At 44.0% G+C, this 558,541-nt stretch overlaps 2 protein-coding genes and 1 non-coding gene across 10 annotated transcripts; 2 read left to right on the top strand and 1 right to left on the bottom strand.

Annotated features, from left to right (window-relative positions):
• Positions 1-129,126: 129,126 nt before the first annotated feature.
• tmem130 (transmembrane protein 130) lies at positions 129,127-155,651 on the bottom strand. 4 transcript variants are annotated; one of them, XM_072269111.1, is made up of 8 exons: positions 155,244-155,651; positions 154,582-154,887; positions 149,871-150,042; positions 148,960-149,102; positions 146,250-146,334; positions 141,719-141,924; positions 136,146-136,258; positions 129,127-131,429 (listed from the first exon to the last, which is right to left on the bottom strand). In XM_072269111.1, the coding sequence occupies exons 1-8, from the start codon at positions 155,404-155,406 to the stop codon at positions 131,166-131,168; spliced, it is 1,452 nt and encodes a 483-aa protein (XP_072125212.1). In that variant the 5' UTR covers positions 155,407-155,651; the 3' UTR covers positions 129,127-131,165. The 4 variants fall into 4 exon arrangements, with proteins under 4 accessions (XP_072125212.1, XP_072125214.1, XP_072125215.1 ...); XM_072269113.1 differs by having other exon boundaries at positions 154,649-154,887; positions 155,244-155,386; XM_072269112.1 differs by having other exon boundaries at positions 129,128-131,429; positions 155,542-155,647.
• Positions 155,652-165,842: 10,191 nt separating this feature from the next.
• trrap (transformation/transcription domain-associated protein) lies at positions 165,843-481,806 on the top strand. 5 transcript variants are annotated; one of them, XM_072269108.1, is made up of 72 exons: positions 165,843-165,862; positions 166,570-166,791; positions 172,300-172,349; positions 174,441-174,551; positions 177,569-177,673; positions 179,498-179,581; positions 180,620-180,676; positions 180,760-180,885; positions 181,768-181,845; positions 185,781-185,869; positions 189,191-189,287; positions 189,381-189,519; positions 191,870-191,948; positions 193,767-194,001; positions 200,403-200,715; positions 201,756-201,853; positions 205,235-205,429; positions 206,410-206,601; positions 216,741-216,906; positions 218,941-219,197; positions 225,662-225,862; positions 230,970-231,121; positions 237,164-237,363; positions 240,640-240,857; positions 243,189-243,386; positions 247,383-247,643; positions 248,605-248,766; positions 251,741-251,837; positions 253,747-253,868; positions 257,866-258,036; positions 265,621-265,689; positions 268,605-268,724; positions 269,432-269,551; positions 278,186-278,347; positions 280,474-280,655; positions 281,954-282,152; positions 282,907-283,035; positions 291,558-291,824; positions 295,553-295,759; positions 297,199-297,357; positions 298,771-298,896; positions 303,090-303,200; positions 306,041-306,187; positions 312,894-313,107; positions 314,355-314,480; positions 320,518-320,664; positions 335,633-335,832; positions 344,437-344,558; positions 351,190-351,403; positions 358,049-358,228; positions 362,713-362,859; positions 369,236-369,355; positions 373,454-373,741; positions 381,552-381,689; positions 384,871-384,983; positions 385,472-385,607; positions 398,329-398,520; positions 400,842-401,037; positions 409,421-409,456; positions 411,440-411,705; positions 413,558-413,658; positions 419,376-419,577; positions 421,826-421,990; positions 428,599-428,689; positions 435,279-435,478; positions 437,067-437,328; positions 465,721-465,946; positions 467,937-468,154; positions 470,834-471,018; positions 476,705-476,908; positions 477,726-477,920; positions 480,389-481,806. In XM_072269108.1, the coding sequence occupies exons 2-72, from the start codon at positions 166,695-166,697 to the stop codon at positions 480,671-480,673; spliced, it is 11,517 nt and encodes a 3,838-aa protein (XP_072125209.1). In that variant the 5' UTR covers positions 165,843-165,862; positions 166,570-166,694; the 3' UTR covers positions 480,674-481,806. The 5 variants fall into 5 exon arrangements, with proteins under 5 accessions (XP_072125209.1, XP_072125207.1, XP_072125210.1 ...); XM_072269106.1 differs by lacking the exon at positions 165,843-165,862 and adding an exon at positions 165,898-165,986; XM_072269107.1 differs by lacking the exon at positions 165,843-165,862 and adding an exon at positions 166,001-166,019.
• LOC140203523 (small nucleolar RNA ZL1) lies at positions 172,032-172,219 on the top strand. Its single transcript, XR_011887393.1, has one exon. It is a non-coding gene; the product is annotated as a small nucleolar RNA ZL1 (small nucleolar RNA).
• Positions 481,807-558,541: the final 76,735 nt, after the last annotated feature.

The raw sequence follows: 558,541 nt of genomic DNA, 5'->3' as shown, positions 1-558,541 counted from the left end.
AGAGCATAGTTCTTGATAGCTGGTCACTTGACCAGGAAAGACATCTAGTCCTGCATTCCCTGTTACAAACTTGATCCCGTTCCTCTTCACCCAGCCATGATGAGGCCAATGTTATCACAACTGCCAGACTTCTACTGTGCCATACTGTTCTGTAGACTGAGCTAAAGATGGGATGCCTCAATTCTCATGCCAATCAGTATAAGACCATAAGACACACAGTAGGAGCAGAATTAGGCCATTTGGCCCATCGATTCTAATCTGTCATTCCATCAGGGTTGATTTATTTTTCCCTTCAACCACATTCTCCTGCCTTCTCCCCGTGACCTTTGACATCCTTACTAAATAAGAACCTACCAACTTCTGTTTGAAATATACCCAATGACTTGGCCTCCACGGCCATCTGTGACAATGAATTCCACAGATTCAACACCCACTGGCTAAATAAAGTTCTCCTCTTCTCTGTTCCAAAGGGACACCCTTCTAATTCTGATTCTGTGCCCTCTGGTCCTAGTCTCTCCCACTATAGGAAACATCCTCTCCACGCCCACTTTATCCGGGTCCTTCAATATTTGGTGAGTTTCAGTAAGTTTGCCCCTCATTATTCTGAACTCCAGCAGATACAGGCTCTGAGCCAACAAACACTCTTCAAGTGTTAACTCTTAAGGAAAATGAGGTTAAATGAAAAGCAGCTGGTAGAACCACGTCGCACAAAAGTGGTAGTTTGGCCCATCAGGTTTGTGCTAGCGCTTGAGGACAGCTGCCTATTAACCCTGTGTTTGCCACTATCCTCCAACATTTTTTTTCCCCTGAAAGGATTAGCCACTTCATTAGACCCTTCTGATAGTGCTATCGTGTTCAGAAGGCAAACCCCTACAACCCCTTCCCCCTGTGGTGATTAACCCTCATGCTACTGGAAATGGTTTCTCTCTGCTAATCCAATATTTATTAATTATTTTACTTATTTAGAGATTCAGTGCAGAATGGGTCCTTCCAGCCCTTTGAGCTGCGCTGACTGGCAACCCCAATTAACCCTTGCCTAATCACGGATATTTGCAAAGACCAATTAACCGACTAACCAGTGCATCTTTGGACTGTGGGAGGAGACCCATGTGGTCACGGGAAGGATGTACAGACTCCCTACAGAAGACACTGGGATTGAACTCCAAACTCTGATGCCCTGGGCTGTAACACTGTCGTGCTAACAACTGTGCTGCCGTGATTTACTGAGATGGGCTCGAGACACACCTGCTCAAAGGTGCTAAAATTACACACCAGCTTTATCAGAGTCTGCCCTCTTGAGATTGTCTTAACGTCTAAGGCAATTTGAAGACAATGTTGTGCTGACCTTTAACTTGCTCTAAGAGCAATGAGATTGATCTTGGAATAGATTAAAATGATGGTACAACATTGTGAGCCGAGGGGTGTGTGCAGTGCTGTAATAGTCTTTTAAAATGTACACACGCCTCTCCAGGTAGTTGTTGGGGTTGTTTGTTGATTTTAATTTATTTAGAGATACAGGGCCTTCCAGTCCAATGAGCCGAGCTGCCAAGCATCCCACCTATTTAACCCTAGCCTAAACATAGGACAATTTACAATGACCAATTAACCTACTAACCAGAAAGGCTTTCGACTGTGGGAGAAACCCAGAGAGCCTGGAGGAAGCCCACATGGTTGAGGGGAGAACATACAAACTTCTTACAGGAGGCACCAGAATTGAACTCCGATGTACTGAACTGTAATAACACTACACTAACCACTACACCACTGTGTTAAACCAATGTTAAATGGGTTACTGTCATTCTAACACATTGGAGAGTGGAATTGAAGTGTAACAATGCACGAAGTGAAACACCCGCATCAGAGTCCAGTCCAAGCCGCACCCCCTATTCTTAAATGCAATTAGAAGATTTTAATTTTGTGCATCAGGGAAAGATAATCCAATGTTGGAGGAACTCGTGAGGTGAGGCAGCATCTGTTGAGATGTTTTGGGTTCCAACATTTCATCTGGACTGAGAGTTGAAATTCAATCACTTGCGGTCCCTTTCTTCCAGCTAAAATCTCTTTCCAATCTTCTCTACGCCATCTGCCAATCACCTCTCACCCCTTCCACTCACCTTTTCATACTATTTCCCTCCAACTTGCGGTCTAGGTAAAGGGCCTCAACCCTAAATATCACTGTATCTCCCTCCACAGATGCTGCCTGACACAGTTTCTTTTTCTTTATTTTAATTTCAGAGATACACCATGGTAACAGGCCCTTCCAGTCTAATGAGCCCGCGCCACCCAGTTGCCTATTAACCTAATAACCTTCACGTCTTTGAAATGTGGGAGGAAACTGGAGCACCCGCAGGTCTCTGTTGGTCCAGGGTCTGGCATCTGCAGTTTCTTGTTTGTCTCTGAATGGGAAAACACAAGCAATTCTGCAGATGCTGGAAATCCAGAGTAACACACAAAATCCTGGATGAGCTCAGCAGATCAGGCAGCACCTATGGACATTGATAAACATGTCCATCAATTTCTTCACCTTTCAGTAATTTCTCCATCCCTCTCCTTCAGTTCCCCACTCTGTCTCCTCCCCCCCCCTTACCTCTTCTCTTCTCACCTGCCTATCACTTCTCCCTGGTTCACTCTCCTCTCCTATCAGATTCTTTCTTCTTTAACCCTTCACGTGATGAAGGGTCTCAGCCCAGAGTGTCAACTGTTTGCTCTTTTCCATCGCTGCTGCCTAGCCTGAGTTCCTCCAGCATTTTGTGTGTGTTGTCCATCTTACTGTACTTGGGAGACCATCTAATAATCTTATAACAGTGGGGTAGAATCTATCGTTGAGCTTGGTGGACATACTTTCAAGTTTATGAGGGTGAGTGGTGACTTGACCAAGGTGTACAAGATAAGAGGCTTAACAGTGGACAGCCAGCATCTTTTTCCCAGAGTGGTAATGGCTAATACATTGGTTTATTACGTGCTGTGTCAAGAACCATAATTGTTCTTGGCAAATTTTTCTACGGAAGTGTTTTGCCATAGCTGCCTTCTGGGCAGTGTCTTTACAAGATGGATGACCCCAGCCATTATCAACGCTCAGCAGAGATTGCCTACCTGGTGACAGTGGTTGCACTAGCAGGGCTTGGGATATGCACCAGCTACCCACATGATCATCCACCACCTGCTCCCATGGCTTCACAAGATTGGGAGGGATGGGCTAAGTAGGTGCTACACATTGCCCAAGGGTGACCTGCAGGCTGGTGGAGGGAAGGAGCACCTCGCATCTCCTTTGGTAGAGATGCATCTCCACCTCACCACCCTAACATGAGAGGGCATAATTTTAAGGTGCTCGGAGGAAACTATAGTGGGGGTATCAGAGGCAGGTTTTTTCCAATGGTAGGTGCACTGCCAGGAGTGGTGGTAGAGGCAGATACACTAGGGACATTTAACAGACTTCCTAGGTAGGCACATGGATGATGAAAAATTGGATTGCTATGTGGGAGGGAAGGATTAGATTGATTTGAGAACATAATGGGCTGAAGAACTTGTACTGTGTCGTTATGTTCTATGTTTTACGAGCGGAGAACAGAGAACGTCCATTGCGAGTGGGGTCTTCGATTATGTTGGCTGAGGCATGAGAAGGGTAGACAGTCCATGGAGCGGGGTGGGGGGGCTGGTTTCAAAGATGCGCTGAGCTGTGTCCACAGCTCTGTAGTTCCTTGCAGTCTAGAACAGGGCAGTTCAAGACAATGAGCCTCAGTTCACAACAACAGACTGCGTGAAAGAATCTTTGCAAGTTTGCTTGGGTGGGTGAAGGCCCAGTGTTTGCATGTCTAGGTCCAGATCCGGGTCTGCTGGAGGCCAAAGAATACTGACTATTGGGATTAGACGACTGCATGTGCATGAGCGGGTGGGAGGGAGGAACGGGGCTAGTTTTGCTGTTGTTGTTTTGTTGCTTGTTTTGTTCTGTGTTCTGCCAAGCATTATGGGCATGTAATGTTGGCGCCAGAGTGTGTGGTGACATTTGTGGGCTGCCTCCAACATACCCTTGGGTGTGTTGATGTTAATGCAAATGACCATATTTCACTGTTTCCATCTACATGTGACATCAAAACATCTTAAGGCTCCTCATCTGCTTCTTTTCCCAGTTATACTTAACCCTAAGTCTCCTCTGCCAGGAATGAAAGGTATGAGGAGCATTTGATGGCTCTTGGCTTGTACTTGCTGGAGTTCAGAAGAATAAGGGGGATTTTATTGAAACTTGTAGAAAATTGACAGACCTAGATAGAGTGGATGTGGAGGGGATGTTTCCTATAGTGGGTGAGACTAGAACCAGAAGGCACACCTCAGATACAAGGAAGTCCCTTTAGAACAGAGATGAGGAGGGATTTCTTTAGTCAGAGGGTGATGAATCCATGGAATTCATTACCATAGACAGCTGTGGAGGCCAAGTTATTGGGTATATCTAAAGCAAAGTTGATAGGTTCTTAATTACTAAGAGCATCGAAGGGGGGAGAAGGCAAGAGAAAGCGATTGAGAGGGTTAATAAATCAGCCATGACGAAATGGTGGAACAGGCTCAAAGTTCAAAGTAAATTTATTATCAAGTACATAAATGTCACTATATACAACCTTGAGATTTGTTTTCTTGGCGAAAGGCCCAATTCTGCTCTTGTGTCTCAGATCTTTTGGTCTCTGGTTACCCACCTTTTTGCCACTGGAAACTGATTCTCCATCAAATCCCGTCATGATTTTAAAAGCTTGGTTAAATATCTGCTGATTGTTATTTCCATTAAACTGAAATGGGCTATGATCTGTGTGTGTGTATGTGTGTTTTTATACAATGTCAATATGCGAACCCAGGAGACCCTTCCCTAATGAGGTGAATGAAGATGTTGTGAAGCTGCACACAGCTCGATACAAAAGCAGCCACGCTCGAATGCTTTATACTGTCTATAATCGTAAAAACAGTCAGAACAAAGGGGTTTTTCTCCATCCTGTAATCTTGTCCTCTTTGTGATGTCATTCACAGTATGGTTACATCAATACTATCCATCTCTTTCACTGTATGACAACAGGGTTCAAGAAACATCTTAGTTTTGAGGTTCTGGGTTTGTATTTTATCATTTGTTTTTCTCATGACTTTGACTATATGATGGTGACCATTTCGTTCATTTGACGTTTTTGCATTAAAATAATTGTTATATCTTTTGGATAAAAGAAGAAAAACTGAATTAAAAATAAAAGCATTATATTAATATATCACTTGTACTGTAGCCTTCTTTTATCCTTTTGTGGAAATGATCTGTATGGTGTAGGTTTCCATAATCTAAGAAGATATCGACCTGGAACCACGAGAGGTTGCAGATGCTGGAATCTCCTGCAACAATTGGGAAGAAGGCGGGGGAATGGGGTTGAGGAGGAAAATAAAACAGCCATGATAGAATGGCGTAGCAGAATTGATGGGCTGAATGGCCTAATTCTGCTCCTATGTCTTGTGGTCTAATCTGCTGGAGGAACTCAGCAGGTCGAGCAACTTCTATGGAGGGGGGGGGAGGAATTATTGATGTTTCAGCTTGAGCTTCAGGGTATGAAGCAGGATTTGGACCTGAAACATCAAGAAACCACAGAACTGCGCTGAAGAAGTTAAAGAAAATATTGCAACACACACAAAATGCTGGATACCTCAGCTTCAGTTCTTAATGCCATTTGCTTACTCTTATTGTTTGCATGAATTGTTTTATTCTCTCTGCATATTGAGTGTTTGTCAGTCTTCCGTTTTAATGAATTTTATTGGGTTCCTTTGTTTAGTGGCTGCCTGTAAGGAGACGAATCGCAAGGTTGTGTAAAGTATCACGAACAAGAGAATATCTGCAGGTGCTGGAAATCCAAGCAACACACACAAAAAGCTGGAGGAACTCAGCAGGCCAGGCGGCATCTATGGAAATGAGAACAGTCGATGTTTTGGGCCGACACCCTTCAGCAGGACCGAAGGGTCTCGGCCCGAAACATCTACTGTTCTCTTTTCCAAAGATGCAGCCTGGCCTGCTGACTTTCTCCAGCATTTTGTGTGTGTTGGCTGTATAAAATATACATACTTTGCTAACAAATGTACTTTGAACTTTGAATTGATACTGAACACAACCTCACTTTCAAGGACTCTACAACTCATGTTCTCTGTGTTTATTTATTATACTTATTTCTTTTTGTATTTGCACAATTTTTCAGTCTTTGTTGGTAGTTTTTCATTGATTCTATTGTACATTTTTGTTCTACTGTGAATGCCAGCAAGAAAATGAATCTCAGGGTGGTATTTGGTGACATCCACGTCCTTTGATGACAAATTGAACTTTGGAGGGACTCAGCAAGTCAGGCAGCATCTATGGAGGGGAATAAGCAGTCAACATTTCAGGCTGAGGACTCGAAAGGAAATGGAAACTGGCCCTTTGGCCCATCTGGTCCATTCTGACCAAGATGGTCCATGCAAGCTGGCTTAATTTGCCAGAGTTTGGATCATCATCAGTCCCACAGCATAGAAATGGCCCCTTTGGCAAATCTGTTATTCTATGTAGTCCCATTGACCCATAACTGGAACATAGCCCTCCCACCCATGTACTTATCCAAACTTCTCTTCAATGTTGCATCAAACCCACATCCACCACTTCCACTGGCAGCTCCTTCCACACTCTCACTGCTCTCTGAGTGAAGAAGTTCCCCCTCGGCTTCCCCTTAAATATTTCACCGTTCACTTTAATCTATGGCCTCACAACACGCAGGAGGATCTCAGCAGGTCGGGTAGCATCCGTGGAAACGATCAGCCAACGTTTCGGGCTGGAACCCTTCGTCAAGACAGAAGAGGGAAGGGGCAGAGGCCCTATAAAGAAGGTGGGGGGAGGGTGGGAAGGAGAAGGCTGGTAGGTTCCAGGTGAAAAACCAGTAAGGGGAAAGATAAAGGGGTGGGGGAGGTGATAGGCAGGAAAGGTGAAGAAGGAATAGGGGAAAACACAATGGGTAGTAGAAGGAGGCAGAACCATGAGGGAGGTGATAGGCAGCTGGGAGAGGGGGCAAAGTGAAATAGGGATAGGGGAAGGGAGGGGGAGGGAATTACCGGAAGTTGGAGAATTCTATGTTCATACCAAGGGGCTGGAGACTACCTAGACGGTATATGAGGTGTTGTTCCTCCAACCTGAGATTAGCCTCATCATGGTAGTAGAGGAGGCCATGTATGGACATATCAGAATGGGAATGGGAAGCAGAGTTGAAGTGGGTGGCTACCGAGAGATCCTGTTTGTTGTGGCGGACGGAGCGGAGGTGCTCGATGACATGGTCCCCCAATCTGCGTTGGATTTCTAATCTATGACCTCTATTTCTAGTCTTACCAAACATCTATGAAAAAAGCCTGCTTGCATTAACCCTATCTATACGCCTTATAATTTAGTATACCCTAAACCGTTCCGGTCCATGTATCTGCCCAATTATTCAAAACCTTCTAAGTAAATTTATTATCAAAGTACATATGTCACCATGTAAGTCCCTGATATTTATTTTCTTGTGGGCATACTCAGTAAATCCATAATAGCATAATAACAATAATAAAATCAATGAAAGACCGCATTAATTTTGGTGCTACCCCTCCCTGACACCCCATATACCCCATATACTGAGATATAGTGCAGAATGGGTCCTATATGTTTTCTGTGTTTCTATGTTTCACTCAAATAGTTACAGTCCTCCAGTTAGAGAGGCAACAATCTCCTACCACTCTTTGGCTTCTGCCATAAAGCCAATGTCTAATCCAAATTACTACCTATTGCCAGAACTTGAGGACCTGAGTTATAGCAAAAGGTTGAACAGGTTCGGACTTTATTCCCTGGAGCAAATGAGAATAAGGAGAGATTTGATAGATGTATACAAAATTGAGGGATATAGATAGAGTAAATACAAGCAGGCTTTTTCCACTGAGGTTGGGTGAGGCTAGAACTAGAGGTCATGGTTTAAGAGTGAAAAATGAAATATTTAAGAGGAACTGTGAGTGTGGAATGAGTTGCCGGCAGAAGGAGTGGATGCGGGATTGATTTCAACATTTAAGAGATGTTTCAATAGGTACATAGATGGGAGGGGTATGGAGGGTTATGGTCCAGGTGTGGGGTCAATGGGACTTGGCAGAATAACAGTTCAGTATGGACTAGATGGGCCGAAGAGCCTGATTCTGTGCTGTAGTGCCCTATGAAAAGGAAGGTGCGCCAACTTCTTTACTTCCTTCGAAGTTTAAGGATGTTTGGGTTTCCACAAAATAGATGTGCTGTTGAAAGCGTCCTAACTGATTACATCAAAAACACAAGAAAGTCTGTAGATGCTAGAAATCCAAAGCAACACACACAAAATGCTGGAGGAACTCAGCAGGACAGGCAGCATCTATGGAAAATGTTTCGGACTAAGACCCTTCTTCTGAAGGGGACTGATTGCATTATAGTCTAGCACAGCAATTTGAATGTTGATGAATGTAAGAAGCTACAGAGGATAGTGGTCACAGCCACATCTTGGGTTCTTAGGCTGGACCAGTCAGTGAAATGAATAGGAACTCAGACAGGTTGGTAGGGGGTGGAATCTCAGGAGGTATGAACTGCAATGGGTAACCTTGAACGTGGCTCCATTATTGTCATTATTAACAAGTTAGTAACCACATATTAGGGCGCCACAGTAAGATAGCGGTTAGCACGATGCAATTACAGCTTGGAGTATCAGAATGCAGAGTCCAATTCCTGAATTGAATTGACTTTATTACGTCCTTCACATACATGAGTAAAAATCTTTATGTTACATCTCCATCTCAATGTGCCATGTGCAATCATAGTAATTTATAATAAATAGATCAGTCAATGTAATATAGAAATACACTCGAGTCAGCGTGAGTTCATCAGTCTGATGGCCCGGTGGAAGAAGCTGTCCCGGAGCCTGTTGGTTCTGGCTTTTATGCTGCGGTACCGTTTCCCGGATGGTAGCAGCTGGAATAGATTGTGTTTGGGATGACTTGGGTCCCCAATGATCCTATGGGCCCTTTTTATACCCCCGTCCTTGTAAATGTCCTGAATCATGGGAAGTTCACAACTACAGATTAAGGGAGGTACAGTTCCCATACCAGGCAGTGATGCAGCCAGTCAGGATGCTCTCAATTGTGCCCCTGTAGAAAGTTCTTAGGATTTGGGGGCCCACTCCAAACTTCGTCAACTGCCTGAGGTGAAAGAGGTGCTGTTGTGCCTTTTTCACCACGCAGCTGGTGTGTACAGACCACGTGAGGTCCTCGGTGATGTGGATGCCAGGAATCTTGAAGCTGTTTAGATTTTTTTTAGATTATGAGGACACGCAGTCCTCTTTTATTGTCATTTAGTAATGCATGCATTAAGAAATGATACAATGTTTTTCCAGAATGATATCACAGAAACACATGACAAACCGACTTAAAAACTGACAAAAACCACATAATTATAACATATAGTTACAACAGTGCAAGGCAATACCGTAATTTGATAAGAACAGACCATGGCACAGTAAAAGTCTCAAAGTCTCTCGAAAGTCCCATCATCTTACGCAGACGGTGAACCTCCAGCGCCGCCAACTTGCCGATGCAGCATCCTGGAAGCATCCGACCGCAGTCCGACTCAGAGTCCGTCTGAAAACTCCGAGCCTCCGACCAGCTCTCCGACACCGAGCACCGAGCACCATCTCTGCCGAGCGCTTCAACCCGGCCCCAGCAACAGGCAACAGGCAAAGCTGAGGATTTGGGGCCTTCCCCTCCGGAGATTCTCGATCGCACAGTAGCAGCGGCAGCGAAGCGGTCATTTCAGGAGTTTCTCCAGGTGTTCCTCCATGCTTCTTCACGTCTGTCTCCATCAAATCAGGATTGTGCACAGCATGCTACTTCACAAATACAAAATCAATTTGGAATGGTCATGCGTGCTGCATCACGCTGCCATCTTCTCCTCCCACCTACCCTCTCAACCCCACATCCATTGATGTCAATAGGGGTTAGCCCGTCTCCATTCCTCCTGTAATCCACAACCAGCTCCTTTGTTTTTACGACATTGAGGGAGAGGTTGTCTTCTTGACACTACTGTGTCAGAGAGATGACTTCTTCCCTGTAGGCCACCTCGTTACTGTTTGAGATAAGGCCAATCAGTGTAGTGTCGTTAGCAAATTTAATTAGCAGATTGGAGCTGTGGGTGGTGACACAGTCATGGGCATACAGGGAGTAAAGGAGTTTGTACTCTCTTCCCCTGACTGCATAGATTTCCTCTGGGTGCACTGGTTTCCTCTCACATTCCAAAGATGTACCCGTTACTGGGTCAATAGGTCATTGTAAGTTGTCCTGTGATTAGGCTAGGGTTAAGTAGGCAGATTGCTGGACTTGCATGGCTTGTTGGGCTAGAAGGGTCTATTCCCCACTGTATCTCTAAATAAATATTATAGAATATTAGAATTCATATATCAGCCTAAAATGTTTTTTTTTTGAACAGATGCACAAGATATTCTGCTGGAAACCCAGAAAAAGCACACAAAATACAGGTCGGCCAGTATCTAGATAAACGGTCAATTTTTCAGTCAGGACTGGAAAGGAAGGGGACAGAAGCCAGAATAAGAAGGTGGAGGGAGAGGAAGGAGTACAAGCTGACAGGTGAGGGGGAAGGTGGGGGGGGGGGAGGAGGGGCATGAAATTAGAAGCTGGGAGGTGATAGGTGGAAAAGGTAAAAGGATAAAGAAGAAGAACTCTGATAGGATAGGAGAGCGGACCTCAGAAGAAAGTTAAGAAGGAAGGAAACCAGGTGAGCAGAAGAGGGGAACCAGAACGGGGTATTGAAAAAGAGAGAAGAGTCTGGCCTCATCAGAACAAGAGAACTTTTTTTAACTCCCCAGCTAAACCAAAAAAAAAATTAAAAACTAATAAAAAGCATTTGGATTTTTTTATTCCTCATCCCTTTAACAAATACCTTCTGATCTGAGGAGGGGTCTCAGCCTGAAACATCGACTGCTTATTCCTCTCCATAGATGCTGCCTGACTGCATCTATGGAATATTCCAGCATTTTGTGCATGTCCTGGTCAAGATCTCCTGCACCTGCAGAATCTCCAGTGTTTACCAACGGCTATTTCTGATTTCCAGATCCATTTTTAAATTAAACAATGACTTTGGCCCTTAAGCTTGGTTATTAATGGAACCAACCAGATCTCTGGTGTGGATATACAGGTAACATTAGAAAGAGGGAAAACGGCGTTTTCTGCTCATCATGTAGTCCCCACATACCAACAGACTTTTGGTCTGCACAATCATCAATAATTAAATAAAATTTTAAAAAACAAATAGGATTTTTAATAAACTATCAAATGTAATCATCTACATGACTGGTGAGCAGATGTTGGGGGGTTATTTAAAGATTATTGAGTCCAGGGCAGAACATAGTATTTCATCTTGTATAATGGGATCAGGATAGCATTTGGAGCAGATTATAGTCATGGACTAAATTGTTTTCCATTAGTCTCTGAACATGACAGAACAGCAAGGTACTGTGGTTGCCAGCAATCTGAAATAAAGGTAGTGTCTATTTCATAGAGTGAGTATTCCTGTGTATTCTCAGAATTTTTCTTTTTGGGCATGAGCTCGTGAATCAAGTGAAAGCTAAATTCAGGTTTGCAAGGCTAAATTAAAAACAACTAATCACTTGCCCAATATTATGTGGAGCATTACCGCACAATACAGGTCCTTCATCCCACGATATTGCGTCAACCTTTTCACCTACTCTAAGCTCCACCTAGCCCTTCCCTCCAACATAGCCCTCCAGTTTTCCGTCATCCAGGTGCCCAGTTAAGAGTCTCATAAATATCCATAATGTATCTGCATCTAGCACCACTCCCATGCACTCTGTGTGAAGAACTTTCCTTTGAGATTCTCCACACTATAGCTTCCTCCAATCACATTAGCCACTTCCTTAGCCCTTTGTATTAGCCACTTCCACCTGGGAAAAGGTCTTGGCTGTCTATTCTATCGTTGCCTCTTATCAGTTTGTACACCTGTCAAGTAATTCACTCCAAAAAGTAAAGCTTTATCTTAATCATATTCTTGCAGTTGTTGAAGAAAGGAACTTGTATTGTTAACATAGAAACATAGAAAACCTACAGCACGATACAGGCCCTTCGGCCTAAAAAGCTGTGCCGAACACATCCTTACCTTAGAAATTACCGAGGGTTACCCATAGCCCTCTATTTTTCTCAGCTCTATGTACCTATCCAGGAGTCTCTTAAAAGACCCTATCGTATCCACCTCCATTACTGTCACCGGCAGCCCATTCCACGCACTCACCACTCTCTGAGTGAAAAACTTACCCCGACATCTCCTCTGTACTGAATTCCAAGCACCTTAAAACTGTGCCCTCTTGAGCTAGCCATTTCAGCCCTGGGAAAAAGCCTCTGAGTATCCACACCATCAATGCCTCTTATCATCTTGTACACCTCTATCAGTCACTTCTCATCCTCTGTCGCTCCAAGGAGAAAAAGCTGAGTTCACTCAACCTATTCTCATAAGGCATGCTCCCCAATCCGGGCAACATCCTTGTAAATCTCCTCTGCACCCTTTCTATGGTTTCCACATCCTTCCTGTAGTGAGGCAACCAGAACTGAGCACAGTACTCCAAGTGGGGTCTGACCAGTGTCCTATATAGCTGCAACATTACCTGTTGGCTCTTAAACTCAATCCCATGACTAGACTAGACTAGATGGGCCAAATGGCCTGTGTCTGTACTGTTCTTTTCTATGACTCTATAACATCCTTGTAAATTTTCTCTGCACTCTTTCAATCTTATTTATATCTTTCCTGTACGTAGGTGACCAGAAATGCAAACAATTCTCCATATTTGGCCTTACCAACATCTTATACAATTTCAATATAACATGCCAACTCCTACACTCAATACTCTAGTTATGAAGGCCAATGCGCCAGAAGTTCTCTTTATGATCCTATCTACCTGTGACTTTACTTTCAAGGAATTATGGATGTGTGTTCCCGGATCCCCCTGTTTGGCAGCACTCCTCAGTCCCCCACCATTCTCTGTGACTACAGTGACGTCATGGAATAATAAAGGTAAACCCAGACCACTGAACAAATCCAAATGCTGCTTTTGACAGGGTATCTGTCTGTCAGAAGCCACGGGCTTAAGGGACGGACACTTACAGCAAAATCTAAGCCATGGTGATCCTTGTCAGCTGGACCTGGGCTTGGAGATCAGTGGAAGTCCAGATGGAGGAGGTTTGAAGCACGTTCCAATCCTAGCTCAGTGCCTGCTGGATACTTTTCAGAATCATGTTTGTACTTCTCCCCCCCAGTTGATGTAACTGCATCTGTTTCTCGAATTACAGATGGATGCTGTCATGATAGCTAATCTGAAAGATACTGCATTGGAAACAATTGTCAGGTAGTGATTCAAGAGCAAATATTCTTCTGCTCATCTCTCTAAAAGATTAATCCAATTCTTTAACCTAAATGCCCTCACTCAAGCCCATCTAGGAGATGAGGTCACAAGACAAAGAGTGATCTCTCATAGAGTATAGAATAGCACAGCATAGTACAGGTCCTTTGCTCCTCGATGCTGTTCTGACTCTCTAACCTACTCAATGGTTCCATTTAAAACAGAGAATGTATACAGTACACCACCTGAAATTTTTACTCTTTGCAGACATCCACAAAACAGAAAATCCCAAGGATTGAATGAATGACACAAAATGTTAGAACCCCAAAGCCCCCCTTCCCCTCCATGAACAAGCAGCAGAAAAAGCATCGACCCTCCCCCTTCCCGCTTCCTCCAATTGCTTCAGAAAAAGCATTGACCCTCCCCCCTTCACTCCCTCCAATTGTTTCAGAAAAAGCATCGATCCTCCCCCTTCCCGCTCCCTCCCATTGCTTCAGAAAAAGCATCGACCCTCCCCCTTCCCGTGCCCTCCCATTGCTTCAGAAAAAGCATCAACCCTCCCCCTGCCACTCCCTGCAATTGCTTCAGAAAAAGTATCAATCCTCCCCCTTCCCGCTCCCTCCAATAGCTTCAGAAAAAGCATCGACCCTCCCCCTCCACTCTCTCCAATTGCTTCAGAAAAAGCATCGACCTCCCCCATCACCCATCATGCAAGCAATGTCAAAGCCCCCAGAGACCATAATCTAGAGTCCATCCGAAAACTACTGTCCTTCCCAACACTTCAACATCTCACAGGCTCTCTCTCTCACTAATCATGGAGAGAGAGAAAGTACAAGAACATAAGATACAGGAGCAGAACTGGGCCATTTGTCCCAGCAAGTCTCCTCTGCCATTTCATCATGCTGATCCAATTTTCCTCTCAGCCCCAATCTCCTGCCTTCTCCCTGTATGCCTTCATGCCCTGACCAATCAAGAATCTATCAACCTCTGCCTTAAATATACATAAAGACTTGGCCTCCACAGCTGCCTATGGCAATGAATTCCACAGATTCACCATTCTCTGGCAAAAGAAATTCCTCCTCATCTCCATTGTAAATGGACATCCGTCTATTCTGAGGCTGTGTCCTCTAGTCTCAGACATTCCCACCGTAGGAAACATCCTCTCCACATCCACTCTGTCAAAGCCTTTCACCATTCGATTTCAATGAGGTCACCCCTTATTTTTCTGAATTTTAGTAAATACAGGCCCAGAGCCATCAAGTACTCTTCACATGACAAGCCATTCAATCTTGAGATCATTTTCGCGAATCTCCTTTAAACCCTCTCCAGTTTCAGCACGTCCTTTCTATAAGGGGCCCAGAACTGCTAACAATACTCCAAGTGAGGCCTCACCAGTTTTTTATAAAGTCTCAACATTGCATCCTTGCTTTTATATTCTTGTCCTCCTGAAATCGCTCAGTCTAACCCTTCCCTCTATTTTTGATTTATCCACGTGCCTTTCTAAGAGTCTCTTAAATTGGTAAATCAGGGACCCCACCCACCCTAAACGTCCTCTCTTCTCCCCTCTTCACTGGGCAGAAGATTCAAAAGCCTGAAAGCACGTACCACCAGGCTGAAGGGGAGCTTCCACCCCACTGTTGTGCTGACCTTTAACCTATTCTAAGATCAATCTAACACTTCCCTCCCACATAGCGCTCAATTTTTCATTCATCCATGTATCTATCTAAGAGTCTCAAAAATATCTCTAATGTATCTGCCACTGCTCCTGACAGGACATTCCACACATCTACCAAACTCTGTGTAAAAAAAACCTGTCTCTGACATCCAACTCCCACCCCCCATACTTTCCTCCCAACACCTTAAAGTTTTAACACTTGTTTTAGCCATTTCCACCCGGTGAAAAAGTCTCTGGCTGTCCACTCAATCAATGTCTCTTGTCCACCTCGATCAAGACACCTCTCATCCTCCTTTGCTCCAAAGAGAAAAGCCCTAGCTCACCCAACCTATCCTCATAAGACATGCTCTGTAATTCTGGCAGCATCCTAGTAAATGGAAGGCTGGAATAACATCATACGTTTGTATAACACACATCAAAGTTCAAAGTGAGTTTGTTATCAAAGTCCATATATGTCACCATATGCAACCCTGAGATTTGTTATATGCAGGCACTCACAGTAAATACAAGCAACGTTATAGAATCAATGCAAGACCATACCCAACAGAATGGACAAACAAGCCTGAGATTCATTTTCCTGTGGGCATACTTAATAAATCTATAGAATAACCATAACAGAGCCAATGAAAGACCACCCAACTTGGGCATTCAACCAGAGTGCAGAAGACAAAAAACTGCAAAGTACAAAAAGAAAGAAATAATAATAGAAGATAAAATATCAATAAATATTGACAACATGTGACGAAGAATCCATTGGTTGTGGGAACATTTCAACCATAAGGTGAGTGAAGTTATCACTTTTGGTTCAAGATCCTGATGATTGAGGGGTAATAACTGTTCCTGAACCTGATGGTGGGTGTTCTGAGGCTCCTGTACCTTCTTCCTGATGGTAGCAGCAAGAAGAGAGCATGTCCTGTGTGGAGGGAGTCCCTTATGGTGGATGATGTTTTTCTGCGACACTTTTTCATGTAGATGTGCTCAATGGTGCCACTTGGTATGCCTGATTTGCATAACATCATCTAACACACATTTGCCACTTGCTATGCCTAATTTGGAGAGGAATTCTGATTATGCAAATATATTTGTGGTCTTCATCACCACTTTATGATCTGAATTTTATGTTTATTTTCCTAACTTATACAAAATGGATACTCCCCTTGGACTGAAACATGGATGGTTTATCCCTCTCCATAAATGCCACACTGACCTGCTAAGTTCATCCAGCATTTTGTGTGTTACGCTCTTTGTAAAGACCGACATGTTAAAAGAGATTGAAGGCATCTTTTATCTTCAGTCAACAATAGCTTTTCGAGCAATTATTATTTGTCCTGAAGAAGAGCCGTGTCCCGAAATATCGACTATTTATTAATTTCCATAAAATATTACTTGATCTGCTGAGTTCCTCCAGCATTTTGTGTGCGCTGCTCCGGATTTCCGGCATCTGCAGAATCTCTTGTGTTTATCATTTGCTTAAAACGTACATGGTCTGGGATTATTGTCTGATGGACAATAATCTGCTGGAGAAATGGTCAAGAGCATCTGTTGGGGTAGGTTTAGTGGGTCAGATGAAGGAAGAATTGATGGTTCATGTGGAGGCCATGCATCAGAGCAGCATCAGAAACAAATCATCCCACCACCACCCCGCAGATGCTGCTCAACCCACTGAACAACACACATCCCCTTTTGTTCAAGAGTCTGATGGTTGAGGGGTAGTAATTGTTCTTGAACCTGGTGGTGTGAGTCCTGAGGCTCCTGCACGCAGCAGGCCAGGCAGCATCTCTAGGAGGAGGTACAGCTGACGTTTCGGGCCGAGACCCTTCGTCAGGACTAACTGAAAGAAGAGCTAGTAAGAGATTTGAAAGTGGGAGGGAGAGGGGGAGATCCAAAATGATAGGAGAAGACAGGAGGAGGAGGGATGGAGCCAAGAGCTGGACAGGTGATTGGCAAAAGGGATATGAGAGGATCATGGGACAGGAGGCCTCGGGAGAAAGAAAAGGGGAGGGGTAAAGCCCAGAGGATGGGCAAGGGGTATAGTGAGAGGGACAGCGGGAGAAAAAGGAGAGAGAGAAAAAGAATTCCTTGTGTTTGCGTTTTTAAATTCACTACTGCGAAGCCTCTTCCGGTGATGCCGACACTGAAGAAGTTTAAATCTTCTCTTCGACAGGAGTTCAGTGAAACCATCTCTCACTGCTCCCCATCTGTAATTTCTTCAGCTCTTCAACTTTTTGACCACATTTTGACTCAGACACATTCTTTTTTGCTTGAAATTCCAGCATCTGCAGATTTCCTCGTGTCAGCCCTCTGAGTTCCTTCAGCAGAAGATGTGGGAATGGAGAGGTGTACAAGATATCCTCTACACCAGATTATGTCTCCACATGGCTCAATCTGGCCGGAAGATTGAAATATTGCTGTGACAATTCGGGAGGAGGCACCGGATTTCTGCACACCTTCAGATATAAACGTACATAAAGAGTCCTTGCAGGAGTAGGGGAAAAGGGGAAGGGAGAGGGGAGGAGTGGGAAGCACTAGAGAGACATTCTGTAATGGTCAATAAACCAATTGTTTAGTATCAATGATCTTGCCCGGTGTCTCAGGGCTGGATGTGTCTGCACCCGTGCCATCCACCCTACCCCTGGCACTCTTTCTCTGCCACCTGTCCCATGCCCCTCCATGGCGCTCCACCCTCACCATTTCCAACATTCTTTGCTCCCGCCAGATTTATAAAGTCACTCACCTCTCTGCGTTGACCAATACAGTACTGTACAAAAGTCTTAGTCACCCTAGTTATAAATATGTAGATAGACAAATAAATGCTGCAGAAGAGGATAGTGAGGAGTGTTCTTGAGTTCAACGATTGTTCAGAAATCTGACGGTGGAGGGAAAGAGCTGTTCCTAAAACGTTGAGTGTGGGTTGTCAGGCTCCTGTACCTCCTGTGTGATAGAACATAGAGCATAAAACAATACAGGCCCTTCAGCCCGCAATGTTGTGCCGACCCTCAAACCCTGCCTCCCATATAACCCCCCACATTAAATTCCTCCATATACCTGTCTAGTAGTCTCTTAAACTTCACTAGTGTATCTGCCTCCACCACTGACTCAGGCAGTACATTCCACGCACCAACCACTCTCTGAGTAAAAAACCTTCCTCTAATATCCCCCTTGAACTTCCCACCCCTTACCTTAAAGCCATGTCCCCTTGTATTGAGCACTGGTGCCCTGGGGAAGAGGCGCTGGCTGTCCACTCTATCTATTCCTTTTATTATCTTGTACACCTCTATCATGTCTCCTCTCATTCTCCTCCTCTCCAAAGAGTAAAGCCCTAGCTCTCTTAATCTCTGATCATAATGCATACTCTCTAAACCACGCAGCATCCTGGTAAATCTCCTCTGTACCCTTTCCAATGCTTCCACATCCTTCCTATAGAGAGGTGACCAGAACTGGACACAGTACTCCAAGTGTGGCCTAACCAGAGTTTTATAGAGCTGCATCTTTACCATCTGATTCTTGCTTCCTAACCCTCATGTATGCTGCCTTCTTCCACCTGACCAGTTTTTCCACCTCACTTGTCACCCATGGTTCCTTCACCCTACCACTCTTTATCTTCCTCACCAGGACAAATTTATCCCTAACATCCTGCAAGAGATCTCTAAACATCGACCACATGTCCATAGTACATTTCCCTGGTGATGGTAGTAATGAGAAAGGGGCATGTCCCGGGTGGTGAGGATCCTGAATGATAGACCCTTTTTGAAGTCCACAATGAATTGCTTGCTTTTGCTGACATTGAGTGTGAGATTGTTGCTGTGACACCACTCAACCAGTTGATCTACCTGACTCCCGTACACCTCCTCGTCGCCATCTGATATTTGGCTAACAGCAGTAGTGTCAGTGGTGAGTTTATAGGTGGCGTTTGAGTTGTGCCTGGCCACACAGTCATGAAGCAAAGGAAGGCAAGGGGAAGAGAATGGAACCATTACCTCCTCTGGTCGGCAGGGCCAAGGGAAGCTCTTCAAATGCTCTCAGAGTGACAGTGGCGTCACTCAGACACAGTGTTGGTGTGACCAGGGCTCTAGCTAGAAGTACTCACTCCCCAGAGGACCACTGCATTGCGGGCTGTGGTCGAGCAAAGCTCCTTGTCTCTCCTGGAAACCGGGCGACAACACTACTGTTGAAAAAAATCACAGGTGGTGATGAGTTGGTGTACAGAAGTGAGGTAGGACACACACACACTCACACTCCCACACTCACACATTCTATCTCTCTCTCTCACACACACACACACACACACACACACACTCACACTCTCTCACATACATGCACTCTCACACTCACCCACACTCTCTCACATACTCACGCACACATACTTTCACACTCACACACACACAACATACACACATTCACGTGTTCACTCACACACACACACTCTCACATACTCATGCACACACTCTTTCACACACAGGCACACATTCACACATTCACTCACTGACACTCACATTCACACTTTCTCACATACTCATGCACACATTCTCACACTCACACACACATTCACACATTCACTCACACACACACACTCTCACACTCACACACACTCTCTCACATACTCATACACACACTCTTACACACATTCACACATTCACTCACACACACACACTCCCACACTCACACACACTCTCTCACATACTCATACACACACTCTTACACACATACACACATTCACTCACACACACACACTCCCACACTCACACACACTCTCTCACATACTCATACACACACTCTTACACACATTCACACATTCACTCACACACACACACTCCCACACTCACACACACTCTCTCACATACTCATATACAGACTCTTACGCACATGCACTCTCATACTCACACATACACACTCACACACACATTCACACATTCACATACACACACAAACACACATCCTCTCACACTCACACATGAAATGCTATCGGGGGAAAGCAGCATTCATTATCAGGGATCGGCACCACCCAGGCCATGCTCTCTTCTCGCTGCTGCCATCAGGAAGAAGATACAAGAGCTTCAGAACTCACACCACCAGGTTCAGGAACAATTATTACCCCTTAACCATCAGGCTCTTGAACCAAAGGGAATAACTTCACTCAACTTCGCTGATCTGTTCTCACAACCTATGAACTCACTTTCGAGGACTCTTCATCCCATGTTCTCAATATTTATTGCTTATTTGCAGAGTTTGTTGTCTTCTGCACTCTGGTTGGCAGTCGTTCATTGATTCTGTTACAGTTTATTGAGAATGCCCACAAGAAAATGAATCTCAGGACTGTATGTGGTGACATACAGTATATGTACCATGATAATAAACTTTTCTTTGATCTTTGAACTTTGAAGTGCCCCAAGGAAACCCATACGACCTCAGGGCGAACGTACAAACTTCTTAGAGGCAGTAGTGGGAATTGACCCTGACTGGGGAATACTAACCGCCTTGCTGCTGCGCCTTCTCTTGTGGATTAAAATCAAAATTGAGTTTATTGTCATATGAACAAGACCATATTGGTACAGGTGTAATGAAGAAATTACTTACAGGAGCCTCACAGCCACTTCGCATCAGAGACAACACTCACAAGAAAAACTTAAATAAGACAACAAAACCATAAGATATAGGAGCAGAGTGAGGCCATTTGGCCCATCGAGTCCGTTCCACCATTTCATCATGGCTGATCCAATTTTCCTCTCAGCCCCAATCTCCTGCCTTCTTCCCATTTTCCCTTCATGCCCTGACCAAACAAGAACCTATCAACCTCTGCCTTAAATATACAAAAGGACTTGGCCTCCACCACTGCCTGTGGCAAAGAATCCCACAGATTCACCACTCTCTGGCTTAATGAAGCTTAACTTATGCAGGAAAGGACACCACTGGAGCCAAAAGGTAAAGATAGACCGTAGTGCAGAGTGGTTAAAGTGGTCCTAGTGTCGCTGTACTGAGGTAGCAATGAGAGTTGTGCCAGTTCGTTCACAAACCGAATGGTTGAAGGGAAGTAATTGTTCCTGAACCTGGTGGTGTGGGACTTCAGGCTTTTGTACCTCTGCTGATGAAAGGCCTAATTCTGCTCCTGTGTCTTATGGGTGGCGGGGTGGAGATACCTCTCTATGAAAGGAGGTGTGAGGAGCTCCTTCCCTCCGCAAGGCTGCAGCTCACCCTTGGGCAAAGTGTAGCACCTGCTTAGACCCCGCACCCAATCAGGGTCACATGAAGCCATGGTGGTGGATGGTCGTATGAGCACCGCTAACACCAGTTAGATAATCTCTCAGGAGTATTGATAATGGCTGGGGTCACCCGTCTTGTAAAGGCACTGCTCAGAAGATGGCAATGGCAAACTACTTCTGTAGACAAATTTGCTAAGAACAATCATGGTCATGGAAAGACCATATCCGTCTTCATCATACGACACAGCACGTAACGAACGAATGAATGATGTCTTATGTTCTTATAGAGGGATAATAAATCAGCCATGACAGAATGGCAGAGCAGACTCAATGGGCCAAATGGTCTAATTCTGCTCCTACATCTTATGCCCTAAAATGGCATTTTCCAAAGTGTTGGGGTTCTTTGATGATAGGTGTTGTCTTTCCGAGGCAATTCCTCATGGAGATGATGGGGAGGGACGTGCTTGTGATGTATCAGGCTGATCCCACTACTCTCCCCAGCTTTGTACCTTCCTGTGTATTGAAGTTCCCAGAACAGACCATCTAGGGCAGTCACACAATCGCAATACTCCAGTCCCGTATCTCATGTTAACTTCTATGAAGGATAAATTCGCTTCAGCCTGTTGGTTTTCTTTGTCTATGCATCACTTTGGGTATAGTGGCAGTATAATAATTCAGAAAAATCCTTTCCCTCAGCCATTAACGCACAACCTTGATTGCAAAACGCTTCACTTGACATGATTGTCATGCAAATTCACACATGCATATTTATGCATAACTTATTGGCGTACTTATTTGAACACCTGCCCTTGAGTGTCTCACTGAACCTTTCTGACTCATTTATCTGCTTTCTGTCTGAAAACATATGCAAATGTACAGCCACTTACTGAATTTGTTTTGCAAATATATTAATCTCATAGTTTACGTGTGGGATGATTGTTAGACCCTTCAGATCTCCAAACCTGAACCCTGAAGTGTGACTTTGAACTCTACCTTGGTTATTTGTTGACCTAATATTGGTTTTGAAAGCTCCAGGTGGGACTGAATTGCTCTCATCATTCTCCCTCTTGATCAGGCGTGGGGGGGGGAGATGCGTGGGGGTGCGTGGAGGTACAAAGAGATGCATGTGAGTCAGTTTCCTTGGCTTTGTGCTTGAAGGTAGCCTGTTGTTTACTTGCGAAGCTACTGCATGGTAGTGCGTTACTTTATAGTGGTAGCTGGGAGAGTGGTGTTCGATTCCTGCGCCAGTCGGTACGGAACTTGTACATTCTCCCCAAGACCATGTGCGTTTCCGCCAGGTGCACCAGTTTCCTTCCAAAGATGTACATTGAACGTTAGAAACTTGCGAGAATATTATGACGGCGCCGGGAACATAGTGATCCTTGTGGACTGCCCGACCACAATTCTCCCTGATCTGATTAAATGCAAATGATGCATTTCACTGTATACTTCGCTATACAGCACTGTGCACGTATTATATAGCCAGGGCGCCTAAGACTTTTGGATAGTACAGTGTCTGTCATTGCGGAGCGGAGAGCGAGTTTGCAAATCTGGCTGGAACGAAGGATGTTAGGAATGGCAAAGGTGGAACGCCACGGGAGGGGAGTGAGACAGCTGGCAGGGAAGGAGTGCCAGGGGCAGAGATTGGCACGGGTACAGACACACCCAGCCCTGAAACGCCAGGCAAGGTCATTTGATTCCAAACAGTTGATTTATTGATTATTATAGAATGTCCCTCTGGTGCTTCCCACTCCCTCCCCTCTCCCTTTTCCCAGCCATGATTCCCGTCTCCCTGCCCCCTTCCCACTTTCAGTCCACAATAGAGACCCATATCAGAATCAAGTTTATCATCACAATACTGTACATGTGACAAATACAGCTATTTTTTTATATCTAAAAGACTCAACAGAATTGCAGATGCTAGAAACCTGAAGCAAGAACATGAAATGCTGGAGACACTCAGGTTAGGCAGTATCTGCGGAGAGAGAAACAGTTAATGTTTCAGATCTGTGACCTGGGCAAGAGAGGGACACAAGTAAGTTTTCAATGGAAGAAGTGGAGATGGTGATGGTGGTGGTGGGGGGGGGGAGGGGTGGAATATGTAGAACAAAGGCAACGTCAGTGTTAAGATAAGATAAACTAACCACTTTAACATTGTTGACGCAGGAAGCGTGGCGACACTTGTGGACTGCCCCGTGAAATCCCCGCTGATTTGACTTGGGTTGCAAACAATCCAATTCACCGTATATTTCAATGTTGCAATGTGCATGTGACAGATAAAGCTAATCTTTAGCTTTAAAAACTCAGAATCAGAACAAGGAACAGAATCCAAATCAGGTTTATTATCACTGACATATGATGTGAAATTTGTTGTTGTTCGTGTTGCAACGGTACAGTGCTAAGACATAAAATTCCATAAATTACATTTAAAAATAACAAAAATAAATAAATTGTGTGAAATAAAGACATAATGAGGTAGTTTTCATGGGTTTGTGGAGAGTTCAGAAATCAGATTATTCAACTATTTCAAAGGAAAACACGTGAGTCCGAACTGTGAGTCTAACTTCGTGTTTACTTTAAGTGAGACGCACGTCTATCACGTGGTAGCGTGACGATGTATGAAATTCACGTGTTTATACATATAACCCGTAATGAATTATTCAAAGAATAAGAATGGTTGCTCAAACAATATATTTACAATATTGCTCAAATACTACTGAAATATTAAATACGTAGCACTGGCGGCGGAAGAAAGCAATTGAATGTATGTGTTCAGGCTCCTGGACCTCCTCCCCAATGGTAGCAATGAGAAGAGCAAATGTCCCAGATGCTGAGGATGTCACCTTCTCGAGGTACCTCCATGACAAGATGTCCTCAGTGGTGGGGAGGCTTTCGGGCATGATGAACTGGCAGAGTCTACAGCCCTCAGCACCCTCCATACATCGGAGCCTCCGTACCAGACCGTGATGCAACCAGTCAGAACGTTCTCCTAATCTAATGATGGTTCATTACACAGAACAGGTAACTGCCCCTGTTCAGCTATTTTGACTCATCCTATCACAAATATTCCCCTTGTTCTCCACATCCCTACCTTCACTTTCTATACTACCAAAAGCTAACTCACCCCTCTCTTTCTCTTTCCTCAACTGCTGCCTGACTGGCTGTGTTAATGGAGAGGAGAAACTACTTTTTCAGTCAAGGGGATGCAAAAAGTTTGAACTTGTTACTCCAGTTCATGCTTGTGCATGGATGGTTGGTTGTTGAGTTTATTCAAGGGTGAGATGGATGCTTCTCCTATCACCTTCTAGCTCTCCTTCCCCTCTCCCCACCTTCTTATTATGACATCAACCTCCTATCTCAGTCCTGATGAAGGGTCTCAGTTGGAAATGTAAAATGTTTATTCATGTCCATCGATGCTGCCTGACCTGCTGAGTTCCTCCAGCATTTCATATGTGTTGCTTTGGATTCCCAGCATTTGCAGAATTTTTTGTCTTTCTGAGGTGGATAGATTTTAGGGCTGAGGGATTCAGGAGGCATGGGACTCAGGGAAGGAGGAGATTGTGAGCAGGCGCTGATCTGACTGAGCCGTCATAGTCATAGAGTTATTACTTACTGCCCATTATGCTGCTGGTGCTTAGGGCAGCAATGAAGGTCCTCCATGCCTGGTGGTGCTCATCGTGTCCGAAGCTTCCTCTTGGATTTCACTGCTGTCAGGCATGCAAGTCCCGGGTAGAGACTCAGGAATACCATCAAACTCAGATATAGAAGGACTTTTCGTTGTAGTTTCTGTCACAATATTGTTTGATCAGTCATGGTTGTTAGCCCTGAGCTGAACCCCCAAACCTGGAAGACCAATGGACCACTCTTAGTCTGTCCTCTACCCTTTGACCTGTTTGGCATGGGTGACCCTCCCAAGAGCCAAAGCACAAAGCCCTGACTCCAGCCAACACAGCTCTCTGGGTCACTGAGGCACGCAGGCCTCCAAACTACGACAAAGTTGTGGCCCTCCTGGAGGCTCATAGAGTTGTACAGCACAGAAACAGGCCCTTTGACCCAACATGTCATTGACAACCAAGGAGTCCTAAAGAGCTAATTCATTTGCCTTCAGTTGGCCCAGATCTATCTAAACTGTTCTTATCCATGACCCAGTCCAAATGTCTTTTAAACATTTTGTAATGGGCCAGGTACTGGAGATTGGAGGCCTGATGCCTGTGATTCTGAGAGCCTGGGGCCAAGGACTGGAGGTCAGAGGCCCAGAAGTGGCCTGTCCTGGGGTCAGAGGCCTGTCCGTTATCGTGAAAGGGACTTGCTTTGCTGTTGTTGCCTTGTTTGTTGTTGTTTGTGTTGCTCTGCTGAGCATTGTGGGCATGCTGTTTTGGTGCCGGAACACGTGGCGACCCCTGTGGCTGCCCCCAGCACTCTGTCAGGTGCGTTAGTTGTTAATGCGAACAATGCATTTCACCGTATGTTTTGAAGGAAGAGGAGGAGGAGAAGATGGCGACACGACGCAGCGCGCAGTGACCACTCTGGTGGTGATGTCTGCTATCTGTCAAGTAGGCTGCCGTGCACAGTCCTGATTTGACGGAGACAGACGTGAGAGCACAGAGGAACATCTGGAGAAATTTCTGAAATGCTGCCTTCGCTGCCACTGCTAGTGTGTGATCCAGAATCTCCGGAGGAGAAGGCCCCGAGTCCTCGGCTTTGCTTGTTGCTCGGCGGCGGAGATGGGGTCAAAGCGCTCGACAGAGGATGGTGCTCGGGTGGCTGTATCGGAGGGGCTGGTCGGAGGCTCGAAGTTTTCGGATTGACTCAGAGTTGGCTGTGGTTGGGTGCTTCCAATGCATCGGCAGTTGTCGGCGCCTGGAGGTTTATGGCAGGGAGAGTTTCTCCCTTTTGCCACCTGCTATCGGGACTATCGGAAGTCAATCGGAACTTTGAGACTTTTTTTTTACCGTGCTCGTGGTCTGTTCACTATCAAATTATGGTATTGCTTTGCACTGCTGTAACTATATGTTATAATTATGTGGTCTTGTCAGTGTTCGTCTTTGGTTTGTCCTGTTTTTTTGTGACATCACGCTGGAAGAACATTGTATCATTTCTTAATGCATGCATTTCTAAATGACAATAAACGAGGACTGAGTGTCCTCATATTCTAATCTAATCTAAAATCTAAATAATTCAGGATCTGAAGCTGAATTGCAACTATGTCTAAAACTTCCTCTGGCAGCTTGCTCCCACCGTCCTTGACGTGACAAAGTGAAACAGGCTTGTTGGGTGGTCTCTGAGTCCTGTGTCTACAGGTGAGCCTCCCTGCTGCTCTGCCTTGTTTTCCTAAGCACCGATGACTAATTAGATTTCTCGACTCATCTGTGGCTCACAAGTGTTTATACTTTCAGGCTGCGTGCTATCCGGCTTCTTTGTGTAACTCTGCAGGCAAGGACTCAGAAGTCAGCACAGTGTGCCTGCTCATTGCAGGGAGCTCCCAGGTACTGCGGAGAGCTCTCACAGTAGTACGATTGCTCGAGTTCGGTATGAATGTTCTCCTAAGGGGTTGTCATCTGGGTGTTAAGGTGGATCCCCTTAATGGAGAGTGCCTGTGCATGACTTTAACATCGGCGGCTGAAGCAGGAGCAGCCACCACACGGTCCGTGATAGCACGGGTCAAGGTCCAGTGGCATGAGGTGCAAGACAACCGGGGACCGTTCACTCTGCAGCCTTCCTCTGCCTTCACTGCCATTGTGAAATGTCACCATCTTCTGCCAGCTCCACCATTGAGGTCTTGGTTGGACTGCTGTCTGTCTGGAACTTCCCCCTTGACCTTTCCACCTTGGGTGACTCTACCAGGAGCTAAACTCCAGATGATATTGCACTTGGAGTTTTCTTTTCGGCTGAAGAAGATGGCGCCAGTGACAACGCAACCAAGGGTGACGTCCTTCAGACAGTTCACGAAACAACTACTTTTGCTTCTTCTTCTCAAGTGTGGTTCTGCTACTATTGGAGCCTGTGATCTACAAGTCGATGGTAGGTTTTTGGGCTAATTGAGCGAGCCTTGAGACCAAGAAGCCTGGACTCCATTTCTTGCTGTTCTTGCTGATCATGCCATTTCAAGCATTGAGGAAGATTGAAATGAATGAAGAGGAGAGTGGAAGGTGAGTGGGGGTTCAGCCGTCGGCTACCTGCAGGTGATCAGTCTCTCTCTCTCTCTCCCTCTCGCTCGATACTGTGGAAAGATAGTGCCAAAGTCTTGGTTCTTGGGCAGGGTTTAATCAACACAATGTGTGGGTTAGACTCTGCAGTTCATGTTATGATGTGTTTCTGGTTTCTGCTTGTTCCTTTGTGTGGTTTTGGTTGGGGCAGACTGGCTCTGCAACCTTCAGTCAACGAACAACCTGGCACTGGATTGAACTGAACTGAATATTTATGGACGCCTTTGATAACTTATGGTTTGATGTTTTATATTCTGTGATTTTTGCTCAATTTTTGTGTCATTTGTACATTGGGGGTTTGATGTTTTCTTTGAATGGGTTCCATTGTGTTTGTTTGTTTTGTGGCTGTCTGTGGGAAGACAAATCTCAAGGTTGTACACTGCATACATACTTTGATAATAAATGTACTTTGAATCTTGAATCTTTGAATTCACAAGCCTACCACGACAAAGTGATGATCCTCTGAACCTTTATAGATAACTTTGACAAGACAAGGAGCAGTCAGTCAATGACAGTGCTTGAAAGCAATAGTTACCTTGTTTGTGATCAATAATAAATACTTCATAGCCTCCATGTCATTAGGCAAGCTCATGTCATTCATTTTGTGTTACAGTGATTCAGGAACAGCTTCTTCCTCTCTGCCATCCGATTTCTGAACGGACATTGAACCCATTGAACCTCTCTACTTATCAACGTTGCTGGTGAACGCAGCAGGCCAGGCAGCATCTCTAGGAAGAGGTGCAGTCGACGTTTTGGGCCGAGACCTGTCGTCAGGTCCGAAACGTCGACTGTACCTCTTCCTAGAGATGCTGCCTGACCTGCTGCGTTCACCAGCAACTTTGATGTGTGTTGCTTGAATTTCCAGCATCTGCAGAATTCCTGGTGCTCACTACTTCCTATTCGTTTTTTTTTGCAGTACTTATTTTAACATAACTACTTAATAGACATATATGTGTGTGTGTATGTATATATGTGTGTGTATATTTATTTATTTAATGCAATTCAGGGTTTTTGCCTCTATTTATTTATCATGCATTTCATTGTACTGCTGCCATAAAGTTCACACATTTCATGACCTGTGCTGGTGATATTAAACCTGACTGAGATTCTGATATATAATTATCATTAACCAGTAGGAGGTGTTATACAAGTTCCCTCTCCACCATCCAGGGCATCTTCAGCAGGTAGTGCCTCAAAATGGTGGCATCTATCACTTTATGCCCTCACCATCCGTGAAATGTCCTTTTCTCGCTACTACCATCGGGCAGGAAGTACAGAAGCCTTAGGTCCCACACCACCAAGATCAGGAACAGTTATTACCCTAAAACCATCAGGCTTCTCAATCAGCATGGATAACTACACTCACCTCAACACTGAGCTGATTTCACAACCTACAGACTCACTTTCAAGGCCTCTTTAAAACTCACGATCTCAATATTTTGTTTTTTGTAATTTCAGAGTTTGTCTTATTTTGCACATTGGTTATTTGCCAGTCTTTGTTTCATAAAATTCTTTTGCATTTGTTTTTTCTTTCTGTGAACACCTGCAGAAAGATAGTATGATAATCTGCTACTTTCATAACTTACTTTGTACTTTGAAATTTAAACTCATATTGAGTGTGAGGTGCCACACTCTGATTCAGCTTCTCCTCCACCTTCAGATTTCTGAATGGTCCATGAATCCATGAACACCACCTTGTTATTATCTTTCTTTTCATAAAGAAAGCTTTTGGCTCATTGGTCTTCATAAATCAAAGTGTTGAGTACAGGAGATAGGGTCTTCTGTTGAAGTTGGTGAGGCCTAACTTGGAATATTGTGTGCAGTTCTGGTCACCTAAAATACTGTTGTACATAAATATATGTATAGGTTTGGGTGGCAGAGAAGGGGTGCCAGGGGTGGGGGTAGCATGGGTGCAGACACACCCAACCCTGAGACACCAGGCAAGGTCATTTGATTCCAAACATTTGGTTTATTGATCATTACAGAATGTCTCTCTGATGCTTCCCGCTCTCTCTTCTCTCCCCTCCCCTTTTCCCAACCATGATTCCCCTCTCCCTGCCCCGTTCCCACTCTCAGTCAACAATGGAGACCCATATCAGAATCAGGTTTATCATCATTCATGTACGTCATGAAATTTGTGATTTTTGCAGCAACAGTACAGTACAATACATAAAATTACTACAGTACTGTGCAGAAGTCTCTCTCTCTCTCTCTCACTCTCTCTCAGAGAGAGATTCTTTCTTCACTGTTGTGAGAAGGTCTTCATGGGGGCCAACATGGTGCTGGATGGTCTTGCGGACCTGATCATTTGTGGTGTGGTCCAAGTATGAGATGCCCAAGATGTTGCGATAGCATCTCATTTCCAATGCCTGTATCTTCCTCTGTAGCTCCGCTGTGAGGGTCCATGTCTCACATGCGTACAGGAAGATGGAGAATACCAATGCACGCAGGAGTCTGATCTTGTACTTGGTGATGTTGCTGTCCCTCCATATTGTCTTGAGTTTGGATAGTGCAGTCATTGTCTGTGCGGTTCTTGCCAGGACTTCTGGTCTTGATCCTTCATCACTGATTATTGCCCCCAGGTATTTGAACTGCTGCACTGTCTCAAGTTTCTGACCATGGACTGAGATGTCTGTTGTGATGGCACTGTTGGCATTTGCCATGAGTTTGGTATTCTCGGTACTTATTTCCATTCCAAACTTTGTGGAGGCTCTGTCAAGATACATATAGATCGGAGCTGCCAGGAGTTCACACTGGACAAGGCATGGAGCTAATACTTTCTGATAGTTATCTTTTTGTAAATATTGACAGTTTTTGTTTCACTATTTTCATGAGTGTTTGTAAGTTTGATTTTTGACGCACCTAATAAGCACCCTTGCACTAAAGTGCTAAGCGACCCCAGCCGTTTTTTTTCTTTGTTCATAACCCACGTATCTAACAGACAGTATGTTCTCCCAGCGACCACTTGAGTTTCCTCCAGGTTCTGCAGTTTCCTCCCACAATCCAAAGACGTTTGGTTTAGCAGGTTAATTGGTCCCATGGGTGTATTTGGTGGTTCATTGGTCCAGAGGGGCCTGTTACTGTGTTGTACCTCTAAATAAAATAAAATATTCCATGCTCTACATTACCTTGATGTCATTATGGATGGTATGATCTGTCTGGATGGCATACAAAGCAAATGTTTTTCACCGTGTCTCGGCACATGTGCCAACAAAAAAACCGATAGCAATACCAGAGTTGCGTGGTGACACAGAGAAATCTCATGCATAAATTCAGCTCTCCTGTCCTGTCATCCCTTTTATGGCAGGGTCTGAGAGAGACAGGCAGTGACTGAGCTTGCACATGCCAAAGGGTCAGAGTCATAGAGCAGAACGGCAAGGATACAGCCCCTTTGCCCCATCTGGTTTACACTCAATGGCCACTTTATTAGATACACTTGTATACCTGTTCATTCAGCAGACAATCACATGGCAGCAACTCAGTGTGTTAAAGCATGCAGACATGGTCAAGAGTTCAGTTGTTGTTCAGACCAAACATCAGAATGGGGAAGAAATGTGATCTAAGTGACTTTGACTGTGGACTGATTGCTGGTGCCAGATGGGGTGGTTTGAGTATCTCAGAAACTTGTCAAAATCTTATTATTATCCAAAATTTACAGAAGTACATCAAAGTAAACAACACTTACAATGTCTCAAACAAAGAAAATATTATTATAAAGATTGAAAAATTTTTTGGTGATGAAAAGAAGATGGAAAAAAAAACCCCTACTGAGTAAGAAAAAGTGAGGGGAAAAAAACCCATTAGGTGTTCAACCCCGGAGCCATGCGTCATACAAAAGCTTCTAAAGATAAACATCAAACCACCAGCAAAAAAAAAAGAAATATACCAAAAAATTACAATTAGATCGTGGAGGAAACTTATCAATTTACTCAAATGATAATAACGGGCAAATGAACCCGAGTATCTCGGAAACTGCTAATCTCCAGCGATTTCCCCAAACAGCATTCTCCAGAGTCTACGGAGAATGGTGCAAAAAACAAGCACCATCCAGTGAGCAGCTGTTCTGTGGGTGAAAACACCTTGTTAATGAGCAAGGTCAGAGGAGAATGGCCTTTGAATGGAGCTGACAGGGAGGCGACAGTAACTCTAATAACCACGTGATACAACAGCGGTGTGCAAAAGAGCATCTCTGAACGCACAACACGTTGAACCTTGAAGTGGGTGGGCTACAGCAGCAGAAGACCATGAACATACACTCAGTGACCACTTTTTAGGTACCGTAGTCTGGCCACTGGGTGTATGCTCGCCATGGTGCCCACTCAGCTCGTCCCAATTTCCTGCATTCAGTCCATATCCCTTTAAGCCCCTCTCCTCCTTATACCTGTCCAAGTGCTTCTTAAATGATACTGTTCCTGTGATCACAATACCCTTGTTGGACATTGATAATGTAGAATGCCGCAAGTCCGGTTGGCTGGTTTATCGGTTGGACTGATGGCAGGAGAGCTGCGTGGCCTCGGTTGCGGTGAGTTTTAGGCTCATGCTGTGGTGTTGCCTGTTTGCAGCCCCCCCCCCCCCCAGAAGAGAGGTGTCAGAGTCCGTGCTGGAAGCGGTGTGGTGCAGCAGCTATGCTGCTGTTGGTGCTGCTCTCCAGTGTTTGCTCGGTGGACGCTAAGTTCGATTTCATTCGACTGCGGACTGCTGCGGGCTTGCTCTTGCCGACACTCATTGACTCAGAGACTTGGGCTTTTGTGTGATCACATGTTTACTGCTATCTTATGCATACTATATGTGTCTTGTGCTGTGTATGACTGTTGGTATTATGTTTTGCACTTCAGCCCCAGGGGAACACTGTTCTATTCGCTGTATTCATGGGTATTCATGTATGGTTGAATGACAATTAAACTTGAGCTTTAACTTCAAAGCATGAGACTAGCGATCTGATGCCTGGGAGACAATTGCATCTGCAGTCCTAGTAGAGAGACCCAGGAGGCCTTCAAATTTCTCCAGATGTGCTGTGGAGAACATTTTAACTGGCAGCATCACTGTCTGGTATGGAGGGGCCACTACGCAGGATCAAAGTAAGCTGCAGGAAATCGTAAACTCAGTTAGCTCCATCATGAGCACTAGCCTCCCCAGCAGTCAGAGCATCTTCAAGGGGTGATGCCTCAAAAAGATGGCATCCATTATTAAGAAACTCATTGTTATCAAGGAGGAGGTACAAGAGCCTGAAGATATGCTCCCAACATTGCAAGAACAGCTTCTTCCCCTCTGCCATCAGATTTCTGAATGGACATTGAACCCATGAACACTACCTCACTACTTTTTTTTTGCTCTACTTATTTAACTTTAAAAAATTATATAATCCTGCTTCTACAGTACAGAGAAAAATACCACTTCACTCAGTGCTGCTGCCTCACTGATCTGGCAACCCTGTTCCAACGGCTGCTGGAATTGGAATAGGAATTGGTTTATCGTCACATGCACCAAGATACAGTGAAAAGATTGTCTTGTATACTGTTCGTACAGATCAATTTATTACACAGTGGATTGAGGTGGAGCAAGAAAACAATAGCAATAAAGAATAAAGTGTAATAGCTTCAGATAAACTACAATACAGGTAAACGATAAGCTGCAACATCTGTGGCTGTCTGCGTGGAGTTTGCACGTTTTCATTACGATGTGTGGTTTCCACACCCCTCCCCCTACCCAGGTGCTCTGGATTCCACCTGTTTTATATTTAATAATACTGTAATATTTGCATAATATTGAAAATATTTTGTTTTATTAAGCATTTTTAATTTGCTTCAGAATTCACCATGGATTATATGTAAAAGTACGTGAATGGCACACGTTATCACGCCAACAAGTCATATTTGTGCGCCTCGCTAAAAATAAAAATGAAGTAGGAATGTTATTCCCAGCTCTGTGTTTTCCTTTCGATTAGTTCTACGTTTTGAAGTTACAAAGTATAACACCAGCCATATCCCACAGTCATGCACGTTGGTAAGTTAATTGCCCAGCAAGATACCTTGGTGTTGGCATGGGGTGAGTTAATGGGCATGGCCGAGGGAAGAGGTTGGTGTGGGGTGTTGGCATGGGGTGAGTTAATGGGCATGGCAGAGGGAAGAGGTTGGTGTGGGGTGTTGGCATGGGGTGAGTTAATGGGCATGGCAGAGGGAAGAGGTTGGCATGGGGTGAGTTAATGGGCATGGCAGAGGGAAGAGGTTGGCATGGGGTGCGTTAATGGGCATGGCAGAGGGAAGAGGTTGGTGTGGGGTGTTGGCATGGGGTGCGTTAATGGGCATGGCAGAGGGAAGAGGTTGGTGTGGGGTGTTGGCATGGGGTGCGTTAATGGGCATGGCAGAGGGAAGAGGTTGGCATGGGGTGCGTTAATGGGCATGGCAGAGGGAAGAGGTTGGTGTGGGGTGTTGGCATGGGGTGCGTTAATGGGCATGGCAGAGGGAAGAGGTTGGTGTGAGGTGAGTTAATGGGCATGGCTGAGCGAAGAGGTTGGTGTGGGGTGTTGGCATGGGGTGAGTTAATGGGCATGGCTGAGGGAAGAGGTTGGCATGGGGTGAGTTAATGGGCATCGCAGAGGGAAGAGGTCACAGGAAGGGGACTGGAGCTGATCGGGGAGCTGGTGTGAATGATGACCCAGCTGGATTCCTGCATTGTGTGCAAGTATGAGATCTCCGCTGTGGTAACATGCTTTTCAACAGAGTATAATTTCTCACAATCCATCTGCTCAGCTCAGAAGTTGCCAGATTGAACACTTCATATTGACTTCGTGCAAACCATTCTTCTATTTTCTGAAATTCAAATATTTGCATTTCTGATTACCTGCTGGCATTCCCACAGGGCCCAACAAGGGCCATTCAGGAAGGAATGACTTTCCCCTGAAGCCAGCAACACTGTGGACCTCAAGAAACGCTGGGGGCAAGTGGCAGAAGTGTAAGGCGAGGAGTGAGAGAGGGGTGGAAGGAGATAGAGATGAGGGTAAATAAATCAGTCTTCCTTGCACTGTGAGCTAATGTTCTTTAGATCATTCCTTGCACAAGGGAACGGTTTCACCACATGTGTGATGTGAACATCTGGGGATAATTGGTTATTTGCCAATTCCAGCTGCCCACTGGGACATTCCTTCTGTTTTTCACAGATGAGCGTTCCTCAGCAGGGTGCTAATGCACTGCATGTATAATTAACAACGCTGGCAAAGAAAGTGATCAGTTAAATTCCTACAATACGAAGAGAGAAACATTAACTGCAGTGTAGGATTATTGAATCACCTTGGATTGAGATACGAGGGCGAAGCATCAAATATGGATGGAATTAAATCTGCATTTTTATGGACCATTTCTTTGTGGCTTTCAACCTCGTAACTCTGCAGTGTGCAACATTCATTATTAATGAAAACTTAAAAAAAAAAAAAATGCTGCAGATTCTGGAAAAAAATAAAAAACTGAAATTGCTGGGACCATATAACAAGATTGGCATCAAAGACACTTCAGTCAATACCAGAGCTCAGATGTGTCTGGCTCAAGAAGGCAACATCTATCATCAAAGGTCCCCACCATCCGGGCCATGCCAGCTTCTCACAGCTCCCATCATGCAGGAGGTTCAGAAGCCTGAAGTCCCACACCATCTAGTTCAAGATCAGCTGCTTCCCAATTTGGAATTCAGAATCAGGTTTATTATCACTGACTTAGGAGTACGCTGTGAAATTTGTTGTCCTGTGTCAGCAGTACCGTGCAAGACATATAAATCACTGCAAGTTGTAATAAGATAAGCATGCAGATACATAAATAAATGAACAAATTAACAAATAGATAAATAATTACATAGATAAATAGATCGTCGTCATTATGTGCCATGTTGTAAGACGTAGGTGATTATGCTCCTTCCGTGACCATGATTGTTCTTGGCAAATTTTTCTACAGAAGTGGTTTGCCATTGCCGCCTTCTGGGCAGTGACTTTATAAGACGGGTGACCCCAGCCATTATCAATGTTCTTCAGAGATTACCTACCTGGTGTCAGTGGTCACATAATCAGGACTTGTGATATGCACCAGTTGCTTGTACGACCATCCAACACCTGCTCCCATGGTTTCATGTAACCCTGATTGGGGAGCACCTTCCCCAAAGGTGACCTGCAGGCTAGTGGAAATTAAATGAAGTGAATTTGAAATGAAATATCTTTATTGTCATTGCATAGTACAGTTGTCATACACCAATACAGCAAAAATGAGTTTGCAACTCACATACTCAATGCTATAAGACAACAAATAAAATAAATAAACTTTATACTTTATTGTTGCCAAACAATTGATACCAGAACGTACAATCATCACAGCGTTATTTGATTCTGCGCTTCCCGCTCACTGGATTACAAATCGATAGTAAATATTAAAAATCTAAATTATAAATCATAATTAGAAAATAGAAAAATGGAAAGTAAGGTAGTGCAAAAAAACCGAGAGGCAGGTCCGGATATTTGGAGGGTACGGCCCAGATCCGGGTCAGGATCCGTTCAGCAGTCTTATCACAGTTGGAAAGAAGCTGTTCCCAAATCTGGCCGTACGAGTCTTCAGGCTCCTGAGCCTTCTCCTGGAGGGAAGAGGGACGAAAAGTCTGTTGGCTGGGTGGGTCATGTCCTTGATTATCCTGGCAGCACTGCTCCGACAGCGTGTAGTGTAAAGTAAGTGCAAGGACAGAAGATTGGTCTGTGTGATGTGCTGCGCCGTGTTCACGATCTTCTGCAGCTTCTTCCGGTCTTGACAGGACAACTTCCAGACCAGGTTGTGATGCACCCCAGAAGAATGCTTACTATGGAGCTTCTATAAAAATTAGTGAGGGTTTTAGGGGACAATAAATAAATCAAGTAACCAGCCAGTACAAGCCATGTCCAGCAGTACAAAAGCGCAACTCAGATGCATGACAGCCATAAAACCAGTATTAAAGTAGCAATATAACAAATTTATTGATGATGCTTGATCAATTGGTTCAGAGCAATTATGGCTCTGGGGAAAAAGCTATTTTTCAGTCTTGAAGTGTGGGCATAGAAAATCTTATAACGTCTGCCAGATGGAAAAAGTTCAAGCAGATGATTGCGTGGGTGTGTATTGTCCTTACAGATGATTATAGCTTTCCTTCAGCAGCGAGAGCTATAGTGTCCTCCAGGGCTGGGAGCTGTGTCCTGATGATCTTCTGTGCGCTAGAGACGACCCGCTGAAGTGCTTTCCTATCAGCTGCTGTACAACTGAGATACCACACAGAGATGCAGTATGTTAAGATGCTCTCTATGGTGCAGCGGTAAAGGGTCACCAGCATCTGTTCAGGTAGACTGGCTTTCTTCAGCGTCCTGAGGAAAAACAAGCGTTGCTGTGCTTTCTTAACTATTGTTGTGGTGTTAGTGGACCATGTAAAAAGGTCTTCTGAGATGTCTATTCCCAGAAACCTGAAACTGGACACTCTCTCCACTATGTCTCTGTTAATGTAGACTGGAGATTACTCATCATCCTGTGACTTTCCAAAGTTGATAATTAGCTCTTTAGTCTTTGCTGTATTAAGAGACAGGTTGTTCTCTGAGCACTCCTCACTAAGTTCTGTACACTGATTCATCTCTGTTGGAGATCAATCTGATCACTGTTGTGTCATCTGCGAATTTGACGATGGTATTGGTGTTAAATGCAGGTACACAGTCATAAGTGAAGAGGGAGTAGAGTCTGGGACTCAGTACACAACCTTGTGGTGTACCAGTGTTCAGGATAGTAGTGGAGGACAGGTGAGGGCCCAGTCTCACTGCCTGTGAACGCTCTGACAAGAAATTCAGGACCCAGTTGCAGAGTGATGAGCTGAGGCCTAGCTGGTGGAGTTTGGAGATGAGCTTGCTGGGGATGACGGTATTAAAAACAGAGCTGTAATCAACAAACAACACCCTCACATATGTGCCCTTTCTCTCCAGGTGTGTCAGGACAGAGTGAAGAGCTAATGAGATGGCATCCTCTGCGGACCTGTTTGCTTTATAGGCAAACTGGTGTGAGTCCAGTGTAGCAGGGATAGTGACTTTAATGTGGGAGAGGACCAATCTCTCAAAGCACTTCATTATTGTTGGTGTGAGGGCAACCGAACGATAGTCATTCAAATTGTTGATGTTTGTTTCCTTCGGGACAGGCACTATGATGGCTGACTTCAGGCACCTGGGGACCTTTGCCTGAGATAGAGACAGATTGAAAATTCTCGTAAATACATCAGCCAGTTGTTCAGCACAGTCTTTAGGTACCTGTCCTGGAACGCCATCTGGGCCTGCAGCTTTTCGTGGATCGGCCCTCTGCAGCGTGCGCCGTACATCACGTGTGCTCAGTTTAAGAACCTGTTCATCCTCTGCGGCCGGGATTCTTGCACTCCTCACATCGTTGTTAAAGGAGCACCTTACATCTCCTTTGGTGGAGATTTATATCTCGACCCCACCACCCATAAAAAATAGATAAATAAACAAACAAATAAATAAATAGTGCAAAAGAGGGATAGCAAGGTAGTGGTCATGGTTTATGGACCAACATTTGGTTCATATTGATAAGAATCATAGATAGAGTGGACAGCCAGAGACTGTCCATATTGGCTAATATGAGTGGTCATAACTTTAAGGTGATTGGAGGAAAGTATGGGGGGGTGTCAGAGTAAGTTTAGTACGGAGAGAGTGGTGGGTGCATGCAATGTGCTACCGGGGTGATGGTAGAGGCAGGTACTTAAGGAACATCTGTGAGACTCTTAGATAGGCATATTGGGTGAAAGAACAATGGAGGCCGATATGGGAGGGAGGGGTTAGCCTGCTCTTGGAATATGTTAAAGGGCTGGTACAATATTGTGAGCTGAAGGGCCTGAAATGCGCTGTGATGTGTACTGATGAAGGGTCTCGGCGCCTGAAATACCCACAGTTTATTCCTCTCCTAGATGCTGCCTGACCTGCTGAGTGCCTCCAACATTTTGTGTGTGTTGCTTTGGATTTGCAGCATCTGCAGAATCTCTTGTGTTTATGTAACGTTCTATGTTCTTAACCAACTGGCAAATCCCTAGTCACTATAGTTTGGCAACACAATGGCCGCATTGATCACCTTGCAATTAAAAGAACGTAAAATTTCTGTATAATTTATTTTTCTTGTGAATATTACTTACCTGATGCTATGTGCTTGTAATGTTGCTGCAAGTACAGTGTGTTTTATTGCTCCTGTTATATATTGTACGTGTAATTATGCAGGTGACAAGAAACTGACTTTCACTTTGATAAAATCTGTTTCTGTTTCCAAGGATGCTGCCTGCCCCAGCTCAGTGATTCATTGTCAAGTTACCTTAGACTGAGCCCCATGACTTCTCAGCTCCAGTGCTGGTACTGAGATAAGAGAATGTACCTTCACTGCAAATCCCACCATTTGAATGGAACATCCAACTGACGTTCCAAAAACATTATTAAGATTCTATTTTTATAGAGTCATACAGCACCACAGCAAGCTCCTCAGCACATCTAGTTCCATTTGCCTGCACGTGGACCATAGCCCTCCGTACCCTTCCCATTCATTAACTTATCAAAACTTCTCTTAAAAATTGCAATCGAACCCACAGTCACCACTTCCACCAGCAGCTCGATCTACACTCACACTACCGTCTGAATGAAGAAGTTCCCCACAGGTTCACTTTAAGTATTTCACTTTTCACCCTTAACCCATGAGCTCCATTTAGTCATAGTCATAGTTATAGTCATACTTTATTGATCCTGAGGGAAATTTGGTTTCGTTACAGTTGCACCAACCAAGAACAGAGTATAAATATAGCAATATAAAACAATAAATAATTAAATAATATGTAACTTATGCCAGTAAATAAGCCCAGGACCAGCCTATTCGCTCAGGGTGTCTGACCCTCCAAGGGAGGAGTTGTAAAGTTTGATGGCCACGGGCAGGAATGACTTCCTATGACGCTCTGTGTTGTGTCTCGGTGGAATGAGTCTCTGGCTGAATGTACTCCTGTGCCCACCCAGTACATTATGCAGTGGATGGGAGACATTGTCCAAGATGGCATGCAACTTGGACAGCATCCTCTTTTCAGACACCACTGTCAGAGAGTGTCCAGACTCGACATTTCCAGACTCATCCAACCTCAGTGCAAAAAGTCTGCTTGCATTTACCCGATCTATACTCCTCATAATTTTCTCTACCTCTATCAAATATCCCCTCATTCTCCTACGCTCCAGAGAATGATGTCCTAACCTACTCGACTCTTCCTGAGAACTCAGGTCCTTAAGTCCCAGAAATATACTTGTAACTTTTCTTAGTACACTGGTCAGAATCAGAATCATCAGCACTGACATACGTCATGAAATTTTTGGCTTTGTGCAGCAGTGTATTGCAATACATAAGTATTACTATAAGTTAGAATAAGAACTATAAATACAGAAATAAGTAAGTAAAGCAAACAGAGAGCAAAATCGTGAGGTAGTGTTCAGGGTTTCATGGGCCATTCAGAAATTTGATGGTGAAGAGAAATAAGCTGTTCCGAAAAAAGAAGTATATGTCTTCAGAATGCTGTACCTCCTCCCTGATGGTAGCAATGAGAAGAGGGCATGACCTGGGTGGTGAGAGTTCTTAATGATGGATGCTGCCTTTTAGAAGCATTGGCTTTTGAAGATGCCCTGGATGCTGGGGAGGCTAGTGCCCATGATGGAGCTGGCTGAGTTTACTGCTTTTTCTGATCCTGTGTAGCGGCCCCTCCGTACCAGATGGCGATGCAACCAGTCGGAATGTTCTTCATGGTACTCCTGTCTTCCTTTCCTTGTGCAGGGCACCACCTTTGTCTACGCACTCACAGGGCATGGATATCGTTGGTAATGTCAGTATCCTCTTGTAGTAGATGAAAACTACAGTGAACTGTCAGGTCAGCGGAAAAGGTCACTGGCTGTAGTCTAACATCACTGCAGCACTTGTGTGTGTCCAGGGCAAAGAAATGGGAAAGAAAAGTCATAGCAGACACTACCTACCTGCAACTCACCCTTCCGGAAAGCACCAAGGGCTATTAAAACAAAAACTGCACGTCATCTTGGAAGTTTCTTTCCTCAGGCAGTTAATCCAATCCACTATTCTATTTACCCCACCTCCTCACCCCCTTTAACCAGTATCCCTGTCACTGCACTGTAAACACTTTAAACCACTTTTTATAATGCTCTTTACGTTGTAAATACAGTACTCCGAACTCCGAAACGGCCATGCTAACCACTATGATACTGTGGTATCCCGAAAACAGAGTAGGTTTTCCCAGAGTACCTGGTTTCCTCACACATCCCAGGGCTGATGCAACCAGACAGAATAGCCTGCTCCTGTGCTCTATGACCCCAAATCTACACTCCCTCTGATGCACGAATTCTCGCCGACTAATACAACCTCATCTGTCCTCTTGGTCCTCCCTTCACCTAATAGAGTCACAGAACATTACAGCACAGAATCAGGCCTATCTAGTCTGTGCTGAACTCTTAATCTGCCTATTCTCATCGACCTGCACCCAGAACATAGTCCTCCAGACCCCTCCCATCCATGTACCTATCCAAACCTCTTCGAAATGTTAAAATTGAACTGGCATCCACCACTTCCACTGGCAGCTCATCCCGCACTCTCATCACCCTCTGAGTTCCCCCTCATGTTTCCTTAAATATTTCATCTTTCACCCTTAACCCATGACCTCTGGTTTTTGTCTCACCCAACCTTGGTGGGAAAAGCCTGCTTGCATTTACCCTATCCATACCACTCATAATTTTGTATACCTCTACCAAATCTCCCCTCATTCTCCTTGTTCATCAGCCACTGAAAGTAGGCATGCAGGTACAGCAGGCAGTGAAGAAAGCTAATGGCATGTTGGCCTTCATAACAAGGGGAGTTGAGTATAGGAGCAAAGAGGTTGTACAGAGCCCCGGTGAGACCACATCTGGAAAACTGTGTGCAGTTTTGGTCCCCAAATTTGAGGAAAGACATTCTTGCTATGGAGGGAGTGCAGCGTAGGTTCACGAAGTTAATTCCCAGGATGGCGGGATTGTCATATGTTGAACGGTTGGAGTGACTGGACTTGTATACATTGGATTTAGAAGGATGAGAGGGGATCTGATTGAAAGATATAAGATTATTAAGGGATTGGACACACTAGAGGCAGGAAACATGTTCCTGATGTTGGGGGAGTCCAGAACCTGAGGTCACAGTTTAAGAATAAGGGGTAGGCCATTTAGAACGGAGTTGAGAAAACACTTTTTCACCCAGAGAGTTGTGGATCTGTGGAATGCTCTGCCTCAGAAGGCAGTGGAGGCCAATTCTCTGGATGCTTTCAAGGAAGAGTTAGATAGAGCTCTTAATGATAGTGGAGTCAAGGGATATGGGGAGAAGGCAGGAACGGGGCACTGATTGTGGATGATCAGCCATGATCACAATGAATGGTGGTTCTGGCTCAAAGGGCTGAGTGGCCTACTCCTGTCTATTGTCTATTGTCCTACACTCCAGGGAATAAACAGATACAGCTACAAAGAATCCTACTGCTTAAGAAAGCATACTGCATATCCTTGAACATAGACCGGTACAGCTTCGGATCAGGGCCTTTGGCCCACAGTGTCTGTGCTGAGCATGATGCTGAATTAACCTAATCTCTTCTGCCTGCACATGGCCCATAAACCTCTATCGAAAAGCCTCTTGAATGCCCCTATTGTATCTGTTTCCACTACCTCCCCTGCAGTGTATTCAAGGCACCTATCACTCCCTGTATAAAAAAAAGGTGCCCTCTACAGCCTGTTTAAAATTTTCTCATCTTAAAGTTACAACCTCTAGTATTTCTAGCTTGGGAAGAAGATTACTGGCACCACGGTTACACTATTACAGCTCGGGCCTTTGGAGGTCGGAGTTCACTCCCAGCGTACTCTGTAATAAAGCTTCTACGTTTTTCCCATATCGCGTTGGTTTCCTCTGGGTGCTCTGATTTCCTCCCACAGTCCAAATGTGTACCAGTTAATAGTTTAATTGTAAATTGTCCTGTGATTAGGCTAGGGTTAAATCAGTGGGTTGCTGGCTTGTTGGGCTGCCAGAATCTCTAAATAAAAAATAAATTAAAAATTCTGGCTGTCTACTATATCTATGTTTCTCATAATTTGAAATATCAGGGTCTCCCCTTAGTCTCCAACAGTCTAAATCATCAGGAATGTTTTCCTCAAGCTGCAAGTTAGAGATTTTTTATTTTCTAAATTATTACCAAAGGATTCTGTCACTGAATGATAAATAGATTCTTGTTTTACCGCCAAGACTTTTGCACAGTACTGTATTTGTCAACGTGGAGCAGGGAGCGAGTTTGTAAATCCGGTGGGAGCGAAGGACATTGGGAATAGTGAGGGTGGAGCGCTGCGGGAGGGGTGTGGGATGGGTGGTAGAGACGGAGTGCCAGGGCAGTGGTAGTGTGGGTGCAGACACACCCAGCCCTGAGGCACCACCCAAGGTAATTTGATTCCATACAATTAGTTTATTGATTATTACAGAATGTCTCTCTGGTGCTTCCCATTCCCTCCCCTTTTCCCAACCATGATTCCCCTCTCCCTGCCCCCTTTCCACTCTCAGTCCACAATAGAGACCCACATCAGAATCAGGTTTATCATCACTCACGCATATCATGAAATCTCTGTTTTTGTTTGGCAGCAATACAGAGTAATACATAAAATTACTTAGTGCAAACGTTGTAGGCACCGTACCTTATGTTCATTGATTTTTATCTATAAGGTGGAAAATAACAAAAATCATACTAACCGAATCTCCACTATGTTGTGATGAATGACATCGAAAACATGTACAACTGGGAATAAACAGATGGAAAGTCAAAATGATATTATTATTCACAATACGTTTACTTCATATTTATTTTTTAATTAATTAGTTTTGTTCCTGTGTGGTGGTTTAAGCAGGGTGGCCCCCTGCAAAGAGACTTTATTGAATTACGAAGTGAGCTTATTCAGTTTTAAAGTTTTTGCTTAAATCTCATTTTAACCAACAGCATGGTACAGCACAGCAACAGTGGCACGGTAGTGTAGTGGTTAGCACAACACTTTACAGCAATGGCAATCAGTGACTGGGGTTCCATTCCTGCCACTATCTGTAAGGATCCTATACGTTTTATCTGTGACCGTGTGGGTCCCCACATTCCAAAGATACAGTGGCATGCAAAAGTTTGGGCACCCCTCGTCAAAATTTCTGTCACTGTGAATAGCTAAGTGAGTAAAAGATGACCTGATTTCCAAAAGGCATAAAGTTAACGATGACACATTTCTTTAATATTTTAAGCAAGATTACTTTTTTATTTCCATGTTTTATAGTTTCAAAATAACAAAAAAGGAAAAGGGCCCGAAGCAAAAGTTTGGGCACCCTGCATAGTCAGTACTTAGTAACACCCCCTTTGGCAAGTATCACAGCTTGTAAATGCTTGTTTGAGGGATTTTTGCCCATTCTTCCTTGCAAGAGGCTTCTAGTTCTGTGAGATTCTTGGGCTGTCTTGCATGCACTGCTCTTCTGAGGTCTATCCACAGATTCTCGATGATGTTTAGGTCGGGAGACTGTGAGGGCCATGGCAAAACCTTCAGCTTGCGCCTCTTGAGGTAGTCCATTGTGGATTTTGAGGCGTGTTTAGGATCATTATCCTGTTGTAGAAGCCATCCTTTTTTCATCTTCAGTTTTTTTATAGACTGTGTGATGTTTTCTTCCAGAATTTGCTGGTATTTAATTGAATTCATTCTTCCCTCTACCAGTGAAATGTTCCCCATGCCACTGGCTGTAACATAAGCCTAAAGCATGATCGATCCACCCCCATGCTTAACAGTTGGAGAGGTGTTCTTTTCATGAAATTCTGCACCCTTTTTTCTCCAAACATACCTTTGCTCATTGCAGCCAAAAAGTTCTATTCTAACTTCATCAGTCCACAGGACTTGTTTCCAAAATGCATCAGGCTTGTTTAGATTTCCTTTGCAAACTTCTGATGCTGAATTTTGTGGTGAGGACGCAGGGAAGGTTTTCTTCTGATGGCTCTTCCATGAAGGTCATATTTGTGCAGGTGTCACTGCACAGTAGAACAGTGCACCACCACTCCAGAGTCTGCCAAATCTTCCTGAAGGCCCCTTGCAGTCAAACAGGGGTTTTGATTTGCCTTTCTAGCAATCCTATGAGCAGTTCTCTCAGAAAGTTTTCTTGGTCTTCCAGACCTCAACTTGACCTCCACTGTTCCTGTTAACTGCCATTTCTTAATTACATTACGAACCGAGGAAACTGCTACCTGAAAACGCTTTGCTATCTTCTTCTAGCCTTCTCCTGCTTTGTGGGCATCAATTATTTTAATTTTCAGAGTGCTGGGCAGCTGGTTAGAGGAGCCCATGGCTGCTGATTGTTGGGATAAGCTTTGAGGTGTCAAGGTATTTATAAAGCTTTGAAATTTGCATAACCTGGCCTTTCCTAACGATGATTGTGAAGAAGCCATAGCCCTAACAAGCTAATTAAGGTCTGAGACCTTGGTAAAAGTTATCTGAGAGCTCAAATCTCTTGGGGTGCCCAAACTTTTGCATGGTGCTCCTTTCATTTTTTCACTCTAAAATTGTACAAAATAAAAATAATACACTAAGCTTGCTTAAAATGTTGAAAAGAATGTTTCATCTTTAACTTTATGACTTTTGGAGATCAGTTCATCTTCTACTCACTTAACTATTCACAGTAACAGAAATTTTGACCAGGGCTGCCCAAACTTTTGCATGCCACTGTATTTGGGTTGTGGTTAGTCAGTAGTGGACTTGCTGTGGTGACTCTTGCGGCTGCCCCCAGCACATCCTCGGACTGTGTTGGTTGTTGACACAAACAATGCATTTCACTGTATGTTTGGATGTTTTTATGTACGTGTGACAAATAAAGCTTATCTTATAAATCTTTTAACTAATGTGCCTTTCAGAGATAAAGGAACAGCCTTGGTCTCAGGAGGTGGGTCCCTTACTGCGGGGTACAAATCTCCTGCCGTGGTATTATTAGGCTGGTCCAGTTGAGGTTCTGTTCAGCTGGGCCACCAGGACTTTTCGGCATGGACTAGTTGGTCTGAAGGGCCTGTTCCATGCTCTATAATTCGATACAGATGGTGGGAGGAGCTGATGGTAATGAGGTAGAATATCGAGGGTAGGTGGTGAGATCCTCCCTTTCTGGATATGGTTCCTGCCAACATAGACTGCTTCGACAGCTGGAGAGTCGGAGATGGGGAATGAACATTGTACCTATACTACTGACCATGTGATGGAGGAAATTCCGAGGACTTGCAGTGTGATGAAATGCAATGTTAGCATTCGGTTTGAGAGGAGTAGTGTATCTGCTGAGTCTTTATAAGGCATTGGTCAGACCACATTCAAAGTTTGAAGTAAATTTATTATCAAAGTACATATATGTACTTAAGGTCATTATAGCTGGGGGTAGTAATGGAGATGAGCTCCCACTACTTACTAAATGCTCCCAATGGCATGTGCTCAAGTAGCCTCTGACAACACATCCAGCTCCTGACCTTCACATGTGGTAGAGCTACTAAGGCTGGTGGAACCATTTCTACTGACAGGAGGAAAGGCAAAGGCGGGTTGCTGGCGACATAAAACCAGTCGCTTCGAGCAGATGGGGCTCATCACCCGTGGTTGGCAGCTCATCTTGAAGAAGGAAAACTCTGATCTCAAACCTCCACTGCCTTGCAGCTATACCCTCTCATGGCTTTGGGAATAAGCCCCACGGGAAAAGTCTGGAGCTGGGGTCCCTAAGTCAGTTTTATGTTGAGTTCAACACTAATTGGCAACTCTTTTGATGGCACTGCTGTCAAACTGTATTGGTTTCTGCCGTTCCTTTGGGTTCATCAGATGTGTGGAGAGGGGGAGCTTACTATATGGGCAACAGCTTGCTCTCCATATTGTACTGCCCAGGCTTGCGTATCTAGACAACTAGGACACCATATCCATGGTCGACCCTGACCCACAGAGGCCTCATTCACACATATATATGTCACCATATACAACCCTGGGACTCATTTTCTTGCGGGCATACACAATAAATCCAACGACCATAATAGAATCAGTGAAAGACCACACCCAACAGAGTAGACAACCGTTGTGTAAAAGACAATAAACTGTGCAAATGCAAAAAGAAAGAAGAAAAAAGAAATAATAATAATAAATAAGCAATAAATATCAAGAACATGAGATGAAAAGTCTTTGAAAGTGAGTCTATGGGTTGTGGGAAAAGTTCAGCAATGGGACAAGTGAAATTGAGTAAAATGATCCCCTCTAGTTCAGGAGCCTGATGATTAAGGGGTAATAGCTGTCCCTGAACCTGGTGGTGTGAGTCCTGAGTCTCCTGTATCTTGGATACACCAGGGAGAAGAGAGCCTGGTGGAGGACCCTGATGCTGCTTTCCTATGACAACGTTTCATATAGATGTGCTCGGTGGTGGGGAGAGCTTTACCGTGACGGACTGGGCCGTAGCCACAACTTGGATGAGCCGGCCCTGGAGATGGTCCAGGGGAGGATCACAAAGATGAAAGGCTTGATGTATAAGGAGCCTTGGATGGCTCCAGGCCTGTACTGGATAGTGTTGAGAAGAACGATGGTGGAAACCTACCAGATACTAAAGGGCCTGTGCAAAGTAGAGATGGAGGTGTTTCCTATCATGGGGGAGTCTAGGATCCAAGGGCACAGCCTCAGAATAAAGAGCTGTTCCTCTAAGACTGAGATGGCTAGGATTGAAGTGTTAAGGTCCGGTTATAAGATGACACTACTGAAGATGAGTGACAACTTACTGGCGGTTCCCAAAGCAAGAAATACATCTAAATACTTTATTAATAAAACACTTTCTGTAAAATATTATGGTAAACGATCACCACAGACAATGAAGAGGCGAGTGAAGGCCAAGCTGACTCAAGGGTTGAGGCATGTGGGTGTGATGCAAAATCGGAGTGAGGCTGAAGCATGTTCGAGGAGAAGTGGTCGGAGTGAGGTTGAGACATGGTTGAGATGGAGTTGGGGCATGTGAAGTAGAGAAAAGTCAGAGAGGAGGAGTTTTCAGTACCCATCCCCCTAAACAGAGAGTGAGGGAGTGAGGTCTGATCAATCTAAGTGCCGGGCTGATTTGGAAAGGTTGGCTTCAGATCTGAATGTGGCGGCGGGGTCCAGGCCCAGAGCGTATCGAAGTGACAGGGTCTGGGTCTTAAATGCGAGGGAATGCCCTGATGTTTGGATGATTGAAAATGCCGGGGCTGGATGGATTGAAAGGCAGGATGTCAGGACTGGAGGCGAGGGCTGGGTCGGTTCTGTTGGCTGTTCCATGACGTTTTCTCCACTCCTCGCTGCACTGAAGCTGAGGCTGAGGGCCTTCCCCCACTGCTCTGGGCTTTGTGTCTGCAAGCTCAGCGACATTTTGCTCCACTGTGTGATGAACTGAGCCTGAGGCTGAGGGCCTGCTACACCTACTTAGGCTTCATGTCAAAAGATTCACTTCCATTCTGAATGCTGTTGTTTGCTTTTATCATTTGACACAGTTTGTGTGTTCTTTTCTCTTTATCTGCGCGTTGGATGCTTATTGTTTTTCTGTGTGTTCTTTTGGATTCTTATTTTGTGGCTGCCCTGTAAGGAAACAAATCTTAAGGTTATATAATGTATACATGCCTTGATAATAAATGTACTTTGATTTTTGAACTTCTTTTAGCCAGAGGGTGATGAACTCATGGAATTCATTGTCACAGAGGCCAAGTCATAGAGTGTATTTAAGGCAGATATTGATAGGTTCTTGATTGGCAACAGGGGAGGGGTTAATTGTCAGGGAGTAGATGGGAGAATGTGGTTGATAAAGCGATCAGCCAATAATTGAATGACAACGGAGTCGATGGACTGATTGGCCCTAATTCTGCTCCTATATCTTTATGGTCTGAGGACCATAAGATACAAATCAAAGGTATGATATAACACTTTCTACTTCTATGGATGAGCACAGCACCAAACGTTCTCAACAATCTTGAATCTATTCTGGAGGAAACAGCCCCATGATTGGCACCCTATCAAACCACCCAAATCACTCAGACCTATCAATAACCCTGTGGCTCTCCTGCTGCCCACCCACATGACGGGTCACTTGCAGGATCCACTTTACCTATTAATGATGAAGGCCAGTGTGCCAATTAATTCAACATTATTTGAAATTCAAGTTTAAGTTTGATTGTCATTCAACATACACATGTATACAGCTAAGCAAAGCAGCATTCTCCCGGAGCCAAGGACAATGACCAATTAACCTACCAACCGGTACATGTTTGGACTGTGGGAGGAAACCAGAGCACCTGGTCACGGGGAGAGTGTACAATCGCCTTACAGGCAGTGGCAGGAAAAGAACCCAGGTCACCTGTACTGTAAAGTGTTGTGCTAACCACTACCTTGCTGTCTAAGTCTCTGAGTGCCATGGCCCATAGATTGGATGTTGTCCTGAAGCCATGTTTCTGCAAGACAAAGCACACAGCAGTTTTTCATCATGTGCTCATGCAGCCACAGACAAAGGCAATCCAGCTTATTTTCCACTGTGTGAACACTGAAAAGTAGTACTGGTGGGATCTAATGGATCTAGCTGTGGATTAAATCGTAGCGTATCCACACATAAGTTCTTGATGCTTGTCCCAGTGACCCATCTTGCACGTGAATTTGATGCCATATTAATTGTAGGACCATTTTAGTCAATGAAGGTGCATATTGTTGCTTGTTGAAATGGCTTTCAGATAGTCTTGCAACAGAACAGATAGTGCACAGCAAAATTGGAAGTATAAATTCTGTCTTACCTTAAGAAAATAATATTATTTCATGGCTTGAATTGGTTCTTATCATCCAGTTCATACTTCTATGATGCATTTGATATTATATATTGCTACAAAATTTCATTTCATTTAGAGATACAGTGCGGAGTGGCTAGCCTGCAGGTCACCCTTGGGCAAGGTGTAGCACCTGCTTAGCCGCCGATCAGGGTCACATGAAACCATGGGAGCAGGTGGTGGATGGTCGTATGAGCAGCTGGTGCGTATGACAAGATCTGGTTATGTAACGACTAGATGCCAGGCAGACAATCTCTGAAGTCAATCTCCCATTTTGTAAAGATACTGCCCAGAAGGAGGCAGTGGCAAACCACTTCTGCAGAAAAATGAGTTAAGAACAATCAGGGTCGTGGAAAGACTGTGATCACCCATGTTATACGACATGGCACGTAATGAACGAGCAGTGTGGAACAGGCCCTTCTGGTCAATGAGCCACACCACCCAGCAACCCGCCTATTTAACCCTAGCCTAATCATGGGACAATTTACAATGGCCAATTAACCTACTGAGACCGGTACGTTTTAGGACTGGGGGAGGAAACTGGGGTACCAGAGGAAACCCACACAGTCACGGGGAGAACGTACAAACTCCTTACAGACAGCGGCGGGAATTGAAATCTGAACTCCAACACTCTGAGCTGTAATAGTGACATGCCAACTACTACACTGCCATAGGGGTTATGAGGGTAAAGATAGGGTAAATGCAAGCAGGCTTTTTTCCCACTGAGGTTGGTGAGACTAGAACTAGAGGTGATAGGTTAAGGATGGAAGGTGAACTATTTAAGGAGGGCCTTCTCCACTCAAGAAGGTGGTGGCAGTATCGATCGAGCTACCTGTGGAAGTGGTGGATGATGCCTATCTAGTCCTTGCCAAACTATTGTTCTGCCTAGACCTCGCGGCCAGCACTCACACTGTACCCCTCATGACCCCCCCCCCCATTCATGTACTAATGGTAAAGGTAGAAGTGAAGCAAACGTTTTACACAGACCTGGAACTTACTCCTGCGGGGGAGATGGAGACGGGGTTAACAAGGGTCTTCAGAAGGGAATTAGGTGGACACATGAAGGAGAGTAATTTGCAAGAGTGTGGTGATGGACTAAATCGATTCCTTACAAGAAGCCGACATGAACTCAAAAGGGCCAATGACCACCTCCTGTGCTGCAACAAATTCTATGATTCAATTTTAAATTGAATCATTAAATGTTCAGCTGGATTCATAGCACCAGCATGTAGTCCAAATTTAATTGGCTAATTCAAAGATGCAGCCTTTAAGCAGGCTCTTTTAGAGTCATAGAACACTACAACATGGCAACCAGCCCTTCGGCCCAACTAGTCTGTGCTAGACCATTATTCCACCTATTCCCTTCAACCTTACCCAGACCATAGCCCTCCGTACCTCTCTCATCCAGCTACCAATCCAAATTTCTCTTAAATGTTCAAACTGAAACCTGTGGCCTCTAGTTCTAGTCTTACCCAACCTGAGGGGGAAAAGGCTGCATACATTCACCCTACCTGTACCCCTCATAATTTTGTATACATGTATAAGATCTTCCTGCGTTCTCCTATGCTCCGGGGAAGAAAGAGTTACCTATTGTTGCCGGGACATGAGGACCTGAGTTTATTTATTTATTGAGATACAGTGCGGAATAGGCCCTAATGGTCCTTCGAGCTGTGCTGCCCAGCAATCCCTCAATTTAATCCTAGCCTAACCACGGGACAATTCACCATGCCAGTACCATGGAGATATAGGGAAAGGTTGAATCGCTTCCTCCTCTAGTGTAATAGAGTTGGCTCTTGAGTTCACGATCTACTTAGTGATGGCCTTGCACTTTATTACCTGCCTGCACCGCACTTCCTCTGCAACTGTGACACTTCATTCTACACTCTTTTGTTGCTTTACCATGTCCCACCTCAATACATTGTTGATCTGTATGGATGGCATGAAGAACAAAGTTTTTCACTGTACCACGTGCATATATGCAGGCGCCACAATAGAGCGACCCTTTTACAGCTTGGCATGTCAGAATTCTGAATTCAATTCCGACGTCGTCTTTAAGGGGTCTGTACATTCTCCCATAACTGTGTGGATTTCCTCCAGGTGCTCAGTTTCCTCCCACAATCCAAAGATAGTTTATACTTTATTGTCGCCAAACAATTGATACTAGAACGTACAATCATCATAGCTATATTTGATTCTGCGCTTCCCGCTCCCTACATTACAAATCGATAGTAAGTATCAAAAATTTAAATTTTAAATCATAAATAGAAAATAGAAAAATGGAAAGTAAGGTAGCGCGAAAAAACCGAGATGTAGGTCCGGATATTTGGAGGGTATGGCCCCGATCCGGGTCAGGATCTGTTCAGCAGTCTTATCACAGTTGGAAAGAAGTTGTTCCCAAATCTGGGTGATATACTGGTTAGTAGGTTAATTGGTGATTGTAAATTGTCCTTTGATTAGGCTGATGTTAAATCAGTAGGTTGCTGGGTGGTCTGGCTCATCGGTACACCATTGTGGGCCGAAGGGCCTGTGCTGTACTGTTCTATGTTCTATGTCCTATTGGGCCAGAAGGCCTGTTCCCCGCTGTATCTCTGAATAAATAAGACAACAATGATAAAACAATCTATCTCCAGATCAAATAATTCTAATTTTTACCTCCACAATGCTCGGGCCGAGAATTCCAAGGATTTCACCCTCTGTGATAAGAAATTTCCATCAATCTCTGTTTTAATTGAAGATCCTCTCTTCTCTGACACCTCACTGGAGGCACAGCTTTAAAGCGATGGGTGAAAGAACATGGATCATAGAACATAGAACAGTACAGCACAGTACTCGTCCCTCGACCCACGATGTGCTGACCTTTTAACCTATTCCAAGGTCAATCTAACCCTTCCCTCCTACATAGCCCTCCATTTTTCTACCATTCATGTACCTATCTAAGAGTTTCTTAAACGTTCCTAAACTAGCTGCCTGTACCAGAACTCCTGGCAGGGCTTTCCACACGTCTGCCACTCTCTGTGTAAAAAAAAACACTTCTGACATCGCCCCTAAACTTTCCTCCAATCACCTTTAAATTATGCCCCCTCATATTAGCCGTTTCCACCCTAAGGAAAATGTCTCTGGCTGCCAACCCTGTGAATGCCTCTTATAACCTTGCACACTCCCATCAAGTCTCCTCTCATCCTCCTTCACTCCAAAGAGAAAAGCCCGAGCTCACTCAGCCTATCCCCATGACATGCGCCCTCTAGTCCATGACGTGCGCCCTCTAGTCCAAGCAGCATCCTGGTAAATCCTGACGAAGGGTCTCAGCCTGAAACGTCGACTGCACCTCTTCCTACAGATGCTGCCTGGCCTGCTGCGTTCACCAGCAACTTTGATGTGTGTTGCTTGAATTTCCAGCATCTGCAGAATTCCTGTTGTTCCTGGTAAATCTCCTCCACTTTCTCCCTGAAGTAGACACAGATCAGAGTTGTTTAGATGGAATTCTTTATAATGATAAGTAATTGTATAAGATTACAATTGTATGATGAAACATTTCCATTCGCACCACGAACTTACAAAACATGTTTAAACTGTATTCTGTAGTCATGCATTCGCTCAGTGGCCACTTTATTAGGTACACCTGTGCACCTGTTGGTTAAAGCAAATATCTAATTAGCCAATCACGTGGCAGCAACTCAATGCATAAAAGCATGCAGACATGGTCAAGAGGTTCAGTTGTTGTTAAGGCCAAACATCAAGATTGGGGGAAAAATGTGATCTAAGTGACTTTGACTGTGGAATGATTGTTGGTGCCAGACAGGGTGGTTTGAGTATCTCAGAAACTATGGATCTCCTGGAATATTAACACTCAGCAGTTTCTAGAGTTCACTGAGAGTAGCATGAAAAATTAAAAAACATCCAGTTCTGTGGGCGAAAATGCCTTGTTAACAAGAAAAGTCAGGGGAGAATGGCCAGACTGGTTCAAGCTGACCGTAACTCAAATAACCACATGGTAGGACACTGATTTGTAGAAGAGCATCTCTGAACACACAACATGTCAAACCTTGAAGTGGATGGGCTACAGCAGCAGATGCCCACAATAATTCAGTACATGTATAACAAAGGAATGGAGCCTTGTATACTTCTACAGTTACTTCTAACTCTATTAAATTATTAATGGTTGCTGCACTAAAGCAGGAACATTAAATCCTGTGCATTTCTTTATCTGTTAATTGTTCTATGTGGGAAAGATTGGAATTAACTTCCTGTGAATATATCTCCCTGGCTTTAAATTTTGTTCATAAAATAAATAATAAATCAAACTGTTTAAAAGATCCAAGTGGTTTTAGCTTTTAGCCTGTTTTTGTGCAGTTCAAATGAATAATTTTGTCTCATCATTACGGTGTAACTCAATCAGAATCAGGTTTAATATCACTGGCAGATGTTGTGCAATTTGTTGTTTTGTGGCAGCAGTACATTACAATACTATAAATTACAATAAGAATCACAGTATCTCATTATCATCATTATGTGCCATGTCGCATGATGTGGGTGATCACAGTCTCATGGCCATGATTGTTCTTGGCAAATTTTTCTACAGAAGTGGTTTGCCATTGCCTTCTTCTGAGCAGTGACTTTACAAGACAGGTGACCCCAGTCATTATCAACACTCTTTGGAGATTGTCTGCCTGGTATCAGCAGTCACATAACCCATGGCTTCAGGTGATCCTGATTGGTGGGGATGGGGGGGGGGGGGCGCGCGCGGGGATAAGCAGGTGCTACACCAGACTGCCACCTTTGATAGAGACATATTTCCACCCTGATACCCAAATATATATATAAATAAATTAAATAGGTAGTGCAAAAAGACAGGGAAAAGTACTGAGGAAGAGTTCATGGGATCATTGTCCATTCAGAAATCAAAGTGGATATGGAGAGGATGTTTCCTATGGTGGGGAGCTTAGTACCAGGCGACACTGGTTGGCGCATGGCCAAGTGGTGAAGGCGTTCGTCTAGTGATCTGAAGGTCACTAGTTTGAGCCTTGGCTAAGGTAGCGTGTGTGTCCTTGAGCAAGGCACTTAACCACACATTGCTCTGCGACGACACTGGTGCCAAGCTGTATGGGTCCTAATGCCCTTCCCTGGTGGCGTGGAGAGGGGAGACTTGCAGCATGGGCAACTGCCGGTCTTCCATACAACCTTGCCCAGGCCTGCGCCCTGGAGACCTTCCAAGGCACAAATCCATGGTCTCATGAGACTAACAGATGCCTAAGAAGAAGAAGTTTAATTAACATGTGTGTTATATTCTCATGATCAAATGGGTACCTGTTTCATCAGAGCCCTCTCCACACTGTTCTCAGCACTCCCTGTCCATATCGGGAACGCACATTGAGGGATCATTAACGAAGGGACAGATCAATAATGGTTGGAAGTGTGTGAGGGGTGCTTTATTAACTGCGTCACAGGAAGAAAGAGCTGTGAGGTTATGCTGGTACAGTATTTCACATTAATTAGACCACAGCTCGAGTGCAGTTCTGCTCTTTCGAGGATGGACTGGAGAGGGTGCAGAGGAGATTTACAAGTCTGTTGCTAGGAGTGCAGATCTGCAGGTTATGAGGAAAAATTGGATAAGCCTGGATTATTTCCTTTGGAGAGAAGCTTGCTGATGGAGACTTATATACAGTAAGAACACAGAACAGTACAGACATCGTGTATAGTGCCTACAGCCATGATGTCTGCAAAAAAACATGGTTCTGAATTAAACTAATCCTTTTAACCAAAGTTAAAAGTAAATTTATTATCAAAGTACATGCTGTATGTGTTACCATAAACATCATTGTCAAAAGTCATAGGCACATATATATATGGCTAGGGTGCCTAAGACTTCCGCACATTACTATATTTCTCAATGTGGAGCAGAGAGTGAGTTTGTAAATCTGGTGTTGTGAATGGTGAGGGTGGTGCCTCAGGACAGGTGACAGAGACGAGGTGCCAGGGATGGGGGTGATGTGGGTGCAGGTACACCAGCCCTGGTTATTTCATTCCAACTATTGGTTTATTGATCATTACAGAGTGTCTGTCTCTCTGGTGCTTCCTGCTCACTTCCCCCTTCCCCTTCCCACTCTCAGTCCACACTGGAGACCCATATCAGAATCCGGTTTATCATCACTCACATATATCACGAAATTTATTTTTTTCTTGCAGCAGCAGTACTGTTGTTGATGTTGCCTTTTGCACATTGCTGTTTCCTTAGAAATGGTCTGTTAATTATGAAGCGTGCGAGGGGCCAGCCGGATTTGAACCTGGGACCATATGCCTCGAAGTTCTGTGCTAATGCCACTACACCACCAGCCGGCTAGCAGCAGTACAGTGCAATACATAAAATTTCTACAGTACTCTTAGGCACCCTAGCAATATATATATGCCTAAAAATTTTGCACAGTACTGCATTACCTCGAGATTATTTTTCTTGCAGACGTTCACAGGAAGATAAAGAAATTATAAGGATAGAATTTATGAAAAACTATAAACAACAAAGAATGCCACCTGTACCTGATCCATATCAGCCTATTCTCTGCAAGTTCATGATTCTATTTAAAACCTTTTAATCTCCACTATTGTACCTGTCTCCACCATCACTCTTGACAGCCAGCCGTTCTCTGTGTAAAAAAAAACTTGCCGCGCATATTTCCTTTGAACTTTTTCCTTATCAGTTTAAATGCATGCCCCCAGCTTATACTCGAACCGTGTTGATCATTGACGCAATTAATGCATCTTGTTGGTATGTTTTGATGTACATGTGACAAACAAAGACAATCGTTATTGTTCAATCTAGTACTTGCCATTTGGAGTTGTAGAGTCAGGGAGTACTACAGCATGGAAGTGGGCCCTTCAGCCCATCTAGTCCATGTAAACCTGATCTTCTGCCTAGTCCCATCTATCTGCACCTGGTCCATATCCCTCCAAACTGCACCCATCCAATCTGCTCCGCCATTTCATCATAACTGATCCCTTTCCCTCTTAACCCCATTCTCCCGTCTTTTCCCGGCACCCTTTCACGTCCTGGCTAATCAAGAGCCCATCAACCTCCACCCTAAATAATCTCAATGTCCTGGCCTCCACAGCCACCTGTAGCAACCAATTCCACATATTCACCACTGTCTGGTTAAAGAAATTCCTCCTCATCTCCGTTTTAAATGGACGTCTCTTTATTCTGAGGCTGTGTCCTCTGGTCTTGGACTCCTCTACCACAGGAAATATCCTCTCCACATCCACTCTGTCCAGGGCTTTCAACATTCAAGAGGTTTCAACAAGATCACCCTCCCCTTTCTACTAAGTTCCAGTGAGTGCAGGCCCAGAGCCATCAAATGCTTCTCAAATGATAAGCCTTTCAATCCTGGAATCATTTTTGTGAATGGGCTTTGAAACCTATCCATTGTCAGCACATCCTTTCTTAGATAAGGGGCCCAAAGCTGTTCACAATACTCCGTGTGATCTGACCAATGCCTTATAAAGCCTCAGAACTACATCATTGCTTTTATATTCTAGTCCTCCTGAAATGAATGCAAATATTGCATTTACCTTCCTTACTACTCACTAAACATACAAGTAAATCATGTGTGGTTGTATTTTTTTTCTGATATTCTATTAAGCTTGTAGTCTTGTATGTGCATGGACTGGGCCTCAAGCCAAGGTGTTTCCTGGGGGGAAGGGGGTTCATCTAGGCTGGTAGGGCGTGGATTCCAGGCTGGAGGAATGGGCTCTGTTGTAGTTGACTGTGGATTGATGGTGTGAGTTTTTGACTCTCTCATTGCACGATTGTGATACTATTTGTACTTGCTATCTTATGTGTGCCTTGTGTTGTATGTGGCTGCTTGTACTGTGTTTTGCAGCTTGACCCCATAGTAACGCTGTTTTGTTTGGGTGTGTTCATGTACGGTTGAATGACAATTAAACAATTCAATTGATTTGAATTGAATTAAGCCTGCAAGTTAACCTTTAGGGAACCCTGCATGAGGCCTCCCAAGTCGCTCTGCACCTCTCATATCTGAATTTGCTTTCCATTTAAAAAACAGAAACCATAGAAACCATAGAAACTATAGAAACTACAGCACAGAAACAGGCCTTTTGGCCCTTCTTGGCTGTGCTGAACCATTTTCTGCCTAATCCCACTGACCTGCACACGGACCATATCCCTCCATACGCCTCCCATCCATGTATCTGTCCAATTTATTCTTCAATGTTAAAAAAGAACCCGCATTTACCACCTCGTCTGGCAGCTCATTCCATACTCCCACCACTCTCTGTGTGAAGAAGCCCCCCCAACATTCCCTTTAAACTTTTCCCCCCTCACCCTTAACCCATGTCCTCTGGTTTTTTTCTCCCCTTGCCTCAGTGGAAAAAGCCTGCTTGCATTCACTCTATCTATACCCATCATAATTTTATATACCTCTATCAAATCTCCCTTCATTCTTCTACGCTCCAGGGAATAAAGTCCCACCCTATTCAACCTTTCTCTGTAACTGAGTTTCTCAAGTCCCGGCAACATCCTTGTAAACCTTATTTATATCCTTCCTGTAATTTGGTGACCAAAACTGAACACAATACTCCAGATTCGGCCTCACCAATGCCTTATACAACCTCATCATAACATTCCAGCTCTTATACTCAGTACTTTGATTAACAAAGGCCAATGTACCAAAAGCTCTCTTTACGACCCTATCTACCTGTGACGCCACTTTTAGGGAATTTTGTATCTGTATTCCCAGATCCCTCTGTTCCACTGCACTCCTCAGTGCCTTACCATTAACCCTGTATGTTCTACCTTGGTTTGTCCTTCCAACGTGCAATACCTCACACTTGTCAGTATTAAACTCCATCTGCCATTTTTCAGCCCATTTTTCCAGCTGGTCCAAGTCCCTCAGCAGGCTCTGAAAACATTTCCTCACTGTCTGCTACACCTCCAATCTTTGTATCATCAGCAAATTTGCTGATCCAATTCACCACATTATCATCCAGATCATTGATATAGATGACAAATAACAATGGGCCCAGCACTGATCCCTGTGGCACACCACTAGTCACAGGCCTCCACTCGGAGAAGCAATTCTCTACCACCACTCTTTGACTTCTTCCATTGAGCCAATGTCTAATCTGATTTACCACCTCTCCATGTATACCTAGCGATTGAATTAACCTCCCATGCGGGACCTTGTCAAAGGCCTTAGTGAAGTCCATGTAGACAATATCCACTGCCTTCCCTTCATCCACTTTCCTGGTAACCTCCTCAAAAAACTCCCAATAGATTGGTCAAACATGACCTACCACGCACAAAGCCATGTTGACTCTCCCTAATAAGTCCCTGTCTATCCAAATGCTTGTAGGTTCTGTCTCTTAGTAGTCCCTCCAATAACTTACCTACTACTGACGTTAAACTTACCGGCCTATAATTTCCCGGATTACTTTTTGATCCTTTTTTAAACAACGGAACAACATGAGCCACTCTCCAATCCTCCAGCACCTCACCTGTAGACAGCGACATTTTAAATATTTCAGCCAGGGCCCCTGCAATTTCAACACTAGTCTCCTTCAAGGTCCGAGGGAACACCCTGTCAGGTCCTGGGGTTTTATCCACTTTAATTTTCCTCAAAACAGCAAGGACCTCCTCCTTTTCGATCTGTACAGTTTCCATGATCTCACTACTTGTTTCCCTTAATTCCATAGACTTCATAGTCTACGTCTTTATCCTTTGAACCATATACATCCCTACATTGTACCCTATCCTACCCTCCCTATCTCTGTGACTCCCACAACGTTCCGGGAACTCTGTTAATCCTGCCTCAGCCTCCTATGTTCCTTCCGGCACACCACTACTGACCCTGATTCAGGCCCCCAAGATCTACATCCTGGGTCCCTTCTCCCCCACCTCCTCTAAAACATTTCACTTCAGTCGAACTTTTGATTATCTTTCTACATATCACCTTCTATGTCAAATATTGTCTCCTTGGGACATTTTGTTTTGCTTATAATTTGACACAAATACAAGTTCCAGAGATCCCACAGTTAACACAGATGTTGGCGGTGTGCATATTCAGTAGCGTCAAAAACCATTAAATGATGGTATATTAACACACACAAGATGCAGGAACAACTCAGTAGGTCATGCAGCATCCACGGAAAGAAATAAAGAGTTGATGCTTCAGTCCATGGCCCTTCATCAGGACGGGAAATGAAAGGAGAAGAAGCCAGAATAAGAAGGTGGGGGGGAGGGGTACAAACTGGCAGGTGACAGGTGAAAACAAGTGGGTGGGGAGGAGGGATGAAGTGAGAAGCTGGGAGGATATAAGTGGAAAAGATAAAGGACCAAAGAAGAAGGAATCTGATAGGAAGGTAGAGTGGACCATGGGAGAAAGGGAAGGAGGAGGGGGCACCAGGAGAGTGTAATAGGCAGGTGAGGAGAAGAGAAGAGGGAAGGGGGGAGTCATTGTGGGGAATGGAAGAGAGGGAAAGCAGAGGTGGCAAATTGCCAGAAATTAGAGAAATCGATGTTCATAACATCAGTTTAGAGGCTACCCAGGAGGAATATGAGGTGTTGACACCTTATATCAAGGATTATGCAGAATAGTGTACAGAATATTCATACTTGAGATTCAAGAAGGGAGCATTGAGGCAATAGTGATCATAGTATGTTAAGGTTTAAGATTATAATAGAGAAGAAATTATGATAAAAATAGTTAAATAGTTTGAGAGGGATTGATGGGCAATGATGTTGATGGGTAATGATGTAGAAAAGTAGTTATTTTGAACAGTCTTTAGTAGAGTGCCAGAGAATACACTCAAAGGCTTCTTTATTATGAGGGGCTAAGCAGGTGCTACTCCTTGCCCAAGTATGAGATGCAGGCTAGCGGTAGAGATGTATTTCCTTCCCACTGCCCATAATGGGGAATAATTTAATGAAATTATTACCAAAACAGAACTGTAAACAATTTTGCAAACACAGCAATGAATGAAAAGGAAGGCTGGCTTGTGAATCGAGACTTTGAAGAATGGACAAGACTATATCAGCAGGGAGATAGCAGAAATACTTTAACAATATTTCTCTGTGAAACAGAATACTCTTCTTATATAAGAGTGGATGTCAAAATTAGTCATTGGTTGTGTTCATGTAAAGTAGGAAAAATGGAATATATAGGTAAACCAAAATCAGTGGATAATCCCTGATCTTGACAAGTTGCATACACAATTTTAAAAATCTAGCTAAGAGATCGTTGTAGCACAGATAAGTAACATACTGTTCCTGTGGTTAAGAGCTGGGACAGGACATTCAAGTCATTCAGCATAACACAACTGGTAAGAAATGTAAGACCATAAGACATAAAAGCAGAATTAGGCCATTCAGCCCATTGAGTCTGTTCCATCATTTGATAATGGCTGATGTATTTTTCATCTCAAACCCATTCTCCTACCTTCTCTCCATAACTTTTGAAACCCTTACTAAATAAAAACCTCTGCTTTAAATATACTCAATGATTTGACCTCCATAGCCATCTGTGGCAATGAATTCCACTGATTCACCACTCCCTGGCTAAAGATTCTCCTCTTCAGCTCTGTTCTAAAGGGACATCCTTGGATTATGGGGCAGTGTCCTCTGGTCCAAGATTCTCCCACAATTGGAAACATCCTCTTCATGTCCATTCTGTCCAGGCATTTCAATGAGATCCCCCTCCCCATAATTCTTCTAAACTCCAGTGAGTACAGGCCCAGAGCCATCAAATATATCCTCATATATTAACCCTTTTATTCTCAGGATCATTCTTGTAAATCAGCCCTGGATCCTCTGCAATCCTAGCACATCCTTTCTTAGATATGGGCTCAAATTTTCTAACAATACTTGGGATATAATGGAATTCCTTCTAAGGGGGAGAGTAGAAATTTAAAGTATACCGATGACTAGTTAGCATGGATTACAAAAAAAAAGGTCTTCCTTAATTGACATAACCTGTTATTGTAAAGAGGAAATAGAGAGCTGACAATGATAGTAACATAAAACGTAGAACACTACAGCATGGTTCTGGCCCTGCCGGACCATGACATTGTGCTAACCCTTTGATCTACTCCGAGATCAACCTAACCCTTCCCTCACACATAGCCCTCCATTTTTCTGCCATCCATGTACCTTTCTAAAAATCTCTTAAATGTCCTAAATGTAATTGGCCTCTACCACCACCCTTGATCCCTGGCAGTGTGTTCCACACACCCACCAATCCCTGTATAGAAAAACCTACCCCTGACATCCCACTGGAGTCTAGGTGTTTGGAGGAAAGCCTAGGGCCTAGACTTCCCTCCAAACACCCTAATGTTATGCCCCTTCAATAATGCAGCAACTGTAAGTTGTCTATATTTTCACATGGCCTTCAATGTCACCTGGCAATCGATTAATGTATAAGGTCAGAGGATGCAGAGTCGGGGACAAGACAGCAGGATTGATGGCCAGGGAGCAGAGAACAGAGAGGATGAGTAAAGGTGACTGTTCACAGTGGAACTCAGTGATGATGACTCCGCCCAATAGCTGCTCACAGTTCAGAAGTGAATGGATGACTGAACTGAGAGGACTTCCTCCTTGCCTTCAGATCAATGGGCCCCTATTACTAAAAATAAAGATTGAAAGATTAGTTTTATTTGTCATATGTACCTTGAAACATCAGAACATTCAGTGAAGTACGCCATTTGTGTCAATGACCAACACAGAGCACTCAATAATGATTATTTCCCACCAAATAGGTTCTGCCGACAAATTTAGAAAGTCTGTTCCTGATCCCAACACCTGAATTGTCTGAAATGTGCTAATTCAAAGGGAGACACAGGAGTCCAAAATGCAAGTCTAAATTTGTGATTTACGTATTTTAAGCAAGGTGCGCACGTATCACCTGGTACTGTGATAACGTATGTAATTCACATATTTTTACATATAATCTTAATAAATTATTTTAAATGAGCAAGAATACATAATCAAACAATATTACTCAAATATTGCTGAAATATGAAATGCACAACATCCCTGCTCCCTTCTCCTACCTAGTAAAAACTGGGTGTCACCTTAGTCAACCAATCACCTACCAGCCCCTATCTCACTACTTACTTTCTGCTCTTCCATCTCCTCTCTATCTTGATGCAGGGTTCTGACCTGAAACAACATCCACTCCTTTCCACCTCACCCCACAGACACTGCTTGACTCGTGATTTCCTCCAGCAGGTTGTTTGTTGCTCCAGATTCCAGCATCTCCAAGTCTCTCATGTCTCCAGAAAAAACACACACAATACTGATAAGCACGATGATCCAGAAGTGATGATTATGGCAACAGCCTATCATGGTACACACAGGCAGCACAATATCGCAGCAGTTAGTGCAACATTTTACAGTGCAGGCGATCAGCGATTGGGGTTCGATTCCTGCGGCTGTCTGTAAGGAGCTTGAATGTTCTCTCCATGATGGCATGGATTTCCTCCAGGTCTCCAGTTTCCTCGTACGGTTCAAAGATGTACGGGTGAGGGTTAGTAAGTTATACGCTATGTTGGCACTGGAAGTGTTGTGAGCCACCCCCAGTTGGTCGCTGATGCAAATAACGCATTTCACTGTATGTTTCGAAGTATCTTTCTTTATCGGAAAGCCTCAGTTATAGAGTTGCAGAATCACAGAGGTGCGCAGAGTATAAAGAGGCCCTCTAAACAGCCACATCAATCATTCCTACACCAAACCCAATTTTCCTCTCATATCCCCTGCCTCCCCCTCTTCCCTGCCCCCATTTTCCTCTACCACCCACTTACACTAGGGGTTATTGACATACTATCGGGACTCAGAGGTAGTTGGAGTGGGGGGAGGTGGAGCCAGAGACTCTGGAATAGGAGCGATGAGATCTCGGAGTGTAAATGTGCCAATCACTAAAAGTTGTTCCAAAGATGAGCAAAGCCATGAAGAGAGGAAATCAAACACTGGGATTTATTTCCACTGGGAATTCAAACAAAAGTATGGAATGTTGATTAGATCACACTCAGAGTATTAATTGTGTGATAGCCTAGCGGGTTGCCTCATGCTCTACAGCACCAGTGAGCTGGGTTCAGTTCCCACCGTTCTCTGTAAGGAGCTTGTATGTTCTCCTCTTGACCACGTGGGTGTCTTCTGCATGCTCCAGATTCCTCCCATATCCCAAAGATGTATAGGTTAGGGTTAGTAAATTGTGGGCTTGCTATGTAACATCAAGAAGGGCCAATCAAAAGTATTGAATGACTACTGACCAGTGGCCCTGACTTCACACATCATGAGGACCCTAGAGAGGCTGGTCCTGGTTCACCTCTGACCCCTGGTCAATCGGCCCTTGATCTCCTATGGTTTGCCTACCACATTGGAGTCGATGATGCTGTCTCTACCTGCTGAACAGAGCCTACTCCCCTTTGGATAAGCAGGGCAGCACTGTGAGGATCATGTGTTTTGATTTCTAAATGCCTTCAATACCGTACAGCCCTCATTGCTGGGGGAAAAGCTCCATTCTATGCAGGTTGGCACTTCCATTGTATACTGGGTAATGGGCTACCTGACTGACAGGTCACAATTTGTGTGGCTCCAGAGCTGTGTGTCAGACTTGGCTATAAGCAGCACTGGGGCCCCACAGGGGACTGTATTGTCTCCCTTCCTGTTTACCCTGTATACCTCGGACTTTAGATACAACACTGAGTCATGTCATCTGCAGAAATTCTCTGATGACTCAGCAATAGTTGGGTGTATAAAGGGAGGACCCGAAGGATGAATACAGGGCCTTGATGGAGGACTTTGTCAAATGGTGCAAGCTGAATCATCCGCAGCTAAACATCAGTCAGACAAAGGAGATGGTGATGGACTTTAGGAAGACTAAGGCGGCACTGCTCCCTGTTACTATTGATCGTGAGGACATGGATGTGGTGAGGACCTACAAGTACCTGGGGGTGCACCTGTATGACAAACTTGAGTGGAGCGCCAGCAGGGAGGCTATGTACAAGAAGGGCCAGAGGTGCCTCTATTTCCTGAGGAGGCTGAGGTCCTTTGGAGTATGCAGGCCTCTCCTTCACATGTTCTACCAGTCTGCTATCGCCAGTACAATCTTCTATGCAGTTGGGTGCTGGGGCAATGGCTTCAACACAAGTGATGCCAACAGACTCAATAACTGATTAGAAAGGTTTGCTCTGTTATAGGAGTCAAACTAGACACACTGGAAGCTGTGGTAAAACAAAGGATTCTATGGAAAATCCTGGCAATTCTAGATGATGTTTCTCACCCTCTGCATGGCTGAACAGGGGAGCACTTTTCGTAATAGGTTGAGACAACTGCACTGCTCCAAAGAGTGCTACATGAGGTCATTCCTACCCTCGACCATTAGGCTCTATAATGAGTCAACCTGTAGCCAAAGAAGAGATGACCCCCTCCTGTTAGACTGTTTGAGGTAACCTATTTTTTATTCTTTCTTACAACTCTTCTTTCTTTTCCAATCTTTTTATTAATATCAAAATGTTAAACATAACATAGTATTAATACAAAGCTATTGGGATTGTTAATAATTAGCATACATAAATATAAACTCAGTTAACACGCGGATATTAAACCTCCCAAAATCTTACAGAATATGAATATAATTTAAGAAAAAAAATACAGAAGTAGCATGAAAAAAGAAAAGAAAAAAAAACAAAATACTCCAAAAAAAAACTAATCTAAACAATACTAATCAACTAAACTAAAGAAAAGAAAAAGACATGGACTGTTGTGTTACGTCAAATAGGACCATTAGTGTCATTAACTCTGCTCCTCTCTCCATATATTTGAAAGTAATAGAATAGGTTTGGAAAAGGTCAAATTACATCATATGGAAGTGTTGAATAAATGGCCTCCAAGTTTTTTTGAATTTAATAGAAGGATCATAAATGACTCTTCTAATATTTTTCTAAATTTTAAACACAACCCAACATTTCTTACATCTCTTCTAATATTTGTATATGGCATCTGTGCACTTGTAATGCTACTGTGACACTGTGATTTCCTTCGGGATCAATAAAGTATCTATCTATCTACCAGTAAGGAGATACAGAAGCCTAAAGGCACACACTCAATGATTTAGGAACAGCTTCTTCCCCTCTGATCGCTGAATGGACATTGAACCCATGAACACTACCTCACTACTTTTTTATTTTATTTTTGCACTATTTATTTAATTTAACTATGTATACTTACTGTCATTCATGCTGGAAAGACAACAAATTTCATGACATTTACTGGTGATATTAAACCTGATTCTGAGAGGTGAGCTAATTGCCTTGTAGAAGTTTGAGGGGTTAGGGTGGTTGTAGGTAGACTGTTTCTACATGGGGGGAAGATCTGAGTCAAAAGCCCTCAACATAAAATTGTCACCAAGGAAACCAACAGGAATTTGGAAGAAGCTTCTTTACCTAAGAAGTGGTGAGATTGTGGAACTCACTCACGCAGGGGGTGAATTAAAAGTCTAGATGGCTTTAAAGGGAGGTTGGTAAAACAAGGGAGAAGGGAAACGAGGGTCACATTGATCGATTTAGTCAGGCACAAATAGGAACAACTCTTTGGTCTGTCTGAAATTTGTTGGTCTGCAGGCACATCAAGAAGTGGTGCCTCAGAAAGGTGGCATCCATTATTGAGGTCCCCAACCATCCAGGACATCCCTCTTCTCACTGATACCATCAGGGAGGAGGTACAGGAGCCTGAAGACACACACTCAGCGATTCAGGAACAGCTTCTTCCCCTCTGCCATCTGATTTCTGAATGGACATTGAACCCATGAACACTACCTCACTTTTATTATCTCTGTTTTTGCACTATATATATAAAATATACATATACTTACTGTAATTGATCTATTTTTTTCTCTATTATCATGTATTGCATTGTACTGCTGCTACAAAGTTAACAAGTTTCACAACATATGTTGGTGATATTAAACCTGACTCTGATTTTGAAGACGTCTGTGGAAGAGCACTGACGATTGGCAGTTCCAGACTTCAGGGGTACGTGCTGAGGGGTGCACTGAAGCTTTGTACAGTCAGCACGAGGACTCAGTGGGGAAGGATCGTGGTGTAGAGCTCTTCTCCTACGGACAGTGAGGGGTTGGGTGGGGGAGGAAGTGCGTCAATTACTGCAGCATCCAATATAAAAGCCCACAGTGCCACGCGAGCAGCAGGGTTAAAGCAGCATGGAAAACATTGACCAGACTTGAAAAGAGTGGAAAGGCATGGAACTGTTTATTCTTGCAAATCTTTTTTATTGTGAATGCAGATTATTCTGTTTAAAAAAAGAATATGTTGAACAGCCTGTTTCTCTGCCATTTAATCCCAAGTAGGTAATTTCGTCCCCCTTTTGACTAAAGTGTTGGCCCTTCGTTTGCTAGTCTGTTGATCTGTAAAGGATCTGTTTGGGGAGACGTGGTTAGGCATCTGAGTGACGTGACCTATCCATCGGAGTTGGTGTTGTTTTGTTGTGGAGGAGATGCCTAACTCACACCTCCCCAGAGATATGCTTTACTCCCAGATGACGGAAGGTCAGCGAGCCCAAGGTCGGCAGAGGAAATGCATCAAAGATAACATCAAAATCAGTCTGAAGAAATTCAACATGACACCTAAAACCTGGGAAAACATTGCTCTCAGTAGATACACCTGGAGGAAATCTGTTTGAGAGGGAGCTGCTCTACACAACAAAAGACCCAACCACTCACCACAGTCACCGCACACTCTTGCCCACGCTGCACCAGAACATGTGGATCCCAAGTCGGCCTCTACAGCCACCCGAAGGCCCACCAACGGACAACTGCTTAGGAGAACACTATACTCAACTCGAATGATTGCACTACCTACCTACCTAGTCTGCTGATAACTGAGATCATTTTTGCCTGGCTGCTCGTAGCATACAAGAAACTGCACTGCTGATCGTCTGGAATCTTGACCCTTTAATGAAGAAGTTATCTTGTTCTGGCTTCATCTCTGTTTGCGTTTCCAGTCGAGAGGTATTTCTGCTTAGTCTTTGAGATGGAAATTTGAATTTGACTTCTCGAGCTTGACTTCAGGGTGTTGATTGGAAACGAGGACCGGCTGTTACTGTGGATTGACTGCCTTTGATCATCTCTGCACAGTTCTTCACTGTAACACACAAAAATAAACCAGGATATGTGTTACCCCCTCATCTTCAGTTAAAACCTCTCTCCACAAATCTCCAGAAGATTCATCATTATCATGTGTCATATCATATGACATACACATTGTGATCTCATGACCATGATAGCTCTTGGCGAAGTTTTCAACAGAAGTGGTTTGCCGTGGCCTTTTTCAGGGCAGTGTCTTTACAAGACGGGTCACATAACCAGGACTTGTGATATGCACCAGCTGCTCATACAACCATCCGCCACCTGCTCCCATGGCTTCACATGACCCTGATCGGGTGTGTGGGGTGGGGGTGGGGCTAAGCAGGTGCTTCACCTCGCCCAGGGGTGACCTGTAGGCTAGTAGAGGGAAAGAGCACCTTACACCTCCATTGTTAGAGACGTATATCCATCCTGCCATCCAATCCAGAAGATTATATGATAATAATATACGCATAAAAAGACCTTTTGGATCATTGTCAATAAACATCCATTGATAAAGGGTTTAATCCCTTGCTGCTTCCACCTATCACCTCCTACTCTCTGTTGCTATTTTTAAAGATTATATTAGCTTTATTTGTCACATGTACATTTAAATATTGAAAGCTTATTGTGAAATACATCATTTGCATCAACAACTGATATAGCTCAAAGATGCCATGCAAGTGTCGCCATACTTCTGGTGCCAACCTAGAATGCCCACAACTTACTAACCTTATCCAACATACGTCTGGACCGTGAGAGGGAACAGGAGCATCCGGAGGAAGCCCATGTGGTCATGGGGAGTACATAGAGTGTGAATTGAACCCCGACCTTTCCAATTGCTGCCACTGTTAACAGTTACACTAACCGTTACGCCACCCCCCTCTTTTACGCTTCCCTCTCCCATCTGCCCCTTCTGGACCCCTGGATCCACCTATTGCTTGCTGTCTCTTGCTCCATGCTGGCTATCTTCCCTCCATAGATGCTGCCCAACCTGCTGAGTTCCACCAGCTCCTTGTTTGTTGATTCATATCAACCCGAAGGGAAAGGATACAAGGAGATGTGGGGGAAGTCTTTCCCAGAGAGAGTATTGATAGCCTGGGAACAGCGGCAATCAGAGAATTGGAGAGGTTCTCGAGGGAAGATAATGTATAGAAATGGGGGGAAAGAGTGGGAACTATGACTGACAGGATTGGCCCATGAGCAGACAGTATGGATTTGATGGGCTGTGCGTCCTGCTGCTGTTCTATAAAGGGGAAAGTAGCAGGAGTGTGGGGAGAGAGCTAGGTGGCGAGATGGTAGGTAAAGAGAAAGGATCGTTAAGATGGGCTGAATGTCTTCCATCTGCCTTTGGTCTCTTTTAAGATTCTACAGTGATAATCCACAATGGGCTCTAGTCACCTACCTACAGGAAATATATCAATAAGTTGAAGGAGTAGAGAGTAAAGTTGCAAGGATGTTACCAGGCCTTGATGACCAATATAATTATAGGGAAAGGGTAAATAAGTTAGGATCTCATTCCTGGGGCGCAGGGGAATGAGGGGAGATTTATAGAGGTGTACAAAATTATGAGGAGTATAGTTAGGGTAGATGCATGCAGGCTTTTTCCACCAAGGTTCGGTGAGACTAGAAATGGAGGTCAGAGGTTTAGGGTGAAAGGTGAAATATGTAAGGGAAATCTGAGGGGAATTTTCTTCTCTATGAAGGTGGCGTGAGGAAGGTGGCATCCATCATGGAGGACCCTCCCTATCCAGCGTATACCCTCTTCTCATTACCACCATCAGTGAGGAAGTACAGTACGGGAGATTGAACAACATAGAACATAGAAATCTACAGCACACTACAGGCCCTTCGGCCCACAATGTTGTGCCAACCATGTAACCTACTGCAGAAACTGCGAAGAATTACCCTACCACATAGCCCTCCATTTTTCTAGGCTCCATGCACCTATCCAAGAAGCTCTTAAAAGACCCTATTGTATCTGCCTCCACCACCGTTAGTGGCCGTGCATTCCACGCACTCACCACTCCCTGTGGTGAATAATTTATCCCTGACATCCCCTCTGTACCTACTTCCAAGCACCTTAAAACTATGCCCCCTCATGTTAGCCATTTCAGCCCTGGGAAAAATCCTCTGACTATCCGCACGATCAATGCCTCTCATCAGCTTGTACACCTCTATCAGGTCACCTCTCATGCTCTGTCGCTCCAAGGAGAAATGGCTAAGATCACTCAACCTATTCTCATAAGGCATGCTCCCCAATCCAGGCAACATCCTTGTAAATCTCCTCTGCACTCTCTCTAAAGTATCCACATCCTTCTTGTACTGAGGTGATCAGAACTGAACACAGTACCCCAAGTGGGGTCTGACCAAGGTCTTGTATAGTTGTAACATTATCTCTCGGCTCTTGAACTCAGTCCCATTGTTGATGAAGGCCAACACACTGTATGCCTTCTTAACCACAGAGTCAACCTGCGCAGCAGCTTTGAATGTCCTATGGACATAGAACCTAAGATCTCTCAGATCCTCCACACTGCCAAGAGTCTTACCATTAATATTATATTCTGTCTTCAAATTTGACCTACCGAAATGTACCACTTCACACTTATCTGGGTTGAACTCCATCTGCCGCTTCTCGGCCCAGTTCTGCATCCTGTCAATGTTGCACTGTAACCTCTGACAACACCTCCAGACTAGCCACACCTCCAACTTTCTTGTCATCAGCAAACTTACTAACCCACCCTTCTACTTCTTCAGCCAGGTCACTTAAAAAAATCACAAAGAGGAGGGGTCCCAGAACAGATCCCTGTGGAACACCATTGGTCACCGACCTCCATGCAGAATATGAGCCATCCACAATCACCCTTTGCCTTCTGTGGGCAAGCCAATTTTGGATCCACAAAGCAATGTCCCCTTGGATCCCATGCCTCCTTACTTTCTCAATAAGCCTTGCATGGGGAGCTTTGTCAAATATCTTACTAGAAATCCATATACACCACACCCACTGCTCTACCTTCATAAATGAGCTTGGTTACATTCTCAAAGAATTCAAGGCTTGTAAGGCATGACCTACCCTTGACAAAGCCATGCTGACTATCCCTAATCAGATAATGACCCTCCAAATCCTCATAAATCTTGCCTCTCAGGATCTTCTCCAACAATCTTCCTACCACAGAAATCAGACTCACTGCTCTATAATTTCCTGGGTTATCTCTACTCCCTTTCTTGAACAAGGGAACAATGTTTGCAACCCTCCATCCTCCGGTACTTCTCCCATCCCTATTGATGATGCAAAGATCATTGCCAGAGGCTCAACAGTCTCCTCGCTTCCTTCCCACAGTAGCCTGGGGTATATCTCATCCAGTTCCGGCGACTTATCTGACTTAATACTTTTCAAAAACTCCAGCACGTCCAGCAGAAGTGGGGGATGCCGGTTCAATTGTAGCACTTAGAAAATTGGATAGCTACTTGGATGAAAGAACTTTGTAGGGATATAGTCCAGGTACAGGTAGATGGGACTAGGCAGAAGATTGGGTTGGCATGGACTAGATGGGCTGAAGGGTCTGTTTCTCTGCTGTAGTACTTAATGCACCTATGAATAGATTTCAGCAAAGAGGTAGGGAGGTGTCTCCGCTACCCCGGCCAACAATGACCCATCAATCAAATCACTAAATGCAGTCTGCAGCTTCTCTGAGCTTTGTGCCTGTGGGCTCCATGACGTTTACTAAACTGAGGCTGAGGCTAAGGGACAGCTCTGGCTGCTCCGGGCTTCATGCCTGAGGACTTAATTTCATTTTAAATACTATTTGCTTACTTTTATTGCTTGCATGATTTGCTTTTTCTCTCTCTGTGCACATGGGGTGTTAGTCAGGCTTTTTCTAATGGGTTCTTTTGGGTCTCTTGTTTTGTGGCTGCCCGTAAGGAGATGAATCTCTGGTTTGTATACATGCTTTGATAATAAATGTACTTTGAACCTCGTGTCGATGTGAACCTGATTTCATTTCTGTTCATTGGATCAGTATGTTTCTACACGTGATAATATTTCCAAAAATAGCGCACTAATCGTAAACACTGGGACATAAAAGAAGGTGATGACACTTGCAATATAGGAAAATCACTGATCGATTCTTTGGTTATGATTCTGTGTCGCTCAAATACATTGCATTTGAAATAACTGAGTTATCTGCTGATTTGATTTGTGGGGATTTAACTGACAAAATCATTTCCCTAAGAGGAAGCTAGGAGCTAAATCAGCTTTGGGCACCTCTCCTGAACTTTGAAGCTTCCTTTCCTTTAAATTGCTTCTTAAAACCCACCTCTTTGACCGAGGTTTGCGGTTATCCGTTTTAATGTCTCCTTGACCTTCTACACACGTAGAGAGCATCTTAACAAGCTGCATCACTGCATGGTATGGAAACTGCACTGCGGCGGGCAGGAGGGCCCTACAGAGGTTGTGAAAACTGCCCATCGCGTCACTGGCATCAGCCTGCCTGCCATCAAGGACATCTATACAGAAAGGTGCCGGAAAAAGGCCAGCAATATCATGAAGGATCCCACACACCCTGCCTACGGACTGTTCGTCCCACTCCCATCAGGGAGGAGGCTAAACTGCAGCCATACCACGACCACCAGACACAAAAGCAGCTTCTTCTTCCCTCAAGCCATTAAACTGATCAACACCTCGGCCCACTAATCCACCCCTCCACACCTCATCTTTACAGTAGAGGAGGCCGTGGATAGACATATCAGAATGGGAATGGGATGTGGAATTAAAATGCGTGGCCACTGGGAGATCCACATCCACATCCCATTCCCATTCTGATATGTCTATCCACAGCCTCCTCTACTGTAAAGATGAAGCCACACTCAGGTTGGAGGAATAACACCTTATATTCAGTCTGGGTGGTCTCCAACCTGATGGCATGAACATTGACTTCTCTAACTTCCGCTAGTGCCCCACCTCCCCCTCGTACCCCATCCAGTATTTATTTATATACACAGATTCTTTCTCTCACTCTGCTTTTTCTCCCTCTGTCCCTCTGACTATACCCCTTGCCCATCTCCCTTTTCCTTCTCCCTGGGCCTCCAGTCCCATGATCCTCTCATATCCCTTTTGCCAATCACCTGTCCAGCTCTTGGCTCCATCCCTCCCCCTCCTGTCTTCTCCTATCATTTTGGATCTCCCCCTCCCCCTCCCACTTTCAAACCTCTTACTAGCTCTTCCCTCAGTTAGTCCTGATGAAGGGTCTCGGCCCGAAACGTCGACTGTGCCTCTTCCTAGAGATGCTGCCTGGCCTGCTGCGTTCACCAGCAACTTTGATGTGTGTTGCTTGAACTTCCAGCATCTGCAGAATTCCTCGTGTTATGCATAGTGTGTTTTTATTATTGTGTTCTTTATCTTATTTTTTTGTACTGCATCGGATCTGGAGTAACAATCATTTCATTCTCCTTTACACTAGTGTATTGCAGAATGAAGATAAGCAGCAATCTTGACCTTGAATCTTGATTTTAGCCTTTGCCTCAAAATGCTTGCATCTGTGTTATATGCTCGTGTGTGTTAAATGCTGGTTGTTCTAGCCATTGTCCTCTGGGTTTTGTCTTGCATTTGTACAGCATTGTGAGTAGCATTACATTCGAACATAGACAAAAACACAGAGGAAGAAATTGGCCCCAGTTCAGCTCCGCAGATGTCAATAAAAGGGCCTTAAAGATTACATCAGGCCAAAACCCTCAAGATAGAACAGATTAGCTGCATTTTAATGTGTCATTTCCTTAATCCCCTCAAGATTTATTTTAAACCATTTTTCAGAGAAAAAATGTAGAGATTCATAAATGTCTTCTTTTCCCAGAGAATTCTTTTGAATTTTGATACAAAATGGTTAATGAGATTCCAATTACTGATGTTCAGAATGTTGGTAAATATATGTAATGTTAGTTTGTTTTGGACAATCCATGTTATTTACAAAGGCCAGGAATTGTTCCGGAGTGACTAATCAGAACATTTGGATTAGCTTGTCTCCAAGCCCGCCCCAAATAAAGACCTCACAGTTAATCTCTGCTCGTCTCTCCCTTCTGATCTCCTTCCTGGCACTTAACCCTAACGAAGGGTAGGTGTTACACCTGCCCCTACACCTCCTCCTTCTCCTCCATTCACAGCCCCAAACAGTCCTTCTAGGTGAGGTGACTCTTCACCTGCGAATCTGTCGTAGTCATCTACTGTACGTAGAGCTCCCAGTGTGGCATCCTCTACTTCAGTGAGACCCGATGTAGAGCACTGCTTCTTTCAACTCCTTCACCCCACCTGCAGCAAAAGGTGGGATATCTGAGTGGCCACCCATTTCATTTTGACTTCTCATTCCTGTTCTGACCTGTTGGTCCATGGCCTCTTCTATTGCCACAATGAGGCCACTCTCAGGTTGGAGGAGTATATTCTGTCTGGGAGGCCTCCAACCTGATGGCATGAAAATCAATTTCTTTGGTAGCTTTTCCTTCCTCCCTCTTCTCTCTTTTTCCATTCCCCATTCTGGCTCCCTTCTTACCCTTTCTCATCTCCTCACCTGCCCAATACCTCCCACGGTGCCCCTCCTCCTTTTCTTTCTTCCATGGTCCACTCTCCTCTCCTATCAGACTTCTTCTTTGTATTTAGTCCACACATCACCTCCCCTTCCCCCACTCGCCCTCCCCTTCACCTGGTTTCACCTATCATCCTCCAGTTTGTACTCTTGCCCTTCTTACTCTGGCTTCTTCCCTCTTCCTTTCCAGTCCTGATGGAGGGTCTCGACCCAGAACATCAACTGTTTATCCCTCGCCATGGATGCTGCCTGAGCTGCTGAGTTCCTCCAGCGCTTTGTGGGTGTTGTTCCACAATATTTGACAAAAGTGGTTTGCTTCCTGCTCTGAAACATCACCCACCTCCTCTCCTGCTTCCCAGACCCCTGGTACGGAAGCCCTTCTTGAGACTACAATGGGCTTCAGTTACAACTAATTCAATACTCTCAGGACAATTCACCTATCCCTCACCTACCAGGGCCGGTTCCTTCAAAGTTTCTAATTGGATTTTGTCACAGCTGTGATTCTGTCCTGTCCTATTCACCTTAATGCCTCAAGTTAAAGTTCTCCTTCTTAAACTCTATCTCCCCTGGATCCAACAGCAACTCCCTCCTCTCCCGTCCTCTGTCTGCCAGCAATTTATAGCTTCTTTTCCAATCCAATTGTGCTATTTTTCCAAAACTGACCACTGTGGGTCTCCCTCCGGTGCTTCGGATTTAGGCCGGCACAGTATCCGTCAGCGTAACGCTATTACAATGCCAAAAACCTGAGTCCAATTCCTGCTGCTGTCCATAAGAAATGTGCACATTCTCCTTGAAACTGTGTAGGTTTCCTCTGGGTGCTCCATTTCCTCCCACATTCCAAAGGCTTCTGGGTTAGTAGGTTAATTGGTCGCATGGGTGCAACTGGGTGCTGTGGGTTGTTGGGCCAGAGGGGCCCATTACTGTACTGCATCTCTAAAGGAAATTTTATTTAGAGAGAGGGAGATACGGCACAGTAATAGAACCTTAAAAAAAAACAATTCCTCTCACATCCCAACGGGACACTTGCCGGCCGGCTAATTGATCTGTTGAGCTTCTCCAGCAGGTTGTTTGTTGCTCCGGATTCCAGCATCTCCAAATCTCTCGTGTCTCCAGAAAAACTGCACACAATACTGATAAGCACAATGATCTATAAGTGATCGATCAGCGTAAGTTGTCCTGATACATCGATGACTAGTAGAATCTGACAGGAGTCTGAATCAGAATCAGATTTCTTTATCACTGGCTTATACTGAATGTTCTAATGATTTGCAAGATATAAAATTGCTATAAAATGCCAAATAAATAAGTCATGTATGTAAATAGGAATAATTAGTTAATGTTCATGGATTCACGGACCATTCACACAGACATTTACACCGTACACTGCATCCGCAAAGCTAACAGCATTGTGAAGGACTCCACGCACCCCTCATACAAACTCTTCTCCCTCCTGCCATCTGGCAAAAGGTACTGAAGCATTCAGGCTCTCACGACCAGACTGTGTAACAGTTTCTTCCCCCAAGCCATTAGATTCCTCAATTCCCAGGGTCTAGTCTGACACACACACACACACACACTCAGCTGAACACCACTCCACTCCCTTTGCAATCTTTGATCATTTCTTTCTCAATTCCTGCTAAAATAGTGTTTACATTTACATCATTTATTATTATATTGTAATTTGTCCTTTACTCTGCCTATTGTCTTGTGTATTAATTGTTTTGTGCACCTTATGTAGTCCCGTGTAGGCCCGAAATCTAATGTAGTTTTGTGCTGTTTCACGTAGTCTAGTGTAGATTTGCGTTTTTTTCATGTAGTCTAGTGTAGTTTTGGGTTGTTTCATGCAGCACCATGGTCCTGGAAGATCGTCGTTTCGTTTTTACTGTGTACTGTACCAGCAGTTATGGTTGAAATTACAATAAAAGCAACTTGCCTTGACTTGAGCAACACACATCAAAGTTGCTGGTGAACGCAGCAGGCCAGGCAGCATCTCTAGGAAGAGGTACAGTCGACGTCTCAGGCCGAGACCCTTTGTCAGGACTAACTGAAGGAAGAGTTAGTAAGAGACCCTTCGTCAGGACTAACTGAAGGAAGAGTTAGTAAGAGATCTCTTACTAGCTCTTCCTTCAGTTAGTCCTGACAAAGGGTCTCGGCCTGAGACGTCGACTGTACCTCTTCCTAGAGATGCTGCCTGGCCTGCTGCGTTCACCAGCAACTTTGATGTGTGTTGCTTGAATTTCCAGCATCTGCAAAATTCCTGTTGTTGACTTGACTTGACTTGATTCAGAAATCTGATGGCAGAAAGGAAGAAGATGTTGTTGAATTGTTGAGTGTGGGTCTTCAGGCTCCTGTACCTCCTCCCTGTTGGAAGGAATGAGAAGAGGGCATGTCCTGGACAGTGAGGGTCCTTAGTGCCTCTTGAAGGCATCCTCGATGGTGAGGAAGATTGGGCCCATGATGGAGCTGTCAGAGTTATGATCCTCTGCAGTTCCTTGCGATCCTGTCCATTGGGGTCCCCATACCAGGCTGAGATGCAGCCAGTCAGAACGCTCTCCACCGTACATTTGTTGAAATTTGTTAATCTTTAGTGAGCTGATGGGAATGTGGGAAGAATATTTTACAGGGAAAAATCAGTTTGAATGAGCTGCCAAAGACTTGATGGATCAAATGGCCTTTCAAGGCAAAATAAAATATGAAAACCCTGTACATATGAATATAATATTCAGAGCTGAAAGTTGTCATGGTTACAAAGTACCAGGAGTTTATAATTGATCACTAATATAACATGCTATCTCCTAACCAGTGTGATTTATTACTTAGTTATTCCTTAGTGGTTAATTGCCCTGGTTAATCAAAGGAGTCCTAGTTCCAGTTCAGCCCTAGCTGTATCAGAATCTGAATCATGACTGATATGTGTCAAATTACAGATATTTATACATATTTATATAAATCAATTAATATATATATATATACATATTATTTAGAGATACACGAGGAATAGGCCCTTCTGGTCCTTTGAGCTGTGCTGCCAACAGCCCACCTATTTAGCCCTTGCCTAACCACAGGACAATTTGCAATCACTAATTAACCTACTAACCAGACAACAGTAATTCTGCAGATGCTGGAAATTCAAGCAACACACATAAAATTTGCTGGTGAACGCAGCAGACCAGGCAGCATCTCTAAGAAAAGGTGCAGTCGACGTTTCAGGCCGAGACCCTTCGTCAGGACTAACTGAAGGAAGAGTGAGTAAGGGATTTGAAAGTTGGAGGGGGAGGGGGAGATCCAAAATGATAGGAGAAGACAGGAGGGGGAGAGATGGAGCCAAGAGCTGGACAGGTGATAGGCAAAAGGGATACAAGAGGATCATGGGACAGGAGGTCCGAGAAGAAAGACGGGGGGGGGGGGACCCAGAGGATGGGCAAGGGGTATATTCAGAGGGACAGAGGGAGAAAAAGGAGAGCGAGAGAAAGAATGTGTGTATAAAAATAAGTAACAGATGGGGTATGAGGGGAAGCTGGGGCATTAGCGGAAGTTAGAGAAGTCGATGTTCATGCCATCAGGTTGGAGGCTACCCAGACAGAATATAAGGTGTTGTTCCTCCAACCTGAGTGTGGCTTCATCTTTACAGTAGAGGAGGCCGTGGATAGACATGTCAGAATGGGAATGGGATGAGGAATTAAAATGTGTGGCCACTGGGAGATCCTGCTTTCTCTGGCGGACAGAGCGTAGATGTTCAGCAAAGCGGTCTCCCAGTCTGCGTCGGGTCTCACCAATATATAAAAGGCCACATCAGGAGCACCGGACGCAGTATATCACCCCAGTCGACTCACAGGTGAAGTGTTGCCTCACCTGGAAGGACTGTTTGGGGCCCTGAATGGTGGTAAGGGAGGAAGTGTAAGGGCATGTGTAGCACTTGTTCCGCTTACACGGATAAGTGCCAGGAGGGAGATCAGTGGGGAGGGATGGGGGGAACGAATGGACAAGGGAGTTGCGTAGGGAGCGATCCCTGCGGAATGCAGAGAGAGGGGGGGAGGGAACGATGTTCTTAGTGGTTCTCGCAATTCCTCTGTCTCCGCCGCATCTGCTCTCAGGACGAGGCTTTTCATTCTAGGACGAGGGAGATGTCTTCCTTTTTTAAAGAAAGGGGCTTCCCTTCCTCCACTATCAACTCTGCTCTTAAACGCATCTCCCCCATTTCACGTACATCTGCTCTCACTCCATCCTCCCGCCACCCCACTAGGAATAGGGTTCTCCTGGTCCTCACCTACCACCCCGCCAGCCTCTGGGTCCAACATATTATTCTCCGTAACTTCCGCCACCTCCAACGGGATCCCACCACTAAGCACATCTTTCCCTCCCCCCCTCTCTCTGCCTTCCGCAGGGATTGCTCCCTACGCAACTCCCTTGTCCATTCGTCCCCCCCATCCCTCCCCACTGATCTCCCTCCTGGCACTTATCCGTGTAAGCGGAACAAGTGCTACACATGCCCTTACACTTCCTCCCTTACCACCATTCAGGGCCCCAAAGAGTCCTTCCAGGTGAGGCAACACTTCACCTGTGAGTCGGCTGGGGTGATATACTGCGTCCGGTGCTCCCGATGTGGCCTTTTATATATTGGCGAGACCCGACGCAGACTGGGAGACCGCTTTGCTGAACATCTACGCTCTGTCCGCCAGAGAAAGCAGGATCTCCCAGTGGCCACACATTTTAATTCCACATCCCATTCCCATTCTGACATGTCTATCCACGGCCTCCTCTACTGCAAAGATGAAGCCACACTCAGGTTGGAGGAACAACACCTTATATTCCGTCTGGGTAGCCTCCAACCGCTAATTGACTTCTGCTAATGCCCCACCTCCCCCTCGTACCCCATCTGTTACTTATTTTTATATACACATTCTTTCTCTCACTCTCCTTTTTCTCCCTCTGTCCCTCTGAATATACCCCTTGCCCATCCTCTGGGTCCCCCCCCTTGTCTTTCTTCCCGGACCTCCTGTCCCATAATCCTCTCGTATCCCTTTTGCCAATCACCTGTCCAGCTCTTGGCTCCATCCCTCCCCCTCCTGTCTTCTCCTATCATTTTGGATCTCCCCCTCCCCCTCCAACTTTCAAATCCTTTACTCACTCTTCCTTCAGTTCGTCCTGACGAAGGGTCTCAGCCTGAAACGTCGACTGCACCTCTTCCTAGAGATGCTGCCTAACCTACTAACCAGAATGTCTTTGGACTGTGGAAGGAAACTGTGGCACCAGGAGGGAACCCATGCATTCCACAGTGTTGCCAGAAGCACCTGTAACAACGGGGAGGATGTACAAACTCCTTACAGAGGATGCCAGGATTGAACTCCAAACTCTTGACGCCCCGAACTGTAGTTACGTCATGTTAGCCACTCTGCTGTATGTATATACACACACAGAGGCCACTTTATTAGGTACACCTGTACGTTTGCTTGTTAATGCAAATATCGAATCAGCCAATCATGTGGCAGCAACTCAATGCATAAAAGCCTGTGGATATGGTCAAGAGGTTTAGTTCAACAGACAAAGGTCAGGCAACATCTATGGAAATGAATAAACTGATAAGGTTTCTGGCTGAGGCCCTTCCTCAGGACTGGAAAATTGTTGTTCAAACCAAACACCAGAATAGAAACATAGAGAATAGGTGCAAGAGTAGGCCATTCGGCCCTTCGAGCCTGCATCGCCATTCAGTATGATCATGGCTGATCATCCAACTCAGAACCCTGTACCTGCCTTCTCTCCATACCCCCCATCCCTTTAGCCACAAGGGCCATATCTAACTCCCTCTTAAATATAGCCAATGAACTGGCCTCAACTGTTTCCTGTGGCAGAGAATTCCACAGATTCACCACTCTCTCTGTGAAGAAGTTTTTCCTCATCTCAGTCCTAAAAGGCTTCCCCTTTATCCTCAAACTGTGACCCCTCGTTCTGGACTTCCCCAACATTGGGAACAATCTTCCTGCATCTAGCCTGTCCAATCCCTTTAGGGTTTTATACGTTTCAATAAGATCCCCCCTCAATCTTCTAAATTCCAATGAGTATAAGCCTAGTCGATCCAGTCTTTCATCATATGAAAGTCCTGCCATCCCAGGAATCAATCTGGTGAACCTTCTTTGTACTCCCTCTATGGCAAGGACGTCTTTCCTCAGATTAGGGGACCAAAACTGCACACAATACTCCAGGTGTGGTCTCACCAAGGCCTTGTACAACTGCAGTAGTACCTCCCTGCTCCTGTACTCGAATCCTCTCGCTATGAATGCCAGCATACCATTGAATGGGGAAGAAATATGATTTAGACCGTGGAGTGATTGTTGGTGCCTGACAGGGTGGTTTGAGTATCTCAGAAACTGCTGACCTGAGATTTTCATGCACAACAGCCTCTAGAGTTTACAGAGAATGGTGCAAGAAACAAAAAAAAATCCAGTGAGCAGGAGTTCTGTGGGTGAAAACGCCTTGTTAATGAGAGAGGTCAGAGGAGAACGGCCAGACTGGTTCAAGCTGACAGGAAGGTGACAGTAACTCAGATAACCATGCTTTATAGCAGTAGTGTGCAGGAGAGCAGATCTGAGTGCACAACTCATCAAACCTTGACGTGACTGAGCTACAGCAGCAGAGGACCACAAACAGGTATGGTATCAGGTACACTAGGGATCTAACAGAGTGGCCACAGAGTGTATGCATTCAAGTTCATGTTCAAGTTTAGGTTATTGCCATTCAACCATACACATGTATACAGCCAAATGAAACAACGTTCCTCCAGGCCAACACAGTATGTGTAACTCACACATTTAAAGTAGGATTATCACAAATATAAGGGAGCTAGGGCTTTACTCTTTGGAGAGAAGGAGGATGAGAGGAGACATGATAGAGGTGTACAAGATAATGAGAGGAATAGATAGAGTGGATAGCCAGCACCTCTTCCCCAGGGCACCACTGCTCAATACAAGAGGACATGGCTTTAAGGTAAGGGGTGGGAAGTTCAAGGGGGATATTAGAGGAAGGTTTTTCACTCAGAGAGTGGTTGGTGCATGGAATGCACTGCCTGAGTCAGTGGTGGAGGCAGATACACTAGTGAAGTTTAAGAGACTACTAGACAGGCATATGGAGGAATTAAAGGTGGGGCGTTATATGGGAGGCAGGGTTTGAGGGTCGGCACAACATTGTGGGCCGAAGGGCCTGTACTGTGCTGTTCTATGTTTGTTCTAAATAGATTAATAAATTATAAGGTACATTTACAACACAAATTAAAAAGCAAACGGTATAATGCTATTGGCGCTTCATACGTGATGAGACCTGGGTGGTGGCAGGGAGCTCAGTAGTCTCGTGGCCTGGGGGAAGAAGCTGTTTCCCATCCTAACAGTTCTTGTCTAAGTACTACAGAACCTCGTGGCTGATGGTAGGGGTGAAAGAGATTATTGGATACTTGAGAGGGATCATTGACAATTCAAAAGGTCCTGCATACACAGCACTCCTGATAAATATCTCTGATGGGTGGAAGATATAATTGTAATTTATAGTATATAAACTATAATAATTAATGCAAAAAAGAGAGCAAAACTAGTGAGGTAATGTTCACGGGTTCATGTACCATTCAAAAATCTGATGGCGGTGGGGAATTTCCCGACTTTCCCTGGATCCCATGCCTCTTGACTTTCTAAATGAGCCTACCATGAGAAACCTTGTCACATGCCTTGCTAAAATCCATATGCTCCATGGTCTTCATAGATATATTTTGTCACTTCCTCAGAAGAATTAAATGAGGCTCATGAGGCATAACCTGACCCTCACAAAGCCATGCTGACTACCCCTAGTGCAAAAAAAAGAGAAAAATTACCGAAACACGAGGAATTCTGCAGATGCTGGAATTTCAAGCAACACACACAAAAAATGCTGGTGAACGCAGCAGGCCAGGCAGCATCCATAGGAAGAGGTACAGTCAACGCTTCGGGCTGAGACCCTTCGTCAGGCCTAACTGAAAGAAGAGATAGCAAGAGATTTGTAAGTGGGAGGGGGAGGGGGAGATCCGAATTGATAGGAGAAGACAGGAGGGGGAGGGTTGGAGCCAAGAGCTGGACAGGCGATTGGCAAAAGGCATATGAGGCTGGAGAAGAGAGAGGATCATGGGACGGGAGGCCTAGAGAGAAAGAGAAGGGAGAGGGGGGGAAGCCCAGAGGATGGGCAAGGAGTATAGTGAGAGGGACAGAGAAAAATTACTGAGATAGTGTTCATGGACCATTCAGATATCTGATGGTGGAGGGGAAGAAGCTGTTCCTAAGCCATTGAGTGTATATCTTCAGGGTGTTGTACTTCTCCCTGATGATAGCAGTGAGAGGATGGCAAATTCTGTGTGGTCAGGGTAAACCTTTCCTCGTAAGACATGGAAGCCATCTGACACATTATCGTCATTTCAATCATGAGGAAAACAGTACTTGTACTCTAAACGTAATCTCGTCAATGCCCTTTGTAATTAGGTAACCCTCCTCTCTTTGAATTCAAACATCCCCACAATTAAATGCAAGCTTTCCTAATTGCTTGCTGTCTGAATTAACCCAAGCATGGGCTGACATTTCACCTTGACGTTGTGCTCTGTGAATATATGTGAATGTCAAACAGCCAGCTGTTTAGTGGAGTCCATGGTTAATCAGAGGAATCTGCTGCTGAATGGCCAGTGACTGTCCCAGCTGAGGAGACTGGATGGAAGGAGGTGGAATGGGCCTCATTTAACATCTAGCTCAGATTAGAACTTGTGTTTGAGGCCTTCTATTGTTCGGGGTCGACCACGGATGTTGTGTCTTAGTTGGTCTACGTGATACACAAGCCAGTGAGCACGTGGCCAAGTGGTTAAGGTATTGGACTAGTGACCTGAAGGTCGTGAGTTCGAGCCCCAGCGGAGGGAACGTGTTGTGTCCTTGAGCAAGGCACTTAATCACACATTGCTCTGCGACGACACTGGTGCCAAGCTGTATAGGTCCTAATGCCCTTCCCTTGGACAACATCGGTGTCGTGGAGAGGGGAGACTTGCAGCTTGGGCAACTGCTGGTCTTCCATACAACCTTGCCCAGGCCTACACCCTGCAGAGTGAAGACTTTCCAGGTGCAGATCCATGGTCTCGCAAGACTAACGGATGCCTTTACTTTACACAGGCACGTACGCAAGCCAAGGCAGCACGTTATGGAGAACAAGCTGTAGCAGGCCCCATCTCCATGCAGCTGATGAATTCAAAGGAATGGCAGAGACTGATACAGTTTAGTACCAGCGCATCGTAGGAGTTGCCAGTCAATGTAGGACTGTCCTTAGGAACTTCAGTTCTGGATTTTTTTCCTCGGCTTTTTTCTCAAAGCCTTCCCCATGAGTGGGTGTAGTATAAGATGATCTGCCAGCCACAGCTAAGGAGCCCCATCCGCCCAAAACTAGTTTTAAGGGGCCAGTAACCCAGCTTTGCCCCTTCTCCTGTCAGTAGAAACGGTTCCGCTGGGCTCAGTAGCTGTGCCAAATGTAACGGCCGGGAGCTGGACTTGGTTGTCAGAGGCTATTTGAGATGCACGTCATTGGGAGCATTTAATAGGTCGTGTGAGCTTATCCCCACTACCATCCCCAACTATCAACCTTAAGGAACTTAACTTGTGCTTATCTGGAGAGTTAACAGTTTGTCTTTTTGCGGAGGCTGAGGCAGAATCCAAAGCCCGTGGGGAAGATTATGGCTTGATCCTAAGTTTCAGTATAGCCTGGGGTGGGTGGGACTTCAGAACTATCCTCTGGCTCCTAGTCTTACTTTCAAGCTACTATGTTTACCAGAAGACTGTTTGCTGTTTGATTCTGTTATTGTTAATCCAAGGTTTTTCAGAAATCAGGAACGAGGCACAAAACTTGTTGCCTCAATATCGTTTTATTGAGCCCTAATAAAACAAAGAGAATTAGAAATATAGAGTTGCAAAGAAAAAGACTAAAGAGAAGAACTAAAGCTGGCGAGGCAACGTGTTCCGCCCTTTCATACACCATAGATAAGAAACATTCCATTCAAATTTGTACATAAGAATTAACCAATCTGATAGCCCATTTTCAAATATTGCAACATCAGGGAATTTCATAGAAACATAGAAACATAGAAAATAGGTGCAGGAGTAGGCCATTCGGCCCTTCGAGCCTGCACTGCCATTTATTATGATCATGGCTGATCATCCAACTCAGAACCCCGATCCAGCCTTCCCTCCATACCCCCTGACCCCCGTAGCCACATGGGCCATATCTAACTCCCTCTTAAATATAGCCAATGTACTGGCCTCAACTGTTTCCTGTGGCAGAGAATTCCACAGATTCACCACTGAATTGTAACCACTAGGGGACTCACTGAACAATTGCATATGCATCCTGTGACTGCCAGGAGACATACTAAACAGTTACATGTACATTTGTTACCTGAGTATGTATACAGAATATAACTCTGAGGTTCACCGTCCTGCATGAAGCCATGAAACAAACACCATGGAACCCGTTCAGGAAACATCAAACACACCAAAGAGCGATTAAAGAACAAACTGTGGAAACGACAAAAAAAGCAAGCAGACAACACAGAGATTATCAAACATCAAACCAAGAGTCCAGTAGTATTCGGTTTAGTTCAGTTCAGCGTCGAGCCATTGACGGCCACAGGGCAAAGCGTCCTTCACTGAAGCACCCCCGACCACATCAATCACCCAGATCAAACTGCTCAAAAACAGCATAAAAAAGAATTACCAGAATCCAGGAACACGTGTGACTTGAACCATGACGTCCCCCCAAAACGAACCCCCGGCCTCTCCAATCAATCCTTGCAATGTGGATCCCAACACTCCTGCACTTTCCTCCAAAAGCAACCAGCAAGAGGGATAGGAAGTCTGGTCAAATGCATGCAATACAAGCAGGCATATACGGTTAAACTGGGCACAGAAAAATAGCAATTAAACATTTCAGTTACGCACATAGGTTTTGACCAAAGAAGAGATGGCTGAAGTCACTTAGCACTTTCATGTAATGGTGTTTATTCAGTGTGTCAAAAATTCAAACCTACACAAATTAGCAAAAATAGTGAAAATAAACAGCCAATATTTATAAAAAGATATCTACGAGAAAATGCAATAATAATTCTGTACTTTATCCAGTGTGAACTATTGGCAGCCCCGTCTCTGTCTCTCTCTGCTCCTGACAGTGAACTGTCCCTTTTTTTAAGGCACCAGGACACACCATCTTTAATTACCTGCAAAGTTAACTTAAGACTACACATGAGTTAGAATATGATGCACCCTACAATGTAGTTACAATCGTATCACAAAATAAAGAGAAGTATCTAGTATACAAACAACATATACACATTAACACATCCTCATTACCAAAGAAGTGGAGTATTCCAAAGTGCATGGTGGGGAAGCACCATACAGCCAAACCTGCAGAAACCTACAGCAAACCTACAGGTTGTATGTGGTGACCTGTAATAAATTTTACCTTGAACTCTGAACTTTTAGGACCCATTATGAGAATACACTAGGGAAGACATTGAAGTGTGTACACTCAGTGCGGTGACAGAAGACTGACAAGGCAATGTCTATGTGTGTAAATGTGCACGTTTACCGAGCGCTCTCCATCACAATTACCCTCTGACCAACATTAGGAAAGAGCACCAGTGCATCTACTCCTTTAAGAGGTTAGAAGAGGTTTGTCTTGTCACAGATCACTCCAACAAACTTCTCCAGACGTACCATTGAACGTATCCTGATGATCGCGTCACAGTCTGGTACGGCTGCTCGAATGTGACGGAACTGCCCTCGAGTTTGACCTCCCAAAGTGAATTGTTCCAGGCTTTCTGGATTGAATTCCATCTGCCACTTCTCAGCCGAGCTCTGCAACCTATCGATGTGCCATTGTAACCTACGACAACCTTCTGCACTACCCACAACTCCACCAACCTTCTTGTCATCGTGGCATGGATAAGTTGGCTTGTCAGGCCTATTTCTATGCTGTAAGACTCTATGGCTCAGTTTGAGATTCGGATTCAGATTTATTTTTCACGTGTATATTAAAACAGACAGCACTGTGCAAAAGTCTTAGGCACATTAATAAGACTTTTGCATAGTACTGTTTTTGTTAATGTGGAGAGGAAAACGAGTTTGTAAATCCGGTGGGAGCAAAGGATATTGGGAATGGCGAGGGTGGAGCGCCACAGGAGGGGTGTAGGACGGGTGGCAGAGAATGAGTGCCAGGGCCGGATGGCACAGGTGCAGTCACACCCACCCCTGAGACACCAGGCAATGTCATTTGATTCCAAATATTTGGTATATTGATCATTCATTACTGAATGCCCCTCTGGTGCTTCCCTCTCCCTCCTCTCCCTCCTCTCCCTCTTCCCCTTTTCCCAACCATACTGTACGGTGAAATGCGTCATTTGTGTTAACTCCAACTTATGTGCTCGGAGGCAGCCCGCAAGTGTTACCCTACATTCTGGCACCAACACAACATGTCCAGAATGTTCAGCAGAACACAACCATCCTCACCACATTCTACAGAGGTTGTATTGAGAGCATCCTGAGCAGCTGCGTCACTGCCCGGTTCGGAAGTTACACCATCTTGGATCACAAGACCCTGCAGCGGATAGTGAGGTCAGCTGAGAAGATCATTGGGGTCTCTCTTCCCACTATTACAGACATTTACACCACACGCTGCATCCGCAAAGCAAACAGCATTAAGAAGGACCCCACACACCCCTCATACAAACTCTTCTCCCTCCTGCCATCTGGCAAAAGGCACCGAAGCATTCAGGCTCTCACGACCAGACTATGTAGCAGTTTCATCCCCCAAGCCATCAGACTCCTCAATACCCAGACTGACACCAACCTACTGCCCTCTACTGTGCCAATTGTCTTGTTTATTATTTATTGTAATGCCTGCATGGTTTTGTGCACTTTATGCAGTCCTGGGTAGGTCTGTAGTCTAGTGTAGTTTTGTGCTGTTTTACATAGTTCAGTGTAGTTTTTGTGTTTCATGTAGCACCATGGTCCTGAAAAACATTGTCTCGTTTTTACTGTGTACTGTACCAGCAGTTATGGTCGAAATGACAATAAAAAGTGACTTGACTTGACCACAGCAAAACACGCCTCATTCCTCCCTCTCTCTCACCCACACCTACAGATAGACCTCCAATTGCAGGGCAGGGCTCCCGTCTCCAGGCTTTGGCCGAAGGGCTTTGACTTCTGGACTTCTGATTGACCTTCAGAATCCGGTCTTTGGTGTCGACCCCCAGACTGGTCGATGACGAGACCCTGAATTTCAGGCTTTCAGTCTACCCTTTCTGTTTGACATTTTTATTAATTATTTAGTTTCATTTATTTATAAATACAGCACAGTAACAGGCCCTTCTGGGCCAACGAACCCGCACTGCCTGATTACACCCATGTAACCAACTAACTTACTCACCCATATGTCTTTGGAAGGTAGGAGGAAACCAGAGCACCTGGAAGAAATCCACACAGTCACAGAGAGAACATACAAACTCCTTATAGGCAGCAGCAGGAATTGAACCCGGGTCGTGGGCACTGTAATAGTGATGCTGTAGTCGCTACGCTACCATCTCACCCCAACTTTCTTTTCCAAGTTCATTCAAAACAGCAAACTGCCTTTGTAATTGAGAGCTAAGAATCGAATTGATTTCCCATGGGTTGTTAATTGATGAAAAGTGCTTCTATCAATTACGACAAGGTCCAATGTAACTTTATTTCTGAAAGAGCTGAATAGTTAGAAAGTTGAGAGCTGATTGATAGGCATGGGGTTATATTTGGACGTGAAGCCTAATGGCTTCTGGTCTCGGATTTAAGTTGAGCAGGATAAATGGAAACCTTAAAATAGAGGTTTGGACCTGTGATCTTAATTGAAAAATCGAGTGCTGAGGTGGCAAATTATCTTGTTAGCCTTAACGACAGGGATGAGTGCAGTTCCAACAATGTTTAATGCACCAATCAGCGATCACCGATCAGAGTTCGATTCCCACTGCTGTCTGTAAGGAGTTTGTACGTTCTCCTCGTGGCTGTGTGGGTTTCCTCCATGTGCTCTGGTTTCCTCCTACTCGCACAGTTTCAGGGTTAGTGATTTGCAGGCATGCTGTGTGGATGCTCAACAGCACCCAGAACAAAGTGGATAACTTGGTTAGTGAACTGTCTGCTACCCTAAGAATTTGTCTTCCCCTTGCTGATGTCAACAAACTGTCCTGCCATTTCTCACCCAATCTTTTCCCTGACACAGCCCCTCTCCCAGATGCTTTATCGCCTCCTCGAAGAGTTCAATCATGCTCACAAGGCACGACCTCCCCCTCACAAGGTCATGCTGACTATTTCTAATCATACTATGCTTTTCAAGATGCTTGCAAACCTTCTTCAATAGCTTGTCCAGAACTAATATGGCAGTCACTGGTCTATAATTCCCAGGGTTCTCCCGATTATCTTTCTTGAACAAAGGTGCTACCGTCCGGTCCTCTGACACGACTCATGTGGTTGGTGAGGTTGCAAGGATTATCACCAAAGGTATAGTAATCTCTTCCCTTGCAATCCAAAACTGCTTGCAGTATTCCAAGTGTGCTCTGAACTATGCCTTATAAAGCCTCAGATATAAAACAAGTTGCTCCTTTCCCCAAGTAATCCATTTTGTGACAAATTGAATGTGATCCCAGAATTTCTTGATTGCCAGACCTCATCAACAGGCACTGACGCTCTGACTGGCCGGCGGTGAGAGGGGCCCTCCCAGTCAGGCGCTTCCTGCATTGCCCCGAAGCACCACCCCCACAGTGCTCTGCCCGCAGGACGACTGTAGTTGGGGGGGGGGGCGAGACGGTAACTCACCTCTTTGCAGACTGTGGGTTTGTGAGGAGAGTTGTGCAGAAAGATGCGAGGCCCGGCCTCGCGGTTCATCCTGAGCAGATGCATGGCAGATCTACGGCTGTTCCCAGGGCACTCACGTAGAGACGCACGTCGAGTAGCTGCGGGTAGGCCGTCGCCTCGGTGAGAGCCGCTGCTTGCTCTGCTGAGGTTCGTGGGTCCGCCGGCACGTTGAGATGTCCGTGGAGGAATGCTGCTGATTGGCTGAGTGGTGCACTGAAGTTTGGTGCAACCACCACAAGAACTCGGTGGAGAAGGACCACAATGCTGGGATGTTTTGCTACTGGAGAGGGAGGGGCCGGGGGGGGTGTGTGTGGGGTGAGGAAACACCTCAGTTATTGCAGCAGTGTGTCACCCCGGGGTGGGGGGCACGTGAGTGGCAGCAGAGCTACTGATGAGTACAAATACAATAGAACAGTAGTGGAAGCATTGACTGTGACTGTAAAGAATAAAACGGTATCACACAAATTATTCTTACAAATAATTTTTATGACGAATTAAGTTTATTTTGATAAAAGAAGATGCTCTTCCACACACTTACAGAAACCTTACCTTCCTGATTACTGACCCAGTCCCAGGCTTTGATCAAATTGTAGCCTCTGCCCCTCTCTTTACCCAATCTCCCACACCCGGCCATTGTCTCAGGGGCACTTTGCTGCGACCATCGAGCAGCCCTATCAGAGTGCCCATGACTTTCCAGGCTGCGTCTTTGTTCTGAGTCTATTAATGGTAAAGAAATGTACTCCTGAAACTGATAACCCTGCAATTTCATCACTGAATCCACACTCATCCATAACATGTTATAACTCATGTACAAAGTTCAAAGTAAATTTATAATCAGAGTACATATATGTCACCATATACAACCCTGAGATTCATTTTCTTGTAGGCATGCTCATTAAATCTATAGAATAATAACCATAATAGATAGGATCAATGAAAGACTGCACCAAACTGGGTGTTCAACCAGAGTGGGGAAAACAACAAGCTGTAAATACAAAAGGAAAGAAATAATCAGATAAATAAATAAGCAATAAGTATCAAGAACATGAGATGGAGAGTCCTTGAAAATGAGTCCACTGGTTGTGGGAATATTTCAATGATGAGGCAAGTGAAAATGAGTGAAGTTATCTCCTTTGGTTGAAGAACCTGATGGTTGAGGGGTAATAATTGTTCCTGAGCCTGGTGTTGCGAGTCCTGAGGCTCCTGTACCTCCTTCCTGATGGCATCAGCGAGAAGAGAGCATGTCCTGGGTGGTGGGGGGTCCCTGAAGGTGGATGCTGCTTTCCTGCAGCAGCGCTCCATGTAGATGTGCTCATTGGTGGGGAGGGCTTTACCCATGACGGACTGGGCCATATCCACTACTTCTTGAAGGATTTTCCATTCAAGGGCATTGGTGTTTCCATTCTAGGCTGTGATGCAGCCAATCAATATACTCCCCACTACGGATCTATAGAAGTTTGTCAAAGTTTTAGATGTCATGTTGAATGTTCACAAACTCCTATATTAAACTGTATGATTAAACTTTAAAATTAATTCCGGTTGCTACATTAAGATAAATGGAATCAGTGAAATTTAGTTCCATTATTAATTATCCAGGATGCTTTTCTATAAGTGTTAATTAGAATTTCCATTTCACTTACTTAAACCTGCATAAGGTGAACTTGAACATTCCCATTTGCCCTCTGTCTGGCCTCCATCTCTTCCTCAGGCTCGGGCAGCTTACCCAGGTTCAATTTCCTCTGCTGTCTGCAGGGCATTTGTAAGTTCTCCCCAAGACTATATTGGTTTCAGCCATGATGAAATGGCGGAGCAGATGCGATGGGCCAAATGACCTAATACTGCTTCTATATCTTATGGTCTTATGGCTTCCTTTGGGTGCTCCAGTTTCCTCTCACATTCCAAAAAAAATGTTTGGCTTACGGTTAGTGAGTTTTAAGCATGCTATGCTGACAGTGGAAGCATGACAACAGTTCAGTCTGCCCCACCACACCCTTGGACTGTATTGGTTGTTGTCGCAAGAGATGTGTTTCATTGTATGTTTCAGTGTATGTGTGACAAATAAGGCTAATCTCTAACATCTACCTTATGTTGTTATCAGAATTAGCTTACCATTGTCAAATGCAGTGAAAAGCTTGCCCTGCGCAGTATGTGTGCAAACTCCACCCCCAGGGTAGAGGAGCAACACTTTATATCCTGTCTGGGTAGCCTCCATCCTGTTGGCATGAATATTGATTTCTCCTTCTGGTAAAAAAAAACCTCCTCCCCCCTCCCCTCTTCTTCTATTTCCCACTCTGACCTCTTACCTCTTCCCCCCTCCTCCTTCCCTTTCTCCTGTGGTCTACTCTCCTCCCTAATCAAACTCCTTCCACTTCAGCCATTTCAGTCCTAAAGAAGAGCCTTGGCCCAAAACATCGACTGCTTATTCATTTCCATAGATGCCGCCAGACCTGCTGAGTTCCTCCAGTGATTTGTGTGTGTTGCTCTGTATGTTTCAACGTTTCGATGAACACGTGACAAGTAAAGCTAATCTCTATCTTTATCTTCAAATTAAACCCTCCCTCCTCCGCCTTCTGTTCAAGTGCAGATGTTTTTCTCCAATGTGGCCAGATAACGTCTTTTGTATCCTTTGTTTTCACTTAGAGTCATAGAAAAGTACACCACAGAAACAGGCCCTTCAGCCCATCTGGTCTGTGCCTAACCATTTATAACCCTATAACAATCACAGCATGGAAACAGGCCATCTCGGCCCTTCTAGTCCATACCGAATGCTTATTCTCACCTAGTCCCACTGACCTGCACTCAGCCCATACCCCTCCATTCCTTTCCTGTCCATATAGCTATCCAATTTTTCTTTAAATAACAACATCGAACCTGCCTCTACCACTTCTGCTGGAAGCTCGTTCCACACAGCAACCACTCTCTGAGTAAAGTTCCCCCTCATGTTACCCCTAAACTTTTGCCCCCTAACTCTCAACTCATGTCCTCTTGTTTGAATCTCCCCACTCTCAATGGAAAAAACCTATCCATGTCAACTCTATCTATCCCTCTCATAATTTTAAATACCTCTATCAAGTCCCCCTTTAACCTTCTACACTCCAAAGAATAAAGACCTAACTTGTTCAACCTTTCTCTGTAACTCAGGTGCTGAAACCCAGGTAACATTCTAGTAAATCTTCTCTGTACTCTCTCTATTTTGTTGACATCTTTCCTATAATTCGGTGACCAGAACTGTACAAAATACTCCAAATTTGGCCTTACCAATGCCTTGTACAATTTCAACATTACATCCCAACTCCTATACTCAATGCTCTGATTTAGAGAGGCCAGCATACCAAAAGCTTTCTTCACCACCCTATCCACATGAGATTCCACCTTCAGGGAACTATAATGGTACCAAAAGCAAAAAAAAAATCCAGCGAGTGGCTGTTCTATGAGTGAAAACATCTTGTTAAATCTACTCGCTGGATTTTTTTTGTTTTTGGCACCGTTCTCTGTAACCTCCAGAGTCTGTTGTACGTAAAAATTCCAGGGGATCAGCAGTTTCTGAGCTACTCAAATCACCCTGGGCGGCACCTAGTTAATTAGCTTGTTTATTTCGGCTTTTTTCTTAAAGATGTGCTGGACGCGCTCTGGCTACCACGGCACTCCTGGGTTAATGGGTTCAATGTCCATTCAGAAATCGGAAGGCAGAGGAGAAGAAGCTGTCCCTGAATCACTGAGTGTGTGCCTTCACACTTTTGCGCCTCCTTCAATAGTGGCAATGAGAACAAGGCATGGATGTCGCCATTTTGAGGCTATGCTCCTTGAAGATGTGCTGGGTACTCTGGAGGCCAGTGCCCACGATGGAGCTGACTGAGTTTACAACTTTCTGTAGCTTACAACGATCCTGTGCAGTAGCATTCCCCCCCACCCCCACACCCACCTCCACACCAAACAGTGATGCAACCAGTTAGAACGTGGCCATACACCTGCACAGCTTAGAGGGAAAAGTGTCCTTGACCCCTGACTGTATTATTGGAATTCTGGTACCCTTGCCAGTACAATCAACTGCCCCAGGCCTAGAAATGCCTGTACCAACTGATTGGCTGTCACAGAGGTGTTAATAGAGACTAATTCAAACCCATTAAGTGATGTTACAGCAAACTGTGGTGCAATATTATATTAATAAATGGTGAATGTTTTTATGCTGGTTTATGTTGTTCCTGACTTATGAAGTGTTATTTGCTCTTTAAATGCCTTAGGCTGTTCTTCCCATCTTCCTCATAAGATAGAAAATTGCCTGCAGATCCTTTATTTAATAACATTATAAGACCCTGCTCTGTCTGAAGCTTGCTATCCTTCAGGCAAAAGAACCTTCTAAATAAATAATATCTTTTCCTGCCTGTTAGTAATATCCCAGCTACAGAAGTACACTCAGTGCACTTCTGAGTGTGTGTTCATGGTCTTCTGCTGCGGTAGCCTATCCACTTCAGGGTTTATTGTGTTGTGCACTTGGAGATGCTCTTCTGCACACCACTGTTGTAAAATGTGGTTATTTGAGTTACTGTCGCCTTCCTGTCAGCTTGAACCAGTCTGGCCATTCTCCTCTGACCTCTCTCATTAACGTGTTTTTGCCCACAGAACTGCGCTCACTGGATGAGTTTTTGTTTTTCACACCATTCTCTGTAAACTCTAGAGACTGTCGTGTGTGAAAATCCCAGGAGATCAGCAGTTTCTGAGATACTCAAACCACCCCATCTGGCACCACCAATCATTCCATGGTCAAAGTCACTTAGATCACATTTCTTCCACATTCTGATGTCTGGTCTGAACAACAGCTGAACCTCATGGCCACGTCTGCATGCTTTTATGAATTGAGTTGCTGCCATGTGATTGGCTGATTAGATAGTTGCATTAAGAGCAGGTGTACAGGTGTAGCTAATAAGGTGACCATTGCGTGTATCACTGTCTTGGCCAACTTCTATTTGCTGTGTTCAATGAGCATGTCTTTGCGCTACCTCTCTCTTTCTTTGTTGTTACCCTCACTCTGAGTGTCACGGACAAGATGGGCTGAAGTAACATGTACAAAATGCTGGAGGAATTCAGAGGCTATGGACGGAGATTAACAGTTAAGATTCAAGATTCAAGGTACAAACCTAGTTATCAAGCGTACATAGAAACATCCAGTGAAATGCGTAACTTGCATCAACAACAACACACCCAGCGGTACTTGCAGCAGCATCACAGGCACAAAAAGACATAGGAGCTAAAGAAAGCCATTTGGCCCACTGGGTCGGCTTTGCCATTCCATCATGGCTGATGTACAGTATTTTCCCTCTCCACCCCATTCTTCTGCCTTCTCCTCATACCAATCAAGAACCTAACAAGCTCATCCCTGCCAAATTCACCTTACCCATGATTTTATATAATTCTGTTATATAAGGTCACACCTCAGCTCTTATGGTCCAGGGAGAAAAGCACCAGCCAGTACAAAGTCTCCTTTTAGCTAAAACCTTCCAGTCCAAGTAATATGCTTTTTCTTATTTTGGCAGCCTGAGGTACCCACTTGCTTCAAGAAGGCTTCATTTATACCTTTGCCTACGAAGAACATGGTAACCTGCCTCAGTGACTATTGTCCAGTAGCACATATCCAGTGTAATGAAGTGCGTTGAGAGGCTGGTGACAAAACACATCAACTCCTGCCCGAGAAGCAACTTGGTTTCACTCCAATTTGCCTACCAGCACCAAAGATCCACAGCAGATACCATGAAATGGTCCACAGCAGGTACCATTTCATTTCATTTCAGCTTCAGAACGCTGAGGTTGTCTATAAGAAGGTTCAGAGCCGTCTCTATTTCCTGAGGAGACTGAGGTCCTTTAACATCTGCCGGACGATGCTGAGGATGTTCTACGAGTCTGTGGTGGCCAGTGCTATCATGTTTGCTGTTGTGTGCTGGGCGGCAGGCTGAGGGTAGCAGACACCAACAGAATCAACAAACTCATTCATAAGGCCAGTGATGTTGTGGGGATGGAACTGGACTCTCTGACTGTGGTATCTGAAGAGAGGATGCTGTCCAAGTTGCATGCCATCTTGGGCAATGTCTCCCATCCACTACATAATGTACTGGTTGGGCACAGGAGTACATTCAGCCAGAGACTCATTCTACCAAGATGCAACACAGAGCGTCATAGGAAGTCATTCCTGCCTGTGGCCATCAAACTTTACAACTCCTCCCTTGGAGGGTCAGACACCCTGAGCCAATAGGCTGGTCCTGGACTTCTTTCCATCTGGCATAATTTACATATTATTATTTAATTATTTAGGGTTTTATATTGCTATATTTATACTCTATTCTTGGTTGGTGCAACTGTAACGAAACCCAATTTCCCTAGGGATCAATAAAGTATGTCTATCTATCTATCTATCTATTTGCTCTTCACTTAACCCTGGAACATCTGGATAGCAAAGTTGCATACATCGGGATTATCTTTATCAAATACAGCTTGATACTATTATCCCTTCAAAACTAATCAATAAGCTTCATGATCTTGGTCTCAATACCTCCTTGTGCAATTGGTTCCTGGATTTCCTCACTTGTAGGTCCCAGCCAGTTCAGATTGACAACAACGTTTCCTCCACAATTTCCATCAGCACAGGTGCCCCACAAGACTGTGTGCTTAGCCCCTGCTCTACTCACTTTGCACTGATGACTACGTAGCAAAGCACAGCTCTAATGCCATATTTAAGGTTGCTGACGACACCACGGTTGTAGGCTGAATCAAAGGTGGTGATGAATCAGCACATAGGAGGGAGATTGAAAATCTGGCTGGGTGATGCCATAACAACAACCTCTTACTCATTGTTTGCAAGACCAAGGAGCTGATTATTGACTTCAGGAGGAGGAAACCAAAGGCCCATGAGCCAGTCCTTGTCAGGGATCTGAAGTGGAGAGGGTCAGTGTTATCAATTCATAGGACCTGTCCTGGACCCAGCACATAGTGCAATTACAACAAAAGCATAGCAGCGCCTTGACTTTCTTATGAGTTGATGAAGATTCTAAAACTCTAACAAACTTCTGCTGATGAATGGTGGAGAGTATGTTGACTGCCCACATCACAGCCTGTTGTGGAACACCAATGCCCTTGAATGGAAAATCCTACATGAAGTAGTGGATATAGTCTAGGCCATCATGGATAAAGCCCTCCCCATTATTGAGCACTTCTACATGGAGCGTTGTCACAGGGAAGCAGCCTCCATCATCAAGGACCGCCCCCCCCCCCCCCCACCCAGGTCAAGCTGTCTTCCTGCTGCTGCCATCAGGAAGAAAGTACAGGAGCTTCAGGAATCACATCACCAGGTTCAGGAACAGTTATTACCCCTCAACCATCCAGCTCTTGAACCAGGAGGAATAACTTCACACTTCACTTGCCCCATAACTGAACTGTTCTCACAAACTGTGGACTCACTTTCAAGGACTCTTTATCTCATGTTCTAGATACTTATTGCTTGTTGCATGCTTATTGATTAATTAATTAATTAATTAATCCCCTACCTTTTTTAGTATTTGCACAGTTTGTTGTCTTCTACACACTGGTTGTCTGCCTCGTTGCTGTGGTCTTTCGATGATCCTATTATGGTTATTGGATTTACTGAGTTCTCCCACAGGAACATTATTCTTGAAGTTGCATGTGGTGACATATATGTATTTCCATAACAAATTTACTTTGAACTTTGAACTTTGGGTCTTCAATTCCCATATTTATGACGTGCAGTCTTTAGGGTAATAGCCTGAATTTTTAAAGGTTCATATCTCCGTGAGCTATACAGCCTTGATTTTTTTAATATAGGTTTTGACTTTGCTGTCACAGGCTTCCACAGTGCAGTGTAAGCAAGACAGCACCTTCTACTGGCTTCTTTGATACAACCTTGCACTAAAATTGGCTTTCTTTTTTATTCTAAATGCGTTTTCTTGGAAAAATGACGTGTATAATTTATGTATTTTTTCTCGTGAATGCTGCTTATAAGTGCCTCAGGGCATTATGTGGCTCTGGGCCTGTACTCACTGGAATTTAAAAATGGGGGAGGATCTCAATGAAACCGACTGATTAAAAGGCCTAGATAGAATGGATGCGGAGAGGATGTTTTCCAGAGCGGGGGAATCTAGAATCAGATGGCACAGTCTCAGAGTAGTAGGACAACTCCTTGGAACAGAGATGAAGAGGGATTTCTTCAGACAGAAGGTGGTGAATCTGTGGAATTTATTGCCATGAATGGCTTTGGAGGCCAAGTGAAGCAGAGGCTGATAGGTTTGTGATTGGTAAGGGGTTTATGGGTTTTGGGGAGGAGAATGGGTTTGACAGGGAAAATAAATCAGCCATGATAGAATGGCAGAACAGACAGAAGTGGCCAAATGGCCAAATTCTGCTCCTATCTCTTATGGTCTCCTATCTCCTTGTGCAACTGGATCCTGGATTTCCTCACCTGCAGACCCCAGTCATTTCGGATGGGCTACAATATCTCCCCCACAGTAACCATCAGCAAGTCTGTGTGCTTAGCCCCTGTTCTGCACACTTTATGCTTATGATTTTGAAGCTAAGCACAGCTCCAATGCCATATTTAAATTTGCTCACGACACCATTGTCATTGGCCGAATCAAAGGCGGTGATGAATCAGCATGTAGGGGGAGATATTAAAAATCTGGCTGAGTGCAACAACATGTCACTCAATGTCAGCAAGACCAAGGAGCTGATTATTGGCTCCAGGAGGACGAAACTGGAAGTCTATGAGCCAGTGCTCAATGGTGGATCAGAGGTGGAGATGGTCTGCAACTTTAAATTACTCGGCGTTATCATTTCAGAAGATCTGGCCTGGGCCCGGCACATGAGGGCGATTACGGAGAAAATGCAGCAGTACCTCTACTTCCTTAGAAGTTTGCAAGAGGGAGGAGAAGATGGTGGCACGTTGCAGCGTGCGCGGCTGTTCCGAATGAATATCGATTATGTGTAACTAGGGGTACCGTGCACAATCCGGATTTGATGGGGACAGCCGTGAAGTGCAGAGGAACATCTGGAGAAACTTCTGAAATGCCTGCTTCGCTGCCGCTGCTACTGTGCGATCGAGAATCTCCGGAGACGAAGGCCCCAAATCCTCGGCTTTGCCTATCGCCTGTTGCCGGGACCAGGGTCGGAACGCTCGGCAGAGATGGTGCTCGGTGCTCAGTGTCAAATAGGTGGTCGGAGGCTCGGAGTTTTTCGGACGGACTGGGAGTTGGACTGTGGTTGGATGCTTCCAGGATGCTGCATCGGCAAGTTGGCGGCGCTGGAGGTTCACCGTCTGCGTGAGGTGATGGGACTTTCGAGAGACTTTGAGACTTTTACTGTGCCATGGTCTGTTCTTATCAAATTACGGTATTGCTTTGCACTGTTGTAACTATATGTTATAATTATGTGTTTTTTGTTAGTTTTTAAGTCGGTTTGTCATGTGTTTTTGTGCTATTATTCTGGAAAAACATTTTTATCATTTCTTAATGCATGCATTACTAAATGACAATAAAAGGGGACTGAGTGTCCTCATAATCATAAATCATAATATTTGGCATGACATCTAACACTTTGACAAACTTCTATAGCTGTGCAGTGGAGGGTGTATCAGCTGGTTGCCTCATGACTTGGTCTGAACAGAAAATCCTGTAAAAAGTATAGAGGATGACGCAGTCCATCACGGGTAAATCACGCCCCACCATTGAGCACATCCACGAGGAGTGCTGTTGGTGGAAAGCAGCATCCATCATTAGTGTCCCCCATCATCCAGGCCATGCTTTCTTCTCATTCCTGCCATCAGCAAGAAGGTTCAGGAGCTTCTAGACCCACACCAGCAGGTTCAGGAACAGTTATTACCCCTCAACCGTCAGACTCTTGAACCAGAGTGGATAACTTCACTCAACTTCACCCACCCAACACTGAACTGTTCCCACAACCTACGGACTCTTCAAGGACTCTTCGTCTCACATTCTCAATATTTATGGCTTGCTTGCTTGTTTGTTTGTTTGTTTGTTTGTTTATTTATTTATTATTATGTTTATAATTTTTCTTTTTGTATTTTCACAGTTTGTTGTCTTTTGCATAGTAGTTGGTTGTCCTTCTGGTTGTGTGCAGTTTTTCACTGATTCTGTTGTATTTCTTTGTATTTGCTGTGAATCCTGATGTATATATAGTTTGATAATAAATTTACCTGGAACTTTGAACTTATGTGCTTGTGATTATGCAGCAAGTAAGTTTTTTTTTATTGCAACTGTGCGCACATGTACTTGTGCAGATGACAGTAAACTTGAATTTGGTTTCGATAGAAATAGGCTGAGAACTTTTGACTGGATATGAAAACACAGTCAACCTTATTAATTCAGTTGAAGGGGTGGGGGCAATACTGTTACTGGCCCCTAATTATTAAGTAGCCATTACTGTTCCTGTTAAATATTCTTCTGCTGAGTCCCAAGCCAGGCAACCAATCATGAACACCCATGATCACCTCCACCCCCACTGGGGTCAACTGAGGTGAGCGGCTAACAATCCTGCCTCTGAATCAGGACAATTAACGGTTAAAGTTTCACTCTCAAGTTCAGCTGCCAGACTGACCTGAACAGAGGCAAAATTCCAGGTCCTGCAGGAACCTTTGAGCACATTTACAAGGAACGCTGTCACAAGAAAGCAGCATCCATTATCAAGGACCCCTACCATCCAGGCCGTGCTCTCTTCTTGCTGCTGTCATCAAGCAGGAGGTATAGGAGCCTTACCATCAGGTTCAGGGACAGTTACTGCCCTTTAACCATCAGGCTTTTGGACCAATGTGGATAACTTCACTCACCCAACTCCGAACTGTTCCACAACTACTTTCAAGAACTGAACAACTCTTGTTCTCAGATTTACTTTTTTATTTGCACAGTTAGTCTTATTTCGCACATTGCTTGTTTGTCATTCTTTGTTTATTTATAGTTTCTCATCTTCTCCGAGGATCGTCACCGTGACCTGGTGGAGAGGATTCCTGAGTTCCTGAGGGCGACGCAGGCTGGCGCTTAGCTCCTGGGAGGGTCACCCATGGCGGGAAGGTTCAGGGGATTTGGGTTCCAGAAAAGGAGTTGTCCAACCAACACCTCAACAGTGGAGCTGGCAGGAGATGATGGCGCATCACAACAGCAGTGAAGGTGGAGGAAGTGAATGGTCCCCAGTCACCTTGCATTCCATGCTACTGGACCCTGACTGTGATCTGTCAAGGACCGTGTGGTGACTGCCCATGCACCAGCCTCCCCGCATTCAACAAAGTTACTCAATTAAGGGAATCCATCCTAACATCCCAGATATGTGGATCTTGGATCAGCCTCTACAGCCACCTGAAGACCCACCAATAGACAACCCCTAAGCAGAACATCATATGAACTCGAGTGATCGCACTAATATAGTTTTTCATTAAATCTGTTGGGTGGGCACGTGGCCAAGTTTAAGGTGTTCGACTAGCGACCTGAAGGTCGTGAGTTCGAGCCCCAGCCGAGGCAACGTGTTGTGTCCTTGAGCAAGGCACTTAACCACACATTGCTCTGCGACGACACTGGTGCCAAGCTGGATGGGTCCTAATGCCCTTCCCTTGGACAACATTGGTGTCGTGGAGAGGGGAGACTTGCAGCAGGGGCAACTGCCAGTCTTCCATACAACTTTGCCCAGGCCTGCGCCCTGGAGAGTGAAGACTTTCCAGGCACAGATCCATGGTCTCGCAAGACTAACGGATGCCTTTAATTCTGTTGGATTTCTTTATTTTCCTGGAGTTGTCCACAAGAAAATGAATTTCAGAGTTGTATATGGTGACAAATATGTACTTTGATAATAAATTTACTTTGCCTTTGATTTTGTCTTTTGGGTGATTTTAAGAGACTTGGAGTTCTAGATTATACTTGTAGAGTAACGTAATAGGTGGAAATGTACATAATTCACAGCCACCAACATAGAGTTGGAGTTCACTTTAAGAAGCTGGTCTGACGTGATGTTGCCATGCTTTGTGTTCAGTGCTTGGAGTACCACAAGTGAGTTGTTATGGCTTTTCTTAAACGAAAAATGCCCTGCTCAGCTTTATTTGCGAAAGCCTACATACTTAACCTCAACCAATATTGCTAAAAACAAATTAGCTGATTTTTTTTTCATTGTTAATGGGAGCTTGCTATGCACACAGTGACTACCATTCCTCCGGCTTTATCACACTTCAGTGCATCATTCGCTGTGGGGTTTCCAGAAACCATTAACAGAGTTGTACAGATATGACGGTGACTTTACTTCTAATATCGATAGTGGCAGATGGTTAATGGTAGTAAAAAAAATGTAACAGTTGGCTCCAGATGTGTGTGATTGGCATCATTAGAGCCTGTCTAAACAATCACTTCTTTACAAATTGCTCCCAAGCTCAACACCAGTACAGAAATATAGGCACATCTATATATCCCCTCCCCTCGCGGAGCTAAAACTAATCAAAAAAACACATGGATTAATAGTGTTTCACTTGGCAGAGTTTTAGTTGTTATATTTCCTGGGATGTGCGACACGGGCCTGCTCCATTCAGTGTGGCTCCGAACGTCTTTTCACCAACTCTCCTGTGATGGTACAGCTCTAGACAGCGCTGCCTCTTCACTGCCTGTTCTGTAAAAGGTCAGTCCGATTCAAAGTTCAAAAGCTCAAAGTAAGTTCCTTATCAGAGTATGCATATGTTACCATATAACTATCTCGAGAAGCACTTTCTTGCAGGCATTTACAGGGAAGAAATGCGATAAAATTTATAAAATAAACAAAAACGCACAAAGACTGACAAACAGCCAAGATGCAAAAGAAGATAAACTGTGCAAGTGAGAAATAATACAGAGAACATAAGTTGAAAAGATTTCCTGGAAGTGAGTCAATAGGTTGTAGAATCAGTTAAAAGTTTAAAGTAAATTGGGCTTTGCCTGTGACAGATTAGGCTGAGTCCACCATTTTCCGTAGCCATTTCTGTTCCTGGGCATCGGTGTTTCCACACAACCAGTCAGGATACTCACCACTGTGCATCTATAGGAGTTTGGCAAAGCTTTTGGCAACATGCCAAATCTATACAAATTTTGAAGAGAGTAGAGGCACTGTAGTGCCTTCTTTGCGATGACACTTTACTGTAAATGCTGGTCCAGGGGCAGAACCCCTGATATGTTGACTCCAAGGAATTTAAAGCTACTGACCCTCTCCACTTCTGTTCCCCTAATCAAGATTGGCTGTTGGAAAGAATACTGACATTGGCGGCAGATGACCTCATTTTGTGGGCAGCTCACAGAAAAACTAGGTGGGTCTACACGAAGCTGTGGTAAGGAGTTGTTTTACAGAGGCATGTGTAATTGATTGCAAACGTTAATCTGAAACTCAGGATTTGTCTTCTTTTGAACACTGGTTGTTTGTCAGTCTTTGTTATGTATAGTTTTTCATAAATTCTGTTGTACTTATCTATTTTCCTGTGAATGCCTGCAAGAAAATTAATCTCGGTGGTGACATATATATAGTTTGATAATAAATTTTACTTTGACTTTGGCTTAGGGGAGCTGCAAAGTTAGAGAACTTAGAACATAGATCAGCACAGGGACAGGCCCTTCAGCCCACAATGTTGTTCTGAACCAATTAATTTAGCAATCAAATGTCCAACTAATCTCTTCTTCCTACACAATGTCCATATCCGTCTATTTTCTTCACATTCATGTGCCTATCTTAGCATCCCTTCAAAGTCTCTAATGTGCCTGCCTCTACCAGACCCCAGGCAGCTCATACCAGGCACCCACGACTCTCCATGTAAAAAGCAATTTCCTCTCACATCTCCTTTGAAATTAATCCTCTGTCACCTTAAATACATGCCTTCTGGTATTAGTCATTTCAACCCTGGGAAAAGGGTATTGCCTGTCTACTCATAATCTTATAAACCTCTGTCCTTGTGGACCTGTTGGTCACAGCCATCATGAAGGACACAGGAGACAAAAATGAGTGTCATTGGATGCTAAATTTGAGGAGGCTTCCTCACTCTTCAACTGAGCTGAAGAATTTAGTGTGATAGAAATAGTTCCTGGATTTCTGGCAGGGCTGTTCCGTGTTTAATATTCAGATTGATTGATTTGTTTTATTTTATTTAGAGATACAGCGCAGAGTAGGCCATTCGGGCCCTTTGAGCCATGCCGCCCCAGTAAACCCTGACTAACCCAATCCAATTACGGGACCACGAGGAATTCACCAGATGCTGGAAATTCAAGCAACACACATCAAAGTTGCTGGTGAACGCAGCAGGCCAGGCAGCATCTCTAGGAAGAGATACAGTCGACGTTTTGGGCCGAGACCCTTCGTCAGGACAGGGTCTTGGCCCAAAACGTCAACTGTACCTCTTCCTAGAGATGCTGCCTGGCCTGCTGCGTTCACCAGCAACTTTGATGCCAATTACGGGACAATTTACAAAGACAAATTAACTTCCTGGTACGTCTTTGAACCGTGGGGGGAAACAGGAGCACCCGGGGAAAACCCACATATTCCATGTATAGAGACTCCTTGCTGAACGACGCCAGAATTGAACTCTAAACTCTGGAACGCCCTGAGCTGTAATAACGTCACGCTAACTGCTACATGACTGTAATGCCCCCATTACGTGTATATCGAAACATACAGTGAAACGTGGCATTTGTGTTAACAACCAACACAGCTCAATATGTGCTTGGGCAGCCCGCAGGTGTCACCATGCATTCCAGCACCAACATAACAGGCCCAAAATGTTCAGCAGGACAACACCAGCAGCAAAACAAAACAAGACGAACAGGAAAGCAAGCGCCTTTCCCTCCCTTCCAACCAGCCACCCTCTCTCACACACACACACAGCCCTCCAATCCCAGGACAGGCCATCCCTGGGCCTCCAGTGCTTGGTCCCAGACCTGAGGCCTCCAACCTCGAATGCCAGGTCTGGACACGCAGACATCGGGCTTCGGAACGCTGGACAAGCTGAGCCAAGGACTTCGACCTTCAGGAAGTTGGCCTCTGGGCTCGCCAGCTTTAGTCCTCAATCTTCGGGCTTGTACCTCCGGTCTTGCTGACCTCTGGACTTTGAACTTCGGCTTTGCCCCTCTGGAGGGGCAGATGCCACAATGTCACCTTGGAGACTGTTCTTCAGCCATTGGGAAACAGTGGGTGAGGAGGAATCAGTCAGCAGGGAAGCCATCGCAGTTGTTTTATTTCCTTTCGGCAGGAGCAAGCTGACTGCAAAACACCTTTCCCATTGTAACCACAATTCAATAGAAGTTCTAAGTAAATTTATTATACAAATTTGTTCGTATATGTCACTGTATACAACCCTCAGATTCATTTCTTGCAATCATTCACAAAGGAACCAAGAAATACAATTGAATCAAAGAAAAAAACTACACACAATGAAGACTGACAATGTCCAAAACAAGAAAAATTGTGCATATACAATAAATAAATAAATATAAATAGATAGATTAAAGATCGATACAGTAATTAAATAAATAGGTTCCTTAAGGTTGTCATAGCCAGGGACGGAGGTGGTAGTGGGGATAAGCTCTTAATTGCATGCACCTCAAATAGCCCCTGACAACCAAGTTCTGCCCCGGCCTTCACGTGTGGCTTAGCTACTAAACCCAGCGGGACCCATTTCTACTGACAGAAGAAGGGGCAAAGGAGGATTACTGGTGCCTTAAAACCAGCCACTTCGGGCAGATGGGGCTTGTCAGCTGTGGTTGGCAGCTCACCTTGGAGGAGGAAAACTCTGATCTCAAACCTCCACTGTCTTGCGGCTAGACCCACTCATGGGGATGGCTTCAGGAGTAAACCCTGAGGGAGAAATCTGGAGCTGCAGTCCCTAAGGCTGTCTTACACTGGCAACACCTGCGATGCCACCTGATGCTAAACTGTATCGTTCTCTGCCGTTCCTTCGGGTTCATCAGACGCACGGAGAAGGGGAACTTGCTACACGGGCAACAGCTTGCTCTCCATAGTGTACCGCCTAGGCTTGCGTATCTAGACAGCTAGGATGACTAAAAAAAAAGATAAATAAATAAGATAAATAGATGGATAAATAAATAAATAAAACCGAGAACATAAGTTGTAGAGTGCTTGAAAGTGGGTCTACGGGTTGTGTATTCAGTTCAGAGTTGAGGTGGGCAAAGTTATCCACACTGGTTCAGGAGCCTGATGGTTGAAGGGTAATAACTGCTCCTGAGCCTGGTGTGGGACCTTTGGCTCCTGTCCCTCCTTCCTGAAGGTAGTAGTGGGGAGTGAGAGTGGCCTGGATTGTGGGAGTCGTTGATGATGGGCGCTGCTTTCTTGTGGCAGCGCTCCAGGTAGAGTGCTCAACGGCTCTGATAAGCCTTTGTAGAAGTGAGAGGAAAGAAGAATTGGGATTAAACAACTGAAATTATCAGCATGTGGAAGGCAGACAATGTTTGTGTTTTGTACCGAGTGATTTAGGTAGAGTCTGTTTCGTTTTAAAGCTTTCTGCGGACAACATTCCAGGTGCAGATACTGATAAGTAGCACCATGTGAGAACACACCAGAAATCAATGGGTTATTTTTACAGGCAGCGTTACCTTGTGACGTGGAGCCTGATGTGGATGGTGCTACTGTGTCTTGGATTGGGATTATTTACACATCTGGCCTGAATGAGTTTCCGTTACCAGCGGGGAGCAGCCGACTAAAGGTGAGGCTAAACAATCACGGAATGGTAGAGCAGATAAATCACATCACAGAGCGACAGAGCACTCAAACAGGCCCTTCGGCCCTTTACACACATGCTGATCATCAAGTACCTACATCATAGAGTCTTAGAGTCGTCTCGTCATAGAGCACACACCATATCAAAAACGTAAACTAAACGTTAACCAAAATAATTTTTACGAGAAAAAACAAGTATTAACAAAAAGAAGCACTGAGTCTTTTTTGGTGTGAAGTGATCAAAGTGATCACAGTGATGTTAAAATGTGGTAATAAAGAAGAATAAGGGGTGTCCTCATTGAAACCTTTCGAATGGTGAAAGATTGTGATGGAGTGGATGAGTGGATGCAGAGAGGATGTTTCCTGCGGTGGGAGATTTTAAGACCAGAGGATATAGATGCATAATAGAGGGGTGTCCTTTTACAATGGAAATGAGGAGAATAGGTTGAATGAACTTGGCCTTTTCTCAGAGGATGAGAGGAGACCTGATGGAGGTGTATAAGATGATGAGAGGAATTGATCGTGTGGATAGTCAGAGGCTCTTTCCTAGGACTGAAATGGCTAACATGAGGGGGCATAGTTTTAAGGTTCTTGGAAGTAAGTTTTTCATACAGAGAGTGGTGGGTGCATGGAATGCACTGCCAGTAAAGGTGGTGGAGGCAGATACAATGGGGTCTTTTAAGAGGCTCTTAGATAGGTACATATATAGACATCCGTTAGTCTCATGAGACCATGGATTTGCGCCTTGGGAGTTTTCCAGGACGCAGGCCTGGGCAAAGTTGTATGGAAGACTGGCAGTTGCCCATGCTGCAAGTCTCCCCTCTCCATGCCACCGATGTTGTCCAAGGGAAGGGCACTAGGGCCAATACAACTTGGCACCGGTGTCGTCGCAGAGCAATGTGTGGCTAAAAGCCTTGCTCAAGGACACACACGCTGCCTCAGCCAAGGCTCAAACTACCTACTCTGAGATAGGTACATGAGCTTAGGGAAATAGAGGGCAATGCAGTACGGTAATTCTAGGCAGTTTCTAGAGTAGGTTACATGGTCAGCACAACATTGTGGGCTGAAGGGCCTGTAATGTGCTGTAAATTTCTATGTTCTATGTTCTTTAGCCAGAGAACGCTGAATCTGGCATTCGTTGCCACAGGCATCTGTGGAGGACAAATCTTTGTGTATATTTAAGGCAGCAGTTGATAGGTTCTTTGTTGGTCAGGGCACAAAGGGATACAGGAGAAGGCAGGAGATCAGGGCTCAGAGGGAAAATAGATCAGCCATGATGAAATGGCGGTGCAGACTCAATGGGCAAAATTCCCCAATTCTACTCCTCCAAACAACAGCTCAATCTCTCTCTCCACAGATGCTGCCTGTTTCCAGGGATTTTTGGATTTTGTTTCAGATCTCTAGCACTGCGTTTCCCAACACTTCGAAAATGTGTGAGGTAAACTGGATTAGACATGTTGATCGGAGTTGGACATTGAGAAAACGCCCCTTCTTTTCTTCAATGGTCTTACACATCCAGCTGCAAGAAGCACTAGGATCCTGAGGTCTCAAAGATGATGCTACTTTTCTCTGTTTTACTTCAAGAGGCATCAGCGTGATAGGTTCTTGGCTGCATACCAGGTGTTAGAGGTGGTCCTGTGGGAATTCTGAGGAATTCGGTATAGGAAAATCCTTCTTAAACCCTCCAAAGTCTTCACCTGCAGATTAAATGTGTAACCATCAGCCACGTTGCTCAGCATGGCTTGATATTCCCAGAACCAGAACTGTTTTGAAGTATCTGTGATTGAAAGGTTTAGTCTGCAGTATTCTCAATTACCTCTAAGCTGTGTGATCGGAATACAAATAACCTGACTGAGACTAATAATCATTCATGAGGCATACACATCGTTAGCAAGGGTGTTACTTATCGCCTAGAATTCACTGATTCATTGGCTATTTCTGAGGGTAATTAAAAGTTGACCATGTTTCCATACCACAGGGCAGGAGGCCATTCAGCCAGTCCAGTTCATGCTAGCTCACCCAACAATCCCATTTCCCCCTCATCTCGACACCAAGAGGCAGTTTTCAATACCTTTGCGACATGGGAGGACATAGGAGCACAAAATAGGAAATAGGAAATAGGGAACTCTGGAGAACAGGCAAACTCCACACAGACAGCACCAGAGGCTGGGATTGAACTTGGGTCTCAGTGAGGTTGCAGCTGTGTTAAGTGCACCATGGTGCTGCCCCATCGCTGTGGGTTTGGAGTCACATGTAAGCTGGCTAATCAGGATTGGGAAAGGTCTTTAATGTTTCCAAAGGCCTTTAATGAACAGTTGTATTCCCTAAATCAGGACTTCAACTGTAATTTTCTTTGATATCAGTTGTTAATAGAGTCATGGTATCATATCAATGATATGATTGAAGGTTACCTTTATTTGTTACATGTACATCTTCTCTTTTCTTCGGCTGTCCATCGATTTCAATGTTGACTGAGTCCTGGGCAAGGTTGTATGGAAGACCAGCAGTTGTCCATGCTGCAAGTCTCCCCTCTCCACGCCACCGATGTTGTCCAAGGGAAGGGCAAGGGCTGATACAGCTTGGCACCGGTGTCGTCGCAGAGCAATGTGTGGTTAAGTGCCTTGCTCAAGGACACAACACGCTGCCTCAGCCGAGGCTCCAACTAGCGACCTTCAGGTCACTAGACCAATGCCTTAACCACTTGGCCACACACCAACCACACATGTACATCAAACATACAGTGTCTTCTACACTGTAATGTGATGTCCCATGTTTCCAGAACATGTTCTGCACAATCAGGAAAACTCACCAATGCTTCTACTTTCTGAGGAGGCTAAAGAGAGCTGGACTTTGCACATCTATACTTAGGTCCTTCTACAGAAGTGCAGTGGAGAGCATCCTAACATGCTGCATTGGAGAGCATCCTAACATGCTGCATTCCTGCATGGGATGGAAACTTCACTCTAGCAGACAGAAAGGCTCTACAACGGGTATCAAATCTGCCCGATGCATCACCAGCACCAGCCTACCCACCATCAAGGACGTGTATACAGAAAGGTACTGGAAAAGGTCCAGTAACATCACAAAGGATCCTACCCATTCTGCTCACGGACTGTTTATCAGGGAGGAGCCTACGTAGCATCCATGCCAGGACCACCAGACTCAAAAACCATTATTTCCAGAGGCAGTCAGGCTGATCAACACCTCCACCCACTAACCCACCCCTCCACACCCCCCACCACCACTACTTTATCATTTCCTGTCAGCCACCTTATGTGCAGACACTCCTGTGCCTAGTGTCACCTTATGGACATATAATCAATCTATGTATATAAGCTATCTTATGTATTTCTATTTATTGTGTTATTTTTATTATTGTGTTCTTGTTCATAATCTTATCGTGTTTTTCTGTGTTGCATGGGGTCCAGAGTAACAAATATTTTCTTCTCCTGTACTGGAATTGAGATGAAACGATCTTGAATCTTGAACCTCTAACACTCAGTGCCCTGGCTGATGAAAACAAGTGTGACAAGTCCCTTTGCTACCACTTTGAATACCCATTTCACCACTGAGTGAGAGCTGTTTCTGGGTCCTGTAGGCATGAAATCTGATAAAAAGAGTGAAAACAGAATACAAGACAAGAGAAGCCAAAGAAGAAATACATTTTTAATGAGCAGGAAAGAAGAGAAAACAAAGATAGATAGATAGATAGATGGATACTTTATTGGTCTCAAAGGAAATTACAGTGTCACAGTAGCATTACAAGTGCACAGATATAAATATTAGAAGAGTAGGAAGAATTAAAAAAATAAGTTACCACGAACAGTGTAACAAGAGGGATCATCACTTCTCTGGCTATAGTTTGACTCATTATAGAGCCTAACAGCCGAGGGTGAGAATGACCTCATATAGCACTCTTTGGAGCAGTGCAGTTGTCTTAGTCCATTACTAAAAGTTCTTCTCTGTTCAGCCAAGGTGACATGCAGACAGTGAGAAATATTGTCCTGAATTACCAGGATTTTCCGTAGGGTCCTGTGTTCTACCACAGCCCCCAGTGTGTCCAGTTTGACTCCTGTAACAGAGCCAACCTTTCTAATCAGTTTATTGAGCCTGTTGGCATCACCCGTGTTGTTGCCATCGCCCCAGCACACCACCGCGTAGAAGGATATAAAAGAAGATACCAGTACATGTTGCAAAGAAAAGAATAGACAATAGACAATAGGTGCAGGAGTAGGCCATTCGGCCCTTTGAGCCAGCACCACCATTCACTGTGATCATGGCTGATCATCCACAATCAGTATCCAGTTCCTGCCTTATCCCCATAACCTTTGATTCCGCTATCTTTAAGAGCTCTATCCATCTCTTTCTTGAAAGCATCCAGAGACTTGGCCTCCACAGCCTTCTGGGGCAGAGCATTCCATATATCCACCACTCTCTGGGTGAAAAAGTTTTTCCTCAGCTCCGTTCTAAATGGCCTACCCCTAATTCTTAAACTGTGGCCTCTGGTTCCGGACTCACCCATCAGCGGGAACATGCTTCCTGCCTCCAGCGTGTCAAATTCCTTAATAATCCTATATATTTCAATAAGATCCCCTCTCAGCCTTCTAAATTCCAGTGTATACAAGCCGAGTCGCTCCAATCTTTTGACATATGACAGTCCCGCCATCCCAGGAATTAACCTTGTGAACCTACGCTGCACTCCCTCAATAGCAAGAATGTCCTTCCTCAAATTTGGAGACCAAAACTGCACACAGTACTCCAGAATTGCTCCTGAACAACGGGAGATGGAGGAGGGAGGGTTTAACTTAAAGATAAGGATAGAGATTAGCTTATTTGTCACATGCACATTGAAAGATACAGTATGATCGTCTCACAGCAGCTTGGTACATGTGACAATAATAAACCAATTCCAGTACCAACGTAAGGCTTCTGTGCTGTAGTGCTTTACAACTCTTATCACTATCACAGTCCAAGGGTGTGCTGGGGGCAGCCCGCAAGTGTCGTCTGCTTCCGGTGCAAATGTAATGTACCCACGACTTACTAACCTTTACTAACCATGGAGTGTAGGGTTTAGTGTGACACTCTTACATCTCGGGGAGTTCGGAGTACCAGCCCTGTCTGTGTGAAGTTAATACGCCCTTCCCATAAGTGTGTGGGTTTCCTCCGGGTGCCCTAGTCTCCTCCCACAGTCCAAAGGTGTAGTCTAATTGGTGATTGTACATTGTCCCATGATTAGGCTCGGGTTAAGTAGGCGGGTTACTGGGTGGGCCTGATCCACACGGTAAATCTAATTTTTTTTTTAAGCGTGTCGTACCAGACATTCAGCCATTCTTGTCTGGCACGTGGTGTCAGGATTAACTGAGTCACGTTATGAACGTTCCTGACTCGACCCTTGTACTTTTCAACCCGGTACGGATGGAAAGTGTGCTCGGGGGTGGCCTGACCTGGATTCGAACTCAGGAACCTTAGCTCCGGAGTCCGGCGCTGATCTCACTGCGCTACCAGCCGGCCTTGTAAATCTAATTAAATAAAATAAATAAAAATAAATAACCGGTACACCATTGGACTGTGGGAGGAAACTAGAGCCTCTGGAGAAAACCCACGCGGTCACGGGAAGAGCGTACAAACCCCTTGCAGAAAGCGGCGGGAATTGGACCCCGATTACTAGAGCAGTAAAGCACTGTGCTAACCACTACACTGCCATACCGTCCTTCAGCCCAACTCATCCATGCTGTGATGCCTCCCTACACCAATCCCATTAGCCTGTATCCCTCCTCTTCCTCCCTCTGCAAGTAGCTGTCCAAACACATTTTAATCATTATCTGCCTCTTACCACCCTCTGTGTAAAACCTCAGATCTCCTTTAAGTTTCATCTTAATCCTGAGCCCCCTGGTTCGAGACTCCCCTGCTCTGGGAAAAAAGAATCTGTCTACCCAACTAGGCCACTGATAATTTTATAAACCCTCAGAAGATCATCCCTCCACCACACAGCCAATCCAATCTCTCCTCATCAATAAAGTCCTTTATTCCTGGCAACACAGAACGTTACAGCACAGTACAAGACCCTTCAGTCCATGATGTTGTGCTGACCTTCTAACCTACTCTAAGATCAATCTAACCCTTCCCTCCCATATAACACTCCATTTTCCTTTTCCCCATGTACCCACCCAAGAGTCACCACTTTTGGCAGCTCATTCCGTGAAGCCACCGCTCTCTGTGTAAAAACAACCTACCTCAACTGCCCCCTCCCCTATCACCTTTCCTCCAATCACTTTAAACCTTAAAATTAAGCACTCTTATGTGAACCATTTCCATCCTGGGAAGATGTTTCTGGCTGTCTATTCGATCTATGCCTCTTATCATCTGGTACACCTTGATCAAGTCACCTCTCATCCTCCTTCGTTCCAAAGAGAAAAGCCCTAGCTCTCTGGACATATCCTCATAAGACATGCTCTCTAATCCAGGCAGCATCGAGAATCTCCGGAGGGGAAGGCCCCAAATCCTCGGCTTTGCCTATTGCCTGTTGCCGGGGCCGGGGTTGAAGCGCTCAGCAGAGATGGTGCTCGGTGCTCGATGTCGGAGGACTGGTCGGAGGCTCGAAGTTTTCGGACGGACTCAAGGGTCGGCTGTGGTCGGGTGCTTCCAGGATGCTGCATCGGCAAGTTTGCGGCGCTGGAAGCTCATAGCAGGGAGAGTTTTTCTTCCTTCTACCGTCTGCGTGAGATGCTGGGACTTTCGAGAGACTTTGAGACTTTTTTTTACTGTGCCCATGGTCTGTTCTTTATCAAATTACGGTATTGCTTTGCACTGTTGTAACTATATGTTATAATTATGTGGTTTTTGTCAGTTTTTTTAGTCTTGGTTTGTCTTGTGTTTCTGTGATATCATTCTGCAGGAACATTGTATCATTTCTTAATGCATGCATTACTAAATGACAATGAAAGAGGACTGCATGTCCTCATAATCTAATCTAATCCTCGTAAATCCACTCTGCAACCTCTCTATAGCTGCCACGTCCTTCCTATAATGAGGCGACCAGAACTGAATACAATATTCAGCAAGTGTGGTCTAAGCAGCACTTTGCTGCTTTAATCAACACTGCCTGTCGAAGCCCAGTGTCTTGCAGGCTTGAGTCTGTGCCTGGGGGAGGCTGGAACTGGAGCCCTGTCCTGGGATTAGAGGACTGTGTATATGGGTGGGTGGGTGGGAAGGAGGAAAGGGGCCTGTTTTGCTGTTGTTGCTTTGTTGCTTGTTGTGTTCTGTGTTGTTCTGCCGAGCATCGTGGGCACGTTATGCTGGGACCGGAAAATGTGGCCGCCCCCAGTGCAACTTCGTGTGTGTTGGTTGTTAACGCAAACAATGCATTTCACTGTATACTTCGATGTATACTGGATAAATAAGCTTGAATCGTGAATCTTGAACACAAGAGATTCTGCAGATACTAGAAAACCAGAGTAACACTCGAAATGCTGGAGGAACTCAGCAAGTTAGGCAGCATCTCTGGAAACGAATAAAGAGTCGGTGACTTGGGCCAACAGGTTTCATCGGACTCTTGAATCTTCAGAATCAGAATCAGGTTTATTATCACCAGCATGTGTGGTGAAGTTTGTTAACTTAGTAGCAGCAGTTCAATGCAATACATAATATAGAAGAAGAAAAATAGGTAAAATAATAATAATATTTAAAAATAAATAAACAAATCAATCAATCAATCACAGCATGAATACACTGAACAGGCCAAAAATCATGCAAAAACCAGAAACAATATATAACAAAAAAAGTGAGGTAGTGTTCACGGGCCCAACGTCCACCCAGGAATTGGATGGCAAAGGGGAAGAGGCTGTTCTTGAATCTTATTTTGTTGAAAGTCCATCACGGGTAAAGCCCTCTCCAACCACCAAGCACATCTACACGGAGCGTTGTCACAGGACAGCAGCCTCCATCATCAGCGAACCCATCACCCAAGCCATGCTCTCTTCTCACTGCTGCCGTCATGAAGAAGGTAGAGGAGCCTCAGGATGCGCATCACAGGTTCAGGGACAGTTATTACCCCTCAACCAGCAGGCTCTTTAGCCAAAGGGAATAATTTCACTCAACTTCACTTGCCCCATTACAGAACTGTTCCTACAACCTATGGACTCACTTTCAAGGACTCTTCATCAAATGTTCTTGATATTTATTGCTTATTAATTTATTATCATTATTTTTTCTTTTGTATTGGCACAGTTTGTTGTCTTTTGTGCACTGGTTGTGTGTCCACCCTGTAGGGCGCGGTCTTTGATTCTAATTATGGTTCTTGGATTTACTGAGTATGCCTGCAGGAAAGTGGCTCTCAGTGTTGTATATGGTGACATATACATACATTGATAATAAATTTACTTTGAACTTTGATGTTATTAAACAGAATTCAGTACTAAAACAATTATTAAACAGCTGGCAACCACTGTACGAGGGAGTGTGCCAACAGGAGTGATGTGGTATTACAGTCGAATTTAAAGAGGCCTTTGCATTTTTAATAACCCCATCAAGTGAAATGAAAAAAAAATAGTTTTGAAATATATAGTAGTTCTTTATAAAATCACACAAGCACTGGAAATTGAATGGTCTCTGGAGTGCAGTGAAACACAATGTTTATTCTATATAATGGGTTGGAGAATTCACTGAGGCATTCGTCATCAGTGACTTGCAGTATCGGTTCAACCTCCCACAGAGGAGAGATGATCTTATTTTCCACATTCTCAATGTGCTTTCTCTATGTATTTCTAAAGAGTCAATTATCTGCATCACTGTTCCTCTGAGAGTATCATACTGCTGAGCGTCAATGGTCCGTCGGAGAATTAAACACCGGGGAAGATCATATCTTTAAAAGCCTTACAACTGTTGCTCAGGTCTCGAAGCTCTTTGAAACCAGTGGACCTGGAAACGTTCACTTAGTTACGCAGATCTGATCTCTCCCGTTACAAGCTGCCCAGTTGACAATAGAGGTGTAACTGAGGTAACCTGGGGCCGATGTAGATGGAGGTGTACTGTGAGACGATGTGAAACCCTGGGCTGAGCTGCTGGTGCATACTGTTAAAGAACGGCCCGTTACATAGAGCTGAGGGAGCAGTCTGGCCAGGCGTGCCGAGAACTGTGTTGACCCTCGAAGAGGGAGAGGAGGAGTGATACTGAGGGAAGGTCATGCTGTGGGAAGGTGGTACTGAGGGAGTGTTACTCTGTGGGAGGGATGGTACTGAAGGAGGGTCACACTGTGGGAGGGGTGGGACTGAGGGAGGGTCACACTGTGGGAGGGATGGTACTGAGGGAGTGTTACACTGTGGGATGGGTGGTACTGAGGGAGTGTTACACTGGGGGGGTGGTACTGAGGGAGTGTTACACTGTGGGAGGGTCACACTGTGGGAGGGATGGTACTGAAGGAGGGTCACACTGTGGGAGGGGTGGGACTGAGGGAGGGTCACACTGTGGGAGGGGTGGTACTGAGGGAGTGTTACACTGTGGGAGGGGTGGGACTGAAGGAGGGTCACACCGTGGGAGGAGTGGTACTGAGGGAGGGTCACACTGTGGGAGGGGTGGTACTGAGGGAGTGTTATACTGTGGGAGGGGAGGGACTGAGAGAGGGTCACACTGTGGGAGGGGTGGTACTGAGGGAGTGTTACACTGTGGGAGGGGTGGGACTGAGGGAGGGTCACACCGTGGGAGGGGTGGTACTGAGGGAGTGTTACACTGTGGGAGGGGTGGGACTGAGGGAGGGTCACACTGTGGGAGGGGTGGTACTGAGGGGGGGTCACACTGTGGGAGGGGTGGTATTAAAGGAGGGTCACACTGTGGGAGGGATGGTACTGAAGGAGGGTCACACTGTGGGAGGGGTGGGACTGAGGGAGGGTCACACTGTGGGAGGGGTGGGACTGAAGGAGGGTCACACCGTGGGAGGAGTGGTACTGAGGGAGGGTCACACTGTGGGAAGGGTGGTACTGAGGGAGGGTCACACTGTGGGAAGGGTGGTACTGAGGGAGTGTTACACTGTGGGAGGGGTGGGACTGAGGGAGGGTCACACCATGGGAGGGGTGGTACTGAGGGAGGGTCACACTGTGGGAGGGATGGTACTGAGGGAGTGTTACACTGTGGGAGGGGTGGGACTGAGGGAGGGTCACACTGTGGGAGGGGTGGTACTGAGGGAGTGTTACACTGTGGGAGGGATGGTACTGAGGGAGGGTCACACTGTGGGAGGAATGGTACTGAGGGAGGGTCACACTGTGGGAGGGGTGGGACTGAGGGAGGGTCACACTGTGGGAGGGGTGGTACTGAGGGAGGGTCACACTGTGGGAGGGGTGGTACTGAGGGAGGGTCACACTGTGGGAGGGGTGGTACTGAGGGAGGGTCACACTGTGGGAGGGGTGGGACTGAGGGAGTGTTACACTGTGGGAGGGGTGGTACTGAGGGAGTGTTACACTGTGGGAGGGGTGGGACTGAGGGAGGGTCACACTGTGGGAGGGGTGGTACTGAGGGAGAGTCACACTGTGGGAGGGGTGGTATTGAGAGAGGGTCACACTGTGGGATGGGTGGTACTGAGGGAGTGTTACACTGTGGGAGAGGTGGTACTGAGGGAGGGCCACGCTGTTGGAGCTCTCTCCCCTAAAGTTGAAGATTTGCTGCAAAATCAAAAAAGAAACAGTTTTGGAGACCATCAGAAAACTTCGGAGGTGTACAGTATCATCCCAGCAGCCGACTGAAGCAATTTTCCTTTCCTGGGAGGTTTCTGTTCGGTGAAGTTTTTTGGTCTCTGTCTCTTTGGCGCTGAGCAGTGGGTGCGGCTGACAGATTACCAAAGTTTTGAGTCGAACTTTGCCAGGAGCAGGGATGGATTTATTCCGTTTGGAAGACCTCTCCTGTTCAGAATGCATGGCCCAGGGAACTGGGTGAAGAGGACTTTGGGCTTTGGAGCAGCTAGAGGAACAGTGAGTGGACTGGCACAGGAAACGTCTGCATTGGTTGCAACTGCATGGATGGGGCTGAGATTTCTTACCACTGCATGGACTATCCACTCCTCTTCTCCCCTCCCATCCCGTCTCATCTCTGAACTGTTTCTTTTTGACTGTTTGCTGGTGTTCTGCTGGGTGCAGACTGGGTAATATCCGAGCGGTGGTGTTGAACTTTTGAATCCTGTCTGCATCATGGCAGGTTGTAGCTGCAAGAGGTCCACACCAAAGTCAAATGCGGAGGCTGTGGAGCCGGGAGTCACAACCTACGAAGAGGACCCCCCCTTTTAAACGACTGACTTTACAGAATGCTGTACAACGTACTGTGCCTACTTCAGTCCGTAGGAAAGCTGCCATAACAGCCGTGGCAGAGACTGTTGGGAGTCGTGAGGGCATTGTTGCCTCAGTAGTTTTGAATGGGAAGACTATTTTCTATTTGAAGTTGGCGAGGGGTGTGCTTCTGGCCCTGAGTCAGAGGTTAAAGGTGGGGAGGGTTTTCATGCAGGTGAACCCGGATTTGGGCACCCCTCCACCGTGCAGATGGAAATACTCTCAGACGTCCACCCCCATATCCCTGACAAAGCCCTCTTCCCCTACCTGCGCTCCGTAGGCGAGGTGCGATCGAAAATAACCGGAGGAGAGTATGTTGCCTCAGAGGAAGATCGCCCTGTCGTACAGGGCTGGCAGCTCCGGAACATGTGTCCTCCAGGCTGGTGAGCGGCACCATGGTACAGGGGCTGTGAGGGTGGGCAGACTTGACTTCAGTTGAGACCGCGCACCCAGAGCGCGTGTTCCCTGGGGAGGGGCAAAGCCCTGTCGAACAGGGGTCACCCGTGGGTACAGGGTCACCGGCGGAATTGGTTTCCCAGATCGTTGTCTCAATCAAGGCCAGGTGCCCTGCTGGTCCAGGAGGGGAACCTGAGCAACCCTGGGTGGGTAATCAGAGGGAGAGCGTCCCGGGGGGTGAGAAGGGAGGGGACCCTCCCAGAGCTGATTCCAGAGAGGGTGACAGGGGTGTGGGGTTGGGTATGGCCCAGCAGGCTCGTGTCCTGGCTGTGGGAGGGATTCTGGATCCAGAGGTGTCACTGTCACTGGTCCTGGGGATGGGGCGGTGCCCATGGTGAGGTCTCCGGTCTGACCACGTGAGGAGTGACGTGGCTCCATTGGGTGCAGATAACGGCTGCTTGGAAAGTGTGAGAGAGAGAGTGTGGGACACAGTGCGATGGAAGAGGAGGACACTTTTGAAGCCGAGATAGCAAACTTCCTCAACCCCGGCATCAGCTCTGTGCAGGAGATCCGGCGGTTTGTGAAGGACTACTGGAGGTGACCTTTCAAGGGCCGGTTGGCCACTGATTGATGGCCAGGTCTGCAAGGGGTCATTCGGTCAATCCGCACGACCCTCCAGCAGAAGGGGAGGGGCGCTCAGGTGATCCGTAAGGGAAGGTGCCAGTTTAAGAGAATTCCGGAGTCCCTGGAGAGGGGTTGTTGGGGGAAGACGGGAGAGGGCTTGAAGGAGAGCTCTGCTCCTTCTTCCTCAGGCTCTGGTGAGGGGTTTCAATAAGATGTGTCATGAAGTTAGGTGTTTCATCCCTTAACGTCAATGGTGGTAGGGGGGCTCTCCACAGATTCTGGCAACTCTCTGTCCTCCGGGATGGGAGGTATGTGGTGAGCTTCTTGCAGGAAACCCACACGGTTCCAGGAGAAGAAATTTACAACCAGTTCTTGCCGTTACAATCTCAGTTTAACTTTCGATCCACACCCTCGTGCATGGACAGAATTGCGTATGCAGTATAAAAATACCAGAACTAATACGGTAGTGGCAATTCTGAAGGAACACAATACAAACAACATTAGAATCCCACCCACCCTGCATCTTATACATAACAGCAAAAAATGTAAGCGAATGCATCTCATCTAAGACGTACACACATGCTGAACTTCCGAACAGAGACTGAACATTCACGTTACGCGGTTACATACACAGTCAGTCAGGATACAATAAAGTCAGACAAAAGGTACACTTTGGCACAACTTTTACAAGGTATTGCATGGTAGTTAAATTACAGGAAGACTGACCTACTTGGATGGTGAGGAACTTTGTATAAGCCACACTACCCAGCATCGATTCTGTCACTCCTGGAAATCTAAAGCATCCACATGTAAAACATGTCAAATTACTGATATTCTCGATCCGCCAACAAGCATAAACGAATTCACATGGGTTTTGTCAATTAATGCTCACCTTTCCTCACCATGCCCAGCACACTCTGGGAGGAACCCAATTCCAACACCCTACCACGTCTTCAGCAGAAAGCAAAATGGTCTCCCCACTATACCGTGCATGAGTAATGACATCACCGTCTCCCCTTAAAGGCACAGACAACTATTCTAGCATTACCCGGATGGATGCCTAAGTACACTTTTAACAATACTGAATAAGATCCGACGGTCACCCGGTTACATATGTGGTGAGCTTCTTGCAGGAAACCCACACGGTTCCAGGAGAAGAATCCACTTGGCTGCTGGAATGGCGGGGGGGGGGGGGGGGGTGTCCACATGAGCCAACTCAGCCCCACTTCCAGTGGGATGGCCATCTTGTTGACCCCTTTTTACCAGCCTGAGATATTGCAGGCACAGGTACTGGTGCCTGCTTCACCTTGCCATGTGCCAGGATGGTGCGCCGATGCATTTTGTCAATGTGAACGCCGCTGAGCCCGGCTTGGTGCAGTCGTACCTGCTCCGAGGGGTATCTGCGTTGCTGGGGTCCATAGATCATAGCAAGTGTGCGTTATCCTGGGAGGTGATTTCGACCACCATCGAGGAGAGGGATCGCACTGGTGCCCAGAACTGCTAAGCGTAGGTAAGAACGTTAAGGAAGTTGGTCGTGTCCTCGGACTTGGTCAATGTCTGGCAGAGTTTTTACCCTTATCTCTGTGCTTTCTCAAGGAGGTATGGAGGGGTGGATGCTCGTGGATCGATCAACTGTACCTCTCCAGGGCGCACGTTTCCCAAGTGTTGGCTACCTCCATGCGGCCGGCTGAGCGCTTGGACCAACACCTGGTGAGCGGGAGCGGAGTGCGCTGCCTGCACAGGGGGTCCGCAAACTGGAATTTCAACAACCGGCTGCTGGATGCTGGCCAGTTCCGGCAGTTTTGGAGGACCTGGCTGGAAAAAACAGGGGAGTTTCCCCTCCGAGGCTCACATCTGACTGTTCTGCCAGAAACATGCGTGCAGATCGACCAAGCGGCGGATGTCCGGGATCGAGCGGCTTGAGAAGGAGCATGGGATGAGTCCCGGGAGAAGAAGGAGGGGCTGAGGCACCTTCAGTTCGAAAGGTCTCGAGGCGCTTATGGTCGTGGGTCCGGACCACGCCTCGCCTTTCTTCTACTCTCCTGAGAAGGGAAGGGGTGTCCGCAGGCAGCTCGCGGAGCTAGCGGCAGAGGATACTTCCTCCATCACGGTTCCGGTGAGAATGATTGCTGAAATCCATTTCTTTGATCAGCCTCTATTCTTGCCAGACCCGTGCAATGTGAATGCACACAGGGAGGACTTGCCAAGGGTTAGCTCTGGGGTGCTGAGCGGCTAGACAACCCGCTGTCTTTGGAGGAGCTGGCCAGTGCCCTCAACCAGTCACAGAGAGGCAGGTCCCCAGGACTAGATGGGTTGACTCCCGGCCTTCCCAGAAGGATTATGGAAGGGTATGAGGGAAATCCTGGTGACTGGTGAGATGCCCCTCTCTTGGTGCAGAGCAGTTGTAGCCCTGCTGCCAAAGAAGGGGGATCTCCGTTGCCTAAGGAATTGGCACCCAGTATCTCTCCTCAGTGCAGAGTATAAGATCTTGACCCTGGCAATGGTCAACCGTCTAGGCTCCATGCTGGCTCAAGTGATCCACCCTGATCAGTCCTACATGGTCCCAGGGCAGCCCATCCAGGACAATATCCACCTTCTCTGGGATCTGATATACCTGTGCTGAGAGGCTGGTCTGTCAGTCGCCTTTCTCTCCCTTGACCAAGAGAAAGTGTTTGTCAGGGTGGACCATGAGTACTTATTTGGGACTCTAGGAGTGTTCAGGCCTGGGTGCCCGACTGCTGTACACTGCTGTGGAGTGCCTAGTTAAGGTCAATGGGTCCTTGACAACGCCCTTGTGCTTTGGGAGGCGGGTGCATCAGGGGTGCCCCAAGTTGGGGCAGTTGTTACCTGTTTGCGTGGAGCCATACATGAATCAGACATGGAGGTTGTCCTTTCGGCTTACAGCTGCTGATGTCCTCCTCATGGTCACTGACCCTGTTTCCTTGCAGAGGATGCAAGATTGCCAATGGATCTTCTTGGCCATGCCCTCTGCAAGGGTCAACTGGGAGTCTGCAGGCCTCTTGGTGGGTCAGTGGCAGGTAGACTCCCCACTGGAGGGGTTGAGACACTTTGTCTGGAGCACCGCACACATCCTCTACTTGGGGGTCTACCTGAGCTCAAAGGAGGACACCTGGCTGGCGAACTGGGGGGACTTGGAGACAAAGATCTCTGCCCGACTGTTACACTGGTCAGGCCTCCTTTGTGCAATCTCATACCGGGGAAGGGAGTTTGTAATAAATCAGCTGGTCGCCTCCATGAGCTGGTACCAGCTGGTTACTTTAGTCCAACCCACTTCCTTTGTCTCCAGGACCCAGAAGAGGCTGGTGGACTTCTTCTGGGGCAATAGGAGGCATTGGGCCTCTGCTGCGATCTTGAGTCTTTCGATTGCGGAGGGCATTCAATCATTGGTGCATGGGCACCCAGCTGGTGGCTCTCCGCCTCAGGACTGCAGAGGTACCTGTATAGTGACCACCCTCCGAGATGGCATGCGCTGTCCACGCAACTTCTCCACCAGGGACACTGCTTGCAGGAGGGCACAGGGCTTCCAGCGGACAGCATCAGCCTCGGGAACTGCCTCAGTTTTACTGAGAGCTGTTGAGGGTATGGGGTCTAGTCTCTGATGGGACTGCCTCACTTTTACTAAGAGCTGTTGAAGGTATGGGGTCTAGTCTCATCCTGACATGGTGCTCCCACGCCGGTGAGGGACAGTGCTCTGGCTGTGAGGGGGACTGGTCCCCATCCTGTCATGGTGGGTGTCGAGGGGGCTCGGGGAACTGGAGGGGTTCCAGCTTCACCACCACCTGCTTGTCGGACCCAGGCCTCGGGATTCCACGGGGAAGAGGGTCCTGCATTACATGAGCTGTCTTGCGGGGATGGTCACTATGCCTTTCTGTGACGCTCCAAAGCGTTCCTTGTACGGGCTGCTCCCGCACGCCTTTCACTTCCCTGTCTTTGTCTGCCGACCACACTTACCTTGGTGGTCTGCTTTACCATCTGGCAGCGGAGGAGGTCCCCAGTGGAAATCTCTTTCTTCAGGGGGCATTATCCCCTGTACACTGGGGATCTGGGGTGGAAGGTGTTGAGTAGGGCAGTACTGTGCAACAGGTTTCTGAGCTTACTGTATATGGAGTGTGAGAGGTTGCAGCCGCTGTTTGAGTGTCTGAAGGGGCTGCTGCTCAGGTTCTGTCAGCGCTTCAGCCCCGCGCTCCTCATATACGGGCACCCATATGGAGGGGGGAGGATCTGCTGGTGGGCTTGGCCAGGATGGCCATTCGGGGGTCTAGTCAGTGGAAAGTCAAGGGCTCTGCTCAGGCAGACTGCCTGCCCTCTTCCAAGGAAACTTCCGCGCCTGGCTGACCTTGGAGAGGGAACATGCAGTCACAATGGGCGTAGTGGGGGATTTCCGAGAGCAATCGCCCCCCCTCCCCCCAGGGAATTGACAGTAATAATCATATTTTAATTTAAATTTATTCACTCTGTTGTAAATAGTGAATGTTTGTACTTTGTGTATTTGTTGTGTAAATAAACTTTTACAGTTTTGTGAGAACAAGGGGGTGATAAGTGAGGGAGGGTGGCACTGTGGGAGCGGCCGTGCTGAGCAAACACCACACTGCAGGCGGGGGCTGACCGATCAGTAACAGTGAGGACAGAACAGATCGGAGCTGTGTACACTGGATGAATCTCTCCACCGGAATGGAAGTCTGGTGTAATCGAGTCCATGTTGCTCAGGCCAAGGGCATCACCGTCCCTGCAACTTGATGCCTGCAGGCTGGCATTGGGGATGGAAGACACTCTGTTCCGATGGTGAACAGCCAAATCATGGAAAAGTGAACAGGAGTCAATGCCTCCATTCCAACAGCAGGGGTTTCAACCTGCCCCGACTTTTCTTTCCGATTCTCAACATCTTTCTTACATTTCGGTTTCTGGATCAATGACTAGTCTCTTATTCTCACTCTTTCTCTCTCTCTCTCATACACACACACACACACACACACACACACACACACACACACACACACACACACACACACACACACATACACACACACACACACACACACACAATATTTATCTTGGGCCCAACACAATGATGCAATCAGAACGAATAAGATTTGGAGGAGATCGGTTATGCCACCAAGGCCGAGCACATTTCTGCAGCTGTACTGTGCTGATTGTTCTGACTGGCTGCCTCAGCGGCTGGTGTGGAGGTGCCAATGCGCAGGGTCAGAAAAACTGCAGCAGGTTGAAGACTGAGCCAGATCCATCACGGGCACAACCAGCCCCACCGTCAAGGATATCTTCAAGACAGGGCGCCTCAAGAAGGTGGCATTCATCATGAGGGAAACTCACAGCCCGACAAACACCCTCTTCTCTTTATTGCCACTGGGGAGGAGAGACAGGAGCTGAAGACCCACACTCAGTGTCTGAGGAATAGCTTCCTCCCCTCTGCCATCAGATTTCCAAATGGCCCATGACATCACTATTACTCTTCTGCATTATTTATTAATTTTTGTAACTTAGCACAAAACAAAAAAAAAACATGACATAAGACCATAAGATACAGGAGCAGAATTAGTCAGTTCAGACCATCGAGTCTGCTCCACCATTTGATTGTGACTGATCTATTATCCCTCTCCACCCCATTCTCCTGCCTTTCCCTTTAATCCTTAATGCCCTGATTAATCAAGAACCTAACAATCTCCACTTTAAACATATCCAATGAACCGGTCTCCACTGCCGTCTGCAGCAATGAATTCCACAGATTCACCACCCTCTGGCTAAAGAAATTCCTCCTCATCTCTTAAACACAAGAAACTCTGCGGATGCTGGAAAAACAAAGGAACACACATAAAATGCTGGAGGAACTCAGCAGGTCAGGCAGCGTCTATGGAAATGAATAAACAGTCGATGTTTCAGGCCGAGACCCTTCTTCAAGACTGAGAAGGAAAGGGGAAGACGCCAGAATAAAAAGGTGGGAAGAGAGGGAAAGGAGGCTAGTTGGAAGGTGAAAGGTGAAGCCAAGTGGATGGTAAAGGTCAAGGATTGGAGAGGAAGGAATCTGATGGGAGAGGAAGGTAGACCACAGGAGAAAGGGAAGGAAGAGGTGATAGGCAGGTGAGAAAAGGTAAGAGGCTAGAATGGGGAACAGAAGAAGAGGGGAGACTGAGGGTATTTTTTTTACCAGAAGAAGAATCAATATTCATGCCATCAGGTTGGAGGCTACCTAGATGGAATGTAAGGTGTTGCTCCTCCATTGTGAGGGTGGCTTCATCTTGGCACCAGAGGAGGTCATGGACCGACATGTTAGAAATGAAATGGGAATTAATGTTTGGCCATCAGGAAATTCCGCTTTTGTTGGATGGAGCAGAGGTACTTGATGAAGCATTCCCCCAATTTACGACGGGTCACAACAGTGTGGAGGCCACACCAAGAGCACCGGACACAATAGCAGACCCCAGCAGATTTGCAGGTGAAGCGTTGCCTCACCCAGAAGGACTGTTTGGGCCCTGAATGAGGTAAGGGAGGAAGTGAATTGGCTGATGTTGTACCTTGGCTGCTTGCAGGGTAAGTGACAGGAGGGAGATTAATGGGGAGGGACGAGTGGACAAGGGAATCATGAAGGGAGTGATCCCTGGAAAGTGGAGAGTCGGGGAGAAGGTGCTGAGTGGAAAACCTTTGGAGATGGCAGAAGCTACAGAGAATGATGTGTTGGATGTAGAGGCTCATCTGTGTTCTAAATGGATGTCCTTTCAATTCCCAGACTCCCCCACTAAAGGAAACATCCTCTCCACATCCACTTTATCTTGGTCTTTCAATATTAGATAGGTTTCAATCAGATCCCCGCCCCGCCCCCCCATTCTTCTAAACTCCAGTGACTACAGGCCCAGAGCCATCAAACACTCCTCATACATTAACCCTTTAATTCTGAGGATCTTTCTCATGAACCTCCTCTGGACTCTCCAATGCCAGCCGTCTTTTCTTAGATAAGGGGCCCAAAACTGCTCACGATGCTCCAAGTGTGGCCTTACCGATGCCTTATAAATTCTCAGCGTTACATCCTTGCTTTTATATTCTAGTCCTTTCGAAATGAATGCAAACATCTCACATTCCTTCCTCACCAACGACTCAACCTGCAAATTAACCTTTAGGGAATCCTACACAAGGACTCCCAAGTCCTTTTGCACCTCTGATTTTTGTATTTTCTCTCCATTTAGAAAATACTTTCCGATACTATATTCCATCTGCTACTTCCTTGCACATTTCTCCAGTCTGTCTAAGTTCGTCTGCAATCTCCCTGCTTCTTCAACACTACCTGCCCCTCCATCTATTTTCATATTGTCCGCAAACCTGGCCACAAAGCCATCAATTCCTTCATCTAAATCATTGACCTATAACGCGAAAACAATAGTCCCAACTCCGACACTTGTGACACACCACTAGTCACTGGCAGCCAACAATAAAAGGCACACTTATCCCACTCTTTGCTTCCTGCCAATTAGCCACTCTTCTATCCATGCCAGTACCTTTCCTTGTCATACCCTGCGCTCTTATCTTGTTAGGCAGCCTCATATGCGGCATCTTATCAAAGGCCTTCTGAAAATCCAAACAAACAAACATCCACTGACTCTCCTTTGTCTATCCTGCTTGTTATTTCCTCAAAGAATTCCAACAGATTTGTCAGGCAAGATTTCCCCTTCAGGAAACCATGCTGACTTTGACCTATTTTATCATGTTCCTCCAAGTATCCTGAAACCTTGTCTTTAATAATAGATTCCAACATAGTTTCAACCACTGAAGTCAGGCTAACTGGCCTATAATTTCCTTTCTTCTGCCTCCCTCCCTTCGTAAAGAATGGAGTAACATTTGCAATCTTCCACTCCTCCAGAACCATTCCAGAATCTAGTGATTCTTGAAAGATCATCACTAACGCCTCCACAATCTCTTCAGCCACCTCTTTCAGAACCCTGGGGTGAGGTCCATCTGGTCCAGATGACTTATCTACCTTCAGACCTTTCAGCTTCCCAACCCCTTTCCCCTTAGTAATAGCAACTACACTCACTTCTGCCCCCTGGTGCTCTTGCATTTCTGGCATTCTGCTGGTGTCTTCTACAGTGAAAACCAAAGATTTGGCCTCCACAGCCACTTGTGGCAATGAATTCCACACATTTACCTCCCTCCAGCTAAGGAAATGCCTCCACATCTCTGTCTATTCTGAGGCTGTGCCCTCTGGTACTAGACTCTCCCACTGTAGGAAGCATTCTCTCCACATCCACTCTGTTTAGGCCTTCCAATATTCAGTAGGCTTCAATGACTTGAATGACTTAATATGAATGATTTTTCCCTAACCAGCCGTTACTTTCTACATTCTCCTTTGGCCTTTGGGCTTTTTACCTCACCAAGCTCTGGGGTTCCGAACCCTGGATTCTCAAACCACTGATTAGATTTTCGGGCCTCGACCCCAGGACTTGCTGATAACAGGTTTGACCTTTGGGCCTTGACTTTTGGATTGGCACTGCCTTCCACCCCAGTGACCTGGAGTGGGGGGGGGGGGTGACTTCTGCCAGTGAGGACTCTGACTCTAGACACTGGTGTACTCCCACGACTTGAAAATGGACAGGCTGGTAGATGAATTGGCTGCAATAAACTGCCTCTGGTGTGCAGGTGAGGGGTAGAAGCTGGAGGCAACTGATGGGAATCTGGGCAGAATGAAATGCAGTTAGTGTAGGGTTAGCATAAATAGGAGGTTGATGGCCAGAATGGACTCTGTGGGCCATGGGTCCTGTTTCTGCGCTGTATGTCTTCAATGACTCCAAGTGTGTCCCTACAGATCCCGATGACTCTGTCTTTTCCACACTATTACTCCTGGTTATTTTTAGACTATACTTTTTTTAATGGAAGGACTTTGAGGACAAGAGATTAGCTGGTCTGATGATATTGAGAACGTTGTGATACCGAGGGATTAACAGTGTAGGTGCTCACAGCCTCTCCAGCTGGCTGGGTGTTTATCAGACTGGAGGGAAGCACGTACAGGAGTCTAAACTGGCCACTGTCTGTAAGGAGTTTGGATGTTCTTCCTGTAACCACTCTGATTTCCTCCCACATTCCAAAGATGTACATGGAGAGAAAATGTTTGGAGTAGGGGTTCCCAGCCCTTTTTATGCCATGGAGCCTTTCCATTAAGCAAAGAGTTTGTGGATCCCAGGTTGGAAACCCCTGGTTTATTTATTTAACCCTGACCTAATCATGGGACAATTTACAATGACGTATTAACCTACTAACTGGTACGTCTTTGGACTGTGGGAGAAAACTGCAGTTTACAGTGCGGTGATGGGGGGTAATAGATGGGGATGGGGTGGGGGGGAGGGTATAACTAGAATGGTTGATCAGATTAACTGCCTGGGGGAAGAAACATCTATGGTGTGAAGTTTTAGTTTTAATAGCCCCGTAGCACTTTCCAGAAGGGAGTTCATGGAAAAGGCAGTTTGCTGGGTGGGTAGTGTCCGCAACGATTTTTTTCCTGCCCACTTCTTTGACCTAGAGCACTGTGGCCCATCTAGTCCATGCCAAACCAATACTCTGCCTAGTCCCATTGACCTGCACCTGGGCTATCCACGTACCTATCCAAGTTTCTCTTACATGTTGAAATCGAGTTGGCATGCACCACTTCTGCTGGCAGCTTTTCCACACCTCATCACCTTCTGAGTGAAGAAGCTCCCCCTCGTGTTCCCCTTATACATTTCACCTATCACCTTTAACCCATGACCTCTAGTTCAGAGAGTCTGCAGAGAGATATAGATAGGTTAAGTGAGTGGGCAAGGGTCTGGCAAATGGAGTACAATGCAAGTTCATCCACTTTGGAAGGAAAAATGGAAGATCAGATTGTTATTTAAATGGTAAAAGATCGGCATGCTGCTGCGCAGAGGGACTTGGGCGTGCCTGTGCATGAGTCGCTGAAGGTTGGCTTGCAATTGCAGCAGGCTATCAAGAGGGCAAATGGAATGTTGGCCTTCATTGCTAGAGGGATTGAATTTAACAGCATGGAGGTTATGCTGCAACTGTACAGGGTGCTAGTGAGGCCGCATCTGGAGTACTGCATGCAGTTCTGGTCTCCTTACCTGAGGAAGAATATACTGGCTTTGGAGGTGGTGCAGAGGAGGTTCACCAGGTTGATTCCGGAGATGAGAGGGTTGGACTATGAGGAGAGATTGAGTCGCCTGGGACTGTACTCGCTGGAATTCAGAAGAATGAGAAGAGATCTTACAGAAACATATAAAATTATGAAAGGGATAAATAAGATAGAGGCAGGAAAGTTGTTTCCACTGGTAGCTGAGACTAGAAATAGAGGACATATCCTCAAGATTCAGGAGAGTAGATTCAGGATGGAGATGAAGAGGAACTGCTTTTCCCAGAGAGTGGTGAAACTGTGGTATTCTCTGCCTAATGAAGCAGTGGAGGCCACCTCAATAAATATATTTAAGACAGATTTGACAGATTTTTGCATAGCAGGGGAACTAAGGGTTATGGGGAAAAGGCAGGTAGGTGGAGATGAGTCCATGGTCAGATCAGCCATGATCTTATTGAATTGCAGAGCAGGCTCGACGGGCCAGATGGCTGACTCCTGCTCCTATTTCTTATGTTCTTAAGTTATGTGATACAGTCTTACCCAACCTCGGTGGAAAAAGTCCTGGATAAATCCAATCTCTTCTTTCACCTAACTCCAACAACCAGCACTGAAGCAACACAATACATTAGAGCCGAAGATGAATGTGGTGAAGGAGAGGATGTATCTTCACAAAGTGTGCAGCCTCGTGAGTATCTAACGCAGGTTCACTGCGTCCTCGCTGCTGTCAGGAAGATTTATTGCAGGAACAGTGAGTAGCATTTTGTTTACCGTTGTGGCGATGAGATCATCCGGCATGAACTGTAAGACCTCATCACAATTCTCCTCACCTTTTCGTTCCCTTCCGGACCGCAGCTCACACCCCCGGAATTCCGGGAGGGTTCTGGCCAAAGGAAAAGCTGACAGAGCCCAATCAGATCAAATTTCTGAGAGTCAAGACTTTATATTTTTTTATTTAGAGATACAGTACAGAATTGGCCCTTCCATCCTATTGAACTGTGACGGTCAGCAACCCACCTAATTAACCCTAGCCTAACCACAGGACAATTTACAATGGCCAATTAACCTACCTGCGGTACACCTTTGGACTGTGGGAGGAAACCAGAGCACTCGGAGGAAACCAGCATACTCATGGGAAAGATATATAAGCTTTCTTACAGACGGCGCCGGAATTGGACTCCAAATTCTGATGCCCCGAGCTGTAATAGCGTTGTGCTAACCACTACGTTACCGCGGCACCCATTAATATGTTAATTTCTATCAGTCCTTTGTGAAAAACCACTGATTCTGAACTGTGTCAGTGCCTACTGTTGTTTCATTTACCCTCTGGATTAACAACGCCGGCCATTCAGCCCATCTAGTGCATTGCTCAAGGATACTACATCAGCCTACTGCTCTACTGTCCCTACACCCAATGCTGTGCTTGGACAGAGTGCAAACACCATCTATAAAATCGCTGATGACACAACTGTTACCCGTAGGATGCAAGATGGTGACGAGGAGGCGTACAGGAGTGAGACAGATCAGCTGGTTGAGCGGTGTTGCAACTGTAAACTTTCACTAAACCTTGAAGGTCCATCCTGGGCCCAGCATATTGATGCGATCATGAAGGTGACACGACAACAACTATATTTCATTAGGAGTTTGAGGACTTGATACGTCACCAAAGATACTCACAGTTGTCTGGAGATGTGTGGTGGAGAGCATTCTAACTGGCTGTGTCACTGTCTGGTACAGGGGGAGGGAGCAGGGCTACTGCACAGAATTGAAATAAGCTGCAGAGTTGTAAAGTTAGTCATTTCCAACATGGGCACCAGCCTCTGTAGGATCCAGGACATCTTCAAGGAGCGATGCCTCGGAAAGGTGGTATCTGGCATTAAGGACTGCCACCACCCAGGACATGCCCTGTTCTCCCTGTTACCATCAGGAAGGAGGTACAGAAGCTTGAAGGCACACACTCAACGATTCAGGGACAGCTTCTTCCCCTCTGCCATCCAATTTCTGAATGGATATTGAACCCATAAACATTACCTCACTACTTTTTAATTTCTATTTTTGCACTACTTATTTAATCTATCTATATATACACACTATAATTCATGTTTTTTTCAATTATTATGTATTGCATTGTACTGCTGTTGCAAAGACAACAAATTTCATGACAAAGACCCCTCACACCCTCTCCATGAACTGTTTGTTCTTCTGCCATCAGGCAAACGTTACAAGAGCATCAAAACTAAAACCACAAGGCTACTAAACAGCTTCCTCCCACAGGCAGTCAGACTGCTAAATAGCTGCTCCACCTGACTCTGCTTTGGACACCTTTAACTTGCACTGGACACTTATAACTTGATTTTAACTGACATGTGGCTGTTGTGTTTTACTGTTTATTGTTATGTTTATTATTTAGTGTTGCGTTTGTTATGTTATGATTGCACTGCTCCTGAGAAACGCTGTCTCATTCTGCCCTGCAGAGCTGATGTATGGTTAGAATGACAATAAAGTTTTTTGAATCTTGAATCTTGAATATGCCAGTGATATTAAACCTGATTCTGATTCTAATTCTGAGGACCAGACATAAAAGTAATGATACAATGCTGGGGCTTTATAAGGCATTGGTCAGACTGCACTTGAGGTATTGTGAGCAGTTTGGAGCCCCTTATCGAAGAAAGGATGTGCTGGCGTTGGAAAAGGTCCAGAGGGGGTTCACAAGGATGATCTCAGGATCAGAAAGTTAACTTTTGAGGAGCGTTTGTTGTCCCTGGGCCCTTAGTTAATGTTCAGAAGGATGAGGGGGATCTTTCCCCCAATGTGATCTCTCTCTAATAAAAACAGTACCAATATCGAACTCCAGACAGACAGAGGCGGACATCAGGTTCGAACCCAAGTCTCCGGGGTGGTGAAGCCACGGCTCTACTCTCTTTGCCACTGTGCCGTCTGGCTTTCACCCCATGTTCCCAGAAGCGCTGTGCGAATGAGCATTGCTGGTGCTGGGGGAGCGGCCAGTCCCGGGCGCAGCGGACCAGCGCTCCCAGGTGCGGTAACCCTGCAGCAGGCTGCCGCTGTACCTCAGCAGGGCGTGGGCCTCACTGGTGCCATGGCTCTGTGACAGACCTGATCCGTAGCAGGGGGAAGAGGTCTTCCCCAACCAAGCTCGCCTCTCTTGCGCCAGCTTCCCTTCGCTTGGACAGAAGTCAAAATCCGCTACCTGCAAAATAGAGGTTAAGCAGGAGTTAGAAAAATCACAGTCGGGTCTTTACAATACTGTGCTACAGTTGTTGGGCACGTATCTATAGCTGGGGCGCAGAAGACTTTTGCACGGTACTGTACTTGTCAACGTGGAGCGGAGAGCGAGTTTGTAAATCTGCCGGGAGCAAAGTATGTTGGGAATGGTGAGGGTGGAAGGTGAGGGAGGGGTGAGGGACTGTTGGCAGAGAAGGAGTGCCGTGGCAGGTGTAGGTGGGGGTGATGCAGGTGCAGACACACCCAGCCCTGAGACACCAGGCAATGTAATATGATTCCAAACAATTGGTTTACTGATCATTACAGAATGTCCCTCTGGTGCTTCCCACTCCCTCCCCTCTTCCCAGCCATGATGCCCCTCTCCCTGTCCCCTTCCCACTCTCAGTCCACAATAGAGACCCAGATCAGAATCAGGTTTATCATCACTCACAGATGTCATGAAATTTTTTTTTGTGGCTGCAGTACAGTGCAATACATAAAATTACTACAGTACTGTGCAAAAGTCTTAGGCACCCTAGCTATGTATATGTGCCTAGGACTATGTACAAGTCATGCACATAGGATATAGTTCACTAGGGCACAGTACAGGCCCTTCGGCCCTTTGATTCTGTGCTGATACGCAACACCCATTAATCTGCAGCAATCAGAATGCTCAGATACAAGGCAGACGTCTCCCCCAAAGTCACTGAAAAGCAGAGGAAGAGAGGAAAGGTGCTACATAAATGCACACTTGCTCCCTTTCTTTTCCCTTTGTCTGCATTTAACAGTGTTCGGTGGCATCCAGTTTATCAAATGTCCTCCCTCTTGGTTTTTAATCTAATTCAAGAAAGGCACCATTACATTGAGACCCTCCATTGGTTCGGCTCGACCATGGATATAGCATCCCCGCTGTCTACGTTTTACACAAGCCTGGTCAGTACGATACGGAGAGCAAGCTGTTGCCTGTGTAACAGGCTCCCCCTCTCCATGCAGCTGATGAATCCAAACGAACAGCAAAGACCGATAGTTTGGCGGGAGTTGCCAGTCAGTGTTGACCTCAACGTGGGTCTGCCTTAGGGACTCCAGCTCCTCAGGGTTTACTCCTGAAGCCTCCCCCATGAGTGGGTGCAGCCACAAGGCAGCGGAGGTTTGAGATCAGAGTTTTCCTTCTCCTAGATGAGCTGATGAGCCCCATCTGCTCAAAGCGATTGGTTTTACGGCGCCAGTAACCCACCCTTGCCCCTTCTCCTGTGAGTAGAAACGGTTCCGATCGGGCTTAGTAGCTAAGCTACACATGCAGGCCAGGAGCTGGACTTGGTTGTCAGAGGCAACTAATAAGTAGTGGGAGCTCGTCTCCATTACCATCCCCGGCTATAACAACCTTAAGGAACGACCAATTAATAATATTGGAAATATCTTTACTATGAACATCCCAGACTACTAGGCTTCAAACCCTGATTATATCACAGTTGTATAAACAACACTACGTAAAAACAGTTCAATAGTAAACATTGATAGTAAACTCAAATACCATCTATAAATTTGCTGACCATACAACCACTGTTGGTAGAATCTCAGGTGGTGACGAGAGGGTGTACAGGAGTGAGATATGCCAACTAGTGGAATGGTGCTGCAGCAACAACCTGGCACTCAACGTCAGTAAGACGAAAGAGCTGATTGTGGACTTCAGGAAGGGTAAGATAAAGGAACACATACCAATCCTCAGTGGAGAGAGTGAACAGCTTCAAGTTCCTGGGTGTCAAGATCTCTGAGAATCTAACCTGGTCCCAACATATCGATGTAGTTATAAAGAAGGCAAGACAGCACCTATACTTTATTAGGAGTTTGAAGAGATTTGGCATGTCAACAAATACACTCAAAAACTTTTATAGTTGTACTGTGGAGAGCATTCTGACAGGCTGCATCACTGTCTGGTATGGAGGGGCTACTGCACAGGAATGAAAGAAGCCGCAAAAGGTTGTAAATCTAGTCAGCTCCATCTTGGGCACTAGCCCACAAAGAACCCAGAACATCTTCAGAGAGTGATGTCTCAGAAAGGCAGCATCCATTATTAAGGACCTCCAGCACCCAGGGCATGCCCTTTTCTCATTGTTACCATCAGGTAGGAGGTACAGAAGCCTGAAAACACACACTCAGCGATTCAGGAACAGCTTCTTCCCTCTGCCATCCGATTCTGAAATGGACATTGAATCTTTGGACACTACCTCACTTTTTAAAAAATATACATTATTTCTGTTTTTGCACGTTTTTAATTGATTCAATATATGTAATTGATTTAATTGTTTATTGATTATTTTTATTTTATATATTATTTTTTTCTCTGATAGATTATGTATTGCATTGAACCGCTGCTGCTAAGTTAACAAATTTCATGTCACATGCTGGTGATAATAAACCGGATTCTGATTCTGATTGAGTGTCCATGTTCCAGTACAGAAGCCATGTACTAATGAGCAATAAATTGTATTTAACTTCATTCTCATAATATTACCTACATGTTTTACAGCAACATGACAGGATAGATGCAGGGACATAAAACATAGCTAATTTGTTAATCAGAATTACCTAAAGCAGCAGCCCAGAGTGGGCCTGTGACATCAGAACTCAAAGGGGTTAGAACACAGAACATGTCAAATAGAACATAAATCAGCACAATACAAGCCTTTCAGCTCATGATGATGTGCCAATCTGTTAAGCTACTCTAAAATCAAGCTAACCTCTCCCTCCCACATAACCCTCCTTATTTCTTTCATCCATGTGCCTATCTAAAAGTCTCTAAAAATGTCCCTAATGTACCTGTCTTTATCACCACCCTTGGTAGGGGTTTCCCACACCCACCATTCTCTGTATTAAAAAAAACTTATGTCTGGCATCTTTCAATCTCTTTAAAATTCTGTGCCCCCCCCCCGCCATACATATCACAACCACTGACGCCAGGCGGGTAACCTCTGAAGAGTAATGATAATGGCTGGGGTCACCCGTCTTGTAAAGACACTGCCAGAAGGAGGCAATGGTAAACAACTTCCGTAGAACTTGCCAAGAACTATCATGGTCATAGACCGTGATCACCCACATCATACGACACGGCACATAATGACAATGATGGTATTAGCCATTTTCACTCTGGGCAAATGTCTCTGGTTCTCCACTCGATTTATGCCTATTATCATCTTGGACATCTCTACTAAGTCACCTCTCATCCTCCTTCCCTCCAAAGAGCAAAAAAGCCCTAGCTCTCTCAATCTGTCCTCATAAGACAAGCTTTCTAATCCAGGCAAAGTCTCCTCTGCACCCTCTTTAAAGCTTCCACATCCTTCCTCTAATGAGGCAACCAGAACTGAACACAGTACTCCAAGTGTGGTCTGACCAGGGTTTTATAGAGCGGCAACCTAACCTCGTGGCTCCTGAAGCCCAACATACCAAGGTCCAAGGATCCCAGATAGCTGCAGCACAGGACGATTTGGCGTTGAAGATTGCTATGGGATACAGTGGGTGCCACCGCATGTTATGGAGAGCTTGCATTACTCAAAATCATCCATAGAACATTGAGCAGGACATAACAGAAACAGGCCCTTCAGCCCACAATGTTGCGCTCATGACACCCAATTCTGCATATTCATGTGTCTGTCTCAGAATATCTCTGTCGTATCTGCCTCTACCATCACCCCAGGCAGCACATTCCTGGCAACCACCACTGTCCGGGTAAGAAAACTTGCCCCTTTGAATTTTCTCCCTTTCACCTTAAATGCACGCCCTCTGGTTCTAGACACTTCAACCCTGGGAAACAGGTGCTGTCTACTCTCTCAATCTTACAAACATTTATTAGATCTCTCCCCAGCCTCTGCGGCTCTAAGGAAAACAATCCAAGGTTGTCCAACCATTTTTTATAGTACGTGATCTCTGATCCATGCAGCATCCTGGTCAACCCTCCCCAAAGCCTCCTTGTAGTGGAGCCACGAGAACCGTATGAAATACTCCAGATGCGGCTGAACCAGAATTTTATAAAGCTGAAACATAGCTTCCTGACCTTCGAACTCAGCGCCTTGAATAATGAAGGCAAGCATGCAGACGCCTTCCCTACCACCCGAGCAACACGTCCAGCCACACAGGTGGTAGGGAAACACCACGGTGGCCATCTATTGTGTGTACTCCACTGCCACCCTGTGGCAGCCCTGGGTAATTACAATAGCAGAACATGCCCCTGAAAATTATTGTTATTTGTCACATATGCATTGAAACATTGAAACGTCCAGTGAAATGCATCATTTGTGTCAACAACAAACAGTCTGGGGTCTAGCAAGACAGCTAGTGTCACTATACTTCCAGCGCCAACATAGCACGCCCACAATTCACTAACCCTAACCCATACGTCTTCAACCTCTTTACCTTTAGCTGGTCCATGCTGTCCAAGATTCCCAGCGAAGCTTGTCCCATTTGCCCACCTTTGGCACATATCAGTCTAAACCTTTCCTATCCATGTACCTTTTAAATGTTGTTAATGTACCTGCCTCAACAATTCCTCTGGCAGCTCACCAGTCTCTGGGTGGAAAAGTTAGTATTCCCCCACCACCTTACACCCCGTGCCTTCTAGCTCCAGACTCGCCAGCCCTGGGTAAATCATTCTTTCCTTTCGTTATCTTTCAAGCTACTCGGCACGACTAAAGATCAGGCCTGAACTTACCTCAACGGAGTCCTTCCGGGGCCTGTAGTTCCTCACCATGGTGGACAGGGTGACAAGCAGAACCACAGTGAATAGGGTCACACTGAGAACAATGAACCACACCTGGTCAACACCTGTTGGGAGTAAAAGAGGGGGGAGTTAGTGGAGTGAGCACAGAAATGGGCCCTTCGGCCCATCAAATGTGTACTGACTATCAAGCTAATCCTGTTCTATTCCCTACGCATTCCATCAGCTCCTGCACAACCCACCAGTCTGTATGTCTTGGGGATGTGGAAGGGAACTGCTGAGCATTGAAATTTCAAAACATTAAACTAATTCAAAGGAAGACACGGGAGTCCAGGAATTGGTGTCTGTTGGATCTCTGTCTATCTTCTGATCCTCAGGGTTCTTCCAGGAGTCTGGAATGATGAGTAGTTTTAATTCTAAGACTTGTTTATTTTAGAGTGGAGACAGGCGGACAAAGAATGTACGAGGGCCATGGCGAGGTAGATTGGGAGATCAAGAGTTAATCTTTAGGGTGGTACAGGAGCATAGCAGTGAGCACCAGCAATCACCATTCAGCATTTGATTCCTGAGTATGTCTGTAAGGATTGGACAAGATTGGACTCATAAGCCACTTGAGAGCCCATAAGTAGATCAACAGAATGAAGACTATCATCCTCGACCTCAAGGGATAGCCACGATAATGTCTGTAAGGAGTCTGTACATTCTCCCTGTAACTGTGTGAGGTTCCTCCAGGTGCTCCAGTTTCCTCCTACAGTCCAAAGACATGGGGTTAGGGCTAGTGGGTTGTGAGAAGACTATGTTGGCACCAGAAGCAGGGCGATACTTGTGGGCTGCCCCCAGCACATCCTCAGACTGTGTTGGCCGTTGATGTAAACGACACATTTCACTGTGTGTTTCAATGTAAATGTGATTAACAACATTAATCATAGAAAGTGGTATCCATAACTAAGGACCCTCACCACCTAGACCAGGGATACCCAACCTGGGCTTCAGGGACGCTAGGTTAATGATAGGGGACCATGGCATTAAAAAAGGTTAGGAACCTCTCTTAATCTAGGAGATGCCCCCTTCTCATTACGACCTTCACAGAGAAGGTGCAGGAGGCTAAAGATGCGCATTCAACATCTTAGGAAGAGCTTCTTGCCCTCCGCCATCAGATTTCTGAATGGACAATGAACACTACCTCACTATTTTGCTCCTTTTCTTGTACTAGGGATAGTCAGCATGGCTTTGAAAGGGGTAGGTCGTGCCTCGTGAGCCTAATTTAATCCTTTGAGGAAGTGACAAAACAGAACATTAAAGATGTTGTGTAAAGAATGTGATGTATATGGATCTTAGTAAAGCATTTGACAAGGTTCCTCATGGTAGGCTCATTTAGAAAGTCAAGAGGCTTTAGGAAAAGTTGGCAGTGTAGACTCAGAATAGGCTTGCCCATTGAAGGCAGAGGATGGTTGTAGATGGAGCATTTTCTGCCTGGAGGTGAGTGACCAGTGGTGTTCCGCAGGGATCTGTTCTGGGACCCCTGTCTTTAGTGGTTTTTATAAGTGACTTGGATGAGGAAGTGGAAGTACAGGTTAGTGAGTTTGCAGATGTCATGACAGTTGGTGGTTTTGAGGATGGTATAGAAGGTTGCCATGGGTTACAAAGGGACATTAACAGGATGCAAAGCCAGCATGTGTTGTGGCAGGTGAAGTTCAATCCAAACAACTGTACAGTGATTCAGTTTGGAAGGTCAAATTTGAAAGGAGAATATATGGTTAATAGTTGGATTCTTGTGGAGAAATAGAGAGATCTGGGGGTTCATGTCCACAAATCCCTCAAAGTTGCCATGCAGGTTGATAGAGTGGTTAAGAATGTGTATGGTGTGTTGGCAATTCATCAGTCAGAGGACTGAGTTCGAGAGCCATGAGGTAATGTTGCAGTTCTATAAAACTCTGGTTAGACCACACTTAAGAGAATTGTGCTCAGTTCTGGTCCCTTCACTATAGGAAGGATGTAGACATTTTAGAGAGGGTGCAGAGGAGATTTACAAGAATGCTGCCCAGATCAGAGAGCAGGTATTACAAGGAAAGATTGAGTAAGCTAGGGCTTTCCTCCTGGCAGAGGAGGATGAGAGGTGTACAAGATGATAAGAGGCCTACTGTAGGTCGAGTAGACAGCCAGAGACTTTTCCCCAGGGCAGAATGGATAATACAAGGGGCTGTGAGTTTCTTCTGGGTGCTCCAGCCTCCTCCCAATATAAGTTAGTAGCTTGAGTGATCATCATAAATTATCCTGTGATTATGCTAAGGCGGGGGTTCCTCACGTTTTTATGCCATTGACCCCTCCCATTAAGAGAGGGGTCTGTGGACCCTGGGCTAGAATTAAATGAGGGTGGTGAGGTTGGCGGGCAGCGCAGCTTGAAAGGCCAAAAGGGCCTATGCCACACCACATCTCGATAAACAAATAAACAGACATAAATAAATAAATGATACATCAACAAACAAATAAACACATAACTTTAAGGTGTTGGGGGGAAAGTAGAGAGGGGTTGTTGGATGTAGGCCCTTTACACAGAGAGTGCTGGGTGCGTGGAACGTGCTTCCGGGGGTGGTGTAGAGGCAGGTACATCGGGGACATTTAAGAAACTCTCACATAGGCGCACGGATGATTGAAAAATGGAGGGCTCTGTGGGTGGGAAGGGTTAAATTGATTTTGGAGTAGGTTAAAATGTCGGCAAAACATCATGGGCCAAGGGGACTGTACATTTTCTCACCGCTACAGACAGAAGTTCCCATCTGCTTCAAAAGGGCAGCAATTATACCAGTGCCCAAGAAGAGCAGCGTGAGCTGCCTTAATGACTATCGCCCAGTAGCACTCACATCTACAGTGATGAAATGCTTTGAGAGGTTGGTCATGACTAGAATCAACTCCTGCCTCAGCAAAGACCTGGACCCACTGCAATTTGCCTATCGCCACAATAGGTCAATGGCAGACACAATCTCAATGGCTCTTCACATGACCTTAGATCAGCTGGACAATACAAATACCTACGTCAGGATGCTGGTCGTTAACTATAGCTCAGTGTTTAACATCATCATTCCACAGCCCTGACTGATAAGCAACAGAACCTGAGCCTCTGTACCTCCCCCTGCAATTGGATCCTCGACTTGCAAACTGGAAGACCACAATCTGTGCAGATTGGTGATAATATCTCCTCCTTGCTGACGATCAACACTGGCACACCTCAGAGCTGTGGCTTAGCCCACTGCTCTGCTCTCTCTATCCCCATGACTGTCTGGCTAGGCATAGCTCAAATGCCATCTATAAATTTACTGATGATACAACCATTGTTGGTAGAATCTCAGATGGAGACGAGAGGGTGTACAGGAGTGAGATATGCCAACTAGTGGAATGGTGCTGCAGCAACAACCTGGCACTCAACGTCAGTAGGTTGAAAGAGCTGATTGTGGACTTCAGGAAGGGTAAGACAATGGAACATGAACCAACCCTCATCGAGGGGTCAGAAGTGGAGAGAGTGAGCAGTTTCAAGTTCCTGGGTGTCAAGATCTCTGAGGATCTAATCTGATCCCACCATATCGATGCAGCTATAAAGACAGTGACTATGCTTCATTAGGAGTTTGAAGAGATTCGGTTTGTCACCTAAAACACTCTAAAACTTTTATAGGTGTACCATGGAGAGCATTCTGACAGGCTGCGTCACTGTCTGGTATGGGGGTGCGGAGGCTACTGCACAGAAAGTAACCACAGAAAGTTGTAAAATTAGCCAGCCTCCGTAGTATTCAAGACATCTTCAAGGAGCGGTGCCTCAGAAAAGCGACATCCATTATTAGGGACCCCCATCACCCAGGACATGCCCTCTTCTCATTACTATCATCAGGAAGGAGGTACAGAAGCCTGAAGACACACACTCAGCGATTCAGGAACAGCTTCTTCCCCTCTGCCATCCGATTCCTAAATGGACACTGAACCCTTGGACACTACCTCACTTTTTTTTAATATATACATTACTTCTGCTTTTGGAATATTTTTAATCTATTTTATATACAGACTTAACGTAATTGATTTTTTTTTCTTTCAATATTATCATTGAACTGCCACTGCTAAGTTAACAAATCTCACGACACATGCTGGTGACAAAAACCTGATTCTGTGCTGTTCTGTTATGCGTTCTATTTATTTTTTATATGTATTTCTGATATGATGTATAATATTTTTATGTATTGCACCGTACTGCTGACGTAAAATAACAAATTTCACAACATCAAAGTTGCTGGTGAATGCAGCAGGCCAGGCAGCATCTCTAGGGAAGAGGTACAGTCGACGTTTCAGGCCGAGACCCTTCGTCAGGATCAGCATCTGCAGATTTCCTCATGTTTGCAAAATTTCACAACGCACTGTGATAATAAACCTGATTCCCTTACACAGTCAGGGAACTTCATTGCACCACGTGGTGTGTGTGACAATAAGCTAATCTGAAACTGAGTCACTCCAATTTCTTGATTTGTTCAGCCCTTAAAATTCCCCGTGTGGCTTGACCAGTTTCTTGTCAGACGAGCTGGTGCTGCCGGTGGGAGTCCTAATAAAGGGTCCCGGCCTGAAACGTCAATTATAAACCATCCTTACATGAACATTGCCTTAACTCAAGCCTTACTGCAACTTCCACGTCCTCCAGTGACAAGGAAAAAATAATTTCTTCAGACCGCGATAGTATTTCATCAAGAAGTGTAAACGCATGCCTCCCGTACTTGGGTTGTGGTTCACCCCCAAAGTCAAATTCAAAGCAGTGTTTTTATCAAAGCACCCTACGAACAACTACACGATCCATAGGGTCGTCACGAGTCGGTGGTGTCTGGTGGCACTCAACAGCAACACATAAACTACCATGAGGTTCACAGACAAAAGGCTGGAGGAACACAGCAGTCAGGCAGCACCTATGTAGAACCTTTTATATGCCACGGACCCCTACCAGTATCTGAGGAGTTGTAGATCCCAGGGTGGGAACTCCTGATGTACAGGCGTAAAGAGCGAACGTTTTGGCCCGAGACCCTTCATCAGAACTGGAAAGGAGTTTCCACTTCTAGACACCTGGATTCTTTGTTCCTCTCCATAGACGCTGCCTGACCTGCTGAGTTCCTCCAGCATTTTGCGTGCGTTGCCCCGGATTTCCAGCATCTGCAGGATCCCTTGTGCTTAGGATCAGTTCCTGTGACAGCTCCTAGCAAAGCAGAAGTGAGAGTGGCCGAGACTGAAGTCAGTCTCCTCCCGAAGCCGTGGAGAGTGATTGCACGTGGGTGGCACGGCAGAACGCAGTCACACGCAAGGCTGCTGACTCTGGACAACTCATGTAGTCATACACCACAGAAACAGGCCTTTCAGCCCATCATGGGACAAAGAACCAAAGTGTAAAAGAAGACAAATTTGCAAGCAAACAAATTAGCAAACCAGGCAATGACTGAATGAATGAGTTATACTGATAATAATAATATTGCTCGCAGTTGTATCAGCTTTTACCCAATCCTAGTTGTCTCCCAAAAGGGGTCCCCTTGCCAGCAGAACGGACTCACCACTTTGCCACGAGGTCACCCTGTAGCAGGTCTGGAAGGAGCTCACGCTGTTCTCAGCCCGCACGCTTAAGGAGTACGGTCCCGGAGAAGCCGCGCTGTAGCTCAGGTTGTAGTTGCGCGAGTGCTCCAGGCGGACTGGCCGACACTTGCGGCCGACGACGGGGGCACAGTCCTGGGACAGCAGCCAGCAGATCTGCAGTGGCGGGCTGCAAGGGGATTGCAGATCAGAACCGGTTACCTCATCAAAGCTCACACCCACTCCCTCTTTCACGTCAGCTCCCTAACAAACAACTAGTGAAGTTAAATACAGCATTAAAGACTCCTTCCTGCTAATTTATGCAGATTGATAAAATCACAGTGGTTAATATGACAGAACATACTTTTAAAATGATTGGAGGAAAGGGGGAAGTTAGGAAGTATTTTACACAGAGAGTGGTGGATACAGGGAACACACTGCCAGAGGTGGTGGTGCAGGCAGATACATTAGAATATAGAACATAGAACCATACATCACAGTACAGACCTGTTGGCCCACAAAGTTATAATGCCCTTTTAACCTACTCTAAGACCAACTTAACCCTTCCCAGCCACATAGCCCTCCATTTTTCCATTCTCCATGTGCCTACTGAAGAGTTTCTTAGATGTCCCTAATGTATCTGCCGCTACCTCCACCTCTGGCAGGGCGTTCCATGCATCCTTTGCTCTCCCTGTGAAAAAACTACCTCTAGCATCCTGCCCAAAACTTTCCTCCAATTACCTTAAAATTACGCCCCCTCATATTAGCCATTTTTGTCCTGGGACCAAGTCTCTAGCTGTCCACTTGATCTGTGCCTCTTATCATCTTGAGAGGGACAATTAAAAGACCCTTAGGAAGGCACAAGGATGAATGTAAATGGAGGGCCATGTGTCAGATTGAGCTTGGAGTAGGTTAAAGGGTTGGCAGAACAATGTGGGCCGAAGGGCCTGTACTGTGCCCTGACAGTCTCCATTCTATGTTTGTTATTGTCACATGTAGCGAAGTACACTGGAAAACTTTGTTTTGTATGTCGTCCATACAGATCATCTCATCACATCGATGCATTGAGGTAGTACAAGGGAAAACAATAAAAGAGTGCGGAATAAAGAGTCACAGTTACAGAGAAAGTGCGGTGCAGACAGACAATAGGGTGCAACAAGGTAGATTGTGAGGTCAAGAGTGCATCTTATTGTACTGGGGATCTGTTCATTAGTCTTATGATAGTGGGCTAGAATTTGTCCTTGGACCTGGTGGTTGGACTTTTATATCCTCTTCCCTGTGGGGTGGGGGGGGGGGGGGAGACAGAATGCCTGGGGTAGGTGGGGTCTTTGATTATACTGGCTGATTTACCGAGACAGTGAGAACGAGATGAGGCCACAATGGAGCAATTTACACAGTTTTATTCTCTTCTTTCGATGGAGAAGTTTACATAGAGAGAATTCAATAGCTGCAGCCAGGAAGGTGTAGTCTGCCCAATGAGGATAGAGGGGACACGCGGGTGATTCCCCGGTTGTGGTGTGGGGGCGGGGAGGGGGTGGTTTTGTTTCTAACATAAACTAAACCAGGAACAGTGGACACAGCCTCAGAACAGAGGGATGTCCATTTAGACTGGAGATGAGGAGGAATTTCTTTAGCCAGAGAGTGGTGAATCTGTGGAATTCATTGCCACAGGCAGCTGTGGAGGCCAAATCTTCATGTACATTTAAGGCAGATTCTTTAAGACGTGAAGGAATATGGAGAGAAGGCAGGGGACTGGGGCTGAGATGGAAACGGATCGGCCGTGATGAAATGGCGGAGCAGACTCGATGGGCCAAGTAGCCTAATTCTGCTCCTGTATGGTCTGAACGATTAAATGAATTGGTGATTTTTCGACCTCCTGAGGATTTGGCAAACTAGACCCTCGAGAGTGTCACTACAGCCGGGGTGGTGATCGCTGGGGGTGGACACCGCGTCGAGGCCTGGTGGTGGAATACGAGTCCGTGCTCTACTGCTCTGCGCCGATTAAAGCATCGAGCAGGATTAAAACTGTTGAGACTGACAGTGGGAAACAAACAGCCGCCTGCCTGTGTTTGACCAGTCTCCATCTCTTCTCGCTATGGCTGTCTTGGGTCCCTCTCTCCACCAGGTTGGAAAGCAGTTGCTGCTCTGCGGCCATCAGCTTCCTGGGCAGGCTTTGTTTGCCTCAGCAGCTGAGGAATGACTTTCAGGGACTCCCAGCTCATGGCCCTTCTGTTTTGGTTTACTTTGTTTAACTATTTGCATGATTTTTCCTCTTTTGCACATTGGATATGTGACGGCTTTTGTTGTCTGTTATTATTTGCGAAATCTACTTTGTTCCTTTGTTTTGTGACTGCCTGGAGGATGAATTTCAAGGATGTATATGGTATACATACTTCGATAATAAAGTTTGAACTTTTAAGATGAGGTCCCCACAGTGATTTACACATAACATGAAACCTCATCATTGCACATGAATCAAGAGACATGGGTTAAAAATAAGTAATTCTGTGAATCAAGAAACTACAGAGAGTTGTGGACACAGCTCAGCGCATCACGGAAATCAGCCACCCCTCCGTGGGTTGTCTACACTTCTTGCTGCCTCAATAAAGCAGTTAGAGTAATCACCCCACCCACACCAGGCATTCTCTCTTCTCCCCTCTCCCAACAGGCAGAAGATACAAAAGTCTGAAAACTCATACCACCAGGCTCAGGCACTGTTGTAAGACAAGTAAATGGTTCCCTAATATGATAAGTCGGACTTGTGATCTCATAATCGTTAGGGCCTTGCATCTTGTTGTTTACCTGTACTCTGCTTTCTCTGTAATACTTTATTCTGCATTCAGAATCAGATTTAATATCTCTGACAAATGTCATGACTTCCTCCCTCACCACCATTCAGGGCCCCAGACAGTCCTTCCAGGTGAGGTGACACTTCACCTGTGAGTCAGCTGGGGTGATCTACTGCGTCCAGTGCTCCCGATGTGGCCTTCTATATATTGGTGAGACCCGACGCAGACTGGGAGATCGTTTCACTGAACACCTACGCTCTGTCCACCAGAGAAAGCAGGATCTCCCAGTGGCCACACATTTTAATTCCACGTCCCTTTCCCATTCTGATATGTCTATCCATGGCCTCCTCTACTGTCAAGCCACACTCAGGTTGGAGAAACAACCCCTTATATTCCGTCTGGGTAGCCTCCAACCTGATGGCATGAACATTGACTTCTCAAACTTCTGCTAATGCCCCACCTCCCCCTCGTACCCCATCCGTTATTTATTTTTATACACACATTCTCTCTCTCTCTCTCTCTCCCTCTGTCCCTCTGACTATACCCCTTGCCCATCCTCTGGGTTTTCCCCCTCCCACTTTTCCTTCTCCCTGGGTCTCCTGTCCCATGATCCTCTCATATCCCCTTTTGCCAATCACCTGTCCAGCTCTTGGCTCCATCCCTCCCCCTCCTGTCTTCTCCTATCATTTTGGATCTCCCCCTCCTCCCTCCAACTTTCAAATCCCTTACTAACTCTTCCTTCAGTTAGTCCTGACGAAGGGTCTCGGCCTGAAAAGTCGACTGTACCTCTTCCTAGAGATGCTGCCTGGCCTGCTGTGTTCACCAGCAACTTTGATGTAGGTTGTTGTCATGACATTTGTTATGTTGTACCATCAGTACAGTGCAATACATAAAATATACTATAAATTACCATAAGAAATATATAGAAAAATTAAATAAGTGTGCAAAAATAGTGGATGATGGGGTGGAGATACGTCTCTACTAAAGGAAGTTTAAGGCGCTCCTTCCCTCGGCTAGACTGTGTAAATTCTGTACTCACTAAGGGTTATAAGAATGGCTGGGGCGGGGAGCTCATTGAAACCTACCAAATATTGAAAGTCTTAAATAGAGTGGATGTAACGAGGATCTTTCTAATGGTGAGGGAGTTCAGGAGCAGAGCACACAGCCTCAGAATAGAAGGCCATCCCTTAGAACAGTGATGAAGAATTTCTTTAGTCAGAGGGTAGTGAATCTGTGGAATTCATGGCCACAAATGGCTGTGGAGGACAAGTAATTGGATGTATTTAAAGCAGAGGTCGATAGGTCCTTGAGATTAGACCACAAGATATAGGAGCTGAATTAGGCCATTTGGCCCGTCAAGTCTGTTCTGCGAGTTTGTAAGTTTGATGAGTAAATTTGTAAATTTGATTAGTAACGGCATCAAAAGTTATGGGGAGAAGGCAGGAGAATGGGGCTGAGAGGGATAATTACTGAGCCATGATGGAATAGTAGAGCAGACTCGATAGGCTGATTGGCATAATTCTGCTCCTATGATGCATGTGGTGTTGGGGAAAGAGCGGGAGAATGAAGCTGGCAGGGTTGTCTAAGTGACAGCTGTCAGGGTACAATGGGGCCAATTGTCAGGGCCATCAAACCTACAGCTAGTCTCCAACTAGTCTAATTTCAGCGTGGATTGGACCTATTCTGGCATCTGTAGCTCCAAATACCAACTTGCTCAGGCTCCTACCTGCCATTAACATGCAGCTGGAAATCGTGGACGTCACTTGCACGCTTGTCATCTGCGCGCTCGATCTCAATTGCCTTGATTGGATCTGGAATGAGGCAGATAAATGAAGATTGAGTGATGTGATGTGTTACTGTAATACTACAGTTCAAAGTTTTAAAGTACATTTATTATCACAGTATGTACACAGTATATAACTCTTGAGATTCATACTCCCAATGACAGCCATGAAACAAAGAAACATCTAGGAACCCATTCAACACCCAATGTGCAAAAGAAAGAACAAATCGCAAACAGCAGAAAGTGAGCAAATAACACACAGAATATTAAACTTCCAACTGCAGAAAAAGGACCTAGTGCTTTCCCAGCATATCTGACAAATAAACTCTTCACAGGCTTCTGGCCGGGTACTGTTAACAAATTTAACCAATGTTTCTATGACAAAATCTGCCATCTTCATCAAGGATGATGCCTGGACATGTCTAGTGCGGTGGTATTTATACCCCTATCATCCATCCCTCCTGATTGGTTAGTCCTCATCCAATCAGGTTTCCGCTGTCCAGCCTTGATTACAATCAAATTCCAATTCTTACTTAGAGTGAGGCCTTTGTCTTTGTTAAAATACTTTTTCTCTAGTTTTATTTCAATAGTTTCCTTTACCAGGCGGCCTCAAAAGCAATTGGCGTGGCACAGTAGTTTGGTGCCATCGAAGCCATTGTATTCACAACGGCCGTAGGATTGACTTCAACGATACAAAACTACTGTGCACACCATTGGCTTTTGGGACTGCCTGGTGAAGGAAGCCATTGAAATAAAACGTCGGTTAAAATCGTTATCTGTACCCAGCTGGAAGCCCAAGAAGAGTTTATTTGTTTCAACTGCAGAGTTCCTGAAGTGGTTCAGGAGTGGCAGCCACCGAGTTAGTTCAGTTTAGCGCTCTGTCAATGACTACAGTCCACAACCACAGAGACGGTTTCATGCCATCCAAGTCCCTTTACGTGGGACTTTTCATTTCCAACCATCAAATCAAACTTTACAGTGTTGAAGATTAACATGTCACAAGTACATAGGATCATAACAAGGATCTTGGCAGATTGGCCTCATGATGCAGTCACCACTACGCTTCACAGTAGGGTTAGTGTGTTTTTGGTGATGTGCGATGCTTGGCTTACACTAAACATAGCATCTAGTCTGATGGTCAAAAAGCTCAGTTTTGGTTTTATCAGACCATAGAACCTTCTTCCAGCTGATTTCAAAGTCTCCCATCTGCCTTCTGGCAAACTCTAACCGAGATTTCATGTCAGTTTTTTTTTTCAGCAGTGACTTTCTCTTTGCCACTTTCCCATAAAGCTGTGACTGGTGAAGCACCCGATCAACAGTTGTTGTATGTGCAGTCTCTCCCATCTCAGTCACTGAAGCTTGTAACTCCTTCAAAGTTGTCATAGGTCTCTTGGTGGCCTCCCTCACTAGTCCCCTTCAAGCACGGCCACTCAGTTTTTGAGAATGGCCTGCTCTAGGCAGATTCACAGCCGTGTCATATTCTTCCCATTTCTCGATGATTGACTTAACTCTACTCCAAGGGTTATTCAGTGACTTAGAAATTTTCCTGTATCCATCTCATGGCTTATGCTTTTCAAAAACCTTTTTATGGAGTTGCTTGAAATGTTCTTTTGTCTTCATGATGCTTATTTTGTTAGGATACTGACTCACCAGCAAATAGACCTTCCAGATACAGGTGTATTTTTACTACAATCAATTGAAACACCTTCACTGTATATAGGTCTCCAAACCAGAACTCCATTCAACTAACTATGTGACTTCTAAAGCCAATTGGCTGTACCAGTGATGATTTGGCGTGTCATATTAAAGGAGGAGGGGCTGAATACTTATGAAATCAATTACTCTGTGTTTTATATCTGTAATTAATTTAGATCACTTCGTAGAGATCTATTTTCACTTTGACACAAAGGTGTCTTTTTCTGTTGATTAGTGTTAAAATAGACAAATTAAATCCACTGTGATTCAATGTTGTAAAACAATAAAACATGAAAACTTCCAAAGGGTGGTGAATATTTTTATAGGCACTGTAATAAAATTAAATTGTTAAATTAAGTAAGTAGTGCAAAAATGGAAGTTTAAAAAAAGTAGTGAGGTAGTGTTCATGGATTCAATGTCCATTCAGAAATTGGATGGCAGAGGGGAAGAAGCTGTTCCTGAATCGTTGAGTGTGTGCATTTAGGCTTCTGTACCTCTTTCCTGATGGTAACAATGAGAAGAGGACATGTCCTGGGTGATGGGGATCCTTAATAATGGGTGCCGGCTTTCTGAGGCATCGCTTTTGAAGATGTCCTGGATACTACAAAGGCTGGTGCTCATGATGGAGCTAACTAAGTTTACAACTCTCTGCAGCTTATTTCGATCCTGTGCAGTAGCCACCAACCCCATACTAGATGGTGATGCAGCCACTTCGAATGCTCTCTGGGCAGCCCACAAGTATAGGCACACATTCCAGTGCCAATATAGCATGCCCCAATATTTGACAGAACATGTGACCAGCATATAGCAAGCAACAACAACAAAACAAACCCCTTTACCACCCCCAGTCCCCCCCCCAACTCAAACTTGTGTCTGAGAACAAAGGTTCACCTTCTGCATTGGTTTTGCTTCACTGTAGGACATAGCTCAATAGAGTGCTAAGGAGACCCAACGTTACCTAGAAGGCTCAGTGTGGCACCGAAGATGCCAATCTTCCTCCGGGTGCGGCTGAGGGATGCAAAGATGTCAACATGAGCTTGGTAAACGCCTGCCTTTGAGTAGACGTGGAATACATTTGAATCATTTGTGACAGCTCGCTCCCTGTGTGAAGTTAAAGAATAAAAACACATGTCACAGAGCACCACAGCACAGAAACAGGCCCTTCTGCCCATCTAGTCCAAGCTGGATTGTTACTTTGCCGAGTCTCATTGATCCAGACCTGGACGATGTACCTCCATACCTCTCCCATCCAGGTACTTATCCAAACTTCTCTTAAATGTTGCAATCAAACCCACATCCACTACTTCCATTGACAGCTTGTTCCACACTCACACCACCTTCTGAGTGAAGAAGGTTCCCCTTTCACCTTTCACCCTTAACCCATTACCTCTAGTTCTAATCTCACTCTACTTCAGTGGAAAAAGCCTACCTATACCCCTCATAATTTTATATCATCATCATTATGTACCATGTCGAACAACATAGACGATCAAGGTCTCATAACTGTGAATGTTCTTGGCAAATTTTTCTGTAGAAGTGGTTTGCCATTGCCTTCTTCTGGGCAGTGTGTTTACAAGACGAGTGACCCCAGCCATTATCAATTCTCTTCGGAGATTGTCTGCCGGCGTCAGTGGTCGCATAACCAGGGCTTGTGATATGCACCAGCTGCTCATATGACCATCCACCACTTTCTCCCATGGCTTCACATGACCATGATCGGGGCTAAGCAGGAGGGAAGTATTAGATTGATCTCGGAGTAGCTTAAGAGGTTGGCACAATATTGAGAACCTTAGTGCCTACACTGTGCTCCAATGTTCTACGTTCTATGTTTCTCCAGACTCAACACACAGTGCAGGGACATGGACTCACCCATCTCCAAAGTGCCAACAGTAGTGGAACAACGCGGTGCTGAAGTATCCGCTGGGGTCGTAGAGGATGAATGAGATTTTTGTTGGTGTGTTTGTGGCCAGTTCATACCCATTGGTCAAAGAAGTGACACTTCTGTTCGTTTGTGTCAATGAAACAGTTCCCATTACAGAGTCTGCATCAGGAAAGGAAATTAGATCTGATATTCAGCAGTAGCACAAACCGATGCCGAAGATTTCTTAAAAATTTTTGACCACTAACCGAGAATAAATGCATCATTAGACAACTTCCGTTATTGATGCTGTTTAACCATATGATAAAAATTGTTTATAATTCTAACAACAAAATCTGCTGGAAATACTCAGCAGGTCACAAAAGGATGCACTTGAATTCGAGAGGACCAATATTCTTGTGGGCAGCTTTACTAGAGTAGTTGAGAGTGGTTTAAACTAATATGGCAGGGAGATGGGAACCAGTATGATAGAGCTGGGGATGAGCCAGCAGGTTTATAAGTAGATGATAGGCAGGAAGGACAAGCCAGTGATTGGGTACAAATGCAGACAGAGCAAAGAGTTAGATTGTACCACAGAGGCAAAATTCAAAAGGGTGAAAAATGCAGGACTGAAGGTGCTGTATTTAAATGTACATAGTATTTGGAATAAGGTGGATGAACGCATGGTGCAATTAGACATTCGTTGGTATGATGTTGTGGGCATCACTGAATTGTGGCTGGGATCATAACATCAAAGGATATACTTTGTATTGAAAGAAGAGGCAGGGAGGCATAGGTGGTGATGTGGCTCTGTTGGTAAGAGGAGACATAGGGTTAGAGAATGTTGAATCTTTGTAGGTGGAGTTTAGAAACTGCAAGGGTAAAAAAGAACATTATGGGAATCATATATCGGCCTCCAAATCATAGCCAAGATGTAGGGTTGAGATTGCAAAGGGAGCTGGAAAGGACATGTAATAAGGGTAATGGCACAATTATAATGGGGGACTTTAATATGGGGGATTGGGAAAATCAGGTTGGTGTCAGAACACAGGTGAGGGAATTTGTTGAATGCCTTTTTTATTTTTATAGGCATCCGTTAGTCTCATGAGACCATGGATTTGCACCTTGGAAGGTTTCCAGGACACAGGCCTGGGCAAGGTTGTATGGAAGACCGGCGGTTGCCCATGCTGCAAGTCTCCCCTCCCCATGCCATCGATGTTGGCCAAGGGAAGGGCACTAGGTCCAATACAACTTGGCACCGGTGTCGTCACAGAGCAATCTGTGGTTAAGTGCCTTGCTCAAGGACACAACACGCTGCCTCAGCTGAGGCTCGAACTAGTGACCTTCAGGTCACTGGACCGACGCCTTAACCACTTGGCCACACGCCTACAAGATGGCTTTTTAGAGCAGCTTGTCCTTAAGCCTACTAGGGGAAAGACTATCTTAGACTGGGTGTTGTGTAATAACCCAGATTTTATTAGTCAGCTTAATAGAAAGGAACCCTTAGAAAGATATGATCATATTATGATTGAATTTATACTACAATTTGAGAGAGGGAAGCATGTCACATGTATCAGTATCGCAATGGAATAAAGGGAATTAATGAGGCATGAGAGAGGAGCTTGCCCAACTGGATTGGAGGGGGATACTGGCAAGGATGACGCCAGAGTAGAGATGGCTGAAGTTTCTGGGAATATTTCACAATGCGCTGGATAGATATGTCCCATAGAAGAAGAAATTCTCAAGTGACGGGCCAGGCATCCGTGGTTGACAAGGGAAGTTAAGGACTGCATTAAAGTCAAAGAAAGAGCATATAAGGTAGCAAAAATGAGTGAGAAGTTGGATGTTTGGGAAGTTTTTAAAATCCAACCAAAGGCAACTAAAAAAGCTATAAGAAGGAAAAAAGGTGAAAAATTAGGGCAAACTAGCCAAAAATATAAAGCAGGATACCAAAAGTTTTTTTTTTCGGTTATATAAAGAGTAAGAGGAAGGTGAGAGTTGATATTGGCCCACTGGAAAATAATGCTGGTGAGGTAGTAATGGGGGACAATGAAATGGCAGATACACTTAATGAGTACTTTGCATCAGTCTTCACTGTAGAAGACACTAGCTGTATACCACTGGTCCATGAGTGTCAGGGAGCAGAAGTGAATGTCATTACTATTGCAAAGAAAAAAGTGCTGGGCAAACTGAAAGTTCTTAGGGTGGGTAAGTCATCTGGACCTGATGGACTATATCCCAGAGACCTGAGAGAGATTGCTGAAGAGATAACGGATGCATTGGTCATGATCGTTCAAGAATCACTTGGTTCTGGCATGGTCCCGGAGGACTGGAAAATTGCAAAGGTCACTCCACTCTTTAAGAAGGGAGGAAGACAAAAGAAAGGAAATTAAAGGCCAGTTAGCCTAACTTCAGTGGTTGGGAAAGTGTTGGAGTCTATTATTAAGGATGAAGTTTCAAGGTAATTGGAGACTAATGTTAAATATGTCAAAATCAGCATGGTTTCTGTGAAGCGAAATCTTGCCTGACAAATCTTTTAGAGTTCTTTGAGGACGTAACCAGCAGAGTGTTCAAAGGAGAGGCGGTGGATGTCATTTACTTGGATTTCAAAAGGCGCCAAACATGATAAGGTACCACACGTGAGGCTGCTTAACAAGATAAAATCCTACAGCATTACAGAAAATATACTGACATGGATACAGGAATGGCTGACAGCCAGGAGGCAGCAAGTGGGAATAAAGGGGGCCTACTCTAGTTAGTTGCCAGTGACTAGTGGTGTTCCTCAGGGATCAGTATTGGAACCACTACTTTTCATATTGCTTGTCAATGATTTAGATAGTGGAATTGATGGCTTTGATGCAAAGTTTGCAGATGATATGAAGATAAGTGAAGGGGTAGGTAGTGCTAAGGAATTAATATGATTGCAGAGAACTTAGACAAATTGGAAGAATGGGCAAAAAGGTGGCAGATGGAATGCAGTGTTAGGAAACGTATGAGGTCTGTCTTGCGTTTCTGTGATATCATACCGGAGGAACATTGTATCATTTTTTAATGCATGCATTTCTAGATGACAATAAACGAGGACTGAGTGTTCTCATAATCTAATCTAATCTAATGCATTTTGGTAAAAGGAACGATAGTGCAGACTATTATCTAAATGGGGAGAGAATTCAAACATCAGAGGTGCAGAGGGACTTAGGGGTTCCCAAGCAAGACTCCCAGAAGGTTAATTTACAGGTTGAGGTAAAGAAGGCAATTGCAATGTTGGCATTTATTTCAAGGAGAATAGAATATAAAAACCATGAGGTAATGTTGAGTCTTTATAAGACAATTGTCAGGCAGCACTTGGAGTATCGTCAACAGTTTTGGGCCCCATGTCTCAGAAAGGATGTCTCGTCATTGGAGACAGTACAGAGGAGGTTCACTAGGATGATTCCGAGAATGAAGAGGTTAACATATGAGGAGCATTTGGCATCTTTGGGCCTGTACTCATTGGAATTTAGAAGAATGTGGGGGGATCTCATTGAAACCTACCGAATGTTGAAAGGACTAGATAGGGTGGATGTGGAGAGGATGTTTCCTATGGTGGGGGTATGCAGAACTAGAGGGCACAGCCTCAAAATTGAGGGGTGACCTTTTAGAACAGAGGTAAGGAGGGGGGTGGTTAGCCAGAGAGTAGTGAATCTGTGGAATGCTCTGCCGCAGACTGCAGTGGAGGCCAATCCATGGGTATATTTAAAGTTGATAGTTTCCTGATTGGTCAGGGCATCAAAGGATATGGCGAGAAGGTAGGTGTATGGGGTTGAGTGGGATCCAGGATGGTCCATGATGGAATGGTGGACCAGACTCAATGGGCTGAATGGCCTAACTCTGCTCCTTTGTCTTATGGTCTTATTTGGCCTAGCCTAATCATAGGACAATGTACAATGGCTATTTAATCAACTAGCCAGTACGTCTTTGGACTGTGGGAGGAAGCGAGAGAACCCGGAGGAAACCTAAGCTGTTATGGGGAGAATGTACAAACTCCTTACAGGATTTAAAGTCCGAACTCGGACGCCCCAAGCTTTAATTGCGTTGCTTTACGCTAACCACTACGCCACCTGCACATCGAAACATACAGTGAACCATTTTACTGAACCACCTACACACCCGATTGTGTGCGGGGTGGGGGGGGGGGGTGCAGCCGCAAGTGTCGCCACACATTCCGGCACCAAAGATGCCGGCCGACAATGCTCAACAGAAAAAAACACACACACACAGGACACGACAAGTCACAAAACAACAGCGAAACAATGGAGAGTACCCACACAAAATGCTGGAGGAACTCAGCAGGTCAGGCAGGACAAAGGTCTCGGCCCGAAACATCAACTGTTTATTCATTTCCATAGACGCTGCCTGACCTGCTGAATTCCTCCAGCATTTTGTGTGCGTTGCTCTGGATTTCCAGCACCAGCAGAATTGGCAGCGTTTTAAGGTGAAAGATTAGCGAGCTTGACTTGTATTTTTGAGCTAATATTATGGTAAGGTTATCTAAAAGATGGGTGTCAGATGTTTGGACAGGGGCGTAATTTCAGTGCTTGGCAAGGCGCTGTTTTCCGTAGATACGCCCCTGGGTAAAAGTTATTAGATTTGGTGCTGCAGGCAGCGGGCGCTTGGACTCTCTGCGGGAGACGCATCGGGGGCGGGCGGGTCGGTCGGTCGGTCTGAAGGTCTTCCCCTCACCCATCACATGCAGAACTGTGGCCCCGCGTGCGAGCGAAGGACACCTCCGGCACTCCACCCAGCTCACCCAGGCGCGGAGTCTGTAGAACCCCGGAGCCCGGCTGCGGACGACCAGGGTGCTGTTCAGCGCTCCCTCCGAGCGGCGCACGATGGAGAGCGGTCTCCGCAGGTCCCAGTGGAAGGCGAGGGAACGGGGAGAAAGTTGCGTCCCAGCCCTGTTTATCAGCCGGGCCTCCACCAGACCCTCTGCGCCTGTGGTGATGGGACTGTCGTTGCTCAGAACCAAGGAATAGAGCGAAGAACCTCCTGCAAAAACAGCGCGGGGAAAATGTGGGTTAAAATAACGAATATAATGACTGCAAAGCGCTCAGCGCGAACTAAAGCCCAGCTATTAAATGCAAACAGGTTGGTTCGAGGAGACCGCACTGATCGGGTTTCTGCTGAAGCCAGGGGACAGTTCCTGAGTGTCGCGCACAAAATGCTGGAAGAATTCATGGACGCGACTGGCCGAATAGCCTGCTACTGTACCGTGTATCTCTACGATTGGTTAAGGAAGATCATTTACAATTCCCCTGTGGAGGGGGGTAACGGGTCAACGTTTCGGGTCGAGACCCCTCATCAGGACCTCAACCCACCTTCCCCCTCTCCTGGTCTCACCTCACCTGCGCCCTTTCCCTCTCTCCTTCGCCTTCTTATTCTGGTTTCTGCCCCCTTCCATTCTAGTCCTCGGTCCGAAACGGCTAGTGTGTATTTCCCTCTATAGATACCGAGTGCCTCCAGCGTTTGGGGCGTAGAAGTTTTCCAACATCTTGTGTTAGGGAACATTTCCCCTCGGCTGCGGTTGAGGTCGCAACCTATTTCGCCTCCTCCATCCTAAATACAAGCCGAGCTTTTAATAAATCACACGGCGATTTGATCTCTCTCGGTGCGGGTCCACCTTTGCTCGCCTCCGCTCCTCACCTGCCGGCATTGCGGCGTTCAACAGGAACACGAGAGAGACAACGTTCATGGTTCTCGACCTGAGAGCTTCCAGCTGCGGACTGAGCTTTCCCAATTCTCGCCCAACATCAACCAGCCTCTGCACTTCCTATGCGTCATGATCCATCTGCCAGCCCACGCCAGCCTGTGTCGAACCGAAAGGGGAAGCCATCCTGTCCCTTTCCCTGTCTCTGTTCTACCAGGCAGCGCAACGTAACAGCTGGTAAAGGCGTTGTCCCCCCGCGTCCTAACCTCAGGGGTATTGGTATTGGATTATTATTGTCACATACTGTATATACAGTGAAAAAGTTCTCTTGTATCCTGTTTATACAGATCAAATCATTACATAGCGCATTGAAGTAGTACAATAAATATTCAAAGTAAAATTATTATCAAAGTATGAATATGCTACTCTATATTACCTGAGATTCATTTTATTGCAGGCATTCACAGTAGAACAAAGAAACACAATGGAATCAATGAAAAAATATTGTATCATTTCTTAATGCGTGCATTACTAAATGACAATAAAAGAGGACTGCTTGTCTTCATAATATAAACTACACAGAAAGACAGGCATATAACCAATGTGCAAAAGAAGACTAACTGTGCAAATACAACAAAAAACAAAGGATGGATGGATAGATAAATAAACAAATAATATTGAGCTATGAGGTATTGACAAGGGAAAACAATAACAGAGTGCAGAATTGAAGTGTTACGGTTACAGAGAAGGTGCAGTGCAGGCAAAGCAAGGTTGATGGACATTTTCTACCCTGCTGATTTAAGACTAAAGTAGTGTGCAGTGGAATCACTTGGGTCCAGTAAGGTGTTGTCTATTGGTGGGTCTTCAGTAGCTGTAGAGGCCGATTGACTATCTACATACTCTGAAAAGCAAACAAACCGCACAATCTTGCCCCCTTCACCACTTGCTGATCATGATAGGACTTAACCTGGGCTGTTGGGATGGATTCTCTTAATGGAGAGCACCCATTATTAACTACAATTAACTAACCTACTAAACCACACATCAAAGGGATGTGGGAGCAAAGTGAAGCACTCCCAGAACCCACAAGGTGACAAAGAGAACATGTGAACTCCTGATGAAGGGTTTCGGCCCAAGACATCACCTGTCTATTCCCCTCCATAGATGCTGCCTGACCTGCTGAGTTTCTCTTGTATTTGATATGCGTCACTCTGGATTTCCAGCATCTGCAGAATTGCTTGTGTTTGGGATTAGTATTGAAAAAAGATCTGGAAATATCAATAATCTGATTGTGTATGAATGGCCTGATTATTTTGGGCCCAGACCCTTCATCAGGACGAAGGGTCTCTGACTGAAAGGTCAACAGTTTATTCCCGTCCATAGATGCTGCCCGACTTGCTGAGTTCCTCCGGCATTTTGGGTGATGCAACTCCAAGTTGACAGCACTGGAGGTCGGGATTGAACCCGGATCTCTGGCGCATTGGATCACGGAACAGGCTGGAAGGGTCAAACAGCCGACTCCTGCTCTTATTAAAGTCTGCTTGCTCCTATCCTAGAGAGAGAGATAATAAGGCAGCCCCAATACCCCAGCAACATCATTCTCATGGGGTCAGACCTTTCAACACTGGCATTCCCACCACCAGGGTTCAAAGTAGATTTATTATTAAAGAATGTATATGTCACCTGAAATTTATTTTCTTGCAGGAGTTCACGGTAGAACAGAGAAATATAATAGAATCAATGAAAAATTATACATAAATGAAGACTGAAATATAATCAGATTTTCAATCTCCCTCCTATATACTGAATTGTCACCACCTTTGATTTGGCCACATCGCCCCTCCTTCTCCTCCAATCCATCACACAAGCCTTTGACATCTCCACTGGGCCATTCCTGACTGCCCTCCCATCTCAGATATTGCGGGAGCTCGAGTTTGTACATTGCCGTGTCTCCTAACACCTTCGCCCATCATGACTGACATTGGAACTCTCCCCTCATGTTTAAAACCCCCATCCGCTGATCTAAATCCAACCCTGGTCTCACACTTTTCCTTTATCCCTGTGACCATCTCCAGACCTACAACACTCCCAGTCCTCTGCATATGTCTTGGTCTTGTCTGAATAGAATCACTTGCTAACTGCAGCCACACCTTTAGCTATCTGGGCCCTAAGCTCTGGAACTCACTCCCTTTTAGGAACGTAAGACATAGGGGCAGAATTAGGCCAATTGGCCCATCAAGTCCACCATGCCATTCCATCATAGCTGATTTATTTTCCCTCCCGATCCCATTACCCTGTAATCTCCCCATAAGCTTTGACACCCTTACCAGTCAGGAACCCATCAACCTCTGCTTTAAGTATATCCAATGACTTGGCCTTCATAGCCCTCTGTGGCAATGATTTAGATTTTAGGTTTACATTTAGATTTATTCATTACATGTACATTGAACTTTATCATTTGCGTTAACAACCAACACACCCAAGTGGGGGGCAGCCTGCAAGTGTTGCCACACATTCCGATGCCAACAGAATACCACAGAACACAATAAAACAGAATATACCAACCACAGTGAAACAAGCCCCATTCTTCCCTCCCACCTGCACACGTATACAGTTCTCTAACCTCAGGACAGGCCCTTTTCTTTGGCCTGCAGCCTCTAACGGACTTGTGGATTCTCAGACCATTGGTTCTGATGTCCTCGGTGGGGTCAAAAGGCTTGCAAACCCACACTCCTGCCATTGGGCCTCAATTTCTGGACCTCCAGTTGACTTTTAGGCTTTGATTTGGATCTCTGATCTGTTCTGTACTTAATATATCAGTGACATTGGAGTAATATTGTGAAAATATATTGTTTGATTCAGCATTCTTTGTTTGTTTACATAATCAATTATGTATATGGGGTATATGGGGTGTCAGGGAGGGGTAGCACCTCTGGTGGGGGAACATGTCGCATCCTTTTCAGGGCAGTTAGTCCACCTTTGGTCCCCACCTGGCACTCAGCTCTCACCTGTGGCTCCCTGTAGCTGTTTGTACGCGACAGCGGCCTCACCCCGGGCAACGGCTTCGACAAGCCGGCTAAACCAGGTGAGGGTAGCCGACGGGTCTCAAACCCTCGGTGAGATAGGGAGTTGTCTATCCCAGCATGTGAAGGCAGACTCCAGCAGATTGAGCGGACGAGACCAATGGAAGGTCCAACGGTCAAGAAGGCAGTCTCTGCAAGCGTCATGGAACATGTAGAGCAGGACAAGACACAGAAGATGTCCTGGTCATCCACTGTGCCTAGTCCCATCTCCAGCCGTCTAGACTCTGTCTTGCCACTGGATCCAGATGGGAATTGGGAAGAGAGAGTGAGGCTGACGCTGCGCAACTCTCCCTCACTTAAATCCAAATCATGCGCTAGTCTCGACACCATCATTATGGTGTCGAGGTCCTCTTCAACGTCAACGATGGATGAACAACAACACATAATCAATTATGGGTTTAATGTAAAAGTATGTGAATGGGATACGTTATGATGCCATCTTGTCATATGTGTGCACCTCACGAAAGAAAGGGAGAGAAGTGGACTGTTCATTCCAGCTCCTGTGTTTTTCTTTCAATTAGTTTCAGAGCTATAAAGCATAACACGATCAACCTTTGAGCTTTGATCCAAACATTCATGATTCGTGAAATCTGTAAACTCCACAGATTCACCACCATCTGGTTAGGGAATTCCTCATCTTCTCTGTTCTAAAGAGGTTTGGTCTTGGGCCTCCATTTTCTTCTTTCTCATCCACCTTCTATCAGTCTGACTGTTGCTTTGTGTCGCCTGGTGTGTTCCCTGCTTCTCCTGTGAAATACCTTGAGATGTTTTGTCCCAGCAGAGACTCCGCACAAATACAAGTTGCTATTGTTAACCTTTTTCCCAAGGGGACATCCATGGCTGATGCCTTCCTGGATACAGAGCTGTCCTAGCACTTCAGCACCTGATCCCAGCATTTCACTCAAGGGAGATCATCAACTTGATGATAACATCTCCTCCTTGCTGACAATCAACACAGGCACACCCCCAGGATGAATGTTTGGCCCAATTCTCCATTCTCCCTACTCACATGACTGTGTGGCTCAAATGCCACCCCGGTCCTATATTTCCCTGCTATTGAATGTTTCTAATAATTGGAAAGCCTGAGACTGGAGGGCACAACCTCAGAGTAGAAGTATGTTCCTTAAGAACAGAGATAAGGAGGAATTTCTTTAGCCAGAGGGAGGTGAATGTGCACAATTCATTGTCATATATAGCTGTGGATGCCAAGTCATTTGGAATATTTAAAGCAGAGGTTGATAGGCCACACACATCAAAGTTGCTGGTGAACGCAGCAGGCCAGGCAGCATCTCTAGGAAGAGGTACGGTCCTGACGAAGGGTCTCGGCCCGAAACGTCAACTGTACCTCTTCCTAGAGATGCTGCCTGGCCTGCTGCGTTCACCAGCAACTTTGATGTGTGTTGCTTGAATTTCCAGCATCTGCGGAATTCCTCGTGTTTAGAGGTTGATAGGTTCTTGATTTGAAAGGGTATCAAAAGTTACAGGAAGAAGGCAGAAGACCATAAGACAATAAGATATAGGAGCAGAAGTAGGCCATTTGGCCCATCAAGTCTGCTCCACCATTCAATCATGGGCTGATCCAATTTTTCCAGTCATCCCCACTCCCCTGCTTTCTCCGCATACCCTTTGATGCCCTGGCTAATCTCTGCCTTAAATGCACCCAATGACTTATCTGCCACAGCTGCTCTTGGCAACAAATTCCACAGATTTACCACCCTCTGACTAAAGTAATTTCTCTGCATCTCTGTTCTAAAAGGATGTCCTTCAATCCTGAAGTCCTGCCCTTTTGTCCTAGGCTCCCCTACCATGGAAATAACTTTGCATAATCTAATCTGTTCAGGCCTTTTAAAATTAGAAATGTTTCTATGACATCCCCTCTCATTCTCCTGAACTCCAGGGAATACAGCCAAAGACTTGCCAGACATTTCTCATATGGTAACCCTTTCATTCCTGGAATCATTCTCGTGAATCTTCTCTGAACCTTCTCCAATATCAGTATATCCTTTCTAAAATAAAGAGCCCAAAACTGCACACAATCTTCCAAGTGTGGTCTCATGAGTGCGTTATAGAGCCTCAACATCACCTCACTGTTCTTATATTCTGTACCTCTAGAAATGAATGCCAACATTGCATTTGCCTTCTTCACCACCGACTCAGCCTGAAGGTTAATCTTTAGGGTATCCTGCACAAGGATTCCCAAGTCCCTTTGTATCTCTGAATTTTGAATTCTCTCCCTATCTAAATAATAGTCTGCCCGTTTATTTCTTCCACCAAAGTGCTTAACCATACACTTTCCAACATTGTATTTCATTTGCCACTTCTTTGCCCATTCCTCTAAACTATCTAAGTCTCTCTGCAGGTTCTCTGTTTCCTCAACACTACCTGCTCCTCCACCTATCTTTGTATCATTGACAAATTTGGCCACAAATCCTTTAATCCCATAGTTCAAATCATTGACATACATTGTAAAAAGCAGCAGTCCCAACGCTGACCCCTGTGGAACTCCACTGGTAACTGGCAGCCAGCCAGAATAGGATCCCTTTATTCCCACTCTCAGTTTTCTGCTGAGCAGCCAATGCTCCACCCATGTTAGTGACTTCTTTGTAATTCCAAGGGCTCTTATCTTGCTAAGCAGCCTCATGTGAGGCACCTTGTCAAAGGCCTTCTGAAAATCCAAGTACTCCACATCTACTACATCTCCTTTGTCTACCCTGCTTGTAGGGTAAATTGCAGTAGGTTAGTCAGGCAGGATTTTCCTTTCAGGAAACCATGCTGGCTTTGGCCTATCTTGTCATGTGCCTCCAGGTACTCTGTAATATCATTCCTAACAATCGATTCCAACAACTTCCCAACCACTGATGTAAGGCTAACAGGTCTATAGTTTCCTTTCTGCTTCCTCCCACCCTTGGGGTTGAGATGGAAAATAAATCAGTCATGATGGAATGGCAGAACAGTTTTGATGGGCAGAACGGTCTGACTTTGCTCCTATATTATACGGTCTTATAAATTTGTAGGTGATGTTGCTTTTGCTGGTAAAATCACAGATGATGATGAGGAAGCGTGAGATAGATTGGCTGGCTGAGTGGTTTTGCAATAACAAACTCGCACTTAATGTCTGTAAGACCAAAGAATTGATTGTGGATTTCAGGAAGGGAAAGTTGGGAGGACATGCACCAGACCTCATCGAGGGGTCAGCAGTGGACAGTCTGAGCAGCTTCGAGTTCCTGGGCATCAACATCTCTGAAGATCTATCCTGAGCCCAACATATTGATGCTATCACGAAGAAGGCATGGCAGCAGCTCTACTTCATCAAGATTTTGAGGGTTTGGTATGTCATCAATGAGACTTGTGCATTTCTACAGATATACCAAGGAGAGCTTTCCAACTGGTTGCATCACTGTCTGGAATGGAGGATCCAATGCACAGGATTGGAGAGGATTGTAAGCTCAGCCAAACCCTCCACACCATCGAGGTCTTCTTCAAATAGTGGTACCTCAAGATGGGCATTTCCATCATTAAGGACCCCACAAGCCAGGACAGGCCCTTGTCTTATTTCTACCATAGGGGAGAAGATAAGGAGCCCGCAGACCCACGCTCAATGATTCAGGAATAACTTCTTCTCCTCTGCCATCACCTCCCACTCATTCTGGTCTCCTGCCAGTCCCAGCTCACTCTCTCAGTAAGATTCCCATTACTTGTTGGGATAGAGGCTGAGGAAAGGGTGTGGGGGCAAGTTCTTCTGCGTGTGTGTGTGTGTGTGTGTGTGTGTGTGTGTGTGTGTGTGTGTATGTGTGTGTGCGCACATGTATCAAGGTTCAAGGGTTCATTTATTATTGAAGTATACAACTCTGAAACTCTTCTTCTCCAGATAGCCATGAAAACAAGAAGGAAGAATTTCAGTGTTGTGTGCTTTGATAATAAATGAACCTTTGAACCTGTGTATGAGAGTGTGTGTGTGTGTGTAAATGGGAGAATTGGTTTATTACTGTCACATATGCTGAGATAAGGTGAAAGCTTGGTTTCACACAGCATCTGCACAGATCATTACAGGTCAGAAATAGACTGAGGTAGTACAAGGGAGAAGCAATAACAGAGAGCAGAATAAAGTGCGGCAGTTACAGAGAAAGTGCAGTGCAGGCAAACAATAACATGCAATGAGGAAGATTGTGAGGTCAAGAGAATATCTTATTGTACCCAGAGGATTACTCAATAATTTTATAACAGTGGGAGAGAAGCTGCCCTTGAGCCTAGTAGTTAGAGTGTTCAGGCTTTTGTATCTTCTGCTGATGGTGGTGGGGGGGTGGAGAAGAGAGAGTGGTGGGGTGATTGGCTATGCTGGCTGCTTTACCAAGGCAGCAAGAGGTGTGGACAGAGTCCACTCTTCATGGTGCACGGATGTGGCGGTCTTGTCGCACTCTTGTTCTCCCAACCTGGACTGAATCATTGCCGACTGTTCTACTTACCAAGCGATTTCTCCTTCATCATTCTGACCAAAGCTTACATACCTCCAAAAGCTGACATTAATCGGACACTGAAGATATTGAATGCTGCCATCAGCAAACAAGAAATAGCCCACCCCGATGCATTTCATATCATAGTCGGGGACTTCAATCGAGCTTGATTGAATAAATCCTGCTCAGTTACCTTCAGCATATAACCTGCAGTACCAGAAGTTCCAACACACTTGACCACTGCTATACTGCGATACGGCACGCCTACCGTTCCATGCCTAGACTGTAATTCGGGAAATTTGATCACTTGGGTGTCCTTCTCCCGCCAGCATTCAGACAGAAGCTAAAGAGGAAAGCTCCAGAGAAAGGGACAATGAAGAGGTGCCTTTGGGAGGCTACGGGATTGCTTCGAGTCAGTGGAATGGGCCGTATTCAAGGACTCATCAGAGGATCTGAATGAACACACCACGGTTGTCACGGACTTTTTATTAAAACAGCCGTAGGCGAGTGTGTCCTCACAGAATCTTCCAGAATCCCCCCCCAACCAGAAGCCCTGGATGAACCATGAGATCTGCTGAGAGCCAGATCCATGGCATTTGGTCCAAGCACCATCTCCGGAAAGCCACCTCGCATGCCAAGTGGCAATTCCAACCTTTAATCTCAGAGGGATGCTCGAATCTGTGGCAGGGCTCGAATGTGATCACCTCTTACAAAGAGAAACCAAACGACATAGGTGACAAGGCTTTGCTCCCAGATGAGCTTAATGCCCTTTATGCTCACTTTGACCATCAAGGCATGGAGGAAACTCCACAGGCTTCCACATTCCCCGATCACCCTGTCATTTCAGTCCCCGAGGCCGACGTAGGAGCATCCTTCAGAAGGGTGAACCCACAGAAAGCATCCAGCCCAGATGGGGTACCTGGCCGAGCACTAAGGACTTGTGCTAACCAACTGACTGAAGTGTTCACTGAGATCTTTAACCTCTCACTCCAGCAGTCTGAGTACCCACCTGCTTCAATCAGGCTTCAGCTACACCATTGACAAACCTCAATAGATGTGTGATGGAGAGTATATTGACTGTGTTGCATCATGGTCTGGTCTAGAAACACCGATACACTTGAACAGACAATCCTAGTGGATTCGGCCCAGTACATCATGAATAAAGTCCTCCCATGACTGAGCACATCTACACGCAGCGTTGTCCCAGGAGAGCGGCATTCATCATCAGGGAGCTCCACCACTCGGGACATACTCTCTTCTCGCTGCTACCATCAGGGAGAAGGTACAGGAGCTTCACCACCCACATCACCAGGTTCAAGAACAGTTATCACCCCTCAACCATCAGGCTCTTGAACCAGTGGGGATAACTTCACTCAATTTCACTCGCCCCATCACTGAACTGTTCCCACAACTTTCAAGGAATCTTCAGCTCATGTTCTCAATATTTATTGCTTATTTATTTATTTATTATTAGTTATTTTCTTTTATATTTACACAGTTTATTGTCTTTTGCACATTGATTGCTTGGATATAGTCTTTCATTGATTCTATCCTGTTTCTTGTATTACTGTGAATGCTTGCAAGAAAATGAATCTTGGGGTTGTATACGGTGACATATATGTACTTTCATAATAAATCTATTTTGAACATTGAGTCCTTGGAACGGAAGCTGGTTTCCGTGATGTGCTGTCCACAGCTCTCAACGTTTTACATTTCTGAACGGACAATGACCTCACTATTTTCGTTCTTTTTGCTTAGATATTTACATCAATGAGCGGGTGTACAGGTGTACCTTCTAAAGTGGCCACTGAATGAACTTAGATATATATAGATATATGCTGATTTCTTGGCTCTACAATTCATTCAGCAGCTGTTGTGGAAGGGCTACCGCACGTGAAATAAACTCATGCAGAGTTTTACATGCACTCGTTACAGTCGGAATGGAAACAAGTTATCCTCACTGCCAAGAGACTACCTGAGGGTGGGAAAATATACAGGACTCCCCTTCAAAAGATAGGGTTATTTAAAAGGTTGATCGAGGTCACGTGACCAAGACGGAACAACCACGTGATATCCTGCTCAGTTGGCTCGTAACATAAGTACGCTTGACGATGCAGAGTCGAAACTGCACATGCTGCACTAGAAAAACACGAACAAAATGTTCTGCCCATTCCTCTCTTATGCAGGGAGTTGTTATTTTGCATGCCAGTCCGCAGCAGAAATTGCCGATTATAGATATCTGACATCCAATAATATATGCACCTTACTTCCTTTGCGAATCTAAAATGTATGGCAAAACTTTAGTTTAACTACAATTTTCTCCAGATATAATTTGCCCAGTAGTTTTTGCACAATCAAAATGACTCTGACAGGTTATAAAGGAATTAGAATCAGGTTTATTATCACTGTCTTACATAATGTGAAATTTGTTTTTAGCAGTACATCGCAAAACATAAAATTACTATAGTTACACAATAAATGAATAGTGAGGGATTTTGTGTGCAAACACCGGGTATTAATTCGGCTTTTAGTTGGTTGAACTAAACTGAGAACTTTCCCAATGTGTCTGATTGCAGTAACTATAAATAAAGTTCATGTTATCTTCGGTTTTGTCGCGACTTGATGATGTTGCGGAAGACCATCACTTTCGATGGTCTGAGTACAGCTCAGTCGCACGTTGGTCTCTACGCAGAGAAAACGAGTCCCAAAATATTTTTGGAATTGGAGGCTGTCGAAGGTTCGCGCTCAGCCCGAAGGGAGGGCGAGTGGCACGGCGGGTGGTGGTAGGATGGAAAGCACTGATAAGGGGTCGTGGGGTGTGTGATATGGGGATAGTGGGCTGTCTGTGCGGAGGCAGCGGGGAGCGGTGAGGAGGCTGGCTGGCGGGCGGCGGAGCGCGGGGACGAGGTGAGATGGTGGTGGGGAAATGGGGGAGAGATGGTGAGGCCGGGGAAGGAGGGAGAGGGGTGGGGTAGGAGATAGAGGAAGTTCTGGAGTAGGTGGAGGGAGGGGGATTGGGACAATCGCGGGAGTGGGGGCAGAGGGGTGGGACAGGAGAGATCGGGGGCAAGGTTGGGGTAATGGATGGGACGGTGGGCTAGAGGGTGATGGGTAACAGGAGGTTTGGATAGGGAGGGAGTGAGCAAGAGGTGAACAACAGGGGAAGGGGGTAAGAACATTTGAGGGGGACTGGGGAGGGCTAGATGGGTGTGGGGAGGTGGGGCAGGTAGTAGGAAGCAAAGGGAAGAATGAAGGGTTGGGATTTGGAGTTCGGAATACCGTCTCCCGTTTCTTTCTCTTTACTAGGACTAGCAGTAAATAACAAAAATGTACTCCCATCTTTTTGGTTGCCATATTTTGGTCAAATAGAATTGCATTTTGTATTTTTTTGAATTACAATACGTTAAGATCTATAATTGGATTATGAAGGTCCCATCACCTGTTGATTGTAAAAGAGGGTAAATAGTTTCTTCCCTCCCATTGTTTGCAGGTAACCCGTCACCCCTTGGATACAGTTTTGGTGTGAGGGAACCCTCTCCCTGTCACCCCTTGGGTACAGCTTTGGTGTGTGAGAGATCTTTCTGGAAACTAACTGGTGCGACACCTCGAACCAGCATGGCATTTGTGGCAACCCCAGGAGCAGTGGTGGACCAGACTACTTTAATGAAGAAGTACCTTCAGTTTGTGGCTGCGCTGACGGACAGCAACACACGTAAGTTCTGTGGTTTTATTACATCTGCTGTATCGAAGGTGCAGGAACGGGGAGAGGCCATTTTGGAATATTGAACACGACCACACAGTACCCACAAAGTTGTGCTGACCTCCTCTGAGATCAATCTAACCTTTCCCTCCTACACAGGCCTCTATTTTTCTATTATCTGTGTGCCTATCTCTGAGTTTCTTCAATATCCTGTACTACCACCCCTGGCATCCATGCACCCACCACTAACTGTATAAAGAAAAACTACCCCTGATGTTCCACCCTATACTTTCCACCAATTACCGTAAAAGTATGCTCCTGGTACGAGCCATTTCTGCCCTGGGAAAAAGTCACTGGGTGTGATCTTTGCCTCTTATACTTTATACTTTTATACTTTACTTTATGTCGCCAAACGATACTAGAGCATACAATCATGACAGCGATATTTGATTCTGCTCTTCGTGCTCCCTGGAGTACAAATCGATAGTAAATATTAAAAATTTAAATTAAATTATAAATCATAAATAGAAAACAGAAAAGGGAAAGTAAGGTAGTGCAAAAAAAACGAGAGGCAGGTCTGGATATTTGGAGGGTATGGCCCAGATCCGGGTCACCACCCTATGCCTCTTGGTCTTTGATCCATTTCTGATTTTCTGCAACTGCTCTGCATCTTGGTTCAGTTTCCTTCACTACATCTGCCTAACGAACATGTCTTGGACGCGTTTTTGTAGTCTTGTTCTGATCTACAGCCTTGGCGATGCGGGTTCACTGGCCTTGGCAACATGGGCTTTCTGCTGGCTTTTGAGTCCTTGCAGTGGATATCCCAAGTACTTTCCAGCCAGTGAAATTTTAACGTGCTGTTGCTGTTCCAACATTACAATGATTGGATAGACTCACTGCCCCTCTATCGTCATTGCCGAGGCATTTTCGTGTTCATCATGATAAATAGGATCTTGGTTTAAATCCTTCCCCTTTACTTTGACAATATTGCAACTCTGTCCTATGCTTAACTAAGTCCACTGAGGTCCCCCGGTGTGGGACCTGAACTGTGTCCACTAAGGTCTCCTGGAGCGAGATCTGAACTGTGTCCACTAAGGTCTCCTGGAGCGAGATCTGAACTGTGTCCACTAAGGTCTCCTGGAGCGAGACCTGAACTGTGTCCACTAAGGTCTCCTGGAGCGAGACCTGAACTGTGTCCACTAAGGTCTCCTGGAGCGAGATCTGAACTGTGTCCACTAAGGTCTCCTGGAGCGAGATCTGAACTGTGTCCACTAAGATCTCCTGGAGTGAGATCTGAACTGTGTCCACTAAGGTCTCCTGGAGAGGGACTTTGATAGTTTCGTTCCTCTCTCCTGTGCTAACCTTGTCTGCTGAGGTCTCCTGGAGCAGAGTTTGAACTATGTCTGCTGAGGTCTTCTGGAGCAAGATCTGTACTGTGTTTGCTGAGATCTTGTGGAGCAAGACTTTGACTGTGTCTGCTGAGGTCTACTGGTACGAGATCTTGACTGTGTCTGCTGAGATCTCGTGGAGCAAGATCTTGACTGTGCCTACTGATGTCTCCTGGAGCGGGACCTGAACTGTGTCTGCTGAGATCAGGGACTTTGATAGTTTTGTTCCCCTCTGCTGTGTTGACTTTGTCCGCTGAGGTCTCCTGGAGCGGAGTCTGAACTATGTCTGCTGAGGTCTTCTAGAGAGGGTCTTTGATAGTTTTATTCCTCTCTCCTGTGCTGACCTTGTCGAGTCTGAACTATGTCTGGTGAGGTCTTCTGGAGTGGAGCCTGGACTGTGTTTGCTGAGGTGTCCTGGAGCGGGACCTGGGCGTTTCATGGAGTGCTGAGTTTCCCTGTGTGCTGACTGTGTCCAATGAGGTCTGCTGAAGTGTGTCCACAGAGATTTCCTGGAGCAGGACTTGAACCCATGAGCTTCTAACCAGGGTTTATGTATTTATGTACATTTTATTCCATATCTGTAGCTTAACCTCTAACTTATTTTTATATAATTCTTTATTCTTTATAATTCTTGAATGTTGTTTTTGTTGGATTTTATGCTAACACACCACAGCAAATTCCTAAAATATGAAAATATGTATGGTGATAAGTTGATACTCAATTCCTGACTCTAAAGATTTTCCCAGTGAACCAGATATAAATTGGCTCCCAGTGGAGCCTAGGCGGTCGATGATGAATCCCAGAAAGGGAGGTCAAATCCGTTGCATCCACTGTACAGGGGGATTGGCTGATACAGCTTCACCAGAGCCCTGCTGGCTGGCCTTACCTGTTTCCACCTCTCGTGACGGGGATGTAGGGTTGGACTGAGAGGCCCTGAAGACACACACTTAACATTTTAGGAACAGCTACTTCCCCGCCATCGTCATTGATTGAATGGACAACGACCCAACCCATGAACACCATACTTCTGTTTTTGCTCTCTTTTTGCACTACTCAGTTAAATTTGTGTATCTGTGATATTAAACCTGATTATTATTAAATTTTATTCAAGGACAAGCATGCAGATAGTATTTCCATGTTGTCAGATTAAACCCCATTGGGCAGGAGCACCATGAATATCTCACTGCAGTTTCCCTCTTTGTCTCTTCCTTGGACTTTGTCACACTGCCTGCCAGCTAATCAGATGTCCAACCCACATCTTGGCCTTTTTAAAAAATTTTACCTTGCCTGGTCGCGGGAGGCGTTCTGGGAAGAACTTCTCAATGAGCCAAAGGGATATTGTCTTTGCAAAGCCTGAAATGAACATTTGTCAGCCCATTCTAAACATTTGGATATCTGCTTTATTGTTCAAGACAGTAAACTGAAATTTAAAGTGTAACTCAAGTTCTGCAGTATTACTGGGGCATCCACCTTAGCAGGACCTCCCCCCCCCAACCTGTTAATTCCCTGGCTAATTGCTTTCTATCTTTTCTATATCTCCCCGTGTTCTTTTAGAAACACCTTTTCTATGGGTGTACCTTAGCACTGGAATTGAAACCTGTTTTGTGAACCTTAGGCTGTATGGTTTTGATTTAAAACATAGGAGGTTCTATAGATGCTGGAAATGATGAAGGGTCTCAGACTGAAACGTCAATTCTTTATTCCTCTCCATATGTGCTGCCTGACCTGTTGAATATCAGCATTTTGTGTGTGTTACTCTGGATTTGATCGTATCTTTTCTAGCTAGGCAGAGGCCCAACACCTTTCCTAATATCCTAAAACATTTAATTTTGTATAATGAACTTCTGGGCTGGTTTCTCCTTTGATTAATTGTAGTTTATTTTTGCAACTCTTAAAATGGTTTTCTCAACTGTGGATGATCATAGTCAGCACATTATTGAGGTAACCTCAGCAACACTGATATTTTACAAACCCTGTTAGCCTTCTGTTTTACAAATTTTGTTAGACTGTAAGATGTAGGATCAGATTAGGCCATTTGGCCCATTGAATTTGCACCCCTAATCGAGTATGGCTGATTTATTTTCCCTCACAGCTCCATTCTCTTGCCATCTCCCCATAACCTTTGATGCCATAATAGTCAAGAACCTCAAGCTCAAGTTTAATTGTCATTCAACCATACACATGAGTACAGTGAAACAAAACAGTGTTCCTCTTGGGCCAAGCTGTAAAACATAGCCCCAACGGTCACACACAGCACAAAGCAACATATAGCACTTAAAATTACGACAGTAATACGTATTGTCACAAAAAATGTGTAGCCCAAGTCCCCGAGTGTCATGGTGTATGGATTGATTGTACGAGGAAAAGGATGTTGTCCTGGAGCCACATTTCTGCAAGAGCAAGCAAACTCTTAAGTATACTTAATACCGGCTTCCAGTCATCTGTGGCAATAAATCCCACGGATTCACCGTTCTCTGGCTAAAAAGAATTCCTTCCTCATTGCTGTTCTAATGGGACATCCTTGTAACCTGAGACTGTGCCCCCTGGTCCTAGACTCCCCCATTGTAAGAAACATCCTGTCTACATCCACGCTAACCTATTTTGATAGGTTTCAGTGAGAATTCCACCCTCCCCTTCTAAATTGCAGCAAGTACAAGCCTAAAGCCATCAAATGGTCCTCGCATATTAACCCTTTCATTCCCAGAATCATTCTTGTGAACCTCCTCTGGATCCTTTCTAATGCCAGCACATCCTTTCTGAGATACAGGGGCCCAAAACTGTTCACAATACTCCAAGTGCAGTGTGACCAATGCCTTATAAAGTTTCAGCATCATGTCCTTCACCCTCTTTCTGGGCTCTTTTATTGCCTATCTTTTAACTGATTTCGCTGTTGTGAAAAGGAGTTAACCTAATTAATTCTCTGTGTCGCAGCGGCAGCGTCTGTGTGTGTGTGAAGTTCTTCAACACAGGGTCTGTTCCACACTTTCTTCACCATTATGCCATCTTTCCTAACGTGTGATTATTGGACACGGTTCTGCAGCCGAGGACAAACCAGTGATTCTTGACGCTTCGCTGCTTTTTGACCCCTGCCCTTCTATTTATAGATTTAACGATTTATGTACCTTTTTACTGCACAAATGGGAATGGGGAATAGGAATTAAAGATGCCACTGATTCACATTAGCAACTGGAATAATAACACAAGGAGTTCATTAATTGTTTTGAAATTAAACCTTGCCATTTATCAAAATTGACAGGATGATTCTGGTGGTGTGGGACGTAAGGCTTAGGCAGGAGGCCCCATACCACCAGGTTCAGGAACAGTTTGTTGTTGTTGTTCAGTTGTTTAGTCGAGTCCGACTCTTCGTGACATCATGGACCATAGGGTCCATAGGGTTTTCATGGCAAGATACGGAAGTAGATTGCCAGGCCTTTCTTCCGTGCAAAAACTGCTGCTGCCCAGGTTGGGACCCGGCTGGGTTTGAACTCAGGATCATCTGCCTTGAAGTTCAGTGCTGGTGCCACTACACCACCAGCTGGCCCCAGGACCAGTTATTACCCCTCAACAATCAGGCTCCTGAACTAGAGGGGATAACTTTACTCACCACAACACTGAACTGATTACACAGCTTCACTTTCAAGGACCCTACAACTCAGTATTATTTATTTACTTTTTAAAAAATTACTTGCACGCTTTCTCTTTTGCGCTTTGGTTAGTTGTCGGTCTTTGTTATGGTAGTGTTTTATATACAGTACATGCCAGTGTATTTCTTTATTTACTTGTAAATGCCTGCAAGAAAATGAATCTCAGGGTAGAATCTGGTGACCTATATGTACTTTGATAATAAATTTATTTTGGATCTAAACAGAAGCAAAATGATGGAGACAATTTGCTAGAGCCCTTGAGATTATATAGAAAGTGGCTGTGTGCGTGAGTGTGTGTGCGTGCATGCGTGTGTGCGTGAGTGTGAGTATGTGTGTACACTGGTATGACAGTGATGCTACTTTCTATTACGGGCGATGTTAGTGAAACTGATAAGATCTGATTGCTTCTGTCGAACAGTAATATCAAAAGCAAAGTAGACCAAGTGTTCTGTCAGATCTAATGGGATATTGTTCTTATTGTTCTGCAGCTGATGAAACCAAACTAAAAATGATGCAGGAAGTCAGTGAAAACTTCGAAGTAAGTTCCCTACAAGAATGATGTTCTGTGTGAATTTTAAATTGTTTGTGTTTCTCCTGAGGTTTGGATCTCCTACTGAACATGGATTAAGAGCCCTGGTTTAAATGAACAAATTAGCAAGCACACTCAGTGGCTATGTTATTAACTTAACCTGTTCGTTAATGCAAATATCTAATCAGCCAATCATGTGACAGCAGCTCAATGCATAAAAACATGCAGACATGGTCAAGAGGTTCAATTGTTGTTCAGACCAAACATCAGAATGGGGAAGAAATGTGATTTAAGTGGCGTTGACCATGGATTGATTCTTGGTGCCAGATAAGGTGGTTTGAGTATTTCAGAAACTGCTGACCTCCTGGAATTTTCATGCACAATGGTTTCTAGAGTTTTCTAGAATGGTGTGAAAAACAAAAAGAAACGTTCAGTGAGTGGCAGTTCTGTGGCTGAAAACATCAGAGGTCAGAGGAGAATGGCCAGGCTGGTTCAAGCTGACAGGAAGGTGACAATATCTTAAATAGCCACATGTTACAACAGTGGTGCGCATCTCTGAATGCACAACACATCAAATCTTGCAGTGGATGGGCTGCAGCAGCAGAAGCTGACGACAGTGGCCACTTTCTTAGGTAAAGGAGGTACGTAATAAAGTGGCCACTGAATGTATGTCACACCATTATTGCATTTACAGCATAAATTTAGATCATTCAGCCCAAGGACTATGGGGAAGGGAAAAGAGAGAGGAAATGGGGTCGAGACTGTGATCTTACTGAACGGTGAAGCAGATTTGAGTGGCATTTGGCTAGATGCTGCTTCCATTTCTTACACTCTTAACTGGAACCTCCTCCCACTCCTTTGCACTGTGCGTAGTTACTTAAGCTCATCACCCCTACTGGGCAGAGGCCGTTGACAGCAGCTCACCAGAGTCCTCTGTCTTGGACCAGTTTTTCAGGTTATCCCCAGGTGCAGACCATCTTTGAAGATCCTTCCTCTCCCAGGGATGAGGTCTTTGGAGCTTGTGTTGGCGTTTCTGTAGCTCTGGGTTTTTACAGGCTGGGGTTACTAGCCCCATGCCCAACCCTCCTTTCACAGCCGGGCTCGGGACCATTCATGGTGGGTTTCCCTTGCACTGTGCTGTGCCAGAATATCCTGCCATTCCTTTCTCCCTCCAGTTTCCTGTATGTACCATTCACCTCAAAATCCACATTGTCATCATCTTTTGGATAAAGAAAATTTTGCTGTTCCCAGAGATCGCACTGACACAGATGTCAGATGCTGCTGGAAGGTGATCAACTCTGGTGAAAGATGCCCTTTGGTCTTCCAGCATTGAGACGTCCATAAAGGAATGCTGCCAACTGACACACTTCAGACTGCGACAGTACGTGCAGAGAGGGACGCACTGAAGTTCGGTGCAGCCAACATAAAGGCTCTGTGGGGGAGGACCACAGTCATGGCTCCTTCTGCCACTGGACATCAAGGAGCTAGTTCTGGTGTAGAAGCCCCTTAAACACTTGAAACTTGTATCATCTCAGGAGGCCACATAAATGTCAATGGTGCTTTGCACATACAATGTGCAAACATTACTAATATGTGAATACATAGACATTGCAATTGAAAAGAGAGCCATGCACTATTTTTGTATTTGTATACATCTTTTATGAACAAATATTAAAAAAGTGCAGATTTTTAGCAGAATTTAAAATTCAGGTGATCATTCCTTCTCTGAATTATACCTTGGGCACCTTGGTCTTATGGATTTGCTTTAACTTCACTATGAACGTTTCTGTCGTTCATCCTGTGGGTTTCTTGTTTCACGGATGTTTGTGGAGTACGAATTTCAGGTTGTATACTGTATACTCTGATATTAAATGAACCTTTGAACCTTGTAATGTTTACTTTCTAGGAATCTCAATTTAATCAGATAAAATGGTAAAAATATTTTAGATAATTTTGTTTAAAGAGCAAACATGCTGGTTCTTATGTAAAACTTAGAAGCTAGTTTTTAACTTGGTGGTTTGAATGGGAATAATATTAGATTTGTTAACCTTGATGTTTTTTTCCCAGATTATAAACAAATTCTGTACCTTTGTTTTTTAGAATGTCACCACTTCACCACAGTACTCAACTTTCCTTGAACACATCATTCCTCGTTTTCTCACGTTCCTACAAGATGGGGAAGTGCAGTTCCTTCAGGAAAAGTCTGCCCAGGTACGTGGCAGAGGTGTCTCAGGATTTGTTTTGTCAAGTGACACATTTTGCTTAATGCAGGGGTAGGCAGCCTTCTAGCATGCGTTATTCATTAATTTGAGGCAAAACATAACTAGAAGTATTTAAATGGATAATTCCCATATTTCAAGTTTTTTATGGCATTTATCTGGCCCACCGTTCGCTCATTAATACGCGATCCGGCCCACAGGGGCAAAAAGGATGCCGACCCCTGGCCTAGCGGGTTTAAAAATTAAACTTCCAGTCTCTTGAATCTTATTTACGAAACCAAAAAGGCTAACTTCACTTCCCAAGATAAGTGATGTGCTGCTATATATTCAAAGCAGAGCATCCTTTAGGGTTAAGGAAGCTGCTCTGCCAAAATGGCAGCTTGGTGTTTTGCTGCCTTGACTTCCATTTGTTTATTAGTTCAGTAATAGTATCTGGTGTCCTTCTCTGGATTGCATATTCATGGGGTGTGTTCTTGTACATCTCTTGGTTATTGCTATGTGTGTGTAAAACTAACCATTTTAAATTTGGATATATTAAATTTTGCTTGCTTTGTTATGCTTTGAACTGCACATTAATAGTTTGCTTTGTGTGGTAATTAATGTTCTTTCCTACCTGGTTCCTCGGTATGATGAGATGGACTCTTGACCTCACAATCTACCTTTTTATAGTCTTGCACCTACTGCATTTTTCTCTCAAACTGAAACACCTAATTCCGTGTTCTGTTATTGTTTTCCCTTGTACTGCATCAGTGTATTTGTGATGAAGAGATGTATGTATGTCATATAAAACAAAGTTTTTTTGCTGTATCATGGTATACTGTATTTATGTACTTTATTTAGAGATATAGTGTGGAGTAGGCCTTTCCTGTACTTTGAGCCATGCCGCCTAGCAACCTCTAACCATCCTGATTTAATCCTAACCCAATCATGGAACAATTTACAATAACCAATTAACCTACCAGGTATATCTTTGGGCTGTGGGAGGAAACTGGAGCACCCATGAAAACCCACACAAACCATGGGGCGGATGTACTTAACTACTTACAGAGGATGTCGGGATTGAACTCCAAACTCCGTGCCCCAAGCTGTAATAGTGTCACACTCACCTCTACGTTACCGTGGTGCCCAAAATTCCAGATCTGTTTAATCACATACTGAGCTACTGCTGTGGGATTTGAACTCGTATCATCAGGTCAAGCGTCCAGGTTTCTGGATGCTGATCCAGTAAGTTAACCAGTGTGCTACAAGACCCAGTGGTAAATTGGTTTATTATTATCACCTGTATATGACAATAGTAAATCAATTTACCAATTTATAGGGTCAGACAACATACAAAATGGCCCTTCATCCCAGCTGGTCCATTCTGACCACAATTCCCATCTAAGCTAGTCCCATTTGTCCGGATTTGGTCTATATGCCTCTAGATCTCTTCTACGCCACTTAAGTGATGTTAATGTGCCTATTTCACCCTCTTGCTCTGGCAGCTTGTTCTGTATATGGACCACCCTCTGTGTGGGGGGAAAAAAAATTTGCATCTCGGGTTTCTGTTAAATCCCTGCCCACTCACCCTAAACCTGTGCCCGCTAGTTACTGATTCCTCAACACTGGGGAAAAAACTGTGTGTATTTACCCTCTCTATGCCCCTGATGATTTTATACGTGGTCCAAATGAGTTTTAGTTTGCTGATTGGTATCAGAATCAGGTCTATTATCACCGCTTGTGAAGTGAAATTTGTTAACTTAGCAGCAGCAGTTCAATGCAATGTATAATCTAGCAGAGAGGAAGCGATAAATAAAATAATAAATAAACTAATTTTAGTGCAACTAATTTATGGTTTAAGCAAATTATTGCAATTATTAGTGCATTTTGAGCTTGTGTAGTCTTCCAGCACGTGTATGGGAGATATCTATGCTTTCTGTACAAGGATACAGCTATTGGTTATTATGATGAGGAGGGATTTCTTTAGCCAGAGAGGGATGAATCTGTGGAATTCATTGCACAGGCAGCTGTGAAGGCCAAGTCACTGGGTATATTTAAGGCAGAGGGTAATAGATTTTTGCTTATATGAAGGGATATGGGGGAAAAGGCAGGAGATTGGGGCTGAGGGGGAAAATGGATCAGCCACAATGAAATGGCGGAGCAGACTTGATTGTCCAAATGGCCTAATTTTGTTCCTGTATACTAGGGTCTTATGGGTAAAAGGTAGGACTCTTGCAAGGATAAACAGTTACAGCAATTTTGGCCTGTAGCTGAATCCTCAACCATTTATTTTCATTCACTCGTTGCAAAAAAGCCTTCATTGCTACAGACAGCTGTGGAGGCCAAGTCATTAGGTATATTTAAAGTGAAGGTTGATAGGTTCTTGATTAGCTAGGGCTTCAAAGATTAGAAGGAGAAGGCAGGAGAATGGGGTTGAGATGGATATTAATTCATCCATTATTGGACGGCTGAGCAGACCCAATGGGCTGAATGGCCTAATTCTGATCCTACGTATTATGGTGTTACACTCTGGTAATTTTCATCCTCAACATTTCTGAAATGAATGTAGTTGAAAATTCCAAGTTAGTTCAAATACTTGTGTACTTTAAGAGGTCAGGCAAACATTTCACCAAAATTTGTCCAGAATTGTTTCAGACATTAAGATAATGCCAGAGCTGTAATCATATTAGTGTCATAGAGGCAAAGATCACTACAGCATTGGAGCAGGTAGTTTGGCCCATCTAGCCCATGCTGAACTATTACTGTGCCTAGTTCATCGACCCGTACCTGGACCATAGCCCTTCATATTCTTCCTGTTCATGTACTTATCCAGGCTTCTCTTACATGCTACAATAAAACTCACGTCCATCACTTCTGCTGCAACCTTTTCCACACTCACAGCACCCTCTAAGTGACAAAGTTACCGCTCAGGTTCTGCATAAACATTTCAGCTGATATTGTGCAATACAATGGATCTGGTTTTGAACTCTGGTGTATTCTAATTTTAGTTCATGTATTGTGTATTTCCAGCAAGTTCGAAAACTCGTCCTTGAGATTATTCACAGAATTCCAACCAATGAGCATTTGCGCTCCCACACGAAAAATATCTTGTCCCTGATGTTCCGGTTTTTGGAAGTAAGTTTGACAACATTTTCTCTGCTGCTTCTTTTTTCAATTGATTTATACACTCAGTGGTCACTTTATTAGGTACAAGAGTGGAACCCAGTCTGGTCTCCTGCTGCTGTAGCCCATCCATTTCAAAGTTCGCCATGTTGTGGGTTCAGAGATGCTCTTCTGCACATCACTGTTGTAACGTGTGGTTATTTATGTTGCTGTTGCCTTCCTGTCAGCTAGCGCCATCTGGCCATTCTGTGACCTCTCTAATGAGCAAGGTGCTTTCGCCCACAGAACTGCTACACTCTTAATGTTATAACACTGTCCTCTGTAAACTCTAGAGATTGTTGTGTGTGAAAATTTCAGGAGATCAGCAGTTTCTGAGATACTCAAACTACCCTGTCTGGCACCAATAATTATTCCACAGCCGGTCACTTCTGAGGACATTTCTTCCCCATTCTGAAGTTTGGTCTGAACAACAACTGAACCTCTTGACCATATCTGCGTGCTTTTATGCACTGAGTTACTGCCACTTGATTGGCTGATTAGATATTTGCATTGATGCAGGTGTACAGATGTACCTAATAAAGTGGCCACTGAATATATTTACAATCAGTGAAGTTCTTTTTAGAGTATTACTATTAGTGCACGATACAGGGTGAGTTTGTGATGCAGCCAGCATTGAAAGTTTGGACTTTAATGTGTTGAGAGGTAACGTTACAGCTAGTGTAATGCAATCGGCGCCAGTAATCATGATCGTGGTTCAAATCCCACCGCTGCCTCTAGCGCACAAGTAATTGGTTGCCATGACAATATATGACGAGTGGAACGTTGGTTCTCCCTAGATTTAGCTTTACTTTGTCCTGCCACAGGTACTATGCTTCCAGCACCAACATAGCATCCCCACAATTACTAATTCTAGTATGTATGTATGTGTTGGTGTGTGGCCAAGTGGTTAAGGCGTTCGTCTAGTGATCTGAAGGTCGCTAGTTCGAGCCTTGGCTGAGGCAGCGTTGTGTACTTGAGCAAGGCACTTAACCACACATTGCTCTGCGATGACACCGGTGCCAAGCTGTATGGGTCCTAATGCCCTTCCCTTGGACAACATCGGTGGCGTGGAGAGGGGAGATTTGCAGCCAGTCTTCCATACAACCTTGCCCAAGCTGCGCTCTGGAAACCTTCCATGGCGCAAATCCATGGTCTCATGAGACTAACGGATGCCTAGTATGTATATCTTTGGAATGTGGGAGGAAATTGGAGCACCAGGAGGAAACACACGTGGTCATGGGGAGAATGTATAAACCCTTTGTAGACAGTGGAAATAGGTGGGAATAGACTTTTTATGACGCAAAATATGAGATTATATGAAAGGTGCCCTATCCCAGATCGCAGTGGTTCGTTCACCATCTGAAGTTAGTAAACCCAGCAACAAACAGTCTCTTGGAGGAGAGAGCAGACGCAGTGTTTCGACCCAAAACCTCAACAATTCTTTTCCTCCCACCGAAGATTGTAAATGGATCAAAGACAGACTGGACTGTCCCTGTTCCCTCGCCTTTGACACAGCAGACGTGATAAAGCCTCAGAACCTACAGGTGTTGCTGTCTGTCAGCGCAGTCAGTAATTCCTCTCCTCCCACAGATGCTGCTCGACTTGCTAAGTTCCTCCAGCACATTGTTGTTCCAGATTCCAGTGTTTCCAGTCTCTCGTGTTTGCTTAGTGAAACCAGCAGTTTGGTGTCAGACTGTGCTTATTTTATTATGATTATAAATTAAAAACTTAGGTGAGGTGAAAAGTCAAAGATTTAAGACCTCTGTTGTTGCTTACATGTTGAATGTAATGTTCTAGGTTGAGAATGAAGAGAACGTTCTTATTTGCCTCCGTATCATCATTGAATTACACAAACAGTTCAGACCGCCAATCACGCAGGAAGTAAGTGCCCTTGCTTAAAAGACGAAATCGTATAGAAATTTGTCAATTTTGTGTCATGTTTGGTGCCGAACTGCCTTATGTTTTCTATCCCTAAGATGTGGGTGTTGCTGGTCAGATCATCATTCAGTGCTTATCACCTGTGACTTCTGGTTTAAGATAGCGCTAATGAAGTCGAGCAACAGGTTACTGGTAGTTCAAAAGGCAAGAAATATGACTAAATACTTTACTAATAACACTTTCTGTGGTAAGTTGTGGTAAACTATCACCGCAAATGGTGAAGAGGTGAGTGAGGGTGAAGTTGACTCGGGTCGAGCTGTGCAAATGCGATGCAAAGTCGGAGTATGGAACATTTGAGGTAAAGCGAGGTTGAGATGGTTTGGAGTCAGTAATGGAGTTGTAGAGAGCGAATTGAAGAGGAGTTGATGAGGAGTTTCTGGGCAAGGACTCCTTCCCCAAACTAAACGACTTTATGCGAGGGTCAGGTGGTCTCAAGATCACAGTTACTGATACCAATCTTTAATTAAATTCTCCAGCTGCTCTGATGGAATTCAAGCTCATGTTCCCAGATCATTATTCCAATTCCTTTGACACTAATCCAGAAACTCAACCGTATCCTAGTTCTCAAGGTCAAAGATTGCTTATTAACATTTTTCAGAACATGGGTGTAAAGGTGAACAAAATGATTGTTACTGCAGCATTAAAAACACAAAAACCATGAAAGAAAGTAATTATAATATAAAATAAATCCTGTAAAACTCAATGTACAAGTAACTCTTTGAGTATGGCTGTATATACATGAGATTAACTTGTATACATAGACTGTGTACATAAAGTAATGGTAGGTGCAGGAGTATCTGAACATAAGGTGACTTTGACAAGGAAATAGATTCATAATTGTTTTTTTTTAATGCTTTAAAATACCTTTGAAATTTTAAATGATTTCAAAGTTTCTGGTTGCGTTTGGATTCTGAGATATTTTTAGAGAATGCAGTATATAAATGAGCACAGTTTACTGAGAAAATTTCTGTTTCCATGCAGATTCACCACTTCCTTGATTTTGTGAAGCAGATTTACAATGATCTCCCAAAAGTCGTGGTATGTATTCTGCTGGGGATTGTTCTGTAACATTCCTGAACACCTCTTGAGGCAATATCCTTAATTTTTCTACTTCCTCCTAGACACGATACTTCGAGAAGCCACAAGCAATCGCTGACAACACTGTCCCCTCCCCAGAGATGGTGGGCATGATTACGCAGGTTGCAGTCAAGACCAACCCTGAGCGAGAGGATAGTGAATCAAGAACGGTAAGTACACCTGTCTAGACTTGTATTGTACTTCATCTTAGCAACTAGATGTTTTGAACCCAAACTTGGACAACTGTGTCTCTTTTAACGGGTTGTAAAAACTTCTGAAAAATCGTGGTAATTTTAACCTGCATAAACATTTAAATTTTTGAAGAGATGCACAAAATGGGATGGGTAGCTTGATCAGGGTAGTGAGGGAGAAGGTCTTGTGTCTAATAGCCTCTTAACACCACTACTTTATGCTCAATGGCTACTTTATTTGGTATAGGAACAGAACCCAGTATGGCATTCGCCTACTGCAGCCCATTCACTTCAAGGTTTGGCATGTTGTGTATTTAGAGATGCTGTTCTGCACACCACTGTTGAGTTACTGTCGCCTTCCTGTTGGCTTGAACCAGTTTGGCCATTCACCTCTGACTTCTCTCAATAATAAGGTGTTTTCGCCCACAGAATTGCTGCTTACAGGCTGTTTTTTTGTTTCTTGCACCATTATCTGTAAACTCTAGAGTGTGTGTGAAAATCCCAGGAGATCAGCCATTTCTGAGATACACAAACCACCCTGTCTGGCACCAACAATCATTCCATGGTCAAAGTCACTTGGATCACATTTCTTCCCCATTCTGATGTTTGGTCTGAACAACAACTGAACCTCCTGACCATGTCTGCATGCTTTTATGCACAAAGTTGCTGCCACATGATTGGCTGATTGAGTATTTGCATTGATGAGTAGTTGTACCTAATAAAGTGGCCACTGAGTGTATCTGCTTCTACCACAACTCCTGGCAGTCCGTTCCAAGCATCTTTTTATTCTTAGGAAATGCTTATGCTTTCTCTCTAGATTAATGTCAAACTCCATCTTTATATGAAATATTTATCTTTCAGCATACCATAATTCCCAAAGGCTCCCTTTCGCTCAAGGTCTTGGCTGAGCTGCCGATCATTGTCGTTCTCATGTATCAGGTAGTTACTATAATTTCCTGTTATTTTGAAAGCACCATTGTATTTTTAATGCTTGGGACATTGTGGCATTTTCGGATTCTGTCTGTAAAGTCATTCGACATCCCATCCTGTTGCAAGTCATTGTGGTGTTAGCATGGTGGCTAATGTAACACGGTACAGTGCCAGTGATCCGGGGTTCGATTCCCGCCGCTGTCTGTAAGGGGTTTGTACATTCTCCCTGTGACCCCTGGCTTCAAATAGTTTCCACTGGGAGCTCTGGTGTCCTCCCACATTCCAAAGATGTATGGGTTAGTGTTGGTCAGATGATAGTGTCAGCGCCAGTAGCACGGCAATACTTGTGGGCTGCGTTCAACACGCGCTCAGACTCAAATGATCATATTTGATCAAGTGTTTGGATGTGCATGTGACAAATAAAACTAATCTCAGTCTTACCATTTTCTGTTCTTTGCCAACACCTCCCCTTGGGTTTGACAGGGATAAGTTCAAGTTTATTGTCATCTGACTGTACATTTGTACAACCAAACAAAACAACGTTCTTCTGGACCACAGTGCACCCATAATATGTATATCATATACAACACATAAAACAAAATATTACCACAAATGAGTTAATAAAATATAATTCAAAATGCATGTGAAGTGTGCAGCGCAGGTAATGTGTGAGTGAACAGTACATTAAAACAGTAGATATTTAAGTTTGCCAATGACACCACTGACGTTGGTTGAATTGAAGGCGGTGACAAATCAGCATGTAGGAGGGAGACTGAAAATCTGGCTGAGTGGTGCCACAACAACGACCTCTCACTCAATGTCAGCAAGACCAAGGAGATGATTATTGACTCCAGGAGGAGGAAGCTGGAGGCCCATTAGCCAGTCCTCATCAGGAGATCAGAGGTGGTGAGGGTCAGCAACTTTAAATTCCTCAGTGCTGTCATTTCAGAGGATCTGTCCTGGGTCCAGCATGTAAGTGTAATTATGAAGAAAGCATGGTAGCGCCTCTGTACTTAGGAGTCTGTGAAGATTCGGCTTGTCATCTAAAACTGACAAACTTCTATAATGTATATTGGAGAGTGTTTTGACTAGTTGTATCACAGCCTGGTACGGAAACACCAATGCCCTTGTACGGAAAAGCCTACAAAAAGTAATGGATACAGCCCAGTCCATCAGAGGTAAAACCCTCCCCTCCAATGAGCACATCAACACAGAGTGCTATCGCAGGAAAGCAGCATCCATCATCAAGGACCTCCACCATCCAGGCCATGTTCTTTTCTCACTGCTGCTGTCTGGGAAAAAGTACAGGAGCTCCAGGACTCTCACCACCAGGTTCAGGAACAGTTATTACCCCTCATCAGGCTTGTGAACCAGAGGGGATAACTTCACTCACCTTCACTTGTCCCATTACTGAACTGTTCCCACAACCCATAGACTCACTTTCAAGGACTCTTTATCTCATTTTCTTGATATTTCTTATTTCTTTATTAATTATTATTGTTACTATCTTCTCTTTCATTTTGTATTTTCAGTTTGTTGTTTTTTTTCGCACATTGTTCGTCCGTCCTGTTTCGTGTGGTCTTTCATTGATTCTGTTGTGTTTCTTATATTTACTCTGATTACCTGCAAGAATCTCAGGGTTGTATATGATGATATATATGTACTTTCATAATAAATATATTTTGAACTTTGAACACTAAATATCTCGCTGCTCTAGTGATGAGACCTCGGTGGTGGCGGGGTATTCGTTAGTCTCACAGCCTGAGGGAAGAAGCTGTTACCCAGTCTGGCAGTCCTAGTCCTGATGCTCCTGTCCCTCCTTCCTGATGTACTGGGTCAAAGAGATTGTGGGGTGGGTGGTCAGGATCCTCAAAAATGCCTTTTTTAAAACTTTTGTAAACAACACCCCCAGCACATATCACAAGTAGCGGGGAGGGAGACCCCAGTGACCCTGTTTTCACTATCCTGTAGAGTATCGTGGTCTGATGCCTTGCAGCTTCCACACCACACAACGATGCAGCCAAACAGGACACTTTTGATGGGGCTCCTGTAGAATGTTGTTAGGATGAGGGTGGGGAGCCTTGCATGCCTCAATCTCCTCAGAAAGTGCAGACGCTGTTTTGCCTCTTTAACTAATGAGGAAGTGTTATGGGTCCAGGTTGTGTGTGCACACCAAGGAACTTAGTGCTTTTCACTCTCTCCACGGCAGAGCCATGATATGTAATGGAAAGTGGTCGACCTGTGCCGCCTTGAATTCCGCAATCATGGTTGAATGGCGGAGCAGACTTGATGGGCCAAATGGCCTAATTCTTCCCAATGACTTATGAGACCACTCGTTCTGTGGAAAAGTTGTCCCTCAAGTTTCTATTAAATCTCTGCCCACTCACCCTAAACCTGAGCTCTCTAGTTATGGATTCCTCAACTCTTGGGGAAAACACTGTGTGTATTTACCCTCTCTATGCCCCTCATGGTCCAAATGAGTTTTAGTTTGCTGATTGGTAGTGCAGCCAACCCATGGTTTAAGCAAATTATCATAATCATTATTGCATTTTGAATTGGTGTAGTATTCTAGCATGTGTATGGGAGCTGTTATTGTTTCTGCACTAGGATACAGCTACTGGTTATTGTGGCTGAGTGCTCAAGTAATTCACCGACTTAAAAGGTAAGCCTCTTGTAGGAATAAGACAGTCCTGCTGAAGGGTCTCAGCCCGAAACGTCGACTGTACTCTTTTCAGTAGATGCTGCCTGCCCTGCTGAGTCCTTCCAGCGTTTTGTGTGTGTTGCTTGGATTTCCAGCAACTGCAGATTTTCTCTTGTTTGTGATAAGGCAATTCCCTCATGCTTTTTTCTGCTAAGCAGTTACATCAATATAAGCCAGTAGCTGAATCCTCAACCATTTATTCTCATTTACCCATTGCAAAGAAGCATTCATTGCCATAGACACCTGTGGAGTCCATGTCATTGGGTATATTTAAAGTGGAGTTTGATAGATTCTTGATTAGTGGGATAATAAATCATGCTTTATGCTGCTTAACCTGCTTTCCTGGAATTCCAGCATTATTGTGAAATCTAGGAATGTCGATGTCACTGGGCTGCTGATCCTGTCAAATCAGCATGACTGCTAATGAGTTGTTATCCTTGCAATGTGATGCTTTGAAACCTACCAAATGTTGAAAGGCCTAGATACAATGGATATGGAGAGGGTGATTCCTTTTGTGGGGAGATCTTGGACCAGTAGGGACAACCTCAGAGTAGAAGGATGTCCCCTTAGAGGAGAAATTTCTTCAGCTAGATCGCTGTGGAGGCCAAGTCATTGATGGTATGGTGGAGCATACTGGACGAGCTATTTGGCCTAATTCTGCCCCTATCTTTTATAGTCTTATGTAGTAGCGAGTAATACTATTGCTGCACAGCCACCCTAGTTACTAACCTTAATCGGGTAAATGAGGGGAGGCTTGTTGTGGTTGGATTCTTGCCTTGTGATTACTTCCTTAGTGCTTGTTACCCCTTCTCCTGCCTTGCGTTTTAATGATAAAGATTAGCTTTATTTGTTACTCGTACATCGGAATATGGAAGCATACAATGAAATGTGTTATTTGCGTCAACAACCAAGAAAGTCTGAGGATGTGTTGGGGGAAGCCTGCAAGTGTTGCCACACTTCTGGTGGCAACGTAGCGTGCCCACAATTTACTAACCCGAACCTGTACGGTTTTGGACTGCGGGAGGAAACTGAAACATCCTGAGAAAACCCACTCGGTCCCAGGTAGAGTGTACAAACCCCTTATAGACAGTGGCAGGAATTGAACCCCGATTTACCCTAACCACCACCAAACCACAACAGCATAGTGGAAGTTATGTACCTGGGTCACTGGCATTACACTAACAGCTGCGTTACTGTGCTGTTAATTAGTCGAAAATATAATGTTGTTCCTACTTCATTTCAGTTGTACAAGCAGAGTATCCACAATGTTGTATCCGAATTCGTCCCCTTAATAATGAGCACCATCATGCTACAAATCACACCTCAAGCAAGGTGAGTGGATTTCCTCCAGATGGTGCTGTAGACCACAGGGTTTTTCTCATTTTAAAAAAATCATCTTTTTATTATCATTTTGACCACATTTTGATTTGGCGTCGTGCAGTCTGTTTAGTGTAATTTTGAAAGGTAGTGAAGCAGGCACCCAGATGACCTAATGACAAGTAATAATAATAACTTATTTATTGAGCACTTTTCATAGAAGTAATGTAGTTCAAAGTGCTTTACAATGGGATAAAGTGCAACCATGAAAATAGAAGACACTGTGATATTAGTTAAAGGCAAGATTAAATAAATAGGTTTTGAGCTGGTGTTTAAAAGTGTCAACTGAGTCTGCATCCCTGGTAGTTTTAGGTATTGAGTTCTATAGTTTAGTAGCACAGATCAAAAAAGCTGATACTTGATGAAAAATATAATCTTCCAGGGGATTTGACCAACCTTATCATGAAGATTCTGACTTTTGGCAGACTTAGTTGTTTTTTACATTGTTCAGTATTTCTGTGGTGCGTGTCTTTATATAGGATAAATACACAGGTTTGTATCCTGGATTGAACCATTTTTGTGCCTCATGATAAGAAATACCAAAGTGCACATGAAAGAAAATGGAAATTCCTGGGAATATATTGCTTTGGAAATGTTCAGTCAAAGTAAAGGTGGAGTTTATTGTCATCTGCACAACTGCATATGTGAAACCTGTGATGCTGCTGCAACCAAGGTTTTTATTGCAACTGTGCATGCAGAAGACCTTTTCCTGCTCCTATGTCTAATGGTGTTATGCATGCACAGGTACAAGGAAAAACAGCTGCAGCAGCACCACAGGCACATGGCATTATATAATTAACATTCACAAGAAAAATGTAAATGGTTCATAATTTATACACTATTTTTACAAGACAATTAGACCAAAAGAAGTTCATTTTCGTCACAGTTGCTAAACTAGTGATTAGGGTTGTGCTGGCTGGTTCAAGAATTAAGTGGTTACATTTTTACATTTTACATTTTTTACATCAATTATATATTACACTGCAAAAAATAAATAGATTAGATTCAAACTTATCTGATCAATGTTTTCGGTGTAATCACTTTTTTACATTCTACTTGGTCCTGTTCCAAAATTCAACCTTTTTGGATAAATTGAAGAACAAATTATTGGAACTCAACTTCCACATAACCCTATATTATTTTTATTAGGTGATATTGAAGGGATAAAACCGAAACTTAAATTGAATAAATACCAGAAAGAATTTATAAAAATTGCATTGGCAGTAGCCAAAAAGGCTATAGCAGTTACTTGGAAATTGGATTCATATTTAAGTATGGATCGTTGGAATAATGAAATCTTTAGCTGTATTCCACTTGAAAAAACTACTTATAATTTAAGAAATAAATATGATACATTTTTGAATATTTGGCACCCTTATTTACAAAAGATAGGATTGTATATATAGGTTCTCCGATGATAAAGATGTTGGTCCTTTGGGAAAAGAAACAAATACATATATTAAATTTATTTCGAATCCCATGGAGCATGTGGAGACCTTCCAATATTCAGGCAGTCTTTCTTTTTTTTTCTGTTTTTTTTTCTCTTTTTCTTTCTTTTAGGTAGGGGTATGTATCGGGGGGAAGCGTTAAGTGGAGGGGGAGGGTAGATATTATTATTCCATGTAACCAAGTTTAAAAATTGAATAAAAAAATTATATAAAAAAAAGAATTAAGTGGTTGAAGGGAAGTAGTTGTTCTTAAATGTGGTGGTGTGGGATTACCTGCTGCAAGATGGTAGCTGTGAGAAGATGGCATGACCCAGATGGTGGGCATCTTCAATGATAGATGTTGTCTTCTTGAGGCAAGGTCTCCTGTAGATAGGGGATGTGCCTGTAATGTATTTGTAACAGACTATTTCTGTCTGTACTTCAGTTGCTGAACATTCGAATTGGAGTACCAGACAGTGATGTATCCAGTCAGGATCAAGAATCAATTTTATTCGCATTTACATGCATTATTAATTTGCTGTGATGTGTTAGTCAGGGCGTGACATCCAATTTGCATTTAACAATTATAATGAATCAAGAATTATATATAAATAAAAAAGCTAATGAAGTTAGAAAAAGTTTTTAGGACAGAGAGGCTTCAGTACATTTGTAGAAGTTTGTTAGGGTTTTTGGTGACAGGACATTTTGTTTTCAAGTCTTCCTTTGTCCTTCCTTGCTAACTCAATCTATCTTTTTTGCTCAGTTTTTCTGTTATGCTAGTCAATATAAATGAATTTAGCTGATATCAAAAGCAGCCCTTCTAACTGGCTCCTAATTTGGATTTCTTCCACGGGGACTGCCAGTTTATAGTTTACACAATTAGGCCGTTTTGAGGTTGGTCTCCAGAGTATGTAGTGAATCAAGTCTCGCGTCAGGTGTCCTGCTGTTCACTTCTGATTGTCTTGGGTTTAGAATATGTTAATCACTAAGGTAATTACTTCCTCTACTGTGAGGCATTATGCATTTTGGCAGTGGTTGGGATTAAAGGTAGAGCTCTGAATGGGTTGATGCTGCAACTATTTTGAGGGAAAACAATAAGATTATAGTACAGCACAGTTCAGGTCCTTCAGTCCACAATGTTGTGCCAACCCTTTACCCTACTCCAAGATCAATCTAACCCTTCCTTCCTACATAGCCCTCTATTTTCCTATCATCCATGTGATTATCTAAGAGTCTCTTAAGTGCCTGTAATGTACCTGCCGCACTCACTACTTCCCATGTAAAAACAAAACTTAGCTCTGACATCTCACCCCCATACTTTCCACCCAACACCTTAAAGTTATGCCCCCCCTTGTATTAGCCATTCCCACCCCGGGAAAATGAAATGTCTGGCTGTACATTTGATTGAAGGCTTTTATCATCATATACACTTTCATCAAGTCATCCGTCATCCTGCTTCTCTCCAAGTAGAAACACCCCAGCTATTGAATACTTTTGAAAAGGCTCTCCAGCAAAGTAATTGGTCAACAATTGGATTGGGTTCAATTTTGGTCTCATCTGGTGATCTTTGCTTTACGTAGATAGATACGAAAGTTTTTTAACTAAACCAGAGTTGTAATTTCAATAATGGATGTAGTAGGGGTTTAGTGGGATTCCATAAACAGTGCCAAATATCTTTTGGATGATTACAGTGCATGTAGATTTTCACCTTCAGACGTTAAGTAGAAAAGAGATCTTTTTAATTGCTTTACATTGTTCTGGATAAATTGTTGTGCATTTTATTTTACAAATAAAATTAGATATTTGAATTCCTAGATTTGAACCTAAACTGATATACTCTCTATTATAGACAAAATAAACTTTACAACAAGGAACTGTATGCTGATTTCATCGCTGCACAGATTAAAACATTGTCCTTTTTGGCTTATATCATAAGAATCTATCAGGTATGCCCTTTTCCCTTTGAATTGTCGTATTGAACAATGCAAGATATTCTATATCTGATTCTGAATTTACCAATTCTGCATCTCTTTCTGTAGGAGTTGGTGGGGAAATATTCTCAACAGATGGTAAAAGGAATGCTACAACTGTTATCTAACTGCCCGTCTGAAACTGCGCATCTACGGAAGGAACTTCTGATTGCAGCCAAGCACATTCTAACCACCGACCTTCGCAACCGTACGTATTTCTGAGATTTTCAAAGCTCAGAATAAATTTATTTTTGAAGTACCTGTATGTCACCATACACCACCCTGAATTTCATTTACTTGTGGGCATCCACAGTATAAACAAAGAAACACAATAGAATCAATGGAAAACTACACACAAAGATGGATAAAACACCATAAGGAAACTAACTGCAAATATGTAAAGAGAAACAAATTAATAATAGATAATTAAGTAATAAATAATATTGAGTTTTTAAAGTTGTGTGAAAGTCGAAGAAGAAGAAAATAATAAAATTGTACTGGAGTGTCTTGCTGATTATTTTAACAGCACAATTTTTGTTTTCTTATTACCCTACTTTCAGCATCTTGTATCCTAAGTCACAGAATCGTAGAAAATTTTGATGCACAAAGTGGCCATTTAGCTTGTAACCATATTTCCAAATAGCTACTGAGACTAATTCACCCTTCCCAGCTCTTGAGTGTGCCCATGCAGGTTTGCATCAGAAAAAGAGGCAAGAATATAGCCCATTTCTTTGCAATCTTTTTGATCTCCTACCATGAGGCAGAAGGTACCACAGTATAAGAGCAAGGATTTTTAGGCTGGGTAACAGCTTCTTTCCACAGACTGTGAGACTTCTGAACACTCTACTATGACAGTGCTATTAGCAAAATACTGTATATTTAACCATATGTCATATATAATATGTAGATACATATATAATATGTAGAGATTGGTAGATATATAGCTAGGGTGCCTAAGACTTTTACACAATAATGTAATGTGGAGTGGAGAGCGTGTTTGTAAATCTGGCGGGAGTAAGGATGCTGGGAATGGTAATGATGGAGAAATGTGGGAGTGGCGTGGGACAGGTGTAAAGGAGGTGCCAAGGGTGGGGTTGGTGCGGATGCAGACACACCCAGCTCTGAGACACCAGTTAAGGTCATTTGATTCTAAACAATTGGTTTATCGATCATTACAGAATGTCTCGCTGGTGCTTCCTGTTTCCTCTGCTCTCCCTTCCCCTTTTCCCAACTATGATTCCCCTCTCCCTGCCCCCTTCCCACTCTCAGTTCACAATGGAGACCCACATCAGAATCAGGTTTATTATCACTCACATATGTCATGAATTTTGTTTTTTTTTTTTTTGCAGCAGTACTGTGCCATACATGAAATTACTATAGTACCTATATGTAGCTGTATATATGTGCCTAAGACGTTTGCACGGTGTGTATGTACTCTGTTTAGCACCTTGGTCCCAGAGGAATGTTTCATTTAGTTGTCTACATGTGTACAGTTAAATGACAGTAAACTTCAACTTGAACTTGAACTCAACTCTGCCATTCAATAAATCAAGGCTAATCATTTACCTCACTTTCCTGCCCTTAATTGTTTAATATTTCAAAATTTATCAATCTCTGTCTTGGAGACATCTTTTGCTAATGGACAGAAGACCCATTTGAATTGCCATGTTATAGAACACAATGCAAAGGGTCCTTTGTCCATTTGTATACAATATGACATTTTATCGAACAGTATTTGTAGAGGCATGGATAAGTGCTTTATGGTCAGTTATTGACATGATGGGCTGAAGGGCATGTTCCCTGTATGGCTCTAGGTCTCTGATCTGGTCCTTATTGTCTTTCACTGTTGGAATGACTTTGTGTACGACAGCCTTTGTTGATGAATCTCTTTCCATCCTGATGGCATGAACATCGATTTCTCTGATTTCTGGTAATTTCTCCTTACTCTCTTTTTCCCTCTTTTCATTCCCCATTCTGGTTTCCCTCTCACTCCTTCTCACCTGCCCATCACCATCCCCCGGGTTCCTGTCCTCAATGAGCAGTGGAGTGTGTTCTCTCAAAGTCCCCTTCAAGAAATCCATAATCAATTCCTTGGCCTTGCTGACATTGACTACGAGATTGTAGACAAGTCCTCAAGTCAGCAACAGTGTAGTAGTCGTTATGCATTTCCTTGTTGTTCTGTAAGCTGATTCCATAGACATACAGTATTATGCATTTATAATTACTGTTCAGGATTAATACTTATCCTGGTGACTACATGGCAGTGTATGTTTAAACCATCCCTTGGGCTAATTTATTTTCCATATTGTGAACAGTGAATTCTCTATCTCCAGATTATACATTTTTAACAACAGACATTGTAGTTGCTGTTTCCTTTGTGAAACTAAGTATTTACTATGCTGGACAGTAGTAGCAGGAGTGTAAACATGTTTATACGGTCTAATTTTGTTAATCTTTCACAAGGGAAGAGTTAATGATCTTTAATTAGTTTTTATGTTTGTATTAATGAAACACCAGTGATCATTCTCCACATAACACCAACAATTTGTTTTTTATAGAATTCATTCCATGCATGGATAAGTTGTTTGATGAATCTGTGCTAATAGGCTCGGGGTACACTGCTCGTGAAACGCTGCGGTAAGTCATTTACTTGGGACTCTGGGAATGTATTAGGACTTTTAATTAAAGATTACCTGTGTGGAGAAGTTAAACATTACCAATGACTTGGCTGCCAGTAGCCTTAATGCATTGAAAGGCACCAAAATTGAGGATTTGTTACTTTAATGTTGACATCTAATGAGTTGTCAGTGTGCTGACATCTTAATATCAGCATGTTTACAAGTGTATGTTTAGAATTTCATTATTGTAGAATTTTTCAGCAGCACCTCTATCTCCTAAAAGTACTGGACAATCTACTTTATTTGGAAAAACTTTCTGCTTTTATTTGAAATACACTCAGTGACCACTTTATTAGCTACGCTTGTCCACCTGGTCTTTAACACAAGTATCTAATTGGCCAATCATGTGGCAGCAACTCAATGCATAAAAGCATGTAGACATGGTCAAGAGGTTCAGCTGTTGTTCAGACCAAATCTCCGAATGGAGAAGAAATGTGATCTAAGTCACCTTGACCGTGGAATGATTGTTGGTGCCAGACAGGATTGTTTGAGTATCTCAGAAGCTGCTGATCTCCTGGGATTTTCCATGCATAAGTTTCCAGAGTTTACAGAGATGGTGTGACAAACAAAACACATCCAGTGAGTGACAGTTCTGTGGGCAACAATGCCTTTTTAATGAGACAGGTCAGAGGAGAAAGGTCAGACTGTGTCAAGCTAATAGGACAGAGACAGTAACTCAGATAACCACACATTACAACAGTGATGTGGAGAAGAGCATTTCTGAATGCACAAGGTGCCAAACCTTGAAGTGGATGGGCTGCAACAGCAGAAGACCATGAACAGACACTCAGTGGTCACTTTATTAGGTACAGGAAGTATGTAATAACGTGCCCACTGAGTGTATAGTTGGAGAGTACTCCGGAGCCTGTGAGGCTTTTTATTTCAGTGTTGCTGTGTGTGAGGCATTCTTGGGAAATGGAAATTCCAGATTGCTGTACTTATTTTCAGGAGATGCATGGATCAGCAAAGGCACTTTGAAGGCATGGGCTCTCTGGTCCAATACACCCATAGGTGGTACTTCTTGTCCCGCTCTCTGTTAGCAAGCTCATCCAAGGTACTAGTTTTGCCCATCTTCTGACTTGCATCATCGCAGTCCAAGTCAAAGTCGAGTTTGTTGTCATCTGCACAAGTACATGTATGCGGAGGTGCAATGAAAAACTTGCTTGAATTTAAAAGCACCAGCCAGTAAGTTATAACGGATGCTAACCAGCTCAACCTTCTGCCTTTTCTTTTACATTAATCCTCTCATAACTGTATGGTAAAGTAGTGGTTAGCTCAACTTTATTACAGCGCCAGAGGGTCAGGTTCAATTTCTGCCACTATCTGTAAGGAGTTTGTACATTCTCCCCGTGACGCGTGGGTTTCTTCCAGATGCTCTGGTTTCCTCCCACAGTCCAAAGACATATGGATTTGTACAGTAAGTTAATTGTTCACATGAGTGTAGTTGGGTTGGAAGAGCCTGCTACCATGATGTATCTCTAAATAAATTAAACAAAAAACATTTTATCATCTTCAAATTCCTATTAACTTGCCCAAGTTTTACTGCTCACCTATGCACTAGAGATAATTTAGTGGTTGCTTAATCCACCAACCCACACAATTTTGGAGGAAACCAGAGAAACCCATGTAGTCACGGAGCATGCAAACTTCACACTGATGGCGCCGGAGGCTGGGATTGAACCTGGCTTGCTAGAGAATCTACCACTGTTCCACCCTGTTGTGTCACCTCCTGGAAATTTGTGCATGACTTGCATCTCTTTTGCCATTGTTCAAACAGACCTCTGGCCTACAGCACCCTGGCCGACCTGGTGCATCATGTCCGTCAGCATCTCCCACTCAATGATCTGGCCCTTGCTGTTCAGCTGTTTGCGAAGAACATCGATGATGAGTCGCTGCCCAGCAGCATCCAGACTATGTCCTGCAAGTTGCTTTTGAATCTGGTGGACTGTATTCGATCCAAGAGCGAGCAGGAGAATGGGAACGGAAGAGATATTCTGATGAGGATGTTGGAGGTATGGGATGTGAACTAATCAGTTCAAGTTTTTTGTTGTCAAGTCAGTCAGTCAGTGGGTGCCGTCCCGAATCCGGGGTTGGCAGCTATGCACCTCCATCTTCTTCGATCTTGCGACAGTACTGAGTACAGCCTCTTCTCCAGTTTGTTCTCACTGGCCACCTTGGCACCGCCTGCCGCCATCCCCGCCAAATTCGAGCCCGAGTCTGTGTCGGCCTCCAGCCGTGGCCGCTTCTTCAAGCTCGGCCCTTCCTTAGGTGGAGGCCTTGGGCAGGTCCAGGCACACGGTGCAGTGCCCAAGTTCATCATGTTGTCAAGTACAGAGTATAAATGTCATGATTTTTTTATTTGTGCAACAGTATAGTATTTTTTTAAGCATGGTAACAGGCCCTTCTGGCCCAATGAGCCTGTGCCACCCAGTAACACACGTGACCAATTGGTCTACTAACCTGTACGTCTTTAGACAGTGGGAAGAAACTGTCCCTGGGGGAAACGTGTGGTCACGGGGAGGATGTACAAACTCCTTCCAGATAGCGGCAGATTTGAACCCAGACCGCTGGTGCTGTGATAAGGTTACACTAACTATGCTACTGTGTCGCCATTGCAACCATGAAATTACTGCTCAATGGTGTCCAGCAGCACTTTGCTGATATAGTACTGTCAGCTGTTAAGAGCAGGGGTTCCCAGCATCTTTAATGTCATGGGGCCTTAGCCCTGGAAGAGGATGTGCTTAAACAGCCACATTACTGTGCCTCCTATAAACTTAATAGTACATTAAAAAACAGAGGACAGACAAAACTTAATGTGAGCTTAAATGAACATAAATTATAATAAACAACAACTAAGTAAACTAGTGCCAGATTGAGAAAGAGAGAAAGAAAAAGAATAGTTTGAGGTAGTGTTAGGGTTTTTCAAGTAGAAGCTTGAAGTGTGGGTCTTCAATAAGACCATAAGACGTAGGAGCAGAATTAGGCCATTTGGCTCATCGAGCCTGCTCTGCCATTTCATCAGGGTTAATCCCGTTTTCCCCTCGGCTCCAATGTCCTGCCTCCCCTCCATGCCCCTTCATGCCCTGACCAATCAAGAACCTATCAACCTCTGCCTTAAATATACTTGAGAGTTGACCTCCGCAGCTGCCTGTAGCAAGGAATTCCACAGATTCACCACTCTCTGACTAAAGAAATTCCTCCTCATCTCCGTTATAAAAGGACGCTTCTCTATTTTGAGGTTGTGTCCTCTGGTCTTAGATACTCCCACTGTAGGAAACATCCTTCTGTATCTACTCTTATCAAGCTCTTTCACCATTCGATAGGTTTCAGTTAGGTCACCCATCATTCTTCTAAATTAGGGCCCAGAGCCATCAAACACTCTTCATACAACAAGCCGTTTAATCCTGGAATCATTTTCGTAAACCTTCTTTGAACCCTCTCCAGTTTCAGCATATCCCTTCTAAAATAAAGGGGCTCAAAACTGCTCACAATACTCCAAGTGAGGCCTCACCAGTGCTTTATAAAGTCTCAACATTACATCCTTACATTTATATTCTTGTCCTCTTGAAATGAATGCTAACATTGCATTTGCCTTCCCCACCACAGACTCAACCTGGAAATTAACCTTCAGGGAAACCTTCACAAAGACTCCAAAGTCCCTTTGCGTCTCAGATTTTTGTGTTTTCTGTCCATTTGGAAAATAGTCAACCCTTTCTTTTCTTCCACCGAAGTGCATGACCATACACTTCCCGACAGTGTATTCCATCTGCCACTTCTTTGCCCATTCTCCTAATCTAAGTCCTTCTGTAGCCTCCCTATTTCCTCAAAACTACCTGTCCTTCCTCCACCTATCTTTGTATAGTCCAAACTTTGCAACAAAGCCAGCAATTCCTTCATCCAAATCATTGGCATATAACATAAAAAGAATCGTCCCAACACAGACCCCACCGGCAGCCAACCAGAAAAGGCTGCCTTTATTTCCACTCTTTACTGCCTGCCAATCAGCCACTGCTTTATCCATGCTATAATTTTTTTCCTGTAATACCATGGGCTCATAACTTGATAAGCAACCTCATGTGTGACACCTTGTCAAAGGCCTTCTGAGTACCAAAGTACATAAGATCGACTAACTCTTCCTTGTCTATCCTGCTTGTTATTTCCTCAAAAAATTCCAACAGATTTGTCAGGCAAGATTTTCCCTTGAGGAAACCAGGCTGACTATGGCCTATTTTACCATGTGCTTTCAAGTACCCCAAAATCACATCCTCAACAATCGACTCCCAACATCTTCCCAACCACAGAGGTCAGACTAACTGGCCTATAATTTCCTTTCTTCTGCCTTTCTCCCTTCTTGAAGAGTGGAGAGACATTTGTAGTTTCCCAGTCATTACTAATGCCTCCACAATCGCTTCAGCCACCTCTTTCAGAACCCTGGGGTGTTTACCATCTGGTCCAGGTGACTTATCTACCTAACAGACCTTTCAGTTTCCCAAGAACCGTCTCTCTCGTTGTGGTATCTTCACACATTTCACGCCCCCTGACACCTGGAACTTCCACCACACTGCTAGTGTCCTCCTCAGTGAAGACTGATGCAAAATACTTACTTTGTTTCACCCTCCCCCCCCCCCCCCCCATTACTACCTTTCCAGTATCATTTTCCAGTGGTCCGATATCCTCTCTTGCCTCTCTTTTACACTTTATGTATCTGAAGAAACCTTGTATCCTCTTTAATATTATTGGCTACCTTTCTTTTGTATTCCATCTTTACCTTAATGACATTTTTAGTTGCCTTCTCTTGGTACTGAAAAGCTTCCCAATCCGCTAACTTCCCACTAGTATTTGCTCTATTATATGCCCTCCCTTTGGCTTTTATGTTGGCTGGCCTGTGACTTCTCTTGTTAGCCATGGTTGTGTAGTCTTGGCTTTAGAATATTTCTTCTTCTTTGCGATGTATATATCCTGTACCTTCCGAATTGCTTCCAGAAATTCAAGCTGTTCAAGCCTTGGAGGCAGCATCAATTATGGCTTGGATGGTGGGTGTACATGATGGACATCACCTTCCTGAGACCTTGATTCTTGTGGATGTTCCTCGATTGGTGGGAGAGCTGGACACAGGATGAAACTGCCTAAGCCCAGAGTCTCTGTAGCCTCTTGCATTCAGGGTGCATTGGGTGTGACGTACCCAAGCAAAATCTCTGCATGCTGCATTTCTAGCATTGCTGTTAAATACAGTGCAAATAAGATACCTCCTTAGATGTAAATGGAAAATTGGGTCATGGTCATAGAATCATGGAGTACCACACCATCGAAACAGGCCTTTCGACTCATCTAGCAGGTGCTATTAATCTGCTTAGTCCCTTAGTCCATCGATCTGCACCCAGACCATAGTCCTCCTTGCCCCTCCCATCCATGTATCTATCCAAATTTCTCTTCTATGTTGAAATTGAACCCGCGTCCGCTGGCAGATGGTTCCGGGGACTTTTACTGTTCTGAAAGATCTGTTGCAAGGGGTCCCCTTATTTAAGAGAGGACATAGCGGTAATGGAGGCAGTCAGGATAGATTCACTGGGTAATTCCTGGAATGAGATGGTTGTCCTATCATAAGTGGATTAATTTAAAAAGAAATCATATTTTTTGGAAGAATGAGGGGTGATTCTACTCATCCAAATTTTGTTTACATGTTGAAATCGACCTTGCATCCAACACTTCGATTAGCAGCTTGTTCCACACTCTCACCACCCTCTGAGTGAAGAAATTGTACTTATAGATCAGAATATGCAATATAGATCACCACTGACCTGGGAGAAAGATGCCCATTTAGCTGTAACCGTGTGCAGGAAGAGCTGTGTCTTAGCACATCACTCGCCGTCAAGTGTCACTTCCAGCAGGATTCTCACGGTCCAGCAGTGTGACTAGATTAGATTAGATTGGATTATGAGGACACGCAGTCCTCTTTTGTTGTCATTTAGTAATGCATACATTAAGAAATGATACAATGTTCCTCCAGTATGATATCATAGAAACACAAGACAGACCAAGACTGAAAAACTGACAAAAACCACATAATTATAACATATAGTTACAACAGTGCAAGCAATACTGTAATTTGATAAAGAACAGACCATGGGCACGGTAAAAAAAAAAGTCTCAAAGTCTCTTGAAAGTCCCATCATCTCACGCAGACGGTAGAAGGAAGAAAACTCTCCCTTCCGTGAACCTCCAGTGCCGCAAACTTGCCGATGCAGCACCCTGGAAGCACCCAACCACAGCCGACTCTCAGTCTGTCCAAAAACTTTGAGCCTCAGACCAGCCCTCCGGCACCGAGCACCATCTCTGCCGAGCGCTTTGACCCCGGCCCCGGCCGCCAGCAACAGGCAAAGCCGAGGATTTGAGGCCTTCCCCTCCGGAGATTCTCGATCGCACAGTAGCGGCGGCAGTGAAGCAAGCATTTCAGAAGTTTCTCCAGATGTTCCTCCATGCTCCTCACGTCTGTCTCCATCAAATCAGAATTGTGCACGTACCCTACTTAACAAATACAGATATCATTCCGGAGCGGCTGCCATCTTCTCCTCCCTCCCTTTGGTGTGATGTCACCAGAGTGGCTGAAAACAGAAGCTGAATGATCATAAATCTCTCAAAAATAAATGGAAATTGTTTAAATTCTCGTTTATATTTTTTTTAATTTGAGGGAATTGAAGATGTCATTAACAGGACTCGTTCCTCAGTCACACTTTATTTACTTGTGCACAAGGAGAACAGCGTGGCCCCTGTCGCCAAACAAAATATGCCATTTTTATATAGAAATTGACAAGATGGACACAGATATTGACCAAGTGGTAACCATGCGTATGTTCAAATTCCTTATTTACATAATCAATCTGCAATCACAGTATGATAATACAGATGTTAATAACCAATAGAAGGCCAACAATAAAACCATAAGAGATAGGAGCAGAATTAGGCCATTTGGCTGTCGAGTCTGTTCCACGATTTATATCATGTCTGATCTAATTCTCTCTCAGCCCCAATCTCCTGCGTTCTCCCCATATCCCTTCATGCCCTGACTAATCTATCAACCTCTGCCTTAAATATACCCTATATCTTCCTCTCCACATCCACTCTATTGAGGCAACGTTCGATAGGTTTGAAAGCGATGCACTCCTCATGTTTCTGAATTCTAGAGAGTACAGGCCCAGAGCCATCTAATGCTCCTCGTAACACTTCAGATTGAGTAATGTAATTATCCACTAGTTGGTACATGCCTTACATCCTTTGTTTATATTCTTATCCCATCTTGGTATGACATGGCTCTGATCCCCTGGTGTACAAAGGTGAGTTATGCTCTTCAAAGACTTTTCTTGCCTGGGTTGACTGCCCACTGTCTGTAAATGATCCCTTCCTGCCCATTACTTTGCCTTGGCACAACTTCCACACAGTATACACTTGATGACCACTTTATTAAGTACATCTGTATACCAGCTCATTAATGCAAATATCTAATCAGTCAGTCACGTGGCAGCATCTCAACGCACAAAAGCATGCAGGCATGGTCAAGAGGTTCAGTTGTTGTTCAGACCAAACATCAGAATGGAAAAGAAATGTGATCTAAGTGACTTTGACTGTTGAATGATTGTTGGTGCCAGACAGGGTGGTTTGAGTATCTCAAACTGCTGACCTCCTGGGATTTTTACACACAACAGTCTCTAGAGTTTACAGAGAATGGTGCGAAAAACAAAGAAAAACATCCAGTGGAGTGGCTGTTCTGTGGGCAAAAACATTTTTTAATGAGAGAGGTCAGAAGAATGGCCACACACATCAAAGTTGCTGGTGAACGCAGCAGGCCAGGGAGCATCTCTAGGAAGAGGTACAGTCAACGTTTCAGGCTGAGACCCTTCGTCAGCACTAGCCTCACGAAGGGTCTCAGCCGGAAACGTCAACTGTACCTCTTCCTAGAGATGCTGCCTGGCCTGCTGCGTTCACCAGCAACTTTGATGTGTGTTGCTTGAATTTCCAGCATCTGCAGAATTCCTCGCGTTTGAGAAGAATGGCCAGACTGGTTCAAACTGACAGGAAGGTAACAGTAACTCAAATAGCAATGTGTTACAACTGTGGTGTGCAGAAGAGCATCTCTGAATGCACAACATGATGCAGTAGGTACTTCCCAAAGTGGCCACTATGTGTATGAATTAAGGTTAGATATTAGGGGCAGATATTTGGCAATATTATGCCAAATTTAAGACATTAAGTATTGCAGCTTAGTTCTTTATTAAAGCTTAATTATTAACTATTGCAGCTTATTCCTAATTATTTTGAGGTAGTTACTGATGTAAACTTCTAATTCTGCTTGTTTGAGCTCTTTCCTTCAGCTGAAATCCACTTCCGCGATTGATTGGAATTTCTGCTTCAATTCCAGGTGTTTGTCCTGAAGTTTCACACCATTTCTCGCTATCAGTTGTCCACAATTTTCAAGAAGTGCAAACCTCAGTCAGAGCTGATGGCCACTGATGCCCCTATTGCTTCAGCCCAAGCAACTCCTACCTCGTCTGTACCTCCTCCTGCCCCACCGACGCCAACTCTCCCCGCTCCAGCCTTGGACAAACATGGAGATAAGGACAAGGAGGAGAAGCAGACTTTCCAAGTGTCTGATTGTCGCAGCTTGGTTAAGACGCTGGTTTGTGGAGTAAAGACAATTACTTGGGGCATAACCTCATGCAAAGCGCCAGGAGGTAAAGGACAGATTATCACATTTATTTATTATTCATTTCCAAATGACTAGAATATAAGAGCAGGCATTAATGCTGAGGCTTTATATGGAATTGGACAGACCACATTTGTGGTATTGTGAGCGGTTTGGGGCCCAGTATCTGAGAAAGGATGTGCTGTCAGTGTAGAGGGTGCAGAGCAGATTCACGAGAATGATCCTGTGAATGTGAAACGTTTGATGTCTCTGGACCTGTTCTTGCTTGAGTTCAGAAAAAAGTTGGGGGGGGGGGATCTCATTGAAAGCTGCCAAATATTGAAAGGCCTGGATAGACTGGACATGGAGAGGATGTTTCCAATAATGGAATGGTCTAGGACACTAGGGCACAGCCCAGAATAAAAGGGTGTCCTTTTACAACAGAGGTGAGGAACTTCCTTAGCTAGGTGCTGCTGAATCTGTGGAATTCATTGCCACAGATGGCTGCGGAGGCCAAGTCATTGGGTATATTTAAAGCAGTGGTTGATAGGTTCTTGAGAGGGAGGTTGAGTCCTCTCTCCCAACTCCCTCTCTTGCCACCCCCCAGGGGCCTGGGTTTAGGGTGAGAGTGGAAAGACTTATGTGTCCTTGGGGTCACGCAAAGGATGGTGAGTATATGGAATGATCTGCCACAAAAGTGCTTGAGGCTGGTACAATAATATTTCAGAAGCATTTGTATAGGTACACGGAGGGGAGATGCTTGAAGGGAAATGGTCCCAACACAGGAAATTGGGACTTGCTGTGTGAACATTATAGTTGGGCCAAAGGGTCTGTATCTGTGTATTAAGACTCATGTATCAGAGATGTGGAGATTGGCATCAGAAGCCTGTGACCCTAATAATTAATAATTACTCACCATGCAGATTATCAGCAGGATGTGGTGGTGAAGCCTTTTTCCTAAATGGGTAAATCAGTGTGAGATGTAATTAAATAAGAACATCAAAGTGATAACATTTTATGAGGTGCTGTGTGGAGAGCTCTTGTGTGGGGTCATCAGGTTCTGATCTATTTGTTTTCTTCCCTTTACAGAGGCTTCATTCATTCCCAACAAACAGTTACAGCCAAAAGAAACACAGATTTATATCAAGCTGGTTAAATATGCCATGCAGGCTTTGGATATATACCAGGTACAGTACTGACCCTTGTGATGGGATTTAGTTGCTGCCAGCAGGGATGACACTGTCTATAATCCAAGTGTTTTGCCAGGTCGTTTCAGAGAGATGTTACTGTAAGCCTGGAGTCATATGGGACAACAATAAAAAAAATTGTCAATTCAGTTGGATTTTTGAAAAAAGTCAATTATCTATCTTTAAAGGCTCCTACTATTCTGGACATGCCTCCTCCTTGCTGTTACCATTGGAAAAGAGACACAAGAGCCTGAAGACCCGCACTCAAAGTAAATTTATTATCGAAGTACATATATTCACCATATGTTACTTTGAGATTCATTTTCTTGCAGGCATTCATAGTAGAACCAAGAAATAGAATAGAATCAGTGAAAAATTACACATGAAGACTGACAAGCAACCAATGAAGACAAGAAGATTTATTTTTTTTTTTTTGTGTGCCATACTCTGCCAGAGCCTCGATGACCGCTTTTTCAAGTGGTTGTCTTGGAGGAAAGATTCTGTGAGTGGTCCCCCACGTCCTTCTCGCAGCGCAGTTTATTTTTTCATGAGGCCGAGTTGCGAGCTCGACACTCAACCGGGCACGGATGGAAAGCCCCGGACTGGATTCGAACTCAGGAACCTTCGCACCGGAGTCCGGCGCTGATCTCACTGCGCCACCAGCCGCAATAAAAGAAGATAAGCTCTGCAAATGCAGAATACTGAGAAGTTATTATTTTTTTTAATTGTATTTGTACAATAAAAGAAGATGAACTGTGCAAGTACAATAAAAAAATATAGTAATAACTTTTCAGTATTCTGTTCTGGTAGCGGTTATGGTAACAGTTTACAGTACCAGCGATTGCTATCAGAGTTGAATTCGTACAGCTTTCCGTAAACAGTTTATACTTGCTCCATGTGACTGCTTAGGTTTCCTTAGGGTGCTCTAGTTTCCTCCCACATTCCAAAAAGATGTACGGGCTGGGGTTAGTGAGCTTCCTGCATGTTATGTTGGCGCCAGGCACATGGTGACACTTGTGGGTTGTGTGCAGCACAATTTTAATTTGTAACTTAGAGATACACGGTAACAGGTGCTATGAGATGCACTGCCCGATTACATCCATGTGACTAGTTAATCTACTAAGCCATACATCTTTGGAATGTGGGAGGAAACTGGAGCACCCGGAGGAAACTGACCTGGTCGCGGGGAAAATGTACAAACTCCTTACAGACAGTGGTGGAAATTGAACCCATGCGCTGGTACTGTAATAACATATGCTAGCCCCTATGCTAACTTGCCTCCCTTTTCCTGTGCCACTATGCTTGCAGTATGTTGATAGTTGACACAAATCATGCATTTTACTGTATGTTTTGATGTACATGTGACAAATAAAGCTATTTTTAATCTTTAAAAATCTTTAAAATCTTTACGCTATCAGTGGACAGCCTGTAGCCAGCAACTGCAATCCCCCCCTCTCCCCCCTCCACATCTGGACATCCTGAATCCCAGATAACTGAGTCCAGTTTCAATTATATAAGACCATAAGACATAGGTGCAGAATTAGGCCATTCGGCCCATCACATCCACTCCATCACTCATCATGGCTGATATATTATCTCTTTCAACCCTATTCATCTGCCTTCTCCCTGGAACTTTTGGCACCCTTACTAATCAACAACCTATCAACTTCTGCTTTTAAACATACTGTACATTCACCACCCTTTGGCTAAAGAAACCACCCTCAGTTCTGTTCTAAAGAAACATCCCTCTATTCTGAGCAACACACATCAAAGTTGCTGGTGAACGCAGCAGGCCAAGCAGCATCTGTAGGAAGAGGTGCAGTTGACGTTTCAGGCCGTGACCCTTCGTCAGGACTAACTGAAGGAAGAGTGAGTAAGGGATTTGAAAGTTGGAGGGGGAGGGGGAGATCCAAAATGATAGGAGAAGACAGGAGGGGGAGGGATACAGCCTATTCTGAGGCTGTGTCCTCTGGACCTAGACTCGTTACTATAGGAAACATCCTCTCCACATCCACTCTATATAGGCGTTTCAATACTTGATAGGTTTCAATGAGACCCCCTCCAGCGAGGACAAGCTGACTATCGAGCTGGCCACTTGTGAAAATCTGTTGTTAATGTCATGTCTTCATTGATGAATAAATAACAAACCGAGCACACTAAATTATGCTGGTACATAGGACTTGTTGATTAATAGGAGCCTGGAATTAAACATAATCTATTAATCCCTCTTGACCGAGTCTTTATGATATATTTCAATGTGTCCCTTGATTTAAAATAAAGATTCTGTTCATTTTCAACTGCTTTAGCTGGCTATAAGCAAGAGGGATTTTGGAACGAGTGAACTTTGTGCAGGTTTACTATGGATATATGCACAGTTACGTTTTTACATTGGTTGTGAATGATGAGATGGGAAAGGCATGCTTTGAGCGTGAGGAATCAAAAGCAAACTAGGGTCACTATTTGGTCTTTTTCAAGGTCTTCCTGACTTTCTAATAACCCGGTCAATGTTCCTATTTGTATTTTAGTCTAATTTCCTTTTGGAAATATCTGAGAAGATCCACTTTACCCCCCCCCCCCCCCATATAACATGTCATAACATATCAATGTGTGCGTGTGGGGTGAAAGGAAAAACGTTAGACACTGAAATCCTGGATTAAAATCCGGCAGCATCTGTGGAGTGAGAAATGAAATTAACATTGATAACATTGAAATGAGTGGGAAAGTGAACCCCAGGGAAGGAATTAAATCATGGATTGATTGATGGAGCAGGTTTGGCATTGGTGGGGGAGGGGGTGGTGCTGTAGAGCCACCAGTTGTGAATATTCCTCGTTTTTATTTTCTAATTTTATAATTGTGTAGTGAAACTTATTTGGGCTGTTTGCAAAGCAGCTAGAGGAGCTCAGTGGGTCAGGCAGCGTCTGTGGAGGGAGATGTACAATTGACATTTTGGGTGGAGACCCTTCGTTAGGAACAGGGCATTCATGGGACGTTTAGCCTAGTCCTAACGAAATATCTCAATCCCAAATGTCAACTTCACATTCCCTCTCTCGGTGCTGCCTGTCGGATTTAGATTGAAATTCATTTATTTATCATAAGTATGAATTGTTCCATTTTCATTAACCACGAACGCAACCCAAGGATGTGCAGGGATGTGAACACAACCCAAGGATGTGAACGCTGACATTCTGAGTTTCTTCAGTTCCTTTGTGTGTTGTTCCAGCTTCCCAGCATTTGCATTCCTTTTTGATCTCTGATACAGTGTGGATGCTGTAACTAACAGGCTGTTTAATACTTGCACTGCTTCCCTGTGCTCTACAGGAGAAAGCTCCGTAGAACCCAGAAGACGATGATGGGCTCATTAGTGGTGTTCTTTGATTTTAGGTACAGATCGCTGGGAATGGACAAACGTACATTCGAGTGGCCAATTGCCAGACAGTAAGGATGAAGGAAGAGAAGGAAGTTTTGGAGCATTTTGCTGGTGTTTTCACTATGATGAATCCTTTAACATTTAAAGAGATATTTCAGACAACTGTACCATACATGGTGGAAAGGATCTCAAAGAACTACGCACTTCAGGTAAAGTATGATCTTAGTGTCATTATCTTAAAAAATACATTATTCCACATGAGTGGCACATCAACAGCAGCCATCAGAGGAGAAAAGTGTTTAAACCAACTCAAAATTCTGCCGATACTGCAATCTAATAAAAATACAGAATGCTGGATAATTTTTTATTTGCCTTTAATTGGATATAGACTTGGTTCATGATATAATTGGGATGTATAAGAATTGCCTCCTAAACTGAGTCTGACACCGTTTCAGAGGGTAATTAAATAAAGCAATTTAAATGCCAGCCGAATTAGAGAGGTCGGGTATAGGCCAAACCGGCAGCAGGGTTCAGGCCCCAGAGTAGTCGTAGAGCAAGGAATGACCTGACGTTTGGCCAGTTAAGCACCGGGCCAGATTGAAATGGTCAGGATGTTTGGACCGGAGGCGAGGTGAGGGCCAGTTTTGTCCGAATCTGCTCCGTACTGAACTGAGGCTGTGGCCTGCTTTACTGATACCTGGCTTCGTGTCTTTTGCAAAATTTTAGTTTTGAGGGTGAAATGTTTAAGTTAAACCTGGAGGGGGTGCGAGTGTGGAACAAACTGCCACCAACAGAAATGATGAATGTGGGTTCGACCGCAACATTTAAGTGAAGTTTGGGAGAGGTATGGAGGGCTGTGGTCTGGGTGCAGGTTGATGTGGCTAGACAAAATAACAGTTTAGCACAGACTAGGAGGGCCAAAAGACCTGTTTCTGTTTGGTAACACTCTATGACTCTAGGAACTTAGTGTGTTGGGCAGCATCTGTGGAGGGAAGGAATGACCGATATTCTGGATCATGATGAAAGATCTCATTCTGAACCGTCAGCTGTCCATTGACCCCTCCGGATGCTGCCTGACCTGTTGAGGTCCTCCAGCAGTTTGTTTACTGTATGCATTTTACCTTTCACCATTTAAGATGGACTGAGATGCACCTCCCTGAGACTTACCGCCTTGCTGTCTTTCCTACAGATTGTGGCCAACTCTTTCTTGGCGAATCCTTCTACTTCCGCTCTCTTCGCCACCATCCTGGTAGAGTACCTCCTGGACCGCCTCCCAGAGATGGGCTCCAACGTGGAGCTCTCCAACCTCTACCTCAAGCTCTTCAAGCTGGTCTTTGGCTCGGTGTCTCTCTTTGCGGCTGAAAATGAACAGATGCTGAAGGTGAGGATGGGGAGATTGGATGATGCACAGAGTGTGGTGTTTTCACCATACAAAGATGATTCCTAAATCAGATCCGGCAGCTGTAACGAATGGATATTGGAAGTTGACAGGGGAACTGGAAGGGAGATGTATCACTGTCATAGCCTTGCCCCAGTGCCTTTTTCTCTTAAGTTCTTTGTTTAAATGTCTGCCGATGCCATGTTCAGAACTGAGGATTGATAGAAGACAGAACATAGAACAGTACAGCACAGGAACGAGCTCCTTGGCCCACAATGTTGTGATGAACCAATTTGTAATCAAATGGCCGGCTAAACTAACCTCTTTTACTGTCACAATGTCCAAATCCTTCCATTTTCCTCACATTCATGTGCCCATCTAAATGTCTCTTAAATGTCCCTGATGTATCTGCCTCTACCACCACCCCAGGCAGCGCATTCCAGGCACTCACCACTGTGACACTGTGGTGATGTGATGTTTTTGAAGAAGACTAATAGTGCGATCACTCGAGTTGAATATTATTTTCTCTGGAGGAGTTGTCGTCCGGGATTCTGGGGTGCTAAGGTTGATTCCCTTAATGAAGGATACCTGTGCGTGACTTTTACCTGGGGAGGCTGAAGCACGGGCAGCCACCAGTCCTTAATAGATCAGGATCAGGGTCCAGTGGCATGGAGTGCAATATGACTGGGGATCCTTCACTGCTGCAGCCTTCCTCCCCCTTCACTGCTGTTGTGATGTATCATCATCTTCTTCCAGCTCCACTACTGAAGTCTTGGTTGGGAATACTCTTTGTCTGAAACCTCCTCCTTGATCATAGAAACATAGAAACTACAACACATTACAGGCCCTTTGGTCCACAGTGTTGTGCCGACCATGTAACCTACTCTAGAAACTTCTGAGAATTTCCCTACCGCATAGCCCTCTAGTTTACTAAGCTCTATGTGCCTATGTAAGAGCCCCTTAAAAGAGACTCTATCTGTCTGTACCACCTTTGCTGACAGTGCATTCCACGCACCCACCATTCTCTGTGTGAAAAACTTACCTCTGACATCCCCCTTGTACCTACTTCCAAGTTCCTTAAAACTATGCCCCCTCATGTTAACCATTTCAGACCTGGGAAAAAGCCTCTGACTATCCACACAATCAATGTCTCTTATCATCTTATACACCTCTATCAGGTCACCTCTCAACCTTCGTCACTCCAAAGAGAAAAGGCCAAATTCACTCAATCTATTCTCATAAGGCATGCTCTCCAATCCAGGCAACATCCTTGTAAATCTCCTCTGCACTCTCTCTATAGTATCCACATCCTTCCTCTAATGAGGTGACCAGAACTGAACACAGTGGTGTCTGACTAAGGTTTGTATAACTGGAACATTACCTCACGGCTCTTGAACTCAGTCCCATGGTTGATGAAGGCCAACACACCATATGCCGCCTTAACGATACTGTCAACCTGCGCAGCAGCTTTGAGTGTCTTATGCACACAGATCCTAAGATCTTGCTGATTGTCCACACTGCCAAGTGTCTAACCATTAATATTATATTTTGTCTTCAAGTCTGACCTACCAAAATGAATCACTTCACGCTTATTTAGGTTGAACTCCATCTGTCACTCTCAGCCCAGTTCTGCATACTATCGATGCTGTGCTGTAACCTCTGTCAACCCTCCAGACTATTCACAACACCCCCACCTTATCAACCCACCCTGCTACATCCTTATCCAGGTCATTTATAAAAATCACGAAAAGGATTGGGAAAATCCAAGATGGAATGTACTCTTGGGTTCTGAAGGAATTAGTTGGATAGATTGACAATGTGCCGCACTTGAGGCTGCTTAGCAAGATGAGGGCCCAAGGAATTACAGGGAAGTTACTAGCATGGGTGGAGCATTGGCTGATTGGCAGAAAACAGAGATTGGGAATAAAGGGATCCTATTCTGGCTGGCTGCCGGTTACCTGTGGAGTTCCACAGGGGTTGGTGTAGGGACTGCTGCTTTTTATGATGTGTATCAATGATTTGGACTATGGGATTAATGGATTTGTGGCTAAATTTGTCGATGATACAAAGATGGGTGGAGGAGTGGGTAGTGTTGAGGAAACAGAGAGCCTGCGGAGAAACTTAGATAGTTTAGAGGAATGGACAAAGAAGTGGCAAATGAAATACAATGTTGGCAAGTGTATGGTCATGCACTTTGGTGGAAGAAATAAACGGGCAGACTATTATTTTGATAGGGAGAGAATTCAAAATGCAGAGTTGCAAAGGGACCTGGGAGTCCTTGAGCAGGATACCCTAAAGGTTAACCTCCAGGTTGAGTCAGTGGTGAAGAAGGTAAATGCAATGTTGGCATTCATTTCTAGAGGTATAGAATATAAGAGCAGGGATGTGATGTTTGATGCTCTATAAGGCACTCATGAGACTGAACTTGGAGTATTGTGTGCAGTGTTGGTCTCTTTATTTTAGAAAGGATATACTGACATTGGAGAGGGTTCAGAGAAGATTCATGGGAATGATTCCAGGAATAAAGGCGTTACCATATGAGGAACGTCTGGCATCTCTTGGGCTGTATTCCTTGGAGTTCAGGAGAATGGGTGGGGGGGATCTCATAGAAAGATTTCAAATATTAAAAGGTCTGAACAAATTAGATATGGCAAAATTTTTTTTCATGGTAAGGGAATCTAGGAAAAGAAGGCATGACTTCAGGATTGAAGGGCCGTCCATTTAGAACTGAGATGTGGAGAAATTACTTTAGTCAGAGGGTGGTAAATCTGTGGAATTTGTGGCCACAAGCAGCTGTGGAGGCCAAGTCAGTGGGTGCATTTAAGGCAGAGATAGATAGGTTCTTGATTAGCCAGGGCATTAAAAGGTATGGGGAGAAGGCAGGGGAGTGGGGATGACTGGAGAAATTGGATCAGCCCATGATTGAATGGCAGAGCAGACTTGATGGGCCTAATGGCCTACTTCTGCTCCTATATCTTATGGTCTAAGGAGGGGTCCCAGAACAAATCCCTGGAGAATACCACTGGTCACCATCTTCCATGCAAAATATGAACCATCTACAACCACCTTTTCCCTTCTGTGGCAAGCCAGTTCTGGATCCATAAAGCAAGGTCTCCTTGGATCTGATACCTCATTATTTTCTGAATGAGCCTCTTGTGGGGAACCTTATCAAATGCCTTACTGGCATGCTCATGAGATGAATGCTCATTATCCTTATTCTCCTCATCTCCATCCTAAATTTATTCTGCCTGAATTATATTTATTTATTTTTTATTTAGAGATACGGCACGGTAAACGATCCTTCTGGCCCAATGTGCCCACGCCACCCAATTACACCCATGTGACCAATTAACTACTAATGCTTGCATCTTTGGAATGTGGGAGGAAACTGGAGCACCCAGAGAAAACACACACGGTCATGGGAGAACGTGCAAACTTCTTATAGAGAGTGGCAGAATTGCACACTAGTCGCTGGTACTGTAATTGTGCTGTACTGACTGCCGTGCTACCATGCCACCCAATCTTAAGGCTTTGTCCCCTAGTTCTAGTCTTTCACCTTCCAAGTTGCAGTGTGACATTGATTCTGTACATTTGTGTGTAGTCTTCTATGTAAGAGTACTCTGTGAATCACCACTTAATGACCATTGTGTGAATTATGCATTATAAAGGAGGAGGCCAGTTGGCTTGTTGGTCCACTTCAGTTGAATGCAGTATATCTATATATTTAGTTAACAAATTCTTTCCTTTCAGCTGCTTATCCAGGCTCCTCTCCAATGCAACAACCGAATCTGCCTTTACCACTTCCCTGTCAGTGCTTTCCAGACCATTCACTGTATGAAGCAGATGGTTACTAGTGTGTAGGCAAAGCTAGGTGGCTTGCTCTTTTTTTTCTCATTTCTTCTTCTCCATTAATTAGGTTAAATGTTTCTTGTAGTTCAAATTCCTTGTACGGTATTTTCAAATTTGTATGTGTAGGGGAAAAAATTGAATTGACTCTTGATGGATTGAAATGATGTGACTGTTTTGAAATGTGGTTTGCTTGATGATTAATGGTTTAATATGTAATTTTATTTTATGAAGGTCACTTTAAAATAATATATTAGTGAAACACTCTTCTTTTGTTCACCCTGTCAGGAAATTCAAGGTTGAGTGAATTTAATGAGCTGTAACAGAAATTTAAATGTTTTGTTCCTATGATCCGTATGTTAATGTACTTTCGGGGAAGGACCACCAGCCTTTTGAAATTTATGAATAGTTTCTAAGGTGACGATGACAGTACATAAGTTTTAATTTTCCCGAGGATGTCTAATTTTTCTGTAGATTTTAAACTAACTGATAAGAGGTTTTCTCAGCTGGTCATGTATAATTGCTTCAGTTAGACTGCGTAGATCAACACACAAAATACTGGAGGAATTCGGCAGGTCAGGCAGCATCTCTGGAGGGTAATGAACAGTCAACATCTCCAGTCGAAACGTTGGACTGTTTATTTCCCTCCGTAGATGCCGTCTGACCTGCCAAGTTCCTCTAGCATTTTGTTGCTTTGGATTTCCAATATCTGCACAATCTCTTGTGCTTCGGACAGTGTAGATATTGTGATAGGGTAGTATAATGGTTTAGTGGAGCTGGAGCAGGTTGGAAAAATCAGAAGATCTTTTCTTTGAGGTTTAGCAGCATCTTCAAAATGAAATTTCCCCTGTTTTCATATCTGGCCGTGTCCCCTCTTATCCAGCTTAGTAACCTCCTACGATACTTGAAGTCCTGTGTGCTCCTCTAAACTATGGCCTGTTGTCTGCTCTATCTTTGTGCTCTACCAAGTACTTTGAAAATTGGACGTTGAACTCCTCTGCTTCTTTTTCATAGCCTTCCTCTTTGACCAACCTTTTGGTCATCTGTCCTTGCATCTCTTTTACTTCAGTGTCAGGTATGTTTCCATAATGCTGTTATTGTGCAGCTGGGATGCTGAAGACAATATAATTTCAATTGCATGATTTGATTACTTCATTTTTATTTGTATCTCCAAACTTTGACAAATTCTGCTGAAGGGTTTCGGTCCGACACGTTGAGAATTTTTTCATCTCCATAGATGCTGCCTGGCCTGCTGAGTTCCTCCAGCATTTTGTGTGTGTTGCGTAGATTAGGTTAACTTTATTTGTCACATGTACTTAGAAGCATATAGTAAAATATGTCATTTGCATCAATGCCCAACACAGTCTGAGGGTTATCCTGGCGGCAGCCCTCAAGTATTGCCATGCTTCTGACACCAGCATAGCATGCCAACGACTCTCTGAAACTAATCTGTGCGTCTTTGGAAAGTGGGAGGAAACAGAAGCACCCAGAGGAAACCCACACATTCATGGGAAGAGTGTACAAACCCCTTACAGTCAGTGGTGGGAATTGAGCTCCAGTTGCTGGCCTTATAAAACGTTACTCAACCATCCCTTTTTTTATAATGCATTTTTCACAGCACTGGATATTCCCCAGAGTACCTGCAAGGATAATGTTTCTAGAGCTGGTCAAACATAAAAAGTAAATGCTTGAAGTTCGGTTTTTGTATATCTTGGTGTCTTTTGAGGCTGTCAGTGAGGTATTGAATTTAATGTGTCTTTTAGGCCACAGTAAAACAATTGCACCGTTCACTAAAGGAAGAACAGGGAGGGTTAGATTTCATTCTCCTGACTCAAAGTATTATTAGAACTTGCAAATGCTTTGCAGGAAGTAGCCAAGGGCCACAAAGTTTAATCTCATTTGGAAGGGAATTACAAGGCATTCAGATAGACTTGAAAGAGAATGGGTTTGCAATAGAAGATCTGTGACTAACAAAATGCCGGATGTGGTCTTATTTGAATAATTTTTAATTCTAGGTTGATTATGGCACTGATTGTGAAGAGGGGCTTCATACACATGCTTTGAACTTGGAAGTGTGCAATACTCGGGAAGAACATCATAACATATTGATAAATTAATTTGTTATTGACACATGTACTGAGGTACAGTGAAAAACTTAATCTTGCGTACCATGCGTACAGTACATTTCTGTCTGTTACCTGCACTATAAACACTTTAAACCACTATTTATAATGTTTACATTGTAAAAACATGCTGATATTTAGTTAGTTATTTGTCCCATTTTATTCCATAGAAGTACTTACTTTATTTTTATATAATTTTTTATTCAGAATCAGACTCTGGTTTACTATCACTGGCTATCATTGTGAAATATAAGTAGTGAGATAGTGTTCATGGGTTCATTGTCCATTCAGGAATCGGATGGCAGAGGGGAAGAAGCCGTTCCTGAATTGTTGAGTGTGTGCCTTCAGGCTTCTGTACCTCCTTCCTACGGTAACAATGAGAAGAGGACATGTCCTGGGTGGTGGGGGTCCTTAATGATGGATGCTGCCTTTTGTGGCACTGCTGCTTGAAGATGTCTTGGATACTATAGAGGCTAGTGCCTATGCTGGAGCTGACTAATTTTACAACTCTTTGGTGTTTACATTGACTCTGTGCAGTAGCCTCCCCCCTCACCTCCATACCAGATGGTGATATAGCCAATCAAAATGCTGCTTACGGTACATTTGTAGATATTTGCGGTTATTTTAGGTGACATACCAAATCTCCTTTAGCTCCTAACAAAATATAGTTGCTGACTTGACTTCTTTATTGCTGCATTGATAGTTGGGAACAGTTTAGGTCCTCAATGATATTGACACCCAAGAACTTAAAATTGCTCACTCCCTCTACTTCTGATCCCTCTATGAGGACAATTAATCTTTATAAATATTGAATGATGTTTTTTGCTGTATGTCGTACCCTAACCAAAACACCACAGCAAATTCCTCGTACATATACGCATATTTTGGGAATAAGGTTGATCCTGGATCCTTGATTCCAGCAGTGCGTTGAAGTAATTCAAGGGAGGATAATAAAAAATACGGAATGAAGTGTTGCCAATACAGAGAGTGCAATGCAGGCAGGCGATAAGGTGCAAGGTCTACTGCAAGTAAGATTCCGAGGTCAGGAGTCTTTCTTATCATTCTAGGGGACCACTTTACAACAGCGGGGTAGAAGCTGTCTTTGAGGCTTCTGTATCTTCTACCTGATGTGAGAAAGGAGAAGGAAGGATGTCTGGGGTGGGTGGGGTCTTTGCTAATTGTCTGCTTAATCTTTTAAGGCCTCAAGATGTTCCAAATCCTCTTGTTGCCAGTGCAGTGTTATCACTGTTATAACCCAAAAAAAAAATTAACATTTTGTACACTAAAAACATAACAAATGATCAGAAATTTGCTTTTTAACGATGTGAGATAAAGCTTGTCTGGAGCTCCTTTGCTCCTGCTCCTTGAAGTTTTTTGTGCTTTTTGACTGAGGGGAGCCATGGTTTCTCTTCTCCAAAGGACAGCCCCTCTGGGTGTGTAGCATTCCCTCAGTGCAGCCGTGGCAGTGCCAGCCAGAGTGTTATCACAGAGCAATAAAGCATGGATACTGGCCCTTTGGCTAACCACACTGTGCCAACCACAGTGCCCACTCAGCTAGTCCCAATTCCGGGTTTGGCCCATCTCCCTCCAAGCCCCACCCCTTCATGTACCTATCTAGGAACATTGACCCTGCCTTAACCACTTCCTTTGGTAACTCATTTCATATATTCACCACCCTCTGTGTGGTAAAAATTGCTCCTCTCACCTTGAATCTGTGCCCTCTAGTTTTGTACTCCTCTATCCTGGGGAAAAGACTTGCTGCTATCCATCTTATCCTTGCCTCTCATAATGTTAAACACTTCAATAAGGTCATCCCCTCATTCCCCTACTCCAAGGAATAAAGAGCAAGCCTGACCTGACATCTTCATCTAATCTTCAGCATGACTTTCTGTAAAATCATCCTTCATCCTCCTGCGTTCCAAGGAATAAAGACCCAGCATGGCCAACATCTTCCTATAATATAGGCTGTCTAGTCCTGGCGAGGGAAGTGAAAGCAAAAGAGAGGGCATGCAACAAAACAAAAGTTAGTGGGAAGACAAGAGGATTGGGAAGTTTTTGAATCCTACAGAACAACTAAAAGAATCATTAGGAGGGAAAAGATGAAATATGAAAGCAAGCTAGCAAACAATATGAAAGTGGATAGTAAAAGCTTTTTCAAGTATGTAAAAAAAATAAAATAAAAGAGAGATGAGAGTGGATATAGGACTACTAGAAAATGAGGCCAGAGAAATAATAAGTGGGGCCAAGGAGATGGCCGATGAACCATGTAAGTATTTTGCATCGGTCTTCACTGTGGAAGACACTAGCAGTGTGCCAGATGATGAAGGGTGTAAAGGAAGAGAAGTGGATGCAGTTACTATTACAAGGGAGAAGGTGCTCAAAAAGCTGAAAGACTTAAAGGTACATAATTCACCCAGACCAGATGAACTGTACCCTAAGTTTCTGAAAAAGATGGCAGTACAGATTGTGGAGGCATTAGTAATGATCTTTCAAAAATTATTGGACTCTGGCATGGTGCCAGAGGACTGAAAATGTAAATGTCACTCCACTCTTTAAGAAAAGAGGAAGGCAGCGGAAAGGAAATTATAGACTTAAGTGTTTGGGAAGATGTTGGAGTCAGTTGTTAAGGATGGGGTTATGGAGTACTTGGTGACACAGGAGAAGATAGGACAAAGTCAGCATGATTTGCTTAAGGGAAAATATCGTCTGACGAACCTTTTGGAATTCTTTGAGGAGATTAAAGGTAGAATAGATAAAAGGGATGCAGTGGATGTTGTGTATTTTCATTTTCAGAAGGCCCTTGATCAGGTGCCACACATGAGGCTGCTTACCAAGTTATCAAGAGCCCATGGTATTACAGGAAAGTTACTAACATGGTTAGAGCATTAGCTGATTCGTAAGAAGCAGTGAGTGGGAATAAAAAGATCCTTTTCTGGTTGGCTGCCAGTGACTAGTGGTGTTCCGCAGGGGTCGGTGTTGGGACCACTTCTTTTTATGTTGTATATGAATGATATAGATGATGGAATGGGTGGCTTTGTTGCCAAGTTTGCAGATGATACGAAGATTGGCGGAGGGCAGGTAGTGTTGAGGAAGCAAGTAGGTTGCAAAAGGACTCAGACAGATTAGGGGAAATGGGCAAGAAAGTGGCAAATGAAATACAATGTTGGAAAATGCATGGTCATGCACTTTGGTAGTAGAAATAAATGTGAAGACTGTTTTCTAAACGGGGAGAAAATCCAAAAATCTGAGATGTAAAGAGATGGGAGTCCTTGTGCAGAACACCCTAAAGGTTAACTTGCAGGTGGAGGCGGTGGAGGGAAGACAAATGCCATGTTAGCATTCACTTCAAGAGGTCCAGGATGCAAGAGCAGGGATGTGATGCTGAGGCTTTATAAGGCACTGGTGAGGCCTCACCTTGAGTATTGTGAACAGTTTTGGGTTCCTCATCTAAGAACAGATGTGCTGCCATTGGAGAGAGTCCAGAGGAGGTTCACAAGGATGATTCCAGGAATGAAAAGTTTATCATTCGAGGAATGTTTGATGGCTCTGGGTATATATTCGCTGGAATTTAGAAAAATGAAGGGGGATCTCATTGAAACCTTTTGAATGTTGAAAGGCCTTGGCAAAATAGATTTGGAAAGGAGAGAGCCTTAGACAAGAGGGCACAGCCCCAGGATAGAGGGGCATCCATTTAAAACAGAGATGCGGAGAAATTTCTTTAGCCAGGGAGTGGTGAATCTGTGGAATTTATTACCACAGGTGGCTGTGGAGGCCAGGTCCTTGGGTGTATTTAAGGCAGAGATTGATGAGGTTCTTGACTCGACACAGCATCAAAGTTACAGGGAGAAGGCCAGGGAGTGGGGCTGAGGAGGAGAAAAATGGATCAGCCATGACTGAATGGTGGTGCATACTCAATGGGCCAAATGGCCTAATTCTGCTCCTATGTGTTATGGTTTTAACTTCCTTGTAAACTTTTTCTGCACTCTTTCCTGTTTAACCATGTTTTTTCCGTAACAGGATGACCAGAGTTGCACACAGTACTCTCTACAATTCTGACCACGCTGTTTTGTGCTCATCCTTAGAGTGGAGCTGGAACTCAGGAGAGTGTTACTTGCTTGCTGCGACTAAAATCAAAATAAGAAGCCCTTTAACATAATTCTGTCTGTCTTATAGCCACATCTGCACAAGATTGTGAACAGTTCAATGGAGCTTGCACAGACGGCCAAGGAACCATACAACTACTTTCTATTGCTTCGAGCCCTTTTCCGATCCATTGGAGGTGGCAGCCACGATCTCCTTTACCAGGAGTTTCTCCCATTACTTCCTAACTTGCTGCAAGGTACGGACGCAATTACATTAGCTTCTGACTACTTAACTGAGGAAATAACTCCATGTTCAATCAATTTATTTCAAGCTTCAGTGGAATGTATTGTGGACTTAATTGAAGTGAGCACTTGCTGGCACAGGTTCCTTGCAGAAGATGATCCCCACTGGGTCCTCATCCTGCTTTCTTGCATACACTGCAGATACAGAGCTGAAAACGCTTCACTTCAAAGTGGCTTTCCTCAAATTATAACGCTGAGAGCTAAACTACTTCCTGATGTTTTTTTTAAACTGAATCAGGGATCAAAATCAGATTTATTATCACTGACTTAAGTGACATGAAATGTGTCACTTTGTGGCAGTTGTACAGTGCAAAGACATTAAATTAACGACAAATAATACAGGAACCACATTCCAAAGACTTGAAGGTTAATTGGCGGCGTGGGCTTGTGGGGCCAGAAGGGCTTGTTAGCATGCTGTATCACTAAATAAATAACTAAATAAAACAGGAAAAGAAGGAACATTGAGGGTTTATTGATAATTCAGGAAGAGGGCAGAGGGGACGAAGCTGTCCCTGAATTATGGAATGTGGATCTTCAAGCTCTTGTACCCTCGCCCCAGTGGTAGTAATGAGAAGGGGACGTGACCTGGATTGTGGAGGTCCTTAGTGATGGATGGCCCCTTCTTGAGGCACTGCCTCTTGAAGATACCCTTAATGGCAGGGAGGGTTGTGTCTGATGGAGCCGGTTGAGCCTACAACTCTTTGCAGACTCTATTCATTTTCAATATTTATATTAATCTTCTCAGAATTGTGTGAGTTTAGCATGCCTGATTTCCGACATGCAGAAGCTTGTAATATTGTAAGAAAAGCGTAAAAATAAATGCTATAGACACAAGAGGTACCGTGGATGCTGGAAATCTAGAGCAATACATACAAACTGCTGGAGTAGGGTAGCAGGCCAGACAGCATCTATGGAGGGGAATACACTGTCGACATTTCGGACCAAGACTCTTCACCGGGACTGGAAAGGAAGGGGAGGAGTCAGAATAAGAAGGTGGAGAGAGGGTAGGAGGAAGGACAGAGTGGCAGGTGATAGGTGAAACCGGGAGAGGGGGAGGAGCTGAAGCAAAGAGCTGGGAAGTTGATTGGTGGAAGAGATAAAGGGCTGGAGAAGGGGCAATCTGATAGAAGAGTATAGAAGATCATGAAAGAAAGGGAAGGGGGAGGAGCACTAGAGGGAGGTGATGGGCAGGTAAGAAGAGAAGGTGTGAGAGGTGGTGGGGAACAACTACCAGAAGTTTGAGAAATCGATGTTTGGCTACCCCAACGGAATATAAGGTGTTTGTCCTCCAATCTGAGTGTGGCCTCATTGTAGCAGTAGACAAGACCATGGATTGACATAAGGGAATGGGAAGTAGAATTGAAATTGGTGGGCAATGGGAAATCCCACTTTTTTGTAGGGGACGAAGCGGTCTCACAGTCCACGTCGGGTCTCACCGATATACAGTAGGCTGCACCAGATATAGTTGATGACCGCAACAGGCTTATGAACATCAATTCCTCAAACTTCTGGTAATTGCCTCACCCCCCCCCCCCACTTTTAACAACCATTCCCCATTCCCTTTTCCCTCTTACACCTTCTGCTCTTACCTGCCCATCACCTCCCTCTGGTTCTCCTCCACTTTTCCTTTCTTCTATGCTCTTCTGTCCTCTCCTGTTAGATTTCCCCTTCTCCGGCCCTTTATCTCTTCCACCAAATAAATGCCAAAGGCAGGACCAGGGTAGAAGATACGGTGCCACACAGACAAAATGCTGCAGGAACTCAGCAGGCCAGGCAGCATCTGTGGAAAAGAGTACTGTCAATGTTTCTGGTCGAGACTCTTCAGTAGTCCCGCTGAACGGTTTCGCCGGAAACATCGACTGTACTCTTTCATTGATGCTGTTTGGCTTGCTGAGTTCTTCCAGCATTTTGTGTATGTTGCTTTGGTTTTCTCTTGTTTGTTGTTAGAAGATATGGTGGCTGCTGTACGTACTCTGTTCTTATTCCAGGGCTGAACATGTTGCAGAGTGGTCTGCATAAGCAGCACATGAAAGATCTCTTCGTTGAGCTCTGCTTAACGGTGCCTGTCCGACTCAGCTCCCTCCTGCCTTACCTGCCAATGCTGATGGACCCGTTGGTATCAGCACTCAACGGATCCCAGACGCTGGTCAGCCAGGGCTTGCGGACATTGGAGTTGTGTGTCGACAACCTGCAGCCGGACTTCTTATATGACCACATCCAGCCAGTGCGAGCTGAGCTCATGCAGGTAAAACGTGCTCGTCTCATCGGATGACCCTATTAGACCTGTTGCTTCCCAAATCACTAGATGCTATGGTGGCATGGTTACGTACAAATCCATAAGACATAGGAACAGAATTAGACCATCTAGTTCATCAAGTCTGCTCTAGTATTTGATCATGGCTGATTTATTTTCCCCGTCTTTTCCCCATAAGTTTTGATGACCTTACTTATCAAGAACCTATCAACATCTGCTTTAAATATACATAACGACTTGGCCTCCACAGCTGTCTGTGGCAATGATATCCTCAACCCTCTGGCTAAAGAAATTTCTCATCCCTGTTCAAAAGGAACGTCATTCTATTCTGAGGATTTGCTCCCTTGTCCTAGACTCTCTCATTATTGGAAACATCCTCTCCACTTCCACTCTATCTCAACCTTTCAATATTCAGTGGCTTTCAATCAGATCTCCTCTCATTCTTCTAAACTGAAGCAAATACAGGTCCAAGACCATCAAATGCTGCTCAAAAGTTAACCCTTTCATTACTAGGATCATTGTCATAAACTGCCTCTGGACTCTCTCCAACGCTAGCTTTAGTCATACCTTGGCAGTGGAGGAGGCAGAGGGGAGAACAATTGAAATGGGGAGTGGGGAGAGCACTTGAAATGTCCTGCATCTGGGAGCCGTAGATTACCTGGGTGTACAGAACACAGATACTCGACAATGTGGTCACCAAATTTGTGCTGGCTCTTACCAATGTAGAGGAGGACACATTGGTGATGTCTATGGGTATTGTTGTGTACGGATAATAGGTAATTTATTTGGAGAGGACAGAGCTTCGAGGGATACAAGTGTGAGAAAGGGATTGATGGAATGGGTTTAAGAGCTGGTATAGATTTGATGGGTGTTTTTAATTTTAGAGGTTTACTAAATGAAGGGAGATGGAAGCAAAATGAAAAAGATGGCGCCGCTACGTGGTCAGCTTTTATACTACATTGATAAGAAGGATTCCATTCAAATTCGCAGATAAGAATCAGCCGATCAGAAAGTCCCATTTGAAATAATGAGACAATGGAGAAGCTTCCAGAGCTTTCCAGAATCATACAAATATTACCACAAGAGGACATTTAAACAGTTGCAAATACAAACGTTTGTATATACTGTGACTGCTAGGGAGTATACTAAGCAATTACTAATATATAAGTACAGGTGTCCCCTGCTTTTCGAACGTTCGCTCTACGAAACCTCACTGTGACGAAAGACCTACATTAGTTCCCTGTTTTCGCTAACAGAAGGTGTTTCCACTGTTACGAAAAAAGGCAGCGCGCGAAAAAAAAGCAGTGCGCCCCCCCCCCCCCCCCCCCAGCAGCCACCCTCCCCCGGATTCGGAACTGCATTCTCGCCGGCATTGCTTAAACACGTGCCTGTGAGCAGCCGTTAGCAAGATGAGTTCTAAGGTATCGGAAAAGCCTAAAAGAGCTCGTAAAGGTGTTACACAGCGTAAAACTAGACATAATTAAGCGTTTTGATCGTGGTGAACGAAGTAAGGACAAAGTGAGTTTGGCTTGTGGAAGTTGATGAAGATGATGTTGAAGAGGTTTTGGCATCCCATGACCAAGAACTGATAGATGAAGAGCTGATGTAATTGGAAGAGGAAAGGATAACAATCGAAACCGAATGCAGTAGTGAAAGTGAAGTTGTCCAGGAACTGAATGTGAGGCAACTGCGTGAGATTTTCACTGCAATGATAAAGTACGATTTTAATTTTGAGAGGGTATGTCAGTTTAGGGCATATTTGCAGGATGGTTTGAGTGCTTACAAAGAACTGTATGATAGAAAAATGTGCGAGGCTCAGCAGTCAAGCATACTGTCGTTTTTCAAGCCTTCCACAGCAGACGACGAACCTCGACCTTCGACAACGAGGCAGGCATTCATAGGAGAAGATGAGCTGCCTGCCCTAATGGAAACAGACGACGATGAGGTGACACCCCAGTGTCCCACCACCCTAACCCCCAGGCTGCGGACAGATACCGAATCGCGGAGAATGCAGCGGTAACCGGGAGGCACACAGCACATCTTTAAGAAAAAAGCCGAAGTAAACATGCTAATTAATTAGGTGACGCCCGGCACGTAAATGTCGGCCCAGATCAGAGGCGACGCAATTGGCAATCGCCTCTGATCTGGGCCGACATTTACGTGCTGGGCGGCACCTAATTAATTAGCATGTTTATTTCGGCTTTTTCTTAAACATGTGCTGTGGCCTCCTAGCTACCACTGTACCCCTGCATGCTTCGCAGATCGGTATCGGTCGGCGGCCTGGAGGTTTGGGGGTCACGGCACCACCCTGACCTCCGACAACTCAGCCTAACACACCATCATCAGTGTGCTCGATGTCTTCCTGATTCCCATAAATGATACTACACTGTACATACATTATTTCTACTTTATATAAGTTGTGTATTTGTACGTGTTTTTGCCAACAGCGCTTGCGTGAGATTTTCTGCCGAGAGCACTTGCGATGTGTTTTTGCAAGAGTGCTTGCGTGAGGTTTTCCCTACGGAGAACAGTGCAGGCAATGATTGTGGAGAAGTATTTCTACTTTATATAGGCTGTGTATTTATCATATCATTCCTGCTTTTACTATATGTTACTGTTATTTTAGGTTTAATGTGTTATTTGGCATGATTTGGTAGGTTATTTTTGGGTCTGCGAACGCTCACAAAATTTTCCCATATAAATAAATGGTAATTGCTTCTTTGCTTTACAACATTCCGGCTTACGAATCATTTCATAGGAATGCTCTACCTTTGGATGGCGGGGGAAACCTGTATCATATAAAATACAAGCAGACAATTAATTGTTAAGCTGCAAAGAAAATAAAATTCAACAATCTAATCAGCAGCAGGTTCAAGGGGCTGAATGGCATAATGTTTCTCTTGGTAGTGTGTTCTTTTTAAAATGTCTTTTCGTTAGTTTTCCAATATCTGTGTTACTTTGCTTTCCTGATAGAGGTAACCTGATTGCCTTCGAATTAATGGGAGGTAAATGGTAAATTACAACATGAATTGGTGCTGGTATTGCATTGCGACGAATTAGACGATAGGGTTGACTTTAATTTATCCCAGTTTGTTGACAGCACAAAGCTAAGTGGGAAACAGAGTTCTGAGGTGCATTCAAAATGTCTCCAAAGGAAAGTGGATTAAATAGAGAGCAAGGTTCTTTTAGAGTGGAGTATTGACAGAAATCAGAATCGGGATTATTAAGCAACACCTACAAAAGGCAGGAGGAGCTCAGGTCAGGTAGCATCTATGGAAAAGGAGTAAACATTTGATGTTTCACGCAAGACCTTTCATCAGTACAGGTTTATTAACACTGAGGTATGCTGTGAAAATTTGCTGTTTTGTAGCAGGAGTCTAGTGCAAAGACATAAGTTACAAAAATAAGTGGTTGAAAAAGCAGGTAACTTTGTTCAGGGATCTGCTGTTGGAGGGGAAGAAGCTGTTCTAAAAACATGGAGTGTGGGTCTTCAGGCTTCCATAAAGTTATCCATTTTATTGGTTAAAATAGAGAAGGGCATCATTTTTTTTCCACAGGTAAAGTACTGAGTATCCAGAGGAATAATCATATTTGGGTTTAACACAAAGTCCAGAAAAAAGTTACGAAGCTGAATAAGTGAAAGAGTAGTACTTATAAAAAGGAAAATACATGAATAATGTACACCTTGCTCCATTGTATGCAGTCTGATCCAATTCTTTTCCAGAACTGATTTCAAAATGTCCAATTGCTTGAATTGAGGAATAAATATAACAGACCAAGAGTGACAATATTAGGGCTTTAAAAAATGAATCATTGGACAATTTAGAGTAAACGGATTAGATTGTAGGAGATTATTGAAGCAGAGTAAATTACATCTTTCTGCTTGAAGATCTGTGCTTTTGATAAGAGAATCTTTTGAGAAGATTTGAAGCAGATGAATATCAAGGACGTCAAATTTTTAGAAGTCCAAGAGTCTAATGATTCAAAGCGAGGTCTTTAATAGATCAAACTCCCTTTCAGATACATTAATCCCTTTTCTCTTCAGAAATAAAACCAATTGTCTATTTATATAGTCTTTTCCTAATGTTGTTCCTATAACTGAGTTATCTTTTGGGTGCAGATTTCCTTTGTCACTCTTAATCTTCTTCGTACATCTGCCAATTCCCAATATTTTAAGTCTTCATTCTATTTTATTCGGATCAGCTTTTCTGATCAATGTAATGTTGAAGGCTTAGGTTGGATTGAAAATGTTTTATTTTCCCAAAGAGTCAGCCCCATTTTCTTAACTTTATTGTTCTCCTCCCTTTATAAACCTCTCATTTCTTTGATAGATTCTGTTACATGTGAGGAGTAAGGACGACAACAGAGTGTTAGAATTAAATGTTTTTATTGAGTCCTGTTAGTAAACGTACACACTGAGCAACTCACAGTGTCCGCTGTGACTGAAAATGTGCAAACGTGTGCCAAAAGGGAGTGTCTCCCCCGCGTAGGAAGTCCAGTCGATTCACTGCATGATCAATTGGCCACACCGCGTGTGCTCTTGCCACATTCTCGCGCTCGATCCAATACAGTTCATGACCTATGCGTTGCTGATGAGCGGCTTGTTTTACCTGCTTTGTCCTTTTTAACTGTTGCTTACCCTCTCTTAACCCTTTTCCAGTCTTCCCAGTCACCACTCCTCTTCACTTCCCCCTTGAACTTGTTTAGGTATTCAGCAGGGGTGACATGGTAGCTTAGCGATTAGTGCAGCACTGTTACAGCTCGGAGCGTCAGGGTATGGAGTTAAATTCCCATCGCTGTCTGAAAAGAGTTTGTATGTTCCTCCGGGTGCTCCAATTTCCTCCCACGGTCCAAAGGCGTATCAGTTAGTTTGTCCTGTTACTAGGCTGGGGTTAAGTCGGTCGGTTGCTGGGCAGCTGGCTCATTGGGCTGGAAGGGCTGTTCCGTGCTGTATCTCTGAATAATAAAAAAAAAATGAATTGTAGGGTGCAGGACAATGTCAAAGATGAAGAATATCAAGTGATGACAAAATATCTATCTGGAGCAGTTAAAAGCGGTGCCACACTGAAATCCTTTCTATTCGTTCACTGGTGGATGTGGCAAATGAAGCTTGCGAAAGTGCTTTTCATAACACTAATAGCCTTGGACTAGTAGTTCAGTTTTGTAAACTTCCAAGCTTCAAGAATTAAATGACATTAAAACACTGGGCCTCGTAAATACCATTGAATTGGATCAATACCATTTAATTTGCAGCATTGCATCGCCGTTTTAATCTTTGTAATACTGCTAAAGCAGTCTTGGTGGAAAACACTGGCTGTATCCTATTTATGAACAGAACTTAGAGTGTAATGTGAACTTCTTTTCTGCCAAATTTAGTAATGTTTAACTTTTAATGAGAGCCATGAGTGTTATTGATCACAGGTTAATACTTTAATGATGATGTTGGAATAGGCTTTGGCTGAAATACGCTGTTTAATGAAACTAAGAAGAAAAAGCAGAGACAGGAGGAAGCCATTTGGACGATTTTACCTCATCAAATCATAACAGTAGTGGATGAGAAGAGGAGATTTTTATTTATTTATTATTTATTGTGATACAGCACAGAATAGCCCCTTCCTGCCCTTCAAACCCTGCTGCCCAGTAACCCACGATTTAATCTGAGCCTAATCACGGAACAACTTACAATGACCAACTAACCTACCAACAGCTGCGTCTTTGGATTGTGGGAGGGAACCCGAGCACCCGGAGGAAACCCATGTGGTCACGGGGAGAACGTACAAACTCCTTACAGACAGTGTGAGGAATTGAACCCAAGTTCCTGGAACTGTAAAGTGTTCCAGAACCACTGTGCTACTGTGATGGGAAGGGAGGGGAGTTAGCAGGAGAACTAGTATGTTTAACTCAAAGAAAGAAATGACTGTGGGCATCATATAGGGCAGCATTATAACAGAGCGGTTAGTGTGTCACTATTAATGTGCCAGCGGTCAGGGATCAATTCCCACTTGCATCTGTAAGAGGTTTGTGCATTCTACTTGTGACTACGTGGGTTTCCCCCGATTGCCCCAGTTTCCTCCCAGATTCCAAAGATGTATAGGTTAGGGATGCTGCGGGCATGCTATGTTGGTGCCGGAAGCGTGACAACACTTGTGGACTGTCCCCAGCACATCCTCTTACTGTGTTGGCTGTTGACACAAATGAATTGAAAAGGTTTAGAGGGATATTGGCTAAATACTAGCAAATGGAGCCAACTTGGGTAGGTAGCTCAGTCGGTATGGATGAGTTGGTCCAAAGGGCCTGTTTCTGACTGAATCATTGGGTATTAGTCCCAGAGCCACACTACTCTATTGCATTTAGCGGTTACTCTTTCAGCACTTCAGACAGTGACAAAGCTTGCAAGCTGTGTCTATAACCAATGTCAGATTATGAATTGAAGCCTGTTTTATTTTTCCTGAAAGGCTTTATGGCGCACTTTACGGTACCCAGCCGACAGCATTTCCCACGTGGCCTACCGTGTGCTGGGGAAGTTTGGGGGCAGCAACCGGAAGATGTTGAAGGAGTCCCAGAAGCTGCAGTACGTTGTCACCGAGGTTCAGGGACCAAGCATCACTGCTGAGTTTCTGGACTGCAAAGCCTCAATCCAGCTTCCAATGGAGAAGGTGAGGTCTGTGGTTATTGTAAAGTTGTACTGGCCGTGGAGCGGGTCCAGAGGAAGTTCACAAGAATGGTCTCAGGAATGAAAGGGTTTACATGCACTTGGTGTCCACTTTATTAGGTATGCCTTATTAATATGAGTATCTAATCAGCCAATCATGTGGCAGAAACTCAATGCATAAAAGCATGCAGACATGGTCAAGAGGTTCAGTTGTTATTCAAACCAAACAGCAGAATGTAGCCGAAATGATCTAAGTGACTTTGACCGTGGAATGGTTGTTGGTGCTAGATGGGGTGGTTTGAGTATCTCTGAAACTGCTGATCTCCTGGGATTTTCGCACACAACAATCTCTGAAGTTGACTGAGAATGGAGCAAAAAAAAAAGACATCCAGTGAGCAGCAGTTCTGTGGGCAAAAATGCTTGTTAATGAGGGAGTTCAGAGGAGAAAGGCCAGACTGGTTCAAGCTCAAATAATCATACGTTATAATAGTGGCATGAAGAAGAACATCTCTGACCACACAATACATCGAACTTGCAGAGGACCACGAAGCTACAGAAGTATACTCAGTGGCCACTTTATTAGGTACAGGAGTATGTGGATCTTTTTATATCTCTGGGCCTGTGCTCGTGGAGCTCAGAAGGTTAAGGGGTGTGGGAGTTTCTTTGAAACTTACCAGGTATTGGAAAGCCTGGATAGAGTGCATGTGGAGGGACTGTTTCTATTAGTAGGAGAGTCTAGCATTTTGAGGGCTCAGCCTTGCAGTGAAGGAATGCCCTTTTAAAACTGAGATGCGGAGGAATTTCATCAGCCAGAGGTGGTAACTGTGTGGAATTCCTTGCCGCAGGTGGCTATAGAGGCTGTTATTGGGTATAGTTGAGGCAGGGTTTGAAAGGTAAGAATGTTAAAGCATTATGTGCAGAAAAGGGGAGTATGGGTTTTTTTAAAAAAAAAAGTCACCCATGATTGAATGGCAGAGCAGATTTGATGGACTGAAATTCCTAATTCTACTCCTGTATCTTACGGTCTGGGAGCATAAAACCCTGAACAGTGATTTCTGGCGCTGTATAGCGATTGTGCTAACTGCTACGCTATATTAGCCACTTGATTGAAGACACTAGGATACAGTCCATCAGGGCCTAGAGGCATCAGCCTCTGTCTCCAACAGTGTGCTGTATGCTGGTTTTCTGGTTGTTAGATCTTCCCTGAGGACCTCCCTTTCTTCAAATTCCTGATTTACAGCTATTGCTTGGATAATATTTGTATCCTGCATAGTAAAGACTGATTTCTAAATGCTGGTTGTGATTTTTCTGCTCTCTCACAGGTTACAGAGCAAAGCAGCTATATCTCAGGCCCTTCGGCCTGACCAGTTCATGCCAACCACAGTGTTCACCCAATTAGTCCATATTTCCTGTGTTTATACTATATCTCTGAGCTCTACCCCTCCACATAGCTATCTAGGTACTACGTATAATTGCTGTTTTAAATCTTCTATAAATACACTCAGTGGCAACTTTATTAGGTGCCTCCTGTACCTAATAAAGTGGCCACTGAACGTATTTGTGTGGTCTTCTGCTGTAGGCCATCCACTTCCTAGTCAATGTATTGTGCATTCAGAGATGCTCTTCTGCACACCACTGTTGTAACGTGTGGTTACTTGAGTTACTGTTGCCATTCTCTCTGACCTCTCTCATTAACAAGGTGTTTTCGACTACAGAACTGCTGCTCACTGGATTTTTTTTTGTTTTTCACACTGCTCTCTGTAACCTCTAGAGACCGTTGTGTGTGAAAATCCCAGGAGATCTTTTTCTGAGATACCTAAACCACCTGTCTGGCACCAACAATCATTCCATGATCAAAGTTACTTAGACCATATTTCTTCCTCAATCTGATGGGTTTTTTTTTGCATTTTCGGCTAGCTTTATCTACTCCAATTGATTTCCTGGTTGACCATCTGATCTAACACTGTTCTTGTTTTCTGCTTTATGTTGATACTCTTGTTAACTTGCTCACTTAACCGTGGGTGGTGGGTTGACACTGTGGAGTTCCTCAGATCAGGATGCATTTATTCTGTGTGCTTTGGAAAACCCCCTCAGATTTCTGTCACTGCTTCTCAGTTGACTGATCCCCTCACTTAACCTGCTCACTGGTGCTGTAAAGCGATTGCGCTAACCGCTACACTTCCGTGAAAGATGCACTACTTCTGTCCTTTTCCGGACGTTCAAAGATGCCTTTCAGCTGGGATCAAATAATTTTTAAGTGGGGCTACTGCTGCTAAGTAGAAAACAGAGCTGTTGATTGTGTGAAGCAAACTCCCACAAAGATTAATGTGTTAATGATCAGAGAATCTGTTTCAGACACCTGTTTAAGTGTCTGTAAGACACAGGAGCAGAATTAGGCCTTTTGGCCCATTGAGTCTGCTCTCTGCCAACCCATCATGGCTGATTTATTATCTCTGTCAATCCCATCATCCTCTTTTCTCCCTGTAACTTTTGACACCCTTACTAATCAAGAGCCTATCAACCTCTGCTTTAAATATACCCAATGACCTGTTCTCCACAGTATTCTGTGGCAATGAATTCCACAAATCCAATAGCCTCTGCTAATGAAATTCCTCCTCATCACTATTCTAAATGGATCTCCCTCTATTCAAGGCTGTGCCTTCTGGTCTTAGACTTCCCCCACTGTAGGAAACATCCTTTCTATGTCCACTGTATCCAGGCATTTCAGTATTTGATGGGTTTCAATGAGATCCCCCTGCCCACCTTGTTCTCCAGCGAGTACAGACCAGGAACCATGAAATGCTGCTCACACGTTAACCCTTACGTTTGTGAGGCAAAAATCTTGGGCAGGACACTGTGGGGAAAATCTTATCCCAAAAAGAGGCATGGGATTTCTCACATCTATTTTAGAGGGCAGATTGCAGTGGAGAAAGAAACACATCTGTTAATGCTGCCTTGCAGGTCATAGAACACGGACCATAGAATAATAAGGCATAGGAGCAGGAACAGGCCACAATGTCTGTTGCAAACTAATTGAACTAACGACTATGAATTAAACTAATCCCTTCTGCCAGCACATGGTCCATATCCCTACATTCGCTCTTCTTCCTCCTCCCATCAGAAAGAGGATACAAAAGCCAGACAGTGTGTATTAGCAGGCTCAAGGACGGCTTCTACCCTGTCCCATAGTAAGATAAGATGGACCCTTGTCCTCACAATCTCGCTCATTATGCTCTTGCTCCTGCTCTGCACTTTCTCTGTAGCTGTTACTCTTTATTTTGCATCTGCTTTGTTTTCCCCTATAATGCCTTAATGCACTGTGTAATGATCTGATCTGTAAAAACAGAATGCAAAGGAGATCTTTCACTGTAAGTCAGCACATCATCATTATGTGCCATGTTGTATAAAGTTGGGGATCATGGTCTTTCCAATGCCGTGATTGTTCTTGGCAAATTTTCTACTGAAGTGGTTTGCCATGGCCTTCTCTGGGTAGTGTCTTTACAAGATGGGTGACCCCAGCCATTATCAATACTCTTCAGAGATTGTCTGCCTGGTGTCAGTGGTCACTGGTGATACTCAGCAGCTGCTCATACAGTCATCTACCACCTGGTCCCGTGGCTTCACGTGACCCCGATTGGGGAGTGGGGGGGGCTAAGCAGGTGCTACACTTTGCCCAAGGGTGACCTAAAGACTAGTGGAGGGAAGGGGCACCCTCACCTCCTTTGGTAGGGACGTATCTCCACCCCACCGCCCTCCACCGGTACCTGTGACATTAATATTCCAATTCTAATATTCATGTGCCTGCCCAAGATCCTCTTCAATCTCTCCATCACCACCCCTGGAAGCACATTCCAAGCATCCACCAATCTCTGTGTTTAAAAAAAAAAAGCAACTCTTGCCCTGCACATCTTTGAACTTTTCTCCTTCTCAACTTAAAAACATGCCCTTTAGTATTAGAGATCCATCGAGATTTTGAGTTTTTGATGGTGGTGCAAGTGAGATTCGAACCCTGGCCATCTGATTCAGGCCATGTGTGCTACCCACACAGTTCCAATCTGCTGTTTTTATTATTCTTTAGTTCATGAGTTAGGTTGTGAAGCCAAGCATTGTCAGTGTGGTTCAGCTAGTACAGAATGTAGAACCACCATGCTTCTGTTCTGTATTTGAAGTGTGAGTCCTGCCACTTGATGGCACCGTGTATAAACAGTAGTGTTGAGTCTTACAGGGCAACATTGTGGTAAGAACTGATGCCTTGATAGTCTCATGAATTGTGGATGCTCAGCTCTGGAAGTTGGTGTGAAATTACGCATTGCCTGGTAAAAGCAAATTAACACTGCATCTCAAATCACTTCAGTGCCACTTTTAAAGTGAGGTCACTGTTGTAAGTGATGCAGTTAATGTGTGCCTACCAAGTTTCCCACAAATACCACATGTATCTTCTTTACATAATCTGCCATGTTTCCATTCCACCTTCCATTCGCTATCTATTTCTCTCCCACTCTCTTCAAACCTTGCTTCATCTCTGCCCCTCCATCTTTTTTTTTAAACTCTACCTATCACCCACTAACACGTGTCTGTTAGAGCAATATAGCAGACAGCTGTAGGTCCTTCCTAGAACGTTGAACTGGACCCTGTGGCCCTTCAGCCTACAGTGTTTGCTCTTCCTTTCTGAGCCTTGTGGTGCAATGGACAGCAACCTTGTCGTTCCTTTAGCATTTGCCTGTATTTTATGAGGCCGAGTTGCTAGCTCAACACTCAACCCAGCATGGATTTGAACCTTGACCGGTGTGTATGCCACTACACCTCCGGTTGGCTCACAGTGCTTAGCTGACCTTTTGCACTGCTCTAAGATCTGTTTAACCCCTCCTTCCCACATAACCCTTCAGTGTTCTTTCATCCATGTGCCATCCACTGATGTCTCACTGCTCTTGTGTAACTCAGTGCAGGACAGTGCCTCAGATTAAACGAGTCTTCATGGTCCGAGCACAGATTAAATATCCTTTTGAGAATCTTCAAATTCTGTGCAGATATGTTGATGATGGTTTAGTAATGCATAAGGGACAATTAACTGGTTTAGACTGTGAGTGAAAACATTTTGTTTTTGGTTATAGGCGATTGAAACAGCGTTGGATTGTCTGAAGAGTGCAAACACTGAGCCCTATTACCGTCGCCAGGCCTGGGAAGTGATCAAATGCTTTTTGGTGGCAATGATGAGCTTGGATGATAACAAGCATTCACTGTACCAACTACTGGCCCACCCAAAGTACGGAAGCACAGATTCGTTTCAGAAGATGAGAATGGTTCCTTGCATGTCTTACTTGCAGTAATAGTTCCCTTTTACATTCCTTTAAGACTCAACTAGTTTAATTTACTGGTGTTTTTGTGATGGCATAGTCATCTTGAAAGAGAACTTCTTCCTTTTTGGAAAGGAAGAGATTATATTTCTTTTTAAAAGAAAAGATTATATTTCTTTTTTATGCACTTGTACTTTAGTTTGAATTGACATGTGTTAACTAGGGAATATGTTTTCTATACAACATAGTCATGGACATCCCCTAGCTCCTCTGACTAGGCACACATTTCCTCTCTTCTCCTTGATCAGTCCACTAGTCATCCTCCGGTTCTTAACATACGGGTAGAACATCTTGGGGTTTTCATTAATAATGATCACCAAGGCCTCCTTATGCCCTCTTCTAGCTCTCCTAAGTCCATTCTTTTGTTCCTTCCTGGTTACTTAGTAACTCTCTACAGCTCTGTCAGATCCATGCTTGACCTGATCCCTGTACATCTCGAGTAGCTGTTTTCATGTTAACCAGCAGCTAATTTAATTATTTATTGAGATACGTTGTGGAAAGGTCTTTCCAGGCTTTTGAATCACATTGCTCAGCAATCCCCCAATTTAATCCTAGCCTAATCATGGGACAATTTACCACGATCAATTAACTACCGACTGGGAGGAAACCGGAGCATTCGGAGGGAACCCACGCAGTCAAGGGAAAAATGTATAAAGTCTTTACAGGCAGTGGAGGAAATTGAACCTGAGTCATCTTTTGGAAAGTGTTGTGCTAACCCACTACAAACCAGATATCTGTCGAACAATATGTTCATCACACTTTATGCTCATGTTGTTAAAGCTCTTGAATAAGGTATCTTTTTTAGCCTGTGGTTTTAGGGTTCTAGTCGCTCTCCTGTCCTTTCCACCCTGATCAATACGACTATGCACCTGTAAGATCATAAGAAGTGGGAGCAGAATTAGACCGTTCAGCCACTGAGTCTGCTCTGCCATTCCATCATGGCTAATTCTACTTTCCCTCTCAGCCCTACTCTCCTGCCTTCTCTCGTGACCTTTCATCTATGTGCTTATCTGAGAATCTCTTGTATGTCCCTATTATATCAGCTCCTACCACCATTTTGAGCAGTATATTCCAGGCACCTGCCACTCTCTTTTTGAAAAAAAATCTACATCTGACATCTCCCCAAAACTTTCTTCCATTCCCCTTGAAAAGATGTCCTTTAGTAACACACATAAAATCTTGGATGAACTCTGTAGATGTTGCAACACACATCAAAGTGTGACGTGAACGCAGCAGGCCAAGCAGCATCTGTAGGAAGAGGTGCAGTCGATGTTTCAGGCCGAGGCCCTTCATCAGGATTAACTGAAGGAAGAGTGAGTAAGGGATTTGAAAGTTGGAGGGGGAGGGGGAGATCCAAAATGATAGGAGAAGACAGGAGGGGGAGGGATGGAGCCAAGAGCTGGACAGGTGATAGGCAAAAGGGGATACAAGAGGATCATGGGACAGGAGGTCCGGGAAGAAAGACAAGGGGGGGGGACCCAGAGGATGGGCAAGAGGTATATTCAGAGGGACAGAGGGAGAAAAAGGAGAGTGAGAGAAAGAATGTGTGCATAAAAATAAGTAACAGATGGGGTACGAGGGGGAGGTGGGGCCTAGCGGAAGTTAGAGAAGTCGATGTTCATGCCATCAGGTTGGAGGCTACCCAGACGGAATATAAGGTGTTGTTCCTCCAACCTGAGTGTGGCTTCATCTTTACAGTAGAGGAGGCCGTGGATAGACATGTCAGAATGGGAATGGGATGTGGAATTAAAATGTGTGGCCACTGGGAGATCCTGCTTTCTCTGTCCGCTCCTCTACTGTAAAGATGAAGCCACACTCAGGTTGGAGCAACAACACCTTATATTCCGTCTGGGTAGCCTCCAACCTGATGGCATGAACATCGACTTCTCTAACTTCCGCTAGGCCCCACCTCCCCCTCGTACCCCATCTGTTACTTATATTTATGCACACATTCTTTCTCTCACTCTCCTTTTTCTCCCTCTGTCCCTCTGAATATACCTCTTGCCCATCCTCTGGGTCCGCCCCCCCTTGTCTTCCCGGACCTCCTGTCCCATGATCCTCTTGTATCCCCTTTTGCCTATCACCTGTCCAGCTCTTGGCTCTATCTCTCCCCCTCCTGTCTTCTCCTATCATTTTGGATCTCCCCCTCCCCCTCCAACTTTCAAATCCCTTACTCACTCTTCCTTCAGTTAGTCCTGACGAAGGGTCTCGGCCTGAAACGTCGACTGCACTTCTTCCTTCAGATGCTGCTTGGCCTGCTGCGTTCACCAGCAACTTTGATGTGTGTTGCTTGAATTTCCAGCATCTGCAGAATTCCTGTTGTCTGTAGATGTTGCCTGACTTGGCCAATTTTCTGCAGAATTTTGTTTGTGTTGCTCTGCATTTCTAACTTATGCAGAATCTCTTGTACTGTATTTATGATTTGTTCTCTGTACAGTATAAGCTTTTGCTGCTTTGGGTAAAAGGTGCTTGTTGTCCACTCTATCTATGTCCCTTATAATCTTCAATACCTTTGTCAAGTTGCCTTATTTTCATTTGGTCCAAAGATAAACGCCCTAACTCGCTCAACCTTTCCTTACAAGACATGTTTTCTAATCAGCTCTTGAAGGTACTCCTCCCGCTTCCCTTTCTTCCATGGTCTTCTGTCCTCTCCTATCAGGTTCCCTTCTCCAGCCCTTTATCTCTTTCATCAATCAACTTTCCAGCTCTTTACTTCATTCCCCTCCCTTTCTCCTGGTTTCTCCTTTCACATGCCATTTGTACTTATTTCTCCCCTCCCCCCATCTTCTTACTCTGACTTCTCCTGATCCAGTCCTTTCCAGTCCTGCTGAAGGATCTCAGCCCGAAATCAGTTCACTCTTTTCCATAGATGCTGCCTGGCCTGCTGAGTTCCTCCAACATTTTGTGTGTGTTTCTCACCCTGGTAAATCTCTGCATCCTCCCTAAAGCATCCACGTCCTTCATCTAATGAGGCGATCAGAACTGAACTCTGTGTGGTCTAACTAGGGTATTATAGAGCTGAAACATTAGCTTTCGAAGATAGTTATTGAATTGCTGACATGGTGGAATTAAGCTCAGATAAACGTGCATAGTCGGATAAGAAAACAGACTATGCAGGAAGTACTCATGACCTGCAGAGTACAGGCATTTAAATTTGCAGATTCTTAACCTTTCATTGACCTGAAAGGTCAGTGGTATTTGTCTCCACAGAAGCTGCCCGTTGCTGCAGGCATTTATTGCTGTAGTTTTGGACAAGGGACGATTTAGATATTTAAAAAAAAGTAGAATAATTAGAATAGAAGTACTGATTAGATCTGTAGGGAGCCGCTTGCCGTGAGATGCCACACTCTGACACCGTACTATTCACAGATTTTGCTTGTAAGAGTCCTAGAGCGCTAGGGCATAGGAACAGGCCTCTCGGCCCATCTGGTCCATGCCAGATATTATTCTGCTTAGTCACATGCATCCACTCCTGGACCATAGCCCTCCATACCCTTCCCATCCATGTACTTATCCAAATTTGTCGTAAATGTTGACATCAAACCTATATTCATCACTTCTGCTGGCAGCTTGTTCCACACTCTCTGAGTGAAGAAGTTTCCCCTCAGGTTCCCCTCAAATGTTTTACCTTTCATCCTTAACCCATGACGAGCTGTGGTCTCACCCAACCTCAGTGGAGAAAGCTTGCATCCATTTACCCTGTCTATACCCCTCATAATTTTGTACACCTCTATCAAATCTCCTCGTTCTCCTACGCTCCCAGGATACAGTCCTTATCTTTTAAGTCTTTCCTTATAACTCAGCTCCTCAAGTCCTGGAACTACTGAGAGTTTGAAATATCTTAAGAAAACAAAATTAAAGATTTGAAATAAAGGAAGTCAATCCCACCCACACACAAGCAGAAGCCCATGAACTAATCAGATTTTACCTGTTATTGCCACTGAAATAATTTGGCTCCTGGCCAAATTTATTTCAGATAATCCCGTTTTGTATTAGTTTGGTTTTAGAATAAATTTGTCTGTGAAAGGACAGTGATAACGGCCTCTTGCGTGAACAGTCTGGTTCCATATCAGAATGGAAACCATTTTAAAATGGAACCAGACTGGAACCATTCTAATATGGAGCCATTACTACTCATTGTGATGGTTAGAAATAAATTAAAAGTCTTACATTTTATGACCTTAAGATCCCATGGTGCTGTGTTTTAAAGCAGAAACCACTTGATTCAAAATGCTAGGACAATGTTTAGTTTCATGAAGCTCTGCAATTATACTACAACTTAGAAGCTTGATCTTAGAAAACATGAAGGGAGACATTGTCTAGTCACTGCACTTCTGTTGGTCTAGACCTCTTTCCCTCCTGAAGATTAACTGGGATACACGGGTGCGCACATGGGCACACACACAGACGGAGGCGCGCACACACAGACACGTTATAAATGTGGGAAGTCTGTCCATTGTAGGGTCATAGCTAGGGTGAATGCACTCAATCTTTTTTCCCCAGAATTGGGGAGTGAAGACCTATAGGGTGTAGGTTTAAGGTGAGAGGGAAAAGATTTAATAGGAACTGGAGGAACAGGGTTCTTGTAAATCATGTAGGGCGATACATAAGAGCTAATTGTGGAAATGGTTGAGGCAGATACAATCAAGGATCAACTTTATTCACCATATACATTTACATGTATTAGGAATTTGCTGTGGAGTGGTGATTAGAGTGTGACATGCAACCAAAATAAATTTTAAATAATTATGTATATTTAAAATTAATACAAATATGGAATAGAATGTACATAAATACCAACATGTTTGTTTATACAATCTAAAAGAGGTTTAAAGTGTTTACAATGTAGAGCAGTGCAGTGAATGTGGAAATAGATCAAGGGGGGTAGGGGGCTAACTAGAATGATTGATCAGATTATCTGTCTGGGGAAAGAAACTTTCAAGATGGCATAAAGTTTTAGTTTTAATAGCCCTATAGTGCTTTCCAGAAGGGAGCTTTTGGAAAAATCAGTTTGTGGGGTGGGTAGTGTCTGCAGTGATCTTTCCTGCCTGCATCCTTCTCCTGGACACGTCCAAGTCCTGCAGTGATGGTAGATTGCAGCCAATGACCTTTTCTGCTGTCCTGGCAGTTCACTGTGGGTTTTGTACACTGTGAGAGGATGCTGCACCAAACCAGACAGTAATGGCTGATGAGAAGATGCTCTCTGTGATGCCAGTGTGGAATTGCACCAGTATGTTCTGTGGAAGATGGAATTTTACCAACTATCAAATGTGTTTAGGACATGTATGATAGGAAAGCTTTAGAAGGTTTTGGGCCAATTGCTGGCAAATGGCATTGACCTGGATGGGACAACCTGACCAGCTGGGCTGAGGGGCCAACTTTATGAATTATCGGTGAGGATGCACCCAGTGCTCAGCCAGGTACCTGTTTTCAACATCCTGTACCCAATTGCTTGAGTAAAGGGGAGTATAATGGGGGCAGGAAATAGTCTCTCTCTCTCTCTCTCTCTCTCTCTCTCTCTCTCTCTCAATAAAAGTGATGCAGAATTGTAGCAAGTGACAAAGGCCAGCAGTCAGAAGTGCTTCTCCATCTTGGTATAATAGTTCTGTATGTCTGCCAGATTGATTAATATTTCAGCCTTTCAAATCCAAATGCAAAGAGTTGAATGCAGCACTCTGTAAATATTGAAACGTCACTCAATAATCACATTTGTTTGTCAGTGCATGGACATTTTGGAGCAAGCTTACCTTATTTGTAGCAGCCACTCCTGAATAGTGCTGATGAAATTAAACCATCCATCTTCTTTGTAGTCAGTTGCTGACAGTATTAAAATGGAGTAATTGAATTGGGTCAACTCGATCAAAATGTACAAGAAACGCTTCTACCCACTGCGTGGTTTTCATGCCTGGCTTGGTAATCAGGCAGCAAATTAATTTTGTTTTGTCTCATAGCTTCACAGAGAAGGCGATACCTAGCGTGATTATATCGCACCGCTACAAGGCACAGGACACTCCCGCTCGTAAGACGTTTGAACAGGCCCTGACGGGTGCGTTTATGTCTGCTGTCATCAAAGACCTGCGGCCCAGTGCCCTGCCTTTTGTGGCCAGCTTAATCCGTCATTACACCATGGTGGCTGTAGCTCAGCAATGTGGTGAGTTGGTGTCACCTACCAGGTGGCTGAGATTGAATGCAGCTTCTTGAAGGTTTGGAAAATCTAGGGAAAAGGGAAAAGAAGGGGGGAAGTCTCTGTTCTTCCATTTATGTGTGTGAAACTCCCAACTGTAGTTGACATTGGCCATGGGTGCAGAATTCTGGCCCTGTGGCATCAGTGTACCCTTGTCTGTCTTTATCTATATTAATTTTCATTCACTACTTTTGTTTTGCTTTGTTCCTGAATCAGCATAGATAATTTCACTCACCTCTACTCTGAGCTATCTGTATCATTGTACATATCTGCCTACCTATCTATCTACCTATTTGCCTACCTACTTACCTTCTAACCTACCTATCTATTTTTTACCTACCTAGCTATCTACCTATTTATCTGTTTTTTGCTGTTTTTTTTTGCACATTAGTTGTTTGTCAGTCTTTGTATGTGTGTGTTTTTTCTATTGATTCCACTGTATTTGTTTTACTGTGAAGGCCCACAAGAAAATGAATCTTAAGGTGGTAGGTGGTGAGATAAACGTATTTTGATAATACATTTACTTTGACCTTTGAAAGCACTTCCACAGATCAGTAATGCAGGTACTCTGATTTTGCAATGTAACTGCACAGACAGTTATTTAGTTGCCAAATTGGATTAAGGAAAGGTTTTCCATTTCCAAAGCACTAACTCATGTCCTCCTAAATGACTTTACCGTCAAGGAAGTGCTATATAAAGCGTATATGTAGGCTGTCAGCTTCACATTTAGCTCCCACAAACACCAGAGGGGTAAATTGACTAGTTACTTTAACTGGAAACATTATGCTATGATGCAGTAGGCCATTCTACCCACAAAATCCCTGCTGGCTAAGGAGTTTCTGTACATTCTCCCTGTGGAATGCTTCGATTTTCTCCTGGTCCTCTGGTTTCCTCCCACAGTTCAAAGGTGTACCAGTTAGTAGGTTAATTAGTCATTGTAAAATGTCCCATGTTTAGGTTAGGGTTAATTGGGGTTGTGAAGTTGCTGGGGTGACATGGCTTGAAGGACCTGGGGTGCCTACTCTGCAATGTTTTGCTAAATAAAATTAAAAATGAATAAAACAAGTTGCTGGAGAAATCAGGCATCAACAGACAGCTGATGTGTTCCCATTATGATTTTTACCTCTTAAAAAATCTGTTCACAACCTCTTTTTTGCCACAAGTAGGCAAAAACCAGTTTCTCCAGTCGTGACTAATGAATAGACTCCACCTCCCTAGAGTCTTAGAACACAGATATCTATAGCATATTACAGGCCCTTTGACCATGTAACCTACTCTAGAAACTGCCTAGAATTTCCCTACTGCATTGCCCTCTATTTTTCTAAGCTCCATGTACCTATCTAAGAGTCCCTTAGAAGACCCTATTGTATCCACCACCATCGCCAGCAGTGCATTCCATGTACCCACCACAGTGCATTCCTTCTAGTAAATACAGTTCTGGTCACCCCACTATAGGAAGGATGTTGAGGCTTTGGAGGGGGTGCAGAAGAGGTTTACCAGGATGCTGCCTGGATTAGAGAATTTGGACAAACTTGCGCTGTTTTCCCTGGAGGGGTGGAGTCTGAGGGGAGATCTGATAGGTGGTTATAAGATTATGAGAGGCATAAATAGAGTAGGCAGAGAATACCTTTTTTCCATGGTTGAAATATCTAATACCAGAGGGGTAATTTCAAAGGAGATGTGAGGGGCAAGTTTTTTTTTACACAGAGTAGTGGGTGCCTGGGGTGGTGGTAGTGGCAGAAACATTAGGGAATTTTAAGAGATGTTTAGATAAGCACATGCATGTGAGGAAAAAGTAAGGATATAGATATTATGTAGGCAGACGAGATTAATTTAGTTGGCCATTTGACTATTAATTTAATTGCCTCAGCACAACATTGTGGGCCAGAGGGCCTTTCTGTGCTGTACTGGTCTATGTTCTAAATCTTCTCTGTGTTCACATGAGATCATTCACACTCTTCCAAAAGTTAGGTGACCAGAGATGGATGTGATAGTCCTGTTGTGGTCTCAACAGTGTTTTATAACGTTATATTGGACCAGAGCAATGTGGACTGACTGGCATGGTTTGACTTCCCATAGATGCTGCTTGACTTGCTGGGTATTTCTCATATGTTGTGTTTATATAATATAATGGCTTCTTTAGCCCATTAATGCTTTTATTAATTAGATTTTATTTGCTCCCCTTTGGACTCCACTTTCACTTCAGCTATTAGTTATTTTGTTTGGACTTGATAATTCGTTGATTTATAAGTGTTACGGTTATTCAAATGGATTCTTGGCAGCTTTGTTAGTGTCTAGTTAAGCCATAGCTGGAGTATTGCTTTCAGTTCTGGTTGCTCCATTATCGGAAGGATGTGGAGGAGTGCAGAAGAGGATTATCAGGATTCTGTGTGGATTAGAGGAGATGTGTTATAAGGAGAAGATGAGTTGTTTTCACAGGATCGGCTTCGACAGAGAGTTGGTATCTTTCTCCCAGGGTTGGAATGGCTAGTACCATAGGGCATGATTTAAAGTGAACGGGAGTAAGTTCAAAGGAGATGTGCAGGGCAGGTTTTCCACACAGAGAGTGGTGGCTGCTTGGATTGTGCAGCCAGTGGTGGTAGTGGAAGCAAATACAATAGAGGCATTTAAATGGGCACAGAAATGTGCGGAGATTGGAGGGTTAAGGACATTGTGTAGACAGAAGAGATTAATTACACGTTTATTCACTATTTTAATTTGGCACAACATTGTGGGCAGAAGGGCCTTTTCCTTTGCTGCATGAATAACACACACAAAATGGTGGAGGAACTCGGCAATTCATCAACCTGCCCTAATGAAGGAACTCGGCCCAAAATGTTAGACTGTTCAGAATCAAGGTTTAATATTATTGACATACTATATGTCATGAAATTTGTTGTTTTATGGCAGCAATGCACTGATTGCTAGTGTGTGTGTGTGTGTGTGTGTGTGTGTGTGTGTGTGTATATATATATATATATATATATATATATATATGTGTGTGTGTATATATATATATATATATGTACACACACAGAAAATTAAGTTAAATAAGTGGTGCCAAAAGAGCACAAAAGTAGTGAGGTAGTATTCATAGGTTGTTCTTTGATGTTCTTTCCTCTCCATAGGTGCTGCTGAGTTGCTCCAGCATTTTGTGTGTGTTACTGTGGATTTCCAACATCTGCAGAATGTCTTGTGTTTACCCTTTCAGTACGATTTATGCTCACTGTTGTTTGCTTGCAGGCCCATTCTTGCTGCAGTGCTACCAGGTGGGGAGTCAGCCTAGCACTGCCATGTTCCACAGCGAGGAAAACGGATCCAAAGGAATGGACCCCCTCGTCCTCATCGACGCCATCGCCATCTGCATGGCTTATGAAGAAAAGGAGCTCTGCAAGATAGGGGAAGTGGCTCTGGCTGTCATCTTTGATGTGGCAAGCATCATCTTGGGCTCGAAGGAACGGGTTAGTGGTTCCAAATTTCTGAATACAAATATGCTGCATAATATCTTTAAACGATGCAGTGCAGTGTATTCACAAACTGAAGAGATTCTGCAGGTGCTGGAAGCCCAGGATAACACACACAAGATGCTGGAGGAACTCAGCAGGGCAGGCGGCATCTATGGAGGGGAATTAACAGCTGACATTTCGGACCAAGACCCTTCATCAGGTCACCAGGACCCTTCATTGCAGTAACTAGCAGATAGCACAATGCTATTACAGTTCGGGTGTTGGGGTTCGGAGTTCAGTTCCAATGATGTCTGAAAGGAGTTTGCACGTTCTCCGCACGAGCACGTGGGTGTCCTGTGGGTGCTGTGGTTTCCCTCCACCATCCAAAGATGTTAATTGGTCATTGTAAATTGTCATGTGATTAGGCTAGGGTTAAATAAGTGGGGTGCTGGAAGGTATGCCTGTTGGCCGGAAGGGTCTGTTACACCCAGTAACTCTAAATAAATAAATAAATAAATAAAAATAAGTAGATACCTCGAACGTATACAGAGCTGCTTGCAACCTCATGTTACCATAGAGTGCTTTATAACCAGTGCAGTGCTGTTGAAGTGTGGAAAATCCAGCTGCCAGTTAGCGCACAGCAAGCTCCCACTGTGGTGTTCCTTTGAGCAGATGGCCTCTGTCAATTAAAAGCAAACCAAAGGATAAACATTAAGCAATATACACAAAATGCTGGTGGAACGCAGCAGGCCAGACAGCATCCATAGGAAGAAGCACAGTCGACGTTTCGGGCCGAGACCCTTCGTCAGGACTAACTGAAAGAAAAAATAGTAAGAGATTTGAGAGGGGGAGGGGGAGATCCGAAATGATAGGAGAAGACAGGAGGGATAGAGCTAAGAGCTGGAAAGTTGATTGGAAAAAGGGATGCAAGGCTGGAGAAGGGAGAGGATCATGGGACGGGAGGCCTAGGGAGAAAGAAGGGGGGGTGGGGAGCGCCAGAGGAAGATGGAGAGCAAGCAAGGAGTTATTGTGAGAGGGACAGAGAGAGAAAAAAGAGAGGAAGATAATAAATAAATAAAAGATAGAGTAAGAACTGGAGGAGGGGCATTAATGGAAGTTAGAGAAGTCAGTGTTCATGCCATCAGGTTGGTGACTACCCAGACGGAATATAACAGGAGACTGCAGATGCTGGAATATGGAGCAACATACAAAGTGCTGAAGGAACTCAGCAGGTCAGAGAAATGGACAGTTAATATTTCAGGTTGAGACCCTTCATCTGGGCTGTAGTCTGCCTGACCTGCTGAGTCCTTCCAGCACTTTGTATGTTGCCAAGTATAATTGCTGGCCTCTTGTGCATTCATTTCAGAATTTTTGAGAATATCATTTTAAAACCGAGGTGCATATGATCTTCTCACAGAATCTTTGGAAACTAGAGTTTATAGGGGCTAGATTTTATGAGATATTGAGTGAAAATTGGTGCATTTTTGAAAGATTAAGAAATTGAAGATTATGGGGAACAGTCACAGAAGAAGTTGGGGAAGACTCCATGATTTTCCTCTCTCTTCACTGGTATAACGTGTATGTACGCTGTGTGTTGTATTGGTTTCTTAATGTCACATGCATGTAGATACAGTGAAAAGCTTGTGCATACTGTTTATACAGATCAGGTCATTAAACAGTGAACTGAGCTAGAACAAGATAAAACAATAAAAATGCAGAATAAATTGTAACAGCTACAGAGAGTGTAGTGCAGATAGACGTTAAGAGACAAGATCATAATGTTATCTGGACCTGTGTGTCTGTGATGCTGGTTACTGTACCTGTACCTCACCGTTCTTGTGCACATGACAATAAACGTGACCTTATAGAGTCTCAAGCAGAATGGCTTTGGTTATATTCAGTGAGAGGGCAGACTTGAGTTCTAACAAACTTAGCAACAAACACAGAGTGCTGGAGGAACTCAGCAGGTCATACAGCATCTATCGAGAGGAATAAACAGTTGATGTTTTCAGCCGAGACCCTTCACCCGGCCCAAAGCGTTGACTGTTATTCATTTCTATAGATGTTACCTGGCCTGCTGAGTTCCTCCAGCATTTTGTGTGTTGCTGTTCTGGATTTCCAGCATCTGCAGAATGTTTTGTGTTTTTGAATACTCATCCTGCTCCAATGATCTTATAGTCTTTAGACTCCCCTACTTCAGTGAAGTGTCATTGATTTTATTTTTATATACTCAGATGCAACAGGGCATACAGTTCTCAGATTAACATCTCGTCTGTAAAGCTGATATCTGGAATGTCTTGCTCTGGTCTTAAACTTATGATGTGACTCTTCATAAAATTCCTCTAGGCATGCCTGCTGCCCTTGTTCTCATACATCGTGGAGCGTCTCTGCGCCTGCTGTTACGAACAAGCCTGGTACGCTAAACTCGGAGGTGTCGTCTCCATCAAGTTCCTAATGGAACGCCTCCCTTTGATCTGGGTCCTGCAGAATCAGCAAACCTTTCTCAAGGCTCTCCTCTTTGTCATGATGGATCTGACAGGAGAGGTACTATGTTTTTCTTATGTGGTGGTCACAAGAGGTTCATGGTGTGTTTTGTGTGGCTCAAATCATAGTCATTGAGCACTACAAGACAGAAACAGTGCCTTCAGTGCATCAGTCCATCTAGTTCATCTCTTACCTGTATAGATGCTGACCTGTTGTGACTTTGCATGGCAGTGTCAGTGGTAAATGAACATTCAATCAACTGGCTTTTAGATGCAAGTTGGGCTATCAGTGTAAACCTGGTTGAATGTTTATTGAAGTACATATAATCTCAGTTAAGTTGATTATCTAAGTAACTAATCTGGCCTTGTGTGTATATAAACAGCATGCAGCTTTGTGTGTGTGTGATCGAGTCATAGAGCACTACAGCCCAGAAACAGGCCCTTTGGCCCATTTAGTCTGTGCTGAACTATTGCTCTGCCCAGTCCTTGGACAATAACCCTCCATGCCCCTCCCATCCATGTTCTTGATGCAAACTTCTCATAAATGTTGAAGTCAGCCCCGCTTCCACCAGTTCCGCCTGCAGCGTATTCCACACTTCACCACTACCCACCCTGCAAGCTGCTTTTCCAGGTGCTGGAATCTAAAGCAAATAACAAACTTCTGGAGGAGGGACTGAACAGGTCAGGCAACATATATGGAAGGAAATGGATAGTCGACATTTCAGGTCAAGGCCCTTCCCCTGGACTGAAAGAAAGAGGGGAGATTGCCAGCGTTAAACAGTAGCTCCTATCTAGTGCAACTGCAGAGACAAATTTCTGTTCTGGAATTTCCAATCAGTTCATGTTAGCTAGCATTGCCTAGTTCTCAAACTGCAGTCACGCATTGTGAAGCTTGGTATGGGTAACTAGAGCACAGACGGTTCTTTCGGCCCATTGAATCTGTACCAGCCATCAACCCATTGCATCCTATCTTATTGCCGCCTTTTATTCTCACGTTCCTATTAGCTCTCCCAACCCTTAGATTGTACCACAAGGGCACCAGGGGAAATTTACAGCGGCTGGTTGTCCTACCGACCTGCTCATTCAATGGCGTACAGGTTAGAGTTAGTGAATTGTGGGCATGTTATGTTAGTGACGGAAGCATGAAGACACTTGTGGGCTTCAGCTAGCACAGAGGTTCCCTACCGGGGGTACTCAGGCCCCTTGGTTAATGATTGGGGTCCATGACATTAAAAAGGTTGGGAACCCCTGACCTAGTACATCCTCAGACTGTGTTGGCTATTGATACAAACGATGCACTTCGCTGTGTGTTTTGATGTACATATGAGACATAAAGCTAATCTTTAAGCCTTAGAAACATTTAAGAGGCTTTTAGATAGGCATATGAAAGTACAGAGACTGGAAGGACATGAACATTGTGTCGGCAGAAGGGGTTAGTTTAGATAGACATTTAATTACTGGTTTAAGCACATCATTGTGGGCTGAAGGGCCTGTTTCTATACTGCTTGGTGTTCTAGATGCATGTTCAAATTGCTGAACTCCAGTCTGAGTGGATGAAAGTGAAGTAGTAAATTGGATTTGACATTTGCTTTGCAGGAGAACCCAGAGAGTGGTAAAGGTGTTTGCCTCTGTCTGGAGTTCTGTGACTAGTGGTGTGCTGCAGTAACCGGTGTTGGGCCCGTTGTTGTTTGTCATCTGGATGATAATGTGGTTAACTGGATCAGCAAATTTGCAGATGACAAGTCTGGGGTGTAGTGGATAGCAAGCTTGCACTGGGATCTGGACCAGCTGGAAAAATAGACTGAAAAATGGCAGACGGAATTTAATGCAGACAAGTGTGAGGTGTTCCACTTTGGGAAGACAAACCAGGATAGGACTTCCACTGTTCACTGTGTGCACTTGAGAGATCTGAGACTCGAGATCCACAATTCCTTGAAAGTGGCATCACAGGTAGATAGGGTTGTAAAGAAAGCTGTTGGCACATTGGCTTTCATAAATCAATGCATTGAGTACAGGAGTTTGGTTTTATGTTGAAGTTGTATGAGATGTTGCTGAGGCCTAATTTGGAGTATTGTGTGCCGCTCTGGTCACCTACCTACAGGAAAGATGTCAATAAGATTGAAGGAGTGCAGAGACAATTTACAAGGATTTAAAATTTGCCAGGACTTGAGCACCTGAGTTATAGGGAAAGGTTGAATAAGTTAGAACTTTATTCCCTAGTGCATGGGAGAATGAAGGAAGATTTAAGAGAGGTATACAAAATTATAATGGGTATAGATAGGGTAAATGCAAAGAGGTGTTTTTCACTGAGGTTGGGTGGGACCAGAACTAGAGATCATGGGTTAAGGGTGAAAGATGAAATGTTTAAGGAGAACATGAAGGGGAGCTGCTTCACTCAGGGTGGTGAGAGAGTGGAACGAGCTGCTGGTGGAAGTGGTGGATGTGGGTTCATTTCAACATTTAACAGAAATTTAGATAGGTACATGGATGGGAGGGGTACGGAGGGCTATGGTCTGGGTGCAGATTGATGGGACCGAGCAGATTAATGGTTTGGCATGGTATAGATGGGCTGAAGGAGCTGTTTCTTTGCTGTAATGTCTGACTCTATATGCATATGCTCAGTTAACTATGCTGATCATTTAAACAGTGATACTATATGATAAGATGGGACTATAATTGTAGAAATACTTAACTGTGAGTCTTTTTTATCAGCATTTGTCCATCTGCAGGAAATAATGATTCTTGTAAAAACCAGTTATAGCACACAATTATTTACCAAAGAGAGAAGGCTATTACTACAGCAACGTTAGACACAGAGCTGAAAGAACCTTCAGCTATGTCTGTCCTATATAGCACGGTGTTTGCTGTGTGCACTGAATATCCCCTGCAATGCCAGCTCTACCTGCCGTGCATATATTTCATGTGAAAAGTAGTTTCACATTTAGCACTGAATACGTCCTGCAGAGAGGATGATCTGACCTGAAATTAAATGTTTGGCAAAAGAGAGTTCAATGCTGGAAAAAAAACATTTTGAAGATATGCAGCGGTGGAAAGATTAATAGGAATTCAATTTTTGGTTTGGAGACTTTAGGTGAGGTGGCATGACTATGACTAACAGTGGCATGGTAGCGCAGCGATTAGCTTAACGCTACTGCAGTACCAGTGACCATCGTTTGGTGTTCGATTCCTACTGCTATCTGTAAGGAGTTGGTTCATTCTCTCCATGACGGCGTGGATTTTCTCCATGTGCTGTAGTTTTCCTCACATTCCAAAAAAAAAACCGGTTAGGGTTAGTAACTTGTGAGCATGGCTATGTTGACACCAGAAACATGTTGTCACCTATAAGTTGCCCTCAGCACTGAAGACTTGGACCGTGTTGGTCATTAACACAACTGACTAGTTTTCAATGTTATGTGACACTAATCATTAATTTATGTCCAGAATAAAAAATCATGTATTTGTATAGTGACCTTAACATTGTAATACATTCCAGGCTTCTTCAAGGGAGTAATGGTGATGAAGGCTTGGCATTGGGCCATACAAGGAAAGATTGGGTCAGCTTGGTGAGGCGTGAATGTTTGTCTTAAAAGAGAGAGAGAGAGCTTTAGAGAGGGAATATGAGCTTAGAACCCAGGCATCGGAGGGCGCATACCTCTGGAGGAGTAATTTAAAATCGTGGATGGAAGATTGAAGAAGTTTGGAGATCTCCAAAGTCTTTTATGGGTTGGGAGAGGTTGGAGGTAAGATGGGAAGCTGGTATCAATTTGAAAATCAAGGTGTTACTGAACTGGGGAACAAATGTAGGCCAATGGGTGTTATAGCCTACAAGCAAAATGCTGCAGGAAGTGTGCAATTAGAAGAGAAAATGCTGGAATTATTTAGCAGGCCTGGCAACATAAGAGGAAACAGTTAACATTACAGGGCAGTGACCTTTCATCATAGCTCAGTGTGATACATGAACAGGCCAACAACAAAAAAACATGTTGCAAACCCTGGTTGTAGTGTCCTGTTGAATGTTTGAAGTTTTGCCCAAGGGGATAACTCTGCTACTCCCTAGGTTTCAAATGGTGCGGTTGCAATGGCCAAGACGACGTTGGAGCAGCTGCTGGTTCGCTGTGCCACTCCCCTGAAGGACGAGGAGAAGTCCGAAGAGTTACTGACGGCTCAGGAGAAGTCCTTCCACCACGTGACCCACGACCTGGTGCGCGAAGTGACTTCCCCGAACTCCACCGTGCGGAAGCAGGCCATGCATTCCTTGCAAGTACTCGCCCAGGTGACAGGCAAAAGTGTGACCGAGATCATGGAGCCTCATAAAGAGGTAACTTTCAATCGCATGTAATCTTGTGTCATTGGTAAGTTGGTTTATTATTGTCACGTGTACCAAAGTACAGTGGATAAACTTGTTTTGCATGTTGTCCATACAGATCACTTCACCACATCAGAGATTGAGGTAGTACAAGGGAAAGCAATAACAGAATGCAGAATAAAATGTAACAGCTTCAGAGAAAGTACAGTGTAGGCAGGCAATAAGATGCAAGGTCGCAGTGAGCTAGACTGTGAAGTCAATAGTCCTTGTCATACCAGCGGACTGTTCGATAGTCTGATAACATTGAACTAGAAGCTGTCTTTGAGCCTGGTGGTATGCACTTTCAGGCTTTTGTAGCTTCTACCCGATGGACTGGAGGAGAAAAATGTCCAGGGTGGATGGTGTTTAATAATACTGACTGCTTTACCAAGGCGGTGAGAAGTGTAGACAGAGTCCATGGAGGCCAGGCTGGTTTCCGTGATGATCTGAGCTGTCTCCACAACTCTTTGCAGTTTCTTGCATTCATGGGCAGAGCAGTTGCCGAGCCGAGCCGTGATGCATCCAGGTTGGCTGCTTTGATAAAAATTAGCGAGGATTAACACAGTCATGTGAATTTCTTTAGCCTCCTGAGAGCGTTAGAGGTCCTGGTGAGGTTCCAGGGCCATGTGCATGATTATTCATTTGCCAATATTGCTACATGGATAATTTGAGACTTTTAGTCTTTAGTGAACCCAGTTTCCAAACAGCATGTTGGAGATACTAGATGCTAGAAGAGCTCAGTAGGTCTGTGGGAGTAAAGGAATTGCTGATGTTTCAGGTTGAAACCCTGAAGTTTCTGCTGATTGTTCGTTGGTTCATTAGCATTTTTTTTGCCACAGTGTTTCTGTGATTCGTGTTGTGCATTGTACATGTCAGTGGAACTGAAACGTGGACTGATTGTAAACTGACCCTGGACTTTCCCATGTCCCACCAGGTCCTACAAGACATGGTTCCACCTAAGAAACACTTGCTACGACATCAGCCAGCAAATGCTCAGATTGGATTGATGGAAGGAAATACATTTTGCACCACCCTACAACCCAGGCTGTTTACAATGGATCTCAACGTGGTGGAGCACAAAGTCTTTTATACAGAGGTAAGTGATGGGTTGGCCTCTTTCCTCAGCAATTCTCCACATCCGCCTGAGGAGTTTTCTCCTGCCTTCCTCTGTGGTCATTTATTTTGATGAATGAACATTTAATGGCTCTGGACCTGTACTTAAACAGTTTTGGGCCCCATATTTTAAAAAGGACATGCTGCTATTGGAGATGGTCCAGAAAAGGTTCATGGGAATGATCCTAGGAATGAAAACATTAATGTATCAAGATTGTTTGATGCCTCTGGACCTGTAGTTGTACAGTTTTGGCCACTTATTTAAGAAAGGATACAGTGGCATTGGAGAAGGTCCAATGGAGATTCATGGGAATGATCCTGAGGATGAAAGGGTTAACATTTGAAGAGCTTTTGATGACTCTGGGTTTGTACTCACTGGAGTTTAGAAGAATGAGGGGAGATCTCGTTGAAACCTTTTCATCGAATATTGACGCCTAGATAGAGTGAATGTGGAGAGGATGTTCCCAGTAGTGGGAGAGTTGAGGATCAGAGGGTACAGTCTCAGAATAGAAGGATGTCACTTTAGGATGGGGATGAGGAAGAATTTCTTTAGCCAGAGGGTGGTGAGTCTGTGGAAATCATGGCCACAGACATCTGTGGAGGCTGTCATTGGGTATATTTAAAGTGGAGGTTGATAGGTTGTTGTTTGGTTAAGGGCATCAAAGGTTATGGAGAGAAGGTGGGAGAATGGAGTTGAGCGGGATAATAAATCAGCTGTGATTGAATGATGGAAACACTCATTGGGCTGAATGGCCTAATTCTGCTCCTATGTCTTAAGGTCTTGTGGTCTTCTTTTGAGCAGTTTGCCTTCACTAACACTGCTGAAGCTATTGTGATAGAATGGGAAGTCACTGTCCAACAAGTCATTGATTCAAAAAGAAAATCCAGTTACTGTGACTGATGATATAGATTCTGAAGAATTCTTTTTAATAAGTTCAGCGTTGCCAGGTTTATATCCACAGCACTCTCGCTAGCATTTTAATTTCAAGTCTATCCATGCACCTAGCAATCAGAGACAAGACAGAGTCATTTACTTCAGGCAGATACATGTCTTGGACAATTCGATTCGCCAGTGTATTAGGGTGTCAACATTTCTGCGCATCAGTCAGGAGACTGGACAGTTGCTGCAGAGCTCAAAGATGTGTAATCTTACATGGGGAGATGCCTGAGGGAGTACTGCACCTTGTCTTTCAAATTAACTTTTAAACCAAGAGCCTGTCTGTCCTGTTGGGTACACTCAACCCCCCCCCCCCCCATTGTTTTACGAAGATCAAAGTTCAAGGTAAATTTATTATCAAAGTACATGTACAGTATATTGCCATATACTACCTTGAATTTCATTTTCTTTTGGGCATTTACTGTAGAACAGAGAAATACAAAAGAATCAATAGAGAAAGTACACACTCAGTGAGTTGTTTTGTTATGCCTCCCCTCTCACTGTGAAAGGGAACACCTTTTTTCCCTTATTCGGGAGAGAGAGAGAACCTGTTAAATGTTCAATTGTCGAGTGAACAATTAGTTTTTGTTGTACTGCAAACAGAGGTCTTTATTTGGGGGCTTTGCTGTTGCATGCTTGGTGGGTGGAGGGTGCTGATGTTTTAGTGCGGAGGTGAGTGGAGGAGAGGAGGGTTGTTTGCTGCTGCTTGTGTGTGGGAGGGGGTAGTGGGGGGCTTTGGGGTTCTAACATCTTAACTGTCATTCATTCTTTGGGGCACTCTTCAGTCTTCGTAGATGTCTAAAGAACAAGAATTTCGGGATGTATATTGCATACATTTCTCTGATATTAAATGGAACTATTGAACTAACAAGGGTGGACAACTAACTAATGTGCAAAAGAAAAACTGCAAATAAATAATAAGCAAACAGAGGGAGGGAGGGTGGAAGAGAAGGTGAGTGAGAGTGAGTTAAAGAACATGAGTTGTAGACTCCTTGGAAGTTAGTCCACAGGTTTATGGAGTCCTGGCCATACGTTAACCTGGGACAACATTGTTTGTTGCCTGTGGGAGCCCAGTTTGTTCAACTCCTCAACCAAATGATTCTCCGTTATCAAAGTGGACTTTATTCTCATGTGCGCAAATCTATGCCTGTGTATGTACTGTACAATGAAAAACTAACTTACAGCAGCATCAATGGCACATTGCATCAGATAAACAGCGTTCGCAAGAAAAACATAAATTAAACAAATTATACACAAAAAGAACACAACTAGAACAAAAAATGGTCTATTTTAGTGCAAAGTGATCGTAGTGTTGCTACACTGAGCTACTGTTTAGAGTTTTACCTGAAACTTAGTTTTATGATCAAGAACCGAAACATGAATGTGGGGCTTCAGGCTTTTGTATCTCCTGCCCAATGGTAGCTGTGAGAAGATGGCATGGCCTGGATCGTGGGCATCTTGGAGGTGGATGTTGCCTTCCTGAGGGAACACCTCCCTGTAGATAGTACGGATAGTGGGGAGGGATTTACCTGTGATGTACTGGGCAGAGACCACTACTCTCTGCAGCTTTGTGCATTCCTGCACATTCGGATTGTCACGCCAGACTGTGATGCAACCAGTCTGGGTAATTTCAACTGTGTGTTTGTACAAGTTTACTAGAGTGTGTCGGTGGTTGTGCCTTGGATGTGTCTCAGTGATTTTGAAAAGCCTTGGATATCTGGAGAATGTAAATGATCCAATCTGAGTTGAGACGGGTGGTTATTGTAATTAAGTTCCCAACTGGTTCCCTTTTACGGTGAAACAATCTACCCTTACGCTCAAGCTTGTAACATTCTTTCTGAAGTGATGGTATTCATTTAAAAGCAGCGGCAATTTTTAAGATATATTTACAGTAATGTGTATGTTCTGGGAGTCATTGTCTGGGTACAAAGATATTAGTAATAAACGTCCAAGAGTTGAATACCTTCTATGTAGTGAAGGTTGTCAATCGATTTGCTGAATGATTTTTTTCTTGTTGCAGTTGCTGAATCTGTGTGAAGCTGACGACAATGCACTCATGAAGCTGCCCTGTTACAAAAGCCTGCCTTCTCTCGTGCCTTTACGCATTGCTGCCCTGAGTAAGTGAAACTGGAAACTTAGAGCAGGCAGTCTTCTCAAAGCAACTCGCGTGTTCCTCACAACTACTCTGCAGCAAATTGAGAGGTAGTTTTGGGGAGTACATAATTTCAAGACATTTAGAGGTTTCTTTGCAAGGTGATAGTATATAGTATTTTAAAGACTATGTATTAGTTGTTATAGTGGCAGCTGGAGTCAAGGTTCAAAGTAAACTTATCATCAAAGTATGTGTATGTCATTATATACAACCCTGAGATTAATTTTCAATTCAGAATCAGAATCAGGTTTAATATCACCGGCATATGTTGTGAATTTTGTTAACTTCATGGCAGCAGTACATTGCAACACCTGATAATAGGGAGAAAAAGAAAATGGTGAAATAAATAAATAAATGAATTAAATAGTTAAATTAAATAAGTCGTGCAAAAAAAGGAAATAATAACAAAACTAGCGAGGTAGTTAATGTTCATGGGTTCAATATCCAATCAGAAATCGGATGGCGATGGGAAGAAGCTGAATCACAGGGTGTCCATTCAGGCAACATTTAGAAGACGTTTGGATAGGTACATGGATGGGAGTGATATGAAGGGCTGTGATCCAGGTGTGGGTTGATGGGGCTAGGCAGAATAACAGTGGCACAGACTAGATGTGTCGAAGAGCCTGTTTCTCTGCTGTAGTTGTTCTGTCTGTATTTTGAGTGTGTTGCACTTAGATCCTATGTTGGATTACTCCAACACGTATCTGGTGGAAGGGTGATGTCAGGAGATTGCATGTAAGGCTGCTGGAGCAGAGGTGCCACGATAAACCGTGTTTATTATGATGTTCCTTCTCCATCATTGTTCTGTTTTTGTAAGAGAAAATGTATCTAGCAATTATTGTAGTTACAGTAGTGTAGCCACAGGTAGCGTAGTGGTTAGTGTGATGCTGTTACAGCTTGGGGGATTCTGGAGTTCAGAGTTCAAATCCGGCCCCGTTCTGTAAGGTGTCTCTGTATGTCCTCCCCGTGGAATGTGTGGGTTTTCCCCGGGTGCTCGGATTTCCTCCCACGGTCCAAAGACATACCAAGTGCGTTAATTGGTCATTGTAAATTGTCCTGTGATTAGGTTAGGGTTACTCGGGGTTGTGGGGGCCAGAAGGTCTAGTGCACACCGTATCACCAAATAAATAAATTAATAAACAAAGAAATACAGAACCCAGAGATGCAGTGCAGAAACAAGTCCATCTTCCTAGTGAATCTGCACCAGCCCTCAACTACCCCTTCACACTGATCCTGCACAAAACCCATTTTATTCTACCACTCACCCACATACTAGGGACATTCTACGGTGGCCATTTAACCTGCCAAACACACACATCTTTTGTAGATGCCATTTGTGGGAAAAGTTTTATGTTAGATTCCTTCTTGGTTCAAGGAAACTCATCCCCGAATCCCGCAGGCTGCAAAATTTGGATATACCTCCTAAGAACACGGACTCCAAAGAATATGCCGTGGTAGTGTAGTGGTTAGCGCAACACTATTACTGCTCAGATCATTGGAGTTCTGACTTCGTTTCCGGCGTCTGCTGTAAGAGAGTTTGTACGTTTTTCCTTTGTGCGTGTGGGTTTACTTCGGATGCTCCGATATCCTTCCACAGTCCAAAGGCATACCGGTTAGTGGGTTAATTGGTCATTGTAAATTGTCCTGTGATATGGCTAAGGTTGAATCAGCAGCTGCTGGGCGGTGTGGCTCGTTGGGCCAAAAGGGCCTGTTCCATGCTGTGTTTCTAAATAAAAATAAAATTTAAAAAAAAAACGTGTTGTGGCAGATCAAGGGATATTTAAATGTGCACACCTCTGTGTTTCCAATAATTGAAGTCATTTTGTAATATCTGTGGAGACTGTTAATTTGCTCTTTCACTCTCCCTCCAACAGATGCCCTTGCAGCCTGCAATTACCTGCCTCAGTCACGAGAAAAAATTATCGCTGCGTTATTCAAGGCACTGAACTCTACCAACAATGAACTGCAGGAAGCAGGAGAGGCCTGTTTGCGGAAGGTCAGTGACGCTGTGGTGGGGTTGCTGTCTGTACGCAGATTGAGAGAAATCCAGCGCAAATGTTGTCAAATTGTGTGTCCATCATACTCTAATTCATGTAGAGTCCTAAGTTAACCCACAACGTTAATTTAGGACTCTACATGAATTAGCATATGATGTGTCCCACAATACAGTTACAATCATATTACAAAATAAACAGAAGTATATACCTTAGATACAGTATACAAACAACATATACACATTTACACATCCCCATTACTAGAGACATGGAATATTGCGCCGTGTATGGTGGAAAAGGCAACATAAAGCCAACCCAAGCACATCAGCTCAGTTTAAAACCCATTATGAGAATGTACCGGGAAAGATATTGAAGTGCACACACTCAGCAGAGTGACAGTGGAATGACAAGGCAATATTCGGGGGTGGGGGAGTGGTGCGTGCGTATGTGTGTGAGGGGGGTGTTTACCAGGTGCTCTGCGTCACATATTTAATACCATGTTTGTATCGTAAACTTTAGAAATGGAATTAAATAAGCGATTTAAATTTGTAATTGCAATAAAATAATTTGCATTGTTAGAGGAATAATGCTGCTGGATATACTCGCTTTCCTACTTAACTATTAATATTTTCCCAAATACCCATTAGCAATATACTCTGGCTGGTGCTGAGATGACAGCAAAACAGTTTAAAATCCTCCAGACAGCTGCCTTGCTTAACAATAATAATGTACCAGATGTATTGTGCTCATAATAAAGTCATTTTAATGCTTTTCTTGGGGGAATTATCCAGTAATTAAATATAAACATAAATAATGTTTAGCAAGGTAGGAATTTGGTACTAAAATTAAAGTTGCATTATTTAGATTCTAACTTCAAATCCCATTTGCATTTGAATGAACTGTGTGTGACTTGTGTAGATCCACAGCAAGAATTCCTTCCCCAATACCCGGGTTTTTGAGTGTTTGTTCAGAGAAATTCTGGCACCCAGCAGCTGTGATGTCATCAAGATGGCTGAGTGGCACTTGAAAGGGGAAATTATGTTCTTTTCACTTTATGACCATTTGAAAAATGCAAATTAGAAGTTAGAGTATTTGTGATTAAGCTTGAGGTGAAATTTCATACATATACATTGAAATTTTGTATTATTTTGAAGTCAAATCTTTTGTCATATGCACAGGTACAATGGAAAATTTGCTTGCAGCAGCATTATAGGCCCTTAGTAGCATGTGAACAGCATTCACAAGAAAACTAAATTAGACATAAATTATACACTTTTTTTTAACAACGAAAAGCATGTTTAGAACAAAAGGTAATTTTAGTGTACCGTGATCAAAGTGTTGCTAATATAAACACAAGAAATTCTGCAGCTGCTGGAAATCCAGAGCAACACACACAGAATGCTGGAGGAACTCAGCAGGTCAGGCAGCATCAATGGCAATGAATAAACTGCTGATGTTTCTGGCTGAGACCCTTCCTCAGAAAACTAAACTGTGGTGATTAGTGTTAGGCAAGTTTTTAATTTTTTTATAATATTACAGTACACATGAAGTTAGTTTCATAGTGCTGACAACTTGGTAAGTAACAAATATGTTAAGGTTAATTAGCTGTGGGCATGTTATGTTGGCACCAGAAGTATGGTAGCACCTGCAGGCTACCTTGAGCACAATGCTTGGGCTGTGTCGGTCATTGACACAAATGGTGGATTTTAGTGTATGTTTCAATGCACATGTGACAAATGAAAAATATCCTGAATATGTAAGCAGGCCAATGGCTTAGTACAGCATTTAAAAGTACACATTCCAGCTAACTTAGTAAAGCATAACTTTTCAACATGAATTAGTGTCACTATAAATGGTTTGACAATTATTTAGTTCTGCTTATTTCAATGGTTTTCCTTGCTTCTGTTGAAAGAGAGAGACCTCTGAAGGGGTGCTGAATCACTGACATTTCCACAGTACACTCGGCACGTGTGGAAGTATCAGAGGCATTGAACTCATCACAGTACAGTGACAGAACTGTCAGTAGTTTCACCTCTATTGAACACCATATATTTTGGCCCAGTAGTGTAAAGCCAGGCTATGTTGCTCTCAAATAAGCTCGGTAATTGATAGTGACGTGGCTCATTGAGACTTGAACACCAGGACTTGCTCTCATTAATGAGCCAATCATGCTCACCACTGATAGATGGAACAGTCACTAAACAGCCTTTTGAAGATCACCCAGTTGTAAAATTTCTGGTGAGCACCAACCTAATCCAAAGCTGTGAGATTCCTACACTGTGTGGCGTTTCCATGTTGTCGCATAGACTGGCACATTCGCACCAACAAAGTTGCTGGCAAGAAACTTTTCAAAGTTCAAAGTAAATTTATTATCTAAGTGCAAATACGTCACCGTATGCTACCCTGAGATTCATTTTCTTGTAGCCATACTCAGTAAATCCATAATAGAATAATAACCATAATAAAATCAATAAAAGACCATACCCAACAGGGTGGACAAACAACCAATCTGCAAAAGACAACAAACTGTGCAAATACAAGAAGAAAGAAAGAATAATAAATAAGCAATAAATATCGAGAACATGAGATGTAGAGTCCTTGAAAATGAGTTCATAGTGAGTGAAGTTATCTGTGCTGGTTCAGGAGCCTGATAGTTGAAGAGTAATGTAGGGTCTCAGCCTGAAACATCAGCCCTTTATTCCTTTCCATAGATGCTGCCTGACCTGCTGAGGTTCTTCAGCATTTTGTCTGTGTTACTCTGGATTTCCAGCATCTGCAGAACCTCTTGTGTTTAAAATGCTTTTCAGCTAGCTCATACAGAAACATTAAAACTGACTAAACATGTTTCTGACTTCCTAAAGATCAAAAATCAATTAGATAGTTGAAAGATTTTAAGTTCTAAAAAATTTATATTGATTGCACTTTAAACAATAAAACATTGAAACAAACTTAATTTAAATAATATGTTAATGGCCTTTTATTGCCCATCTCCTTTGTATCCTTTCCTCTTAAGGAAAATGATTGGTTGTGCTGTTCTCATGCAAGGTTGCATCTGGCATAAAAATGAAACCAGAAACCGTCCTAAGATACTCATCGGGACGGCTGTGTCCGAGATAGTTAACATTTCAAGTCAAGAACTTTTCAGGAGTTCTGTCATGTTTACTGTTTCCAACTGTCTACAATGATATAAGCCATGCCTTGTATTTTTTTTATGTAACAAGATAAAGATTGAGATTAAAGATTAGGTTTAGTTGTCACGTACATTGAAACATAACAGCCAACTACGGACACAGTCTGAGGATTGTGCTGAGGGCAGCCAACAAGTCTCGTCACACTTCTGGCACCAACACAGCATGCCCACAACTCACTAGTCCTAACCCTAACCATATATGTCTTGTAATGTGCGAGACAACCCACACAGACATGGAGAACATTCATACTCCTTACAGACAGCGGAGGGAATTGAACCCCAATTGGTGATCGCTGGCAAAGTAAAGTTTTGTACCAACCACTATGCTGCTGTCATTCAGTAAGGATATATTCTTGCATTTGGGCTCGGTGTGACATAGTTCTGAATAAACCTGGATCCAAGTATGAACAAAAGTAAATATTGCTTATTGTCCCAGAAATCCCCAGCCACGTAGTAGTTTTGAAATGCCAGACCAAAGATTTTTAGCAGAACCACTTGCTTTTCTCTTGAATTATTCCTCAGTGAGTGAGCCCAAATACTCATCCATAAAGAAACCATATCAGAAAAGTAAAGGAGGAGTTGGTCTGTTTGCTTGCTCTGTTTAACAGTCCAGTCGCCATCCAGCCAGCCATAATAGGTTTATGAAAAGATAGGTGCCTGTGTATTCATCACCTCATACACTTAAACATTATCTAGATTACTTTGCAGGACCAAATATTTTTGCTGAGCTGTGCTGTCTTTATGAGCCATTGTGCTGAATTTCATTGCTACAATTAACCAAAATTATCTTTACTCGTGTTTCCTATCAGTTTTTGGAAGGAGCTACATTTGAAGTGGATCAAATCCACATCCACATGCGGCCTCTCCTGATGATGCTGGGTGATTATCGGAGCCTGACATTAAATGTTGTGAACCGCTTGACATCTGTCACAAGGCTTTTTCCTAACTCCTTCAATGATAAATTTTGCGACCAGATGATGGTAAGTTGGTGATCGTTCTTATCATTAGCAGTATGGATAAAATCTTAAAATTCACACTCAGTGGTCACTTTATTAGGTACACTTGTACACCTGTACCTACTCATTAATGCAAATATCTAGTCAGCCAATCATGTGGCAGCAACTCAATGCACGGAAGCATGCAGACATGATCAGCAGGTTCAGTTGTTATTCACCAAACATCAGAACAGAGAAGAAATGTGATCTAAGTGACTTTGACCATGGAACTGTTGGTGTCAAATGGGGTGGTTTGAGTATAAGAAATTGCTAATCTCCTGGGATTTTCAGTCTCTAGCACTTACAGAGAATGATGCAAAAACAAAAGAAGAAACATCCAGTGAGCGACAGTTCTGTGGGCAAAAATGCCTCGTTAACGAGAGGACAAAGGCCAGACTGGTTCAAGCTGACAGGAAGGTGATAGTAACTCGCATGCTGCACGTCACAACAGCGGTGTGCAGAAGAACATCTCTGAATGCATAACAGATTGAACCTTGAAGTGGATGAGCTACAGAAACAGAAGACCACACCAGGTTCCACTCCTGTACCTAATAAAGTGGCCACTGAGCGTACATTAGTCAAAATTGAACGTGGTGCACAATGAATCCTAGAAGAGAGTTTTTTTGTCTCTTTTTTTTCAGTTTTCATGTTTACTTTCTCATTAATGTTAACTCTGTCCAGGACAACATGACATCCATGACTTCAGTGTGCAAATTTAACAAGCCAAATGGTACCGTGAATCATTCAAAACGCTGGTATTCTTGTCTGTGGGATCAGAATTGTGTCCCAGACATTTGACCAATCTTTGTTGAAGCTGATTTTTCTTTCCCAACCCTAACCTGCTTTGGTAAACAGAACAGTGTTGCTGTTCTTTTACATTTGAATTGTTCCTGACGTTTGTAGGGTTGGGGTGTTGCAAGATTGTAATGACAGGATGAAGAGTCTCACCCTGAAATGTCAACTGTTCATTCCTCTCCGTAGATGCTGCCTGATTTGCTGAGTTCCCCCAGCATTTTGTGTGTGTTCCTCTGGGCTTCCAGCGTCTGCAGAATCTTTAGCTTTGGCTTTAACCTGTCTTTTCTACCATTTATTGATCATGTGGCTGATCTCTGCGTTGAGATGCCGTGAGATACCTGGGAACAGCTACAGAGGGAGCATTACACATTTATTTTGCATTTTGTTATTGTTTTACCATGTTCTACCTCAATGCCACACCAATTCCGATGGATAGGTAGGTCATTATCATCCGGATGCCTATCTCACGTCTCCCCAAAACAGATGCTTTACTCCCAGACAAAGGAACGTCAGCAGACCCCTGGTGAGCAAAGGAAAAGTTTCAAAGATAGTGTCAAAATCAGCCTGAAGAAATTCAACATTACATCTAAAAACAGCGAAAAGATTGTACTCAGTAGATATAGCTGGAAAAAATCTGTCCAAGAGGGAGCTGCTCCACGTGAGAATGATATCCGCTGTGCTGCGGCTGCGAAAGGAGGGACTGAGAAACCAAACGACCCAACCACTAACCACAGCCACCACTTACTCTTGCCCACACTGTAGCAGAATATGCGGATCTTGGATTGGCCTCTCCAGTAGACAAGCCCTTAAGAGAACGATGTGCTCAACTTGTGATTGCTCTACAACTACCTCAATGCATTGTGTAGCAATCAGATTTGTATGACCAGAATGCAAGACAAGTGTTTCACTGTATCTTGGTACATGTGACAGTAATAAACCAATTCCCATTCTGAGAGACATTGAGGTACCACAAGACGTATAGGTTTGCTCTCCCAACTAGACACGATAGAGTGAGTCCTGCCATCGAGATCTCTCACTCCAGTTAAAAACATAAGAAACAGGAGCAGGAGTAGGCCTTCTGGCTTGTCGAACCTGTTCCAACTTTCAGTACGGTATATTTACCATATTGAAAGTTGTCACACACTAACTACAGATATGGTGAGTTTTCCTGAGTTGCTGACAGAATTTCTCTCTGAGGATGCAGCTGGACAGGTTGCTTTAGGATTGGTTCATTATTGTCACATGTACCTGGATACAGTGAAAAGTTTGTTTTGCCTATTCTTCATACAGATCAAATCCATACACAGTGCATTGAGGTAGCGTGAGGTAAAACAATAACGGAATAAGAACGTAAGAAATAGGAGCAGGAGTAGGCCATCTGGCCTGACAAGCTTGCTCTGCCATTCATTAAGATCATGGCTGATTTGGCCATGAACTCATCTCCACCTACCTGCTTTTCCCCATAACCCTTAATTCCCATGCTATGCAAAAATTTATCCAACCTTGTCTTAAATACATTTACTGAGGTAGCCTCCATTACTTCATTGTGCAGTGAATTCTACAGACTCTGGGAAAAGCAGAGTCATCTCTATCCTAAATCTACTACCCCGAATCTAGATGCTATGTCCCCTTGTTCTAGTCTCACCTACCAGTGGAAACAACTTTCCTGCCTCTATCTTATTTATCCCTTTCATAATTTTATATGTTTCTATAAGATCTCCTCTCATTCTTCTGAATTCCAGCGAGTACAGTCCCAGGTGACTCAAATCTCTTCTCATAGTCCAACCCCCTCATCTTGAATCAATCTGGTGAATCTCCTCTGCACAACCTCCAAAGCCAGTATATCCTTCCTCAAGTAAGGAGACCAGAACTGCATGTAGTACTCCAGGTGTGGCTTTGCTGGTATCCTGTACAGTTGCAGCATAATCTCCCTGCTCTTAAATTCAATCTCTCGCAATGAAGGCCAATATTCCATTTGGTTTCTTGATAGCCTGCTGCACCTGCAAACCAACCTTTTGTGATTCATGCACAAACACTCCCAAGTCCCTCTGCACAGCACCATGCGGAATAAAGTATAAAAGCTAACGAAACCAATGCAATGCAGGTAAAATGATAATATTGAGAAAACAAGAGACCATCTTATCATACAAGAGCCTGGTACAGTGGGCTAGAAGTTGTCCTTGATCTTGGTGGTGCATGCTTTCAGTTTTTTTTTAATCTTCTGCTGGATGGGAGAGGGGAGAAGACAGAATGTATGGGGTAGATGCAGGTCTTTGATTATTTTGGCTGCTTTACTGAGGCAGTGAGAAATATAGAAATCCCTCCCTCCAGGTCACCTTGATGTCCCTATCTCACTGGGGTACGAGGCCCGCCGGCTACCCTCGCCTAGTTTAGCCTGCCTGGCGAAGCGGTGTACCGGGCTGTTTCATGGGTCCCTGGACTGTTCAGAAATCAGATGGTGGAGAGGATGAAGTTGTTCTGAAAACGTTGCGTGTCTGTCTTCAGGCTCCTGTACCTGTTCTCTTGTGGTAACAACGAGAACAGGGCATGTTCGGGGTGGTGGGGATCCTTAATGATGCATGCCGCCTTTTTTGAGGCTTTGCCTTTTGAAAATGTGCCCATGATGGAGCTGGCTGAGTCGACAACTGTCTGCAGCTTTTTCTGATCCCGTGGATTAGTGCCTCCATACCAGACAGTGATGCAACCATTCAGCGTGCTTTCCATGGTACATTATAGAAATTTGATGGAACAGGAGGTCAGATCAACTTGTGGCTTACTCCCCTCTTTGGGGTTTGCAGTGTGTGAGTGTGGAGACTGGACACGAATTGGCCTTCCTGCAGGTTACAAACTAGTTGTTCTGACCCATTGCAGATGTGTCACCATTGGATACAGGGCCATTTTCAGTTTGAGACTTCAATGCAGTTGCTTTTTTTTTTACATTTGCCTGCTGTGGTAAATCACGTAGTAATGTTGCCTGATTTAATTCAGTTATAAGTAGGCAGAGTTACCTCGAAGTTATGAAGCAATGAATAATCATTTCTGTAATTATAGTTTGATGAGCATGGTCCTTAGTTTGAAAGCTTATTTCACGATGGTATGGATAATGTTGGTGAATATTCTACCTTAATTGGTCTGGAACTTTTTAAATTGGAAAATTGCATGAAGCAGTGACTGTGGGTAATGTATAATTGTAGTGTGAGTGTCCTCTCTATAATGAACTAGAAAGCATGCATTTTAAGTGCAAGTCCAAACCATTCCAGCATTAAAAACCAACTCCACTTGTGATTTTTGTCATCAACTTATTTTTTTGTCTTCTGAAGCATTTTGCTTTGATTTCAGATGAGGAGAAGTGTTAACCATATATGAGTACTATGGGTGAATTTAACTACATCATAGAATTATAATTAACTTTTCTGTTCTTAGTCTGGATGTAGTTGCCCTGACTAGACTTTTAAATTGAGAACAAAAATAGTCAGCAGTAATTTCAGATTCCGATTGTGTTTTACTTATCACATGTATATAGGAACATATAGTCAACCGTGTCGTTTGTGTTAATAACCAACGCAACCCAAGTGACTCCAGTCCTACATCAAGACAATGGCATGAATGCACCTGTGTCCAAGATTTGGCGTTTCATCTAAAGCATTGACAAACTTTTAGAGATGCTTAGTGGGGAGTATCCTGACTGGTTGCAACGTGGCCTGATACGGCAACACAAATGTTGAAGAATGGAAAAGCTTACAAAAAGTAGTTGACACGCCCAGTCTATCACGGGAAAATTCTTCCGCATCATTGAGCACATCTATAAGGACCACTGGAACAAGAAAGCAACATCAGTCAGCAACCCTGCCCCCCGCCCCCCCAATCCGCCTATGCCCCTTCTCACTGTTGCCATCAGGAAGGGGAAAAAGGGGCCTCAGGACCCACATCACCAGGTTCAGGAACAGTTATTACCCCTCAACCACCAGGCTCCTGAACCAGCATGGATAGCTTCACTCACCCCAACTCTACTGATTCCACAACCCATGGAATCGTATTCAAGGGCTCTACAACTCATGAGTGCAATCTATATATGTATTTACTTATGTATGTATTTGTTCACTTGTTTATTTGTTTATTCTTTTTGTATTTACACAGTTTGTATTTTGCACATTGGCTGTTAGTCTTTGTGCGTAGTTTTTTATTGATTCTATTGTATTTCTGGATTCTACTGTGAATGCCTGCAAGAAAATGAATCTCGAGGTAGTATATAGTGAGCTCCTGAATGGGTGGTGACAGTGAGGGACAGAAAGTGGGTGAGAGCACAGCCCAGTCTATCACAGGCAAAGCCCCCCTCGCCATTAAGCATACTTACATAGAGCACTGCCACAAGAAAGCAGCGTCTGTCATCAAGTTCCCTCATCGTTCAGGCCATGCTCATTTCTTGCTACTGTCACCAGGCAGGAAGTACAGGAACCTTGGGTCCCACCAGGTTCAGGAACAGTTATTACCCTACAGCCATAAGGCTCCTGAACCGGTGTAGGTAACTTTACTGACCGCAACTCTGAACTGACTCTACAACCTACAAACTCATATTCAAGGACTCTTTACAACTCATTTTCTCAGTATTTTTTTTAATTTTCAGTCTACTTTTGCATACTATTTGTCAGTCTTTGTTTAGGTATAGTTTTTCATAGATTCTGTTGTACTTCTTTGCTTGTAAATGCCTGCAAGAAAATGAACCTCAAGGTGATCTATTCTGTTGTAACATACAAGTACTTTGATAATATATTTACATTGAACTTTAAACTTTTGAACTGTTGTTGTTATTAATTGCTGCCTGCATAATGAATTTTAGGCTTCAATGACAGAGGTGCTTTCATTTATAGAGTTTCAGTGCTTTCAGGATGAACTACTTTGAAGTAATTGAAGGAATGCAATTTTATATTTTGTGCCAACTTAATTAAACTTTCTGAACCCAGTAAGAGGCAGCGGCATCATTCTAGTCATCTTAATCTCTTCTGTAATTGTATATTCTTGACTTACAATTATCTTGCTTATAGAAATTAACGAGATGACCCTGAACTTTTAGTGAAAGCCTCTGTGATTGAGTCAATGCAGCAAATTGTTCCATTGTGAAGGATGTTTGTACGCAATTTCTCAAATTTGAAAAAGGAGCCATTCAGCTCCTGAACAATTCAGGCAGAATTTCTGTTCTGCTCCCAGGATATAACTAGTCAGGGGGCAGGTGACTTACTGGTGAACGTGTCTGTCTCATGTTGACACACGAGACTGTAGATGCTGTAATCTGGAGCAAAACAGAAACAAACTTGCTGGAGGATCTCAGTGGGTCTGGCAGTAACTGTGGAAGGAAATGGACAGTTGATGTTTTTGGTTGAGACCCTTCATCTGGACTGAAAGATAAAATGGGAGATAGCCATATAAAGAGGTAGTGGGAAGGCACGGAGCAAGAGGTTGCAGGTGATAGGTGGATTCTGGTGAGGAGCGGTGATTAGGAACATAAAGGAGGGGAGAGTGGAAATAATGATTGGGTTTTGAAGGTGATAGGTAGCTCCTGGTGTGGAGCAATGATTTAGCATGTGAAGGAGGGGAGAGAGTGGGGGGTACTGGTGGGATTTCAGAGGTGATAGGTAGATCTTGATGAAGAGCAGCGATTAAGCATATGAAGGAGGGGAAGAGTGGAAATAGCGATGGGGTTTCGGAGGTGATAGTTGGAGGGCTGCAATTAATGGATTTTTTTTACATGAAGAAAGATATACTGGCTTTGGCTTTGGAGGCAGTGCAGGGGAGGTTCACAAGGTTAATTCCTGAGATGAGGGGATTAGTCTATGAGGAGTATTTTGTGTAGTATAAAAATTAAGGGTATGGAAAAGGCAGGTAGGTGGAGCTGAGTCCATGGTCTTATTGAATGGCAGAGCAGGCTCGATGGGCCAAAAGGCCAGCTCCTGCTCTTGTTTTCTTTGTTCCTGAGTTCTTCCTAGGAAAGGAAGGTGGAGCAAGTTATCATGTGAGTAGTTTGGACCACAGAGAATTCAATGGAATGTGCTCTGTATTCAAAGTTTAGGTCTTGTTTACTGCTGATGGGTTTATTAATTGTGTAAGAAATTATGTTAGAATGTAGACTGCAGCAGCTTTGTACCACTGAATGTCTTGCAATTCTTTTTCCAAAGGCACTTGAGAGTTAATTGCAAAGCTGTAGATGGAGTCACCTATAGGTCCTGCCTGAGTAAGGATAACAGGATTTTTCTTTAATGAATTGATAAATTCGTATATTATTACCACATGTGTTGAGGTACAGTGAAAATCTTTGTTTTTCATGCCATCCATATGGATCATTTCATTACATCAGTATGCTGAGGCTGTACAAGCTGTTGTGTCAAACCAACTAAATTAATAATCAAACGCCTAATCGAATGACTCCTTTCTGCCTACACGATGTCCATACACTTCAAGCTGACAGGAAGGTGACAGTAATTCAAATATCCGCATATTACAACAGTGGTGTACACGAGAGCATCTCTGAATGCACAACCAGTCAAACCTTGAAGTGAATGGGCTACAGCAGCAGAAGACCACGAACGTACACTCAGTGGCCACTTTATCAAGTGGCCGTGGAGTATATAGTAATTATTATATGTACTGCACTGTACTGCTGCTGCAAAACAACAAACCACAACACGTCAGTGATAATAAACCCAATTCTGATTTAAACGAACTGTTGCTTTCTGTCTGAAGACTCTTCTAATGGATGGAAATCTTTCTTTCCAAACACAGGCCCACCTACGTAAGTGGATGGAGGTGGTGGTCCTCACGCACAAAGGAGGGCAGAGGAGTGATGGCAATGTAAGTCCTAAATAAAACTACTGCAGCACTTTGTTACAAAGCTTTCCAATGAAACAATACTGAAAACAATATTATGATTAGAGATTTACTTCAGTGGGCGTTATTGTAATGAAGCCTTTGAGACTGATTGTTAATTCCCAATGACTGGTGACCTTGAGAAAGCTATAACGTGATTATAATTGGCAAAACTTTCTTCTTTAGTATTTCAAGGAAGGGTTAATTAAATTGTAACTTTCTGACAAACTTCAAGCCCTTTGGCTTTTCAGAACAATTAACGCAAGATTTTGTAAATGATGCATTTCTGAAGAATCATTTGTGAGTTTCTAACTTAAGGAGTAATAGTCTCTGAGCAGTTGCAATATCTCAAAACTGAGGGAGCAGGAGATAATGTGGAAGATGCCAAAGGCATTTTACATGTCTCCTCCTTGTATTCTTGCCCTTCATCAGATTTTCCTCCTGCTCCATATCCCTCCTTGCATAGAAGTAAAGGAAGTTAATCTTAGCAAATTGAGTGTTCTGCCGTAGAAATCAAGCCGATGTGTGAGATCTAAGTGTGGTGTTTTATAAGAGGCTACACTATTCTCCGAGCCCAAAACCCAAAACCATCCATAGAAACATAGAAAAACTACAAGCACAATACAGGCTCTTCGGCCCACAATGCTGTGCCAAACATGTACTTTAGAAATTACCTAGGGTTACCCATAGCCCTCTATTTTTCTAAGCTCCATGTACCTATCCGGGAGTCTCTTAAAAGACCCTATCATATCCGCTTCCACCGCCGTCGCCAGCAGCCCATCATGCACTCACCACTTTCTGCGTAAAAAATACTTACCCCTGACATCTCCTCTGTACCAACTTCCAAGCACTTTAAAACTGTGCCCTCTCGTGATAGCCATTTCAGCCCTGGGAAAAAGCCTCTGACTATCCACATGATCAATGCCTCTCATCATCTTGTACACCTCTATCAGGTCACCTCTCATCCTCTGCAGCTCCAAGGAGAAAAGGCCAAGTTCACTCAACCTATTTTCATAAGGCATGCTCCCCAATCCAGGCAATACCCTTGTAAATCTCCTCTGCACCCTTTCTATAGGTTTCACATCTTTCCTGTAGTGAGGTGACTAGAAATGAACGCAGTACTCCAAGTGGGGTCTGACCAGGGTCCTACATAGCTGCAACATTCCCTCTCGGCTCTTAAACTCAATCCCATGGTTGTTGAAGGACAATGCACCGTATGCCTTCTTAACCACAGAGTCAACCTGCACAGCAGCTTTAAGTGTCCTATGAACTCAGACTCCAAGATCCCTCTGATCCTCCACACTGCCAAGAGTCTTACCATTAATACTATATTCGGCCATCATATTTGACCTACCAAAATGAACCACCTCACACTTACGTAAACACAACGAAGGATCTTGGCCCGAAACGTTGACTGTACCTCTTCCTAGAGATGCTGCCTGGCCTGCTGCATTCACCAGCAACTTTGATGTGTGTCACCTCACACTTACCTGGGTTGAACTCCATCTGCCACTTCTCAGCCCGGTTTTGAATCCTATCAATGTCCCCTTGTAATCTCTGACAGCCCCCCACTATCCACAACACCTCCAACCTTTGTGTCATCAGCAAATTTACTAACTCATCCCTCCACTTCCTTATCCAGGTCATTTATAGAAATCACGAAGAGAAGGGGTCCCAGAACAGATCCCTGAGGCACACCACTGGTCACCAAACTCCATGCAGAATATGACCTGTCTACAACCACTCTTTGCCTTCTGTGGGCAAGCCAGTTCTCGATCCACAAAGCAATGACCCCTTGGATCCCATGCCTCCTTACTTTCTCAATGAGCCTTGCATGGGGTACCTTATCAAATGCCTTGCTGAAATCCATATACACTACACCTACCGCTCTACCTTCATCAACATGTTTAGTCATATCCTCAAAAAATTTAATCAGGCTCGTAAGGCACGATCTGCCTTTGCTCTAGGAAGATGCCAGTCGATATTTGGAAAATTAGAATCTCCTACCACGACAACCCTGTTATTATTGCACCTTTCCAGAATTTGTCTCCCTATCTGCTCCTCAATGTCCCTGTTACTATTGGGTGGTCTATAAACAACACCCAGTGGAGTTATTGACCCCTTCCTGTTTCTAACTTCCACCCACAGAGACTCAGTAGACAATCCCTCTACGACTTCCTCCTTTTCTTCAATTACTTCTGCTTGTGGAATCTTGTTCTAACTTGACTCCTTCCCTTGCTTGTCAACCAGCAGTCTTTGGAATGTGGGAGTAAACCGGAGCACTGGGAGGAAACCCACACAGTCACTGGGAGGATGTTCAGATTCCCTACAGACAGTGGTGAGAATTGAATCCCAATCACTGGTGCTGTAAAGTGTTGTGCTACCATGCTTCCCTAGATATCAGTTTACCTGAGGAGAACATTTCTGTTATTTCCAGCTGACATTAAATTTTTTGACCTTGTCTAACAGCTTCAGAAGTGGGCAGGACTGTGTACATAGTTAATGAGTTAATGCTTTCCATCTCTATGGATGTTTGCTATCGTGGGGAAGTCTAGGACCAGAGGGCACAGCCTCAGGATAGAAGGGCGTCCCTTTAGAATAGAAATCAAGAGTTTCTTTAGCCAGAGGATGGTTAATCCGTGGAATTCATTACCAAAGGTGACTGTGGAGCCCAAGTCATTTGGCATACTTAAAGCGGAGGTTGATTGGTTCTTGATTGGTCCAGGCATCAAAGGTTGCAGGAAGAAGTCAGGTGATTGGGGATGAGAGGGAAAATAAGATGGTCATTATGGAATGGTGGTACAGGCTCGATGCGTCAAAAGGCCTAATTCTGTTCCTATGTCTTTATGGTCTAATGGTTCAATGGCCTTCTTTTTAATCTTTCTAATTTGCTTGCACAGGAAATGAAGATCTGCTCAGCCATCATTAATCTGTTTCACTTGATACCAGCTGCACCGCAGACCCTGGTGAAGCCCCTGTTGGAGGTGGTGATGAAAACTGAGAGGGCCATGCTTATTGAGGTAATAACTCTTCCCACTTGGTTGGAGTGCATCTGTAGAGAGGAATAATGTGTCGATGTTTCGGGCCAATTACCTTAATCAGGACCCGGACCTTCAGCTGTCTTGATGAAGGGTCTTGACCTGAAATGTCAGCTCTTAGTTCCTTTCCATGGATGCTGCCTGACCTGCCGAATTCATCTGGCAGTTTGTGTGTGTTGCTCTGAATTTCCAGCATCTGCAGAATCACTTGAGTTTATAACTCTTCTCACTGTTGCCTCTAGCTTAACAGTGACACTGTACATTGTGCCCTGAAAGTGGGGCCCTGGATAGACAGGGTAGTGAAGAAAGTGTTTGGGACACTGGCCTTCATCAGTCATGGCAACACACAAAGGAGGTAGAGGAGCTCGGCTGGAGACCCTTGAAGGGTCTCAATCTGAAACATTCCCTCCATAGATGCTGCCTGACCCTCTGAGTTCCTCCAGCTCTTTTGCATGTTGCTCCAAAATAACTGAGCTGTTGACTGGATTCATTAAAGTGAAAATGTGTCAGCAAACTGTGGAATTTGAATCCTAATGAACCCTTTATCCAGATCCTAACAGTGACTGGGGAAGAGATGTCGCTATTAAGTATTTACATTTTGCATACTGACTTGTGTACTGCATTGGCTGAACAAATGGACTTCTTTTGTGTCTGGAATTTAATTCCTGTATTATATTCCCCTCATGCAGGCTGGGAGTCCATTCCGAGAGCCCCTAATCAAGTTTCTGACACGTTACCCAGCGCAAACGGTGGAGCTTTTTATGATGGAAGCCACTTTGAATGACCCTCAGTGGAGCAGAATGTTTATGGTAATGCTCAGTAGCCCTCTGGAGTCATTGAATGTGAAATATTGAACATTGAACCATACAGGCCCTTCAACCCATGATGTTGTGCTGACTTTTAACCTACTCCAAAATCCATTTAACCCTTCCCTTCTACATAGCCCTCAATTTTTCTGTCACCTAAGTGCCTATCTTAAGAGATTCTTCAATGCCCCTGATGTATTTGTCTGGCAATCACCCTGGCACTGCATTCCAAACACTCACCACTCTGTAAAATAAAAACCTACATCCGTTTTCCCCCCACCCACTCATACACTTCCCTCCAACCCCTTTAAAAATATGCCCTCTTGTAATATGTTTCCATCCTGGGAAAAAGTTTCTGACTGTCTGCTTGAACTATACCTCTTATCATATTGTACAACTCAATCAAGTTACCTTTCATTCTCCTTTTCTCCATAGACAAAAACTCTACTTCACTCAGCCTTTTCTCATTAGACTTGCTCCCTAATCCAGGCAGCATCCCAGTAAATCATCTCTGCACCCACTCTAAAGTTTCCAAATCCTTTCTATAATGAGGCGCACAGAACTGAACACAATACTCCAGCGTCGTGCCCCCCTGGTAAAGCAGCTGTGATTACAGCACAGCTCTGCTGAAGTTAGTGTAGAGCAGACTCGAGACTAATCGGGAGGCTCCAGAGGGAGGACCAGTCACCACTGCCTTGACACTGTCTACTGGCTACACCAACACGACTCCTACTGCCTTAAAAACTAACTCCAGTGATGACTTTCCTTCTAATAAACAGTTCATGTAGAAGTATCACTGATTAGCCTTACCCATCTGTAAGTATGCATATAAACTGGTGCGTGTAAAGTGAAATGTTTAAGTGGACCCTGACGGGGAGCTTCTTCACTCAGATGGTGGTGAGAGTGTGGAATGAACTCCCACTGGAAGTGGTGGATGTGTGCCCAATTCCAACATTTGAGAAGTTTGGATAAGTACATGGATGGGAGAGATATGGAAGGTTGTGGTCCAGGTGTAGGTCATAGGATAATAGAATAATAGTTCAGGACAGACAAGATGATCGAAGGGCTTGTTTCTGTGCTGTAGTGTTCTATGACTCTATGATTACTTGAAGGAAAACAAAATTGACCTTCAGCTTGATTTATCACATCTAGATTCAACTCTAGTGAGTGTCCAATATGTAGGGAATCCACCTCCCAAATTAATGCTGATAAATTAGTTTAGGCACCATAAACTCTTGATGGATGAATCCAATTTGAAGAACTGCTCTGTTTGATGATATTTTTATGTAAGCTTCTGAGAGCTGATCCACTGGGGAGATATCAGAACGATGCAGTATTGGGAGTGCCAAGTAATTTGAGATTTTTCTTTGCAGAGTAGAGGTGAGGAATGATTAATGGAGGAATTCACAACTGGGGGTTTTTGGCAAGAAGACATTCAGTTAGTGGATCTGGTTTTAAATTATTTATCAGTGAGCAGGAGGGAAGATGATAAATTTACACAGAAAGTTATCATGACCTTGAAGCTGTATAAGATGCTGGTGAGGCCAAATTTGGAGTATTGTGTGCATTTCTGGTCACCTACTGACTGGAAAGGTATCAGTTAGATTGAAAGAGTACTGAGAGGATTTACAAGGATGTTGCTGGGTCTTGAGTACCTGTACTCAAGATTGAATAGGGTAGGGCTTGGAGTGCAGAAAAATGAGGGCGATTTGATAGATGTATATAAAATTATGAAGGGTATAGATAGGGTAAGTGCAAGCAGGCTGTATCCACTGATGTTGGGTGAGACCAGAACTAGAGGTCATGGCTTAAGAGTGAAAGGTGAATATTTAAGGGGAACCTCGGGGAATTTCTTCATTCAGTGGGTGCGAGTGTGGAACGAGTTCCCAGCAAAAGTGGTGGATACAGTTTTGATTGTAACATTTAAGGGAAGATTCTTTTAGTACATAAAAGAGAAGGGTATGGAGAGCTATGGTCTAGGTGTGGGTTGTTGCTACTCTGCAGAATAATAGTTCAGTGCAGACTAGATGGGCCAAAGGACTTGCTTCTGTTCTGTGATACTCTGTGCTCTGGAATACACTTTTTCAAATAGCAATGAGCATATTTTCAATGGTAACTTTCCAAAGGAATTGGTTAATAACTTAAAAAGGTTAGGAAATGGGGCAATAGGAGAGAATCAGCACTCTTTTGAAGTGGCAAGTTGGGCTGTACGGCTTTCTGTGTTTTATAAAGCACGTTCAACATTGTAGGGTAACTTCCTGAGATTTGAGAACATTAGATGAGATCGGGTAGACTTGCATTAGCTTGTCTGGTTTGATTCTTATCTTCATTTGAGAGATAATTACTCTTGCATTAACTATAGATGTGTTTTAAGCTGTGGAAAAGGGTTCTGATGGATATTATAATCATTCTGTGTTTGAGGCACATGTTTTTGTATCTTAGTGAAATAGAGAATAAATTCACCAGTGCTACATAAGATGGATCAAGAGGAAGCCATTTGTTCCCTCTCATCTGCTCCTTCATTCAATAAAATAATGGCTAATCTTTTGCTTCAATATCACTTGTCCAGCAATCCCCTGTCCCTTTAGAACAGGGTTTCCCAACCTGGGGACCATGGGCCCCCTTGCTTAATGGTATTGGTGCATGGCAATAAAAAAGTTTGGGAACCCCTACTTTACAACAGAGAACACAGCACTGTACAGGCCCTACGGCCCATAGTGATATGCCAACCTCTTAACCTAGTCCACGATTAACCTAACCTTTCCCTCTCACATAGCCCTCTATTTTTCTTTCAACCATGAGCATAAGAGTTTCTTCAATGTCTCCAATGTATCTGCCTCTGTCACCACCCCAGCAGCATGTTCCACACACTCACCACTCTGTTTTTAAAAAAAAAACTACCTCTGACATTTCCAGCATGTGCAGATTTTCTCTTGTTAATGATCTGACATGCTCCCTATAATTACAGGAAACTCTAGATCTAGATTCGAAAGACCTCCACCTAATCAGAAATCTGTACTGGGAACAAACTGCCGCTGTAAGAATAGATGGAGAAGTGAGTCAGTTTACGAAAATCAAGACAGGCGTTAGGCAAGGGTGTGTTTTCTCCCCTGATTTGTTTAATGTATACAGTGAAACAATATTACAAAAAATAAGAGACACCTTGGGAATCAAAGTTGGCGGTGAAAACATCAATAATTTCAGATATGCGGATGACACTGTTAATTGCAAGTACGGAGGAAGAATTACAGAACTTAATTGATACAGTTGTTGAAGAAAGATCCGTTTTTGCACTATCTATCAATTGCAAAAAGACAGTGTGTGGTGATATCCAAAAAGAAGGAGAATCCTATCTGCAGGCTGAGAATAAATGGGGAAGACATAAAACAAGTACAGAACTTTTGCTACTTAGGAAGCTGGGTGACATCAGATGGCAGGTGCGACATGGACATCAAAAGAAGAATAGGGATGGCAAAGGACACTTTTATGAGAATGAAGAGTATACTGACCAATACTAAACTAGGCATGACAACCCGCCTCAGAGTACTGAAATGGTCCATTTATCCAGTTATGTTATATGGCTCAGAATGTTGTAACACTCTAATATCTAGTAACGTGAGGAAACAAATTGAAGCAGCAGAGATGTGGTTTTTGAGGAGGATGCAAGGAATATCATGGACGAAACGAATATCTAACGTGGATGTCATGAACAGAGCAAGCACAAAAAGAGAAATAATGTATGAGATCATGAAAAGGCAATTGGACATGTGATTAGAAAAGAGGAGTTAGAATGCACAGTAATTATGGGAAAGATTGAAGGGAAGAAAGCAAGAGGAAGGCAAAGACACATGATGATGGAGACAGCAGCCAGAGAACTGGAAATGAATACCAATGAATTGATCCACTTGACCTGAAACAGGAGTGTGTGGGCCATGGCAGTCAAAGCTCAAACTGGGCACGGCACCTGATGATGATGATGCTCCCTATACTTTCTTCTAATCACCTTAAAATTATGCTCCATTATTTTCATAATATCTGTATATCTGCCAATCCCTCTCTTGAATATACTCAATGACCCAGCCTCCAATCTACTTGGGCTTGCACCTTATTGTCTACCTGACCTGTGCTTCCTTTGTAATTGTAACACTTTATTCTGCATTCTTTTATTGTTTTCTCTTGAATTGATCTGTATGAACAGTATGCAGGACAAGTTTTTCACTGTATTTCGGAACTCGTGATGTCGGAGCAGAATTAAGCCAGTCAGCTTACCGAGTCTGCTCCGCTATTCCATCATGCTGATTTACTTCACTTCTCAACTCCTTTCCCGTAACCTTTGACACCCTGACTGATCAAGAACCTATCAAACTCTGCTTTAAATAGACCCAATGGCTTGACCTCTACAGCTGTCTGTGACACTGAATTGTACAGGTTCACTATCTTCTGGCTAAAGAAAGTCCTCCTCATATCTGTTATAAAGGGACATCCTTCCATTCTGAGGCTGTACCCTCTGGTTTGAGACTCCCTCTATTGGCAACATGCTTTCCACATCTGCTTTATCTATGCCTTACAAAAAGCCAATTTACAACCTAATATTCCATCCGATGTGCCTTTGATTCTGCTAACTATTGTCACTGCTGCTGAAACTTCTCAATGTCCTCCTCATAGCCCACGCTGCCTGCTGCCTTGTTTCATCAGTAAAACTGGATATATTCCACCTGGTCCCCTCAACCAAATTGTTGATACAGTGGTATGCAAAAGCTTGGGTACCCCGATCAAAATTTCTGTTACTGTGAATAGCTAAGCGAGTAAAAGATGACATAAGAAGGCATAAAGTTAAAGATGGCACATTTCTTTAATATTTTAAGCAAGATTACTTTTTTATTTCCATCTTTTACGGTTTCAAAATAACAAAAAAGGAAAGGGGCCCGAAGCAAGTGTTTGGGCACCCTGCATGGTCAGTACTTAGTAACACCCCCTTTGGCAAGTATCTCAGCTTGTAAACGCTTTCTGTAGCCAGCTAAGAGTCTTTCAATTCTTGTTTGGGGGATTTTCGCCCATTCTTCCTTAAAAGGCTTCAAGTTCTGTGAGATTCTTGGGCCGTCTTGCATGCACTTCTCTTTTGAGGTCTATCCACAGATTCTCAATGATGTTTAGGTCGGGGGACTGTGAGGGCCATGGCAAAACCTTCAGCTTACGCCTCGAGGTGGTCCATTGTGGATTTTAAGGTGTGTTTAGGATCATTATCCTGTTGTAGAAACCATCCTCTTTTCATCTTCATCTCATCCGGTCACAGTGACTTATCCAACTTGATGCTTTTCAAAAGCTCCAGCATACCCTCTTTCTTAATATCCACATGCTCAAGCTTTTAAGTCCGCTGCAAGTCAGCACTACAATCACTAAGATCCTTTTCCATAGTGAATACTGAAGTAAAGTATTCATTAAGTACCTCCGCTGTTTCCTCCGGTTCCATACACACTTTCCCACTGTCACACTTGATAGGTTCTATTCTTTCACGTCTTATCTTCTTGCTCTTTGCATACTTGTTGAATGCCTTGGGGTTTTCCTTAATCCTGTGTGCCAAGGCCTTCTCATGGCCCCTTCTGGCTCTCCTAATTTCCTTTTTAAGCTCCTTCCAGCTAGCCTTATAATCTTCTAGATCTCTAACATTACCTAGCTCTCTGAACTTTTTGTAAGCTTTTCTTCTTGTCTGGATGTATTATAGCCTTTGTACACCACAGTTCCTGTATCCTACCATAACTTCCATGTCTCACTGGAACGTATCTATGCAGAACTCCACACAAATATCCCCTGAACATTTGCCACATTTCTTCCGTTCTTTTCCTTGAGAACATCTGTTCCCAATTTAAGCTTCCAATTTCCTGTCTGATAGCCTCGTAATTCCCCTTACTCCAACTAAACGCTTTCCTAACTTGTCTGTTCCTATCTCTCTCCAATGCTGTTGTAAAGGAGATAGAATTATGATCACTATCTCCAAAATGCTCTCCCACTAAGAGATCTGACACCTGACCAGGTTCATTTCCCAATACCAAATCAAGTACAGTCTCTCCTCTTGTAGGCTTATCTACATATTGTGTCAAGAAACCTTCCTGAACACACCTAACAAACTCCACCCCATCTAAACTCCTTGCTGTAGGGAGATGCCAATCGATAATTGGGGAATTAAAATCTCCCATCATGTTATTATTACACCTTTCCAGGATCTGTTTCCCTATCTGCTCCTCGATGTCCCTGTTACTATTGGGTGGCCTATAAAATAACACCCAGTAAAGTTATTGACCCCTTCCTGTTCCTAACCTTCACCCACAGAGACTGTAGGCAATCCCTCCATGACGTCCACCTTTTCTGCAGCCGTGACGTTATCTGTGGTCAACAGTGCCACACCCCCACCTTTTTTGCCTCCCTCCCTGTCCTTTCTGAAACATCTAAAACCCGGCACTTGAAGTAACCATTCCTGTCCCTGAGCCATCCAAGTCTCTGTAATGGCCACCACATCATAGCTCCAAGTACTGATCCATGCTCTAAGCTCATCCGCTTTGTTCACAATACTCCTTGTGTTAAAATAGGGAGAGAGGACGGGGGAGGGAGGGAGTGAGTGTCGACTCAGACCATGAGAGGCCTGTGTCGGGTATTTTCATGCCTTACAAGGCGCAGACTAGAAGTCTGTGTGGGGCGCCACTTCTCGCACAGACACTAGAGCAACGTGTGGTTAAGTGCCTTGCTCAAGGACATAAACACGCAGCACAGCTGAGGCTCGAACTAGCGACTTTCAGATTAGTAGATGAATGCCTTAACCACTTGGCCACGTTCCCAACACAAAATAGACACATCTCAAACCGTCGGTCTGAGTGCATCCCTTCTCTATCACCTGCCTATCCTCCCTCACACAGTTTCCAAGCTTTCTCTATTTGTGAGCCAACCGCCTCTTCCCCAGTCTCTTCAGTTCGGTTCTCAACCACCAATAATTCTAGTTTAAACTCTCCCCAGTAGCTTTAGCAAGCCTCCCTGCCAAAATATTGGTCCCCTTGGGATTCAAGTGCAACCCGTCCTTTTTGTACAGGTCACACCTGCCCCAAAAGAGGTCCCAATGATCCAGAAATCTGAATCCCTGTCCCCTGTTCCAATCCCTGAGCCACGCATTTATCCTCCACCTCATTCTATTCCAATACACTGTCGCGTGGCACAGGCAGTATTCCTGAGATTACTACCTTTGCAGTCCTGCTTCTCAACTTCCTTCCTAACTCCCTGAAGTCTTTTTTCAGGACCTCTTCCCTTTTTCTACCTCTGTCATTGGTACCAATATGTACCACGACCTCTGGCTGTTCTCCCTCCCACTCCAAGATATCATGGACGCGATCTGAAACATCCTGGACCCTGGTTCCTGGGGGGCAAACTATTATCTGAGTTTCTTTCCTGTGTCCCCAGAATCGCCTGTCTGACCCCCTAACTATAGAGTCCCCTATCACTGCTGCCATCCTCTTCCTTTCCCTACCCTTCTGAGCCACAGGGCCAGACTCTGTGCCAGAGGGGCAGATACTATTGTTTTCCTCAGGTAGGCCGTCCCCCCAACAGTACTCAAACAGGAGTATTTACTGTCAAGGGGTACAGCCACTGTGGTACTCTCTAGTACTTGACTCTTCCCCTTCCCTCTCTTAACTGTTACCCACTTGTCTGTCTCCCGTGGCCCCGGTGTGACCCCCTGCCTATAACTCCTTTCTGTCACCTCCTTGCTATCCCTGACCAGACAAAGGTCATCGAGCTGCAACTCCAGTTCCCTAACGTGGTCCCTTAGGAGCTGCAGCTCGACACATCAGGTGCAGATATGGCCGTCCGGGAGGCTGGGAGACTCCAGGCCCTCCCACATCGGACACCGAGCACAGAAAACCGGCCTCTCACACATACCACTTCCTTTCCGCAATTAGCACAGGTAAACCTACCTCGTCCTGTTACCGCCTAAGCCCGATAAGCCAAAGCCCTATCACTCTGCTACCTCTCACTCCGCTGCCCACTCCGAACGCTGCTTGCTGGATATGGCGGTCTTTTTAAACTTTCCCCGCTTTACTAGCTGATGTCACACACCTGCGCAGTCTTGCCTCTCTTTTACCCCGAGTAGTAAAATGCCTTCACTCCAGAAACCCTTAGCCGTTCCACCCGCAGCTTTCTTGCTCTGAATTGCTGAATAAAAATAAAAAAAAGAATTCTAGTTGGTGACTTCTTCTCCAGAAGGAGACATTTGCTCAGAGATCATTCTGGTCAAGCCCATAGCACCCTGAAAGTGGAAACACGGGCAGCATGGTAGTGTAGTGGTTAGTACAGATTTCACGGTGCCAGCCGTAAGGATGGAGTTCAATTCCTGCCACTGACTGTAAATGGTGTCCCCGTGCTGATTTGAGTTTTCTCTGGGAGCTCTGGTTTCCTCCCATGTATGTACAGGATAGGAAGTGTTAATAAATGGCAAACATGCCGGAAGCCTGGGAACACTTGCAGGCTGCCCCCAGCACATCTTTCTACTGTGTTGGTCATTGATGCAAAACAACGTGTTTCACTGCGTGTTTCGATGGTCATGGGTCAAATCAAGTTAATCTTCTCTGATTCCTTATCATGTTCACTTATTTCCAGAGCTTCCTCAAGCACAAGGATGCGAAGCCACTGCGTGACGTACTTGCAGCCACACCTGGACGCTTCGTCAACCTGCTGTTCCCTGGAGCGCAAGCTGCGGTCAGGCCTGGTTCTCCCAGTACCAGTAACATTCGCTTAGATCTCCAGTTCCAAGCCATTAAGGTGAGTGAATCTCTCCAGATGTGCTGCTAAATTACATTAGCCTTTAGGTATTTTTGCCGCATTGAATTTCTGGTCTTCTATCATATTTATTCAAATACGAGTTTATTGCCACAAAGTAGTGGAAATGAGTACATTACAGAATCTTTTTATTTTATCATTCCGCTCGAGCTCTCGGGTGTTCTGCTGGTCTCTCTAATTTCAACACTTTCTCAAAAGCTAACTGGCAGGTCAGCTTTTTTGAACTGCGCTCCTAAACTGTGGAATTCAATATCTAGAACTATAGGGGATGCTACTCAGTTGACATTTTTTTAAACACCAGCTCAAATCATATTTATTTAATCTTGCCTTTAACTAATATCTTTTTGTCTTTTACTTTCATGTTTATTTTTATTTTTATTTTTTAATTTTATTTTCATGCTTGCACTTTATCCCATTGTAAAACACTTTGAACTACACCACCTGTATGAAAAGTGCTCAATAAGTTGTTATTAAAGAACAAAAAATAGTGAGATAGTGTCCATGTGTTCACTGTTCATTTAGAAAGCTGATTTTGGCAGGGAATTTGCTGTCTTAAAGCTTTGAGTGCACACTTCCCCTGTTATGGTAGTAATGAGAAGAGGGCATGTTCTGTTTGGTGGTGGTCTTTAACCTGGTGTTGTAGCTGCAACCTTAAAGCCAACACCACAGGTAATGGTCCGCCTATCCATCTTGTCCATTGATAACGCACAGATCCAATACATACTGGTGGCATAGTAGCGTACCTCTATTACAGTGTCAGCTGTAAGATTGGGGTTCTATTCCCATTGCTGCCTGTAAAATTTTGTATTCTGCCCGTGACCACATGGGTTTCCTCCGGGTGCTCCAGTTTCCCTTTACATTCCATTGCCATACGGTTAGGGTTAATTAGTTGTGGGCATATTCTGTTGGCACTGGAAGTGTGGTGCTGCTGGAGCTGACGGTCCCATGGGAAGATAGCTTGGAAGAGGCCTTTGAAAGGAAGCTCTCCAAGTACGCAGGACTGGTCAGCAACTGTCAGCAGGCTGGATGGAGAGTGAGGTGTTTCCCAGTGGAGGTTGGTTGTAGGGGATTCGTAGCCCGTTCTTTAGTTAGAGCCTTCAGCATTTTAGGGATCGAGGGAGAAAGGAAGAGGAGAGCCATCCGCAGTAACACCGATGTGACAGAGAGGGCCTCAAGATGGCTGTGGCTCAAAAGAGGGGAGCCATGGAGTCATAAGTAGCTAGCCATCTGGACACAAGCTGGGGTCTGATCAGCCCCGGCTGGGTCACCTGGAGGAGGTTGTATGATGTTGAAAGACCCGAAACACCTGATGATTCCAGGAACATCACTGAAGATGTGTCCAGAAGCTTCAATAGGTGTATGTACACAGACCCAATTATTAAAGAAATTAAATTAGAACAAAAAGGTCTACTTTGGTGCAAAGGGATCAAAGTGGCCAGTTTTGCTAAACTTAAAGTGATAAGGGTTTTGCTAGTTGGTCCAAGAACCAAATGGTTGCCGCTGATCTTCATCCTGGTGGTGTGGGACTTCTGAACCTTCTGCCTAATGGGAGCTGGAAGATGATGGTATGGGCTGGTACGATGATCTTTTTGACAGCTTCAAGTGAGGCCTTGTGAATAGTTGTGATGTCACCGATGCAGAGGTAAGATATGTGGATGGTGTCTGACTTGGTGACTATGATTAGAATTTTTGCTCGCTTTTGGAGGTGGCGAATACTACCTAACCTCATTGTTTGATGCTGAGGATGAATGATTGGAGAGGGTCAAGAGGAGATTCACAAGAATGAAAGGGTTAATGTATGAGGAACATTTGGTTCTGCGCCTGTACTTTACCTAGAGTTTAGAAGAATAAAGCATGGGAGGGGGGGAATCTTTTGGAGACCTACTGAATGTTGAAAGGCCTAGATTGGACATGGACAGGATGTTTCCAGTAGTGAGAGTTTTGGACCAGGGAGTCTAGGAGTGGTGTGCTGCCACGATCCATGCTGTGGAGGAGGAGGGACTGATAGAGAAAGGTATTTAATCTCCCCCCCACCCCCACCTTCTGTTTTACAGATTTTTACTGTGGGTTGGTTCTATCACCCAGTTAACCATCATTTTGTCTGATAGATAATCAGCATCATCGTGAAAAATGACGGGAACTGGCTGTCAGGCCAGCCTCAGCTGGTCAGTCACCTGCGACGGGTATGGGTGAGTGACGCATTCCAGGAGCGACATCGCAAGGAAAGCATGGTTGCCACGCACTGGAAGGAGCCAAAACTCCTTGCCTTCTGTCTGCTGAATTACTGCAAGTATGGAACATTCCTTTTTGTTTGCTCCCAGGGTTCAGATGAAAGACTTCCTTCATAAATTTTTCATTTATGGCCACTCTGAGCATAAAATCTTTGTGAAAGTTCTCTAAACTTCCATCTAATGTTTGAAGCTTGTTGTGAAGTTACAAAGATTGTTTTAATTTGCACCATAACCTGAATTTCTGTGATTTACAGCTTGCTAGATTATTGTAAGTTGTGAGGATATTGCATTATCTTTACTGGTCCATTGTTTGGAATTTTTCGGCGTTGTATGATCGAACAAAGTAACTTATTCAGTCAGATGTTCGAAATGGATTTTTTATATCATCTGTCAAGTTCATGCATGCACAGGTATAACAGTATCGCAGGCACGTGGCACATATAAACTGCATTCACAAGGAAAACAAATTAAATTTAAATTGTACACAATTTTTACAAGAAAGCAAGCAATTCGAACAAAAAAGGTCAATTTTAGTGCAAAATGCTCAATTTTAGTGCAAAATGCTCAATGTGTTGCTAAACTGTAATGTTCAGCCAGTTGATTCTGAATGCCATTGTGTCAGATTAGCAGCATTCTCAAGAGAAACATAAAGTAAACATTATATTATACACAGTTTTTACAACTGATGCTATTTAAAACTGTTCTCTCCATAATGTCTAATAACTATTTCTGGCACCTCCAAACCTGAATGCTTGAAACCACAGTGAGCAAATCAGTTCTAAATTGTCTTACTGCTTATTGACAACTATCAGTGAGTATAATCACTACTGTTTGAACAGAAACACATGCAACAGATTCTATTTAAAAACTGTTCGCTCTAAGCATCGTACAAGTGCGCACCACTGATGCTAGTTAGAAACTGTTCAGCAACAGTCTTCTGTCCCAATCAAGTGGCAGAGTGTCCAAAATAACCGAAGGGAATCCTGGCTATTTGCTTGAATAGTTTTTGTTCTTTAACAGTTGTCCCAAATAAATTGCTGCTCTGATTAATCTTTTGCCCAATTGCCCTGACTCAACTGTATTATAAAATTAATAGAATTAATATAATTCATATTATATATATTATATACACAAATATACATGTATATATTTATATTTGTGTATATAAATATACAATTATACTTTGTAGTCATTTTTATGTATTGCACTGTACTCTTCTGCAAAACAACAAACTTTACAACGTAAGTCAGTGGTAACAAACCTGATGCTGATTCTGACTGTGGTTGTAAGGTCTGATCAGGCCCTGTGGAGGTGAATTGAACTGACCAGTTTGCGGATGAATATTCACTTCCCACAGGCGGAACTATGCGGAGATTGAGCTGCTCTTCCAGCTGCTGCGAGCCTTCACAGGACGTTTCCTCAGCAATATGACCTTCCTCAAGGAATACATGGAGGAGGAGATCCCGAAGAATTACAGCGTGCCGCAGAAGCGCGCCCTCTTTTTCCGATTTGTGGAGTTTTATGATCCAAACTTTGGAGATGAGCTTAAAGCCAAGGTGAATATATCTGTAGTGCTGTTAAAGTCAGTGTCAAGCTTATTATCATATGCACAAATGCAATGACAACTTACAGTAGTATCACAGCAACATAGCATTATATAAGCAATGTTCACAAATAAAAACATCAAACTTAAATTACACATATAACAGACTCTACAGTTGCTGGAAATGCAGAGCAATACACAAAATGCTGGAGGAACTTGGCAGGTCAGGCAGCATCGTCCTGATGAAGGGTCTCTGCCAGAAATGTTGACTTTATTTCTATAATCATGGCTTAACCTGCTGAGTTCCTGCAGCATTCTGACTGTTTCTTCTATCACCTTGTACTGCTTGCTCTTCCCTCACCTTTTTATTCTGCTTCTTCCCCCTTTCTTTCCAGGCCTGGTGAAGGGTCTTGGCCTGAAATAGTGACTGTTTGTTCCTCTCCATAAATGCTGCCTGCCCTGCTGAGTTCCTCCTCCTCTATGGAGGGAATAAACTGATGACATTTTGGGCATTGAAGAGAAGTTTGGATAAGGACATGGGTGGGATGGATCCGGAGGACTATGGTGCAGGTGTGGGTCTGTGGGACAAGGTATTCTGCATGGACTAGAGGGGCTGAAGAGTCTGTTTCTGCTGTAACGCTCTATGACTCTGAATGACACTTATAAGTTAATTATTGGAGTAGTTGGTCTTGGATGTACCAGTGAAAGACCTACAGTATGTCCACAGGATGCCATGTGCTGACTGGTTTTGCTTTGTGTCTCTGTAGGCTTTGCAGCACATCCTGATCCCTGCTTTCCAGTCCAGTTTCGATAAAGGGGAAGGAGAGCAACTGCTAGGACCCCCAAACCCTGAGGGGGACAACCCAGAAAGCATCACCAGTGTTTTCATCACCAAGGTAAGGTGGAGTCGGCCGTATCCCTTCTTAATAATTTCATGCCGTCCAGTCTTCAGTTACCAATTCATAGAACAGAACGGGTCCCCTTGGCCTACTATTCACCTCATAGGGTGAATGCACACTGTCTTTTTCCCCAGGATTGGGTATCAGCAACCGGAGAGTACAGGTTTAAAGTGAGAGGAGAGTGATTTAATAGGAACCATATTGAGAGAGTGGTTTGTAATAAGAATGAGTTTCTAAAGAAGTTCATGGGTGTTAGCCTCCCCAGCATCAAGGATGTCTTCAAAAAGTAAGGCCTCAGCAAGGTGGCATCCACTATTATGGACCCTTACCACCTAGAACATCATTACTATCATGTGCATGGAGGTGTAGGAGCCTGAAGACACATACTCAATGTTTTAGGAATAGCTTCTTCCTCTCTGCCATCAGATTTCTGAACAGTCTCTGAACATCACCTCGCTATTTTTGCGCTTATATATATATGCTTACTTAGAGATAGAACACAGTAACAGGCCTTTATGGCCCAACGAGATTGCGCAGCATGATTACACCGATTAACCTAGTAATCCGCATGTGTTCGTATTGTGGGAGAGAACGGAGCAAACGTAGGAAACATACACAGTCAGAGGAGACGGTGAGGATGTTCAAATTCCTCACAGATGGTGGCGGTAACTGAGCCCAGGTCGCTGTCGTTGTCATGGAGTTTACATTTGTTATTATAATTTGTAGTATACTTTATGTACTGAACTATGTTGCTGTTGCAAAAACAACAATTTTCACGACATATGTTAAGGATAATAATTCCAAATTAGAGATATATTAATATTTAAAAGGCATTTAGGTAAGTACAGTACTGTGCAAAAGTCCTGGGGCCTAAACCCCCTTCGCTCCAAAGATGGACAAAGGCTGCTAAAGGACAATGATGCCATCGATTCTCGATGGAACACTTTCAGGAGCTAATTAATTGTAACACCACTGTTGACCTTGAAGTCATCAACCAGCTCCCACAACGACCCATTGAAGGAGGACATGAGTAAGCCTCCCAGTATCAAAGAGCTGCAGAGAGCTTACAAGAAATTGAGGAACAACAAGGCCACTGGGCCTGATGGAATTCAAGCAGAAATCCTCAGTGAAGGTGGCACAGAACTTTTAAATCATGTTCATGTCTTGCTTGTCAAGATGTGCGACCAGAAGGTTCTAACTGAACTCAGGAACTCCCCGGTTGTCACACTCTTCAAAAAAAAGGTGACAAAGCTGAATGCGGAAATTATAGAGTCATCTTACAACAGGAAAGGTACTGATCCAATTTTATGTGACTGGCTTTCACCTCTGGCAGACAACCTCCTGCCTGAGTCTTGGTGTGGCTTCCATCCAGCCAGAGAAACATTTGACATGATTTTTACAGCATGTCAATTGCAGGAGAAAGCCTGGGAATAAAATCTCCCACTTTATATGGCTTTCATAGACCTTACAAAAACATTTGACTCTGTAAGTCATCCTGCCCTGCAGGTATCGTCCAAAATCGGGTGCCTGGAGAAATACCTCAAGATCCTGCAGCTCTTACACAATGATATGAGTGCAACAGTCATCAGCAACAGCGGTTCTGAAACAGCACCTTTTAAGCTTGAGACCGGGGTCAAACAGGGGCGTATCATTTTCATTACAACCATTCTTCACTTGCCAAGTCCAGATTCTCTATAGTACAGATGGGGGGAGGGGGCTCTTTAACCTTAACAGGTTCAAGGCAAAGACAAGGTGTCAACTAATTCCATCATTGAGTTCCAATATGCAGACAACAACATCATCATAGCTGAATCTGAGGTGGATCTACAGTGCATAATGAATGCTTTTGCCAGAGCTTACAAGCTCCTGGGACTTGATCTGAACATCAAGAAAACCCAAGTCCGGCACCAACCTGCTCCAGATCAAGCTCCTAAACCTCCAGCCATCCAAGTTGGCAACATCCCTCTGGAGAACACTGATCAATTCCCATATCTTGGCAGCCTTCTTTCTTCAAAAGCCAACATTGACCTTGAAGTAAGTAAATTGCAGACCAGGCTGTCTAGTGGAGTTTTTATCAGGCTGAGAAAGAGGGTTTTTGAAGATCGGGGTATCAAGACCAACATTAAGCTTCTGTCTATAGTCCTCCCCTCCTTCCTATATGGAGTGGAGTCAGGGACAGCATACAGTAGGCACATAAAATCCATAGAAACTTACCATCAAAGATGCCTCCGTAAGATTCTGAGAGTTAGCTGGAAGAACAGACACACTGACTCCAGCATCCTGGAGGAAGCTAACGTTAAATCCATAGCTGCAATCATGACTCAACATGAATTGCGATGGGTCAGTCATGTTATCTGAATGCCTGACTCTTGCCTCCCTAAACCAGGGGTCCCCAACATTTTTTGCAGTGCGGACCGGTTTCATGTTGACAATATTCTTGCGGACCAGTGGACCGGCCGACCGGGTGGGTGGGGGGAGTGGGAGATGGTTGCCAACGGACAAGAGTAGCAGTCAAATACGTTGCGTTTGCCCAGAGAAAGACTACAATGACCATGAAGCCTTGCGCGGGCACCAGTGCGCATGCGTGCACCTGCCGATTATTTTTCCACAAATCGTGTGTGGCGATTCTGTTCGGAGGGGGTGTTAATCACGACCGGAATATCGGTGGTAAGTGGCTAATACACTCAATTTCGTTTCTAAAAGGCATGATCTAGCGAATTTAATATTAAACACACAGCACATTTTCCTCGCGTGAATATAGCGATAAGTCAATTATCAGGGGAGGACAGGGGAGCTAAGTGTTGAACGAACTTCCAGTAGAAGTGTCAGAAGCAGGTTCGATCTTATCATTTAAAGAAAAATTGAATAGGTATATGGACAGGAAAGTAAATGGAGGGTTATAGGCTGAGTGCAGGTCGGTGGGACGAGGTGAGAGTAGCGTTCGGCACGGACTAGAAGGGCAGAGATGGCCTGTTTCCGTGCTGTAATTGTTATATGGTTATATAAGTCAATAGCATCATAACAATGTAAGTAACGTTTGGATATTAAACACAGCGCATATTTTCCCCGTATGAACATATAAAATCATTGCAACGCACCAATATTGCTGAATCAGTGGGAGCCCTGGGCTTGCTTTCCTGAAACAAGACGGTCCTATCGAGGGGTGATGGGAGACAGCGATACTCGAATGGGGTTCCTTGTGTCCAGTCTAATCCGCAATTTAGTTTTTGTTACATTCATCGCAGATATGTTGGAAATGGAAGCAACGTTTTTGGTGCTTCTGTGGCTATCTCAGGATATTGAGCGTTGACTTTGATCCAGAATGCTGGCAGAGATGTTATGTCAAACAGACTTTTCAGCCCGCCGTCATTTGCAAGCTCGAGGAGTTGATCTCCTTCCTGCGCTGACATGGACGATGCGCGGGTAATGGCTCAACAGTGGGCGTGACAGGGAATGAGGAAAGGTGCAGCTGACTCATATCGCCAAATCATATCGGTTCCTCACGGCCCGGTAGCACATGCTCTGCGGCCTGGTATCGGTCCGCGGCCCGGTGGTTGGGGACCGCTGCCCTAAACAACTCCTGTTCAGCCAACTCAAAAATGCAAAGCACACTCCTGGACAGCAGAAAAAGCAGTTCAAGGACAATATCAAGAGCCACCTGAGGAAGTGCCACATCAACCTGAATGGATGGGAGAAATTAGCACCGGATAGGGAAAGCTGGAGAAGGACTGTCTATGAGGGTCTGCACAGCTCGAAGAAAACCTCCACCATGCTACTGAGACTAAGTGGCTTCAATGTAAGGAGAGGCTGGGAAAGGCCCAACCAAATACATTTCAATGACCTACACCTGCCAACACCACAGTAGGGCTTGTGGATCACAGACCGGCCTCTTCAGTCATCTGAAGACCCACAAGTGACCAGATCAATCACCGGGAGAAGAATAATACTCAACCACGAGTGATCACATGATGATGATGATGATAAACCTGATTCTGATATGGGTCTCTATTGTGGACTGAGAGTGAGAAGGGGGCAGGGAGAGGAGAATCATGGTTGGGAAAGGAGGAAGGGAGTGGGGAGGGAGTGGGAGGCACCGGAGAGACATTGTGTAATGATCAATAAACCAATTGTTTGGAATCAAATGACCTTGCCTGGTGTCTCAGGGCTGGGTGTGCCTGGCCTGCACTGCCTCCACTAGCCCCTGGCACACCTGTGTCACACCCCTCCTGCGGTGCTCCACTCCATCCTTACCAGTGCCAACATCCTTTGGTTCCACAAGATTTACAGACTCGCTCTCTGCTTCACGTTGACAAACATGAATGAGGCCTCCATTGGTTAGGGTTGATATACGCAAGCCTGGGCAGTACAACATGGAGAGCAAGCTGTTGCCCATGTAGCAAGTTCCCCCTCTCCACATGTCTGATGAACCCGAAGGAACAGCAGAGACCAATACAGTTTGGTACCAGCAGCATCGCAGGAGTTGCCAGTCAGCATGAACTCAACATAGGACTGCCTTAGGAATTCCTGTTCCAGACTTTTCCCTTGGAGTTTTTTTACTCCCGAAGCCTTCCCAGTGAGTGGTTATAGCCACAAGGCAGAGGAGATTTGAGATCAGCGTTTTCCTTTACCTAGGTGAGCTGCCAACCACGGCTGATGAGCCCCATCTGCCCAAAGTGACAAATGCGCCAGTAACCAGCCTTTGTCCCTTCTCCTGTCAGTAGAAATTGTTCTGCCGGCCTTAGTAGCTAAGCCACACATGAAGTCCAGGAGCTGGACTTGGTTGTCAGAGGCTATTTGAGGCGCATGCCATTGGGAGCATTTAATAGGTAGTGGCAGCTTATCCCATTACCACCACCCCTTCCCCCCTGACTATAACAACCTTAAGGAACTAAGCTGACAAATATAGTACTCTGCAAAAGTCTTAAGCACCCTAGCTATATACGAAGGGTGATTGATAAGTTCGTGGCCTAAGGTAGAAGGAGTCAATTTTAGAAAACCTAGCACATTTATTTTTCAACATAATCTCCTCTTACCTGTACACACTTAGTCCAACAATCGTGGAGCATACGGATCCCTTCTTTGTAGAAGTGGTCCACACAGGGATGATTGATAAGTTCGTGGCCTAAGGTAGAGGAAGATGAGTTATTAACTTCAAACTTTCTGCATTATCGCTCAAAGAGTTGAATTGCATGTGCGTGTAACGAGAGTGTCTTGGACCTCCAGGTGGTCCACAGCAGGGGTGATTGGTAAGTTCGTGGCCTAAGGTAGCAGGAGATGAGTTATGCAGCTCTTGTTACGTGCAGTTCAACTCTTTGAGTGAAAATGCAGGAAGTTTGAAATTAATAACTCATCTCCTTCTACCTTAGGCCACGAACCTGTCAATCACCCCTGCTGTGGACCACTTCTGGAGGTCCAAGACACTGACTTCTACAAAGAAGGAATCCATATGCTTCACAACTGCTGGACTAAGTGTGTAAATGTAGGAAAAATACATGTGCTAAGTTTTCTAAAATTGACTCCTTCTGCCTTAGGCCACGAACTTATCAATCACTCCTTATGTATGTGCCTGAGGGTTTTGCACAGTACTCTACACAGAAAGGTTCAGCGGGATACGAGCGAAACACAGTCAGATGAAACTAGCTGGGATGGGAATCATAGGCAACATGGACCAGTTGGGCCGCAGGGCCCATTTCTCTGCTGCATAGCCATGACTAATTCATTAGTTCATCCTGTTTACCACAGCTATAAATTGTTAATCAGTGTTAAATTGTGATTGAATCTCAAAGAAGAGTCTGTTGTCTCACCTGTAGGAACTCATTTCAGCTCTTACATGAACAAGTTCAGTCATGCTAACCATGAATAATTCAAATATTCCCACAATTTAAAACATTTCCAGCTATGAGTTTTCCATCTTTTGGAGGACTGAGGATGCCCATGGCTTTCACACTTGTGTGGAATTAGTTAATGTGTGGAACAGCTGAATCATGTAAAGTAGACTGAGATAGATTGCCAGAAGTTCCAGGAGTTTTACAGGCAGCAGTGACTGAGTTAATTTGCTTTGAATCATTACCAGAGAATGAAACAAGCCAGAAAGAGGTCCTAGACTCTCCTTCTATTGGAAACATCCTGTCCACATCCACTCTGTTTACTAAGCCCATCATCCCTACTGGGGCATAGGCTGCCGACAGCAGCTCGCCAGAGACCTCCGCCCTGGGCCAGTCTTTCAATTTGTCCCCAGGTGTAGCCCATCTTCAAATATCCTTCTTCTCCTAGGGCTGAGATCTTTGGAGCTTCTGTTGGTGTTTCTGTAGCCCTGGGTTTTTATGGGATGGGGTTGCTAGCCCCATGCCCAACTCTCCTCCTTTTGCAGCCGGGCTTGGGACCATCCATGGCGGAGTTGCACACTATTTAGATAAGATTCAATATTTGATACATTTCAGTGAGAACCCCCTTATTCTTCTAAACTCCAGTGAGTCCAAACTGCATTGTTCAGGAAATGCCCTGTGTAGGTAGGTTTGACAGTGGGCGGGGGGTGGTGTGGTTTTGGGATGTGCCAGTAGTCTGTGGAACTGATATGCTTCTACTGTGTTTTCTTGATGTTACAGAGCTTGATAGGATTGATGTGGGGATAATGATAAGCCAGGCTGGGGAGTCTATGGTAATAGGCCCTTCTGGACCAACAAGCCCACACTGCCAAATTACACCCATGTGACCAATGAATCTTTGAACCTGAATGTGGGAGGAAACCAGAGCACTTGGAGGAAACACACGTAGTCACAGGGAGAACGTACAAATTCCTTACAGGCAGCAGCAGAATTGAACCAAAGTCATTGCTCCTGTAGTAACTATGCTATTGTGCCACCTCTAGAACCAGGGTGTACCATGTTAAAGTAAGGGGTTGCCACTGAACTTACTACCCAAGAAGGCTCTAGAGGCTGTGTCACTGAGTTATACCTGGGGTTCCCAACCTTTTTTTTTAATGCTATGACCCATACCATTAACTGAGAGGCCTGTGGAACCCAGGTTGAGAACCCCTGTTCAAGGCAGTATTTTAGATTTTGAAGAGATGGAATTAATGCAGGAACATGATACTCTAGTAAATCTTGTTCAAGATCTTACCAAATGGCTAGCTCCTGTACTATATTAGCTTGGCACAGTGCATTTCAGTCACTCTCGGTTCATAAGGTGGGAATAAACTTTCATTGTGGTTTTTTATTGTCTGTGCCTTTACATTTGAGTCAGTTAATTATTAATTAACTATTGATAATAGACTGTCACAGTAGCATAGCACAACACTTTCTAGCACCAGAGATGAAGCAGTTAGGAGTCATTTGCTGCTGCTGCCTGTGGGAGTTTTTGCGGTCTCCCTGGATCTGCATGGGTTTCATCCAAGTGCTCCGGTTTCCTTCCACATTCCCAAGATGTACTGGTTAGTGAGTTGTGGACATGCTGTGTTGGCACTGGAAGCATGACAACGCTTGTGGGCTGCTCCCAGCACATCCTCATACTGAGTGGATTGTTGACACAAACGGTGCATTTTGCTGTACGTTGCTGTATATGTCTGTGTGAAATAAAGCTGATCTAATCGCATCCGCAGGACAGCACCAGCTTCAGTGTTACATCTGAACTTGTGTCCACCACTTCCACTGGCAGCTCGTTCCACACTCTCACCATCCTCTGAGTGAAGGAGTTCTCTCTCAGATTTCCCTTAAATATTTCACCTTTCACCCTAAAACTATGACCTCTATTTGTAGACTCACCCAAACTGACGGAAAAAGCCTGCATGTATTTACCCTGTCTATACCCCTCGTAATTTTGTATACCTCTATCAAATCTCCCCTCATTCTCCTACACTCCAAGGAATAAAGTCCTAACCTGGTCAACCTTTCCCTATAACTCAGGTCCTCAAGTCCTGGCAACATCCTTGTTAATTTTCTCAGCTCTCCTTCAAGCTTATTGTTATCTTTCCTGCAGGTTGTTAGTTATAATTGTTGTTGTTCTGCTGAACATAGTGGGCATGCTGTGTTGGTGCCGGAGGCATGTGAGCACTGGGGCTGTCCCCAGCACATCCTCAGACTGTGTTTGTCATTCATGCAAAACAAAGCATTTCAGTGTATGTTTCAATGTACATGTGGTGGGTTATGCAAACATAAGGAAATACACAGGTGTTGGAAATTCAAGCAACGCACATAAAAAATGCTGGTGAACGCAGCAGGCCAGGCAGTCCTGACGAAGGGTCTCGGCCTGAAACGTCAACTGTACCTCTTCCTATAGATGCTGCCTGGCCAGCTGCGTTCACCAGCATTTTTAATGTGTGTTGCTAGGAGCAGAATTAGGCTATTTGACGCATTGAGTCTGCTTTGCCATTCTATCGTGGTTGAATTATTATCCCTCTCAACCCCATTCTCCTGCCTTTGAAACCCTCACTAAACAAGAACCTATCAGCCTGCACTTTAAATACACCCAGTGAAAGCTAATCTTTAATCTGTATCAGTCATTGCACTTACCTTTCTTTCCAGGTTCTGGACCCAGAGAAGCACGCGGAAATGTTGGACGCCTTGAGGATTTACCTGCTGCAGTTTGCTACTCTTCTGGTTGAGCACGCCCCTCACCACATACATGACAACAACAAAAATCGCAACAGTAAGCTGAGGAGGCTGATGACGTTTGCCTGGCCTTGCCTGCTCTCCAAAACCTGCGTGGACCCAGCATGCAAGTACAGTGGCCACTTGCTGCTGGCGCACATCATAGCCAAGTTCGCAATTCATAAAAAGATCGTCTTGCAGGTAGACCTTCTGTTTTTAACATATTATTATCACTGATGTATATTGTGAAATCTGTTTTTTTTTTAAATTCAAGATTGTTTAATGTCATTTCCAGTACACAAGTGTAAAAGGGAAAAAATAATTGTTACTCCAGTTATGATGCAGCATAAAAAATACAATCAAAGATTCAAAAAACTTTATTGTCATTCTAACCATACATCAGCTCTGCAGGGCAGAATGAGACAGCGTTCCTCAGGGGCAGTGCAATCATAACATAACAAACGCAACACTAAATAATAAACATAACAATAAATAGTAAAACACAACAGCCACATGTCAGTTAAAATCAAGTTATAAGTGTCCTGTGTAAGTTAAAAGTGTCCAAAGCAGAGTCAGGTGGAGCAGCTATTTAGCAGTCTGACTGCTTGTGGGAGGAAGCTGTTTAGTAGCCTTGTGGTTTTAGTTTTGATGCTCCTGTAACGTTTGCCTGATGGCAGAAGAACAAACAGTTCATGGAGAGGGTGTGAGGGGTGTTTAATGATGTACCGTGTCTTCTGGAGGCATCGACTCTGAAAGAGGTCTTGGACAGATGGTAGGGAGACCCCAATAACCTTCTCCGCTCCCCTAACCAACCTCTGCAAGGATAAGAACATAGTATTAATAAAGCAAAGTAAAATGTAAATGCATTAGATAGCTTGTATACATAGATATTGTATATCCATAAAGTTACACTACGCTTACGAGTGTCTCTACGTAAAGTGACACTGACAAGAAATGATGTGTTGTGCATTCAGAGATGCTCTTCTGCACACCACTATTGTAACACACGGTTATTTGACTTACTGCCATTTTTCCTGTCAGCTTGAACCAGTTTGACCATTCTCCTCTGAGGTCTTTCATTGACAAGGCATTTTCGCCCACAGAACTGCTGTTTACTGGATGTTTGTTGTTTTTTGCACCATTCTCTAGAGAATGTTGTGCATGAAAATCCCAGGAGATCAGCAGTTTCTGAGATACTCAAACTACCCTGTCTGGTACCAACAATCATTCCACAGTCAAAATCACTTAGATCAAATCAAATTTCTTCCTCGTTCTGATGTTTGGTCTGAATAACAAGTGAACCTCTTGACCATATCTGCATGCTTTTATTTGACCATGAGTTGCTGCCACATGATTGGCTGATTAGAGATTTGCATTAACAAGTAGTTGTGCAGGTGTACTTAATAGTGGCCACGAAGTGTATAAAAGAATTCTGATTTAAGCTCTAACTTTTTCCCCTAAATCAATTCACATTGTTTTTGTAATGTTAGTGTTTTCTGTTAACTGGTGTTCAAGATAGCACACAGAAAGTGCTGGAGTAAATCAGCAGGTCAGGCAGCATCCATGTGAAGGGAAGTGAACGGTTGATGTTTATCCCCCTCCATAGATGCTGCTTGATCTGTTGTGTTCCTCCAAAATTTTGTGTGTGTTGCTGAAGATTACCAGCATCTGCCGAATCTCTTGTGTCTTTGAGTAGGAAGGTGATAAGTATGCATATTAAACAGTTTTGCACTTAAGCTACATTAAGCCAAATTGCAGCAACACTCACTTGATACACACGCCCATGGGTGTCAAATCTCACTTCTGGTGCACCAGTAGTTTATCGAGGAATTGCTTCAGTACTGAGGGGTTGCACAGGTGCTTTCCAATATAAAATCGATGTGTTATATACCTGTTTGTGATTGTATGAAATCTCATTAGAATTGCCTGAAAAGGGTAGGGAATCAGGGGAGTTCTCCATCCTCAGCCAATCCTTCTCAAAGCTCAGCATTTAACCTCTCATCTCTTTCCCACTTGCCAGAAGTTAGCATGAGGGAAAACTGAAATTCATCCTTGCCAATAAAGCGATAGTCATTAAGCTTCAGAACTGTTTAATTTGGCTGTGGAACTCTTTAAAGCCATTGTAAGGACACAAATGGTTTCATATTTTTCTGGAGCTACCTTGTTTGTTTTCCTTGATGACTCGGACATGCTTATAGAGTGTACCTGAAATCAAAGTGAACAGAATAGAGGGACGTCCATTTAGAACGGAGATGAGGAGGAATTTCTTTAGCCAGGTCATAGTGTATCTGTGGAATCTTGGCTTTGAAGGGCAAGTCATTGTATATATTTAGGGCAGAGGTTGATAGGTTCTTGATTAGTCAGGGCATAAAGGGATATAAGAAGAAGGTAGGAGACTGGGACTGAGAGGGAATTGAATGAGCCATGATGAAATGGTGGAGAAGACTCAATGGACCAAATGGCCTAACTCTGCTCCTATACCTTATGGTCTTGTATCAAAGTGCAGCTCTTGTATTCTGTTTTTACTTTGTCCATGTGACAGTCATTTAGTGCTGATGCTTTGGAGTTTTGAGCAGAGCTGTTTGATTATTTGACAGGTCTTGGTATAAGTTTTGTTTTGGTGCTTAGTCTAGGTATGACTGAAATAATAACCTCAATTTATATTGGTATTTGTCACATGTACCAAGATACAGTAAAAAGCTTGACTTGCATACTGTTCATGCAGTTCAGATCATCACACAGTGCATCGAGCTAGAATAAGGTAAAATAATAACAATGATTTTTGCGGAGACTTGAGTACCTTAGTTATAAGGAAAGGTTGAATAGGATAGGACTTTTTTTCCCCTGGAGTGTAGGAGAATGAGGGAAGATTTGGCACGTTTTCAAAATTATAAGGGGTACAGATAGGGTAAATGCAAGCAGGCTTTATCCACTGAGGAAATCTGCAGGTGCTGGAATTTCAAGCAACACACATAAAAGTTGCTGGTGAATGCAGCAGGCCAGGCAGCATCTCTAGGAAGAGGTACAGTTGACAGTTAGCCCCCAGGACTAACGAAGGGTCTCGGCCCGAAACGAAGTTTAGTCCTGACGAAGGGTCTCGGCCCGAAATGTCGACCGTAACTCTTCCTAGAGATGCTGCCTGGCCTGCTGCATTCACCAGCAACTTTTATATGTGTTGCTGTATCCACTGAGGTTGGGGTGAGACTGGAACCAGAGGTCATAGGTTAAGGATGAAAAGTAAAATGTTTAAAGGTAACCTGAGGGGAACTTCTTCACTCGAAGGTGGTGAGAGTGTGAAACGAGCTGCCAGCAGAAGAGGTGGATGTAGGTTCGGTTTCAACATATAGTAGAAGTAGGGATAGGTACATGAATGGGAGAGGTATGGAGGGTGTGGGTTGATGGAGTAGGCAGTTTAATAGTTTGGCATGGACTAGATGGAACGATGGGGCTGTTTCTGTGCTGTAGTGTTCTATGACTAATAACTTGCTATGTTCTGTTTAGTTGTGTTCTGAGTTGTTTTGCTGAGCATTGTGAGCATGCTATGATGGTGCCGGAATGTGTGGCGACACTTGCAGGCTACCCCAACCCATCCTTAATGCAAACAACACATTTCACTGTGTGTTTCGATGTACTTGTGATAAATAAATCTGAATTTGAATCAAGTCCTTATCCAAACATTGAAATGCTATCAGTGATTGCTTCATGTGGGACTTTCCAGGTATTCACCATGCTGGGTGAAAGGTCTCCCTCAGGCCCATTCTAAAGCTCTTACCCCTCCCTCTAAATGCTCTGCTAGGTGCTTTGATTGCAGCAGCCATTGTAGCTTGAGGAAGGGTGATGGGTTAACTGTGGGCTAACTGGGTATGAATTTAAGATGCATCGTCAGGTTACATGTTCCTTAACTAAGTTTTGAACACAATTCTGCACAGGTGTTCCTCAGTCTGCTAAAAGCCCACGCGATGGAGGCTCGATTGGTGGTCCGACAAGCAATGGCCATTCTGACCCCAGCTGTTCCTGCTCGGATGGAGGATGGCCATCAGATGCTTACTCACTGGACGAGAAAAATCATTGTGGAAGAGGGGTACACGGTCCCTCAGCTGGTCCATATCTTGCATCTGATAGTTCAACATTTCAGGGTAAGTTCCCTACTGTTTCAGTGCTTCAGTTTCCGCCCATGTGCTGAGGACATACGGGTTAGGGTTAGTAACTTGTGGCCATGCTATGTTGGCGGCAGTAGTGGGACAACATTTGCCACTGCCCCCAGCACATCCTCTGACTGTGTTAGTCATTGACGCAAATATCACGTTTCGCTGCATTATTCAAGGTTTTGATGTACCTGTGACAAATAAAGCTAGTCTAATGTAAAAGGAGCAAGGTTTTGTACTTCAGGGTGTTTCCTCACCTCGATTACTTACCTCTGTTGCTCTGTCCTCCACTGGCAACAAACATCAGGTCCTTGGTCTCTGGGTTCCTTTCCAAGTCACAAACACTGTCTTAAAACTATATCTTCAATCCTTTATCATAAGTGGATTTAAATCCTGGAATTACCTAACCCACAGCACTGAGGGATTACCTTCATCAGCAGTGGTTGAAGGAGGTGATTCACCACCTACAGGAAGTGCATTCAGGATTGGACAGTGAATTATGGCTTTTCCAAAGATCCAATTGTTTGCATTTGTCATAAACCGATAGTTACTGCAGGGAGTTGTCAGCTCTGCTGTTGCTGTTTCATCACTTGATGTCAGGGTGGTAGGGGGCGAACTTGATTAATCTCAGTTTTCCATCTTGCCCAGTTTAACACATACCCAGCCAGATCAACACATACAAAGTGCTGGAGAAACTCAGCAGGGCAGGGAGCATCTATGGAGGGGAATAAACAGTTGACATTTCGGACTGAGACCCTTCTTTGGGTCTGGAAAGGGAGGGGGCAGAAGCCAGTCCTTATGAAGGGCCTCAGGTTGAAATGTTGACAGTTTATTCACTTCCACTGACGCTGCCTGACTTGCTGAGTTCCTTTAGCATTTTGTGTGTGTTGCTCTGGATTTCCGGGATCTGCAGAATCTCTTGTGTTTATTCCAATGAGATCGAGTCTTCCTGTCATTGCTTTACCTTGGTTGCAGACTCTTGGCTGGAAGGAAGAGCTATCTTCCACAGGCATCAGTTACAGCCGGGAGAACGATGAAGTCTCAGTCCAAAATGCCGACTGTCCATTTCCTTCCATAGATGCTTCCTAACCTGCTGAGTTCCTCCTGCATGTTGTGCGTGTTGCTCTTGATTTCCAGCATTTGCTCTGGTGGTCGTATATTGGAGATTACAGCTATTGGATATTTAGGGTCTAGACCTGAAATGCCGATTGCTCATTTCCCTTTATGAGTTCCCCCAGCGTTTTGTCTGTGTGTTGCTCCAATTTTCCAGAATTTGCACGATGGTCTTAATTGGGAGATACAGCTATTGGAGATACAGTCTTGACGACGGGTCTTGCCCTAAAACGCTGACCGGTTATTTCCCTTCACGAGTATCTCCAGTGTTTTGTGTGTGCTGTGACGTTTATAAAGGTGACAATTGTCTTCTTCAGGTGTATTTCCCGGTCCGGCACCACCTCGTGCAGCACATGGTCAGCGCCATGCAGCGGCTTGGTTTCACACCCAGCGTCACCATCGAACAGCGGAAGCTGGCTGTTGATCTGGCCGAAGTTGTTATTAAGTGGGAGCTGCAACGGATCAAGGACCAGCAGGTGAGAAAGCAGACTTGCCGCCTATATCCTCCAAATCTACTACGCTTTAAATGTGCCCTCTGTTATGTGGATCAGTTTTTCACCATCTAGCCTATATACCTACCAAATATTGAGAGGCTTAGATAGAGTGGACCTAGGAAGGACCAGTGGGCACAGCCTCAGAACAGAAGAGATGAGGATGAGAAAAGAGATGAGGAATTTCTTTAGCCAGGAGGTGGTGAATCTGTGGAATTCATTATCATAGGTAACTGGAGGATGAGTCATTGAGTATATTTAAAGTGAGAATTAATAGGTTGTAGATTAGTAAGGGCGTCAAAGATTATGGGAAGAAGGCAGGAGAATGGAGTTGAGATGGATAACTGATTCACCTTGATGGGCTGGAGGAGATGTGATGGGACGAATGGACTAATCTCCATGTTTTATGATCTAAATGGCCCCAGTCTAAAAGCAAGACAACTGTTAATTAAAACTTTTAGATTCATGATTTTAAAAATTTTAACACATCAATGCAATGCTTTAAAAAGTGGCAAGAATTGAATTTTTTTTTGTTAGAGCTGTTGATTTAGTTTTGTTTGCCTTGATGCCAAAAGAGTAGTGTTGTTTTCAAAATCACTAGAGTTACTTCTATTTCACTCATTGTTATTCCTGCCAATGTAGGGGTCCATCATTCTGGTTCACCAGTGGGCTTAATCTTACGTCTTGGTACAAAAAGGGAGCTTGCTTAAATTGGTTCCTTTATTTTCCTGTTAGAGTTTCTCACTGGTACTAAATAGGCATTTGTTGCTGAACCTGGTCTATTTTTCACAAAATTCTTGTACGACGTGGTCTGATAGCTGTAAAATCTAAATGCTGTCTTTATATGATACGAACTTTGTTTAACTAGTTGGTTTGATCAGCAGTCCTGGAATTGGATGTTGGTTATAATTTAAAATTTTTCTTTATGTCCTCACCCTGCATATTCTCACCTCAGACCTGAAGGGTACGAGAGGGTGGCACAATAGTGTAATGGTAACGATAATGCTATTGTAGCACCAGTGACCTAGGTTCAATTCCCGCTGCCATCTGTATGTTCTCCACATGATGGTTTGGGTTTCCTCCCACAGTCCAAAGTAGGTTAATTAGTCACATGGGTGTAACTGGGCAGCAGAGGCTCATTGGGCTGAAAGGGCCTATTACCATGCTGTATCTAAATAGAAGTAAAATAAAATGGAAAAATAGAGTTTATGTTACACTCGCTATGAGTAAAACCAAGCAAAGAGTTTGGTGTGGCATGTCTCATCTGCGGTCCACTGAGTTTCAAAGGGGCACTGGAGTCAAGAAAGGTGCTAGATAAATGTAGCTTACTTTAATGTGAGACTTGGTTTTGGGATATTAAAATCATTCTTCTTGCAACCTCCCACCCTCAATCTGTAGCCTGATGCTGATCCGGATCTGAACGGTGGTGGAGAAGGAACCAGTGCAACCAATGGTAACGTCAAACGAGGCCTATCTGTGGATTCTGCTCAGGACGTGAAACGTCTCCGAACAAACACGGGAACAGTGAGTACAGTTCAGATGTGAAGTATTGTATTGATTCAGATTCACTGCTTGAATTATTCACTTGTTTCAATTTTCAGAATCAGGTTTCACATCACTGGCATATGCTGTGAAATTTGTTGTTTTGTGGCAGCAGTACAGTGCAATATATAATTATAGTAAACTAATTATAATAAATAATTTTAATTTAAAAATTAAATAAAATAAGTAGTGCAGAAAGAGAAAAAGAAAAAAATAGTGAAGTAATGCACATGGGTGTATTGTCCGTTCAGAAATCTGATGGCGGAGGGAAGAAGCTTTTACAAGAGAGTATTGGGTGCCTGGAATGCGCTGCCTAAGGTGGTGGTAGAGGCAGTAACATTAGCGACTTTTCAGAAATGTTTAGATAGGCACATGAATGTGAGGAAAATGGAAGGATATTAGAACATCAGAATAGTAGAAAATTTTTGATGCGAGCAGGCCCAACAAAGCTTGCCAAATTCTTCTTCACATAGTGTGTTGGAATAACTATCGAGTTCAGATTTAAAAGTCTCTAAGGTACTGTTCTCAACTACTCAACCAGGTAGTTTGTTCCATGTGTCCACAACTCACTGTGTAAAGAAATGCTTCCTGATATTAGTCTGAACTCTCCCTTTAACCAGTCTCCACCTATGGCCCTGTGTCCTTGTTGATGGATTAATTTTGAAATAGCAGCTGGTATCCACTTTACTTATACCCTTATTGATTTTGAACACTTCTACCATGTCTCCTTTCATTCTACATCTACTTAGGCTAAAAAGATTTAATTATTTATATCTTTCTTTGTAGCTCACATCCTGCAGATCTGGGATGAGTAGTCGCCCTTCTTTGAACTCTCTCCAGTGCCTTCACATCCCTCACAAAATATGGAGACCAAAATTGTACACGCTACTCAACTTGTGGCCTCACAAGCACATTATACAGCTTAAGGAGAACATCTCTAGACTCCACTGACTACAATATAGCCCAACTTGCTATTAGCTTTCCCAATCGCTTCTGTGCATTGTTTAGATGTCGATAGTGATGAGTCTACCAGGATGCCCAAATCCTTCTCATGCAGTGCACTTTCTAACTCAAAACTTCCATTGTATATTTATATCTAATACTTCTACTTCCCGTATGTAATACTTTACATTTACTTACATTAAATTTCATCTGCCATTTGTCCACCCACATCTGGATTTTGTTTAGATCTAACTGTATTGATTCTGCTGCCTGAATGTTATCAGTCTGTCCCCCTCATTTTGTGTCATCTGCAAACTTTACCAGCTTATTTGTTATGTGCTTATCTAAATCATTAATGTAAATTAAAAACAGTTGCGGCCCCAGACTGATCCCTGCAGAAACCCACTTTTAACATCTTCCAGGTGTGAAAATGATTCTCTCACCTTAACTTGTTTTCTGTTTCTAAGCCAATTCTGCACCCATTCACTCATCTTGCCCTGCGTCCCTACCTGCTGTAATTTGATTATTAACCTCTTGTGAGATACCTTGTCAAAAGTCCAAGTAAATGATATTTACTGCTCTATTGTTATCAAATTTAGTTGCCTCTTTATAGAACTCCAGCATATTAGGAAAACATGATTTCCAAATGCTGGCTTTCGGCTAACATGCCTGTTCTTATCGGTCGCTTTTCCATCTCATTCTTTATTAATGATTCCATTATCTTACCTATGATGCACGTTAGGCTTACTGATTTAGCGTTACCAGGGTCAGTGTGGTCACCCTCCTTGTATACTGGCACCACATTAGTCTATTTCCAGTCCTTAGGGATTTCAGCAGTCTTCACTGACTTTTGGAAAAATTCATGGAAAATGTGTAGGCTGAAAAGAATAGTTAGCTATTTGATTATTAATTTAGCTGGTTTGACACAGCATTGTGGGCCTCTGCTGTACTCTTCTATGTTCTCTATATGTTCACTAGTCTACTGGGAAATTTTAGATGAGGGAGGCTTTAATCTTGCAGGACGTTTGATGCCATATAACTGCCATTTGCCAATTTTTTTATAATTTTGTGTATTTTAAAAAATAATCTAAGGGACATCCATTTAGGAAGCTATAAGGAGTTGCTATCCAGAAGAATCTAATGATTTAATTGGGATCTCTGAAGAGTGCCAACACTGTTGTTTTTACCAAGTCATCTTGCAGCCTGCTGCGGAGGGGGCAGCATGGTGGCGCATTTGGTATAGCTGCTGTCTGACTGCACCCGGGATCCAAGTTCATGTCCCACCTCCAGTGCTGCTAACGTGGAGTTCGCTGGTTCACTCTCTGACCTTTTCTATCCTGTCCCTTGTCTTTCATGTTGTTTATACAGATCACATCATTACACAGTGCATTGAGGTAGAATACAGTAAGATAATAACAGAATATAAAATAAATTGTTAGAGCTACAGTGCAGGCGAACAACAGAGTGTAAGATAGTGGGCACAATCTCAGAATAGGTGGACATCCCTTTGGAACAGATGAGGAGGAAGCTCTTTAGGCAGAGGCTAGTGAATCTGTGGAACTCTTTACCACTGTGGAAATATATCTGTAACCCTGAAGTCTTTATGAATTTATAACTTTTGTAAAATATAACGTGTCAAAATGGAACTTATGTGATCTCAGGGTGCTTTGCTGGTTTGGATGGAGGTTTACAAGCAGTGTGTGTGCACTTTATAGCAGAGGATGTGTTTATGTCAGGGAGTGTTTGACAATAGAGAAAAGTGACACGGCTGTCAAGAGGGGAAGAAGTCTCGAAAGATTAGATTAGATTATGAGGACACGCAGTCCCCTTTTATTGTCATTTAGTAATGCATGCATTAAGAAATGATACAATGTTTTTCCAGAATGATATCACGAAAACACATGACAAACCAATTTAAAAACTAACAAAAACTACATAATTATAACATATAGTTACAACAGTGCAAGGCAATACCGTAATTTGATAAGAACAGACCATGGCACAGTAAAAGTCTCAAAGTCTCTCGAAAGTCCCATCATCTCACGCAGACGGTAAACCTCCAGCGCCGCCAACTTGCCAATGCAGCATCCCGGAAGCATCCGACCACAGTCCGACTCTGAGTCCGTCCGAAAACTCCGAGCCTCCGACCAGCTCTCCGACACTGAGCACCGAGCACCATCTCTGCCGAGCGCTTCGACCCCAGCCCCGGCAACAGGCAATAGGCAAAGCTGAGGATTTGGGGCTTTTGTCTCCAGAGATTCTCGATCGCACAGTAGCAGCGGCAGCGAAGCAGGCATTTCAGAAGTTACTCCAGATGTTCCTCTGCACTTCTCACGGATGTCTCCATCGAATCCGGATTGTGCACGGCATCCTACTTCACAAATACGATATTCATTCGGGATGGCCGCGCGTGCTGCGTCACACCGCCATCTTCTCCTCCCTCCTAGATAGGCTGATTAAAGACAAATGCACCCATGCAGATAAGGAAGGATTACAATTATTGGGTGGAACAACCTCAAAGACATGAAGTTGGTGAATGACTGGACTTTGTAAATGTATACAAGTGGTTTGTTTTGAGCTGCAAGATTGAATCTACCTTCCAATGACTTAATGTATGGAGGTAGACTCTCCCTTGCAAGTAGTAAACATGTTTTTAATTTGATCCACTCTGAATTTGTTGTAGTTTGATACTGTATATTAGGAGACCTAGCTGAATGGTATATGAAATCACATATAGCTGGGGAGGTCAAGTCAATGAGTATATTTAAAGGGGAGGTTGATAGGTTCTAGGTTAGTCAGGTCATCAAAGGTTATGGAAAGAAGGCAAGTAAATAGGGTTGAGAGGGATAATAAATCGGCCATGATGGAATGGCAGAGCAGACTCATTGGGCAGAATGGCCTAATTCTGCTCCTATGTTTTATGGTCTTACAGTATTATAATGAGCTAGATTGTGGTCAATGGACCTGACATGGAACCACTGGGCCAGGTGAAGGCCACACTTTGGGACTCCAGCCGGTGAAATTGATCATCATCTGAGACTTGGTCTCTTGCCACACAAGTGTAGTAATGCTTGGGGAGCCAGGTGTGGTACACAAGGCAAGTGCACGCCTTCCCTCTGCAGTTGGTCACACCAAGATTAGTTGGAACTTGTGTCTGCTGGATTTGGTTTCAGTGCAGTTAATTCTATATCTCATCACAAAGAAACCTGAATTTGTGTTTCTTTAATTGATAGGTGTTTGGCCGTAGCCAGTCACTGACCGGAGCTGATCATCTGCTTTCAAAACCCATTGACAAACAGCACACTGATACTGTGGTGAATTTCCTCATCCGGATTGCTTGCCAGGTAAAGGGCACACTTTGTAATGCTAATCTCTGAACTTTGAACTGTCTGATCTGAAGTATAGCATTAAAAAATGTTAATTTAGTAAGAGGCTTTCTAATGCCAATCCTATGTCTTTCTTTACTCTCTGGTATTTATTTGATCAAGATCCTTGTCCCACAGCTTGCTTAATTCATCTGGTGGTAAGCTCATCTCGGACTTCAAGAGTTTCAGTTCAGTTTACCTTCCAGAGATTCAAGTGAGTGATGTAGGCTGGCACTGCGTGTAGAACAAGTGCTTCACTGCCACAGACGAGATGTTCGACTGCGGATATGTCTGTTTCACTGAGGACCTACACGCTGTCTGCCATGGCCAACTGGAGTTCCCACTTACCAGTCATTTTAAATTCTCTCCCTATTCCCATACTGACCTCCTCCACTGTCATAGTGAGGTCAGTGCAAACTACAGAAAAGGCACCTCGTATTTCTTTGGGTTTTGTTTAACCTGATGACATGACATTGAATTTTCAATTTTCCCTTCCCTGTTTATCCCATTCTCTCCCTCTTCCTGATCTGCCCAGTTCCTCCTCCCCGCCATCACAATCCTCCCCCCATTAGCCTGTTTCTTCCTCCTTTTCCAGTGCCCCATCTGCCCATCACCCACGGGGTCCCCTGCCCCTCACTGTTCTCATCTGCCCTCCCCCTCTGTCTCCTGGTTCCAAGCTCCACCTTCCTCTCCTGTCAGATACCACCATCTTCATCCCTTTGTCTCCTCCAGCCTCTCACCATTCGCACTCTCCCCTCCTCCATCTGCTATTGCCCCTCCTCACCTCGATCCATTGTCAGTCCTTGACCCACCTTAGGCCATTCGACCCATTGTGCCTGTTCTGCCTGCTTCCACCCGCCCCACCACTCACCTCTTTAAGCTGGCTATCTCCCCTCTACTCTTTCAGTCCAGATGAAGGGTCTCAACCTGAACTGTCGACTATCCATTTCCCTCTGCAGATGAGTTCCTCCAGCAGTTTCTTGTTTGCTCTAGATTCTAGCATCTGTGGTTTCCAAAATGTGCAGAGATTTGCCCAGTATATGTATCTGAATCAACGTTACCAAAGCAGATGACCAGGTCTTCATTATTATTATGAGGCTATTGGGCAAATTGACTGATGGGTATGCTGTGTTGGCACCAGGATGCGTGGCCACACTTGCAGGCTGCCCCCAGCACATTTCACTGTATGTTTTTATAGGCACATGATAAATAATCTTGAATCTTGATGCTAACTACACATGTGAAGCATTTTGGTGAAAGAAAGCTTAGGAGCCCAATCCCCAAAAAGGGTTTTATAGCATGTAGCAAGCAAAATGCTGGAAATTCAGCAGGTCAGGCAGCATCTGTGGAGGGGAATACACAGCCGAGGTTTTGGGCGGAGACCCTACAATGTGCTCCTCCAGGATTTTGTGTATTTATTTCTCTCCATAGGTGCTGCCTTGTTCCCTGACCGGCTGATTTCCCTTATTCATCTCCATGGATGCTGCCTTGCTTCCTGTCCTGCTGAGTTCTTTCAGCATATTGTGCGCATTGCCCTGGATTTCCAGCATCTGCAGAATCTCTTGCATTTGTTGTAGCAAATAATAATTTAATTTACCTGACACTAATAAACCACTGAGTGTGCCTGCTGTCAGATGAACCATTTTTAAAATGCTACGTTAAGCCTCTGCTGCTTGCCTGTTGCCATGAATTAAGGTTGATGGGGATATTGTTTATAAAGTAGTTTCTTCAGTCAGAAAGGAGAGTGAAAATGCCAGATTATCTTCTCAGTCATCCGAGTTCATGCTGGGAGTGAGATAACAGTAGTCACAACACTTCATAGCAATTCAATTTGTATGCAGAGTATAAAGCTTTCAGTATAAAGCTTTCCTTATTAATTCCATATCTTTAGAAGGAGGGAGAATTTGTTGCGAGCATTGGTTGTCACTTCTCATTACTTCCAATTGACTTCCAGTTCCTTTCCACAGTGAGACTTCCCTTCAAATGTAGTAGATAGATGCCAAAATTGGATCATTATCCTGCTAATGAATTGTTTTCTCTTCACTCTCTCCACCTTGAGCAGCCTTTCTTTACTGCAGTCCAAACCTCATTTTACGATGGTAACAGGCTCTTACAAATTTAAACACTAAATCCCTCAACTGATGATGGGATATTTAGTAAGGGTGGTGAATCTGTGGTATTCAGTGCCACAGACGGCTGTGGAGGCTGAGTCATTGGGTATATTTAAAGTGGAGGCTGAAAGATTCTTGATTAGTCAGGGTGTCAAATGTCACGGGGGGGTGGGGGAGGCAGGAGAATGTTGTTGAGAGGAATAATAAATCAGTCATGACGGAATGGCAGTGCAGATTCGATGGGATGAATTGTCCAATTCCAGACCCAAGTCTTATGGTCTTATGATAAGAGGCAGTGATAGATTGGACAGCCAGTGCCTTTTATCCCAAAGTAGAAATGAGTAATTTTAAGATGATTGGAGGAAACTGTCAGGGGGGAGGGGGGGCTGTCAGAGGTAGGTTTTTTTACACAGAGACTGATAAGTGCGTGGGACACACTACCAGGGATGGTAGCAGAGGCAGATACATTAGGGACATTTGTATAGGCACGTGGATGAAATAAAAATGGAGGGCTATGTGAGAGGGAAGGGTTGATTCAACTTAGAGGAAGTTAAAAGGTTGGCAAACGTAGTGGGCCAAAGTGCATGTATTATGCTGTACTTTTCAATGTTCTGTGATATTCGTCTCCTGCAAAGAGATGACAAGATAAAGGTGTGAATTGTTAATTGTTTTCCACTCTGTCTGATACATGTGACAATTGAATCCCAGGTGAATGACTCCTCCAACACTGCGGGTTCACCGGGAGAAATGTTGTCCAGGCGATGCGTCAGCCTCCTGAAGATGGCTCTTCGATCTGATATGTGGCCAAAAGCAGAGTTGAAGCTCCAGTGGTTTGACAAGTTACTAATGACAGTGGTATGATTTTGCAAGCAGATTATATTTGTAGAGAGCTACACGTCACACTATATTATTTGCATGCACTTTGCAGGCTGGACACACTTCTTACTAGGTGGCTGCATAGCTGTTGGTGAAATGCTTTGCAGCACTGGCTGTAAGATTGGGGTTTAATTTCTGCTGCTGTCTGTAAGGAGTTTGTACTTTCTCCCCATAACCACGAGGGTTTCCTCCAGATCTCAGGTTTCCTCCCACATTCCAAACACGTACAGGTTAGGGGTAGTGAGTTGTGGGCATGCTATGTTGGCGCTGGAAGTGTGGCCACACTTGTGGGCTGCCCAGCACAACCCTCGCAGAACTATGCATTTCATCGTATGTTTCGATATACACGTGACAAATAAAGCTGATCTTGGAGAAAAATTTTCCTGTTTTCACTCTTGAGGGCTGATCCATTGGAAAGAGCGAGGTAGATACAGACCAGGTTCTGATGTGCGTTAACTTAAGTTACTGCACAAGTTACCAAACTAAAGAGATTATCTTTGCTGGATATTAAACACTGCAGATAAATTATCCCGGGTTATTATTTCAAAGAACGTTACTATTGCAGGCTGCTGATGGTTTGGAAATGAGTGGAAATTGATGACAGGGAAAGAGTCTGCTCGGGCTAAGGTACGCAGAGCAGTAAAACAGAGGGACAAACAGAGGAGTTATAGCTAGTACATTGGCAATATGTTATCTCTTCACTCACACTGATTTCATGCATTGAGTTGTTGATCTATTTGGGGACAAATCTTTCACCTCATTTTTACAGAACTCAATCTGGCTTTCAGCTTTATTCCAGCCTGTAAGAAGCATTGGCGCAAACTGTAGCCAGAAAGATAAAATAGTTTATCATCATCCTTGCTGGTTGTGATATCTTTCTGCCTTACTGCAGTGTGCATTCTTTATAGAGGGATGTGCCACAAGGTAGCAGTCTGTTCTTTGTCATTTCTAGCGTGATCTGTAGGAGATCTGTACCTGATGGTAATGTTTTTGTTAGCTTCCACCGTCGAAAAACTTGTACACACACACATGTGCACACAAAACACTTACGTGCACGTATACGCACACTTGTGCGCGCGCGCACAGACGCACGTGCCAACACATGGGCTCGTGATGGTGGTGGATGATTGTTGTATTCTCATGGATGTGGCTTACTCACACGGCCTAGAGAGATTTTAAGTTGCAAATTTGTGGGAGGTTTTGTGTTTATGAAGATTTGTGCTCTTGTTTATGAGGTTTACAGATAATGACCATGAATGCTTAGATTAAAACTAGTAATTTTTTTTAAAGAATTGGCAAAACTTTGCTCAGCACACTTTTTAAAAAAAACACGAAACGAATTAGATTTGGAGTCATAGAGTTGTTGACACAGGGGAGAAAAACCCTTTGGCTTATATGTATTCATACCAACCAAGATGTATTTCAAGCCAATCCCATATCAGCACTTACCCTTTATCCCTCTAGACCAGGGATTCCCACCCTGCGGTCCATGGACTCCTTGGTTAATGGTAGGGGGTCCATGGCATAAGGAAGGTTGATAACCCCTCCTCTAAGCTCTTGTCATCCATATACCTGTCCACATACTACTTAAATGTATCCAATATATTTGCCTCTGCCATTTCCTCCTGCAGCTGGTTCCATAAATACACCACTTGCAGGCTGAAAAGGATTTGCCTTGCTTTATAGATATTTCACAGAATAACCACTCTGAATTATCACTAACATAACAGATCCAGATTTATTTGTCACACATACAGTACATTGAAACATACAGTGAACAACCAACACGGTCTGAGAATGTGCTGGGGTAGCCCACAAGTATCCCATTCTGGCGCCAGCATAACATACCCACCATGTTCAGCAGAACAACAGGAACAGCTGCGGCAACAACAGAACAAAACGAGACAACAACAGCAAAACAAGCCCCTTTCCCAAGATGAGGAGGGATTTTTTTTTAGGCACAGGTTGGTGAAACTGTGGAATTCATTGCCACAGAAGCGGAAGTTGTTGGGTTCTTGATTAGTAAGAGTGTCAAAGGTATGGGGAGAAGCCGGAAGAATGGGGCTGACAGGGAAAATACAGTAAGTCAGCTGCAATTTGATAGTGGAGCATACTCGATGAGCTAAATCCTGTTCTTATATACAGAGATATAAAGTGTAAAATACAGACCATTCAAAGTTCAAATTATCTTTATTATCAAAGTATGAATCCTTTTTGCAGGCAGCCACAAAACAAAGAACCACAATGGAATCCATTAAAAAAAAATCCACACACCAAAGACTGTCAAACACCCAGTGTGTGGAAAAAAAATGAACAAATCATGCAAACAGTAAAAAAAAAGTAAACAAATAACACACAGAACATGAACCACACAGTCCCTGAAAGTAAGTGAAGCTGGTCCAAGAGCCCGATGGCCGCAGGTCACAACCATGGAGTTAGTTCAGCACTGAGGCGAGCAAAGGTGGTCCAGGAGCCCGACGGTTGCAGGCTACGGCTGTGGAGCCAGGTTTAGTGCTGAGGCGAGTGAAGCTGGTCCAGGAGCCCAGTGGTTGCAGGCTACAGCTGTGGAGCCAGGTCAACACTGTCCATCGAGTCCATGCTGACCATCAAACAATCACCTGCACCAATCTTAGAGGAATCTCATTTTCCCACCATCCCATTAATTCCCTCCAGATTTTACTACTCTAGGGCAATTAACCCACCAATCCACACGTCTTTGGGATGTGGGAAGAAACTACAGTACCTGGGGGAATCCCATGTGGTCACAGGGAGAAAGTGCAAACTCCACACAAACAGCACTGGATCATGCTGCTAACGGCACTGCTGATACCTCATGATATTCTGAGACACAAGCCAGGGGCTGTTCTGATATTTATCTTACTCTAAAGCAACCTGAAGAGAACAATGATGCCTTCAGATTTGCTCCAATTTTTATAATCACAAAAGTCACCCTCTTGATTCTGCTCAACCGTGAAATAAAAGCCATCTACAGTGAATTTCTTAGATGGTATTGGTTCAAATTTGAAATTCAAATAGTCCTGCATCGATGATTGCAATAATTGAGAGACGTGCTACGCGCTACAAAAATTACTTACATTTAATCAATTTTTATGCAGAATGTGTACTTGCACATAGTTTAGATGAGGGAGGCTTTAATCTTGCAGGACATTTGATGCCATATAATTGCCGTTTGATCAGCTGTAGTTGTGCGTATTTTTAAAAATAATCTAAAGGACATCCATTTTGGAAACTATAGGGAGTTGCTATCCAGAAGAATCTTAATTATTGAATTGGAATCTCTGAAGAGTGCTAGCACTCTTGTTTTTACCAAGCCATCTTGCAGCCTGCTGCAGAAAGGGGTGGCACAGTGGTAAAGCTGTTGTCACACTGCACCGGAGATCGAGGATCACTCCCCACCTCTGCTGGTACCTGTGTGGAGTTTGTTTGTTTGCCCTCTGACCTTATCTTTTGATGCAATCACAATGTAGGCATGCCATCTTGAGGAGATTTGGTACGGCACCAGGGACTATAGCAAATTTCTACAGAGGTACCATGGAGAGCATTCTGATTAGGTGCACTACTGTCTGGTATGGAGGGACCACTGCACAGGATCGGAAAGAGCTGCAGAGCGTTGTAAAGACACTCAGCTGTTCTAATTTACTAGCCTCCCCACCACTGAGGAGATCCTTAAAAGGCAATACCTCAGGAAGGCAGCTTCCATCACCCAGGACATGCCCTCTTCTCATTACTACCATCAGGGAGGAGGTACGGGAGCCTAAAAACACACATTCAATATTTTAGGAACAGCTTCTTCCCCCCCACCGTCAGATTTCTGAACAGAATGAATCTATGAATGCTACCTCACTATTTTTGCTCTCTTTGCTCTTTCTATAGCTGCTGCTGTTCCAAAACAGCAGATTTCATGACATATGTCTCTGATAATTCTGATTCTGACTGGGTATGTTTCCCCCATTTAGTTTCTCCCAAATCCCAAATTTGGTTGGCTAATTGGCCGGAGTGAATTGCTTCTAGTGTGTGGGTGAGGGAGTGCAATCTGGGCAGTTGATGAGGATGTGGGGCAAATGAACTGAGTTACTGTAAATGGGTGGTTGGTGCAGACATTAGTGTAACTGGGTGGTTGGTGCAGACATTAGTGTAACCTGGTGGTTAGTGCAGACATTAGTGTAAGTGGGTGGTTGGTGCAGTCATTAGTGTAAGTGGGTGGTTGGTGCAGTCATTAGTGTAAATGGGTGGTTGGTGCAGACATTAGTGTAACTGGGTGGTTGGTGCAGACATTAGTGTAAATGGGTGGTTGGTGAGACATTAGTGTAACTGGGTGGTTGGTGCAGTCATTAGTGTAAATGGGTGGTTGGTGCAGACATTAGTGTAACTGGGTGGTTGGTGCAGTCATTAGTGTAAGCAGGTGGTTGGTGCAGACATTATTGTAACTGGGTGGTTGGTGCAGTCATTAGTGTAACTGGGTGGTTGGTGCAGATAGTGTAAATGGGTGGTTAGTGCAGACATTGGTGTAAATGGTAGTTGGTGCAGACATTAGTGTAACTGGGTGATTGGTGCAGTCATTAGCGTAAATGGGTGGTTAGTGCAGACATTAGTGTAAATGGGTGGTTGGTGCAGACATTAGCGTAAATGGGTGGTTGGTGAGACATTCGTGTAACTGGGTGGTTGGTGCAGTCATTAGTGTAAATGGGTGGTTGGTGCAGACATTAGTGTAACTGGGTGGTTGGTGCAGACATTAGCGTAAATGGGTGGTTGGTGCAGACATTAGCGTAAATGGGTGGTTGGTGCAGACATTAGTGTAACTGGGTGGTTGGTGCAGACATTAGCGTAAATGGGTGGTTGGTGCAGACATTAGTGTAACTGGGTGGTTAGTGCAGACGCAGTGGGGATGAAGAATCCTCTTTCCATGCTGTATTTCTTCACTGACTAAACAGGCTGCACAGCAGACCTGTGACTCCCAGCATCAAGAACCGAGCAAAACGCTCATTTAAACCCAGCCTGCGGTGCTGCCTATGTGGACTTCGCTCATTCACCCTCCGGATGAACGAGAGAACTCTGCATTTTCAGGAATAAAACAAAACAGACTGTAGGAGAAACTCAGCGGGTCAGGCAGCACCAGTGTTCTGGGTCGGGCCAACATCAAGGTGCAGTCGAGATGAAGGGGCTCAGTGTCTCCCACAGTTCGTTCCTCACTCGGGATTTCCGGCATCTTCTCTCTCTACTGTCCATGACAGTGTGGCTAGGTGTAGTTCAAAGAGCATCTTTAAATTTGCTGATGATACAGCCATTGTTGGCACAAGTTCGGATAGAGATGAAAGGGCATATGGGAGCGAGATATGCCAGCTAGTTGAGTGATGTCGCAGCAACATCAGCAATACCAAAGAGCTGATTGTGGACTTCGGGAAGGGTAAACAAGGGAACATAAACCAATTCTCAGAGTGGGATAAGAAGTGGTGAGAGTGAGCAATTTCAAGTTCCTGGGTGTCGGTATCTCTATGAGGACGTAACCTGAACGCAAGATATTGATACAGCTATAAAGAAGGCAAATCAGTGGCTATATTTCATTAGGAGTTTGAGGAGATTTGGTTTGTGTACTAAAACGGTCAAAAACTGCTACAAATATTCTGTGGAGAGTATTCTGATTGGCTGCATCACCGTCTTGTATGGCGGGGCGGTGGGGGGGGGGGCTACCGCACAAAATCAAAATAAGTTGCAGAAACTTGTAAAGTTAGTCAGCTCTATCATGGGTACCAGCCTCTGTAATATTCAAGACATTTTCAAAGAGTGGTGCCTCAAAAAAGTGGCGTCCATAGTTAAGGATCTCCACCACCCAGGGCATACTCTCTTCGCACTGTTACCACGGGGAAGGAGGTACAGAAGCCTGAAGGCACACACTCAGCAGTTCAGGAACAGCTTCTTCCCCTCTACCATCAGATTTCTAAGTAGACACTGAACCCATGAACACTATCTCACTACTTTTTTAAAATTTCTGTTATTTTGCACTGCTTACAAGGGGTGATTGATGAGTTCGTGGCCTAAGGTAGAAGGAATCAATTTTAGGAAACCTAGCACATTTGTTTTTCCTACATTTACACTCTTAGTCCAGCGGTCGTGGAGCATATGGATCCCTTCTTTGTAGAAGTTGGCATCTTGAACCTCCAGAAAGTGGTCCACAGCAGGGGTGATTGATAAGTTTGTGGCCTAAAGTAGAAGGAGATGAGAAACTCCAACCTTTCTGCATTTTCACTCAGAGTTGATCTGCACGTGCATGTAAGAGCTGTATCACTCATTTCCTTCTACCGTAGGCCACAAACTTATCAATCATCCCTGCTGTGGACCACTTCTACAAAGAAGGGATCTGTATGCTCGACGACCGCTGGACTAAGTGTGTACATGTAGGAGGGGACTATGTTGAAAAATAAATGTGCTAGGTTTTCTAAAATTGACTCCTTCTACTGTAGGCCACAAACTTAACAATCACCCCTCATATTTTAACTTAAATAGTTAATAGACATATTTATTTATCATGTATTTCATTGTACTGCTGCTGTAAAATTCACGAATTTCACAGCATATGCTGGTGATATTAATTCTGATTCTGAAAATAAAGTAGTCTGGTTTTATATTTACCTCCAGTATTTTTCACGTTTGCTTGTACTGTTTTTAGGAGCAGCCCAATCAGGCAAACATGGCGAACATCTGCACAGGCTTGGAGGTGTTGAGTTTCCTCCTGACTGTGCTCCAGTCTTCGGCCATCCTGAGCAGCTTCAAGCCATTGCAGCGAGGTGTCGCGGCCTGCATGACCTGCGGCAATAACAAGGTGCTGCGGGCTGTCCACACTCTGCTGTCCCGGCTGATGAGTGTCTTCCCAACTGAACCGAGTAGGTTGCACATCGGGGTTTGGCGAGGTGCTGCCGGGGGTGGAGGGCGTGGGTTGTGCTGACGATGGTTAAGGGGAAGGGCACAGATTTGGCATTCTTTAAGCTTCAGCTTCACAGGTTATTCAGGGTATCAAACTATCCTTCTAGGTGAAGCAACTGTTTACCTGCATGTCTGTTAGGGTCATCTTCTGTATCCGGTGTCCCCAATGCAGCCTTCTCTGCATCGGTGAGACCTGACATAGATTGGGCGACTGCTTTGGCAAGTGCTTTCGCTCTGTCCGCAGCAGAGAGGATTTCCCGGTGGCCACTCATTTTAATTCCACTCCCCATTCACTTTTCAACACATTGGTCCACGGTGTCCTTTCTTGCCATGATGAGGCTGCTCTCCAGTTGGAGAAGCAACACTTCATATTCTGTCTGGGTAGCTTCCAACCTGATGGCATGAACATCAGCTTCTCCAACCTCTGGTAATTTCCTCCCCTCCCTATCCTCTCTTTTTCAATTCCCCATTCTGCCTCTTCTGTTACCCTTTCTCTTCTCCTGAGCTGCCCATCACCTCCCTCTGGTGACCCTGCTCCTCTTTCTCCCCTGGTCCACTCTCCTTTCCCATCAGATTTCTTCTTTAACCCTTCACCTCTTTCATCTATCCCCTCCTAGCTTCTTTCTTTATTTTCCCCCTTCCCTACCCACCCACATTCTCCCTCAACTAGCCACAACCCATCACTTGCCAGCTTGTATTCCTCCTCCTGGGACTACACATTCCCAGAGAGGTTCGGCCTAAAATATTAACCAATCAGAACAAGGCCAATTCAAACTAGCCAATCAGGAATAGGCAATTTGGCCAATCAGGATTGAATATTAAGCCTTGCCCATACCCTGCTCACTCGAGACAGTATATAAGGAGGTGTCTCTAGGGGACTTGTTGTTTGACTAACTTGTGCCTGAGGAAGATGGTCGAGTTTACCATTGAAAGTTTGCAATCAGTACCTGTAAGTAAGTGGCTGTTAAGATTGAAGCATTGTATGGATAGATCTGATATCCAGTCACAAAGCTTCTGCAGTCACTCCTCCCCGCACCTTCTTATTCTGGCTTCTTCCCCCTTCCTTTTCAGTCCTGATGAAGGGACTCGCCTGAAACATCGACTGCTTATTTCCCTGCGTAGATGATGGCTGACCTGCTGAATTCCTGCAGCATTTTGTGTGTTATTTTACGCTACACCCTCAGTCACATCCCTCGCTCTCTCACAGGCACATCGAGTGTGGCCTCCAAGTACGAGGAGCTGGAGTGTCTCTATGCTGCGGTGGGCAAAGTGATTTACGAGGGCCTCACAAACTACGAGAAAGCAACAAATGCCAACCCCAATCAGCTTTTTGGTAAGTCGGCCACAGCCCTTTTCTCGGGATTAAACTTTAAGCACGTGTTCTGTGTACACTTGGTAAATTGGCTTGTACGTACAGTGAGTAAACTGTATTACATGCCATTCACGGAGGTGAACAGTCCATCTAGCAGTGCAGTCCCAATTTTGTGAATGACTTACTAATACAGTATATTATAGTACATGGTTTTTACTTGCTGCCCTTCACTCTGCTGCTGTTTAGGGCAGCAACGAAGGCCCTCCAACTGCAGAGGGAATCTTCATTGCTGTTTCCGTAACAATTGTTTTTTGACCAGTCAGGGTTGTTAGCCCTGAGTTGAACCCCTGAACCTGGAGGACCGGTGGAGCACTCTTAGTTTGGCCTCTACCCTTTGACCCTACCAATGCATGGGTGACCGCACCAAGGCCCCGATTCCAGCTAACATAGCTCTCAGGGTGGGTGGGGCACCCAAGCCTCCAAACCCTACGAGAAGGTTATGGTCCGCTTGGAGGATAGTACATAGTTTATGATAAGATTATTGGTAAATTGGTTAATGTTTGTCATATGTACTGAGGTACAGTGAGAAGCTTTGTTTTACATTCTGTCCATAGAGATGTACGTCGAGGTAGTACAGCCAATTGCCTGTCCAAACAGATACACTAACATAATATCATAGTACATGGTTCATACTGGGATTATCATTGTCATATGTACTGAGGTACAGTGAAAATCTGTCCCAGGGTTGGAGACCTTCCCCTTGTATGTAGGTGGTGGATGGGAAAGAGGCTTGCGTGCTGTTGTTGTTTTGTCATGTTATAGTTTTGTTATACCTGGGACATTCTCTCCTCTCCCCTGTCTCACTGGGCAGAGGAAGCAAAAGCCTGAAAGCATGCTTAAGGAGAGCTTCTGTGCTGCTGGTTCAATGGTTTCCTTGTACAATATTCCTTGTCATATCTGCAAAGCAAGAAATTTTATGTCATATGTCAGTAACAATAATTCTGATTCTGAATTTCTTACTCCGTCCTTAAACCGAAACCTCTGGTTTTAGGCCCCCTGTCTCATTTCTGCAGACTGCACAATTGGACCTGAAAGACTTTATGGTTGTTTTGTGAAATAGTGAAAATAAGTGATTCTGACGACGGTTGTTTTTTATGCCCAAACCACCAGTTCACCTATTTAAATGTTGACAGGCATCTTGTGCATTTCCAGCAATTTTTTTCACTTTACAGATTTGTAGTTTAATTTAATTTAATGCCAGATTTGCCATTTGTGTGGAAATTCTATTTCCTCCTTGCATTCTTTAGCTTAAGGCCATTAATGAATTCCTCCTGATGGTGTACAGTCTCGTGATGGACTGAACACTGTATTGTACTTGAAAGTCTCTGTTAATAGATAACAGAAACATTATTTATTTATTTATTTGGTGAGACAGTGTGAAACAGGCCCTCCCAGCCTAGCAAGCCACACCTCCAGCACCCCATCTATTTAATCCTAGCTGAATCACAGTACAATTTACAATGAACAATTAACCTACTAACCAGTACGTCTTCGGACCGTGGGAGGAAACCTACGCAGTTCATGAGGACAAAGTACAAAGAGCTCCGAACTTTGGAACGCCCAAAGCTGTAATAGCATTGCGCTAACCACTGCGTTACTGTGTCGGCCATCTGTGTGTTAGTGTGACGCTCAAACAGGACTGATCCCTTTCAGTGGCAGCAATGGTGTCTCTTTTGAGTTTAGTTAACTCCCAACTGTCTTCTGCAATGCCTTACCGAGCTCCTCAGCGCAAGGATACTAGGGATAAGTAAATAATTAATGCCAATGATGGCAAAATCTGAGAGCAAATAAACAAAATAAAGATTTAAAAATAGCAGTATACAGCCGCAAGCGTATGTGGGAATGAGGGAAGACACGGTACATCATTAAAGACCCCTCACACCCTCTCCATGAACTGTTTGTTCTTCTGCCATCAGGCAAACGTTACAGGAGCATCAAAACTAAAACCACAAGGCTACTAAACAGCTTCCTCCCACAGGCAGTCAGACTGCTAAATAGCTGCTCTACCTGACTCTGCTTTGGACACTTTTAACTTGCACTGGACACTTATAACTTGATTTTAACTGACATGTGGCTGTTGTGTTTTGCTGTTTATTGTTATGTTTATTATTTAGTGTTGCGTTTGTTATGTTATGATTGCACTGCTCCTGGGAAATGCTGTCTCATTCTGCCCTGCAGAGCTGATGTACGGTTAAAATGACAATAAAGTTTTTTGAGTCTTGAATCTTGAATCTTGAAGTTGTATTGTCCAATATTAAATTAAATCATATCAAGATCAAATAAAGATTAGCTTTGTGGGTCACATGTACATCAAAACATCAAAACGTTCAGTGAATGAATGCATTGGTTGCATCAATGACTGACGCAGTCCGAGGATCTGGGAGCACCCACAAGTGTTGTGCCAGTATAGCATGTCCACAACTTATTAACCCTTGCATCTTTGGAATGACAGAGGAAACTGGACCATGTGGTCACGGGGAGAAGAACATATAAGATCCTCTGTCAGCGGTGGGGACTGAACCCTGACCTCGCAGCTGGCGCTGTGATTCTTTACGCTATCCTTTCAGACCAGTTTTAGCCTGAGTAACTCCAGATTCCTGTCTTATCAGATAACTTTATCTGTCAGTTTTTTGTGGCCTTCATCTATCACCTCAACCCTTTGCCACTATCTTCACCCTTCTCTGTCTCATCTGACTCAATCTGTAACAACATATAGCCCCCCTCCCCTCACCTAGATCCACCTATCGCCTATCATGCTGTCCCAGCCCTTCTTCTCACCTCTTTGTATTAGCTCTCTATGCTCTACTCTTTCAGTCCAGGTGAAGGATCTCAGCCTGAAACCTCAACTGTCCATTCCACTCCAATGTACATGTGACAGATAAAGCTAATCTTTAAAATCCTGAGGTCTTTCTCCAGTATCATTTTTTAGTGGGAACTTACTATGCTGTGCTTGGCACCTTATTGGATCGAACAACTTAACCCATAGGAATACAAGAGATTCTGCAGATGCTGGAAATCCAGATCAACACACACAAAATGATGGAGGAACTCCACAGGTCAGGCACCATCTACGGAGGGGAATAAACAGTTGACATTTCAGGTTGAGACCCTTCATCGGCACTTGAAGGGAAGGAAGAGGATGCCAGAATAAAGAGGTGGTGGGATGGGCAGGAGGTCAAGCTAGAAGGTGATGGGTGAAACCAGGTGGGTGAGGGGGGAATGAAATAGAGACTGGGAAGTGATAGGTGGAAAATGCAAAGGGCTGGAAAAGGAGGAATCTGACAGGAGAGTGGACCATGGGAGAAAGGGGAGCATGAGGGGAGGAGAACAGTTAAGAGGCTAAGTGGGGAAGAAGAAGGAAGGGGGTGGGGAAAGATTTCCAGAAGGAGAAATCAATGTTCATGCCTTCAGCTGTATGATGTAGTTATAAATGTAACAGCAGTTCCTTGTAGGTTTTGTGTGTCAATAAACATTGGGCTGACTATCTTTGAAATATTGTAGAGCTAATTTGGTGTTGGCGTGAAGGAGCTGTCAGTCCTTCTGATGGACTGACAGATTCTTCACACTGACAATGAATTAGTTTTGTCAGTAAAGCAGGTGAGAAGTTGCATCGTGGATCACACTACATTCTCCTCCAAATGGCAAATGTCCTTCACCAACAAATGTTATGATCGGTACCGGCAGATATAATTTTAACTTTGGAATTGGCAATTTGTCAGTTGTCATCTTACAGAGTGTTGAGCCCTCCCAGTGTGCTATTCTTATCACAGGCCCTCGTGTCTGAACTTTGGAGAGTTTTGGAGCCTGGACTGATGCAGGTCTTGAGCCTTGCAAAGATCATTAACCTGCAGGAGTCAGCACCCGATTGATCCAAGTATGTCGATCCTTTCACGGAAAATTTTGTGTATTTCTGTTGAGAGGCAGCAGCATGAAGTGTAATGTCATAGGATGTACAGAGTGCAAAGATGCTCTTCAGCCCTGTCAGTCTATGAAGAGGTAAGGAGGGAGGAGAAGATGGCGGCGCGACGCAGCATGCCTGGCCTCTCCGGTGAAATGATATCGTATTTGTAAGTAGGATGCCGTGCCCAATTCTGATTTGATGGAGACGGATGTGAGAAGCATGGAGGAACATCTGGAGAAACTTCCGAAATGCCCGATTTGCTGCCACTGCTACTGTGTGATCGAGAATCTCCGGAGGGGAAGGCCCCAAATCCTCGGCTTTGCCTGTTGCTGGCGGCTGGGGCTGGGGTCGAAGCACTCGGCAGAGATGGTGCTCGGTGTCAGAGGGCTGGTCGGAGGCTTGAAGTTTTCGGACAGACTCGGAGTCGGCTTTGTTCGGGTGCTTCCAGGATGCTGCATCGGCAAGTTTGCGGCGCTGGAAGCTCATGGCAGGGAGAGTTTTCCTCCTCCTACTGTCTGCGTGAGACGTTGGGACTTTTTTTTACCGTGCCCATGGTCTGTTCTTCTGTCAAATTACGGTATTGCTTGGACTATTGTAATTATATGTTATAATTATGTGGTTTTTGTCAGTTTTTCAGTCTTGGTCTGTCTTGTGTTTCTGTGATATCACACTGGAGGAACATTGTATGATTTCTTAATGCATGCATTACTAAATGACAATAAAAGAGGACTGCGTGTCCTCATAATCTAAAAGATTCCTCCTTCATCTGTTCACCTTTTCTACTTTCTTACTTAATCTCCCCTCCCACAGCCATCCACATTCTCCCTCACCTTGTCTCACCTATCCCCTGCCAGTTTGTACTTCTTACTCTTTCGCCATCACCTTCTGATTGTTGCTTCTGACCCCTCCCTTCCCAGTTCTGAGTAAGTGCCTTGGCCTGAAACATAGCAGTGAGGAGCAATGCTTTACGGTGCCAACAATCAGCGATTGTGTTCAATTCCTGCCGCTGTCTGTAAGGAGTATGTACGTTCTCCCCATGACCTGTGTGTGTTTCCTCTGGGAGCTCTGGTTTCCTCCCACATTACAATGGTGTATGGTTAGGATTAAGTTGTGGGCATACTTTGTTGGCGACATTTGCAGGTTGACCCCAGCACGTCCTCAGACTGTGTTGGCCCATTTCATTGTGTGTTTCGGTGTGTTGATGTATATACGTCAAATAAATCTGATCTTACTCTTATCTAATCTTTTGTCAAATGTATCGAGACGTAGTGAAAAGCTTTTGTAAGTGTGCCATCCTGACAGGTCATGCTATCAGGATAATATGAAGAAAAATGGGATTCGGGATACCCTTCTGTATGTCCTGCACCTAATAAAGTGGCCATTGAGTATATGTTCGTTGTCTTCTGCTATTGTAGCCCGTCCAATTCAAGGTTCGATGTGTTGTGCGTTCAGAGATGCTCTTCTGCACTCCACTTTGTAATCGTGGTTACTTGAGTTACTGTCACCTTTCTGTCAGCTTGAACCAGTCTGGCCCTTCGTCTCTGACCTCTCTCATTAACAAGGCATTTTAGCCCACAGGATTGCTGGTCATTGGATTTTTTTTTTGTTTTTGCACGATTCTTTGTAAACTCTGGAGGCTGTTGCGTGTGAAGATCCCAGGAGATCAGCAGTATCTGAGGTACTCAAACCAACAATCATTCCACGGTTAAAGTCACGAAGATAACATTTCTTCTCCATTCTGATGTTTGGTGTGAAGAACAGCTGAACCTCTTGACCATGTCTGCATGCTTTTATGCATTGAGTCGTTGCCTCATGATTGCCCGATTTGATATTTGTATTAACGAGCAGGTGTACCTAATAAAGAGGCCACAGAGTGTCGGTTAAGGTTGTAAAGAAAGTGGAGTGCGGGTAGTCAAATATAGTGGTTTTGTCTATGAATGGGAGTAGCAGCCAATCATCTGGAAAATCTGCTGGTTCAACACCACCGAAATCCATGGAGGCTTGCTGTAACCTGAAAGTATGGTGCTTGTACCGCACTAGTCTTTTATTAAGACCTGCTCTAATTTGGTTTCTTGTCTTGGCTTCTTGAACCTTCAGGCACATTGATGATCCTGAAGTCTGCTTGCAGCAACAATCCCAGCTACATTGATCGCCTCATCTCTGTCTTCATGCGTTCACTGCAGAAGATGGTGAGGGAACATCTAAACCCACAGACCACTCCTGGGGCGTCCGAAACTAGTACAGGTAATGCTGTTGTTTTTCATTTTATTTTTCATCCAGTGAGTCTTTAAACCATAATAAATTGAATTCATTTCCCTAGAGCAGGGGTGGCGAACCTTTTTGGGAGCATGTGCTCAAATTGGCAATAATCGTCGAAAACATTTTCAAGTTCAAGTTTATTGCCATCTGTATGTATATACAGTACAACCAAATGAAATGGCATTTTCCCGGACCCACGGTGCACCCACAATACATGTATCACACACCACACATAAACCTAAACATTACCACAAATAAGTTAATAAAATATAATTAAAAATGTGTGTGCAGCACAGGTAAATAGTACAGTAAACAGCTTGCTTTCCTCAGTGGTGGCAGGGTATTTATTATGCTCACAGCCAGAGGGAAGAAGCTGTTACCCAGTCTGGCAGTCCTAGTCCTGATGCTCCTGTACCTTCTTCCTGAGGGTAATGGGTCAAAGAAACTGTGGGATGAGTGGGTAGGGATCTTCATTAATGCTTCGGCTCCTTCGCATAGAATGTCACAAATAAGGAGGAGAGAGTCTCCGGTGATCTGCTTGGAGGTTTCATCTCGTACGCCATGACAATTTTGAGCAGAGATTATCATTGGTTAATGAATTAGTAGCAATAATTATGGACTTTTTAAAGAAAAAGGATGAGTTCTGTTGCTTATTTGCATGTATTCAGTTTTTGGTACTATTAATATAACAGACAGATTGAAATAAATGTATTTAGATTATTAGATTAGATTATGAAGACACGCAGTCCTCTTTTATTGTCATTTAGTAATGCATTCATTAAGAAATGATACAATATTCCTCCGTGTGATATCACAAAACACAGGACAGACCAAGACCGAAAAACTAGCAAAAACCACATAATTATAACATATAGTTACAACAGTGCAATAATACCATAACTTGATGAAGAACAGGCCATGGCACAGTAAAGAAGTTCAAAGTTTCTCGAAAGTCCCACATCTTACGCAGATGCGAGAAGGAAGAAAACTCTCCCTGCCATGCCCGACCACAGTCTGACTCTGAGTCGTCTGAAAACTTGGAGCGCTGATCAGCCCTCCGACACCAAGTACCAAGCATCATTTCTATCCAAACGCTTCGACCTCAGCCTTGGTTGCCAGCAGCAGGCAGAGCCAGGGATTTTGGGGCCTTCCCTCCGGAGATTCTTGATTGCACAGTAGCAGCGGCAGCGAACCGGCATTTCAGAAATTTCTCCAGATGTTCCCCTGTGCTTTCATGTCCGTCTCCATCAAATCAGAATCGTCCACGGCCCCTATTTAACAGATACGATATCATTTCACCAGAGAGCTGCGCAACCTCTTCAAGAATGATTAATTTTGCATCTGTATTTACTCAGGAGACGGACACAGAGTCCATAGATGTGAGGCAAATGCAACAGTGAGGTCTTGGACCCTGTACAAATCGTAGAGGAGGAGTGTTTGCTGTCTTGAGGCAAATTAGGGTGGATAAAACCCTAGGGCCTGACAAGGTGTTCCCTCGGACCCTGTGGGAGGCTAGTGTAGAAATTGCCGGTGTCACAGCAGAGACAATTAAAATATTCGTGGCCATGGGTGAAGTGCTGGAGGATTGGAGGATGGCTCATATTGTTCCTTTTTTTTTAGGAAAGGCTCTAAGTATAAGCCAAGAATGATAGGCTGGTGAGCCTGACATCAGTATTGGGGAAGTTATAGGAAGGTATTCTAAAGGACTGGATGTTTAAGTATTTAGATGGACAGCGACTGATTTGGGATGGTCAACATGGCTTTGTGTGTGGTAGGTTATGTCTAACCAATCTTAGAGAGTTTGTTGAGGAAGTTACCAGGAAAATGAATGAAGGCAAGGCCATGGATGTTGTCTACATGGACTTTAGCAAGGCCTTTGACAAGGTCCTGGATGCAAGGTTGGTCAAGAAGGTTCAGTCGCTTGGCATTCTAGATGAGGTAGTAAATTGGATTGGATACTGGCTTTGTAGAAGAGGCCAGAAAGTGGTTGTAGGTGGTTGCCTCTGACTGGAGGTCTGTGACTAGCGGTGTACTGCAGGGATTGGTGCTGGGTCCCTTTTTGTTTGTCATCTGTATCAATGACTGGGATGATAACGTGGTAAACTGGATCAGCAAATTTGTGGATGACACTAAGATTGCGGGTATAGCGGACAGTGAAAAAGACTATTAAAGATTGAAGTGGGATCTGGGGCAGCTAGAAAAATGAGCTGAAAATGGCAGATGGAATTTAATGCAGACAAGTGTGATGTGTTGCTGTTTGGGAGGGTTAACCAGGGTAGATCTTACATGCGGATTCCCTTTCAACATTTTAAGAGAAATTTGGATAGGTACATGCATGGGGTAGGTAGGGACATAGAGGGCTATGGTCTGAGTGCTAGATGATGGGACTGGACAGATTAATGGTTTGGCACAGACTGGATGGGCCAAAGAGCCTATTTCTGTGCTGTGGTGTTCTATGACTATTACTTTTTTTAATAAAAGGCAATTGGAAAATAATATAATTTCTGAATAGTATTGTTATTGTATTGAGGATTTCAAAACGCATCATCCAACATCACATCTTTTCTCAACTGTAGCTGGCAGCATGCTGGCGTGAGACATTTCCGAAGAAAACATCTCACAATCGTCAGGTTGTAAAAAAAAATCATTTACTGCTTTATTTGGCAGTATAGATAATGATTTTGAATCTTTCTATTAAGAGTGGTTTTTAAAGAATCTGGGGCGTCCCTGTATGCCACGAGCCATCTTGGGCATGCGTGCCATAGGTTCACCACCCTGCCCTAGAGAAAAGGCTAAAATGTCATTCATCTCCCAAGCAATCCGTTGCTTTTATCAGCAGGTTGTTTATGATTTGCAGTCCAACATATATTTTTGTGAAGTGGATGAGAAGATGATAAGTATTTCATATTTCAAAATGTCTTGCATAATGTATACATGAAGACTTTTTTTCCATTGATGTTTCTGAATGATGTGCTTTGTATTGGATCAGTGATACTGCCTCAAAGAAAACTATTGAAAGTGTTCAGGTATCACAGAATCCGCCACCTCCAATGGGATCCCACCACTAAGCACATCTTTCCCTCCCCCCCCCCCTGCATTCCGCAGGGATCGCTCCCTACACAACTCCCTTGTCCATTCGTCCCCCCCATCCCTCCCCACTGATCTCCCTCCTGGCACTTATCTGTGTAAGCGGAACAAGTGCTACACATGCCCTTACACTTCCTCCCCTACAACCATTCAGGGCCCCAAACAGTCCTTCCAGGTGAGGCAACACTTCACCTGTGAGTCGACTGGGGTGATATACTGCGTCCGGTGCTCCCGATGTGGCCTTTTATATATTGGCGAGACCCGACGCAGACTGGGAGACCGCTTTGCTGAACATCTACGCTCTGTCTGCCAGAGAAAGCAGGATCTCCCAGTGGCCACACATTTTAATTCCACATCCCATTCCCATTCTGACATGTCTATCCACGGCCTCCTCTACTGTAAAGATGAAGCCACACTCAGGTTGGAGGAACAACACCTTATATTCCGTCTGGGTAGCCTCCAACCTGATGGCATGAACATCGACTTCTTTAACTTCTACTAGGCCCCACCTCCCCCTCGTACCCCATCTGTTACTTATTTTTATGCACACACTCTTTCTCTCACTCTCCTTTTTCTCCCTCTGTCCCTCTTGCCCATCCTCTGGGTTCCCCGCCCCCTGTCTTTCTTCCCGGACCTCCTGTCCCATGATCCTCTCGTATCCCCTTTTGCCAATCACCTGTCCAGCTCTTGGCTCTATCCCTCCCCCTCCTGTCTTCTTCTATCATTTTGGATCTCCCCCTCCCCCTCTCAAATCCCTTACTCTCTCTTCCTTCAGTTAGTCCTGGCGAAGGGTCTCGGCCTGAAACGTCGACTGCACCTCTTCCTAGAGATGCTGCCTGGCCTGCTGCGTTCACCAGCAACTTTGATGTGTGTTGCTTGAATTTCCAGCATCTGCAGAATTCCTGTTATCAGCCATATATTACATACTTTCATTATACAAGTCCACAAGTGTATCCTTCTGATGTCAAGGTGATAACTGTGTAGGGAAGGGAACATGGTGTTCTCCCAGTTGACATTCTCAGAGCAGTTTCCATCTCCTCAGTACTCGTTCCCCAAGATTATCTGTAGTTCCGCAATGGCAGAGGGAAGCTGAGTTTTTGGATGTTTTCCCGTGATTGTGTGGGTTCCAGTTTCCTTCCTCATCCTAAAGAAGTGCTGGTTGGTAGGTTAATTGCCTTCTGAAAATACCCTTCATGTCAGGGTGTGGGAGGAAGATTGGGGGGTGAAGTTGATAGGCATGTGAGAGAGAGTAGGTACGACACAGTAGTGTAGCAGTTCGTACAATGCTATTACAGTGCCAGTGACCTGGGTTTTAATTCCTGTGTTGTCTGTAAGGAGTTTGTACATTCTCCTCGTGACCGTGTGGTTTTCCTCTGGGTGCTCCAATTTTCTCCCATGTTCCAAAGACTTATAGGTCGGGGGATTGATTGGTCACATGGGTGTAATTGGGTACCACAGGCTTGTTGGACCACAAGGGCCTGTTACCGTGCTGTCACTCTAAATAGTAAAATAAAAAAACAAGTAGGTCATGGGAATGCAATTGTTCGGCGAGTCAGCAGAGGTGAAGAATCCATCTTGTCACGCCAGGGAACTGTTCAGTAGTCTGATTAACAGTGGGATAGAAGCTGTCCTTGAGCCTGGTGGTTCGTCCTGTACTTTCAGACTTTTCGATCTTCTGCCCAACACGAGAGGCTTTTGTATCTTTTGCCCAGTGGGAGAGGGGAGGTGAGACAATGACCAGGGTGCATGGGGGTCTTTGACTATGTTGGCTGCTTTACTGAGGCAGCCATAAATACGTGAAGCGGTACTCTATGGGCGTGGTGGAAATTTTGGCCAGGATGTGATGGTTGAGATGACTGAGAACAATTTACATCAGCGTATTAGGGAATAGGTTTAATCGAGTTCCCCAGCTGCCAGGTTGGGATTTGGATCTGTGTCTTTCTGTCATCGTTCTGTGCACTGTGTGATTACTGATCCTGAGACAGAGTTCAAAGTTCAGAGTAAATTTATTATCAAAGTATGTATATGTTACCATCTGCTTCCCTGGGATTCATTTTCTTATAGGCATTTACAGGAAAATAAATCAAAAGAACTTAAGAAACATACATAAACAAAGACTGATCAGCAACCAATATGCAAAAGAAGACAAATTTTGTAAATAAAAAGTAATCCTGTGCTGTAAAGAGTCCTTAAAAGTGTGTCTGTAGTTTGCTCTTTGGTTTTGTTGACATTGAGTGAAAGGTTGTTGTTTTGGCACCATTCGACCAGATTTTCATTCTCCCTTCTATGTGCTGATTCGTCACCACCTTTTAATGATGGTGTCGTCAGCAAACTTAAATATGGCATTGGAGCTGTACGTAGCCACGCAGTGATTGGTATAAACTGCGTAGAGCAGGGGGCTAAGCACACAGCCTTGTGGTGCACCTGTGCTGATGGAGATTGTGGAGATGTAACTGACTGGGACTGACTGACTGGGGTCTGCAAGTGAGGAGATTGAGGATCCAGTTGCAAAGGGCGATATCAAGGCCTGGGTCTTGGAGTTCAAGTTCAACTTCAAATTTATTATCATCTGACTGTACATATATACAACCAAATGAAACAATGTTCCTCCAGACCACAGTGCACCCACAGAACCAATATCACACACAGCATATAAAATAATGTTGCCATAAATAATAAAATGTAATTCAAAATGCATGCTGTGCATAGCACAGGTTGGCTGTAAACAGCTTGCTGTCTTAGTGACAAGTCCTCGCTGGTGACAGGGTATTCATTAGCCTTAGCCTAACGGAAGAAGCTGTTACCCAGTTTGGCAGACCTAGTCCTGATGCTCCTATACCTCCTTCCTGACGGCAGTGGGTCAAAGAGATTGTGGGATGGGTGGTAGGGATCCTCAACAATGCTTTGGGCCATTGTACGCCATTTCCTGGTGTCAGCAAGGAGGCATGCTCAGGCATCTGCAGTAGGAGTGCTTGCTAGCCATGGCTTATCCCAGCTGAGCACTATCAGGCTGGGAGAAGAAAAGGGTCTGTGAAGTCTCTGGATCTATTGCCCTCCTGATTATGAAAGGGATCAGGTTAAGGGAAAGGTTAAATTTCTACAGATGTATGGTGGTGAGCTTTCTGACTAGTTGCATCACTGTCTAGTTTGGAGGGGCCACTGCAGAGTGTTCTAGTTGGGTACTAGCCTCCTCACCATCAAGGACAACTTCAAAAGACAGTGCCTCAAGAATGTGGCATTTGTCATTAAACACTCCCATCACCCAGGGCATACCCTTTTCTCACTACTATCATCAGGGAGGAGGTACAGGAGGAGGAAAACACACACACAGCATTTTAGGAACAGCTTCTTCCCCTCCACAATCAGATTTTTGAACACCCCATGAATCCATGAACTCTACCACACTGTTTTTGCACTTATTTCTCATTGTCACATACAGTGAATTTTTATATAGTGTACTGTACTGCTGCTACAAGGCAACAAATTTCACAACACATATCAGTGATAACAAACCTGATTCTGGTTCAGAACCCTGAACTAATTTGTACATTTGTGCTTTGTTGGCAGGATACAAATTTGTGTCTGGGTGTGACTGTTGAGATGGTGACGGATAATTTACGTCATTGTATTGGGGACTGGGTTGACCGTAGGCAGCTAATGTTTGTATTGATGAAAGGCAATCAAAATCCATTTAAGCTCCACTAACAGTTCCGAAACAAGGCATTTAATTTCAGATTTTTAAACATGTTTGCAAGAGGACACATGTGCCTGAAGCAAACACAAGTAATATGTCAATCTGAAGTGTTAATTAAATTGCGGTTATTGCAAGCACAGTATATCATGGAACTAAGATAGTAAAAATTCAACAGCTTTGAAATCTAAATTTCATGTTGTAGTAATTGAATTGAATGCTGTTTTGAAAACTCTTTCTCTGCAGCTTTCTTTGCCCTCCTTGCAATCGAGAGGTACCCAACCCGACAGATCAGCACTTCAGCTATCTTAAGTCTTAATTGCTGATGTTGTTGAGATTTAGTAACCTCTATGTAGCCCTCCAGTTTATTTTCTGGTGGTTGTAGAATCTCCTCTGTGTTAATTAACATGCAACTAGAGTTAAGTCTTTTGCACAGAGACAAGTGGCTGTGAATTATTAATAGATTTGAATTCTAGGGTAGGTCAGGGATCTTGAAAGGGAAGGATTCAGCAAAATAAACATTAAACAGGTATTATTTTTGATACCAGGCTAAAGAAATGATTGCAATTCGGTATCCTGCCGTGTAGTATTTTAAAACTGATAGCTACTTAGATTTCTTTTGACAAAAAGAATGATGTAAATTTGTAATTGACATGGAAGAACATTTTGTTAGAAGCACTCTGTAAACAAGATGGAGCAGAAGGCTGAGCTGGGCAGCTTGCTGCAGTGTGCCAGCAAAGAGTGATGTGTGGGAAGTGGCAATATTATTATTGTTGATCATGTTTAATGAGCAGCTGGAAAAATATGTGGAGCCAGACATTCACTAGTTTGCATGCCTACAAGCTAAATCCTCAATATTTCTTTTGCTGAATTGTTTAAACTGAATAGTGATGTGCTTTAAGTGCTGGAAAAGGGCCAGTAACATCATGAAGGATCCCACCTACACTGTTCATGGGCTGTTTGTCCCACTCCTAGCAGGGAGGAGGCTCCTCACCAGGACCACCAGACTCAAATACAGTTACTTTTGCCAAGCAGTAGGGCTGATCAACACCTCCACCCACTAACCCACCCCTCCACATCCCAACCACCACAACTTTATCATTTCTTGTCAGAGCCACTTTATGTACAGGCACCCATGTGCCTAGCGTCACTTTATGGGCATACAATCATTTATTGTATATAAGCTATCTTGTGTATTTAGACTTATTGTGTTTTTTTTTAAATTGTGTTCTTTATTTTGTTTTTTCTTGTGCTGCATTATATCCGGAATAACAACTATTTCATTTTGCTTTACACTTGTGAACTCAATGACATTAAATAATCTTGAAATTCGAATTTTTAATCTTTAGGTTGTTTTCTTGACACCTTAGTCCTGCCCCTTGAGGCATTCCCTATTGCAACCTTTGCTGGCTGGGATGAGGACAAACCCAGGCAGAGAGCTGAAAGGCTGCCTGCTAAAAGTAATGTAAAACTGTCGCATAATCCTGCTGGAACTGAGGTGCTTATGTTAACATTGGGAGTATGGACCTCTTCCCCTATGCCAGCAGATGGCGCTCATAAGCTTTGAGTGGGTTGCTCATTGCACTTCCCTTTGCTTCCACCCACCAAAGAATATTTCCATAGTAGTGCAATCACTCGTCAAGTATGATATTCTCCTAAGCTGTCGTTGTTGGTGGGTCTTCAGGTAGTTGTAGAAGCCAATCTGGAATCCTCATAACCGGAATATTATGATGGATTTCTTCAATGGGGGACGCCTGTGTATGCCTTTGTTTAACATGGGGAGGCTGATACATGACATAGTCCTTGACAGATCAGGGTTCGAGCCCAGTGGCATGAAAAGCAAGATGACTGAGGACCCTTCACTGCCGTTGTGCTTTATCATTATCTTCTGCCGCGTCTACCGCTGTGCCCTTGGTTGGATTGTTCTTTGTCTGGAACCTCCCTCCTGACCTTTCTGCAGTGGATGATCCTGCCAAGAGCTAAGTGCCAGACAGATAAACTTCAGACGGGATCGCTCTCGGGATCTTGGGAACTAACAAGCCTTTCCGCCACGACAAGGTAACAATCCTTGGAGATGAAATGGAGGGACCAGAACACAGGGAATGCTGAAAGTCTGAAATACCAGCGGACAATACAGGGTGATCAGGTGGTTTCTGTGAAGGGGGAAGCAGAGCCAGTGTTTCAAGCCCATGACCTTTCATTAGAGTTGGAGAAATCCTCATGGATCCCTTCCTTTTGTTCTTTTTCCTCATCCTAAACCCTATTGTATCTTTATCCAAAACCCCAGAGATGCTGCAAATCCAGAGTAACAAACAAAAAGTGCTGGAGGAGCTCCCCTCCATAGATGCCTGACCTGCTGAGTTCCTCCACCTCTTTGTATGTGTTATCTTTATCCAGTTCCAGATTAAAAAGTCACTAGCCTGAAATGTTAGTCACGTGCCTTCATCCACAGGCGTTTCTTCACCTGCTTTGTTTTTCCAGCGGTTTGTAATGTTACAGAATATGGAACATTACAGCATAGTACAGGCCCCAGGTCCACAATGTTGTGCCAACCTTTTAATGTATTCTCAGATCAATCTAACCCTTCCCTCCGGCATAAACCTCCATTTATCTGCCATCCATGTGCCTGTCTAAGAGTCTCTTTAATGTCCCTAGTGTGTCTGCTTCTGCCACAGGCGTTCCACACACCTATCATTCTCTGTAGAAACGCCTACCTCTGACATGCTTCCTATTTTTTTTTCCTTCAACACCTTAAAATCATAAACATGGAGATCCTGCAGGTGCTGGATGATCAAAGCAACAGACACAAAATGCTGGAGGAACTTAGTAGGTCAGGCAGCATCTGTGTCCCCTCCCCCATTCAAGTTGAAGTTTATTGTTATTCAGCTGTATACATGTACAGTATACAGCCAAACGAAACACCACTTCTCCAGGCCAAGGTGCACAACATAGTACATATAACACACACAACACACAAAGTAATATTACCACAAAAAAAATCAACAAATACTAAGATGCATTTATGACACAACTTATGAAGTAAACAGTATAATGCTACTACCATTTCGTACGTGATGAGAGCTGGGTGGTGGCAGGGAGATTATTAGCCATCCTGCATTTCCGCTCTGGGAAAAAGTCTCTGTGTATCCACTTGATCTATGCCTCTTGTACACCTCTATAAAGCCACTTCTCACTCTCCTTCAGAGAGAAAAAACCTACTTCACTCAGCCTATTGTGGTTATTATTCTACTATGAGTTTATTGAATATGCCAGCAGGAGAATGAACCTCAAGGTTGTATATGGTGACATATATCTACTTTGCTTTTTTTTAGATTTTTAGATTATGAGGACGCGCAGTCCTCTTTTATTGTCATTTAGTAATGCATGCATTAAGAAATGATACAATGTTCCTCCAGTATGATATCACAGAAACACGAGACAGACCAAGACTGAAAAACTGACAAAAACCACATAATTACATATAGTTACAACAGTGCAAACAATACCGTAATTTGATAAAGAACAGGCCATGGGCAAAAAAAGTCTCAAAGTCTCTCAGAAGTCCCATTATCTCATACAGATGGTAGAAGGAAGAAAACTCTCCCTGCCATGAGCTTCCAGTGCCGCAAACTTGCCGATGCAGCATCCTGGAAGCACCCGACCACAGTCCGACTCTGAGTCCGTCCGAAAACTTCGAGCCTCTGACACCGAGCACCGAGTACCATCTCTGCCAAGCGCTTCGACCCTTGCCCTGGCCGTCAGTAACAGGCAAAGCTGAGGATCTGGGGCCTTCCCTCTGGAGATTCTTGATTGCACAGTAGCAGCGGCAGTGAAGCTGGCATTTCAGAAGTTACTCCAGATGTTCCTCCGTGCTTCTCAGGTCTGTTTCCATCAAATCAGAATTGTGCACGGCCCCTACTTACGAATACTGATATAATTCACCGGAGAAGCCGCGTGCGCTGTGTCACGCTGCCATTTTCTCCTCCTCTTCAATTTACTTTGAACTTTGAATTATCCTCATTATGTGGTACTCTGTGCCGCTGTTCCAGCCTTCTTCACTGGTCAGCTTGGCACGGCTATGTAAAACGATCGAAAGCAGACCTTAGACTTTAAGCATTTGGAGTGTATTCAGAACTAACATACTTCTAGCATTTGGAATTTTTATTTTGGATTTCCACTAATACCAGTTTTTTTTCGGTTTGGAGAAGAGTTTTGTCATCTTCGTCTGAGTTAGGTTTTGTATAAGATGGCTATGATTTCTTATGACTTTTTTGATTTTGTTCTTTTTCACCTTCTCATCTTCTTGACCTGACCTGTGGCTGTTTCTATTGTTCTTCCAACTACTAACAATGAGGGTTTTTAATATAATGGGTTGTTCTTCATTGCCTTTTTACAATGCCAATAAAAAGTAATGTCCTGAGCAATGTTTAGTGTCTGAAAGAAAGACTTGAGTTTGTATGGCTCTTAAAATATTGTCATAGTATTCTGGTGGTGGGGTGGAGATGCATCTCTACCAAAGGAGGTGTAAGGCATTCCTTCTTTCTGCTAGCCTGCAGACCAAATCTCCTCAAATTCCTAATGAAACATAGCATCTATCATGCCTTTGTAATTACATCAATATGTTGGGCCCAGGATAGATCTTTAGAGATGTTGACACCCAGGAAGTTGGGGAGGTTAGTGTCCAGGATGGAACTGGCTAAGTTTACAACACTCCGCAAATTTTTCTGATTCTGTGGATTCGTGCTTCCATACCAGGGGTGCAAACAGTCTGAATCCTCTCCACAGTACATCTGTAGAAATTAGAGAACTGCGAAGTATTGTTTCAACAAACTTGAATTCATTATTGGAGTTCCTTTGTTCGTACGACCCTCTTATCATCATGAAGTTTATTGATTTTGAGTGAATCAGAGGAAGCAGCTTCCTATGAAAGGTGTGCAGCAAAGTTGCCTTCATGAGGCATCGACAGCAGTCTCGGTAATTGACTTGGCATTGAAGAGTGATTGCATTGACGTGGTGCCCTTGTGTCTGCAAAATGAATGCAATTGCATTTAATCACTAATTTGTGTTTCCGGGCCAAAAGTGTGAATGCTAATTTACTGTTGTGCTTCATTACCATGCTTTGCAATCACCCACACAGCCGCAACCTTGAAGCTGCTGTAAAGTTACCTTGTAGTGACATTTAATGTCAAAACTCCACCGCTGACTACACCTACACCTAAATTGCATTCTGCCTAGAAAATACACTAAAGGAATGATAAACACAAGAGATTCTGCAGATGCTAGAGATCCAGAGCACTTAACTGCTGCAGGAACTCAGCAGCTCGGGCAGCATCTGTGGAGGGGAATAAACAGTCGCTATTTTGGGCTGAGACCCTTCATCAGGACTGGAAAGGTATGGGCAAAAGCCCGAATAAGAAGGTGCAGGGAGAGGAAAGAATACAAGCAAGCAGGTGATAGTTGAGACCAGGTGAGGGAGAAGTCACTGCCTGTAAGGAGTTTCTACGTTTTTCCTGTGACCACATGGGTTTCTTCCAGGTGCTCCTGTTTCATCCCACAGTCCAAAGATGTATGAGTTACTAGGATAATTGGTCATTTTAAATTGTCCTGTGAATAGGCTAGGATTAAATCGAGGGATTGATGGGCACTGTGGCTCGAAGGGTCGTTGAGGAACAATTTTTTTTTACACAAAGGGTGGTATGTGTATAAAATGAGCTGCCAGAGGGAATGGTTGAGGCAGATACAATAAAAACTTTGAAAAGACAGTTGGACAGGTAGATGGTTATGGGCCAAATGCAGGCAACTGGGACTGTCTTGGTTTGGGATTCTTGGTTGGCATGGACCATTTGGGCCAAAGGTCCTGTTCTAATGCTGTCTAACTCCCTGAACTCGATAAAATCAATGCTACAACACTGATGTAGGGGCTCAGCCCAAAACATCAACTGTTTATTCTATACCATAGATGCTACCTGACCTGCTGAGTTCCTCCAGTGTTTTGTATGTGTTACTCTGGATTTCCAGCATCTTCAGATTTTCTTGTGTCTGTAGAATCTTAGCAGGTCAGGCAGAGTCTTTATCCCAAATTCTTGGTCATTGTTCCATATATTTTGTGTGCTCCATTTTAGTCTGGTTATGCCTCAATTGCAGCATTTGAAGACTGGCTATATAAAGTCCACAGGACAGCTCTTGGCTCCACAGTAAACTGGGACTTAAGATGTGAGATAATTCTGGCTGAGGCATTGGGAAATTTTTTTAGTTTTATTGCAGCTGGAATTGGCATTCTCAGCAGGTTACAGAGTTACACTCAGTGGCCACTTTGATAGGTACAGGAGTAGAACCTGGTATTGCCTCCAGGTGCTCCAGTTTCCTCCCACATTCCAAAGAGATACGGTTAGGGTTAGTGAGTTGTGAACAAACTATACTGGTGCTGGAAGTATGCCAACACTTGTGGGCTGCCCTCGCCACGTTTCTGGACCGTGTTGGTTATTGACACAAACATTGCATTTCACTGTATGTTTCAGTGTACATGTGACGAATACAGCTAATCTCTCTTTGTTGGCATTGCCAGCATTGTCTCTGTTCTGTAGACGAATGAGGTAATGGTGCCTGCCAAAGCTGGCCATTATAATACCACCAGATGGTGCTCCAAGCAGCTATCAGATTCAGAAATAGGAGAAAGTGGAAATGCTGGAAATCCAGAGCATGGAGGAACTAAGCAGGTCAGGCAGCATCTATGGAAATGACTAGCTAGTTGACATTACAGGCTGAAACCCTTCTTCAGGACTGAGAAGGAAGGGGGAAGATGCCAGAATAAAAAGGCGGGGGGAGCGGAAGGAGGTTAGCTGGAGGGTGATTGGTGAGACCAGGTGGTGGGGGGGAGTCAAGGCTGGAGAAGGAATCTGAGAGGAGAGTGGACTGTAGGAGAAAGGGAAGATGGAGGGCACCCAGGAGATAGTAAAAGGTAGGTGAGAAGAGGTAAGTTAGAGTGGGGAATAAAGAAAAATGTGGGAGGGGGGAGCTTGTTTACTGGAAGGAGAGAACAGAATATAAGGTGTTGCTTCTCCACTCTGGAGATGATTTCAACTTGGCACAAGAGGAGACCATGCACAAGAATCAGAATCGCTTTATTGCCAGTACATTCCATAACTGATTGTGGTTTGGTGTCCAAGCATGAAACACAGGACAATACCATAACAACAATGCAACAGTAACCAACAACTCACAGGACAGTAGTGCAAACAGCCCTGAGCAATCTGCAGAACAGTCACATGTGCAGATGTCAGTGATCAAGAACATATGAACAGACTCAATAATCATCAACAGAACAAGGAGAGCAAGAAAGACTGTGCAGGGACAGTTAGAGTGAGTTTTGTTGTGAAGCTGGATAACTACAGGAAAGCAGCTTCAGAGATGTGACGTGTAGTCCTAACCCTAACCCTCTTGTTTCAATTTACATGGTGAAAAATGTACACATACCCCTGTTGCAGGAGTGATTATATATAGAACTATGAATGCCTGGGGTTGTTTAACTTTTAAAATGCCAAGGTTACAGTGGGGCACTTGGAATCTTCTCTGCTACATTTTCTATGTCCGGGGTGACACAGTGTCGCAGTAAATGTAACACTTTACAGCATCAGCGATTGGGGTTCAGTGCCTAGCACCATCTGTAAAGAGTTTGTACGTTCTCCCCGTGACTGCGTGCTCCAGTTTCCTCAGAATCGGTATCAGGTTCATTATTACAGGAATGCATGTCATGAAATTTGTTACTTAGCAGGAACAGTTCAGTGTAATACATAAGATATGCTGTCAATTCGAATAAACATATATTAAAAATAAGTAAATAGTTCACAAAGTGATCAGAAAATAGTGAGGTAGTATTCATGGGTTTGTGGACCATTCAGAAATCCAATGGTGCAGCGGAAGAAGTTGTTCCTAAAACATTGAGTGTGTCTTCAGGCTCCTGTATTCCTTCCACATTTCAAAGACACAGAGGCTAGGATTAGTAAGTTATGGGCATGCTTTGTTGGCATTATGACGCTTGCGGGCTGCCCCAACCACATCCTTGCACAGTGGTGGTCATGGATGCAAACGATGCATTTTATTCTGTGTTTTGATGTATCTGTGACAAATAAAGCTAATTTTTTTTTTAACACGGTGAAACACATTTCTCTCTTACAGTCACTATCGAGCTGATCATGCTCAGTCTGGAGCTTGTGAAAACTCGCCTTGCTGTCATGAGCATGGAAATGAGGAAGAACTTCATACAAGTCATCCTGACATCTCTCATTGAGAAGTCACCTGATGCCAAGATTCTGCGGGCTGTGGTGAAGATAGTGGAGGAGTGGGTGAAGAATAATTCTCCCATGGCAGTAAACCAGGTGAGAGCAATACACGTGGAGGTGCATGTAATTGAAGTCTAAGTTACTGGCATTTATAGAATTCTTTAGGTTCTGTGATAAGTTACACTCATTGGCCACCTCTGACATGGCCACTCTTACTTTCTTACAATCACCTGGGAAAAACGTCTCTGGCTATCCATTCAGTCTATGCATCATATTATCTTCCAGTCAAGATGGCACCTGCCTAACAATGCTCCTTCAGTCGACATCTTCTGGATAGATCGTGAAACCACTTTGTTTTTCATCTTGGATGTGGTTCTGGAACTGTTGGAGCCTGTGAGTTGCTGTTTGGAGATAGTTTGGGTGTTCCAGCATTCTGCAGTCTCGGAGGATTCCGGGAGGCAGACACAGTGTGAGTGAATTTAATGGCGCGCAGGCTGCGAGCTGATGTTTGACTCCATTTTGCCAATTAAGGTGTTGAGGGAGATTGTAACATCCAGGCGAATGCTGGAGTTTGGAGATTGTTTGGGTGCTTCATCGATTTACCATCTTCGAGAGGGTTCTGGGAGACGGGCAGTGTGTGCGAAATTCATGGCAAGAAGGTTGTGGGACTGTATTTGTTGTTCGATTCCGTTTCGCTGCTAAAGCTTCCATTGTTCACCGATTAAAGCAACAAGGGAGATTGAAGCATCAAGGCGAGTGCAGAAGGTGCGCACCAGCTGCCTGTCTTTTGATGGCTCCGCCCAGAGAGGGAAAGGTCTGTGTGAGAGTGTTGCCCAAGTTTTCTGCGTTTTGAATGTGGACTTGGCCTATCGACTATTTTTTCCAGTCTTCTTGTTTGTTTTGTTTTGCGCAGAAGGAAGGATTTGGAGGTTGATGTGCCTGTCCTGATTTTGTTTGTTATTTTGTGCGGGGAGGGGGCATTTTTTGGGGATTGATGATGGTGCTGCCTTCCCTTTCTTGGTTTCATGGCTACACAGAAAAGAAGAATTTTAGAATTATGTACCTTGATAATAAATGAACCTTTGAACCCATATATCCTGTCCACCTCTGTAAGTCGCCTCTCATCCTCATTTGTTCCAAAGAGTAAAGCCCTAGCTCACTCAAGCTCACTCACCTAGCTGCTGACTGTTCACTCTCCTCCTCCTCATTACATATATTCTCTACACTCAGTAGCCATTTTATTATGTACACCTACTTGTTAATGCAAATATCTGATTAGCCAGTCATCTGGCAGCAGCACAATGCATAAAAGCATGCAGATGTGATCAAGAGGTTTGATTGTTATTCGGATCAGACATCATAATGGGGAAGAAATGTGATCTCAGTGACTTTGACCACGGAACAATTGTTGGTGCCAGACAGGGTGGTTTGAGTATCTCAGAAACTGCTGATCTGCGATTTTCACGCACAACAGTCTATATAGAGTATATAGAGAATGGTGAGAAAAATTTTTAAAAATCCGGTGAGCAGTAATTCTGTCTGTGAAAATGCCTTGTGAAAGGATGGAGGAGAATGGCCAGACTGGATCAAGCTGACAGGAAGGTGATAGAAACTCAAATAACCACACGTTACAACAGTAGTGTGCAGAAGAGCATCTCTGAATGCACAGTAGTTGAACCTTGAAGTGGATGGGCTACAGCAGCAGAAAACCTCAAATGTGCGCTCAAGTGGATTAAGTACATTGGATTAAATATACATTTAGTGGTCACTTTATTAGGTACAGGAGATACCTAATAAAGTGACCACTAAATGTCTATTTAATCCAGTGTATTTAGTCTTAGAGAAATACAGCGCGGAAGCAGGCCCTTCAGCCCAACTCATCCATGCTAACCAAGATGCCTGCATAAGCTAGTTGCATTTACTTGTATTTGAACCATATCCCTCTAAATCCATTGAAATAATGTGAGGATGATGTTTTCACAGGAAGTGGTCCTTTTGCCCAAATTGTCCCGGCCACCCAAGGTGCCCCTGTAATCTAGTTCCATTTGTTCATGATGCCATGACTTAATGAAAACTCACCAGAAACATCTTAAAAATAATTTAATATATTAAAAGATAATTTTTATATAAATGCCACCAAATACCAGTCTGTTGAAATGTGCACAGTAATGATATATACATTAATCTTTGTATTCATGAACTATTTCAGAGCTTTGTGTGTTATCCAAAGGCGCATCAGGATATAGAAACCCAAGGTTTAAGTAGTTAATTCTGTAATGTCCCACGCCCTTGCAATGTAACACTTAATTGGTGGGACGTGATGTCATGCTTTATAATGCTGAATGTCCTGATCGCATTCTGCAATATTTCTTGAAGCAATTATTTAATTGAGTTTTAAGTTTCTGAATATTGAAGCCAGCACACATTGCAGAATGTTGGCTGTGGGTGGGAACGGGAGAACAGGACAGTACTCAGTGACCGCTTTGAAAAGTTGTAATGTCCACAGTCCTTACATCTGTTAATGCATTGAAATGCCACTGATTACTAATGCATCAGGAGATGGATTATTATTTTTATTCTTATATCATTAACCAAGTATGGAATTTAGAACAAAACAGTACATCACTCTACAGGCCCTTTGGCCCCTGGTGCTGTGCCAACCTTTTAAATAACTCCAAGGTCAACTTAACCCTTCCCTCGCACATAGTCCTCTTTTTTTTTTTTAATCATTCACGTACTTATCGTCCACCAGCACCCCTAGGCACCTGTCACTCTCCACGTAAAAACAAGTTACCATTGACATCCCCCCCATACTTCCCTCCAATCGCCTTAAAGTTATGCCCCCTCGTATTAGCCATTTCCACCGTAGGGAAAAAGCCGCTGACTGTTCACTCTCATCCTCCTCCTCTCCTAAGGGAAAAGTCCTGACTTGCTCAACCAATCCTCATAAGATCAAATTTCAAAGTACATTTATTATCAGTGTGTGTATACGTTATACAAACTGGAGTTCATCTCCTAACAGGCAGCCATGAAGCAAAGAAACCCAAAACAAAACTCTCAGAAATGAAGACCATCAAGCACCCAGTGTGCAGAGAAGAAAAACAAATCATACAAACAATAAGCGCAAGTTAATATTGTTCTGAACTGAAGTCAACGAAGGTGGTCGTGTCCATGAATCCTTAGTTCAGTTCAGAGTGGAGCTACAAACTGAACTGGCCCGTCCCTCACCTCAGGCCCTGAAATCCTGACATTTTCAATATGGCCAGGTGCTTAAATTGTCCAAACATCGGGTTCAGTCGCTTCGGTACACTTTGGGACCTGAACACTGCCGTCTCAATTCGGCCTGTACCCAAACTTTTTGATTGGGCCCAGTGCTTAAATTGTCCAAACATCAGGTTCAGTTTCTTCAATACACTATAGACCTGGAATCAGAATCAGAATTGGGTTTAATATCATCGGCATTTGTCGTGAAATTTGTTAACTTTGTGGCAGCAGTACAATACATGATAAATACAGAGAAAAGAAACTGAATTACAGTAAGTACATATATGTATATTAAATAGTTAAATAAGTAGTACAAAAACAAATTAAAAAAAGTGGTGAGGTAGTGTTCATGGGTTCAAGGTCCATTCAGAAATCTGATGGCAGAGGGGAAGAAGCTGTTCCTGAGTCACTGAGTGTGTGGCTTCAGGCTTCTGTACCTGTTTCCTGTTGGTAACACACATCAAAGTTGCTGGTGAACGCAGCAGGCCAAGCAGCATCTCTAGGAAGAGGTGCAGTTGACGTTTTAGGCCGAGGCCCTTCGTCAGGACTAACTGAAGGAAGAGTGAGTAAGGGATTTGAAAGTTGGAGGGGGAGGGGGAGATCCAAAATGATAGGAGAAGACAGGAGGGGGAGGGATAGAGCCAAGAGCTGGACAGGTGATTGGCAAAAGGGGATACGAGAGGATCATGGGACAGGAGGTCCGGGAAGAAAGACAAGGTGGGGGGGGGACCCAGAGGATGGGCAAGAGGTATATTCAGAGGGACAGAGTGAGAGAAAGAATGTGTGCACCTCCAACGGGATCCCACCACTAAGCACATCTTTCCCTCCCCCCCTCTCTCTGCATTCCACAGGGATTGTTCCCTACACAACTCCCTTGTCCATTCGTCCCCCCCATCCCTCCCCACTGATCTCCCTCCTGGCACTTATCCGTGTAAGCGGAACAAGTGCTACACATGCCCTTACACTTCCTCCCTTCCCACCATTCAGGGCCCCAAACAGTCCTTCCAGGTGAGGCAACACTTCACCTGTGAGTCGACTGGGGTGATATACTGCGTCCGGTGCTCCCGATGTGGCCTTTTATATATTGGCGAGACCTGACGCAGACTGGGAGACCGCTTTGCTGAACATCTACGCTCTGTCCGCCAGAGAAAGCAGGATCTCCCAGTGGCCACACATTTTAATTCCACATCCCATTCCCATTCTGACATGTCTATCCACGGCCTCCTCTACTGTAAAGATGAAGCCACACTCAGGTTGGAGGAACAACACCTTATATTCCGTCTGGGTAGCGTCCAACCTGATGGCATGAACATCGACTTCTCTAACTTCCGCTAGGCCCCACCTCCCCCTCGTACCCCATCTGTTACTTATTTTTATGCACACATTCTTTCTCTCACTCTCCTTTTTCTCCCTCTGTCCCTCTGAATATACCTCTTGCCCACCCTCTGGGTCCCCCCCCCCTTGTCTTTCTTCCCGGACCTCCTGTCCCATGATCCTCTCGTATCCCCTTTTGCCTATCACCTGTCCAGCTCTGGCTCCATCTCTCCCCCTCCTGTCTTCTCCTATCATTTTGGATCTCCCCCTCCCCCTCCAACTTTCAAATCCCTTACTCACTCTTCCTTCAGTTAGTCCTGACGAAGGGTCTCGGCCTGAAACGTCGACTGCACCTCTTCCTACAGATGCTGCTTGGCCTGCTGCGTTCACCAGCAACTTTGATGTGTGTTGCTTGAATTTCCAGCATCTGCAGAATTCCTGTTGTTTTCCTGTTGGTAACAATGAGAAGGGGGCATGTGCTGGATAAATCTCTTCTCCTGGGGCCTTTCTCTTTGGAGTGAAGAAGGATTGAGGTGACTTGATAGAGGTGTACAAGATGATACAAGGCAGAAAGAGAGCGGACAGCTGATTTTGAATAGGTTAAAAGGTTGGCACTACATTATGGGCCGAAGGGAATGTACTGTGCTGTACTGTTTTATGTTCTATACCTATTGATTGCTTACACAGGGGACCAAGACTAGCTGGGAGGATGCTCTGGTCGGCATGGACCAGATGGGCTGAAGGACCTATTTCTGTACTGTATTGCTCTATAACAATTATTGTGGAAACTATTCCAATGCCTTGTATCACACAGGCATCTTGTACTAGTCCAGATACAGTATCAAGAAAAGACTAAAGTTTGCCCCAATTCCACAGTCATTAGACAAAGCAGGCTGGGCATCCTAACGACTTTACAATCTATTACATTCCAAGTCCTGCGAAAGAGTAGACCAAGTCTCTTCTCCCTTACTCAGCATACCTGACCTAAGCATAAATGATCATCAGTTTCATTGCTTGGTGCATGGAGAAATGAATATAGGCTCATTAGCATTTGCAAGTTACAAGTTACAACATATTTTGTGCATTAATATTTTAAAATGGATTCTGATCCAGTATGAATAATTAAATGGACAGCAGTAAAATCTGCGATATTAAGTCATCACTTGCGATCCAGACTCCATCTCTTGGCAAAGTGATTACCAGTTCACGAGGATTTAACTTCTCATTAAATGTAACCAAGTTAATTTTTAGAGCAGGTATCCAATTCAATCTGCATCACACTGCTGACTCTTGCATCCAGCAGTCACAAGCAGCTCTCTGTGGCCACTTTATTAGGTACACCTGTACTAGTAGGCAGCCGTCGATCCCAGGGGATCATGGGTTTGCGCCTCTGGTGGACTGTGTCCTCTCCAGGGTGCAAGCCTGGGGTGGGAAGATTTGAAGAACCGGCTGTTGCCCATGCAGCGGGTTCCCCCTCTCCACGTCACTGATGTAGTCCAAGGGAAGGGCAAGTGCCGATACAGCTTGGCACCAGTGTCGGCACAGACACCTGTACACCTGCTCATTAATGCAAATATCTAATCAGCCAATCATGTGGCAGCAACTCAGTGCATAAAATAATGTAGACGTGGTCAAGAGATTTAGCTGTTCTTCACACCAAACACCGTAGGAAGAAATGTGATATAAGTGACTTTGGCTGTGTAATGATTGTTGGTGCCAGATGGGATGGTTTGAGTATCTCAGAAACTGCTGATCTTCTGGGATTTTCACGCACAACACCTTGTTGAGATTACAGAGAATGGCGCGAAAAACAGAAAAATTCCAGGGAGCAACAGTTCTCTGGGCATATCATCATGTTAGCGAGAGAGAGAGAGGTAAGTGGAGAACAGCCAGACTGGTGCAAGCAGACAGGAAGGCGACAGTAACTCAAATAATCATGCTTTACAACAGTGGTGTGCAGAAGAGCATCTCTGACCACACAACATGTCAACATTTGAAGAGGGTGTGCTACAACAGCTGAAGACCATGAGCATACACTCAGAAGGTCACTGAGTGTAGTGGAGAGTATATAGACTGGCTGCATTACAGCGTGGTATGGAAACACCCAATACCCTTGAATGGAAAATCCTACAAAAAGCAACGGATAAAGCCTAGTCCGTTACACTTAAACCCTCTTGAGGACACCTACACGAAGTGTTGTCACAGGAAAGCAGCATCCATCATTAGGGACCCCTGCAGCTGCAGTTTTAGTTTTTGTTTTTCATGCACCATGGTTATACTGCACCTGATACTAAGCCATTAGATACAAGTTTGTGTCTTTGTGATGCTGGTGTTCACAATGTTCCGCAGTCTGACCATTCGGACTACTGAATGCTAGTACCATTGAAGATCACTTCACTTTATTTACCAAGGAAGAGCTTAGTCTGTATTAATGTCCTTTTGCAAAGAACGCTCACATACTGACCTTCCCCTCCCACTCCCTCCAATGTTATCCACTGGTGTCTCAGACACTCGCCTGGTGCTGAATATGATATCAGAAAATAATAATCAACTGAGGACAGACTTGACTGATAATCAATGCTGGAATCACGCCCTTGATCCAGAGTGCCCCAGAGGTCTGGCACTGAGCTAATGATACTCTGCCCTCCTGCCTATCACCGCTCTCTCGCTTGTTTGCAATGATGCTTTACTCTTGTTCCTGTTTCCTCTGTTTGTTCATTTGGAATCTGTGATTCGAAGTGGAACATAAATGAATGCACAGTGCAGCAGCAGGTCACAGAGTCAACAACGTGGAAACCGGCCCTTTGGCCCAACTCATCCATCCTGACCAAATTGCCCATCCAAGCCAGGCCCATTTGCTTGCCTTTGGTCCATATTTGTTTATTTTTATTTCGAGATGCCGAGCGGTAACAGGCCCTTCCAGCCCAATGATACCGCTCTGCTCAGTTATTCTCATGTGACCAATTAACCTTCTAACCTGTACGTCTTGGAAGTGCAAGGAAACTGGAGCACCTGGTGGAAACCGCTACGCTATCAGAGTGGATAGCTTAATGCTTTTACAGTGCTAGTGACCCAGGTTCAACTCCTGCCTCTGTCTGTAGGTGTTTGAATATTCTCCTCATGACTACATGGGTTTCTTCCCATGATCCAAAAGTAAACGGGCTAGAAGATTAATAAGTTACATAAGTGTGACTGGTTGGCGCAGGTTCTTTGGGACGGAAGAGCCTGTCACTGTGCTAAATCTCTAAATAGATTAATAATATATTTTTAAAAATTGTTATTGTACTTGCCTGATCTACTTCTTCCAGTAGCTCATTCCATTTACACACCATCCTTTGTGTTAAATATAATAATTCCCTTCGGCTTCCTATTAACTCTTGACCTTTTCACTTTAAACCTACGCCTTCTAGGTCTTGATTCCCCAAATCTTGTGAAAAAATGACTGCCCCCCGACCTGCCTCTTCATTGAAATCAACATAGCTCTCAATAGCACTTTCCTTTATTCACTGTGTCTCTGACAGTTGCTGAGATCTAAAAATTTTGCTCCCTTTGTCTTAAGTAGACATTAATAGATTGTCCATAATTAATGGACGTCCTAATTAATGGAATTGTAATATATAACTGATAGATTGGGCAAGCTAGGGCTTCTGCCTTTGGAATGGAGGAGGATGAGAGGTGACTTGATAGAGGTGTACAAGATCGAATGGACAGCCAGAGACTTTTTCCAGGGTGGAAATGACTAATATGAGGGGGCATATTTTAAGGTGATTGGAAAGAGGTTAAGTTCTTCACACAGAGAGTGGTGGTTTGTGGATCGCCCTGCCAGGGGTGATGGTAGAGGCAGATACATTAGGGATATTTAAGAGACTCAGATAGACACATAGATGAAAGAAAAATGTAGGGCTATGTAGGAAGGAAGGATGAGATTGATCTTGAAGGAGGTTAAAGGGCATTTCAGGCTCTTCTCCTTTTGTCTTTCCTCAGAAGATGAACATGTCCTTAGGAAGTGCCCATGGAGGGCAAGTGTTTAAGGATTGGGGCAGGTCAGTGGTCTTGGGAAGGGTGTGGGACTGCGATATGGAGAAACATTGACTAGCTGAATAATTTCTCTTTTCTCTGCAGACACCGACGCTGAGGGAGAAGTCTATTTTATTGGTTAAAATGATGACCTATACGGAAAAGCGCTTTCCAGATGACCTTGAATTAAATGCTCAGTTCCTGGACCTCGTTAACTACGTCTATAGGTAATTGTAGTAATTAATCAATAATTTCATTAGTTTGCACTCCTGTCTTAGCACAACACTGTTGGGAAATCCAAACTCGTCATATTCCTGTTGAAAAAAGTCTAAAGATAAGTTTTATTTATCATATGTACGTCAAAACATACTGTGAGATGCATCATTTACATCAAATCAAATTTCTGAGGACTCTGCTGGCGCTTACGTACCATGCCCACAGCTGACTAACTGTAACCATACTTTGTTGGAATGTGAGAGAAAGCTGGAGCACTCTGAGGAAACCCACTCCTTACAGTCAGCGGTTGGATTTGAACTCCGATCGGTGAAAGCTGCCGCTAAAAAGCGATGCCCAGACCCCCAAGCTACCATGCCACTGTACTGTGCCAAACGCCTTGTGTGGTTCTCCTTGCCAATTTCTGGTTTAGATTTACTTATCACATGTACATTGAAGCATACAGTGCAATGCATCGACAGCCAACACACTCAAGGGTGCGCTGGGAGCCACCCGCAAGTATCACCGCATCTTCAACACCGCATGTCCATAATGCTCAATAGAACAGCTCAGAACACAACAAGCAACAAAACAACAACAGAAAAACAAGTCCCATTCCTCCCACCCACCTACCCCCACACACACGGACAGTCCTCCCAACTCCAGAACAGATCTCTGGCCCCCATAGAACATAGAAAACCTACAGCACAATACAGGCCCTTTGGCCCACAAAGCTGTGCCAAACATGTACTTACCTTAGAAATTACCTCGGGTTACCCATAGCCCTCTATTCTTCTAAGGTCGATGTACCTATCCGGGAGTCTCTTAAAAGACACTATCATTTCCGCCTCCATCGCCATCACTGGCAGCCCATTCCACGCTGTCACCACTTTGCTTAAAAAAACTTACCCCGGACATCTCCTGTGTACAGTCGGCCCTCCTTATCCGCAAGGGATTGGTTCAAGGGACCCCTCGCGGATACCAAAAAGCGCGGATGCTCAATTCTCTTATTCAACCTGTTTCAGTGCGGTAGGCCTTAGGACCCAGCAGAACCCCGGACCTTATTTAACCTGTGTCAGTGCGGTGGTCATTAGGACCCGGCGGTGGAGCTCTGAATCCACAGTGTTTCTGTTCATGAAAATAATCACGATTGCGATTTAAAATAAAGTGGAAATAATAAAGCGATCAGAAAGAGGTGGGATGCCGTCGGTCACCGGAAAAGTGTTAGGCTACAGTCAGTCAACGATTGTAACAAATTTAAAGGTTAAAATGAGAATGGCCCTGCCCGATTAAAGCTACAATTATTACTAAGCAACACAGTAGTTTAATTATTGGGTTTTGGGGTTTTGGGTTTTTGATCCTCCACATCAACCTGGCAGGGATAGAGAGCGCACTCGGGAGCGCTCTGTCACTGGATCGAACTCGAGCCTGGCGCTGAAACGTACGTTTAAGTATTTTATATGCATAGAAAGGTAAAATATACACTATATACTCAGACAAATGTTTGACTAACTGATGCTAAATAATACCAGATGTACCTGTTCTGACTTACTTAGTAAGAGAACCTCCGGTTTTTTTTTGATCCCGATCCACGATAACCTACGCACATCCTCCCATATACTTTAAATCATCTCTAGATTACTTATGATACCTAATACAATGTAAATGCCATGTAAAATAGTTTTTATACTGCATTGTTTAGGGAATAATGACAAGAAAAAAAGTCTGTACATGCTCGAACAGCAAGTGCTGGAAGAGCACTTCTAGGTTTTCTCGATTCGTGGCTGGTTGAATTCGCGCATGCGGAACTCGCGGGTGAGGAGGGCCGACTGTACCTACTTCCAAGCGCCTTAAAACTGTGCCCTCTCGTGCTAGCCATTTCAGCCCTAGGAAAAAGCCTCTGACTATCCACACGATCAATGCCTCTCATCATCTTGTACACCTCTATCAGGTCACCTCTCATCCTCTGCAGCTCCAAGGAGAAAAGGCCGAGTTCACTCAACTATTCTCATAAGGCATGCTCCCCAATCCAGGCAACATCCTTGTAAATCTCCTCTGCACCCTTTCTATTGTTTCCTGTAGTGAGGCAACCAGAACTGAGCTCAGTACTCCCAAGTGGTCTGACCAGGGTCCTTTTAGCTGCAACACTACCTCTCGACTCAGTCCCACGATTGATGAAGGCCAATGCACCGTATGCCCTCTTAACCACAGAGTCAACCTGCGCAGCGGCTTTGAGTGCCCTATGGACTCAGACCTCAAGATCCCTCTGATCCTCCACACTGCCGAGAGTCTTACCATTAATACTATATTTGCCATCATATTTGACCTACCAAAATGAACCACTTCACACTTATCTGGGTTGAACTCCATCTGCCACTTCTCAGCTCAGTTTTGCATCCTATCAATGTCCCGCTCTAACCCCTGACAGCCCTCCACACTATCCACAACACCCCCAACCTTTGTGTCATCAGCAAATTTACTAACCCATCCCTCCACTTCCTCATCCAGGTCATTTATAAAAATCACAAAGAGTAGGGGTCCCAGAACAGATCCATGAAGCACACCACTGGTCACTGATCTCCATGCAGAATATGACCCGTCTACAACCACTCTTTGCCTTCTATGGGCAAGCCAGTTCTGGATCCACAAAACAATGTCCCCTTGGATCCCATGCCTCTATACTTTCTCAATAAGCCTTGCATGGGGTACCTTATCAAATGCCTTGCTAAAATCCAAATACATTTCATCTACTACTCTACCTTCATCAATGTGTTTAGTCAAGTCCTCAAAAAATTCAGACAGGCTCGTAAGGAAGGACCTGCCTTTAACAAAGCCATGCTTGACTATTCCTAATCATATTACGCCTGTGTAAATGTTCATAAATCCTGTCTTTCAGAATCTTCTCCCTCAACTTACCAACCACTGAAATAAGACTCACTGGTCTATAATTTCCTGGGCTATCTACTCCCTTTCTTGAATAAGGGAACAACATCCGCAAGCCTCCAATCCTCCGGAACCTCTCCTGTCCCCATTGATAATGCAAAGATCATCGCCAGAGGCTCAGCAATCTCCTTCCTCACCTCTGGCACACCGGTCCCAGTGACTTATCAAACTTGATGCTTTCCAAAAGATCCAGCACATCCTCTTCCTTAATATCTACATGCTCAAGTTTTTCAGTCCGCTGTTAAGTCAATACCTACAATGGCCAAGGTCTTTTTCTGTAGTGAATACTGAAGCAAAGTACTTATTAAGTACCTCTGCTATCTCCTCCAGTTCCATACACACTTTTCCACTGTCACACTTGATTGGTCCCATTCTCTCAGATCTTATCCTCTTGCTCTTCACATACTTGTAGAATGCCTTGGGGTTTTCCTTAATCCTGTCTACCAAGGTCTTCTCCTGACCCCTTCTGGCTCTCCTAATTTCATTCTTAAACTCCTTCCTGCTAGCCTTATAATCTTCTCGATCTCTATCATTACCTAGTTTTTTGAACCTTTCGTAAGCTCTTCTTTTCTTCTTGACTAGATTTACAACAGCCTTTGTACACCACAGTTCCTGTACCCTACCATCTTTTCCCTGTCTCATTAGAACGTACCTATGCAGAACCCCACGCAAATATCCCCTGAACATTTGCCACATTTCTTCCGTACGTTTCCCTGAGAACATCTGTTTCCAAACTATGCTTACAAGTTCCTGCCTGATAGCCTCATATTTCCCCTTACTCCAATTAAACGCTTTCCTAACTTGTCTGTTCCTAGCTCTCTCCAATGCTATGGTAGAGGAGATAGGATTATGATCACTATCTCCAAAATGCTCTCCCACTGAGGGACCTGGCACCTGACCAGGTTAATTTCCCAATACCAGATAAGTACAGCCTCTCCTCTTGTAGGCTTGTCTACATATTGTGTCAAGAAACCTTCCTGCGCACACATAACAAAATCCACCCCATCTAAACCCCTCGCTCTAAGGAGATGCCAATGGATATTTGGGAAATTAAAATCTCTCCCCATAACAACCCTGTTATTATTACACCTTTCCAGAATCTATCTTCCTATCTGCTCCTCGATGTCCCTGTTACTATTGGGTGGTCTGTCAGAAACACCTAGTAGAGTTATTGACCCCTTCCTGTTCCTAACTTCCACCCACAGAGACTCCATGGACAATCCCTTCCTAATTTCCTCCTTTTCTGCAGCCATGATGTTATCTTTGATCAACAGTGCCACACCCCCACCTCTTTTGCCTCCCTCCCTGTCCTTTCTGAAACATACACTTGAAGTAACCATTCCTGCCCCTGAGCCATCCAAGACTCTGTAATGGCCACAAGATCATAGCTTTTCAGGTTTCGGGCATTGGTGTTTGACTTCCAGCCCGCCAAATATCCTTCTGGCTTTGATGTTTGGTATTGACCCCTGGACTAGCTGATGATGGGACCTTGAAATCCGGGCACACTGACTTACCAGCCTTCGTGCCTCCCACTTACGTGGGTGCTTCTGTTGAATACAATAGTTTATATTTTAGAAGCAAGGTTATCTTAATGTCAGCATACCAAATCACCTTATCCAATGAGGTTGGCATTGAAGGAAATGTAAATTTATATTTGAAATCCATTTTACAGCTAATGAAAAGAAATCTCATTTTGTAAATGCTAATTCACCGTAGAGGGTGTTCAGCCTCCTCAGCAGGTGCCTGTGGGGAGGAGGCGGCCCTGTCTACTAAAATATTTTGAGATGATGCGTTTCATGTCTTCGAACGTTGTTAAAAGTTTGGCTTTGAAGAATTCTGAAATCTCTTGTGCTTAGTACGGATCAAGTTGGCACATGATGCTGTGATGGAAGAGAGCCAGTTTCAGTTTCCAACAGAACATGGTGCACGTTATTCTCCACAGTATCTCCTTTGCTGTGCACCTCCTTCCTTTGCTCTTACTTCCTCTGCTTCTCTTGTTCCTCATTTGCCCCTTCCCTCTGCTGTAACACCTCAGACACCCTCAAGTCCCCTGCCAGACCCCTCCTTGCCCCTCTCAGCTCTGCTCTCTCCTGTCCATCTGACCCTCACCCCTCCCTTCCTCAGTTCTATGCCCTCCCTAATCTCTGACCTCACGTCCTCCTGATCCTAACTTCCTACCCTTCCGACCACCTTCCTCACCTCTTGGCCTTTCTTCTGCTGCCCTTGCCCCATTTTCCTCCTCCCCTACGCAGACCCTCTCCTCCTAACCTCTCTCCCACCCTCTTCACCCTGTCCTCCTCCTGCCCTCCTCACCTCTTTCCCTTTTATCTGCCACACTCACCCCCTCCATTCCTCTGACCTTATCTCCTTTTTCTGCCCTCTCACCAGCTGCTCCCTCCTCCTGCACCTCCTTGTCTTTGTCTCTGTTGCCCCTTCACCATCTCACTCCTCTTTCATCTTCTTCCCACCTTCTTCTCCTCCATCCCTACTTCTGACCTTGTCACTATCTCTCCTCTCCCGCCTCTGAGATGAGGTGGAATTGTTTTCGCCAGAGGGAGGAGGCTCTGGAGTTCATTGCCACAGACGGCTGTGGAGGCCAAACCATTGGGTAGATTTACAGTGGAGCTTGACAGGCTCTTGATTAGTAAGGGCGTCAAAGGTTACAGGAAGATACTGGAGAATGGGGTTGAGAGGGAAAATAAGTGAACCGTGATAGAATGGCGGAGCAGACTCGATGGGCAGAGTGGCCTGATTCTAACCTGATGTCTTAAGGTCTCTCCCCCACATCCCTGCCACACCTTAACTGGTCTGTTTCTTCATTCTTCCTTCAGTGACTTTTTTGGGTCTACTTTAATTTTTGCTCCAAATTTCTTCTACTCCTCCAAAGTTCAAAGTAAATTTATTATCAAAGAACATATATGTCACCATATACTACCTTGAGATTTATTTTATTGCGGGCGTTCAAAGTAAATACGAAGAAACACAATAGAATCAATGAAAAATCACCCATGACAAGACAGGCGAACAACCAATATGTAAAAGATAACAAACTGCAAATACAAAAAGAAAAAAAAAACAAAATAATAATTATTATAAGAAATAAGCAGTAATTGTCAAGAACATGAGATGAAGTGTCCTTGAAAATGAGTCTACAGGTAGTGGGAACAGTGGGAGCATCCTAACAAAGCTGCATCACTGCATAGTACGGAAACTGCATTGCAAACTGTGTTGGGTTGAATGAAGTTGAACCTTCTGGGTCAAGCGTCTGATGGTTGAGGAGTAGTAACTGTTCTTGAACCTTTTCCGTACACAGCTTGCTCCACAATTCAATCACGGTCGATTTATTTTCCCTTTCAACTCTATTCTCCTGCCTTCTCCCCGTAACCTTTGACCATATGGGAGAGCAGGAACCTGGATCTTTTCAAAGGGAGATCTGTATCAGCCAGATTGCATGTGCCTGGATTCATAGATAGACCAGAACAGGCGAGAATGTCACAAGAGATTCTACAGATCCTGGAAATCTTGAGCAACACACAGAATGCTGAAGAAACTCATGAAGGGTCTCAGCCAGAAAGGTTTATTCTCCTTAGATGCAGACTGACTGCTGAGCTCATCTAGCATTTTGTGTGTGCACTTGTACATATTCCAATCTTCTTTACTCTGTACATGCTGAATCCTCGGTGCTTGTGATATCTGATGCAGGGATGAGAACCTTTCTGGCAGTGAACTCACGGCGAAGCTGGAGCCAGCATTCCTAGCTGGATTGCGCTGTTGCCAGCCCCACATCCGGGCCAAGTTCTTTGAAGTTTTTGACAACTCCATGAGGCGGCGGGTCTACGATCGGTTGCTCTACATCACCTGTTCCCAGAACTGGGAGGCCATGGGAAGTCACTTCTGGATCAAGCAGTGTATTGAGGTGAGGAAAGAATTGTCGTCACTGTCAGCTTCCCTTTGCAGGTGCCTTGGTTACACCAGATCACTTTAGTGGGAGTGCACATCTTGCACAATCTCTCATGCTCCCAGAACACATTGCTCACCAATGTCTCTACTTTCTGAGGAGGCTGAAAAGAACTGGACTTTGCACATCTGTACTCACATCATTCTACAGATTCATGGTAGAGAGCATCCTAACAAAGCTGCATCACTGCATAGTATGGAAACTGCATTGCAGGAGGGCTCTACAGTGGGTTGTCAAAACTGCCCAATGCCTCATCGCCACCAGTCTACCCACTATCAAGGACATGTATACAGAAGGTTGCAGATAAAGGGCCACTAACATCATGAAGGAACCCTCCCAACCTATTCGTGGACTATTTGTCCCACTCCCATTAGGGAGGAGGCTATGTAGCATCCACGCCAGGACCACCAGACTCAAAAACAGTTACTACCCACCAGCAGTAAGGCTGATCAATAACTCCACCCACTAACCCACCCTTCGCACCCCTAACCACCACTACTTTATCATGTACACCCTAGGTACAGACTCTCCTGATACCCCTAACCACCACTACTTTATCATGTACACCCTATGTACGGACTCCTCCTATGACCATACAATCAATCTATCTTATACAATAAGCTATCTTATGTATTTATATTTATTGTGTTTTTTGTTATTATTGTTCTTTATCTTAATGTGTTTTTTTGTGTTGAATCGGATTTGGAATAACAGTTATTTCACTTTTCCTTTCCACTTGTTTATAGGAAGTGACATTAAACAATCTTGAATCTTGAAATACGAAATATTGCAGAGATTTTGAGTTTGGATGTAGGGAGAAGTGATTCTCTGTGTGAAGTGAAGTGATTCACTTTGGAAGTTTGAATTTAAATGCAGAGCAGTGGTAGTGCGATCACTCCAGTTGGGTATGATGTTCTTCTAAGAATTGTCTATTGGTGGGTCCCGAATGCACTGCACAAATAATACATTGGTGTGTGATTTTCTCTTGCCACGAAGATGAAATAAGAGCATTGAAGAAACAACTGCTTTGGGTTAAAATGTTTTCTGGTTCTTGAGGGGGATTCATTTTGCATAACATTCTTTTACTGCTCCTGTATGCCAGCTCGAAGCCCCATGAAGTTGTAGAGCTGAATTTCACGTAGGGTGTGGAATGTGTATAACTGCTGCAGATCTCCTTGGCTTCACAGAGCCTGCAGGTATGTTCAAAAAGCATACTCCCCATGCAGGGCTCATAATATTTCAGAGGCCTACCTGGACGCGGCAGTCTCGGTATAGACTGTGCTTTTAACCTATGGCTTTGTCAGCGGCATCTCCCATAAGCGGTCAAACCCATACCATGTTCAGTCGATAACATTAGTGTCGTCAGATCTTGAATTATTTAATGTTGAATTGCACATAATGTCCAGAATAGATGGGGGCCTTTCTGAAACTGGCAGGTCTCCACAGGAACTCCCTCATTACTCCATCTAAAACCAACAGCAATGTTGTGAGCACAAAATACCATGGTTGAGTCGTAGAGTGATGCAGCCCACCTAGTCTGTGCTGACCTGATCTTCTGCTTAGTCCCACCCGCCTGCATTTATGGAGTGAAATAAACAGGCCAAGAACCTTCATCCAGACCGGAAAGGAAGGGGATGGACGCCAGAATAAGAATGTGGGTGGGAGGGGAAGGAGTACAAGCTGATAGGTGAAACAAGGTGAAGGGGAAGGTGGGTGGGTGGGGAAAGGTAAATGAAATAAGAAGATGGAAGGGGACTGGTGGAAGAGGTAAAGGGCTGGAGAAGATGGAATCTAATAGGAGATGAAAATGGGCTGTGGAATAAAGTGGAGTAGGTGAAGAGCAGGTCATGATAGTTCACAACTTTTCCTTGGGAGTGTTGCTAATCTGATTGATCGTAATGTATCAGAAGCATTGATCGGGCCAGAATCTTTATCCTAGCTGAGAAACATTAGATACTAGAGGACATGCACTTAAGACGAGAGGGAGAAAGCTTAAAGGAGATGTGTGGGGCTTTTTTATTTACCTTAGAGTGGTGGGTGCCTGAAATGGACAGCTGGAGTTGTGGTGGGAACAGATATGATGGTGGTGTTTACAGGTTCACTCGCAACATGCTGGAGAAACTCAGCAGGTCGGGCAGCATCCGTGGAAAAGATCGGTCGACGTTTCGGGCCGGAACCCTTCGTCAGGACTGAAGAGGGAAGGGGCAGAGGCCCTATAAGGGAGGTGGGAAGGAGAAAGCTGGTAGGTTCCAGGTGAAAAACCAGTAAGGGGAAAGATAAAGGGGTGAGGGAGGGGAGGCAGGGAGGGGATAGGCAGGAAAGGTGAAGAAGGAATAGGGGAAAACACAATGGGTAGTAGAAGGAGGTGGAACCAAGAAGGAGGTGATAGTCAGCTGGGGGAGGGGGCAGAATGACATAGGGATAGAGGAAGGGAGGGGGAGGGAATTACCGGAAGTTGGAGAATTCTATGTTCATACCAAGGGGCTGGAGACGACCTAGACCTTGCTCCTCCAACCTGAGGTTAGCCTCATCATGGCAGTAGAGGAGGCCATGTATGGACATATCTGAATGGGAATGGGAAGCAGAGTTGAAGTGGGTGGCTACTGGGAGATCCTGTCTGTTGTGGCAGACGGAGCGGAGGTGCTCGACGAAGCGGTCCCCCAATCTGCGTCGGGTTTCACCGATGTAGAGGAGGCCGCACCAGGAGCACCGGATGCAATAGATGACCCCAACAGACTCACAAGTGAAGTGTTTTCTCTTCACCTTCCTACCCTCCCCCCACCTTCTTTATAGGGCCTCTACCTCTTCCCTCTACAGTCCTGACGAAGGGTTCCGGCCCGAAACGTCGACTGATCTTTTCCGCAGATGCTGCCCGACCTGCCGAGTTCCTCCAGCGTGTTGTGAGTGTTGCTTTGACCCCAGCATCTGCAGATTATTTGGTGTTTACAGGTTGTTAGACAGAAACATGAATATGCAGGAATAGAGTGTTATGGATCACGTGCAAGCAGAAGAAATTTAGTTCAATGTGTATCATGTTTCATGCAGATAATGTGGGTGGATTGGCCTATTCCAGTGCTGTGTGATATTAAGGAACACTGGCAGAGAGAGAGAAATGGAGCTAATATTTTCAGGTCGAGTTTATTGTGATGTGTACAAGTGTAATGAAAATATAGCAGCATCCCAGACATGTCCTGTAGGTACAGACAACACTTAGAATATAAATCATACATAAGTTATAGAAGATTGTACTTACTACCCAGTACACCTCTGGCAATGAAGGTGCTCCATCTCTGTCTGTCTTTGGCCAATTCTGGTCTCGATTTGGCAGTGTTCAGGGGCTTCCTTCATTGGTCAGCAGCCTCCTCTCGGTTTCCTGTCAGTCACGCAAGTCCCGGGTGGAGACTGTGGAATACTGTCGCACTCAGATGTAGAAGGATTCTTTATTGCTGTTTCCATAACAGTTTTGCTTGACCATTCAGGGTTGTTAGCCCTGAGCTGAACCCCTGAACCTGGAGGTCCGGTGGACCACTCTTAGTCTGACCTCTACCCTTTGACCTGTTTGGCATGGGTGACCCTACCAAGAGTCAAAGCAAAAAGCCCTGACTCCAGCCAGCATAGCAAATCAATGAGTTCAAAGTATATTTATTATCAAAGTATGTATAAAGTAAACAACCTTGAGATTCATCTTGCAAGCAGCTACAAAACAAAGAAACACAATGAACCCATTTAAAGAAAACCTCCACACAAGACCATCAAACACACAATGTGCGAAAAAAGAACAAATTGTGCAAACACAGAAATATAGAAAACCTACAGCACAATACAGGCCCTTCGGCCCATAATGCTGTGCTGAACATGTATGTACTTAGAAATTACCTAAGGTTACCCATAGCCCTCTATTTTTCTAAGCACCATGTACCTATCCAGGAGTCTCTTAAAAGACCCTATCGTATCCACCTTCACCACCGTCGCCGGCAGCCCATTCCATGCACTTGTCACTCTCTGCGTAAAAAAAACTTACTCCTGACATCACCTCTGTACCTACTTCCAAGCACTGACTATCCACACGATCAATGCCTGTCATCATCTTATACACCTCTATCAGGTCACCTCTCATCCTCTGTGGCTCCAAGGAGAAAAGGCCGAGTTCACTCAACCTATCTCATAGGGCACACTACCCAATTCAGGCAACATAGAGGGACAATAAAAAGTAAACAAGTAACATTAACTGCAGAGTCCCCGAAAGTAAGTCCACAACTACGCAGCCGCTGAGGCGAGTAGAGCCAGTCCAGGAGCCCAGAGTCAATTCAGCGCTGAAGTCTCTTGGTTAAATCATCCAACTACTAAAAGAAGAAGTAAGTAAAAACACAAGGAACATCATCTGCAGAGACCCTGAAAGTGAGTCCACAGCTGCAGAGTGCGTTCAGTGCTGAAGCAAGTGAAGCCAGTCCAGGAGCCCGATGGCTGCAGGGCAACAGCTGCTCCCAAACCTGGGGGCATTAGGGTTCCTGCACGTCCCGCCTGCCGGCAGCAGTGAGAAGAGAAAGGTCAAACGCAAACAGGGGGCGCTGATCACCTATTTGTTTTCTGCTCTTGTCCTTTTATCGCCGCTTCAATCAGAGTGGAGTAATGGAGTTGACCACGGATTCGTGTTCTGCCATTAGGAATTAACTGAGTGTACGCTCTCAGTAATGACTGTAGCTGTTCTCTCTGCTCTCATCTGCGCCGAGTCCCCCAGGTAATCGCGGAAGTGCCAGATTGTTGAGTGGGCTCAAAAATTCATCTTTAAAGGGGAAATTTCCGGCTGTAGTCATCACAGTTCAGAGGAAGTATACTTAGAAGAAGAGTACCTACTAACTTTGTGAGCTGTCTGGAGGGTGTTGCTGTTGGTCGCTGATGCCGTCTTTCCAGAAGTCACTAACTCTCTCTCCGTGGCCTCTGACTTGCTCATATTTTCTGCTTTGGTTTCCAAATGATTAAAGTCTGCTGTAAACATTGGCCTGAATAGCAGGATGAAAAATGAAACAGTTTGTTTCTATTTATCTTTGCTTAATTAGAGGATCAAAGAATTGGCGAATCTTCCTGAGTTAATATCAGCTCTGCATGTTGCCTAACTCTGGGATCTCATCATTTCAGCTGAGTGTGTTACTGCGGCTCCCTTGCACTGCTGGTTCATTAACTTCTCTAAGTGTGCTCCTCCCCATCAATAGACATCACCATTAGTTTATAGCTACAAAAGTGTGTGGGTTGGCTGCGGCACAACTGATAATAATGATAAACACAAGGGCCTTCAGGCGACCACCTGCGAGTCTGTCAGGGTCATCTACCATATCCAGTGATCCTAGTGCAGCCTCCTCTACATCGAGGAGACTTAACGTAGATAGGAATCTGCTTCGTCGAGAAACTTTGCTCCATCTGCCTCAACAGTCGAGATTTTACAGTGACAACCAATTTTAATTCTACTTCCCTTTCCTATTTCAATGTGTCAGTTCATGGCCTCCTCTACTGCCACGATGAGGCCACTCTCCGGTTGGAGGAGGAGCACCTCATATTCTGTCTGGGAAGCCTCCAACCTGATGGTGTGAACATTGATTTCTCTAATTTCCAATAGTTTATCTTCTCTCCCCTTCTCTTTTTCATTCCACATTCTGGTTCCTCTCTTATCCCTTCTCTTCACCTCACCTGCTCATCATCTCCCTCTGTACCCCCCCTCCTTCCCTTTCTCCCATTGTCCACTGTCCTGATCTGTCAGATTCCTTCTTCAGCCATTTAGCTTTTCCACTTATCCACTTCATTCCCCTCTCCCCCACCCACCCACTTTCCCCCTCACCTGTCACCTGTCAGCTTGTACTCCTTCCTCCTCTCACTAACTTCTTATTCTGGCTTCTTCCTCCATCCTCTCCGGTCCAGATGAAGGGTCTCAGTCTGAAACATTCAGTGTTAATTCTCCACAGACGCTGACTGACCTGAGTTTGACTGTTTATTCCACTCCATGGAGGCTGACTGACCTGAGTCTGATTGTTTTTCCTCTGTGTAGATGCTGCCTGACCTGCTGAGTTCCAAATGTCTGAAGTAGATTTATTAAAGGAATTACATATACTATGTCACCATATGCAACTTTGAGATTCACTTTCTTGTGGGCATACTCTAATGCCATAGTAGAATAATAACTGTAATAGAATCAATAAAAGACTGCACCAGCTGGGTGTTCAATTGGTATGCAAGAGACAACAAACTCTGCAAATACTAAAAGTAAGAAATGATAAAAGTGAATAAATAAACAATAATTATCAAGAACATGAGATAAAGGGTCCCTGAAAGTAAGTCCATAGGTTGTAGGAACATTTCAGTAGTGGGGCAAGTGAAATTGAGTAAAGTTATCTTATTCCCTTTGGTTCAAGAGCCTGATGGTTGAGGGGTAATAACTATTCCTGACCCTGGGGGTGTGAGTCCTGAGGCTCCTGTACCTTCCCCCTGATGGCAGCAGCGAGAAGAGAGCATGACCTGGGTGGTGGGGGACCCTGATGATGGATGCTGTTTTGTGTGTACTGATGACAATGTGTTATTTGGGTCTTGATGACTGTGTTCCTGCTCTCCTTCCAGCTGCTGCTTGCTGTTTGTGAGAAAAACACTACCATCAGCACCAGTTGTCAGGGTGCCATGCTGCCATCCATCACCAACGTCATTAACCTGGCCGACAGCCATGACCGCGCAGCCTTCGCCATGGTAACGCACGTGAAGCAGGAGCCGCGGGAGAGGGAGAACAGTGAGAGCAAAGAGGAGGTAATTTGTTGCTGGAAAATTGTACTTTTCCCTCTTCTATTGACCTGCAGAGCCCACTAACTAGTGAAACAATGTGGAAGTTCAGAATCAGAAACCGATTTATTATCACTGACTTATGTTGTGAATTTTGCTGTTTTGTGGCAGCAGTGTAGTGCAATCAGTTTTGGAAAAACTATCGATTACAATAATAAATATATAAAAAATAGTGCAAAAAGAAAGCAAGAAGTGAGGTAATGTTCATGGTTCATTCAGAAATGTGATGGCTGACTGGAAGAAGCTGTTCCTAAAATATTGAATACATGTTTTCAGGCTCCTGTACTTCCTCCCTGGTGGTAATAATGAGAAGGGAGCGTGTCCTGGGAGGTGGGGGTCCTTAATGATGGAGGATCTTTTGATGAAGGCCTCCATGGTGGGGAAGCTAGTGCCCATGATGGAGTTTGCTGAGATTAGAACCCTGTTTGGCTTTCTCCCGTCCTGTGCAGTGGCCCCTCCGTACCAGACGATGATGTAAACAGTTAGAATGCCCTCCATGGCACAACTGTAGAAATTTGCTAGTTTATGGTGACATACCAAATTTCCCCAAACTCCTAATGAAATTTAGCTGCTGGCTTGCATTCTCCATAATTGCATCAATATGTTGGGCCCAGAATAGATCTTCAGAGATGTTGGCACCCAAGAACTTAAAGCTACTCACCCCTCAATGAGAACTGTTGTTCTCCTGATTTCTGAGGTAAAGCATTAGACAAACTGAATCAAGCCAGGACTAACTCTGTGTCTGTTACAAAGTAGATTGAGGCTGGATTCCTTGAATTTCTTGTTAATTATGTGGGAAAATTTTCATCTGCCTTTAGGCACACCACAGCGCTTGTAAAAGGGTTTTCCTCTGTGTATTAGCAACTTCAGACCCACGTGACCAGCCAGCCCTGGGCCATATTTCTGTTAGAAAGCCAACATCGTTTTAAGATTATAAAATTGAGCCTTGGTTGGTCAGTGTGAGAAAGGTTACCACAGTGAAGAATTTGCCTCGTGAAATGTGAGTGCTCTCTCTGGGGTAGAGTAGCTACTTCCCCTTTTAAATTAGGCAGATTAATGAAATACAGCATGACTTTATTTTAAGGGAAACACTTTATTAAATAATGTTTCAACAGCCTGCATTGCCCTAGGATCACATACAAAAAAAAAAATCACTGAAAAACGTTCAGGAAAAGTAAATGTGTTGTGGCCATATAGACTCAGTGGACACTTTATTAGATACCTCCTGCACCTAATAATGTGACCAATGAGTGTGTGTTCATGCTCTTCTGCCTTAGCCCATCCTTATCACGATTCAATATGTTGTGTGTTCAGAGATGCTCTTCTGCACACGCCACTGTTGAAACGTGTGGTTATTTAAGTTACTGTTGCCTTCTTGTCAGCTTGAACCAGTTTGGCCATTTCCTCTGACCTCATTAACAAGGTATTTTAACCACAGAACTGTCGTTCTCTGAATATTTTTATTTTGCTTTTCGCACCATTCTCTGTAAACTCTGGAGACTGTGCATGAAAATCCTAGGAGATAAGCAGTTTCTGAGATACTCCAACTACCCTGTTTGGCACCAGCAATAATTCCACAGTTAAAGTCACTTAGATCATATTTCTTCCCCATTCTGATTTTTGGCCTGAACAACAACTGAACCTCTAGACCAGTGATTCTCAACCATTTTTTGGCCACTGCCCCCTTAGGAACTCTTCTTAGGTTCCAGGCCCCCCCTTTCAAACAGGAATACAACACGAACAGATAGACAGAAAATCATTTATTATTGAACACCAAGAAAACTTGAACATTCTGACATACTGCACAAAACTTAAAAAAAGACTGTATGCGATAAAACCATACGATAAGTATTCCACTAAATACTGCCAACACTTTTTTTTCACCAAGGAACTCATGGGTAGAATTATTTCTGAAAATAATAAGCGTGCGAAATACAGACACATTACTGACAAAAAATGCTGTCACCTGGAGCCAGGGATTTTTTTTTCGGTGACTCCATATGCAGTAATAAAGACTTTTCACAACCTACCTTAGTGTATAATATATCCAAACACATATAAAAAAGGCCTACCCAGATGCGCTGATCTTCGGAGAATGAAGTATGGCGATAATGGATGCGAGAACCCTTGATTGAATATATTGACCCGGTGCAGTCTGATTCGCGACTGACTCTGAAGTGAGGCTGTGTGGGAGGAGCTTAAGCAGTGAATTTATGTTGGAAAGTTATTATAAATAGGAGGGAAACTATTAACTCCAATGAAGGTTGCTGCTTGGGTATTTCATCGGTTCAGTTACCAGGGCCCCCATAAACCCTTGGGGCTCCCCTTCTCACAGTTTTCAGTCGGTGGCCCCCTTTCAATGTGCCAGGGCCCCTGTTGAGAATGGCTGCTCTAGACCATATCTGCAAGGGATATGCATTGAGTTGCTATCACATGATTGGTTGATTAGATATTTGCATTAACAAGCAGGTATACCTAATAAAGTGGCCATTGAGTATATCTAAACAATTACTGTTTCTCTTTTCCACTAACTGGAGTGGGCTTTGTTTCCTAATCTTCTCAATGTTTGATGTTGTATATAGTGGAATACTGTTAATTGGTTTATTTGTTGTCACATGGAATCAGATACATGATTCATGTCCTAATGAAGGGTCTTGGTCTGAAACATAGACTGTTTATTTCTCTCTATAGATGATGGCTGACGTGCTGAGTTCCTCCAGCATTTTGTGTGTATTGCTCAAGATAGAGTGACAAGCTTTTGTTTGTGTATCATCCAGAAAGATCTTTCAAAACACTAACAGGTTAAGATGGTATAAAGGAGAAATGCAGAATTTAGTCAGAATCAGGTTTAATAACACTGACATATATCATGAAATTTGTTGTTTTGTGGCAGCAGTACATTGTAATACTTAAAACATGCTATAAATTACAATAAGAAATGTATATTAAAAATTAAGTTTTACATGTAGTGCAAAAAGAGTAAAATAGTGGTGTAGTGATCATGGGTTGGTTCATTGTCCTTGTGGAAATCTGATGCAGAGGGTTAGATGTAGTGTTACAGAGAGTGCGGTTCAGGGAGACTGTAATAAGGTGCAAGGAAGATTGGGAAATCTTTTACGTTTAAAAAGTTCATGCAAGAGATTTATAACAACAGAAGCTGCTCTTGATGCTGGTGGTATGCATATTGAAAGCTTTTGTATTTTTTGCCCATTGGGAGGTGGGAGAAGGAAGAATGTCTGGGGTGGCGGGGGCCCTTGGTTATTTGTTTTATTTATTTTTATTTAGAGATACAGCACGGTACCAAGCCCTTCTGACCCAACAAGCCTAATTACACCCATATGACCAATTAACCTACTAACCTGTATGCCTTTGGAGCGTGGGAGGAAACTGGAGCACCCGCAGGAAACCCACGTGGTCATGGGGAGAACAGATGAACAGCGGGGCTATTGTATCTGGGTCGTTGGTGCTGTGATAATGTTATGCTAATCACTACACTACCATGCCACCCTAAGCTTGAATTCCCTGCTTTCCCAAGGCAGCATGAAGTGTAGACATCATTTGGATTTACAGTGACAGATCGTTTTTTTTAACAGATCTGGAAATTCCATGGCCTAGGTCTCTAGGTACTCATTGAGCTATAATTAATTCTTAGCAGGATGTATTTGTTTAAGAGAATATACTCAGAAAGGTGTGGGAGGTGTTTAAGGAGAAAATTGCAATGCTTGCGTTCTAGTTAGATGACGATGTGAATGGTGGATTGAAGGAAACCAGTGATACAAGTGAGACAAGAGCTTGTGTGAATTTCCACTTACGATTTTGAATAGCTGCTGATAAATGTTTATTTTGTAGATCTGAGCTCCTTTTGCAGATGGTGTCCTGTAGGAAAAGATCAGCTTTATTTGGCACATGTGCATCGAAGCATACAGTGAAATGCACTGTTTGCATTAATACAATACAGTCTGAGGATGTGCTGGGGACAGGCCACACATGTCACTATGCTTCTGGTGCCAACATAGCATGCCCACTACTTACTAGCCCTAACTTGCACGTCTTTGGGATGTGGCAGGAATTTGGAGCACCCGGAAGAAACCCAAGCAGTAACAGGGAAAACATACAAATTTCTTACAGATAGCAATGGGAATTGAACCCTGATCTAACAACTGGTACTGTGAAGCATTATGCTAACCACTATGCTTCTGTACTGCTCCAAAATGGGGCTGAGAGGAAAATTGGATCAGCCATGATGAAATGGCGGAGCAGACTCAATGGGCCAAATGGCCTAATTCTGCTCCTATGTCTTATGGTCTAAATGGCTAAAATTATTTTAAATCTATGGCGCTGCTTTCAGTTATACTGATCCTGGTAAAATATCACCATAGCAATAAGAGTTAGCATTTTATCTTCGGTGCAAATGAGTATTTGTAATATTTTTCTCAATAATTCTTACCTAGGATGTGGAAATTGATATTGAGCTGGCACCTGGAGATCAGAGTAGTACGCCAAAAACCAAGGAGCAATCTGAAAAGGATGCTGGGAACCAGCTGCACATGCTGACAAACAGGCACGATAAGTTCCTGGACTCTCTTAGAGAAGTAAAGGTGAGTACTGTGGAGACTTTTAATGGGTGGAAGCTCACCTGCTTCTTGTTTCTTTCATTTGAAAGTTGAATATATTATAATACTTGTATGCCTCGGTGCAATGAAAAACATCATGTATTTGCATAGTTTGTTATCTTTTGCACATTGTTTGCTTGTCAGTCTTTGTAGTTTTACACTGATTCTATTGCATATCTTTGTTCTACCCATAAGAAAGTGAATCTTGGGCTAGTATTCGGTGAGATAAAATTACTTTGAACTTTGAAACTTGCAGCAGTATCACAGAAACATAGCTCCAGATAGGCAGCAATCACAAGAAAATTAACTTCAGCATAAATTATTCATTAGAAAATACAGATAGAACCAAAAACAAGTCAATTTTTGGTGCAAAGTCGTAATAGTCTTGCTTATGAAGGGCCTAGGCCCAAAACATTGACTGTTTATTCCTCTTTATGGATGCTGCCTGGCCTGCTGAGATCCAGCATTTTTTTGTGTGTTGCTAAATTGTAGTGATTAGAGTTACGCCAGTTGGTTCTAGAACCAAATGATTGAAGGGAAATAGATGTTCTTGAACTTGGTGTGGGACTTCAGGCTTCTGTACCTCCTGCCTGTTGGTAGCTGTGAGAAGCTAAATTGTAGCTGATTAGGGTTCTGCCAGTTCGTTTAGTGTCCACTAGTATCAGATAAGCAGCATTCACAAGCAAAATATAAATCAAACATAAATTATATTCATTTTTGACAAGAAAAAACAAAATTAGAACAATGTAATCAATGTCCACTTTAGTGCAGTGATCAATGCTGTCATAGTTTTGCTAAATTGTAGTGATTAGAGTTGTGCTGATTGGTTCTAGAACCGAATGGTTGAAGGGAACTAGATGTTCTTGAGCCTGGTGGTGTGGGACTAAAGGCTTCTGTACCTCCTGTGGATAGTAGCAGCAAGAAGATGGCGTGGGCTGGATGTGTGCCCTATTTCTCTCCTGTATGCTGACTCATCGTTACCTGTGATTCGCTCAGCAACTTGTTTATGGATGTAGTTATCACTGGCAGTGCAACATTTATTGGCAATCCCTAACTTCATTTGAGCTGAGGAGAGTCAACCTGTTGCGGGTGTGGAGTCACATATAGATCAGAAAAGATAAGGAAGGCAGATGTAGACCAGAGGGCAGAGGAGCAGAATTGTCACAAATCCAATCTCCTGCCTTCTTACTGTAAAAAAAAACACACACACTCACACACACTCATTAGAGAATATTGGAGAATGGGTTGTTAAACCAATCCAGCCATTTTGTTGTTATTATTAGTATCGTCTCCATGTACTATGGAGAGAGGTTGGGATTTTTTCATTGGCGTGTGGGAGAATGAGGGGGTGATCTTACAGGGAAGATAAATATTATGAGAGACACTGACAGGTTGAGTGCGCGCACTCTTTTTTTACTGGGTTGTGGAATCAAAACCTAGAGGGCATATGCTTAAGGTGAGAGAGGAGAAATTGAATAGGGATCTGAGGGGTAACTTTTTCTATCCAGAATGTGATCGGTATATGGATTAGGCTGCTCGGGGAAGCGGTTGAGGTAGGTAGAGACCATTGACACCACTTAAAAGGTACTTGGGCAGGTATGTGGATAGGAAAGATTTAGAGCAGATTCCCAACCTGGGGTCCATGGACCCCTTGGTTAATAGTAAGGCCCCATAGTGCTAACAAGGTTGGAGAGCCCTGGTTAGAGGGACGTGGATCAAATGCTGGCAAATGAGACAAGCGTAGTTGGCATGGACCAGTTGGGCTAAGGTCTCCATTTTTGTACACTGCGACTCTGTTACTGAAACTAGTTTGTTTTCTGTTAAATTCCAGAGTTATTAATTGAATGTACATTTCCTGGCTTCTATGGTGGGATTCAAATTGCTGTTCTTGGATCAGTGATTCCCAGCTCTATTCATCTAACAAGTTAACTAGTACCTTAGCCACACCCACAGCAGATTCCTGTTACTTACTGTGTGCAAAGTACAGATGCCATGCAGTTGGATTTTGCAGCGTATTTTTTCCTTTTAAATGCATAAAAAATTCAGGTGAAACAAGGCCATAGTCATAAGATCTAGGAACAGAATTAAGTCATTCAGCCCATCGGGACTGCTCTGCTCTGCTATTCAGTCGTGGCTGATTTTTTTATTTCAATCCCATTCTCACATCTTCTCCCCATAACCCTTAACCCCCTTATCAATCGAGATCTCCGTCTTAAGTACACCCAGTGACTTGGCCTCCACAGCTCCTCACACATTCACCAGATGAAATTCCTCCTCATCTAAGTTCTAAAGGGACTTCCCTTAAATCTGAGGCTGTGCCCTTGGATCCCAGACTCTTCTATTAATGGAAACATCCTCTTCATATCCACTCTACCAGGCCTTTCAATATCTGATAGGTTGCAATGAGACTCCCACCCGCCCCCCCCAACATTCTTCTAAATTCCAATGAGTAGACTCAGAGTCATCAAATGTCTGTCATATGTTAACCCTTTCATTCCCATAATCATTCTAATGAACCTCCTCTGGACTCTCTCCATTGCCAGCACATCTTTTCTTAGACGGGTTTATTCCACGCTATATCTCTAAATAAATGATCAATAAATTGGAGCGGATCCAAGTCACTTCTCAGACATGAGATGATGTGTTTCTTCACCAACCTGTCAAAGCACTTCACTACAGTGGATGTACTGGACAATAGTCATTGGGGCAGGTTATCATGTTCTTCTTAGGCAGAGGTATAATTGAAGCCTCCTTGAAGCAGCTACTTCATCCATCAAGCTTCTGAACCAGTGTGGATTTATTCACTTGTCACAACACTGAACCAATTCCACAACCTATAGATTCACTTTCGAGGATTCTACAGCTCGTGTTCTCAGTATTATTTATTTTCTATTCATTATTATTATTTTTTGTATTTGCACAGTTTGTCTTTTGCACCGTGATTGTTTGTCAGTCTCTATGTGTGGTTTCTCATTGATTTCTTTGTTCTACTGTGAATGTCTGCAAGAAAATGAATCTCAGACTTGTATACGGTGACATATAGCTATGTTTTTTGATAATAAATTTACTTTGAACTTTGATTTTTTTTTTCACCATTTGGAATCTGGAAACAATAGTTTTATGAAGCTCTGGAAGCTTTGGCTTTTTTTGTGCTTTGACATGGTTTTATTTTGAAGCCTGAAAGCCGAAAAGGCAGCAGAATCAGACAGAATAGTAAATCCTAAAAGAAAATTGGATGGACACTTAAGGGTTTGCAAAGAAATTGTGGAGCGGACGAGAAGGATCCCAGGAATGAAAAGGTTAATGCATGAGGCGCGCTTGATGTCTCGGGGCCTGTATTCGCTGGAGTTCAGAAGAATGAAGGAGAATCTCATTAAAACCTATCACATAGTGAAAGGCCTAGATAGAGTGGATGTGGTGAGGATGTTTCCTGTAGTGGGAGAGACTAGGAACAGAGGACACAATCTCAGGATAAGATATTCCTTTAGAAGAGATGAGGAGGAATTTGTTTAGCCAGAGGGTGATGAATCTGTTGAATTCATTGCCACACACAGTTGTGCAGTCCAAGTCACTGGGTATATTTAAGGCTGAGGTTGATAGCTTCTTGATTAGTCAGGGCATCAAAGGATGCGGGGAGAAAGCGGGAGAATGGATTTGAAAGGGATTCCATCAGCCATGATGGAATGACAGAGCAGACTTGATGGGCTGAATAACCTAATTCTGCTCCAATGTCATATAGTTTTATGGACTAATTTGGTAGCTTTCTGTCAAGAGCTGGCACAGATTCGAAAAGTCTGACAACAAGGTCCATTTCCCGACCCACTGTTGTGTCCATGGTGAAAAGGTAAAAATGTGATGTGTGCATGTGCGGTGATATTTGAGAGGTGCACTTAATTAAATTGGCACAGATGGCCTATTTATGCAAATAAATGCTATTAATGGCAATGAGCGATGCGTTAATGGCTTGTGTTGAAGCAGTCTCACTTAGTTACAGTCCTTATTGTGTCATTTTGCTGGCCCAAGGTTGATGTGTTGATGGTGGAGTTTAGAGTCTCACTAAGATGTTTGCTTTTCTTTTAATTTCTTTTGCAGTTACTTCTGAAAGAGACCCTACTATGAGGAATTCGGTTGTGTGAAATATTTAATTAATGAATGTCATTCAAAGTCAAAGTCAAGTTTATTGTCCTGTGCACAAGTACACAGGGCGGAATGGTAGCGTAGTGCTTAGAACAATGAATGAATGGGTGAAGTTTATTTTGGTCAGTACAAGCATAACAAAAAGCATCATTTTCAAGGATGATTTCATAAGACAAAATTTCAACAAAAAACATAGATATTCTTTAATGCTTTACAATACCAGCCAACCGTGCTCACTTCCCACCGCTGCCTGTAAGGAGTTGTACATTCTCCCTGTGGCTGGGTGCGTTTCCTCTGGGTGATCCAGTTTTCTCCCGCAGTACAAAGACATTCTGGTTCATAGTTTAATTGGGCATTTATTGTAAATTGTCCTGTGATTAGACTAGGGTTAAATGGGGGGTTGTTGAGCAGCATGGAAGGACCGGTTCTGTGCTGAATCTCAATAAAATAAAAGAAATCCATGTGTGCATCAGCATCTCGGACACACAGCATCAGATGAGCAGCATTCACAAGAAAATTATTTTAACATAAACTATGCACATGTTTACAAAATGCAGTTAGAATAAAAAAAGTCCATTTACTGCAAACTGGTCATAGTGTTCCTGATGACGGATCTCAGCCCGAAACGTCGGCTGTTTATTCCCCTCCTTAGATGCTGAGTTCCTCCGGCATTTTGTGTTTGAATCTCAGAGTGTTGCTAAACTGTAGTGATTAAGATGTGTGGTAGTAACCCTGCACATGGAGTGGAAATATGAAAAACTGCAGATGCCAGGAAAGCTGAAATAAACACAGTGTGGGGGGGGCGGGGGGGTGAGCACATGTCAGAGGAAAGTATAGGGGGGATGTCAGAGATTTTTACACTGTTGTCGGTGTATGGGGTGGTGGTGTAGGCCAATACATTTGGGGCATTTCAGAGACTTAGGCACATGGATGATAGAAAACTGGAGGGCTATGTAGGAGCAAAGGGTTAGATTGATCTTAGAGTAGATTAAAAGTTCAACAGATCATTGTAGGTCATATGACCCATACTGTAGTCAAATAAAATCACCAAACTGTAGTGATTACAGTTTTGCCAGATGTTTCAAGGACTGAATGGTTGAAGGGAAGTAGCTGTTCTTGAACCTGGTGGTGTAGGACTAAAGACTTCTGTACCTCTTGCCCAGTGGTAACTGTGAGAAGATGGAATGGCCTGGATGGCAGGGATCTTTGATGACGGATGTTGCTGCCTTGAGGTGACACCTCCTGCTGATACCAACACTGGGCTTGATCCTGCTTCTGAATTATTTTGACAGCTGCCAAACCTCAGTCAAACGTGGGCAACATAACATGGTGTAGTGTGGGGGCTGAAGGAGAGAGGGGAGCAAGGTGGAGGACGGTATAACAGAGAGGGGTTCAAGAAAAGGGTGAGGGTAAGGTCATGTCAGTATTCTTGTTTGTGTTCAGAGAGACCGTGTGTGTGTGTGTGTGAGATTTCTAGTCACCACTGAATTGCAATCTTGCTCTGTCAGGTCCTTGTGGTGGCTGGGGTACAACTGTCAGCCCATGCCAGTGAATTTATGTCATAGATTTACACAGCACAGAAATAGGTCCTTCAGCCCCAACTAATCTATGCCAGCCAATTCGCCATAAGGCACAGGAGAAGAATTTGTTCCGCCATTTGATCATGGCTGATTTATTTACACATATCCATGTTGGCTTTGTAGAGAAATGCTGTCCCACACTCTCTGCTTTCCCCTTTTGCTCTGCAAATGATTCTCCCTCAGGCCCCTATCCAGATTTTAATTTTAAAAGCAGAAATTTCATATTTTTCACCTGACAATATGAAGACTTTGAGAGTTGTTGATGCTTGTATCACTCATCCTGAGTGCTGTCTGCTCATTCTGACATATTAAACTGCAGGCGGAAATGCTGGAGGGCAGTTGGGAAGACAGCACAACACATCCCTGGGTTGTCACAATTTGTAGAGCAGTCCGAGAATAATTTCAAATAACTTTCTTCAAGGAGGTGAATGAGAATGCCTTGATATAAGAACATAAGGCCTTATGCCATATAAATATAAATAAGCCAATGGTGTGACATAATTGGTTTATTATTGTCATTATTTTCTATCACTTATTTGCACCTCTCATTGTTACCGAAAATAGCGATTTTGTTTTTGAAGAAAGGATGGGAGAATGTGGTTTACTTAATTCTGATCATCTTTCCTTTCTCTCACCTTTGATAGACCGGTGCTCTGCTGAATGCTTATGTCCAGCTGTGTCACATTAGCACCGCGCTGGCTGAGAAGACGTGGATCCAGCTCTTTCCAAGGCTCTGGAAAATACTATCTGACCGGCAACAGCATGTGAGTCTTCAGACATGTACACACGGCCCCTAATCTTTTAACACAAGTATTTTACACTCTTTGGGTGAATATAATCGATTCATATTTAAGAGAGACCCATTGTTTTGTGAACTTGAAATCAAGTAAACATTTACGGCTATCTTTGGGTTTACGGTATGCGAATCTACTGTAGCTTCCAAACTGTGAGTGGATGTGATGACCATAACTTCGTCAACTCAACACTGAACTGATTCCACGACCTTTGGACTCAAGTTCTCAGCATTGTTGATCTATCTGTCTGTCTGTCATATTTGCACTGTTTGTCTTTTGAACATTAATTGTCAGTCTCTGATTGTGTTTTTTCAATGATTCTGTCATATTTCTTTGCAAGAAAGTGAATCTCAAGGTGACATTTGCATGCTTTGATATACATTTACTTTGAATTTGAACTTGCACGACGTTGGAAACAGACCCATCAGCTCACCAAGTCCACACTAATTCTTCACTGATGCTGTTTCATTCTCCCTCTATTCTCCAAATATGGACTTCTTCACCCTACAATCTACCTCAATGTGGCCTTGCACCTTCTTCTTTGCTTGCACTGTAACTGTAACACTTTAAGCTGCATTAGAGTCATAGAAAAGTACAACACAGAAACAGGCCCTTTGGCCCATCTAGTCCATGCTGAAGCACTTAATCTGCCTACTCCCATCGGCCTGCACATGGACCATAGCTCTCCATACCCCTGTCATCCATATATCTATCCAAACTTTGCTTAAACGTTGAAATCGAGCTTGCATGTACTACTTATGCTGACAGTTCATTCCATACTCTCATGACCCTCTGAATGAAGAAGTTTCCCCTCATGTTCCCTTCAAACTTTTCACTTTTCACCCTTAACCCATGACCTCTGGTTATGGTCCCACCCAACCTCAGTGGAAAAAGCTACTTGCATTTACCCTCAATCGGCGAACCTGAGTGAGCTACATTTTCTCATGGTAAATGACATTCTGTTATTGTTTTCTACTGTGCAACCTCAGTGTACTGATGGAATGAAATGATCTGTATGGATGTCGTGCAAAATCTGTACCTCCTGCCACCATGGCAGCATCGAAACGAGGTCATGTCCAGGATGGTGGAGATTCTGGTGATGGATGTGCCATCCTGAATAGGAAGTCAGGATCATTTTACAACCATGTTTAAAGTTCCAAGGGATAGAATAAAGAAAGGGAGAAGACTCTGTTCTCTAATTAATTAATCACACTGGGACATGTACCTTGAAACCCTAAGCTGTTTGTCTATTATAACATATTGAGACTGCTCTGTACCCATGGACCACGAGAAGATCCCTCTGCACTCTCCATTCTGAGCAGCTTTTTTCTCAGTCATTCTACAGAAAAAGCATTTTCCACACTTCCAAGGTCAGAACATTGATGTCAACGATCATTTTACACCTAGTGGCCAGTTTATTAGGTACACCTGCTCGTTAATGGAAGTATTTAATCAGCCAATCATACAGGTGCAACTCAGTGCATAAAAGTATGCAGATGTGGTCAAGAGGTTCAGCTGTTCAGACCAAGCATTAGAATGGGGTAGAAATGTGATCTAACTTTGACCATGATTTGATTGTTGGCGCCAAACAGGATGGTTTGAGTATCTCAGAAACTGCTGATTTCCTGGGATTTTCACGCACAACAGTCTCCAGAGGTTACAGACAATGGTGCAAAATACAAAACAAAAACATCCAGTAAGCTGTGGTTTTGTGGACAAAAATGCCTTGTTTATGAGAGTAGTCAGAGGAGAATGGCCAGACTGGTTCAAACTGACAGGAGGGTGACAGTAACTGAAATAGCCATGCATTACAACAGTGGTGTGCAGAAGAGCATCTCTGAATGCACAACACATCGAACCGTGAAGCGGATGGGCTACAGCAACAGAAGACCATGAACATACATTCAGTGGCGTCTTTATTAGGTACAGGAGATGGCTGATAAAGTGGCTACTGAGTGGACATCGAGAGGTTTTTCCAATCTTCCTTGGTCCTAGAAAACAGTAGCAGCCACAGCTTCAAGGGCAGCTTGCCTCAGCAGCAAGTCTGAGCTGTGAAACAATTTAGTATTCATCCCTTGATATAATCCTTTATCCAAATTTGACATCAGAGGAAGAAGCACTTCACTGCAACTATCAGTTCCGTAGAGAGATGGCTCTCGAGATCAGTGTTGTGAGGATTTGCAACTGATGTTGGTATCTCGCTGGCTGCCCTGGGGAGAAGTTAAAACACCTTTCCAAGTTAACAGATTTCGTGCAAATATTTCTTCGAAAATCATTTTGCATTTGATTTTCTGTTCAGTGAAAAGACAGCTTCATTATTAATTGCAATCAGAGATGTGAGTTTTGTGCTTGCTTTTCTGGTTGGTTGGCTGCAGGCAGATTGATGGAAGAGAAATAGTGAAATAAACCAAAGTGCAAACTGGCTCAATAAACAGATCCAGGTCAAGTCTGATCTAAGATGCGAATCCAACCCACCAGGACAAAATAGGCTAGTCAACCAAGGTAATCTCTGTTGGAGGTTCTGCTACCTGCAAGCCTACTGCACTTCATCTGGAGATCTTAAAGCTTATCAAATCACCGATGCTCTGGAGTCCCACCCACTACAGGAGGAAGGAGCCAGAGGTCCATGATCTAGTCCTCATTAGGGGATTGGAAGTAGAGAGGTTCAGTAACTTAAATACCTTGATGGTGTCATTTTCAGAGATCTGTCCTGGGGCCAGCAGTGTGGATAACTGACTCAGTACTGAACTGATTCCATAACCCATGGACTCACTTTCAGGGCCTCTGTATCTCATGTCCGCAGTATTATTTATTTATTATCTATTATTATTATTTTTTGTATTTACACCGTTTGTCTTTGTTTATACATTGATTGTTTGTCAGTCTTTGTGTATGGTTTTGCATTGATTCTATTGTATTTCGTTGTTCTTACAAAATTCCTTACAAGAAAATGAATCTCAGGGTAATGTATAGTAACATATACGTACTTTGATAATAAATTTACTTTGAACTGTGGACCTTTTCTCCTACCCCTGACAATAACCGTCTCTTCATTCATTCCCTAGTTGCCTATTGCTAGTCCACACATATAAAATTTACGAAAGGGGTTAGATAGGGATGTCCATTTAAAACAGAGATGAAGAGGTATTTCTTTAGCCAGGGGGTGGTGAATCTGTGGAATTCAGTGGAGGTCAAGTCATTGAGTTTATTTAAAGCGGAGGTTGACAGGTTCTTAGTTAGTCAGCGTGTCAAAGGTTATGGGGACAAGGCAGGAGAATGGGGTTGAGAGGGAAAATAAATCAGCCATAATGGAATGATGGAGCAGACTAGATGGGCCGAATGACCTAATTTTGCTCCTGTGTCTTGTGGTCCTATGGAAGGCTGTTTCTACTGGTAGGTGAACTAGAACTAGGGTCCATAGCCTCAAGGTACAGGGGAGTAGATTTAGGACAGAGGTGAGGAGGAACAGCATTTTCCAGAGAGCAGTGAAACTATGGAATTCTCTGCCCAGGGAGGCAGTAGAGGCTACCTCATTAGGTATATTTAAGACTTAATTTTTATTTTTTTAATTATGCATTATAATATGATTTCTGAATTACAGGGGGCAGCACAGTAGCATAGCGTGAAGCTATTATAGTGCCAGCGATCTGGATTCAGTTTTGCCACTGTCTGTAAGGAGTTTCTGCCCATGACTGTATGGGTTACCTCACTGTCTGTCAGCTCAGTCTCATAACTGTATGGGTTACCTCCAGATGCACCAGTTTTCTCCCACATTCAAAAGTGTACGAGTTGGTAGGTTAATTGGTCACGTCTGTAATTGGGCAGTGTGGGCTCACTGGGTCAGAAGGGCCTGTTATCGTTTTCCATCTCAAAATAAAAATAAAACCAAAATCCGGAAACCCTCAGCAGTTCAACTGTTTGACCTGAATTAATACTTGTTTCTCCTCTCAAAGATGCAGCCTTACCCAGATAGTATTTACAGCATTTTCATTTTATTGATACCAGATTTCTTTGTCATCTGCAGGTCTTTGATTTTAAACTTCCAAACATTTCCTTCCCCTGTTTTAGGCACTGGCGGGAGAAATAAGCCCTTTCCTGTGCAGTGGGAGCCACCAGATACAGAGGGACTGCCAGCCAAGCGCCCTGAACTGCTTTGTTGAAGCAATGTCCCAGTGCGTCCCCCACATTTCCATCAGACCCTGCGTGCTCAAGTACCTGGGCAAGACACACAACCTCTGGTTCCGCTCCACACTCATGCTGGAACACCAGGCTTTTGAAAAGGGCTTGAGTCTTCAGATTAAACCACGTCAAACGTCAGAGTTCTACGAGCAAGAGAGCATCACTCCACCACCACAGGTGAGCTTCTCTCGTAGTCGGCAAGGATAACTTGAACTCATTTAAAGCAGTAAATGTACCAACGCAGTTCACAGGAGGGATGCCAGATGGTAATGTTTCGCAGCTCTACCTGAGAGATACTAGGCAAGTAACTTAATTAATGAGGTGTGTTTAATTGAATGAGTTTGAGGAGTGTTGATCAGTATCAGGTTTAATATCACTGCGTATGTCATGAAACTAGTTGTTTTGTGCCAGCAGTACATTGCAATATATAATAATTTTTTAGAAAACTATAAATTACAATTTTATATATATAGTAAATAATGCAAAAAAAGGGCAAAAATAAATAGTGAACTCATGTTCATTGTCCATTCAGAAATCTTATGGTGGAGGAGAAGAAGCTGCTCCTGAACTGTTGAGTGTGTGTCTTCAGGCTCCAGTACCTCCTCCCTAATGATACTAATGAGAAGCGGGTATATCCTGGGTAATGGGGGTTCTTAATGATGGAGGCCTTCTTGAGGCATCACCTCGATGGTGGGGAGGCTAGTGCCCATGATGGAGCTGGCTGAGTTTACAACTTCCTGCAGTGTTTTCTGATCCTGTGCAGTGTGCCCTCCACACCAGACAGTGATGCAACCAGTTAGAATACTCTCCATAGTACACCTGTTGAAATTTGTGAGTCTTTGGTAACCCACCAAATCTCCTCAAACTCCTAGTGAAATATAGCCATTGCTGATCCCTCTATGATGTGTTTCCCCCGAATTCCTCTTCCTGAAGTCCACAATCAATTTCTTGGTCTTATAGACATTGAGTGCAAGGTTGTTGCTGGAACACCACTCAGCCAGCTGATATATCTCACTTCAGTACACTTTGTCACCATCTGGATTTCTGCTAACAGTAGCTGTCATCAACAAGTGTATAGATGGCTTTTCAGCTGTGCCTAGCCATGGAGTTGTGTGTGCAGAGAGCATAGAAGTGAGCCAATCATGCATCCTTAAGGTGCACTAGTGTTGATTGTCAGTGAGGAGGAGATGGTATTTCCAATCTGCAGTGAGTATGGGCTCATGGTGAGGAAGTCAAGGATCCAGTTGCAGCAGAACGTGCAGAGATCCACGTCTTGGAGCTTGTTGATTAGAACTGAGGTAACCAGCAGCCTGAGTTAGGCATTACTTTTGTCAGTGTGATCCAGGACTGAGCGAGAGCCAGTGAGATTGCATCTGCTGTAGATCTATTATTGTGATAGGCAAACTGCAGCAGGTCCAGTCCTTGCTTAGTGGGGGAGTTGATTCTGGCCATGATCAATCAACCTCTCAAAGCACTTCATCGCAGTAGGTGTTGGTACCACTGGGTGATAGTCAATGAGGCAGATCACCCTGCTCTTCTTAGGCATCGGTATGATTGTCACCCTTTGGAAGCGGGTAGGAATTTCCAGCTGCAGCAGTGAGAAATTGAAGATGTCTTTGAACACTCCTGACAGTTGGTTGGCACAGGTTTTCAGAGCCGTATCAGGTATACCGTCAGGGTCTGACGCCTTGCAAGGGTTCACCCTCTCGAAAGATGTTCTCACGTTGGTCTCCAAGACAAATCACAAGGTCACCAGATGCTGCAGGGATTCATACAGCTGTAGTTTTATTCTCCCTTTCGAAGTGTGCATGAAAAGCAATAAGCTCACCTGGGAGTGAAGCATCGCAGTCATTCATGAGGTTACGTTTCACCTTGTAGGAAATAATGGCCTGCAAAATCTGTCAGAGCTGATATGGATCTGATTCCATTTCTAACTTCAATCAAAATCGCCCTTAAAATAGCCTTCTGTAGGTTGTACCCGGATTTCTTGTATACTTCAGGATCTAGTTTCCTTTCAGACTGAGATGGGAGGGATTATATTAGAATCAGATTCAAATTTATTTATTTATCACATGTATATGTAAACATACAGTGAAATGCCACATTTGCGTTAACAGCCAATGCAGCTGGATTTGAGGTGGTCGACCTGTACTCCTCCAGTCCATGATTAGATGTACAATGATGGTGTGCTCTCATCAGGGCTTTTAAAACAGAAATGAAATGTCTACAGTTCTTTAAGTTGCAACTGGAAACCGGCATTGTTTGTGTACCTCTGGCAGGATATTTATGTCTGAATACACAGCCGTGTCTCTAATTTCTGCAAGCTGCCTCGTTTCACCTGTTGCTGGTGTCATTCCCAAGTGCACACTTCATGTTTGGACAAAGCCTGCCGTTCGTTTTCCTTGTACAGTATCATGAAGATTTTCTGGGTACCATTGGGGGCTGATTCTTAAAGCACTGGTAAATTCAACTCCCTCTCGCTTCCTTAATTCGCAGATTGAGCCTGTAGTAAGGAAGACAAATGCAATGTTGCCATTCATTTAGAGAGGACTAGAATATAAGAGTAAGGATGTAATGCTGATGTTTTCTGGAGCATTGGTCAGACCACACTTGGAATATTGTCAGCAGTTCTGGTTGCCTTATCAAAGAAAGGATATGCTGGCATTGGAGAGGATCCAGAGGAGGCTTGCGAAAATTATCTTGGAAATGAAAGGGTTAACATGTAAGGAATGTTTGATGTTTCTGGGCCTGTATTCACTGAAGTCCAGAAAAATGAGAGGTGGTATTTCATTGAAACCTATTAAACATTGAAAGATCTTGAAAAAGTGGATGTGGAGAGATATTTCCTGTAGTGGAAGAGCCTGGAACCAGAGGGCACATCTCAGAATAGAGGGACGTCCATTTAGAACAGAGACAAGGAGGAATTTCTTTAGCCAGAGAGTAGTGAATCTATGTAATTCATTGCCACATACGACTGTGGAGGACAACACATTTAAAGCAGAAGTTGATAGGTTCTTGTTTAGTCAGGATATCAAAGGATATGGGGAGCAGGCTGGAGAATGCGGTTGAGACAGATAATAAATCAGCCATGATAGATATATGGTCTTTAGGCCAGTCGTGCTTTTGTGGATACCATTGTGATAGCAGTGGGCAGAAGGTGGTCTCCCTCTCTTCCCTTCCACACTCTGTTCTCGTTTAATCTGTGTGTTGCTCTCTCCTTCCCCTGTTCCACTGGTATTTTTTCTCACCCTCAGTCGATCACACGCCCTGACGGCTTCCACACTGTCCACATCCATAGCAACCGCCAAGGAAGGGACTGACAACAAATGAAGAAATGTGCCATTCCAACCTGGTGAAACTTCTCACTCTTTCAGTGATCCTGATGTCTGCTTTCAACCCTTAATGTCTACAATTCGTAAAGAAAGCTTTTAACTGAGTGAGAACTTCACTCAGAGGGTGGTGAGAGTGGAAGGAGCTGCCAGCAGAAGTGGTGGAAGTAGGTTCAATTGTAACATATAAGAGAGGTTTGGATAGGCAATGGATGAGAATGGTGTGGAGAGCAATGGTCTGAATGCTGGTAGATGGGACTAGGCAGAAGACCAGCCTACATGGACTTGATGGGCCAAATGGCCTGTTTCTGTGTTGATAGTGCTCTATGACTCTGACTATTTGCTTTCCTTGCACTGATACTGCTGGATCAGCTGAGTACTCCCAGTAGACTGTTGCTATTACTGACCTCCCTAGTGTAGCTGTTGAAGCTGCTAATGTTCGTTATGGAGTCAGAATTTTGTGGTTAATTGTCAGTGATTTAAAGTAGTGAGAAACACTTAATCAGAAAACTTTTCAAGCAGAAAAATCCTTGAATTTGTAATTCATTTGTGGCAATGATTCTGCTTTTATATTTGGGAAGTTAGTTGTCTAATGAAGGTTTATCAGTGAGGGGGGATATCGGGTGCCACAAGGAAATTTGGGTTGTGTTCCTTGGAGCAGATGAGGTTGAGAAACAGTTTAATAGCTCCTAAATTAATTATTTCAATCAACTATTAAATCTTTCTTTAGGCTTTACTGCTCTAAAGGAAACAAGACAATTTTCTAGTTTCAATCGTGATCAAGATTCCATTCCTTAATTGTCTATGAACATGACTCGCCCCATCACTGAACTGTTCCCACAATCTGTGGACTCACTCTCAAGGACCTTTCGTACCATATTCTTGATATTTATTACTTTTTTAAAATTATTATTTCTTTTGTTTTTGATTTGCACAGTTTGTTGTCTTTTGCACATCGGTTGTTTGTCTTGATTGGTGTGGTCTTTCATTGATTCTGTTGTTACTTTGTATTTACTGTGAATGCCTCCAAGAAAATGAATCTGAGGGTTGTATGTGGTGACATATATGTACTTTGATAATAAATTTACTTAGAACTTAGCAAAAGGAACATACCACACCATTGTTGCCACAAATGAATTACAAGTTGAAGATTCCGTCTGCCTGGATGGTTTTTATGGTTATTTCCCACTCCAGTCCTCTGTCCATTACCCTGATGGCATGGTGGCATAGCGGTTAGTGTAACACTTTACAGAACCAAACATAAGATTGCAGTTCAAGTTCAACCGCTTTTTCTAAGGAGCTTGTCCATTCTCCCCATCACCATGTGCTGTAGTTTCCTCCCACATTCCAAAGACATATGTGTTAGGGTTAATACGTTGGCGCGAGAAGCAAGGTGACACTTAAGGGTTGCCCCGCAGTGCATCTTAGACTGTGTTGGTCGCTGGCGCAAACGACACATTTCACTGTGTGTTTCAATGTACATATGACAAAAAAGGTGATCTTTAATCAACACTCTTAACTCCATAACAGAGTTATGGGTCTGGTGGAGAGAGATAAAGTTTTATTTACTTTGACTGGAAGATTGGGGTTCATGTCTAGTTGAGTTTGTCATATGCACAGGTAATGTATGCGTAGGTACAATGAAAAACTTAACTTGCAGCAGCGTCACGTGGGCAGTGTTCACAAGAAAAACATAGATTTAAACATAAATTATATGCAATTGTTATAAGAAAACACTATTAGAAACAAAAAGAAATGTCCATTTTAGTGCACGGTGGTCAAGTTGGTTATAGTGTTGCTAAACTGTCATGATTAAGGTTTTGCTATTTGGTTTAAGAACTGAAGTGAACCTGTTTTATGCAGAGTATCCTGGAATACATTTCCCAAAGGATACTGGCAGCAGAAGCAATAGTAATGGCATAGGAACAGGCGTAGGCCATTCGACCATCTGTTTTGCCCTGTCAATTGTGGCTGATCTACACCGGGCGGTATCTTTTCTGTGCCAGTTCCCCATAGCCCTCAGTTCCCTGCTCTTTCAAAAGTATATCTGTTTAAATACCTCCAATAATCCAGCCTCTGTAACCCTCTGGGATAGAGGTCCAGAGATGCATCACCCACTTTCTAAGGAAAGTAGGCAAGAAGCAGAGTGGAATATTCTGCAGGACTATTATAGAAGTTCTAGCTGATACGGGTTATTGCAATCATATTGGACTGAAAAGCATGCACACAAAATACAGGATGAACTCAGCAGGTCACACAACATCTATGGAGAGAAATAAACAGTCAACGTTTCATAAGACCATAAAATATAGGAGCAGAATTATGCCATCCAACCCGTCGAGTCTGCTCTGCCATTTCATTATGGCTGATTTTTCCTCTTATTTTCCTCTTAGCTCCGATCTCATTTATGTTGGCTTTGACTTTCTCATTAGCCATTATTGTGTCCTCTTTCCTTTAGAATACTTCTTCCTCTTTGGGATTTATATATCCTGTGCCTTCCGATTTGCTTCCAGAAATTCCAGACATTGCTCATCTGCTGTCAACCTGCCAGTGTTCTTTTCCAATCATTTCTGCCCAATTCCTCTCTCATGCCTCTGTAATTCCCTTTACTCCACTGTAATACTGATGCACCTGCATTTAGCTTCTCCTCAAAATTTAGGCTGAATTCAATCATATTATGATTACTTGCCCCTAAAGGTTCTTTTACCTTAAGCTCTCTAATCAATTCTGGTTCATTGCACAACACCCAATCCAGAATAGCTGATCCCCTAGTGGGCTTAACCCCAAGCTGCTCTAAAAAGTCATCTCATAGGCACTCTAGAAATTCTCTCTCCTGGAATCCAGCACCAACCTGTTTTTCCCAATCTATATGCATATGGAAGTCCCCCATAACTATTGTAACATTGCCCTTTTGACATGCATTTTCTATCTCCCATTGTAATTTGTAGACCACATCTTTACTACTGTTAGGGGGTCTATATACAACTTCCATCAGGGTATTTTTACTTTTGCAGTTCCTTAGCCCTATCCACAATGGTTCAACACCTACCGACCCTTTATCACCTCTTTCTAACGATTTGATTTCATTTTTTTTTTTTTTTTACCAACGCCATCCCCTCTGCCTTCCTGCCTGTCGTTTTGATACAATGTATATCCTTGGACATTAAACTCCCAGCTGTAATCTTCTTTCAGCACATTCAAATATAACACCTTCAGTCCTGTATTCACCCTTTTCGATTTTGTCCTCCTTTTACGTTGCAACTCATTCTGTTGAATGCAATTTTGCCCTATCAATAGCCTTTCCTCAATACACATTGCCTCTGTTTGTAAACCAGCTACGTCATCTTCAGCACTATTTCGTGCTACATTTCATGCTGTGATCCTTCAGACCTTCATCAGGATTGACCTGATGAAGTGTCTCGGTCTGAAATGTCAACTGTATAATCCCCACTGTAGATGCTGCTTGGTGTGTTGAGTTCCTCCAGAATTTTGTGGGTGCTTCTGAAGATTTGCAGATTTGCAGGAATAAATGCTTTTCAACCTAGTAAATTCCCTGTCATGATTTACTAGGTTGAAAAACATTTATTCCTAAACCTTATTTTATCCAATTACTTGAACTCTTAAGCACTGTGGTATAGTAATTTGCAAGTACATTTAGTTTTTAATAAATTGGACAATTTGGTAAGTGGGTTTATTATTGTTGTATGTACTGATGTTCATTTGAAAATTTGATTTGTGTACAATTTGTCACATCAGTACATTGAGGTAGTACAAGGGAAAACAATATCAGAACACAGAGTAAAGTTTTACAGTTACAGAGAAAGTACAGGCAGACAGGTGCAAGGGCCATAACGAGGTAGATTGGGAGGTCAAGAATCTGCCTTCTGCTTGTTTGTTTTTTATTTATTTATTGAGATACAGCGCAGAATAAGCCCTCCCGCTCTTCGAGCAGTGCCACCCAGCAAGACCCCCAGTTTAACCCTATTCTAATCATGGGACAATTTACACTGACCAATTCACCTACCAACTGGTACATCTATGGCTGTGGGAAGAAACTGGAGCACCCAGAGAAAACTGACATGGTCATGGGGAGAACGTAGAAGCTGCAGGAACTGTTCAATAGTCTTACAACAGCAGGGTACATATTCGCAAAACCCTCTGAGTGAAGGTATATTGGTTTATTTTTGTCACATGTACTGAAAAACTCATCCTGTCCATTGCACAGTGCACTGAGGTTGAACAAGGAGAAACAAACACAATAAAGTACAGCAGTTACAGAGAAAGTGCAGTGCAGGCAGACAGTAAGGTGCAAGATTATAATGAGGGAGAGTGTTATGGCAATGAGTCCATCTTATTGTACAAAGGTACATTCAGTAGTCTGACAATATCAGGGAGAAGCTGTCCTTGAGCCTGGTGGTATGTGGTTTCAGGCTTTTGTATCTTCTGTCCGAATAGAGTTGTGGAAAAAGAGAAAATGTCCAGGGTGGGTGGGGTTTTGAGTGGCCCAGTAGAGTCAAGTAGACAAGTTGTGGTGAAACGTTGAATGTTCCTCCTTCCACAGATGTTGCTTGACTGGCTGACTTCTGGCATTTTCTGTTTGTATTTCGGATTTACATCATCTGCAGGTGTTTGAGTGATTGACTTTAATTTCTTTGCAGGAAATTTTGGATTCGCTGGCAGAGCTGTACTCCTTACTTCAGGAGGAGGACATGTGGGCTGGTCTCTGGCAAAAGCGGTGCAAGTTCCCCGAGACTGCTACAGCAATTGCCTACGAGCAGCATGGCTTCTTTGAGCAGGTACATCAGTAGCACTCCTCTAAGAGCCCTGGGATTCAGTCTGTCTCAAGCAATTCAATTTGCCTGCTTGCCTTCATTTCACGGTGAATGCTTTCTAAACTCTAGTTAATGCATATTAATAACTCTTTCTATATCAATGATTCGGATTAGGTTTGCAAAGTTTTCGTGGGAAATTTGTGGTCACAGCCAAAGCAGAGCAGACAATCAGTCAAGGAGGCAGGCATGGTTTATCTGAAGGGGAATAAACAGACAACTTTTCAGGCCAAGGCCCTTCAGTCTGTTCAGCCGACTTATACATTCTGTGTACTGCAACAGCTGGGATATTCCAGTGGCCTGCCATTTAAATTCATCTTCCCATTCTCATTCCGACACATCAGTCCTCTACTGCCATGATGAGACAGTTTGGAGGAGCAACACCTTATATTTTGTCTGGGTAACCTCCAGTGGACGGCATGAACATTGATTTCTCCCACCTCCCTCGTCTTGTTTTCCATTTCTCATTCTGTCTACTCTCTTAAGCCTCCTCTTCTCCTGCCTGCCCATCACCTCCATCTGGTTCCCCCTCCTCCTTCCCTTTGTCCCAAGATTCACTCTCCTCTCCTGTAAGATTCCTCCTTCCTTAGCCCTTTCCCTCTTCCACTTGTCACTTCCCAGCTTTTCACTTCATTTCTCCCCCCCCCCCACCACCCAAATCTACCCACCCATTCCTCCACCTGGCTTTGCCGATCTATCACTTGCCATCTTATATTCCTGTATCCCTCCCCTCCAACCCCTTCTTTTACTGGTATCTTTCCCCATCCTTTCCAGTCCTGATGAAGGAAGCGTCTCAGCCCAGAACATCGACTGTTTTTATTACCATCCATGGATACTGCCTGACCTGCTGACCTCCAGCCTTCTGAGCATGTTGCTCTGGATTTCCAGTATCTGCAGAATCTCTTGTGCCTAGGCATTTCCCACCTCATTTTCATAACTGCTTTGGGAAGTAAGTGATACACACGGGGTGCAGGTTTCTTCAAGTGGTTCCCTGATAGACTAGCTGAAGTGGGAGGAGACGTTAGGATTCCCCCCACCAATCAGGTGTGTGGCGATTACTGCTGCACTTTAGCTGTTCAGGAAAAAAAAAGATTTACAGTATTTGTCACATGTACATTGAAACATACAGTGAAATATGATGTTTGCGTCCACAACCAACACAGCCCAAGCATTGAGTTGAGGGCATCCTACAAGTGTCGCTATGCTTGTGGCATCAACATGGCATGGCCACAATTTACTAACCCTATCCTGTATGTCTGTGGAACCTGGGGGTCAACTGGAGCAGCTAGAAGAAACCCACGCATTCAAGGGCAGAACATGCAAACTTGTTACAGACGATAGCAGGAATTGAACCCTATTCACTGGCGCTTTAAGGCAGTGCGCGAACTGCCGTGTTACCATGATGCCAAGACTGCAAGCAACCCAGATTTTGCAGACTTGCTGCCGATCTCTGGCTGCCTTTTGGCAAACTCCTTCCTTAGGAAGGGAGAGTATTTGCAATGATCAAGGCGTGGCAATCAAAGGAGGAATCAGGACGCAACAAAGAGGATTTCTGAGCAGGGAGAGCTGGTTGTTGTCCCCTCAGGCAGAGTTGGCACAGGTGGACCTTTATTTCTGTTATTGTTTGCAGGCTAGAGGACAGATAACAAACAAATGGAAAGCATACAGTAAAGATTTATCAGGATGTCACCAGGACTTTGGGGCCAAGCTACAACTTGATTCTTGGTGTAGGAAACTGAGGGGTGACCTTACAGCAAAGTAGAGGTGTGGTGAGCTTTCTGGGCCGTGACATCAAAGTGACTGGAGCACGACTGGTTTTTGGTGATGTTCATGTCTAGGAACTTGAAGAGTGAGGAGATTCCAGATTTGAGATTGAGTAACGTCATTCCCAGTAGAAAAGTGTAAAAGAGAACAAAATAATTGTTACTCCAGATCTTATGCAGCACAAAAAAAAACACAATGTTAAAGAACACAAAAATTTTAAAAAGATATAAATAAATAAAATAGTTTATATACATTGATTTTAATGTCCATAAAGTGACGCTAGGCACAAAGGTGTCTGTATGTAAAGTGATTGACTCAACCCTTTAATTTCAACACAGTTGATGTGGACAGAAGCGTGTGCACTGCCCTCACCCCCCTTTTCTAAAGTCAATGACCAGCTCTTTTGCTGTCATTGAGGTAAAGGTTATTGTCATGACACCACAACACTAAGTTCTCTATCGCCATCCTGTTCTCCAATTCAATCACTATTTGAGATGCGATCCTCTATAGTGGTATCATCTGCAAACTCGTAGGTAGCTACGCAAAATTTTTCCCAGGGTTGGGTGAGCACGAACTAAGGTATAGGCTTAAGGTGAGAGGGGAAAGATTTAATAAGAATCTGAGGGACAACTCTTTCACCCGAAGTATATGGAATGAACTGCTGGAGGAAATGATTGAAGCGGGTACTTTAACAGCATTTAAAAGTCACTTGGATAGGACAGGTTTATATGGATATGTGCTACAGTCACGTAGCAGTTAGCACAGCACTATTACAGCTCGGGGCGTCAAAGTTTGGAGTTTAATTCTGACATCTTCTGTAAGAAAGTTTTTACGTGCTCCCATTTTCTCCTACTGTCCAAGGCGTACTGGTTAGTAGGTAAATTGGTCATTATAAATTGTCCTGTGATTAGGCAAGAGTTGCTGGGCCCAGTGGTTTGGTGGGCCGGAAGGACATGTTCTATACAGTATCTCTAAATAAGTAAATAAAATGCAAGCAAGTGGAACTAGCTTAGATGGACATCTTTATTGGTGTAAAGAGCTGGGGCTGAAGGGTCTGTTTCCTTGCTGCATGACATTGTAACTGACTCCAAGCTTGAGCTGGACTATTTGCCACAGAACAAACTTTGTCACATTTGCAACTGCAGTGTAGGTTTGATAAACATGCAGAGAATGGAGGTGAAGGATTGTTCTGGGTGAAGAATGTGGTATTCGGTTTGAGTGAAGCATGGATGCCCTTAGACTTTATGTACTCTTAGCTGTAAAATTCTCTGGATGTGAACTGTGCAAAAGAGCAGCTATTAATCCTGACAAGCGATTATATTTTTAATGTTGCTTTCCGACTGGAAATCTTGTGTAACCAAGGATGTTTTGCGCAATTCAAAAGGCACAGGAGACCTACGAGAAAGCCATGGACAAAGCAAGGAAGGAGAATGAACGAAACAACGCCTCGCCTGCCATATTTCCAGAGTACCAGCTGTGGGAGGACCATTGGAATCGGTAGGTATTTTGGCCACTCCGTTCTCCCCCAGGTCTTTAAACATCCGTGCTGGGCAATTTAAAGATGCTGTTCCTACTGGAAGCATGCTCTCCTCCCATTGTTTTGCCTATTGCCAAGGCAATGTCCACCCCCTCTTCCAATCACAGTCTTATCTGAGACCTTTTGATAATCACAAAATGAGTTATCACCTAGATTATTGTGTCCATTTGTGGATCACTAGCGTGTAGAGTGTTTGCCAAAAAGATTTATCAGGGTGGTACTGGAATAAAGATCTTAGACCATAATTCATAGGAGCAGAATTAGGCCTTTTGGCCCATCGAAACTATTCCTCCATTCCATTATGACTGATTTATTTTTCCTCTCAACCCCTTTCTCCTGCTTTCTCTCCTTAACCTTAACTACAGTGAATTGGAAGGTCTGGGATTATTGGTATTTGTTAAATCTGTGCATGGCTGAAGCTGTCATTATTCTTTTCCATCTTGAACAGCTGCTCAAAGGAACTAAACCAATGGGAGTCTCTGACTGAGTATGGCCAGTCCAAAGGACATGTTAATCCATACCTAGTGCTGGAATGTGCTTGGAGAGTTTCTAACTGGGCAGCTATGAAAGAAGCACTGGTGCAGGTAGGCAACTCTCTATCCTTGCCCCGCTCCCATTCTTCTCCTTAAGCCCATCACCTCTATTGGGACATTAACCTCCAACAGTGGCTCGCCAGAGTCCACTGTCCTGGGCCAGTCTAGCCCAGGTGTAGTCCATCTTTGAAGATCCTTCCTGTCCCAGAGAGAAGGTCTCTGGAGATGCTGCTGGTGTTTCTGTAGCTCTGGGTATCTACAGGAAGGGGTTGCTAGCCCCTTGCCCAACCCTCCTCCATTCACAGCCAGGCTTGGCATTGGCCATGGTGGAGTTTACAAGTCATTTCTGGTTTAAAATTCTTCATGATACAAAAGATGGTAGCATAGCAGTTAGTAAAATGCTGTTATAGCACTAGTGACCTGCGTTCAATCCTCACTGCTGTCTGCAAGGAGTTTGTATGTTCTCCCTGAGACCACATGGGTTTCCACCAGGTGCTCTAATTTCCTCCCACAATCCAAAGATGTATGGGTTAGTAGGTTAATTGGTCACATGGGTGAAATTGGCCAGCGTAGGTTCATAGAGCTGAAGAGTTTGTTACCATGCTATATCTCTTATAAATAAAAAATAAAATCAAGAAACCCTTCCTACCCCAGTCATTTTCTTTTTCTCCCCTTGGAAGCTTTAATTAAGGTGCAGAGGAGATTTGCCACGACACTGCCTAGATTAGAGAGCATTTTCTTATGAGGATAGGTTGAGTGAGCTAGGGCTTCTCTCTTTGGAGTGGAGGATGAGAGATTACTTGATAGAGGTGTATAAGATGTTAAGAGGAATAGTTAAAGTGGGCAGCCAGAGACTTTACCTGGGCGAAAATGATTAAAACGAGGGTATATAATTTTAAAGTGATTGGACGAAAGTATAACATGGAATGTCAGAGTAGGTTTTTTGCACAAAGAGTGTTGGGTGTGTGGAACACGCTGTCAGGGAAGGTGATAGAGGCAGATACATTTTGGGACATTTAAGAGACTCGTAGATAGGTATGTGGATGATAGAAAAATAGGGGCTTATTTAGGTCGGAAGAGTCGGATTAATCTTGGAGTAGGTTAAAAGGTCGACACAATAATGTTGGCTGAAGGGCCTGTACTGTGCTATACTCCGTTCTGTGATACATACTCAAGCACTGTAGCCTCCTTACCTCACTGTTGCTTTTGTCAGACTGTTGGTGATGCCTCACCTCGTGGCTGGTCTCTGATTTCATTAGGAGCTTGAGGAGATTTGGTTTGTCATGGGTGTTATGGTAGCATGGTGGTTAGAGTAGCACTTTACAGCACCAGCTATCAGAAGATGTGCCACAGAAATATGGAATAGCTGCCTGATGTCTGGGATTTCTTTCATTTTCTTTATTCACCCTGCTTTCCAGCTGTGAGGGCCAGTAGTTGGTGGTCAGCTCTTTGTCCTCGATACAGTATTGAGTGATAGTCCTACCCTGTGGCACCATGTGCAGTTCAGCAGCTCCCCTGTGATTCCAGCTTGACAATGGTTTCAAATGATATCTTGCCTTGGGATTAAAGGATGCATTTTGTCCTTCGGTAAGGACTTGCCTGGTATTCATATTGATGCAATCACAAAATAGGCATGCCAATGGCTGTACTTCATTAGGAGTTTGAGGACGTTTAGTATGTCATGGGTGGCACGGTAGCGTAGTGGTAGTGTAACATTTTACAGTGGCAGAGATCAGAAGATCAGGGTTCAATTCCTGCCATTGTCTGTAAGGAGTTTGTACGTTCTCCCTGTGACCACGTGGGTTCCCTCCAGGTGCTCCGGTTTCCTCCCACATCCAACAATGGTGTGCGGGTTAGAGTTAGTAAGTTGCAGAAATGCTATGTCGGTGCCAGAAGCGTGGTAACCAATAGGAGGAAGGGAAAGAGGAGGGGACACGGGGAAATAACAGGCAGCTGAGAAGAAGTGAAGGGTCAGAGCAGAGAATAGAGACGACGCGGTGGGGGGGGGGGGCGGGGGAGGAATAGTTCACCAGAAGGAGAAATCAATATAAATACCATCAAGTGGGAGGCTTCCTGGACAAAATATCAGAATATAAGGTATTGCTCCTCCACTCTGTGGGTGACCTCATCTTGGCACAAGAGGAGGGCGTGTTCATGGACCATTCAGACGCATGATGGCCGAGGAGAAGGAGCTGTTTTTAAGACGTTGAATGTGGTTCTTCAGGCTCCTCTACCTCCTCGCTGACTTTGCTATGAGAAGAGGACTCGTCCTGCGTGGCGAGTGTCCTTAATGATTGATGCAGCGAGTCAGGCTAACAGATGCTCAGTACTGGAGTGGATTTCTCTGTCGTTTCAGAGACCCTGCAGTATGGCATTGGGATTATACACATGGTGCACATCCAGATGAGTTTAAGAAACAGAATGGTGACTGGTTATGAATCTTGGAGGAGACATTCTTGCTCTCCTGACAGCCTTGGCTTAGTTGGGATTGGGTGAGTTGGTCTTCAAGGCTTCCTTTCATCCTCTTGGCGGTGAAAATCACTGACACCTTCTGAGCCGTTGAATAATTAACGCTGTGCTGCTGACGTGATTGTCTTCCCACTTGCCTGGATGTACGCTACAAAGGAGAGTTGTGCTCCCTGATGTTCTGTTTGCTCATCTGAAAATTGATTGTATTTATGTGAATGCCCTTGAATAATTGCGTGAATGTCTGTTCGTTACCAACTTGTTATCTGTAACACCATGCCGGTGTTGGGAAAACTGAGTACAGTTTCTGCAGGGTAACCTCCCGCCCTCTGTAATGTTTTTGATCACTTTTTCCAGGGTCAAACTGTCTATTACTAGGGACGTGCATTTAAGCTGAGAATGAGTAAGTTCAACGAAGGTGTGCAAGGGCAAGTATTCTTTACACAGACTGGTGGGTGCATTGAATGTGGAGGCAGATACATAGAGGAGTTTAAGCAGTTCTTAGATAGAGATGTGAATGTGCAGAGGAAGGAAGGGATATGGACATTGTGTAGGCAGAAAGTATTAGTTTAGTTAGGCATTTAATTACTGATTTAATTAACTTGCACAACGTTGTGAGCTGAAGGCCTGTTTCTGTCTGTAGTGTTATACATTCCACTTTAAAGCCCTAGTTCACTCAACCTTTCCTCACAAGGTATTACTCACTCACTCTCTCATTATGTGCTGTGTCATATGATGTGGGTGATCTTGGTCTCATGACCATGACTATTTTTGGCAAATTTTTCTACAGACCTTCTCCCATGGCTTTATGTGACCCTGATTGGGGTGGGGGGGCCGGTGGTTGTGTCTAGGCAGGTGCTACACCTTGCCCAAGGGTGACCTGCAGGCTAACGGAGAGAAGGAGTACCTTACACTTCCTTTGGTTAAGATGTATCTTCACCCCGCCACCCAAAGATACTATTATGACTATATGATCTTTTGTGGCCTCCAGGGAGAGTTTTGCAGCATGTGTTTGAGTGAGTAAATCTGGTGGTAAGTAAAACACAGTGTTGGGAATATTCGGGCAGGTTCCAGCATTGCATTATCGACCCTCTGTTTCTCCTCCATTTACTGAGTGTTTGCTTGCATGAGTCAGGTTTTTCCAATGAGCATGTTTTTCAGCCTTTGTTAATGAGACAATAAACAGCAGCAGTACACAGTGTTATTAACTGACTACAGGCTGATGTAAATAAGTATTATTTTCTTTGTTTTCCATTTTCACAACTAAATTAAGAAGTTCAGAGCAAGGTTACGAAGCCGATTGGCACGAAAGGCTCGAAGCTATATTGGTGTTTATTCTGTTTATCTGGGATTGAATTAGCTTGTTTCTGTTTAATATTTCATTCACCCTACTTTTACTGGAACTGATGAGAGCAGGCGTTGTATGCTGCTAAAAAGACAATTCTGATCAAACTAAGGCGTGCTTTGTTACCTTTCTGGCACGTGCCTCCTTGTCTCCAGTTGTGTGCTCCTGAATCAGGATTTATTAACACTGATGTGAGATTTGTTGTTTACTAGCAGCACTACAGTGTAAGACGATACACTCAATAGCCACAATATAGGTACCTCCTGTACCTAATAAAGTGGCCACGGGTGTATGTTTGTGGTCTTCTGCTGCTGTAGGCCATCCACTTCAAGGTTTGATGTATTGTGCGTTAGAGATGCTCTTCTGCACACCACTGTAGTAACATGTGATTATTTGAGTTACTGTCACCTTCCTGTCAGTTTGAACCAGTCTGTCTATTCTCCTTTGACCTCTGTCTTTAACAGGGAGTTTTCGCCCACAAGACTGCCACTCACTAGAATTTTTTTTTGTTTTTCATACCATTCTCTGTAAGCTCTAGGGACCATTGTCTGTGAAAATTCCAGGAGTTCGGCTGTTTCTGAGATACTCAAACAACCCTGTCTGGCACCAACAATCACTTCACAGTCACAGCCACTTAGATCACACTTCTTCCTTGTTCTGTTGTTTGGTCTAAAAAAAACTGAACCTCTTGACTATGTCTGCATGCTTTTATGCGTTGAGTCGCTGCCGCATAATTTGCATTAACAAGTAGTTGTACAGGTGCACCTAATAAAGCGGCCAATGAGTGTAGGCTAAGGTTTTTAAAAAAATACAAAAAGAGGAATAGCGAGGTAGTACTCGTGGGTCCATGGGCCATTCAGAAATCTTATGACCGAGCGAATTAAGCTGTTCCTAAAATGTTGAATGTGGGTCTTCAGGGTCCTGTACCTCCTCCCTGGTGGGAGTAATGAGAAGAGGGTGTGTCCGGGATGGTGAGGGCCCTTCATGATGGATTTGACCTTGAAGAGTTACCTTTGGAAGATGTCCTTTGAAACTAGGGAGTGTTGTGCGCCTGATGGATCTGGCTGAGTCTACAGCCTCCTGTGATCCTCCACACCGGTCAGAATGCTCTCCAACGTACGGCTGTAGACAGACATTTGTTAGAGTTTTTGGGAGATTCCTCATTTGGTTTCAGAAAAAGTTCATGTTGCCATTATCTCATAGTTTGTGTTGGAAAGTCATTCCTGTACATGCAAGATTGGGTAACTCACTGGTTAAGTTACTGGACTAGTATCGAGAAACCTGGACCCTCTTGACCTGGCGATATGAGTTCAAATCCCACCAGAGCAGCTCAGTATGTGATTAAATGGATCTGGAATTTTAAAAGAAGCACTGTTGTTATTAAAAATTCATCTTTCAGCCTTACCTAATGTGGAACTAGTACCCACTTGGGTTTGTGGGCATTAAATGCTGACCTTTCTAATGATATTAGCATATTGGGAAATGTTTTAAACAAAGTACCCTATCTCTGCCTCTCCTCATTCTAAAGTACATTGGCACAGAATCCCACCAGTACACCACGAGCATGAGAAATACTCCAACCTCTGTGAATGGGGGCAACCTGGCCTTGCCTTTAGTTTTAATGTCATAGAGAGATGCAGCTCGGAAGGAGGTCCCACAGCCCATCAGCTACATAGTGTAAAAGGTTGCTGTAGGCTACAATTGGACATTTGATGAGTTGCAGAGCCTGGTTGAGAAATGGCAGACGGAGTTCAACCCGGAAAAGTGTGAAGTTATTCACTTAGGAATGTCAAATTTGAAAGCAGAAAATATTGAGTTAATAGCAAGATTTTTAGTAGTGTGGAGGAACAGAAGGAGTTTGTGGGTCCACATTCATAGATCCCTCAAAGTGGCTTGCACTTAATAGGCTTGTTATGAAGAGATATGGTGTGTTGGCATTCATTATGTATTTTATTTATATTTATTTAAGAGATATGGTGTGGAACAGGGCCTTCTGGTTCAACAAGCCGCACTGCCCAGTACCCTGCCTATTTAACCCAAGCTTGGCTGGCAGGGTGGAGATACATCTTTACCAAAGGAGGTGTATGTCATTTCTTCCCTCTACTAGCCTGCAGGTCACCCTTGAGCAAGGTGTAGCACTTGCTTAGCCCCCCACCCCGAATCAGGGTCACATGAAGCCATGGGATGCTTGTATGAGCAGCTGGTGCATATCACAAGTGAGCACTGATGCCAGGCAAACAAACTCTGAAGAGTATTGATAATGACTGGGGTCATGTGCCTTATAAGGACACTGCCCAGAAGAAGGCAATGGCAAACCAAGAACCATCACAGTCATGAGACAATGAACACCTATATCATATGACATGGCACATAATGATGATGATAGTCACAGGACAATTTACAATGGCCAATTTGCCTCTCACCAGTACGTGGTTAGAACGTGGGAGGAAATGGAGGACCTGGAAGAAACCCACGTGCACATAATTACAAGCTCCTTACTTATAGATGATGTTGGAAGTGAACTCCAAACACCAACACCCTGAACTGAAAAAGCATTGCGCTAACATAGTTGGGAGATTGAGTTCAAGAGCCACGAGGTAATGTTGCAGCTCTAAAAAACTGGTTGGACCACACTTAGAGTATTGTGTTCATTTCTGGTCATCTCATTATAGGAAGGATGTGGAAGCACTAGGGAGCATGCAGAGTGTTTTATGTTCTTAACTCTGCATCTTCCATCACCATCCATTTACACTAATCCATTATTCTTGATTGTTCTAATCTCCCCACTTTCCCCCTCAGATTCTACCCCTCACTTACACACAATTTACCATGGCCAATTAGCCTATGAACCTCTGGGTGGAGATTTGTGAAGAAGAAGTCAGAGAGAGAACGTGCAGACTCCACACAGACAGCATGTGAGGTCAGGATCGAACACTGGTCTCTGGCACTACCAAATATGCCGTTGAACAGCGGGGTGACATGGTACCATGTTATCTCCCTTAACTATGGTTTCTGTTGGGTGTTTGGGTGTCCTTCCATCCCAAAGACGTGCATTGTAAGTGTTATTAAGTACATGGCAAAATAATCACAGGGAGAGGGAGAGAGAGAAGATATCGGCCATGACCAAGTGGTAGACCAGTCTCGATGGCCTCCTTCTGCATCTTATAGTTCCTCCCCGCGCCTTGTTTGGAGCAGTCTTTAGCGTTTGTCTGTTTTACAAGGCTAAGTTGCTAGCTCAACACTCAACCCAGCATGAGGGGAAAGCGCACAAGGAGCCAGCCAGATTTGAACCTAGGGCCTCTCAGCCTGAAGCCTGGTGCCAATGATACCGCACCACCAGCTGGCTAATATGTTTTATGGTCTTGAGGAAATGAGGGAGAATGGGATGTACAGCATTGCTGACATGGATTCAATGGGCAGATCAGCCTTTGCTAAGTACCGATGAGGAAAGATGTTATGTCCTCTCATTCAGGAGTCCTAACACACAAAATAGTTCTCTCCATCTGACCGAGTAAATCCTGTAGTCACGTGACCACCTTGATCATCCTTTAACCTCCTTGACCCCAGGAAGTAAGGTCTACGCAACTTGTTGTCAGTGTGGATCCTTTCAGCCCCAGTTATTATTCTTGGCCATTAAACAAGCTCTGGAGGAATTCAGCAGGTCAGGCAGCATCCGTAGAGGGAAATGGATAGTTGATATTTCAGTTTGAGTCCCTTCATCTGAACTGCAATTTCCTCCACAAATGCTGACCGATCCACTGAGTTCCTCCCGCAGTTTGTTGCTCCAGATTCCAGCATCTGCGGCCACTGGTACCTCCCCATCCTATTCTTCCTGAGATCTGGTCACCAGGTTGGAGCTCAATGCTTCCAATAAAATAAGGTTGAAGATTAGCTTTATTTGTCAGACATACATCGAAACATAGAGTGTAACGTATCTTTTGCGACAACAATCAACGCAATCCAAGAATGTGCTGGGTGAGAGGCAGGTGTCACCATGCTTCCAACGCCAACGTAGCATGCCAACAACTCATTCACCCTAAGCCACATGTCTTTGGAACGTGGGAGGAAACTGGAGCACCCGGGAAAACTCATCCAGTCACAGGGAGAATGTACCGACAGTGGTGGGAATTGAACCCTGACTGCTGGTGCTGTAATTGCACGATACTACCGTTCCTCCCAAGAAATGGACCCTCAAATGCTGTCATGCTTCCAGCGCCAAAATAGCATGCCCACAGCTTACTACTCTTAGCTGTACATCTTTGGAATGTGAGAGGGAATCAGAGCACCCGGAGGAAATGCACGGGCAGAACATGCAAACTCCTTATAGACAGTGGTGGGAATTGAACCATGATCAGTGATCACTGGAGCTGTGAAGTGATTGTAACCACTCTGTTACTATGGCGCACCTAGCTTTGTACAACAACACTGCACTACCTATCGCTGTTGTGGTGAGACAGCTGAACTCATTAGGAACTATCACAAACCAGTTAGTGAGGAGATCACTTTTGAAAAGCGCAACACAGATACGTCTCAGTGAAAATTATTTTGCATTCAGGGTGTCTCATCTGCCTCTACATGTGGACTCATTCGTCATGACTTACTCTCTGCGTCTGGTGTGTGGAACCTTGAAGCGTAATGCTCCAGAGACAGACTAAGCTCTCTTCCCTTGGTTCTAAATTTAGTCTGTCACAGATCTGTGCGCCCTTCCTGTGGTGTAATTTAAAATTTCTCTTGTGACAATGCCTTAACCCAGTAGTGCCTGTTCTTTTTGTTTGAGGAGAATTAGTACATTCAGCCAGTCACCCAGAGAAGGAGGCAGTGGTGAAAGATGTTCGATATACATCTGCCTTTCTCATGCACCTTAGGGTCATAGAACACTACAGCACAGAAACAGGCCCTTTGGCCTATCTAGTCCATGTCAAACCATTAATCTGCCTAGTCCAATCAACCTGCACCGGGACAAAGCCTTCCATTCCCCTCCCATCCATGTACCTAAGCAGATTTCTGTTAAATTTGATAATAAATGTACTTCGAATCTTTGAAATTGACCCTGTATCCACCACTTGAGCTAGCAGCTCATTGCATACTCTTACCACCCTCTGAATGAAGAAATTCCCTTTAAACATTTAACCTTTTACCCTTAACCCGTGACCTCCAGTTCTAGTCTCCCATAACGTCAGTGGAAAAAGCCTGCTTGCATTTGTCCTATCTATACCCCCATAATTTTGTAGACCTCTATCAAATCTCCCCCTCAAACTTCTACGCTCTAGGGTATAAAGACCTTCTAGTACAGTTAGTTGTTTTGACCCTCTGTTCTCACCATTTCAGAAAATGAAATGTGATATATTTAGGAGATATTTCTGCTTGGGAGATAGTAAAGGAAAATCATAAAACAATACAGCACAGTACAGGCCCTTCAGCCCACAATGTTGTGTTGACCTTTTAACCTACTCCAAGACCAACCTAACTCTTTTTTCTTATGTAGCCCTCCATTTTTCATCTATGTGACTATCTAAAAGTCTCTTTAATGTCTCTGAAGTATCTTCATCTACCAGCACGTTCCATGCACCCACCACACTCTGTTAAAAAAGAACTACCACTGACATCCCCCTGTGCTTGCCTACAATCACCTTGAAATTATGCCTTCTCAAATTGGCCATTTCTGCACTAGGAAAAAGTCTCTGGCTGTCTACTCTGTCAATGCCTCTTATCATCATATAGACCTCTTCCCAGTCACCTGTCATCCTCCTTCGCATTGTGTATTATAGGGGTTAGCATAATGCTATTTCAGCAGTAGTTGTAGGATTGGGGTTGAAACCTTGCCTCTGTCTGTGAGGATTTTGTATGTTCATTCTTTCACTCTGTGGATTTCTTCCCAGTGCTGCAGTTTCCTCCCACATATGGGTTAGGGTTAGTAAGTTGTGGGAATGCTATGTTGGTGCTGGAAGTAATGCGACACTCACGGGCTGCCTCCAGCACACTCTTGGACTGTGTTGGTTGTTGACGCAAATGCCGTATTTCACTGTATGTTTCGGTATGTGTGACAAATAAGGCTGATCTTTATCACTTTTCAAAGAGCTTCACAGCAGAGTAATACAGAAGGAGAGGCAGAAACGAGAAAGCTAACCTCAGAAAGGTTAGTGGGGAAACTTTAGAGAGGGTGCAGAGAAAATTTACCCGGATGCTGTCTGGATTGGAGAGCGTGGATAGGTTAAGTGAGCTGGGGCTTTGCTCTTTGGAGTGAGGGATGAGGAAAGGCAATTTCATAGAGTTTACAAAATGACAAGGGGCATGGGTGGAATGGACAATCAGAGACTTTTTCCCAGGGTGAAAAAACCTGATACCAAAGGAGATAATTTCAAGGTGTTTGGAGGAAAATATAGAGGCGATGTCTGAGGTAAGTTTTTTTTTTACACAGAGAGTGGTGGGTGTGTAGAACACACTGCTGGGGGTGGTGGTAGAGGCAGATACATTAGTGGCATTAAAGGGACTCTTAAAAAGGCACATAGATGATAGAAAAATGGAGGCTTATGTAGGAGGGAAGGGTTAGATTGATCTTAGAGTAGGTTAGAATGTTTGCAGAACATTGTGGCTGTGCTGTACTGTTGTATGGTCTGTGTTTTACAAATAATATTCTATAGAAAGACCAGAGAAAAATAATTCTGCCTCATCTCATGGTGACCTCTGATTTTCAAAGGGTGGTTCCTTGTTCCTGTTTCTTCCACAAGGGAAACATTCTCCCCACATCTACTGTAACATGACGCTCAGCATCTTCATTCTAGTTGGTCCTTGCAGTTTTTCTTTAGCATATGTATGTTCTGTTCCATTTTAAGTTTTGTTAATGAATCTGCTTCAGCCTGCCAGTTGGTTAGTGCATGAAATGTGCACAAAAAATTTTCAACCAAACTCCTCAATGCCCTAGTTTCATTTGATAATGATCTTGTATCCCTCCTCTCTGTTACTCATCCTCCCTGCCAGTGGGATCAGCTCCATCAAAACCCTTCCTGGTTTTGAGAGACCATTATGTGTTTGAGTAGCTGGATGCTGTTGCTTTTGTGTGATAGGACTAATTTACTCAACTAGAAACACAAGGGATTCTGCAGATACTGGAAATGGAGAGGTAATGGGGGACAAGGAAAGGGTGGAAGAACTTTATAAGTATTTTATGTCAGCCTTCACTGTGGAAGACACTAGCAGTATGCCAGAAATTCGAGAGTGACAGGGGCAGAAATGAGGGTAGTTATTATTACTAAGGAGAAGGTGCTTGGGAAACTGAAAGGTCTGAAGGTAGATAAGTCACCTGAACCAGATGAACTATACCCCAGCTTTCTGAAGGAGGTGGCTGAAGAGATTGTGGAGGCATTAATAATGATCTTTCAAGAATCACTAGATTCTATATGGCCCTGGGGACTGGAAAATTGTAAATGTTACTCCGCTCTTTAAAACAGGAGGAAGGCAGAAGAAAGGAAGTAGTAGGCCAGTCAGCCTGACTTCAGTGGTTGGGAAGATGTTAGAGTACATTAGTTGTAACACGAGAGGTTCTGCAGATGCTGGAAATCTTGGGCAATACACACAAAATGTTGAGGGTCAGACAGCATCAACTGAGAGGAACAAACAGTCAATATTTTGGGCCAAGATTGGCAAGGAAGGGGGCAAAAGCCAGAATGAGAAGGTGTGGGGAGGAGGGGGAGTACAAGCTGACTGGTGATAGGTGAGGGGGTAGACAGGTGGGTGGGAAGAGTGGATGTAGCAGGAGATTGGGAGAGGGTAGTTGGAAAAGGTAAAGGGCTGAAGAAGGAGGAATCCGAAAGGCAAAGATGGAAGAGTAACATCTGTGCTTTTGAGATTTTCCTCGACAATATTGGCCTGCAGTTTAAAGAGGAATTTTATCATTGAGTAATGTAAAATGAGCAGACCATGTCATTCAGATATTCAGTAAATTAGTGATGGAGCTGCTTTACATTGTACATTTTCACAGGCCATTTGACTCATCAAGTCTGTGCGGACCATCAACCACCCATTTATTTTAATTCTACGCTCTTATCCCACCTCCTCATAATCTCTCCACGCGATTTTCCCCCTCACCTGCCCGTGAGGAGCAATTCCCCACATGATTCTTCCCTCTCACCTGCATACTGGAGGCAACTCTCCGTACAATTCTCCCCTCACCTGCACACTGGGGGCAATTTACAGCTGCCATTTAAACTACTAATGACGTCTTTGGGATGTGAGGGCAAGCTGGCACACCCGGGGTGGGGTGGGGGCGCAGAGATCATGCAGTTGAGGGGCAAGGTACAAACTCCACAGAGACAGCGCAGGGGGCTGGAATTGAACCCAGGTCGCTGAAACTCTGAGGTGGCGACTCTATCCACTGCACCTCTGTAGCACTCTGGAAACTTTACTCTTGCCCAAGTAAGATTGAGCTTACGCTGGATGGTATGTCAGGAAGTACCCTAGTGGCCATTTTATTGGGTCCCTCCTATGATGTGGCCATTGAGTGTATGTTCCTAGCCCATTCAGAGATGCTTTTTCTGCACATCAATGTCATAACATGTGATTATTTAAGTTACTAACACCTTGTCAGTTTGAACCTGTCTGCCCATTCTCCTCTGACCACCACTCTCATCAACAAGGCGCTTTTGCCCACAGCACTGCCACTCTTTGGGATTTTTTTTTCTATTCATGGTCAAAGTCACTTGGATTACATTTCTTCTCCATTCTTATGTTTGGTCTGAACAACAACAGAACCTCTTGACCATGTCTGCATGCTTTTATGCATTGAGTTGCTGCCTCATGGTTAGATAGTTGCATTAACAAGCAGATGTAACTAATGAAGTGATACTGAGTGCGCGCATTATAATTTCACCACTACCGCTTCTCTCTGCCCCTCAATATTACGTGCCACTAAGGGGCAGAATTCGCCCTAGCCGCTTCTGACTGTTCCATTTAATTCCCATTTAGGTGGAGCTGAGTTGCCCCAAGGAGATGGCCTGGAAAGTTAACATGTACCGAGGCTACCTGGCAATCTGCCACCCTGAAGAACAGCAACTCAACTTCATAGAGCGTCTGATGGAGATGGCCAGTAGCCTGGCCATCCGGGAGTGGCGGAGACTCCCTCACATTGTGTCACACGTGCACACGCCGTTGCTCCAGGTGAGAACTCCCCACAGTCAGCTGTGGGAGGTGTGGGAGTGTGTGTGTGTATGTGTGTGTGTGTGAGAGAGAGAGAAACTGCCTACAACCAACTGTGTGAGTGGTGTGGAGAGAGAGAGAGAGGGTGTGTCAGAAAGAGCAAGAAAGAACAATGTCGTACAGCCATTTGTGTGTGTGAATGTGTGCATGTGTGTCAGTGGGCGGGGGGGAGAGAGAGAGAAAGAAACTCCCTACCGCCAGTTGTGTGAGAGAGAGTGTGTGTGTGTGTGTGTGGGAGGGGAGAGAGTGAAAACTGTTCCGTTCTAAAATTTCTTCTTACCTGCCTATCACCTCCCCTGGGTCCTCTGCTGCATCCCTTTCTTCATGGTCCACTCTCCATTCCTGTCAGATTCCTTCCTCTTCAGCCCTTTATTTTTCCCAGCCACCTGGCTTCACCTGTCAGCTTCCAGCTATCCTCCTTGTCCCTCCCAACCCCACCTTTTGATTCTGGCTTCTTTCCAGTCCTGAAACGCCAACTGTTTATTCATTTCCTTAGGTGTTGCCTGATCTGCTGGGTTCCTCCAGCGTTTTGTGTGTGTTCCATTCTAAAATGCTGCTTAACCTTCTCCGATAAACCAAATATTACCAACGTATCACTGTGGGATTTGAAAATGTCAATGTGTTTATCTGATTATTTTCATTTTTCTTTATTCCATCTCCCTCACCATTTCCTGGGATATTTATCACTGCATTACTGTATCTTGTACTTAAGAATTCTTTTTTCTCTCTGTGTTGAGTGGGTGATTTGCGAGGCAATGGAACGGAATTGTGGATATATAATAAATCAGAACAAAGAAACAGGCCATTTAGTTCCCATTTGGTAAAATCATAGTTGATCTGTGGCCAAACACTAAGTTCCCCCAACCTTCAATCTCGGATTTATCATTAACAGTTGACCCAGCATCAATTGATGCTTCTAAGGGGGAGTTTCAAGCTTCCTTTATCTTCTTTATGTGGAAGTGTTTTTCCTAATTAGTCCTTGAAGGTCCTGATCCTAATTTTTAGACTGTAACCCTGATTGGCAGAATCTTCAATCGGTTTATTATCTTGTCTCAGAAGCTTGGTGTCATGTAGTACTTCATTCAAGCCTTACTGAGGTGACCTTCAGTTGCTGAACAGTAAAATATCACCCTCGCCCCCTTGTGCTCCAGTACTCTAGTTTTAAAGAGCAGTGTCCCTCTGAAGAAGATTATTTTCTGTTACGGTACGTGACAACGTAATGATTGCTGCACATGAACCTCCTTACTGTCTCCCTGTGCTGCACTTTCTCTGTAACCATAACAGTTTATACAAGTTGAAGTTTATTGGTATCTTACTGTACATATATACAACCATGTGGGTAGTCGGTAGTGGCTCCATATGTCACTACTACAGGGCGTGACGACCCTGACTTACACAAGTCCTGGGCTCAGCTGGTTCCGGCTGACAGTACCCGATAATGGGCCCCTATCCAGGGTTACGGATCCCACTGCCTTGTGGGTATCTTCGGGAGAAGAGAAGGCTGAGGAGTAAACCCTACACAAATCCGGAGTGGAGCCCCTAAGGCGGTTGGATGACGTATCACGTCACCTCCCGGCAGCTCCTGCAGCCAAGCTGATGCCAAATGTACTGCTTCGCATTCCTTTGGACCACATCCGTGAGGCCGAGAGGGGGATCTTGATGTCTGGGCAGCTCAGGATCTCCATATTCATTGCCCAGGTCTGTGCCCTGGAGAGAAATTACTACCGGGAGCATCCATTGTCTACTTAGACAGACGGAGCCATTAATTAATTTAATCCAACTAAATGAAACGACATTCCTTCAGACCATGGTGCACCCACAATATATATATCACACACAGCACATTAAGCAAAATGTTACCACAAATAACTTAATAAAATATAATTCAACGTGCATGTAAAGTACGCAGGACAGGTAAACAGTAAAACAGCTCACTGTCCTAGTGATGAGACCTCGGTGGTAGTAAGGTGCTATTGAAAAGCTGGAGGGCATAGGATTAAAAAACATTTAGCTGGGAAGGATCTAGTCCATGGACCCCAGGTTGGGAACCCATGGTTTAGAACGATATGGGTCAAATGTGGGCAAATGGAGCGATCTTGGTCGGTATTGACCAGCTGTGCTGAAGGGCCACTTTTCATGCTGAGCTTGTTTGTGATTAAGATTACCAGTTAGCATTTGTAATGTACGCTGTTATTATTACCATGGATTCCCCTTCACCACCTGTAGTTTGATGCATTGCTTCATTACCAGCCAAGATTAATGGAATTTTGCTCACCTTGCAGGCAGCTCAGCAAATCATCGAACTGCAGGAAGCAGCACAAATAAATGCTGGTTTACAGCCCGCTAACCTGGGGAGGAACACTAGCTTGCACGACATGAAGACGGTGGTGAAGACTTGGAGAAATCGTTTGCCCATCGTGTCTGACGACCTTTCTCACTGGAGCAGCATCTTCATGTGGAGACAGCATCACTATCAAGGTACTCCTCCTGATATGGAGTGGCACAGTAGTGTAGCGGTTGATGAAACACTTTACGGTGCCAGTGACCCAAGTTCGATTCCCGCTACTGCCTGTAAGGAGTTTATATGTTCTTCCTGTGACTGTGTGGGTTTCCGGGGTGAAGGTGGTGCTCGGGTTTCTTCCCACGTTCCAAAGCTGTATGGGTAAGTGGTCTAATTGGTCACATAGGTGTAATTGGGTGGCATGGCTCGTTGAGCCAAAAGAGCCTATCACCATGCTATATCTCTTAATAAAAATAAAGAAGTATTTTGGATCTTCTGAGGTAATTTGATTTGAAGATTTATAGATCATAGGGGGAACAGAAGATCCCAAAAGAGCAAAACTGCTTCTGCTGGTTAGGGGGCTTGGAATGTGTGGGCCGGGCCTTGTAGAAATTAAAATCCCATACTTTTAAGTCTTATACGCAGTAATGATTGAAATCCGGATCTTCTTCATAAATAAGGCTTGATACTTGGTCACAGGTTACCTGTGGATCGTGAGTTTGATAGGTACTGAAGGAAATGGGGATCAGACAGTTGGGCCTCATTGTCAGGACCACATGACTTCCTCCTGATGTTACAAGCTGACAAATTGAATGGGATTAATGCAGTGGGGCCTCATTCATAATAAAAGTGGAAAATGCTGGAAATATTCAGCAGCCGGGAAGCAGAGATGGTTAGAAATATAAACTTGTTTTTACTCTCCAAAGCTGTTGCCTGGCCTGTGGAGTATTTCCACAGTATTTCAGCTCTTCAGAATCTGCAGTATTTTGCTTTTGGGTCCTCAGTTATTTCTGTGTTTGCTGCACAGATGTGTATGTGCGTGCGTGCGTGCGTGCGTGTGTGTGTGTGTGTGTGTGTGTGTAGAAAAGATTCAGGTTTATGTATCACATGTACATTGAAACATACAGTGAAACGTGTCATTTGCGTTAACAACCAGCACAACCTGAGGAGCAGTGAGGGGTAGCCTGCGAGTGTCACCGCACATTCCAGCGTCAACAGTGTTCAGCCGAACAACACAGGCAACAACAGCAATAACAGAACAAAACAACAACAGCAAAGCAAGCTTCTTTCCCATCCTCCCACCCACCCACACACACTGACAGGTCTCCGTTCCCAGGACAAGCCACCTCTGGGCATCCAACCACCAGACCTGGACTGCAGTGAGGTGTGAGAATTTCAGTAACAGGGATGGTTTTCTATGTTCAGTTTCTCTGTCCTGTGGAATGGTCACTAAAGATATGAAAAGTAAACAGGATGGTTTCCAAAGGGGGGGCAGTTGCATGAGCACTATTTGGTATTCACTCGTGTTAGATCAAAGAGTGAAGTATGCAAAATGCTTCAGGTAATTTATAAACACAAGAGATTAAACAGATGCCGGAAATCTTGAGCACAACAGTGGACAGCCAGCATTTTTTCCCCAGTGGCAAAATGGCTGAGACAAGGGGGATAATTTGAAAATGATTGGAGGGAAGTATCGGAGGGGTGTAAAAAGGTTTTTACACAGTTGCATGGAACTTGCTGCCAGGGCGTGGTGGTAGAGGCAGATACATTGGGAACATTTAGGAGATGAAAGAAAAAAGGATGGCTATGTGCTCGGGAAGGGTTAGGTTAATCTTTGAGTAAATTAAAAGATTGGCACAACATCTTAAGCCAAAGGACCTGTACTGTGATGTTAGGTTCTACATTCCAAAATGCTAGAGAAACTCAGCAAGTTGGGCAGCGTCTATGGAGGGGAATAAACAGTCGACATTTCAGACCGAGTCCCTTCATCAGGATGACGTTTCTGGTGGGGAACCTTTATCAGGGAGCACTACAGATTTAGGTAATTAATGAGTTTGGAGGTGGGACAGAGAGAAACAAAGTTCCTCTACAACAAACACAGGAACTCGGTCGGTGTTCTGGGTCGAAGCCCTTTATCAAAGTTCCTCAGGGAAGGTTCAGAGTACTGGGGTGGGGGGAGGGTTGGAGGGAGCCAGTGGTAACAATGATTAGCTTATAGAGAACTGAACGGAGAGTGGGAACCATAGCATTTCATTGAGCTGGCATGTCTCAGTGGGTTGAAAGTCCTCAACATCAAGAGAAAATACATAAGTCAAAGTTCAAAGTAAATTTATTATCAAACTACATATATCAGCATATACAACCCTGAGATTCATTTATTGTGGGCATACTCAATAAATCCAATAACCATGATAGAATCTATGAAAGACCATATCAATCAGTGTGCAAAAGACAACAAACTGTGCAAATACAAAATGAAAGGGAAAAAAAAAGAAATAATAATAAATAAATAAACAAACAATAAATATTGAGAACATGAGATGCCTAGACCTTGAAAGTGAGTCAATGGAGCCATAGGGCTGAGGGGGAATGGCCGGAAGCATCTCCTCCCTGCAAGGTGGGGTGGCAATGTGAAAAGTTCCCTTGACCCTATTGTAGTGTGGGCCGGGCTGGGAAAATGACTGAAAATGTCAAAAGTGAATGATTATAGTTTTCATTTGAGTAAAGCAATAACAGGTTTCATAACACAGATGGGTCACTATCTAATTGAATGGTGAGATGAGATTCAGGAGTTGAAAGGTTGGCTCCTGTTCCTCGGCGTGGCTACATAACCCCAGGTCGTCGATGCTGCCTACTAATTAAAAATGAGCTCATTTCACCTTCTGACGAGGCTTTCCTTCTCCCAGACCGTTTACATTGTCTGTGAGTAGCAGGTGGCTTTAACCTGCCCTGGAGCTGATGTGAGCAAATACCCATTGCAAAAACTGACTATTGAAGTAAGACGGGAGGAAACAGCTGATGTACCTGCTGAGTCTGGTGGCCTGTTCCTGTGCTGTTGGCACTCGTGAGTTCAAGTCGAAATTATTTCCTGGCAGATTGTCTGTTTGTGAATGATTCAACTCAACGTGTTCACAGCGTTCATCCACTCCCTTCCTTACAGCCTGTTCATGGGTGAGGGAGACATTCATTCAGTTACCAGTACTACATAAATCAAAAGGCTTCGCTGTAATTTTTAAATAATTTCAAAAATAAAAATAGGTTTGCAGCTTCATAAGGCAAGTTGTTATTCCACTTAAATATGTGTCAGTCAGGGTCGACCATGGATGTTGCGTTCTAGCTGTCTAGATACACAAGCCAGAGAAGTACAATATGGTGAGCAAGCTGTTGCCCAAGTAACAAGCTCCCCCTCTCCACGCAGCTGATGAACCCAAAGGAACAGAAAAGGCCGATACAGTTTGGCACCAGCAGCGTTGCAGGAGTTGCCAGTCATTATTGAACTCAGTGTAGGACTGCCTTAGGGACTCCAGCTCCAGAGTTTTCCCATGGGGTTTATTCCCAAAAACTTCACCACGAGTAGGTACAGCCGCAAGGCAGCGCAAGTTTGAGATCAGAAGTTTCCTTCTCGTAGGTGAGCTGCCAACCACGGCTGATGAGCCCCATCTGCTCGAAGTAACTGGTTTTAAGGTGCCAGTAACCCACCTTTGCCCCTTCTTCTGTGAGCAGAAACTGTTCCGATCGGGCTTAGTAGCTAGTCCACTTGTGAAGGCCAGGAGCTGGACTTGCATCTCAACTAGCATCTGATAACCACGTCATTGGGAGCATTTAATAGGTAGTGGGATCTTATCCCTGTTACCAACCCCCACCTAGAACAACCTTAAGGAACCTTAAGGAATCTAGTTTAATTAATAAAAGATTACCTCTAATGATATCTAATATCAGAGTTAGGTTCATTAATTTGTTGTTTTTCTGCAACAGTATGGTGCAGAGACAGAAAATTGCTATCAGTTGCTAAAAAAAGAAGGAAGTGGTTATGTAGCGGTGTGCTACACACACGGTGGTTATGTAGCGGTGTCCCCGGGCGGGACTGCTGTGAGGAATGCATATTCATAGACCCTTTCCGCATGCAGGATTTTTCCCCTGCTGGTGAAGATGGCCTGGCGCCCTTTTTGGGGCCGGCCTCTCTGCCGGTGCACGCTGTTTTGTGAGCTGGTTCAAGTGTGCTGGAAAGTGGGTCGCCACAGTTATAGAGTCATGGAACACTACGGCACAGAAACAGGCTCTTCAGTCCATCTAGTCTGTGCCATGCTATTTGCCTAGTCCCATCAATCTGCAGCCAGAACATAGCCTTCCATACCCTTCCACTTATCTATCCAAATTTCTCTTAAATGTTGAAATCGAACCCACACCTACACTTGCGCTGGCAGTGCAATCCACAGTCTGAGTGAAGAAGTCCCCCCCCCTCATGTTTCCCTTAAACATTTCACCTTTCACCCTTAACCCGTGACCTAATCTAGTCTCACCCAACCTCGGTGGAAAAAACCTGCATGCATGTATCCTATCTGTATTCCACATAATTTTGTATACCAAAATTTTGTCGACCAATTAGTGCAAAATAAAATGGATAATTAGCTAGTGTTCATGAATTGTTCCGAAAATCTGATGGAGAGGAAGAAGCTCCTTCGCTGTGGTTAGTAAATCATTTCAAAAATAAAAACTTAGGTTGCAGCTTTGTAATGCAAATTGTTATTCCACATTTTATGACATTTTGCTTAATTAATTGAACGCACTTTTAAAGAACCGATGAAATCTTATATCAAGATCAGGTTTATTATCACTGATTTGATGACGTGAAATTTCTTGGTTTACGGCAGCTGTACAGTGCAGTAATTTTTACTATAATTTACTGTTGGAAATCACTTTTTTTTAAATAATACTATTTATAAGATCTGTACTTTTTCACATTCACTGGCAGAAAGCAGCTAAACTAGATTTATCACCTTTCTCATTTTTAATTGGCGCAGTATTAGCACATTACTCTTGTGATGTAATTGTTTTAATTACGTAGCCTATTAATTCAATCCTATCTATGAAATTTTCTTTGTCTTATCTCTAAAAGTGAGGGATTTTCAGAAGCGCCTTCTTGGCTTCTTAGCTTCTTTATTCCTTTGTCTTACACCTCTTAGCATCATTCCTTAGCTCATTACTTAGTTTGCTTGATACTTTAAGATAAACTGAAATCTTAGAATTAAGACTACTCATCATATTTGACTCCTGGAAAACCCTCAGGATCAGAAGTTAAATGGAGATACAACATTACAAAAAAATTAGTGCAAAAAAAGAGAGAAATAGCTAACATTTATGGGTTCACAGACTGTTCTGGCATCTGATAACGGAGAGGTAAAAGCTGCTTCCAAGTCATTTGGAGTGTGGGTCTTCAGGCTCTTGTGCCATCTCCCCAATGGTGGTAATGAGAAGAGGGCATATCCTGGATAGTCAGGGTCTTCAGTCATCGATGCCATCTTCATGACCCGCTGCCTCTTGAAGGTGTCCACAATGGTAGGGAGAGTCATACCCAAGATGGAGCTGTAATACCTAATTTCTAATGTGTGTTATAAAGAGTCACATCAGATTTAATGTAAATGGATTTTTAAAAATAATTTAGAGGAATAAAGCGGTGATGATATTTTTGCAGTTATTTTGATATTAATAGCTACACTTAGCGTGAACAAGGTCTATGTTGCTGTAGCTCATTCAGTTTGTATAGCTCTTTTGACTGCATCAATTTGATTTTCAAATTCTGTTTAATGTTTTGGAAGGAGATGGAGTCATCTTTGTTCTGTTCTCAGCTTAACCATAAAGAGTGATCTGACCCAAGAGACCTCCAGCATTCAGTCACGCTTGACTTTCTCTGAGGCTTCCATTTATATAATGCTCCTTGTGACCTCTTGTGTCCCAAGTGCTCACTGCCAGCAGAGCGCTGCTAAAGGGTGATCACCTTTGTGACAGAGCAAACATATGAACTGAATGTACTGCAGCTTCTGATTTTGCTTGGGGCATAATTATTCAGGAATGCAGCACCACTTTGTATATTGAATCAGTATTGTGAAATTTTGGTTCTTTCTCTCCTTGACTATCTTGCTGTTATAAAGCTATTGAAAGGTTTCCCTAGTACATTACAGTGAACTCTTGGAAAGGAAAAGATTAGATTTATTTGTCACGTCTGCAATAAACTTGGCTTTAATCTCTTACTGATTACACAGGATGTGTCCCTTTGTCTACCGGTCAAAATGAACTATCCTCTGTCTCTGCCTTATGGAGTCAGAGTGTTGCCTAAAATTTAGTTTTATTTCTCACACGTATATTGAACCATTGAGGCATACGGTGAAATGTGTCATTGTGTCAGTGACCAACACAGTCTGAGGATATGCTAGGGGCTGCCCACAAGTGTCACCACACTTCAGGGGCCAAACCAGCATGCCCACAACTCACTAACCCTAACCCTTTTTGGGATGTGGGAGGAAACCAGGGCAACCAAAGGAAACTCCTGCAGACACAGTGTGAACATACAAACTCCTTACATTTTGGTGGGAATTGAAGCTGGCGATGTAAAGCGTTATGCTAACCACTATTGCCCTAACATGCTTGACCTTACAATATACCTCATCATGACCTTGCACCTTATTGTCTGCCTGCACTGCACTTTCTCTGTAACTGTTGCACTTTATTCTGCTCTCTGTTACCGTTCTCTCTTGTACTGCCTCAGTGTAACATTGTAATGAATAGATATGCATGGACAGTAAGCAAGATTTTCACTGTACACGTGAATAATAAACTATTTTGACAATTGGATAACTCTGGCTCCGGATTCCAAATTGGAGAGGATGGGGTGGCTGCTGGATTAGAAATGAGAAAGTTGTAAGTCTGGCAGATGCAGAAGTTAATAGCGGAGGTGATGTTTGAGGCTCTTTTAATACAGAAAGGATAGCTCAAAGACTGAGGGGTTTGGGACAGCTTATTTATTTATATATATTTTTTAAGTGATATTCAAGATTCAAAAAAAACCTTTATTGTCATTCTAACCGTACATCAGCTCTGCAGGGCAGAATGAGACAGCGTTTCCCAGGGGCAACGCAATCATAACATAACAAACGCAACATTAAATAATAAACATAATAAATAGTAAAACATAACAGCCACATGTCAGTTAAAATCAGTTATAAGTGTCTAGTGCAAGTTAAAAGTGTCCAAAGCAGAGTCAGATAGAGCAGCTATTTAGCAGTCTGACTGCCTGTGGGAGGAAGCTGTTTAGTAGCCTTGTGGTTTTAGTTTTGATGCTCCTGTAATGTTTGCCTGATGGCAGAAGAACAAACAGTTCATGGAGAGGGTGTGAGGGGTCTTTAATGATATGGTGTAGAAGAGGCCCTTCCAGCCCACTGAGCCATGCCGGCCAGCAACCCATAGCTTTCACCCTAGCCTCATCACAGGACAATTTACAATGACCAACTAATCTATTAACTGGTAAGTCTTTGGACTGTGGGAGGAAACTGGAGCACCCGGAGAAAGCCCGCGTAGACATGGGAAGAATATACAAACTTTCTTACAGAGGACACTGGAATTGAACTCTGGACTCCGTCTCTCCGAGCTGTAATAGCATTGAGCTAACCACTACACTACAGTGGCACCCTGTTAGTGAGTCAGAAAGAGGGAAAGTTGCATTGTGAATTTAAACAAAGTCTCCCCAGGTAAGGTGACTCATCCTCCCAAAGCAACACACACAGAATGCTGGAGGAACTCAAGTAGATCGATGGAGGGGAATGAGCTGTCAAGGCTTTGTGCTGGGACCCTTCATCAGGACTGGAAAGGAAGGAAGAAGAATCTGAAATAAGAAGGTGAGGGGGAAGAGGGAGGAGTACAGGCTGGCAAGTGGTAATTGAGACCAGGTGAGGGGGAAGGCGGGTGAAGTAAGCTGGCAAGTGATGGGTGAGAGAGGTAAAGGACTGAAGAAAAAGGAATTGAAAAAGAGAGAATAGGTGACCATGGAAGGAAGGGACAGTGAAGGAGATGGGTAGGTGGGAGAAGAGAGAAGTTAAGAGGAGAACCAATCTGGGAATGGAAAAAGAGTGAAAGGGAAGAAACTACCAAAGGTTAGAGAGATCGATGTGAGTTTAGAGGCTACCCAGACAAAATGCTGGAGGAACTCAACAGCTCTTGAGGCATCTATGGAGAGGATCTCCAGACTGCTGAGGTGGATGTCAATTGAAAGCTTCAAAAAAAAAGGGAATTGGTGTGTTAATGTAAGAGAAGGGTTATGGAATAAAGCCTGGTAGACTGAGATGAGATGCAGACCAGCAGCCGATCAAGTGGAATTGAGGAATGTTGCTGAGAATATGAATAGCCTCTTTTGTTCAATGCATCATTTTCTCTGCAAGTTGAATTTCAATAGGGGGTTACTGGTTCCTTTTCATGCAAAGGGATTTTTTTATTCAGTAAAACAGTGAGATTAGAAGCTGTAACTGAATAGACTTTGTCCATAGCACACTCTGGGAAATTTTCTACTTTTCACATTTCCATTCATTTCAGTGGGACCCACTGCAGCAGATACAAAACGCAGACCAGGTAGGGAACAAACGAGTTTGTAAAACAAAATCAAAGCGACTTTGAGTTTTAGCTCATTCAAGTGTTTGTGTAAACTCTCAGAAATCACTGCCTACCAAGTAAAACCTGGCTGCACCTTAAACTGATTGTGTGTGTGAAACTATTCCTCTCTGCGAATATATTTATAAGATTAAGATGTTCTGTGTGTGGTGCACCTGCCAATGGAGCCTTTAAATGAGCTGGTTAAATTTGCAGATTTCTGAATTCAGGGTACATCAGCATGTGCTTAAGTTAATGTAATTTAATTAATTAAGGGTACTGGTAATTCGGGGTACAAAAGCACAGTAATGAAATTAGTATCTAGGCGCATCTGACTGCTTATCTGGTGATGTGTTCAAATTCCTCCCAGAGCATCTGGGGACTTAAATTCACTTTAAGTTAGTCAGAAAGAACTAACTTGTGTATGTAATGGCAATAGAGCTATGGGACTGTTGTTAAAAACTAACCTAGTTTACTCATATACTGTACATGTAGCTCTGTGACTGTGTGGCTGACTTTTAAGTGATCTCTGAGCAAGCCATTCAGTTCAAGATTATTTGGGAATGAGCTGTAAAGAGACTTTGTCAGAGACATTAGTATCCTCTCAATGAATACAACACAGTAACAGGCCCTTCCGGCCCAGCGAACCCGTGCTGCCCAATTACACCCACGTGACCAATTAACCTACTAACCCGAACGTCTTCGGAATGTGGGAGGAATTGGAGCACCCAGAGGAAACCCGCACGGTCATGGGGAGAACTTACAAACGGGATTGAACCCGAGTTGCTGCCACTGTAAAGCAATGCGCTAATTGCTACGCTGCCTCATGAGAGTCACAAAAAAGGTATTTTTTCTGTAAAGCTGTTATTTTTACTTTGTATGAAGATTTTCTTCAATCTTTTTGAAACTAGAGGGAATCAGATTTCTAGACTGTGTAGGGTTTCGGCTCGAAATGCAACTGTTTATTCCCCTCCATCGATGCTGCCTAACCTGCTGAGTTCCTTCAGCATTGTGTGTGTGTTACTCAAGATTTCCAGCATTTGCAGAATCCAGATTATGAATTGCTCCTGATATTCCTGTTCAGTTTTGAGAGGGAAAGCGACCCATGCCATTGATGATGAATGTGTTAAAGTCATTGAGTGCTCAAAGACCAATTCAGTTTCCTTAAAAGTTCCAATATTCCAGAGCACTTAAAAATTTGAAAGCTGAAATTGGTGGATTTTTTTTTTTAAAACATACAATGCTGGAAACCCTCAGGTGGTCAGGCAGCATCTGTAGAGGGAGAAAAAGTTAGTGTTTCAGGTCGATAACCTTTCATCAAAACTGGAGGATGATAAAAAGGAATAAGCTTTTACGTGCAGGGAAAATGGGAGAAAGGAGTAGAGAATATTTTGTGTAATTCCTTGCCACAGGCGGCTGTGGAGGCCAGTTCATTGGGTATATTAAAAGAGGATATTGATAGGTTATTGATTAGTAAGGATGTCAAAGGTTACAAGGAGAAGGCAGGAGAATGGATTGAGAGGGAAAATAAATCGGTCATGATAGAATGGCAGAGCAGATTCAATGGGCCAAATGCCTAATTTTGCTCCTATGTCTTACAGACTGAAATTATTATACTAATATTATCAAGTGCCAAGCAGTTCATCCTGTGCCCAAGTCAGTAAGAGAATTGCAATACAATACTCATCTTTCATGTGTAAATGTACACCAGCAGCTCTCAATCACTACTGAAATATTTCAAAATGATCTGATCCAGGATTTTTAGTTGAAGTGCGGGCAAATGGGACTAAATGGGCAAAAGGGCCTATTACCTGTTTCAGTGCTGTATGACTCTATAATATTGAGTCTATATCACCAATATACGAGCTCATTTAATGATAATCTCACCTGTCAACACCTGTCTCTGTGACTTTACTTCAAATTTGAAAGTAATGTACAGTTTTAATTCTCTCTGTCCTCTTAAAGCTATTGTGGCGGCCTATGAGAACAGCTCTCAGCATGACCCCAACTCCAACAACGCCATGCTAGGAGTCCATGCTTCCGCCTCTGCCATAATCCAGTATGGCAAGATCGCCCGTAAGCAAGGCCTGGTGAACGTGGCCCTCGATATCCTCAGCCGCATCCATACCATTCCCACCGTGCCCATCGTGGACTGCTTCCAGAAGATCCGGCAACAAGTCAAATGCTATCTCCAGCAGGCGGGCGTCATGGGCAAGAATGAATGCATGCAGGTGGGCAATCATTGCTTATAATGGTATCTCGCCTCCACGTACATCTTCCTTCAGCAGGAGAGACCAACTAGCAGTCAAATGTTTCTGATATTTAATAATGAGTTCCTTCAGAATGACATTTATTATCACTGAACAGAGATGAGGAGGAATTTCTTGAGTCACTGGATGGTAAATCTGTGAAATTCATTGGCACAGACAGTCGTGGAGGCAAAGTCATTGGGTATTTGTGAAGTGGAAGGTGATAAGTTTTTGATTATTAAGGGTGTCAAAGGTTATGGGGAGAAGGCAGGAGAATGGGGTTGAGAAGAATAATGAATTAACCATGTTGGAATGGGGGAGCAGATTTGGTGGGCCGAATAGCCTAATTCTGTTCTTATGGTCTCAGCCGAAAACCGTGACAGTTTATTCCCCACTATAGATGCTGCCTGACCTGCTGGATTCCTCCAGCATTCTGTGTGTGTGTTGCTATGGATTTCCAGCATCTACAGAATCCCTCGTGTCTCTGTTCTCTGTGTGTTGGTAGTGACAAGACTCTCTTTCAGTTAGAAATGTGTCTGTTGGAAGTCAGGCAGACTCATCAGCAGGGTGTAGAGGGTAGGCTGAGGCTACCAAGTCATTGGGTATACTTAAAACCGAAGTTAATAAGTTCTCGATTAGTAAGGGCGTCAAAGGTTATGAGAAGAATGGGGTTGAGAGGGATAATAAATTAGCCATGATTGTGCGGCACAGCAGATTCGATGGGTTGATTTGTCTGATTCTTCTTCTGTTTCTTAAGGGCTTACATGTGAAGTTTGTTGTTTTGCAGCAGTAGTATGATGACAAAAACTCTTAATTACAAAGTCGATAAGTAGCACAAATAAAGGAATAACAAGATGGGGTTTGTGGACTCTAGAATTCTGGTAGTGGAGGGAAAGGAGCTGTTTCTGAATCATTGAGTGTGGGCCTTCAGGCTCCTGTATCATCTCCCTGATGATAATAACAAGAAGAGGGCATGTCCCAGATAGTGAGGGTCCTTAGTGATGTGTGCCGCTGCCTTGAGGCCCCACCTCTTAAAGTTGCCCGCGGTTGTGCGCCTGATGGAGCCAGCTGGGTCTACAGCCCTCTGCAGCTTCCTGCAATCCTGGGATGGTGGGCATTGGAGCTCCCATACCAGACTGTGAAGCAACCAGTCAGGATCTGTAGGGATTTGGGTGAGTCTTTCGTAATATGTGAGAATACAGACTGACTGGCAGTCTACCTCTCTGAGTTAAGGGTCCACTTTGGACTCCTTGACTTTTGTCTCTGGTGGACTCGTGACCCAACAGAGGGTCGTCCTGTCGTGACAATCATAGGTGAGAAGTGAAGAAAGGTTTTCAGTTGGGTCCTCAATTACAATAGTGTGTATTGGTAGATATGATTTGAAAGAAGTGGCCTCCATTAGTGTGTTTGGGTTTAACTTGAGGGAATTGGAAACATTTATAAACATTTGTATCAGAACACAGCAAAATCAATAATTGATGAGCATAGTTGATTTTATGGTTCGTTACAAATGGTCAGGTAAATCACTGCCTTCAGAATCTAGTTAAAATATGGCCACTAATTTAACTGCCCAGTTGGTCAGTGAGAATATTTGGTTTAGGACTTTACGAATAGGTCCATTCTGGGGTGGTAGTAGAGGCAGATACATAAGGGACACGCAAGAAACTCTTAGATAGGGACATGGATGATAGAAGGTATGTAGGAGAGAAGGATTAGATTGATCTTGGAATATATTAAAAGGTCGGCACTACATTGGGGACCAAAGGGTCAGTACTGTGCAGTAGTGTTCTGTGTTCAATATCAATAGTTCAGTGTTCAACTTTCTTCTCTGCAGGGTTTGGAAGTCATTGAATCGACAAACCTGAAGTACTTCACCAAGGAGATGACAGCAGAATTCTACGCTTTGAAGGGAATGTTTCTTGCTCAGATTAACAAGTATGTAAAAAATCTGCCACCACTTAATCTATGTTGTTAAAAGAAAGAATGCCATTGTTTGCAGTGTGTGCGTGTCTGTGTGCCTATGTATGTGCATGTGTGTATTTGTACATCTCTCTGTGTACTGGAGGGACGTAACTGTTCTTGAACTTGGTGGTATGGGACTGTGGATTTCTGTACCTCCTGCCTGATGGTCTGTGAGAAAATGGTGTGGCCTGGGCGGTGTGACTGTTGGCGATGGATGTTGCTTTCTTGAGGCAGTGCCTCAAGGTTACCATGAAGGTTCTTGTCTCACTCACTGTTTGACCTAACTTTGTGATTTGGAGAGAAATATTGGTGGGCCAGTGGTTTAAGGGACAGGATTTACTTGTATCCTTTTCAGTGGGGTGGCATGGTATCCTAGCAGGTAGCACAGCACTGTACAACACAGTCTGTAATATTGGGGTTTAATTCCTACTGCTGTTCACAATTTACATGATCTCCCAATGACCTTGTGAGTTACCTCCAGGTGTTCTGGTTTCCCCCTGCATTCCAAAAACATACATACCAGGGTTAGTGAATCGTGAACATGCTACTTTGACAACAGAAGCATGGCAAGACTTGTGGATTGTATGCTTTGATGTACCTGAGACAAATAAAGCTAATGTTTAAGCTTAGCTGGGGGACAAGGAAGTGCTTCATATCCTTCCATATTTGAATAAGAAGGGAATATGGGCTACCAACACTCTGATCCCTCTCCCCACTCCCCCACCTCCACCCAAGTGCTGATATTCCACCTTCAGTTAATGGAGCAAGTAAGTTTTGGGCTGCTTATCTAAGGAAGGATGTGCTGGCATTGGAGAGGGTTCAGAGGAGGATCACGAGAATTATTCTGGAAATGAAAGAGTTAACATAGAAGGAGCATTTGATAGCTCCTGGGGTTTAGAAGAATGAGGGGGTATCTCACTGAAACCTATCAAATATTGGAAGGCCTCAGCTGAGTGGATGTAGAAATGATGTTGCCTATAGTGGAGGAGACTAGGACTAGAGGGCACAGCCTCAGAATAGAAGGATATCCCTTTAGAATAGCCAGAGGGTGGTGAATCTGTGGAATTTGATGCCACAGACGTTGTTGTGGCCAGTTCATTGAGTGTATTTAAAGTGGAGGTTGATAGGTTCTTGATTAGTCAGGGTGCCAAAGGTTATGGGGAGAAGGCAGGAGAGTGGGGTGAGAGAGATAATAAATCAGCCATGGTGGAATGGTGGAACTGATGGGCTGAATGGTCTAATTCTACGCCTATGTCTTACGGTCTTAATGGAGTGCTGCCTCAGCAGGATAATTCAATGCAACCTTTCTTTCTCCACCCCCTCCTGTTCCCCAGTGTGAAGCCTTGCATCTGTAACTCTGCTTCATCTCTGCGCTCCAGCTGGGAGCTGACAATACTCACCCAACTGAAGCGAGTGCACTTTGATGACCAGCTCAATTTCCTTGCCTTGCCTCGGAGTTGAGCTGTCAAGTGTATGATGTTCCAAGCCTGCAATGTACATCCCTGCTTTTCTCTGCCCTGTATGTGTGGATAATTATACATTGTCAAGGAGAATTCACAATGTGCCCCTGCTTTTTATTGACACTTCACTTCTTGTGTTTCTCTCCTGCACACATCTCCTTCCACCCCTTTAGACTGCATAATTCTTTGAGTAAACACATTTACTTTTAATTTTGGCAATCTAAAGGCAGTCTTTAACCACTACACAAGACGGTCAGTGCTAGAAATCTGAAGCAGTGATGTTAAGACAGTAATGCGCTGCCTGCGGTGGTGGTAGAGGCAGAAATATTAGGGATCTTTAAGAGATGTTTAGATAGGCACGTGAAGGTGAGGAAAATGGAAGGATATGGACATTGTGTGGGCAGTAGAAATTAGTTAGCTATTTGATTACTAATTTAATTGATTCTGTACAAAATTGTGGGTTGAAAAGCCTGTCGCTGTGCTGTACTGTTCTTTGTTCTACGACATTGAATCGGGAAATCACACTGGCTATCATTCAACTAGATTATGGCTTAAGCCAGAGATTGTTGGATGTTTTCATCGGATAACCCAGTAAATATCATCACACTACACAGCAAGGGAACAGGCCTTTGAGTTCCCCACAGGTCCATTTTAATTCTTTTTCCTCTCATCTTAGACCTGTACCTCTAATTTTAGACTCCCTGACATAGGGGATAAAGCTCCACTCAGGTGCCTTTTAAATCTTTTTCGTCTCATGTGAACCCTATGTCCTCTGGTTTTAGATTCTCTGGCCTGGAGGGGAAGAGTTAACAACTTCTGTATCTTACCTGCCCCTTCCCCAGCTACGTGAGGAGAGTTAAAAGTCAAGGATTTTTCATTCTAGTTCTGATTTGGGATGGAGCTGAAATGTTATTCCTCTTTCTCTGCTGCCTCACCTGCTGAGCCTCACTGGCATGTTACTGTTTAAACTTGCCTTTGTGCAAGATAAACACTTGGGAAATTTTTCAGTCTACAGTGCAGCATGCTCACAAACCACATTGCTCAGCAGCCACATTCAGCGGTTCACGGTCCTCAGCTTCATGCCGTATCGTTTTCCCCCTTCCTTGCCCATTTAGATATTTCTGGTCTCATCTGCCCCTCTTCCCCACTCCCTGCCTCATGCACTCAAGCTGGCTTCAAACTGTGATCAGAATCAGGTTTACTGTCACTGACATATGGCATGAAACTTGTTTTGTGGCAGCAGTACAGTGCAAGACATAAAATAATTACATAGTGTACAATAAGAAATATTTTAAAAAGTGAAAAATTCAAAGTAAATTTATTATCAAATTACAAATACTATCTCGAGATTCATTTTCTTGTGGGCATTCACAGTAGATAGAAACACAATAGAATCAGTGAAAATTGCACACAGAGATGAATAAACAATCAATGTGCGAAATAAGACAAACTGCAAGTGCAAAAAGAAATAAAGATAAATATGTTATAAGTAATATTGAGAATATGAGCTATAGAGGTGAGTGATAAGTAGTGCAAAAATAGAGCAACAATAAAGAGTTAGTGTTCATGGACCATTCAGAAATCTGATGGTGGAGGAGAAGAAGCTGCTCCTATAACTTCGAGTGTACATCTTCAGCTCCTGTACCTCCTCTCTGATTGTAGTAGTGAGAAGAGGGCACATCCTGGTGGTGGGGGTCCTTAATGATGGGTGATGCCTTCTTGAGGTATCGCCATTTGAAGATGTCCTGGATGTTGGGGAGGCTGGTCCCCATGATGGAGTGGCTGGGTCTACAACCCTCTGCAGCTTTATCCAGTCCTGTGCAGCGGCCTGTCCATACCAACAGTATGCTCAGGTCCTTGAACTCCTTCTATGGTATACAATCACTAGGGAGCACGATTCATCTGTCAGTCTTCTGGATACCCCATGCCCTTGCTTTGAAATGGTGATTTGAAGCGGGAGTCTTGTAAAGTTGGGGCCTATTTTTGTGGCTGTTTTCTGTGGTGGTGAATGTCCGCGATGCTGCATTACTAAATATTCAACCACCCTCACACAAGAGGTAGGCATCAGTACAATATGTACCTCATCTGTTGTCAAAGGCAAAAGCACTAAATATTAATTAAAGACACAAGATTGTTCAGATCCTGAAACTCTTGAGCAACACACACACAAAACACTGGAGGAACTCAGCAGGTCAGGCAGCATCTATAGAGGAGAACACACTGTTTTTCACTCCATCTCAGTACATATGACAATAACACTAGAAGCAATTGTATTGTAATATCTCAAAGGCATATGTAATGGTTAAAACAACTGTGGTACAGGAAACAGTCAGATCCTTGAACTCCTTCTGTTCCATGAGCTTCTGGTAGATTTGCAACTGAACTTAATATCCCTGGCATTTCCTCACATCCTGACTCATCCCAGGATCGCAATCTATAAAACAGTCATTATGGAGAACCTTCACATGTTTGCACCACATGCAGCCCATTCTGCCCAATAGTGTTCCTACTGTCTCCCCTCAGCCTCCTTTGTGGATGATATCCAACCTCTCCCCATAATAAAGTCCTCCAATCCAGTCAACATCCCTGTGAATCTTCTCTGCACACTCTGAAACTGTTACACTCTCCCAAATTAGAAGGTTCGGGTACAGGCCGAATAGAGGTGGTGCGGTCCAGGCCCCACAGTGATCAAAGTGACTGAACCCAGTGTTTGGATGACGATTTAGGTGCCGGGCCAGATTGAAAAGTTCAGGGTATCGAGGCCCGAGGCAAGGGACAGACCAGTTCAGTTTGCTGCTTCATGATGTTTACTCTGTTCTGTACTGAACTAAGGGTCTGTGGACAGACTCTTTGTGGACACTATTTGCTTGCTTTTATTGTTTGCATGATTTGTTTTTTTTCACTCTGCACATTGGGTGTTTGACGTTTTTTTTAATGGGCTCTTTTGGGTTTCTTTGTTTTGTGGCTGCCCATAGGGAGACAAATCTCAAGGTTGTATGATAGATATCTAATGTGCACAAGTTGGAGCTCACGGTTTTCACCGTCGATCCTCCCTCGATCTCCCCAGCCTTCATCGGATCATGACCCCGCTCCAGGTCAAGAACTATGACCTCTTCTCTCCAGTGTCTTCTCCCTTCATCTCCCACCAAGCCAAAGACCCAGCTCACACCGGTGTCAGACGCACAACATGAAAACACACTCCCTTCATTGGATGGCTCACATTCCAAAGCACCCGTTATCTCTAACCATAACCCAAATGCAGCTTCTACAGAAAGACAGTTACGTTAGCAGTGAAACCTTTCCCAGGGTGTTACATATACATACTTTGATAATAAACGTACTCGAACTTTGAAGGGTCTTGGTTAAAACGTTGACTATTTGTTCATTTCCATGGATGCAGCCTGATCTGCTGAATTACTCTAATGTTTTGTATGTGTTGCTCTGGATTTCCAGCATCTGCAGAATCTCTAATGTGCAGATTCTCCCTTTTGCATTAGCAACCAGAATTGCATACATTATTCCAAGTCCTTTGAAAAAGTAGCTAATCTGGCCCTTTGTGCTTTCTCAAGAGCTATCGACAAGTGCATGTAGAATTTAGATCAGCTCAATGGTCAACTTTGTCTACCAGATAAATTGGTGTGTTGGTCAGGGTGCAACATGTAACAAAAAAGCATTTAACAATTATTAAGAATTATATAAAGTTAGAGATTAAAGTATGGATATGGAATAAACGTGCATGACTACATAGATACCAGCATGTATTTAAAATGTAAACAACATTATGAAAAGTGTTTACTGTACTGTGTAGTGATGTGGGTAATACATAGAGAGGGTTGGGGAGGTAATTAGAATGGTTGATCAGACTAACTGCCTGGGGGGAAAAATCTTTTAAGATGGCGTGAAGTTTTTGTTTTAATAGCCCTATAGTGCTTACCGGAAGGGAGCTTTTGCAAAAAGGCAATTTGCAGGGTGGGTAGTGTCCACAATGATTTTTTCTTGCTCGCTTTTTTGTCTTGGACACATACAAGTCCTGCAGTGATGGTCAACTGCAGCCAATTACCTTTTCTGCTGACCTGACAGTTTGCTGTAGTTTTCATTTTTATTGCCAGATGTTTAGTGAGTAAACGTTGACTAAGAGCCTCAGTTCATCTCAGCAGCAGTGCCATGGGCTTGGAATTCCATCCTTGGATTTTGCCTGTGCTTATTTTCGCTTTTGCTCTGTTCACACAGGTCTGAGGAAGCAAATAAAGCGTTTTCCGCAGCCGTTCAGATGCACGATGTGCTGGTAAAAGCCTGGGCAATGTGGGGTGACTACCTGGAGAACATCTTTGTCAAAGAAAGGCAGCTTCACCTTGGTGTGTCGGCCATCACCTGCTACCTGCATGCCTGCCGACACCAGAATGAGAGCAAATCGAGGAAGTACCTAGCTAAGGTGAGGACAACATCCACTGAAATCCTGGAGAACAGGCTATAAACCAAACTCACATAAACCAGTGAGTAAGATCATACATTGAACATAGAACACCTCCGCACATCATAGGCCTTGCAGCCCGCAATGTTGTGCCGATATTTTAATGTTCTCTAAGATCAATCTAACCCTTCTCTCCCACATAGCATTCCATTTTTCTATCATCCATTTGCCTATTCACAAGTTTCTTTAGATGTCCCTAATGTATCTGCCTCTACCACCACCCTAGGCAGCACATTTCACATACCCAACACTCTGTTTAAAAAAAAAAGCAGCTTACTTCTGACATCCCTCCCCTTATACTTTCCTCTAATCACTTTAAAAATTATGCTTCCCGGTATTACCTGTTTCTGCCCTGAGGGAAAAGGTTCTCTGGCTGTCCACTTGATGTATGTCATTTACAATCTCCTACATTTGTATCAAGTTGCCTCTCATCCTCCTTTGCTCTAAAGAGAAAATCCCTAGCTCACTCAGCCTTTCCTCATAATACGTACTCTCCATTTCAGGCATATCCTAGTTCTCATCTTTGCATCCACTCCAAAGTTTCTATAATGAGGCGACCAGAATTAAATACAATATTCAATAAAGCCATCCCCACCATTGAGCACATCTATACGGAATATTGTTGCAGGAAAGCAGCATCCGTCATCAGGGACCTACACCACCTAGGTCATTCTTTCTTCGCACTACTACCATCAGGAAAAAGGTACAGGAGCCTCAGGATTCCCTCCACCAGGTTCAGGAACCAACCCCTCAGGAATTACCCCTCAACCATCAGGCTCTTGAACCAAAGAGGATAACTTCACTCCACTGAACTGTTCCCTCAACCTATGATCTCATTTTTAATGACTCTTCATCTCATGTTTTTGATATATAGATAGATAGATATACTTTATTAATCCCGAGGGAAATTGGTTTCGTTACAGCTGCACCAACCAAGAATAGAGCGTAAATATAGCAATACAAAAACCACAAACGATCAAACAACAAGATGCAAACTATTATTGCTTATTTATCTATTGTTATTATCTTTTTGTATTTGCACAGTTTGTGGTGGTTTGCACACTGGTTGTCTGCCCCATTGGTGGGGTCTTTCACTCATTCTATTATGTTTATTGGATTTACTGAGTAGACCTACAAGAAAATGAATCTGAGGGTTGTATATGGTGACCTGTGTACTTTGATAACAAATTTATTCCAAGTGTGGTGTAACCAGGATTTTATAGAGCTGCAACTTTACCACTTGACTCTTGAGCTCAATCTCCTGGCTAATTAAGACTGATAGTTCATGCGCCTTCATAAGCACCCTATCAACTTGCACAGCAGTCTTGGGATAGAGTAGGCAGATGTACAGATTAAATTGGCATCATGAATGGCATAGACGTGATGGACCAAAGGGTCTGAATTACATTCCATAATGGCAATCCACATGTTTTCTATCCTTACCTAAAAATCAACCTTGAATAAATTCATTGGTTGAGTATCCACTCCTTCGTGGCACAGGGAATTAAAGGTTCTCTGCCTTCAAGAAATTTCTCCTCCTCATCGTACTTTTTTCCTGAGACCACATCCTAAGTTCTGTACTCTCCAACAAAGAGAAGCTACAGCCACCCTCCTACTCCATTCCAGAATTGTATTTATTTTTGGTATGTGAAGATCAACACCCGAGAAAGTCAAAGTCTATTGAAGGTGGTGGATACAGTCCAGTTGAGCACAGGCAAAGCTCTCCCGATCATTGAATACATTTACAAGGAGCACTACCATGAGAAAGCAACGTCCATCATCAAAGGCCCCCACCACCCATTCCATGCCCCCTTCTCACTAGTACCTTGGGCAGGAAGTAAAGGTGCTTTAGGTCCCAGACCACTAGGAACCATTATTACCCTCATGCTCCTAACTGGTATGGATAACCTCAACTCTGAACTGATTCTACAACCTACAGACTCAAATTAAAGGATTCTTTACAACTCATGTTCTCAGTATTATTCTTTTTATTTACATAATTTGTCTTATTTTGCACAATGGTTGTTTATAGTTTTTTTCGTAAATTCTATTGTATTTCTTTATTATCCTGTGAAAGCCCCCAAGAAAATGAATCTCGAGATGGTACATGGTAACATATAAGTACTTGGATAATAAATTATACTTTGGCTTTGAAGATGCTCCTGATTTGCTTCTAAGTCTTCAGTTCTTTTATGCCCTCATTTCCCAGGTCCTTTGGCTCCTGAGTTTTGACGATGAGAAGAACACGCTGGCAGACGCTGTGGACAAGTACTGCATTGGCGTGCCTCCTGTTCAGTGGCTTGCTTGGATTCCTCAGCTCCTGACTTGCCTGGTTGGCTCAGAGGGCAAACTTCTCCTCAACCTCATCAGCCAAGTATGTCCAGGTTCAGTTTCCACACACACACACACACACACACACACACACACACACACACACACACACACACAGACCCTAGGGTGAAATGAAATTCCTTGCTAGCATGAGACTCACAGAATAAGGATCACACATGGTCATGGTAAATACAGCAATAAACGCAGCAACGAGGACAAAACAGCAGAATGGTGCAAAGTATAACAGACCAAACTGAATTAGTGTAAAAAGACATGCTCAATGTTTTAGGAGCAGCTTCTTCCCCTCTGCATCAGATTTCTGAATGGACAATGAAGCTATGTACACTACCTCAGTTTTTTTTTTTGTTTTTGCACTACTGATTTAATATATATATCTTATTGTAATTTATAGCTTTTTATTATGTATTGTAATTTTCTGCTTCCGCAAAACGCTGTATTTCACAACATACACTAGTGATATTAAACCTGATTCTGATTCTGAATTTGGTTCTTATTCTGAGTATCCTAGAGTATTTTGTGAAAAGTTCCACAATGTCGCCTCAAAAAGTGTCTTGAACACATGTTTCAGAAGAGGTGTGAAGGACAGAGTTGTTATGAGGGAAAGAGGGACGCGAGTCAGAGGGAGAGACGTCAGTGGGAGGAGAGGGGTTATTGGGGGGAGGATGTCATGGAGGAGGGGCATCATAACAGAGGAAGAATGTCAGTCGAGGAAGAGGTGGGTGGAGGGATGAAAATAGGGAGGAAGGGAATGTCAGCTGAGGGAGCAGGACTGGTAATGAGAGAATGAGGAATGTCAGGGGACAGCTTCTTACTCTCTGCCATTAGAGTTCTGAATGGACAATGAACCCAGGTGCACTATCTCACTTTGTTTTTCTTTTTTGCTTTCTTTTTACACTACTTATCTAAATATATATATTAATCTAAATATATTAAATATATATAATAATTTTTTGTTATGTATTGCTGCCGCAAAACATCAAAACTCGCGATATATACCAGTGATATTAAACCTGATTCTGATTTTCAACTGATGGGCTCCAGCATCACCCACAGTGATGACTGGCTTTGTGACTGTCGACTCATTTGTGTGAACTTCAGTTCTGAATGTTATTTGTTTACTTTTACTGTTTGCACAATTTGTTTTTCTTTTCTGCGCATTGAGTGTTTGACTCTCTTTTTTTTAATGGGCTCTCTTGGGTTTTGTTTTGTGGCTGCCAGTTAGACAAATCTCAAGGTTGTATATCGTATACATACCTTGTTAATAAATGTAGTTTGAATTTAGAAGTGCTAAACTGACTTCAATAGGGCATAATAGTGTCAATGCACGCAGTCTTTTTTCCCCCCAGCAAAAGGAAACGAAGTACTGGAGGTGATGCTTTTACGGTGAGAGGGGAAAAATGTAAAAGTCACTTGAGGGGTAACTTCTTTGTGGAGAAGGTGGAGAGTAATGGAACTGAGAAAGTGGTTGAAGTAGGTCCAATATGTTCAAGGGACACTTGAATAACTTTATGGATAGGAAAGGGTTAGAGGAGTAATGGGGCGAATGTGGGTAAGTGGAACAAGCAGATCAGCACTTTGGTCAGCATAGGTTTAAGGTGAGAGGAGAGAAATTTAATCAGAATATGAGGAGCAACTCTTTCATCCAAAGGTTGGGTAAGTATATGGGAAAAACGGTCAAAGGAAGTTACATTGTGGATAGGAAAGGGATGCTGTCATGGTCCTGACTGAACAGTGGCAGGCATCCAGATTTTGGTGATCCAATTCCCCCGAGTATGGTTAGCTACCATTCCTCCTTTAAGACTAAGGCTGCCAATTACTGTCTGCCGTATTCAATCATGGAAAGTCTGTACTCAGCCTCGGGCTGAGCATTCTGTGCTCAATTGTAGGAGTTCTATTTCTCGTATTACTGTTTGTGATTTGCCTTTGGATTTCGTTTGCTTTTGTCTTGTTTATTTCAATTCTAAGTCTGAGTGAATTCTAGACCTACTCTGCATTTGGGTTCACCTCTGTCCATAGCTATTTCATTACAGATACAGACCAATTGTGATCAGTTAGGACTACCTTCGATGTGGTATTGTGGTTAGCATTGACCAGTTGGGCCAAAGGGCCTGCTTCAGTGCTGTGTGACTGTCCGTGATACTTCCCTGTCCAGTAGGTCCACTTTACAGTCACCAGTTAACCTACCAACCTGCACATGGGAGGGAAAACCACAGGGTCGCAGAGAGAGCATGCAAGCTCCGCATGGACAGCTCCTGTGGTCAGGATTGAAGCTGGTTTTGTTGGAGCTGCGTGAGGCAACAGTTCTGTCTGTTGTGCCGCTCAGCTGCCCAATGAGAGAGCACTTTACACACAGGCTGATGGAACCCCAGAACTTGTTCTCATATCTTTTCACAACTGAGATCATTGATTCTGATTGGCCTCCGTAGTTATACAGATGAGTTGTGATTTTAGAGCATAAGAATTAGGCCATTCAGCCCGTCTAATCCGCTCCACTGAGTTATTCCTCTCAACCCCTTTCTCCTGCCTTCTCCCCATAACCTTCGACACCCTTACTAATCAAATACCTATCAACTTCAGCTTTAAATATATCTAATGACTTGGCCTCCACAGCTGTCAGTGGTGACGAATTCCACAGATTCACCACACTCTGGCTGAATAAGTTCCTCCTCATCTCTAAACTAAATAACAATAATAATAATACTTTAATGATCCCGAGTAGGAAATTCTTTAGTTACAGCAGCAATATTTAAAAACACACTTTTAACTAATAATAAATACAGAATAATGATAATGTAAAATTAGTAATAATAATAGTTAGATAGAGCTCTTAAAGATAGCGGAGTGGAGGGATATGGGGAGAAGGCAGGAAAAGGGTACTGATTGTGGATGATCAGCCACGATCACAGTGAATGGTGGTGCTGGCTCGAAGGGCTGAATGGCCTACTCCTGCACCTATTGTCTATTGTCTATAATATAATAGTAGTATAGCAATGTGCAATAATGTACAAGATAATAAATCAGAGACTCTTGAACTATGATGTGTGTTCACGCACAGAGATGAACTATTGTATATGACATTCTCCTTTCTTAGATAAGGAGCCCAAACAGCTCACAATACAAGTGTGGTCTGACCGGTGATGCCTTATAGAGCCTCAGCATTACATACCTGCTTTAATATTCTAACTTTTCGTTGAATGACTGAGCAAGAGCAAGAAGCTGAGTAGTTACTTCCTCTAGCAGATGTGTCTATTCATTGTCACTGTTCTTGGTAACAGGACGAGAGATATAATTCAGGAAAATTATCAGCACAATTCAGCACTTCATTAGTAACTGCAAACTCTTAAGTTACTGCCAGTATTTACAATCAGTGGCCACTTTATTAGATACACCTATGTACCTGCTAGTCAGCCAATCATGTGGCAGCAACTCTGCATAAAAGCATGCAAACACGGTCAAGAGGTTCAGTTGTTCAGACCACACATGAGAAATGTGATCCAGAAGTGACTTTGACTGTAGAATGTTTGTTGGTGCTGGACGAGAAGGTTTGAGTATCTCAAAAACAGCTAATCTCCTAGACTTTTCACATATAACAGTCTTATAGAGTTTATAGAGAATGGTGTGATAAACTTAAAAAAAAATCCAGTGAGCGGCAGTTCTATGGGTGAAAACACCTTGTTAATGAGAGAGTTCAGAGAAGAATGGCCAGACTAGTTTGAGCTGACAGGAAGGTGACAGTAACTCAAATATCTACATGTTACAACTGTGTTGTGCAGAAGAGCATCTCTGAACACACAACACGTCGAACCTCGAAGTGGATGGGCTACAGCAGCAGAAGACCACAAACATGCACTCAGTGACCACTTTATTAGGTACGGGAGGCTCGAGAAGGCGGCATCTATCATTAACGACCCTCATCACCCAGGAGGGGCTCTCTTCTCATTGCTACCATCAAGGAGGACGTACCTGAAGACACAAAATCAACGTTACAGGAACAGCTCCATCAGATGTCCAAATGGACAATGAGCCCATGAATTCTACCCCACCCTTTTTTTTGCATTCTTTTTGCACTACTTAATTTAATTTATATATATCTCTTGTAATTTATAGAATTTTTTATTATTATGTATTGTGGTGGACTGCTGCTGCGTAACAACAAATTTCACGACATAGGCCAGTGATACTAAAGCTGATTCTGATACCTTTGTACATTAAGTGGCTATTTTGCACCATTATTGCTATTAACAGTGCACAAGATTCTCCTGTAATAGGCAAAACCAGAGTGTAGTGTTGAGTCCTTTGGGAATTGTGGCTTAATATAAGGACTGGTTGATGTCATTATGCTTTTCTCTTTTTTCCTCATTATCTGCATGAGTGCAGCTATTTGGCACGTAGTAAATAGTGCTGAAATTTGATGGCTGGATTTCACCAATTAATGCTGACACAACATTACTCAGTCTCAGTTATTTTTGTAATGTTATTATCGAAGGCATGAATTTAACTCAAAAGATACAGACTAATGGGATGCAGTCTATTGAAGTTGATGGGCGATGGAACATCAAATTTCAGCAACAGTACAGTAATTTGCGAATGGTGTTTGGAGAGAAATGTGATTTCATGTGACCGCCCAACCATCCCGATTTAATACAGTGCAATAGCTCTTCAAATATCTACAGTGTTCTCCCTTGCATTCCAGCTCTTGGATAGTCATTTCCACCCAGGGCCAGAATCAGGTTTATTATCATGCTGTGGAATTTGTTGTGCAAGACATAAGAACAAACAAAAGTTACAATTTAAAAAAAAAAATAAGTCCGTAAGACATGGGAGCAGAATTAGGCCATTGGCCCATGGGGTCTGCTCCACCACTTAATCATGGCTGATTTATGTTCCTCTCTCAACCCCATTCTCCTGCCTTCTCCCTGTAACCTTTCAGTATTTGATGGGTTTCAATGGGATCCCCCATTCTTCTATGAAGTGCAAACGAAGAATAGCGAGGTAGTGTTGATAGATTCATGGATCGTTCAGAAATCTGATGGAGGAGAACGAGAAGGATGCTGGATAACTGGTACAGAGGTATCAGGATCAGGTTTTTTATCAATGACATATGCTGTGAAATGTATTCTTTTGCAACAGCAGTACAGTGCAATACTATAAAAATTATAATAAGTTACAATAAGGAATATACACTATACATAAGTAATGCAAAAAAAGAGCAAAATAGTGACGTAGTGTTCATTGTTCATGGCCCATTCAAAACTCTGTTGGCAAAGGGGAGGAAGCTGTTCACAAAACATTGAGTGTAAGTTTACCTCCTCCCTGTTGACAGCAATGAGAAGAGGGCATTCCCTGGGTGATGAGAGTCATTAATAATGGATGCCACTACCTCTTGTAGATGTCCTCAATGGTGCACATAATCTTGAGGCGCACCTACGAGGGGTGATTGATAAGTTCATGGCCTAAGGTAGAAGTAGTCAATTTTAGAAAACCTAGCACATTTATTTTTCCTACATTTACACACTTAGTCCAGCAGTCGTGGAGCATATGTATCCCTCCTTGTCGAAGTCGGCGTCTTAGACCTCCAGAAAGTGGTCCACAGCAGGGGTGATTGATAAGTTCGTGGCCTAAAGTAGAAGGAGATGAGTTATTAACTTCAAACTTTCTGCATTTTCACTCGAACAGTTGAACTGCACGTGCATGTAACGAGAGCTATATAACTCCTCTCTTTCTACCTTAGGCCATGAACTTATCAATTACCCCTGCAGTGGACCACCTGGAGGTCCAAGATGCTCTCGTTACATGCACGTGCAGTTCAACTCTTTGAGTGATCATGCAGAAAGTTTGAAGTTAATAACCCATCTCCTTCTAACTTAGGCCATGAACTTATCAATCACCCCTGCTGTGGACCACTTCTACAAAGAAGGGATCTGTATGCTCCACGACCGCTGGACTAAGTGTGTACATGTAGTGTGCTAGGTTTTCTAAAATTGACTCCTTCTACCTTAGGCCACGGACTTATCAATCACCCCTTCGTATGTTGATCTTCAGCGAAGAGTGAATGTAGTGGGCCAAGTGGCTTATTTCCTCGCAGTCTAAATCTGTCAGACTGCAGCTGCATTATCATATCCTATGAATCTCCATAATAACAGCAAATGAAGCAGAAGGACTCCGGACTCATCAGTAATCCCGTTCAACTTGCTTCTTTACTATTACACATTTTGTAAAATGCTGTAGTTGAGTGGAACTTGTCTCTGAATTTCTATGACCTATTTCAAGATTCAAGATTGTTTAAAATCATGTCCGGTACACGAGTGTAAAGGGGAACAAAATAATTGTTCATCTGTATCTGATGCAGTGCAAAAAAAACACATTAAGATAAAGCACACAGAAATAAAAAAGCACCATAAATACATAAGATAGCTTATATACATAGATTGTATATCCATAATGTGACACTAGGCACAGGAGTATCTGTACATAGGGTGACTGACAAGAAATGATAAATAGTCGGTGGGGTAGTTAGTGGGTAGAGGTGCTGATCAGCCTTACTGCTTGAGGAAGGTAACTGGTTTTGAATCTGGTGTCCAGTTGAGATTGCAAGCACGTTCATGGTTCTGTCATGGATATTTCCTGCAGGTTGGAAGAGTCTTTCCCCAAGCTGTCTACTTTCCAATCAGGACGCTATACTTGACCTTGAAGATTGAACAGCGAGAACGCTACAAAAGTGGTAAGGCTTTGCCTGAGTGCGCTGTCTTTATCTCCTTCCCAGCATTCAGGAGCTAGTCCGCCTGCAGCATTTGGGCATTTGAAGTAGGGGTTCTCCCCTGCCCCCCCCCCACCTTCAGCCTGCATTGCTCTTGAGCAGGGAAGAAGAGCGAGTGAAGGTGCTTGCCACAAGTGTTCCCCTGTATCTACTTTCAGCCACTGATTTCAAACAATACTCCTTGCCTTTTAGGGTCTTTCAATTCAGGATTGTTTAATATCATTTCCACTACATAAGTGTAAAGGAGCCACAAAATAATTATTACTCCAACTGCAATGTAGCACAAAAATCACAGTAAGATAAGGAACACAATAATAGTAAAATAACACAATAAATAAGTACATAAGATAGCTTATATACTATACATACTGCAGGTGGCAATCTGTGGATTACGCCCCGTGTTACGTGCTAGTCTGGGCAGGATAATGGCTTGAGTGGCTGAGGAGTATCAGTGGATGCTGTTTGCTTGGATTTTCAGAAGATCTTCGACAAAGTGCTGCACATGAGGCTGTTTAACATGATAAGAGCAAAGGGTATTACAGGAATGATACTAGCGTGATAGAAAGATACTAGATTGGCTGAATGACAGAAGGCAAAGAGTGAGAATAAAGGGGGCTTTTTTCTGCCAGTGAGTAGTGGTGTTCCACAGGGTTTAGTGGTATGACTGCTTCTTTTGACATTATACCTTAGGCCACAAACTTCTTTTGACTGTATGTCACTGACTTGGATAATGGAGTTGATGGCTTTGTGGCCAGATTTACAGACAATATAAAAATGGGTGGAGTGACAGGTAGTGTTGAGGAAGCAGGGTGTCTGTAGGTCTTGGACATATTGGGAGAATGGGCAAAGAAGTGAATGTATGGAAGTGTATGTTCATGCACTTTAGTAGAAGGAATAATGGTGCAGACTATTTTCTAAGCAGAAAGAAAATTCAAAAACTAGAAGTGCAAAGAGACTTGGGAGTCCTTGTGCAGAATTCACTAAAGGTTCACTTGCAGGTTGAGTCAGTGGTGAGAAAGGCAAATGCAATGTTAGCATTCATTTCGAGAGTACTAGAAGCGAGGATGTGATGCTGGGTCTTTATAAGGCTTTGTTCAGACTGCACTGGGAGCATTGTGAGCAGTTTTGGACTCCTTATCTAAGAAAAGCTGTGCTGGCATTGGAAAGTGTCCAGAGGGGGTTCACGAGATTGATGCCAGGGATGTAAAGGTTAATCTATAAGGAGCACTTGATAGCTCTGAGCCTGTACTTGCTGGAGTTTAAAAGAATGAGAGAGGATCTCATTGAAACCTATCGAATATTGAAAGGCCTAGGCAGTCCAGATGTGGAAAGAATGTTAATTTACAACAAAGATGAGAAGGAATTTCTTTAGCCAAAGGGTGGTGAATCTGTGGAATTCATTGCTTTAATTTTCTCAATGACTTGGCCTCCACAGCTGTCCATGGCAGAGGTTGGTAGGTTCTTGATTAGTCAGGGCATCAAAGATTACAAGGATAAGGGAGGAGAATGGAGTTGAGAGGGATAATAAATCAACCAAGATTAAATGCCAGAGCAGACTTGATGGGCCGAGTCCCTAATTCTGCTCCTGTGTCATGTGCATAGGTTGATTGTATGTCCATAAAATGACACTAGGCACAAGAGTGTCTGTACATAAGGAGACAGACAGAAAATGATAAAGCAGTGGTGGTTCGGGGTGTGGTGGGGTGGGTTAGTGGGTGGAGTTTCTGTTTACAGTGCCTATAAAAAATATTCACTCCCCCTTGAAAGTTTTCGTGATTTAATTGTTTTACAACATTGAATCACAGTGGTTTAATTTGGCTTTTTTAACACTGATCAATAGAAAAAGACTCGTGTCAAAATGAAAAAAGATCTTTACGACGTGATCTAAATTAATTACAAATATTAAACACAAAATAATTGGATGTATTAGTGTGCACCCCCTTTAAGTCAGTATTTAATAGATGCACCTTTGGTAACAATTACAGCCTTGAGTCTGTGTGGATAGGTCTCTATTAGCTTTGCACATCTGGACACTGCAATTTTCCCCATTCTTCTTTACAAAACTGCTGAAACTCTGTCAGATTGCATGGGGATCGTGACTAAACAGTCTTTTTCAAGTCCAGCCACAAATTCATATTTGGATTGAGGTCTGAACTCTGATGGCCACTCCAGGACATTAACTTTGTTGTTTTTAAGCCATTCCTGTGTGGCTTTGGCTTTATGCTTGGAGTCATTGAATTGCTGGAGAACAAATCTTCTCCCAAGTCACAGTTGCAGACTGCATCAGGTTTTCCTCCAGGATTTCCCTGTATTTTGCTGCATTCATTTTACCCCCTACCTTCCCAAGCCTTCTAGGGCTTGCTACAGTGAAGCATTCTCACAGCATGATGCAACCACCATAGTGTTTCACAGTAAGGATAGTGTGTTTTTGATTATGTGTGGTATTTGGCTTACATTAATCATAATGTTTAGTCTGATGGCTAAAAAGCTCAATTTTGGTTTCATCAGACCATAGAACCTTCTTCCAGCTGACTTCAGAGTCTCCCAGATGCCTTCTGGCAAACTCTAGCCAAGATTTCATGTGAATTTTTTTCATCAGTGGCTTTCTCTTTGCCACTCTCCCATAAAGCTCCAACTGGGCAACAGTTGTTGTATGTGCAGTCTCTCCCATCTCAGCCACTGAAGCTTGTAGCTTCTCCAGAGTTATCATAGGTCTCTCGGTGGCCTCCCTCACTAGTCCCTTTCTTGCACGGTCACTCAGTTTTTGAGGATGGCCTGCTCTAGGCAGATTTACAGCTGTGACATATTCTTTCCATTTCTTGATGATTGACTTAACTGTACTCCAAAGGATATTCAGTGACTTGGAAATTTTCTTGTATCCATCTCCTGACTTGTGCTTTTCAATAACCTTTTTGCGTATTTGCTTGGGGTGCTCTTTTGTCTTCCTGGTGTAGTTTTTGCCAGGATACTGACTGGCCAACAGTTGGACCTTCCAGATACAGGTGTGTTTTTACTACAAACGTTTGTACAATTAATTCAAATACCTTGACTGCATGCAAGTTTTCAAAAACAGATCTCCATTAAATTAATTATGTGACTTCTAAAACCAATTGGCTATACCAGTGATGACACGGTGTGTCATATTAAAAGGGGTGAATACTTAAGCAATCAATTACTTTGTGTTTTATATTTGTAACCGATTTAGATCACTTTGTAGAGATCTATTTTTTGACATGAAAGAATATTTTTCTGTTGATCAGTGTCGAAAAGAACCAAATTAAATCCACTGTGATTCAATATTGTAAAATAATAAAACATGAAAACTTCCAAGGTGGTGGTAAATACTTTTTATCAGCACTGTATATATCCTTGATTGTGAGGAGGTTGGTGCCAGTAATACATTGGGCAGTTTCGCCTACCCATTGTAGAACCTTCCTTTCCGTCTGACCAAGTAAATTCTCTTTTCACTTTATATCCTTCAGAAAACTCAACATGATAATTCAATTTTCTGGATTTAGGCGTGAAAAATATGTTTTAACTGCATTTTCAGGCCTGTCTAATCACATCAAATGTATTCCCTGCAGTGCTAGTGTTCATTCTAATTCTGGGTTTTGTTTGAAAGTATTAGTTGTATATTGAAACAACAACTTGACAATTAATGGCATTCATCTCCGGAAATGTTTGAAACAGACTGTGATGCCTAGTTAATAATTATTTGATCAGTTTCCAACATAGTTACAGATGCTGTCTGTACTCAGAAATAATCTAAAGAAAGTGCTAGCAGCTGCCAATGTGATTCAAATGTGGTCTTTCCCCACTGAGATGTTTTTGATGTTCCAGTCACTGCTACTGCGTTACTCATTAGAGGCTGTAAATTATTGTGAATCAGAATTTCGTGAAATGATCGTACCCAGTATTAAAAATTACAGGAATGTTATTGTTGAATATTGGTTTAAAAACTATATTTTTTATACCGGAGTGAGCTTTTCCAGTTTTAGATTTTAATCATACAGTGAGAGGCAGCAGTTAATTAAAAAAAAAAATCACATAATGCAGAGCAGAAATGTAAGAGATTCTGCAGATGCTGGATATCCAGAGCAACACACACAAACTGCTGAAGGAACTCAGCAAGCCGGGCAGTATCTATGGAGGGGAATAAACAACCGATGTCTTGGGCCGAGGCCCTTCACCAGGACTGGAGAGGAAGGAGACAGGATAAGAAGGTGGGGGAGGAGAAGCTGGCAGATGATAAGTGAGACCAGGTGAGGGGGATGGTGGGCTGGTGAAGGTGGGGGTGTGAAGTGAGAAGCTGGGAGGTGATAGGTGGAAGAGGTAAAGGGTTGAAGAAGAAGGAATTTAATGGGAAAGGATAGCGGGCTATATGAGCAAGTGGAGGAGGAGGGGCACCGGAGGGTGAATGGGGAAGGGGAAAAGAGAAGGGAGTGGAGGGAGAAATTACTGAAAGTTAGAGAGATTAATATTCATGCCATCCGGTTGGAGTAGGATGCCATGGACCAATACCATTAAGTAAAGATTGGGAATCCTTGGGTTTGAGGCTACCCAGACACAATATGAGATGTTGCTCCTTCAACATGGCCTCACTGTGGCAGTAGAGGACACCATGTCAGAATGTGGATGAGAATTAGAATTAAAATGGGTGGCCACGTGGAAATCTCTGCTGCCAGACCTGCGGAGTTCCTCCAGGTTTTTGTGTGTGTTGCGTGTGCCGTGCGGAGAAGGCTGCTTTAGAACACAGATGAAGCAAGACCAGGATTTCATCATCTCATTTTAATTTGAGTTTACATCAAGTGTTTAAGTAGTTAAGTTAGATTTTGTGTTTGGTTTATACATTCACACTGAGCTGTTTATACATTCACACTGACTGTTTTGCCCGAGGTACTTCTCAGTATTTAATCCTCCACACGCCAAAGATATAAGATCTGCACTTGCCTTTTATCTAATTTATTAAGTGACTATGGCTTTGTAACTAATGGATTATGAACATAAAGAAGTGTTTTAAAAATCCCTTTGTCTAATCTGTGATGTCCTTTATTATTGTGGTTAATGACAGTGAAGCTCTCAGTAAGATATTCCATTGCTAATGGGCAGTCTTGGTCAGTAACTGAGTAGGATCTGATTTACAGAGAAGACAGGATGATCAGTTTCTGGAAGCAATCAGATAGCAGGAACATCAAATCTATTGATCAGTATACATCTAGCGGCCAGTTCATTGGGTACCTCCTGTACCTAATAAAGTGGTCACTGAGTGTATGTTTGTGGTCTCCTGAAGCTGTAGCCCATCCAACTCAAGGTTAGACATGTTGTGTGTTCAGAGATGCTCTTCTGCACACCACTGTTGTAACTTGTGGTTGTTTGAGACACTGTTGCCTTCCTGTCAGCGTGAACCAGTCTGGCCATTCTCCACTGACCTCTCGTTAACAAGACATTTTCACCTACAGGCTACCACTAACTGGATGTTTTTTGTATTTTGCACCATTCTCTGCAAACTCTAGAAACTTTAGTGCATGAAAATCCCAGGAGATCAGCAGTTTCTGAGATACTGAAACCCTCCCATCTAGCACTAACAATCATTCCATGGTCAAAGTCACTTAGATCACATTTCTTCTCCATTCTGATGTTTGATCTGAACAACAGCTGAACCTTCTGACCACGTCTGCATGCTCTTGTGCATTAAGTTGCTGCCACGTGATTGGCTGATTGGCCTTGTTTCCCTGTGATGTCGTATGGGGTGGGGGAATATGAGGTCCAAATGTGAGGCTGGGTGTTCGGTGGACAGAGCTGTTTGTTGAAGGTGCTGTTTCTCTCTGTTACCGTGCAGGGTGGGGGAAGCTCAGATCTGTGTGTGTAGTTGGGTGTCTGTGGACGAGTTGTTGCCTGAGGGCTCTGTTTTTCTTTGTCCTGCCTCACGGATGATGGAAACCAAGAACCCGGTGTTCCACGCATGGGGTTCCTGAGGGTTCTGTGGTGCCACGTTGGGTGGGGAAGCTGAGATCCGGGTGTTCCATGGAGAAGATACCGGATGGCCTTGTTTTTCTCTGTGCTGCCTCGTTGGGCGGGGAAGCTGAGATCCGGGAGTTCAGTGGACAGGGTTCCTGATGGCCTTGTGTTTCTCTGTGTCACTGTGGCCTTGTGTTTCTCTGTGATGCTGTGAGGGGCATGGGTAGCTGAGATCCAGTTGACCCAGGGATGGGGTTCCTGATGGCCCTGTGTTTCTCTGTGTCGCTGTGAGGGGCGTGGGTAGCTGAGATCCAGCTGACCCAGGGATGGGGTTCCTGATGGCCCTGTGTTTCTCTGTGTCGCTGTGGCCTTGTGTTTCTCTGTGTCGCTGTGGCCCTGTGATTTGCTGTGTGCTGTGAGGGGTGCGGGTAGCTGAGATCCAGCTGTCCTATGGATAGGGTTCCTGATGGCCCTGTGTTTCTCTGTGTCGCTGTGGCCTTGTGTTTCTCTGTGTTGTTGTGAGGGGTGCGGGTAGCTGAGGTCAGCTGACCCAGGGATGGGGTTCCTGATGGCCCTGTGATTTTCTGTGTTGCAGACTCGGGACAGCAGCAGCCGGGCTCTGTCGGAACTCAGTCTCACTCGGCGTCCGACCCGGGACCGATCCGGGCCACCGCACCCATGTGGCGCTGCAGCCGGATCATGCACATGCAGCGGGAGTTGCACCCCACCCTGCTCTCATCGCTGGAGGGCATCGTTGATCAGATGGTGTGGTTTCGCGAGAACTGGCACGAAGAGGTCTGTCCTCCTTACACTCTCATATTCCCTCCTCTTAGCCTCCTTGCTGGTCTGCACTGTGCTTCTGTTCCCTTGCTTGTCCTCTCACTGGGTTCCCCAGTGCTGAAGAGCTTATAAAGTGGAAAAGCCATTGTTCAACTCTCTCAACCTCGGAAGTCCAGGTCCAGTGGTATGAGTAGTCATCACAACCGGGCTCTTCCTTGTTTGCAGTGATTCACTATGTCTTCTGTACCTTGTCACGCCCATGGAGAGTTCCATAACCACCTTCCTGGGCACTGGATCTCACTGTAGGTCTCATCCACCCAATCTGCTGGAACTGTCTTCACATGCATCCCACAGGGCTGTTTGGTTCTAACTGGACACTCAGCTCTCCTGTATCTCCGAGTTTATCCTATGATTGGGCTAGGGTTAAATAGGTGGATTGCTGAGCGGTATGGATCAGTGGGCCGGAAAGGCCTGTTCCATGCTATATCACTAAATAAATTAAAAAATAATAATTCTGGCTTCTTCCCTTTCCTTTCCAGAACTGCTTAGAATTAGATGTGGTTAACTTCTGCAAAATGCAGATGGTACTTGAGAGATCAATTCCGTCCTGTGTTAGTTGAAATGTCAACTGTTCCTTCCTCTCCATTGATGCTGCTCAATTCCTCCAGCGTTTTGTGTTTGTTGATTTAACAAACATTAAATCAGACATTTTTAACTCAGGCGTGTTTATGGATGAATAGTGGCCAAGGACATCAGAGTGAAGTCCTCACCCTTCAGTAAAGTGCCAAAAATCTCTAACTTCCACTTAAGAAAGAAAAACACATCTTGGGTTAATGTTCCGTGTAAAGGGTGCAATCTCCCACAGTGTGCCACTCTTTCAGGAGCTAAGATACCGTGGCAGGGACCACAGTAGCAGAGTGCTTAGCACAAAGCTGTTACAGCTAGGGCCATCGGAGTTAGGTGTTCAATTCCGGCACCGTCAGTAGTACTGAGTTTGTACATTCTCCCCGTCACCGCATGGGTGCACAGTTTTCCTCCCAGATTCCAATGACGTACCGATTATTAGGTTAATTGGTCATTAATTGTAAATTGTTCTGTTTCTAGGCTAAGGTTAAATAACTGTGTTGCTGGGTGGTGTGGGTCATTGGGCCAGAAGAGCCTGTTCCTTGCCATAGCTAAGTAAATAAATAAATAAGATGGGCTTTTTTTGTCAGCTGTCCATTGAAATGTACAGTGAAATGCATTGTTTGTGACGTGCTGGGGGCAGCCCACAAGCCTCACCATGCATCCTGTTCCAACATATCATGCCAGCAACTCACTGACCCTAACCCAAATGTGGTTTGAATGTGAGAGGAAGCCAGAGCACCCGGAGGAGACACACATGTCACTGGGAGAACGTACAAACACCTTACAGGCATCAGTGGGAATCGAACCCTGATCACGCTGGTATTATAAAGCGATTGTGCTTACTACTACACTACCTGCTGTCCTAAGAATCTGGGTTAAGGCTCAAATCCTCCACCTGCTCACACGGATTCAAGAATATTAATGTAAAATCTCACTCACTTTCTGTCCTAATGTCTAAATGATTCTTGGTGTACAGGTGCTGAGACAGCTACAGCAAGGACTGGCCAAGTGCTACTCAGTGGCTTTCGAGAAAAGCGGAGCTGTGTCTGATGCAAAGATCACGCCCCACACCTTAAACTTTGTCAAGAAGCTTGTGAGCACCTTCGGGGTCGGTCTTGAGAACGTGTCCAACGTTTCCACCATGTTCTCGAGTGCTGCGTCCGAGTCCCTGGCCAGGAGGGCTCAAGCCACGGCGCAAGACCCTGTCTTCCAGAAGCTGAAGGGGCAGTTCACAACAGGTGAGGGTCACGCAGTGGTTTGTTACGCTACCCCCTCTATGCATTGTCTTCGGCAGGGCAGTGGGCACTGGGGAGCAGGTGATTCTCTTCCGAAGCAACGAGATATCATCATTGACATGAAATTGTTGCTTTGTAATACCAGAGGCAAGGATGCAATATTGGGCTTTATAAAGCACTGGTGAGGCCTCCCTTGGGGTATTGTCACCAGTTTTGGGCCCCTTATCTATGAAAGATTGTGCTGACTTTGGAGAGAGTTCAAAGGATGTTCAGGAACATGATTCCGTGATTGAAGGGCGTATTGTATGATGAGTGTTTAATGGCTCTGGGCTTGTACTCACTGGAATTCAGAAGAATGAGGAGGGATCTCATTGAATGTTGCAAGGCCTCAACAGAGTGGATGTGGAGAGGATGTTTTCTTTGCTGGGGGAGCCTAGGACCAGAGGGCACAGCCTCAGAATAGAAGGACATCCCTTCAGAACAGAAATGAGGAGGAACTTCCTGAGCCAAAGGGTGGTGAACCTGTGGAATTCATTGCCACAGGCAGCTGTGAAGGCCAAGTCATTGGGTATATTTAAGGCAGAAGTTGTTGATAAGTTAATTAGTCAGGGGATGAAGGGATACAGGGAGAAGGCAGGAGATTTGGGCTGAGATGGAAAATGGATCAGTCGTGATGGAATGTTGGAGCAAACTTGATGGGCCAGATTCTACTTGTATACCTCATGGTCTTGTGCTCTGATGTATACGCGCTTTGATAATGAATTTTGACTTTTGACATGTCTGCCTGCACTGTACTTTTCCCATAACTGTAAAGTTATATTCTGCATCATGTTATTGTTTTCCTTTTATACTGACTAGATGCTCTTGCGTATGGAATCACCCGGAACGTACTTGCATATGGGATCGTTGCTTTACTGCTGCTTGTCTGTGGGAGGGAGGGGAGCTGGGAGGGGGCTTTGGGATTCTAACATTTAACTGCCATTCATTCTTTGGGGCACTCCTCTGTTTTCGTGGATGGTTGTGAAGAAAAAGTATTTTAGGGTGTATATTGTATACATTTCTCTGACATTAAATGTACTTTTGAATGGCATGCTTCTGTCTGGATGGCTTGCAAAACAACAGATTTTTCACTGTATTTTGTGCAAGTGACAGCAATAAATCAATTACTTAATGTGGCTGAGTGGCAGATGTTGTACTAAGCCCTGCGGTGTCCCTCTGGTAAAGTTACCCAGCCATTTACTCTATGAATTCCAGTTTATATTGAGCTGATTGGTCTTGTCAGGACTGTGCCTGTGGAATTACCCCTTGCCCCTCTCCCTGCTTGCACCAGGGACTCGAAAATGGACCCTGGTGGAAATGCGATTGTCACATGTACCAACATACAGTGGAAAAGTTTTGTTTGTTTACTATCCAGATAGATCATTCCCTATGAGAATGTGCACACTGCTTATAGACAGCAGTGGGAATTGAATCCTAATCACTGGTGCTGTAAGCCGTCGTACCTACCGCCTCTCTTCCATGCCGTACTCCTCAGACATGGTGTCCATGTGGCTGCACCAGAACAGATTGTTGGTGATATTCACACCGAGGGATTTGAGCTTTCAACGTCCTCACTCCGAACCACTGATACAGACAGGGGCGTGTGCTCCGTCCCACTTCCTGAAGTGGGTGACCTGTTCCTGGTGTGCTTTGCAGTTTCTGTCCAGCAGATCCTGTAGGACATGTGCATAAGATAATGGGGCTGAGCCCACCTCCCGCTAACATCCATCATTGGAAGAGTGGAGGCCTCCCCCTGCGGCCTATGGGACTCACTGAAGTTTGTGGAGAAAGTTTCAATACTACCTCTAAAAATAAGGTGATGTACAGGTTACAGCTGAGAACATGGCAACAATTAAAAACAGGATTATCTAAGGCATAAATTTAAGGTGATGGAGGAAAGTATTGGGCGATATCAGGGGTAAGTTTTTTTTTACAGAGTAGTGGGTGCGTAGAACTCACTGCCGGGGTAAAGATTAGAGATTAGTTTTATTTGTCACTTGTTCGTTGAAACATAAAATGAATTGCGTTGTTAGCATCAAATCAAATCAGCAAGGATTGTGCTGGACAATTCACAAGTGTCATAGGTCTTTTGGAATGTGGGAGGAAACCAGAGCACCCAGAGGAAACACATGTGGTCACTGGAAGAATGTACAAACTCTGTACAGGCAATGGCTGGATTTGAACCCTGATCAGCGATGACTGGCACTGTCAAGTGATGGGCATAGTGGTAGGGTCAGATGTATTAGGGGCACTTAAAACACTATTAGGTAGGCACGTGGATGATAGAAAAATGGAGGGCAATGTGGAATGGAAGGGTTAGATTGATCCTGCAGTAGGTTAAAAGGTTGGCACAACATTGTGGGCCGAAGGGCCTGTACTGTCTATGTTCAACGCTCCAGCTTTTAAACTGAACCATAAGCTTCCCAGGAAGGCAGCAATCCTTCATTATGAAAATGCTCCCTGATGGTTGAAATCTTTTGGCCAGGGTCGTTTTTGCAGCCAGCTCAGCTTTTGAAGTCTAGTTAGTGCTGTGTGCTGTAGCATAAATCAGAATTGTAGCGACCTGCTGCTAGCTGCGTGAAGCAGGAGGTGTCCGGAGTTAAGTGCTTGCCACCCTGATGAGGTGTTCCGAGGCTGGAATGCTTCTCCCCACTTGAAGCCTGTGGTCAGCATTGAGTGTGGGCTGACCCACAGGAGCAGATAACAACCAGAGGCCACCACTTGGTCCATTTCCTCTGTGCTGACTCTGATCCCAGTTTCCTTTTTCCAAATCCATTATTTGTAAAGGCTACATTGTATGTCGAATCTTAACCATCCGTTGTAGCAAAGAATTCCATGCTCAAAATTCAAGTATATTTATCACCTGAACATCAAAACATACAACGAAATGTGTCATTTGCAGTATCAGCCAGCACATTCAGGGGTGTATTGGGACAGTTCACAAGTGTCATCACACATTCCATTGCCAACAAAAGATGCCCACGATGCTCGGCAGAACAACACAGAATACAACAAGCAATAAAACAACAACAGCTAGAGAAAGCTCCTATCTGTCCCTCTGCTGCCCCCCACCCCCATCTGTCCCTCTGGTTCCCTGCCTCACTGTCTTTGGAAACATTTTCTTACTGTATCTAAGCTATTCCTGATTTTTAGTACTCTGTTCAAATCTCCCTGTGACCACCTCTGCTGTAATGACAAGAAACCCTGTTTCTTCGACCCTACCCTGTAACCGACCTTCTCATTGCTAATCCCATTCTATCACCACTGTCGTCTCTTCAAAGCCTATGTCACACAGTTGTAGAGCACTACAGCAAAAGCACACACCCTTGGCCCATCTAGTTCATGGCAAACTTGTTGATCTGCCTAGTCGCATTGACCTGCACCTAGCCCATAACCCTCCATATCCCTCCCACCCACGTACAATACCTATCCAAGCTTCTCTTCAATGTGCAGTCAAATCTGCATCCACCATTTCTGCCAGCAACTCATTCTACACTCCAACCCTCCTCACATTCCCCTTAAGTTAGGGAAGCGCTTTGTTGGGCACCTCCGCACCATCCGCTATCAGCGAGACCTCCCGTTTGGCCAAACGTTCTGAATCTCATTCCTGTTCCAACATGTCGATCCCTGGCCTCCTTTTCTGCCAAGATGAGCCACCCTCAGGGTAGAGGAGCAACACCTTATATTCCGTCTGGGTACCTTCCAACCTGTTGGCGTGAGTATCAATTTCTCCTTCCAGTAAATATATTCTCCCCCCAGTTCCTGTACTCCCCACTCTGACTTTTTACTACTTCTCACCTGCCTTTTCCCACCCACCTGGCTTTACCTGCCACCTTTCAGCTAGCCTCCTTACCCTCCCCCAACCTTTTTATTTTGGCATCTTCCCTCTTCCTTCTCAATCCTGACTAGAAAATTCGACTGCTTATCATTTCCATAGATGCTGTCTGTCCTGCTGAGTTCCTCCAGCATTTTGTGTGTCCACATAAATATTTCACCTTTCACGCTTAACCTATGATCCCATCTTTGCTGAATTCTGGAAACAATTTTCCATGCCATGATCTATACTTCTGCACTTTTTGCTTCTGTTCAGAACATCGAAGAAATATATATATAGAAATGTGCAGGAAAAGGGTGAAGGATGATGAAGGATGTCACCCACCCTGCTCGTAGGCTCTTTGTCTCATTCTCACCAGGGAAGAGGCTACTCAGCATTCACACCAGCCTCAAAAACATCTAATCTTATGTATTTATATTTATTGTTTTTTAATTGTATTCTTTATGCTTATTGTGATTTTGTTATGCTGTAGCAAATCTGGAGTAACAATTATTTCTTTCTCCTTTACACTCGTGTACTGAAGAATGACAATAAACTATCTTGAAACTTTTGTAAGTTTTGTCACAGTGTCTGTTGCTTTAAGATGCTGAGTTGCACCCTAGGTTGTCTCACGGTGAAGCTGAGTTGTATTTTAGTCTCTGGTAGTTCTTCAAACACTTGTTCTTCAACTTCAGAATGTGTTGACTTATGTTGACCACAGTTCTACAGGTGTCCTTTTTTCTCTGCCTGGAACATTCCTTGTGCATGAGTGTAGATGATGTGTTTTGGTGTGCTGCCCAGCTGTGGGTAGCCTTGAGAGCTTAGGCTGGAACAGATCTGATACCTCCCTCGTGTTCAGACGTTCACCAGCAAGGATTATTGGATGATCACCAAGAGCACAGACTAATTCCTCAGTCCCAGCACGCAGCACTCTGTTCCAACAGCAAACTAACTGCAGGTGGTGGGAACCTGGCCCCGAAGATGATGAGTGTTGAGAGGGAAAATAGGTCAGCCATAATCGAATGGTGGAGCAGACTTGATGAGCTTAAATGGTCTAATTTTCCTCCCATGTCTTATGGTCTTATGATGGACATACTCAGCAGATTCAAGAACGGATTTATGCTTCAAGGTCACTGACCTTTCACTTGGAAAATGTCTGATGGAAAAGCCATTGACCTGGAAAATAGATTAGAACATAGTGCATTCCAGCACAGCACAGGCCCTTCGGCCCACAATGTTGTGCTGACCTTTTAACCCCCTCCCACAAAGTCCTCCATTTTTCTATCATCCGTGATCCTATCTAAGAATCTTTTGGGTATGCCTCAAGAAGGTGGCATCCATCATTAAGGACCCCCATTACTCAGGGAGGAGGTACGGGAACCTGAAGACACACACTTAATAAAGCTTTAGGAACGGCTTTGTCCCTGCCATCAGATTTCCAAATGGACAATGAACCCATGAGCACAACCTCACTATTTTTGTTGTCTATTTGCACTATATAAAGTATATATACAGTATACAACCCTGTGATTCATCTTCCCACAGACAGCCATGAAACAAAGAAACACCATGGAACCCTTTCAAAGAAAAACATCAAACACCCAAGGCACAAAAAAAAAAGAACAAATCATGCGAACAGCAAAAAACAGGCGAATAATACACAGAATGTTAAACATCAAACACTGAGTCCTTGAAACAGTCTTGCATTGTTCAGTTTAGTTCAGTTCAGTTCAATTTAGCCATGTTGTTCATTGACTGCAAACCTCAGAGCCAGTTCACCCTGATCAAAATCATGCAAAATAGCAATTTAAAAAAAAAGGAGTGATCAGAAACTAGAAACAAATATAACGTGAACTGCAGAGTCCTCTAAAAACAAGTCTAATCCACAAACGGCACTGATCAAACCTTACCCCAGACCCAAAATGCTGGCATCTTCTTCCAGCACCAGCGAGGGTGAGGGAGACTGGTCAAACGTAGGCAGACGGCGCAGAACACTCTTGTCCTTGTTGATTTCAATCTTGCGCGATACTTTAATCTTCAAGATCAATGAATAATGAGCCGATCGTGGGTTCATGCTCCGCCATTAGGCTGCATACTCAACGTCACTCTCAACCACGCCAAATTCCTTTGGAGACAGCAGAAGCATCAGATCGCTCTGTCAGCCCAAAAACATGTCACCAAAGTGTAAGTTACGGTCTCCAATCACACACAGATTAGTAGTGGAGGTATATTGGAAAGAAGGAGAGAATGAAGTAGTTTCGTGGACTGTCTGCAGGATGTCGCCGTTAGTCGCTTCGGTCGCTGATGCCATCTTGCCCAATCACATGTACGTCGAAACATAGAGTAAATTGGCTGGCTGGTGGCGCAATGACATCAGCGCTGGACTTTGGAACAGAGGTTCCCGGGTTTGAACCCAGTCGGGGCTGCTCCCGAGTAGGCTTTCCATCTGTGCCAGGTTGAGTGTCGAGATCGCAACTCGACCTCGTAAAATGTCTGTGTGAGGAGTGGCGCGCCACACAGTCTCTCTCTCTCACTCCGCTCCTTGTAAAGGCATGAAAAAGACATCGTCCCACCAACATTGTACACGCACGGATGCACGCACACGCAAAAAAAAAAGAAACATACAGTGAAATGCGCCATCATAAGATTACCATAATGCTTAGCAGAACACCACAAAGCAGCACTAACCCAGCAATAAAGCACCAATGGCATAACGAGCTCTGTTCCTGATGAAGGATCTTGGGCCGAAATGTTGACTGTGTGTCCATTGGTGTTGGCTGACCTGCTGAATTCCTCTAGCATTTTGTGTGTAGAGTTCTTGTATCTTTTTCTTGTGGTTGAAATGTCTACAGGGTCTAGATATTGGTGGGCAGTTCAGTGGGTGCCTGGATTGCTCTGCTGGGAGTGGTAGTGAAAGCAATTAGAGTAGAGGTGTTTAAAAAGGCTCTGAATTTGCAGAGAATGGAGGGAAATAGCCACCAAGAGGAGCACAATCTTGTCGTGGTTTGGAGGCTTGCATGCCTCAATGACCCAGAGAGCTACGTTGGCTGGAGTCAGGACTTTCTTCTTTGGCTGCTGGTAGATTCACCCATGCCAGACAAGTCAGAGTGTAGAGGCCAGCCTAAGAGTGGTCCACCAGTCTTCCAGGTTTGGGAGTTCAGCTCAGAGCTAACGATCCTGGCTGGTCAAACAAAATTGTTACAGAAACAGCAATGAAAAAAACTTCTACTTCTTGAGTGGCCAAGGACAAACAGATGGAGGACCTTCATTGCTGCCTTAAATGCCAGCAGCGTAACGGGCAGTAGGTTAGGAGGGATATGGACATTGTGTAGGCAGAAGTGATTAGTTAAACATTTAAATAGTTCCAGTAGTATATTGTGGGCTGAATGGCCTGTTCCTGTGCTGTACTGTTCTGTGTTCTGTAACACAGCATGGTACCTAATGTCTCTGCTGCTTTGAAGCAGCGTTAATTGCAAGTTCCGTGTGCAGTTCCCCTGCTGTGTAATTTTAAAATGAAACAGCCTCATCATGTTAACTTAACCGTGCTGTCAATGAAAGTGTAATGAAAGGCTCTGAGAGAGAGAGAAGCATGCAGCCAAACAGATGTGCAAAGCCTCACCAATTCCTTAAAGTGAGGGGCTCACTGAGTGTTTAATAAAAAACAGTGATGTGCTTCAGTCTGTTCCAAAGCTGAGGCAGATTTAATGTCTTTCCTAAACTGACACATTATTATTTTCAGTAACACACACAAAATGCTAGGGGAACTCAGCAGGTTGGGCAGCATCAATGGAAAAAAGTAAAGAATAGACATTTCGGGCTGAGACCCTTCATCAGGACAGGAAAGAAAGCAGGCAGAGGTGGTGGGGAGGAAGAGTATGAGTTAGAAGGTGTTACGTGAAACCAGGATAGGGGGAGGCTGGGGGGGGTGTGGTGGATGAAGTGAACATCTGGGGAGTGATAGGTGGATTGCAAACTCTGCCACTCCATCATTGACACTAGCCTCCCAGCACTGAGGACGTCTTCAAAAGATGATGCTTCAAAAGGATGGCATCCATTATTAAGGACCCCATCAATTAGGATATGCCCTCTTTTCATTGCTACCATTAGGGATTGGGCACAGTAGCCTGAAGACACACACTTAACGTTTTAGGAACAGTATCTTCCCCTCTGCCATCAGATTTCTGAAAGGACAATGAACCAACTCATGAACACTACCTCAGTATTTTTGCAAACATGAGGTCCTGACGAAGGGTCTCGGCCCGAAACGTCAACTGTACCTTTTCCTAGAGATGCTGCCTGGCCTGCTGTGTTCACCAGCAACTTTGATGTGTGTTGCTTGCTAGTATTTTTGCTCTTTATGCGTTGCTAATTTATATATATATTTCCTTTTGTCATTTATAATATTTTTATACATTGCACTGTACTGCTGCCACAAAACAATAGATTTCACAACATATGTCAGTGATAATAAACTTGATTCTGATTCTGAAAAGGAAAAAAGTAAAAGGCTGAAGAAGAAGGAATCTGATAGGAGAGGAGAGTGGACTGTAGGAGAAAAGGACTTAATTCTTTACAATGGCATATATTAAACACAATGGCACATGCTCTTCCAAAGCACAACGTTCCAGTTCCTGTCAGTAAAAAAACATTATTTTCCTTAGTTTTCAATATGATTGAACAGCTGTAAACTGCTCTGTGCCTGAATTTCTACCTGTTGAATAGAAAATATAAACAGGGAGCAGCAATGTGCATAATTTATCACTTCATCAAAAATAAAGGAATAAAGCTGGGGCACAGTCATGACAAACTGTTCCTAACCTGTTAAATCTCAAAGCAAAGCCTCCCCCCCCCCTCCCCCCACTGGCTTCTCCCACATGGCTATATCCCAGTTACTTTGTTGTGACTGGACAGATGACCAGCTGATCCAGCTCTCTTGTCCCTCCTTCATGATTCATGAAGTCATACAACTCTGAAACTGGCCCTTTGGCTCGACCTGGCCATGTCCAGCCAAGATGCCTCTCTGTCCCATTTGCTTGTATTTGGCCCACTTCAATAGTGGGAGAGTCTAGGAGCAGAGAACACAGCCTCAGAATACGAGGATATCTCTTTAGAACGGAGATGAGGAGGAATTTCTTCAGCCAGAAGGTGGTGAATCTGTGGAATTCAGTGCCACAGATGGAAGTCAAATTAAAGCAGAGTTTGACAGGTTCTTGATTGATAAGAGCATCAGAGCTTACAGAGAGGACGGGATTGAGGGGAAAAATAAATCAGCCATGATCAAATGGTGGAACGGACTCCATGACCTTTGTCTTAGTGTTGTGGACTATCCCTCTAAATCTTTCCAATCCAAGTAACTACCTGTTGTTACTGCCTCAACACTCTCTTCTGGCACCTCATTTAATTGAGTCATCATCCTCTCAATGAAAATTTTCCTCTCAGATCTCCTTTATATCTCAGCCCCTCTCAACTTAAAATTATACCTACTAGCTTTGGACTCTCTTGGGAAAAATACTGTGACTTTCACCTATCTGCACCCCTTTTTGTTTGAATAACCTCTAAAGTCACCACTCGGCCTTCTTCACTCCAGGGAAGCAGTCCCAGCCTGTGCAGTTCTAGCAATATCCTTGCAAATGGTTTTTGCCCCCTCTTTAGCGTAATCACGTAGTGTAGCAGGGGTGTGTAGTGGGTAGTGTAACGCGACCCAGGTTCAATTCTGCCACTGCCTGTCAGCTGTTTGTATGTTCTTCCTGTAACTGCATGGGTTTTTCTCATATCCAAAAACATAAAGAGCACCATGGTAGTGTAGCGTTTAGAGCAATGCTATTACAGCTCGAAGTTCAGAGTTCAATTCCGACACTATTTGTAAGGAGTTTGTACGTTCTCCAGGTGCTCCAGTTCCAGTTTTCTCCCACATTGCAACAATGTTCTAGTTGGTAGGTTAATTGGTCATTGTGAATTACCCTCTGAATAGGCGAGTGTTAACTAGGTGGGTTACTGGGCAGTGCGGTTCAATGGGCCGGAAGGGCCCGTTACTGTGCTGTATCTCTGAATAAAAAACATAATAATATAGTGTGCTGACCTCCCATTTCCCTCCACAGATGCTGCCTGACCTGCTAAGTTCTGGCTTGGCGTGTGTTTTGTTCCAAATTTCCAGCCTCCCTGCTGTCTGTAAGACTGCCATGGGTTGTGTAACATCATGAAGGATCCCAGCCAGCCTGCTCATGGCCGTTTTGTCCCACTCCCATCAGCAAGGAGGCTACCTTGCATCCAGGGCAAGGCCACCAGACTCGAAAACAGTTACTTGCCCCCAATCAGTAAGGTTGATCAAAGCCTCCACCCACTAACCCACCCCTCCACACCCTCAAATACCACTACTTTATCATTTCCTGTCAGAGTCACCTTTTGTACACTCCTGTGCTTGGCGTCACTTTATGGACATACAATCAGTCTATGTATATAAGCTATCTTATGTATTTATATTTATTATTTTTTTTATTATTGTGTTCTTTACATTATTGTGTTTTTTTGTGCTGCATCAGATCCAGAATGATAATTATTTTGTTCTCCTTTACACTTGTGTACTGGAAATGACATTAAGCAATCTTGACAATACTTTGGGGATATCACGGAAGATACTAACTACTGCAAAGCAGCTTTTAACTGCATTTCCAAGGGAGCCAGTAGGTGGAGCATACCACCATGCTATATAAAATACTTTTGAGAGTTACCAGGTGCATTTTCTCCTAAGTGGCAGCAACTAGCACAGGGAATGAAAAATGACGGCTAGAAAATAAGGAAAAGCAATTAGAGCATGAGTGCGTTGCAGGGTCTTGTTTGAAACTTAACTTCCCAATCAGTTTGCGAGCATAAACACAGCCCCGAGGCTTAACAGCTAGAAGTGGGACCCTTAATACCCAAGGGGACGAGCAAATGAAGGATCTGGTTGTTGTCTCTTGACGGTAGCAGCAAATCATGAATTTGACCTATATAGCTAATGCACATTTGGCGTGATGTACTCTCTGGGACACAGCCGTGGCATGACAGCAAATAATGGGAGTTCTGAGCCATATGATTGAAAGCAATGAATGTTGGCTATCCTGTGGAGAAATACTGGTGAAATGGTTTTGCATGCTGGGTGATTGTTCAGGATTCACAGGGGCTTCAACTATAAATAATTATAATGTTTTTTTCCCCTCTCCTCTTCATCTTGTTTGAGAGAGAGTCTGCTGCCATGAAAAAATGCGTTAGCTTTGCTGTGCAATCCTTAGGGTCATCTGGCTGTTCTTCCTCATCTCCCTGTATACAGCTCGGTTTCACGGATTTTATTGCCGACCTTGTGCCTCGATTCAAGTTGATTAAAAGGGAAGGCAATTGCTCTTGAGGCTTGCAGGGCAGTGTCAGAGGTAGGAGCTCGTGTCCAATCTGGCGGGTTTAAAAAGCACTTGAAGAGCTTTCATTTCATTTCATTTCTACTGGCATTCGCGCCGTTTCCATATCTCAAGCTGGCTGCTCATTAGCTGAGCATGTGTACTTTGATGTCTGAGTGACATTTGCTTTTCCAGTTCTCCAGCAAAAACAAATATGTTCAGTGCTTTGATTAACTAATTTGCTGCAGGAGGCGGTGCTTCCGTAAAATATAGGAGCAGAATTGGGCCTTTCGAGTCTGCTGTGCCATTCTATTATGACTGATGTATTAACCCTCTCAACACCATTCTCCTCTCAGGCAGAAGTGGCCGGATTCTGCAAGGGATTGACAGGGTAGATGCAGAGAGTTTGTCTGAAGAGGCTGAAAAATGTCAGAGGGGTGTGTGCAGAGTTAGGATAACCGGTTCATCTTTTGGGACTGAGTTGAGCGATCATCCTTTATTTGAGAAAAGTAAAGGTAATAGATTAACTTCACTTCACATATTTTGAAACATACAGCAAAATGTTGATCTGCGTCAATGACCTGCGCAGTCTGAGGGGCATCCCACAAGTATCACCGTGCTTCCGCTGCCAACGTAACATGCCCACAACTTCCTAACCCTAACCCGTACCTCGTTGGAATGTGGAGGAAACCGGAGCAGCCAGAGAAAATGCATGAGGTCATGGCGAGAATGTACAAACTCCTTACAGACGGCGGTGGGAATTGAACCCTGATTAGTGATTGCTGGTGTTTGTACCTTAGAGGACAGTGTGCATTCGTTCTGGGGAATATTCTTGGCAGGGAAAGGTTCTTAGTATTGGACTACTTGGGGCTTGAATGCCAAAGTGAAGGTAAGACAGTCATCTTCTGGCAGAGAAGGCCACAATGGTGATACATCCTGAATGTAGGTTACTGCTTACACTGTGAACATTCAGGCAAAGGAAAGGGTGTGCATTATGTACAAGATTTAATAATGACCATTACCTTTACCGCTGTATCGTTTGCAAGGGCTGTGGGCAGAACTGGAATACCACGTTCTGCTTTAGCGAGTTCCAACACCATGTTGTAGCACTTTGCTGCTGTGATATCCAAGCTGGTGTGGAGTACCACGTGGCAGCTGGAGGAACCTTTAGGCAGTGGGCCCTGCTGTTGTTCAGACTTACACCCACCATGACAGGCAGCATCTGTGAAAAGGCAAAAGCAGCTAATGTCCTGAAACTTTATCACTTTCTGCAGATGTGGCCTGACCTCCTGAATACCTCCATCGTTTTCTACTTTTAAGATTTCTGGAGTCTGCAGTTTATTGACTTTCATAAACACAAGAACCTGCAGAAGCTGGAAATCCAGAACAACGCACACAAAATGCTGGAGGAACTCAGCAGGTCAGGCAGCATCGATGGAGTGGAATAAACAGTCAATATTTTGGGCTGAGACCCTTTATAAACTGCCAGTGTTGTGGATGAGACACTTTATCTTGAGTCCTGAAGGGTCTTAGCCCGAAATATCAACTGTTTATTCCTCTCCACGAGTGCTGCCTGACTTACTGAATTTCATTAGGCTACATCTGTATATGAAGTCCTCTTTTGGTATTGGTTTATTATTGTTAAGGGGAAGACGGGGGTGGGGGGGGATTTCTTCTCTCATGGCAGTGTGAGTGTGGAATAAGCTGCCAGTGCAAGTAGTGGATGTGGGTTCGGTTACAAAAAAAATTGGATAGGTACGTGGATGGTAGGGGTATGGAGGGCTATGATCTGGGTGCAGGTTGATGGGACGAGGCAGATTAAGAGTATGGCACAGACTAGATGGGCTGAATGGCCAGTTTCTGTGCTGTAGTGTTCTATGAGTCTATGATCTGTAGCAATGTGTACCATTCTGACAGGTTGTCTCTAGGTAAAAGTAATCAAGGTAATAAAAAGAGACATGGAATGCAGAATGTAGTGTTACAGTTACAGAGAAAGTACAGTGCAAGTAAATAAATAAATAAAGCATATGGGCCACAACAAGAGAGGTTGGGAGAGTCAGAAAGCTGGGAGGATGTAGGTGGTAGAATCCATGGTCCAATCTTCTGTCCTATCAGGTTCCTCCTCCTTCAGCCTTTTATCTCTTCTACCTATCACCAGCCAGCTTCCACTCACCTGGTGTCACCCATCACCTTCCAGGTTGTACTCCATTCCCTCTCCCCACCTTTTTAATCAGGCTTCTTCCCCCTTCCTTTCCAGTCCTCATAGAGGGTCTCGGCCCGAAACGTTGACTGTTTATTTCCCTCCGCGCCTGCTGCCTGAGCTGCTGAATTCCTCCAATATTTGGAGTGTGTTGCTCAAATTTTCCAACATCTCTTGTGTTGATTATTTTAAGCTGTCATCACTCTGAGGGAGTTGAACTGATGGTCTTCTCCAAATTGATCAGAAATTATTAAGCTTGTGTAGAAAAGGAAAGCTAACCTTCTGTCATTGACAGAGGGCAGCTGATCTGGAAGGGACAGCTAATAATCAGGGGATTGGTGACTACTGCCTGCAACCAGTCTGAGGCTGTAAATTAATGGTTTCTTGGTGTGAGACTCTCTAAAGCTGGCTTAAAGCAGTTTGTATGCAACAGTGGCCACACCCCAGTACACGGCTTCAACTGGCAGTGAGGGTAGCTAGTGGGCCACATACCCCAGTGAGATACAGATATGCCTGTCTTAGCATGTGAAGTCAGCTCGGCTGACTGGACAGATGAGATCCAGTGGCCAGCTTGGTGGCTCTGCATCGTTTCATTGATAGCGAGGGCATGACTCGGCACAGAAGTCATGGTCGTCCACTGTAACCAAGGAACACCCCGGTTGTGGTGACTACTTTTTCCGCTGGTCAAGAAGACTTCCGAGGTCAAGAGAGTGGAACTGCCCAGTGTAACAGCTTTCCCACTTTTGAAAACACTCCAGCAGAGATTTCTAATCTGCCATCGTCGGATACGACAGCCTGGGGAATGCACTTCCAGGTTTCTTGTGGAAGAGTTAAAGCAAGACAGATTTCTTTTGCATCTGGCGATAAACTTCCTTGAGCAGGCCCCTTAAAGATCAGCTGAGACACACAACTTAACGGTTCAGGCAGTGTCTGTGGAGGGAAATAACTCGCTGATGTTTTAGGTGGAGACCCTTCATCGGGACTGGAAAGAAAGGGGGATAGCCAGTGGAAAGAGGTGGGAGGGAGGTGGTTCAAGAGCTGGTAGGTGACAGGTGGATCTAGGTGAGGGGAGTGATAACCAGATGATGGAGGGGATAGAACAAGAACAGTACAGCACAGGAATAGGCTCTTTGGCCCACAGTGTTATGCTGAACCAATTAAATTAGTCATCAAATCACTAACTAATCCCCTCTGCCTACACAATGTCCATATCCTTTCACTTTCCTCATATTCATGTGCCTGTGTAAACATCTCCTAAAAGTCCCTAATGTATCTGCTTCTCCCACTACCCCAGGCAGTGCATTCCAGGCACCCACCACTCTCTGTGTAAAAAGAAACAAACAACAACTTGCCCCCACACTCCTTTGAAACTACCCCCCCCCCCACCTTGAATGCATCCCTCTGGGATTAGACGCTTAATACCAAGTGGTATTGGTATAGGATGAGGGGTGGTAGTCTGGAAATCTCTAATACATTAAGTCACATAAATGCCACAAAGTCGACCCAGTACACTCTGATTAGTCCCAGTTGAAATTGCAAAACTGCAGGTAAAGCCCTCCCTACCATTGAGCAATCTACAGGGAGCGCTGTTCCAGGAAGGCAGCAGCCATCATCGAGGACCCTCCCCACCTAGGCCACGCTGTCTCTTCATTGCTGCCGTCGCAGGTTCAGGAACAGTTATTACCCCTCAACCATCAGGCTCTTCAACCTGAAAGGATCCACTTCTCTCACCTCATCACTGAACTGTTCCTACAACCTATGGACTCACTTTCGAGGACTCTTTATCTTATGTCTTGATACTTATGGCTTACTTATTATTATTTTTTGCTTTGTATTTGCATAGTTTGTTGTCTTTTGCACATTGGTTGTTTTTCCATTTTGTTGGGTGCAGTCTTCCAGTAATTTTATTGTGTTTCTTGGATTTACTGTGTATGCTTGCCAGAAAATGAATCTTGGGTTAGTATATGGTGTGACATGTATGTATTTTGATACTAAATTTACTTTGAACGTTGAGGAAAACTTAAATCGCGCATCATTACCGAAGACACATTTAGCCATGAGTTGGGTTCTACAGTGGGGGGGGTGGAGATGGGGGCGCTATGAGCTACTGACTAAACTATTACAAAGAAATGTACAGAGGACAAAAAACTATAAGGAAAAATCTTGTATTCATGAAAAATAAGTTAAAGCAGCTACTTTAAAGATATAATTGGCATTCTGTATCCATTTCGATCATAAACTTTAATTAAAGGTGAGGTAACGTTGACCTGTAGGCTAAAAGGTCAGCACGCCATAGGCTGAAGGGCCTATACCGTGCTCTACTGTTCTATGTTCTACCACTGCAGCACTTTGGTGCTGCCAGAAGAGCTGCTGTCTCAGAGCTCCAGGATCCTGGGTTCACTCCTGATCTCCGCACCCCCAGCCAGTGTAATTTGCCCCAAGTGAGTAGATGCGTACATGCGTTGTTCTTAGAGCATCAGGATCAAAATCAGGTTTAATGTCATCATCATTTGTTGAGAAATCTGTTGACTTTGCCGCAGCAGTACAATGAAATACATAATAATAGGGAAAGCACGTGAAGTAACGGTCATGGGTTCAATGTCCGTCGGAAATCAGATGGCAGAGGGGAAGAAGCAATTCTTGAATCACTGAGTGTATGCCTTCAGGCTTCTGTACCTCCTCCCTGATGGTAACAATGAGAAGAGGGCATGTCCCGGATGGTAGGGATCCTTAATGATGAATGCTGCCTTTTTAAATCATCGCTCCTTGAAGATGTCCTGAGTATTACAGAGGCTAGTGCCCATGATGGAGCTGACTAGGATTACAATTCTCTGCAGCTTACTTCAATTCTGTGCAGTATCCCACCTCCCCCCAGCCCCCACACCAGACAGTGATGCAGACAGTTGGAATGCTCTCCATGGTCCATTTGTTGAAATTTCCGTATGTTTCAGGTGACAAACTAAATCTCCTCAAACTCCTAATGAGCTATAGCTGCTGTTGTGCCTTCTTTGTAGGTGCTTCGAAATGTTGGCTCCGGGAGATATCATCAGAGATATTGACACCCAGGAACTTGAAATTGCTCGCTTAGGTTAAAGTCGGCACAACGTCATAGGCTGAAGGACCTGAAGTATGCTGTAGTGTGCTCTATTGTAACAACATCAAGATGTGTAGAAATCTACACAAGAATCTGTCATGCATGTACTTCTTATTCCTCTCTAATAGTTTGACGTCTTGCATCTCAGTCAACTGCAGAGGTTTGAGAAGCTGCCATCACTTATGTACCTCAAACCCTCACAATTTTTCATAAATAGCCCCTCCACATCAGGCACTAGTTACAGAGCAGGGGATAGTGGTGCCTTTTTCAAACACCTCCAGCAATGGATGAAGGCATATACAAATCTCAGCTTACACATGCGACCAGAATAGCATAAAAACTTGATATGGCGGAGATTTTAAGCTTCCAAGATTGAAATGGACTTCTCATTTCTTATTAAAAGGTGTGGATTACTTCATAAAGAATTTTCAGTCTTCAGACTGAAAGGACAGCAGATATTTCAGAAGATTAAATAGTGCCTGCTGTCTCTCAACGGTGAACTCGCTGCCCTCAGTAATCTTGATGCTCCTTCCTTGTAGTGATGTTTTTATGTTTCAGAATTGTACAGGGGCCTTATCTCTGGTACAGACGATCAGTTTTACATTGATTTCCATCTCTCTTTCTCTGTGAGAATATTGTTAACACCAGAAGCAGATACTGTGAATGCTGGATAACAACATATGATGAACCAGAGATTTTGACTTCCACCAAAGCAATCGAGCATTTTCAGTTCATTCAAAGCTTGTCTGATTCACTTGCAGAACAGTGCCACAGTTGTGTGGTGTTTAGCACGTCACTATTACAGCTTGGGGCGTTCCAGAGTTCGGAGTTCCAATTCCAGCACCGTCCTGAAGGAGCTTGTGCTTTCTCCCCATAACCACGTGGGTATCCTCCAGGTGCTCCAGTTTCCTCCCACAGTCCAAAGATGTACCAGTTAGTAGATTAATTGGTCAGTGTAAATTGTCCTGTGATTAGGCTGGGGTTAAATCGGGGGCTACTGGGCGGTGTAGCTTGTTGACCTGGAAAAGCCTGTCCCGCGGTGTATCTCTAAATAAAAATAAAAAAGAGGATCTATCTCCTTGCCCAATTTGTTGTGTGTTTCAATCCAAACTCAGAGAAATCTGTCTATCCTCTCCTACTTCCTTCTCTAATGGGCTAACAAGTCGCTATCTATATGGACAGGTTGAATAGGCTAGTGCTTCTTTTGGTAGTAGATTTGGGGGGGGGTGTTGACCTTATGAGGGATGTAGATAAGGTGAACGGCCACAGTCTTTTCCCCAGGGCAGGCAAGTCTCAAACTAGACAGCACAGGTTTAGGGCGATAGGGTAAAGGTTTAAAAGGGAGCTTGGTGAAATGTTTTTAAGAGGGCAGTGGGTCTATGGATTAAGTCAGCAGAGCAAGCTGTGAAGGTGGATACAATTGCAAGGTTTAATAAACACTTAAAGAAGTACATGGGTAGCAGCTATTATAAACTAAATAAGACTAGCTCAGATCGACATATTGGTTGAGCTTAGAACAATACAGCAGAGTGCAGGCCCTTTGGCCCATGATGTTGTGCTGATCTTGTAACCCTCTCCAAGATCAATCTAACCCTTCCCTCTCACATATCCCTCCATTTTTCTATCATCCATGTGCCTAAGAGTCTCTTAAATGTCCCTAATGTATCTTCCTCTACCATGACTTTGGGCAGAACATTCCACACACCCACCATTCTCTGTAAAAACCTATCTCTGACATCCCATCCCCTCACCATACTTTTCTCCAGTCACCCTAAAATTATGCCCTCCTGTATAAGCCCTGGGAAAAAGGCACAGGCTATTTATTCATATCATCTTATACACCTATTAAGTTACCTCTCATCCTCTTTCGCTCCACTTCCCTCACGCACCCCTGGTCAAAATTTCTGTCACTGAATAGCTAAACGAGTAAAAGATGACCTGATTTCCAAAAGGCATAAAGTTAAAGATGACACATCTCTTTAATATTTTAAGCAAGATTACTTTTTGATTTCCATCTTTTACAGTTTCAAAATAACAAAAAAGGAAAAGAGCCCGAAGCAAAAGTTTGGGCACCCTGCATGGTCAGCACTTAGTAACACCCCCTTTGGCAAGTATCACAGCTTGGAAACGCTTTCTGTAGCCAGTCTTTCAATTCTTGTTTGGGGGATTTTCGCTCATTCTTCCTTGCAAAAGGCTTCTAGTTCTGTGAGATTCTTGGGCTGTCTTGCATGCACTGCTCTTTTGAGGTCTATCCACAGATTCTCGATGATGTTTAGGTCGGGGGACTGTGAGGGCCATGGCAAAACCTTCAGCTTACGCCTCGAGGTGGTCCATTGTGGATTTTGAGGTGTGTTTAGGATCATTATCCTGTTGTAGAAGCCATCCTCTTTTCATCTTCAGATTTTTTTACAGACGGTGTGATGTTTGCTTCCAGGATTTGCTAGTATTTAACTGAATTCATTCTTCCCTCTGCCAGTGAAATATTCCCGGTGCCACTGGCTGCAACACAAGCCCAAAGCATGATTGATCCACCCCCGTGCTTAACAGTTGGAGAAGTGTTCTTTTCATGAAATTCTGCACCTTTTTTTCTCCAAACATACCTTTGCTCATTGCAGCCAAGAAGTTCTATTCCAACTTCATCAGTCCACAGGACTTGTTTCCAAAATGCATCAGGCTTATTTAGATGTTTCTTTGCAAACTTCTGACGCTGAATTTTGTGGTGAGGACGCAGGAAAGATTTTCTTCTGATGACTCTTCCATGAAGGTCATATTTATGCAGGTGTCGCTGCACAGTAGAACAGTGCACCACCACTCCAGAGTCTGTTAAATCTCCCTGAAGGTCTTTTGCAGTCAAACGGGGGTTTTGATTTGCCTTTCTAGCAATCCTGCGAGCAGTTCTCTCGGAAAGTTTTCTTAGTCTTCCAGACCTCAAGTTGACTTCCATTGTTCCTGTTAACTGCCATTTCTTAATTACATTACCAACTGAGGAAACGGCTACCTTTTCAGAGTGTTAGGCAGCTGCTTAGAGAAGCCCACGGCTGCTGATTGTTGGGACAAGGTTTGAGGAGTCAGGGTATTTATAAAACTTTGAAATTTGCATCACCTGGCCTTTCCTAATGATGACTGTGAATAAACCATAGCCCTAACAAGCTACTTAAGGTCTGAGACCTTGATATCTGAGTTATCTGAAAGCTCAAATCTCTTGGGGTGCCCAAACTTTTGCATGGTGCTCTTTTCCTTTTTTTCGCTCTAAGATTGTACAAAACAAAAATAATACACTAATCTTGCTTAAAATGTTGAAAAGAATGTTTCATCTTTAACTTTATGACTTTTGGAGATCAGTTCATCTTCTACTGGCTTAGCTATTCACAGTAACAGAAATTTTGACCAGGGGTGCCCAAACTTGCATGCCACTGTGTGTGTGTGTGTGTGTGTGTGTGTATGTATGTGTATGTGTATATATATATATATATTATACACACACACATATATATATAAAAATATGTGTGTGTGCATACCATAAGTGTGTATATATACATATGTATGTAAATTTATTTAAAATATAAGCACTAATAAAAATACAAAAGAGAGTGAGGTAGTGTTCATGGGTTCAGTGTCCATTCAGAAATCAGATGGCAGAGGGGAAGAAGCAATTCTTGAATCATTGACTGTGTGCCTTAAGACTTCTGTACCTCCTTCCTGATGGTAGCAATGAGAAGAGGGTATGTCCTGGATGATAGGGGGTCCTTAACGATGGACAACGCCCTTTTGAGGCATCGATCTTTGAAGATGTCCTGGATATCACGGAGGCTAATGCCTATGATGGAGCTGGAGCTGACTGAGTTTATTTCGATTCTGTGCAGTAGTCTCCCGTTTCTTTCCCCCCCACCCCCCATACCTGCTGTTGATGCAGTCTGGTCTGGTTACCAAGGATAGAAGCTGTCCTTCAGCCTGGTTGTATGTGCTTTCAGGCTTTTGTAACTTCTGCCCAATGAGAGAGCGGAGAAGAGAGAATGTCTAAGGTTAGTAGTAAGTTGTGGGGAAGCATGACAACACTTGCTGCCTGCCTCCAGCACATCTTTGGACTGTGTTGGTCATTGACGCAGAATGACATCTTTCACTGTATGTTTTAATGCACGTGTGACAAGTAAAGCTAATCTTAATCACAAGAAATTCTGCAGCTGCTGGAAGTCCAGAGCAACACACACAAAATGCTGGAAGAACTCAGCAGGTCAGAGAGCATCTATGGAGGGGAATAAACAGTCGACCTATCAGGCCAAGACCCATCATCATCGTAAAGCTAACCTTTCTTTCTTAATCATAATTTTATAAACTTTTCTCAGGTCTTCCATCAGCCCCCGTCATTCCAAAGAAAAAAAACCCAGGTTTATAGAAAACGATCTGAGCTTTAAGCAGTCAGGCATAAGGATCCTTCTACTCTCGTCCTCAGTAGATCGGCGAATCCCATTTGTAACTTTAAAAACCTTTTCCTTTTGTTCCTTTACCACTGAACAAAAGAAGCAGCCGCCTTAATGGCTTTTCAACTCCAATACTCCGAGAAAACGAAACCGAACAAAGGAATTAAAGGCTTACAGCATGATTTGAGGAGCAGAAAGAGGTTTGCTTAGCATGTAGATAATGCTAATTACCAGGGTAATAATCCACGATCAAGTAATGTACCTTGACGTAGTCAAAATCATTTCACTGCTCTTGATGCTGTTCTGCTAAGCAGTCAATTGAAGTCTGACTTGACAAGCCCAACGCTCAGTTATTACGAAGCATTGTCAAAGTAGTCATAGTAAAATTTATTATCAAGCTGCGCATACACTCAGTGGCCACTTTATTAGGCACAGGAGTGAAACCTACTGTGGTCTTCTGCTGCTGTAGCTCGTCCACTTCAAGGTTTGATGTGTTGTGCATTCAGAGATGCTCTTCTGCACACCACTGTTGTAACGTGTGTGGTTACTTGTGCTACCATTGCCTTCCTTGAGCCAGTCTGAGCATTCCCCTCTGACCTCTCTCATTAACGAAGCGTCTTTTGCCCACAGAACTGTCACTCACCAGATATTTTATTTTCTGCACCATTCTCTGGTACTAGCAATCACTCCACGGTCCAAGTCACTCAGGTCACATTTCTTCCCCATTTCTGATGTTTGGTCTGAACAACAACAGAACCTCTTGACCATGTCTGCATGCTTTTATGCGTAGAGTTGCTGCCATGTGATTGGCTGATTAGAGATTTGCATTAACGAGCAGGTGTACAGGTGCACTTTATGAGGTGGCCACTGAGCGTATGTTACCATATACGCTGAGATTATCCGGAAGTTTATTTTCTCGCAGGCATTTACAGGGAAATTTTGAAATACAGTAGAAGAGAAAACTGTACATAAAGACTGACAGATAACCAACGTGCTAAAGAGACAAGTTGTGCAAATAAATTAAAAAATAAGATTGAGATAAACACTCAGTAACCAAGGCTGCACAGCAATCGCAGCAGAAATGCATTGACCTGGTTTGCAGTCAGGGACATGAAGAACTGTGCACTCTGCAGGCAATGGCTGTGCAGTTCAGTGGATTTCTCATTGAAGTGTGGTGTAATGAATTGGTTTCAGCGCAGGTGGAACTGGGGATGTAACCTTGGGTACAAGTTAATATTAACTGAGATTGGCTGTCAGACAGTACACTGTTGGAATAACGGCGTGTGTAGAGACTGAGTTTAGCTCATCTTAGCTTCATTGTTATGTCAAATGTGCACCCTAAAATTCAGCAGTTGCCTGATCTAGCTTCGTTCTAGGGTGGCACGTAGTGTAGCAGTTAGCGCCAGCTATCACCAATCGGGGTTCGATTCCTGCCGCTGCTTGTGAGGCGTTTGTGTGTTCTGACTGTGATTGTGGATTTCACAGAACGTAGATCAGTACCGCACAGAAACAGGCCTTTCAGCCCGCAATGTTGTGCCAAACCAAGTAAATTAGTAATCAAATGGCCAGCTAAACTTCTGCCTACACAGTATCCATATTCTTCCAATTCCCTCACATCTATGTGCCTATCTAGACATCTGTGAAAAGTCCCTAATGTTTCACATTATTAATGCCTGTTTCACCACCCTAGGCAGTGCATTATGGGCATCCACCACTCTGTATAAAAAAAATTTTCAGCCTCGCATCTCCTTTGAAATTACACCCTTCCACCTTAAGTGCATGCCCTCTATTACATTTCAGTCTTAGGGAAAAAATACCATCTACTCTATCTATGCCTCTCATAATCTAATAAACCTTAGCCTCTGCTGCTCCAGAGAAAACAACCCAAGTTTGTCCTACATTCTGTTATAGCACATACCCTCTAGTCTAGGCAGCATCTTGACAAACCTTTTCTGCTCCTTCTCCAGGTGCTCCAATTTCCTCCCACATTCCAAACATCCTCTACACGTCCACTCTATCTGGTCTTTTCGATATTAGGTTGGGCTCTGCCATGTCTCTTGAGGAAGAATACACAGTATGCAGTATCTGATGGCTGCTGTCCAAATATAGTGAACCAATCTTTAACAGTTCAGCACAGACAAAGTGGGCTGAAGGGCCTTTTTCAGTACTGCAATGCTTTATGACTCACGCATTGTTTCAGTATTGCTGAACCATAGTTACTCATAGTGATAGAGTACTACAGCATAGAAACTGGCCCTTTGGCCCATCTAGTAATTCCAGTCTGTTACTCTTCCTAGGACTTGGACCATAGCCTCCATACCCCTCCCATCCACTTACTTATCCAAACTTCACTTAAATGTTACAGTCAAACCCGCAAATATCACTTACGCTGGCAGCTCGTTCCACACTCATACCACTCTCTAAGTGAAGTGGTTCCTCTTCAGATTTCCCTTAGATATTCTACCTTTCATTCTTAATTTATGACCTCTAGTTCTAGTCTCACCAATTTGTTTAGTCATTCAGTCTGTGGGTGCAATTGTTTTATTAAGTGTGATTTGAGCCGTTTCCATGAAAGCCCTGTTATTGACATTGGCCAAATCTGCTGAGTTCTTCCTGTGCAATGCTGTGAGAAAATACGCTTATTAATTTTTGAAGTGATAATACAAGGGCCCGGCATTTGCCTTCTAAACTAAGATTAAAGCATTAGGTGCATTCCTTTGAATTAATTATTTGCAGTAAGCCCCATGATTCAAGGAAATGGTGATGTACAATGTGGCAGGCGAAGCAGATATATACACATACAAGAGTTGAGTTGATGTGAGGATTTGAGGCTTTCGAAGGTTAATTAGAAACTCTTCTGGAATAAAATCCTGAGGTGGCTGGCTGCATTAAACACTCTTGAGATGCAAGACTGGGTGGCTCAGTTTTATCTTGGTGTTTACACGTCAGGGAACTGGCTTCTTAAATAATGCAGAACAGAAACACAAGAGTTTCTGCAGATGCTGGTAACTCTAGAGCTATGCACACAAGGTTGCTGGAGGAACTCAGCAGGTCAGGCAGCATCTATGAAAATGAATAAACATTCGATATTTTGGACCGAGGCCCTATTACAGAAGAGCCTTGGCTCGACACTTTGATGTCTTATTTGTTTCCATAGATGCTGCCTGACTTGCTGAGTTCCACCAGCATTTTATGTGTGTTACTCTGGGTTTCCAACATCTGCAGAATATCTTGAGTTTATAAAAACAGGTGCAGGTGTTTTAGCCACTGTCCCTGTCCCCATTCAATAAGGTCGTAGAGTTATACAACATTGAACAGACAATGAACCAACCCATGAGCACTACCTTGTTATTTTTGCTCTCTTACACGGCTTATTTAATTTTTTATATATGTATTTTTCTTATTGTAATTTATAGTATATTTTATGTAGTGCACTGTAATGCTGCTGTAACACAACAAATTTCACAACATATGTCAGTGATATTAAACCTAATTCTGATTCTGAAAGATGCCCTTCAGCCTGTCTCATGGATGCCGGCCAAGATCATGACTGCTCTCAGAGTCAGATTTGTAAAGTATAGATCAGTACATTGCTGAACTGATTGTTTGGCCTACAGTGTTGTGCTGACCTTGATACCAATTTATACTAAGTGCCCTAAAATCGCAAGATAAGATTGCTTTATTTGTCACATGTCCATCGAAACATACAGTGAAATGCGTCATTTTTGCCAGCGATCAACATGGACTGAGAGTGTGCTGGGTGCAGCCTGCAAATGTTGCCACGCTTCTGGCACTAACATAGCATGTCCACAACTTACTAACTCTAACCTGTGCAACTTTGGAACGTGGGCGGAAACTGAAGCACCTGGGGAAACCCACACAGTCACAGGGAGAATACTCAAACTCCTTACTGGCTGCAGCAGGAGTAAACCTAGATTGTGCTGCTGTAATAGTGTTAGTCTAACTGCTATGTTGCTGGGCCGCCCTGTGTATTGTCCATATCTCTGTATTCTCTTTATATTTGTGTGTCTTAAACTTCTTAAACTCACCTGCTTCCACTATTACCTCTGGTAACCTTTCCAAGGGTGGTGGGGTGGAAATACATCTCTGCCAAAGGAGGTGTAAGGTGCTCCTTTCCTCCGCTAGCCTGCAGGTCACCCTTCAGCAAGGTGTAGTAGCTGTTTAGCAACCCCCCCCCCCCCCCCCCCGGTTATGCGACCACTGACACCAGGCAGACAATCTCTGAAGAGTATTGATAATGGCTGCGATCGCCTGTCTTGTAAAGACACTGCCCAGAAGGATGGAATGGTAAACCACTTGTGTAGAATTTGCCAAGAACAATCATGGTGAAGACCATGATCGCTCACGTCATATGATGCGGCACTTAATGAATGAACATGAATCTTTACTGGCAGCTATCAGTCTCTGCGAAAAATAAATCTGCCCCTTGCATTGCCATTAAAGTTCCTTCTTTCAAGGTTTAAGTCTATTATTGTCATAGTTAACGTGCTCAGGGTATAAATATCATTAAAATTAGCTTTTTTGCAGCAGCAGTACAGTATATACATCGAGGCCAAAATATCATCTCTTTCTCTCTCTCTCCCCCTCTCCCTTCCCTCTCCCCCCTCCCTTCCCTCTCCCCCCTCCCTTCCCTCTCCCCCCTCCCTTCCCTCTCCCCCCTCCCTTCCCTCTCCCCCTCCCTTCCCTCTCCCGCCTCCCTTCCCTCTCCCGCCTCCCTTCCCTCTCCCGCCTCCCTTCCCTCTGTCTCCATCTCCCTGTCTCTCTCTCTCTGTCTCTCTGTCTCCAAGTTATCTTGCTTGACCTGAAATGCCAATCATTCCTTTTTCTCTACAGTTGAGCTCCTCCTGCGTGTTGTTTGTAGCCCATAGGGTTTAGTACCCTACAACCATAAGACACGCAAATAGAACTAGGTCATTGGTCTCATCAAGTCTGCTCCACTATTTCATTATGACTGATTTGTTAGTCTCCTGCCTTCTCCCCATAACCTTTTACACCATTACTCTTCTAGAACTGCTTTAAATACACCCATTGGCTTGGCCTCCACAGCGTCTGTGGCAGTGAATTCCACAGTTTCTCACCCTCTTCATAAAGAAATTCTTCCTCTTTTCCAAAGGGATAACCTTCTAGTCTGAAGTTGTGCCCTCTAGTCCTAAACTCCACCACTATTGGCAACATCCCCTCCATGTCTTCTAACTGGAACAACATACACAAAATGCTGGAAGAACTCAGCAGGTCAAGTAGTATCTATGGAAATGAAAAACAGTCAAAGCTTTGGGCCAAGACCCTTCATCAGGACTGGAAAGGAAGGGAGAAGATGGCAGAATAAAGAGGGTGGGGAGGGGATGGAGTGCAAGTTGGGAGATGGTAGGTGAAGCCAAATGTGTGGGGGAGGAGGGATGCAGTGAGAAGCTGGGAAGTGATAGGTGGAAAAGGTAGAGCTCTGAAGAAGAAGGCATCTGATAAGAGGAGAGTGCACCATGGGAGGAAGGGAAGGAGGAGGGGCACCAAGGGTAGGTGATAGGCAGGTGAGAAGAGGTGAGTGGGGAGGGCCAGAGTGGGGAATTGAAGAAGTAGGGGTGGAATTACTGGAAGTTGGAGAATTCAATGTTCATATGCCATCAGATTGGAGATTGCCTGTTCGGAATATAAGGTGTTACTCCTCCAAGCTGAGAGTGGCCTTATTGTGGCAAAAGAGGAGGCCGTTGGAATAGTAATGAAGATTAGAATTTTAATAATTGGCCACTGTGAAATCAAGCTTTTTGAAGATGGAGCGAAGGTGCTCGACAAAGTGGTCCCCCAATCTACGTTGGGTCTCACCATTGTAGAGGAGGTCACATTGGGAGTACTGGATACAGTAGATGACCCTAACAGATTTGCAGGTGAAGTGTTGCCTCACTGGTTGTGTTCCTGAATAGAGGTGAGGAAGGAAGTGAATGGGCGGATGTAGCACTTGTCTGCTTGTAAGGGTAAGTGCCGGGAAAGGAATCACAGAGGGAGCAATCCCTGAAGAAAGCCCAGAGTGGGGGCGGGGGGAGGTAAAGATGTGTTTGGTGGTGGGGTCCTGTTGAAGATGGTGGAAGTTCTGCCATCTTCAATGGAACCCTACCACCATACATTTTCCACAATTTCCACCATTTTTTAACAGGACCTTACCACCTATCTTAGATAAGCAGCCCAAAACTTCTTGCAATACTTCTGCCGAAGGGTTTTGGCCCGAAACGTCAACTGTACTTTTTTCCATAGATGCTGCCTGACCTGCTGAGTTCCTCCAGCATTTTGTGTGTGTTGCTCGGATTTCCAGCATCTGCAGATTTTCTCTTGTTCGCAATACTTCAGGTGCAGTCTGACCAATGCCTTTTAAAGCTCACATTATATCCTTGCCAACAATTGAACCTGCAAGCTAACCTTTAGAGAAGCCTGCACAAGGCCTCCCAAGTCCCTTTGTATCTCCAATTTGCGAATTAATTCCCGCTTAGAAAATAGTATACACCTTTATTCCTTCTATCATTGTACATGACCATACACATCCTGACACTGTCTGCTTCAGTGCTGCCTGAAATGCTGGAATTAACCAATACGCAAAGACTTTTTCACAGGTGCAGGCAGTGGCACAGTGGTATTATCTCCTGTTTAATCTAGGTACTCAGGGCAAAGTCGTAGAGGTTCAAATCCCACCATAGCAGATAGTGACATATTCAAATCCTGGAATTAAAATATCTCATAGTTACCATGGAAACCTTTGCCTATTATTGTAAAGACCTTCCTAGTTTACTGGTGTTCTGTAAAGAACAAAAGGGGTTTAGAGGTGTATAGGTGAAACACAGGGAGATGGTACTAGCACTGTGGTTGACATGAATGAGGTGAGGTGAGGGGCCTGCTCCCATGCTGTATCGCTCTATGAGTAACAGATACAAAATGCTGGAGGAACTCAGCAAGCCAGGCATCATATGGAGAGGGGAATAAATGACAATGTTTCAGGCTGAGACCCTTCATCAGGATTGGAAAGGAAGTGGGCAGAAGCCAGAATAAGAAGGTAGCAGGAAGGAATGAAGTAAGAAGCTGGGAGGTGATAGGTGGAAAAGGTAACAGCTGGAGAAGAAGGAATCTGATGGGAGGGGAGAAAAGGCCATTGAAGAAAGGGAGGAGGGGAACCAGGGGGAGGCAATAAGCAGGTGAGGAGAAGAGAAAAGGTAAGAGGGGAGACAGTGGGGAATGAAAGGAGAGGAGGGGAAAAATTACTCTATGAGACTACTTTAGCACTTTCAAAAAAGCAATTGAAAATGTGTAATGGAAACAAAATTTGTTTCCACACATTTTCACATATTTGTAAGTAGAACTACCAATTTCTATAAAGTTAGTTGATAATGGGGAGAAACTCAATGTTTTATAAAGAAAAGCTAAATCTTGCTGCTGGCTAATGAATGTCCTTTTCATTGTATCAGATTTTGACTTCAGTGTGCCAGGATCAATGAAGCTTCATAATCTCATCTCCAAGCTAAAGAAATGGATAAAGATCCTCGAGGCAAAAACCAAGCAGCTTCCTAAATTCTTTCTGATCGAGGAGAAGTGTCGGTTTCTTAGTAACTTCTCTGCACAGACGGCAGATGTGGAGATCCCGGGAGAGTTCCTTATGCCCAAGCCAACACATTATTACATTAAAATTGCACGGTTAGTGGATCATCTGTGTGTTTGTAACATCTATTGTGTCATGATGGTGCTTCCTTTCTGTACATTCCCTGACCAATGGCCACTTTATTAGTTACAGGAGGTACTGAGTATATTTCTGTATGTTCATGGTCTGCTGCTGCAGCAAATTCACTTCCAAGTTCGACAGGTTGTGCGTTCAGAGGTGCTTGCTGTCACCTTCCTCTTAGCTTGAAGCAATCTGGCCATTCTCCTCTGACCTCTCATTAACAAGGTGCTTTTGCCCATTGAGCTGTCGCTAACTGCATTTTTTTTTTGTTTTTCGCATCATTTTCTGTAAACTCTAGAGACTGTTGTGAATAAAAATTCCAGGAATTCAGCAGTCTCTGAGATACTCAAACCACCACGTCTGGCACCAACAATCATTCCACAGTCAAAAGTCACTCAGATCACATTTCTTCCCCATTTTAATGTTTAGTCTGAACAACAACTGGACCTCTTGACCATGTTTGCATGCTTTTATGCATTGAGTTGCTGCCAGGTGATTGATTAAATACCTGCATTAACCAGCAGGTGCACAGGTCTGCCTAATAAAGTGGCCACTGTGTGTATTTTCTTATGCTGCACAGTGGCGAGTGAGCTCAGAAGATTTTGAGTTCAGATCCCACTCCAGACACCCCAATCCAAAAATCTCAGCAGAGCCTTCCAGTACATCAAGGAAATGCCACGCTGTTAGAGGTGACATCTTCAGACAGAGGTTTTAATCTTGAGGTCCAGTCTGCCCTCGCTGTTAGCTTTGTAGGGAGGGTGTCAGTAAGCTAGAAAGGGTGCAGAAATGATCAACAGGTGCATCGCCAAGACTGACGGGCTGGAGTTCTAAGGAGTGATTGAGCAGGCAGGGACTGTTTTGCCTGGATTGAATATTGAAAGGCCTAGATAGAGTGGATGTGGGGAGGATGTTTCCAACAGCGGGAGGGTCTAGGACCAGAGGGCACAATGATGTCATTTTAGAACAGAGATGAGGAGGAAATTCTTTAGCCAAAGGATAGTGAATCTGTAGAATTTATTGCCACATGTGGCCGTTGGGCCAAGTTATTGGGTATATTTTAAAGAGGAAATTCATTGGTTCTTGATTAGTAAGGGTGCCAAAGGTTACAGGGAGAAGACAAGAGTGAGGTTGAGAGGGATAGTAGAAAATCGCCCATGATGGAATTGTGGAGCTGATGTGATGGGCTGAATGGCCTAATTCTGCTCCTATGTCCTACACAAAGAGGGGGCATAGTTAGATGATACAGTCATAGTCTTTTCCCCAGGTGAGTCTAAAACTAAAGAGTGTAGATTTAAGGTGAGAGGGAAGAGGTATACAGGAAACTTCAGGCAAGCTTTCGGATAGAGGTCAGAATCAGTACCAGGTTTAATATCACCGGCATTTGTCATGAAGAAGTTATTCCTGAAATGTTGAGAGTGTGTGTCTTCAGGCTCCTGTACCATCCTACTTGATGGTAGCAGTGAGATGAGTTGGTGGGGTTATTGAATGAGCTGCTAGAAGAGAGTGCTGAGGTAGGTACAGTAACAGTAGTTACATTGCATAAACACAAGAGATTCCGCAAGTACTGGAAGTTTTGAGCAACACAGACATGATGCTGGAGAAACTCACGTAGCATCTTTGGAGAGGGATAAACAGTTAAAATTTTGGACCGAGACCTTTCATCAGGACTGGAAAGAAAGGGATTAGAAACTAGAATAAGAAAGTGGGTCTAGGGAAGAAGTCCAGCAGATTGTTGCTGCAGCTTTGAGCACTCACAGTCTCTCTTCTGTCTCATTTCTTCACAGGGCATTGTGCTTTTTGTTGCAACTATCCATGGTTATGTGGCCAGGGGAGCTGGGAGTAGAGGGAGAGCACTTTCAAAGAACTGGCACAGATATGATGAGCCAGATGGCCTATGCCATGGCATTCTCACCTCGTGCATCAGCATATTGTTTGTCAGTCTGAATAACATCCTTTGTGCACCAGGTTCATGCCCAGAGTGGAGATCGTACAGAAGCACAACACTGCAGCTCGTAGACTCTACATTCGGGGTCACAATGGCAAAATTTACCCGTACCTGGTGATGAATGACGCCTGTCTGACAGAGTCTCGGCGGGAAGAGCGCGTTCTGCAGCTGCTGAGGTTGCTGAACCCCTGCCTGGAGAAGCGAAAGGAGACCACAAAGAGGCACCTTTTTTTCACAGGTACAGAGTGCGGAACTGTGTCTGTCTCTTTTAATTTCAATTTTATTTCATTTTATATAAAGATTCAGCCCAAGGAACCTGTGCCAAGGAGTTTTATTTATCACATGTACATCGAAACATACAGTGAAATGTGTTGTTGACCAACGCAGTCCAAGGATGTGCTTGGAGGTAATCTTCAAGTGTTGTCATAGTTCTGGCACCAATGTAGCAATGCCCTTGGCTCCCTCACCCTAACCGTACATCTTTGGAATGTGGGAGGAAGAAGTTTGTATGTTCTTCCCGTGAGCTCGGGGGTTTCCTCCAGGAGCTCCTGTTTCCTCCTGCAGAGACATACCGGTTAGTGGGTTAATTGGTCACTGTCAATTGTCCTCTGATTACGCTGGGGTTAAGTGAGTGGGTTGCTGGGCGGTGCAGCTCATTGGGCTGAAAGGGCCTGTTCCACGCTATATCTCTGAATAAATAATTAACAATAACCCATATCTCATTAAATTGTGGATAGAAACCGGAGCTCTCAGAGAAAACTCATGTAGTTACAGGAATAACGTACAAACTCCTTAAGGACAGCAGCAGGAATTGAAGCTGGCTGCTAGCGTTGTAGTAACATTATGCATTGCATGCTTTCTGTCCTGTGTGGAAACTGGCTGCTCTCCACAAACTAATTGGATCATTGAGTGATTTAAGACTTTATGAAATGAACTATATATTTCTGTCCTTTATTCCTCCATCTCTCTTTCTGCACTTTCCCCCTTTCCTCTGCCTCTTCCCATTTAACACACAATGTAAATCTGATAGTTGTGTTTCAATGAAACCACGTGGATTAATCGCTCTCTGGTACCACTCTGTCATGTAAGTCAGCTCCATCACGGGCACTACCCTCAGATGATTGCTTCAAAAAGGCGGCTTCCATCATTAAGGACCCCCATCACCTAGGTCATGACCTCCTTTCATTGCTACTATCGGGGAGGAGGTACAGAAGCCTGAAGACACACACTCAATGTTTCAGGAACAACTTCTTCTCTTCTGCCATCAAATTCCTTAATAGACAATAAACCCATAAATACTACCTCACTATTCTTTCCCCCCTATTTTTGCATTACCTATTTAATTTATTTTTATATATGTACTTATTGTAATTTATAGTTTTTATTACTATGTATCGCAATGTACTGCTGCTGTAAAACAGCAAATTTCATAACGTATGCCAGTGATACTAAACCTGGTTTTGATTTTCCTGACGTTAGATATCAGTGATGTTCCCATTCATTTACTCTCTCTGTCCTTCCAGAAGGTAGTAGGTGCAGGTTTGATTTATTACAATCGACATCCATCCATCAAACTTAATTTTTAATCAGTGTTCCACAGAATGTATAACTGCTTGACACGGCAACTGCTCTGTCTGTGACTGCAAGAAATCCAGAGAGTTCACAACTCAGTGCATCACGGAAACCAGAGTCTAGGCTTATCACTGCCTCAGTAAAGTAGCCAGAATAATCAAAGACCCAACCCACTCCGAACATTCTCACCTCTCCCCTCTCCCAAAAGCCTGAAAGCACATACCTTCAGGCTCAAAAGCAGTTCCCTTATAAAATAAGATAAATTCTTGACCTCATAATCTGCCGTGCATCACTATGACCTTACATCTTATTGTCTGTCTGCACTGCACATCCTCTAACTGTGACACTTTATTCTGCATTATGTTGCTGCTTCTCCCATGCACAGCCTGTATTATGATCTGAGCTGCATGAACAGATACAAGTTTTTTACTGTATCTTGTGATAGTTCATGTAACAGTAATAAACCAATTCCATTTCCAATTCCAATTAACATTTAGAGTAGAGCAAATACTTAAGAAAGCTTTACATGTTCACAAACTAGTGGCTTTCTTCTCAGTCAGTGAAATGTCGTCTCTCTGTGTCATGAAGAGCGGCAGATTCAAATTCACACTTGTATATCCAATGTACATAAAAACATACAGTGAAATGTGTTGCTTGCATTAACAACCAACACAACTCGCAAGTATTGCTACTCTTTCCAGTACCAGCATAGCACGCCCTCAATGTTAAACATGAGACTCTGCAGGTGCTGAAAATCCAGAGTAACACATACAAAATACTGGAGGAAACCAGCAGGTCGAACGGCATCCATGGAGAGGGATAAACAGTTGAAGTTTCAGGCCGAGACCTTTCATCAGGACCTGCTTATTCATTTCCGTAGATGCTGCCTGACCTGCTGAGTTCCTCCAGCATCTTGTGTGTGTTACTCACAATGTTCAACAGAATAGCAACAGCAACTACAGCAGAACAAAATAAGACAGTAACAGCTAAACAAGCCCCTTTCCAACACTTACACCTACTGACCCCCTCATACACGTAGACAAGCCTCCAGTCCCAGGATAAGCTGCCTCTGGTCCTCCAGTTATTGGCCCTCAACCCTTAGACTTGCAGACATCAGTCCTCTCATCTCCAGTCCCCAGCCCAGACTTGTGGACTCGACCTTCAAGCCACTACCTCTGGACTTGCTGACTTCGTTCAGCAATTCGCTGCAAGCAATGAGATAATATTTTAATGATGCCGGCTGCTATTATCTCATTAAGTGAGATTCTTTCTTAGTGTGTGTCTTGTGGCCAGCACTGTTCATAGTTGCCTTGCCTGATATCCGATTTTTGATTTTCTCCCACAGTGCCACGTGTGGTCGCAGTCTCCCCTCAAATGCGGCTGGTTGAAGACAACCCTTCTTCGCTCTCCCTCGTGGAGATCTATAAGCAGCGCTGCGCGAAGAAGGGTATTGAGCATGACAACCCGATATCCCGTTACTATGACAGGCTGGCCACTGTACAGGCCAGAGGAACACAAGCCAGTCATCAGGTATGACATTCATTGAAGAGACTGTTTTCTCAAAGTCAAAGTAACTATTGTCGAAGTATGTATACTTTATGTCACTATAGACTACCCTGAAATTCGTTTTCTTGCAGACACTTACAGGAAAAATAAGAAATACAGTAGAACTTATGGGCAGCATGGTAGCCTAGTGTTCAGCACAGTGCTTTACAGTACAGGTGACCCGGGTTCAACTCTCACCACTGCCCGTAAGGAGTTTGTACATTCTCCCTGTGACTGCATGGGTTTCCCCCTGGTGCTCCGGTTTCCTCCCACAGTCCAAGGATGTACTGCTTGGTAGGTTAATTGGTCATTGTAAGTTGTCCCATGATTAGGCTAGGGTTAAGCTGGGTGATTGTTGGACGGCCCAGCTCAAAGGGCTGAAGGGGCCTATTCCGCACTCTATTTCAATAAATAAATAACATCTATACAGACAGAAAGACCGACTAACTGTGCGCAGAAATAATACTGAGAACATGAGCTATAGAGTCCTTGAAAATGAGTTTGCAGGTTGTGGAGTTAGTTCAGCATAATGGTGAGAAGTTATCCACATTGGTTCAGGAGCCTGATGGTTGAAGGGTAATAACTGTTCCTGTTCTTAGTCGTGTTGTGTCCTTGAGCAAGGCACTTAATCACACCTTGCTCTGCGACGACACCGGTGCCAAGCTGTAGGGGTCCTAATGCCCTTCCCTTGGACAACACTGGTGTCGTGGAGAGGGGAGACTTGCAGCATGGGCAACTGCTGGTCTTCCATACAATCTTGCCCAGGCCTGCGCCCTGGAGAGTGAAGACTTTCCAGGCGCAGATCCATGGTCTCGTAAGACTAACGGACGCCTTTACTCTTAGCCCTGTGTGACCTAATACTCCTGTACCTCCGGCTCAGTGGTATTAGCAAGAAGGGAGCATGTCCTGGAAGATGGGGTCCTTGAATGCTGCTTTCTTGTGGCAGCGCTCTTTGCAAATGTGCTCTGTGGTGGGAAGGGAGAGCTTTGCATGTGATGGATGGGCTGATTCACCATTTTCTGTAGTGCATAGGTGTGCTGGCTTCATAGGAGAAGGAAGCATTTAACCGCTTCTTAAACATTTCCTTCCATTCTGCCTGTTCCTGTGCTGTTCTGTGAGAGAGGAAGTCATGTTGTGGCTGTATAAAACTTTGGTTTAGGCTGCATTTGGAGTATTGTGCTCAGTTATCCATCCTATTACAGGAAGGATGTGGAGGCTTTGGAGAGGGTACAGAAGAGGTTCACCAGGAGTAGGGAATGTTAACTACAAGTGGTGGTTGGACAAACTTTCTTTTCCTCTGCAGCATCAAAGCCCGAAAAGGTGACCTAATAGACATTTATACTCGCAAGGAATATTGTAAGCAGTTTTATGACCCTTATCTATGAATGGATGTGCTGGACCCACAGGAGGTTCATGAGAATGACCTTGTGAATGAAAGGGTTAATATATGAGGAGTGTTTGTTGGCTCTGGGCCTGTACTCACTGGACTTTAGAAGAATAAGGGTGGGGGTAAGTGGTCCCATTGAAACCTATTGAATGTTGAAAGACTTAGGATGTTTTCTATAGTAGGGAAGTCTAGGACCAGAGGGCACTGCCTCAGAATAGAAGGACACCCCTTTGGAACAGAGATGAGGAGGAATCTTTTTAGAGAGATGGTGCTGAATTCATTGCCATGGACAACTGTAGAGGCCAAGTCATTGGATATATTTAAAGTGGAGGTTGATAGGTTGGTCAGTACGGGTATCAAGGGTTACGGGGAGAAGGCAGGAAAATGGGGTTGACGGATGTTAAATCAACCATGATGGAATGGTGGAGCAAACTCGAAGGGCTGAATGGCCTAATTCTGCTTTTGGTCTTGGAAAAAATATAAGCAGCAAAGATAGGGTAGATAGTCAGAGTCTCCTTGGCAGGGTAGAAATCAAGTATTAGTGGGCATAACTTTGAGAAGGGAGTAGGGGAAGGTTTAAAGGAACATATACAGAGCAAGCTTTTATACAGAGAGTGTTAGGTGCCTGGAACGGACTGCCATGGGAGGTAGTGAATTATAATTGGTTTTATTATCACTGACATATGTCATAAAATTCATTGCTTTGTGGCAGTGGAACAGTTCAAGGCATAAACATTACTATAAGTTGCAAAATAAATAGTGCAAAAGCTGACTAATGAGGTAGGGTTCATGGTTCATTCAGAAATCTGATGACAGGGGAAAAGCTGTTAAAGAGTCATAGAGTATGACAGCACAGAAATGGGCCCTTTGGCCCATCTAGTCTGTGCTGAACTGTTATTCTGCTTAGTCCCATTGACCCATACCTGGACCATAGCCATCCTTGCCCCTCCCATCCATGTACTTATCCAAACTTCTCTTAAATGTTGCAATCAAGTCCACATCTACCACTTCTACTGGCAGCTCGTTCTGCACGCTCACCATCTTCTGAGTGAAGAAATTCACCCTCAGGTTCCCCTTAAATACTTCACCTTTCACCCTTAACCTATGACCTCTAATTCTGTCTCACCCAACCTGCTTGCATTAACCTTTATCTGCCCCTCATAATTCTGTGGACTGAAATTAGTTTGGCTCAGAGACGGTTTTAGATGGAGAACATGGGGAGGGAGGAGATCTTCAGGGCAGCAGAGCAAGGAGGTTTGAGTGACAGCAAAGAGCAAAGTGATGAGGAGAAGGCTGTAAAATATCATCTGCCGCTTACTGCTGAAGGACCCGCGACTTTGAAACCAGGGTCACTTCAGAACACAGTGATTTATTGCAGAACATCAAGAGCAATGTAATTTATGTGCAGCGGGTTCCGGTGTCTGTCTACCAGGAGTAGAGTGTAATATTTCAATCAACCTATAATCTTATCACAATTGCCAGACTCTCACTCTGCATTTACTCCGCTCTGAAGGTCACGGACCAGCCTCTCCTTAATCATTTGCATTCCTTTGGAATCTGAGAGAGCACCTGTCTATTATGCTAGCCCCTCCCCAAGTGTCCTCAACCCTCCCAATCCAGTACCAAACAGTGTTTTAATTTGCCTACTCAAAATGCTGGAAGAACTCATCAGGTCAGGCAGCGCCTATGGAGATGAATAAACCGTCGATGTTTTGGGCTGAGACCCTTCTTCAGGACTGGAAAGGAAGGGAGAAGAAGCCAGAGTAAGGTGGGAGCAGGGGGAGGGAGAATAGATAAAAGGTGATAGGTGAAGCCAGTTGGGTAGGAAGGGGAAAGAGCTGGAAAAGAAGTAATCTAATAGGAGAGGCGAGTGGAACATGGGAGAAAGAGAAGAAGGAGGGGCACCAGGGGGAGATGATAGGCGAGTGAGGAGAAGAGGTAAGAGACCAGAGTGGTGAATTGAGGAAGAGGGAAGTGGGAGGGGAAAATACTGGAAGGGGAAATCGATGTTCATGCCATTAGGTGGGAGGCTACTTAGATAGAATATGAGGTGATGCTCCTTCATCCTAGAGTGGTCTCGTCATGGCTAAAGAGAAGGCCGCGGACTGACACGTCGGAATGGGAATAGGGATAGGAATTAAAATGGTGGCCTGACCTGCTGAGTTCTTCTTGTATTTTGCCCCAGATTTCTAGCGTCTGCAGAATCTCTTGTGTTCTTACCATGCCTAACAACTTACGATGCCAGGTTTACTATATTTCTCGTTGTAGCCATCTTTGATGCTGCTCTCTTTCCCGTCGACACTCCAAGGTCTCACTCGCTAATCATTCTGTTTGACTCATTGTTTTTCAATGTGATGTGTGACGACGTATCTCAGAACCATCCATTATTCTTATTTCCATATTCAAGGTCCATTCTGCCTTCATGTTCAGTTGCTTAGCAAACGCTTTTACATACTTTGTAACAGGTCAGTGAGGATGCTGACAGGAATCAAGGGCCTGAGTTTTTACTTATTTAGAGCTACAGCATGGAACAGGCCCTGCCAGGCCACCGAGCCACGCTGCCCAGCATCCCACAGTTTAATCCCGAGCATAATCACAGGGCTATTTACAATGACTAATTAACCTACTAATTGGTACATCTTTGGTCTGTGGGAGGAAACCAGACTACCCGGAGAAAACCCATCCACGCACAGGGAAGAACATATAATCTAGAATTGAACCCCGAATTCAGACACCTCAAGCTGTACTAACATTGTGCTAACCACTACGCTAACGTATTGTCCCGGTTTATAAAGAGCAGCTGGGTCTTAATTCCGTGGAATGAAAGGTGGCCTTATAGAAATGTTTAAAATCATGTGAGGCAGAGATATAATAGATGGCAACAGGGACAGCACGCTAGTGTGGTGGTTAGCACAATCAAATCAAATCAGTGAGGATTGTGCTAGGCAGCCCACAAGTATCGCCATGTTTCCAGCGCCAACATAGCATGCCCATAGCTCATGACAAGATGAGGAGGAATTTCTTTAGTCAGAGGGTGGTGAATCTGTGGAATTAGTTGCCACAGACAGCTGTGGAGGCCAAGTCATTGGGTATATTTAAAGCAGAGCTTGATAGGTTCTTGATTAGCCAGGGCATCAAAGGTTACGGGGAGAAAGCAGGAGAATGGGGTTGAGAGGGATAATAAATCAGCCATGACGGAATGGCAGAGCAAACTTAATGGGCCAAATGGCCTAATTCTTCTCCTATGACTTAAGGTCTCTTCAAGTTTCTCCCTTCCAAGTAACTACCTAGTGTACGTGTTGTTTCTATACCTGATCAAGTCAGCTCCGTCGTTGCATGTATTTAATGGGCAGCTTGACAGGTTCTTGATTAATAAGGGTGTTAAAAGTTGCATGAAGAAGGCAGGAGAATGGGATTGAGGGGGAAAACATTTCAGCCATAATGGAATAGTGGAACAGAGTCAAAGGGTCGATTGGCCTAATTCTGCTCCAATGTCTAATGATGAGATGGAGGGCGTTGGGAGATGGCCATTGTGGAGCATGGGCCCTGAGCACTTTGGCCAAGTGGCCTACCTCTGTGTTGTACACTTGATACATTGGGCCATGCCCATTATGTAGGGGCAATTTCTTGTTTTAGAGTAGTACTTCGTTCAATACCGTTTTAAAAATAAAGTTTTAGTACATTTTGTCTTCCTTAGCAGACACTCGAATGTTTTTCTATATTTAAATTCAGTACTTATGTGTAGCCCTTCATCCACTTGCTCATCTGCCTCACTGTGTGATCTTTGGCGTCTGATGCAGTCTTTAAATCTGAGCTGCATTGAGGCGTTTTCCAGTGTGTGCTTTTGGGAGAAGTTTGCGTTTCATTCGTGGGGAGGTGGCAGGAGTGGCGAGGAGAGAAAAGTAATCAGATCTCCAAAGAGCAAGTCACAGTTTATACTCAGGGAAATGCAACGTACTATCCGTGTTAAAATGAACAGATCACTTGAAAGGTTAAATTGCATGTCTGCCTGTAGAGGCTTCATACGGACCAAATGAGGTAGTGTGTTGAAAGGATTAGCAGTCAATAAAATCTGAATTTGCAAAATGTACGTGCTTTCAATCACAGAACTGGTAGGAGATGTTCTTTCCTGGATAAAACGTCCCTAAAATAGGTACAGCAGTTCTTCTCTTTGAGAAGAGGTACGTCATCAGCACGGGCTGGTCAGTCCGAAGGGCCTGTATCCATGCGATGTTGATCTGCGGCTCCTAGGCACTCGGTGACATTTCTGTGCTTGGTCTCTAGGTCCTGCGCGATATTCTGAAGGAGGTCCAGGGTAACATGGTTCCACGCAGCATGCTGAAGGAATGGGCTCTGCACACCTTCCCCAACGCCACCGACTACTGGACCTTCCGCAAAATGTTCACCATTCAGCTGGCACTGATTGGCTTTGCTGAGTTTGTTCTCCACTTGAATCGCCTGAACCCAGAGATGCTGCAGATTGCACAGGTACTCGTCATCTCCAGCGCTTTGTTACTGAAGTCTGGGTCCAGGGTTGAGATGGTGCACAAGCATTCTCCAACAGAAAAGTTATCAATAAGCTTGAATGAGTGGGGAGAAAATTTACAAGGAGGATGAGAGGTGTCTTGATAGAGGTGTAAAGATGATAAAAAGCACAGATCGAGTGGACAGCCAGAGACCTTCTCTCAGGCTGGAAATGGCTAATACAAGAGGCTATAATTTTACGACGTTAGGGAAGTATGGGGTGGGATATCAGAGATCACTTTGTTTTACAGAGTGGTGGGTGCATGGAACACACTGTCAGGGATGGTGGTACAGACAAATACACTGCGATCATTTAAGAGACTTCTAGGTAGGCACATGGATGATGGAAAAATGGAGGACTGTGGGAGGCAAGGGTTAGATTGATCTTGGTGGAGGTTAAAAGGTCAGCACAACATTGTGGGTTGAAGGGCCTGTACTGTGCTGTATTGTTCTCTGTTTCCAGGACTTGAGGACCCGAGTTATTCAACCGTTCCCTATAAGTTAGGACTTTATTCACTGGAGTGTGGGAGAATGAGGGGAGCTCTTATTGCAGTGCAGAATAAAGTGTACAGTTACAAAGAGAGTGCAGTGCAACCAGACAATAAGGTGCAAGGCCATAACAAAGTAGACTATGAGGTCAAGAGTCCATTCTTATCATATTGGGGAACCATTCAGTAGTCTTTTATCAGGCTTCTGTCTGATGGGAGGAGGTAAAGAGAAAATGTCCAGGGTGGTTGGTGTGTTTTCACTGTGTGAGTCACTGTTTGACCTTGTGTTCCAGGACACCGGGAAGCTCAACGTTGCCTATTTCAGGTTCGACATCAATGACTCCACTGGCGATCTGGATGCCAACCGCCCCGTGCCATTCCGACTCACTCCCAACATCTCCGAGTTCCTCACCACCATTGGCGTGTCTGGGCCACTCACAGCCTCCATGATAGCTGTGGCCAGGTGCTTCGCACAGCCAAACTTCAAAGTAAGGCTCACAGGCGGAGTACTCGACTCCCTGTTCTACCAGTCAATCAGTGGGGAAATCTGTCAGTGAGGCTCACAGGCTGAGCTGAGTACTCTACTCCCTGTACTACCATTCCATCGGTAGGAAGGGTGTTGTGTGAGGTGAAAAACTGGAGGACACTCACTGTTAGTTAATAAGAGTTAACCACAGCTAATGTTGTAGGTGGGAACAGATAGAGCAGTCCCTTCTAGCCCTTTCCGCCCACCACTCACTCCTTTCCAATCAACACCCTCCCTTTCCCCTTCCCTTTACATACACTCACTCTTTCTCTCTGTCTCTATATCTCTTTATCTCAGTGTCTAGTTCTTTCTCTCACTCTCTTACTCTATCTATCACTTGCCTCCTACCTCTCTCTCTCCCTACCTCTTGTCCTCTACCTCTCTCTCTCTCGCTCTACCCCCCTCTCGCTCTACCCCCCTCTCGCTCTACCCCCTCTCTCTCTACCCCCTCTCTCTCTCACTCTACCCTCTCTCTCGCACTCTACCCTCCCTCTCTCTCTCTCACTCTACCCTCCCTCTCTCTCTCACTCTACCCTCCCTCTCTCTCTCACACTCTACCCATTTCTCTCTCTCTCTGCCTCTCGCTCTACCCCCTTCTCTCACTCTATTCTCCCTCTCTCTCTCTCGCACTACCCATTTCTCTCTCTCTCTCTCTACCCTCCCTCTGTCGCACTCTACCCATTTCTCTCTCTCTCTCTCTCTCTCTCTTTGCTCTACCCCCCTCTCTCACTCTACCCTCCCCCCTCTCTCTCTCTACCTCCCTCTCTCTCACTCTACCCCCTCTCTCTCACTCTACCCCCCTCTCGCTCTACCCCTCCTCTCTCTCTCTCTCTACCCCCCCTCTCTCTCTCTCTCTACCCTCCTCTCTCTCTCACACTACCCATTTCTCTCTCTCTCTCTCTCTGTCTCTCTCTCTCTTTCTCACTCTACCCTCCCTCTCTCTCTCGCACTCTACCCATTTCTCTCTCTCTCTCGCTCTACCCCCCCACCCTCCTCTCTTGCTCTACCCCCCTCTCACTCTACCCTCCTCTCTCTCTCTCTCTCACTCTACCCTCCCTCTCTCTCTCGCACTCTGCCCATTTCTCTCTCTCTCTCTCTCTCTCTCTCTCACTCTACCCTCTCCAGCTACTCTTGCTGCACCCCTCTACCCCACCCCTCTCTACCCCCACTTCTTCCCTTCTCTCTCTCTACCTCTGCCCCTCTTTCTTTCCCTCTCTCTCTCTCTCTCTCCCTCTCTCTCTCTCTCTCTCTCTCTATCTCACAGCCTGGATGTGGCCACTATTTGAGACTAGGCAGCAGGCACCTAGGCAAGGTTCACACAAGCCCTGCAGAGAACATCCATGTGCTGTCTCTCTGGACTAAATGGCCTCAGTGTTTAACCACTCGGGGTCTCGTTATCCTGGCCTCCATGACTTAACAATCCTTGTTCAGTCTTTCACAGAAAGGTGATGAGCTTTATCCAGTTTTGATCAGAATGAGAGGAGACTGTAAGATTTCCAGGACTGTCAGATGCCTAACATTTCTGATTAGCAACCTATCACATTTAATTTTCTCCGCACTGAAAAATTCTGCTTTGATGGTCGGGTTAACAGACTGTCATAAACAATTCAAACGTGATTCTTCCCACAGCCGCTGCAGCGTGTGATGTTCCTGCAATGGGCCAGGAGCAGCTTCTAACTCTCCTTCGCTCAGCCACACTGACTCTCCTTTTATTCCCCATATCCTGTTTCACTCATGCCCTCCCCCCTCACCTCCAGCCTGTCCCCTCCTCTTGCCCCATCTCATCCCCTTCCATCATTCTTCCTCCCTGATCCCTGCCCTTTCCATCTCTCTCCATTCCCTCTCCCCTGCTGGGCTCCCCACCCTATCCCCAGCTCTTGCATCCATCTCTCTCCACTTCCCTGCCACCCCTCCCTCGCCCAATTACCACTTCCCCACCCTGTGACCCCTCCATTACTCCATTATCGTCCCCACCTGTTCACCCCATTCCCCCTGTCCTTCGCCCCATCTACCTCCCCCACCTGGTTCCCTTCCCTGAACTGCCCGCCATCCCGCCCTCTCCCTGTCCTTCCCAGTCCCTCATGCCCCTCCCTTATCACCATTTTATCCTCCATGCCCCCCCTTGGGACCCATCCGCCCCCACATCAAGCACCTTGCCCCACACACTCCGCCCACGGTGCCCTCCTTTACATCCCCACAACCTGCCACCCTCTCCTCCCCTGCCTTCCCCCTCCATTCCCCTGCAGTGAAGGCTGCGTCCACAACTTCCTGCACCACCTGACAGACACCCTGCGTCCCAGATCCGAACTGTCCTGGACCGCTTGGAGCTGTCACTGCTTGCTGTGTTCTCTCTCTGGTTGCCGTAACCTCTCCATTGCTGGGGAGCTGCTCTGGCGATGACCTCTTCTGACCCTTCTCCCTCCTCCGTAGGTGGATGGCGTCCTGAAGGCCGTGCTGCGGGACGAAATCATCGCCTGGCACAAGAAGACACAGGAAGATACGTCCTCGCCCCTGTCGGCCGCCGGCCAGCCGGAGAACATGGACAGCCAACAGCTGGTCTCTCTGGTACAGAAGGCGGTGACGGCCATCATGACCCGACTGCACAGCCTGGCTCAGTTCGAGGGCGGCGAGAGCAAGGTCAACACGCTCGTGGCGGCCGCCAACACCCTGGACAACCTCTGCCGCATGGACCCTGCCTGGCACCCCTGGCTCTGATATCCTCGTCCATTTGCCCCAGGAGGATATTTCATTATTACTTGGTTATGGGCACTGGGAATTACTGTTATCCCTCTGAGCCCCCCCACCCCACTGTCTAATCGCTGCATGGCGATTGCTTTTTAAACGGGACATTAAAACAGGTGGAGAGAGGGGTGCCCAAAACAGCAGCTCCCTTAGTCTGTCACTGCATCAGAGAGCAGAGCATTCTCTCATGGGAGAGAGAGGAGAGTTCAGTCAACTACGTCTCGGAAAGGACAGAAAACTGAGAGGGGTGAGGGGTACCACAAAAGCTGCAGCAGTGAGGTCAACTTAATAGTAACTCTTTGTGTTCAAGCCTTAGAGTGGAATTTCTGAGAGAGAGGGAAGGTGCGGTGTATATCACAAGAAAAGCAAGTCTTTCGAGTTAAACTCATTTCCCCCTCCCCCACCCCGGCCGCCAAGTACCCACAGGATTTTTACATCATTTTCAAGTTCCACTTGCCACAGTGTATTTGCACAGACAAGTGAAGATGGGGCTGGGAGTTGAACAAATACTGCACTTTGTAAAAATTCAGGACACATCATGGTTCAAGGCACAAGTTACTTCTGGGGTTCCGGACAGGACCAGAGAGGAATTGGTTCAAATCAGTTGAAATCCGTTCATCCACTGATTAAACGCCAGCCACTCATCTACTTGAAGACAAGACAAATTGGCTGAATGTATGAGATAGCTGCTTTAATTTTAATTTTCTCTGTGCACCACTCACAAAGGGGAGCTGCCACTGGAATTGGACATGTTATTCCTTCTGGGTCCTGTGCAGGAGAGCCGATGGGATTCTTGGCATGGATGCCAGAAGATTTACAAGGCTCTCTTTTGCACTGTTGGAGATGCCCCCAGCAAAGAGTTTGTGGGATATTGGAGATCTTTTCATAAGGAATGTGCTTTTACTGATACAAGTCAGTTTTTGGCTCTGTACATCTTGTGTACTGTCTGTAGCTCAGTCCAACCATTCTTTTGTAATTTATGACATTTTTATTTTCACTTCTTTTTAAATGTTAGAACCAGTGTTTTGAAATTCTTCCACAATGTGAAAGGGAAGTGCATTTCTGTACAGAATCTTTTGGATAAAATAAACCCTTTTGTAATGAAAGATACTTGTATTTCATGTTTGTAGTTCAATTTGCAAACATGCCACAACGTGTGATTTTTGCTTATTTATACGTGTACTTACATATACTGTGGTTACCAGTCAGTTGGGACATGACAGGGTCAGTACATTTTGTCTCAATTATTTAGATATACTGTGGATACCGGTCAGTTGAGACACAACAGGACCAGGACATTTTAGCTCAATTATGCGGCTTCCCCAATTAGCTGAAGTTTCACAGAAATATTGAAGATGGTATTAAAACTTCTGTATAACTGAGGAACAATTACATATTTAACTGAAATACAGAATAAATTAGAACACTATCAATACTAAAGTATCTGCAGTGCTCAACAGAACACCACAATAACAACAACAAAGAAATAATGACAACTGTAATGTAAGCTTAAACAGGAAAAATAGCAATTTAGGCAGCTAATAACATAACTACTATTGGTTATGTTGTTCCAAACCTATCCATTGAAGCTAGCAGTTAGGGAGGCAGATGGGATCCCTTGCTCTAACTGCGAGGAGTTTAGAGCACAGGTGAACAGGTTGTCCAGCTTCATCCCCGAAGTTCTGGATGTAATTCTGGACTCCATACCTCAAGTAGGACGTCCTTGCTTGAGCAGTGAGCAGAGTCCATCTTGGATAGACGGATTCCTGTGGCTAATTTGTAGGCGATACCAAGATGGGTGGAAGGGCAAGCAGTGTCAAGGAAGCAGGGAGTCTGCAGAAAAAATCGGAAAGATTAGGAGAATGGGCAAAGAGGTTTCAGATGGAATACAGTGTATGGAGGTGCATGGTCATGCACTTTGATAGAATGAATAAAGGCATAGACCTTTCAAAGTTCAAAGTAAATTTATTATCAAAGTACACGTACTCAGTGGCCACTGAGTGTGTTCGTGGTCTTCTGCTGACTGGTTCAAGCTGACAGGAAGTCGACAGTAACTCAACTAACCACACGTTACTACAGTGGTGTGCAGAAGAGCATCTCCGAACGCACAACACATTGAACCTTGAAGTGGATATGCTACAGCGGAAAAAGATCGCAAACGTGCACACAGTGATGACTTTTATTAGGTACAGGAGGTACCTAATGTAGTGGCCACTGGGTGTATCTTTACCAGTTTACCCATCTCCCCAAACAAAAGTCATTGGCTGATCTTATCTAGCGATCACAGTGGGGCTTTATTTTCTTCCTCGTATCCTATACGTCACTGGTTTCATCTTTAATCCAATAATTCTTGTCTAAAGCCATAAGTCTAGCTGTGACAAAAGAGATTCTGCAGATGCTGGAAATCCAGAGCCACAAGCACAAAGGTTGAAAGTGCAACACCTCATATTCCAAACAGATGCCATAAACATTGATTTCTCTATGTTCTGGTAATGCCCACACACACTTTTATCTTCAATTCCCCACTCTGACTCCCTTTACCTCTTCTCCTCATGTGCCAATCACCTCCCCCGGTGCCCCAGCTCCTTCCTTTTCTTCTGTGGTCCACTCTCCCCTCCTGTCAGATTCCTCCTTCTTCAGCCCTTTACCTTTTCCACCTATCATGTCCCAGCTTCTTACTTCACCTCCCTCCCCCAGTCCAGGTGGCTTCACCTATCACCTTCTAGCTTGTACTCCTTCCCCTCCGCCCACCTTTATCAGAATCAGATTTAATATCATATTTATATGTTATGAAATTTGTTAACTTTACACAGCAGTACAATGAAATACATGATAAATAAATACAAAGAAGAGAACTGAATTACAGTGGCATGCAAAAGTTTGGGCACCCCTGGTCAAAATTTCCATTACTGTGAATAGCTAAACGAGTAAAAGATGAACTGATTTCCAAAGGCATGAAGTTAAAGATGACACATTTCTTTCATATGTTAAGCAAGAAAACTTTTTTATTTCCATCTTTTACAGTCTCAAAATAACAAAAAAGGAAAAGGGCCCCAAGCAAAAGTTTGGGCACCCTGCATGGTCAGTACTTAGTAACACCCCCTTTGGCAAGTATCACAGCTTGTAAACGCTTTCTGTAGCCAGCTAAGAGTCTTTCAATTCTTGTTTGGGGGATTTTCACCCATTCTTCCTTGCAGAAGGCTTCTAGTTCTGTGAGATTCTTGGGCCATCTTGCATGCACTGCTCTTTTGAGGTCTGTCCACAGATTCTCGATGATGTTTAGGTCGGGAGACTGTGAGGGCCATGGCAAAACCTTCAGCTTGCACCTCTTGAGGTAGTCCATTGTGGATTTTGAGGTGTGTTTAGGATCATTATCCTGTTGTAGAAGCCATCCTCTTTTCATCTTCAGATTTTTTATAGACTGTGTGATATTTTCTTCCAGAATTTGCTGGTATTTAATTGAATTCATTCTTCCCTCTACCAGTGAAATGTTCCCCATGCCACTGGCTGCAACACAAGCCCAAAGCATGATCGATCCACCCCCGTGCTTAACAGTTGGAGAAGGGTTGTTTTCATGAAATTCTGCACCCTTTTTTCTCCAAACATACTTTTGCTCAATGCAGCCAAAAGGTTCAAAGGAACATCTAAACAAGCCTGATACATTTTGGAAACAAATCCTGTGGACTGATTAAGTTAAAATAGAATAGTGAGGTAGTGTTCATGGGTTCAATGTCCATTTAGAAATCTCATGGGGGAGAAGCTGTTTGTGAATCACTTGAGTGTGTGCCTTCAAGCTTCTGTACGTCTTTCCAGACAGTAACAGTGTGAGGAGGGCATGTGCTGGGTCGTGGGGATCCTTAATGATGGACGCCGCCTTCCAAAGGAACCGCCCCTTGAAGTTGTCTTGGATACTACGAAGGCTGGTACCCAGGATACAGATGACTAATTTTACAAGTTTCTGCAACTTATTTCCATCTTGTGCAGTAGCCCTCCCATACCAGATGGAGATGCAGCCAGTCAGAATGCTCTCCACGGTACATTTGTAGAAGTTTTAGTTGACAAATCAAATCTCATCAAACTCTTAATGAAATATTGCCTTCTTTATAGTTGTATCAGTATGTTGGGTCCAGGTATTGGGTATGTTGGGTCCAGGTATTGGGTATGTTGGGTCAGAGGTATCAGTGTAGTTGTATCAGTATGTTGGGTCAGAGGTATTGACAGCTAGGACTTGAAATTGCTCACTCTCTCCACTTCTGATCCCCCAATGAGGATTGGTTTGTGTTCCCTCGTCTCACCTTTCCCGAGGTCCACAATCAGCTCTTGGGTCTTGCTGGCAATGAATTCAAGGTTGCTGCTACAACACCACTCAACTAGCTGGTATACCTTGCTTCCGTACGCCCTTTCATCGCCATCTGAAATTCTGCCAACAATGGCTGTATCAACAGAGTTATAGATGCTGTTGGAGCTATGCCTAGCCACACAATCATGGTGTGTAGAGAAAGTAGAGCCCACATCCCTGATTGTGGTCTTTCTGTTAGGAAGTCGAGGATCCAGTTGCAGGGTGGGGTACAGAACCCTAGGAAATGTAGCTTTTCGATCAGGACTAAAAGAATGATGATGTTAAATGCTGAGCTATAGTCAATAAACAGCATCCTGACGTAGCTATTTGCATTGTCCAGGTGATAAAAGGCTGCTGGAGACCCATCCACTGTAGATGTATTGTGGCGACAGGCAGATTGCAGTGGGTCCAGATCCTTCCTGAGACAGGATGAGCAACCTCAAAGCATTTCATCACTGTAGATGTGAGCGCTACTGGACGATAGTTGTTGAGGCAGCTCACTCTGCTCTTCTTAGGCACTGATATAATTGTTGCCCTTTTGAAGCAGGTGGGTACTTCCGACTGTAGCAGTGAGAGATTGTAAATGTCTTATTCTGGCTTCTTCCCCCCTACTTTCCAGTCCTGATGAAGGGTCTCTGCCTGAAATGTAGACTGTTTATTCATTTCCATAGATGCAGCCCAGCTGTGACTAGTCACACAAATGCTTCAGAATCTTCTCATTTCAGAGCTAAACTTCAGCAAAATCCTTCTGACTCCATCACCTTCAGCAACAGAAACATCCTCCAGAGCGACACTCAGTAGCTCTAGCCTGTCAACACATGCTAGGCTTCCAACACCAGGAATCTACTTAAAAGTGATTCTCCACAGGGTTTTCAGTTCTAAAGCAGGATTGCTTCATAACTTGCTATCTAATACACACAGTAGCCACTTTAATACGGGTACACCTGCTTGTTAATGCAAATATTTAATCAGCCAATTGTGTGTCAGCAATATAATGTATAAAAGCATGCAGACATGGTCAAGAGGTTCAGTGGTTGTTCAGACCAAACATCGGAATGGGAAAGAAATGTGATCCAAGTCACTTTGACCGTGGAATGATTGTTGGTGCCAGACAGGGTGGTTTGAGTACCTGAGACACTGCTGATCTCCTGGGATTCTCTTGCCCAACAGTCTCTAGCGTTTACACCTTATGAATTAGAGCAGTCAGAGAAGAATGGCCAGATCAGTTCCAGCTGACGGGAAGACGATATAACAAATAACCAAATGTTACAACGGTGGTGTGCAGAAGAGCATCTCTGAACACATCATGTCGAACCTTGAAGTGGATGGGCTACAGCAGCAGAAGATCACAAACGTATGCACAGTGGGCACTGTATTAAATACAGGAGGCACCTAATAAAGAGGCCACTGAGTGTACTTCAAAATGATTCTCCACGGGAACTTCTGTTTTGAGGCAGGATTGCTGTCTAATATTTAGCAGGTGATAAAATTCTTGTGGAGTAGTGTTAGTAGGTTGCTCCATGTGTTTAACTACTGGCTGATTTAATCAGACTGGATTAAATTGGATAAGGCCTGGTGTAAGTGAGAAGAGGTGCTGGAGTGAAGCACGTCAGTTTTAAATTCATCGGCGTTACAGAGGATCTGTCCTGGGACCAGCACACAAGTACCATCGCAAAGAAGGCATGACAACGAATCTACTTTCTTAGAGGTTTGCACGGATTTGACATGTCACTTAAAACTTTGAAGAACTTCTATAGATGCACAGTGGAGAGAGGTCCTGACTGGCTGCATCTCTTCCTGGTATGGAAACGCCAACACCCAGCAATGGAAATGGTCATGCAAAATGGTGGATACAGCCCAGTCCATCACGGGCAAAGTTGTCTGCACCATTGAGCACATCTGCGAAGAGCATTGCCACAAAAAAGCAGCATCCATCACCAAGGACCCCCAACATCTGGGTAATGGTTGCTTCTCACTGCTTCCATCTGGGAGGAGGTGCAGGAGCCTTGGGTCCCACACCTCACGGTTCAGGAACAGTTAGTACCCTTCAACCATCAGGCTCTTGAAATGGTGTGGCTGACTTCACTCACCTCAACACTGAACTGATTCCACAACCAATGGAGTCATTTTCAAGGACTCTACAACTCATGTTCACAGTATTAATTAATTATCTATCTATCTACACTGTTTATCTTATTTTGCATACTAGTTGCTTGTTAGCCTTTGATTGTAGTTTTTAAATGATTCTATAGTATTTCTTTGTTCTACTGTGAATGCCCGTAAGAAAATGAACTTCATTTGATAAGCAAGGGATGAAAGATTACCTGGGGCAGGCAGGGATGAGGTTTCAATCAGTTCATCCCATTGGAATGGTGGAACAGTTTAGAGGGGCCAAGTAACTCAAAGCAATTGCAGCAGTGAATAGTCACAGTCTTTTCCCCACAGTAGGGGAGTCTCAAACCAGAGAGCACAGGTTTAAGGTGAGAGGGGAAAGACTTAGTGGAATCTAAGGGGACAAGTTTTGCCTCACAGTATATGGAATGTGCTGCCAGAGGCAGTGGTAGAGGTGAGTACAATTACATTTAAAAGGGGCAACAGGGTAGCCTAGTGGTTAGCACAGCGCTTTATAGTACAGGCGACCGGGGTACCAGGCTGCCTGTGAGGAGTTTGAATATTCTCCCTGTGACTGTGTGGGTTTCCTCCTGTCGTTCCGGTGTCCTCCCACAGTCCAAAGGCGTACCAGTTGGTAGGTCATTGTAAATTGTCCCCTGATTAGGCTGGGGTTAAATCGGGGGATTGCTGCACAGCACAGCTCAAAGGGTCAGAAGAGCCCATCCCACGCTGTATCTCAATAAGTAAGTAGGTAAGTTATAAATGAAAGACATTTGGACAGATTCATGGACAGGAAAAGTTCAAAGGATAGAGGCCAAACGAAGGCAAATTGGATCATTCAGATGGACGACTTGGTTGGCATGGATATTTGGGCTGAAGGGCCTGTTTCTCTGCTGTATAACACTCAGCAGCCCGGATCATATTCTGAGAAGTCTTCAGTACAGGGAGATCTGGCTCGGGTTATCATCCCATTGGAGCAATGGGGCTGCAGGGAGATTGGGGGAATTGAGGTGCCATGGGGACTGGAGAGTGCAGGAATGAGATAGGGACGCAGGCAAAGGGGTAAAACACGAGTGAGGGCCGAATGACCTTGGATCTTCTCGGGGTGACGGTGCAGAGGGTCTGATACCCTGCATTGACCAATGACTGGGAAGGCTTAAAACTAAAGATCAATGCCCTTGTCCATTACTTGCCTACCTGCACAGCACTTCCTCTGTAACTGTGGTTAGTGTAATGCTCGCTGGCACTTTAAGAGCATTACACTAACCACTGCACTACCACGCCACCCCATGGTACAAAAGGCACAAAAGAAGGTGGAGTATAAGATGCGGTTACAGAGGAAGTGCTGTGCAGGTAGGCATGTAATGGACAAAGGCAACAGTGAGGTGGATTGGGAGATCAGGAGCGCGGGAGTTCAGTATGGTGGTGTGTGCTTTCAGGCTTTTGTGTCTTCTGCCCGATGGCAAGAAGGGAGAAGGGAGAATGTCTGGGGTGGTTGGATCTTTGATTATGTTGGCTGCTTTACTGAGGCAGCGGTAAATTTAAAGGGAGTCCATGGAGGGGAGGCTGATTAACGTGGTTTGTCCACAACGCAGCAGTTTTTTGTGTTTATGGGCAGAGCAGTCGCCATACCAAGCTATGGTTCGGGTGCAGGCTGATGTGACTATGCTAGCGGTTCCCATCACAAACAAGAGAAAATCTGCAGATGCTGGAAATCCAGAGCAACACACACAAAATAGACAATAGACAATAGGTGCAGGAGTAGGCCATTTGGACCTTCGAGCCAGCACCGCCATTCACTGTGATCATGGCTGATCATCCACAATCAGTACCCCGTTCCTGCTGAGTTCCTCCAGCATTTTGTGTGTGTTTCAGCAGTTTCCAACCTTTTTTATGCCACATACCCCCACCATTAGCTGAGGGGACTGTGGACTACAGGTTGGGAACCCTGATCTAGCCAGAATAATAGTTTGCCATGGACTTGATGGGTGAAGAGGCTGTTTCTGTGCTGTGGTCTCCTGTGACTATGAACAAGCCATGATGTGTCAGGATAGGATGCTTACTAAGATGCATCTGTCAAAATTGGTGAGGGCCATGAAAGACATGCCAAATTTCCTTAGCCTTCTGAGGAAGTAGAGACGCTGGTGAGCTTTCTCGCTCATGGTGTTAATTTCCAATTCTGGAGATGTGTAGAGGGAAGGAGAGAGAGAGAGAGAGAGAGAGAGAGACAAGGTACCAACAGAGATCTCCCATTAACAAAGGGGGTGTACTTTGGGAATGTCTCCTTTCGTCTGTGGGGAGAAAGAAAGTCTTCCTGCAGAATACCTTGCTGCTACTTGGTGCAGTCATTTAGAAATCAGATGTGTTTTGTTTGATTGAGGTTGATGAAGGGTATCCGTTCAGTAAGTGCTGATGGACATGTCATTATTAGTAGCTTTTTCATTTAATTATCCCTGCTGCCGCATGTTTAATAGCTGAATTTTAATATGCAGCTCTAACGGCTTGTGCTCCTGGATAGATGTTGGTCTGTAACTGTGAAAGGGAAACATTGCAGCTCATGTGCGTGTGGACCCTAAGATATAGGAGCAGAATTAGACCATCTGGCCCCTCAAGTCTGCTCCACCATTCCATCATGGCTGATTTATTTTCCCTCTCAACCCCACTCTCCTTCCTTCTTCCCTGGGACCTTCGACACCCTGACTAATCAAGAACTGATCAACCTCTGCTTTAAATGTACCCAATGACTTGGCCTCCACAGCCGTCTGCATCAATGAATTCCACAGATTCACCACCCTCTAATTCCTCATCATCTCTGTTCTAAATGGGTGTCCCTCTATTCCAGGGGCTCCCAACCTTTTTATGCCACGATCTGGTACCATGAAGCAAGGGGTCAGTGAACTCCAGGGTGGGATCCCTGCCCTATTCTGAGGCCGTGCCCTCTGGTCCTACACTCCTTCGCTATAGGAATCATCCTCCCCGCATCTGCTCCATCTAAGCCTTTCGATATTCGATACGTTTCAACGCAATTCCCCTAATTTCTGACACTTCCTTGGAATTTTTTCTTTTAAATTCCAGTCACAGAGTCATATAGCACAGAACAGGCCCTTCAGCCCATCTAGCCCATGCTGACCAAAATCAAAAGTTCAGTTCCTTAAATGTCAGAGAATGTATATAGTACTAGTGTTGGTGCGTGGCCAGGTGGTTAAGGCGTCGGTCTAGTGATCTGAAGGTCGCGAGTTCAAGCCTCAGCTGAGGCAGTGTGTTGTGTCCTTGAGCAAGGCACTTAACCACACATTGTTCTGCGACGACACCGGTGCGAAGCTGTATCGGCCCTAGTGCCCTTCCCTTGGACAACATCGGTGGGGTGGAGAGGGGAGACTTGCAGCATGGGCAACTGCCGGTCTTCCATACAACTTTGCCCAGGACTGTAACCTGGAAACCTTCCAAGGCGCAAATCCATGGTCTCACGAGACTAACAGATGCCTAAAATATAGTATACAACCTAAAATTCATACTTTTCAGACATCCATGAAATAAGAGGCCCCATAAAATGAATGATAGAAATATTGAAGCCCAACCACCCCCCACCCTTCACACAAGCAAACTTGATGCCTATCCAAGTTTGACCAGTTTATCTGTATTTGGCTCATATCCCTCCAGATCAGGAGACAGGGAGGATCAGCTCTTGATCTTCTACAGTTTGACTACCAGGAGCACATTGGAGTCGATGATGCTGTCTCTACCTGCTGAACAGAGCCTACTCTCATTTGGATAAGCAGGGCAGCACTGTGAGGATCATGTTTTTTGATTTCTCAGGTGCACCCCTCATTGCTAGGGGGAAAGCTCCATTCAATTCAGATTGCACTTCCACTGTATCCTGAATAATGGACTATCCACAGTTTTTGCAGCTTCAGAACTGTGTGTCAGACTTGGCTATAAGCAGCACTATTGGCTCCCTTCCTGTTTACCCTGTATACTTCAGACTTCAGATACAACAGCAAGTCATGTCATCTGCTGAAATTCTCTGATGACTCAGCAATAGTTGGGTGTAGAAACGGAGGACAGGAGGATGAATACAGGGCCCTGGTGGAGGACTTTATCAAGTGGTGCAAGCTGAATCATCTGCAGCTCAGCATCAGTAAGACAAGGGAGGTGGTGATGGACTTTAGGAGGACTAAGCCTGCATCGCTCCCCGTTACTGTTGATGATGAGGATGTAGATGTAGTGAGGACCTACAGACTTGACTGGAGCACCAACATGGAGGTTGTGTACGAGAAGGGCCAGAATTGCCTCTACTTCCTGAGGAGACTGAGATCCTTCTCCTTCACATGTTCCACCAGTCTGTTGTACAATCTTTTATGCAGTGGTGTGCTGGGGCGATGGCATCAACATGGGTGATGCCAACAGGCTCAATAAACTGATTTGAAAGGTTGGCTCTGCTATAGGAGTCAAACTGGACACACTGGAGGCTGTGGTAGAAGGAATGACCCTACAGAAAATCCTGGATTCTCACCCTCTGCGTGCCACCTTGGCTGAACAGAGGAGCACTTTTAGTAATAGACTAAGACAACTTTGCTGCTCCAAAGAGCGCTATGAGGTCATTCTTACCCTCGGCCATTAGGCTCGATAATGAGTCAAACTATAGCCAGGGAAGTGATCACCCCCTCCTGTTAGACTGTTTGAGGTAACTTATTTTTGATTTTTTCTTCTCTTCTAATATCTGTATATTTGTGTATCTGTGCACTTGTAATGCTACTATGGCACTGTCATTTTCTTTGGGATCAATAAAGTATCTATGTATCTTGAACAAGGGTTTCCAACTTTTTTTCATGCCAAGGACCCCTACCATTAACTGAGGGTTCTGTGGACCCCAGCCCTAAAACTTTCCTATTTCAGATTCTGAGAGTTCAGAAATGCACTCAATGATAGAAAAGCTCCTGTTTCCCATCACTAACCCAACAGAGGGTGAGCTGTTCTGACAGATTCGGAGAAGAAATGATCAAGGTCTTTATGAAGGAGAAGCTGCATTTTAATAGCACCCTTTGCAGTCTGCCAAATCACTTTTGTAAAGAGGAGGAGGCCATTATAATTTGGGACCCTCAGCGGTCAATTTGTGCACAGCATGCTCCCATAAACAGGAATGTGATAATGATCAGGTGATTGGAAGTTTGCTGGAGAGGTAGTGATGGGATGCTTGGAGGTAACTCTTCAAGTGTGACCGTGGGATCCTTGTTTAATACTTTACCTTAGGTAAGTGTCTCCAATAGTTCAACACTCCCTCAGTCTTCCCTGTAAGGCCATCGCCTGATACAGGCGTCTGGAGCAGACCTCAAACTGTTGAACGTCTGAGACACTGCAGAACGCAATGGCTACTCACTTGTGCTTATCTGACACACAAAAAGAGATACACAAGATTCATGGGCTGCACACATAAAATGCTGGAAGAACTCAGCAGGACAGGCAGCATCTATGGAGGGGAATAAGCAGTCGATGTTTTGGGCCGAGACCCTTCATCAGTACCAGAAGGAAAGGGGGCAGATGCCAGGTTAAGAAGAGGGGGAAGGGGAAGGAGTACAAGTTGGCAGGTGATCGATGAGACCAGGTGAGGGGGAAGATGGGTGGATTGGGAACAGGGGAAAATGGGCGGATTGGGAACAGGGGATGAAGTAAGAAGCTGGGAGGTGACAGATGGAAGAGGTAAAGGGCTGAAAAGAAATCTAATTGGTGTGCACAGTGGACCAGTGGGGAAAGGGAAGGAGAAGGGAACCAGAGGGGAGTGATGGACAGGTGAGGAGAAGAGAAGAGATTGGCTTTATTTGTCACGTGTACATTAAAACATACAGTGAAATGCTTTGTTTGTATCAAATAAAATCAGTGAGGATGTGCTAGGGCATCCTGCAAATATTGACGTGCTTCTGGCACCAACGTCGCATAGTCACAACTCACTAACTGTAATTAACATCTTTTGGAATGTGGGAGGAAACCAGGGTACCCGGAGGAAACTCCAACAACCATGAGGAGAACGTACAAGCTCCTTGCGGACAGTGGCAGGAATTGAATCCTGATCTTACAAATGGGGCTGTAAAGTGTTATGCCACTGTGCCACCCCAGGGGGTGAGAGGGTAACCAGGATGAGAAATGGGAAAAGGGAGAAGGAGAGAAGGGGGGAGATGGGATTCACGGGTTATTGGGAAGCAGAGAAAGACACTGATATGAGCGTACCCTCTCCAACTCTGCTCCGTAATGCTGTTGAATATTCAAGCTGCAGTGGTACACAGATTGTCAGTGACCTTTCCCTAAAATGTCATACCTACTGCTAGTTAAAGGGTATTATGGATTGTGATCCTGATGAGAGAGTACACTGAATTAATAAAATGTTTAACACAGCATTTGAGGCTCCATCCGACGCCTCTCGCACAACTGTTGGGCCTCACTGTTGATCCTGGACTTCTTTCCCTGTTTGCTCTAAAAACCTCGTGTAGCATAATGCAATGAATGCCAGATGACACATAACGTTCATAATAGAAACTGTTCTTCATAATTCACAAACACCATCATTGTGTGGTGTTCACTGTAAAAGACATAGACATAGACATACTTTATTGATCCCGACGGAAATTGGGTTTCATTACAGCTGCACCTACCAAGAATAGAGCATAAATATAGAAATACAAAAACCACAAACAATCAAACAACAATATGCAAACTATGCCAGATGGAAATAAGTCCAGGACCAGCCTATTGGCTCAGGGTGTCTGACCCTCCACGGAAGGAGCTGCAAAGTTCAATGGCCACAGGCAGGAACAACCTCCCGTGACGCCCAGTGTTGCATCTCGGTGGAATATGGCCGGGGTCCAACAGCAAAAAGTTCAATATCCGGTCTACAAACATGTTCCTCGATCAGAATATGCCCCGGATTGCACCATCCGTTGTTAACCAGAACAGTAAGCACCCAACTCCTTTACGCTTACCGCTCTCAGTGCACTTCCGGTCAGCCCGAACGGTTTGGAAGCCGTCCATGGAAAAGTTATGGAAAAGACGGAGTCTGAGGTAATGATGTCAGCGTAAGGCGACTGCTTTTGGTTTGTTTATAATGGGAGTAAAGGGTTGCAGCTTTTGTTAAACACACAAAATGACTCTTGCATGTTTTATTCACAAAATCTTATGTTTGCATCGGGTCACAACCATGTGGCTGAGCTCTCCACTGGGACCTGTAGTGTGTCACTGTCAGAGAGCCAGGACATAGGATGAAAGTAAAGCTTATTTTTCACCAGCATGAGTACAATGTGGCCTCCTGGTGTCTATAACCAGTGGAATGGTGTGTGTTACGTACCCCGTAACTGGGTTGCCAAACCAGTAGAAATGGACCACTTAGTTGGAGTCTGGTTTACTAGAAACTAATGAAGTTTTATTAAAGAAATAAGTAACACAGTACTCTAATCGTAAGGATATAAATGTAACAGGTTAGCAATGATAAAACACACATGTACACAGAACTAGGGTAATAGGAATCAACCAAGCTCTATCGCAGTCTAGGGGTAAAATGATCGGTCTCAAGTGACGCAGAGTTCAGTTCAGCTTAGTACAGTTCGCAGTAATCGCTGTTGTGCCGTTGGAGAGAGAGAGAGAGAGAGAGAATGCAAATTTTGATTCAAACAGACCTTTGATATTCTTCGCAGTTAGCTTTCGGGTGGACCCTTTTTTATGTCTTCTGTGGTCACCGACTGTGACCCCTTCGTTCTGGATACGACCGTTCTTCCGCGGTGAACCTGGCACCTGGGCAAGGGCAGACACACACACCAGGTTCCTGCCGATCGTCCCTTTTCACCCTGTCAGTCTATGGTCGGTTCCCTCGAACCAGACCTCCAACTCCCACCAACTTGTGGGGGCACACCGCTCTTCCACGATCTTGTTATCTCGTGATCTTGTGCTGCGTGTCGTGCCTTAGTGAACCTGTTCTTTTTATCCCCCTGCTGGAGTATTGCCTGTCCAGCAAACTTCAAGCAGTTCCGGTTCAAAGCAACCGGTCTGTCAATACTCTGAAATGTGTTTCTTTCTCATTAATCTCTCTCTTCTCTCTTATTAGCATTTTGAATGTTTCTCCATTGTCTCCCTTATCTCTCTCATCAGCACCAATCTTCTGATAACTTGGTTTGTCGTGACACGTGACTCTAAGTTGCAATTTATCCTTGATATGGCGTCCATCGGTAAGGATCGCCATCACCCAGATCATGCCTTGTTCTCATCGTTACCATCAGAAAGGAGGTACAGAAGTGTGAAGGCACACACTCTATGATTCAGGAACAGTTACTTCCCCTCTGCCATCTGACTTCTGAATGGACATTGAACCCATGAACACTACATGAGGAGAATGTATAAATTCCCTCAGTGGCAGATCACAGGTTATGTGACCATGCTGTCTGCACCACCACTGTGACTGCTTTGATCACTTTACACTAAAATGGGCTTTTTGTTTTAATTGTGTTCCTTCTGGTATAATTCTCACTTAATTTATGTTTTTTTTGTGAACGTTGTGTCTCTGTTGCCATGCGCCTGTGATGCGGCTGAAAGTAATTTCTCATTGCACCTGTGCATACATGGACTCATGCAGATGGCAATAAACTTGACTTTCACTTTGTCCTTGAGCCTGGTGGAGCAAAGATGAGAGAACATAACTAAAAATTGAACCAAAGTTTGTGTTAAGTGCATTGGAACTGGTTTATTATTATCACATGTACTGAAGTACAGATGAGACATAAGACATGGAGCAGAATTAGGCCATTTGGCCCACTGAGTCTGCTCTGCCATTTCATCATGGCTGATCCAATTTTCCACTCAGACCCAATCTTCTGCCTTCTCCCCGTATCCCTTCATGCCCTGACCAATCAAGAATCTATCAACCTCTACCTTAAATATACATAAAGGTTTGGCCTCCACAGCTGCCTGTGGCAAAGAATTCCACAGGTTCACTGATCCCTGGCTAAAGAAGTTCCTCCTCATCTCCATTCTAAAAAGACACCCCTCTATTCTGAGGCTGTGTTCTCTGGTCTTTGACTCTCCCATCATAGGAAAAATCCTCTCCACATCCACTGTATCAAGGCCTTTCACCATTTGATAGTTATCAATGAGATCATCCCTCATTCTTCTGAATTCTCGTGAATACAGGCTCAGAGCCATCAAACGCTTCTCACACGATAAGCCATTCAATCATGGGATCATCTTCATTAACCTCCTTTGAACCTTCTCCAGTTTCAGCACCTCCTTCCAAAGATAAGGGGCCCAAACCTGCTCACAATACTCCAAGTGAGGCCTCATCAGTGCTTTATAAAATCTCAACACTACATCCTATTATATTCTATTGCCCTTGAAATGAATGCTAACATTGCATTTGCCTTCCTCACCACAGACTCAACCTGAAAATTAACTTTTAAGGAATCCTGCACAAGGACCCTCAAGTCCCTTTGCATCTCATTTTATTGTGTTTTCTCTGTTTAGAAAATAGACAACCCCTTCATTTCTACTACCACAGTGCGTGACCATACCCTTCCTGACACTGTATTCCATCAGCCACTTCTTTGCCCTTTTGAACAGGCTCATTCACCTCTGGCATCATAAGAATCATTACAGAAAATCTCTCCTACCAAATGTAGAAAACATATACACCAGTTCATCTCCTTGTGCCTGGAGAACACACATCATAGTACAATAGTCTCTTTTTATTCTGCACATTTTTATTGCACATTGGTAAATTATTACTGTATATTATTATTTTGTACTTTATTATTAGTTATTATTATTATTATGTTTATTATTATTGCTAAGTGTGTTTTTAAATGTTGCTGTTGTAACAAAATAATTTCCTACTCGGGATCAATAAAGTACTTATTATTATTATTATTAATCTGTCTTAGTCCTTCTGTATCCTCTCTACTCCCTCAAAACTATCTGCCCCTCCACCTGTATTCATATCATTTGCAAACTTTGCAACAAAGCCATCAATTCCATCATCCAAATCATTGTCATATAACATAAAAAGAATCAGTCCCAACACAGATCCTTGTGGAACACCACTAGTCACAGGCAGCCAGCCCGAAAAAGGTTCCCTTTATTTCCACTCTTTGCCTCCTGCCAATCAGCCACTGGTTTATCCATGCTAGAATCTTCCCTGTAATACTATGAGCTTTTAGCTTGTTAAGCAGCCTCATGTGAGGCACCTTGTCAAAGGCCTTCTGAAAATCCAAATACACTACATCAACTGTTTCTCCTTTGCCGATCCTACTTGTTATTTCTTCAAAGAATTCCAACGGATTTGTTAGACAAGTTCTTCCCTTGATGAGACCATGCTGACTACAACCTATTTTAGCATGTGCCTCCAAGTGCCCCAAAACCACATCCTTAACAACTGACTCCAACATCTTCCCAACCACTGAGGTCAGACTAACTGGCCTATAGTTTCCTTTCTTCTGCCTCTCTCCCTTCTTGAAGAGTGGAGAGACATTTGCAATTTCCTAGTCTTCCAGAACTATTCCAGAATCTAGTGATCAAAGCTTGTCTTTCAAAGATTCAAAGTATATTTATTATCAATGCATGTATACATTATACAACATTGAGATTTGTCTCCTAACAAAACAAAGAAACTTCAGAAAAACTATAAAAAGAAGTCAAATACCCAATATCCAGAGAAAAAAAGAAACAAATCATGCAAACAATAAATGCAAGCAAACAGCGTTCAGAAATGAAGTCAGCAAAGAGTTTGTCCACAGATCTTTGGTTCAGTGCAGAGCAGAGCAGTGAGCTGAACCGGCCCATCCCTCACCTGTCCTTTTCAATTGGGCCTGGTGTCTAAATCATCATCTAAACAAGGGGTTCAGTTGCCTCGATACTCTCTGGAGCCTGCCCCCACCACCTAGACTGGGCCTGTAACTGGTCTTCACAATTTGGCCTGGTGCTTAAATCGTTGTCCAAACATTGAGTTTCAATAGATTGCATTCTGTTTGTATAGATCCAGTTATTACACAGTGGATTGAATTAGAACAAGGTAAAACCGTAGCAATGCAGAATAAAGCATAAAATATGCTGAGAAGTGCAGTACAGGTGAGCAATAAAGTGCAAGATCACAATGAAGCAAGCGCACAGCCAAGAGTCCATCTTATTGTACAAGAGATCCATTCAAGAGTCTGATAACAATCGGGTAGAAGCTGAGTTGCCCTTCAGTCATAGTCAGAAGCACATTTTCTTACTCCAGAGTGAAGAAGCAGTCAACTGAAGGACAGAGTACCAAATATGGTATTGGTTTATTATTATCATACCCTCAGTGGCCACTTTATTAGATAACTCCTGTTCCTAATAAAGTGGTCACTGAGTGTCTCCTCATGGTTTTCTGCCACTATAGCCCATACACATCAGGGTTCGGTTATCACATGTACCAGGAGCAGTAAAAAGTGCTGTGCAGTCGGAGATGCTCGTCTGCACACCACTGTTGTAACGTGTGGTTATTTGAGTTACTGTCACCTTCCTGTCAGCTTGAACCAGTCTGGCCATTCTCCTCTGACCTCTAACAAGGCATTTTCACCCACAGAACAGCCACTTACTGTTTTATTTTTTTGTTTTTGCAAGATTCACTGTAAACTCTAGACTGTTTTGTGGGAAAATCCCAGATCAACAGTTTCTGAGATCCTCAAATCAACCCATCTGATTAGATATTTACACCAACGAGCAGATGTACTTAATAAAGTGGCCACTGAGTGTATGTACTAAGACACAGAAAAAAGCGTGTCCTGCATATGGGTTCATACAGATCAGATCATTGCACAGAGCATTGAGGTAGAACAATAGCAGATGCACAATCAAGTGTCACTTCTCCAGAGCATTGACAGAATCAGATTTAATGTCACTGCCATACTTGTGAAATTTGTTGTTTTATACCAACAGTACATTGCAATACTTAATAATAAAAACTATAAATTGCAATAAGAAATAATGGCTCATTATCCATTCATACATCTGATGGCAGAGGGGAAGAAATTGTTCCTGAAACACTGAGCGTGTGTCTGCAAGTTCCTTGATGATCGTGATGAGAAGAGAGCATGTCCTGGGTAATAGGGGTCCTTAATGATGGATGCTGCCTTTTTGATTCATCGCCTTTTGAAGGTGTCCACGCTGCTGGGTGCAAGATCATAACAAGCTAGAGGTCAAGAGTCCATCTGATCATACCAGGGAACCGTTTAATACTCTAATTACAAACATTTAGAAAGGATTCTGAAGACTCTTTTGTACTCGGAGTTAACATTTTTGAATGGTTTAGGGTTTGCTCCTTTCTCCTCTAATTGCCATCTGCCTGAACATCTCGGCAGGCACAGGGCTGCCAACTCTGCACATTAGAGGGTTCACCAAGGCTTCTCTGCAAATTGACCTTTGCAGATCGGATTGTGCAACGAGAGAAATTCCCTTCTCCATCATTGCTGCTTGTCACTTTAATGAGCACACGCACACAAAAACTCAATTAATCCGTCACTATCAATCTGCGTCTCCGACACATTTTAGGAGGTGAGCCCTCGGTGGATTCCTGTAGATTTCAATGAGATAAGTCTTTAAATCTCAGCCACAGAGACTTAATTGCGACTGTCCATGCCTTGTCAGGTAGCACAGCAGTAAGCCTTAGAACATAGAACCAACACTCACAGGCCATTTTATTAGGTAAGGAGCAGAGCCCGACGTTGTCTTCTAGTGTTGTAGCCCATGCACTTCAAGGTTTGATGCATTGTACATTCAAAAATGCTCTTCTGCACTATGTGTGGTTATTTGATTTATTGTCACCTTCCTGAACCAGTCTGGCCATTTTCCTCTGACCTCTCTCATTAACAAAGCATTTTCAACTTCTGAACTGCTGCTTACTGGATGCTCTCTGTGGTTCTCGCACCATCCTCTGTGAACTCCATAGACTGCTGTGCATGAAAATCCCAGGAGATCAGCAGCTTCTGAGGTACTCAAAACACCCCATCCGGCGCAAACAATCAGTCCACAGCCAAGGTCACTCAGATCACATTTCTTCCCCATCTGTTTGGTCCAAACAACAACTGAGCCTCTTGGCCACGTCTGCATGCTTTTATGCATTGAGTTACTGTCACGGTTAGCTGATTAGATATTAACATCAATGAGCAGGTGTACAGGCATACCTATTAAAGTGGTCACTGAGTTTAGTACAGAATAGCACAGTACAGACCCATGATTTGTGCTGACCTGTTAGCCCACTCTAAGGTCAATCTAACCCTTCCCTCCCACATAACCTGTTTTTCTTTCATCTGTATGCTATCTACAAGTCTCCTAAATGTCCTTTATGTATCTGCCTCTACCAGCTCCCCTGGCAGGACATTTCACGCACTCACCACTCACTGGGTAAAAAATATGCCTCTGACATCCTTCCTAAGCCCTCTCATATTAGCCATTTCAGCCCTGGGAAAAAGTCTCTTGTTGGCCAGTCTATCTATGCCTCTTATCATCTTGTACACCTCTACCTTACAATGCCTGAGTGCTGGGTGTGAGCGAGGGCACGTTTAGGTTGGTGGGACGGTGTGGCAGTTCATTTGACTGCTTTAACCTGGATGGTATTGGGCTCCTTGAGAATTATAATCGCTTGAGTCTAATTACTGTATGATTCCCAATTTGAGTCACATAATGTGCTGAATAAGTCAGTTTACTGAACGTTTAATAAAATCCAGTAAGAGAGAAGTCAGAAAGTGAATCCATTAGAAATAATACAAGAAGTTAGTCTTTCAGTCTAACAATGTTCATCTCGGGATTGTCTTCGACTCAGTTTTTCTCATGTAGGCTTTTGTCTTGGTTGTAATGCTTTTTTTATACAGTACTGTGTAAAATTCATAGACACATATCTCTAGCCAGGGTGTCTAAAACTTTTGCACATTACTGTAGTAATTTTATGAATTGCACTGTACTGCTGCCACAAAAAAACATAACATATGTGAGTGATGATAAACCTGATTCTGATGTGGGTCTCTATTGTGGACTGAGAGTGGGAAGGGGGCAGGGAGAGGGGAATCATGGTTGGAAAAAGGGGAAGGGAGAAGGGAGGGAATGGGAAGCACCAGAGAGACATTCTGTAATAAACCAAATGTTTGGAATCAAATGGACTTTCCTGGTGTCTTAGGGTGTGTCTTTACCCTCACCACCCCCACCCCTGGCACTCCCCTCTCCGCCACCTATCCCACACTCCTCCCGTGGCACTCCACCACTGTGTGTGTGTGTGTGTGTGTGTGTGTGTGTGTGTGTGCCCAAGACTTTCGCACAGTACTCTATGTGGTGTATACCAAGTTTCATCATGATTTAGTTGATGGATTTGTAATTGTATGTGGCAGGTTATGGACCCGGTTGCTATGGAAACAGATTATGAATACAGAGATCACAATTGTGTGCTGGAAAGTTGTAAACGACTGCTGGAGAAGAAGAATGAAAAAGATCAAAAGGCTGAAGAGATTTCAATCCTAAGAGATTGGCTTTATTTGTCGTGAGTACCTGTACATTCAGTAGTCGTTTTAGAATGTGTCTTCTTTACCAAATGAAGTGGTCACTGAATGTACTGTATGTCCATGGTCATCTGCTGCTGTAGCCCAGCCACTGGTACAACCAGGGGTGCTTTTCTGCACACTACTTTTATTATTTGAGTTATGTTGTTAACTCAAATGCATGGTTCTGTTGACTTCCTGTCAGTTTTAAGCAGTCTGGCTGTTCTTCTCTGACCTCTCTCACTAACGATACATTTTTGACCACAAAACTGTCGCTTACTGGATTTGTTTTTTGTTCTTTGCACCGTTCTCTGTCAACTTGAGAGGGTGTTGTGCATGGAAAATCCCAGGAGATCAGCCCCTTCTGAGGTACTCAAGTCACCCTGTCTGGCACCAGCATTCAGTCCACGGTGAAAGTCACTTAGATGACATTTCGTTTGTCCCCATTTTGATGTTCAGTCTGAACATCTTGACTATGTCTGCTTGCTTTTATGCATTGAGTTGCTGCCACATGATTGGCTGATTAGATATTTGCTTTAACAAGCAGATGTACTGGTGTACCTAATAAAATGGCCACTGAGGGTACATTGAAACAGCAAAAATGCACCGTTTCATTCAACAACCAACACAGTCTGAGGATGTGCTGAGGCAGCCCTCAACTTACTAACACTAACCTATATCTGATTTGGAATTTGGGAGGAAACTGGAGCACCTGGAGGAAGCCTACGTGGTCACAGGAAGAATGTACAAACTCCTTACTGACAGTGGTGGGAATTAAAACATTTCACTGTGTGTTTGGAAGTTTTGATGTACGTGTGACAAATAAAGATAATCTTAATTTTCCTCTTTACATGTACTTGTGCATAAGCAATAAACTCAACTTTGATTGGAGGAAAAACCAAGACTTATGATTGGTAGAGTCTGTCTGTGAAAAATCTACATCTGGAAGGTTGTCACAGAAACATATAGAACTTAAATGCATATGGAATCAGTGAGCACTACAGCCCAGAAACAAGCCCTTTGGCCCATCTAGTCTTTATATGCCTGGCTTTCTGCCTAGCCCCAACTACCTGGACTATTCCTCTCTCATCCATGTACCTATCCAACCTCCTCTTACCTGGAATGATCTGCCAGAGGAAGATGCAGAGGTGGGTACAGCTACTATGTTTCGAAGACATTTGGACCGTATGTGGATAGAAGTTGTTTAAGGGGTATGGGTCAAACGCTGGCAAATGGGACAAGCTGGGATTAACACCTGGATCAGCAAAGACAAAGATTCTGAGGTGAATCCTAGAACTTCTGGGCTCTCCAGTTGCTCCCATCCCTGTCAATCAAGACAGAGGACAGGAACACGGCTCTGAAGCAGGAGATTAGACCTGATCTTGTTGAATGCAGAGGAGGCTTAAGGGGGAAATATTTCTTTTATTTATTTAGCGACACAGAGTAGAGTAGGCCCCTAGGGCCCTTTGAGCCATACTGCCCCAGCAATCCCCAACAAACCCAGTTTAACCCTAATCTAACCCCGTGACAATTTAAAATGACCAATGAACTGACCTGATACATCCTTGGACCGTGGGAGGAAGCTGGAGCCCCTGAGGAAAACCTATGCATTCCACAGGGAGGGCATACAGACATCCCAGGATGTCCTGCTTACAATTCAAATTAATGTACTGATTCAGTCAATCTATTAAATTCAAAGCAAATTTATCATCAGAGTACATATACGTCACCATATACTATCCTGAGATTCATTTTCTTGATTCACAGTAGTACAAAGAAACACAATCGAATCAATGAATACATAACAAAGACGGGCTAACAACCAGTGTGAAAAAGACAACTAATTATGCAAATGCAATAAATACAAAGCATAATAATAAATAAATAAGCCATAAATATTGAGAACAGGAGTTGTCGAGTCCATAGGTAGCAGAATCAGTTCAGTGTCGAGAGAGTGAAGTTATCCACGCTGGTTCACGCTTGATGCTGGAGGGGTAATAACTGTTCCCGAACCTGGTGGAGTGAGTCCTGAGGCTCCTGCACCTTCTTGCCGATGGCAGAAGCAAAAAGAGAGCGTGAGTGGATGGCGGGGAGCTTTGATGGTGGATACCACTTTCCTGTGACAGTGCTCCTTGTAGCTGTGCTCTTTGGTGGGATAGGCTTTACCCATGATGAACTGGTCTGTATTCACTGCTTTTCGTAGGTTTTTCTGTTTGAGGACATAGGTGTTTCCATACCCGGCTATAATTAAGTACCAAGCTAGATATCAAGGAGCAGAGATATTACTTTCATTCAATGTACAAACCTCCAATAAAAATATAAAGTGAAATACAAGTATTTGAAAGGTTGAAAGGTTGAATGTTTGTTCTTCTGCCATCAGGCAAACGTTACAGGAGCATCAAAACTAAAACTACAAGGCTACTAAACAGCTTCCTCCCACAGGCAGTCAGACTGCTAAATAGCTGCTCCACCTGACTCTGCTTTGGACACTTTTAACTTGCACTGGACACTTATAACTGATTTTAACTGACATGTGGCTGTTGTGTTTTACTATTTATTGTTATGTTTATTATTTAGTGTTGCATTTGTTATGTTATGATTGCACTGCTCCTGGGAAACGCTGTCTCATTCTGCCCTGCAGAGCTGATGTATGGTTAGAATGACAATAAAGTTTTTTGAATCTTGAATCTTTGAATCTTTGAAGTTAGGTCCTTATTCTTTGGAGCGTGGAAGGTTGGGGGGGGGACTTGATAGAGGTGTTTAAAATTGTGAGGGGGATTGATAGAGTTGACATAGTTAGACTTTTTCCATTGAGAGTGGGGAAGATTCAAACAAAAGGACATGGGTTGAGAGTTAGAGGACAAAAGTTTAGGGGTAACATGAGGGGGAACTTCTTTATCAGAGAGTGGTAGCTGTGTGGAATGAGCTTCCAGCAGAAGTGGTTGAGGCAGGTTCTATGTTGTCGTTTAAAGTTAAATTGGATAGATATATGGACAGGAAAGGAATGGAGAGTTATGGGCTGAGTGCAGGTCGGTGGGACTAGGTGAGAGTGAGAGTGAGAGTTCGGCACGGACTAGAAGGGCCGAGATAGCCTGTTTCCGTGCTGTAATTGTTATATGGTTATATAAGTACGCACCACTTCTGATTTGTTAACCAGGCAAGTATTGATGTGTAGAGGCTTCTCATTATATAAAAAAAATTCTCCTTGTTGTAGCAGAGAGCTTTGTGTGTTCCTGACTCCCAAGAGTGAGGCCATCTGGAGTTTAGCCACCTGGAGCTTAACTCCTCGTAGGATCATCCATGGCGGGAAGATCAAGAGGGAGATTTCAGACAAAGAGTGATCCCAGCCAAGACCCCAATGGTGGAGTTTGCGCAAGATGACAACACATCACAACGGCAGTGAGAGCGAAGGCTGCAGCAGTGAAGGGCCCGCAGTCCAGTGCCCCGCACCCTGACCCCGATCTGTCGAGGACCGTGTGGCGGCTGCCTGTATGTCAGCCTCCCCACGTTAAACAAAGTCACGTTCTCGTTCTCCGTTATAAAAACGTGATCTGATTAGCAGTGCTATCTGTAAGTTGGAAGTTGATCGTTTTCTTCTTTGAAATCTACTCTCCCCAAGTAATTGTTCACGTTGGCAGGTGGGATTTCTGGCAAAAATGCATAATGTATGAAGCTGGCAGCCGGAATACAAAATACCGAGAGTGATCCCTGGACGGGATTTAACATTATTAATTCTCTGGGCTTCCAGCCAGCATCGTGCCATGGCCACTGTGTTGTGGAGGTCTTTACAAACAGTGACTTCATCTTACAGAGATTATTAAAAATTAAAAGCATTCATTAGTCTTGCAAGACCATGGATCTGCGCCTGGAAAGTCTTCACTCTCCAGGGCGCAGGCCTGGGCAAGGTTGTATGGAAGACCGGCAGTTGCCCATGCTGCAAGTCTCCCCTCTCCATGACACCAATGTTGTCCAAGGGAAGGGCATTAGGACCCATACAACTTGGCACCAGTGTCGTCGCAGAGCAATGTGTGGTTAAGTGCCTTGCTCAAGGACACAACACATGTTGCCTCAGCTGAGGTTCGAACTCACGACCTTCAGGTCGCTAGTCCAATGCCTTAACCACTTGGCCACATGCCCACAGACTTATAGTAATGTTTAATATATTGCACAGTACTGCAAAACAACAAATTTTAATGACATAGTGATATTAAACCCGATTCTGAAATAATTTACCTCGATTGGAGAGAAGTCATGATCGCGCCATGGCCACTGTGTTGTGGAGATCTTTACAAACAGTGACTTCATCTTATAGAGATTATTAAAAATAGTTAAACAGAAATTAACATGGCAATTATAGTATTGAATATATAGAAACATCATCATCCTCATGGTTGGGAACTGAAAGCCATTGTACATTGTATCCAGTAGTACAGATACTTCAGCCCAGATGAGGGATTCCCAGCCTGAGGTCCATGGACTCCTTGCCTAATGGATTGGTCCATGGTATAAAAAAGGCTGGGAACCCCTGACCTAGAAGGAAACATATGATGATAGCAACCAGAATACAAAGTTCAAAGCAAATTTATTATCAAAGTACATATATGTCACCACATACCACCCTGAGATACATTTTCTTGCAGGCGTACCCAATAAATCTAATAACCATCAGATTCTTTCATGTAAGAATCAATGAAAGACCATACGAACAAGGTAGACAGCCAGAGTGCAGAAGACAACAGACTGTGCAAATACAAAACTAAAGAAAGAAATAATAATAATAATAAATTAAAAAAAGACAATTATTATCGAGAACATGAGGTGAAGAGTCCTTGAAAGTGAGTCCACAAAATACCAAGAGTTACCCTGAATGGGATTTAATATTTCTGATTTCCCCAGGTTTCTCGCCAGGATTGTGAAATGATCACTATGTTATGGAGGAACTTGCAGTGGCTTCATCTTGCAGAGATTATTACACACAGGCAGTTAAACAGAAGAGTCACAATGCTGTCTGACAGCGCATGGTGATTATGCAGTCATTATAATTACAATGCTGTACATATTCACAGTGTGTCCATACATTATCGTACAAATCATTCTACACTGCCTTTATCAACCCAATTTTCTTCTCAATTCATAAAAACCAATGAGCATTAGATAAACCAGCCTCCCCTCCACAGCCTCTGTCTACAATTTTCACATTGTCAATAAAACAAAGACCCACCTACTCTCTTCTCTCCCCCTCCCATCGGGCAGAAGATGCAAAAGTCTGAAAAATCATACCACCAAGCTCAAGAACAGCTTCTATCCCACTGTTATCAGGCTCTTGAATGATAAGATGGACTCTTGACCTCACAATCTACCTCGTTATGATCTTCCACCTTGTCATCTGTCTGAACTGCCTTTTCTCTGTAATGAATGCTTTATGTGGTGGCTCAGTGCTGTAGCAGTTCAGGCAATGCTTTACAGTGTGCCAGCTAGAAAATTGGGGTTCAATTCCAAAGTCTGTAAGGAGCTTGTATGTTCTTGCTGTGACTGCATGGGTTTCCTCCAGGTGCTCCAGTTTCCTCCCACAATCCCACGATGTATGGGTTAGGTTTAGTAAGCTGTGGGCACACTATGTTAGCGCTGGAAGCATGGTGCCACTTGTGGGCCCCTCCCAGCACATCCCCAATGCATTTCACCAGATGCAACACACACAAATGCTGGAGGAACTCAGCAAGTCAGGCAGCATCTCTGGAAATGGATAGACAGTCCATGTTTCGGGGTGAGACCCTTCACCGGGACTGAAAAGGAAGGGGGAAGACACCAGAATAAAAAGGTGGGGGGGAGGGGAAGAAGGTCACCTATAAGTTGATAGGTGAAGCCAGGAGCATGGGAAAGGTAAAGGGCTGGAGAAGAAGGAATCTGATAGAAGAGGAAAGTGAACCACTGGAGAAAGGGAAGGAGGAGGGGATCCAGGAGGAGGTGATAGACAGGTAAGAAGAGTGGGGTATAGAGGAAGAGGGGAAGCGGAGGGTAATTTTTTTACTGGAAGGAGAAATCAATATTTGTGTCATCAGGTTGGAGGCTACCCAATCAGAAAATAAGGTGTTGCTCCTCCACCCCCAGGGAGGCACAAGAGGAGCCCACGTACAAACATATCTGAACAGGAATGGGAATCGAAATTAAAGTCTTTGGCCACCAGGAAGTTCCACTTTTGGCAGATGGAGCAGAAGTGCCCAATGAAACAATCCCCAATTTATGAACGGACTAAGTAACATAGAGGAGGCCTGCATCGGGAGCACCAGTGTCAATAGATGACCCAAGCAGATTCATAGGTGAAGTGTTGCCTCACCTGGAAAGACTGTTTCGGGCCCTGAATGGACAGACATAACACTTTGGTTGCCTGCAGGGATAAGTGCCAGATTTCATTGTATGTTTTGATGTACATGTGACAAATAAAGCTAATCTTAAATATTTATTCTGCATTCTGTTATTGTACTTAGTACTGTCTCAATGTATTGATATGATGTATTGATCTGTATAGGTGGCATTTAAAGCAAAGTTTTCAGCGTACCTCAGTGTTAGGGCATCTTTGGGGGTTAGGATATATAGCAAGTAACTTCAGCCACCAATCTACAGATCTGAATATGTACTGTAGATTAAATTTAAAATGCCGCTCTGGGTAATGGGTTCCTAGAGCTGTGATAACAGCAGTTAATCGAAAAACCAGAAAATGTTGATTGACATCATCTGGAGTGTGGGTGCGAAGGAGGAGGTGTGAAAGTTGTATGTAATTCAAAGGAAGCATTGTAGATACATTGTAACTATAGATTTGTCCTTTGATCTTTAGCAGGTCAAATGTCATGTAATGTTAGGTCGAGCAGGCCTCTTTCTCTGAAAGGGTCTCAATATGATGCTGGCAGGGTCTCATTTTATGTAGCTACTCTCTTCGTATTTCTTTTTTATTGAGATACAGCGCAGAAAAGACCCTTCTGGCCTTCAAGCTGCGTTGCCCAAGAATCACTGATTTAATGCTAGCCGCATCATAGGACTACGTATTTATAATGACCAATTATCCTACCAACCAGTACGTCTTTGGACTGTGAGAGGAAACCAAAGTTCCAGGAGGAAACCCTTGTGGTCATGGGGAGAACATACAGGCAGCGGTGGGAATTGAACCCCCGGTTGCTTGTACTGTAGAGTGTTGTGCTAACCACTACACAACTGCGCCACCCCATTTGCCGAATAAAGACTACTCCATATCTTTCTGCGATGTCTTTCTGGTGACTTTGTTCATGTGACAACTCTCAATGCACATGACAATAATATAACAAATTACCAATTTACCAAATTCTTTCTAATCCAAGTGTGTGTGGCAATAATCTTCACTCTTCAGCATCTCACAACAGCATGCCTGATTGGGTCTGCAATGGAGCTGCAATTCATCAAGAAATAAGAGAAGGCTTTTGCAAAGGTAATATGATAATCACTGGAGACTTTAATCTGCACAGAGACTGCAGAAATCAAATTGGCAAAAATATAGTGTGACTTTGTGTAGGCTTTCCCAGAAAAACCCCTCTCTTTCCCATTGAATTCTATGTTATAAGTGGAGATGCACCCTTACGGGAATCTTCTTACTCTCCAAGTTCAAATTCAAATTTATTGTCATTCAACCATGTACAGTTATACTGCCAAACGAAACAATGTTCCTCCGGACCAACGGACCAAAGTGCACAGCACAATATATATAGCTCACACAACACATGAAGTAATATCACTACAAATAAGTTAACAAATATTGAAATATATTCAAGAAGACATTTAGCATAAGGTGACTTAACAAGTTACGATATAAACAGTAGAACTTTGCTGGTTTTTCATACATGATGATGCTTGGATGGTGTTAGGAAGTTCAGTAGTTTCCCATCATAATACTTCTTGTCCTAATGCTACTGACCCTGTGCCTGATGGTGGGGAGGGGAGGTCAAAGAGATGGTGGGATGGATCCTTGACATTGCTAAGGACCCTGCATGTGCAGCATTCCTGATAACTATCTTAGATAGAGAGGCCCCAATGATCCTCTTAGCAGTCCTTGCAATCCTTTGTAGGGACCTACAGTCCAATGGCTTGCAATTCCTGTACCAGGCATACCAGAACAGCAATGCTGCTGTCTGCAGACGAGACAATTTTCAGTGCACTGTAGGCAGAAGAGAAAGGATTGTTGTTTTAATTAACTGGAAACAGATGTGATGTTGTTTGATAACATTATTGTTGTTCAGGTATAAATAGAAGAGTTTTACCTTGTCAGTTTCTAATACAAGTACTTTAAGTGGCCTCTCGCTGTGAACTATGGCCTACGATTGTTGTCTTTGGTAAACCTGTTCTTTTCTCTGTGCTCACTTTGTTTCCTGGCATATTTATTCACATACAGTCCATAACTAGAAGTTTTTATAGTATTTCATATGTTTTTGTTGCCGGCTGGTGATGTGGTGGAATCAGCACCAGACTTCGAGGCGAGTAGGCCTGGGTTCGAATCCAGTCTTGCATGCTTTTCTTTCCTGCTGGCTTGAGCATCGAACTAGCAAATCGGTCTTGTGAAAAACAGATAAATGCTAAGGAAACAGCAAAGGTGCCAGCCAATACTCCACAAGGTGTGAAAATGAACAACAACTATATGTTTTGGTAGAGCAATATGAACAACCTATGGACTCACTTTCAAGGACTCTGCAACTCAGATTCTCAGCATTATTTATTATTCGTATGATTTGTCCTCTTTTGCAATTTGGCTGTTTGTCAGTGTTCGTTATTTATAGTTTTTCATAAACTCTATTGCATCTGTTATTCGTGTAAGTGGCCACAAGAAAATACATGTGTTGATAATAAATTTACTTTGAACGTCTGAACGTTGAATGCTGTAAGGTCAAATTTCCATGATGTAAGATTCCACTGGAGTTTCTTCAGTCAAGTTCACAGTCTGCATTTGGTTTGGATCTTGAAGTTATGCCTGATGGAACAAGCCAAGGAACAAGCAATTTTAGACCATGTGTAATGAGAAATTGCCAATTGATATTAATTCATAATACAGTATTCTTGAAGAAAAAATCATCTGAATATGCTTGAGTACTATCAACGTATGAGTGGCACACTTAAACCAAAAACACTATTTAAGGTTCAAAATTGTTTAATGTCATTTCCAGTACAAAAGTGTAACGGAGAATAAAATAATTGTTACTTTGGAATTGGTGTAGCACAAAAAAACACAATAAGATAAAGAATACAGCAATAAAAAGCACAATAAATACATAAAGTAGTTTAGATACATCAGTTGATTATCTTTCCATAAAGTGATGCTAGGCACAGGTTAACAAATTTCACCACACATTCCGGTGATAATCAACCTGGTTCTGATTGTGAGTGCCTGTACATAAGGTGACTGACAGGAAATGATAAAGTAGGGGTGGTTGGGGGTGTGGAGGGGTGGGTTAGTGGGTGGAGGTGTTGACCAGCCTTACTGCTTGGGGAAAGTAACTGTTTTTGAGTCTGGTGGTCCTGGCGTGGAAGCTAAGTAGCCTGCACCCTGATGGGAGTAGGACAAATGGTCCATGAGCAGGGTGGGTGGGATGATGTTACTGGCCCTTTTCCGGCAACTTTCTGTATAACTGTCCTTGATGGCAGGTAGCCTGGTGCCAGTGATGCATTGCGCAGTTCTGACTTCCCAATGTTGAGCTTTCTGTTCACCGCAGAGCAGTTTCTGTACCAAGCAGTGATACAGCTTTTAGGATGCTTCCTACTGTGCATCCGAACTGAACTGACGTAAGGACAAACCTCTAGTTATCTCAGGCAGATTGAGGAAATTAGGTTAAAAGATTTGGCAGTAACTAAACAACGGCAACTGCGTATTAAAGGGACATTCCTTTCAGGAATAAAAATGACAATGTAAAAAAAATTATCTATTCTTGACCAAACAAGGAAGTTAAGATGTTGGATAAATTGGTAAAATTAGAACTGATAAATTTGTTTATTATTGTCGCATGCTCTTTGAGGTGACGTGAGAAGTTTGTCTTGCATTCTGTTGATACAGATCAGATCATTACACAGTGCATTGAGGTAGAACAAGGGAAACAAAAACAGAGTGCAGAATCACAGAGAAAATACAGTAACACACAATAACATGTAAGGTCACAGTGAGGTAGATTGTAAAGTCAAGAGTCTGTCTAATCATACTAGGGAACTGTTCAATAATCTAATACCAGCGGGATAAAAACTGTCCTTGAGCCTGGTGGTGCGTGCTTTCGGGCTTTTGTTATCTTCTGCCAGATGGGAGAGGACAGAAGAGAGAATATCTGGGGTGGGTGAGGTATTTGATTATGCTGGCTATTTTACTCAGACAGCAAGAAGGCAAAGTATACAGAGTCTGTGGAGGGGCGGCTGGTTTCTGTGATGTGCTGAACTGTGCCCACAACTCTCTGCAGTTTCTTGCGGTCACCGCAGTTGCCGTATCCAGCCATAATGCGCCTGGGTAGAATGCTTTCTATGGCACGTTGGTGAAAGATGGTGGGAGTCAAAAGGGATCTCGCTGCTGAAGAAGTAGAGCTGGCTTGACTGTGGCATCAACATGATTGGACCAAGGCACTTTATTGATGATGTTAATTTCTAATGTTGCTGAGAGGAATAACAGGCCAGAATATCAGAAATAAGAAATAGAGGTATTGCTAATGAGGGTAAAACCAAATAAACATTAAAAAAAAGATTTTGATAACCTCAGCAGGCCAGGCAGCATCTATGGAAAAGAGTAAACAGTCGACGTTTCAGGCCGAGATCCTTCATCAGGACTGGAAGAAGGGTCTTGGCGTGAAATGTTGACTGTTTACTTTTCCCCATCGATGCTGCCTGGCCTGCTGAGTTCCTCCAGCATTTTGTGTGTGTTGCTTTGGATTTCCAGTGCCTGCAGATTTTCTTATGTTTCTGATAACTTCAGCATGTATTTGAAAAGTACGTATGGGAAGATAACACAGGACTGTTTGCATTAGACACGTTAAAATGCAAAATGAGGGAATAATTGAGTTGTGAAAAAATCATCTATGTTTCATCTTTACAGCAATATTAGTATCTTTAGTAGGAAATAGTAGGGTATACATCTATACAAAGCTTGAATTAATGTCACTCAAGATGAATTACTGGATAAATTAATTGGTGTAAACCTCTTAAAGCTCCAGCACTTTCAGACATGCAGAGATAATGGGGACAATATGAATAAACTTCCAACGACCCGAGAGGAGTGGAAGGTGGCAAATTTAACATCGTTATTTGGGAGTGAGATAATGGAGGAGCTACAGGGCTGATATCAGCTTCAGGGAAAATGTTGTAAATTTAAGAAAATGGCAAAAGGGCACTTAGAGAATCAACAAATGATTAGATAGAATTAGCGTGACTGTGTGAAAAGGAAATAATGCCTTGTAAAGCTAATAGAATTTCTTGAGGAGGTAGACAAAAGTGAACCAGTAGATGTTGTACATTGGGATATTAAGATGCAACAAAGATTCAAAGTGCAGTTATTATCGAAGTATATATACAGAATACAACTCTGAGATCCGTCCTCACGACAAAACAAATAAAACACTATGGAACCTGCAGAGAAAAAGAACAAATTGCATAAAAGGCAAAAAGCAAGTGAACAACACATAGAAATTCAAAGCTCAAACCAGGAGTCCAGTTTGTATTCAGTTTAGTTCAGTTCAGTGCTGTGACGATAGCCAGTGCCGGCCATAGGGCATGAAAGTTTTTCAAAGTTCAAAGTCAAAATAAATTTATCATTGTACATATATTTTACCATATACTACCCTGAGATTCATTTTTGTGCAGGCATTTACAGGGAAGCTGAAGAAATACAGTAGAAATTAAGAAATAAACTTAAATAGAAACAAAGACAAACAACCCAGGTTCAAAAAGAAGACATATTGAGCAAATAAAAAAATAAATAATACTAAGAACATGAGTTGTAAAGTCCTTGACAGTGAGCAGTGAGTCAGTTCAGAGCTGAGGTGAGTGAAGTTATTCACGCCAGTTCAGGAGCCTGATGTTTGTAGTGTAATGTGTCTGGAATATCTTAAGCATTTATCTGGGTTTTGGTAAAATATCAGCAGCTCTTGAACTTTGATATTTTTATAAAGAATAACATTAAGGCAGTATTCTGAAAGTCTCGGTGTGTCTTATTTTATCATTGCAATATTGTGTATGAGCCACTGACTGACCCTGGATTCCTATGCACACATATGTAGGTCGGCCAAGTGTCTGGGTAACTCAGCAGGAAGAATCCCCGATCAGTCAAAGTCAAAGTAAAATTTATTATCAAACTATATTGTCTGTTACCATATACTACTTTGAGATTCATTTTCTTGCAGGCATTAATAGGAAAATAAAGATATACAAGAGAAATTAAGAAAAAAATACCTAAACAAAGACGGACAAGCAAAATAGTGTGCAAAAGATGACAAATTGTGCAGATACAAAAAAGAATAGCAAGAACACGAGTAGTAAATAGTTCTTAAAAGCGAGTCTGTTGGTTGCAGAATCAATTCAGAGTGGTGGCGAATGAAGTTATCTGGGTCGAATCAGGAGCCTGATGGTTGTGATGGGAAACAGGCCATTTGGCCTATCAAATGCATACCGACCATCAACCACTTATTTTTTTTTGAAACCAGCATAGCTTCAATTAGATTTTTCCCACATTCCTATCATCTCTCCCCAGTCACTGACCTACTAGGGGTAACTAACCTACACACCTGCAAGTCTTTGAGATGTAGGAGGAAGCTGGAGCACCCTTGAAACTCTCAGCAGTCACAGGGAGGACGTACATGCTCCACAGGCTTTACACATTCAGCGCACAAGGTCAGGATAGAACTCAGGTCTGTGGAGCAGTGAGGTAGCGGCTCTGCCAGCTGTGTCACTGAACCATAACACATGTCCAAGCTGAGTGGCTTGGGTGTAAGAACTTCAGTCAACCTCTCCCTTTATCTCATAGTCTGCCATAATAAGTTAGAGACACAGAACAAGGCCATTGGCCTAACTCATCAATGCTGACCAATTTAGCAAACAGAGCTCATCTGTTTCTCCAGCATTTGGCTTATATCACCCTGAATCTTTCCTATCTAAGTGGCTTTTAAATATTGTAATCAACCAAATATTGAAAGCCTAGATAAAAGGGGACATGGAGCGGACATTTCCTATAGTGGGAATGTCCAGGACCAGAGGGCACAGCCTCAGAATAGAAAGACATCCTTTAGAATAGAGGTGAGGAGGAATTTATTTATCCAGAGGGTAGTGAATCTGTGGAATTCATTGCCACAGATGGTTGTGGAGGCCAAGTCACTGAGTATATTTAAAGTGGAGGTTGATAAGTTCTTGATTATTCAAAGATTATGGGGGAAAAGCAGGAGAATGAGGTTAAGAGGGAAATAAATCAGCCACGATGGAATGGTGGAGCAGACTCAATGGGCTGAATGGACTAATTCTGCTCCTATGTCTTATGATCTTATGGCCTTACAAAACATGGAGTGAGCTGCCAGAGGAAGTGGTAGAGGTTGATACTGTTGCCGTAAGACCTTAAGACACAGGAGCAGAATCAGGTCATTCAGCTGATAGAGACTGTTCTGCCATTCCCACCTCCCTTTGTGTGAAAAAGTTGCCCTCAAGTCCTCTATAAATCTTTCTCCTCTCACCTTAAATCTGTTTTAGATTCTCCTACCCTGGGGAAAACACTGTACACCTTACCTTTGTCCTTCATAGGTCTATTCTAAGGAGAAACCTTGTGTGGAAACAATAAAAACTGTTACCCTCTAAACATGAAAAAGGAATTAAGTGACTTGCTGTTTTAAATTGAGGATACGCTGTGAACAATGATAGAAACAGAAGGTTTATTGGTGACATTAGATACCCATTGGACATCAGGTGGTTGTGAGTCCAGCCTTAAATTTGAGCCTAATTAGTCACAGGGGAAATAATCTGCTCTGAACCTATTGGCTTGTTCTAAACGACTGCGCCAAGTTATTGCTGGCACTGGCTCCAAAGCCACTTAGCTGACTATTCATGGCTAACTCGGAAAACATGCATTCTGCATGGGCTTGCTCAGGAAGGAAGGATGCTGTTGCCCAATAGATGTTGGCGCCAACCATGGCTCTGACGGTGATGTGTAAACATCAAGTGGTTTTACGAAGAACACAACAGATGGCAATCCTTACCCTGCTAAATAAACAGGAAATTCAAACAGTTGGCAAAAAACAAACTGATGAGCGTTTTGTCAGGGTGATAGTCACGGGGTTGCTTGCTACATTGGATGCTGTCAATCTTTCTCCTAGGCAGTCACTCAAGGCTCAAATTTGACTGCTTTCACCTCCATAGAACATAGAACATGGCCTCTTAACACTTCTCACCCGACTATCACCTCCTCCTGGGCCCACTCCCCCTTCTGTTCCTCCTGTGGTCCACTCTCCTCTCCTATCACATCCTGTCCTCTCCAGCCCTTTATCTTTTCTACCCACCTGGCTTCATCCACTCTCCCTACCTTTTTATTCTGGTATCTTCCCCCTTCCTTTCCAGTCATGATGAAGGGTCTAGGCCTGAAACATCAACTGTTACTCATTTCCACAGATGCTGCCTAACCTGCTGAGATCTACCAGCATTTTGTGTGTGGTACATAGAACATGTTGTGGTATTTAATAATTTCAGTAATATTTAGAGGTAACATGAGGGGGAACTTCTTTACTCAGAGAGTGGTAGCTGTGTGGAACGAGCTTCCAGCAGAAGTGGTTGAGGCAGGTTCTATGTTGTCGTTTAAAGTTAAATTGGATAGATGTATGGACAGGAAAGGAATGGAGGATTATGGGGTAAGTGCAGGTCGGTGGGATTAGGTGAGGGTAAGAGTTCGATACGGACTAGAAGAGCCGAGATGGCGTTTTTCCATGCTGTAATTGTTATATGGTTATATGGTTATATTTGAGTAATATTGTGAATATATTGTTTCATTAAGCACTCTTTGCTGTTTATGTAATGCATTGTGGGCTATCTGCGAAAGTACATAAATGGCATATGTCATCACGTCATCACATGATACGTGCATGCCTTACTTAAAGTAAATAAACAAACTAAGACACATTTTCCTGGGCTCCTGTATTCTTGCTTTAAATTAATTTATTTTCGAGTTACAGAACATAGACCAGTACAGCACAGGAACAGGCCCTTCAGCCCATAATGTTGTGCTGAACCAAATGAATTAGTAATCAAATGACCAACTAAACTAATCTCTTCTACCTACACAATGTCCATATCCTTCCATTTTCCTCAGATTCATGTCTCTTCAGGTTGAATTGTTCGGACAGAGATGGCACTCAGTACTTGGTGTCGGAGAGCTGATCAGAGCTCGAAGTTTTCGGATGACTCAGAGTCGGACTGTGGTCGGCATGGCAGGGAGAGTTTTTCTTCCTTCTCCCGTCTGCGTGAGATGTGGGACATTTGAGAGACTTTGAACTTTACTGTGCTCATGGACTTCTTCATCAAGTTATGGTATTGTTGCACTGTTGTAACTATATGTTATAATTATGTGGTTCTGTCAGTTTTTTCAGTCTTGGTCTGTCCTGTGTTTTGTGATATCACACCGGAGGAAACATTGTATCATTTCTTAATGCATGCATTACTAAATAACAATAAAAGAGGACTGCATGTCTTCATAATCTAATCTAAAAGTCGCTAATGTTTCTGCATTCCAGGTATCCACCACTCTCCATGTAAAAAAACTTACCCCTCACATCTCGTTTGAAATTACCCCCCCCTCACCTTAAATGCATACCCTGTGGTATTAGGCATTTCAACCCTGAGAAAAAGATACTGTCTGTCTACCCTAGCTATGTTTCTCATAATCTTATAAACCTCCATCAGATCCCCCCTCGACCTTGGCCACTCTAGAGAAAATATGAGCTCCTTCGATGTGGGTACCTGTTTGAAAGACTAAGCAAAGTCTTTGTCCAGTGACGAAAGGATAGGTCCAAAGCAACGGGAGACCAGATTCTGCTGAAAGTGATCAGCCCATATCAATTTTTTACTTGTAACCTACCCACACGTGGATACACTTGGTCCACACACCCACAGATGGACACAGACTCGTGCAGTTTTTGGTAAGTTGGTTTATTACTGTCACACGTTAAGTAAAATCACAATACAGACATCTTTCTAAGAATTCATGCCCTCTAGAATGCAATGACAATGTATATTTGCCAATTTGATTTACACTGTTTCTATGCATATTTAAATCTCCCATGATTGTCATATTAACTCTGCAACAATTCTCTCTTATTTCTTGATTAATTCTGGCTTCTTAGCAGACCAGTCAGGAGTGCAGTTATAGACCGTAGAGCCTACGCTCTACTCTCTCTACACCCATGAACGTGTGGTTACATACAATCCCATCTATAAATGTGCTGAAGATGCCATTGTTGGCAGAATCTCAGATAGTGACCAAAGGGCACACAGGAGCAAGCTATACCAGCTAGTTGAGTGGTAACATTGCAACAACTTTGCACTCAACATCAGCAAAACCGAAGAGCTGATTGTGGACTTCAGAAAGGGTAAGATGAGGGAACACAAACTAATCCTCAGAGAGGATTCAGAAGTAGAGAGAGTGAGCAGTTTCAAGTTCCTGATTGTCAAGATCTCTGAGGATCTAACCTGGTCACAACATATCAATGCAGCTATAGGGAAGGCAAGATCGGGGCTATTTTTCATTAGGAGTTTGAGGAGATTTGGTTTGTCACCTAAAATACTTGAAGACTTCTACAGATGTACTGTGGAGAGCATTCTGATTGGCTGCCTCACTGTCTGGTGTGGGGAGGGGCCTGTTGCACAAGACTGAAGAAAGTTCCAGAATGTTGTAAAATTAGTCAGCTCTGTTTTGGGTACTAGCCTCCGCAGTATCTAAGACATCTTCAAGGAGTGGTTTCTCTGGAAGACAGCATCCATCATTAAGGACCCCCACCACCCAGGACGTGCCCTCTTCTCATTGCTACTGTCAGGAAGGAGGTACAGAAGCCTGAAGGCACACACTCACCGATTCAGGAACAGCTTCTTCCTCTCTGCCATCTGATTCCTAAATGGACATTGGACACATGACCACTACCTCACAACTTCTTTATTTATTTCAGTTCACTACGTAGTTTAACCTAACTGTTTAATATACAGATATATAATTACTTAAATACAGTTTTTTTCTATATTTATCATGCATTGCATTGTACTGCTGCTGCAAAGTTAACAAAGGTCACGATATATGATGATGATATTAAACCTAATTCTCATTCTGCCGTTTTGCCAAATCGCCAAGCAGTTACCATATGGGGAGCGTTCGCTGGGCAAGGGGAAGAGGTTCAGAGACTGTGTGAAAGCTAACATTGCACGTGTCGGTCTTGCGCCAGAATGGCTGGAACAGAGAGCGCAAAACCGGAGTGGCTGACGAGCCTTGATTAGGACCTCTCACAACAACCTGGAGAGTTTTTGAGCAGTACCAATCACTGCGTGAGAAAGAAGGGAAGCACCTTGGACTCAGCAACCTCCTACATACACAAAACAGAACTGCATCGATCTATCTGTCATTGTCAGCCATGATGGACAACCAGTCATTTTATATAGAACATAGACTATAGAACAGAACAGGACAGTACAGGCCCTTTGGTCCACAATGTTGCACCGAACTTTTCAGCTACTCTAAGATCAATCTAACCCTTCCCTCCCACACACCCCTTCATTTTACTACCGTACACATGCCCACTAAGAGTTTCTCAAACCTCCCTAATGTAACTGCTTCTATCACCACACCTGGCAGGCTGCTCCACACACCCACAACCTTCTGTGTAAAAAACTGACTTCTGACATATCCCCTGTACTTGCCTCCACCCACCTTAAAATTATTCCCTACCATATCAGCATTTCTGTCCTGAAAAAAGAAGTGTTGGCTGTCCACTCTGTCTATGCCTCTTATCATCTTGTACGCCTTTATCAAGTCATCTCCCATTCTCCTCTGCTCCAAAGAGAAAAGCCCTGATTCGCTCAACCTATGATATGCTCTCTAATCCAGGTAATATCCTGGTAAATCTCCTCTGCACCCTCTCTAAAGCTTCCACATCCTTCCTATAATGAGCTGACTAGAACTGAACAGAATATTCCAAGTGTGGTCTCGTCATCGTGGCTGTCCCTCGAGGTCGAGGATGATGGTCTTCATTCTGAAGAAGTGGCCCACAGAGCGAAGACGCCTGTGCGTGTATTTGTTTAACGTGTACTTGATGTTGCACTCCAAGAAGCACACGATACTTCACAAATCAGCCAACTGATTCCAATGGCATGGAAACCACGACGATTTGAGCTGATGGATTTGTTGCAGCCTTCATCCGCCTTCACAGCCGTTGAGTTCGAGGTAACTTCATCCGCCTGTTCCACCGTTGAGGTCTTGGTTGGATTGTTCTTTGTCAGGGACCTCACCCTCGACCTTACCGCCATGGGTGACCCTCCCAGGAGCACAGCTCCAGACGGCATTGCTCTCGGGATCACAGGACCACACAAACTTCTCCACCACGACAAGGCGACAATCCACGGAGAAGAGCCTAACTAAGTTTTATAGAGCCGCAAAATTACCTAGTGGCTCCAGAACTCAGTTCCCCCTGACTAATGAAGGCCAACACACCATACACCTTCTTAACATCTTCAGTGGCAACTATAAGATATCTATGGAAGTGGATCCGAGATCCTCCTGACAGGGATCTCTTTATGAATGTCTCTAAAAATGATCATCAAAAGAAAGTTTTAACTAGAAAGCCATGCCCTTGATATTCAAAACTAATGAAATTCAAGTTCAAAGTGAATTTACTATCAAAGTATGTTTATGTCACCATATACGACCCCGAGATTAATTTTCTTGCAGACATTCACAGTAGAAGAAAGAAATACAATAGAATCAATGTAAAACTATACACAAAGACTGATAAACAACTAATGTGCAAAGGAAGACAAATGGTTCAAGTACAAAATAAATAAATGATCCTGAGAACGTGAGTTGTAGAGTCCCTGAAAGTGGGTCTGTAGATTGTGGAATCCGTCTAGTGTTGAGGTGAGTGATGTTATCCACGCTGGTTCAGGGGTCACCTGGTTGAAGGGTCATAACTGTTCCTGAATCTGGTGAAGAGGGACCTAAGGCTCATGTGTCTCATTCCCCATGGCAACAGCGAGAAGAGAGCATGGCCCGGATGGTGGGGATCATTGATTTCAACACATTAAAATAAAAATTGCAAAGAAATTGCTTATAGCAATCTAGACAGATGCCAATGATCACAGGTCAAAAAGTTTGATAAGTTCCCCTGTTCACACAGTTGCTGTGCCTCACCTATTAGAACACAGTGTACCAGTTCTCCTGCTGTGGATAGACTGCTTATGTGGGTGCTCACTGTTTCTCTCCAAATCCGACAGCTCATCAGGCAGAGAACTGTTCCTTTGAAACCTAGAACACTGAACAACAATGCTGAATTCTTTCCTCGATTATTAACACCACATTGTTCAGCAGTTGACAACTCCATTATTGTAACAAACTCTATTATTGTAATTAGTTATTATAACTAATCCTTCCCTCTTCTGGTTCTTCCTCACTCCTCGTTCCCTGCTTCATTTGCCACATCACTGGTGGTTCTGTTTTCATCCATTATGTAGTCAAGCTCTGGAATTCTTTACCTGATCCTCTCTGCCCCTCACTCCACTTTCATCAGGGGTGTGTGTGTGTGTGTGTGTGTGTGTGTGTGTGTGTGTGTGTGTGTGTTCATATGTTCTCTCCGTGACCATGTGTGTGTTTCCTTCAGGTGCTCTGGTTTCCTCCTAAAACTTGTCCATGTTAGTAAGATGTTATCTAAATTAATTACACTAATAATTAAAAAACAAACTAAACTAATCCTTTCAGCCTAACAATTGTTGTGTTTGATGTTGTGGGCTAGTGCAGAGCACACCAGTACACCAGCATGCAGGGTACTCAGCTGAACATTATTGATAACGCTGCTTGTGCAGTATCTAACTAAATGAGTGGCTAAATGACCACTTTGCTGAACATCTACGCTCTGTCCGCCAGAGAAAGCAGAATCTCCCAGTGGCCACACTTTTTAATTCCACATCCCATTCCCATTCTGACATGTCTATCCACGGCCTCCTCTACTGTAAAGATGAAGCCACACTCAGGTTGGAGGAACAACACCTTATATTCCATCTGGGTAGCCTCCAACCTGATGGCATGAACACTGACTTCTCTAACTTCCGTTAATGCCCCACCTCCCCCTCATACTCCATCCGTTATTTATTTTTATACACACATTCTTTCTCTCTGTCTCCTTTTTCTCCCTCTGTCCCTTTGACTATACCCCTTGCCCATCCTCTGGGTTTTCCCCCCCCTCACCCTTTTCTTTCTCCCTGGGCCTCCTGTCCCATGATCCTCTCGTATCCCTTTTGCCAATCACCTGTCCAGCTCTTGGCTCCATCCCTCCCCCTCCTGTCTTCTCCTATCATTTTGGATCTCCCCCTCCCCCTCCCACTTTCAAATCTCTTACTAACTCTTCCTTCAGTTAGTCCTGACGAAGGGTCTCGGCCTGAAACGTCGACTGTACCTCTTCCTAGAGATGCTGCCTGGCCTGCTGTGTTCACCAGCGACTTGTGTGTGGCTAACTGAACTTTATTGATAACACTGCTTGTAAAGTATGTAACTAAATGAGTGGCTAACTGAGTGGTATAGGAATATCACTATTAACTACCATAACGATGGACATGCTCTTTTCTCTCCTTTCCCTTCAGGCGGAAGATTGAAAAACCTGAAAGCACATACCACCAGAATCAAGGACACTGTTATAAGACTATTAAGTGGCCCCCTAGATGGACTCCTGACCTCACAATCTACCTCATTGTGTCTTTACACCTTGCTGTCTGCCGGCACTACACTTGCTCTGTAACTGCGACGTTTTATGAGAGAAATTAGAGAGCTAGGCCGAGAGCTGAGAAGCAGGACCTCCTGAGTAGTAATTTCTGGATTTCCTGCCCATGCCACATGCCAGTGAGGATAGAAACAGGATGATTTGACAGATAAATGCGCAGCTGAGAAGTTGGTGCAGAGGGCAGGGCTTCAGGTTCTTGGATCATTGGGATCTCTTCTGGGGGAGGTATGGCCTGTACAAAAGGGACAAGTTGCACCTGAACCCAAGGGGGACCAATATTCTCGCAGGCAGGTTTGTTAGAGTTATTTGGGGTGGGGAGGGGAGCGGGAGGATTTAAACTAATTTGGCAGGGGGATGGGAACTCGAGTGAAGAGACTCAGGATAGGACAAATGGTTAAAAAAGCAAAGCTAGCATACAGTCAGACTGTGAAGAAGGGCAGGCAGATGACAGGACAAAATTGCAGCCAGCAGGGTGAGTACCAGTGCATTAGGAATGCAGAATCAAAAAGGGTAGCAAATACAGTACTCAAAGTATTATATCTCAATGCACGGAATATAAGAAATTAGGTGGATGATCTTGTTGCACTGTAACAGATTATCAGGGATGATGTTGCGGCCATCACTGAATCGTGACTGAAGGGTGGTTGTTGTTGGGAGCTGAACGTCCAAGGTTACACATTATATCTGAGTGATAGGAAGGTAGGCAGAGGGGGTGGTGTGGCTCTACTGGTAAAGAATAGCATCAATCAGTAGAAAGATGTGACATAAGATTGGAAGATGTTGAATCCTTGTGGGTTGAGTTAAGAATCTGCAAGGGTAAAAGGACTCTGACGGCAGTTATATACAGGCCTCCCAACAGTAGCTGGGGAGAGGGTCAGAGGAGGGGATAAAAGGATCAGCCATGATGGAATGGCAGAGCAGACACGATGGGGCAAATAGCCTAATTCTGCTCCTATGGTTTATGGTCTTGTGGTCTAAGCGGTTGCGATACCTTGCCCAAGGTTGACCTGCAGACTAGCAGAGGGATGGAATGACTTACATCTCCTTTGGTAGAGACGTATCTCCACCCTACCTCCCAGTACCTCAATCCAAGTGACACTAGTAAAGCAGTTTACCAATTCACCAATGTCCATATCTCTCAATTCTCTAAGAGCTTCTTAAATGTCTTTATTAGATTTGCCTCCATTACCATTCCTGACAGCATACCCAGGCACCTACCTCTCTCTGTATAGAAAACTTGCTCTGCCCATCTCCTTTGAACTTATCCGCTCTCACTTTGAATACACGCCCTCCAGTATGAGACATTTCAACCCTGGGAAAAAGATACTTTCTGTCTATCCTATCTATCTGGGTGGCAGGGTTCCAGACCTGTCTTGCGTTCCCATTGGAAAACATTCACTGTTTTTCTCTTTCTGACATGCTGAGTATTTCCAGCATTTATTTATTTATTTGTTTGTTTGTTTACAGTACTGTGTAAATGTCTTAGACGCATGTTAAAAAAAATCTGTAAATCAAAGATGCTTTCAAAAATAATGAAATGAAAAGTTTCTAAATATCAAAAAAAATTACTATAAAGAGCAGTAAGCAGTAAAAAAAACTAAATCAAATCAATATTTGGTGTGACCACCTTTTGCCTTTGAAACTGCAACAATTCTCTTCAGTATTCTGTTGTGCAGTTTATCAGAAAATCAGCTGGTAGGTTGTTCCAAGACTCTTGGAGAACTTGCCACAGTTCTTCAGTCGACTTTGGTTGTCTCACTTGCTTCTGTCTCTCCGGGTAATCCCAGACAGCCTCGATGATGTTGAGATCAGGCCTCTGTGGAGGCCACACCGTCAGAAACCATATAGAAAATCTAGACTGCCTAAGACTTTTGCACAGTACTGTATTTACCTATCTCTCTGTTTGTTCGGTTATTTATTTATGTATTTATTTATTTAGAGTTACAGCACAGTACTTATCCAACGAGCCCACGCCAGCCAATCACACCCATGTGACCAATTAACCTACTAACCAGTATGTCCTTGGAATGTGGGAGGAAGCTGGAGCACTTGGAGGAAACCTAAAGGGCCACGGGGAGATCGTACAAGCTCTTTACGGAGAATGGCAGGAATTGACCCTGGGACGCTGGTGCTGTAGTAGTGTTACACTAAGTGGCATGTGTTTATGTCATTATGTCTGCCATTACGCGACTTGGAGACTTTGCCCTGACCTCAGGTCCCAAGCAGGGGAGAGATGACCTGTATTTGCAAAGTCATCCTGAAGTTAACAGAAGTTTCCCTTTTCCCTAAAAGGATGACTGTGTGATGATGCAGAAACTGAATGGATTAAATTTACAGTTTAAAATTAAATTCATGGCCACTGCTTTATGAATAATGGATTGCACTGAATGATTTCCATTTTTTTCATGCTCATCTGGGTAAGAAATGTATGAAATTGGAAGGCAGCGGCTCTAATATGCCACACTATGCTCTCTCTTTTCATCCCTTAAATGAGTCTTTAAATTAATACCAGTCCTGAGAGGACCAATCTTTGTGCACTGGAGTGTTGCAGCCCAGATGGAGGCCATTCACAACACAGTGCGATGTTCAGGCCCTGAGCTCAGGGCCTAGATATCCCCCTTCCTCTGTCTCCTCGAAGGCCTTGTCTCTTTTTCTGCTTTTGTTCAATTCCCATTTGAAAGTTAAATTGGACAACCATATGGGCAAGAAAGGAATGGAGGGTTATGGACTGAGTGCAGGTCGGTGGGACTAGGTGAGGGTAAGAGTTCGGCACGGACTAGAAGGGCCAAGATGGCCTGTTTCCATGCTGTAATTGTTATATGGTTATATGAATGTTCCAATTGCATAGACACTGCTTCGATTAGAGAGCACACCTTGTGACAATAGGTTGAGCGAGTTAGGACTTCTCCCTTTGGGGAGAAGGAGGATGAGAGGTGATTTGAAAGAGGTGTACAAGATGATAAGAGGCAAAGTTCGAGTGGACACCCAGACTTCTTCACAGGACTACACAAGGGGGCATAACTTTAAGGTGTTTGGAGGAAGGTGTTACGTTATGGTGGGTGTGAGGAATGCACTGCCAGGGGTGGTGGTAGAGGAAGATATATTAGGGACATTAAGAAACTCTTAGATAGGCACCATGGATGATAGAAAAATGGAGGACTATGTAGAAGGGAAGGGTTAGATTGATCTTACAATAGGTTAAAAGGTGGAAAAACATCATAGACCCAAGAGTTTGCATTATGCTGTAGTATTCTATGTTTTATATTCTGTGAATTGGCCTCTGTTCTCTTTTCAGTTGATACGATCTGATCACAGCCACATTGCCAGCTGGTGGTGTAGTGGCATCTGCACTGGACTTCGACATGTACTTTCAGAAGTGCCGTTCTGCACATCACTGTTGTAATGGGCGGTAATTTGAGATACTGTCACCTTACTGCCAGCTTTAACCGGTCTGACCTCTCTCATTAACGAGACACTTTTGCCCACAGAACCACCGCTTACTGAATTTTTTTGTTGTTGTTTTTCACATCATTCTCTGTAAACTCAAGATTGCTGTGTGAAGTTCCTAGGAAATCAGCAGTTTCTGAGATACTCAAACCACCCTGTCTGGCACCAGCAATCATTCCACGGTCAAAGTCACTTAGGTTGAATTTCATCCCCGTTCTGATGTTTGTTCTGAGCAACAGCTGAACACCTTGACCATGTCTGCATGCTTTTATGCATTGAGTTGCTGCCACATGATTGGCTGCTTAGATATTTGCATTAATGACCAGGTGTACCTAATAAAGTGGCCTCTGAGTGTGGCTCATAGAACACAGGTCAGTACAGTATAGGAAAATGGCCATTCAGTCCACTGTGACTGTCCTTGCCAATTTAAACTGCCTGCCCTTGACCCATATCTGGTCCTTCATGAGTGGTGGGTTCTTGTTCCCTGACTCGCCGTGTGGCCTGGCGTTTTGATATCTCCACATGAAGCCTGGAAGATGTATAACTTCGGGGTGTGGCCCTGTGGATGATCCAGTTCCTCGTCAGTATCACCGAGTGAAGCATCGCAGTGTGCACTGTTGTCAGACGAAGGATCCTGTACTTGAGGAGTAAGAGCCTGTTTGTCCTCAAGTCAGGGGACTCGGAGAAGTGACACAGCAGAATGTAACATCGAAACAGTGAGCTGCTGGCCTCCTAATCTTTAAACTCTCCCCCCTCACCTTTCAACTGTGTCTTTTGTTAACATTTGGCATTTCCACCCTGGGGGAAAGATTCTGACTGTCTATTTACGCCTCTCATCATTTTCTATCCTTCTATCAGGTCTTGCTTCAGCCTCCAAAATGAAACAACCTATCCTTGCCCAACCTCTGCCTTATCGCTCAGCATCCTCATGAATCTCTTCTGCACCCTCTCATTACGCTTCACGAAGACTGAGAGGAGATTTGATCAAGGTGTGCATAATGCTTTTTGCACTGAAGTTGGGTGGGACGACATCTGGAGGTCATGGGTTAAGGGTGGAAGGTGAAAAGTTCAAGGGGAACAGGAGGGAAAACTTCTTCACTCAGAGGGTTGTAAGAGTGTGAGATGAGCTGCCACCCCAAGTGGTGCATGCGAGTTCGATTTCAACGTTTCATTGTCAGAGGTACGTTTTCACACAGAGAGTGGTGGGTGCGTGGAATGCACTGCCAGTGACGGTGGTAGAGGCAGATACAATAGGTTCTTTTAAGAAATGCTTAGATAGGTACATGGACCTTAAAAAAATAGAGGGCTATGCGGTAGGGAAACTCTAGGCAGCTTCTAGAGTAGGTTACATGGTCGGCACAACATTGTGGGCCGAAGGGCCTGTAACGTGCTGTACTTTTCTATGACTCGATGACATCCTTCCTGTAACAGGGCAGCCAGAACTTTGAAGATTAGCTTTATTTGTCACACGTGCATTGAAACATTGAAACATACACGAACACCGCAGTCCGAGGATGTGCTGGGGGCAGCCTGTACGTGTCGCCACGCTTCCAGCGCTAACGTCGTATGCCTACAACTAACCCAAGTGCCTTTTGGAATGTGGGAGTGATCCTGTCCGGGATGTACACACAGCGGTGGGAATTGAACCCCCATCTTCTGAACGTTAGTGTTGTAAAGCTGTAAAGTGTTGCACTAACTTCTGCTGGGGCAGTATAGACTGGTTCTGCTGAAGGGCCTGTATCTGCGCTCCACGGCTCTACGACTCTAAGACTAATTAACCACACTTGGGATGTGGGAGTATTCAGAAAGAAAATGGTAGCGTAGTGGTTAGTACAATGCTTTACAGTACAGGTTTAATATCCACCACTCCTCATGTACGTTCTAGGACAAGAGGGAAAAACTTCAGGATTGAAGGACGTCCATTTAGAACAGAGATGTGGAGAAATTACTTTAGTCAGATGGTGATAAATCTGTGGAATTTGTTGCCAAGAGTGCTGTGGAGGCCAAGTCACTGGGTGTATTTAAGGCAGAGATAGATAGGTTCTTGATTAGCCAGGACATCAAAGGGTTTGGGGAGAAGGGAGAGGAGTGGGGATGACTGGAAGAGTTGGATCAGCCCATGATTGAATGGCAGAGCAGACTCGATGGGCCAAATGGCCTACTTCTGCTCCTATATCTTATGGTCCTACATTCTCCCCATGACACGTGGATATCCTCCAGATGCTTCAGTTTCCTCCCACAGACCAAAGATGTACCAGTTGGTAGGTTAATTGGTCACTGTAAATTGTCCTGTGATTGGGCTGGGAATAAATCGGGGAGTTGCTGGGTGGAGTGGGGCAAAGGGCCCGAAGTGGATATTCTACGTTGTATCTCAATAAGGTTAAAAAAAAATAAAACCGAACGGGATTATAGGAGCACAGCTGGTCGGCATTGAACCCTGCTGGGGCAGTGGTGAGACAGCAGTACTAAGCGCTGCACGGCCAAATCTCCTGCCTCCTCCTAGTCTGAACAAAAGCAAAGCCATACTAGCTGCTTTTTAATTCTCCTCATTCTTGGTATCAACAATCTCCCCGGCACTGTGCCAACAGTGACTTTAATTTGTGATGTCTTTTCATTACCGACTTAATGATATCTCCTGTTCTGCTCCCACTGTCTCAAGTAGGCCTCAGGCTTTGTTCTACAGAACATTCAGATATCAAGCTCTATCACCTCCCATCACAAAGCAGCGATGCACAGCTCTCCAATAGCAACCTCGGAGTGATCATTAAAAAATCAATTAGCGGGATAAAACCTGCTGAATCCTCAAAGCATGAAAGGAAATGTATTTATTTATTCTGCCCTCCTTACACGCGAGATATTTATACTAAGTTGAAACAAAATTTGGCTCTGGGCTGAGCAAAACTTCAAATTGTTCTGCAGAGATTTCATTTGTTAGTGTAAAGTCTGATATTCTTACAGCAATTGGGAAAATTCCATCTTCCCGAGAACATACTGATATAATTCTACACTGCCATCATAGACAGCATCCTCACATTAGCCATTATTATTTAGAGACACAGCACAGAACAGGCCCCTCCAGTCTGATGAGCTGTACCACCCAGTGACCTACCTATTTAACCTTAGCCTAATCACAGGGCAATTTACAATTAACCTACTAACCGGTACATCTACTTTGGTGCAGCATCCTCTTGCAGCATATGAAAACTACAGTGAACTGTCAGGACAGCAGATAAGGTCATTGGCTAGTCTACCACCACTGCAGGACTTACGTGTGCCCTGGACAAAGAAGTGGGCAGGAAAAATCATTGCGAACATTACCCCCATTGCAAACTGCTTTTTCCAAAAGCTCCCTTCCGGAAAACGCTATGGGGCTATGAAAATGCCATCTGAAAAGTTTCTTCCCCCAGGCAGTTAATCTGATCAACCATTCTGGGTAGCCCCCTCCCCATCCCCCTTTATCATAGAAACATAGAAAACCTACAGCACAATACAGGCTCCTTGGCCCACAAAGCTGTGCCAAACATGTCCTTACCTTAGAAATTACCTAGGGTTACTCATAGCCCTCTATTTTTCTAAGCTCCATGTACCTGTCCAGGAGTCTCTTAAAAGACCCTATCATTTCCACCTCCACCACCGCCGCCAGCAGCCCATTCCACACACTCACCACTCTCTGCGTAAAAAAACTTACCCCTGACATCTCCTCTGTACCTACTTCCAAGCACCTTAAAATTATGCCCTCTCATGCTAGCCATTTCAGCCCTGGAAAAAAGCCTCTGACTATCCACACGATCAATGCCTCTCATCATCTTGTACACCTCTATCAGGTCACCTCTGATCCTCCGTCGCTCCAAGGAGAAAAAGCCAAGTTCACTCAAACTATTCTCATAAGACATGCTCCCCAATCCAGGCAACATCCTTGTAAATCTCCTCTGCACCCTTTCTATGGTTTCCACGTCCTTCCTGTAGTGAGGTGAACAGAATTGAGCACAGTACTCCAAGTGGGGTCTGACCAGGGTCCTATATAGCTGTAACATTACCTCTTGGCTCTTAAACTCAATCCCATGAATGATGAAGGCCAATGCACCGTATGCCTTCGTAACCACAGAGTCAACCTGCGTAGCAGCTTTGAGTGTCCTATGGACTCGGACTCCAAGATCCCTCCGATCCTTCACACTGCCAAGAGTCTTACCATTAATGCTATATTCTGTCATCATATTTGTCCTACCAAAATGAACCACCTCACACTCATCTGGGTTGAACTCCATCTGCCACTTCTCAGCCCAGTTTTGCATCCTATCAATGTCCCTCTGTAATCTCTGACAGCCCTCCACATTATCCACAACAGCCCCAACCTTTGTATCATCAACAAATTTACTAACCCATCCCTCCACTTCCTCATCCAGGTCATTTATAAAAACACAAAGAGTAGGGGTCCCAAAACAGATCCCTGATGCACACCACTGGTGACCGACCTCCATGCAGAATATGACCCATCTACAACCACTCTTTGTCTTCTTGTGGGCAAGCCAGTTCTGGATCCACAAAGCAATGTCCCCTTGGATCCCATGCCTCCTTACTTTCTCAATAAGCCTTGCATGGGGTACCTGATCAAATGCCTTGCTTTTAACCCTGACAGAGCACTGCACTGTGAACATTTTAAACCACTTTTTATAATGCTCTTTACATTGTAAATACATTCTGGTATTTTTGTATTTACCTGCATTTTATTCCATATCTGTACTTTAATGTCCAACTTATTTAAAAAATTTAAAGGCATCCGTTAGTCTTGCGAGACCATGGATTTGCGCCTGGAAAGTCTTCACTCTCCAGGGCGCAGGCCTGGGCAAAGTTGTATGGAAGACCAGCAGTTGCCCATGCTGCAAGTCTCCCCTCTCCATGACACCAAGGTTGTCCAAGGGAAGGGCATTAGGACCCATACAGCTTGGCAGCAGTGTCATCGCAGAGCAATGTGTGATTAAGTGCATTGCTCAAGGACACACAACATTGCGTCGGCTGGGGCTCGAACTCATGACCTGCAGGTTGCTAGTCCAATGCTTTAACCACTTGGCCACGTGCACATGACTTAAAAAATAAAATTATATAAAAAGTATTCTTTACGCTTTGTAATTGTTGAATGTTGTTGATTTTTGTTGCATGTCACACCCTGATCAATACACCACAGCAAATTCATAACACACATTCAATATTGTTTAGAGTCATTTCTAATACAACATTCAATTCAATTCAAGTTTAATTGTCATTCAACCATACATGAAATCTCATGAATACAGCCAGATGAGACAATGTTACTCCAGGGACAAGGTGTTAAAAACACATTACTGACAATCACACACAAGAACACATTCATGGAAAAAGATTCACGTTGTAGCTACCCCCACCTCACGACACTGCAGCTTGATGCCCAGTCTTCGCGCATACGAGACAATAGAAAGATACAATGCGTATAAAGGCATAAAGTAGCTCATGTGCATAGACTGATTGTATGTCCATAAAGTGACAGTGTGCACAGGGGCGTCTGTACGTAAAGTGACTGACAGGAAATGGTAAAGCAGTGGTGGATGGGGGTGTGGAGGGGTGGGTTGGTGAGTGGAGGTGTTGATCAGCCTTACTGCTTGGGGAAAGGAACTGTTTTTGAGTCTGGTGGTCCTGGCGTGGATGCTACATAGCCTCCACCCTGATGCCTGATGGGAGTGGGACAAACAGTCCATGAGCAGGGTGCATGGGATCCTTCATGATGTTACTAGTCTTTCTCTGACACCTTTCTGCTTTCTGTATGTATATACCCTTGATGGTAGGTAGGCTGGTGCCGGTGGGGTTTGGGGGGAGAAATCAGTTTTGACTATCTTCCTGTCCACTGTAGTGCAGTTTCTGTGCCCAGCAGTGATGCTGCATTTAATGTAAATGTATATGGTGAATAAAGTTGATCCTTGTTCCTTTACTCAGACCATGCTCTCTTCTCGCTGCATCCATCAGGGAGAAGGTACAGGAGTCTCAGGACTCACACCAACAGGTTCAGGAACAGTTGCTACCCCTCAACCATCAGGCTCCTGAACCACATGGGATAACTTCACCCAACTTCAGTCGCCACTTTCCCACAGCCTATGGGCTCACTTTCAAGGACTCTTCATCTCATATTCTCGAGATTTATTAATATTTATTTATTATAGAGTATGTGGGATGTCCAGGGAGGGATAGCACCTCTGCTGAAGGGGCTTGTTGAGTCCATTTTGGGTGAGCTCACTCAGCTTTTTTCCCCAAAGTGAGTCCAAGGGTTTAGAATCAGTTCAGCGCAGAGGTTGAGTATTGTATCAATGCCAGTCCAGGAGCCTGATGGTTGCAGGGTAATAACTATTCCTGAACCTGGTGGTGTGGGACATAAGGTTCCTGTACCTCCTGCTGAATGGCAGTAGCAAGAAGAAAGCATGGTTTGGTTGGAGGGGTCTTTAATGATGGATGCTATTTTCATGTGGCAGCGCTCTGTGTAAACGTGCTCAGTGGTGGGGAGGGCTTCAAAGTGATTAATTACCTCTGTGCCCAGCAGACTCAGCAGGTGATCAGCGGAGTGTCGCATCAGCTATTGCGAAGAGCCCAGATGAATTTAGCCTTTGCTGGAGTCCAGGGCTGGAATCACTCAGGGAGAAGCCCCCAGCTCTGCTTGCAGCCATCTGCTGTCTCTGAGAAGATGCTGATCAGAATTCTTTGAAACGCTACTTGGGAAAGATGGGGAATAATCCTCTTGCGCCGTCATGATGTAACAAACAGGAAAGAAGACAGTTTGCAATTAAGCACCATGTTTGTTTAATATGAAAACCAGGGAACTGTTTCCATGCCTATTCTGACATTTCAGCAATCCAGGCGTGAGAAATGGGCACTAATTGATTCACGATTGCAATAACAACACACAACCCATTAGAGTTAGTCACTGATGAAGCAGAGTGGGACGTCGAATGAGAAGGCTTTGACTGATTCTCTTTTAACAAGTTTGTGCTTCTCTGTGCCTGCAATGTATCTGAGTGTTATCATTAATAACCCCCAATTAAATGCCACATTTATTTGATCATAAAGCTTAAGCCTGAAAAAGTTAGAACCAATAATATAACGAAACTATCCCAACATATCAAAGCAGCTATAAAGAAGGCAAGACAGCAGCTATATTTCATTAGGAGTTTGAGGAGATTTGGTGTGTCAACTAAAACGCTCGAAAATTTCTACAAATGAACCATGGAGAGTATTCAGACTGGCTGCATCAGCATCTGGATGGGGATTGGTGGGGGCGTTACTGCACAGAATTGGGGTAAGCTGCAGAGAGTTGTAAAATTAGTCAGCTTCATCATGGGTCCCAGCCTCCGTAGCAACCAGGACATCAAGGAGCGATGTCTCAAAAAGGCAGCATCCATCATTAAGGTCTCATGTCATCCAGAACGTGTCCTCTACTCAATGCTATCATTGGGGAAGAGGTACAGAAGCCTGAAGGCCACACTCAACAACTTAGGAACAGTTTCTTCCTCCCTGCCATCCGATTCCTCAATTGATATTGAAACCATGAACACTACCTCACTACTTTTTAAATTTATTTTTGTACTACTTATTTAATTTAACTGTTTGATATACATATATATTCTGACTGTAATTCAGTTTTCTTTCTCTATATTATCATGTATTGCATTGTATTGCTGCAACAAAGTTAATAAATTTCACAACATATGCCGGTGATAATGAGCCTGGTTCTGATTCTGAAACTTCCAATTTGGCTAAATCAGTGTTTCCAGAGCAGTGCGTAAGTCAGGAACAGGCTGGGAATCAGAATTAGAATCAGGTTTATGATCGTTGACATATATTGTGAAATTTGCTGTTTTGCAATAGCTGTGCAGTATAGTACAGCACAGTAGCATAGTGGTTAGCATAACGTTTACAGAACCAGGGACCGGGGTTCACTTCCTGCTGCTGTCTCTAAGGAGTTTGTACTTTCTCCCCATCACCACATGGGCTTCCTTCAGGTGCACCGGTTTCTTCCCACATCCCAAAGAAGTACCGGTTGGTAGGGTTAATTGATCATTGTAAATTGTCCCATGATTAGGCTAGGGTTAAATCGGGAATTGATTGCTGGGCGGTGCGGCTCAAAGGACCTAAAGGGCTTATTCCACGCTGTAAATTAAATTAAATTAAAAATTTAAATTAAAAAATAATAATACTGTGGATGCCGGTTAATTGGGACACATTTTAGCCAAAGTTTCATGGAAATAATTAAAAAGGTATAAAAAAGACAAACTACCCTTTAGCTAATAAGTTATGTATTTCAAAGAAATACAGAATAAAATTAGAACACTACCAAAACTACTACAGTACTGTAAAACTGTGTATTAGTTCCTAATAGTTATCAACAGAGAAGTTCATCCTGTGTACTCTGCTGTGTTCTTTTGAATGACTGTAAATGAACAAAATCAGTGCAGACACCTTGTGCAGATAATGGACTGGCATCATACACTGCTTTTGACAATTGCATCCTCCAAATCTTGTTTTTAATTGTAAAATTGAAGAAGGTTGTTGATACCTTCAAAGTTTTTGTAGTACCTAACTTGTTGAAGTAGTGAAATCATTTCATTCTTACTCCTGGTTATTACTGGTATCTCCAAGCCTGAGTGCTTGAAATCACAGTGAGCAAAACGGTTCTGAGTTTTCTTACTGTTTATTACTTGACAACTATCTGTGAGAAAAATCACTGCTTTTTGAACATAAATGTGATGCTATTTGAAAACTGTACACTCTGAGCACGGTGTTGTGCCTAATGACTACACAACGCACGCAACTGACACTAGTTACAAAATGCTCAGCAGCATTCTTCTGCACCAATGAAGTGACGTAAACAATGGGAATCCCAGCTTTTATCTTGGTTTGTTTTTGTTCTTTAAGAGTTGTCCCAAATAAACAGTTGCCCCGATTAACTGATGGCCCAATTAACTGGAATCCGCTATATAGACACCGTACCATATATAAAACACATGGAAATATATGTTTAGCATTACATATAGAAACGTATATAAAAATTAACTTAAATAAGCAGTGCAAAAAGAGAGAAAATGTGTCAAATGTATGTCAGGGTGTCAGGGCTGGAGGTGAGGGATGGGTCAGTTCTCGGCTCGCTGCTACATGAGGTTTGCTCATTTCTGCACTGAACTAAGGCTGTGACCTGCAGCTACTGGCCTCCCGGACTGGCTGCAGTGCTAACTGGCTTCACGGCTGTCGACTCACTCTCGTGAACTTCTGTTGTTTGATTGCTTTTGTTGTTTGCATGATTTGTTTTTTTTTTCCCTGCACATTGGGTGTTTGATGGTTGTTTTGTAATGTGTTCTTTTGAGTTTCTTTGTTCTGTGGCTGCCTGTAAGGAGATGAATTTCAAGGTTTATATAGTATACATACTTTGATAATAAATGTACTTTGAACTTTGAACTTTGAGGTAGTTTTAATCGATTGGTCCATTGTCCATTCAGAAATCTGATGGGGGAGGGGTAAAAGCTGTTCCTAAGTACTAAGTGTGTGTCTTCAGGCTCCTGTACCACACCCCTGATGGTAGTAATGAGAAGGGGGGTCTTCAGGCTCCTGTACCTCCTCCCCGATGGTAGTAATGAGAAGAGGGGCCTTCAGGCTCCTGTACCTCCTCCCCGATGGTAGTAATGAGAAGAGGGGCCTTCAGGCTCCTGTACCTCCTCCCCGATGGTAGTAATGAGAAGGGGGGTCTTCAGGCTCCTGTACCTGCTCCCCGATGGTAGTAATGAGAAGAGGGGTCTTCAGGCTCCTGTACCTCCTCCCCGATGGTAGTAATGAGAAGAGGGGTCTTCAGGCTCCTGTACCTCCTCCCCGATGGTAGTAATGAGAAGAGGGGCCTTCAGGCTCCTGTACCTCCTCCCTGATGGTAGTAATGAGAAGAGGGTATGTCCATGGTGATGGGAGTCCTTAATGATGGGCGCCACCCTTCTGAGGCTTCACCTTTCGAAGATGTCCTCAATGCTGGAGAGGCCAGGGCTCATGATGGAGCTGACTGAGTTTACAACTTTTTGCAGGGTTGTGGGGAATGGTTCATTGTTAAGATACAAGAGGATTTTCCAAAAGCTGGATATCTGAAGTCACACACGAAAATTGCTGGAGGAGCTCAGCAGGTCAGGCAGCATAGGATTTGATGGTTTTGGAGAGGATCCAGAGGAGGTTCACGAGAATTATTGTGGGAATGAAAGGGTTAGTGTATGAGGAGCACTTGCTGGCTCTGGGCCTGTGCTGACTGGAGTTTAGAAGAATGAGGGGTGACCTCATTGAAACCTGTTGAATATTGAAAGGCCTAGATAGAGAGGAGTTGGCAGGATGTTTCCAATAATGGGAGAATCTAGGACCAGAGGACACAGCCTTAGAATATAAGGATATTCCTTTAGAACAGAGGTGAGGGGGAATTTCTTTAGCCAGAGGATGGTGAATCTGTGTAATTCATTGCCACAGTCAGCTGTGGAAGACAAGTCATTGGGTATATCTCAGTTCTTGATTACCCAGAGCATCAAAGGTTACAGGGAGAAGGCAGGAGAACAGGATTGAGAGGGACAATAAATCAATCACGATGAAATGGTGGAGCAGACTCGATGGATTGAATGGCCTAATTCTGCTTCTATGTCTTATGATCTTTGGTGCAATGCTCTTGCAATTATAATATCAATAAATTGCATTTAAGCTACTCCCTGTGGTAGAACAGCTATACTGAGGATACTGTGTAAATGCCACGGCTCGCTCAATCCCATCTCCTCTACTGCTTCTTCCATTAATGGATGAACGTATCGGAAGCCAATGTAAAATTTGTGTGGTGCTGTTTCTGGAGCTACTTCATCAAGCAGTTTTACCATGCCATCTCCTTGCATGGCTGTCCACTTTTTAATTGGAGACCCTCCACCAATCTTGTCATACAGTTCACAAATTTCTGGAGTACGACGCTTTGCGATGAAAGGAGCAAGTTTACTTTGGGCTGGAAGGGGGATAAGGTCCTTATCCATGAAAAGCCGAAGCAAGAAATCATGAACATCATCTAATGTTTCAGGGCCACCCATGTTCAACATGAGGATGCCAGTCTTGGGTTTTCGTTCTCTTAGTTGAGGATTTTCCTTCATAGCCGCCTGTTCTGTTGCTGCTGCTGAAGTTGACTGCCATTGCCATGAGGGATGAGCGTACAAGTTATTCAAACCGTTCCTTACAACAGCACACGAACGGGTCCCCAGTCTCAGAAGCGCCATCTTGAGTGACCATCAAATCAGTCCCGGGCTCGGCACTACTCACTCCGGTGATTCCGGGAGGTAGTCACACCTTGGCAGTTGGTCTGTGCAATCAAGTCAAACAAGATTTGAATAGATCAGCAGAAAGCCGTTGATTAGACAATGCTGTACTATTCTATGTTCTATGTTCTATGATCTTATTTGTGGAGTGAAATGAACAGTCGACGTTTCGGGCTGAGACCCTTCATCAGAGGAAGAAGATGTGTTCAGGGTAGACGAACCTTGCAAAGACTTCGAAATGGAGAAGCAAGATGGAGAAGGTATTCAGCCATGATAGAAAGTTTGCTGACTCAAATGGCCCTAAATCTGCTGCTCTGGTCTGATGGTCTAAATTTGAGATGAGGTAGACGTTGCTCTTTAAATTCGAGTTACCGTGTGTTTTGAACAGCTGCAGGAGAACCGTGTTATAAAAGGAAGCTTTTTAACGCTTGCTCTTTGAAGAGAATTGGATAGTGCAGTGAGGTGGAACATTGTGCTCCCACCTGTGGCAGCTGCTTTTGGATACCATCCAGGCAGAAATGATACTAGTTTTACTCTCAGATAGTGTTTAATGGTCTTCTGTGAAATGACTGTGACCTGTCTCAGTTTATTACTCAGTGCCCATTAGCCTTTAACACATGCCAGACTTTAATTCCACCCCTACTGACCCCCATGGTTCTGCTCGTAAGGCACATGATGCCTTTCCCCATCCCTGCCCCCTGTTCTCGGTGAAAAGCTCGTATTGTGGGGAATGAGTTTAGCTGAGCTTCTCTCTCTCTCCTCAAACTCTCTCCCTCTCCCTCTCCCTCTCCCTCTCCCTCTCCCTCTCTCTCTCTCTCTCTTCCCTCTCTCACTCGCTTTCTTCCTCTGCCCCTCTCTCCAACTTTACTCTTTTTTCATTTTTCAGTTTATTTTTTTAGGTTGAATGAGTTTGAGAAGTGGGTCCTAGAAATACAGAAACATCTTGATGCTATTTTTGGTGCCACGGTAGGGTAGTGGTTAGCATGACATTATTACGGCTCGGGGAATTTTGGAGTTCAATTCCAGCATCATCCGTAAGGAGCCTGTACGTCTTCCCTATAGAATACATAGGTTTTCTCCAGGCGATCTGGTTTCCTCCCACTGTAGCTTAATGTGTCATTAGGATGGGTAGCTTAATTGGTGATTGTAAATTGATTGAGTTAAGGTTAAGTTTGGGTTGTCATGGGAGTTGTTGTGTTGGCAAGGTATGAGGCTGGGAGGGCCCGCTCTGCACTGTACCACTAAATAAAATAAAATAAAAATAAAATAAACTACGCTTTTGGCAACCCAGTGAGTAAGTCTACCAAAGAAGGATTTGCTTTTCTATACAGATACATCTTTACATTTTTCAGATTAGTCATTCATTACCTGGGGATGACTGACAATCAAGTTTAAGTCATTCTCTGTTCTGATGTTAGGAATTGTCATCTTTGCTTTTCAGACTTGCTTTTACTGGGTTTTTTTTTCCCAACTCTTTTGTCAGACGTCTGCTGCTCAATCCCTCTCGTCACCTTTTTAAGAAAAAACTTTAATGTTGAACATGCTTTCATTTCATGGAACAGAGAGCAGTACAGCGCAGGAACAAGCCCTTCAGCCTACAATGTTAGACCATAAGACATAAGAGCAGAATTAGGCCATTCGGCACATCGAGTCTGCACTGCTATTCCATCATAACTGATTTATTATCCCTCTCAATCCTGTTCTCTTGCCTTCTCCCTGTAACCTCTCATGCTGTTACGAATCAAGAACCTGACAACCTCCACTTCAAATATATCCAAAGAACTTGGCCTCCACAGTCATCTGTGACAATGAATTCCACAGGTTCGCCACTCTCCGGCTAAAGAAATTCCTCCTCATCTCCAGTCTAAATGGACGTCCCTCTGTTCTGAGGCTGTGCCCCCTGGACCTAGACTCCCTCACTATAGGAAACATGCTCTCCACTTCCACTCTCTCTAGACCTTTCAATATTTGACAGGTTTCAATATGTTGTGCCAAAACAATTAAATGAATAATCAAATGGCCAACTAAACTCATCCTTTTAGCCTACACAGTGTCCACATCCCTCCATTTTCCTCGCATTTATGTGCCTCTCTAAACATCTCTTAGAAGTCCCTAATGTATCCGCCTCTACCACCACCCCAGGCAACCGGTAGGAACTGGAGTTAAAGAGGAATTTCACAGCAGCAAAGTGATTAGTATAACGCTTCAGAGTGCCAGCGATTGGGGTTCAATTCCCACTGCTGTTTGTAAGGACTTTGTGCACTCCCCAGTGAAGTGTGTGGATTTCCTTTGGGTGCCCCAGTTTCCTTCCACATTCCAAAGGTTAGTACAAGGGGTAACTGATAAGTTAGTGGCCTAAGGTAGAAAGAGATGAGTTACACAGCTCTTGTTACATGCACGTGCAGTTCAACTCTTTGAGTGAAAATGCAGAAAGTTTGAAGTTAATAACTCATCCCTTTCTACTTTAGACCACAAAGTTATCAATCACCCCTGGTGTGGACCACTTTCTGGAGGTCCAGGATGCCGACTTCTACAAAGAAGGGATCCGTATGCTCCACGACCACTGGACTAAGTGTGTAAATGTAGGAAAAATAAATGTGCTAGGTTTTCTAAAACTGACTCCTTCTACCTTAGGCCATGAATTTATCAATCACCCCTCATCAGTTGTGGGCTTGCTGTGTTGGTGCTGGAAGCATGGCAACACTTGTGTCCGCCCAGCGCATCCTTCACTGTGTTGGTTGCTGTCACAAACGACACATTTCCTCTTCTCTTCTCACCTGCCTATCACCTCCCTCCAGTGCCCCTCCTCCTTTCCTTCCTTTCATTGTCCACCCTCCTTTCCTAACAGACTTCTTCTCCCTCTTCCACATATCCTGATGAAGAGTCTCAGCCTGAAACATCGACTGTTTATCCCCCTCCATAGATGCTGCCTGACCTGCTGAGTTCCTCCGGCATTTTGTGTGTGTTACAACGCATTTCACTGTATGTTTCAATGTTTTGATATACAGTGCATGTGATAAGTAAAGCAAACTTTAATCTTTCACTCAAGCTGCCTTAGTAACTAGGCTTAGAGAAGAGCAGAGCTGGGAAAAACACTGAAATATTTAGCAGGATGCATTTCTATTACGTGATGTTAATCACATGTTGTAGATTTCGAGATTTTGATAAGAAGGTCAAGGGGGTGCAATATTGTGATTTAAGAAATTGAAGAATAAATTTTTGATTGCTTAATAATATTTCACCTTACTGTACAATACCTGGTAGCGTAGTGCATGACACTATACAGCACAGGGTGTCAGGGTGTCAGAGTTCAGAGTTCAAATCCAGCTCTATTGCAAAGGTGGCATCTATAAATGGTCACAGCTTCACTGGAGATGCAACGTTCCTTCCTAAGGGCCCATTTGTCTGCTGCTACACTGAGAACATTTTCCTCGTCTGACTTAAGGTGTTGGTTCATGGTGCTTCTCTATTTGGTGCAGTCGGCTGCAAGCTCCTCCCAGGACTTGGTGCCGGTGTCCAGCGCCGTCACGTCCTGATGTAGACATCCTTGCGGTACAGTTACAGGAGGCCAGCGGTTCCTCTTGGCTGAAACCAGCCCGCCACAGAGGATGTCCGTCGGGATGCGGCCATCTTGCATCCGGCAGACGTGGCCCGGCCAGCACAACTTACACCGCCTGAGCAGGGTGTGCACGCTGGGGAGACCCGCGTGAGCGAGACGGCCAGCATTGGGTACTCTGTCCCTCCAGGAGGTATCAAAGATGTGACGGGCGCAAGAACCTTCTCTCCTACTTAGCGTATGTTGTCCTAGTCCCAGGATCAGTTGCTGGGCGACGTGGCTCATTGGACCAGAAAGGACTGTCCAGCGCTTTATCACAAACTAAATAAATAAATAAATGCTTCTCCTGAGATCGTTGCGCCATGTCACTGCAAGGAATCATCCACCACTGTTCATCATTCATAGTAAGATTGTGGCATTTCCTGCTGTAGATCAAAGGCATTAAAGGGTTATAATGTCCATCACAGGGCGCATTTGGTTTCCTATAGCTAGTGAAATGATTCAAGCCACTATTAACTGCTAGAGCTTAAAGGGTCAAGGGATGCAGAAAGCTTGGAGGTGTGTTGTGCAGTTCCACCGACGTCTGAAGCCAAGAACACAATGTTTAATTGATGTCGTATCTTTCACAATGCCTGTCAGGAGTTGCCGCAAATCAGATTGTGCAGTGGGTTACCTGGGAGGGCAGCGAGGACTCTGGAACCACAACCAGAGTCAGGATTATTATCACTGACATGTGTCATGTTCAGCGGCAGCAGTATAGAGCAATGTGTAAAATTCACGGTAAGTTACAAAAATAGCTAAGTAGTGCGAAAAAGGAATAACGAGGTAGTGTGCATGGACCGATCAGAAAAGTCTTATGCACATACAGTATATAGGTGCCAGTGTTGGCACGTGACCAAGTGGTTAAGGCGTTGGTCTAGTGATCTGAAGGTCGCGAGTTCAAGCCCCAGCCGAGGGAACGTGTTGTGTCCTTGAGCAAGGCACTTAACCACACATTGCTCTGCGACGACCCTGGTGCCTAGTGCCCTTCCCTTGGACAACATCGGTGGCGTGGAGAGGGGAGACTTGCAGCATGGGCAACTGTCGGTCTTCCATACAACCTTGCCCAAGCCTGCTTCCTGGAAACCTTCCAAGGCATAAATCCATGGTCTCACGAGACTAATGGATGCCTTTTTATATTAAAAAAAATATATATATATATATATACACACACATATATATATATATATGTGTGTGTGTGTGTGTGTGTGCCTAAGACCTGTCAATGTGGAGCAGAGAGAGAGTTTGTAAATCTGGCAGGAGCAAAGGATGTTGGGAATGGTGAGGATGGAGTGCTGCGGGGGAGGGGTGTGGGACAGGTGGCAGAGGAGGAGTGCCAGGGGTTTGGGATGGCATGGGTTCAGACAGCAGGAGAAGTCATTTGATTCTAAACAGTTGGTTTATTGATCATTACAGAATGTCCCTCAGCACAACAACATTGTGCTCCTTCCCCTCTTCCTCCCCCTTTTTCCAACCTTGATTCCCCCCTCCCTGTCCCTTTCCCACTCTCAGTCCACAATAGACCCATATCGGAATCAGATTTATCATCACTCGCATATGTCGTGAAATTTGTTTTTTTTTGTGGCAGTAGCACGGTGCAGCACATAAAATTATTGTGTGAGAGTCTTAGGCACCTTAGCTATATATACATATGTGCCTAAGACTGTACTGTAGGAGTAATATTTGTTGTGCAGTCAAGTCAAGAATGATTTTTGCCTGAGAAGTTATTTCCTTAATGGAGAACACTTGAGTGTGGCTTTTGTTTAACGTGGGGAGACTGATACACGGGCAGCCATCACACAGTCCTGGACAGATCGGCGTCAAGGTCCAGTGGCATGGAATGCAAGATGACTGGGGACCTTTCACTGTTGTTGCCTTCCCCCGCCTTCACTGCTGTTGTGATGTGTCATCATCTTCTGCCAGCTTCACTGTTGAGGTCTTGGTTGGATGGTTCTTCGTCTGGAATCTCCCTGTTGAGTTTACGGCATTGGTGACCCTAGCAGGAGCTAAACTCCAGACGGCATCTCTCTCGGGATCTCAGGAACTCACAGGCATCTCCACCGTGACAAGGTGACTATTGCCAGAGAAGATGTATGCATGTACACACACACACACACGCGCACACACACACACACACACACACGTGCATATAGTCCTTCAAAATTATTAATGGATTTATACATAGAGTTCCTTGACATTCAGTGGCATCACCATCACTGAATCCCCTACTATCAACATCCTGGTGGTTAGCATTGACAGGAAACTGAACTGGTCTAGTTGTATAAACATCATGGCTACCACAGCAGGTCAAAGGCTAAGAACCCTATGGCGTGTAACTCACCTCCTGACTCCCCAGATCCTCAGGTCAGGAGTATGATCGAATACTCGCCACTCGTCTGGACAAGTGCAGCTCCATCTACACTCAGAAAGCTCAACACCATCCAGTACAAGGCAGTCCACTTGATTGGTACCCTTTCCACAGCCATCCAATCCCTCCACCATTGACGAAAAGTTGCAACAGTGTGTACTATCTACAAGATGCACTGCAACAACACACCAAAGTTCCTAAGGCAGCACCTTCCAGACCCACGACCACTACCATCTAGAAGGACAAGAACAGCAGATACCTGGGAACACCATCACTTGGAAATCCCCCTCCAAATCACTCACCATCCTAACTTAGAAATACACTGCCATTCTTTCATTGTTGCTGGGTCAAAATCAAGGAGTTCCCTCCCTAACAGCACCTCAGGGACTGCAGTGCTTTAAGAAGGCAGCTTATTACCACCTCCTCAACTAGGAATGGGCAATGAGTGCTGGCTTAGCTGGCAACACTGACATCCCATGAATGAATTAAAAAAATTGCTAAAAAAGGTGAGACTGGATAGTCTGGGACTGTTTTACCTGGAGAGAATGAGGCTGAAGGTGACCTAGTAGAGGTTTACAAAACCAAGACGGAGATACAGTAGATAAGCTGAATTGTCTTTATCGCAGCGTAGGGAGTCCAAATCTAGAGGGCATAGATTTAAGGTGAGAGGGAAAAGAGTTAGAAGTGACTTAAGAGGCAACATTTTTACACAGAGGGTGGTGGGTTTATGGAATGAGCTGTCAGAGGAAATGATAGAGGCGTTTGTTCGTTATGTGCTGTGTCTATGATATTGGTGAGTGGGCACGTGGCCAAGTGGTTAAGGCATTGGACTAGCGACCTGACGGTCGGGAGTTCGAGCCCCAGCCGAGGGAACGTGTTGTGTCCTTGAGCAAGGCACTTAATCACACATTGCTCTGCGACGACACTGGTGCCAAGCTGTATGGGTCCTAATGCCCTTCCCTTGGACAACATTGGTGTCGTGGAGAGGGGAGACTTGCAGTATGGGCAACTGCTGGTCTTCCATATAACCTTGCCCAGGCCTGCGCCCTGGAGAGTGAAGACTTTCCAGGTGCAGATCCATGGTCTCACAAGACTAACGGATGCCTTTATCTTATGATATGGGTGATCATAGTCTTTTCATGACCATGATTGTTCTTGGCAAATTTTACTACAGAAGTGGTTTGTCATTGCAGCCTTCTGGGCAGTGTCTTTACAAGTCGGGTGAACCCAGCCATTATCAATACTCTTCGGAGATTGTCTGCCTGCATAACCAGGATTTGTGATCTGCACCAGCTGCTCATACGACCATCCACCTGCTCCCATGGCTTCACATGACCCTGATCTCTGGGGGTGGGGGTGTTAAGCAGGTGCTACACCTTGTCCAAAGCTGACCTGCAGTCCAGCGGAAGGAAGGAGCACTTACACCTCCTTTGGTAGAGACATAGCTCCACCCCACCTCCTACAATTACATTGTTTAAAAGACACTTGGCCAGTCCCCACTGATGGAAAAGTTGAAAGGACATTAGCCAAATGCAGGCGAATGGGACTAGCTCAGGAAGACATATTGGCTAGCATGGACAGGTTGGGCCAAAGGGCCTGTTTCAGTGCTGTTATTCTATGACTCTAGTACCAAGTTACTCTAATACCAAGTTTTCTGGAGTCACCTCAGCATCAGCTACAGACGCCTTCAGGAGGTCCAGAGGTGGTACAAGGTGGTGGGGGAGCTGGGAGAGATTGAAAACAAAAGACAAGTATCAAGAGTATTTTTAATAGACACTTGATACAAACCTGGCACAGATTTACTATGAACTGTCTGACCAGACTCGCTCTCTGCTGACGAAAATAAAAGGATTGAGTTTCTGGCGTAATGTGCTCTTCATTTCAACCTCCTTGAACATAGAGGTGTAATTCATCGCAGGGGAATCCTGATCAGGAACACAGAATGAGGTGTGGCATGGGTCAAGCCATGAGCAAAATGATAACGTAGAGCGAAGAAGAAATATCCCATTGTAGGAAACCTTTCAAGCACCACGGTTCCCAGAATCTTCTTTCACATAAAGCATGCATTCCTTCCTGAACCAATTACTGTCTCAGGTCCATGGATACTAATTTGCAAGCTGGGATTATGTTATTAAGACGAGGGGAGTGATAATGGGCAAGAACTCATATTCGGTGGCACAGCTCGTGGGGCTGCTGTCTCACTGCACCAGAGATATGGTTCAATGATGATCTCCGACACTCCCGGAAATTGTGATCTCCGACCTCCAGGAGATCATGATCTCTGACCATATCCTCTCCTTGACTTTGTGTGTTTCTCCCTGCCCCGGTTGTTCTGAATTCGTCTCTCATCCCAAAGGTGTGCAAGTTGGCAGATTAATCGGTCACTATAAATTGTCCCTAGTGAATCAGCGAGTGGTAGAATCTGGAGGTAGCTGACGGAAATGTCAGACAATTTAATGGTACAGAGTGGGGTTAGTGAGCAGTTGATGGTCAATGCAGGTTCAGTCAGGAGAAGCCTCATTTCGATGTCTTGCTGGATCTCACAAAGCGCCGTGGAGTGATAGAGCACTACAACACATCTTCTTCAAGGATCATCGCCTTGTCGTGGTGGAGGAGCTCGTGAGTTCCTGAAATCCCGAGAGCGATGCCGTCTGGAGATGAGCCTCCTGGCAGGGTCACCCGCGGCGGTAAGATCAAAGGGGTGGTGCCAGACAAAGAGCGATCCAACCAAGACGTCGGTAGCGGAGGTGGCGGGAGATGATGACACATCACAACTGTGAAGGCGAAGGATGACTGCAGCAGTGAAGCGTCCCCAGTTGTCTTTCATTCCATGTCACTGGACCCTGACCCCGATCTGTCAAGGACCGAGTGGTAGCTGCCTGTGTATCAGACCCCACCAACCTCCCCCCACACACGTTAAACAAAGTCATGAACACGCGTTCTCCATTAAGGGAATCCACCCCAACAACCCAGTTATGTGTATCTGGGATCGACCTCTACAGCCACCAAGGACCTTTCAATAGACAGTCGTTCTGGAAGACATCATTCTCCACTTGACTGATCCCACTACTACCATTACAGCGCAGAAACAGGCCCTTTGGCCCATTAAGTTTGGGCTGACCTCACCTTCTGCTTAGTCCCATCTACCTGTAACCAGACCATAACCCTCCACACCACACTCATCCACTTACCTATCCGAACTTCTTTTAAATGTGACAATTGAACCCACATCCACCACTTCCGCCGTCAGCTTGCTCCACACGCGCATCACCCTCTACGTGAAGGAGCTTCCCCTTAGATTCCCCTTAAATATTTCACCTTTCACCCTAAGCCTATGACCTCTAGTTCTAGTCTCACTCAACCTCAGAGGAAAAAGCCTGCTTGCATTTACCCTATCTGTCTGCCTGAGGCCTCCGTTGGTCAGGATGTGGTGTCCTGGTTGTCTAGATACGCAAGCCTGGGCAGTACAACATGGAGAGCAAGCTGTTGCCTACGTAGCAAGCTCCCCCTCTCCACGCAACTGATGCACCCAAAGGAACGCCGAGACTGATACAGTTTGATACCAGAGGTGTTGCAGGAGTTGCCGGTCAGTGTTGAACTCAATGTAGGGACTCCAGCTCCGGATTTTTCCATCGGTGTTTACTCCCGAAGCCTTGCCCATGAGTGGATATAGCCACAAGGCAGCGAAGGTTTGAGATCAGCTTTCCATCTCCTAGCTGAGCTGCCAGCCACAGCTGATGAGCCCCATGTGCCCGAACCCTGTCTATACCCCTCATAGTTTTGTATACCTCTATCGAATCTCCCCTCCTTCTCCTGATCTCAAGGGAGTAAAGTCCGAACCTGTTCAACTCCTCCCTATAACTCAGGTCCTCAAGTCCTGTCAACATCTTTGTAAATTTTCTCTGTACTCTTTCAATCTTATTGATAGCTCTCCTACAGGTAGGTGACCAAATCAGCACGCACTACTGCAAATTCGGTCTCACCAACGTCTCGTATAACTTCAACATAACATCCCAATTCCTGCACTCAATCCCCTGATTTATGAAGGCCAACGTGCCAAAACCTCTCTTTGGTATAATGATTTTCTGCGATTCCACTTTCAAGGAATTAAGAATCTGTATTCCCTGGTCCCTGTGTTCTACCGTACGCCTCCGTCCCCGACCATTCACTGTGCAAGACCTACCCTGGTTGATCCTCCCAAAGTGCCACAGCTCACACTTGTCTGCATTAAATTCCACCTACCATTTTCAGCCCATTTTTTCAGCTAGCCAAGATCACACTGCAAGAAGTTTCTTGCTTTAGGTAATCATTCATTTTTAAACCAACATGAATGATGGAACAGAAAGCCAGTTATTCAAAATTGTCACTGATTATTTTCAGTGACGAGGAGGCTACTGGAATGTTGGGTGTCGCCACAAAGAGGGATGGAACACACAAGACGGGGAGTCTTGTTGGTCACACCAGACTTCCTCTACTGCCTACAATTCTGACTTTTTTATCGTTACAACAGTAAGATTGCATTGGCGGTAATTGAGGGAAGGTTCACTGCGGTAAAAACGTCAGATTAGGGTGATCAATATTCATATGAGTTTAGGGGAACCTGTGCTGATGAGAAGAAACTTCTTTAGCCAGAGTGTGGTGAATCTGCAGAATTCATTGCCACAGGCAACTGTGGAGACGAAGTCATCGGGTATATTTAAAGTGGAGCTTGGTATGTTCTTGATCAGTCAGGGTGTCAAAGGTTACAGGGAGAAGGCAGGAGAATGGGATTGAGAGGGATAAAAAAAATCAGCCATGATCAAATGGCAGAGCAGACTCGATGGCTTAATTCTGCTCCTGTATCTTATGATCTTAGGTTTTATTCGAGTTACTCTGATGTATAATGTGTCCGAACGTGAAGTCAGACACACTTGACTTTCTAAAAGGGTTGAAAGGGTAGGTTTTGATGGAATTGATGGCTTTGTTGCAAAGTTTGCAGATGATAGGAAGATAGGTGGAGGGAAGGGTAGTTTTGAGGAAGTAGAGAAGTTACAGAAGGACTAAGACACATTAGGAGAACGGGCAAAGAAATGGCAGGTGGAATACAGTGTCGGGAGGTGTATGGTCATGCACTTTGGATGAAGAAATGAAACAGTTGGCTATTTTCCATTTCTTTAAGCGGAGAGAAAATACAAAAACTGAGGTGTAAAGGGACTCCGGAGTCCGTGTGCTGGATTTCCTAAAGGTTAATTCGCAGCTTGAGTCTGTGGAGAGGAAGACAAATGCAATGATAGCATTCATTTCGAGAGGACTAGAATATAAAAGCAAGGATGTAACGTTGAGACTTTATAAAACACTGGTGAGGCCTCACTTGGAGTATTGTGAGTAGTTTTGAGCCCCGTATCTTAGAAAAGATGTGCTGAAACTCGAGAGGTTCAAAGGAGTTAATGAAAATGTTTCCAGGATTGAATGGTTTGTCAGATGAAGAGCATTTGATGGCTCTGGGCCTGTATTCAATAGAATTCAGAAGAATGAGAGGTGACCTCATTGAAAACTATTGAATAGTGAAAGGCATTGATAGAGTGGATATGGAGAGGATGTTTCCTATGGTGGGAGAGTCTAAGTTCAGAGGACACAGACTCAGAATAGAGGGGCATCCTTTTAGAACAGAGATAAGGATGAATTTCTTTAACCAGAGAGTGGTGAATCTGTGAAATTCTTTGCTACAGCACTGTGGGTGCCAACTCTGAATGTATATTAAGCCAGAGGTTGATATACTCTTGATCAGTCAGGGCATGAAGGGATTCTGGGAGAAGGTGGGAGACTGGGGCTGAGAGGGAAATTGGATCATCCATGATGAAATGGCAGAGCAGACTTGATGGGCCAAATGGCCTAATTCTGCTCCTATATCCAGAGAACTGGAAATGAATACCAATGAATTGATCCACTTGACCCGAAACAGGAGTGTGTGGCCATGTCAGTCAAAGCTCAAACTGGGCACGGCACCTGATGATGATGATGATATCTTATGGTCTTATATACGCACACACACGCACACTCACACGCACAGCTTGTTGAGTTTAGAACTGTTTCTCAGCGGGCCCCTCACATTTCTAGGCGATACAGTTGTTGCCCACAGCAGCGACTGCTGTGTTCTCTGGCAAATGAGCTCTGCGGAGCCCAAGCGTGATTTATTTTCTGCTTTGTTTTTAAATAACTGTTTCAAAACCAAGCATGAAACTAAAATTAAAACCGTACCCTTGGCATCAGCAAACAAACTTTCCTGCAGCCGGCCCTTTGTGCTGTTGTTAGGGGACCTGATCATCTCCCCTGCTATGAATCTGTCTCAGATTCTCCCTGAGGAGGATGACAAATTATCATAAAAAATAACGCTTGTGCAGTAAATTCAACACTCCTTGCCTTAAACTGTCCTCGCACGGCCAGTCGTTTTACAACTTTGACTAAGGCTCCTTCGGTAATGCTGCTGTTTGCTTTGCTAATCCATATCAGACAATAATTCACAGTGAGGAAAATCATTCATGACATTTTTATAGCATACTGATTCAGACTGAAATTCCAATTCAGATCAGATTTATTTATCATATGTACATCGAAACCAAATGTATCATTTGCATTAACAACCAGCACACCCAAAGATGTACTGGGGGCAGCCCACAAGTGCCTGGTACCAAAAGAGCGTGCCCTCAGTATTCGTGAAGATACACACAGAACATAACAAAACAGGACGTACAGTGAAATAGGTCATTTACATAACAGCCAACATAACCTAAGGACGTGCTGTGGGCAGTCTGCAAGTGACGTCACACATTCTGGTGCCAACAGCAAGCAACAGCAACGCTGAACGCAACGAAAACAGAAGTCAATAAAGCAAGCCCCATTCCTCCCTCTCACACCCACTTTGCCTGCTCACCACACACACACACACACACACACACAGTCCTCTGACCCCAGGACGGGGGAGCTGGTCACTGACTTCAGGAAGTCTTGTCTTCATATGTCACTGTCTGTATCAATGATGCTGAGAAGATGGTTGAGAGCTACAAGTTCCTTTCTTTTAAGATTAGCTATACTTGTTACATCAAAAGATACAGTAAATGCGCTGTTTTGCATTAATGACCAACACAGATAGATAGATATACTTTATTAATCCCGAGGGAAATTTGGTTTCGTTACAGCCGCACCAATCAAGAATAGAGCGTAAATATAGCAATACAAAAACCACAAACAATCAAACAACAAAATGCAAAACTATGCCAGATGAAAATAAGTCCAGGACCAGTCTATTGGCTCAGGTCAAGGTCAAGATTCAAGATTCTTGTCCTTAACGATGAACACCGCCTTCGTGAGGTATTTCCACTTGAAGATGTCCTCGATGGTGGGGATGGTTGTGCCTGGGATGGAGCTCGCTGACTCTACAACCCTCTGCAGCCACTTGCAATCCTGTGAATCGAAGCCTGCGTACCAGACAGGGATGCGACCAGTCCAAGTGCCCTCCATTGTACAACTCTAGTAGTTCACAAGTGTCTTCGTTGACATACCAAATCTCGACAGACCCCTCATGAGGCAGAGCATCTGGCATGCCGTCTTCATGGTTGCATCAATGTGCTGGGCCCAGGGTAGATCGTCTGGGGTGCTGACAACCAGAACGAGGATTGGGTGACTTCCCCTTCCACAAACAATTCCTTGCTCTTGCTGACAGTGTGTGTGTGCGAAGTTGTTGTGACGACACTCAACCTGTGAACTGTCTCACTCCTGCGCACCTTCTCATTGGCATCCGAGAGTCCAGCAACAAAAGTGGTGTCACTTAGCCCCACAGTCACACGTATCGAGTAGAGAAGAGCAGAGGGATAAGCACACATCCGTGAGTACATGCCATCGAGTCTGAGAGACAGAGAGCTCTACAGCACAGAAACAGGCCTTCAGCCCATCTAGTGCATGTCATTCTGCCTAGTCCCATTGACCGGCACCCATACCATAGCCCTCCACACCCTTCCCATCCATGTACTTATCTAAACTTCCCTTAAATGTTGTATTGAACCTGCATCTACCTGGCAGCTCATTCACACTCATACCACTCTCTGAGTGAAATAGTTCCTCCTCGTTCAGCTTAAATATTTCACTTTTCACCCTTAACCTACAGCCTCTAGTTCTAGTCTCTCCCAATCTGAGAGGAAAAAAGCCTGCTTGCATTTATCCTATCAAAGCCCCTCATCAGATCTCCTCTCATTGTCCCATGCTCCAGGGAATAAACGTAGAACATAGAACACTACAGCACAGTGCAGGCCCTTCAGCCCACAATGTTGTGATCTTTTATCTACTGTAAGAATAGTAGGGAATAATGTTCTAACCCATTCAAACTTTTCCTCTAACTCAGGTCCTCAAGTCCTGGTAATATCCTTGTAAATATTCTCTGCACTCTCTCAATCTTATTGACATTTTTCTATAGATAGGTAACTAGAACATGCATGCAGTACTACAAATTAGGCCTTACCAATGTCTTATACAACTTTTTATATTGTGACAATTATAAACCAATGCCAACACCAATTACTCTGTCTCTCTGTGGAGGTGGAGACTTGACTAAATTCTGCTGACTGTCTTCAGAGGGTCAGAATACCCTCGTTTATCACAGACCCATCAGCAAGATCTGTCCTTAATTGTACTTTTCTCTCAGAGATGGAGATCTCACTGGTGCATTGAAAGTTTGTTCAAAGTTGCTCCACTTCCAGCTCAAACCATCTGTTAGTTAAGGCTGCTTCACATCCCGGTGGGACTGGAATGAACAACGCAGGCATTTCTGCGCAGGAGCTGTTACAGTGCGCTGGCAGTTTAAACATTCATGCACCAACAGGGAATTGTTACACTGTCTGTTTTACCTCCCAGCCAATCATTTCTATGGGGAATCCTCCTGCAGATGGTAAAGAAACAATTCGCTAGGAGACTGGCTTTGGGCATTTGATTCAGGTTCCTTTATTTGTCACACGTACATCGAAACATACTGTGAAATGCGTTGTTGGTGTTAATAACCAACACATTCAAAAATGTGTTGGGGGCAGCCCGCAAGTGTCACCAACAACAACAGCAACGACAACAAAAGACAACAACAGCAAAACAAGCCCCTTTCCCACCCACTGCCTCACCCACACACACACCGACCGGCCTCCAGCCACAGGACAGGCCACCTCCAGGACTCCAGTCCTCGACCTCACCCTCACAGACATCAGTCCTTCAATTCCGGCCTTTGCCCCTGGGACTTGCCGATCACGTGTTGGACCTTTGGGCCTCGATCTCCGGACTCATGCAGACCTCAGACCCTGATGACCTCCGCCTTCGTGACATTGTCAGGACTTGACCTTTGGCCTTTGACCTTCAGGCTTCTCAGATTCAGATTTATTTATCACATGAACATGGAAACACACAGTGAAATGCGTTTCTTGCTCTCTCGTCCAGGCTGTGTTGGTTGCTAACAGAAATGACTCAATTCACTGTGTGTTTTGAGGTACACGTAATGAACTAATGAATCTGAAATCTGCCAAGGAGGAAGTTCAGTCCCATGTTTCCCACACCCCAATTTGAGCATAAATCTTCCATACCTTCATTGTATTTACTTCACTTACTTAAGCCCATCCACGACCCCTACTGGGGTATAGGCCTCCAACAGGAGCTTGCCAGCGTCCTCCGTCCTTGAAAAGTTTTTCAAGTTGTAACCAGGTGTAGGGTGATGTGGTGGAGATATGGCTCTGCCAAAGGAGGTATAAGTTGCTGTAACAAGATTTACCAAGAACACTCATGATCGCCTATGTCGTCAACGCAGCAGATAATGAACGAACCCAGGTGTAGCCCAGTTTCTTGGTGTCAGCCTTCTGTTCCCAGGGATGATGTCTCTGGGATTTTCTGTAGCTCCCAGAATGGCATTTATCACCTCAACCCCTCCCAGAATGCACCTTTTTCCACTTAGACTACAGTGGTTCAAGGAGGAGAGGACGCTTGCCAATGCCTTCTCTGGAGACAGCAGAGAGATGCTGGCCTTATCATTGCAGCCCAGATCGCATGAATTAATAATAAATTGAAATATTACACAAAATGATTCTGCTGTTATTTTGCGTGTTAATGTATTCTCTGTCTAACAAGACATCTCCCAGTCCCATCAATTATACATCTGACAGACAGTCATATCAGTGCTGAGTAAAGTAGGTTTCTGAATGTGCTTTGGAAATCTAATGTGCTTTTAAAATCTGGGATATTAGTATCTGGCTCCAGCTTCCTGAAATCTCACTAGTTAGAGGGAAGGGTGAGTTTGCCCACCTTCCGAACTAACTATAAGATCATAAGACTATAAGACATAGGAGCAGAATTAGGCTATTCAGCCCATCGAGTCTGCTTTGCCATTCCATCATGGCTGATTTATTATCTCTCTCAACCCCATCCTCCTGCCTTCTCCCCCATTATCTTTGACACCCTTATTAATCAGGAACCTATCAATCTCCGCTTTAAACATACCCAGTGACTTGGCCTCCACAGCTACTCGCGGCAATGAATTCCACAGATTCACCACCCTTTGGCTAAAGAAATTTATCCTCATTTCTGTTCTAAATGGATGCCCCTCCATCCTGAGGCAGTGCCCTCTGGTCCAAACTCACCCTCTATTTGAAACGTTCTCTCTATGTCCACTCTATCTAAGCCTTTCAATATTCTGTATGATTCAATGAGACCTCCCCTCATTCTTCTAAACTCCAGCCGGTGCAGGCTCAGAGCCAATGAAATACTGCTCATATGTTATCCCTTTAATTCCCGGGATCATTATCTCCCTGGCCTTTTACAACAGAGTCCAATTTACATCACAAAAGGGCCTGAGGTGTTTCATGGAAGTGAGTGTGGAGACATCCTTGGAATCATTCAGACAGTGCTGGACAAGAGGTGGGTTACAAGGAGAAGAGAGGAGAGGAGAGATTTTGGATTGCCTTGGTTTCAAGAGGGAATTTTAATGCCTAGAGTCTAGACACCTTAACTGAATTTAAAATTCTGAATTTACTAAAGTAGAGCACATCTATTGTTCTCCTCTCTCCAAAACACAGGGCATAGAACAGTACAGCAAAATGCATGCCCTTTGGCTCATGCTGTTGCGTCAATCTAACCCTTCCCTCCCATATAACCCTCCATTTTTCTATCATCATAAATTCCCCTAATGTATCTGCCTCTACCACCACCCCTCGCAGCACCTTCCACACACTAACACTTCGTTACATTTTGTTACCTCTTCAAAGAATTCCATCAGATTAGTTGAGCCAGATCTGTCCTTGAAAAAGCCTTGCTGGCCGTTTCTCATTGCTCCCTATCTTTCCAAGTATCATTAACTCTCTGCCTCAGAATTGTTTCCCTTGTGTTTCTGACTGAGATGTCCTCAGTTGCCCAACTTTTCCCTGCCGCTCTTCTTTAAAAGTGGGACCATGTTTGCTGTCCTCCATTCATCTGGTTCCTCACTGTGTCCAGTGAAGATTTAAAAATCAGAAGCATCTCTTCCCTTGCCTCCTACAGCAGTCTGGGATAAATCTCATCCGCTACTGAGAATTTACCCACCTTTAAATCAGCCAAGGAATTGAACATCCCTTAATTATTTAGAATAATGAACAGTATAGCACAGTAGAGACTCTTTGGCCCACGATGTTGTGCCGATCTTTTAACCTACTCCAAGTTCAAGCTAACCATTCCCACAGAGCCCTTGAATTTTCTTTCATCCATGTGTCTTTACAGTCTCTTAAATGTCCCTAATGTATCTTCCTCTGCCACCTTCTTGGCATTGCGTTCCACACACTCACTATTCTGTATAAAAAAAGTATCTCTCATATCCTTTCCTCCAATACCTTAAATTTATGCCCCTGGTATTAGCCATTCTGTCCTGGGAATAAGTCTCTGGCTGTTCATGTCTATATCTTATCATCTCTATCAAGTCACCTCTCATTCTCCTTAGAGTAAAGCCCTAGCTCACCTAACCTTTCCTCATCAGAAATACTCTGTAATGCAAGCAGCATCTTAGTAAGTCTCCACTACACCCTCTCTAAAGCTTCCACCTCCTTCCGATAATGAGGCGACCAGGACTGAACACAACATCCAAATAATCTGCAGATACTGGGATTTGCACTAGACCTTCTCCTTCACCTTATCCTCCAACAACAAAGCCTGTTTTGTTTGTGAACACCAATGAAAATTATTCACTTTGGACCTCTTTTATACCTTCTGACTCCATGCACTGATTTAGAGATTAGCTTAATTTGTCACTCCAAAGTTCAAAGAAAATTTATTATCAAAGTACATATATGTCACCATATAAACCCTGAGATTCATGTTCTTGTGGGAATGTTCATTAAATCCGATAACCCTAATATTATCAATGAAAGACCGCACCAACTTGGGCGCTTAACCTGTGTGCAAAAGACAACAAACTGTGCAAATGCAAAAAGAAAGAAATAATTATAATAAGCAATAAATATTGAGAATATGAAGAGTCTTTGAAACTGAGTCCACAGAGATGGGGCAAATGGAGTTGAGTGCAGTTATCCCCTTTGGTTCAAGAGCCTGATGTTGAGGGGTAATAACTGTTCCTGAACCTGGTGGTGTGAATCCTGAGACTCCTGTACCTTCTTCCTGATGGCAGCAGTGAGAAGAGAACATGACCTGGGTGGTGGAGGACCCTGAAGATGTATATAGAAAATCGAAACATACAGTGGAATGCGTTGTTTTTGTCAATGACCAACACAGTTTTCCCCATCCCTACTACTTACAGGTTAACTAAATTCAAATTTCCTGACTGCATTGGTGGGGTTCAGACACACTTCTGGGGTCCAAGTTTCTAATGTTTTATTACTTTAGCTGAATCCCACTTAAACAGAATGTGGAGATGAAGAGTACCACCCACCGTGCCCCCACCCCCACAATCCCATGCATCCAACAGAGTTGTCTGGCCAGTTAATTAATTTCTGTTACCAGAATTTCCTCGTCGTTAGCTCAAGGCCTCGCTCTGCCCAGCCCGTGCTGTAAAATGGAGATAAAACAGATTTTCGTTACGTGCAAAGTTCAAAGTAAATTTATAATCAAAGTACATGCTATAATATACTATCTCAAGATTTATTTTCTTGCAGACATTTACAGGGGAAGAAGAAATACAACTGAATTTATGAAACCTATACATAAACAGACAAAGACTGACGAAGCACAAATGTGCGAAACAAGACAAACTGTGCAAATAAAAAAATACTGAGAACTTGAGTTGTAAAATTTCCTTAAAGTGAGTCTGCAGGTTGTGGAATCATTTCAGAGTGGTGGTGAATGAAATTATCTGTGCTGGTTCAGGAGGCTGATGTAATAAGTGTTCCGTTTTAAAACTGATTTATTGAGACAGTGGGGAATAGGTCCATCTGGCCTTTGAAGCCATGTTGCCTAGCAACCCCCTATTTAACCCTAGCCTAGTCACAGGACAATTTACAATGAATAATTAACCTACCAACCAGCATGTCTTTGGAGCGTGGGAAGAAACCAGAGCACCCGGAGGAAAGCCACACGGTCACGGGGAGAGTGTACAAACTCATTACAGGCAGCGGTGGGAATTGAACTCGGGTCACTGCGACTGTAAACCACTTTGCTACCGTGATATGGGGCCGAAGGCTTCTTTTCCAGGGCATTTTCAAGGAGTGATTCCTCAAAAAGGCAGCATCTATCACTGAGGACCCCATCACCCAGGCCTCTTCTCATTGTTACCGTTACAGAGGAGGTACGGGACCCTGAAGACACACATTCAGTGATTCAGGAACAGCTTCTTCCCCTTGCCATCTGACTTCTGAATGGACATTGAACCCATGAACGCTACCTCACTACTTTTGTATTTCTGTTTTTGCACTACTTATTTACTGAAGAAAACCAATGTGTTGGGCCAAGGCGTTGAGCTCCCCCCTGCCATTACCATCAACAACTATGAGCTGGAGGTAGTTCATGAGTTTACATACCTTGGCTCCACCATCACGGACAGCCTCTCCCTAGACCCCGAGATCAATTGACGGATCGGACGAGCAGCCTCAACATTCGCCAGGCTGACAAAGAGAGTCTGGGAGAACAGAAAGCTGACGACACACGCCAAAGTTGCAGTCTACAGGGCCTGCGTCCTCAGCACACTGCTTTATGGCAGTGAGACCTGGAGCCTCTACTACAGACAAGAGCGGCGTCTCAACGCCTTCCACCTTCGCAGCCTGAGACGCATCCTGGACGTCACGTGAACTGACCGAGTCACCAACACCGAGATCCTGGCCCGCACCCAGATACCCAGCCTCTTCACCCTGCTCCAACAACGCCGTCTCCGCTAGCTGGGCCACGTACACCGCATGTCAGATGAGAGGATCCCGAAAGACCTGCTGTACGGGGAATTGGCCTCCGGCAAGAGAGCACAAGGGCGGCCCCATCTTCGTTTCAAAGACGTTTGCAAGAGAGACATGAAGTCACTGAACATGAATGTCGAGAGGTGGGAGGACATCGCAAGAGATCGCTCTCACTGGAGGCTGGAACTACGCAGAGGTCTAAAAAGAGGAAAAGAGAAGCTGCTTATTGCTGAAGAAAAGTCCACTTGTCGGAAAAATAGCACCAAGATAACACCGGGGGACAGCGCCTTCAAGTGCAGTCGATGCAGCCGAGACTGTCACTCCCGTGTGGGCCTCTACAGCCACAGCAGACGCTGCTCTAACACAGACTGAAGCAAGACTTTCCAGGCGCAGATCCATGGTCTCGCCAGACTAACGGATGCCACCACCATTTAATTTAACTGGTGGTGGTGATGAGAAGAGGGCATGTCCTGGATGTTGAGGGTCTTTGATGATAGATGCTGCCTTATTCAGGCACTATTTCTTGAAGATGTCCCCGATGGTGGGGAGATTTCTGCCTGAAACGGAGCTGGCTGAGTCTACAACTGCCTTCAGGCTTTTGTCTTCGATGTTCTCCACACATTGGAAAGGTCTGGAGGTGAGTGAGGCTGGTTAAGGGTTAAGTAGTGATCCTCGACTTGTGGTGTCAGACAGGATATGTGCGAGGGTACATGTCCTGGACAAGAGACATGCACATAGTTTATGCTAACAGTCTAACATGGTGAACACTAGACAGAAGTATTAGGATTAAACGCTG

This window comes from Mobula birostris, chromosome 9, assembly GCF_030028105.1.
Source record: "Mobula birostris isolate sMobBir1 chromosome 9, sMobBir1.hap1, whole genome shotgun sequence".
NCBI lineage: Eukaryota > Metazoa > Chordata > Chondrichthyes > Myliobatiformes > Myliobatidae > Mobula > Mobula birostris.
Note: the sequence above shows the minus strand (reverse complement) of the source record. Positions and strands in the feature narration are given on the sequence as shown.

What these genes read in the sequence shown, in the direction of transcription:
- tmem130 (XM_072269111.1), bottom strand. Translation starts at nt 155,406, where the DNA reads ATGTTCCCTAACACAAGATGTTGGAAAACTTCTACGCCCCAAACGCTG. An exon ending in TGCCACACTGAGCCTTCTAG is followed by an intron (nt 146,335 to 148,959) that starts GTAACGTTGGGT and finishes GCCTCATTCCAG; the next exon opens with ATCCAATCAAGGCAATTGAG. An exon ending in CAGCTGCATGTTAATGGCAG is followed by an intron (nt 141,925 to 146,249) that starts GTAGGAGCCTGA and finishes ATCCCCTTGCAG; the next exon opens with CCCGCCACTGCAGATCTGCT.
- trrap (XM_072269108.1), top strand. Translation starts at nt 166,695, where the DNA reads ATGGCATTTGTGGCAACCCCAGGAGCAGTGGTGGACCAGACTACTTTA. An exon ending in GACCGCCAATCACGCAGGAA is followed by an intron (nt 179,582 to 180,619) that starts GTAAGTGCCCTT and finishes GTTTCCATGCAG; the next exon opens with ATTCACCACTTCCTTGATTT. An exon ending in AGGATAGTGAATCAAGAACG is followed by an intron (nt 180,886 to 181,767) that starts GTAAGTACACCT and finishes TTTATCTTTCAG; the next exon opens with CATACCATAATTCCCAAAGG.